The sequence below is a fragment of the Schistocerca gregaria genome, chromosome 6 (assembly GCF_023897955.1).
Source record: "Schistocerca gregaria isolate iqSchGreg1 chromosome 6, iqSchGreg1.2, whole genome shotgun sequence".
NCBI classification, from domain to species: domain Eukaryota; kingdom Metazoa; phylum Arthropoda; class Insecta; order Orthoptera; family Acrididae; genus Schistocerca; species Schistocerca gregaria.
The window spans coordinates 389,002,697-389,579,412 of NC_064925.1; the positions used below are offsets into that span (position 1 = coordinate 389,002,697).

Here is a 576,716-nt window from a genome sequence, read left to right on the forward strand (position 1 = left end):
ATTGGCTCCTGATACCCCTAACCATTACAACACGCACATCTCCAAACCAGTCTGCTGATACTAATATTAATGCTGTAACTCTTTTCATCAGATATTCGGAATACAGGTTTTACTACACTAAAATTCCAATGCAAATGCTTCACTGCCCATTGGCAATTTTACCATAACCATAATGGCCTCACCATTGACATTGTTCAATATTCCAGTTTTTATCATTTTGCAAAATTATTTTTTGGGGAATATGAAACCCCTATTTTAAATTTTCAAGGGGGGGGGGGCAGACACAGAAAATGCAAAATTGAGGGAAATGCTAAACCCCCCCTAAAAAATGAGCAAAAACAAACTTAATTAGCATATATGATTAAAAATTGCAGTCCTCGTCAATACTTTGTACAAAATCTAAGTGAAGGAAATTAAATGTTTATACAACAATCTTTGGTAACAAATTTCATCAATTCTTTATACATTGAAAACATGAATTTTTTGAGAGATCACCCTTTGTGCTCACCCAGGAAAAAAGCAAAAGTTGATTACCTTGCTGAATTATATCAAAAACATCACAGCAGCTAAGGGGTTAAACTATAAGTGCTCAAGTTAAAACTATAGAACACAAACACAGAGAGGAGACAAAAACTACAAGTCAGTCCCAATGGACAGGAGACAGCTAAAAACAGGCACATGGAAAAGGGCTAAAAAAAACACCATGCAGAAATTGAGGTCTGAAACTGAAAATGGCCTTCACCATATTGCTTCAGAGGATAAAAAGTGAAACATGGTCGACAGCCCGCGCGTCATTTGCTAAAACGGCTGATAAATCAGACAGCAAACTCAAACTGGAATGTAAATTGTTAAAGGCCATGCCTGCAGGAAGTGGTGGAAAGTTAAAATTTGGGCACAATGTGTACAAAGTGGTGGGGTAGCGCCACTTACCAAATGACTATGGGAGTGCCCAAGACATGTCTGCTTAATAACCACCATTGCTGTTTAATTTTCTGCTTACCAGTTTTTTAGGCTTGATGAGAGAAACATATGTAAAAATTGAATTTCCTTCCCCACTTGATGTTACAAGCTTATTAAATTACAAGCTAATCAGAAGTTGGTTCCTGTACACCACAGAAAAAAAGTAAATTTGAAAGAAAGCTCAGTGACTGGAGTTTCACTTCATGCTTTGTGTCATTGGTGCCATTCTTTCCAATTTATAATGTGTGGTGCAAAGCATATAGGTGTGCATTTGTTGCAACTCTACTGTGTCAGATTTGAACACCAAAGTCAAAATGAGCTACCACAAAACCCCCTCACTCTACTTTCATGCGACATCTCTGTCATCGCATACCATCCGTACGAAAAGTGTTTTCAGCACTTCACAAAACACTTTCACCCCTACCTGCAATCCCGACACTGAAGGGCTACTCCCTCTCTCCACACATCCAGTAGGTGAGCTCATTTTACAAGTGTTAGTGTAGTGTGGCGTGGTTGCTCTGCTGGAAAATTGGGCGACTTAACAAGTCGCCAGCTAACAGCACTCCAATTTAAATGGTTGATGATTGATATTGTTGCTGAATGCAGTATATCATAATTATGTGCAAAAAGATGACAGTTATATGTAGCACAAGAAAAGGTGGTGGCTTGTCCCTTCATTGCATATTGGCTTGATCCTGAAAATTTTGCGTTGACTGTCGTTTTTCCATTACTCCTGCAACCTAATGGTAGCAGTTTCATAAGCGTGCAGTGGAGCTATAGTCAGTCGGTAAACTGAAGAGCGAGCGAGCAAGCGAGCGAGTCCCCACTCTGCCAACTCAGCACGTCACAAGGAGCTTCTAGAGGCTGTTTCACAACGTAGTATCGGCCCTGCCGCGGTGCGGGATTTAAATCTGTGGCGACGCCATGTACAGATACGTCTCTGTTGCATTTATTTTTAGACAAATGTGTTAAGACCGAAAGGAATGCAAAAACTGATAGCTTCTTTCGAAACACATCAGCACAGTAAATAATATAAGAACAGAAGTCAGGATTCTACTACAAACATAGAACCGAATGCGTGTTCATGTGAATATACGTGCTCTATTGCTATTCATAAAACGAACCGCACATAATGCAATCAATCTGTAGAATTTAAGGCTTGTTCTTACTTTGTGTTTCTAATGAAACATAGAAGTTTCCTTTGAAGGACTGTATTGAAACTTGACAATTCTTGCAACATGAAGAGTGTTTAAAAAGCAAGCAGAAATTTATAATTTTGTATGTTAGTCTAATTTGCACTACTTTTTTAGCACTGTCTTCATAAACATGTCTCAAAAGTATGTGTGCAATGTTATGCATATTGGCTATTTACTCTGTTGTCAGTTATCAAAAAGATTATATTTGTTTTGGTAGTATCAACGATTATTTGTTTTGTATAAAAATAGACTTGAGAATCTGTATTAAATTTTGTTGTAAGAATGGAATAAAATTGTGACATTTTGAGAAATGATGAATATTGCTTTTGGTGAGCCTGTTATGAGTAAACCAAGAGCATGCAAGTAGTATAAACATTTGAAAGTTGGTCTTAAATGGCAGTAGTTTTAGTAGTTTTACAAGTATGGATGAGATTAAAAATGCACAGTTAGAAGACCTATAAACTATCCCCAAGAAAAAGTTCCTAAAGTGTTTCGGGAATTGGAAAAAAGCACTGGCATAAGTGAATGGGGAATATTTTGAAGAATATAACATTGCTATAGACTAACAGATAAAGTTCTTAGCAAAAAATAAGTTAATATGCAAGCGCACCTCTTATGTCAAGCTTTCTGCTTAGAAGTCCACAATCGAGGCATGTGTTTCACAGGAAATTTCAGCACACCACTTATTTCCACGTTCCTTCTTTATGCATCCTATTGGGCAAGGCTGACGTTTGCATAAATTGCAGCCGTTTGGTTGGGACTGGTAATATTAACCAATAGTTCTTTTTGCATTGCCTCTAACATACGCTGTACTAAAATTAGAAACGATTGAACGCTCATTACTCGGCAAATATTTCCTCCTCTTCGTCTTCTACACATTTTCTTGCAATACTAGACAATTATCCATCACTTCCGGATATCTAAGTTTATCAGTAAGTATACAAAGTTAACTGACACTGGCAACTAAGATCCTACGAACAGAAACGACGTATATCACTGCATGCTTATCTACACCGCTAGACAGGTAACAGGCAACAAATTTTGGGTACCCCTGTAGTCCGGTGGCAGCGTTCTTCTGGGAAAGGCCACTTCCCCACCAAAAGTGCTGCTCGCTCTTGAGTTTACAGACAGACTATAAATGCTGCAAGTTCTGTTGCCAACACCATTTGTTGATTACATTAGCATTTCCTCTCTTGTCACCTCTCTCCACAGCAGCGTAAAATATTCCCTTAACTCCTCCACCACCCAAGGTGCAAACTGTGTGTCTGTGCCACTTGTTCAGTCACATTAAATGTCAAATGGAAGAAAATGGGACAAAGTCAAGCGAGATGTTGAGTAAGAACTTAGAATCGAGGTAAACCTTACTAGGAAGAAGTGTACAATCGGGGAATTTTTAGCATTGATCTTTTGAGTTTTTCACAGGGGCTATGAATTTATGGTGTAGAATCGCAAAAAAATAAGACTGGAGAACTTAAAAATTGAAGTTCAACTATAAATATGTATACCAAAATCATGTCTGCACATCGAAATAACACCATTTCTAACACCAAGAACTTTGCAGTGTCATTTTTCCATAACAGCTATCTTGGGCTTATGCTACTATTGCGGTGACAACCTCAACTAATTACATTATTATTGATATCTTCCCAAGGCTTCTGGAAATTACTCATCAGATTGCATTTAGTCCAGTACTCCACGAGGCTCCATTATTTTCCAGATTTAAATTTCAAGACTTAATTGCTTTGAAATGTTGTACAAAATATGCTTAGTACTACACCCTGTACGATGTTTTTTCATCCAAATCTATATTTCATAAGCCACTTCAACTGTACTTTTTAGCATGCGCAGCACCAGCAGCAGCATTTGAGACCTGTAGACATGTGACAGAAGTCAATAACTACACTTAAGAGTAGCTCTTACATTAACAGTGCATTAATTTGCCTATCTTGTCAGAGTAGCACATTGTGACAGAAGTTTTACAATATTCAAGAATTTTGCCATTTTCTTGAAACCAACAAGATAAATTTACATCGCAAGTTCAAATCAGCCTTTGGGTTGGCACAGCTTTATTGCAATATAGCAAAGAAGCTTTCATGAGGAATCAATATGTAATGTTACCAAGTCTCTCAAATAGACTTCTTGCTTGTTGATCAAACGATGCGGGATTGGTCTTACTCCTGCCACTACAGCAGATCTGAGAGAAAAACTATTTCTGTGCTTTTTATATTATTAATGATGCTTTTAAATGCGTGCTACTAATAAAATGCATTTAAATCAGTGCTTGTGTCTTAAAATCTCCATTCCATTGACTCATTTATCAAAATTTCCTCCCTCTCACAATCCATCAGCTGCAACAGATCCCTGTACTACAGCAATTTAGAACCATTGTATTACCAGTAGTCAAGAGATTCATGTACAGCATTAAAAAGTCCAAAATAAAGACTCGAAGATATGGTAAACTTTCTTCACAACAGTCACACCATCTGTTGAACAGGCCATATTTCAGAAAAATCAGGCCACGAGTCAGTTATACCAAATTTACACGTGCGAACACTGTGGCACAACTGGGTACTTTTTGCTAGACTATTTATATTACAATTTTTAACTTTCGTGAATGTGGTTAAGGCAATCACCGTGTAAACAGTTTGGTATGCCAGTCTGCACGATTTCCAGTGACCTAGAGGTGCTTTTATTTTTCTTTTATTACATTAATTTAAAATCATTACCGATACAGATGAAAGAATATTTTCACAATACCACTAATTTTATGACTCCAATGATGCTATATATAAAAATAAATCTGATACTTACCCTCCTTAGACATTCTGGTGTCAGCCAATATTTCATTTAATTCTTTGGTATAAACCTATGGATTTAACCTCAGTCTCAACTGTTCATTCTGTCAAACCATATTAACCCTGTTCTAGTTTAGTACATATATCTGAGTAATATACTTGTTTGCAACTGCACTTAAATATATATTGGAGTACTCCATGTATCGGTTACGTAACATATCTTTACTGGTAGTGATGGAATGAGAATTTAAAGCCACAAGTGTTCATGAGTCAGTATTACAATGTCATTACATCAGACCAACATTAAAATCTCATAAAACCTGAAATGTGCAACCTATTTCATTAAATCTTCACCTATTTTTACACTGTTTGCTATTTTTTCTTTATTTCTCTGAACTGTTTGATGTGAAAACAGCTGTAATTCCATCTATCTTACCACAATACATCAACTTTCACATTTTACATAATGCTTATCTCCATTACTATATTCATTAAATTTATATTCTGTCCCACTTGATATCTGAACCGATGCAATAAACTAGTGTACAACAATCTTTATTTTTGATAAAAAAAACTTAAGAACGTGCTGTTACAGGAAGTGTTGCAACAAGGATACAATTTTTTGATAAATTGCTTGGTACATCACAGAAAGAACTTGGGTCAATTAAATCAATATATTTTCATTCATTATCTGAGTATATCTACTCAATTTATGTGACACTGCAGATGTCCATGAGTCAACAGTTTCAAATATTTAAAAGTGTCATTTTCTTATTTCTATGAATATTGCACCATGGCAAGACAGCACAAAACACAGTAAATTTAAAAAAGGAAATGAGCAAACAGAGGAAAAGTTTCTTTCCTAATCACTTCCTTTCACGAGTGCTAACATTAACACTGAAACATCTTCCAACCTTAAAACTGCTTTTTGAATGTTTTGCATTGTCTTATTGTCTCACTCCACACATCACATATCATTACAATCCAATCAAGTTGTCAGTGCTATGAAGGTGAAAGTGTTGGTGGTGGTACTGGCAGCAGCAGAAACAGCCTGGCACACCTAAAATTTCACAAAGATAGATATGAGTTACATTTCATTTATCATAAAACAAAATACTGAAACTAAACCAGTGTCCCCAATATTGAACAATTACTCCAATAAAACTTAATACACCCTTACAACAATGCCATCATAAAAAAATTAGTTTTGTAAACTATGTGAAATCAATGTATATAAATGATGAAATTTAAAGTGTAGAAAGCACATATTCTGTGAGACTTACAGTAAGAGCAGTATGATTAGTTTAAAATATATTAACTACTAATAACACAAACTATTTGGAAAGTGTGGTACAATTTACATGCCAGGATCATCAAAACCAAAACTATTGACAACATTATAGTAAAAAACTAATATATGGCATACTACTAAATTTGCAAGAAGGTTTGATGGCTCTAAGCACTATGGGACTTATCTGAGGCCATCAGTCCCCTAGACATAGAACTACTTAAACCTAACTAACCTAAGGACATCACACACATCCATGTCTGAGGCAGGATTCGAACCTGCAACCGTAGCACAAGAAGGTTCATTCAGATAGAACTTTTAGTAGCATCTCCCCCATCCCATTCAATTCCTACATGTACATAATTATGACCATTCTAATATTTCATGGTGGTCCTTGTTCCCATTTTAATAAGCACAATCTACAGCTTGAGTTTCAGATAAAACAGCCTATATCTCCAATTATTAATTACTTCTACTAATTACATGATGCATACACTAAATTATGTTGACAACTCTACATAACTAAGCAGCACAGAATAGTAATAATGAGCTTTGGGCTCACATAGAAATGAATACTTCATCAACCAAAGTAATTATTGCAGAAACAAAAACTGTCCCAGGCTTACAAAAACTGACATTTTTGCTCTTACATGCTCCAACTTTGATGCAAAATTTTTATTTAATTCCCAAATAGGCAATTCAGACCACATCGGTTTATCTTGATATGCCGAACAGCACTGCTGTAAATAATGTAGGGGTATGTAGCATGAAAATTTTTACATATGTGGTCCTGGAAAGCAGCAGTGCACAATAACGCTGAGCATTATGGCTGATGAGACACAAGTTGCCACTGCTTGGGGTTTAGAATGAAATACCCTTCCAAAGCAATAAAACTACCCTGCTGGTATTATTTTAACACCTCACAAGGTTACACTTCAGTAACTTGCAATGGTATTCATTTCTGCTCACAAGGTACTAGAAACTAAACTCTGTCCAAACAGAACAACTGACTGCCATTCATCCTTTGCTGATAGTCTAAACGACCATATTTTCAATTAGTAAAACTCAAATTTCAAGCCAAACATGTTGCTTCGTAGCTCAGTGAATTCATGTGAGATTACAAATTAAATAGTCAAGAGTCAATTCTCAGTTGGTCCAGGCATATTTTTGTTACTTATCAGTACTTTCACCTCTGGCAATGATTTGTGTATGCAAAATAACCAAGTTACAATGTGGCCTTGAATCCATATTAAACTGTAGATCCCTATGTAATGGGCTGAAAAAGTCACTTCCAGAGATCAAAGGTCCAAAGACATAGGAGCAGACATAGTAAAGCACTGAGATGGGAAAGCCAGTCTTTGAGTCCATGACAGTTTACTTACAAAATAAGCTACACTGAAACATACTTGATACTTATACAAACCTGAGATCTGTGAAGTGTTCAGTATCTCCTGCCACCTCCGCCATAACCACCAGAACCGTAACCACCTTTCCCACCTGTAATATGAAAGAATTACCTTTCAAATGGCCAATATGATTTAACACTAAATGAAGGAAGAAAAAAAATTGTTACATGGATGTTACAGGCATGCAGCCCACAGCAATTTACAGCGTAAAACTGACCACAAAAAACAATTGCAGCTTTTTAATGTTAAATTTTTGCAACAAATGCATAATTCTGTACAGAATCCTTTAATTTTTAAAAAAAAATGATAATCAGTACCAGACAAACCCTGCAAAAGTTGTTCCTACGTGTGAATCAGATAGTGATATTTCTGATTTACTCCAAAATCCTAAAAGAATTCTTGAATTTGAAGATGTTTTACAGTCAATGAAAAAATAGTAATATATACAATGAGCCCAAAGGCATTCATAATTTAAACCCTTACAGCATTTAAATCCCTAAAAACATTAGTATTTGAACTGCTCATAAGCCGTCAGTATGACTAAGGACACACTTCCACACAGCAATGGCAAGATTTTACTCTCGAATACAGCAGCTTTGTAGTCAGTTTTATGTTCCTTCTTTTCATCATTTAAAGAAATTTAAAGATGGACACGTACATATGAATGTACACACTTTTACAAAATGGGATATTGCCCAAAAATTCATAGCAGTTAAAAAATCTTTACAGTGCCACGTTAACATGTGCTTGACACTCTTAACAAATACTACAAACCATAGCACATGTTTTGTAGCAACTTAAATTGTAAACTGAAGCACTTTGAGACAACTCTTTCTTATTGTCTTTAAATCCAAGATTTGCCACAAACAGAAAATCATAATTTTAAAATGTGACCAGTTCAAAGTTAACTATGCTAAGGTTTATAATGTATCACCACACTTTTACACTGAATATGGACTTACGAGATCGATCTGCTGAGTATGGGCCTGGTCGACCCCCTCCACCACCACCACTACCCCTCATTGGTCCACCGCCATAACCACCACTGCCGCCACCACCACCTCCTCTCTGGTATCCACCACCAAAGTTATCATCATCCCAGCCCCCTCCACCTCCATAGTTACCACCACCTCCTTGGCTGTCCCAACCACCCCTACCCTGGTTATCCCATGGGCCATCTGAAAAAATAAAGATTCAAAGTAAACATTTAAAAATCCATATCTTAGTTTCTAAGAACAAAAATAAAATCAATCACCAAATTTGAGTTATTTATCTTCAAAATATCCACACAAGTAAAGCTTTAACTGACTGAAAGGATACTAATCAGTAGTTTTGAAGATTTAGGAAGTTCCCCAAACAACTACAACACATATTGGAACAATTTATGCCTGCCATCTGGGCGCCAAGGACATTCTTGGATCATTCCAGCAACTTACAGAAGGCTGAGCCCAGCCTTCCGCATATAGTTTCAACGAAGATCAAAATTTGTAGCGTTGTCCCCAAAACTGATCATAGTCCTATGGTTCCGAGTCCAGTTGAAGGCCTGAACCTGTATTAGGGTCGATTTCCGAAAATGGATCCAGTAATGTATATTCCTCTACTCTTTTGTGTATTTGTAATTTATCTCTAGTTACAAAACAAAAATACAATTAAACTTTCCTTGCAATGAAAGGTCAAACCAGCAGCATATTAATAAATGACCCTTAACACACATACCCTACAGTGAACTCTGTTAGCCCAGCCCTCGTGGAATGGCTCAAAGTTAAATTATCAGTAGTCAGTTACAACTGAAAATTTTTTACTGTAAACAGTAGAGGAGCCACATACACTGCTCAGGATTCAAGAAATGCCCATTTGCAATATCTAATAAATGTTTGTGGTAATTGTTGCCATGTTTCTGCTAACTCACAGAAGTTTTTTCTCGAGTAATGAAAATTTTTCTTTTTGGTAATGCTCTCAGATGATTTTAGATTCAAGATTTATACGAAAATATGGAACCATTTTTAAAACATACTTTGTAAACTTTGTTTCATTATAAGGCCTAAAATAACCAATTCTGAAATATTCTCTACTGTAGTAAACAGTGAAAATAACAATATTCAATTACACAGTGGAATACAGCGAACCAACCACACCCGTGTATTACGGTGGCCATGAGCTGCTGTGTGCTGCTATTGCTGATATTTTTATCATGATGCTCAACAGCTGGAATCACTTGTGCATGATGAAAAGGTTGAACATTCGCAAATGCGCATATCAGGTTTTCACTGGGAAAAATATGTTACAAGCAAGACACTGTAAAAGTTAATGTACATAATTGTAGCCAAAGGCTCTGAAAGGGTTAATTTCATGAGCAAGAAATTTATCAAAACATTGTGATGATTGATAATTATTTGTTTAAAAGGACTAAATTACTGGGTCAGCAGTCACTCCATTTCAGCACAGAAACATGTAGAAATGTAAAAAAAAAAAGAAGATGGGGACTTTGGTCTACCAGATACATAAAGAAGTCAGAGTTTAAAAAGGGTGTTACAGTAGTTTTAACACGATAGGTAAAAGAAAATTGAGAACTCGGGCAGCATTGTGAACGAGAGGATCTAAGGGCACAACAAGGTGAAGGAGGAAGAAAGTAACCTATAGTTGATGGGACGCACACGTTGCAGAGGCAGCACCCCCACTTACGGCACTAGTGAGTCGCAAACCAGCGTTACATTTAGAATGGACATGGCATCAAGTGCTTCTGTATGTCAAGGAGCACAGGAATCTGATATCTGTGATGCACAGAAGCATTGTGCACTGCAGATTCCAGATGAATCAAGTGATCTGTGATGGATCAGAAGGACCGAAAGCCACTTTGAAATTGTGAAATATGAACTCCAGCTCCACGGAACCAACAAAGACAGCGACTGATCATTCGTTCGAATAACTTACACAGCCCACTCAGAGATAAGGCCAATAGATAGTTAAAATATGCAGATCCTTCCTATGTTTCAGGACAAGAATAACAATACCTTGTTGCCATTGAGAGGCAAATTCTCCTTCCTACCAAATATGATTAAAAAGTCTGAGGATATATTGTATACTGTAGGCATGTAATATGTCAGAGCACTCAGTTGTGGATTCTGTACAGTCCAAGGCCTTTATCTTGATACTCTGCCAAAGCACTGTGAAACTCCCATTCACTAAAAGGGGCATTGTGTAATAAGAGAGCCATGTACAAGGACAGATAGGTGGTGGCAGTCAGGTGTTCCCAGGTCACAAAATGAGGAGCATTAATTACTGCAAGCAGACACTTCAGCAAAGTGAACCTCAAAACAGTTGGTAAATCCACGAATCAGTGCAGATGTTACCACACAAGGATGTCAGATGGTGAATGGGCACAAATGTGGCAGAGATCAGTCCACACTCGGGACAGTGGGGTATGAGATTGCAAAACTTTTGCCTGGAGTCTCTTGAATGTTATTAATTATCCATTGAAGGATGGCACTTGTGTAGTTCAATTCCCTAATATCTGTGGCTACATCTTCAGATCCTCATGGTACCAGCAGTCATCGGAGGAGTAGGCTATCATTTTTGCTGCAGCATGAATAATAGTATCAATAGTATCTTGTACCACTTTGTCAATATCCGTCTCACAACTGGCTAAAAAAGGAATGGTAGAGGAGAAAGCCTGCCAGATATAGCTTTCCAAAGTGATCAACGTGGAGCATATTGCAGATGTCTGATGGAGAGGGAGAGAGTGACAGGAAAATGGTCGCAGTCACAAATATCGCCAGACATGTCACTGAACCAGAGATAAGATACGTAGGCTGCAAACTGTGAGATGAACAGTTGATTATGTCCCGTGAGCTGCACTGAAATGTGTTGCAGCTCCAGGGTTGCATAAGCACACACCCAATTCTTAAAGGTGGTGTTCTACTACCCGGCCTCTGAGACAAGTGTCGTCACCGCACAGACTGATTTCTGTGAAGATTCAAGTCCCAAGTAAGAGGAATGGCGATGGTAACTGTTCCATGAAGTAACAGCTCGTGGTAATGAAAAGGTCCGTCTGGGGATATATTAACATTACAACTGTCGTCCAAACTGACAGACACTAATGGCCATGGCTCTAGTTCAGTGGTACGGTACTCCTGCTCACTGAAAGTATCAGTTTATAAGGGTAAAAACCCCACTGGACACAACACTAATGCAACTGGTACAGTATGGTTTGTAGTTTTTTGAGCAGGAAGGTATGTTGCCCTAAACCATGTTTCCTGTAGTGCTACACCAATTACAGAATATGTACCCAGTCAACCATTCCAGGTATGTGGACAGAACTCGCACAGCCTCAGAAAATATTTTATCATTCTGCTTACCCTTCTTATCCTTGAGACACTTTTCTGTGAAGATTTCCCCACTTTATCTTCCGGGAGATGCAAGGACCACACACTTCCTCTGCTCACAGACAGACTGCTCGTCATTGTCCTGAGTGTGGGTACTTTGACAGGTGTCTTCGTCCCTGACAACACCAGAAGATGACTAGGCTTCTCTGACCACACTGATGGTGTGGGAACCACCAGTGCTACTGGAGTATAGGGTGTGGAAGGTGACACGCTCTCCCCCAACTGTGGGGCAGGCCCTGGAATATGACCAGGCCAGGAGATGCCTTGCGAGACCTTGTCATTGACAGGTGGTAAAATGTTTTATACAACAATTTCAATATTCCCCCATGAACCATAGACCTTGCCATTGGTGGGGAGGCTTGCGTGCCTCAGCGATACAGATAGCCATACCATAGGTGCAACCACAACGGAGGGGCATCTGTTGAGAGGCCAGACAAACGTGTGGTACCTGAAGAGGAGCAGCAGCCTTTTCAGTAGTTGCAGGGGCAACAGTCTGGATGATTGACTGATCTGGCCTTGCAACACTAACCAAAATAGCCTTGCTGTGTTGGTACTGCGAACGGCTGAAAGCAAGGGGAAACTACGGCCGTAATTTTTCCCGAGGGCATGCAGCTTTACTGTATGATTAAATGATGATGGCGTCCTCTTGGGTAAAACATTCCGGAGGTAAAATAGTCCCCCATTCGGATCTCCGGACGGGGACTACTCAAGAGGATGTCGTTAGCAGGAGAAAGAAAACTGGCGTTCTACGGATCGGAGCGTGGAATGTCAGATCCCTTAATTGGGCAGGTAGGTTAGAAAATTTAAAAACGGAAATGGATAGGTTAAAGTTAGATATAGTGGGAATTAGTGATGTTCGGTGGCAGGACTTCTGGTCAGGTGAATACAGGGTTATAAATATAACATCAAATATGGGTAATGCAGGAGTAAGTTTAATAATGAATAAAAAAAATAAGAGCAGGTACACTACTACAAACAGCATAGTGAACGCATTATTGTTGCCAAGATAGACACAAAGCCCACACGTACTGCAGTAGTACAACTTTATATGCCAACATGCTCTGCAGATGACGAAGGAATTGAAAAACGTATGATGAGATAAAAGAAATTATTCAGAGATAGTGAAGGGAGACGAAAATTTAATAGTCATGGGTGACAAATTCGATAGTAGGAAAAGGAAGAGAAGGAAATTTAGTCTGTGAATATGGATCGGGGGTAAGAAATCAAAGAGGAAGCCACCTGGTAGAACTTTGCACAGAGCATAACTTAATCATAGCTAACACTTGGTTCAAGAATCAAAAGAAGGTTGGATAGATGGAAGAACCCTGGAGATACTAAAAGGTTTCAAATAGATTATATAATGGTAAGAGAGCCAGAGATTTAGGAACCAGGTTTTAAATAGTAGGACGTTTCCAGGGGCAGATGTGGACTGACCACAATCTATTGGTTATGAAATGTAGATTAAAACAAGAAACTGCACAAAGGTGGGAATTTAAGAAGATGGGACCTTGATGAACTGACTAAACCAGAGGTTGTAGAAAGTTTGCGGGAGAGCATATGGGAACAACTGACAAGAATGGGGGAAAGAAATAAAGTAGAAGAAGAATGGATAGCTCTGAGGGATGAAGTAGTGAAGGCAGCAGGGGATCAAGTAGGTAAAAAGATGAGGACTAGCAGAAATCCATGGGTAACAGAAGAAATATTGAATTTAATTGATGAAAGGAGAAAATATAAAAATGCTGTAAATGAAGCAGGCAAAAAGGAGTACAAACTTCTCAAAAATGAGATTGACAAAAAGTGCAAAATGGCTAAAGGACAAATTTAAGGATGAAGAGGCTTATCTCACTAGGGTTAAGATAGATACTGCCTACAGGAAAATTAAAGAGACCTTTGGGGAAGAGAGAACCACTTGTATGAATATCAAGATCTCAGATGGAAACCCAGTTCTAAGCAAAGAAGGGAAAGCAGAAAGATGGAATGAGTATATAGAGGGCGTATACAAGGGTGATGTTCTTGAGGACAATATTATAGGAATGGAAGAGAATGTAGATCAAGATGAAATAGCAGGTATGATACCGCGTGACGAGTTTGACAGAGCACTAAAAGACGTAAGTCAAAACAAGGCCCCAGGAGTAGACAACATTCAATTAGAACTACTGACAGCCTTGGGAGAGCCAGTCCAGACAAAACTCTGCCATCTGGCGAGCAAGATGTGTGAGACAGGTGAAATACCGCCAGACTTCAAGAAGAATACAATAATTCCAATTCCAAAGAAAGCAGGTGTTGAGACATGAAAATTACCGAACTATCAGTTTAATAAGTCACGGCTGCAAAATACTAAAACGAATTCTCTACAGATAAATGGAAAAACTGGTGGAAGCCGACCTTAGAGGGAAGACCCGTTTGGATCCCGTAGAAGTGTTGGAACATGTGAGGCAATAATGACCCTACAGCTTATCTTAGAAGCTAGATTAAGAAAAGGCAAACCTACACTGCTAGCATTTGCAGACTTGGAGAAAGCTTTTGACAATGTTGACTGCAATACTCTTTCAAATTCTAAAGGTGGCAGGGGTAAAATACAGGGAGCAAAAGGCTATTTACAATTTGTACAGAAATCAGATGTCAGTTATAAGGGACGAGGGGCATGAAAGGGAAGCAGTGGATGGGAAGGGAATGAGACAGGGCAAAATAGAGAGGATATAAAATATAGACTGGCAATGGCAAGGAAAGCATTTCTGAAGAGAGAAATTTGTTAACATCGAGTATTGATTTAAGTGTCAGGAAGTCTTTTTCAGAAAGTATTTGTATGGAGTGTAGCCATGTGTGGAAGTGAAACATGGACGATAAATAGTTTAGACAAGAAGAGAATAGAAGCTTTCGAAATGTGGTGCTACAGAAGAATGATGAAGATTAGATGGGTAGATCACATAACTAATGAGGAGGTATTGAATAGAATTGGGGAGAAGAGTTTGTGGCACAACTTGACAAGAAGACGGGATCAGTTGGTAGGACATGTTCTGAGGCATCAAGGAATCACAAATTTAGCATTGGAGGGCAGCGTGGAGGGTAAAAATCAGAGGGAGACCAAGAGATGAATACACTAAGCAGATTCAGAAGGATGTAGGTTGCGGAATGTACTGGGAGATTAAGCGGTTTGCACAGGATAAAGTAGCATGGAGAGCTGCATCAAACCAGTCTCAGGACTGAAGACCAGAACAGTTTTTTCCTTTCTTAAATACTGAACATTGCAGTGAATGAGGAGGGTGCGGTTCGAGACAGATGACACATTGAGGGTGTTGGTCACCAAGGGCTGCCCTCATGAGATGCCTATGTAGATGCTCGACAGGTAGCCTCGTTAATGCTGCAGGACATGCGTCTGAACCACTAGCACCTGAAACAGCTCATCTGCGGAGGAAAATAAGGCCTGAAATCACACCTATAAACCATGACTTTAACCTTCTCACACAAAATGTTGCCATCAAAGGCCAGGATAAAAGCTCCAGTGTCCATTGTATTATCTTTGGCTCCCTTATGGATGTGCGGAACAAAACAGACACCACACTGCACTGGATTAGTACACATCTCATCATCAGTTTGCAGCGTTTGGTCCTGGTGGAAGGTAACACATTGAATTCTATTGAGAATGTTATGAGGATAAATGGTGACTGGTACATTTATCTTTAAACATGCCTGAAGTGCAGGCAATTGGTTGGCATGATGTTTTGCTCAGCAAAGATTCATTTCTTATCTTTTCTATTGCTGCAACCTCCCCAAACCAATCTTCCATATTTTCAATGAAAAAGAGTGGCTTTGTTGTAGCAAAAGATCTGCCATCAGTTTGGGAACGTACCAAGAACTCAGCAAATTGTTCACTCCCATTTCTCCTTATCTGGCTTATCTAGAGAAACTGAGAATGTAGTAAATACCGTAGTATGGTAAACCTCTCCTTTAGAGTCACTGTTCCTGACTGCTGAGATGTTTGTGTTGGCAGGGCTACCAATAAGTTTGATCCATGTCACTGCAGACCACCAATCCCAAAACCAATCACTGCAATCGGAGGCTCTCCCCGTGGTTAACAACCTGTCAGGGCAAAGGCTACCTGCCCCAGTAGCTGTTGTCCCGCATCCCAGTAACCTGAAGTTTAGAGGCATCAATGCCTTGGCTGACACAGGGAGGTTACAGGTCTGGCATCAGCAGTGAGATTCCTGTCTTGTCTGAGGGCTACCAGTGAGAGGCTACATGACAACCCCACTGCTACTAACTCGCTACTGTGCTGGATTTCAGGTGCAGTGAAGTATCTACTTGAATGGTAGGTGCGAAAGATAACGGCACACAGTGAAGTTTTTTTCCTGTGGCTTAGTGAAGGGTAAAAAACCTAAATTTAAAGATGGAATTGGCCAAGCATGCGTCATCTGCTAAAAGGGAAGATATATCAGGTGACAGCTGTAAACAGGTGCATAGCAGATTAAAATAGGAGCACTGAAGTAAAAAGTGTCTCACCATCCTCGATTGAGATCAGTGAACAAAGTGGGGGGAGGACCACCACTTAAAAGATGTCGATGGCTAGAAAGACAGTGCCCAATCCAGAGTCTAGTTAAAATTTCTCCTCCCGACAAGGAGGCCAGGAGGAAGAGGTCCAAGCCAGGGAAGAGGTTTTATGTCCCATAATTTATTGGGAAGGGTAGATCAATGTGTATGCCATAAAAGAGCAACACAATATAAAACACTCTGTAGATCAGCCAAGAGAACCATGCAAACAGTGCGCCGAGCATGAGAGATTGCAGCCTTTGCTGCTCTATCAGCTGCCTGGGAAGACCAGCACAGTTTTCTGTCCAACATAAGTCCCAAGAATTTGGCGACATCCGCAAACGGAAGGTCAACAGGGCCTAGATGTAGGGACTGCAGATAAAACTCTGGATGACACCCAAAGTTTACACAAATGGTCTTACTGGGTGAAAAATCGAAGCTGGTTTCGATGCTCCACAAGTGGAGGCTATCTAGACATCCTTGAAGATGTCAGTCAAGAAGGTTGATCCGTTTAGAGCTGTAGCAGATTGTAAAATTATCAACAAAGAGGGAGCCCGAAACATCGGGAAGGAGACAATCCATAATTGGATTTACAGCAATGGCAAACAGTACAACAATTAGCACGGAGCCCTGGGGCATCCTGTTTTCTTTGGAGAAAGTACGGGAGAGAGTAGTGTGCACCTTAAATGTGCACTTTAACATCAATTCACAGATGAAAAGGGGTAGCCAACCTCGAAAGCCCCTAGAGAACAGTGTACGGAGGATGCCTGTCCTGTAACAGGTATCGTATGCCCTCTACAGATCAAAAATATACCTAGCATTTGGCATTTCCTGAGAAAATTGTTCATGATATAAGGGGAGAGAGCAACAAGATGGTCAACTGTGGAACGATTCTTTCGGAAACTGCATTGGGCACGTGTTAAAAAGGTTTTGGGACTCTAGCCACGATCATAAACCCGCAATTTACCATATGCTCCAAAACTTTACACACACTACTCTTGAGAGAGATTGGGCAATAGCTAGAGGGGAGATGTTTGTCCTTTCCAGGTTTCTGAACAGGAATGCAAATAGCTTCCCACCATCTTCTGGGAAAGGTACTGTCAGGTCAAATTCGATTATAAAGGCGAAGGAGGTAACGCAGACTACAGTATGATAAATGCAGCATCATTTGGATGAGGATGCCAACCGGTCCTGGTGCGGAAGAGCAAGAGGAAGAGAGTGCGTGTTGGAGTTTCCACATAGAGAAAGAAATATTATAGCTTTCACTATTTTGAAAGGAGAAAGAAAGAGGTCGAATTCCGCTACTCACTTCAGGAGAAAGGCCAGTGGGTAATTTGGAGAGCTCGAATCTCAGCAGTGTATTAAAGCATTGAGTTATAAATTGCGACTTGGTCCACTAAGGTATCCTGTGCGACAGTTAACCCAGAGATTGGGTAGAAACTAGACATGCCAAATATCCATCGAATTCGACTCCAAACTACAGATGAGGGAGTTAAGGTGGTAAAGGAGCTGGGAAAAAAGTGCCAGCTTGCCCACTTGCTACCGCATATAATGCAACAGTATCACACATGTTGCTGCTTGTAGCGGATACAGTCGGCCAACGTAGGTTGACTGTGGAAAATGTGAAGAGCACGTCTCAGCTCGCGTATGCTTCACAGCACGTGTTGTTCCACCAAGGAACTGGAGTGCGCCGGGGCAAAGGAGAGGTGCGAGGTTTGACCATTCTACAGCTGTAGAATAACCTCTGTAGCATGAGTGACCTGATCATCGATGCTAGGAAATTGATGGTCATTGAATTTTGTTAAAGAGGAGAAAAGTGTTCAATTGGCTTAGGACAACTGCCAGCATCTTGGGTGCCTGATGGCAGTTGTGGCTGTAATCTAAGGACACATGGAAAACAGTCACTTGAGTGTGTATCAGTAAGAACAAACCATTCAAAGTGCCTAGCAAGCTGAACAGTCCCCGACCAAAAGGTCCAAATGAGAATAGGTTGCCTTGGAGGCAGACAAAAATGTAGGTTCCCCAGTGTTGAGGCAAACAAGATTCACTTTGTGGAAGATGTCAATCAGTAGGGAGCCTCTCTGACAAGGACACGGAAACCCCCAAAGTGGGTGGTGGGCGTTGAAGTCTCCAATCAGCAAATTTGGGGGGGGGGGGGGGGGGGGGAGTTGACCAAGGAGATGAACAAGATCAGCTCTTGCCAGTGGTGTGGGTGATGGAACGTACATGGTACAAAGAGAGAAAGATGTATTCAGAAAAGGAAAAACGTACAGCAACAGCTTGGAAGGAACTGTGTAAGGGGATTGGGTGATAATGGATAGTACAATGGAGAAGAATCTCAAGTCCATGTGCCGGAGTGCCATCAACAGAGGGGAAATCAAACTGGGCTGACTGGAAATGAGGGAAGATAAAGCAATCATGGGGGCGTAGCTTTGTTGCCCGAAGACAGAAGATGATTGGGGTGTAGGATAAGAGGAGCGACAATTCATCCCGATTGTGGAGCCAGTCCCGCATATATTCCCATATTGACATAGGGTGGACGGAAAAGGGAAATCTCGTCCTGGTTGCCATTAACTCAGTGACCGCTGAGAGCCAATGGCAGACAGCGTGGAACGGCATTCAGCCAGAGGTAGAAGATCCTTACCCATACACTATTCGTTGCCAGTTATCAGGTGGTTGATTGGCTGCCAGCTGTGCATCTCAGTGACAGGGAAGATGGCGAAGGGCAGCTACAGTGCCTGTGGAAGAGAGATGCCGTGGCGGAGGAGAGGAACTCATGAGCCTTCTTTGAAGCAGGGCATTGAGATTAGGGAGTAGTCAATGATTGTGAGGTCTGGGTATGTAAAAAAATCTTCACGAGCAGGCTCTTTCTTTGGAGTCTGTCCAATTTTGGTGACTGATTTAGCAGGATCCAACGAAGGTTGAGCTTTTGAATGAGCTGGTGATGGTGCGGAGGCTAAAGGGGTGGTCTTTGGGCTGGCCTATCTGGCAACTGTGGCACTAAAGGTGAGATTGCAAGTCTGCATGGCTACCTCCTAGTAACTAAGAGCAGTGAGGACAGTGCTACATTTATGCACTGGGAGCACAATAGCACACAGGCAAATAACAAGCTGCGAAAAATCACACCCTTTTACTTCACTCCAATTTCCTCATAATTCGTCCCGGTTTAAAAATAGGACAGACTCTAAAGGCTGTATTAGAACACTACTGGCTGGTATGATTAAAACTGCTGACACTGATAGCAACGCGTAGGGTTGGGAATACAAGGGTGAACAGAAATTCTCATATTCCACTTCAATGTTCGATGGAAGTTGAACTCTGTCAAATGTCAAGAAGAGAGTACGGGTTGGTACAGATCCTTTTCAACCCTATTAATGACTATGTATGGCCGTAACGCCGTGATTTTAAATGTCCTCATTGGATAATCCATCAGTGATCTTGTATAAACCACTGCGTGATGAGTTTGAAGTATGGTGCACTTTCACCCAGACAGGGAATGTGTGTAGCAGTGTAGTTTAAAGCAATTTATGTGATTGGAAGGCACTGTGTTTTTAACAACAGGGTGTCATTTCATAACAGTGAACAAGGCTCTACAAGACCTGCAATTGCGTTAACACCTTTATGAATAACGAAAGGGTTGACTGTGGACAAGTCTTGACCTTCGTCAGACTGAGAAACAACTAGGAACTTTGGCACTGACTGAAGAATTGTCCATGGCCGAAACTCTTGTGGGAAGTAGTAGAAGAAATCATAGTGAAAGTATCCCATGATTACCAGCACTTCCGATGGCATTCTCTTCCTAGTGGGGGGCCCTACGAGGCCACTCCTGCCTTAGGTGATTGTCCCCACCTCAGGTCACCCCTCCCGAGAAAGGGATAGAGGGAACAATCGGCATGTTCGCAAGGTAATCACCCCTCCCTGAGTGTGGGCTATACCTGGGGATATGCAAGTGTTCTACTTGTCTACACTGGGTGGGGATTTACACATTATCCCATCACCAGCTATGTGTGGTAACATGTGTGTTGGCTTCCAGACATGCACAGGAAAGAGAGAGAAATGGAGGAACAAATAAAAGGAAAGAAGAGAAGAATTCTCAATCACCGCAGCAGGGAAGAAGGTAAAGAGAAGAATCAAGGAAAAGATAACAAAAGAAGGACAGAGACATTCCATTACAGAGATAAAAGCAAAGAAACCGGATCATACATTCACAAGCGTCCATCTCCGGACCTAAGAGCAAAACATACTGCCAAAGTGAGGGAGAAGGGGAAGGGGAAAGTGAGGGGCAGAGGGTGGGGGGAAGCACTGGGGACAGGGATGGATGTGGAAAGGGAAGGTACACAGCCTGGAAAGGAAAGACCTGCACTAACTCGGGGCCCCGTGCTCCACACACACACACACACACACACACACACACACACACACACACACACACACACACACACACATATCCGCAAAAGAGTTGTGGACTCCCCAGGAAGGCACAGTGGAGAGTTAATACCCAACAGTAAGGTGTCCTTCCCAAACAGCCCACACTTTCATAAAATTTGGAAACTGGAGGTCAAAACCAAAGTGGAAACCTCAATTTAAAAAGCCAAGAAAGGTATGAGAGAAAGTGTTAAAAAAGCAAACAGCGAAAATCTTCGAATACAATCTGTTTCCAGGTGTGGCTTTTGAATGACAAAACTAAATCAAATGAAAAAACACAACCTCTAATAGCCCCATGAAAGTATTTTTCATTCTATTATAGTGCATTTGCACATGTGGAATAATCATAAATACAGGAGTACACAAGTAAGGTATGGAAATAATGTTATCTACCACTAAATATTACAGAACATTGAACAAAACATTATTATATTACTCCACTTACCTCTCCAACCATCATCCATGCCTCTGCCACCATCAAATCCTCCTCCAAAACCTGGGCCATTGCCCCAGTCACCTCTGCCACCACGGGCACCCCAACTACTTCCACCACCCATGCCACCTCCTCCTCGGGGTCCGTCCATTCCACGGCCCCCAGGTCCTCCACGGCTCAATCCTACATCGCCCTTTGGCAATGCTTTTTTCACATCTATGTGTTTTCCATTAATCTGGTGATTTCTTGAAACTGAAAAGCAATAAGTTTGACATTTAGAGTGACTATATTGTGTAAAATGTGCAGCGTGTTATTTAATGGCAAATGGTCTGTTCCAAGAGGCAACATTTGGAGGAGAGAAGAGGGAGGGGAGGAGGGGGAGGGAGAGAGGGAGGAGGGAAAGAGGAGGGGGGAGGGAGAGAGGGAGGGGGAGAGAGAGAGAGAGAGAGAGAGAGAGAGAGAGAGAGAGAGAGAGAGAGAGAGAGAGAGACGAGGGGGGGGGGGGGGTGAGGCACTGGCTGTGAGTACACGTACACAGATACTTTCCGAACATTGATGAGCCACTTTCTTCAAGCTTAATGGAATTTGTAATCTAAGTTTATTTATATTTGTTCATTGACTTCACATATGGTCAGAACTTCCTAGTATTTTCTTATAGATCTTTACCCAAGGAACCAATTGGAAATTATTGCCCTTTTTGAAGACACACAAATTTTTTCTCATTATTAGTTTTCTTGTACTCTTCATCATGAGTATAGCAACCCCAGTTTCCACAATATTCTGATAGTGCCCTGAAGTCTTTTTGACAGTATATGTCTACACTCATTTATGGCGTAACTAATGAAATATGCTGCAAGTCATTAGAGTTTCCTTTATGGCAGATTGTTTCTACTTTACGGAGTATTTTTAATGGTATAATGCAATCTTTTTGTAAAGTCTCACACAGACAAAAAGTAAAAAAACAGTATTTTCAAAATGGAAGTATGTAGTGCCTCAAGAATTTCAGTGTAAATTCTAGAGACACTCAGCTTTCCACCATCTCTGACACCCAATATTTTAAGTACAAGGGTGAGAGAGTGGGGATGGGTCTCCTTACCTCACTACCACCAGTCTCTCTCTCTCTCTCTCTCTCTCTCTCTCTCTCTCTCTCTCTCTCTCTCTCTCTGTGTGTGTGTGTGTGTGTGTGTGTGTGTGTGTGTGTGTGTGTGTGTGTGTGTGTGTGTGTTTTTGTTGGAAGGGGGGGGGGGGGGGAAGGTGGTGGTGGTAATAATGAAGACTACCTTGGGAAACACTTCTTTTGTATGAATAATCTGGCAGGACAGTAATGACTCAGTTTACTTAGTTGTCCTGATGACCCATAGATCATTGAGTAGCTTTGTGGATGACATTCAGAATCTAATTGACCAATCCCTGAATACTACATTCAAATACACCCAGTTAACTGAACATACAGTTCATTTGGCAGATTTCTTACGGGCACTGCTTAAGTCTTCAGGTGTAGACAGATTCAGATTGTGTAACATGTTTCACTGTAAGTTTGTTTGAGTGTACAAGACTTCGTTAACATGCAGCAGTAATAGGTACCTTGCCCGCCAGTTTTCATATTGTGTAAAGTGTGAACAAGTTATTTGATGGCAAATTGTCTGCTTCAAGAGAGAATATTTGGAGGAAATTGGTGCCTTTACCAATTTTGATGCCAAGCAATGCAGACACACATGCTAATGAGCAAAGGAAAAGGATGAAATTGTAGTCAATAACTTGGGTGTGAAGTGGAGACCTGCAAGGAAGAGTATGCTGTACACACTTAATTGAGAGTTAATATAAGCATTTAATTGAAACATTTCTCGAATTCAAACTATCATGTTAACAGGAACCATGCTCTATTATTTAACTTTCGTAATTATCTTAGTAGCCTAGCCACCTGCATGTGAGCTGACAGAACCCACACCCCATGGAGCAGAGTTTAAACCTCCTGCAATAGACAATTTTCCAGTGTAAGTAAGAACTGTGGCCATGACCTATCAGTTATTAACTGGGGCTCTGATCTGGTTTGGAAGGTTTAAAATGACAACGAGATTTGCAACAGCTTAAGCAAAGGAACAGGAGCTAGTAGACTGCATAGTGTATCATGCACTGCAGATTCTAGAGCCCATCTAAAATAATCATTAGAAAGCTACATCATGTCAGTTCTTGACCGGTATTGCCACTACCTTTAGTTCTCTCAGCCAAGTAACATAGCGAAATAAATTTTTAAAGCTTGGTTTATATAGGCACAATTATTGTCCCCGTTTTAGATATTCTATATCGATTTCAGTACTTGGCCTATTTGTTTTGCAATACTATGAGAGCCACTTTAAAAATTTTATGTTTCTACTGCAAGCACACTTTTCCAGGTCATTACAATACTGAGTTCCTTTAATAGGTTTTAAATCTGAGTAAAATTAATTTCAAACACACAATTTTGGCTGCTCATCAGATGATGCATTACGTGATTATCTACAATTCACAAGTCAGATTCAAATATCTCTAACAATATTAGAGAAGAAGTTGCTACTTACCATATAGCAGAGATGCTAAGCCTATCGGCACAACAAAGATCCTGATAATGTGTGGTTTCAGTTGCCAGAGACTGCAGTCGTGTGTGAAAATTGCTTGCGTGTGCATGTGTTGTTGACAAAGACCTTAATGGCTGAAAGCTATAATTGCAAGGATCTTTTTGTTGTGCCTATCTGCGACTCAGCATCTCCGATATGTAGGGAGTAACAACTTTCCTTCCCTAATATAGTTACATTCCATCCTGGATTTTTCATTGTTTGATTCCAAGATATCTAGAGCATTTAATGCCTTCATCAGTTAATTTGCATTCTTTTCAGATAGTTGCCCCAACAGCAGCATTTTCCAATGAAAAACTGGAAACCATCTCATATGCAAAAAAGGCTAATGAATCAGGCTGAGCTAGCATAATATAAATGAGTTGCAGCAGGTGTCCATAAGGTTGTCCACTACCTAGTCATTCACTTTAATTTTAGGTTTTCCATTATCATTTTTAAGGTGTGCACTATTTAAGTGAACCAGATTGTTTTAAAGGTTTGCACTGTCCACTTGAGCCAGCTAACTAAACGAAGATCCATTTCCATGTGAAAATTTTCTATCAACCAGGCCTCTGCAAAGAGGAATTTCAACAAAAGCAGTCCAGGCAGACATAACAATAATTATACAGATACCTTTCACAGAAAATTGTATACTCCAAGAACCATTTCAAAAAGTTAGCTGCTGATACCTACAAATTCAATTCTTAGTTTTCAGCACAGTTTACCACAAACTGCATGAGTAATAAAAATCTGGTTGCTCAACTATTCTAATTACAATCCAAAATGAATAAAAAAGTACTTACGACATATTTTGTCAACTGGATCATAATCATCAAACTCTACAAAACCGAAGCCCCTCTTTTTCCTTGTTTCTTTATCGAGAACAATTGCACATGACACAATAGTGCCAAACTGTTGGAAATATTCACGAAGGTCATCTTCTTCCACCTCTTCTTTGAGGCCGCCAACAAATAACTTTTTCACTGTGGCACCAGCTTCTGGCCTGCCAATTTCTGTGCGAGGAACTGCACGTTTTGGTTCCACCACACGCCCGTCCACTTTATGAGGCCGTGCAGCTTGTGCATCATCCACCATGTGTGCCCTTGAATATGTGATGAAACCAAAGCCACGGGACCTACAGGCAACAATATAAATATTGCATCTCCCAAATTCAAAGTAAAAAATTGAAAATGATAATCGAGCCTACAGGAATAAACTGCAGGTGTAAGCTAAATAGGTTCGCTACTATAAGACCAATATGTTTGAAGAACAAATCAATAAATGAAACTAACGTTTATATCTTTACCTCATCTTCCGAATTTTCAAAACACACACACACACACACACACACACACACACACACACACACACACACACAGACAGAGAGAGAGAGAGAGAGAGAGAGAGAGAGAGAGAGAGAGAGAGAGAGAGAGACTGTAATCTGTGCCTTGACAACAAAATTAAAAAGTTGACAATAATTACATATTATACATATCAAAGAGTGAACCTCCCACAAGCAGTTCAATAGTTTTGGGAAAACAAGGAGGTAATAATCTGAGGAGATAATGAAAGAATATAAAAATAAAGGTATAGATGACAACCTCTGCCTCATTTTGGACCAGTTGTACATAAGGTAAAACTGATGTACACAAACCAAGTTTGGCATGCTATATATTCTGGACAGACAATACTGTTACCCAGCCTAATTGCTCACTTTCTCTAGTAGTCCCAATTTACATTGGGAATCATTTCTGCTACTACTAAAACATGTACACAATGAACACTATTTTGCTCATTTGTTTATGTAAAAGCTCTTCCCTTCCTCTGTTACCAATCCCAAACAGAGTAACAGTCTTATAGCAGAGTGGAGTTCAGCAGCAGCTTATCGTCTGTACAAAGGTTGAAAGGTTGTATACATTGTTAGTTTAGTGGTGTTCTTACAGGCTGAGCAGAAGTGAAGAGTGATTGTTTACCTGTTTTTAGCAGTGCTATTTATTTTATTGTAAGAGTTTGCATATTTGTTAACTGACTGAGTTATGTAATTATGTAGTGTAATTTTCAGCTGCATTACTTTATATCAGCAGGCAGTGAACTACTGTCAGCGACAATGAGTTCCTAGTAGCTTGGGTTCACATTTTTTTTGTTTTTGTTTTTCCAAACAAGTCTGGTAGTGTAAATCCATTTCTAAAAGACAACAGGGTTCATTATCTAATTGTTAACTATTTTTTCATTCGAATTTTTGTAGTAGATTGAATAGGAAGTGTGTGTGCTGTGTGCCAACTCAGCAGTAGCTGGCTGCAGTTCACAATCCAATGAAAATAATTTCAGCCGTGGTCAGCCCGCAGAAAAGCTGACATGGCACATCTCAAGTATCAATTGTTTCACCCACAGTCTCCGTTGCAAAGACACCTAATAGCAAACCCAATTTTGGTGTGTGGGGTGGGGGGGTGGGGGGGGGGGGGGAGTATTTGGGGACCAGCTGCCTGGCCTTGCCAGTTCACTGTTAGTGGGCCAAGTGGCCACTACCCCAACAGGGTCGAAGCAGCCGCATGGGAACAGGGTTTGCTAGTTACAGAAATAGCATCCAGGGCTGGAAAGAACTCTTAGACTGGGTGGAGGCCACATCAGAGATATGGAGAAACCCATACTTGCAACTATCCAGGGTGCAGGCCACAGTCGTCTGCAGGTCATGGCTAATCTTGGCACCAATGACATGTTGGATTCTGAGCCTACCTGCAGTTCTTCAAGAGTGATGGCGGAAGTGAAAGCTGGTGGCCTCACTCACTTGGTGAAGGATTATAGTTTGCAGTATGGTGTACAGAACTGATCAGGATTTGGTTTGAAGCCTACTGGAGGGTCCAACTAGAAGCTCCGCAGATTCTATGACCTCCAAGGTTGCAGATCTCAGGCCCTGCATTATGGTGTGGAGAATTTTAGGATTGTCAATAGGTCTGGGGTGCTGCACACAAAAGAAGTTACCTGGTAGCAGAGTACTTGTGAAGTGCACATTTTTTAGCATAGGTGGTAGTTTGATGTCTTCCGATGAACACTCTCCAGTCGATATGCAGAGCAAAATCTGACTGCACACAAAGTGAAAGAATTTCAAACATCAAAATTTTAACAGTAAATTGCTGAAGCTTTTTTTTAACAACATCCATAAATTTACTGCCCTCCAGGAAAGCTGTCACTCAAACTGTACTCTGAAGAGAGAGCTGGATGAAACCCAAGTAGAAAGCTTCAAAGTAATGAGGCATGGCATTTATACCAAGAAGGCAGTTTATATACCGTGGAAGTAGTGGTAGTGGTAGTAGTATCCACTGCACTTTATGAAAATATTTGTCTGTCGACATGACATTACGCGTGACCACAAATTTAGCTGGATGTGAGGTGAACTCAATTACTGAATGTTTTTATCAGCCACTATTTCACTTTACCAGTAGTAGAATCAAAGTCTATACTCAATAGCACAGCAGTACTCCAATCATGCAATATTAGTTGGAAGCAAACATACCAAGTACAGACTTTAGACAACTGTGTATTCATTGCAGGTGGTATGTGCACAGTCTTCTAAAGAAGTTCTGAACACATTTTACAAGAACTCTTGAGCAACAGGTTTGACAACCCATATGCAATGCACATATTTTAGACGTTGTAGCTGCAGACTTTACCTTTTCAATGTTGTAGGAATATATAGGGGGATTAGTGATCATGATATTGTTGCATTCTCAGTCCAAAAAGAATGTGGTAAAGTCAACAGGCAAGTTTTCAGAAACTTGTGCACCTACAGGAAGATTGATGCATGGAACACAGCAACAACTTTCACTACAATACCTCAGTGAGAGGCTGACGCGCACACGCACACCATAACAATAGGCATCCCCAGCATAGAGAAGCAACTAAAAGACTTGAAGAAAGGAAGTCGCTACGTCCAGATCGAATCCCAATTTGGTTTTACAGATAGAACTCTTCAGCACTGGCACCTTGCTTAACAGGCATTTATCATGAATCTATCTCACCTAGCACAAAGAGTCAACTGACGGAGGCAGAGGGGGGTGGGGGGGCGCGACAAAACAAGTGCAGGCCATTCCCTGTGTAAGAATGGTAAAAGAACAGCCTTAACAGAATTACAGGTTAATGTCTTCAACGTCAGGTTCGTCTTGATCATATGTTAAGTCTGAACATAAGAAGTCCCCCTTGAGACAGAAAAACTTCTCTCGGCAAATAGGCAAAAACTTAGAAAGTATCAGTCATGCAACTCCGATTACCTTTTTCTCACTCAATACCTTGTAATCCATGGATGAAAGGCAGGCAAATTTTGTATTTCTAGATTTACAGAAACCACAAGCCCCACTGCATACTTAAACATTTGAGAGTATGACATAGGTTCTCAGCTACACAAGTGGCTCAAAGACTAACAAGGGAAGGCCCAAAGTTGGGATCAGAAATTTAATTCCCATTTTGTACACCTTTAGTAGGCCATTAGAAACAACGTGCAAGTAGTAAGGTGCACTACTCTGTTGATTCTGAGAAAATCTAAAGAGAAGTTTTATGCATCTATTGAGTCACTTTTGAACCTGTGTGTAGGTGCTGGTCATAAAGAGTTCATGGTGGTCAAGTGTAGAGCATTTGAGCTTCGTAAGGTGAAGATGTTCAGATGGCTCTGAGCACTGTGGGACTCAACATCTGTGGTCATCAGTCCCCTAGAACTCAGAACTACTTAAACCTAACTAACCTAAGGACATCACACACATCCATGCCAGAGGCAGGATTCGAACCTGCGACCGTAGCGGTCCGGTTCCAGACTGACGGGCCTAGAACCGCACGGCCACATCGGGTGAAGATGTATGTGGCGACAGTTCGACTCTCTCTGAAACTTAATTATTAATCTACTATTTTCATCACTGGTCATATTTAATTTATATGACATTTGAGAGGTAATATTTGAAAAACCACATATTAGCATGAAGTGTTAGTGAATTTCATGTTATTTGACTACTTACTATTTTTTATTAAACTTAACAATTAGCACATATTTAAAACTATTGACAGTAAACAAAGAACTCAGTTTTCCTGAAAATTTGTATCTATCGGGATTAGCAAAATCCCTTATAAATACTATCAGGTAAGGTACCCGGAACTATTTGCACCTCGATGCTTTGAGATCCAGACATAGTGGCATGCCCTATTTGGCTATTAACCTGCATAGTGATGAGACATTGCTAATGTAGCAAGAACGAATAGTGTAGCTGAAAATTTTTTTGAGTATCAGAATTTACACTTGCATTACAAAAATTAAGACATCTCTGTTCTTTGACTAGCACAGAAAATGAATGTCATGAGGATTCAATGCTTAATGCAATTATGAAACATTTGTTAAAAGATGCATTCTTTTACTGCAAATGTCTTCAAGAAGTGGACCTTATTGAAAAAGAGCAATCACCAATGATTTCTACAAATGCAATGGCGATTGGTGAGTGCTTTAATATCGTATTGTCAAAACTTTAAGAGAAGGGAGACTTATTACTGACGAAGAGCTCATTCATTCTGACAAAGTAGATGAATGAGGTCTATTTCGTGAAGTTTAAGATTTTTCTGACAGTAAGGATTTTGAACCAGCTGAAAATAAGGTTGGAGACAAAAATAGAAGCAGTAACCACAGCAAAAGAACACCCCATGCAGTCTCTACAAACCCTCCAGAGGAAAGAATTTAAGTTCCTAGAAAGGACCATTGGAAAAGATGGAGAGGAAAATATAAAAAGTGGACACTCAGTAATCTATAAATATGCACTAATTAATTGGTGGACTAATGACCACTTCATGGAGACTCAAAAAAAGCAGCAGCAAGTAAGTTCATTCTTGTCAACTTTTCATCTTTTTTTATCTTCAACAACCATATTTTAACAACAGATTATGACCATGATATGCAAATTTGATTTTATGTTTCAGGTAACAACCAGGATTTTACAACAGTGGGTTTTGGCAGCTGTATGCCAATTTCAATCTGAGGGCATCATCTTCAAAGCATCACTTCCATGGGCTAAGAAATTCAATCAATAACACAGAATTCAGCAGAGGAAGATCACGACATTTGTAAGTAACAGGGAATCTGTGAATTGGGGTAAGAAACACTGGAATCTTTATGTTTCAAGTGCAGATTAAGGACTTTATGGCCAAGTTCAATAAAAAATTGGTGATCGATACAGACCACACAGGATGCCAGTACCAGTCAACTTAAAACTCTCACTGAAAAAAAAAAAAAAAAAAAAAAAAAAAAAAAAAAAAAAAAAAAAAAAAGAATGTATGCTACAAGGCACAATATGAACACGGTAACACACTCGAACACAGCGAATATGCGATAATGGTGTTTGGTAAGTTAACACTGTACGTGTTTGTGTTTGCGAGAGGCTACAGGTATGTTTGGACCAAAAATGCAAAAAACTGTTAAGAAATTAACGACAGACTTTCCAAAAGTCATTTTAACTTGTTGAAAGTATGGGAACCTTACCACACAGCTCCACAGTTCATTTTCACTAATGTCATGCCACCTAATGTGGAAAGAGATAATTTTTCCTAATCATAGATTCAAATGAATCCTGATTTGGTCAGTTTAAAGAAGGGGCAAGGAACCAAACCACAAGGTCATCATTCCCTTGTTCCTAATTCAACGAACACTACAAGAAACAAAAGAGGACAGGAAAATAGAGATGCAAGGAACAGTCGAAACAAAGTAAAACAAGGAAGCAGAATACAGTGGCTGGCCGACCACGAAAATAAAAAGAAAAAGCCACCCAACCTGCAACACATTAAAACCTCCACCCTAAAAGCACTGGAGTAGACGACACAGAGGGACAAAGGACATGTGCTGAAACTCAAATCGAATGATAAAACCCTATCTCATGGATGAAACGTAAAACCAAATCAGGCGATGAGGCGATGTCTGCTAAAATCAATGGTAATGAGTCCAGCAACCGAAGATGAAGTCACAAGACAACCAAAGGAGGACAGAGCAGAACATGGGCCACTGTCAACCAGGCACGGCACTGACACTGAGGTGGGTCTTCACAGCACAGGAGGTAGCTGTGGGTCGCCCAGGCACTGCGAATGCAGTGCCGGCAGAGAACCACGGAGTCCTGGTGAGAGGCCCTCACCGAAGACTTCCACACAGTTGTGGTCCCCTTAATGGCTGTAATTTGTTGTGCGTACTGAGAATTTGAGATTCATCTCCCAAAGCTGAAAAACCTTACGGTGTAATAACGAACACAGTCAGTTGCAGGGAACGAAGGTCAGTTGCAGGGATACCCATCTCCAGAAGTGGTTTCCGTGTCGTATGTTTGACCAGCCTGTCAGCAAGTTCATTTCCTGGGATTCTGATGTGACCAGGGGTCCAGACGAACAACAATGAACGACTGGACTGTTCTAGGGCATAGATGGACTCCTGGATGGACGCTACCAAAGAATAACAAGGGTAGCACTGGTTGATAGTTTTCAGGCTGCTCAAGGAGTCAGTACATAATAGGAAAGACTCCCCACCTGGGCATGAACGGAGATACTGAAGTGCACGAGAAATAGCCACCATCTCTGGCGCGAATACACTGCAGTCAATGGTAAGGAATGCTGTTCAATATGGCAACCGTGAACGTAGTCAAAGCCAATGCTACCATCAGCCATCGAGCCATCTGTGTAAACCACTTCAGAGCCCCGGGACACGCCAAGAATATAGTGGAAGTGACAGCAGAGAGCCGCAGGGCCATGCGAAAGGTCCATCCCCAAACTGGGCTGCCGAAGCAGGAGATGGACAGGAAAAGGAGACTGTAATTCGGATTCTCAGGAGAACTACGAATTTGTGCTGCATAACTGGCAAGCAGTTGTGCACATCTGATATGTAAAGGAGAGACCCCAGCCTCCACCAGTATGCTGATCACCAGACTACTACTAATAGCTCCTGTCGCTATTCAAACCCCACAGTGGTGCACAGTGTTGAGTAAACAACACTGATGGCACTGACGAACCATAAACCACACATCCATAATCAATTTGGGACTGGATAAGGGCTCTGTACAGCCGTAGCAGCATAGAGCTATCTGCACCCCAATTGATGTTGCTCAGGCAACAGAACATTGAGGCGCTGCCAGCACTTCCACTTAAGCTGACAAAGATGAGGAAGCGAAGTCAATTGAGTAGCAAAAACCAGTCCTAAGAATATATATGTCCCCACTACAGTGAGTGGATCATCATGAAGGTAAAGTTCTGGGTTTGGATAAATGATACGACACCAACAAAAGTGCACGACACGACTTTGTGGCTGAAAACTGGAAGCCATGGTCTAGAACCCTTGACTGCACCTTGTGGATGGCTCCCTGTAGGCAACACTCAGCAACACCAGTACTGGAGCAGCAGTACAAAAATGCAGCAGTCGTCTGCACACAGATAAGGTGAGGGGAGGGCGATACAGCTGCTGCCAGATCGTTAATGGCCACTAAAAATAGACACACTCAATACAGAGCCCTGCGGGACTCCATTCTCCTGGACATGGCTGGAACCACGGAAGGCACCAACTTGGACATGAAAAGTACGGAGCGACAGGAAATTTTGGATAAAAATAGGGAGCGGGCCCCAGAGACCCCACTTGCACAATGTGGCAAGGATTTGATGTCACCAGGTTGTGCCATATGCTTTACGTAAGTAAAAAAGACGGCAACCAGGTGTTTGCTGTCTGGAAAAGGCTGTTCGGATGGCAGACACAAGGGACAAGATTAACAGTGGTAGAACGACCCTGACGAAAACATTCCTGACATGGAGCCAGTAGGCCACGTGACTCGAAGACCCGACCCAACCCAACCACTGACATACCATATGTTCCAGCAGCTTACAAAGAACGTTGTTGAGACTGATAGGCCAATAGCTTTCCACATCAAGCAGGTTTTTGCCGGGTTTGATCACCGGAACAATGGTGCTTTCCCACCATTGTATTGGAAAGACATCACACCAGGTCCAGTTGTAGATGACGAAAAGATGTCGCTTGTTAGATGAGACATGTTTAATCATCTGGCTGTGGATCTGATCAGGCCTAGGAGCTGTGTCAGGGCAATGCACAAGGGCATTAAGGAGCTCCCACTCTGTAAATGGGGCATTATAGGATTCACTGTGGCATGTAGTTAATGACAGAATGTTCCCTTCCTGCCACCATTTGAGAGTGCAAAAGGCTGGGGTGTAGTTATCCGATGCAGAGGCTCAACCAAAGTGCTCAGAAAAGTGCTCGGCAATCTCGTTTGCATCGGTAGATAACAAGCCATTTATGGTAATACTGGGAACACCTGTTGAGGTCTAGTACCTGAGAAGACGTTTTACCTTTGCCCAGACTTGGCAGAGAGACGTCTCGACCATTAGGTGCCATATGTCACCTTCCCAACTCTCCTGCTTCCATCGTTTGATAAGGTAGCAAACACGGGCACAGAGCTGTTTAAAGGCTGCGAGGTGCTCCAGGTAAGGGTGCCACTTATGCTGCTGTAGATTCACCGACGCTCCTTAATTGCTTCAGCGACTTCTGGCGACCACCAAGGGACTGCCTTACGCCTCTGGCAACCTAAAGAGCAAGGGATTGTGTTTTCTGATGCAGAAACAATTGTTGTAGTCACCTGCTCAACCATCACTATGTTCCCACGCGGGGGAGATTCGGTGGTGACAGCAGAGGTGAAAGTTCCCCAGTCCGCCTGTTCAAACCCCATCTGGGCAGGTGTCCGTGTGCCTGATGCTGGGCCAGTGACAGGAAGATGGGGAAGTGGTCAATACCACACAGGTCGTCTTGTGCTCTCCAGTGTACAGATGGGAGAAATCCTGGGCTGCAAATTGATAAATCAATGACCGAGTAACTACCATGAGCCACACTGAAATGTATGGAGGCCCCAGTATTTAAGAGGCAGAGGTCAAACTAAGAAACTAAGACAGTGAAGTTTCGACATCTCTGCCTCTGACACTATGCACAGTGTCACCCCACAAGGGGTTATGGGCATTAAAATCTTCCAAAAGTAGGAAAGGTTTAGGGAGTTGATCAATCAGTGCAGCCAATGCGTTTTGGTGTACTGCACCATCTGGGGGAACATATACATTGCAGACAGTTATTTCCTGCGGCATCATTCTGACAGCTACTGCTTCAAGAGGGGTTTGAAGGGGCACAGTTCACTACAGACTGAGTTTAGCACATAAACGAAAACTCCACCTGATACACTATTATAGTCACTACATCCCTTATAGCCGCGGAGGGCAGAATTCTGCATTGCCAGGAACCAGGTTCCCTGGAGGGCAATTCAGATTTACTGCTTAACAGTTGCCGTAGCTCAGCCAGGTGGTGTAAAAAGCCGCCGCAATTCCTCTGGGATGGCATGGAACATTTAATGAGGTAGTTTACACCTCAGAGTTACCTACTGCCACTGACTTATTGCCTAAACAGTCTCTATATATTGTGTCCGAGGATCTGGTGAGATCTAGGTAATCGGCAGACGCTGAAATCTCCACCCCATCCTCAGACGCAGAGCATTTAGGTAGCGGTGGTATGTGTGCCACAGCAATTTCCTTGGTCTTGGGGGTTTTCTTGTTGGATTTGTCTCGCTGCTCCTTTGGTTTCCCTGGCTGGGAGGACTTCACTGGCTCAAGTCTCCTGGACTGTAGATGAGCATGAAGCCCTGCAACCAGCTGCTTTTGGGCTCTTCAGCCACAGGTTGGTCATCTTTCCCACTAGCAGAAACCTGGGAAGGGAGTGGCCCAGGGGACCCCTTCTTAGTGAGAGAAACTGAAGAAGACTTACGCTTCTCCGGCTTAGAAGATGGGACAGACATCCCCAAGGGTTGGGGGGGGTGCTCAAAAAAGTAGGTGGTGCAGGATCAACAGGGAGGGAAATGCCTGCCACCATCAAGGGGGCAGGTGTAGTGTAGTCTTCCGGCTCTGAGAGGTGACTGGAGTTTGCGGAGCTGATGATGCCAGAACTGTTGTAGCGGTGGCTAAGACGATGTCATACGCACAGGACACAAGCATTCAAATTTTCTCTTAGCCTCAGTGTACGTCAGTTGATCCAGGGTCTTTTACTCTGTGATTTTACTTTCTTTCTGGAGAATCCTGCAGTCTGGCGAGCATGGCAAATGGTGCTCTCCACAGTTGACACAGATGGTAGGCCGGGCACACGGAGAATTGGCATGTGATGGGTGTCCCCGACCTCGACATGTGACACTAGAAGTACAGTGGGAAGACATATAGCCCAACTACCAGCACTTAAAGCACTGCATCAGGGGACAGATATAGGATTTTACATCACAGCGGTAGGCCTTCACCTTGACGTCCTCGGGCAACGTATCACCCTTAAAGGTTAAGATGAAGGCCTGATTATCCCTCAGACTCCAGTGGGCACGCCGGACGAGATGTAAACCTCTCCACTCTAAATTGGCGTGCAGCTCATCGTCAGACAACAAAAGAAGGTTCCTGTGTAATATGATACCCTGGACCATATTTAAGTTCTTATGGGGCATGATTGTTACAGAAACGTTCCCCAGCTTGTCACAAGAAAGTAATGCCCATGACTGGGCAGAGGATGCTGTTTTGACCAAGACTGACCCAGATCTCCTTTTGGACAAGCCCCAAACTTGTCCTCTAAATACTCAACAAAAAACTGAGGCTTCATTGTCATGAAAGATTCCCATCAGCTCTCATACATATAAGGTACTGGGGCAAATAAGATCTGCTGCCATCCTAGCCTGACGTTCCTCCCATAGTGTGGCCAGGGTGGAACGATTTGGGTTCGTACTTCTGTGTGTTTAATTGAGATTGTGAACACAGAGACTGCTGGTGTTTCACCACCAGCAAGAGATGATGGACTACGCTTTATCGTGTGTCATCTGCTCTAAAGCCACCCACTCTGACCAGGGGCCTCCCCACAGGTGCCACCCAGCGGCATCAAAGGCCACCTGGCAGGATGGCCATACTGGGAGTCCCGATGCCCCAGGTGAATCCACCTCTACCCCTTAGCATACATGGGGAGTTAACAGCACAAGCATCAGCAGAGTAATTCCTGTGTGGTCAGGGGGCTACAACCAACAGGGTACATGGTAACCCCAGCACAACAGACTGGCTACAGTACTGGATATCAGGTACAAAGTAGTCCAGAATCCTGATTTATATTATGGTGACACCTTTATCAATGTTCCCAGAATGAGATTTTCACTCTGCACCGGAGTGTGCGCTGATATGAGACTTCCTGGCAGATTAAAACTGTGTGCCAGACAGAGACTAACTTGGGGCCTTTGCCTTTTGTGAGCAAGTGCTCTACCATCTGAGCTGCCCAAGCCGAACTCACACCCTGTCCTCACAGCTTTACTTCTGCCAATACCTCAGTTTCTACCTCTCAAACTTAACAGAAGCTCTCCTGCCAACCTTACAAAACTAGCACTCCTGAAAGAAAGTATATTGCGCAGACATGGCTTAGCCACAGCCCGAGTTTGAGTCTCAGTCCAGCACACAGTTTTAATCTGCCAGGAAGTCTCACCTTTATCAATGGTCTTCCCACTTGCACAGTTAAAGTCAACCTTACACCATTTATTTATTTACTTTGCCAAGTAAAAAACTTTGTCACGCACTTTCAGAACTGTTCATTTCTGATTGACAATGAACGAAAAACTGCTTTTCATATATATATATATATATATATATATATATATATATATATATATATATATATATATATATATATATATATATATATATATATATATATGGTATTAGGATCCATTCCACTGAACACCAACTGTAAGCACCTATATTTGCGAAAATGTTGCACTAGCACATGGTTTGCGTCCAAACTATCTGAAGAAAATTCCCAGTACATGCAGCAAAACTGCATTTGATGTTATAAATGCAGTTTCAATTTATGTTTTCCATATCTGTATCACATACCATTCTGCTATGTGTGATGTCTAGAGCACATCCAATGAGTGTACATTACTCTTTGTCTAGTATATTGTGATTTACTACATCACTGGTTGTGAATAATGTCATTTGCATCACTTTTTATCATGGTTTGACTTTATCTTTCCAAGCCTGATCCATGTCCTTGGAAATTTAATTAGAAATAGCCAAAATATGAAATTTACTACTACTTCATGAAAACACATGATTTCTTTTCATTATATTACCTATCAAATCTCATAATGGACCAGTGATTAAAAAGTAAGTGTTAACGAGTTTCGAACAGTCACCTCATCCATAAAACACTTTCAAATTGCAAACACTAACCGCTTGAGCCCAATGATTTCTTACCTTCACACAGATACATCAGTTACCTAATAGACGTGTGAAACTTATCTTGCAATTTTCTCGGAGTAGTGCACCTTACTACCTTATGTTTTAATGGCCTACTAAAGGTGTGCAAATTTGAAGTAATATGTGGTCCCAATGTTATAGCCTTCACTTTTAAGTAATAGAGCCTAGTATGTGACTGAGTATTCGTCAGACAAGAGTTTTGCCAGAAGTGATAGGACCACTTTTGTATATTATCCTTGATAAGAGTAATTTATAGACAAATGTACAATAGGACCACTCTCTTTCTCTTATGTACACAAATGATCTGATAGATAGGGTGAGCAGCAATCTACAACAATTTGCTCATGATGCCTTAGTGCATGGGAAAGTAAACATTATGTGACTGTAGAAGAATACAGAAATGTTTGGACAGAATTTCTATTTTGGTATTATGAATGGTGGTGTGCTCTTATCAAACCAACTAAATATCTAGGCTTACCTTTGGAACAAGCATATAAGGTACATAGTTGGGAAGGCAAATGTTCAACTTTGGTTTATTGACAATTCTAAGAAAGTGTGGTTTACCTATAAAGGAGACGAACATTAGTACACTCCATTATTTAGTACTGCTCAAGTGAGAGAAACATTGAAGTGATTCTGAGGCGTGTTGTAATCTGTTACCAGTAGGTTCAATCAACATTAAATTATTAGTGATATGCTTCAGATTCAAATTGGTAACTGCTTGAGGCGAGACAACATTCTGCCATTTGCAGCTGATGCCACTACAATTTTATTGGCTCAAAGTTACATTTCACACACAGAAAGCAATGAAAGTAAGATCAATTAAGGCTCATATGGAGGCAAGCACAGTCCTTTTCTGCTCACTCCATATACAAGTGGGACAAGGAAATGGAATAACTAGTAATGGTACAAGGTACACACCATCACGTACCATATAGTGGCTTGTGAAGTATTTAAGTGGATTTAAATGACCAATGGTAAAATAGTTGTCATGAAATTACCTAGAAACAAAGATTACAACACTAAATTATCAGCATACCCTCCAAACTATTTGTGACCATATGTGTAATACTGTGCTCTACCCCTTGCTACCATATTTGTCCATGCTACACATTCTGACAAACACACCCCATTAGTATAATTACTAAGATGCTCATTATTAACAAAAAACTTATGATACAGAAAAAATGAAAAATTATAGCTTCTTTCATTAACACTAACCTCTTTGTACCAGGATCCTTCATGACTACAACGTCAACAATTTCACCCCATTGTTCAAAATGCTTCTTCAGGGACTCGTCTGTTGTTCGGTAGTCCAGACCACCAATGAACAGCTTCCTGACATGTTCTGGTTCTGGCCTGTCCCCCTAAAAGCAGAAAAGCATTTATACTAAAACTTCGTAACAATATAATCATGTTTTCAATTCAACAATACCTGTAAAAGCAGCACACAGGGATTTCAAAGCTAAAAATAAAGAAAAATCAAGTCTGGGATTACTTTTTTGTGCAAAATACATCACTAAGATCATATTTTTAAGATGAAGCAGATAACCAAAAGTAAACATTTTCTATACAGTGGGTAAACTTGTGGATGTTTTCATATAGCACTCAAGGATTAGTTCCTACCTGTGCACCTTGAAGAAGTTAGTCTTTGAAAAGAATGACCACATTAGCAGTAGTTGCATAGCAACATATGAAATTAGCAGCAAGGTAGTAGGTCTCAAGGTGGTAGTTGATACTTTTGATAGTGACCATTCATTTGATTTACAAAATCTTGTCACACACTGAAGAATGCAGCACTGGGAATGTAACAGAATTCACAACATGGTTGCTTTATGAAGAGCACACAGCAAATGACTAAGTGACCAGCATGTACATGAGGAACGACTACCCTGAGTATTTCAAAGGGTCTGAATCATGGGGGCATCTGGCTGCAAGTACGAATAGTACACAGTTCATTTAGTAATATCACACTACTACCAAGCAGGTAGTTGACCTGTGAGGAGCAGACAAGGTTTTTTTTTCCTTCTTCAAGATTAGACAACTCTCCATCCAACTCACAGATGAAGGAAGCCCATAAGTATCTGTGAAAGATCCAAAGAACAGTCTCCCCCCCCCCCCCCCACCTCTCTCGTGAGAGTATTAAAATTCAAGCAGTTAACTGCTGAAGCATTGGTAGTGGAGCACTCCTAAAAGCAGTTAATCTCCCACAATGTGAAATCTGATAAACTGAAGAAAATAGTAGTGGCATTTTTGGGAAACATTTAAGGGTATCTAAAGGATAGATTAGTGGGTAATGAAGATAGTTTGTCTCAGACACAGTGTTTGATGCTATTGAATTTTGCACATGTTAAATTTCAGGAAGAAACATTCTCAAAAAAAAAAAAAAAAAAAAAAAAAAAAAAAAAAAAAAAAAAAAAAAAAACACCTGCCCCAGGTACATGCTTCCAAACATGACATTGTGAACAATTTGAAGATGCAAATTTCAGTTTTTTTTAAAAAAAAAAAGTGTTGTATCTCAGTAATAGTTCCAGATATTTTGTTACAAGTTTTTTTTTATTTGAAAGATAATTGCTTTACAACTACAATGGTATCCCCTGTTTGGACATATCTGTCAAAGTTATTTTACTGATGCCTTTTGAGTTTTTTATAATTCACAGAAAAAATGTTTTTCAAAAATGCCAATCCAGAAAAGTCAGATTTCGCTGGTGATTAGTATCATGTAGTACTACATTCTCTGTAAAGGAGAGCTTCCACTTTTAAGCTGAACATGTTTTATTTTAAAACATTTTCTTAACTTTAAAGGGTAATGTATATCTTCACTGAAGTTGTTTTCTTACTAATTTCTTTGTTACAATGTATACTTCTATTGTTTTTGTTGCAGTTATTTCTTTTCACTTCCATTGTTGCAAATATTTCTTACATTTTATTGTAGTTTCTCATGGTAGCCGTGTGTTAGCCACATATGGCCCATGCGGAGCTGGCAGAGAATCAGAGTCCCTGCGAGAGGCCAGCATGGAGGTCTTCCGCACATTCTTAGTCTCCTTAATGACATGCAGCTTGTTGTACACATTGGGATTATGCCATTCTATCTCCCAAAGCTGAAACACCTTGTTCCTTAATAATGACCACAGGTCAGTTACAGGAATGACGATCTCCAAAAGCAGTTTCCGTGTAGCCTATTTGGCCAGCCAGTCGGCAAGTTCATTTATTGCGATTCCAATGTGGCCTGGGGTCCACACAAACACCACAGAACTACCGGACCATTCCAGGGCATAGATGGACTCCTGGATGGTCACTTCCAAAGGATGGTGGGGGTAGCACTGGTCGATAGCTTGTACCGGCCTAGGTGTACGCCATGGAGGTGTATGTGAATGGACTAAGTACAGGTGGTAAAGGCAAGGGCTCCGCTTCAGACAGAAGAGATCAGGTGCAAACTGCAATTGTAAGCCCCGAACTGGGCCTCCGATGCGGGAGATTAACTGCTGTGGACGGGGAGAGAAGGTGGTAATTTGGATGGGGAAGAACTACAAATGCGCGCAACTTAACTGGCGAGCAGTTGTGCATGCCTAAATTTCAATAGATGGATTCCGACCCCCACCAGGATGCTGGTCACTGGACTTGTCCTAAAAGCTCCCGTTGCCAGTCTAACACCACAGTGGTGCAAGGGGTCAAGTAAACGCAACACTGAGGGTGCTGCCGAACCATAAACCAGACTCCCAAAGTCAAGGCAGGATTGAACAAGGGCTCTGTAGAGCATCGGCAGCGTAGAGCAATCTGCACCCCAGATGGTGCAGGCAGCGGAGGGAACTGCGGTGCTGCCAGCACTTCCACTTCAGGTGACATCCTAAGAACTGATACGTCTCCACTACAGTGAGTGGGATCATCATTAAGGTACAGTTCTGGTTCTGGATGAACGGGACGACGACAGACGTGCATGACACACGACTTCGCGGCTAAAAACAAAGCCGTGGGCTAGAGCCCATGACTGCACCATGTGGATGGCTCCCTGTAGGCGCCGCTCAGCAACTATAGTACTGGAGGAGCAGTAAAAAATGCAGAAGTCTGCATACAGAAAAGGTGAGGCAGATGGGCCGACAGCTGCTGCTAGACCATTAATGGCCACTAAAAATAGACAAACACTCAATACAGAGCACTGCAGGACCCCATTCTCCTGGATATGGGGGGGCGGGGCGGGAGGACTATGGGAGGCACTAACATGGACACAGAAAGTATGGAGCAATAGGAAATTTTGGATAAAAAAAAAAAAAAAAAAAGGGAATTGGCCCTCGAGACCCCACTCACATCATGTGGCAAGGATATGTCACCAGGTGGCGTCATATGCTTTTTCCAAATCAAGAAAGACGGCAAACAGGCAATGGCGCCTGGAAAAGGCTGTTCAGATGACAGACTATATGGAAACTAGATTATCAGTGGTAGAGCATCCCCAACGGAAACTGCCCTTGCATGGAGCCAGTAGGCCACGTGACTGCAGAAACCAACACGACTGCCGACTTACCACACATTCTAACAGCTTACAAAGAATGTTGGCGAGGCTGATAGGCCAATAGTTATACAAATCAAACAGGTTTTTACCAGGTTTAAGGACTAGAGTGATGGTGCTCTCCACCATTGCAATGGAAAGATCTGGATGAAGATGACGAGGAGATGTCACTTTTAGTCGGATAAGATAGAAGACCTGAGGCGAAACAAGGCCCCCGGAGTAGACAACATTCCATTAGAACTACTGATGGCCTTGGGAGAGCCAGTCATGACAAAACTCTACCAGCTGGTGAGCAAGATGTATGAGACAGGCGAAATACCCTCAGACTTCAAGAAGAATATAATAATTCCAATCCCAAAGAAAGCAGGTGCTGACAGATGTGAAAATTACCGAACTATCAGTTTAATAAGCCACGGCTGCAAAATACTAACGCGAATTCTTCACAGACGAATGGAAAAACTGGTAGATGCAGACCTCGGGGAGGATCAGTTTGGATTCCGTCGAAATGTTGGAACACGTGAGGCAATACTGACCTTACGACTTATCTTAGAAGAAAGATTAAGAAAAGGCAAACCTACATTTCTAGCATTTGTAGACTTAGAGAAAGCTTTTGACAATGTTGACTGGAATACTCTTTTTCAAATTCTAAAGGTGGCAGGGGTAAAATACAGGGAGCGAAAGGCTATTTATAATTTGCACAGAAACCAGATGGCAGTAATAAGAGTCGAGGGGCATGAAAGGGAAGCAGTGGTTGGGAAAGGAGTGAGACAGGGTTGTAGCCTCTCCCCGATGTTATTCAATCTGTATATTGAGCAAGCAGTAAAGGAAACAAAAGAAAAATTTGGAGTAGGTATTAAAATTCATGGAGCCGAAGTAAAAACTTTGAGGTTCGCCGATGACATTGTAATTCTGTCAGAGACGGCAAAGGACTTAGAAGAGCAGTTGAACAGAATGGACAGTGTCTTGAAAGGAGGATATAAGATGAACATTAACAAAAGCAAAATGAGGATAATGGAATGTAGTCAAATTAAATCGGGTGATGCTGAGGGAATTAGATTAGGAAATGAGACACTTAAAGTAGTAAAGGAGTTTTGCTATTTAGGAAGTAAAATAACTGATGATGGTCGAAGTAGAGAGGATATAAAATGTAGACTGGCAATGGCAAGGAAAGCGTTTCTGAAGAAGAGAAATTTGTTAACATCAAATATAGATTTAAGTGTCAGGAAGTCGTTTCTGAAAATATTTGTTTGGAGTGTAGCCATGTATGGAAGTGAAACATGGACGATAACTAGTTCGGACAAGAAGAGAATAGAAGCTTTCGAAATGTGGTGCTACAGAAGAATACTGAAGATAAGGTGGATAGATCACGTAGCTAATGAGGAGTTATTGAATAGGATTGGGGAGAAGAGAAGTTTGTGGCACAACTTGACTAGAAGAAGGGATCGGTTGGTAGGACATGTTTTGAGGCATCAAGGGATCACAATTTCAGCATTGGAGGGCAGTGTGGAGGGTAAAAATCGTAGAGGGAGACCGAGAGATGAGTACACTAAGCAGATTCAGAAGGATGTAGGTTGCAGTAGGTACTGGGAGATGAAGCAGCTTGCACAGGATAGAGTAGCATGGAGAGCTGCATCAAACCAGTCTCAGGACTGAAGACAACAACAACAACAACAACAAGATGGGTTTGATCATCTGACTGAATCCAGTCTGGCCCAGGAACTGTGTTGTGGCAATGTGAAAGGATGCTGAGGAGCTCCCACTTTGTAAATGGAGCATTATAGGGTTTACTGTGACGTTCAGTATACAAAAGGGCTTTCCTTTCCATCCATTGTCTGAGGGTGCGAAATGCTGGGAGATAATATTCTGGTGCTGAGGCTTGAGCATAGAGCTAAGCAAAGTGCTTGGCAAAAGCATCTGCGTCAGTAGATAACATACCATTGATGTTAATACCAGTAACTCCTGTCAGGGTCTGATAACCACAAACACATCTGATCTTCATCCAGACTTTAGAAGGTCATGTATGGCGCCCAATGTTCGACACATAGCTCCCCCAACACACTCATATTATAATAAGCTGGCAAACATAAGCACAAAACCATTTCAAAGCTATTAGGTGGTCTAGGGTAGGATGCCTCTGATGTCACTGTAGAGCTTTAAGTTCTTTAACGGCCTCAGCAATTTCCAGTGACCACCAAGGTACTGACTTTCGCCAGGGGCATGCTAAAGAACAAAGGATCAAGTTTTCCACCACAGAAACTGTGTTTTCTTACAAATTTGTTTTTGGAGGGGGGTCCACATTAAGTAGAACAATTTTTTTGTTTTTTGCTTTACCCAGACATGTTTCACTGAGGTTTTGCATTTTTTATATGACAACTATTCACAAAATTAGACATTTTTGTTAGTTGGTGAGCTTAATATTTAAGTGGTATATTTTTTATGCAAAATAACTGGATACACCTTTTACAGTAATACTGTACTGAAATTATAGTTACCAAAACTTTCCCCCACCAGTTGTTTCATTAGGAAGTGAGGTCTAAATTTGTTTACTACTGATTCAATTTTCAAGTGATACTAAAATTTAATTCTAAGTTAACAAAGCGGACAACTTCACACAAGTTTAACCTCTGACAATTCTTCCTCCCACCAGTGAGTTTTCGACTACAGTTTTTACAAGTTTCAATAATGCAACATTTATTGATGTTTCATCATGTAGAAAATTGGATCCCATTTTGTTTTTCTAGGCTTCACTACAGGTCAGTTTGTTACCACATAGTCTCAGCTTTAACATCCCTTAAAACAGAGCCAACTAGGAAGTGTCACCTTTGAACCTTACTTAAGACCTCAGGTTGCACTATTGCTCAGTCTGTCCACTACCACACTAACTGAAAACTTGTTTAGTGTGAATCCAATGTTTGCAAAAGAAAATAAGTATTGTAATTCACACCACTCTTATATAATGGTGAGCAACGTGATGTCCATTTGCTGCACTACTAATGACAAAGTTTTAAAGTTGGTAACAGTTGAGTTAACTTCAAACATCCAGAGTTAAAGATAAGGTAAAAACTTTCTCTATGATTACCATCAATCTTTATTTCTATTTATACTATTCATCATATTAGTCTGACTGTTCAAAAACTTACTGCAACTGTCCCACTTGACAATTAACCCCCCCCCCCCCCCACACCACCTCAGCAGCTGCATTTCTCAAGTAAAGAGCTAAAATTTTACGAATTATTCATTCAGTGTACAGCAACAGCAGCGTGCTTGCTCTCTTCATAAAATACCTTCCCTCCATACATTCCATAATAACACTAAACATTCAGCCACTTCACAATATTCAGGAACTACGCTCAGGCAGTAGTAAACACCCAGATGGCTGCAAGAGTAGGGCACCGACAACAAGCCTACATCTAATTTGTTTATATTTTGACCTCCCAGACGCCAGTACATTTGTTCAATTTTCAACCTTTAAGTAGGATAAACTTATCAATAATACACACTTTCCCATGGCTGCTGTAAGCAGCCATGAGGATACTCCTCCAGTACTATTTAATAGCACAGACCGAAATTGTCCTTATCCTGCCCATCTACTATCATCGCGTATTACATGCACGTAACAAATCTGACTTATAAACCAAGTCCTAACAAACGCGGAAGTCAATTTGTTCGTTTCTTGGCGACGAATATGATTTAATGTAACTTACGAAGTTTGTTCCGAAGAAGCATCTAGAGATAAGAAACAAATGAAGGAATTACATCGTCATCAGCCTACAGGGAAAAATAGGCAACAAATCTAATCCATAAAAATCACTCCGTGCTGAGATTACTATATATTTTTTCTGTTTTTCAGCATGGTAATATTTCTGTCGACTGAGGTGCAAATATTTTGAATTTTATTCACATGTTGTCGAATCGAGTCGGTATTTGCACGTTTCATTTCTAGATTTTATGAGATTTAATAATGAAAACCTCACGTTCGCAGCACTCTTTTAATTATATGAAGGTTTTTACACAAATATTTCCAACCGGCATAGAAGGATTCTCTATGCCAATATTCCAAAGTACCTCCATAATGATTTAAGGAATGTTCCCGCTCCACTTACATGTAATGTTTTTACAGAAAAATTACGAAAAGAACACCGCGCAGAATTAATCAGAAACTTAGCAAATGTTCTGGCTCACCTCCGGTTCCGACTTGACCATTTTCTCCTCACACCTTCAGCAATATCGCCTTCCAAACTAAAACACGCTTGAATTCCACTATGCCAGCGTCCACGTCCAGCGAAGAAAAGAAAATGAACTCCAAACTCACTGTAGCCAACTGTTTCGTGAGTACTTTATGCCAAAAGCTAGTCCTACGAAAAAACACTGTTATTCACCAGTACGTAAAAAGATGAACTCTTGTAAAAATTAACCATGACTAAGTAAGAATTTTAAGTTATCACATTAGGAAAAAATGTTCAATGGAATGTATGCAAAATACCCTTGCAAAATGGAGTTAGCAATACGGAGTTTAGTATCATCTTTGGATAGGCTTTGCCACATTCTTATCAGGCGATTACGTTAGTAAAATGGCGGTCCCTGATAAGCAAAAAACACAGGGTCTCGCAACGAAAAGTTGTACTAGTATCAGAAGCAGCATGGGCCAGTTCTCAGCAATGAGATCACAATGTAAAGCTATATAAATTTTGATTACGAGAACAAAAATTTACATTACAGTACCGTAATTCACAAACTTTTTGAGCTCATACTCTGTAAAATGAACTTGAAGCTTCACTCTCCAAATATTAAGCACATTTCTCGTTAATACTAGCCTTTAGTCAGAACTGAATTTGTATTATAACAAAAGCAATTCTGTACACTTCAGGTTGATACGTGCTATGTTACGTGGTACGTAAATCTTATCCACATAACTGGTGATCCCAATAATGAAGGCATAGGCATAAGTGTGTACAGTTTATTTTGCGGTCAGTTAAATATGGTGCCACGACAATGGGAGACACACTCAAACATTTGCGTGCTATCAATGTCGAGATTCAATAAATTAGCAGTGAAAACCAGGGTTTTGAAGTCTTCCTTCCTGAAATGCAAAAAGCAAACGTACTGGAGTGCAAAGAACCGAACACTAAAACAGTGCGCAACCCATCAGTGGCTCAGCGAATGCAGCAACAATGTCAAGAACACACCACCGTGCATTTGATCTTTATGCTACGTGAAGCAGTGATGTTAAGCAAGATTTGAAAATGTTGAGTGTTCCAGTTATTTCTTCCTCCGTGGCGCAGTTGTGCTCAGGGACAATGAACTGCCGCTCCGTTGGCTCCAGTGATCCTTCTATGCTGCATATAGGGTACGAGTCCTGCTGTTTAACACTCAGCTAGGAACATCGTTTTACAGTGCGTTCCGGGAACATTCGTTGGGAGGCGGACAGTTTGTTGGAACATCCATCTGTTGGGCGAACATCCTTGTTTTCCACTGCTTAATATTAGGATTTATCCGAAAATTAAAAATGAGTATACCGTTGAAATTAAAAGACCAGATTATTTGCTCAATTGCGAGAAGGAAATCCATCAGTCTTAAAGTAAGTTTTAACAGTCTTGTACAGTATTTTAGCTGTACATAAGTAACGAACAGAGTCACTTTGTTAGACCTTAGATGAATTAACTGACGAATTTGCAAGGTCAATTTCCGTGCTTACCGTATGTGACACGTTGGGTTCGTTTCTGTATATTTCTGAGCCTGAGCCGTGTCATTACGTTGGCAGATCGTTTTCTTCAGGAGCATTTGGATCTGTGGAGTCATCTTCAGAGGCAGAGTCTTCAGAACGCATCTCCCCCGTCATCTGCATCATTCGTCTGCTTCTTCTTTACATATTTGCAGGTAATTTTTCCAGTCATACCACTCTAAAAAAACAGCCTGAGTTAGAGACAATCTACGCTACAATTTACCCACTGAAAGTACACTGGTGTCCAAAATTAAAGCAACGAACCCCAATTTCCCTGTTCTGTGTCTAATTCACAATATAGTCATACAAACTGTCAACAGATGTTCGTAGGATCGTGTTCTGCATGGAATATGGCATTCCGGTCAACTTACAACCACGCCAAGAACGGCGACAGGGCACCTATCAAACGGGGTAGTCCCACAATTGCTGAGTGCACTGTCACATACGGTGCAGTATGGCACAGAGAAGACGCCTGCCAGTACACTGCAGTGAAGAGCCGTAGGAAGAATGGAAACAGGACAGTCGCAAACTGATGTGGCCCGATGGCTTAATGTGAATCGTTCTGTTGTTTCTCGGATGTGGCGACAGTTTATAGAGACGGAAACTGTATCCCGGATACGAGGGCAGGGCTGACCACGCGTGGCATCAGAAAGACACGACCGTTATTTAGCTGTAAGGGCACTACGTACGGCCTTAGTACTGCACTGCAACTGGCATCTAACCTCGCAGCACCCACTGAACGTATTGTAACGAGGCAAACGGCGCACAAAAGGCTTCGACAGAGTGGCCTTTAATGTCGGAAACCCGCTGTATGTTTACCTCTGACGCGTCTTCACAGAAGGGAACGTCTAGCGTGGAGTCGTCAACATGCCATCTGGACAGTCCACCAGAAGGCCAATGTTCGTTTTACTGATGGGTGCCGATTTGGTCTGGAGAGTGATTGTCGACGGATTCGCATCTGGAGGGCACGTAGAACAGGAACCCAAACATTATGGAAAGAGACCAGTATCGAGGAGGATCCCTAATGGTGTGGGCATGGATTATGTTAACCACTCTAACACCATTTTATGAAATTTTATAAGTGAACTAGCAAGGTTCAAATGCTGTCAGGTACCGTTGGGCCTCACATGCGGTTGTTGTGAGGTGCTGTGGGCCCAGACTTCGTATAGATGGATGATAATGCTCCACCTCATAGAGCATGAGTGGTTATGTTTTCTTGGAAATTTAAGATACTCCACGCCTGGCGTGGCCCGTTCGCTCTCCCGGCTTCAACCCCGTAGATCATGTCTGGGATGCACTAGGGAGAGGGATTGCATCACGTCAACATCCACCAACCACTCTCCAACACTTGCGAGCAGCTCTGCAAGAAGAATGAGATTGATAACATCATTCACAATATGCCCCGTGGTTGTCAGCCTGTATTGCTGTAAGAGATGGCCACATCTCATACTGAGCACTTTAACCGGTTGTCGGAATCTGTGCACAAAGCCGGTAAGTTGAAAAAAAGAAGAATAACATTTTTGTCTACCGCTATGGTTGTTGCACTTGTTTACGTTCTGTATTCTACACACTGTTCCAACTTTACTATCACTTGTTTACAGTGTTTTGTGGCAAAATAAATGCAATCTTGCAAAATTTCCGTTTGTTGTTTTAACTTTGGACACCAGTGTAGTTAATGAAGGGAGTTGTAAAAAGAGTAGCTACCTATCTCCACAAAGCAATGGTAAAATGAATGACACATAGTAAACTAAATCAAAATTGAGACTGTAAAGTGCGTACCTATGTACAGAAAATATTTCGAATGAGTAAAATTGTAGTTTATAAAGAAAGAGAATAACACTAAAACTAACTGAAACTACACTTTAAAATAATATATTTGGTTGTTGTGATTTTCTGAACAAGCTGTTCGCTCCAAATCCCCCTAAGCAAACTCGCTAAAATATAATTTAAGCTGTAGCATGATCAGGTAACTAAAAAGTCATGGAAAGTAACTTAAAGAATAATATGGATTATCCGAATTGGAGGCATAACGAGTAAAGTCGAATTACCGGCAGAGCTCGAAGGAAAAGATGAATTACCATGCACATTAACATCTCAGTTTCCTGAAACGTATAAAGGTTTAGCCTCAGTATTAAGCCAGAATGTTGTCCAACTTGCAAATGAAGAGGTGATATAGAACGAGATTTTCACTCTGTAGTGGAGTGTGCGCTGATATGAAACTATCTAGCAGATTAAAACTGTGTGCCGGACTGAGGTTACTAACCGTATAACAGAATATGAAGGAAAATTTTGCCCACCTCGCAAAGGAAGAGAGAGCTAAGATGAATATTTTATTTTATTTTATTTTATTTCATATCGCGAAGGAATAAACAAAGATGGATGAAAATTTCAAACGATTTTCGAATGAACAAGCAGTATTAATTAGTACTAGTATCCAACAGTGAATGAGTAAGGATTTCGAGGGATTAGTTAATAGACAATCTGCTGAATTCAATAGATTAAATACAAATCTAGAAACTACACTACTGGCCATTAAAATTGCTACACCAAGAAGAAATACAGATGATAAACGGGTATTCATTGGACAAATATATTATTCTAGAACTGACTACATTTTCACACAGTTTGGGTGCATAGATCCTGAGAAATCAGTACTCAGAACAACCACCTCTGGCCGTAATAACAGCCTCGATACGCCTGGGCCTTGAGTCAAACAGAGCTTGGATGGGGTGTACAGGTACAGCTGATCATGCAGCTTCAACACGATACCACAGTTCATCAAGAGTAGTGATTGGTGTATTGTGACGAGCCAGTATTTCGACCACAATTGATCAGACGTTTTCAGTTGGTGAGAGATCTGGGGAATATGCTGGCCAGGGCAGCAGTCGAACATTTTCTGTGTCCAGAAAGGCCCGTACAGGACCTGCAACACGCGGTCGTGCATTATCCTGCTGAAATGTAGGGTTTCGCAGGGACCGAATGAAGGGTAGAGCCACGGGTCGTAACACATCTGAAATGTTACGCCCACAGTTCAAAATGCCGTCAATGCCAAGAAGAGGTGACCGAGACGTGTAACCAATGGCACCCCATACCATCACGCCGGGTGATACGCCAGCATGGCAATGACGAATACACACTTCCAACGTGCGTTCACCGTGATGTCGCCAAACACGTATACGACCATCATGATGCTGTAAACAGAACCTGGATTCATCCGAAAAAATGACGTTTTCGCATTCGTGCACCCAGGTTCGTCGTTGAGTACACAATTGCAGGCGCTCCTGTCTGTGATGCAGCGTCAAGGGTAAGCGCAGTCATTGTCTCCGAGCTGATAGTCCATGGTGCTGCAAACGTCGTCGAACTGTTCGTGCAGATGCTTGTTGTCTTGCAAATGTCCCCATCTGTTGACTAAGGGATCGAGATGTGGCTGCGCGATTCGTTACAGCGATGCGGATAAGATGCCTGTCATCTCGACTGTTAGTGATACGAGGCCGTTGGGATCCAGCACAGAGTTTCGTATTACCCTCCTGAACCCACCGATTCCATATTCTGCTAACAGTCATTGGATCTCGACCAACGCGAGCAGCAGTGTCGCGATACGATAAACTGCAATCGAGATAGGCTACAATCCGACCTTTATCAAATTCGGAAAAGTGATGATACGCATTTCTCCTCCTTACATGAGGCATCACAGCAACGTTTCACCAGGCAACGCCGGTCAAGTGCTGTTTGTGTATGAGAAATCGGTTGGAAACTTTCCTCATGTCAGCAAGATTTGCATATCACAGCATCCTTGTCCTGTAGGTTAAATTTAGCGTCTGTAGCACGTTATCTTCGTGGTGTAACAATTTTAATGGCCAGTAGTGTATAAGGACAGACCTTAGGGAATTTAGAATTAGCGTGCAAAGGTTCACCGGACTCGGTAACGCAATTAGAATCAGAAGTAAATGAACTGAGAGACAACCATTGAGAATTACGAAATACAGTGCAGCAGATAACTTCTCAAAATGGGGAATTTGTTTGTTGAACAATGAAATGCTCCTTGCGGCTCCCCCCTCGGAGGCTCGACCGCTCCCTCGGGCATGGATGTGTGTGTTGTCCACAGCGTAGGTTAGTTAAGAAGTGCGTAGGCTAAGGGACCGATGACCTCAGCAGTTTGGTCCCATAAGACTTTACCACGAACTTCCAGTTTCCAATGAAATGCCTTTACGGTCGCCCCCACCAGCCGACGCGCCTGTAGCCAACTTTGTTTGCCGGCCGCTGGTGGACGAGCGGTTCTCGGCGCTTCAGTCTGGAACCGCGCGACCGCTACTGTTGCAGATTCGAATCTTGCCTCGGGTATGGATGTGTGTGATATCATTAGGTTAGTTAGGTTTAAGTAGTTCTAAGTTCTAGAGGACTGATGACCTGAGATGTTAAGTCCCATAGTGCTCAGAGCCATTTGTGACCATGTTTTGATGGTTCTAATTAACTGATAGGTTTAATGAATATGTTCATCAGTTTGATATGAAAATTGCACTCTGAGCTCTATTATCCTAGTATTCATTTACAAGTGCAAAAAGCTCTCTTCTTATGTTTCTCTCTTGTGTTCTTGCTCTCTTGCCATTAGGTCTTAGGTGGAATTAGTTCTTTGTCGCTGAGCTGTACTAGTAAAATCGAGTCTGATTTACGTTTGCAGACTGTATGTCATAAAAAATACACTTGCTGGCCACCCAAAATGAATCACCCTGATGGAGGCGTCCCAACCAGGTGAAATTTTCAGCATGCTCTGGCGGTGACAAGAGGTGGACATGACTAGCTTTTCAGTGCACATGCACATCACAGGCGCCAGAGCGTCACCGCAAGCTCTATATAAAGGGCGAACAGACGGCTGTGTGGACCTACTGGAATTGTTCTTTAGTGTGGTTGTTTTGCATAAGCAGCTTTAGTATGCCTCATACAAGACATTGAGCATCTCTTGGAGATCGACTTTGGAGGAATTGTTGCCTACAGGAATTGTGGATTATTCTTTGGGAAACTAGTGATAGTGTCGAACGGAACCAAGCAACTGTGACGTGGATCTGTAATAGCCCCGGATGCAGGGGAGAATGATGGACTGACGGGACTGATTGCATCCACCTCGTTACAACACCACACGTGATGACAGGCATATTGTACTCATGGCAGTGATAGATCGCTCTGCCACATGACAAACCACATCACAACAAACTCAGTATTTTGAGCGAGGGTACCATTCGATGTTGTTTGCAGCAGAGTAACAGGTTTTCCATTTCAGAGTTTACTACTGAGTCAAAACCACGGGTGTTTTCACCTGTTATGGTGAGTGTTTTTACCGAAGAATGCCGATTCTGCCTGCCCCACCACGATAGTATGATTAGAGTTTGCAGACAGCATGGAAGGGGACTATTGAACTGTTGCTTTATCCAATGCCTTACTGGTCTGCACCCAGTATTATGGTCTGTGGTGGTATTGGACTTCCCTCCCGCACCCTCCTAGTACACACTGCCAGTGCAGAAACCAGCCAGTGTCACATCTCTGGAATGTCGGAGTTTGCTGACAACCACATTGCAATGGGACAATGCATGTCTATACATGGTACACAGTGTTGAAGGCTTATTCATAGCTCATCAGAATGCACTGCAGCCTTAGCCAACTTATTCTCCTGATCTCTCGCCTATCGAAAACGTCTGGTCAATGACTGCAGAACAACTAGCCCAGGATATACCACCTGCTGCTACACCAGATGAACTCTGGCAACATGTGGAAGCAGCATGGACTGCTACACTCCAACAACACATCCAGAGCCTCTTTGATTCAATGCTGAGGCTTGCAGAAGTAGTTATAGCCAGCAATGGTGGGAACACTTAATACTTGTTTCGTCATCTTCCTCACTTCACACTGGGCTGTATTTTCAATCATGTGATCTTTGTACAGCGTGTTATTTCCCAAATCAGTTTGGATGTGATGTTTCTGGTCCTTGTTGGAAATGTATGTTGGATGGCCAGCAGTGTTATGACTATGTTGTTTGAAGATACTACTTCAATTTACGTAGATGTGCATAGTTCTGACGTGAGCAACTACACCTCCAACATGTTTGCATGGTGACAGATTATGCAGGCCTGAGCCTTTTTTTGAATTACCAGGCCACCATCACATGACTTAAACTAGGAAACCGCGCAGTGTTGCCAGATATTTAACCAGGGCAGTTATTTGCTAGGAGTTCTGTATGCTCGGCACTTCATGTACCAAACACCATTTAATACTCAGCCAATCTGAAGATGCCTGAATCTTGAGAAATGCGTCATTGGTATATAAATAATAAATACATTCCTGCTACTCACACGAACTGTTTCTTCATTGTATGTTACTGGTGGCTGTACCATACTTGTCATCTGTTGGAAAACGTTTTATTTCACGTTTTAATTACGTTTGATAATTACATAACAAATAAAATATGAAATGAAATCTTAATAAGTACCTATAGGAATTTTGTGTGTGGCGGTGTCATCGTATTTCATACAGTTTAGTTGCACTGTAAAATGATCAGTTCTTGGGAGACTTCTTTCTATATTTTTATGGAGAATAAAGTTTGGAGTAGTTCACTTGTCATGTGATATTGATGTTTGTTCGGTTTGTCTTAAAATAGTCATTACATTCAGTGTCATCACAAAGGAGGAAACATTCAGTAACTGTTAAATTCTTTTTGCTTTTCCAGAACTCTTCTTTAAGTAGTTTTTTAACGTTGTGTGGAAAATAGTAATTTGTCGAATTACTGCTGAATTCTCGGGATGGACAGGAGGCATGACAGCTCGTTGGACATGTTTAGAATCGATGCCAGGACCCTCAAATGAGGACAGGTACATGGAGAGGTGGGCCAGGATGTCGAAAGTGTCAACAGAATAGAGGAACACTTGGTTGCGTTCTTCCAAGGTCAGTCAGTTCACTATCCATAGGTTCGTGAAACACAATCGTTTTGCATTTAAATACATATGCGATGGCTTTATGCAACAGCTGAGAAGATGTTTCATTAGTATGGAGATTTATGCATGGTTCATAATTGTTTTATTGTTTGTGGTGACAGTTTTCAATTCTGTTAGCTGCTTCAAAATATTTGGTTGTGTTGTCGTTTTATTTGAGGTACTGTAGTACATATCATGTGATTGTTTACTACAGTACATGTGCTGTTCATAGTCCATGACCGTTTAAGGTCAATTTTACAGCATTATGATGCCACTTCACGCATTTGAGAAGTCTCCTTTGTAGAGCATACCTACAGAGCATTTTCAGTGACTGGGAATACTGCACAATTATATGGCTGACATTCCACATTTACAATCCAGTCTAGTTCAGAGCATTGTCTTCAACCAATGTCCTCATTGCGGAAGCATCGACAGTTTGCAGACGGCACCATATTCACTCATTGGTGTAAGTTTTGAGTCTTGCAGTACATCAGATTGCATTCCACACGAGTTCCTTCACACGATGCTGCACATACGCACATGATTTGGCACATGAATTTAGCTAAGTGTGAACTTTGCTTCGTACGATCAGCACTTCATTTGTCGTCCTTTGCACCACACTAGTACAGTTGAATGGTTTACTGTTGATTTAGTATTAGGACTCCATGCATTATGGCTTTCAGTGAAAGCCCATAATAGCACTGAGGTTGACATTCGATTATAATCTTAATTATTTATCACATATCGCTCTTGACTTGTGTCACTGGGAGTATTTGCATGTCTTACTCGCTAACCTACCAAAAATTTTAAGATATTGCCTATATACAATGAACTATGTGGACATATTTCGAATGAGAAAAATGGGCGGTAGTGTGACTTTGAAAATTAGTTGAAACTGGGTAGTTGAGGTTATAGCAACCCCCTCATCTTACCTATATGGAGTTTTAAAAATAGATTAATGGGGTGTATTTTTATAGGAGACGCTGGATTTTAACCTCTCTTTTACATACCTTCTTACATACCATCTTCTACAAGACCCGACGTTTACAACAAAGTACACCACTGTGGACAATGTGTGTTTGATGCTTTGGAAGTAAGTCATGTGATGGCTCTTGGGCTGTTAATGTCATCGTAGCATGCAGAGTGAGTAAATCCTGCACTAACCTTGCTACTGCCTAACACGGGAATGCTGAAACAGAATATGTCGTACTTAGCCATCAACTGCCTTTGATATCTACGGCAGTTTGCTGCACAGATTCTCCCAATCCATCTGAATTATTTCCACCATTGTATCCCACTATACATTCTCAATTTGCACTGCAACTTTGATGTCATGGTCAGCTACTATACCGACATTAACAAGCATACTCTGCATTTGGTTGTAATACAGCAAGTTCACTTCACCAACTGATCTGTATTGTAATCAGAGAGAGAATTTAACCGAATATTCGAAAGGATAGCAATCATCAGATCCAATTTCGAAAAACTCATCCGTCATTCAATTTGAAGACACTGGATGTGTCTCCAGCTCAGGAGAGGGCACCATCCTTAGTGTGAACAAGTTTGCTCCTCCTAGTTCACTAGGAGTGCAGCGCCATGTTGCTGTAATGAGTGGAGTCAGACCGATACAGTAAATATGCTCGTTCCAGTCAAAGTTAGTAAATAGTGCTTTAGCACTTTCCAATGCAGCTTAGCTATCCATCAGTCCATACAAATACATTCATCATTAATCATGCAATTGACTATTGTTTGATGAACACTCCATAGCTATCGAATTCGTCCGGTATGAATGCCAGTTACGCTGCTCTGGCTCGGAGTTAATTTCTGTGGAATGTTAGTTACATCATTTGACTACGAATACAATGCACATTTTTCTGGGCGTCCATATCATGTAGCTCTGCTCACTTGTGTCTTATAACAATAATTTAAGAGAGTTTTGGTGGAACAGCAGACATCTGCTATCCCATCGCTGTGGAAGCTGAGGTTAATTGCGTAGGTTACCACCTTCAGACAACTCTTTGGAAACGTACGCAATGCCGCGATCTCTTCCAGTTTACATATCTTGCGACGTCTTTCACACTTTTGTCAATAAGAAACATCGTCTCTGTGTATTATTTCTACCATCCTGTGTGTTGCGGGTGCAGCATAGTTTACAGCATGCAATATCCAGCTTTTTGTGAGAGCCAATGGATCGAAAAGTGTTAATGTCAGCTTAGCACCTGACGCAGACCTCGAAGTGATGGTAGATAAACAAATTGTGTGGCAGTGTACAAAGCTCTAGCATAGGCTGCTTGGATGTGTTACAGATGAAAAATATTGTATTAAACTGCTTATACAAGAACAACACAGGAACTGTCTCTTGTGATTGATATTCTGTTGGAAATGGTCTTCCTCCAATATGGGCGACAAAACTTTTCAATGTCTGTGAAAGTGACTTCGACATCCGGCCACCTGTTCCAATGGAGCAATATGTCTGTATCTGATATGCTCAGATATGCTCAGCGTTGCCACAGAGATGGTATTTGTTTCTTGATATATTGGAAGAGAGAGATGCGGTAAAACCTTGTAGGAGGTTCTATTACAAGGAGTGGTATGACGAGCTAAAGTTTGCATATAGATAGTTCATAGTTTTTTACCTACTCTGGATGTTACAAAATAACCATTAGTAGTGCTCTCGAAAATGCTAAATGGATGTATAGATGCTGATCTGTATTGGTATTTCATAGTCTGAAATGAATGTAATGCCCTTGTGCATCCCAATTTGTAATTTTATCACACATAATGCTCTCAAACTACACCGATTTTGCTCATAATACTAAAAGAAATCGACTGTATCTATTCTTGAGGAGTCGTGACTGTTTTAATTATTATTTTCACGACTGAATGTTTAAAATTAAGGGTTACTGCAAGTCTGGTTTTATTTCATACTTCAGAACCTCTAATTATAAAGAAGACAGCACTTGAATTATAGCTCATTGTAGAACCTAGAAATGATAGTGTTGTTCATGACATGTGAGTAGATTGTATATAACAGGGTGTTCTCTGAAGATCAAATTGGTTACGAAACCAGATTGCAAGAATCGCTGCTATTCCTAATGATTGTTTGCTAGATGACAGAAACTTTACATGCAGGTTGGTAGAGGGAAGTTAAGGAGCAAAAATTTAAGCATACAGCCAGTATTTGTTTCGATGTAATGGAGGAATCTTATAGGCTTCTCTACTAGGTGAAGTTAGGAGGCTGTATTAGAAGATAGGCTCTCATGATCTGTTTTGCAAACGCCAGTGAGATATGGCATCACAATGGTAAAATATGGCCTTCCACTGTGTACAAAATAACACTGTTCTCTTGAATTGTATCTTGTTGTTGTTAAACGTAAAATGATTGTGTTTTTTCCGACATGTGGACAAATGGTTTGAAAGGCTGTATTCTTTAATGTTATTTCACGTGTCTAAATGTTTGTAATACACACTATAATACACACAGACACTGACTTGAACGTAAGGACACACCCGAACCATGAAATTTTGTCAATCAAACTCCGAGAAATCACTTTGCCCACTGCAGCTTGGTCATCTGTAATTGGCGGCAGTGCTGTAGCCCTTTCTCATTTCATTGGATGTAGCACAATAACGGGAGGAGGGGGAGAGCGAGATGCGAATTGCATCCTGCAGCTGAACGCAGAAACTATACCGATTTTGCTCAGGAAACTAAAAGAAAATGGACTGCGACTATTTTCGTGGTAAGAGGACATTTATTAACACCACGGTTGTGTTTTCTTTTTCTTTTTTTAAATAGATCCTCGATTGTAGGAAGTGTGCCGATGTTAAATAAAAGTTTTCTCCATCGCAGAACAGCTAGTAGTTGTGGGCTTAAGGGGGGGGGGGGGGGGCAGGTCCAGTGTGTATGTGTATGTGTGTGTGTGTGAGTGTGTGTGTGTGTGTGGGTGGGTGTGGTCCCAGGGGGCAGCTGCGCTCTGGCCAGGGCGTGGCTACATTTTAAACGAACAAGTACGTTGTACTCCGGTTGCCGGTCATTTATTTCACTTTGATACGGTGGCGTTATGGTCCAATGTGTAAGTGCAGAACATCCACCTCGACCACCTGGCCACATACTACATTGGTCAAAGACTCTGTCACCGGATTGGCGGGAGACTGCAGTCAACATAGGCGCCACGTGGAAGCAGTAGCAGCTGGCCATTTGAAAAAAGTTTGCATCTCCACCTACAGTAAGGAGAGGGAGGGAGAGAGAGACATGAGGGGATGTAAGAGTGCCTCTAATATCACTAGTTCGTGACTGTGCATCAAGAAGAATGCACATTCAACTGCCATCCCTCTTTTCGGATGAGAATTTTCTGTAATCCCCGGCAAATTTGTTGCACTATGACCCATTGATTACGAGTGCTGATATTTTTCCCAACTTCGTTGTGTAATTAGAACAGTGAAGCATTTTCCATCCGTAGTGGTAGCGTTTATTGGCTTTCCTGAGTTTTGGTTACTTGGGCTGCAGGATGATTTTTCAAGCAAAACAGTGGGAGGTGTCTGTAGCGAACTCTGACGTCAAACAGCAATAGATACACTCCTCAACTGATCAGTTGAACACAATTCCTGCCCAAGAAATAAAGATAGTGTGTTTCACTCCAGTCTTTTTCCTGCCAGCTTCTATGTTCAAATGTGTGTGAAATCTTATGGGACTTAACTGCTAAGGTCATCAGTACCTAAGCTTACACACTACTTAACCTAAATTATTCTAAGGACAAACACACACACCCATGCCCGAGGGAGGACTCGAACCTCCACCGGGATCAGCCGCACAGTCCATGATTGCAGCGCCTTAGATCGCTCGGCTAATCCCGCGCGGCGCCAGCTTCTAGATGAAGGGTAGAGTTTCAGTATGTCCGCCACTGGTTTCGAGTGGTATTGTGTAATTTTTCCCAGCGAGATAGCACCAGTTGTATGACATGGGGAATTTTTGAGCTATATTGCGACATTAGGCGCTCTTTGTGTATTGTTGTGCATATAGTTCTGTAATTAGGACCGATCTTTATGATTAATTACGTAATTAGGACCAATATTTACTTCAGTTTCCCAATGAAAAAATAAAGCACACTAACCTAACCTTCCTCTCCTGCATCTGTACAGTTTCCAAGCATTGGAGGAGTTCTCTTGGGCTTTCCATTCAGAAGGATTGGGGTACGAGTCCGAGAAAGGTTACCGACATCTTTAATTTCTAATCAATTCCCAGGTGGGGGATGGGATGGGATGGCAGCACCCAACAAAATTCGATATTATCGCAAAATTCGAAATTCCCACCAATAAGGTAGGTGGGGGAGGGAAATGTAGAGGGGAAGGCATGGGGAGGGGGAGGGGACAGATACCCACTTGACTGCTGGGGAATACACATGGCGTCATCTGGGGTGGGGGTCTGTCGGGATCAGTTGGTGGGGGTAATTAATTGATCAATTTAATTAATTTGCATATCAATCTGATATTAACATTGTGCTAAGAGCCACTATCCCCTACTACTTAACTGTCCATTTACAACATTGTAACAGTATTATCTTTATGTATTTTTATCTCAGTAGTATTTATAACATTCATTCAGCTCTGTATTACATAGAGGTTGATATTGTTTCACTTAAGAGTACTGGACACTGTCATTTAATAATTATTTCTCTTGGTATGGGGGAAAACTAATGAAGTCTGGCTGTGATGCCACAACGGCCCCATTAAATTTTGAGCGCTGCATGCATACTTCTATCTGGGATCAACATTCAACAGCAAACGTCACTTCACTTTGTTCATAGGCAGTTAGTTATTGAGGATTGTCTTTTTCCTTTTAGTTACATTCTTATTGTTTAGACAAAAATATTACACGTAGAGTTATGCGTTTGGATTGCAGTGCTCATGTAAGATAATTGCTTGCGGCTCATTCAGTTTGTGTTTACAGACCTGACATTTACCATACTTTGATTATTGCCACCTGACCGAGGACTGTGTTTTAACTGGTACCCTGAATATTTTTGTTCGTCTACTTATTCAGGGGTGGTCCACTGGGAAATGGGGTCAAAACCAGGGAAGGACGTTATTTATTTTACTTTGAAGAAACAGTCTAGCGAATGCAAAGTAGGATCAGGCCCATCCCTAAACCTCCAACTTTTGTGAATGGTGACAGACCTGTGTAGGTTTGGTCCTACTCTGCATTTAGTCGACTATGTTGCATGCCTTAACAAGGACATCTCGCAGTTTTGCAAGCTGTCGCTTGCTTTAATCATAAATGTATGTCTGCGTGAAACTGAAGGTTATTATCTTTACATAAAGAAAAGTATTATCTTGTCAATAATCTATAAATGATGTGCTACTCACATACGTCTTCCATATGAATTAGTGAATATACTGATGGCACTTTTGTTGTTCTGCACATGTAATCATTTTCAGAAGTCGAATTAATTAAATTAATAATACTGAAGTTTAAATTGCTGGTGCACTCAGGTACCACCACAATAAAATAAAACAGTGAATATTAGAGGGAGCATGAATGAGAACAATCGTGTATTTAAGTTTACAAAATAATGACAAGTTTTATTAACCTTTAGCTACTACAACTTTCTAGATAATTAGCTGATGAATCTTACACAAGCTCTGAGCACTATGGGACTCAACTGCTGTGGTCATCAGTCCCCTAGAACTTAGAACTACTTAAACCTAATTAACCTAAGGATATCACACACATCCATGCCCGAGGCAGGATGCGAACCTACGACCGTAGCAGTCGCACGGTTCCGGACTGCGCGCCTAGAACCGCGAGACCACCACGGCCGGCTTACAATGCAGTCTGACTTGGTTGACACGAATTCACTGTGAGGCCCAACTCAAATTGAATCAACTATGATCAACTACACGACAAACTATGGTTCACCTGAGATCAGATAGTTTAACAACACTATGTCAGTGCAGGAGTACTTTTTCCTTTCACCTTGATTCAGGAGGCAACAGAAAACAGCGAGCTATGGGCGAGGACGGTCGCTGCTACATCTGTAATGTTGTGACACATCCACGAAAATATGCAAACTACGTGGTCTGCGTTCTGATTATCAGAAAGAGGGAAACTTCCCTATGAGAGCCCAGAAATCCTGGCAGATTTCAGTGTGAGGTGCACACGTTTGCTGGTCTGGCCAAACCAATTTGACTCATAGGCAAGATGGTGAGTGCTGGAATTGTCAACTGTCAGATTATCGACTCAGGACGAATTAGTTCACCCTTGTGACACACGATATGTCCAAGGAGATATGCATTTCCACTGTCGGTACAGTTGGAAACTGCCACAGGCCCTTAGTCCACCACAAGATACAGACCACAACTCTCACCCACTGTTGAAAGACCTGAAGTTCTCCACAAGGGGAGGACCAGAAAACGAAGTCCCTCCAAGAATCACAAACACATTACATCAAGCCTCGACTACACCCATGTAAATGTTCCCCAGAGCATAATGGAGCCGACATCAGCTTGTCCCTGTCCCACAGTATAGGTGTCAAGAAGTGTTCCCCTGAAAGACAATGGACTCGTGCACTCTCTATGAGGACTTAGCAGACTATTCAACGCTCTGCCATTGCACCACCGCCCTGTGCCGATGGTCACATGCCTATTTCAATCGTAGGTGCCGAAGTCGTGGCGTTAACATTGACACATGCAAGGGTCATCTTCTGCAGAGACACGTTGTTAGGAGTGTTTGGTGCACTTTGTGTGTTCCCCAGTATTAAAGTCTTATATTAGTTCTATCACAGTTCGCCTTCTGTCCTGTTTTACAGTCCACCCAGCCTATGACGTCAGACATCTGTAATGAGAGGTGGCTGCCCGACCTCACGACATCTGGATGTGGTTTCACCATTTGTTGAAGACACTCACCATGGCACTCCTGTAATGAGAGGTGGCTGCCCGACCTCACGACATCTGGATGTGGTTTCACCATTTGTTGAAGACACTCACCATGGCACTTCTGTAATGAGAGGTGGCTGCCCGACCTCACGACATCTGGATGTGGTTTCACCATTTGTTGAAGACACTCACCATGGCACTCCTTAAACACCAGACAAGTCGTACATTTTCCAAAACGCTCGTTCCAAGCCTCCGGGCCTTCACAATTCACCTCCATTCAAGCTCAGATACATAGTGCGCCTTCCCCATTCCACACATGGACAGCACCATCACTGATACTACATGCACCATGCGTGTGTCTCACTAGCAGTCATTCCTCGCCAGGCGACGCTGCTCTCGCTTGGACAGGCTTATATCGACTGTAGGTCGGTGGTCATAATGGTCTGGCTGATCTGTGGATATTGAAGACGATTTTATTGAGGTTGATTTGCTAAGGAACACCACAGACAAAAGGTCCTGAGATCAAATAAAAATACAAATAGTAGGTACTGAAAACTGGGTGCTATGAGAACCATACACAATGGAGAAGGTTGAAATGAATGTGGTGGAAGCGACTAAGGAAAAGATAACTGAATCAGATTTTTTGCACTCCACATACAAGAAAGAGCTGAAGGACAAACAGGTGTTGTCGAGGAATGTCCTGGAATAATTAAAGAATATGAGTGTAAACTTTGTTAAAACGTGAGCCATTTTGTTTTCTCACTCATTCTGTACCTTTGGCCAAATGATTAAAAGTAAACAGAGAAATTAAACAAATTTTAGAATGGCAAATCATTGAAAATTCAAAGAATTCATACTGTAGTTCACATTTAATTCTAACAAAACCAGGAGGAGGAATTCCATAAGTCTTGGAGACAAGAGCAATAACTGAACTGTTAGTACCAATAATGACACATCCAGAAAATATGGAAGAGAATCTACAGTGATTTCATCTAGTACAGTACTTGTACATTAATCTGACTGACAATGTTGTTAATGTACGAGAGCAGCATGCCACCTCGCACTACCTCCCCATTTTCGAATAATTTCTGCATAGGGAGAGTCGCACTTCAATAAAGTGGCGAGTGTGACTCAGAGCAGAAGAAATTATGATACTTTAACTGGGTCTTTGAGAATGACATGCCAAACCGTGACAGCTTTGCTAACCAAAAAATACCACATCTTGTCTTGACCCCATTCAATCAGCAGTCATAAACGAATGTTTTGTGGTTTACTGGGTGTCGGGATTGTTCCTGTAGAGCCTCAGGTCTCTGACATACACCCCTGACCATTAATACAATGACTGAATGGTTAAAACGTCATACAGACATATAACTAACCCATTCACACCGAAACTGTGGTCAGACATGATTGGTTTCCCTTACTACCATATGATATCATTGAGCATTGAGCGTTTTCTGCCTCAGAGATTTTGTTATCCCTGCCCAAGCATTCACAGTGATTCAATCTTCCATAGACACAATAGCATGACCAATTCTGTCCAAGCATTCAGCAAATTTAGCTCTTTTAGCAGAATGGAGTAAATGGTGTTAACACAAAATAAACATGTGAAAAATAGTGAGACTTTGCACAAGGACAAAGTAAAAACATGCGTCAGTTTCTAAAGGTGGTTTGAATTTTAGCGCATTTGTTGTGTGTGACCTTTTGACAATCTTAGATTTTAGATGAGAATGACATTGTACTCCAGTAGACACCTAAAAATTGTGTTATCTCTCATGAGAAACTTAGTGAGAGGGAAAAATGAAAAAAATTACATTCAACCTAATAAAATAAGTACTGAAAGGCACACAAAATTAAGAAATAAAAAAACGCACACAATACCTATCTTAAGTCTGCTGCTGCTCTGTCATGAGGTGTGTAACAGGTTGAACGTGGCAGGTGTAGGGAGTGAGGTGGTGCTAAGAGAAGGGTAACCCCTTTACTTAACAGAATCAGTAGTGGCAGCGGAGTCTAAGGCAGGACCTGTCTCCAGTCTATGGCAGCAATAGGTAGCCATCTGGCCTATTGACAGACCAGAGATGGATGTTGTTGTTGTGGTCTTCAGTCCTGAGACTGGTTTGATGTAGCTCTCCATGCTACTCTATCCTGTGCAAGCTTCTTCATCTCCCAGTACTTACTGCAACCTACATCCTTCTGAATCTGCTTAGTGTATTCATCTCTTGCTCTCCCTCTACGATTTTTTCCCTCCACGCTGCCCTCCAATACTAAATTTGTGATCCCTTGATGCCTCAGAACATGTCCTACCAACCGGTCCCTTCTTCTTGTCAAGTTGTGCCACAAACTCCTCTTCTCCCCAATTCTATTCAATACCTCCTCATTAGTTATGCGATCTACCCATCTAATCTTCAGCATTCTTCTGTAGCACCACATTTCGAAAGCTTCTATTCTTTTCTTCTCCGAACTATTTATTGTCCATGTTTCACTTCCACACATGGCAACACTCCACACAAATACTTTCAGAAACGACTTCCTGACACTTAAATCTATACTCGATGTTAACAAATGTCTCTTCTTCAGAAACGCTTTCCTTGCCATTGCCAGTCTACATTTTATATTCTCTCGACTTCGACCATCATCAGTTATTTTGCTCCCCAAATAGCAAAACTCCTTTATTACTTTAAGTGTCTCATTTCCTAATCTAATTCCCTCAGCATCACCCGACTTAATTCAACTACATTCCATTATCCTTGTTTTGCTTTTGTTGATGTTCATCTTATATCCTCCTTTCAAGACACTGTCCATTCCGTGGAGAGGCTACACCCCTGTCTCACTCCCTTCTCAACCACTGCTTCCCTTTCATGTCCCTCGACTCTTATAACTGCCATCTGGTTTCTGTACAAGTTGTAAATAGCCTTTCGCTCCCTGTATTTTACCCCTGCCACCTTTAGAATTTGAAAGAGAGTATTCCAGTCAACATTGTCCAAAGCTTTATCTAAGTCTACAAATGCTAGAAACGTAGGTTTGCCTTTCCTTAATCTTTCTTCTAAGATAAGTCGTAAGGTCAGTATTGCCTCACATGTTCCAATATTTCTATGGAATCCAAACTGATCTTCCCCAAGGTCGGCTTCTACTACTTTTTCCATTCGTCTGTAAAGTATTCGCGTTAGTATTTTGCAATAACAGTTGTCAAACAGATACTATTGTTGAAGACAGTCCTCCAGCAGCAGTTGTCAGTGTTGTGTCAAGTGTTTGGTGACATCATTCGCTTGGTCCGGCTCTCTCTAATCCCTCCTTCCTCATCGTCAGCGGTGTTACATTCACATCTGGTCCCTCAAGACTCTTGCGTCAAACAGCAGTGGCTCGGATCAATGGGACTCCGTTCACACCTATCTCCCCTGAGCTGCCCCAGTGTCATCACATCACCTGGCTGCCTGATCTGTCGCCTCAGGAGGGGATGGGTCGCATGTAGCTGAGAGCTGCCCATGTGGCCATGAGGTGATGTCATGCCATCCGATCGATTTCCCGGGTTGGTCGCCCTGCTGTGATGTCACGCTAGCAGCGGCACTCGAGGTCGCGCAACATCACTAGTCAGCCCTGCCAGCTGCGTCATGATACGTGTCGCTTGCCCCGCGCCTAGCCACCTCCAGCCATGGTCCACCTCTTGTTCACCGCCTGGAACGCCATAGTCCACTGCACAATCTTTAGCGCATAGTTTAGAGTCGTGTTTTTACAACAAATTTTTACAAAAACAGATACACAGAAAGTCATAAGAAAAATATGAATTGTTTGTTGTTGAAACTTTACAATATGATTAATGCAAAAAATCTGCCTTATGGCTTTCGTCATTTAAACAATGTTACTACTATGGTTTTTCTGAAAAAAATCGTAATATCACCTAGAATTAGTCGTGTTGCCGTACTGTATGTCAGTTATTAGCTACTTTCCCAACACCACCCCTATGGGCTCAACCGGCACAGCATGTACATTTACACTTCAAGTACTTTCACACCACGCAAAATGTACTTCTAGTTATATACTACCCATTACCAAGTCTGACTACCTCTAATCCCTTCTGCTTTACGCTAATCTGGACCTTAATACTTCTCCTGATCAACTTATTGGATGGGGCACTGATGTGGATATCTAGCGCAGAATCTGGATCGAATACTGCTCACCGCCTTACTGTGCTGTCAGGATAGATCAGACATCGGCACGAATTCACCTGAAACTGACCAATAATTAACAACTGCTGCAAATACACAAAACACCAGTTTTTTTAAATTTGTAATGCAGAAGGATTTGTGACTATCTTTGCTATTTTATGTGGTCCCATTCGCCATTTCCTTCCTATTCATCTAAAATCGTACTACCGTGACTCACACTCTAAGTGCTCACACCACGTAATGCAAGACTTTGCCAATGGCGCGCCTCTGTCGCTGGCGAACCACAATCGAAATCCCACATGGGAAGCATCATTGCACTATTGTCGATAGTCCACAAGCGATAACCACAGACGAGAAGTAACCACCAGCGAGAAAGATCGCACCATAGGCGATTATCCATAAGTGCAACCACACTCGAAAACCACCAATAAGAATACATCGCTCCACCAGTGACAATAACCCTAATGGAACCATAGCGAGAAAAAAAAACATACTCGAAAGTCAACACGCCTCTGGCGTGGACAACCTATGTCCATCTCACAATATGCACCCGTCGGTAATGGTGGCATGATCGAAATCGCGCCAAGATCCACTATCAGATCACAAATCCATTTCTGTGGCACCACTATAGCTACCTCGCTCCTAGTGGCGGAAGAGACCATACATACGCCACACTGGCACTCAGTATCAAAGGAAGAAACCAAACCATTACCACATCCAAAGATCAATTCTGAAAAGAATTGCGTCTCCAAGACTTGTTCAATTATTCCTAAACCAAAAATGCAGTTTTTACGTTGTTCCAACACATTCCTTTGGTGTGGCGTAAGAAAATACGTACACGTCAATGTTCAACTGTTGAACCAACCATCTTTATCATAAACCCAAGAGGTTTCGCCAAGAAATCGGCACGTTTCTATCACGAAATTAATTTATATCTCTGAAACATGAGAGGATATCAGCACGTCTCAAAATGGTGGTAAATTATCAAAATGTAAATGCTGGACAGAAAACTACAAACGCCAAACTCATTGATCAGATGTCGCAGGAGAAGATCTTATCCTCTAATTATTGAACGGCCAGTGTCGGTTGGTCACAGCCAGTGTGCTCCCTGCCGCCGTTGGATAAACAGCTGCAGCAGCAAGTCGTATACTCCTAGCTCACTCATTTGTTACATAGTTTAATTCTTAATTTCTTTGCGTGTTTTTGGTACTTGCATTGTTTAATTCATAAATTTCGGGGGTATTATAGTATTTGAGAGTTGTAGCATTGCGTTTTAGTATCTGAATAGTGTAAAATCGCGTAGTCTCCTTCAGCCGCCGAGCAGTGTGACAGCAGTGCGCAAGTAGCAGCATTACTGCATTTACTAGGCAATCTTGTATTTTAATAACCGTTTAAATTTTGTGTCGATTTGTTTGTGATCTTTGTAGATTAATTCAGACGTTCTTTGCACAACAGTTTTTAGCATCGATAGGGACTGCAACTGCTGTGTTCGGATGCAGGCTGAGTTAGCATCCCTTCGCTCCCAGCTTCAGGCAGTGTTGGCTTCGGTCACACAGCTTGAGGCTGTTGCCAATGGGCATCACTGTGGGGGTCCGGATGGGGGTTTGTCGGGGACGGCCAGCTCGTCCCACGCATCCCCCGATCGGACTACGACTGTGGCTGCCCGGGATACTGCCCACATTGAGACTGATCCCTCACCTGTGGTAGAGTGGGAGGTCATCTCTAGGTGTGGCAGGGGACGAAACACATTCCGGAGGGCTGAACGGAAGGCCTCTACAGTTTGTCAGACGAACCGGTTTCAGGCTCTGTCTGCAGCTGATATTGATCTTCGGCCGAAGATGGCTGCTTGTCCTGTTCCAGAGGTTGCCCCGCAGTCTGCAAGATCCGGGCAGTCGCAGAGGGTGGGCTTACTGGGAGTTGGGAGCTAAAACGTCAGGCGCGTAATGGGACCCCTTAGGGATATGGCAGCAAGAGAGGGGAAGAAAACCAATGTGCACTCCGTGTGCATACCGGGGGGAGTCATTCCAGATGTGGAAAGGGTCCTTCTGGATGCCATGAAGGGTACAGGATGCACCCATCTGCAGGTGGTCGCTCATGTCGGCACCAATGATGTTTGTCGCTATGGATCGGAGGAAATCCTCTCTGGCTTCCGGCGGCTATCTGATCTGGTGAAGACTGCCAGTCTCGCTAGCGGGATGAAAGCTGAGCTCACCATCTGCAGAATCGTCGACAGGACTGACTGCGGACGTTTGGTACAGAGCCGAATGGAGGGTCTGAATCAGAGGCTGAGACGGTTCTGCGACGTGTGGGCTGAAGATTCCTCGACTTGCGCCGTAGGGTGGTGGGGTTTCGGGTTCCGCTGGATAGGTCAGGAGTCCACTACACGCAGCAAGCGGCTACACGGGTAGCAGTGGTTGTGTGGCGTGGACTGGGCGGTTTATTAGGTTAGATGGGCTCGGGCAAGTACAGAAAGGGCAACAGCCTCAAAGGGTGAGGGGCAAAGTCAGGACATGCGGGAACCAAGCAGCAATCGGTATTGTAATTGTAAACTGTCGAAACTGCATTGGTAAAGTGCCGGAACTTCAAGCACTGATAGATAGCACCGAAGCTGAAATCGTTATAGGTACAGAAAGCTGGCTGAAGCCAGAGATAAATTAAGCCGAAATTTTTACAAAGGCACAGACGGTGTTTAGAAAGGATAGATTGCATGCAACCGGTGGTGGCATGTTTGTCGCTGTTAGTAGTAGTTTATCCTGTAGTGAAGTAGAAGTGGATGTTCCTATGAATTATTATGGGTGGAGGTTACACTCAACAACCGAGCTAGGTTGATAATTGGCTCCTTTTACCGACCTCCCGACTGAGCAGCATTAGTGGCAGAACAACTGAGAGAAAATTTGGAATACATTTCACATGAATTTTCTCAGCATATTATAGTCTTAGGTGGAGATTTCAATTTATCAGATATAGACTGGGACACTCAGATGTTTAGGACAGGTGGTAGGGACAGAGCATCGAGTGACATTATACTGAGTGCACTATCCGAAAATTACCTCGAGCAATTAAAAAGAGAACCGACTCGTGGAGGTAACATCTTGGACCTACTGATAACAAACAGACCCGAACTTTTCGACTCTGTAAGTGCAGAACAGGGAATCAGTGACCATTAGGCCGTTGCAGCATCCATGAATATGGAAGTTAATAGGAATATAAAAAAGGGAGGAAGATTGATCTGTTTAGCAAGAGTAATAGAAGGCAGATTTCAGACTACCTAACAGATCAAAAAGAAAATTTCTGTTCCGCCACTGACAATGTTGAGTGTTTATGGAAAAAGTTTAAGGCAATTGTAAAATGCGTTATAGACAGGTACGTGCCGAGTAAAACTGTGAGGGACGGGGAAAACCCACCGTGGTTCAACAACAAAGTTAGAAAACTACTGCAAAAGCAAAGAGAGATTCACTCCAAGTTTAAATACAGTCAAAACCTCTCAGACAAACAGAACCTAACCGACGTCAAAGTTAGCATAACGAGGGCTATGCGTGAAGCGTTCAGTGAATTCGAAAGTAAAATTCTATGTACCGACTTGACAGAAAACCCTAGGAAGTTCTGGTCCTACGTTAAATCAGTAAATGGCTCGAAACAGCATATCCAGACACTCCGGGATGATGATGGCATTGAAACAGAGGATGACACGCGTAAAGCTGAAATACTAAACACCTTTTTCCAAAGCTATTTCACAGAGGAAGACCGCACTGCAGTTCCTTCTCTAAATCCTCGCACAAACGAAAAAATGGCTGACATCGAAATAAGTGTCCAAGGAACAGAAAAGCAACTAGAATCACCCAACAGAGGAAAGTCCACTGAACCTGACGGGATACCAATTCGATTCTACACACAGTACGCGAAAGAACTTGCCCCCCTTCTAAGAGCCGTGTACCGCGAGTCTCTAGAGGAACGGAAGGTTCCAAATGATTGGAAAAGAGCACAGGTAGTCCCAGTCTTCAAGAAGGGTCGTCGAGCAGATGCGCAAAACTATAGGCCTATATCTCTGACGTCGATCTGTTGTAGAATTTTAGAACATGTTTTTTGCTCGCATATCATGTCGTTTTTGGAAACCCAGAATCTAGTCTGTAGGAATCAACTTATATTCCGGAAACAGCGATCGTGTGAGACCCAATTCGTTTTATTTGTTCATGAGACCCAGAAAATATTAGACACAGGCTCCCAGGTAGATGCTATTTTCCTTGATTTCCGGAAGGCGTTCGATACAGTTCCGCACTGTCGCCTAATAAAAAAAGTAAGAGCCACGGCATATCAGACCAGCTGTGTGGCTGGCTTGAAGAGTTTTTAGCAAACAGAACACAGCATGTTGTTATCAATGGAGAGGCGTCTACAGATGTTAAAGTAACCTCTGGCGTGCCACATGGGAGTGTTATGGGACCATTGCTTTTAACAATATATATAAATGACCTAGTATATAGTGTCGGAAGTTCCATGCGGCTCTTTGCCGATGATGCTGTAGTATACAGAGAAGTTGGAGCATTAGAAAATTGTAGCGAAATGCAGGAAGATCTGCAGCGGATAGGCACTTGGCGCAGGGAGTGGCAACTGACCCTTAACATAGACAAATGTAATGTATTGCGAATACATAGAAAGAAGGATCCTTTATTGTATGATTATACGATAGCGGAACAAACACTGGTAGCAGTTACTTCTGTAAAATATCTGGGAGTATGCGTGCGGAACGATTTGAAGTGGAATGATCATATAAAATTGATTGTTGGAAAGGAGGGTACCAGGTTGAGATTCATTGGGAGAGTCCTTAGAAAATGTAGTCCATCAACAAAGGAGGTGGCTTACAAAACACTCGTTCGACATATACTTGAGTATTGCTCATCAGTGTGGCATCCGTACCAGATCGGGTTGACGGAGGATATAGAGAAGATCCAAAGAAGAGCGGCGCGTTTCGTCACAGGGTTATTTGGTAACCGTGATAGCGTTACGGAGATGTTTAGTAAACTCAAGTGGCAGACTCTGCAAGAGAGGCGCTCTGCATCGCGGTGTAGCTGGCTCGCCAGGCTTCGAGAGGGTGCGTTTCCGGATGAGGTATCGAATATATTGCTTCCCCCTACTTATACCTCCCGAGGAGATCACGAATGTAAAATTAGAGAGATTCGAGCGCGCACGGAGGCTTTCCGGCAGTCGTTCTTCCCGCGAACCATACGCGACTGGAACAGAAAAAGGAGGTAATGACAGTGGCACGTAAAGTGCCCTCCGCCACACACCGTTGGGTGGCTTGCGGAGTATAAATGTAAATGTAGAAGTATAATAATAACTCATCCAAAAAGTGCAAGTGCAAACAAATAAAGACCAACACACTAAATGACTACATAAATGAATTGGAAACAGGTAGTTAATGTCGTAATGACTGTTAATTCCTAGCCGGACTTCGGCTGCAGCTTCTGTTTGAGAGGTTAGATGGTCCAATTTCCAACGAGTCATTCTGGTGATCACGTTGTGGACTTCGCCTACCAGTGCGTCCATTATTCCTTTTCTGCCCCGAGTTCCAGACTGGCTGCATGAACTGGTTAGAATTTTTCATTTTCCTCCTGATGTTATTTTTGTTTTCTTGAAAATTACCACCATACATCCACCATCTGCTTCTATCATATCACTGAGGCTCATTGCTAAATCTTTGGCGTTCATATTGGTTTCTCCTTGCCTTGTTTCTATTTGTTTTTTGTCCATCATTATTTACACATGATGCAACTTGCGAATTTCGTTCATTATGTCTCATGTAGATGAAGATGAAATGGGAGATATGATACTGCGTGAAGAGTTTGACAGAGCACTGAATGACGTGAGTCGAAACAAGGCCCCGGGAGTAGACAACATTCCATTAGAACTACTGACGGCCTTGGGAGAGCCAGTCGTGACAAAACTCTACCATCTGGTGAGCAAGATGTACGAGACAGGCGAAATACTCTCAGGCTTCAAGAAGAATATAATAATACCAATCCCATAGAAAGCAGGTGTTGACAGATGTGAAAATTACCGAACTATCAATTTAATAAGTCACAGCTGCAAAATACTAACCCGAATTATTTACAGACGAATGGAAAAACTGGTAGAAGCTGACCTCGGGGAAGATCAGTTTGGATTCCGTAGAAATGTTGGAACACGTGAGGCAATACTGACCTTACGACTTATCTTAGAAGAAAGATTAAGGAAAGGCAAACCTACGTTTCTAGCATTTGTAGACTTAGATAAAGATTTGACAATGTTGATTGGAATACTCTCTTTCAAGTTCTGAAGGTGGCAGGGGTAAAATACAGGGAGCAATAGGCTATTTACAATTTGTACAGAAACCAGATGGCAGCTATAAGAGTCGAGGGACATGAAAGGGAAGCAGTGATAGGGAAGGGAGTGAGACAGGGTTGTAGCCTCTCCACGATGTTATTCAATCTGTATATTGAGCAAGCAGTAAAGGAAACAAAAGAAAAATTTGGAGTAGGTATTAAAATCCAGGGAGAAGAAATAAAAACTTTGAGGTTCACCGATGACATTGTAATTCTGTCACAGACTTCAAATGACTTGTAAGAGCAGTTGAACGGAATGGACAGTGTCTTGAAAGGAGGATATAGGATGAACATCAACAAAACCAAAACAAGGATACTGAAATGTAGTAGAATTAAGTCAGGTGATGCTGAGGGAATTAGATTAGGAAATGAGACACTTAAAGTAGTAAACGAGATTTGCAATTTGAGGAGTAAAATAACCGATGACGGTCGAAGTAGAGAGGATATAAAATGTAGACCGGCAATGGCAAGGAAAGCGACTCTGAAGAATAGAATTTGTTAACATCGAGTATAGATTTAAATGTCAGGAAGTCGTTTCTGAAAGTATTTGTATGGAGTGTTGCCAAGTATGGAAGTGAAACATGGACAATTGATAGTTCGGACAAGAAGAGAATAGAAGCTTTCGAAATGTGGTGCTACAGAAGAATGTTGAAGATTAGGTGGGTAGATCACGTAACTAATGAGGAGGTATTGAATAGGATTGGGTAGAAGAGAAGTTTGTGGCACAAATTGACTAGAAGAAGGGATCGGTTGGTAGGACATGTCCTGAGGCATCAAGGGATCACAAATTTAACAATGGAGGGCAGCGTGGAGGGTAAAAGTCATAGAGGGAGACCAAGAGATGAATACGCTAAGCAGATTCAGAAGGATGTAGGTTGCAGTAGTTACTGGGAGATGAAGGAGCTTGCACAGGATAGATTAGCATGGAGAGCTGCATCAAACCAGTCTGAGGACTGAAGACCACAACAACAACATGTTTCATTTGGCCCCGGGCGTTCTGTGTTTCCTTTGAGAGAGGACAAGTTACTTTCTCACCTATTTTTCGTACACGGAAAATTATTAAAGATTTTATTACAAAATGACACACCTTGAGCGAGACTCTAGAAAGTTAACGGTCTGAGCAGACATTGATGGAGCCTGGTAGGACGCTATGGTTCTTACCTTGTAGAAACGGCATGTTTGGGGTTGAAAGCAATTGGCAGAGAGCCCATCCCTCAGTAGATCTAGCCGGACAGGTCCACAGCCATAGAGGGCAGACACAGCTGCCCCTTGTCAAGACAGGTCTCCAGTAGAACAATGCCACGATACGTGTATTGGCGTCAGTCAAAGGCTGGGCTTGGGGCGACGGATTGAAGGGACACGTCTACACAGTTGAGTCATGAACTGGGCATTGTGTGCAGAGTCACACATAATAAAAATTCACAAGTTTTCATGTCTGCCGATACTGCAAATAACCCTGTGACCCACTTCCATTGGCCGCCTCGGTTGTATAAGAAACTCCGGAGTCCGAGAAACTTTTAGAGGTAGAATCTTTATTACACCTCATAGTTAGGACTAACAAGCTCCAAGACACAGGCGATTTAGAAAATGATGTATAAGATTGTATCTGTTTGCTTGTTGCTGTGGGAAGCGACGCGACTTCAGAGAGAAACATCTTCCCCGTCCACAAAAACTTTTAAAAAGTCGGTAACTAACGGTTTCCTTTTCTTCCATAGACGCAGGTTTCGTACCTCTTGCCCTGGTTCGACATCAGTTTGTGCTGTCGTGTGTGAGGGAAGATTTAGCGCCTCTAAAGCCCTACGATTGGCTCAAGACAGCGTGAAGGCGGTGTTGTTCGTGTAGTTTGTGGGAAAAACGGACCTTTTTTTCTTTAAAAAAAAAAGAGATGTGAAGCACTCGCGTGCTGGACTTTGGTTTGGTAAGAAGAAGACTTCTGATCTATGCTCTGTCATGTGTGGTTGGTGCTTGGGACCTGTCCTGAGACTGACTTCACCTGCGAGTAGTTTAGACTGGGTGGCCTGTGGTGAAGTTCTTACTGTACCGACAGTGTGACTGGAAACGTCTCGGACCACTCGTTTGCCGAGGGCGCACTTATTCGTTTTTGGTATACCAGTCTTGACGTTTGGTGTCCTGATGCTCTCTGTGTGTAAGTGAGCCAAATTGGTCCTTAGTACGACCAGCGAACAGGTGTGTCGCACACTGAAATCTACCGTGATTTCAGGCCTCTGGTAGAGAGTAAATTGCAATCCGTCTGTCTAATCGCTAGACCGTGAGATTTCGCATTTCTTTTGAGGCCGCGATCGATTCACAGGTGACGCCTTACGTCTCGCCTCTGCCTCACACATCTCACCAGTTTGCAAGTTACGTCACGCAAACTGGGTAATTAATTTATTTAGCGTATGGCTCATTACATCACAGTAAAAATTACAGAAACAACACGATTTTTAAAAAAATCACATATGTATAAACAGAGCAATAAATAACAGTTTGTATATAAGGACACCGCCAATTGTAAACTGACACTCACAGAAGAGCAATCACAAGCAGACGTCCAGCTTAGTTAATAAATAGTCGATTGCCTCTTGGGTCGCCATTAGGAAATTCTGTGGGTCACCCTCGTATGCCGGCCGAAGTGGCCGAGCGGTTCTAGGCGCTGCAGTCTGGAGCCGCGGGACCGCCACGGTCGCAGGTTCGAATCCTGCCTCGGGCATGGATGTGTGTGATGTCCTTAGGTTAGTTAGGTTTAAGTAGTTCTAAGTTCTAGGGAACTGATGACCTCAGACGTTAAGTCCCATGGTGCTCAGAGCCATTTGAACCATTTTTGAACCCCCGTATACCCCTAGTGGGCATTCCTGCACGATGTGTTTGACCGTCTGTCTCTCAGCGCCACAGTCGCAAGCGGCCGAAGTAAGTTTACCCCATCTTTATAAGGAGTCGACGCATCTCCCACAGTTGGTTCTGATGCGATTAAGAATTGACCAAACTTTGCGAGGGCAATCAAATCCTTTTGGTTTCTTAAAGATGCATGGCATACTGAGGCAGATCACTGCTGTTCTGCTCTTCCATTCCTCTTTCCATCGGTCATTTATTTTCAAGTTGGTTTGGTGCAGCGCCTGTGCGGTCTTTAGTGGAGGATGCCTAGACCGGAGTTGGTTTCTTTGGATGTCGTGAGTATCTTCATGGATTTGTAATTGAGGGTTCGTAATGATTTTTTGAAGCGTGTTCACGGCGCAGGTTAGGAGGGGCTATGTTACTGAGAACGGGCAGCCACACTGTAGGAGTTGGCCTGATTGTGCCTGATATAATACGCATTGTTGCATTAAGTTGGCTATCTACCATGTGTGTGTGTTTGCTGTTGAGCCACACTGGGGCACAGTATTCTGCCACTGGATACACCAAGCCAAGTGCGGATGTTCTTAAGGTAGATTCTGTGGAGCCCCAAGTGGTGCCACAGAGCTTCTGCAATATGTTGTTGCGTGTTTTAAGTTTCGCTGCAGTTTTCGTCAGGTGTTCTTTGAATGTTAGTGTTCTATCCAGGGTAACCCCAAGGTACTTTGGGTGCTTGTTGTGATTTAGTAATTTCTCGTCTAGATAGACTTGTACTTCTCTGTTGGCCATTTTGTTGTTCAAATGGAAGGCAGATACTTCCGTCTTTGTAGCACTAGGTTGTAGCCTCCATTTTCTAAAGTACTCGCTGAGAATCCCTAGGTCACTCGTAAGGATGTCTTCGGCAGTTTCTATATTTCTGTGGACTGTTGCTAGAGCCCAGTCGTCAGCATAATCAAATTTGCGCGATCTGGTTGCAGGCATGTCAGCGATGTAAAGGCTGAGAAGAAGGGGCGCAAGAACAGAGCCTTGTGGGAGTCCATTATTGAATTTCATCTGTTTACTTCTCTCATTCCCCATTATTACCTGGAAGGTTCTATTTGAGAACATATCATCAATGAGGTTGGTTATCTTGCACTGGGTAATGTACTGCTGCTTTGGCATTGTCAGGGCATACAGATCTCAATCGCCACTTGCTCTCAGCTGCACCTATATAGAGAAACTTCTGTAGGTTGAACAATCAAAGTCTGCTCACCGTCAGAGCAATTCAGATTGCGTTCTCCACATTTTTAGGGCCAGAGTCCTTGACTCACTTCTGCCACCCAGGACCCTTGTCCAATTCGGTCTTTATCCACCTGCCAGTTGTTTACGATATTCAGTCATAACATGTTTGCCATAATTGACGTCTGTCTTTGTTTTGGGCAAATAAAGATTGTCAGTAAATTAAATTTTGCATACATTCTCAATCATTTTATATAACAGGGTTAACTTTCACCTTATCTAAGTCTAACTCTCGTTCAGCGCTTTTGAATGACTCTACAATGTCATTACATTTTCCAATGAGCAGTTTCTGGTGTCTCAATAGCTATTTCATGTGGCAGTGCCGCATTATCTCCTTATCGCTATATAGCCTAATTGGTCCAGGTAACGATTCATGTCGATAAGCGTATCGGAAAACTTTTTAAGACTGCGGCACCCCGATGCTTCGTAATCCTTCTCTAACATAACCTCCCATTTAATCTTTCCTCGGATGTCTAGTGACCAGTAGGTAATTAGGAAAGCCTCTCTGAAATCGCCGTAACTGCGGCATTTTGCTGCAACGCTACACATGTATTCTGCTATTTAACCTTCCAGGTATCCATAGACAAATTCCAATTTTTATACTAGGCGCCAAACTCGAGTAGTACTTTATCGTACTGAGCAAGCCATGACTTTGGGTGTCACAAATTGTGATTCTCTTTGTAAACCTAAAAATTTTGAATTGGGAGAAAATATTTTAAGTCGAGACATTCATAACTTTGCGCCGCTTGACTTTCTCTAAATTCTGGCTCGCGTGTGCCCAAGATTTCATGGCCGACCGATCCCTGAATGCTGTTGTATCCTCGTCTCGTGTCATCAGAGTCACGTAGTAATGTTGCTGTACGTGTGGGGCGCGCGCAGCTGTGGTCCGGCTCGGTACTTCGTGTACTACGCGCCACTGAGTACGCGCGCTAGGCCGACCGTCGTACCCCGTTAAGCGGGCCTTTGCCGGAGATGTGGCTGTATGTTGGGTTGCAAAATTTTCTCTTTGACATTCCTGGTGACCAGCTAACTCAAGGCGACGTGCTGTTGCTTCTGGCTGAATTTCTACACCAGCGACCAGTTCGCATATTTGCCTCATCTCATCCGCCAGCTCATTCTGCCGGGCAGTGAGGCGTGTTTGCTCGTCTTTAATTTCCAACATTTATTCCCATGTCTTTTCAGCTACTCTCTGTCCCTGTTTTTTGAGAGCAGAAATAGCATCTTTGGTTGCCACCACATCGACCTCTGCCAGCGCTGCCTGATCTCGCGCACTCTGGCCATTTTTTGGCGCGTCTCGTGCTACTGACCTGGCTATCCTAGACTCACGTTTGGACTCTACCGCTACTTCTCGCGTTTCATCTGATGTTCTATTAACGTCTTCAACCTCTGCCTTTACACCCTTAACTTCATTCCTGACTTACACTACTAGCAAATAAAATTGCTATACCAAGAAGAAATGCTGATGATAAACGGGTATTCATTGGACAACTATATTATACTAGAACTGACATGTGATTACATTTTCACGCAGTTTGGGTGCGTAGATCCTAAGAAATCAGTACCCAGAAAAACCACCTCTTGCCGTAATAACGGCCTTGGTACGCCTGGGCATTGAGTCAAACAGAGCTTGTATGGCGTGTACAGGTACAGCTGCCCATGCTTCAACACGATACTACAGTTCATCAAGAGTAGTGACTGGTGTATTGTGACGAGCCAGTATTTCGGCGACCATTGACCAGACGTTTTCAGTTGGTGAGAGATCTGGAGAATGTGCTGGCCAGGGCAGCAGTCGAACATTTTCTGTATCCAGAAAAGTCCGTACAGGACGTGCAACATGCGGTCGTGCATTATCGTGCTGCAATGTGGTGTTTTGCATGGATCGAATGAAGGGTACAGCCACGAGTCGTAACACATTTGAAATGTAACGTCCAGTGTTCAAAGTGCCGTCAATGCCAAGAAGAAGTGACCGAGACGTGTAACCAATGGCACCCCATACCATCACGCTGGTTGATACGCCAGTATGGCGATGACGAATACACGCTTCCAATGTGCGTTCACCGCGATGTCGCCAAACACGGATGCGACCATCATGATGTCGTAAACAGAACCTGGATTCATCCGATTAAATGACGTTTTGCCATTCGTGCACCCAGGTTCGTCGTTGAGTGCACCATCGCAGGCGCTCCTGCCTGTAATGGAGCGTCAAGGGTAACCGCCGCCATGGTCTCCGAGCTGATAGTCCATGCTGCTGCAAACGTCGTCGAACTGTTCGTGCACATGGTTGTTGTCTTGCAAACGTCCCCATCTGTTGACTCAGGGATCGAGACGTGGCTGCGCGATCCGTTACAGAGATGCGGATAAGATGCCTGTCATCTCGACTGCCAGTGATACGAGGCCGTTGGGAACCAGCACGGCGTTCTGTATTACCCTCCTGAACCCACCGATTCCATACTCGACCAACGCAAGCAGCAATGTCGCCATACGATAAACCACAATCGCGATAGGCTACAATCCGACCTTTATCAAAGTCGGAAACGTGATGGTACGCATTTCTCCTCCTTACACGAGGCACCACAACAACGCTTCACCAGGCAACGCTGCTCAACTGCTGTTTGTGTATGAAAAATCGGTTGGAAACTTTCCTCATGTCAGCACGTTCTAGGTGTCGCCAACGGCACCAACTTTGTTTGAATGCTCTGAAAAGCTAATCATTTGCATATCACAGCATCTTCTTCCTATCGGTTAAATTTTCATCTGTACCACGTCATATTCATGATGTAGCAATTTTAATGGGCAGTGGGGTAATTTTACGTTTTTACAAACTCGTCAACCCTCCTTTGAATTTCCGTAATTTCTTTCATGGTTTCGTCCTGTCTCTTTTCCTCCTTGTCTTGTCGCTACTAAATTTCTCTAATATCATTAAAGAGGATCTCCTGCCTTTGATCTTCTTCCTGACATCTCTTTTCTTCCCTTCCCTGTCGTCTCTTCTCTGCCTGTTGCATAAACTGAATGATAGATTGCCCACTTCCCGGTAACGTACCCAGGACTAGACGCGCGCGATTCAACTGCTCTATGTCACCGTGTCCATGAAATCGGACTGTTACTTTTTCTGTCTGTACCTCTTTCCCTATTTACGGAACCTACATAACCTGCCACCTCGGCATTCTTTACACTTTCGTTTCCTGAATGAACTGAACTCTCATCATCGAAGTATTCTGCATTTGACAGTTGCATTCTATTTGCTGACTGATTTAAATCGACTTCTTCCGCTGTTCTGTCTTGTACTGCATCAACGGCTGACTCGTGTTCCGTTTTGGATGGTGTTAGTGCGCATACTTTCTCACTACATACACGAGCTTTGCTTCTCGACCGCTACTTCCGCAAGTTTCCGTCTCTAATGCGTCACGCGCCACAACTCTACTCTGATTTTCTTTTAAACAACGCACACATTTATGTCTAAGTACAAGAAACGAAACTTACTCTAAAATATCATACACGTCCCCCTATTCAGATTTGTTCCACAAAAGCTTACACAACGCTGTTAGCAACGACGCAACATCAGACAAGAACTAAGACACAATGAGAAATAAACAAAAAACAAATGATTCAAACAATACATGCACTGAAATAAAATGACTACAACATATTACAAATTGCGGAGTAACAACACTTAGCACCAAACCCGAGCCTAAATGTTCTAGTGCATCATAGTCTCAATTTAAAGAAAAAAAGTTCCTGTTTTGCAAGATAACGCACTAACTAACCTCACAAAAGTGCAGTGATTCGAAATCGCGGCCAAGGGGTGACAACTGCAAGCCGCCCTTTGCAATCATCATAAATACACTCCTGGAAATTGAAATAAGAACACCGTGAATTCATTGTCCCAGGAAGGGGAAACTTTATTGACACATTCCTGGGGTCAGATACATCACATGATCACACTGACAGAACCACAGGCACATAGACACAGGCAACAGAGCATGCACAATGTCGGCAACAGTACAGTGTATATCCACCTTTCGCAGCAATGCAGGCTGCTATTCTCCCATGGAGACGATCGTAGAGATGCTGGATGTAGTCCTGTGGAACGGCTTGCCATGCCATTTCCACCTGGCGCCTCAGTTGGACCAGCGTTCGTGCTGGACGTGCAGACCGCGTGAGACGACGCTTCATCCAGCCCCAAACATGCTCAATGGGGGACAGGTCCGGAGATCTTGCTGGCCAGGGTAGTTGACTTACACCTTCTAGAGCACGTTGGGTGTCACGGGATACATGCGGACGTGCATTGTCCTGTTGGAACAGCAAGTTACCTTGCCGGTCTAGCAATGGTTGAACGATGGGTTCGATGACGGTTTGGATGTACCGTGCACTATTCAGTGTCCCCTCGACGATCATCAGAGGTGTACGGCCAGTGTAGGAGATCGCTCCCCACACCATGATGCCGGGTGTTGGCCCTGTGTGCCTCGGTCGTATGCAGTCCTAATTGTGGCGCTCACCTGCACGGCGTCAAACACGCATACGACCATCATTGGCACCAAGGCAGAAGCGACTCTCATCGCTGAAGACGACACGTCTCCATTCGTCCCTCCATTCACGCCTGTCGCGACACCACTGGAGGCGGGCTGCACGATGTTGGGGCGTGAGCGGAAGACGGCCTAACGGTGTGCGAGACCGTAGCCCAGCTTCATGGAGACGGTTGCGAATGGTCCTCGCCGATACCCCAGGAGCAACAGTGTCCCTAATTTGCTGGGAAGTGGCGGTGCGGTCCCCTACGGCACTGCGTAGGATCCTACGGTCTTGGCGTGCATCCGTGCGTCGCTGCGGTCCGGTCCCAGGTCGACGGGCATGTGCACCTTCCGCCGACCACTGGCGACAACATCGATGTACTGTGGAGACCTCACGCCCCATGTGTTGAGCAATTCGGCGGTACGTCCACCCGGCCTCCCGCATGGCCACTATACGCCCTCGCTCAAAGTCCGTCAACTGCACATACGGTTCACGTCCACACTGTCGCGGCATGCTACCAGTGTTAAAGAATGCGATGGAGCTCCGTATGCCATGGCAAACTGGCTGACACTGACGGCGGCGTTGCACAAATGCTGCGCAGCTAGCGCCATTCGACGGCCAACACCGCGGTTCCTGGTGTGTCCGCTGTGCCGTGCGTGTGATCATTGCTTGTATAGCCCTCTCGCAGTGTCCGGAGCAAGTATGGTGGGTCTGACACACCGGTGTCAATGTGTTCTTCTTCCATTTCCAGGAGTGTATATGTCTCAATGATGCTAAATGTTATCATTTTTACATAAAGAAAATTATTATCATCTCAATATAACCTTCAAATCACGAGCTACACCTTATTGAATTTACTCATGGCACTTTTGTTGCTTATGCCTACAATCATGTTCCAGAAGTCAAATTAATAATCAAATTAATTAATTTAATAAGATTGAACCTTAAATTTTACCACAATAAAACAAAAATAGCGTTTAGTTGAGAGAGCATGAATGAGAAAAGTGGCGTATTTAAGCTTACAAAATAATGACAATTTTTTAACAAGAAGGAGCTGACAAACCTGACACAAAAAATGACAAACACAATTGAGAATAGGGATGCTGTTTGATTGGCAAAGCATACATTGGAGTGGAAGATATACAAATCCTCCCCTAAATTAATTCCATTTACAAAGCCATCTGACTTTATTCACATGAATCCGCTGTGAGGCTCATCTCTGTTGAAATAGAATCAACTACAACCAAGTATACCACAAACTATGGTTCACCTGAGAAAAGGGACTGTGTTTATCATTTGACAATTCTGTTAAGGTGCAGCAGTATTTTACCCTTTCACCTTGAATCAGGTGGTAGCAGAATACGACGCCCTGCCGACGATGAGAGGCGCTTTGCGGTATGTGTAACGTTCTGACGCATCCATGAAAATTTGAAACTACACGGTCTGGCGTTCCGATTATTAGAATGCGGGAAACTTCTCTATCAGAGATTTCAGTGTGAGTTTCACCCATTCGCTGGTCTGGCCAGACCAATTTGATTCGTCGCGCGGGGTAGCCGAGCGGTCTATGGCTCCTTGTCACGATTTGCGCTGCTCCCTCCGTCGGAGGTTCGAGTCCTCCCTCGGGCGTGGGTGTTTGTGTTGTCCTTAGCGTACGTTAGTTTAAGTTAGATTAAGTAGTGCGTAAGCTTAGGGACCGATGACCTCAGCAGTTTGGTCCCATAAGACCTTACCACAAATTTCCAAATTTTACCACCAATTTGATTCACAAGCACGACGGTGTGTGCTGGAATTATCAAACGGCAGACAGCCAACTCCGGACGAATTAGTTCAGCCTCGCGATACATGATATGTCCGAGATGATACGCAGTTCCACTGTCTGTACAGTTGGAAATTGCCACTGGCTCTTAGTCCACCACAGGATACCAACCAAAAGTATCACTCCCTAGCGAAAAACGTGAAGAGGAAGCAGGCAAAGAATCACCGTTACTTTCTACTGAGTCTCGGTATCGGAGTGGAATTAGTAAAAACGAAACCACCCCCACATTGCACAAACCAACTGATCCTCTACTCATTGAATCTCCCCTCTTGACTGCTCTGTTGGCCTAGTACCCAATCCAGACACAGCACCAGGGTTCCCACACTGGAAGAGCAAGCCTTCACTATGGATAACCTGAGAGGAGCCAATCAGTGACTTCAAATGTCTCTTGTCTGGAAAAAGAAGATTTTAGACTCGTTACGCGTCGTTCTCACGGTAAGCATAACCATGTTTCAGCAAAAAGCGTCTACCTAGCTGAGACCACAGTCCCACATTTATGGAGAGATCTAATCTTTCCCGGCCGACCATTTCCAGTTTCTGAAAGAAGCTTCCCAGACAGTCATGCCACTAACTAAAACACTCCGCAGCTTCCTGGCGTCAGGGGAGTTCCAGTCTTGCCTCCACTAAACATGTGCACCAACCACTCTGTCCGTGTCATCCCAGCGTCTAACATGAGAATACAGGACTTCTGCTTCCCAGAATCACTCATACAGCCTAACTGCTGCACTCAGTATTTACGGCACCCCAACCCATCTCTCTCCCTGTCCTCTGTGACCTCCACTACAGCCACCTGGGTACAAGTTCTCTACAGGTTCCAAATGCAGCTATAAGGACATATTGCCCACAAGTTCCTCATGCAAAAAAGTCATAAACCACACATACAAAATGTATTACTGGAAACCACCAAGATCATGACTGAAAATACGTACATTGATCTGACTGACAATGTTGTTAAAGAAAGAGAGTGGCATGTCACCTCTCATAGTAATCATGCAACTTCGCTCCAGAGTTCATCACAAAAGGTCAATAATGATGATTTGTGGTGACTATGGCGGGCAGGGAAGACGTGACAGTTTATCCATGTTCTCACAAAAGCAGTCTATTCACCGAGAGCTGGGACGAAACATAAACAGTGTCACGTGAGCGACTACGCTCGTTTTCAGAGAAAGCATTCGGTGTTCACGTGATACGTAGGGGTGTGGAAAATTCTTGGCGCACGCTTTGCAGCTGGCAGCGTTCGGCTGGCTGCCGAGCTGTGACAGCGGACCGTGAGAAACCTGGGCAACAATGTACGAAATAAATTTAACAATAATGTTAAAATAATGTTAAACTGAGTTCATTCTGTCGAAGCAGATTTCTTTCATTCAGGTTGCTAACAAAACGCTCCATTCAAACACAATTAATTGTTAATTTTAATAATAATAATGAAAAAGGACGAAACGAGGTTCACTCTGTCGAACTTGAACTGTTTTCATTGAGGTTTATAACAAACCGCTCCTCTCTCTCCTCTATAATGCAGTCTAATTTTCACATTTGAGTTTCCACTTTTTCTTCGATGTGGAGAACGCACTTGTTCCAATCCTCTGCAGTCACTGTTCCTACTGCTTCTTCCAGCAGTACTTCCGGCATTTTGTGTGTTTTGTTCTTCGCTGCAACATAGCCTTTGATTCTGGCCCACACTACGTCGATGGCGTTTAATTTACAGTGTTATGGAGGAATTCTGAGAACAGTTTTCCCTGCATTCTTCGCCATTACATCTATTATGTATTCGTTGTGCGCTGTTCTGTGATTTTTAACTATATCTTAAAGTTCTTTCTTCGACATACCGTCTTCGAACTCAATGTTTTAAATTTTAGCCACTCTGATATTTCGTGCTTATTGGAATTCGCATTGGGAATTTTTTCTTTTCTCCGAGAATGGTACGGCGCGTTATCAAGAACAATGACTGCATTTTCCTCAAGCCGAGGAAGAACATCTTGAAACTACTTCTCGAAGGTTTTAGCGCACATCTCGTCATGATAATCTCCACTTTTCTTGGATTCGAAAGGCCACAAACATGCTTCAAAGAACCCTGCTTTGCTGCCAATGTGTGCGATAATCAGACGTTTCCCTTTACCTGATGGGCCCTTGCTTCCGGTGGGTAATCCGGACTGAAACGCTTGTTTTGAAGAATTTATAGTCATTTACCCAGACGTAACTTCGGGTATGTCCTGCATTCACTCACGTCTCGTCCAAATAGTAAATGGATCCGCCTTTATCTCTCACCGTTTAATGGTTCGAAGATAACACCGCCTCCATAAAATGATTTCATCCCTGTCTATTAGCATGCTATCGCGCCAACGCCGGACATACTGTATTTGAAATTCATTTCTCTCAATAACTTATAAAATGTAGTTCTCCGAAAATTGCCCAGATCTGCATCTTCGTTCACAACTGTAAGCACTTTGTCAATTGTTGGCAATTCGTTACGAAAAAAAGTTCGTGTACTTTCCTTCGTATCGCATTTCTATCGAAGTCATCGACACTTTCAGAAAGTTTCTGTCATAATATTCCTTTCTTGGGAGACTTCAAAGAGTGTGTGGCCTTTACTCACTTATCACACGATACACTAAAGAAGACCACCACCTGTAGCTGCAGCTGTTTTCGAAACAATGTCACTCATCGACTGCTCTGGATGTAACAGTTCCGTTTTATACACATTAAGCACCATGTGCTTCTCAGAAGAACTTAATGATTTCTTCTTTGCTCGCTTCTTTGGTGGACTCCAGAACTGAAACATCGACCTCGCTCGCTGAATCCGTGGCTGAATTAATGAGGACAGCAGTATGTGATGCTAATGAAAAAGTGAATATATAAAATAAACCATGCAATGCTATTGGATGCGCACATAAACAGTGAATGCTCAGCGTGACTACAAACACATATACTTACTCTAATAATCAACAACTAGTCTTTCAAGTGTCTTTACAGATTAACTTAAGATTTCCTGAAATTACCGCTGTACAACATTCACTAACGAGCTCACACCTGCAACTGAGACGGCAACACTGACTGAGCGCCGCGCCTGCGAACCGCACATTGCATCGTTCATAAAGGACAAACGGTTGCACCCATCACATTCGAACAAACTACAAAATTAAATTCAAACCTTTCTCGAGATTTTCTCGCGTACACCCACCCAAAATAAATTTAAAGGGGAAAAGTTTGTCGCTTACTATATTTCGGATGATGATTTGGTAAAAGTTCTGCATCAGACGTGAGATTTTAATTTATTACTTCACTATTACTGACTCTATTGGGCAGAAAATTTGCAGACGTCATCAACATATAGTACTGAAGGCAATTATAAAATCACTTTGCTGTGCGACACACAGTTTAGGAGATAAGGCGTGATAAATATAGAGTAACGCGAAAAAACATCTTTTCCTGAAAGCTTAAATATTTCTCCTTTTAAGTGAATAAATTTTAATCTAATGTAAAAAAAAAGGTGTCGGAAGGTAGTTCTCGGATCACTTTATCATGTTCAGGTGCCAAATTATAAAAAATACGACTTTCATTTTTTAATTTCTAACGTCCCTGCCTTGTACACCCCTCGACGGCAGCGCTGTGGTCACGCGCCCTGCCGTGTTTACAGTACGTCTCTTGTTTCGGTGAATGGAGTATAGATGATGTGAGCTGTTTGAACAGAGGCCCTATCGCCCTAAAACTCAGCAACACCATTGTTGTTAAGTCTACGAAGGAAGCCCTTGAAATATGAATTCATGATATCCAGAAACTGTTGGCTCCAGAGCCGGCCATTGTGACCGAGCGGTTCTAGGCGCTTCAGTCCGGAACCGCGCTGCTGCTACGGTCGCAGGTTCGAATCCTGCCTCGGACATGGATGTGTGTGATGTCCTTCGGTTAGTTAGGTTGAAGTAATTCTAAGTCTAGGTGACTGATGACGTCAGATGTTGAGTCCCATAGTGCTTGCAGCCATTTGACTTTTTTTGGCTCCAGTATGCCAATATAGAAACGTTTGAATGTCTATGCATGGTGTGCATATGGGGCCTGAAGACGGCAAATCGAGCCATTTGACTTTTTTTGGCTCCAGTATGCCAATATAGAAACGTTTGAATGGCTATGCATGGTGTGCATATGGGGCCTGAAGACGGCAAATCGAGTTGCCGAAACTGGTTGTGAAAATAAAATAAAATAACTTCTCAAATGACACGGCTGTTTGGCGAGTCTCCTAGTGAAATAATTGGTACAGACACTGGTCAACGTTATTGTGACACTGCAGTCCATCCCCAAGTGAACCTTTCCATCAGTGCATTTGGCCTTAACTTTATTTTTATGGATGACAATGTGTGACCACATAAAACCAAACAGGCGGATGTTCAAATGTGTGTGAAATCTTATGGTCTCAACTGCTAAGGTCATCAGTCCCTAAGCTTACACACTACTTAACCTAAATTATCCTAAGGACAAACACACACACCCATGCTCAAGGGAGGACTCAAACCTCCGGCGGGACCAGCCGCACAGTACATGACTGCAGCGCCATAGACCGCTCGGCTAATCCCGCGCGGCAAACAGGCGGACGTTCCCTTGGAATTAGAAGATATTCGGCGAATGGAGTGGCCTCCACATTCCCCGAATTAAATCCTACTGAGCACATATGGGATGCATTGGGGGTCATATTGCAGCATTTCCACGCCCACCAGCGACCATCCAGCAATTGTCAAATGCGTTGGTGGTGGGATGGATCGTCCTACCACAGGAAAACGTTACTGGTCTTGTCACCAACAAGGGACCATGCTACAGGGCATACATTTGCATTCATGGTAATCACACACCTCATTAAGAACCATGTGCTGTCATTTGTAATGTCCATGGAACCATCACGTATTGGGGTGACCTCAGTGAAATTATCGTCTTTGAACAAAGATGTCATTTCTGTTCTTAGTGTACTTCTTTCAGTTGCGTTGACAGAGATTCATTGGAAGAATCCGCAGGAACAGTAGCCCACATTCAATGAAGGTCGCCCACGAAACCCTCGTCGGCCCGATACTTGAGTGCTGTTCCATCTGTGACCCTTTCCAGATAGCAAAATGGTTCAAATGGCTCTGACCACTATGGGACTTAACATCAGTGGTCATCAGTCCCCTAGAACTTAGAACTACTTAAACCTAACTAGCCTAAGGACATCACACACATCCATGCCCGAGGCAGGATTCGAACCTGCGACCGTAGCAGTCACGCGGTTCCGGACTGAGCGCCTTAACCGCGAGACCACCGAGGCCGGCTCCAGATGGCACTGACAAGCAAAACAGAGTACGATATAAAGATTAGAAGCGCGTTACGTCGCGAGTTCGTTAGGTATGTGTGAAAGCGTCACGAAGAAGCTCATCCAACTTGTGAGGGCACTGCTGCCTGCATCTCTATCGAAAGACAACAAATAAAACGTCTGTGAGCTTACGGCAACACTCGTTAAGCATCTGTTGTTGTTGTTGTTGTTGCGGTCTTCAGTCCTGAGACTGGTTTGATGCAGCTCTCCATGCTACTCTATCCTGTGCAAGCTTCTTCATCTCCCTGTACCTACTGCAACCTACATCCTTCTGAATCTGCTTGGTGTATTCATCTCTTGGTCTCCCTCTACGATTTTTACCCTCCACGCTGCCCTCCAATACCAAATTGGTAATCCCTTGATGCCTCAGAACATGTCCTACCAACCGATCCCTTCTTTTAAAAAAGAAATCGTAAAATTCATTGTTTAGCCCCGAGATACTCAACCTTTAACTAACGTAGTGGCAAACATGGAACACTAACACCGTGGTGCCATCAATCTGACCTCTTAATTATAGGTGGGTATAATGTTAACAATTTTTCTGTTTTGCCTATTGCAGAGTCTTTTATACAATGTAAATAACCATGAAAATACAAAACATTAACATTAAATGATTATTGATAAACTGGTATTCTGGTATGTTTACTGCACATCTTGTAAACTAATAAATTTATATGTTTTTCGTTAGCTAATAACGAAGTTAATGCTTCGATAGGTATTTATAGTTCTTCATGAAGAACTAATGGAACAAAAAATGTAACGTTTCAGCCTGAAAAAATACATCATGAAAAATCAGAGCCCTCCAAACCACAATTTTTCACAGCAGTGCTTGCAGGCCTGGGAACAGCACTGTATGAATATTGGTCTCTTGCAGATGTAGCAGACATGCGAAGTCTTCCTTTGCTTGCTGGCTGGGCAGATTCTGCACGTTTTCCTATTTCTAGGACCTAATTCTGTTTCCATTGCTTCTTCTGTTGGAGCATCGGGGCCTAAAATCCGGCGGGTCATTAGTCGTAACTCCTGCGGAATTCGTGGGTTCCGATCTCGCTTTTGCATTTGTTTCAGCACAAGACTACGGGCCAGCTCTTTCAGGAAGAGACCTCTCTCGACATCTGATCCCCTCTGCTGAAGAACATACGCATTTACTGTGCTGATGTCCAACAAACGCTAGAATAAACACATCGGCCAACGTCGGGCTCTTCGACTGCAAGAGTATGTGGAGCACTTTTTGTCCAGTTCATCGACACCTCCTTTAGTGGCGTTGTAGTATGAAATTATTTCTGGTTTCTGAGAAGTCAAGTCCCCAGCGGGGCTATGATGCATGGAAGAGACAATAAGAACCGCTTTGTTTGTCTTTGGCACATGCGACAACAGAGTGGTGCCTTGCGTAAAACTGTACAAAGACGAACCAACTGGCCTATACTTATTTGGTTGGAAGGCTTGCGGAATCCTCTTTCTTATTCTTTTTTTAGAGTTAAAACAAAACTCTTCTGCAGCCTGTATTGAAGCTGAACCAATTGTCAGCAGTAATGTTGCGATTACTGCCATAGATTGGTATACACAATCGCAACGGAGACTGCGTTCCTGTCACCAGTTTCTTATCATTGTCCGGCGAAGTATCGCCATCAGAGCCTTTTCCAGTGTACATATACCCATTATAAAAGTAACTGGTCCTTGCATCGCACAAGGACATTATTTTTAAACCATATTTACCAAGCTTCTTTGCATGTAGACCACAAATGAGCATTTACCACGGAAGGAAACTAGTTGCTCATCTACAGTAGCATATGTGCCTAAATTGAAATGTTTTTGGGAATTTTCCACAATTTTTCTAAAGAGAAAGATTCTCTTTTCTAGTTCGAAAGTCATCAAACCGTAAGCAGTTCAACAACTTTAGGAAACGGTTCCTAGACATGGCACATCTGAAAATTTCCCGACCTGAACCATCAGTTGCAAATATATAATTTAGGTTTTCGTGGTTGGATTTAAAGACAGAAGAATGTATCAGAAGTCCTAAAAAAGCCAAAAGTTCATCAAAATCCAGGTTCTGAAGTTCAGCTTTCCTTTCGTCAGAGTACTTCCGCCTGATGCAATCTATTTTAGCATTTGTCCATAGTACGATGTGATTGAGAACTTCTTCGTCAAAATAGAGATGCCATAATGAAAATGGGTCTTTTGGAAGTCCTGTAGTCAACGTGGTGGATGGAAATTTCATGATGATGTTATGGCAAGGAGTTCTGACAGCCCAGATCGGAGGTGCTATGACCATTTTGTACTGATTCTTGCCATAAAAGTAATTGCTTCTCCGTTGCTCATCACATGGATTACTACTTTCACTACTTTCATCAGAGTAATTTTTTGTTGCACTTTGTTCTGACAAAGTGTCATGCCCACTCTCAATGGGTTCAATTTCTTCAGGATTATCGTCACAGTCACTACCGTCTGATTCCTCCAACCATCTGCTCGCAGTTTCCTCAAAGTTTCGGTCTGAAGTGTTCACACTTTGTCTGCTACTTGCATAAGATCCTTTACCTGTAGAATTACTAGGTTCTGCCATATTTCAAAAGATGTGAAATCCAAATTATAGAGAACAAGAAAGTAAAGTATTTGCAGAAAAAATGACACAAACAACGTAGTGTGGTCAAAATGACCGCGAGCGATTTTCAAAAGGACGTCACTCACATTATAAAAGCTCTGGAATAACACCACATGTGTTGCCCGTCCACTCACAGCTAACTCGAAGCTAACGAGCCGACGGCCGCAGTGATGGGAAGGGAACTGGCTGCATCGCAATTGTTGACGAAAGTGAGCGGTCAAATAGACCGCACCACGTTAGTTAAAGGTTAACGCACATTGTCGCCAGCTCTATGGTTGTCGCACAGTGCGCTTAAGCATCTCGTATCTATCGAGAGTCAGCAACGGTGATGTTGTAGACTCAAGCGACAAACACTACAAGACAACTGTTTGCAGTTAAAATTCGACTTCGTGTTTTTCAATTAAGTTCAATGAGAAAATTTGGCTGAAATGGCTCTGAGCACTATGGGACTTAGCATCTAAGGTCATCAGTCCCCTAGAACTTAAAACTATTAAACCTAACTAACGTAAGGACATCACACACATCCATGCCCGAGGCAGGATTCGAACCTGCGACCGTAGCAGTCGCGCGGTTCCAGACTGAAGCGCCTAGAACCGCTCGGCCACTGCGGCCGGCTAGAAAATTTCTTCCTCCTAGATACGAGGAGTGTTTTTCTTAAGTACCGTTCTGAAATTAAAAAAGACGTGCTAAGATGGCTCAATAATTTTATTTTTACATGAAATCCTGTACCTTAATCTACTTTTCTACATAATTTCCGTCAATGTTGAGGCACTTGTCATAATATTGTACCAGTTTCTGAATACCCTCCTCATATAAGTCTGCCGCCTGACTTGTTAACCACTGCATCACCACTGTTTTGACTTCGTCATCGTCTTGAAGGCGCTGACCGCCCAGGTGTTTCTGCAAGTGGAGGAACAGATGGTATTCACCATAATGTGCGCCGTTCAATTCAGAACAAAAGACGTGGCAAGTTGAGGAAGGGCATCCTTTTGCTGCAAGACAATGCCCGTCCGCATGTGGCGAATCAGACCAAAGACCTCATCACATCTTTTCGATGGGAAACTCTAGATCATCCTCCGTACAGCCCCGATCTTGCGCCCAGTGACTACCATCTGTCCCTGTACTTGAAGAAACATCTGGGCGGTCAGCGTCTTTAAGACGATGACGAAGTCAAAACAGTGGTGATGCAGTAGTGGTTAACAAAAAAAACGGTTCTGAGCACTATGGGACTCAACTTCTGAGGTCATTAGTCCCCTAGAACTTAGAACTACTGAAACCTAACTAACGTAAGGACATCACACACATCCATGCCCGAGGCAGGATTCGAACCTGCGACTGTAGTCGTCTCGCGGTTCCACACTGCAGCGCCAGTGGTTAACAAGTCAGGTACACGCTTTCCTGTAGAAATAAAATTATTGAGATATCTTAGCACGTCGTTTTTAAATTTCAAAACGGTACTTACTTAAAAAAAACACGCCTCGTACATCTCGTTACAAGACTATGAAGTAAAATATGACTGATTACAGCTAATACGGAGGTTCAGCGACATTCCTCCTGCACTCTGTTTAATACTAATACAGGAAAGGGAGGAAGTGATATTCGCTCATAAAGTACTCTCTGCTGCACACCGTAAGATGACATATCGAGTTTAGGTGTAGACGTAAACATACATAAAATTACGAAACACACAGAATACAAACAAAAAATAAGTAAGAACCAGCTCTAATGTCTTTTACACACGCACGGAAGGCGTGTATTCAATGGACGCAAGATAAGCACTGCCTACACGGCATTAAGTGGGAATAATGGCGAAACTGTGAAAAATTAAAGTTTAATTCCATTTCTTACGTGGATAGAAAAATGCGATACTATAGAGTGTTATTGTATTAGCGCTTTCGACTGTTATGTTCCTGAGCAGAAGTTCGCGTCCAGTCGAAAAGCACCGATGTTTTCTAAGCGCACTGTTCAAATGGCCGTTGGAGCTCCGGGAAATGCGGCTATCAGGAGCCCCGGCCATCAGCTTATACCGCAGAATTTTACCACGTCCGTATATTTGACTTTATTTCCGAATATGTGGCGATTTGCAGGTGTGTGATTAGGTAGAACCCCAAGAGGACAGCTTAAATTGCTCTGAGTGCAACGAGGAACTGCAACATTAATATTCTTCCTTGTCACAAATATTTGACTGTTTATTGCCTAGTGATGCAAAGATAATGAAGAGACATATACTTTACATACTACCACCAACGGCACCTCCGGCTGACATATTTCTGCACTAACGAAATGTGGTCGCCAGCACCTGGTCCCAACGACTGCGGACCATTGTGTAAGATTAGAAGAAATAAAGTCGCAATTTTTTATCTTGTGCTACAGAAGACTCACTCATAATTAAGGCAACTGACTACTTACACTTGCGGTAAATAGTTTCATGTTATCTCAGTGGCATAAGCAGCCTCTTTCAAATTCTGAAGGTGGCAGGGTTAAAATACAGGGAGCGAAAGGCTATTTACAATTTGTACAGAAACCAGATGGCAGTCGAGGGGTATGAAAGGGAAGCAGTGGTTGGGAAGGGAGTGAGACAGGGTTGTAGCCTCTCCCCGATGTTGTTCAATCTGTATATTGAGCAAGCAATAAAGGAAACAAAAGAAAAATTCGGAGTAGGTATTAAAATCCATGGAGAAGAAATAAAACTTTAAGGTTCACCGATGACAATGTAATTCTGTCAGAGACAGCAAAGGACTTGGAAGAGCAGTTGAACGGAATGGACAGTGTCTTGAAGGGAAGATATAAGATGGACATCAACAAAACCAAAACGAGGATATGGAATGTAGTCGAATTAAGTCGGGTAATGCTGAGCGAATTAGATTAGGAAATGAGACACTTAAAGTAGTAAAGGAGTTTTTCTATTTGGGGAGCAAAATAACTGATGATGGTCGAAGTCGAGAGAATATAAAATGTAGACTGGCAATGACAAGGAAAGCTATTCTGAAGAAGAGAAATTTGTTAACATCGAGTATTAATTTAAGTGTCAGGAAGTCGTTTCTAAAAGTATTTGTATGGACTGCGGCCATGTATGGAAGTGGAACATGGACGATAAATAGTTTGGACAAGAAGAGAATAGAAGCTTTCGAAATGGGGTGCTACAGAAGAATGCTGAAAATTTGATAGGTAGATCACATAACTAATGAGGAGGTATTGAATAGAATTGGGGAGAAGAGGAGTTTGTGGCACAACTTGACTAGAAGAAGGGATCGGTTGGTAGGTCATATTCTGAGGCATCAAGGGATCACCAATTTAGTATTGTAGGGCAGCGTGGAGGGTGAAAATCGTTAAGGGAGACCAAGAGATGAATACACTAAGCAGATTCAGGAGGATGTAGGCTGGAGTAGGTACTGGGAGATTAAGAAGCTTGCACAGGATAGAGTAGCATGGAGAGCTGCATCAAACCAGTCTAAGAACTGAAGACTACAACAACAATAACATAAGCAGCCTTAATGGGTTATAATAACAATTATGGTACACTATCTGATCAAAAGTGGATATCCCCAAAAACATATGTTTTTTATATTATGTGCATTGTTCTGGCACCTACTGCCAGGTACTCCATATCAACGACATCAGTAGTCATTAGACATTGTAAGAGAGCTGAATGGGGCGCTCCGCGGAACTCACGGACTTCGAACGTAGTCAGGTGATTGGGTGTCACTTGTGTCATATATGTTTTAAGCACTTTTTTGCTTTCCACTTTTGAAGAGCAATTCGGGGATGGCGATTGCATCTGTCAACACGATCGAGCAACTGTTCACAATGCACGGCCTGTGGCGGAATGCTTACACGATAATAACATCCCAGTAATGGACTGGCCTGGACAAAATCCTGACCTGAATCCTATAGAACACCTTTGGGATGTTTTGGAACCCCGACTTCTTGCTAGGTCTCACCGATCCATATCTCTCCTCAGTGCAGCACTTCGTGAGGAATGGGCTGCCATTCGAGAAGAAACCTCTCAGCAGCTGACCGAACGTATGCCTGCGAGAGTGGAAACTACCATCAAGTCTAAGGCTGGGCCAACACCATATTGAATTCCAGCGTTACGAGTGGAGGGTGCCACGAACTTGTAAGTCATTCTCAGTAAGGTGTCCGAATACTTTTGATCACACAGTTTAAGTAAGCAACTGATCTCGTCTGCTTCGTACTGCTAAGTAGGGACCCAAGGAAGTCCAAGCATGGGAGCTTCATTGCAAATATCAAACTCTGCTGTACTGTAATTTTGCTTCCCCAGTTTCCAAGAGGAGAAGAACATAATACAACTGCACAGACCGACTACGGAATATTGCACCATAAATGGAAATATTGCTTTCGGGGTTTACATACAGAACTATATAACAGTTATGTCATACATCTGGTTAGAACGAACGTCTGAAATATCACTTAGGACATTCTTCTATATTAACAGGAGTGTCATATCTAATACAGAATGACTTGACAATTTTTGTATTAATCAGTCTCATAAATAAAATAGGAAATAAGATAAGTGAATCAAATTTTGTGTCAGTTATTCTAGGTGAAGAAACGTATGTGTCTCATTACTCGCAAGTTTCCTCACTATTTCACAGCTGTTCGTCAAACCAATGAAAGAATTACGACGGAACTAGTTACGGCTGGTATTTGAATGAATCGCAGTCAAGAATGATAAACACGTTACCTATCGCAACATTCGTTGTCAACTGAATTAGCCCTATCCCAAGCTGTGTCAAACACTGCAGAATTTTTTTCTTCAGTTTGAACGGTTTGCTACTGTTTTTTCGATTAAGCATAAGAATCTGGGAAATAGATGAAGAAGTAAAGAAACGACTGTACCTCATCTGGGGAAACCCTATATCGGAGTGAGCTGATGTCAGTTTTCAAGAAGATAACGTACACAGATGAGAACTGAAACGAAGAAGCCTATACTGCTGCACTTGCGTGTGAAATCATGATGCAAAGTGTCATACATTTTGCCTCTCACTAACACTTTATTTGATATATTGCAAGCCAGAGCTTACGATATTGGCTATTGTTTACCAAAAAATTAATCAATTCCGAGAAATATTAGAAATCAAGTGTCAATGACTTGAAAGAATATGGGAAAAGAGTGTTTCATACCAACAAATCTCTTAACTAAATGTCGTATCCATAAAGCTGCAGTCAATTTGGAAATAAAATTTAAAAGAATCTACTTTAAAATTTTGACCAAAGTGACGGGCCAGTTGCGAAATAGGGTCTTAACTTGAAATCTTTATTATTTCTGGAACCTTTAAATGTACATAGTTTGGATAAGTATAAACAGTGTAGCTCTGAACGTGCATTACAATCACTAAAAGAAAGATCCAACTTCATTATATGTAAGATAATGTAATGTTTTAAAATGATATTTTGTTTTTTGTAACTGCTTACCTTAACGAAAAGTTCAAAAACATAACACTGTAAATAACGTCACAAAAATCAGACAATGAAACTGATATATGAGCACTTGGTTTACTGAACTTAACTATGGCGGAACAAACCCACTTCTCCTAAGTTAAACGAGCATAGTGGAAAAGTTTATGATGTTAGAATTTATCCGCTTATGCTACCTAATGACTCCAAGGTATGGGAATTAGATCATTCGTCTCACGTAAAGAAAATACCTTTGCACTCATGGTGCCGTCCTCAGTAAGGTTAAAACCAGCGCCAGATTAAGACAGTGGAGGACACGTAGCAAATGCTAACAAGACGCCCTTGGTATGGTTTAGGTGTCAAAGTCTAGGATATAAAACAGCACTTTCCAAAAAATATTTTCTCGATTTCATTCGGCCAAGTTCGGAGATAACACTAGTCAAATGAATGCAACGAAGTAAATCAAATTCTATGTTCATTAACCCTAGAAACACCAAGCATGGGCTAAAACTGTCCGTACATTTCTATTTTTTAAAAATGTCATGGCAAACATCCTTCTATGTTTTTAGGTCTTCTTCTATTTGTCTATTACCTTATAATACACTATTCTGTACGTTTCTATGGTTAATATTTTATAATTACAAGTACAAAATAGGAATTTTACGCCCAAGGGCACATTTTGCCCGGGGTTGGTACTTCACGCGATCATAATTCTTACTATCTTGCGTACAACCACCAAGCATGGACAAAATTTGCCCGTACATTTTTCTTTCTTTTATTCAGTTAGCAACCTCGAACATGAGTTTTAAAGTGGTTTGATAGCGTCTAATTGTCGAGTTTCACTTACATTGTTGATTTGAGACTTGCCATTATTACCATTAGCAGTTTGTCAAAGTAGAGCGACGCCTTTATTGTAAAGCAGATTTTGTGAGATGAGTTATAGAGGCTTGAGCGACGCAGAAGTTCTAGCAGAACTGTTACTCGACGACGAATTATCATAGTTACGTGATTTTGAGTCAGATAATACAGAAGTAGAAAAGGATTCCAGTGAAGAAGCAGAGGACAATGAAAAAGAAACATACCATGCAGGTAACGCTCCAAATAAATATGTTACAAGTTCTAGCAGAGTGTATCTTGCAGAAGCCCCGAGACATAGTAAAAGGGATTTTGGTATCATAGACCGTGAACGTCAAGGAATAACCAGTGTTGGGAAAGTAACAAGCATATGTGAATCATTTAAAAAAAAATTCGCTCCTGAATTAGAACGGAAAATACTTGACCATACAAATGAAGAATCTGAAAGAGGAAACGCATCTCCCATTAGCGATTCTGAAATGTATGCATTGATAGGAATTTTAATTCTAATTGTATTTACCAGGACACCAATATTTCTTTATCTGATTTATGGTCAAATTTATTGGGAAGAGCAATTTATAGAGGAGCTATGGGTAAGACAAGAGCATATCAGCTATTGAAAATTTTTCGTTTTCATGATAAAGACACCAGGTCAGAAAGCCGAGTACGTGACAAATTTGCGCCGCTGCGTGAAATACGTGAATTATTTGAAGTATTGAATGGAATATTCCCACGGTACTTCAGAAGTGGACGTGACAATACAACTGATGAAATGCTGTGTCTTTTCAGAGGTCGTTGTCCTTTCAAAGTTTTCCTCAGAGACAAACCTGGAAAATACGGCATATTAGTCAGAATGCTTTGTAGTGTAACTGAACGATACATAATAAAAATGGAAGTGTATGCTGGAAAAGGCAGTAGACCTGCCAGTGAAAGAGGTCCTCTTGAGATTGTGAAGAGTCTGGTGGAGCCAATAAAGAATACAGGCTGCAATGTCACAATTTACCGCTTCTACTCTTCTGTGGAGTTGGCGGACATTCTCTATCAAGACTACAAACTTACATGTGTTGGGACACTCAAATCAAACAGAAAACATGTACCGTAGGAACTTAAGACGACAGCGGGCAGAGAGCTGCATTCCTCCAAATTCGCATTCACAACCCACCTTCTAAGAAGCCGCCAGTAACAATTGTCTCTTACATCACAATTGAAAAACCAAAGAAAAATCTGTTGATGTTGTCTACTCAACATCGTAATGCAGGAGCAGAAGTTGATACAGCAAAAAAGAAAACACACATAAACCGGTACTATAATTCCACTAAGGGAGGAGTGGATGGCGTAGATCAAATGATTAGGACATACTCTACAAAAAGGGGTACGAGAAGATGGCCACTGTCAGTGTTCTACAGCCTACTTGATATAGCTGCAATTAACTCATATACACTGTTGAAGATGAATGTGCCTAAATGGAATGAAGGGAAACCAAACGCCAGAAAACTGTATCTCCCTGAATTAGGCCACGAACTTTTGAAACCATACATAGAAGTGCGAGCCATGGATTTGAAAGGACTCCAGTTGCCTATGTAAGTAGGCTGTTTAGGTTTTTATGTTGGTAACGTCACGTAGCGCTCTGGATGAAAATCACTGACTGTGCTGTGTGCAGTCTGTGGCTGGTTTGCATTGTTGGAATTTACTATTGTAGTGTTGGGCAGTTGGCTGTTAACAGCGTGTAGCGTTGCGCAGTTGGAGTTGAGCCGCCAGCAGTGGTGAATGAGGGGAGAGAGATGGCGGAGTTTTGAGAGTGGATGATCTGAACGTGTGTCTATCAGAGACAGTAAATTTGTAAGACTGGATGTCATGAACTGATATATATATTATGGCTTTTGAACACTATTAAGGTAAATACATTGTTTGTTCTCTATCAAAAACTTTCATTTGCTAAGTATGCCTATCAGTAGTCAGTGCCTTCAGTAGTTAGAATCTTTTATTTACCTGGCAGTATTGGAGCTCGCTGTATTGCAGTAGTTCGAGTAACGAAGATGTTTGTGAAGTAAGTTATTCAAGAAAGGTATAGGTTATTGTTTGTCAGGGCCATTCTTGTGTAGGGATTGTTGAAAGTCAGATTGCGTTGCGCTAAAAATATTGTGCGTCAGTTTATTGATGATCTGAATAAGTAAAGAGAGAAATGTCTGTGCACGTCCAGTTTTGCTCAGCTGTTTGAAAACCAAATACTGTAATACGTTTAACAGCACAGCAATTGATAAATTTTTCTAAGGGGACGTTTCACCTATTGTTTGCGCGATGGGAGATATCCTAGGAAAGAAATTAGAGGTAAACAAAATTGCTGCACATAAAGAAGCAGCTAGGAAAGCAAGGTGCTACTTATGCCTGAAGACTGCAAATAACCAGAGAGCAAGAGACAATTTCACAAAAACCAAGTTAATATATGGAAGCTGTCGGTGCCATCTGTGTAAGACTTATTCAGAGTCAACCATTTTGTGTGCAGGAGGTAAATGTCGTCTATAAGTGAAAATATTCTCCCCAAGTGAAAAGTGTTTTCCAAGTGTTTTCAATGTACAGTAACATGTATTTTAGCAAGTGTTTTCATTTCTGTTTTTGAAACTTTCTTTCAATGACATAGCTGTATTATTCAGTTAATAGATCTAAGAGTGCATAGAAACTTTAGACAGCTTTTGTATTCAATTTCAAACCTTCTTATCTTGTTTACACAAACTTTCATTGACCAAGATTTGACTATTCTTGGTTGTTATATTCATACTATGAGTGTTAAAAAATTAAGCTTTCAATTATGTTGTCACTATTTCTTGTTAAACTAATATCTCAGTGGCAACAGAATTTCATAAAATAAATACATATTTCAACAAATTGCAAGATTTAAAACTTATTGTAACACGGGCAAAATTTGCTCTGTGTGACCTAAAAGACCTTGGTGTTTCTAGGGTAGATTATTTAATCGTTCCTGTCCCATAGTGTTCCGTAACTCATTTTTATTGCGCTTTAATGTTGAAAAAGAACGGTCCCCACTGCAGTCGGGGTTTATCAAAAGACAAGTAAATACGTAAGCCTATTTATACATTTGGGAAATATGATTCGAATGAGTTTTCTGTTCAAAGTTCATAAAACTGCAGTCCCAGAAGCTCGTGCTTTTTGCTGTCGAATAGGAACAGCTACATCTTTTTTGGACAGCTCAGAAAGCTGCACCAGTTCGTCACCTAGGCTTTCTTCTAAATCACCCAGGTAAGCACTGGCGATAATAATTGGAGCCTCTTTCCAGATCTCTTCTGCTATTAAAGACTTAAATTGACGAAGTATTCCAAATACACAAGCCACTTGATGGTACACTTCTATGTGTTTAGCTAATACAGACAGCAGATTCTCAATTATGACAAAAAACCTCCAAAATTTGATAATGTTGTCGAGGTGTTTGATTTATTCCACCTTCACAGAGTATAGCAGATCCACTGAGATGGTCGTTCTTTGTGTTGCGCTTGTGTCGTCTTGAAGTCTGATACTTTTATTCTTTACAGCCCATCAGCACTTTGTCTTTTGGTTCAGTATCTGAAAATGTGGACCGCATTGCTTGGACGTACTTGTGTTAAGGTCTTGATCACAGTACTGCAGCGAAGCGCTGTACATTTGCAAGCAACAGTCGTTACGCCCCTTTCCAACCTATCCATCTTTGAAACTCGTCTATCATCCTGATTACGACAGTCTATCTTTTGATCCATGTTATTAAATATGTCATCCAAAACATGTTTGATAGTGGTAAATCCACATAAAGTGGCTTCATAGCATCTACTCACACCGACTACCTTTCAACCTTTGGGCGAGTTGCATATATTACGCAGCAATAAGGCAACTTTCACTCTAGGCACCTCGTATTAAAAGTATTGTGACAAAAATAAATACACCGTAAAAGAAAAGAACACCTATAACAGTAGCCTTACAAAAATAAATAGGGTATATATTAATTGTTTTCTTATTGCTAATCACTAGAAACCTGTTCCAACTGATCAGGTTATTACGACTAGCTTGGATAACATTGGGAATTCCCCTGCAAGTTTTGCGGTGTCGTCACCTTACGAAACATAATACAGGGTGTTACAAAAAGGTACGGCCAAACTTTCAGGAAACATTCCTCATATACAAATAAAGAAAAGATGTATGTGGACATGTGTCCGGAAACGTTTAATTTGCATGTTAGAGCTCATTTTAGTTTGGGCCCCATGTTCTTCCACCTACGCTCAAGAGAGCACGTTATCATGATTTCATACGAGATACTCTACATGTGCTGCTAGAACATGTGCCTTGACAAGTACGACGCAACATGTGGTTCATGCACGATGGAGCTCCTGCACATTTCAGTCGAAGTGTTCGTACGCTTCTCAACAACAGATTCGGTGACCGATGGATTGGTAGAGGCCTCCAGGCTCTCCTGACCTCAACCCTCTTGACTTTCATTTATGGGGCATTTGAAAGCTCTTGTCTACGCAACCTCGGTACCAAATGTAGAGACTCTTCGTGCTCGTATTGTGGATGGCTGTGATACAATACGCCATTCACCAGGGCTGCATCAGCGCATCAGGGATTCCATGCGACGGAGGGTGGATGCATGTATCCTCGCTAGCGGAGGACATTTTGAACATTTCCTATAACAAAGTGTTTGAAGTCACGCTGGTACGTTCTGTTGATGTGTATTTCCATTCCATGATTAATGTGGTTTGAAGAGAAGTAATAAAATGAGCTCTAACATGAAAAATAAGCGTTTCCGTACACATGTCCACATAACATATTTTCTTTCTTTGTGTGTGAGGAATGTTTCTGAACGTTTGGCCGTACCTTTTTGTAACACCCTGTATATGGAACGGCCAGCGCACGCTTTTAGATATCAGCTAAAATTGTTGCCACTCGTTGTAGATTTGCACACCGCCCTCTTTCGATTGGACAGATTTTTGTTACAGCCAGGCTCTGGGTCCCACAATGCTCGGGATCCGTAGTATTTATTAACTCTTGCTCCATGCTAATACGGCATTGATTAGAACAAGCCCCTCCGTGTAATAGAATATATTTTACTCTCGTCGCCCATTTAACCTTTATCTTCTTTTTCTTTAGTGGTACAGGCTGATATTATAGACCTGTACCCATCTTTAGTTTCTTTTACACAGTTGTATCAACAGCGAATGCTGCAATACGTTTCTCAATTTCCCAATCTCTGCTTCTACAAGTAGTTGTAGTCTTATCAGCTAAGATAAGATCCGCAAGGTGTTAGTCAGCGAGAAGGTGCAGCAGTGTTGACGTAAGCCGCGCGGAAGTATTCGTGCGCGTGACCAACGGCGCGCCATTAAAGTAGTTGAATGCAGCCCTTGCTAGTCGCGCGACAGCAGAGACGCAAAAGCCTCTCGCTACTACAGGCACGCCAAGAGCAAGGGCTGCATTGTGTGTGCCATTGATCAATCGCACCGATACTACCACCCGGCTAGAGTTGCTACAGACCACATTGGAATTCCGCCTTTACTCAAAAAATTTGCGACATCATTGATCGCAGCAACGGGCCCGTACTCGGGTGGAAAGGGAGGGGGCAGGTGTCCCTCCTCCCCGTCAATCTGACGGAAAGGCAAAAAAAAAAAAACTACAGATTAGTCAGGTGTTTTTCTTTCAAAAAATAATTTAAAAGCCGATATTATGCAGGTTTTTAGAAGGGTTGGAACTCGAACTTTGTTGTGGCTACTTACAAGTAGCCGTTCGTCTTTCCAAATACTAAAAATTCTCCATACCCCGGACCCAGCTTGCCCCCTTCCGCACTACAAACTATCGCATGGGCGTTCTTGGCTCGCAAGTCTCGGTCAATAAATAAACTTCTTTGTCAACACGTAATAAACGTTTCTCCAATTTATTCCCATTTCCATAATAATTATACTTCTGAATGTGTAACTTTAGAGGCAGATCACAGATTAAGTTGTTAAGAAATCCTCTGCCAGGAACAGTACGTTTACACTAACGCATAATTCGCTGGTATTGACGCATTTCACAGGACTTGGTGATTATTTATTCATACGCCAGCCGCTTCAGTCCGGAACTGCGCGACTGCTACGGTAGCAGGTTCGAATCCTGCCTCGGGCATGGATGTTTGTGATGTCCTTAGGTTAGTTAGGTTTAAGTAGTTCTAAGTTCTAGGGGACTGATGACCTCCGATGTTAAGTCCCATAGTGCTCAGGGCCATTTGAACCATTATTTAGGCATCTTCCCAGCTATCTTATGTCAGAAAAGATCCTAGCAGTCGTATAAGCATCTTATGACTACGATGTTTTAGAACACTCGACAAAAAAATGGTTCTGAGCACTATGGGACTTAACATCAATGGTCATCAGTCTCCTAGAACTTAGAACTAATTAAACCTAACTAACCTAAAGACATCACACAACACCCAGTCATCACGAGGCAGAGAAAATCCCTGACCCCGCCGGGAACCGAACCCGGGAAACGCTCGACAAGGAAAACGTTAGGCTCAGTAGTTTTCTGTAACATTTCCGTATAGAAACCTTCTGAAATACGAGGTTTGGAACTTAAATAGTGGAAACTATTTATTCACAACCGATACAAAAGAGGAACATGTTTGCACCTGTTACTGTCCTTCAAAGTAATCACCAGCGTTGCACAGAACCCGTTGCCAGCGATGTGGAAGGCGTAGTATACCGCTAGCAGAGCCTGTTCTGTTGATGGTGCGAATGGAGCGATCTACTACCTGTCGAATCTCTGGGACGGTTCTGAAGCAAATACCACGAAGTGGTTCCTTTATCTTCGGAATCAAATCAAAGTCACAAGGCCTTAAGTCCAGGGAGTATGGTGGATGGTACAGTACGTCCCAGTCCCATCGACCGAACAGAGCAGCCACAGCTTGCGCTGTATGCGCCCGCGCATTGTCGTGCAAAATGACGAGCGGGTTGCGCAGAAAATCTTGCCGCTTCTTTCGCAAAGCTGGTAGCAGGTGATGCTCCAAAAACGAACTGTAATACTGTGCATTGACGATCTGCCCTGGAGGAACGTAATGCGTTAGGATAATACCATCACAGTCGTACACGAGAATCACTATAACTTTCACAATACTGGAGATCTGACGCACTTTCGACTTTCGTGGCGACCAATAATGACGCCATTCGTTGGATTGGCTTTTCAGTTTTGGCTCTTACGATGTGTCCCATGTCTCATCCTGTGATAAGATACGGCGCAAGGAAGCCTCTCCTTCGCGTTCATAGTGCTCCAAGTGCGTCTGAGCAGCGTCGTAATGCATCCGTTTCTGCATTTCCGTCAAGTCATGTGGAACCAATCGTGATGCAATTTTGCGCATGCCCAGGCGTTCCTTCAGGATGCGAAACACATTCGGTTTCGTGGGCGAGCTCACGAATCGTATGGCGTCGATTACTGTCCACTAACGCGGCAACAGCATGCACTTCTTCTTCAGAGACGCTAGGATGACCTGCCCGATGCATGTCTGCCAGTTTGCCGACCTTCGTTGAAGGCTTTTATCCAACGTGCCACTGTTCTGTACGGCAATGCTGATTCCCCTCTTGAAGATCCTGATGACACTGTCGTGCTCTACGACCTATGACACCTTTAATTTTGATGCAACTCTGTTATTCCTGTTTCGAAAACGTAGTGATACAAACCTCTTGCTCACAAGTGACTGTGTTTCCCTCGATTGTGTGCACGTCGGTGACGTGGGACTGGCGCGTCCATTTGCTCGGAGGTAAGGTAGGTATGTCAACAACGTGTGCTATCAGCGACAATAGCAGAATCGATTGCATAGTGTCTCTACAGCAGTGTTGCCACTATTTAAGTTCCAACCTACGTATTTCCTCTGTCGTTCTTTCCAGTGTATGTTCGTGGTCTGGTGTGATGTGCGCTGTACAGTGATGTGTAATACTTAATTAAGGAAATTAACTTTTGCGTGATGTGTCACTGTGAAGTAACAACTTGTTGAAACTTGCACCATACATAGAAAGAACTGCTACACAATTGTACAGAAGGTAACTGAAAATAATACCCAATGAGACAAACAGAAATTACACTTTCATTCGAAGACAATAATTATACTAAAGTTACTGCGATTCATAATGGTCCTCTGAAAATTAAAAAAGTTGGGATGTGGTTCTTAATAAGGTGTGTGCTCACCACAGATGGTAATGCTGCTCTGCTACGTTTCATTCCTCCAGCACTGCGACTGGGAGCTCCTGCATGGTCGTTGGTGCATGCGGACGTCCTCCAGTAAGTTTCCCCAACGCAACCCAACCGTGCTCAATGGATTTTAAGTGAAGGTAACAGGCACGCTACTCCAGTCGCAGAATATCCTCTCATTCCTAGAGCTCCTCCATTTGAACTGTTTATTGTGGTCGCGCATTGTCATCCATCAAAAGAAGCCAGGGCTGAACGCAGCCCTGAAAAAATACACGTGGGGAGGGAGTGTAGTGTCGCAATGAAGTCGACCAGTGGCTGTCTGGTGTTGAAAGATTTCGATGTCAGTATGCCCATCCAACATGATTCGTCCCCAGACCATGCCTCCTGAACAACGAAAAGGATCATATTCAGCGATATTGGACTCACCTTCATATGGCCAGAGTTGGGAACATGTAATGCCCTGGAGCAGATGTTATGGTGTGCAGAGGCATAATCTTGCGTTGGTGTACTGACAACCAAATTTTGGAATGTGGTACACCCACCAGTCAGCATTATTGTGACTCTTTATCCCTTCCCCATGTGCGTCTATTCAGGGGTGCATTCCGGCCTGGCTTCATTTTTATGGATGACACTGTACTACCACTTCAAACAGCGCAGCTGAAAGAGTTCTTGGAATGAGAGGATACTCAGCAACTGGACTGGCTTCCGGTTCTCCTGACGTAAGTCACACCGAGAAGTGTGGGGTGCGTTGGGAAGTCATAGTGTAGCAAGTCCACATGTATCAACGACCGTCCAGCAGTTGTTCAAATGGCTCTGAGCGCTATGGGACTTAACATCTGAGGTCATCAGTCCCCTAGAACTTAGAACTACTTAAACCTAACTAACCTAAGGACATCATACACATCCATGCCCGAGGCAGGATTCGAACCAGCGACTGTAGCAGCAGCGCTTTTCCGGACTGTAGCGCGTAGAACCAGCAGTTGTCCACCGCCCTTGTGGAGGAATGGGAAGCACTACCACAAGACTTCCATTGCTGCCTGTACGACCACATAACCTATTAAGAAACATGTTCTGCCTTTTGTAAGGTTCAGAGGACCATCATGAATCTCAATTACTGCAGTATAGTTATTCTCTTTGAATAAAAGTGTCATGGACGTATTGCTTATTTCGTTCAGTTGTCTTTGTACTACAAAGTGAGTTACGAGAAAGAGTACATGCTTTGAGGGGTGATAGTGATGATGAACAAAAAACGTCGCATGCACTTATGTCCTGTTCATAACAGTGTCTGACGAAACTAACGGGGAAGGGATAAATGCATATTACAGTAAATGTAGCATTGTGAGCTGTGTTTTGTTTAATTGTGTACATTTCCTTACAAAAGATGTTCAATAACAATAAGTCTATCGTCCACTGCAATACATTTTGCAGCTCTTGAAGACGGTTCCTGTGTTGCTGATCTCAGTTCATTAGTACGGTCCTTTATTTGAGCCACACATGTAAAATGTGAGCAAGATGTTTCTCCTTGGTTTCCATTCTGTGCTTGTAGATTTCGCTCTTAAGCCAACCCCATAATCTAATGGAGTAACTCGGGTGACCTCAGTAGCCAAGAAATGACTCCACAGCAGTCGATCCAACGCCTAGGATACTCATCGACCCAATATGCTATTAAAATGATCAACAAAGACGTAGCCTAATGATACTTTGATCCTATTAGCATGTGAATGCTAATGAAGAAGGATATGTAGCTGATTCCGGTGATTTTCAGTTGCTATATGTTGGAAGAAAGGTGTATGCTGTGTTCATTGATCTTGACAAGGCTTTTGACTGTGCCATATGGGCCAAACTAATGGAAATCCTAAGGAAACATGGAGTTGACTGGAGGGATAGACAGCTAATTAGAAATTTATGTTTGAACCTGAGAGCAAGAGTAAGAATAGGAGGTGTGATGAGTGAAGAAATTGAACTGGGGAGAGGTGTAACACAAGGTTGTTGTTTATCACCAACACTGTTCAATATATATCTGAAGGAAAATATTAGTGAAAGTATTGCTGGAAGGAGAGGAGTTTGTGTAGGGGGTCGGAGAGTGGAGTGTATAAGATTTGCAGACGACATGGTTGTGATGGCAGAGAGTGCAACAGAGATGTAACAAATGTTAAATGATCTAAACACTAAATTAGAAGAATATGGAATGGAGATTATCAAGAAGAAAACGGAAAGCATGGTAATTGGAGGAAAGGGGAGAAAATGTCATATGAAAATAGGGGGAGAGGAAATAAAGTAGGTGAATAACTTCAATTACTTGGAAAGTGTAATAATGGATGATATGTATTGCTCAACAGAAGTTCTTTTCTCAGAATCACCAAAACTCACCCCTGAAAGCAAGTACCTTCCCTCCTGACTCACCCTGTATACTTTAGCAGTTCTTTCTATGTTTATCCAAGTTTCATCGAGCTATGTCACTTCAAAGTGACACATTATGCGAGAGTTAGTATACAGTGTGTATACCGAAATCTCTCTACAATGGGCGCTTCAATTTATGTAATTGCTGAATAGTGATGTATAATGCACCTATTCACTGAAACTTTGAAGTGTACATTATAAATTCACCACCACCAACAGTGTGGAGATTGACAGGTTTACAAACCGCACATGTTTGCAGAAATTCATCGATCACATGGACAACTCCTTTGGGGTCTTCTGCTTAACTCGTACAGCAGTTTTATCATGTAATTCGTGTCTGAATGGTAGCTGTTGTATCGAAAAGGACTTGAACACTTTGAAAACTCGTATTGATTCATTCATTTAACTTACAGATATGATTTTGGTGTAATTTTGTATCAAAATACATCAAATTTTATACATTCTATCTAAACAGGTCCCTTGTGAGTTCCATTGGTTATGTGGCAGATGCTCCATAAGAAGTTGATTTCTTGCACAACTCTCTGGAGCATGTCAGGCGTGACTTGTTAAGTTATGACACAGATGCTACGTCTGAGCTCTAATAGAGAAGCTGGTAAGGGTGGATGGTACCCTTTTTAAAGCCTCAAAAGAAAAAGACAAGCGTGACGAAAGTGGGGGTCATCCAACTGGCATACTTTGGCCCATTCACTTCCTCGAAAGTGGACATCTAGGAAGCCCCAGATGTCAGAGACGTAATGTGCCCATAGGCACCATCTCAAAGGAACGTAATGCTACGCTCTTGGTCATTAACTTAAATCTGGAGGATTAAACAGTTTTCCAGTATATCTCAGTACACTGTTCCGTTGATAGTTGTCGCTTGGAAAAAGGAAGGTCTGTGAACATTCCTCTTACTCAGTGTACAACACACATTGAATTTTGGGCTTTATTGTTGTTGTGGTCTTCAGTCCTGAGACTGGTTTGATGCAGCTCTCCATAATACTCTATCCTGTGCAAGCTTCTTCATCTCCCAGTACCTACTGCAGCCTACATCCTTCTCAATCTGCTTAGTGTATTCATTTCTTGGTCTTCCTTAACGATTTTTACCCTCCACGCACCCCCCCCCCCCCCCCCCCACTACTAAATTCGTGTTCCCTTGATGCCTCAGAACATGTCCTACCAACCGATCCCTTCTTCTAGTCAAGTTGTGCTACAAACTCCTCTTTTCCCCAATTCTGTTCAATACCTCCTCATTAGTTATGTGATCTGCCCATCTAATCTTCAGCATTCTACTGTAGCACCACACTTCAAAAGCTTCTATTCTCTTCTTGTCCAAACTATTTATTGTCCATTTTTCACTTCCACACATGGCTACACCCCATACAAATACTTTCAGAAACGACTTTCTGACACTAAAATCTATACTCGATGTTAACAAATTTCTCTTCTTCAGAAAATACTTTCCTTGCCACTACCAGTCTACATTTTATATCCTCTCTACTTCGACCCTCATCAGTTATTTTGCTCCCCAAATAGCAAAACTCATTTACTACTTCAAGTGTCCCATTTCCTAATCTAATTCCCTCAGCATCACCCGACTTAATTCGACTACATTCCATTATCCTTGTTTTCCTTTCGTCGATGTTCATCTTATACCCTCCTTTCAAGACACTTCCATTCCATTCAACTGCTCTTCCATGTCCTTTGCTGTCTCTGACAGAATTACAATGTAATCGGCGAACCTCAAAGTTTTTATTTCTACTCCATGGATTTTAATGCCTACTCCGCTTTTCTTTCGTTTCCTTTACTGCTTGCTAAATATACAGATTGAATGGCATCGTGGAGAGGCTACGACCCTGTCTCACTCCCTTCCCAATCACTGCTTCCCTTTCATGTCCCTCGACTCTTATAACTGCCATCTGGTTTCTGTACAAATTGTAAATAGCTTTTCTCTCCCTGTGTTTTACCCCTGCCACATTCAAAATTAGAAAGAGAGTATTCCAGTCAACATTGTCAAAAGCTTTCTCTAAGTCTACAAATGCTAGAAACGTAGGTTTGCCTTTCCTTAATCTTTCTTCTAAGATAAGTCGGAAGGTCCAACATTTCTACGGAATCCAAACTGATCTTCCCTGAGGTCAGCTTCTACCAGTTTTTACATTCGTCTGTAAATAATTCGTGTTAGTATTTTACAGCTGTGGCTTATGAAACTGATTGTTCGGTAATTTTCACATCTGTCAAAACCTGCTTTCTTTGGGATTGGAATTATTGTATTCTTCTTGAAGTCTGAGACAATTTCGCCTGTCTCATACACCTTGCTCACCAGATGGTAGAGTTTTGTCAGGACTGGCGCTCCCAAGGCTGTCAGTAGTTCTAATGGAATGTTGTCTACTCCCAGGGCCATGATTCGACTCAGGTCTTTCAGTGCTCTGTCAATCTCTTCACGCAGTATCATATCTCCCATTTCATCTTCATCTACTGCCCCCAAATAATACAGTTGTTTTGTAAATTAAACTGCCTTTTGCTGCTGCTATTTAGTTTATTTCTCCCATACGCGTTTCGCCTTTTCTTGTTTTAAGGCATCATCAGTGGGATCTACAAAGATACATTTTTGTTTAGTTTTAGATTATTAAACAGTTCACGTCGCGATTTTTGTAAAAAAGTAGTTACTTACAATTTGCTGATCTGCGTTTTCTCACATCTGGTGTAGAGGTCGCACTACCACTTTTTTCACTGCCACATACTCATAACTTCGAGTTCTGGCCTTCCTTACACTGTTTCCCATGTGTCTCACACTTTTCGTGGTGAAATCTTGTGGTTTTGACACTCGGCACAACTATTTCGTGTGACACTGCCTTTCACAAACGTAAATATTGCGACTCCATTTCGCGTTTCCCCCTCTTTGGCATGTTCACGTATTTGTTGCCAACCTATCAAAGTATGTGTTTGAAACTACCTTCTATTTGTGCTGTTTATACCGTGTTCGTGTGTGTATGAGAGAGAGCGAGAGAGAGAGAGAGAGAGAGAGAGAGAGAGTCAGTTCATGAGTGTAAACTTTGTAATACAGTTGTGTTTATTAACTTTACTATGTATGTGAAAAGTCGACTCGTCACTAAAGATGATTTCCCAATGAAATCTTCAGTCAACCGATGTAAAATTTCCACAAAAAAGTCCTCACAAGCTATCACATCGGTATCTTTTAGTTTTTGCACCATTGCAAATTTGTATGGTTTGAGATGCAACCATTCTCTTAACACATGCCAAACAGCGTTTTAAGGGATTCCCAGCTCTTGAGAAGCTCACTGGGTCGATTTTTGGCTGACAAGCCCTGCGACATCATGAAATGCATAGGGCCATCCTGAGGATCTGTTACGTATTACCAAACATCCAGTTTCAATAAAGCACTTATGCCACTCATGAATAGTAGACCTACTGGGAGGACCTTTGCCATACTCTTTACGAAAAATACGTTCTACAATTGTGCTGACTGCGACTTTTCAAATCTTCAAACCAAAACATACAGCGAGCACGCTCGTGACCGATAAAGGCTATCTTTGCTGCAACTTCCGCTAGCGCTTGTGGTGGCTCGGTTCTGTACTAGTATACACCGTGAATTTAAACTAGATCTATTTCTCTTCAAGATGAGGCCAATGCTTAGTCTGTAAGTCACATTAACGAATTTTCAAAGTTATGAAGTCCTTTTCGATACACACTGTACATATGAAGCTCTTATTTCAATATTGGTGCAAGTGCATTTTTGTTCATATTGAGATACAGAGTCCTAAAAGTTTGTGGCACTGATGAGATCGACACTAGTATCGATCTGAGCACCATCTTTGAACTGAGCAAAACCTTACCTTTGAGTAGTTCAGCCATCCAGTTCTGTGTAAGCCTTACTTGTGTGAAAAGGTGAATAAATGAACTCCTGATTATAAGGTGTTGTTTGGTGTATCTCACCCGATCATCCACCTCACTGGTGAACAGGAGTTGTAACATCTTCCGTTTTCGCCGTATTACTGTGTCCGCGTCCTCCCCGTCGGTCATTTAAGCGTGTATTACATCAACACAACATTCGAACAATGGCTTCGGCCCAACGCCTAACGCCGGATTTTGTGATCGACATGCATCGTGTTGTGGGCAATGTACACCCGCCAGGACTGCAACACGATGCCTCTCACTCGTTGATTACGCCGATTTCGCCGGACATTTTCGTGTCTGCAACAATATGTGAGGTTAGGAGTGTGGATGACTCCGGCTATCCGACGCCTTTGTTCCCGCCACATGTGCCCTCACTCGTCGACAATGCAGTTACCCCTTACGGATCTCAGTGCAGTGCGGGATCAATGCCAATTTGTGCAAATGCTTCGTTGGATAACCTACCACGGCCAGGACAACGGTTTGCCACGCCGCAATCCGTGCAGTACCATGCGGCTTCCTGCCACGTGGCCGGAACTACTTTGTTCACAGGTCAACCTCCTCAGTATCCGACCACGCACATGCCTGCCTCGGTTCAGCGCATGCCTTCCTGCTTCAATACCTCGGACTGCAACAGGAACAATGGCTTGTTATTTGTGCCTGACCTCCATCTCCGTCCTGCTGCTACGCCTCAGTGTTTTGTAACACGACATTCACCTTATCTGTACACAGTTTTGAGTGAAGTGTCTATGAACAGTCAACATTCACACATTCCGCCCAACGTTCGACATAATTTTCCTCACTGTGCTTCTGGACAGCCCGCACCCCCGCAGCCTCCCTGCAGCACAGGTGGCTCCAACTCTGGTCACACGTCGAGTTTTCCGCGGACTGGCACGCGTTTTCAAGCTTCGAAATTGTTCTCACCCGTCGCCCCTGCGCTGGCTCCAGTCGAGCTTCCACTCCCGTTCTCAGCACATATCGGTGCCTCATCCGCGTCGGTCTTCCGTGACACGTCAATCCGAACACACCCGCAACGTGTCGAACTTCCGCAAACGCAATTGACAGATTACAATGTGTCACCCAGGTCGGCCTTCCGCATCGCGACGGATCGCGCTCAACCACAACGCGTCACCTTTACGCTGCCACCCGACCAGCTGTCAACGCCACATACCCTGGAGACACACTCTCCTGGAATACTGCAGCAACAACAGCTCGTTTCAGGCAGTACCCCAACGAATTCAACTCACCGTGTTGTTCCGAACGTTCTACAACGCTTACCGACGCTGCCGCCGTTCAATCCCGACAGGGCAACAACCTGGTTCAAAATTGTGGACGAAGTGTTCGACCATTTCAAACTCGACGAATCAACCAAACTACTGTGCCTTATCGCCCACCTGCTTGACCAGGAGGACTTGATTGCTGACCTGGTCGATGCACTGGACTCAGCTACCCAGTACACTCTAGCCAAAAAGACAGTTCTACGTCGGCTTACGAGCTCAACTGAGACAGCAATACAGCAAGTGCTCCACGTCGAGCAACTAGGCAATGACAAACCTTCACAACTTTGGAGATGGCTACGGGCCCTGGTCAGCGACGATCTATTCTCTGACACAGCTCTCCTCGCCATCTGGACAGATAAAGTACCTCCCAACACCCGCTTTGCTCTGGCTCTGAGGCCTCCCGAACCTATCGAGCAACGAATGACAATTGCTGACAAACTACATGATGCATCACTGATCTATTTCGCCAGCCACTGCCCACCTGGCAAGTCTCAGGTCCAGGCTCCTCGTCCCGCGGCCGGCGCCGCACTGTACCGACTGTTCTGCTTGCTTCGGGACGCAGTATACACACAGCTGGGACCTCACTGGCTCTGCTCTCGGTCACGCCCCCTTCTGCAACCGAACCCGCTGCGGCCACCGAACCTCAGCCATCGCCTCTGGCAACGAACTTTCCACGGGAAATGCAGCCGCACTACCCATAGTGTTACTTCCACACACGGTATGGTGAGGCAGCACGGAACTACATACCACCCTGCTGCTTCCCAAACGCAAATTGCAGGTAGGTCCGGGTACGACCTCCTGCGCATAACGTGACAGGCACCTCCCAGTGCTCCATGCTGTCCGGGAACAATCAGATAATTGTGGACAACTTTACATTAAAGACATTTCATCGTGTTACCTTAGACGCCGATGTTTCACTGCTACCCACGTCCTTAGCGTCTTCGAACATCCGCCCTCGTTATACCTCACTGCAAGCCGTGAGATCCACTTAACTACAATGCTCGGGTTCAACTTCAAAAATCGTCTCACTCTCTGAAAACTGTAAACTCGAGTGGACTTTTTTAGTGTGCGAAATTCACGAACCTATCCTAGGCATTGACTTCTTGCGACACCACAAACTTTCACAGGACCTAGTGCGAAACACTGCGTTGCACCATCCAAAACTCACTTCCCCTGTGCTCCGTCGAGCAACCCACCCCGTGACACATTGGTCCGGGCTCATCTCATCTGTACATGCTCGTCTCTGTCGACGACGTTATAAGAAACCACGCATAAGTGCCTTGTCGAGCTCGGAAATGTCGCTCGCCTACACAAGGAAAACTTCGAGCTCTTTCTCTGGCTCCACGAAACTCAGCTCCAGCTATCTGACGCAGCAAAGGGATTACAGACACTGCAGCAAGGACAGAGCAAGGCCAGTAAGTGCGCTGAATCTGCTTGTAGTCCCAGAAATCGAGCCTCCGTGTGCTTACCTCCTGCTACCCCTGGCAACTGTGCTATCAAGTATACCATAACGTGTACCTACAGTTCCACAGGACCACACCCCCTAACATGGCAGCATTTGACTCTCAGCCGAACACGAGTGCACAAGCATGACGAGCGTCACGTGTTCCTATACTGACAGTCCTACCCCTCCCCTCTCGGACATCATCTCAAACTATGCAACTTCGGTTTCTGTGCGCCGCTGTGCGACCGCCACTTACAACACAAACAGTGCACTCGCGCTTAGCGCTTCGCCCGCGACTGTGCTGCCACAGGCTGCGCCCTCGGACAATGGACTCACTAACGCTTCACGAGCTCTACCGAGCTCACCCAACCACGGTGCCACTGCTTCGGGCCGGCAGCCATCTTGTCACATTGACTCCTGGGACACTTCGGCGCCTCGGCTCCCGTCGGATCCGACAAGTGGCTCCGAACACCACGACTTCGCCTCACATTGTAAACAAACCGCCTCCCCTGCCGCTGGCAACATTTCCTTCATCACCAACGGCGCGGTTCACAAGCTTCGCCTCACGCCATGCCCCCCGATCTCCAGTAAACCACATCGACTTTGTTCCGAGCGCCTCTCCGACCTCAAAAAACAGATTTCGGAACTTCTAAGCTCCGGCGTCATCGAACCCTCTGTCAGCAGCTGGTCTACACCAATTCATATGACACCCAAGAAAGACGGATCCTGGCGCATGTGTGGAGACTATCGTCGACAAAATGCTCGAACAATTATGGACACCTACCCCATACTCAACATTGCCGACTTTACCAGTTCCCTCGCAGGTGCGACCACGTTCTCTGTCATTGATCAGGCCTACCACCAGATCCCCATGGCTCCTGAAGACGTCAAGAAGACAGCAATCACCACTCCAATCGGCTTATTTCAGTTTCCATTCATGCCCTTCAGTCTGAAAAACGCAACCCAGACCTGGCAACACTTCATCAACGAAGTGCTATTCAGACTAAAATTCTGCTTTGCATATCTTGATGACATTCTTGTGTTCAGCTCCTCTGTCGAGGGCAACATTGGACATGTGCAAACTGTTAAGGACACTTTCACAGCAGCAGGCATCAAGACCAACCAAGACAAATTGCAGCTACATCAACCCGCTGTAACTTTTCTTTGTTTTCGGGTCTCTGCCAATGGCATTTCACCGCTCCCTGACAAAGTACAAACAATACTAAACCTACCCAGACCTTCGCCATTCAAAGAGCTCCGGCGCTTTCTGGGGACGGTTAATCATTATCACCTTCATCTACCTCAGGCTGCGGAGATTCAGGCTCCACTGACGGAAGCCTTGGCAGGCACCAAGACAGTGGGATACCAGTCCATTCCATGGACCCCTGCTATGACTGACTCTCTCACTGCCCTCAAAAATCTTCTTGCCGAGGCCTGCACCATCGCACATCCTCATCCCAATGCGCAGCTTTTCATCACCACAGACGCGAGCGATACTGCCATCAGTGCTGTCCTTAGACAGACAGTCGATGGCCACACTTCGCTTCTGCAGTTCTTCTCGCACAAGCTCACCAATGCACAATGGAAATATTCCACGTTTGACAGGGAGTTGCTCGCAGTCTACGAAGCGATCAAGCATTTTAAGACCGACGTTGAGGGATGCCCTTTCTATGTTTTAACAGACCACAAAACCCTGGCTACGGCCATTTCAAACTCGCCAGTTGACCCACCTCTTCGCCATTTCAGATACATGTACTTCATATCTCAGTTCACCACCGATTTCAGACACATAAAATGCCTGACAGTATAGGTGCTGATTTCCTTTCACGAGTCGACGCCGTTCATTCGCTGTTAGGCCTCTCTGAACTGCCTAACCTCCAACTCGCTGACAAGGACATACAAAACCTGATTTCAGACTCTACCTCTTCACTACACTTTGACTGCACCACCTTCCCTGGAATTTCTGGTGAGATCTGGTGCGACGACAGTATGTGCACGTTATGCCCCCTCACCCCAACCACGCTCCATCGAGCTGTCTTCAATGCACTGCATATAATTTAGCCCACCCCGGTGTTTGTGCGTCTGCCTGCCTCGTAGTGATGCACTTTGTGTGGAGAAATGTCATCAAGGACTGCCAGCAATGGGCATGCTCCTGCGTCGCGTGCCAACACTGCAAAGTACACAAGCACATTTCACCCCCCCTCGGCGCCTTTTCGATCCCTCATGGGCGTTTCCAGCATATTCACATTGACATTGTCAGCCCTCTCCTCCCCTCCAACGGCTTTCGTTATGTTCTCTCGTCTATCAACCGAACACCTCGCTGGGTCGAGGCTGTCCCGCTCCCCAATATCACGGCAGACCAGCAACAGACGATCTACTGCTAGACTTCGATCAAGATTGTCCTGTGAATTCACACCACAGTGCAGTAAATCAACATGTAGCAACTCTGTCTAATAGTTAACAATTTCATGAAACTACTGTGACATGTGTTTTATTCGAACATTTTCATGTACCATATCCACATCCCTGAACAATTACTTACTGTATAAACCAGTGTGTACCGACCTATCAAGAGGAACTCGCCGCTAACTGCAATATGTTTCGCAAATCGCATCGTGTATTCCCACCTATCTCGCACCTGCCGACAGAACCTATTTGATGAGACGATGCACAATCTCCCATGTTTTCAACATTGAACTGGCCAACTGTGATCACATCACCCTTTAGACATTTGCATTCTCACAACGTTGTGTCTCAACTGAGGCTACCATCATTCAGAACAGAACAGCTGGCACTATGGTTCGCCATAGCTGATTCTGTTAGATTCACTAAATATCGTCAACATTGGCATATATTACATGATGCTCATCAGTAACCTCGTGGAACATATCTACTTAATCAATGATGTCATCCTGTCACCACTCATCAAAAATAAATGCAACATAGCTAAGGAAATGCTGTTGCAAAGCACAACTACAGTAAGACATGTGTGATGAACAGATCAAACACAAGACATTAGCGCAACTTTGGCGCCATCTACGATCCACAGTTTCCATGAATCTCATGACTGACTCCACTGTGTGAACATTCAGAATCATCAAACAATTCAGCATTTGCAATCAACGCTGATACCAAATGAAACAGAACCGCTGGGAAAACACTTGGCCTTCGCTGACAGGTTGTTTATGCTACTACAGCACAGCCACAAAATCAACCAGAAAGCCACACCACCCATGCAGCACTCTACAGATCAGCAACCTGCCCCATGCATCAGACAGCACTGAGTGCAGCCAAATTTCACCGACAGTGGTGTCACCACCAGTGCACAGTGACAGACTGGCACGGTACTAAGCCAGCACTATACAGCACAACAAAGGCCACTAGCCTGCTGGTAGCACAATCAGTTTGGCGACGCCACAGGCAAATGGCGTGCCCCATGTGATTTCCCAAATTGCAAGCATGAGCTTTTTGTAGGTGTACTGGCCCCCACAATTACACCAAATCACCACCAATCACTGAGTGTGTTGCAAAAACACCCTCTGCAAGTGGTCATCAAGGATTCAGATTGTAAATCCCTAATCTCAATTCTGGCGAGTACTTCCTCATGGACATTGGTTTTGATATCAGCTTCATACCGTGAAATGACATGTCAGTAACCGATAGCACACAGTCACTCCACATGCATTCAGCCAACAACTTCACAACTGGAGGAGGAGGAGGAGGAGATTAGTGTTTAACGTCCTGTCGACAACGAGGTCATTAGAGATGGAGCGCAAGCTCGGGTGAGGGAAGGATGGGGAAGGAAATCGGCCGTGCCCTTTCAAAGGAACCATCCTGGCATTTGCCTGAAGCGATTTAGGGAAATCACGGAAAACCTAAATCACGATGGCCTGAGACTGGATTGAACTGTCGTCTTCCCGAATGCGAGTCCAGTGTGCTAACCACTGCGCTACCTCGCTCGGTTTCACAACTGGAGTATACGGATCTATGACACGTAAACTTAACACTAACTCACATGGACGTTCTACATCATCGGTGTCACCAAACACATTTTGGGCGTCGTAACACACTCGCAAAGAATTTGTAATTTTCGATTCTCGCCTGTTATCACAAATGCTTTACTCATAAAACATGATACTGGAGAATATATCCCTGGGCTTTTTGACCTGATGGCACCTCCACCCATTGTCCCAGTGTGCTGACCTAACCAGTAACTCGACAATGGTTCCATGCATGCCGAAATTCTTTGCGAGTGTGTTACGACAGCACTGGAACTTCTCATAACCCACCAGCGTTATGACAACTGCCACGGCAATATCAATGCACTCCACACAGAAAATATGTCCCTATCTCAACATGTCAATGACACTTTGACTGCTCTCACATTAAGACACACACAGTTATGGTGTACTTCACTCATACATGGCATCAACCATCACGTGGATACACCCACATACATACCCACACCATCTGTCTTCGCATCACTTGGCACCAAGGTCAGTACTGCACTATTTATTTCGCCTTGTACCCCTCATGCACTACCTCTACTTCATTCTCCAAACACCACATTATCAAGGGTAGAGCATGCACAACAGTCCACCCGAATGGCATAAAGTATGCTGACTAGCACCAGCTAATTTATGCACTACTACAAAAGTGATTAATGAGATACTGCATGCTGGCATCATTCATCCAGCCAATAGCTCTTGGGTGTCCTCTGTCCAATCAGTAAAAAAAAAAAAAAAAGACAGAGCTCTCCACCTCTGCATTGATTACAGAGCCCTCAACACCCATAGAGTGTATGACACTTACTCAGTACCAAATATACAAGATTTTACTCATGCACCGGCAGGTGCATCCACCTTTAGTGTACTTGATGGTAAAAAAGGCTATTTACAAATCCCTACGTGCACTGATGATTTCACAAAAACCATGATTATCACACCCTTCAGCCAGTGTGAATACCTTTTCATGCATTATGCGTTGAAAAATGCTGCACAGACTTGTCGACGATTTATTTACAAGACTCTCTTCCAGCTCGATCATTTCTATGCATGTCTCAATGACATCCTTATTTTTTCGCCAGCCCTGAAGAACATTAGGTACGTCTCGAAAAAGTTCTCAGAACCTTCTAGGATAATAGTGTGTTGATCAGTCTTTAAAAAAATCTCAACTGTGTCAAAAAGATGTCACTTTCCTTGGACACTTGGTTAGTGCCACAGGCATCAAACCAGCAACAGACAGGGCAGATGCCATACAACTGCTCTCACTACCACTAACTTACTACAAACTTCGACGTTTCCTCAGAATTTTTAATTTCTACTGAGTCCACCTGTCACAAACAGCTGCCTTGCAAAGCACTGCTCACAGACACATTATTAGGTTACAACAAAAACGGATAAAGGAAGGCAGAATGGACCGAAGACATGTTGAAAGCTTTCGATCGGACAAAATAATGTCTAGCTAATGCAGTGACACTCGCTCATCCCATCCTGGATCCTAAAATGATTGTTACAACTGAGAAGGGTGACAACACCATAGGGGCAGCTCTACAACAGCTAGTGGGCAGTGAAGCTTAACCTCTCCAGTTTTTCCCTCACAAACTGACAGTTTCCCAGTCCAAATGGTCGGCATTCGACAGGGAACATCATGCACTTTACGAGAAAGTTAAGCACTTCTGTGAAGATACTGAAAGTTGGTATGTCATTCTACTCATGGACCACAAACTACTTGTTGATGCTATTAAAACACCCGTCGAAGAAAGCCGCTCCACCGCATTTTTGACACCTGAATTTCATCTCCCAGTACTCAACAAACGTACGGCACTTACACAGTGCAGACAGCATCACTGCCGGCTAGCAATTGAGGGTTAATACCATCTTCCTCCGCTTCGACTATGAGCGGCTAGCTGCTGTCCAACCAACTGACGCTAGCATTGCCGAACTATTATGCAACAATGACACTATCCTCAAAATTGGAAGACGCACTATTCCAGGCAGTGAAACACTGATCCTGTGTAACGTGAAATCTTTAGCCAACTGCATGGCCATTCACATCCTGGTATTCGCCCCACACTGCACCTAACTACTGAGATTTTTGTGTGGCTCAACACCAAGAGAGACTGCCGCACCTAAGCAGACATGTGAGTCTCGTCAGCGTAGCAAAATAGGACGACTACAACTTGGCCAATTCGATTCTGCAACCTCCACATTGATTTTGTCGGCCCCTTCCTGACTCAGGAGGTTTACTAGTATCCTCTCTCCATCACAGGTAGCGCTTCACGGTGGGTCAAAGCAACACTCATTAACCCTTTCTCTGCACATTAGGCTAAGCGGTTACCTGCCATGTGTCCAAAATTTTCAATCTATGCGTACATACTGAAGAGCCAAAGGAACTGGTACACCTGCCTAATATCTTGTAGTGGCCCTGCAAGCACGCAGAACTGCTGCAGTATAACATGTCATGGACTCGACTAATGTATGAAGTAGCGCTGGAGGGAATTGACACAATGAAACCTGCAGGGCTGTCCATAAATCCGTAAGAGTATGAGGGGGGTGGAGATCTCTTCTGAACAATAGGATACAAGGCATCGCAGAATGCTCAATAATGTCCATATCTGGGCAGTTTGGTGGCCAGCGGAAGTGTTTAAACTAAGAAGAGTGTTTCTGGAGCTACTCTGTAGCAATTCTGGGCGTGTGGGGTGTCGTATTGTCCTGCTGGATTTGCCCTAGTCTGTCGGAATGCGCAATGGACATGAATGGATGCTGGTGATTGCACAGGAAGATTACGTACGTGCCACCTGTCAGAGTCGTATCTAGATGTATCAGGGGTCTCACATCACTCAAACTGCACACGCAACGTCATTACAGAGCCTCCTTCAGCTTGAACAGTCCCCTGGTGACTTGTAGGGTCCATGGATTCATAAGGTTATCCCCATACCCGTTCACGTCCATCTGCTCGATACCATTTGAAACGGGACTCGTCTGACGAGGCAACATGTTTCCACAGTCCAATGTCGGTGTTGATGGGCCGAGGCAAGGCGTAAAGCTTTGTGTTGTGCAGTCATCAAGGGTACACAGGTGGGCCTTCGGACACGACAGCCGTTATCGATGATGTTTTGCTGAATGGTTCGCGCGCTGACACGTGCGAATGGCCCAGCATTGAAATCTGCAGCAATTTGCCCTTCTGTCACGTTGAACGAATCTCTTCCCGCGTCGTTAGTCTCGTTCTTGCAAGACCGTTTTCCGGCCGCAGCGATGTCGGAGAGCTAATGTTTTACCGGATTTCTGATATTCACGGTACACTCGTGAAATGGTCGTACGAGAAAATCCCCACACGTCGATACCTCGTAGATGCTGTGCCCCATCGCTCGTGCGCCGACTGTAACACCACGTTCAAACTCGGTTGAATCTGCTAACCTGCCATTGTAACAACGCGCCAGATACTTATTGTCCTCTATAGACGTTGCCGACCGCAGCGCCGTATTCTGCCTGTTTACATATCTCTGTATTTGAATACGAGTACCTATACCAGTTCCTTTGGCGCTTCAGTATATATAACGCATGTGCGTTCACCCGAGACTGGTCATGAAAAATATTTTTGTTATATCTTTCTACAGTTTTTGTACTGAACTTACGAACATGTAGCTCGTGTCGAGGGGACCCATATTTTCATTGTAACTTATGATGCAAGCTGGTTTTCTTTTTGCTTCTGCCAATTTTGTCACTTGCTATAAATCTGCTTTTATGAAGTGCTGAAAGCATCCTCACTTCCCGCTTCTCCTGCCACTTGAAACCAAGAAGGTTATCTGTTGATATAACAATCACACCGCTTTAAAGTTTTTCGATAAAGCAGGCATTCCGTTACGGTGGTTGCTTACAGTTCAACAAGCATTAGTCACTCTGACATGTAGATAAGAAAATATCACCTGGCTAGTGTGCCAATTGTCAATATACAGTGTGTACCTTCACCAACGCATCGTTCTAGTAAAGTATGAAAAATGCATCCAGGTATTCGCTAGAACTAGCGGATTATATGAACTTTTAGCGGGCAAAATTATGGCTTTTTTTAAATGAAACTGAAGTATGAAACCAAATACTAGTATATTAATACGTACAGAAGGGAAAAGTTGTCAACTGACAAGCTTATTTGTATCCGAGAAACGGTCAGCTATTTACACAGTATAACATCATGAAAAGATGATAAGGAGATGTTTGCCAGTTGAGTTAAGTGTCAAAGTTCTGATACCAAACGAGTGATTTGTTGTTGTTGTTGTTGTGGTCTTCAGTCCTGAGACCGGTTTGATTCGGCTCTCCATGCTACTCTGTCCGGTGCAAGCTTCATCATCTCCCAGTACCTACTGCAGCCTACATCCTCCTCAATCTGCTTAGTGTATTCATCTCTTGGTCTCCCTCTACGATTTTTACCCTCCACGCTGACCTCCAGTACTAAATTGGTAATCCCTTGATGTCTCAGAACATGTCCTACCAACCGATCCCTTCTTCTGGTCAAGTTGTGCCACAAACTCCTCTTCTCCCCATTTCTATCCAATACCTCCTCATTAGTTATGTGGTCTACCCATCTAATCGTCAGCATTCTTCTGTAGCACCACATTTCAAAAGCTTCTGTTCTCTTCTTGTCCAAACTATTTATCGTCCATGTTTCACTTCCATACATGGCTACACTCCATACAAATATTTTCAGAAACGACTTCCTGACACTTAAATCTATACTCGATGTTAACAAATGTCTCTTATTCAGAAACGCTTTCCTTGCCATTGCCAGTCTATATTTTATATCCTCTCTACTTCGACCATCATCAGTTATTTTGCTCCCCAAATAGCAAAACTCCTTTACTACTTTAAGTGTCTCATTTCCTAATCTAATTCCCTCAGCATCATCCGACTTAATTCGACTACATTCCATTATCCTCGCTTTGCTTTTGTTGATGTTCATCTTATACCCTCCTTTCAAGACACTGTCCATTCCATTCAACTGTTCTTACAAGTCCTTTGCTGTCTCTGTTAGAATTACAATGTCATCGGCGAATCTCAAAGTTTTTATTTCTTTTCCATGGATTTTAATAACTACTTCGAACTTTTCTTTTTTTTTTTCTTTACTGCTTGCTCAATATACAGATTGAATAGCGTCGGGGAGAGGTAACAACCCTGTCTCACTCCCTTCCCAACCACTGCTTCCCTTTCATGCCCCTCGACTCTTATAACTGCCATCTGGTTTCTGTACAAATTGTAAATAGCCTTTTGCTCCCTGTATTTTACCCCTGCCACCTTCAGAACTTGAAAGAGAGTATTCCAATCAACATTGTCAAAAGCTTTCTCTAAGTCTACAAAATGCTCGAAACGTAGGTTTGCCTTTCCTTAATCTTTCTTCTAAGATAAGTCGTAGGGTCGGTATTGCCTCTTGTGTTCCAACACTTCTACGGAATCCAAACTGATCTTCCCCGAGGTCGGCTGCTCTCAGTTTTTCCATTCGTCTGTAAAGAATTCGCGTTAAAATTTTGCAGCTGTGACTTATTAAACTGATAGTTCGGTAATTTTTACATCTGTCAACACCTGCTTTCTTTGGGAGAGGAATTATTATATTCTTCTGGAAGTCTGAGGATATTTCGCCTGCCTCATACATTTTGCTCACCAGATGGTAGAGTTTTGTCAGGACTGGCTCTCCCAAGGCTGTCAATAGTTCTAATGGAATGTTGTCTTCTCCCGGGGCCATGTTTCGACTTAGGTCTTTCAGTGCTCTGTCAAATTCTTCACGCAGTGTCATATCTCTCATTTCATCTTCATCTACCTCCTCTTCCATTTCCATAATATTGTCCTCAAGAACATCGCCCCTGTATAGACCCTCTATATACTCCTTCCCCCTTTCTGCTTTCCCTTCTTTGCTTAGAACTGGGTTTCCATCTGAGGTCTTGATATTCATGCAATTGGTTCTCTTTTATCTAAAGGTCTCTTTAATTTTGCTATAGGCAGTATCTATCTTACCCCTAGTGAGATAAGCCTCTATACCCTTACATCTGTCCTCTTGCCATCCCTGCTTAGATATTTTGCACTTCCTGTCGATCTCATTTTTCAGATGTTTTATTCCTTTTTGCCTGCTTCTTTTACTGAATTTTTGTATTTTCTCTTTTCATCAATTAAATTCAGTATCTCTTCTGTTACCCAAGGATTTCTACTAGCCCTCGTCTTTTTACCTACTTGATCCTCTGCTGCCTTCACTATTTCATTCCTTAAAGCTACCCATTCTACTTCTACTGTATTTCTTTCCCCCATTCCTGTAAATTGTTCCCTTATGCTCTCCCTGAAACTCTGTACAACCTATGGTTCTTTCAGTTTATCCACGTTCCATCTTCTTAAATTCCCACCTTTTTTCAGTTTCTGCAGTTTTAATCTACAGTTCATAACCAATAGATTGTGGTCAGAGTCCACATCTGCCCTTGGAAATGTCTTACAATTTAAAATCTGGTTCCTAAATCTATGTCTTACCATTATATAATCTATCTGAAACCTTGTAATATCTCCAGGGCTCTTCCATGTATAAAACCTTCTTTCATGATTCTTGAACCAAGTGTTAGCTATGATTAAATTATGCTCAGTGCAAAATTTTACCAGGTGGCTTCCTCTTGCATTTCTTAGCCCCAATTCTTATTCGCCTACTACGTTTCCTTCTCTTCCTTTTCCTACAGTCGAATTCCAGTCATCCATGACTATTAAATTTTCGTCTCCCTTCACTACTTGAACAATTTCTTTTATCTCATCACACATTTCATCAATTTCTTCATCATATGCAGAGCTAGTTGGCATATTAACTTGCACTACTGTAGTAGGCGTGGGCTTCGTGTATATTTTGGCCACAATAATGTGTTCACTATGCTGTTTGTAGTAGCTTACTCGCACTCCTATTTTTTTATTCATTATTAAACCTACTCCTGCATTACCCCTATTTGATTTTGTATTTACAACCCTGTATTCACCTGACCAGAAGTCTTGTTCCTCCTGTCACCGAACTTCACTTATTCCCACTATATCTAACTTTAACCTATAAATTTCCCTTTTTAAATTTTCTAACCTACCTGTACGATTAAGGGATCTGACATTCCACGCTCCGATCCGTAGAACGCCAGTTTTCTTTCTCCTGGTAACGACGTCCTCTTGAGTAGTGAGTAGTCCCCGCCCGGAGATCTGAATGGTGGACTATTTTACCTCCGGAATATTTTACCCAAGAGAACGCCATCATCATTTAATCATACAGTAAAGCTGCATGCCCTCGGGAAAAATTACGTCCGTAGTTTCCCCTTGCTTTCAGCTGTTCGCAGTACCAGCACAGCAAGGCCGTTTTGGTTAGTGTTACAAGGCCAGGTCAGTCAATCATCCAGACTGTTGCCCCTGCAACTACTGAAAAGGCTGCTGCCCCTCTTCAGGAACCACATGTTTGCCTGGCCTCTCAACAATACCCCTCTGTTGTGGTTACACCTACGGTACGGCTATCTGTATCGTTGAGGCACGCAAGCCTCCCCACCAACGGCAAGGTCCATCGTTCATGGGGGGAGCGAGTGGATAGAAAATGTAAATATTTTCTCGCAAGCCTAAAAGTGTAAGTACATTAAAATGGGCATTTTTTTAAATTCCTAAAATAATTACTCACATTCCTCACAGAATCCTTTGGAAATCGAAAAAGTGATGGTTTTGAAAGCTGCTGCAATTTATAGTGCTATAATAAGACCGAAATACGACCGCATTTTTATTTTGAATGGGCTTTTGCACTTCATTTACAAAATGCACAATCGTTTCGCAACGTTTATACAGAACAGTCGCTTGGCGGCACTGCAGTAGCGAACCTGCAGAAAAACTGTAGGAGCTTCGTGGCTCAACAATGAGAGAGAACAAGAATACAGTATTGTAACTGGACTGTTTGGAATGTCATATTCATTTTAGTTGTATCGATGTGTTGTGGTGTCGTTAGTTCCTGCAATTGTTTACAAATTATCGGTTTTGATTGTGTAACGATAGTAGTTGTTTGGAATTAACGCAGTTATAAAAAGAATCATGGAACTACCGCCTAAAAGAGAGGTCTACAGTCAGAGTTATGCAAAAGAGTGGGAAAATTGCATGGAGTTCAAACATTGGTTAAAGCCTGTGCCAGGTAACTCAACTAAAGCCTATGGTAGCTATTGTCAGCGCGAAATGTTTGCAAAAATTAACGATTTGGAAACGAAAAAACATAGAACAAAATATGAACTAATTTCTCAAAATAAGCAACTGACATTTTCTGCAGTGAAAACATGTAATTCATGTGCAAGAGTTGAGTGTACGTTAACGTTGTACATTGCTGAACATAGCTCAATTTCCAACATTGATCACTTGACTGACGTGTGTAAAAAATGCTTTAAGGATTGGAAATCAACAAGCGACATGAAATTACATAGACGCAAATGTACGGAGCTAACAAATTATATTCTAGCACCCCATTTCAAAAAGGAACCTTTAAATGACATAGGTGACCAAAAATATAGTTTCTTATTAGATTAATCAACAGATGTAAGCATCAAAAAATATCTCGGGATCGTCGTAAGGTATTTCAGTTTAAATAAAAAAAGTAGTGTTTGCGTTTTTAGCTTTGCAGCCCCTGGAGAGTTTTGATGCCGTTGGAATGGTATCGGCACTTTTACAGTGTTTAAAAGCTGAGGGCCTCAAACTACAAAATTTAATTGCAATAGGAACCGATAATGCAGCTGTTATGACTGGCTCCAGTCACAGCGTGTATACAATTCTGAAAACACAACACAATCTTCCACATCTCATTTTGATACCTTGTGTATGTCACTCATTACGGTTGGCAGTAACGCACGCATCAGAAATTACTTTGCCATGAAACGTAGTGATTCTTGTCCGTGAAACCTACACCTTTGTTCTCACTCTCGTCAAAGCACCAAATTGAGTATAAAATTCTTTTAACAAATTAATTGCGGTGATGCAGCGTTAAAATGCTGAAAGCGTATGACACGATAGCTATCTATTGAACCGGCTGTAGCAAGTATTTTATCCCAGTGGGATGAATTAAAATTGCATTTTAAGACTACTAAAGATCGATATTACAAGGTCGATATTAGTATATTATTACACTAAAGATCGATTGCTTTATAATATGTGCTCAGATGAACAGAATCGACCCTATATGCACTTTTTGAAAACAATTCTTGGTGAGGTGCAGCAGATAATGAAAATCTTAGAGAGTGAAAAAGCAAACCCCGTAAAACTGTTAAGTTGTTTGATGGCTTTGCTACGTTCAGTCTTCCAGAGAATTCTGTTGCCGACGGCAGCAACAACCGACAAAGACTACATAGATCTCAAAATAAGAAAAAATGGTTCAAATGGCCCTGAGCACTAAGGGACTTAACTTCTGAGGTCATCAGTCCCCTAGAACTTAGAACTACTTAAACCTGACTAACCTAAGAACATCACACACATCCATGCCCGAGGCAGGATTCGAACCTGCGACCGTAGCGGTCGCGCTGTTCCAGACTGTAGCGCCAATAACCGCTCGGGCACTCTGGCCGGCTCAAAATAAGAGATCACCTTAATCCCGTCCCTACCTCGGATATCTTATTGAGTCATATGTGCAGAAGCTTCCAGTAAATCATAATGTTGGTATTGCAGGAATAAAAAAACGGTGTATTGATTTTAATCTAAAGTTAAGAGAAGAAATCCAAAAAAGACTTCCAGCCAACTACAAAGCTTTAGAAAAAAATGACACTCTTGAGTGAGGAAGAAACTTTGAAACAATCAAAAGACATGTCATTAACTAATCTTGTCAAGGAAATGGGATACCCTGACGAAAAAATGACAAAATCTTGCCGCAGTGGCAAACAGTTCACTTCGTTGATCGCTAAACGGGGACACTATTAGCTTTTGGCCTAAATTAGCCAAATATAAAAATGCGATTGGAATACACACCTTCAAGGATTTAAGTGATTTCGCTATTGCTTTTCTATCTTTACCACATTCAAACGTCGAAGTAGAAAGGATGTTTAGCTCCATGAATATTGTGAAAAATAAGCTTCGGAACAGACTTTCTGAACAAACTGTAAATTCTCTTCTTCTCATCACAAACCAACTCACGATTAAAACATGAGTTGTTCGACTTATAGTCTCCAAGAAGATGTTATTAACCAAGTCGGCAAAGGAAGATCAAGAGAAACTGGAGAGGTTTCAACTTCTTCTTCAGTTTACGCAGTTGATGATCCTGGAGACTTCGTACATGATATTGAAATTTAAGGAAAAGCATTCAGCTAATAATTATATTTTCTTTCATGAAAGTGCAGCGTAATATATACATCCTGCCATGTTGCATCAAAAGTCGAATCGAAGTTACTCATCATTGCGAACAACTTCTGCTATGGGACCAGCCGTGAAATCGCAAAAAATTAGCTATTCCAATTAATTTTTGAGTGGCATTGGTCCTTTTATGTGAAACAGCCGATTTTTTCCTCGATTTCAGGGTTTGTCTCATAATAAAAGTTGAAGTTATGAGTAGCTACATTGCTTGGGCTTTCAATGTAAAACATTTAAAATGTCACAGTGTATGTATTTTATTTTATTAATAATCTCATGTACATAGTTACAACTACAGAATTTTGATAGCTAAAAGCATACTTTTCATTTTGTCTTTGCAGATCGGAAGCTTGAGACACGAATAATTTCGATTGAGTGGAACATTTAATGGCTTCGTTACTAATTTAATTTTTTCAGATTTTTCGAACTGTGCATACGTTAGACTAACTTTGTTGTTGAAAATAATAAACTTTCAGTACCATTTATCAATAAATTAATGTGATTCGTAGTGTTTCATACCAAGTTTCTAAAATATCGCTGGAATAAAAGCAAAGTAGGACCAATAAAAATATGTTGTAGGGGTTGTAGTACATTATTGTCTGGCAATACTCAAGAGCTGAAAATAAATATAAAAGCCCCCTCGCCGACATATCTTTGCGCTTAAGAAAGTTTAGCGACATCTAGCGGATTTTTAGTAACTGTCATTTTACATATCTAGCGGATTTTTTAATGCCGGCTAGCGACTTCTTTTATGCAACGGCAACTCTGGTTTGGATGGAATGTATTGTTTGAAAAAGACCTGACCTTTGTCGAGAATTAAACTTTTGTCAGTGTTCAAATTTTTAAAAGGTTGGAAAGCAGCGGGAAATGCTTTCCTTAGATGTCACACAGTTCGCCTAATTTACCAAATTGTATCATTTCCAGGCTCGTCATTGTTATCAACAGAGTGTAACAGTATTAGTAATAGAAGGTGCCTTCTCTTGACATTATTTCCGCAAACACTGCTATAGGCAGTAACGGATTGTTGGCCAAGTAAGTGATTATTTCATTTTATTTACTTGAGCCATCAGGAAATATACGGCAAGAAACCAATAAATGCCATCAGTGTTTGTGTTTTTCCAAAGTCACAGTTCTGATTTTTCATTGCCGTCATGACAAAGGTGCTCGTAACATTAATTACTTTGCTCAGCTATGTAGTTTACAATTTATTGTCTCTCCAAAACTTAGGGGAAATCATATGCAGTAGATGAATCATCTAAACTGAAGATTTTGCAACCGGAATGACGTGTTATCGAAATTATACACTTGGGGGTCCAAATCAGAGTCTTTTAAACTAAAATGTTTTAGTAGGTTCATTAGGCATATACTCAGGCTCTTCATCGGAATCAGAGAAAGAAGCAATGAACGGTAATATCGGAATCTGGATCTGCATTTACTGGTTTAGTGTTTGCTAGTTCACTGATATTTTGAAGATTTTTGGTGACAGACTGACCTATAGGGTCATCAGCATCACTATCTGTCCAACCACATCAGTTGGATTGAGCGTGATGAACTCCTCGTCGTCACTTTCTTTAGAAGACTCGGCAGCTCGTCTTCTGTAATGTCGAATCGCTTTGTTGATGACACGGAACGTGCAACGGACAACTAGGTAATGTTACTAAACTAGTGACTAATGAGAATTCAGCCTTTAATACGTCTTTCGAGTAGTTTCCAGAACTCTTAACAATTATACGGCGTACTCGTGCAACAATCATCCCCGACTCACTGGCCAGGTAGTAGACGTTATAGCCGACCGCGGTGGTCTCGCGGTTCTGGGCGCTCAGTCCGGAACCGCGCGACTGCTACGGTCGCAGGTTCGAATCCTGCCTTGGGTATGCATGTGTGTGATGTTCTTAGGTTAGTTAGGTTTAAGTAGTTCTAAGTTCTAGGGGACTGATGACCACAGATGTTAAGTCCCATAGTGCTCAGAGCCATTTGAACCGTTTTTAGACGTTATACGAATCCTTACGATTGTAGCAAGGCACCGCCGTAAATATTATTCAGAGCAGGTCATGCACGCCAGGAGCATTGAAACGGTTAACGTATATATACACCTGGAGGAGTGAAAGGTTCATGACAGTGCAGCTCAAATGACAGCACGTACTTCTGTTGACAGTTGGTTATCGAGCTTTGGGACACCAGAAATCGTCATCACAGACCATGACCATTTTGAATGGGCGCTCATTGCGGCACTTTGCAACCTGTGCGGTACTGAACGTATTTGCACCACTGCCTTCCACCCACAGAGCAATGACCTGGTCGAGCGATGGCACAGGGCCTTTAACACCGCGGCAAATCTTGGATGGGTCCTTCTTGGAGTGCACACGACCTACAAAGAATACATGCAGACATAATTGTCCGAAATCTTATACAGGAATCTTTGGTCCTCTCAGCGGACTTTGTACTACCAACACGAAACGACGAATGATCAACTCCACCAGCACTTGTACAACGTTTCAAAGAATACATCTGATGCTCCCATGTACCACCACCCAACCCTCACGCTGCAACTCGAGTATTTGTACAAAAGCCCCTTTCAGACTGTAAAGGAGTTATGTTGCAAAATGATGCAGTGCAACTTGCACTCTGACCACCTTATTCAGGCCCATACAACGTCATAAAACGAAAGACACACTTTTGACAACGCTATCGATGATTAAGTCACTACTGTCACTGTCAATTTACTGAAACTGGCATGGGTACTTGAAAAAGACAACACCCCAAATGATTCCAGTAGCACCAGATGCTACCGACCTCCAACACGACCCAGACAGCCACATCCAAAGCAACACCATATCTCGCCATCCATCTCAGTGTTGCTGCCTTTGAACCTAATGGTGTTTCCACCGAGCCCTTGGACAATGGCTACACTATAACAGCCCTTAACAATGACACACCTCCCAACGACGCTGCACATATCTGACTACCTGAACACACTTATTCCCTTCCAGATGACAATGATTGGGCTGCCACCACATGTGATTGAGTATGGCTTCTGCATCATTATGTTTTGCCCATACCGCGTAATGTGTTTGATACATCAGCAGGGAATACCACATCCCTGACACCTTGTTCGCTTCTCATGCACCCTCCAACTTTTAGGTATGGGCGCATCCAACGCCCCTTCATCATCTATGACCATACTGTTATGGCTTCTTGCTACTTGTTATGACTTCTGCACAACTTGTTAGCAGCAGACACAGTAGCTGCGCCAAAGACTGAGACGGCGTGTAGTTTTACAATTATTTATTGAACTTTCTTTACAGTTTCTCCCTCGTCGTCACTGCCCAGCCCTGCTGATCCCTCCACCCGGCTGCTGCTGTGTAGATTCTCCGACAATGCGCGCAACGCTCGCCGCTGATCGCACTCGAGAGCCTCAGGCCACCAGTGCTCTGCTGAAGCCAGGATGCCCAGTGGTTGAGATGAACTCGTCGCCACTTGGCGCCCCAGTATGGCACGCCCACGGAGCCGCGACGCCATGAGGTCAGCTGCCGACGTCTGCTGCACCGGCGGCTGGGAAGGCGTCAGTCGCGATGTCCGCGAGGTCCCATCATGGACAGACCACGTGCCGTGGGGCCGGGTTGCCGTGGAGTCCGCGGCAGCACCTGTGATCAAGACCGTGTTGCAGCGGGTGCTGCTGGAAGTTCTCGCTGTAGTTAGTCAGCCATGGTGCCGACCGCACTCGGGCCGACCTCCAGAGCTCATGTTGACATCTGGCGGCGAACGGATGACTCCTGCGAGCTGGAACAGACTTCCGGAATCGTCACCTACGAAAACGGAACATTCGGGCACGGACCACGTCCGTCCTCAGATCCGAACTGCTTCCTAATGGCTTCTGTCTGTTGCTGCCTGCGATCCACTATTGATATCCAGCAGGAGGACGTTTTTTACCCTCGGTGGTAGCTTTTTGTTATTACTCCCACAGTATATTGCAGCATAACTTAGTGTGCTGGCCTCACTTCCCCTTACTCAGCACTCTCCAGGCTTCACTTGGCGCTCGGTCTGTGTGTGTGTGTCCTTGCGCCAGCCGGTTGGTAGACTGCTGTTGTCAGCGAGGCAATCTGTGCGTTCTTTACTGCCCAACATTTCGGTCGCTGGCGTGCCTCTGTTTGGCATAAGCATCACGCTCAATTCCACCACTGTGAAACGGTTTGACTGTGCCCCCAGCAGAGCCAACCACAGCACAGCAGAGACACAGTTGGTCACACACAATTATGCCAACTGCCATCTAGAAATGGTCCAATCATGTGTCGCACCCGCACCAGACTTGGTACAGCCAGTCATGCGTACCTGCGGCACCAAACCCCATACCCCAGCTATCACCATGCTAACTGTATCATTAGCTGATGTCCCCACACACGTCCTTCTTTCAGTGCTCCACACTACAAGTGGGAGGGGGGGGGGGCACCGTTAGTGAGTCAGGACTGCAGTATCTGTGACCAAAGTGTGCAAAGCATTCCTGGCTGTGTCTGAATGGATGTGCTTCTTCTATTGTTTATTAATAAAGTTTGTTTCTATATCATCATTCACATTTCTTTACTAGTATGTTCCTACCGCCTCATTTTGGATTCTACCAACGAGTCTTATTTATCAAGAGTCTGTCATACTATTTCAGCAACGTGTAAATATCACACCTGTGATAGCCTAGTTCTGTATTCCACATCTGCTGCCCTATCAGGAGAAAGCTGCTACCACTTTATTTATCAGTTAATTCTGATTTCTGTGTCGAACAAGAAATGCACTGACTGGTGATGAAACGACTACTAGACATGATGAGAGGAAGGACGGCGAATCAGAATTAAAAACCTGGCTGTAGTGTCACAATAACTGGCTGGTGCTAGTGGTACAAAATGAAGTACTAGGAATTGTGCCTCACATGATCCACCAAGACACTGTGCAGCAAATAGAAAGCTCTGCACCTTAGAGAATTATGGCACATTCAACGGCGGACAGGGATGGCTAGGAGCAGTTCAGTTTTTGTACACTTAGCTGACCCTGAGATGTTCAAGGTAAAAGAACGTTTTATGGGTTTATACATTTCAATGGACTCCAGGATGCAAAAACTGTCAACTACCACTACAGACATTCTTCTAAAACTCTATCTTGAAATGGAGTTTCTACACACCTATTGTTTCGATGGTGCAGACAATATGTGTGGAAGGAACAAAAAGTGTGAAGGAAATCCATCACCAAAACCAACCAAAGAACTATTACATCCACTGCAGTAATCATTGTTTGGGTCTTGCACCACACAAAGTTTTAAAAAGCTGTGAGCCAATGTGTGGTGCCTCAGTAACTATGAAAGACGTCTCACATATAATTCTGGAATCCACAAAAAGAAAATCAGTGTACTCAGATGTGCTTTCATCTGATGTCAACAAGATGTATTCGAATCCGAAAGTTCAATAACTAATACCATTATGTCCAAACCAACTAAATGCAATCCTAAAATCTTGTAAACATTTCAGGGAAATCTGTAAAAGTATCCAGAAAATAGTGACCAAATTATTGAAAGCATAGAGCTTAATTAGAGATGAGGAATGGTCATCCCTGTGGGGCTATATGAAATGTCTCTGAAAGTTTGTCTCTATTTTTTTATATGACAGTCGCTATTGAAATATCTGGACTTTATGAATAACTCGCCAGATCTATATCTAATCCAAATATTAATGCAGCCAGAATAAAATGTTCAGTAGGCATTCCACAAGTAGCTGTTGTGAATCTTAGGACTACAGACCCATTTGATATGCTGCCAGAGAAAGTCAAACATCGTTGTAATCACATTACTCTGATACACCCAAATATCTGATGGACCAGAAAAATACCAGCGAGATTGAAACATGCATAAACATCGTTTGTTCCTGTTTGAAATACTTGATCTCTTTCTGAATGAGATTTATCAAAGGTTCAGCTGAGAGGATCTAAAGCGACTATCCCATTTTGAATACATACTCATTAAGTTCTTCCAAACATGTACTCCACCTACAAAGCGTTTGGGAAAGTTTTGTAGATTATTCGCACACAGCAGACTTCAACCTGGACAGGCTTCATGCATACTTCAAAATGCTGTGAACTATGATGACTGGTGTACAGCCACATAATGTTTCCTCCGTCAAAACCAGTGAATGAGATGACCCTCTCCTTACTCTATCCGCTACCCATCCCCACTATCCACTCCTTCCTCCTTCACTCCATCTATTCCTAAGCCATGCTGTTTTCCCTCTTCTCCACTTTTCCAACCCATGCTCCCTTTCTTGGAGACAGATCAATCAGAGAACTTCAAAGACATTTATTTTACATTTCCAAATACAATCTAGTATTTTATAAACTTAAAAATGAAACAGCCAATCAGTACATCCTTCAGATCCATCATCTTATTCTGACAGGCCCTTCTATGCACCCCACTTGGCGCCAAACCTTGACGGTGGCTCGATCTTAGTCCCCACTTGTTGCAAGGCACAATATACCCTATAAAATAAGTACCACAATGCTATTTTCACATCCAAATTGCGTGTATTATTTGTCAAAATGCATAAAGATTTATTCTATGACAGTACAAAACACATGTGGTTCGATTATTGGCACTTCTGATATAACTTACAGATTAAATTACACTTGGAGCCAAAACCCCACTGTGGTTTGATCTTTGTAGCCACTTGGTATTTCCATCTCTCTCTCTCTCTCTCTCTCTCTCTCTCTCTCTCTCTCTCTCACACACACACACACACACACACACACACACACACACACACACACAGAGAGAGAGAGAGAGAGAGAGAGAGAGAGAGAGAGAGAGAGAGAGAGAGAGAGAGAGAGAGAGTATTCATAATCTCCAAGACAGACTATAGTGAAACACCTGTGGGCAGCGTCTGAAAGATGTGCTATACTGCTTTCGGAAGTTATAATGTCTTGAATCAGGTTCCACATCGAGTTTGATCTCTGATCCCAAATTTGTTACAACAGTAATTAGATCTCTGAACTATGGATGAAAGTTCGATATTTACAGCAACAATAAAACTATTTGTATTGTTTGTCACAAATTGTCCTTCTTTGGCTAAAACTGATGCGCCGCTTGCCAGAGCCTGACGATCAGGGTGCAGTGTATGCAGCCATTGGAGCCTCTCTACATGGTACTGGAGCCCATAGAACACTGGACACTGTGCTTGGCTCTATACTTGCTGCACTTCGTGATAGTTCAAATGTGTGAACAGACATGGCTCGTTTTTGCATACTAAGGAAAGTTCCAACTTCTACCGACTGAAACTATGATGCTATGGATCTCTGAAAAGTTTGTAGTTTGTAGTTTGTATCTCCTTTCCTTTCCATAATCAAGTACTATACCAAGAGCTAAGTCCAAGACGATATCTGTAAAATGTTCAGTCACCATCATATTTCCCAACAATTTAGCCATACAAACCATATTAAAAATGATATATTTAGGAGAAGTTTTTTATGCGGTGCGCCATTTAACGGCACATTTTCGAAATACGCAAGCATAACTGTGAAGAGCCGCAAATGTTAGCTCGATAAACACTTAGATTAACATGGTGATTGCTCGGTTGCTTCTGTCATTCAGCCACAGAACAGGATCTGAGACATGACGAAAACATCACTGTTTTCTCATATTGAACACTCTCCCCCATATTCCAGCGAATTTGGCATACATAATTCTACATTTACTACATTAGCAGACAAATGGTCTTCGAATGCAGATCAGTTTTAATCTCTACACACGGCTCTACTCGATACATAATGTATAGACCACCACAGTTAGGTTCTATATCATCATCATCATCAGTTATCTGCTATATTAGCAGGTCCTTTGCCTCTCCATTTTCTGCAATCCATTGCTTCCTTCTTAAAGCTGCTGTATATTGTAGCGTCCATCATGTCATCCAGGATCTGGAATCTCTTCCTTTTTCGCTTCCTTTTTAGCAGATCCAGATCCAAATGGGTATGGAGTTTTATAAACAGATTTTTCATATCTCCTCTAATGCAGTAAATGTCTTTGGAGCCATAGTTTTCTGTGAGCACTCCAATGCATGGAACAGAATAGAATAGAATAATTTTATTGTCATTAGACCACTAAGGCAATAGACAAAGTCATACATATAATACAATATAACTCATGTTGTATTAGAACAATAGGTTTGTAAATACAGCGTAATATTACAATTGATGAAATCCTACAAAGTCATACTTATAACATAATATAATTCCTGTTACAAAAGAGCAATAGATTTGTCATTACAGTACAATATTACAATTGACAAAGTCATACATATAATACAATATAATTCATGTTGCAAAATAACAATAGGTTTTTTATTACAGTGTAGTATTACGATTGGTGAAATCCCACAAAGTCATACTTATAATTATATAATTCCTATTCCAAAAGAGTAATCGGTTTGTTATTACAGTATAATATTACAATTGATAAAATCCTTTATGTCATAGAGTGGGTGGGCAACTAACCAGTCATACAGTGCTTGTTTGAATGGCTGCTCTGGTAAATATTGCATAGCAAGTGGAAGTTTATTAAATAATTTGTGCCCCATTAGTTCATAACTGTTCAGTGATTTTGAGAGTCTGTGGAATGGAGTATAAATGCATCTATTCGTCCTAGTGCTGTAGCAATGTATATTTTCTCTGTGTTTAGCTTTGGGTAGCTTCTGTTTTGTGTAGATTAAGACATTGTATATATATATATATATATATATATATATATATATATATATATACACTATGTCTTAATCTACACAAAACAGACAAAGTCATACATATCATAGAATATAACTCATGTTGTATTAGAACAATAGGTTTGTACATACAGTGTAATATTACAATTGATGAAATCCTACAGTCGTACTTATAACATACGTGTATATATAAGGTTTACTACTGTCATAATTTTTGCTCAGAAAACAAAGGTTTACAGTGAGCCTTATAGGGTGCTCCTGTAATTACCCCAATAGCTTTCTTCTGCAGTAGAAGGATGTCACGCACACTGGAGTTCCCACATAAAATGATACCATAGGTTATTATGCTTTGGAAGAATGAGAGATAGGATATTCTAACACAATCCATTAGTCGCCTTAACAGATAGATTACCCTAGACAACTTACCACTAAGATACTTGACATGTTGGCCCCAAGATAATTTGTCATCCAAATACACTCCTAAAAACTTAACATAACTAGGATCATTAGACAATAGCTTGTCTTTTAGACTAAATACTATCTGCTGAGTTTTATTTTCACGAAGCAGAAATCCATTTGCTTTAAACCAGTATGATGTTTGAGCAATTGTCTCTGTAACACAAGTTAACGGCTATTGACGTCATTACTGCTGTTCAGAGAAGTTGTATCGTCTGCATGTAGTACAGTTTTTGATTTAATACATGATGGCAGGTCGTTAATCACTGTTAGCAATAGGAAAGGGCCCAGTACAGATCCCTGTGGGACACCTACCTTAATTTGTTCTACCCTGGACAATTCTTTGCCAACACAGACAGCTTGCTTATGGTTATGTAAAAATTATCTTAATAGTTTAAGATATTACCTCTAAACCCATAGAAGTCCAAGTTTTCAAGTAGTAGTATATATCCTACACAGTCAAAGGCTTTGCTTAGGTCACAAAAAGTGACTCGAGCAAAGTCTTTATCCTCAAATACTTGATGGATATATTTTACGACAGCATCTATCACATCAATTCTTCACATATTTTTCCTAAAACCATATTGAGATCCACTAATAATTCCTATACTGACAAAGTAATCAGATAATTGTTTGTAATTTGTGCCTTCCACAGAGCCAAACACAGCATCCATTCTGCAGTTATAACTCGTAGTTTCTAATCTGGTTATATCATGTTCTTTGAAATCTGTGACTCGTCCTAACTCATGGGAACTGTGCTTGACATATTCAATGAACTATCGTCATATACAGGGTGTTACAAAAAGGTACGGCCAAACTTTCAGGAAACATTCCTCACACACAAATAAAGAAAAGATGTTATGTGGACATGTGTCTAGAAACGCGTAATTTCCATGTTAGAGCTCATTATAGTTTCGTCAGTATGTACTGTACTTCCTCGATTCACCGCCATGATTTCATACGGGATACTCCACCTGTGCTGCTAGGACATGTGCCTTTACAAGTACGACACAACATGTGGTTCATGCACGATGGAACTCCTGCACATTTCAGTCAAAGTGTTTGTACGCTTCTCAACAACAGATTCGGTGACCGATGGATTGGTAGAGGCGGACCGATTCCATAGCCTCCACGCTCTCCTGACCTCAACCCTGTTGACTTTCATTTATGGGGGCATTTGACAGCTCTTGTCTACCTGAACCCGGTACCAAATGTAGAGACTCTTCGTGCTTATATTGAGGACGGCTGTGATACAATACGCCATTCTCCAGGGCTGCATCAGCGCATCAGGGATTCCATGCGATGGAGGGTGGATGCACGTATCCTCGCTAAAGGAGGACGTTTTGAACATTTCCTGTAACAAAGTGTTTGAAGTCACGCTGGCATGTTCTGTTGCTGTGTTTCCATACCATGATTAATGTCATTTGAAGAGAAGTAGTAAAATGAGCTCTAACATGGAAAGTAAGCGTTTCCGGACACATGTCCACATAACATATTTTCTTTCTCTGTGTGTGAGGAATGTTTCCTGAAAGTTTGGCCGTACCTTTTTGTAACACCCTGTATAGGTTTGTATGAAGCAGAAGTAATAGTAAGAAAATCAGTTCTTTATGGAGCATCAAATGAGTGTAGAATGAAGTTATTTTCAGTATGCATAATGTAAAACAATATTCTGTGTGACACTGAGCTATGTGTGCACTGGACAACTATACTAGTACTACAATACACCATTAAAACCATTTCTTTACCAGTGTTAATTGAGTAAATAATGAGGTTATTTTCACTGTACATCATGTGAAAATTATTTTGTTTCATGTCAAACAGCACTCTCATATATTAAATATATTATTCGCCAATAACAAAAAGGAGTTCTTTTTTTTCTTCTGTAAGACAACATGTTAATACATTTTATTACAAGAATGAATGGGTGATACAGCCTTGTCACAGAGAGTTTATGGTAAATGTCTGGTCACGCAGCAGTGCAAAATAAAAACGAAATGATTCATTACTACTAAATACTATGAGAATGACTACAGCTGGGTCCTAAAACTATGGTAACACTAAAACACTACTCACCAACCCTGCTTATGGCATTTTGAGTGTGTGTATTATGAGAGAACATGGGATTGATAGTGCAAATGAGAGGGGAGAGGGGCTAATTACGTTCTGCAATAAATTTCAGCTAGCAATAAAGAAAACCATGTTCAAGAATTACAAGAGGAGGAGTTATAGTTGTAAAAGGCAGGGGGATATGGATAGATTCCAGTTAGATTACATCATAAGTGGGCAAAGATTCTGAAATCAGATATTGGATTGTAAGGTATATCCAGGAGCAGATATGGACTCAGATCACAATCCAGCAATGATGAAAAGTAGGTTGAAGTTTAAGGGACTAGTCAGGAAAAATCGATGTGCAAAGAAGTGGGACAGAGAAGTATTACATAATGAAGAGAGGTGCTTCAAGTTCTCTGAGGAGGAATATACTGTGATAATTAACAGTTCAGTAGGTAGTTTAGTTGACGAGGAATGGAATATCTAAAAAGTGCACTCACAGAAGTAGGAAAAAAATGTAGGTAAAAGATTACTGAAATACACTTTGCTTAGGAATGAAATACATAGGTAGAGTAGGGAAACTAAGAAGAAATGGCTGCATGAAACTGAGAACAACTCGGAAAAAAATATTTTCAGTTAGATTAAAAGCAAGGGTGGTAACATTAAGAGTGAACTGAGAATCCCACTGTTAAACACAGAGGAGAGATCAGATAGGAAGAAATAATACATTGAAGACCTCTATGAGTGGCAGGTCTTGTCCAATGAGATTCCAGAAGGAGAAACAGAAGACGACAGGGAACAGCTAGGGGATCTGATATTAGAATCAGAATTTTAAACATTTGTATTAAGATCAAATAAGGAAGAAGGGATAGAAAACATTCCATTGGAATCTCTAAAATCATTAGAGGGAGTGGAGGTGCAGTGGCAACAAATATAACAGCTCATCCAGCCAAGCTGCTGGCAAGAATAATTCACAGAAGAATTGAAAAGAAAATTTATGATCTGTTAGACGAGAATGAGGTTGGCCTTAGGCAAGGTAATGGCACCAGAGAGGCAGTTCTGAAGTTGCAGTTGATAATGAAAGTGTGACTGAAGATAAATCAAGATACATTCATAGGACTTATCAACATGGAAAAAGTGGTCGATAGTGTCAAATGGTGTAGAACATTGAAAATTCTGAGAGGAATATGGTTACGCTGTAGGGAAAGATGGGTAATACAGAATATGTACAAGAACTAAGAGGGATCTATAAAACTTGAGTTGCAAGAACGAAGGGCTTGGATTAAAAAGAGTGTAAGACAGGGATGTAGTCAGAATGAGATTTTCACTCTGCAGCGGAGTGTGCGCTGATATGAAACTTCCTGGCAGATTAAAACTGTGTGTCGGACCGAGACTCGAACACGGGACCTTTGGCTTAGCCGGGCAAGTGCTCTACCGTCTGAGCTACCCAAGCACAACTCATGCAAGGTTCGCAGGAGAGTTTCTGTGAAGTTTGGAAGGTAGGAGACAAGATACTGGCAGAAGTGAAGCTGTGACGAGGGGACTTGAGTCGTGCTTGGGTAGCTCAGGTAGTAGAGCACTTGCCCCCAAAAGGCAATGGTCCCGAGTTCGAGTCTCGATCCGGCACATAGTTTTAATATGCCAGGAAGTTTCAGGGATGTAGTCTTTTGCCCCTACTGTTCAATCTGTCTATTGAAAAAGCAATGATGGAAATAAAACTAAAGGTCAAGAACAGGATTGAAATTCAAGGTGAAAGTATATCAGTGATACTATTCGCTGATGACATTGCTATCCTCAGTGAAAGTGAAGAAGAATTACAGGATCTGTTTAATTGAATGAACAGTTAATGTGTACAGAATGTGGATAGAGGGTAAATCGAAGAAAGTCAAAAGTAATGAGAAGTAGCAGAAATGAGAACAGCAAGAAACATAACGTTGGAATTGTTGATCACAGAGTAGATGGAGTTAAAAATTTTGCTATTTAGGCAGAAAAATATCCCATGACGATACAGTAATGAGGACATGAAAAGTAGACTAGCGCTGGCAAAAAGCGCATTCCTGGCCAAGAGAAGTCCACTAGTAATGGAACTTAGGTCTTAATTCAAGGAAGAAATGTCTGAAAATGTACATTCAGAGCACAGAAGTGTGTGGTAGTGAAACGTTGACTGCGGGAAAACTGGAGCAGAAAAGTATGGAGTCCCTTGCTATCGACTCCACCATTGGCCAGATCACTTGCACATTGAGATATCGGTGCCAGTTGCAATAGCTACGTTTAATCCCTCGTCATGTTGGCAGCCTGAGGTTGTGCACAAAAACAAGGTGGGCTACCTGCACGGGGCGGCCCAGAGTGAGGCAACTTGACCCAGGACGAAAAGCATCCCTTTGTTATCTAATGAGGCAGCGCACAATGACAGCGGACGGGCATGGCCCAGTGGCTGGGTGTGAGCCAGAATGAACGAGACATTCTTTGTCTGATTTTAGCGCGCCGGTTGGCAATGTGCTGTGCTGAAACAATCGAGGGTCCTGCCCTGCTATCTTTCTCAAACGATTTTATAGAAACGAATCGGTAAAGAAATGATTTTCAAATTACGTATAGCTTTGTACGTGAGCTTCATGGTGAAGTGCCCAAAATTTCGATAATAATCATATTTAACGTGATGTTCGGATTTAGTGGGACCCTGCACGAAATTCGGAAAGTTTGCAATGAAAAATAGAGGTCGCTATGATTTTGCGTTCGGTGTATATTACAACATAAGTTGTTTCATATGAAATTTAGGTAAGATACTGAATTTTTCTTTGGTCTTGAGAGGAGGTCTCTTTTCCAGTCTCAAGGTAATGGAATTTATTCAGAGCGTTCGCTTCCGACCGCGTGCGTGCAAGAGTGAAATATTCGCGTACCTCGTATCTCCTAAACCGTTCAAGACGTCAATTCGAGATTTTAGCAAATGGTAGAGCGAAAGAGGAGAGTAGTTTGCTACGTGGTTAATACACAAAACTTTTTTATCCACGGCGGTGTAGCAGGAGCTTTTTTTTATATTTTATTTTTTCAATACAGTACTGTAATTTTTAAAAGAGTTTTCCGCAGTTATTGAGAAGGGAATTCGCTAGTATGAAAATAAACCTGAAATCTCTTCTCTTACGTTACTGTAAACCAAAACAATATTTTCGGTAAGCTATTGACCTCTCTGGTCACCAGTTGCTTGTTTAATATGACGCTGTCTCAGAATGATGTGGCAATAGCTACTCCAAGGCGTGTTTGTCAAAATAATACTGTTTTATTTTATTTATTTTTTTTTTGGCAAAAGAAGCAAAATTAAGGCTGACAACAAGAGAAACTTAGCCGCTACTCATGCTTCTTCAAACGAGAAAAGGTTCACAATTCATACAAAAAGAACTCGCCCATTATTTTGCAATTTTGGTAGAATACTGTAAACCACTGTATTTTCAATAGTGAACGACTGGAATGGAAAATTACCAAAGGATTATTTCCCCGCTCTTCATCAGAGAAATATGAAAATAATTCGCTGCAAACAGTTTACCATAGTTTTCTCTCTATTCAGAGTGAATTGGTTATCTTATTACCATGACTGTCTTTTGATGTGTTAATGATATTATACACAATTCTAACCCATTTTAACCTTAACGCATAGCCTCAAGCGATTCGTAAAGTAATGACTACCATGATTTTCTAACCTGTCCATTGCTACATAGGCACCAAAGTTATTATTTCCAATAGAACGATGCTTCACTTTGGCTGCAGAGTGGAACTGACCTATTAAAACTCTTTCGTCATTCTGGATCTGTGATGACTTGCAGAATCTTGCCAACTATTCGTCGAAGTCGATATCACTGATAAATTAAAATATGTCTGTAATCAGAAGATTCATTCCCTCACTCTTTACAGGGATAGGAACTGTATCTTTTCATATGTCAAATATAATTCAGGTGTGGAAAGGAAAGCCTTTGGTAAGTTTTCGTCCAGTTTTCGTTCAGTAAATAATGCCCTTGAATGTCTGAAACTAGCCTTTACAAATAACTTCAGGTACATGAATATGTCACTCACTTCACCAAAAGAAATAACTTCCATAATAAAATCTTTAAAAACAAAGCATTCTCGTGGTTATGATGAAATATCAACAAAGTTAATTAAGGCATGTTCTTGTGAGTTTAGTACAATTCTAAATTACTTGTGTAACCAGTCAATTATAATGGGACATTTCCTGAATGGCTAAAATATGCCGATATTAAGCCTCTATTCAAGAAAGGGGTTAAAGAGATGCCATCAAACTACAGACCGATTTCACTTTTGCCAGCATTCTCAAAAATTTTAGAAAAAGTAATCTACAGGCAGCTTCTCAACCATCTGACCACAAATAACATATTATCAAGAACACAGTTTAGATTTCTGAAGGGTTCTGATATCGAAAAGGCTATTTACACCTACAGTGAAAATGTACTTAATTCATTAAATAACAAGTTACAAGCAGCAGGTATTTTCTGTGATTTGTCAAAGGCATTCGATTGTTTGAACTACAACATCCTTTTAAATAAATTAGAATTCTATGGTGTCACAGGCAGTGCTGCAAAATGGTTCAAGTCATACACTAACAGGAAACAAAGGGTGTCAGTCCAAGGGACTAGTGAATTAAGTCATCAGTCATCATCAGAATGGGAAGAAATTACATGTGGTATCCCACAAGGATCCATCTTAGGACCATTGATTTTTCTTGTGTACATTAATGATCTCTCATCAGTTACACTGCCAGAAGCAGAGTTCGTTTTGTTTGCAGATGACACAAGAATTGCAATAAATAGTATGTAGAGTGTAGTTCTAGAAAGATCTGCTAATGATGTTTTCATGGATATTAATAAATGGTTTAAAGCCAACTCACTGACATTAAACTTCGAAAAGACTCACTATATGCAGTTCAGAACCTGTAAGAGGTTTCCACCCAGCATATACATAAAGTATGAAGAAGAGCAGATAGAAGAGGTTGCCAGTCTTAAATTCAGTTGGGAGAAGCACACCACGGAACTTAAGAAACGCCTTAACAAGTCTGTATTAGCAATTCGAGTGTTAGTAGACATAGGTGACATAAAAATAAAACAGCTTGCATACTTTGCCTACTTTCATTCCATAATGTCATATTTTATAAAATTTTAGGGTAACTCTTCAAGTCAAACAAAAGTTTTCAGAGTCCAAAAGCGTGTAATACATATGTTTTTGTGGAGTAAATTCACGGACGTCCTGTAGAAACCTCTTCAAAGAACTGTGTATACTAATTACTGCCTCTCAGTATATTTACCCCTTAATGAAATTTGTCCTAAATAATAGATCTCTTTTTCCAACAAACAGCTCAGTTCATACATACAATACCAGAAAAAAATTATCTTTACAAGGACTTAAAAGCACTTACTTTAGTTCAAAATGGGGTCCTCAACTCAGGAACTCTCATCTTCATTAATTTGCCAGCAAACATAAAAAATTTAGTTACAAATAAAGATCAGTTTAAAAGGAGCCTGAAAGACTTACTAGTGGCCAGCTCCCTCTACTCAATTAACGAATTCTTTTAATAGAAACAAATGATGTATGGTGTATATTCATACTATTAGTATTGTTATTTCAGCTTAAAAAATAAATAAAATAAAATTGACATGTTCCACATCCACGAGGATCTCCTCAGCACGGATCTATGGAACGAAAAACTAATCTAATCTAATCTAATCTGGTCGTTATTGAAGGCATATTGGGTCACAGGGCTCCCCTGAAATTGCAACAAAAATGGCGATTTACTTTCATCTGAGTTGTTAAATTTTTTCTTCTTCAGGGGAATGTCATCAGAAATGAGTTTTAAGTAAATGCAACGTTAAATTTTGCTTTTTTGCCAGACACTGTATAAACTGCACGCGCTCATCTTGCAACAGCTGTTACGACTGAATCTTTAAAACAGAGTGAATTATCAAATTAGCAACAGGCGATCAGAGAGGTCAATATCTTATAGAAAACCCCATTGTGTCGACTTGCTGTCATGGTAGAGAGAATTTCATGTTTATTTTCATACAAGCAAATTCTCTTTTCTCTAGCCATCAATGACTTTTGAAAAATTACTGCACGGGATTGAAAAAAAAAAGTAACCTATGGCAAATAACTCATACACATAAACCGTTTGAGATAGCGAAACGATATCTCAAACGGTTTATGTCTATGAGACATGTTATGAATATTTCATTCTCGCGCGCGTCCGGTCGAAGTGAACTTGCTACATAAATTCCACTTTCTCGAGGCAAGAGAAAAACGTATATACCTCCTTCCATGTCTAAAGAAAAATCCAATATCTTAGCTAAATTTCATTCCTAGCAATATAAGGTATAATACGCCCCAAACGCAAAATCATAACGACCCGTATTTTTCATTGCAAACTTTTCGAATTCCGCGCAATGTCCGGTGTAAGTGCGAATATCACAGTAAGTCTGACAATTAGTTTAGCGAGGTGTTGGACAGTTCATCATGACACTGATGTTTTGAGCTATATGAAACATAAAAGTCAATTTTTCTGTTTTAATGAGTAGTCGCTGTAAAATCATATGAGAGAGGCTACAGAGCTAACGGAACGCGTGTGATGTTCTACGTGTAATGACACTGCTGCACCTTGACAAACAGGGTAATGAGCGTTCTATATGTGCGGTTGTGGGCGCGTATAGCTGCACCGGACAACGTGGCTAGTCGACATGCAGGTTTCCTGCTTTCGTTCTGTTCTACACTAAGCTACGTGAGCTGCCACCAATCCGCTTCCTCCTGCAGGGAGACCCTGCGCAGGCAGGGACTGCAGCACCCCATCGGAAGGGTTGGAAAGGCGCAGGCAGGCCAGCTTGCGAGCAGTCTTGGTAGATCGCCCACTCCTGCTTAACGCGGCCTGCTAACCAGTCGCCGTTACTTGGACTGTTGTGACCTCCTCCTGAATTAATTGGATTTGAGTTGCTTTATTCAACACTGTACTCAAATGGTTTAAATCATACCTAACGGGAAGAGCGCAGAAAGTTGAAATAAACAGTTCACATAGTTCCCAAAAAAATGGTGATTTCTCAAACTGGGGAACAACCAAGAATGGGGTGCTGCAAGGTTCGGTCTTGGGTCCTTTGCTGTTCTTAATATATATTAATCACTTGGCATTCTATGTTCACGAAGATGCAAAGCTGGTAATTTTTGCTGATGATACAAGTATAGCTATCACACCCGACAGACAAGAACTAAGTGGTGAAATTGTAAACAATGTTTTTCAGAAAATCATTAAGTGGTTCTCTGCAAATGGGCTCTCATTCAAACTTTGACAAAACACAGTATATACAGTTCCACACAGTAAATGGAATGATCCCACTAATAAATATAGACTTCGATCAGAAATCGGTAGCTAAGGTAGAATATTCAAAATTTCTAGGTGTATGCATTGATGAGGGATTGAACTGGAAAAAAACACACTGAGGATTTGCTGAAACGTTGGCGATATACATCTGAGTAAATTAGCTTACCATGCCTATTTTCATTTTCTGCTTTCGTACGGCATCATATTCTGGGGTAACTCATCATTGAGTAAAAGAGTGTTCGTTGCACAAAAGCGTGTAATCAGAATAATTGCTGGAGCTCATCCAAGATCATCCTGCAGACACTTATTTAAAGAGCTAGAAATCTTCACTGTAGCCTCACAATATATATATATATTCTCTTATGAAATTTGTTATTAACAATCCAAAAGAATTCAAAAGTAATAGCAGTGTACATGGCTACAACACTAGGAGAAAGGATGATCTTCACTACTCAAGGTTAAATCTAACTTTGGCTCAGAAGGGAGTAAATTATGCTGCCACAAAAGTCTTTGGTCTCTTACCTAATAGCATCAAAAGTCTAACAGATAGCCATATAGCATTTAAAATGAAATTAAATGAATATCTTAATGGCAACTCCTTCTACTCATTAGATGAATTTTTGGATATAGTAAGTGGGTAATTTCCCAACCTCCAAAAAAAATAAAAAATTAAAAAAAATATTGAGTGTCATGTAATATTTTGTTTAATGTAATATCTTGTATGACCACCTTTTATTAACCTGACATGTTCCACATCATTATGAAGTGTCGTATTCATGATGTATGGAACAAGTACTAATGTAATCTAATCCAATCTAATCTAATCTCTACTTGTATCGTGGCCTGCCGTGTATCTAGACACTGCAGCTAATAAAGTTAACTAATATCAAGCTGTTGCTTATTAAGTGTTGTTCGCCTCATCACTGTTTTGTGTTTGAGTGCCACCTCACCCTCAGCACTTGATTTGATTTGATTTTTTATTGTTCCTGTAGATCATACAAATTGTACAGCAAAGCACATTATGATATAGGACAAGTCAATCTGAAAAATTATGTTAAGATGGTATATGATGAGAGATGACAGTAGTGGCACATAACTCACATAGCAGAATACATATAGGATATATAGACAAAATATAAAAAAGGTGGTGTGTGACAAGAGATGATGATGGTGCATACTGCACATAGCAGAATACATATAAGAGATACAGACAGAATACGAGTAACAAACAATAATTAAATTACCTTACTAAGTAGAAATATCTACAAGTGAATATACAGCTTACTACAAGTAATTAAAATATTGTGGTACATAGTTCACATAGCAGAATACATATATGAGATACAGAGAGGATATAGATAAGATACAATAATTAACTTATCTTACCAAGTAGAAACATCTACTACTGAATAAACAGCTTATTGCAAGTAATTAAAATTTTTTTTCAAGAAATTCATGTATGGAATAGAAACAGTGATTTATTAGCAATTCCTTTAATTTAATTCTCATTGTTTTTGGATTTTTGCTTGTTTTTATGTCTGTTGTGAGGTGGTTGTATATTTTAATGCCCATACATTTAACCCCATTCGCATATAATTTTGTGTTGTGGGCTATAATTTGAAACTGTGTTTTGTTTCTGGTGTCATGTGTGTGGCAGTCTGCATTTCTGTTGAGGGCGTCCAAGTGCTGTACTGTAAAACAAGCTAGTTCCAATATATAGAGGCATGGCAGTTGTAGGAGTTTTAGCTGTTGAAATAGTCGTTTACAGTGTTCAGTTCTTTTTTTACATTTCATTGTTCTTACTACTTGTTTTTGTAACTTGAAAATTGTGAGAGAATCAGAGCATTTTCCCCAGAAGATTAGGCCATAGCTCAAGACAGACTCAAACAGGGCATGGTACACCAGCTTCAAGGTATCGACACTGGCTGTGTCTTTTAATGATCGTAACAGATAGCAGGTTTTACTAAGCTTTTGTGACAATGCCTCAATATGTGGTTTCCAATTTAGTGTGTTACTGATGGTAAGTCCAAGAAATTTGGTGTCCTGCCTGTTCATAATGTCATCTTTGCCAATAATTATAACTGCATTGAAGGGGGTTTAGATTTTGTCTAGTATGGAAGTTCATACTTACAGTTTTTTGAGTATTTATGAGTAGTCTACTTACTTCAAACCACAACTGTAAATGACAAGTAGTTTCATTAACAGCATCTTGCAACATGTCACCTCTACTGGTTATCAGGATATTTGTGTCGTCCGCATTCAGAAAGGACCTGGCATTTGGTATGTGTTCTGGGAGATCATTTATGAACAACATGAAAAGAACAGGGACAAGGACAGATCCCTGAGGGATGCCATTTGTTGTTGTAGTAGTATATCTGACCTGCAGTGCCTGAATGTATCTGATTTTCTTATTTCTACATACTGCTTTCTTTGACTAAGGTAGCTATGGAACCAATTGTGGGCTACACCTCTAATCCCATACGTATGGAGTTTCATAAGCAGCAGCTTGTGGTCAACTATGTCAAAGGCCTTGAACTGATCAAGAAATATATCGACAGCAGGTTGTTTATGGTCAACGAAACTTGAACACTTTTCTAGAAATGCATACAGAGCATGTGTGGTGGAGCTATTTTTCCGAAATCCATATTGGGAAGACGTGACTATGTTGTTAGAACTTAAACATATTTCTAATCTAGTTAACAAACAGTATTCAAATATTTTTGAGAAGGAAGATAGTATAGCAATTGGCCTATAATTTGTCATGTCCGTTTTCTCTCACTTCTTGTAGAGAGGTATAATTTTAGCAAGTTTTAGCTGGTTTGGAAATGTTCCCTTTAGAAATGAGGTATTTATGATATTTGACAGGGGTCCAATGATGTAATTTGAACACTTATGAAGTAAGAAGCAGGGTATCAGATCATGCCCTGCAGAATAAATCTTTTTAACTCTTTTTTTTAATAATATCTTCAATTTCATACGGTGTTGCAGGAGATAGGAAAAAAGGAGTTCAGAGGAGTATTATTTTTGAGACAAGAGTGTGCAGTGTTTGGAGAGTTCGTCAGGAGATTTGTGGGAGGAGAGTGAAGAGTATTTGAAGAGTTGGTTAGGAGATTTGTTGAAATTTCTGAAAAATAGCTGTTGAATTTGTTGGCAATTTTATGTTCATTTTCAGTCTTTTGTCCTTCTATATTTAGTGTGATTTTATCCTCTTTCCTTTTACACCTGGGACAACACGAGGAAAAGAATCAAAGCCTTTGAGATGTCATGCTACAGAAGAATGGTGAAAATTGGATGGGCTGGTAAGGTCAAGAATGGTGGGGGGGGGGGAGGGGGGGTTCTCTCCAGAATTGATGAAGAAAGGAATATATGGGAAACACTGACAAAAAGAAGGCACAAGATGATAGGACATCTGTTAAGAGATCAAGGAATAACTTCCACGGTACTGGAGGGACCTGTAGAGGGTAAAAGGTGTAGATGGAAACAGAGACTGGAACACATTCAGCAAATAATTGAGGATGTAGGCTGCAAGTGCTGCTCTGAGATCAAAAGGTTGGCACAGGAGAGAAATTCGTAGCTGGCCACCTTAAACCAGTCAGGAAACTGATGTCTCAAAACCACTATTCCATCCCAAATATTAATCACTGACAAAAATTTTGTCAGATACTGACAGTACATTGCATTCAGCAGCTGATAGCGGTACCTCCCCCAGACAAAGTGTAGCCAATATCCCAGGATATTGTGAATCAGAAACAGAAAAAAATAACACACTATTTCTATTTTGAAAACATAATACTACTGACATATACTGTATGTCATAAAAAAATCACAAGTATCAAACAGTTGGTGCATGCCAGTACAAACATTACAATATTCAAACAGGATGTTAAAAATTTAAAACACATGTATTACATGTCTTTCAACTATCTCAACAGACTCTATGCCAAGTGCTGAAACCAAAGTAAGTAAAAGTTTTTACTTATTGATAATGAATTAGTCTGAATGACTGACGGCTCAGATGGGTCTTCAAACAATTTTTACATGTATTTGTTGTTGGTGGCGACCAAAACAGACAACAACACCTCTACCTTTTTTAATATTGGATTCAGTTAAGAAGTTAATTTTGATGGAGATGTGTGATTAGCTAACATCAAACCACAACTTCTGTGTGCAAGAAGTCTACCAAGGAAACAGCGTAGTATTGTGAACAATGATAAAACAAGACTCTATACCAACTACTGAAACCAAAGCAAGTAAAAGTATCTACTTACTGATAATGCATTTAGTCTGAATGACTGATGCACAAATGGGACTTCAAAGAATTTGTATGTGCTTTTGTTGTTGGTGGTGACCAAAATAGTCAGCAACACCTCTACCTTTTTGAATATCGTATTCAGGTAAGAAATCAATTTCGATGGAGATGTGTGATTAGCTAACATCAAACCACAACTTCTGTGTGCAAGAAGACTATCAAGGAAACAGCATATTATTGTTAACAATGATAAGACAGTTGTAACAGACATTGTAATGTGGATAAGCTCCAATTGCAGAATAAAAGTACAAAACGAATTTATCTGGCAATCACAACACCAGGAATGAACAAAGATATTGGTAGCCATGTTATTGATTTTATAAAGTGCCCTAATATGCATCTGTAAGAAACTGCACAGCCTGACAACAAAATTAAGCACTCAAAAGGGTAGGAGGATATGAAATGAAACTTCACTGGTATCTCAACATATATGATATTATTTCAATAATTACAAAACACAAAGTTACAGAAAATTTTGCAGTACAAGCCCACACATCAGTATGAAGCTGCATTCCCTCTGTCATGGGAGCATGCACTGATCTGGTTGCAAGGGCATCATAAGGCCACCCTATCCTCTCCTGAGGAAAGCTGGCCCACAACAATTGTAATTGGTCCTTGATATCATATACTGGGATGGAACAGATGTCTGGGCTGATCTGATCTGACACATGTCCTATGGGGGACGTATATGAGATTCTTGATAGACACAGGAGACATGCCATGTGTCAATGAAGATTATCCTGTTGAAAAATGTCACCATGGTACTGTCACATGAGAGGTACCACACGGGGATGCAGGATGTCCATTACTTACCATTGTGCCATCAGAGTTCCCTCATTTACTACCAGCCTCATCTGAAACATAGCTGATGGTTCTCCACTCCATGATGTCAGGATTAATACCATTTTGCTTCTTCTAAACATTAAAAGAATGGTACCTTCCCCATGTTGCTGCCATTCTCACTGATGATGGTTATCTAGGATAGCACAGAGCCGTGTTTCATCTCTGAACACAATGTGACAGGTGTTTGTGTTGTGGTGTCCATGCAGCCAATGCATGGGATGGTAATTCCCTACACCGGCAGCTGTTAGTTTTCTGCCAATAATGTAGGGTGACACAATGTTGCAGATAGTCCATTACTTATCGTTAGCTGACATTTTTAGATGTGAGGGGGTTATGATGTGCTTGGATGCACAATATTGCTGTTCTCCCGTATGACGTGGTCAACTGGAACCTTGTTGACAAGTATATCTGTCCTCACATTCTCATGCAGTCCAGCATTGGACCATTGCCATACCCAACTGCCCCACCAATTTAGATATTGCACAAGCCATATGGAGACAGACAATGAGGTCCCTTTCAAAATATGTTGGATACTGATGGTGCTGCCTTGCACAAGTACACAGTTTCTCCCAGACCTTCACAATGATCACTCAACACCTGACACTGTTCACACACCTTGTAAACCATACCAGTTCTGGTAACAACACTAAACATGAACAACAGTACTGCACAAAGTGGCTGTTTTGCCTGTTACAGAGATTTGCAACTCTAATTAGTTATAAGGGCATTCAAAAAGAAATGAGCCGGAGGCACAATTACAGAAACCAGTAGCTGTATGTTAGAAGTACTGGCCCTGTCTGTTGAGACACTTGTCCCACTGTGACACAATGCAGTGAGTGGCTGTCTCATAAAATTCCCGGGGCTGGGATGTTAACCAGTTCTGCACATACAGCTGGCTGTCGTCGTCCAAGGTGAATCATTTGTCCCTCAGGGCCTTTTTAAGGGGACCAAAAATTAATTCCTTCTGATTCATTTCCTGCAGCATGGGACAACAGTGAATGCCCAGCATTACTCGCAAACCTTGGCACCCTTCACCAAGTAATCATATCAAAACAACCAATCTCACCCATAGGGTCATTCTGCTCCACGGCAGTGCAAAGCCTCATACGGCAACACAGTAACGGCACACCTGCAGAAATTTAAATGGGAGGTTCTCGGCCACCCTCTATACAATCTGGACCTCTCTCCCTATGATTACGCCAATTTTGGTCACCTTAAAAAGTCTCTGAGTGACAAATGATTCACCTCAGATGATGACGTCCAGCTGTTCGTGCAGAACTGGTTAACATCACAGCCCCAGGATTTTTATGAGACAGCCATTCACTGCCTTGTGTCACAATGGGACAAGTGTCTCAGCAGCCACAGTCAATACTTCTAACATACAAGTACTGGTTTCCGTAATTATGGCTCCAGCTTGTTACTTTTTCAAAGCCCCCTATACGTACTCACCAATGGTGTGTGTGTTAAGAAAGTTACATTGACTTCTGACCATGTCTTCTGGGTACTTTTCTTTTCTTTAAGTACTACATCTTCCTTGGATGGATATGATTTGATTTGATTTTTATTCAGTCTTTTTAAATTAAGTTCTGTATATGCATTGTACTGTAATGCAGTATTCTGTTTCATATTAAAGATAGCACGAATTCTTTCCTTCTCATGCTGTCTGATAAATCTCCCCTGACCCAGGTTCTGGGTGACTTTCCTGAACTGTACCATTTTCCCTAAACCTCTCAAGTTCTTTTCCTTCACCCCTCTTCATTCCCCTTCAACTCCTCTGCCAGAAGAAGGAGCCACTGGCTCCGAGAGTTTGTAAAAGTTAAATCCTTGTGTGTGTGTGTGTGTGTGTGTGTGTGTGTGTGTGTGTGTGTGTGTGTGTGTGTGTGTGTGTGTGTTCCCCCGACTCCACTTGGTGAGTAGATTTTTTATTTATCCATTTATATAAATATATTTTATGTGTTCATATAGATGCAGCGCTATTCAGCGTCATTAGTACGGCAGTTGCACTTCCTGCTGTTGTGATAAGAGAGTGTATGCAATGACAAAAGATTATTTGGAGGCAGTGTGTGTGCAAGAGAGGCAGCTGGGTCTTGGAGAAGGTTAGGCATAGAAGTCAGAGCATCCACAGGCACGTGAATGCTGTTGTACTTGTATTGACATTGACAGGCATGGACAGAGTGAGGCTGACAGACTGGAACTGGTGAGAGGCATGCACAAGTGACAGGGAAGAAAGTGGTATGTTGTTGCCAGCCTGGAAGGTCGTGCTGCAGGGGAGCAAGTACTGCATCATGATGGAAATCCATGACGGCTGCTTTCATCCTCTCAATCTGTTCGGATAAATGATGAGCTTCCATTTCTAATTGTTGTAAATGGTGCTATGTTATGCTGAGATCAAAAGGGACTCATTGATTGTATATCAGCTTTGTTGTTGTTGTGGTCTTCAGTCAGAGACTGGTTTGATGCAGCTCTACATGCTACTCTATCCTGTGCAAGCTTCTTCATCTCCCAGTACCTACTGCAGCCTACATCCTTCTGAATCTGCTTAGTGTACTCATCTCTTGGTCCCCTCTACGATTTTTACCCTCCACACTGCCCTCCAATACTAAATTGATGATCGCTCGATGTCTCAGAACATGACCTACCAACCGATCCCTTCTTCTGGTCAAGTTGTGCCACAAACTCCTTTTCTCCCCAATTCTATCCAATACCTCCTCATTAGTTATGTGATCTACCCATCTAATCATCAGCATTCTTCTGTAGCACCACATTTCAAAAGCTTCTGTTCTCTTCTTGCCCAAACTATTTATCGTCCATGTCTCACTTCCATACATGGCTACACTCCATACAAATACTTTCAGAAATGTCTTCCTGACACTTAAATCTATACTCGATGTTAACAGATTTCTCTTATTCAGAAACGCTTTCCTTGCCATTGCCAGTCTATATTTTATATCCTCTCTACTTCGGCCATCATCAGTTATTTTGCTCCCCAAATAGCAAAACTCCTTTACTACTTTAAGTGTCTCAATTCCTAATCTAATTCCCTCAGCATCACCTGACTTAATGGGACTACTTTCCATTATCCTCGTTTCGCTTTTGTTGATGTTCATCTTATATCCTCCTTTCAAGGCACTGTCCATTCCATTCAACTGCTCTTCCAAGTCCTTTGCTGTCTCTGACAGAATTACAATGTCATCGGCGAACCTCAAAGTTATTATTTCTTCTCCATTGATTTTAATACCTACTGAGAATTTTTATTTTGTTTCCTTTACTGATTGCTCAATATACAGATTGAATAACATCGGGGAGAGGTTACAACCCTGTCTCATTCCCTTCCCAACCACTGCTTCCCTTTCATGTCCCTCAACCCTTATAACTGCCATCTGGTTTCTGTAAAAATTGTAAATAGTCTTTTGCTCGCTGTATTTTACCCCTGTCACCTTTAGAATTTGAAAGAGAGTATTACAGACAACATTGTCAAAAGCTTTCTCTAAGTCTGCAAATGCTAGAAACGTAGGTTTGCCTTTCCTTAATCTTTCTTCTAAGATAAGTCGTAAGGTCAGTATTGCCTCACATGTTTCAACATTTCTACGGAATCCAAACTGATCTTCCCCGAGGTCAGCTTCTACCAGTTTTTCCATTCATCTGTAAAGAATTCGCATTAGTATTTTGCAGCTGTGGCTTATTAAACTAATAGTTCGGTAATTTTCACATCTGTCAAACACCTGCTTTCTTTGGGATTGGAATTATTATGTTCTTCTTGAAGTCTGAGGGTATTTTGCCTGTCTCATACATCTTGCTCACCAGATGGTAGAGTTTTGTAAGGACTGGCTCTCCCAAGGTTGTCAGTAGTTCTAATGGAATGTTGTCTACTCCGAGGACCTTGTTTCGACTCAGGTCTTTCAGTGCTCTGTCAAAATCTTATGCAGTATCATATCTCCCATTTCATCTTCATCTACATCCTCTTCCATTTCCATAATATTGTCCTCAAGTGTATCACCCATGCATAGACCCTCTATATCAGTTTAATAGTGATTATTCACAGAAGCCTATTCTTTATCTGAGATTCTAAATTGTACTGTTTGGGCTTTGGTATTGCCTTGTGGAACTACGTGTTAATGTCTTTCCTGCTAATGTACCAATCTGTGGATTTAAATATAGGTACAGTGAATACTGAATTGTAGTCATCTGTCCTGTCATGTTGTGGCTTTAGTGGGAGGAGGTGAAGTTTACTGTTTTCTGTTAACAGTTTATCATTCTACATTCATTTACTTGCAAGTTCATGTGCAGTACATTGTCACAAGAATGCACCTTTAGTTCTGAACTGTTATTTGTATGTACTAAGTTAAGGTGGCAAGGGACCTGTGTGGACTGGTGGGTTTTTTACCAGTTGCTGTTCCCCAATATGTTATATCCATCAGTTGCTATTGGTCAGGTGCTGGTATAGTAAACAACTTGCCATTAAACAAATTGACTTTGCCTGTTGTTAAAAAATGTGCTAGTATAAGAAATGATTTTAAACTGAAAATTTTATGTTCAGATCATGTTTTGAGTGTAACAGACTGATGTGAGTTCCTTTCAATGTTAAGTGTTGTAGAGTTTAGTGAAACCTGGCTAGGTTTAGTTGAGGTAACTTAGGTCGTTTGCCAGTGCACAATTATTCTTGAATATATTATAAGGTGACATATCAACTGTTGCTCAAGTAAATTCAAATAAGTCAGTAATCCATGACAATCTTTTATTTGCTGTAAACTTCATGGGCCTTTTGCTGTATTAAAGTTGTGCAACTAAATGAACTATCCTTGTAGACATCTATGGCTGCCACCTAGGGTCAAGTTGTTAAAGTAGTTAGCATTTTTTATATTCTTGTGGATAAGTGAGATTTTAAGAGCCTTAGGCTGTTGTTCAAAGGCCATTGGTTTGTATGATGATGAATATATAAAAGCTGTTGGTCACTGTTTAAATTGTACCTTTATAACAAAGGTCTTTTTTAATTTTAAATGTCAGCAACCATTGCTATCTTGAATATTTTAATTACATCAGTTGACCTAGTTTAGTCCTGTGGTCAAAGTGTTACCCCACCACGATATTGTACTTGGCAACCTGTGGCCATTATTGGAAACACATGGTGACATTACAATAAACAAGTACAGTGGTGAACAAGGAAAACGCATTGTGCTGTGAATGAGTTCAAGGTAGTTTTTGCATATATTATCAAGTGGTTCAGAACTCATGATAAGCTGACCAAAGCGACCTCATTCCCAGGTGCAATAATATTGTTTTCCACTAATACCATCATGTGTTGATGTGGAATAATTCTTAGTGAATAAAATTGTTTAATGTTACTTAATGAATCCAGCACAATGGCTTTCCACACCCATATCCTTGTATCCTGCCTCTGTGTATCAGTGAAAAATGAATATCATTTCAACAAAAGGATAAAACAGTCTATATGAAGACTGTTCCTTCTAGCAGTACATGTGGAATTACTTGTTATCAGCTTGTGGTGCATTCTAATATGCAACAAATAAGGTAATCAGACTAAGCCTTACTAATATGAGGGTTGGCTCTTTCTTCCAATCCCTTCAGATGCACCTGTGAATGCTGTAACTAGTCTAATTTTTTCACAATCCCTACAAGAGTGATAAGTAGGGGGCTGTAGTATGTTCCCAAGTTCCTCATGTAATACAGGTTTCAGATATCTTTTGCGCCATGTATGATATTTGTATCCACACTTGTGCCAATTCAGGTTTTTCAGCTTTTCTGCGTCTCGCGCATAGGCCAAACATACCTGTTACTATTGATGCTAGCCATCTTTGTATCACAGTCACTAAAATGAAAAAAAGGCAAGTGGGAAAAATAAGTAAACTTTCTATTATTTCAAAAGCAATTCCCATAACTTAATACACTTATGCTGCAGAACCCTTTAGATGGTCAATGATTTCCTGGAGAAAATGTTTGTGGTTAGCTATAATATCTCAATTGTATGCAGGCATGCTTCCCTTAATCCGAAACAAATCAGTGGTCACAAATGTCTTTCTGCAGGGCTCCATATACACAGAAATCTCATGGGGAGAGGTCAGGACTGTATGGAGGATGTGTAAGGGCTTCCAGAGAAACTTCTTTAGTGTAGCTGAAACAGACACACCAGTTTTTCTTTGTCCACATGTCCCGCTGCTTATTGGCTTTCTGGAACATGGTGCCATAATTAAAGCACAGCAGTTCACAGATACCCTGCAAAAACTGAAGTGCATCATCAAGTCCATATGCCCAGGAACACTGAAAGATGGCTTATCCATGTGTTACCAAGGTTGTTCTTATTACACTGCAGAAGTTTCACTGGGAAGCCCATCATGTCCTTCATACAATCCCAGGCTCTCCCCCGGTGATTTCCAAATTTTTGGAGCACTGAAGAAAGGCATTTGTGGCTGTTGATTTGCTTTGTACGAAGAGACGCACACCTGGGTACAATCATGGTCTGTAGGCAACCACAAACACCTTTCAATGAAGGCATAGATGATCTTGTCTCTCAGTGGGATAAATGTAGTGACATTTATGGTGATTACTCTTGAAATTAACTGTTTATTTAGTTTTTTCCCCATCTGTTTCATTTTAGTTTGATTACCCTCTTTATATTATCCAATATTTCCTGTTAGTTCTGTGTTATGGATTCCCCACACTTCAGCAATATTCTGAGGTGGGTCGCATAAGTGTATTGAAAGCAATGTTCTTTGTAGACTGATGGCATTTTCCAGTATCCACCAATGAATCAAAGTCTGACATCTGATTTACCTGCAGCTCCTTATCATTCCTTTCTTATCACCTCAAATTGGTACAACCAAGTATTTGTATGAGATGACTAATTCCAATTGTAATTGTGGAATATACAATGTCTTACAGTGATGTGTATACTTATGGTCTGATAATGCTGTAGGTACTGTACACAGGCTATCACAACATGAATGGCCATATCTTGAGACAGTGTAAATCAATTAACTTCAGAATATTTATATGACATTGTATCAAAAGGAAAATGCACTTGATAAACCATTAAAAACACAAAGATACAGAATGGCTGGCCAGTACTAACCTTCCAGAAGTAAAGTTTCAAGTACTATGGACACATAACAGTAGAAAAACTGTCTTAACTTTCTGAACTGTTTTAGCTCATTCATAAAGTAGGAAAGAGGAATAAGCTTGCAAAGTTTAGGTAAGAGAGAGAGAGAGAGAGAGAGAGAGAGAGAGAGAGAGAGAGAGAGAGAGAGAGAGAGACCAGCCTGTTACCATTACAACATGTAGTTTAATATTATATATTCTTTAAGATATGTCTGAAAGAACAGACAACACATATATACAATCAAGATGACGATGGCCAATAATCTCTTCAGTGCGGATGCACACCTGCCTCGAGCTCTTATGGGGATTTGTGAAATGCTGTGAGTAATGAGAATATTGGGCAGATCACTACATTAGTTGTGTGGCAATAAGATGAGAATGTGGCTGACGGGAGGCATGCTAGGGTAGTCCATGCAGTTGCAATGACATCTGTGTCCAAGATGGCTTAGTAATCTAGTAAGTGGGAGACTTGGGTTTGAATCGTGGTCGGATACCAATTTTCAACTTTCCCCATTGAATTAAACAAATGCTCACTTGAAGCCAATGTCTGCAATTCCTTTGTATTTTAGCATAAACTGTCAGACATTCACTCCATAATGAGACTGCTGCATTAAAAAGAACAAACAGGTGACACAGTTCTTAATACTCCCTATATAGAAGGCCACATAATTTAATCTGCCAGTGACTTATGCTGTTCTGAAGATGTCCCCATACAGTGAATCCATAACCTAATGTTGATGATGCCAAAATGTCACACATCCGTCCACAAGCGCAAGTTTTCAGCATATTGTTCTCAGGAATATATTCCCAGATGGAGCACTAATGCTAGTCAATCAGTGCAACAAACATTGACAAGCATTGGTTGACCATTCAGGCATTCACCAATCAGTTTGCAAGATTGTGACCCCAGTCTCTCAGCCTTCCAAGATTCTTACTTTATCAAGCATCACAGCATGCACCATATTTTTCCTTAATTAACATTATAATTGTGTCCTAACCATCTGCATGTTAGCCATCCAAATGCATACAACAGAACTGGAAAGGTAACTACAAACAAAAATATAACAATAAGATAAGTAGCTTAATCTCCATTATATAGTACAGAGCAGTATATTCATTTGTTTTGATAATGTAGTAATAACTGATGCTATGTCAATGAACAGGAGTAGACAGGTGGCCACTGGTACTGTGTGCAAACATCACTTCTATTTGCGTTACCGTGTGTTAACTTTTGTGGAAAGTTGTCGAGGAATGGGCTACACTTGTTTTTTTATGTTGGAACCACTCTCCCTAGCATGGTCTGAGAATTTCTGTATACAAATTATGTCAAAAGCAGCTGTTGAATGACACATGAAATGGAAATGTGGGAACACAAAGTAATAATAAAAACAAGTCTAGTCATATTGCTGTACTTCTGTTGTTAACTGAAGAGTCCTTGGAATCTAAATGACACATCTTAAAACTTAACTTGTTGTGGCACCCTTTCAATGTAGTCATTGTATTTGGGGAGGATGAGGACTGTTACAAAATCTGCACCTTATGAAAACACAGTTTTGTGCTTCAGGAACAAAAGCCAAATCTGAAAAAGTTTTAGAGAAGACATAGAAGTTGGGGACAAAGAAAAGTCAGTCAGAATCTGAAGCCCAGGAAGGGAGGGGGGGGGGGGGGAGAGAGAACTTTAGGAAAGAGAAGACAGCAATATATGGAATGAATAAACAATATTTTCATTTCCTTTACTCTGTGATGAAGCTTTTTCTTCTTCCAAATCCATCGCCATGTTGCCAAACCTATCAAGTGAGAATGTAAGTATGCAAATATTCTGTTTCAACTGTGTATTCACAAAATGATATCAAATTTCCATGGAAGATTATTTTGTCAGGCTCTTGAAATGAGAACACTTCTCTTGTAGTTTAATAGCTCTTCATGCCGCCATAGTAACAATTTGTTTATGCACTACCGTTTGCGGAAATTGCAACACCAAGAAGTAAACACAAGAATTCAATTAATTTAATACCACAGGTCAGGTACATGACAAGTAACAAATGATTACCTTTTCAAATCTGTACATTTCCTTTGAGCCCTATTATTCAGTATGTCATGTGGCCACCGTGCACTGCAACTAGAGCTGCTATACACCATGGTATTGAATCAATAAGGTTCTGAATATGTTCCTAAGGGATTTCCCTCCACGCAGTTTGTATCCGAGCCCACAAATCTGACACCAGTTACCGGAGGACCATGACGTACCAGGCGCTGACCAACCATATCCCAGACATGTTTGACAGGTGACATGTCTGGCAAATGTGCAAGCCAGGGAAGCAATGGTACTCATCGCTCTTCAAAGAAGGTCTGCCCGCAATATGTGGCCGGCATTGTCCTGTTGAAATGTGACCTGTGGAGATGCCTGAAGGAAGGGGAGTACCTCAGGCTCCACAACCTCTGTTAGATACTGGTTGCTATTCAAAGTGCCCACAATACGTACAAGGAGAGATCTGTTGTTGTAACCAATGACACCTCAAATCATCACACCTGGTGTTTGTTTGTTATACCGCTCCAAAATGCACCCCTCCAGATTGCATTCACCATGTTACTGCTGAACACGTATGTAGCCATCGCTGTAGGACACGTTGAAGTGGGACTCATCTGAAAAGATTATATGTTGCCACTCAGCACCCCTATGATGGTGTTCATGTGTCCATTGCAGTTGGAGGAGCTTGTGGTTCTGGACAATGGAAGCCAACATAATGGTATGCGTGCAACCAGCCCAACCTGCAGCAGATGGCAAAGAACTGTCAATGTAGACAAGTTCACACCTGTTACAGTGCTCCAGCGACATGCCAACTCTGTGGATGATGCCGTATGGTCCGTAATCGCCGTGCGGACAAGATGACGGGCACCCCGCACTGTGGTCATGTTCCGTGGTCCAGTTCTCACTCCACGCTGTGTACAACATTCCTCAATCCACTGCTTCCACACACACTTCACTGTATTAGCAGCATGCCCTGTGCGAGCCGAAATGTCACCGTATGACAACCCCATTTCCTGGAGACCGATCATTCTGTCCTGTTCAAGCTCGCTCACATGCTGATATGGCTCCCTCTGATGTCAACAAGGCATGCTGGCACTTACTGTATTGTTTCCACCTTGTGTGACAGCTCTTCACTGACTACACTAGGTGCAACACTGACCCTGTCGGACCGACACAATAGGGCTCTGCTCAGCCTAACTATCTCACTGCAGGAGTTGCACTTTTCACAAATGGCAATTTATGCTCTCTTCTGTAGTGTCTTAATGGTGAAAAATACTTTCATGTCTTGAATTGTCACTTTTTTCTGTTTTAATGATTTTCATTCACACGTGTTCCTTGCATCCCATCAAAAAGGAATCTGGAATGAATCAAGCTACATATTAACAGGCAGAAGTAGTGACTGCAAGCAACATACATGACACATTAACAGTAGATAACAGATCACGACTAGTGCTAATCTGTTCATACTGAATTGTAGGAATTACTTTATATATTTAAACACACATGTAATGACAAAAGAAGCTACTCTGAAAAAGTCACTGCTTCTTGTTTACTACTTAACTACTCACCTGTTCATTTTATATAATATGTAAAGCACTTATTATTAAACATCAGAGTTTGGATTTTTTTTTCATCCCTGAATCTAAATATTCCTGTAAGTTTACAATGAATAGCTAATAAGCTATTAAAATATGTTTTTAATATTTGGGAATTTTTAGTTTCCTGTCTGATGTTGGAACACGTATTATGTTCAAGTATAATGTCTTTTCTGGAGACTAGAAATCTACTCTATAGGAATCAGCATGGGTTTCGAAAAAGACGATCGTGTGAAACCCAGCTCGCGCTATTCGTCCACGAGACTCAGAGGGCCTTAGACACGGGTTCACAGGTAGATGCCGTGTTTCTTGACTTCCGCAAGGCGTTTGACACAGTTCCCCACAGTCGTTTAATGAACAAAGTAAGAGCATACGGACTATCAGATCAATTGTGTGATTGGATTGAGGAGTTCCTAGATAACAGAACGCAGCACGTCATTCTCAATGGAGAGAAGTCTTCCGAAGTAAGAGTGATTTCAGGTGTGCCGCAGGGGAGTGTCATAGGACCGTTGCTATTCACAATATACATAAATGACCTGGTGGATGACATCGGAAGTTCACTGAGGCTTTTTGCAGATGATGCTGTGGTGTATCGAAAGGTTGCATCAATGGAAAATTGTACTGAAATGCAGGAGGATCTGCAGCGAATTGACGCATGGTGCACGGAATGGCAATTGAATCTCAATGTAGCGAAGTGTAATGTGATGCGAATACATAGAAAGATAGGTCCCTTATCATTTAGCTACAAAATAGCAGGTCAGCAACTGGAAGCAGTTAATTCCATAAATTATCTGGGAGTACGCAGTAGGAGTGATTTAAAATGGAATGATCATATGAAGTTGATCGTCGGTAAAGCAGATGCCAGACTGAGATTCATTGGAAGAATCCTAAGGAAATGCAATCCAACAACAAAGGAAGTAGGTTACAGTACACTTGTTCGCCCAATGCTTGAATACTGCTCAGCAGTGTGGGATCCGCACCAGGTAGGGTTGATAGAAGAGATAGAGAAGATCCAACGGAGAGCAGCGCGCTTCGTTACAGGATCATTTAGTAATTGCGAAAGCGTTACGGAGATGATAGATAAACTCCAGTGGAAGACTCTGCAGGAGAGACGCTCAGTAGCTCGGTACGGGCTTTTGTTAAAGTTTCGAGAACATACCTTCACCGAAGGGTCAAGCAGTATATTGCTCCCTCCTACGTATATCTCGCGAAGAGACCATGAGGATAAAATCAGAGAGATTAGAGCCCACACAGAAGCATACCGACAATCCTTCTTTCCACGTACAATACGAGACTGGAATAGAAGGGAGAACCGATAGAGGTACTCAGGGTACCCTCCGCCACACACCGTCAGGTGGCTTGCGGAGTACGGATGTAGATGTAGATGTAGATGTTTAGTGACAACCAGTTATAGTCTTTTGCACCAAAATATGAGACTCGATTCCATTTCGGGATGGCATGCTCACTGCTGCAGAGAGGAAAATTCCATTTTGGAAATAAAATTGTCCAAGGAAAATTGGAATGATACAGCATTCATTGTTTGAAGTCTTACCTTTGTAGTGAACATAGTCACATTAGCCAATTATATGACAAAAAACACTAAACTGAGAGTGAGAAAACATTAAACATGGTGTTTCTCAAAGTTCAGTGCTTGCTCCACTCCTGTTCATGACCAACATAAATTATTTCTTGGGACACTGGAGAAGTCTTCAAAAACTGCACTGTTTGCTGGTGACAAGTGCACTGCTGGAAGGCCACAAGCAGACTCAGGAGATTAAAGAAACAGGCTTCCATGTGGTTCAAAATGAACAACTTATCTCATATTGCAAAAAGTCATCATCCACTTTCAAATAAATCAAAATTTATTACAGGTATTATGATGTCCAGTCATAAAGTGACCACCTGTCTAAAGCCTGAATAACCACCTTTTGCATCGCAGACCACTGCGAGAAACAGGAAGAGAGTCAATTAGGTTCTGAATGTGGAGCCACGTCTTTGCTTCACCACAGTTGTCTCAAAGCCGACTCTGGATAAAGCCATTTCACCATGTATGGCTTACTTTAACTATGGCAACACTCAAACAGTTTACAAACTTAGCTATTTCAGAAACACTGCCATTATTTGCCTGAAGTCCAGTGATTGTACTCTTTTTGGATGTCAGACAAATCACACCGTTTCCACATGACGAAAACGATTGCACTATTTTACTCTTATCCATGTCCACCCCCCTACCCCCTAACCCCCCCCCCCCCCCAACATCCTTGAGATACCCTCCACTGTTACACTGCTACCACCTGCCATCTTAGTGGCTACTGGACATTGATGTCTAACATAGGCAATGGTCACAATGTGACTGGACCTTGTAGAAGTACAGTACTGAGTGTCCACGTGTGAAATTCCAAGTATTCAGGCAGATAATAACTCAAGGTAGTACCAGCACATGAAAAAGTCAACCAAAAAGCTCAGTTCTGTGTTGAATTTGTGAAAGGGCTGCTAGCATACTTGCACTCAGTGCTACCCAGTGGCATAGTCTCCAAGGACAATGCAGCAAAGATGAGAAGTATTCAACAGAAATGTGCAATAAACACACTGTATGATGTTGAAGTCTCTCCAAAGGCTTACAAGCCAATGTATGTGCTCTCTTACTGTATTGGTGTTAATAAGAGTTCATTTGAAATTAACTAACTCCACACCCACAATATTAGAAGTAATTTTCATGTAGACCACACATCACCCTCTAGGGTTCAGAATAGAATTTTATATTCTGGAGCAAAGATTTGTAACAGATGAGCAAACACCTTTTACAAATTGAAAATCCAAAATATCCAAAATATTCAGAAACAAAGTTTAAGAATAACTCATTAGCTACTCATAGTTCATCACAGTATTTCATTAAAGGTGTAAGTGTCCGCCTCCAGTAGCTGGATGGTCAGCGTGATGGATTGTCAGTCCTCTGGACCTAGGTTTGATTCCCGGCTGGGTCGGGGAATTTTCTCCGCCCAGAGACTGGGTGTTGTGCTGTCATCATCATCATCCTACCATCCTCATTGACTGCAGGTTGCCGAAGTGGCGTCAAATAGAGAGACCAGTACCCAGCGAACGGTCTGTCCAATGGGGTGCCCTAGCCATACGATTAAATAAAATAAATTACAGGTAAGTAAATTCTGCTTAACTAATATTTTTGTTAAGTAGATCTTCACTTTGCCAGTATACAGGCAGCTGACAGTTGTCTGCATAAAATTTCAAATACTGTATTGGATTAAAAATAGCCTAGTATTAAAGGAGTAGTAGCATGGCTTTTCTCTCAAAGCAGTTACTTTTCTCACATACATATAAAGTATCAGTAACCTAGAAGTAATTCCACAGAAGTAGACAGCTTTGGTTGCTTCTGCCTGTTGCAATGGACCAAGATTCTCCTAGACATATACAATACAGGAAAATTCCTATTTTGTAGACGTTTGTTTATGACTGTTATGTTTCTTTACAACTTACACCAATCATCATTTAACCCTTTCAGACTCTCTGACTACAGTTGTGTACATTCATTTTCACTGTGGCAGCTGCAACAGAAGTATTTTTTTTTTTCCAGTGGAAACCTGAGGTATACATGTTCAAGTGCTGCCACCTGTTTGGCATCATTATGGAAATATTTGCAAGTCATTTTAGCAGTGCACATCAGCTAGTGACCACCAGAATACACAGATCTGGTTTGTTACTGTTTTTACATGGTGGTTACTGAATGATCATTTTTACTATATATTACAACAGAGAATTTTTCATAATTATTTATTTTAGGCCATAAAATGAAGCCAAGTGTACAGAGTATGTTTTGAAAGTGGGTGCATCATTAAAAATCACACAAGAACACTACCACATAAAGAAACACTTTCCTTTCTCTAGAAAAAAATTTACATCGGAAAGGGTTAACAACACTTACAGTACAATAGGTCATCATATTTCTAAAGAAAGACTGTGGCTTTGTTCAATCTGAAATTTCATATATGTGAGTGTGTCTCAGTCATCTGAATGCATTCAAATCTGACCCCCCAACAACAAAAACAACAACAAAAATTAATTTGTGATATGGCCTCCGAGTTGGATCCCAGAAGGTTCTTTCAATTTTGACGATCTTTAGCTTCTTTTACCAATTGAATCCAGCAGTCTTTCTTAAGTCTGTCCCATCTGTCTTTTTTGGTAAACTAGGCTACAATCTAATATTTGTTTTTACCATCTGCCACTCTTTCTTTGAGTGACATGAGCAGCTCATGGTCATTTCAAGAAAATTTTGCTCTTTCCAGTATGCCACTGATCTTTTTTTGTACATACCATATCTATACTTTCTTTCTGTCTGTTTCTGTAGCCCAGCATTGTTCTAAGGTGTTATTGGCTGTATTCATTGGTCACAAACTGCTTTCATCATCTTAACCAACATCAGAGATTTGAAAACTGAAGAATATCTTCCGTAAGGCAAGCCCAATTTAAAACAAATACTTTTCATTTTGAAGAATAACAATAACGTGTTCAGAATGTAAACATGTAGCACAATGCTAACTTTCAATACAACTCAGAATATTGTTCTTTGTATAAAATGATACACCTTCAGCACTGTATTCACTATTATTGCAAGGAACTAAAATAATATAATTTAATAGAAGTGATATACTTTAATATAATTTAATAAAATTGATATACCTTAATATTAATTGTTAAAACCAATATTTTTACAAAATTTGGCATAGAAACTGTGAATTTTACGAAACAATTTAAAATCTTGTTAATTTTTGCTGTATATGTTATTATTACATTCAAATTAACTTGGAAAAAGTGTTTTCATTGTATATTATGCAAAATTAGAATTATAACCATGTAGAAATAATTTTGCTTTATCACTAACCCCTGAACTATTTTTTTTCTCAAACTACATTCCAATAACTATTTTTTTCTGTTAATGAAAACAACCTATAATCAATGATGTATAGAGACATATATAGACAAAACAATGAATTATAAATTTTTAAAATCACCAATAATAAAATTCCGTGTAGACTCGTCCACTGGACTTTGATTAAAATATTCTGAAATAAAGTCATTTTTTTTTGTTTCTGTGTACCTATGAAGTCTAATAATGTATTTCATAACAGTTTCCTGTTAACATAATATTGGTGGAGCTGGCTGGAGCACCATGGATTTATTTGTCTCATACCACTGTTTTGTTGTTGAGTATACAATACTGCACAGAGTGAAGATGATATCTGTAGGCAATCACCTCAACCAAAACACGACAGTCAGGCTACAATTATGATGCCAGATACTCTAGTAGCTGAACACTTAACTGTTTTTATATGTCTTTCTTAAGTTACCTGAGTATACTCAGGATTTTGTTTCTGCCAAACTAATAAAAACAAGATACCTGAGTTTTATGTTGAGGGGTTAATCTACCTCCGGGCCAGTGCTAACCCAAAGAAGAGAGATGAAGTTTTAACAGTTGTAGGAAGCGGTTTTTCCGTACTTGGCATGCTAGAAATTAAAATTTTTAATAAATGAAGAAAATATTAACTTTGACAGCAAAAATTATTTAAAAGACATAAAACATATTTCCAGAACTTGAACATAAAACAGACCAAAAAAGGAGATGCCAAGCTTTTTCAGAAAAGAGAACAATGAATAATCAATGCCAACAACTGCTGTGAATGTTGATTCCTCAAGTGCCGAGCTCCGAGCTGGGTAGCCGAGCGGGCTGAGGCGTCTTGTCACAGTCCGCACGGCTTATACCGTCGGAGGTTTGAGTCCTCCCACGCGCGTGCGTGCGTGCGGTCCTTTAAGTGTAAGATTAGGGACCAATGACCTCAGCAGTTTGGTGCCGTAAGACCTTACCACAAATTTATTTCTTCAAGCTAAGTGCACAAAAACAAAGTTACTTTTCCTGCTCAAACTTTCTTTGCAATAATCTCATTTTATTGAGAAGACTGCAACTTCTAGCTAAAATTTAAGTCAATTTTTATCTATACATACAAGATAGATACACTGTCATTGCATTTGACTCATCCCACATTGCTGAAGGCTCTCCATCATGATGGGGTACACAGATCATGTGTGAATGATAATTTTGATACTTCATTGAGAACAACTTACAGTATTTCACTTTTGAGTCAGCAGATGAATGGACCTGTAACTGTTAGGCTAGCTGAATTGCTTAATTCATATTCACATATCAATTGCGTATCACCCATTTCTAAAAGTCAGGTCATTTTTTATATTGGCCTGATCACTGGAAGTTAACTGTCACAGCTTGCAGCTCTCAAATACTGAAAAGACATTTTTAAATGGTGAACACAAAAGCTGTTAATTATTTATCAGCTGACTGCTTCCTGGCTTTGCCCATTTGAAAGTCGTGTACAATAAAGCTTGTTCAAAGTGGAATGTGTATAATTTGGAAATCTGCCCAGACTACACACATATTTTAGTCCTGACCTGTTTAATACACTTTTACATACTAATTTTTTGTATAAAATTGATTGTGCCTAATGTGGAACTGTAATTCAAATTTTAAGACTTAATGGGTAATTCACTGTGTAATATGGAAAAGAGTTTATGTAATATGACTGTATTATATTACACATAAGTTACTCACAATACAACAAGGAGGCTACTTTTAACACACATACTACACAGCTCCTACAATGCTGTTAAGCAGCACAAAACCAAGAACAGGGGTTTGGCACAGCATGGTACTGCTAGTGTGGACACTGTGCCACTCTGGGCAACAACAAACAAGTTATGCACAGTTCCAGTACATCTACATACCACCATGAGGTGCATGGCAGAGGGTACATCCCATCTTATGGTTTCTTCCTCTTCCATTTACATAGGGGGTTTGCAGAGATAGGTCAGTCAGTCAGTCAGTCAGTCAGTCAGTCAGTCAGTCAGTCAGTCAGACTGAGCGTGCAGTAATTATTCTAGTGTTATCCTTACAATCCCTGTGGGAGCAATACATAGGGAGATGTATAATAACCCCAGAATAATCATTTAAAGCCAGTTCTCGAAACTTTGTTAATAGACTTTCTTGATATAGTTTACATCTATCTTGAAGAGTCTCCCAGCTCAGTACCTTCAGTATCTCTTGACACCCTCCCATGGATTAAACTGACCTGTGACCATTTGTGCTGCCCTTCTCTGTATGCATTCAATGTCCCCTGTTAGTTGGTACAGGTCCTACACTCTTGAACTGGTCACACAAGTGGTGGTGGTGGTGGTGGTGGTGGTGGTGATTTATTGTCATTTGGCCATTACAGCAATAGACAACGTCGGGTATATAATACAATATAGCTGTTAATTCAAAGAAAGAAAGGAAAAAAAATAAAAAATAAAAAATAAAAAAATTAAAAAGAGGTATGTCATTAATAGTACAAAATTATGTTAACATTTGAAATAATCATTTATGTCATAGAATGAGTAAGCAACTAGCCATTCGTACAGTTTTTGTTTGAATGCTTGTTCAGGTAGTTCTCGAACATATTATGGAAGCTTATTAAATAATTTGTGCCCTATCAGTTTATAGCTGTTAGGTGACTTCGACCGTCTGTGGTAAGGAGTATAAATGCATCAGCTCATTCTCGTGTTGTAGAAATGTATGTTTTCTCTATGTTTTGCTTCTCGTAACTTCTTTGTGTGGAGTAAAACATAATATATAAGTTTATTACACTCGTGATTTTTGTTCACAGAACAAAGGTTTGCAGTGTGCATTACATGGAGAACCAGTAATTATCCTAATGGTTTTTTTTTTTGTAGCATTAGGATGTCATGCACAGAACTCTAGTTCCCCCTTAAAATAATACCATGATGCTTTGGAAAAATCCAAAATATGATGATCTACCATAATGTTGAGGTACACAATCCATAAGTTGTCATAGCAAATAAATCACTCTAGACAATTTACCACTAATATATTGTACACGTTGACACCAGGATAATTTTTCATCTATGTATACTCCTAAAAACTTAACAACTAGGATCACCTGAGAGAGGCTTGTCTTCTAGACTAAAAACCATCTGCTGCATTTTGTTATCTTTCAGTAGTTGCTTTAAACCAATAGGATGCTTGATCCATTGTCTTTGCAACACAAGCTTTGAGGCTACTGAAATAATTACGACAATTAAGGAAAGTTGTATCATCTGCATATAGTACTGTCATGGACTTAATGAATGATGGTGGATGATGAATCATTAGGAACAGAAAAGGTTCCAGTACAGATCCCTGTGGTACACTTATTTTAACTAATTCAATAGTGGACTTTTCTTTACCTACACAAACAGCTTGCTTGCAATCCTGTAGGTATGATTTTAATAGTTTAAGGCTTTTACCTCGAATGCCATAGTACTCCATTTTTTCTATGAGTATTTTATGCTCTATACACTCAAAAGCCTTACTTAGATAAAAAAAGGTGACTTTAGCAAATGCTTTATCCTCAAACATTTGATATATGTGTTTGACTGCTGAGTATAGCATGAACAGTTGACAAGGTTTCCCTCAAACCATACTGTGATTCGCTAATTATTCCTGCATTTTCAAAGTATTAGGATGACTGTTGGTATATTACACATTCAAACACTTTACAGAGAGCTGGGACTATGGAAATTGGTCTGTAACTTGAAGGTGAGGCAACATCCCTTTTTATATATTTGGACTACCCTAGACACTTAGCTCATCAGGAAAATATCCCTCATGCATACACTTATTTATGCAGTATGTTAAAGGATACTCAGTACAACTTATTTCTTTTAACATTCTAAAAAGTAACATCTCTACACTCAGATGATTTCAGATGTTTAACTATTTTTAGAATAAGACTAGGTGGCACCTCAGAGAAGGTAAACATACTTGTATCTAATAGTGGTTTACATACTTTTTTGAAAGAATCTCAGACGAGCTAATAACTGGTTTGGTGACAGCATTTCCTACTTCTTGTACTGATTTAATAATGGAATCATTGGATTTCTGAGGGCGTATACTGATTTTTATTTCTTTCATCTTTAATAAAACTATCAGTTTCCATGCAGCTTTGCATTTATTTGTGGAATTCTCAATACTGCTGAATGGCTCTTTTGTACGTATTCCTACATTGAACATAGGCTGATCTGGCATCATCAGTCTTCAGATTTTTACTTATATCTGTGCAAGAACATAACTTGGTATGCTGCACAACTAACAAATGTGAGAAACCATGGGTTTTGTTAGTTTATACCTTTGACTTTGGAGCCTTTGTCGATTATTTTGCATTTATTTATCAGAATGCAGTAATTTAATTGTCAAAAATGCTTTGAAAAACCTTTCAAATATTAGTTTTGCTGACAGATCATTACATAGACTAATTCGTGTCACCAGACCATTGGCCAAACCAGTCTCTGTTAGTAAGGGACTTACAAACCATGTCAGTTTTATCATTTGTGACTGATCTAGTGATTACCATTTTTGAGACAGACTTATGTTATTCTTATCAGCACAGAACCTATTTATGTAATTTAATGATACAGAATCATGATGTGAGAATGGAAATATGGTCACATCACATGATTCTTCTGTAGTATTGAAACTGACAAAGATATTGTCAAGACATGCTTCATCTCCTGTGGGTCTATTATTGATAAAGTGCAGATTATATCATCTTACAAGATTTTTGAGCTCAGTGACACTGTTTGGCTGATGTTCAAATCACCTATTACGATGTCAATGTAACAATTTTCTCTTTCTGACTACATCTAACAGCATGTCCAGTTTTTCTAAAAATACTGGAATGTTACCTTCAGGTGATCTGTATAAGGCTATTATCACTAACTTAAAATTGTCACTAACTATGCCAGTGGCTTCAAACTTGTGTTTATCACACATCTAGTTTAGAGCCAACCTATTGAGGGAGTGGCCGAGTGGCCGGTTGGTATACAGTGCCACACAACCCCTTTTAAGCACTTTTCCACAGTAACTAACCATTTGCTATTTTATAGTTATCAAATTTGATGGCTGTAAGTTTACTGTCAGTGTTCACTCAGGCAAAAATTATCAAATTTGTCCTCTAGTCCAAAATTATTTACAATAAATTCTTTGTCTTACTCTGTGAATAATTCAGGTAGTAAATTTTAAGAACAGGATTGTTGCTGTCTTTAGAATGAACAGTTTGGTTAGCAGCTATAATATCTTTTACACTACCAGTTTCATGGGCTGCTTTGTCCTGCAGTGTTCCAGTAAAAAATCATGTAGATGGGGAGGCGGCACCGTTTTCCACCTACCCACAACACTTGATACTGCTTCTTCTGCTGTAGATCTCTTCCCTCCTTTCGGCAGGGATGTAGTTTTGTTGCTAGTGTAACTGCTTCTATAGCTGATAGATTTTCTACTACTGCTTCTGATGATGCCAATGGTAATGATGGTCCCCATTCTGATGGGGTTGTAGGCCTAATTTAAACTACTCCTAATCTTTGTAAATACAAAAGAATGTTTCCCAAATCAGCCATGTAGCAGTTTAAATCCCAGCTAGAATATGAAGATTGGAGGGAAGTCTATGCAGAAACCAATGCAAATCAGAAATTTATCAAGTTAATGTCAATTTTTAAACTCAGATTTTAAGAGATGTTTCCCAAAACTCTCTATCAAATTAAAACTACAAAGAGAAATCAATGGGTGACTACAGGTATCAAAAAATCCTCAGAAACTCTTAGATATCTGAACTCCATAAAAAATAATCAATCTAACCCAGAAGTTCTGCAATTCTACAATTCTACAAAAGTACAGGAAAATATACAGAAAGGTGTTGCATCTATATAGAAAGAACAAGGCAAAGACACAAAAATGTATATTTTATAATAGGATAAAACTGTATAAAAAAATTACCACAAGAAATTAAAGAAATAAATGAGCCCCTCACTTTCAGACAAAAGCTTAAAACCTTTTTAGTAAGTAAAAGTTGTTATACTGTAAAAGAATATTTAACATAGATATAGATTATTAGCAACATATGACATTATCACCAAAATATTATGTAATTATAAATGTGTGTATGACTAGTTATAAAAACTACACAAAATATGAGAAACCTGTTTCATTGTAAATGTGTGCTCATGTGTTGTAAACTGACGAAAGGCAAATGGTTTGTTCATCAAGGCAAATGGTTTGTTCATCAAGGCAAATGGTTTGTTCATGAGCACCCTGTCAGCATTTCTTATTTTGCATTATTATTGTCACACATGGGTGCCCACTGGAACACTGTTGCATACCTACACACTGCTGCAATCTGCACAGTAAAAGAGGTGGGTGGTGGTCCATTAAACAACTGTTTTGCCTCTAAAGGTCAAGCATTCCAAATAAATGCACTACCTGCTTTATTTTCTGACAGTTTCAGTTGACTAGTAGCGCTAAGTGATAATGTGATGGTGAACAAAGGGCTACCAGTTAATATTAAGGTAATTGATGCAAGTGAGAAAACTGCACAAAATAATGCTACATTAGAAATGCTGTAAAAAACAAATTTATGATACTTTAAAAAATCAGTATACAGTATGAGATGAATAGATAAAAGGGAACAGGCAAATGAAATGAAAGAAAAAAGGTGAGAAATACAGACATTAACAGTCATTAAAGGGCTTGTAAATACGGAGTTTAAGACATCTACATGATTGGACATTTTCAAAGTTAGGCACAACATTTTACAGAATGGAAAGGGGAAGCTAAGGGAGTGCAGGAGAATTTAGCAACAGAATGAAAAAAAAAAAAAAAAAAAAGAAAGAAAGAAAGAAAAAAAAAAAGAAAGAAAGAAAGAAAGGAAAAAAAAGAAAGAAAGGAAAAAAAAAGAAAGAAAGAAAGAAAGAAAGAAAGAAAGAAAGAAAGAAAGAAAGAAAAAACGAACGAACGAAAAGAAAGACTGGTGTGTGGAACCACGTTAGGTGGAATGTAGAAACCACTGGTGATTGGAAAGGCAGCAAAATTGTATTGTTTCAGATAATTGTCAGTAAGCTTCCATTCACATGGCAAAGCAATAAAAAGGAATGGACAGTGAGTAGTCTTATGGAAGACTGGCTGGGCCTTTCCAATGCCAAAATGAGAAAGGAAATCACCAAGTTCTCTTTTTCTGAGACAATGCAACTTGCAACCCAAAAGTCACATTATCAAACATGACAATGGCTCGGTTCCCATCAGGTTAAATCAGCCTCTTGGCCTATGGACCAGGGCCTTATTTACACATTCATGTCTATTATAGGTGAATACTGATGCAGCCTCTTATCTTAGTGCTGACACCAACAGTGCATTTACTCCTGTACAGTTAGTTTCTATTGTGGAGGCAGTAAATTGAATTGGCTTGGCAGTAAGGCAAATATAGCCTGAAACTATTACTAAGGGCTTCAACAAAGGGGGGTTTGGAAGTCACAAACAAAATGTTTCTGTGACTATCGAAGCTCAAGAAAATGCAGGAGAAGTTGCTCAATTAATTAAAATGTTAAATATTTTACACATTGCAGAAGACTACATTCAAAGTCATTACTGTCAGCTCAGTCCACTTCAACAACAGAATTAACATAAATCTGTACCACAGAAGATTATCAGGAAGAAACACAGGAAGAAACAAAGGAAGAAGACTAAGGGCAAAGTGATTCTCCCAAGCTGTTGAAACTACTGAATAGTGCAAAAAATTGCTTAGGAAACATGCTTTCAAACAGATTTCCTTCCTTGATATGTAATGAAAAACGTGAACAGCAAAGCACACACACACACACACACACGAACAATAAACAAATTTATACAAAATATAGAAATGCTGCATTATTTATCAGTTAGTGTAAGATTACTGCTCTGTTGTACAACATACTGAAAATGATCATCTAGTGTGTGGGAGCGAATATGTACAATTTCAAATTTATATTATTGTGCACAATACCTGACAAATTTTAATTAGTGTAGTGATCCGGGGGGGGGGGGGAAACGTGCCCAACCACCGGGGGGGGGGGGAAACGTGCCCAACCACCGGGGGGGGGGGGGGGATAACGTGCCCAACCACCGGGGGGGGGGATAACGTACCCAACCACCGGGGGGGGGGATAACGTGCCCAACCACCCGGGGGGGGGGGGATAACGTGCCCAACCACCCGGGGGGGGGGGGGGGAAAACGTGCCCAACCACCCGGGGGGGGGGGAAAAAACGTGCCCAACCACCCGCGGGGGGGGGGGGGGAAAACGTGCCCAACCACCCGCTGGGGGGGGGAAAACGTGCCCAACCACCCGCTGGGGGGGGGGAAAACGTGCCCAACCACCCGCGGGGGGGGGGGGGGAAAACGTGCCCAACCACCCGCGGGGGGGGGGGGAAAACGTGCCCAACCACCCGCGGGGGGGGGGGGGGAAAACGTGCCCAACCACCCGCGGGGGGGGGGGGGGGGGATAACGTGCCCAACCACCCGCGGGGGGGGGGGGGGATAACGTGCCCAACCACCCGCGGGGGGGGGGATAACGTACCCAACCACCGGGGGGGCGGGATAACGTGCCCAACCACCCGGGGGGGGGGGATAACGTGCCCAACCACCGGCGGGGGGGGGGGGGGAAACCGTGCCCAACCACCCGCGGGGGGGGGGGGGAAACCGTGCCCAACCACCCGCGGGGGGGGGGGGGGAAACCGTGCCCAACCACCCGCGGGGGGGGGGGAAACCGTGCCCAACCACCCGCGGGGGGGGGGGGGGAAACCGTGCCCAACCACCCGCGGGGGGGGGGGGGGAAACCGTGCCCAACCACCCGCGGGGGGGGGGAAAACCGTGCCCAACCACCCGCGGGGGGGGGGAAAACCGTGCCCAACCACCCGCGGGGGGGGGGGAAAACCGTGCCCAACCACCCGCGGGGGGGGGGAAAACCGTGCCCAACCACCCGCGGGGGGGGGAAAACCGTGCCCAACCACCCGCGGGGGGGGGAAAACCGTGCCCAACCACCCGCGGGGGGGGGAAAACCGTGCCCAACCACCCGCGGGGGGGGGGAAAACCGTGCCCAACCACCCGCGGGGGGGGGAAAACCGTGCCCAACCACCCGCGGGGGGGGGAAAACCGTGCCCAACCACCCGCGGGGGGGGGAAAACCGTGCCCAACCACCCGCGGGGGGGGGGGAAAACCGTGCCCAACCACCCGCGGGGGGGGGAAAACCGTGCCCAACCACCCGCGGGGGGGGGGGAAAACCGTGCCCAACCACCCGCGGGGGGGGGGGAAACCGTGCCCAACCACCCGCGGGGGGGGGGGAACGTGTCCAACCACCTGGGGGGAACGTGTCCAACCACCTGGGGGGAACGTGTCCAACCACCTGGGGGGAACGTGTCCAACCACCTGGGGGGAACGTGTCCAACCACCTGGGGGGAACGTGTCCAACCACCTGGGGGGAACGTGTCCAACCACCTGGGGGGAACGTGTCCAACCACCTGGGGGGGAACGTGTCCAACCACCTGGGGGGGGAACGTGTCCAACCACCTGGGGGGGGAACGTGTCCAACCACCTGGGGGGGGAACGTGTCCAACCACCTGGGGGGGGGACGTGTCCAACCACCTGGGGGGGGACGTGTCCAACCACCTGGGGGGGGAACGTGTCCAACCACCTGGGGGGGGAACGTGTCCAACCACCTGGGGGGGGAACGTGTCCAACCACCTGGGGGGGGAACGTGTCCAACCACCTGGGGGGGGAACGTGTCCAACCACCTGGGGGGGGAACGTGTCCAACCACCTGGGGGGGGAACGTGTCCAACCACCTGGGGGGGGAACGTGTCCAACCACCTGGGGGGGAACGTGTCCAACCACCTGGGGGGGGAACGTGTCCAACCACCTGGGGGGGGAACGTGTCCAACCACCTGGGGGGGGAACGTGTCCAACCACCTGGGGGGGGAACGTGTCCAACCACCTGGGGGGGAACGTGTCCAACCACCTGGGGGGGGAACGTGTCCAACCACCTGGGGGGGGAACGTGTCCAACCACCTGGGGGGGGAACGTGTCCAACCACCTGGGGGGGGAACGTGTCCAACCACCTGGGGGGGGAACGTGTCCAACCACCTGGGGGGGGAACGTGTCCAACCACCTGGGGGGGGAACGTGTCCAACCACCTGGGGGGGGAACGTGTCCAACCACCTGGGGGGGGAACGTGTCCAACCACCTGGGGGGGGAACGTGTCCAACCACCTGGGGGGGGAACGTGTCCAACCACCTGGGGGGGAACGTGTCCAACCACCTGGGGGGGGACGTGTCCAACCACCTGGGGGGGGAACGTGTCCAACCACCTGGGGGGGAACGTGTCCAACCACCTGGGGGGGAACGTGTCCAACCACCTGGGGGGGGGGAATGTGTCCAACCACCTGGGGGGGGGAATGTGTCCAACCACCTGGGGGGGGAGTGTGTCCAACCACCTGGGGGGGGGGAATGTGTCCAACCACCTGGGGGGGGGAATGTGTCCAACCACCTGGGGGGGGATGTGTCCAACCACCTGGGGGGGGATGTGTCCAACCACCTGGGGGGGGGGATGTGTCCAACCACCTGGGGGGGGGATGTGTCCAACCACCTGGGGGGGGGATGTGTCCAACCACCTGGGGGGGGGGGATGTGTCCAACCACCTGGGGGGAAACGCGTTTTAGCTTTTTGAGCGAGTTTCACTGTATTTTGTATGTGTTTGGTGTTCTTGTCGAATTTGGAAAATAATTTTAATCCCATGCAATTCCATTTTGAACAAATCTTACTGTATCTTGGATCCGTTTATTGAAAACAGTGCTGTGCATGTCATCACAACTGTAGCTCAGATATGTGATGTCTGAGCATGACCTGGTGACAATTTATTGTTATTGGAATACGCTATGTTATCTCTCATAGGCAGTCAAAAATTTGACGGTGTCAATTTTTTTATGATACCTATTAACTGCTTGGTTTTCAGCACCAGTCTGGTCACAACACATCACAATTTTTCAGTTCTTCCATAAATGGATTTACCTGGAGCAATTTAAGATGGAATGACCACATAGACACATGGGGAGCAAAGGTGTCAGCAGTATCAGAAGATTCCTAAGGTCATAACTAAACCACAAAAGGAAGGAAGAGAGCTCCCAGTCAAAAATCCTACAGTTCTGTTCATTGGTCAAACCATTACCATGAGAATCATAGAAATGTTCAACAAACCTCCAGTTTGAAACACTGCAAGTAAGGAGAGTCTTGACAAATTTCTTGGAGACACCCTTCAAATAAAAGATATTCATTACTTTTTGCTCTTGTCTTGGAGAACTAAGTGTTAAGAGCAAACATCTTTTGTCCAGCAATTTTGAATGCAATAGAAATGGCAGATTATTCTGGTAAATTCTCCACTGTATGGTGTACACCAGATTAGCATTTAGATGTTTGTTTTGTCACTAATTTCTGAACCTTGTCCCCTTTCCACTAATTTAAATTCTCTCACCTTTATTTTTCTTGCTCTTAATTTCCATATTTTTGGCTCATTTGTGACTCATTTCCACTCTTGTCTGTCTTGCTTAGTATCCACTCAAATATAGCGACTTTCTACATATTTTCATGTACCCTTAAGTCTTACCTGTCAGTTCCTTTCTTTCCTCCTGTGAGAAAGCACCTACTTCCGAAAGTCTGCAATTTTACGTAGTGCACTTTCATCAACTTATGCTTCACGGGTAGTCTTGTATCCATATTTAAAATATTTTCAGTTTAAGATAAATTTTCTGTATATTAAAGGCACTAGCTGGACACTTGTAACAATAGTGTGTAGTTTATTTTTCCTCCATCATTTCGGAATTTAAAATATTAAGAATTTTTTGTTTTGGAAGATCCTGAAGTATAACAAATGCTTTATTAAATTTTCTAAAATTTAAAGGAAATATTGCTATCTGATATAAAGACGTATTAATGTGGGGTTCTCATAAGCTACAATCACACTAAGAATGATTACAAAAATGTTTTGACAGAAAATTTTATTTCATATAAATGCTGATCCAAAAACTATAATAACACTGTAATTTTTTAAACCCTCATTTAATGTCTACATGGAAATGTATTAAGTTACCATATTAGTACAGTTTAAAATGTATAATATATAAATTCTTTGATACTAAGTGTTGTTTTGCATCTTATACCAAATTTCCATTAAAATGTTTCAGAAAGCTGGAGAGGTTTAAAAAGACTGCAAATATGTTACCTCCAAAATTTTTGAGCTTTGTAGATACCAGTCTTGTAGCAATGCTTTTTTGTTTGTGGAGGCATATATGCAAAGTTGTAAAATTGTGCACATTCATATATAATAAAAGCTACAAAATTTAACTTCCAGAAAAAATTTGGTCCACAGCAGTCGCCAGTTAATTATAAAGGAATACACATCAGTAAAATTATTTGTACAAAAATCTTCACCAAAAATTACAAGATTTTTCAATTCACCAGTGGGATTTTTTCATTATCATTTACTTAGATCCCTGATACATTTCTGTTAAAAAGTAATTGACTAGTTGCCAGTCTCACAGATGTGAGCTCTTAATGCTCCTTAATAATCCTTATGGAATCAAATTTAAAGTTAGTTAAGCCATGTAAAAAAACTTTTGTTTTGTCTCACATTTCAGAATGTATCAAAGTTTAGCTTAAATTTCTACTTGCTTCATTTTATACAGACTATTGTTAAGAGTCATTGCACAATTAGGTAGAGGCATTTAATTCTAACCCAATTACTTGGCAAAAGTTGTCAAAATTTAATGCATTCTAAACTTCAGATATTTAAGAGCACAGCTCCTTCAGTGATGACTGTAGCACAATGAACATGATTTTTCATTACAGTTTTTCAATTTTAAGTTTTAATGCAGTAGTAGCACAAATCTTAATTCTGAGATCTGTTTTAAAGTTTCTGCATAAGAGATTTTTGTGAAATGCATCCATTCCATGTAACTTTATGTATCACTGTACAAGAGTTCAGGTGGGCACACACTGAGGGCAAAAATTAGACCCTCAGAGGTCTCTTACTCCAGTCCCATAGTTGGCACCACCGGCACGTGCTAGGTGGTTGCGGAAGTAATCTATATCCAGCTCTGCTTGACTCTCCAGCTGCAGTTCAACAGCAAAGTTCTGCAACATTGTTGATAGTTTTGTAAAGTTAGTTTTCTAAATGACTTTATATTCAAAAACAATATCTTCAATGCAGTGTACAACTTCAGAACAACTAAATTACTACAGTATTAACAGGCTGCATATTTCGCACGTTAAGTGAGTTTTAACTTCAACAGAACACTATATGTACTGAATTGCAATTGAAATATTTAATGTGTTCTCAAAGTGAATGATAGCTTCAAGCAGAGCTTCTTCTTCTTCTTCTTCTTCTTCTTCTTCTTCAAAGTCTAGCACACACACTTTGGCGTCTAGTGCACACGCTTTGGCATGGTTTGAACAGGCTATGAATGGTACATCTTCACCCATGCCCAGGTTTCTAGATGGTTTCAGATCTGATAGAAGTTGTATCACAGACCATCAGTATGTAATGATCGAAATGTTGGTGGAAGCTCTGTTCCAAAAGCTCTACTGCATTTTAGCTGCAAAGATAATTGCAAAGCAGCAGAAATTCACTCACCACCATACACTGAATTTTAGTAAATTTGTTAGTGAAGAGGAATGTTAATGTAAAATGTTGAATAACATCTTTCTCAGGAACATAGTGTGTCTTTTAGGGATGGATTGAAGATGATCCTCTTTTAGGCTGTCATTTAAAACTGTGCAGTTTCCAGAATCAACACCATTATAGCTGGTAAACCGAGTGTAGTTAGTAGCAACCACCCTCTGTAAGGTTGACAGCTATATCAGTTGCCTCCAAAAAGACAGCGTGTGGTTCTCTTCGTTTCCTTGGGACTGCCTACAAGCCTTTAATTTGTAGGTAGTGTTACCAGCAGATTTTTGATCATGGGTAACCATTACATTTTTTAATGTTTTGTGTTGCACAATAGCAGCTGACTGTTCAAATTATGTTACTGCTGTGTACACCAATACTGACTACACTTGTTGCCATATATGGCAAAAAGTGTGCACAGTCTAAATTTGAAATTACCCTCCAAGGGATGCTGACGGAATGAATACTCTAGACAAGATCCACTGTTTCATTCATGACAGAATGGAGGTTTAGATTTTTAACTTTCTCTGTGGTCAAAAGAATTTTAGAGAAAAAGGTTTCCCTACGGGAAAAACAGTGCAAGACCTGAGAGCAGAGCAAAATTTTTCTCGGCAATTTAAATTGTGTGTTAGTAGCATTATCGCAATTATGATCCTGCCACCACAGAATGATCCATTTTCATAGAAATGGAGGGCACAATTCAAATATAGGCTGATTCAACAGGTGGTCATTTATGCATCACCAGTAAGTTCCATGCTTTTATTATCAAGTACTGGGTGAATTACGTCTGGGTGGTAGCATGCTATCAGTTACACAGCCTCAAGGTGTACACAGCTTTCAACTGTACTACTTGTCTTATTGTGGTTAAATATTTAATGTAAGATTACACCTCTTAATGGGTAGATAATTAGAGCATTTTTAATTTTAAGTTTGAACAATAATTACACACAATACTGAAAATCCTTGTTTTGTTGCCTCTGGAAGCCATCAGACAGGCAACCTGCAACTCATCAGTTTTTAAGACAGTTGCTTAATATATTCTGCATTGTATGTGCCCTTAGGAGAAGTTGACTGTGTTAAACTGAGGGAATAAAGCAATGTATTAACGGAACACATTTGAACCCATGTTAGTCACTTTACTGATAATCCTATGACTTGTTTTAGTGCAAACCAACAGTGAATGGAAGAACTTTCAACAAACTGAAAATTGTAACAGGGCTAAAAACTTTAGTTTGCTTTTTATAAACTAAGTATGGTATTCAAAGTTAACCGTACATTATGCCTGGAATAGAAAGATTAATGTCAGTTGTGTAAATGAAGACTAGTAATACAATAACATGGAATCTGAATGCAGTAACTGATCATGAAAACAGACTGCTCAGCAAGCAAGAGAGAGACATGCTATGATTTACTAAGTGGTAGGAAAACAAAAGTGATGAAGTAAGATGAGTAGGTCAATTTTGATAATGAAAATAAAATGACTGAATGAGACTTATAACCACAGATGCAGATGGTAGGTAGACCAAGACATTTACTGGACTCCAGGAGATTAGCAACACCTTTATGGGAAGTTATCACTGAAGCCTAGTGGATGGTGAAGAATAGAAATCCATTATCCAACAGTGGATCTCAAAGCAATAATGATTTATGTCAAACAGGTTATCCATTTCCATTTGCTGCCAAGCAAATCTAATGCTTGCAGTGAGCTTCTGGGTGTTCAGCCAAGATTTTTCCATTTTATGCACAGTATTTTGACCACCAGCTTACTCTTTTTCGGGTGCTGTGAGTTTCCTGTTTTGTACTCACTGTCTGCAAGCCAACTAGACTGATCTATTTCTTTCCAATGTTTATTTACAGCTTAATTTGATTCCTGATGCCCACTCTGATGTTCTATGAAACACACCTGTCAGCATTTTTTAGTTCTGGTGGATGTAATGGCTCGTGGGATCTTAATGTTTTGCAAGCTTCAAGCCTCATTTAAATTGAAACCTCCATCCTTGTTTATTATATTTCTTTTCACAAGACTCTTTACACTCTCAGAAATTGTTTCAAAATACCTCAAATCTATTGGGCTCATTTTAATTCATTTTATGCTCATATTTGAAGCAGTGTTCTGTGACAGTATTTGCTTGAATGTTTTCGTCCAGTATGCTGCTTACATTCCTTGCATAGCCCCTTGACTATTCTGGTGGTCTGCCCCTTTAATACAGCCCTCATTGGAATGACAAGTTTCTAAGACAGCATAATTAAGCAGTCATCCAATTAAATGAACAAGGATGGCACTCTCAATTTAAACAACATTTGGGGCCCGGCACTATTTACATAGAAGCTGCTGGCCATTACATCCACCGAAGATGGTAAACAGAATGTGTTTTATGACATATCACTGCAGGTTCTAGAAATAAACATCAAAACATAGTAGGCACTGGGAATTTTAGCGATTCGAAATTATAGAGCCACTCAGCCTTCTACCATCTGTAACACAATATTCTGGATATGTTTGTGTGCACAGGTTTAAAACCAGTTGCGGGAAGAAAGACGCGGCAGATGAATGGCACTGAAAAGTACCTGTGAGGCAGTCCACTGATGTTTTAGTGTATAAGGAAGAACCATGGCGTTCATATGCAGATCTGTTGTTATTATTATTGTTATTATTATTGTTATTATTATTATTATTATTATTATTATTATTATTATTATTATTATTATTATTATTACAAGGACAGTTGTAAAAGAACTCTTGACACAAGCTTGCTATAGGTGAGACATTTTCTGATTCGTGTTAAGAAAAGTTATGGTATCTAAACCAACTTTCTTTTAACTGTAACAATTTGTTTCTGACATTCGGCTTTATGAGAGACTTACAGGAAGTTAAATATTTATGGGGAAGTGAGTGTTATTGCGTATGGAGGACAAATAAATCATTAATTGATGGAAAGTAAAGTTTGCAAGTCTACTTATTTCGTACGTAGAGCTAGTCTACAAATTCCTGCACGTAGCATTATTCGACAGGGAAGAAGTGAAGAGTGTTTCCAGCAGCCGGCTAGCCAGTAAAGAAGAGTGGATGCTAGTTCCAAGTAAGTCACCTTGTAAAGAAGTGGAAGGTGGTTTGGAGGAATAAAACAATACCAGACCCACACCCACACCCACGAAGTCGTTAGAACTTTAGAGAATCCAACTTTACTATGAATAGCAAAATGAGCCCAACAATGGTAGACTTTCTGGAGTCCAGACAGTTAGTACTCTTAAGAGCACCACTCCCGGCACCTGAAGACAACAAATGGGTTGGTCATCGAAGTATTGTCTTTAAAATAGAAACACACCTTAGATGAATACCCAGAAACATACCATTAATTGCAGTGAGACGATTCGGGAGATCAAATCAAGTCTAACAGTGGCTTTTCTCACACTTAGCAGGTACTTGTGGTAACTGATGCTTAATGTTCACTGCTATGACAGTGATTTGTGACTGATTCCCATCTATATCCCTTTCACTCAGAACCTTTTGTGTATCATGCATGCAGAGGAATATTTGCCAACTCCAAAAATATTACTTATATTGCATGGAAATTACTGCTAAAGGCATCCCATAGCACAACTTAGCACTTCTGTTATTACTTGTCCAGAATAATGCTCCAAAATTGATGCTAAATATGACAATGACCTAAATGCCTCAGGCAGAAGTGAATGTATGAAATGTTACCACCTTCCACCAACAACTCCTATAACTGGGAAGTTTGAGAGCACTGTCACTGACCATTTCATGAAGATGAAGAAGGTCTAGTTGTCTCCTACTGCATAATAGATCGTGTTTCTTCTTACTTTCTTGATGCATTAACCATATTCATTTTTAGCGGATGATGTAACACCACTTCAAATGTTTTTGGTGAAAGTCAGTTCATTGGAACTTTGACCAATCTAAAGAGCTCAGGAATATAACAACTCAAACACAAATGCTGTTAACTTTATGTCTTGATGAAGTGTCTTATTGTGTCTGTCCACAGGTATGAACAGTAAGTATTAGTAGAAAGTAAAGGTATTTTGGCCTGAAACAATTCATTTTAATTGTATTTGCATGGGTGTTTTTAAGAGACTGCACATCCTATATTTGAATTTTTACATTCTACAGAGCTCAAATTATATTGAAACACTGGCCATATAACCAAGAGTAATATCACAAAAGTGTGTTTTCTCAGTTCATGAAATTTTTAATTTATGGCTACAGCAAATATACTTTCAAATGAAATACAGTAAATGTTTTAGTTATGAACACAAAATAGTGTACCAGTTATAAACTTTACCATATAACAATAGAATGCTATCACTTCTAAAACAAAGGAACAGGTTTATATTCTAATCTCAAACTGCGACATAGTTTAGACTATTAGTGACTGCATTAGTTTGGCAAGTGAAGTGTGTGTGTTCAGTTTGTCACATACTTACAGCAATAATGTCCTTGATAACAGCTTTATCAGTACTCATCTTTGCTCTCTTTATCACTCCAACAGACGGGCCCACCCACGTCACAAATAGGAACTTTTGTCTCTTGCTCATCTCATCACCCATCTGTACAGATTTAAGAATAAGATATTAACATTTAAATGAAAATGAAAAAACATGCTTTTGTTTTCACAGAGATGTGAAAAAGTTAAGTAGGAGGTTAGTGACCATTCTGTTAAATATGTAGCTCTGTAATTAAGCTGGCTATGTCGCGCAATTCTTACAGCAGGTTAGGAATGACTGATCAATAACTACACGTAACATGTTTCATTTCCATCTTCAGAAATTCAAGTGCGAAGGTAGCACAAAGAAGAGCATAACCAGTTGTGTACTTAACATGACAGTAACATGTTATGTACACAACACTTGTCCTTGTGCTACCCTTGCACTTTGATTTCTGAAGACGGAAATTATTTCAAAATTGATCCTGTGTAACTTATGACTCAAGAGTTTTTCTTAATCTGCTGTAAGAACTTTTTCTGCAACCTAGCCAGCATAACTACAGATCTATGCATATTCAATTTTGTTTACTTTCTTTGTAAAAATGGTTGTATTCATACCATTGATTAAATTTTAACACCAGGAGAAACTATTTGCACTTCTGATTTGGAACTTCAAGATTCTCAGAATAATGTAGATCAGATATTTCTTACTGTTAGCACTTTGTATTCACAATTATAAGTCACTGATAAACAAATTTTTGTTACCTCAATAGTTAATTTCACACATACATACATACAAATTACACATCACAGTAGGATATATTTTCAATAATTTTTTTTCTAATTTTAACGTCAAAGTTTCATATTTCTTTCTTAGAAATTTTCATTTATTCAATTGTCAAATTTCTAACAATTCTAATAAAACTTTCTTTCATTAGAAAGCTTATTACTGTTTATCTACTTTCTCAATTAAATACACCAAGTTTTTGGAGACATTGTAATCTTGCTACACAAGTAAGTTATTCCAATTTAAAACAGTACATTCCACTTCAGTTTTATATCCTTTAAATTTAAAGGCAGTTTAATTGAACAATCACAAAGACTGAAATACAATATTTTTCCTCCAGCATCAACTTTGTTAACAATCTTCTGTCTATATTGTACCGAGTTCATAATGCATACTTGTTCTACTCCACTAAAATGTGTGTTTTCACCCCCAGTATCCACTAACGTGTTGTTGTTGCAAAGTATTAATGTTCTTCACTGTGAATTTCATGCAGCATACAGCACACAAACATGCACAACTTTTTTGTATTCATCCATATTTACAACTGCAAGACTTCTGTTTCTCCCAGTACTCAACCAACCTTGCAGAATACAGTGGGGTGAGAACTTCAGCAAACTCTGATAGGCCACAGGTTAACACTCCATTTCCGATACACAAATGCAATGGCGGAATGCTGTGCAAGAAAATTTATACCTTCTTTAAGTGTAGCCTTGCGAACCAAGGAACAAATTTTAGGGCACAAATTATCTCCATGTCAAGAAGGTAATTTCCACATGGGAGGTGAACTCTCTAACGAACTTCTTGAAAACATAAAAGCTAATACTGGTGTCAAAACCTAGGGAAAAATCTCTCAAGTCATTTACAGAATCACTGCTTTTATTCCATTGAAGAGTAAATCTATGAAGTGTGCTAAATACTTAACATATGACGTGTTTTATTGTAACCTTAAATAAATATTCTTAGAAATCACTTTCGGAAGTGTGCTTCTAACTTGACTTGTCCTATGTCTTATGCAAAAAATGCTTTTGTAGGCAACAGGAGGACCACCACCACCATGCAGTGTCTGAAGTAATTTAGAGTGAAAATGATCAAGTGATGAGCAAGCATCATTAATTCTATCTGACCTGAGGTAGAGCACTATTCCAAGCACAATTCAAGAGAAACCTTTATCTCAACACATAAGGTTATGCCTGAATCTCTGTTTCATTAGATAGGATGACTGGTACTGAGGCAGTGTTCTGCCATAGCAGGCTTGCTCTCACGTCTTACACCTGTGTGAGATGTGTTATCCCAGGTGCAGAAGTGTAGAAGTATGAAACCGGAATTTGGTTGCAATAATTACACTTCTGTAGTTTGAAACTGATAAATGGTATTTCATTCAAAATAATCTCCACTGCTATTTATTTATACATTTAACTCAACTTCATGGCAGACTATGAAACACCCCCCCCCCCCCACACCCACACACACACACACACACACACACACACACACACACACACACACACACACACACACACACACACACACACTTTTGAAGCAGACCAGCCAGCGAGCCATTTTCATATGAACTGAGGCCTTATTCAGTGAAAGCGTGTCCCAGTGATGCAAACAGATGATAATTGGATAGAACCAAGTCTGGGGAATAAGCTGCATGCCCTAGTATTTCTCAACTGTACACCTTGATTATTTCCCTGACTAATTTTGCTGTTTGTGATGGGGCATTGTCATGGAGCAATATAATTTTTGTTACCTTCTTCCATACTCCAGTCATTTCGCATGTAAAGCTCAATTCAAATTGATCATTTGCTATTGGTAGTGATCAGTGTTAACAGTTCACCAGGTTTCAGCAGCTCACAATAGATGAGACCCTTCTCATCCTACCAAACAGAGCATCGTCTTCTTTACAAAGCAGTTTGGTCTTGCAATGGATGTCCATGGTCTACCTGGCTTCACCTGTAATTTATCATGTTTAGGATCCATTTTTCATCACCTGCCACTATTCGATGGAGACTACTTTATCTGGCAAGCAGCATTTAACAAGTGGTCTTTCTGCTGTCTTTCATTCAGTTCATGCAGAACTCATTTTCCCACATTCTGAACCTTTCCTACAGCTTTCAGCCAAAGAGAAATAGCTTTTTGCATCACATTCAATTGTTCCACAAGTTCCTGTTGAGTGACGACCACCACCACCACCACCACCACCACCACCAATTTTTTTTTGGTGGCTTCCCACACTTGTCATTTCTTACATCAAAATCACCACATTTAAATTTTTTAACCACTCTTAAACGCTGTTTTCCCAAGAGCATGTTCGCCAAAAGCCTCAACAAGCATTCTATGCCATTCTGCAGCACTTTTCTTCAAATGATATCAGAAAACCAATGCTGTCCGCAAATCTTAGTTCATATGCACAAAAGTTTACATGTTTATGGATTTTAAACAGATACCGATGTATGGCACTTTGGTTAGGCACTGCAGATGCAGTCTCTCGGGTCCTACATTGATGGCTAGCACCATCCTCAGGGAAATTCCAGCTTCATACTTTTACACCTCATATATACAGCTCCTCCACAGTTCTGATCTCATTCCCACCTTACACTAATGAATTACATCATTTACAGGCCTAATAGAGCTCCAATCTTAGATGGGCAAACATGGTTCATACTATGTTTCCACAAAATATAACCAATCTCTTTGAAATGCTACTGAATTACATGGACACTTTGCCTTATGCAGGAAGGATTTCCAAAAGGATCGGTCATATTTTGTGGAAACATCGTGTGAATTGCATTTTTTTAAACACCATCTACAATTAGGTCTGTAAAAGATAACCTTTGTTTGTGTAAGGTGGGTGCCTGCTGTGCTTAGCGATTGTGGAATGTCGTTTGTCAGAACACCAGGACCATGGAGGATCAATGTATTGAATTTAAAGCATTACCCATGCTTGTAACAGCTGAACCTATCTGCTGCTTAACACTGCCTTGGCACTGGTCATCCAATGGAATACAACACACATTCTGGCATGCACCTTTAACTTTTGGGATTGTGTTAGCAAGCTGCAGTTGAGATTAAATAAGCTCATAGCATGGTTTCCTTGTCGAGTAAGAGGGACAATGTTAATGCTATTCTTTCACCTACTCATCATTTACTGCTGACCCTTATCTTAGGTTGTGCACTTGCACTAGTGTTTACAGAGTGGGAGTGAATGCTTCTTGGTCTGCATAGCCCCTCCTTCCAAGTATGTAAATGTCTTAACAACACCCTTCCATTTGTGCCTTGAAACTAACTGGTGTTGAACTGTTTAAATACTGGCACTTGAAGACATCTGGCTGCATTCCCATTAGATGTTGGGTCATATTTACATGTATTTGAAAAATTTTTCAAAATAATCATGTAGGAAACTGCTCATGTTAACATATTCTTAGGTATGCTGTCCAATAAGTACACAGAAGCTTTATTGAAGCCTACTATGAAATTAAAAAAGAAAATTTTGTTCTCACCTGTATCCTTATGTACCCAAAGGCTCTATCTTCATCTCCAAACTGCTCTCTGAACTGGTCAAAGTCCTTGCCCTTTGCAGAGCACACAATACGGCTTCCTTCAAACTTGAATACTGCCCTGCAGAACAATGCTTCTTTTAATGAAGAGAGTTTTGAACTAAATAATAGTATCAAGTTTTTGTATTTTAATAAACAATCTGACTTATCAATTATATTATATGTAACTCAGTTAACAGTTTAAAAACAAAGATGATGTAAACACAAAAAGGGGGGGGGGAGGTGGCAGGGGGGGCGGGGTGGAAGGCGGGCCTTTCCTGTCATGTAAAACATTCCCATTAAATGGTAACAAGATGTGCATGTCATTAACTTATCCATATGTGGTAAAACATTTGTTCTAACAATATTTTTTTTTTAAAGCATAAAATATCAGATTTTCTAATTTAAAAAAATCACTCATGTTTAATATCACAAAACTGTTAAATAGTGACAATTCTACCACCAGACAACACACATACTTAAATTGGTGGATCATGTAGGGATCCACCAAATGCTGTCTGTCTTTGCAATATCCAAATGATAATGGGTCGTCAAGGTCAGCAAACAGACATTGATACCTGCTCCCGTGTGTCTCATATGCACGAGTGGCTGTCAAATCCACATATCATCGCCATATGTGCACATTTCTTTTGTTTTAGGGTACAAAAACAACGAGGGTCATATGCACCTATGTCAAAACTTTAGAGCAAGTAAAGGAGTCAAAAATTACTACATGTCGATCTCAATTGATGGAAGAGAAGAAAGCTAAAAACAGGGATGTGGAGAAGGGTGTACAAAATATACCACTGAGAAACGTAGGTCCAGAAATAAAAAATTAAATGGTCTTCATCATACTGCTATGACAGTTTAGAAGTGAAACACCATTGACAGTCCACCTGTCGTTCGCTAAAACGGCCAATAACACAAGACGGAAATTCAGGAGTTGAAAAAAGGGCTTTCCATCAGGAAATGGCAGATAGTCAAAAGTTGAATGTAATGTTCACAAAGTAGTGGGGGAGCACCACTTAAATGGCAATGGCTAAAGAGACAGTGCCCTATACACAAACTGCTTAAAATGATCTCAGAGCGAGAGGTCAGAGGTGGTGTCCAAGCCACTGGAGGTGGCTTAATAACCTGGAGCTTGTTCCCATGAAGGGAGACCATTGGTGATGCCAAAGTGACATCTCCTGCTGACAGACAGCAACATACAGATCAGTGGGAATGTAAGCACTAGCAGGCTGAAGTACAAGGACTTGGTAGCAGTGTCAGTGGCCTAATTTCCTGTCAGACTGACACGACCAGGAGCCCACAAACATCACAGTGGCTCCATCAAGCATGAGCAACTGACACCACTCCTGGACCCATTGCACTAAGGGATGGACAGTGTACAGCAGACAGAGCTTTGAAGGGTGTGGGTGTAGAGAGAGAGAGAGAGAGAGAGAGAGAGAGAGAGAGAGAGAGAGAGAGAGAGAGAGAGAGAGAGAGGAGGGGGGGGGGAAGAACTCTGCTTCCAGAACACTGCTGAGGATTTACAGCAGATACCTAAAAATGTCAATGCCAATGGCACACCAGACACTACAATCAGCCCGAGAGCCATCAGTGTGCAGAAAGGTACGCTGGGTATGAAGCTCATTAAACTGGAGGCAATAGAGCAGGGCTGGAGCAATGTTCTTAGGAAGTGAATGAAGGCCAAGGTGAACATAGGCTGTCACACAAAGCCAAGGTGGTGAAAAGTTTACACCCACCAGGAAAGTTGCAGGTAGCAAGAAGTTAAGTTGTCAGAGCAAGAGCTGAAAAAACTCCAGGAGGTAATAGAAGAGGGACACACCCCATACTGGAGATTAAGGGACTCCAGTAAGGAGGCACAGTACGTGGGTTGGGGGGGGGGGGGGGCATGCATGGCATATATATCCTCAGGAGAAAGTCATTGCAGTAGGACAGTGGTAGTTTGGCAGCTAGTGTAAAAGGCAGCAGTGGCCAAATTAATGCCACAATAGTGGATAGTATTGATACAGAGTAGGGACAGACATGCAGAAGCATAAACAAAACACCCATAGTCTAATTTCAAATGGACGAGGGAGAAGGGTAGCATGATCTGTTCTCCAGGAAATACCTTTGAGGACACGTAGGACAATGAGGGACAGCATACAGTGGACTGTCATGCAAGACGTGGGAGGACCAAGGAAGTTTGCTATTGACCATGAGCCCCAGGAATTTTGTGGTTTCAATTAACAGAAGAGCAATAGGCTTAAGATGTCAAGATGGTGGGAGAAACCAATTGTTCAACCAGAAATTCATACAAACCTTGTCAGTGGAAATGGTAAAGCCACTGTCTATGCACCACGAATAAAGACGATCAAGACATCGCTGAAGATGCTGCTCAATGAGAAAAGTCTGGAGAACTGCTATAGATGGCAAAATCATCAAAAGAAATGATTGACAGGAGACAAGCCACTATGGTTACTGGAACCCTGAGGTACACCGATTTCCTGCGTAAATGTGTTCGACAAAGGCAAAACCCACAAGAACCTTGAAACTTCTGTCTTAAGAATTCCTCAAGGGAATGGGGCAGGCGGCCATGGAATTGCCGTGTGTAGATAGTATGGATGATACTAGTCGTCTGGCAGGTGTCATAGGCCTTCTCCAAATTTAAAAACATGGAGACAGTCTGGGATTCTGCAGAAAACCATTCACGACATGGGTAGACAAAGGGGCGAGATTGTGAACTGCAACACAGTGCACCCAAAATCCACACTGTGCAGTGTTGAGTAATTTGCACAACTCTAGCCACCATACCAGCAGGGCATGAATCATAAGTTCCATTACCTTGCAATAACAACTGGTGAGAGAACTAGGATGATAGCTAGAAGAAAGGTGCTTTGTCTTACTGGGCTTAGGTATGGGTACGACATTGGCTTCACACCAGTGTGTGGGAAACATGCACTCTGCCCAAATGTGGTTGTATGTATTACACACCAAGTGTTTACCTGCAAGAGAAAGGTGCTGTAAAGTCTGAATGTGAACAGCATCCAGCACTGGGGCAGATGATTGGGATGAAACGAGAACACTATCTAGCTATCTCATAATAAAGGCAACATTGTAGCACTCATGATTCTGAGAGAAGCGTATCAACCAAGCATTCTCTGCTCATTTCCAGTGGAGGAAGGCAGGGTGATTGTGGGAGGATCTTGAAATCTCCGCAAAATAGCAGCCCAGGGTTTTCATGATGGTAGGTTTCACAATGACATTTGGTACAGTCAGGCCAGAAATTGGGGAATGGATCTTGGTCCCAGAGAGCTGTGTTAAGTTGGCCCACACATGGAAGAGGGAGTGGAACTGTAAAGAATTAGTGAATGAAATCCAGCTAGCTTTTTTGATGTCCCAAGAAGAGAACTACACTGTTTACACATCTGTTTATAATGAATACAGCTGGCCATCCTAGGATGACATCTAAAACATCGAGAGCACGTCTCTGGCATGCCACAACTCTATTGGGGATGCAGAGTCCACCATGGGACCAGGACACTGAGTGGTAAAGAGGAAGTGCGAGGAATGGAATGTTCTGGTCAGCACAACTGGGGAAATAATGTTCATGGAAGATTGCGAGGGAGCAGTAAAGCCCCAATCAGCCTGAGTAAGTTGCCATTGGGTGTGCACAGATGGTGTAGGAGTCAGCAAATGGATAGCACACGGGAAATGGTCGCTTGAGTGTGTGTCAGTGCAAACAGACTTTCCAGATGATGGGTACGTTGGGCAGTGGAGAAGGATAGGTCCAAATGGGTATATGTATGAGTGGAGTCTGAATGAATGTTGGTGCTCCTGTTTTAAGGCAGATTGAGGTGGTCAGCCAAGAGGGCCTTTGACAGGTACTAGGAGAACCCCAAAGGGGATGGTGTGCATTAAGGTCACTGAACAGTAAAAATGACACAGAAGTTGGCAGGAGACAATTTTGCAGATGCTGCATTAGAGTATGTGTAATCACAAATTTATAAGAATAAGGAATTGCTTATTGTCCTCTTCACAAAAAAGCACACTGCATGAGTGCTGTAAAACATATGCAACAGATTCATTTCCTTTTAATTACTGTAATATTGCTGCATTTTTATACAATACTATGGATAGAATAGTTGTGCACAGCCAAACTGTCTGGTCTTGGCAGCCAGAGATTGTGGTCATGTGCACACATACATTCATCTTTGCTATGCATTGAGTCGGAACTATCCCTTTCACAATACCGTCATCATACCAGCCTGGACTTTCCGTTACTTGAATCTTTATACACATTGTCTTAATTCTTTCTCAATCAGTGACACAAAAAGTGACAACTGTTTTGTATCAGAACTAAAGCTGAGCAATATAAGGGAGGAGAGAGACTGCTGTTCACTGTAAGAATGCCACATTGAGTTCATGCATGCACACAAAACCTCCATGTCCAGCAATTCAGATCATAAAGCAACTGCAGTGACCAGACAGTTGTGACAAACCTGCCACCACACAGTGTCTGGATGGGGGGGGTGGAGCAGGAAAGAAGAGCAGGGAGCAGGAAAGAAGAGCAGGGAGCAGGAAAGAAGAGCAGGGAGCAGGAAAGAAGAGCAGGGAGCAGGAAAGAAGAGCAGGGAGCAGGAAAGAAGAGCAGGGAGCAGGAAAGAAGAGCAGGGAGCAGGAAAGAAGAGCAGGGAGCAGGAAAGAAGAGCAGGGAGCAGGAAAGAAGAGCAGGGAGCAGGAAAGAAGAGCAGGGAGCAGGAAAGAAGAGCAGGGAGCAGGAAAGAAGAGCAGGGAGCAGGAAAGAAGAGCAGGGAGCAGGAAAGAAGAGCAGGGAGCAGGAAAGAAGAGCAGGGAGCAGGAAAGAAGAGCAGGGAGCAGGAAAGAAGAGCAGGGAGCAGGAAAGAAGAGCAGGGAGCAGGAAAGAAGAGCAGGGAGCAGGAAAGAAGAGCAGGGAGCAGGAAAGAAGAGCAGGGAGCAGGAAAGAAGAGCAGGGAGCAGGAAAGAAGAGCAGGGAGCAGGAAAGAAGAGCAGGGAGCAGGAAAGAAGAGCAGGGAGCAGGAAAGAAGAGCAGGGAGCAGGAAAGAAGAGCAGGGAGCAGGAAAGAAGAGCAGGGAGCAGGAAAGAAGAGCAGGGAGCAGGAAAGAAGAGCAGGGAGCAGGAAAGAAGAGCAGGGAGCAGGAAAGAAGAGCAGGGAGCAGGAAAGAAGAGCAGGGAGCAGGAAAGAAGAGCAGGGAGCAGGAAAGAAGAGCAGGGAGCAGGAAAGAAGAGCAGGGAGCAGGAAAGAAGAGCAGGGAGCAGGAAAGAAGAGCAGGGAGCAGGAAAGAAGAGCAGGGAGCAGGAAAGAAGAGCAGGGAGCAGGAAAGAAGAGCAGGGAGCAGGAAAGAAGAGCAGGGAGCAGGAAAGAAGAGCAGGGAGCAGGAAAGAAGAGCAGGGAGCAGGAAAGAAGAGCAGGGAGCAGGAAAGAAGAGCAGGGAGCAGGAAAGAAGAGCAGGGAGCAGGAAAGAAGAGCAGGGAGCAGGAAAGAAGAGCAGGGAGCAGGAAAGAAGAGCAGGGAGCAGGAAAGAAGAGCAGGGAGCAGGAAAGAAGAGCAGGGAGCAGGAAAGAAGAGCAGGGAGCAGGAAAGAAGAGCAGGGAGCAGGAAAGAAGAGCAGGGAGCAGGAAAGAAGAGCAGGGAGCAGGAAAGAAGAGCAGGGAGCAGGAAAGAAGAGCAGGGAGCAGGAAAGAAGAGCAGGGAGCAGGAAAGAAGAGCAGGGAGCAGGAAAGAAGAGCAGGGAGCAGGAAAGAAGAGCAGGGAGCAGGAAAGAAGAGCAGGGAGCAGGAAAGAAGAGCAGGGAGCAGGAAAGAAGAGCAGGGAGCAGGAAAGAAGAGCAGGGAGCAGGAAAGAAGAGCAGGGAGCAGGAAAGAAGAGCAGGGAGCAGGAAAGAAGAGCAGGGAGCAGGAAAGAAGAGCAGGGAGCAGGAAAGAAGAGCAGGGAGCAGGAAAGAAGAGCAGGGAGCAGGAAAGAAGAGCAGGGAGCAGGAAAGAAGAGCAGGGAGCAGGAAAGAAGAGCAGGGAGCAGGAAAGAAGAGCAGGGAGCAGGAAAGAAGAGCAGGGAGCAGGAAAGAAGAGCAGGGAGCAGGAAAGAAGAGCAGGGAGCAGGAAAGAAGAGCAGGGAGCAGGAAAGAAGAGCAGGGAGCAGGAAAGAAGAGCAGGGAGCAGGAAAGAAGAGCAGGGAGCAGGAAAGAAGAGCAGGGAGCAGGAAAGAAGAGCAGGGAGCAGGAAAGAAGAGCAGGGAGCAGGAAAGAAGAGCAGGGAGCAGGAAAGAAGAGCAGGGAGCAGGAAAGAAGAGCAGGGAGCAGGAAAGAAGAGCAGGGAGCAGGAAAGAAGAGCAGGGAGCAGGAAAGAAGAGCAGGGAGCAGGAAAGAAGAGCAGGGAGCAGGAAAGAAGAGCAGGGAGCAGGAAAGAAGAGCAGGGAGCAGGAAAGAAGAGCAGGGAGCAGGAAAGAAGAGCAGGGAGCAGGAAAGAAGAGCAGGGAGCAGGAAAGAAGAGCAGGGAGCAGGAAAGAAGAGCAGGGAGCAGGAAAGAAGAGCAGGGAGCAGGAAAGAAGAGCAGGGAGCAGGAAAGAAGAAAAATGGGATGGGTGCATTGGCAGAAGGTGGCATACAATGAGTGAGGGTGCATGAATAGCAAAAAGGTGATAAGACAGAGGGGACAAACTACTGGGTGGATGGTGTAGCAGCAGTATGTTACCATAGATTGAGGCCAGAATAATTTGGTAAGCGAAGTATTTAGTGTAAGGATAACTGCCATTTGGGCACTTTAAGAAAGCATGTGGAGGGGGAGAGTATCTGGGTTATGAAGCAGCCACTGAAATCTAGTGTGTGATATTCAGCTCCATGTTGGGGCACAGCATTTTATACTGGTATGATTACCAACCAGCTGCCCACCCTATGTAATGATTGCAGCAGGACTATTACACGACATGGCTTGTGTTCACAGGTGACTTCGCATCTGATGGGTGAGGACAAGCCTGTGGTGGAACTGGAATAGAAAGGGCTGGGTGGGTGCATTGGGTAATTTCTCAGGAATACATTACCTGTGGCACAGATATGGGAGCAATGTAGTGATGGACTAGTATGTGAAAAGCTGAGTGAGCAACAGACCACTTTAGAAGGGATGGGAAGGACACTGGGTAGGATGTCCTCAATTTCAGGGCATCATGGAAATTCACCAAAACCTGACAAAGGATTTGGTTGATTTGGTTCAGTTGTTCCGCCCTGGGACAATACTGAGTGATGAAGGGCACTGTTGGTTCTTGTGGGTGTGTGGAGAAATGGCACAGGATATCTGTTTGTGAACTAGGTCTTGGGGCAGGGGTTGCATCTAGTCTGCAAACAGATATCCCATACCATTTCACCCACATTCCCAATCCTCCCTGCCACCCACAAGAACCACCTACAAAGGAGTAGCCTCTTCGTCACCCAATATCACCAGAGACGAGAAACTATATCACATCTTTCCTCATGATTCGGATTACCTATCATCATGCTCTGAAATGAGGGATTCCCTACCCAAGATACCACCTTCCATTCCTCCTCTTCCCTCCCAAAATTGGTATTCTGTCAGCCACCCAACCTGCACCTCAATCCATTTCTGTGCCACTGCCAATCTCAACACCTTGCCACAGGGACACCCTGTGGAGGATCCAGGTGGAGGACCTGCCCAATTTTCTCTCCCGGTACTTATTTCAGTCCTATCACGGGGTTATCCAACCCCGTCAAAGGCCAGGCAACCTGTGAAAGCATGTATGTCACACCATCTCTGCTGCTATCATTGCACAGCTATTTCTGTTGGTGTGACTACCAACCAGCTGTGCATGAAGATGAATGTTGTTGGTCACAGTTTGGCAGTGGCCAAAGATACCACATGGCAGAATGTGCTGTTGAGTATAACCTACTTTATACCAACTGCTGCTTCAGAACTTGGGCCATCCTATCTACCTCCACGTCCCCCCCCCCCCCCCCACCCACCCACCCACCCTTCACTGTCATCCAACCAACAACCTGCTCTGAATTGCACAGATAAATTCTATCTGTAACACACATTCCCCACTCCCAAAACCCTCCTAGGCTCCACTTACAGCAACCTATTACCTCCAGACCCTCCACCAAACAGTTTGTCCTGTCAGCCCTCTCAGCTCCTCCCTATTCTAGCTCTGTCGCCAAAGTACACACAGCCATATCCGCTGCGAGAGAAAACTTACCATTCTAATAAATTTCCTTTACGTCTGTGGTTACAAACTTTTTGTCAACAGATTACTGGATTCCGTTTATAATGACCATCTTCAGATCTGTTTTATAAAATAATGTCCTGAAGTACTGCAGCCATAGTGGCATCAAATGTTAAATGCAAAATCGGCGCAACTACAATCAAATATGTATAACAGCATATGCTGGTGTCAGCAGCACTACACTTACCATTCTGTAGGGGTGCTGTCTGAACGTACATCATCGTATGCTTCCCTGATTTGGTCTCTATCGATGTGTGTAGCTAGAGAGACCTGAAACAAGATACACTGCATCAGAAAGCTGTTTGCATAAATCCACAAGAAAGTATTATTTCTAGGTGATTAATTTGCCGAAGTATTGAGGAGCTATTTTAAACTCATCAACTTTGCGATTTCTCTAATATCACTAAGCTTTACTGCTAAAGCGGAAATTTTGCACTTGTACAAACTGAACAATACATTTTGAGCAATGAGCATAAATTTTAGTGTGTATTTTCGGCACGAAATTTGTCTGGTATGTTCTTGCACATGTATCTACCTTGCTCTAAGAACGACCCCGTAAAAAGCTGATGCACTGCCAAAACTAGAATGCAATATCACAGAACAAAATTTTAAATAAAATGTGCATCCGTAAACTACAGTAATTGACGTATAGTGACGGGGGGGAGAGCATTTTACACATACATTGAAGTTAAAGTTATCGTTTCCCTCTTTCCTTTACACATTCAACTTTGTTGTAGCTCCAACTTTTGAAGTTTGTCGTATTCTTATTCTATTATTCATAACGATTAAGTTACATTTGTGTCTTTTGTGGCTACGCAGTTTTGATAATACAGAACCGTAACATTTGAATTTAATCAACGGCATTTCTTAAATATCTAAGTGGCGAAGTCATTTGGTTCTACTTAAGAGATTGGTATTTACTCTAGGTGACGTTGGTTACTTCCTGCTATAGCCAGTATGTTACGTGTTCACAACAGAGGTTTCGTCTGCTTTTCGCCGAGCTGTAAATCTGTACGAAACCTATACCTTACTCGTTTCGCCGAATCTAAGTCTAGGGTTGGCTTTCATAGCGCCTCTGCTGTTCTGCCAAGCAATCAATTCTGTCACGCTTTTATCGCCGTTAAGTCACGAACCCACGTAATGAACTCACTCTACTTACAGCGTGAAAAATAACCGACTTCCGGGAGATCTTTCTCCGAGTGTCTGTAACATATACAAGGAATTATCACCTGACGACACAGTGCCCACCGTCTAATGCCAGGTAGAGACAGGCGCTCTAATGCCAGGCACCTTCCAGCGGCTGTAGCACAAACTGCTACGGACCGACCACCACCACCACCACCACCACCACCACCACCACCACCACCACCACCATTCGTTACAAAACTTCATGTGATGTAACGAAGCCAGGTTTACGACAGTACATCTCACATTTGCTTAAATTCTGAGACATTATGCGACCTAGTGCCACGAATGAAAATGAAGCAGGCGAAAAGGAATACAAACGTCTCAAAAATTAAATCGGCAGAAGTGCGAAACCGCTAAGCGGTAATGGCTAGAGGACAAATTTAAGGATATAGAAATATCCATGACTAGGATTAAGATGCCACTTACAGCAAAACTGAAGAGACCTTTGAAGGTGGAAGGAGTATGTAGACGGTCTATACTAATGAGACGTACTAGAGGGCAATATTGTGGAAATGGAAGACGACTTGGATATAGATGAACATAAGATGGGAGTTATGATACTGCATGAAGAATTTGACACAGTACTGAAATACCCAAGTCGAAACAAGGCCCCGAGAGTAAACATTCCATTATAACTACTTATGGCCTTCCATCTGGTGAGCAAGATTTAAGAGACAGGCGAAATACCCTCAGACTTCGAGAAGAATATAATAATTCCAATCCCAAACAAAAACAGGTGCTGACAGGTGTGAAAATTATCGAAGTATCAGTTTAGTAAGCCATAGTTGCAAACATTCTTTACAAACGAATGGGAAAACTTGTGGAAGACAATTTCGGGGACGTTCAGTTTGGATTCTGTAGAAATGTAGGAACACGCGAGGCAGTACTGACCCTACAAACTATCTTAGAAAACAGGTTAAGGAAACGCAACGCTTGTAGTATTTGTGGACCTATAGAAAGCTTTTGACAATATCGACTGGAATACTCAAATTCTGAAGGTGGGAGGGGTCAAAGGGAGCGAAGAGCTATTTACAATTTGTATAGAAACCAGATGGCAGAGTCTAGGGGCATGAAAGGGAAGGAGTGTTTGGGAAGGGAGTGAAACAGGGTTGTAGCCTTTCCCGATGTTAATCTGTGTATTGAGCAAGCAGTAAAGGAAACAAAAGAAAAATTCGGAGTAGATATTCAAATCCAGGGAGAGAGAACCTTGAGGTCTGCCGATGACATTGTAATTCTGTCAAGCAAAGTACTTTGGATAAAAAAAACAGTTGAACGGAATGGACAGTGTCTTGAAAGGAGGATATAAGGTGAACATCATCAAAAGCCGAAACGAGGATAATGGAATGTAGGGGAATTAGATCAGATGGTGCTGAGGGAATTGTATTAGTAAATGAGAAAGTAGTAGATGAGTTTTGCTATTTGGGCAGCAAAATAACTGAGGGTGGTCGAAGTAAAGAAATTTGTTACATCGAGTACAGTTTTAAGCTTTAGGGAGTCTCTTCTGAAAGTATTTGTATGGAGTGTAGTCATCCACGGATTACAGACAGTTTAGACAAGAAGAGAATACAAACTTTTGAAATGTGGTACTACAGAAGAATGCAGAACGTTAGATGGTTCAATAAGGTTACTAATGCGGCGCTACTGAATGGAACAGAGGAGGAGAGGAACTGGTGGCACAACTTTACTAGAAGAAGGGATCGGTTGGTAGGGCATTCTGAGGTATCAGGGGATCACCAGTTTAGTACTGGAGGGCAGCGTGGAGGGTAAAAATCTTAGAGGGAGACCAAGAGATGAATACACTAAGCAGATTGAGAAGGATGTAGGATGCAATAGTTACTTGGAGAGCTGCATCTAACCAGTCTCGGGACTGAATACAACATGTGACATGAATGCTATGTAATACTTTAATACGGTTCACTTACAGATTGCATTTGTGCTCTGAAGTTGAAATTGCAAACTTCGTTTTGATGTTTGGCTACAACAGCGAAGAAATAATGAATCTGGTATTTATAAACGTAAATACTGATGTGAAGACTTAATGTGAAAATGAAAAATACTTTTTTCAACTTTTTCCACACCCTGTGGAACATCTATGTCTGGATGTACGGAAGAAATATTCTAAAGTGTATTTTTTGTTAATACTGCTGTACGGAACGAACAGTGTAACCCGTTGTGAGCTACAATAGACCGACATTTTCATTAATATAAAACGCCAGAAAAGTCTCATTTAATCGGCCAGTAAGTCAGCTTTAGTTTGTGGTCGTTCCGTATGAAACAGAACGACCTCTCTGTTAAACAAGGTTGTGACTACGTCATGTTCGAAACCGTCAATCGTGCGCGTATCCCCCTTTGGTCTGGACCAACGGCTGCCAGAAGTTTTGTCTAGTACCTCATCCTGCTTGGCGAATGGCTGGCTATCTACTTCAATGACTAACAATTACGTACGAAATTTAGCAGAATAGTCTATCACTTGCAGACAGATGGCGCAACGGCAGTATGCCATTTTGTGAGAACGTCGTATTAGGGTGAGCACCTTAGAAAGCAGTGAAGTTTCCGATCTAAGACGGGCACAAACTTGAGGGCTTTCCTAACGACGAAGTACGAAACACGGGGTAAGAAAAACAGTATCCGTTTCCTGGCATGCTACGCTTAACCCAACACCAACGGCTCTTTCATTAGGAACCTCCCCAGTAGTATCTAAGGTATTTGGGGTTGTCGACCGCACAGTAGCAAGACTATTAGAAATGAGTTAGGCTAACGGTTCTCCTACAACATCGGCAGACGTCTTTGAGAAACAACCTGATAACGGAAACCATTTACTCTACAACATTACTGTCATGATATCGGTTTTCTTCGTGTCAAGAAAATTACAGAACACTTGAGAAAATGGAAGAGCGGAAGATTCCAACAACACTGTCAGAAAATCACACGCGTAAATTAAATTTTTCAATAAAAATTCCACGTGTGTCGTCGCCTGTCAGTGTCTATATCATCTGAGACTGAGCACTAACTGACCTGCAGAGGAATTATGAAAAGCGCTATTTTGGCTTTGAATGAACTATTCTATTTCGAAAAGCATTTCCCTTCGTCGGAAATAGCATACTACTATTAAAAAGGAATGAACATTTACTGAAAACATGACAAGATTGTACAAAAAATGCGTTCTATATTTCACGCAGTGAAATTAGTTTTCTTAATGGTTGATATGGCGGACAGGATTGTTTGCTGTTTGAGAGGCGCTTTCGCAGGCGACGCTTCTCTGAGATGAAGTGACCCACTGCAAACACCTAGTTAAAGTGTGGTAATATAGGTCTTACGCAAATCCTGGATATTAGCAATTACAAATTAAGTAAATGTTTTTAATCCGTGGAACGAAATAATGTTGCTGCCTTTGCCTTCAGTGGTACACAACTGGATTTGCTCTCGGGTATTAAATGACGAGTAGCCTTGTATGGGGGATACTTATTTACCGCGTCAAAAGTTATATATATCACACGAAAGATCAAAAATTGGACACTTCCAAGTGGATTTGGGTTAGCTCTCCTAAGGTCTTGCATGGTGCAGGTGGTTGGTGATGACCACTGAAGGAAATTGCTGTTCTTCGCCAGTGCGGCGTTGAGCAGACTGAGTATGGGGGATATGAAAGGTATCTATGAAAATGGTTCGGCTGTAGCAGGCTTCTATTTTGCGACAAGAGACTGGGAAACCGCCACTTCTCTACGAAGGACTTCAGGTACGGTTTTTTAACAGTTTTGTTCAATTCCTACGATCGTATCAGGTTTGCATCAACAAATATACTCTGCAAGGCACTACAGTGCGAGGCGTAAGGTATTTCGTGCCAGTGTTGCTATTTTCTGTCTTCTTACATTCTCGTGCTGAGCGAAGAAAAATAGCTCTCCACCTGCCTGTTAACTTATATGTAGGCCTTACGTAGAGATAGGAGTATGTTTTCAGAAGTGTTGCACAATCTTAAACATGGTTATATACATTTACCAAACAGTTTAGCTCTGAAGAGTATTTCCTTTTTTCCCGAAAATTTACACACGTTCCCTGTGCATCTGTTCAATTTTGTATGGGCTATACAGATCTGTTATGGTCCTATCAGAGCAATTCGGAACTGTGTGTCTTATGCCCACTTACGCACTTCTAAAGCTGGAGTAAAACTAAAACTGATCTCACTAACGTCTTGTGTAATTTCCTATAGACGTTCTGACGTTCTTTGTACTTCCCGAGAACCTTAGTAGCAAAGCCGAAGACTCATTTGTTACAAACGATTTTACGAGTTTGTCCCATTTATTATCTCTTAGTATTACGTTTAGTATTAAACATGTAGAGCACGTCATGTGTAAATATCTCTTAATGCCAGTCATGGAACGCAATAGTATCGAATTATCTGTGAATTATCCGTATTTTAAGACCTACTATTCATTGTACCCAATAGAAATTTGGCCTAATCTTTCTGCATTTCCTTACAATCTTTCAGAGACGAAGATTATGTGGACAATAGCACCGCCAAACATAACGTTGGTAGCCTTATCTGAAATTGTTTATGAAGACTGTACTGAAACGTCAATGACCTTATGAAGCTTCCTTGAGCCACACTTAATATAACTCGTTTCCGTGGAAAAATTCACTGCCAGTCTAACTACTCTGTTCAGTCAGTCAAAAAATCATGGAGCGAATAGGATATGTCAAGATATTACACGCACGGTGCTACCATGGTTATTAGCCGATCATGTGTTGCAGTGCGGTATGCCTTTCGGATGCTAGATGAGGCGGTATACACACGTTGAACTTTATCATTTACAATATGTCTGACCGACGATGGTTATCAGGCTATACAAAGAACCTAAGTTTGTATGGTTACTGACTAGTTTTCTTCGTGGTAATCACGGAATTTTAGTATAGCACGAACTGGTAAATATGGAAAGCCATTTTATATCTAACGGAGAAACTTTTCTCTAACTTAACTGTCTTTCGGGGCACCCTCTGGACTTTATTTCTGCAGGAGACTTTAGCCGTTTATTGAGCCATGCTGCCTCTATAGCAGTCCGTAATTGTGGAAGTGTTGCCGGTTCAGTATGTCCCATAAAAGTTCGATGGGATTCAAGTCGGGCGAAATGGGAACAGTTTTAGCCTGATTACTCGGCGCATTTTCATCCATAAAATTTCCATCGTTGTTTGGGAACACCAACATCAGTGGCTGCAAATGGTCACCAAGTGGTTGAACGTAACCGTTTCCAGTTATGACGACTTCAGTTGGACCAGGTTAAACAGTCCATTCCATGTAAACACAGCCCGCACCATTGAGGAGCCACCACCAGCTTGAGCAGCGTCTTGTTGACAACTTGGGTCCAAAGTTTCGTGGGTATGCGCCACACACTAATCCTACCATCAGCTCATAACAACTGAAATCTGGAGTCCTATAACCAGGCTACGAGTCCAACCGCTACGGTCACGAGCCCAGGAGAGGCTGTGCAAGCGATGTGCTGTTAGCGAAGGCACACGCGTAAGCCATATGTTGCCGCAACCCATTAACGCCGAATTTCGCCGCTCTGTCCTTACAACCATTCATCGTACGTCGCACATTGATTTCTGCGGATATTACACGCAGTGTTTGTTAGCACTGACAACGACCGAGAGCAGGCGTTTGCGTAAAGGCAGTCGGCCACTGCGTTGTCCGTGTTGAGAGGTAATGCCTGAAGTCTGGTATTGTCAGCACACACTTGACACTGTGGATCTCTTAATATTGAATTCCCTAACAATATTCGAAATGGAAAATCCCGTATGTCTACCTCTAAGTAGAATTCCGCGTTCTAAGTTAATTCCCGTCGGGCGACCACAATCACGTCGGACACCTTTTCACGTGAATCACCTGAATACAAATGACAGCTTTGTCAATGGAAGTGCCCTTTTATACATCTACATCCATACTCCGCAAGCCACCTGACGGTGTGTGGCGGACGGTACCTTCAGTACCTCTATCGGTTCTCCCTTTTATTCCAGTCTCTTATTGTTCGTGGAGTGAAGGATTGTCGGTATGCCTCTGTGTGGGCTCTAATCTCTGATTGTATCCTTATGGTCTCTTCGCTAGATATACGTACGAGGGAGCAATAAACTGCTTGATTCTTCGGTGAAGGCATGTCCTCTAAACTTCAACAAAAGCCCGTACCGAGCTACTGGGCGTCTCTCCTGCAGAGTCTTCCACTGGAGTTTATCATCTCTGTAACGCTTTCGCGATTACTAAATGGTCCTGTAATGAAGTTCGCTGCTCTCCGATCTTCTCTCTCTTCTATCAACCCTATCTGGCATGAATCCCACACTGCTGAGCAGTATTCAAGCAATGGGCGAACAAGCGTACTGTAACCTACTTCCTTTGTTTGCGGATTGCATTTCATTAGTATTCTTCCAATGAATACTAGTCTGGCATCTGCTTTAGCGACGATCGACTTGATATGATCATTCCATTTTAAATCACTCCGAATGCGTACTCCCAGATAATTTATGGAATTAACTGCTTCCAGTTGCTGACCCATATTGTAGCTAAATAAGGGATCTTTCTATGTATTTGCAGCACATTAGACTTTTCTACATTGAGAATCAATTGCCATTCCCTGCACCATGCGTCAATTCGCTGCAGATCATCCTGCATTTCAGTACAATTCTCCATTGTTACAACCTCTCTATATACCACAGCATCATCCGCAAAAAGCCTCAGTGAACTTCCTATGTCACCCACAAGGTCATTTATGTATATTGTGAATAGCAATGGTCCTACGACACTCCCCTGCGGCACACCTGAAATCTCACTTCGGAAGACTTCTCTCCATTGAGAATGACGTGCTACCCCGTGTACACGATATTACCGGCGTCTATATAGCGCTATTCCGTAACTTGCCACCTCAGTGTAGTTAGTATGTCTAAGAACTTTTCTACGCAAGGAACGGAACTGTGTTGCGCGACCCTGTCCAGAGTTTACCTGTTTGTAGCGCCTGGCGGGCCGCGCAGCCATGTGTCCGCCGGGTCGCGGGTGAGGCAGGCGGTTGCCGAAGGCGAGCTGGACCGGCATAGCGCAGCACCTGCCGTCGAGTGGGGGTGCCGCCATGCGACGCACGGCTGCGGCAGGCAATTTGCGTCACCGAAACCGAAAATTTCATGCGCGATCCAGATATAGGTGTGACGAGTCAGCGCAAATTAAGCTCTATGTGCCCTCTACGTAGCTTAAAGCTCGTCAGCAGATCCGGTTAACCGGCAGTAAGCGCGTGGCCTGCCGCCATCTCTGGTACTATTAACGCCGAGGAACAATCTGAGCCTGGCCGGAGCAAACAGAAGGAGCTGTCGCGTGACCGATGGGGCGTCTCTCGTCTTTTTTTTCTTCGTCGTCGTGCGCGTAGCTCGTTGCTGCGCTTCTTGTAGTTCAACTGTATCTCAGGAACGTGATTCCTACGCACATACGAGGGGACGTTTGAAAAGTTCGGGCAGAAATAAAAACTACATACGTGTTTGGGACAAACTTACTTTTCAACGTAGTCTCATTTTAGACACACACACTTCAGGCAACGCTGTTCTAATACATTGATCCCTTCTGAATAACAGGAATGGTTCAAGTCTGCAAAATAGCTATAAGTTGCTGCTATCGCCTCAATTGAATAAAATCTTTATCCGCCGGTCATTTCTTCAAATTGGGGAACAAATAGTAGTCCAAGGGAGCAAAGTCTGGAGAATAGGGGGATGTGAAACGAGTTTCAATTATATTTCCATTAATTTTGGGACCACTATGGCTGAGATGTGTGCTGGTGCATTGTCATGGAAAAGGACTTTTTGCGGTCCAGTCACTGGCGTTTTTCTTGCAGCTCTGTTTTTAAACGGTACAATAACGATGAATAGTATGCAAGTGTAATAGTTGCACACTTTTCCAGATAGTCGATGAGAATTATCCCTTGCGAATCCCAAAAGACAGTCGCCATAACCTTTCCAGTCGAAGGAATGGTCTTCGCCTTTTTTGGTGCAGATTCTCTCTTGACCAAATTCCTTAGATTGTTGTTCGCCTCAGGGGTGTAGTAATTTATCCCTGTTTCATCCAGTGACGACACGACGCTTGAAGTCCTGTGGATTTCTCCTGAACAGCTGCAAACCATCTTTGCAACACTTTACTGGATTCCGTTTTTGGTCAAGCATGAGCAATCGCGGAACCGATTTGCGGATACCTTTCTCATATCCAAATGTTTGTGCAAAATATTATGTACCCGTTCATTCGAGATGCCCACAGCACTAGCCATTTCATGCACCTTATCTCTGTCATTCATCACCATATCATGGATTTTATCAATGATTTCTGGAGTCAAACTCCACAGGGCGACCAGAACGTTCAGCAGCAACTTGTGCCCATATGGCCACTCAGCAAATTTTGAAACCACTTATAAACTGTTCTAAGGTGCAGAGTCACCACAATGTTTATCAAGCATATCTTTAGTCTCTTGAGGCGTTTTGCCTTTCATAAAGCAATGTTTAATCACCGTTCTTTTTCGTCCATTTTTTGAGTCACACTAACGCCAAACACAAATAAATAGACCAGTATGGCTGATACTTGGTGTGCGTTCTATCCAAAGATGCTACTAACTAACCATGACCATGACCATCCCTTGGACTTTGCACGGACTTTTCAAACGGCCCTCTTATCTCGCCGAAGGAGAGTTAACAGTTAGTGAAGTTCTAGGTCGGCAAGTGGTGGATTATCATACATGTTGAGAGAAACCATAATTTTACGTTATGTTCTGACTATCACAGTTGGCAGGAAATGTTCATGCTAACACATTTGCATCAGTTTTTCTTCTTTTTACGTATGGTTTTCTACAGAACTACCCAAAGATTGTACCTCGATTTGAATGCAATCTACACTACTCGTATAATTTGGATTGCAGGGCTGCAGCGTATCATACGATAGTCTCAATTTATTAAAGTCAAAGTCTCTCTTATTGGAGAAACACTTCCTTTGCTATTCTTTATTAAATCCATCCAAATTACTTGAGAATTTGATTGGGTTTAGTCTCATATACACGAAGACCTTAGCTATACATTTTATAAATGAAATGCTAAAGCGTTTTTTCAATATATTACCAACTACACAGAATCATACATACATCAGTGCTTACACTACCCAATATCAACAAACAAAGCGAAGGACACAGAATGAAACAAAAAATTCCAGGCTATTTCTAACAGAAAAACAAAAGTACTTATTTTAGTTTCTGTAGCTTTTAATTTAATTATTCTGTCAATCTTTATTAAACTTATTTAAAATCAAATCCATAGTATGTCCATTGCACTTTAACTGAACAGCTTAAGACCGAGAGTGGTTCCACCGACAGAATTAAGGCGCTTAACGCCATGGTCATTACATCCTTTAGCGCATCAACCTGCACATTTCGTGGTTTGAAATATTTCTGTTCTTGGAAGTGGAATTGCTGCGACGATTTCCAGAAAGACTTATTAGCAGTTTCTTAAGAAAATCTGGTTATATCTGTACGACTGGTTCCTCGCCGTTTACCATAAATTTACCCGTTACCTCGTCAAATACACTAAAGCGCTAAAGAAACTGGTACAGGCATGCGTATTCAAATACAGAGATATGTAAACAGGCTTACGGCGCGGCGGCTGGCAACGCCTATATAAGAAAAGTGTGTGGCCCATGTTAGATCGGTTACTGCTGGTACAATGGCAGGTTATCACGATTTATGCGTGTTTTAACGTGGTGTTTTAACGTGGTGTTTTAACGTGGTGTTTTAACGTGGTGTTTTAACGTGGTGTTTTAACGTGGTGTTTTAACGTGGTGTTTTAACGTGGTGTTTTAACGTGGTGTTTTAACGTGGTGTTTTAACGTGGTGTTTTAACGTGGTGTTTTAACGTGGTGTTTTAACGTGGTGTTTTAACGTGGTGTTTTAACGTGGTGTTTTAACGTGGTGTTTTAACGTGGTGTTTTAACGTGGTGTTTTAACGTGGTGTTTTAACGTGGTGTTTTAACGTGGTGTTTTAACGTGGTGTTTTAACGTGGTGTTTTAACGTGGTGTTTTAACGTGGTGTTTTAACGTGGTGTTTTAACGTGGTGTTTTAACGTGGTGTTTTAACGTGGTGTTTTAACGTGGTGTTTTAACGTGGTGTTTTAACGTGGTGTTTTAACGTGGTGTTTTAACGTGGTGTTTTAACGTGGTGTTTTAACGTGGTGTTTTAACGTGGTGTTTTAATCGGCGCAAGAGAGGTATATCCGATGTAGCGATGAAGTGGGGATTTTCTCGTAAGACCATTTCACGAGTGTACCGTAAATATCAGGAATCCGGCAAAATATCAAATCTCCGACATGGCTGCGACCGGAAAAAGATCCTGTAAGAACGGGACCAACGACGACTGCAGAGAATCTTTCAACGTGACAGAAGTGCAACCCTTCCGCAAATTGCTACAGATTTCGATGGTGGGCCATCAAAAAGTGACAGCGTGCGAATCATTCAACGAAACCTCATCGATATGGGGTTTTGGAGCCCGAAGGCCCGCTCATGTACCCTTGAGACTGCACAGCACAAAACTTTACGTCTCGCCTGGGCCCGTCAACACCGACATTGGACTGTAGACTGGAAACCTGTTGCCTGATCGGACAAGTATTTCCAATTTCATAGAGCGGATGGACGTGTGCGGGTATGAGCAATGTGAAACTTCATACGTCCAGAAATGCTACGGAATGGCTCTAGGAATGCACTTTTGAGTAAACACTTCCGCTGGCCAGTAAACTCACCATACATTATTATTGAGCATATCTGGGATGCCTTGCAACGTGCTCTCCAGAAGATATCTCCACGCCTTTTACGATTAATTGGCAGCCCTGCAGAATTCATGGCGTTAATTTACTACTACTACTACTACTACTAGTATTAGTTGAAGCCATGCCACGTCGTGTTGTGGTATTTCTGCGTGCTCGCGGGGACCCTACGCGATATTAGGCAGGTGTACCAGTTTCTCTGGCACTTTAGATTATTAACCCGAGCTCTACTGAGCCTTTTCCCGTAACATTACTACAAGGGGGTACCGTGTGCCCGCCCGAAAACATAAAATTCGTTAATTGTTGTTGAATTACATTAAATAGTTTTTGAAGAATGAGGTTTTTTCATTCTGCAGCGGAGTTCGCAGAAGAGCATCGGGAGTTTGCAAGGTAGGATACGAGGTACTGGCAGAAACTGAAGTTGTGGGGACGGGTCGTGAGTCGTGCTTGGCTAGCTCAGATGGCAGAGCAGTTGCCCGCGAAAGGCAGTGATACCGAGTTCGCGTCTCGGTCCAGCACACCGTTTTAATCTGCCAAGAAGTTTGATACTATTTGAAGAGGTACTGATGGCTAATTATGGTGCAGAACCTGGACATACCTTTTAGCACAGTCCTAGCAATATCGAAGCCCTTTTAGTAACTTTTGCTACCATCATCTTGCCCTCCACAAAAAGCACACAAGAATGCACATTTCCGCCATGGCTGTTTAGTTTTACTCTCAAGATACTTTTTGAACATTATGTATAAATAAGGCCCTTAAACACTAAACACGACATTTGTTGGGAAAGTGATCTCTGCTACTGAGAGTTAAATTTTTGGATTAAGTTTAACTGCCAAATTTGAATAATATACGGAATCTGTTAGAATAATTCATTAGTTGAAATTTTTTCAAAACATCTTATTTTAAAGTAACTGAATGGATTAATATTTTATCACAAGATAGGCGTGAAGTATACCCCCCTCCCTTTGGTATCACATGGATGAAACAGCAATACTTGCTTGTAACATACTGAAGTATGAACAAATTCAGCGAAGTCTTTCCACGGTGGCTGGTTGGTGGTATGTTTAAGTTTATGGTATTCGGAAGCTACGTTACGACAGTCCAGTCCGTACTACCAGAAATGCTTTGAAGTCTTATTGTAAAGAAACAGGGTATCTGAAAACTGTGTGTGTGTGTGTGTGTGTGTGTGTGTGTGTGTGTGTGTGTGTGTGTGTGTCACCACTCTGGCGTCTGTAGGTGAATAATAATGTTCCGATTCTGACTTCAGATGTTGCTTACTCCACATTCTTACTCCACATTTACATAAATAGTGGTTTCGGGAACAAACGTCGATACGAGTTCACGTACCCCCCCGCCCCCCAATAATTTCTGCTAAATTCATCAGCAAGAGCTTTTCAGAGTCATCCTCTACACTATTGTTGTGACTAGTGACGTCAACCAATAGTACCTGAATGAGAGAGCCGGTGATTCAGAGCGTGTGCACAGCATTGTCAACTGATGCTTACGTCACACTACTCAGAGAACCACTGCGTCATTTGAGACTTCGGAGTTACTACCAAGGTCCCTTGTAACTTGTTAAGTTCTGCCAAAAAGCGATACTCCACTTGTCACGTCGCCGGCGATACGAGCCTGAGTGTCCGGTATTGGTCGCCGCGAAATACATAGCGCCGCAAACAGCCCTTGCCCCTTAATTGAAACATAAATGTCTGGTAAGAATGTGTTTGAAATTAGGTTTTCCTCGTGTTCATGTGGTTTAATGCTATGCTTCCCTCATCAATAAAATACTTCGCTGAGATAGGGGACAATTTCATACTGCTCTTCTGAAGATTTGAATCGAGTTCAGCTGAATCAACATCTGCGTAGATCCGGTATTTTCGGAAATATGTTTAAGTTTCATTTATGCAGCTCGTATTATTTACTGTCTTTACGTTGTGTGTTTTACAGTGATTTGCATTAATAAAATAAGCCGACCATGTATTAATTTATGAGAAACCTCATCAAGAGCAGCAGTGGTCTTAGAAACAAAAGTTTCATGTGAATAAACTAACTTGACACCTACATGTCTAGTTAACAAGGTTACGGTAGCGTTATTATGCTTATTTTAGAATTCTCTCGAGAACTTAATTTAGAGCAGAAGGTGTTAATAGTTAACTAGAGACTGTCAACGGAAATGGATGGATTGGAGGAGGAGGGGGGGGGGCAAAAACCTAGCTAACAATTGTTTTGGTCATCTACCTAAAGGTTCGTCCGATGACCGTCTCCATTCCTGTTTGCCAGCTATTTTCGTCACTGCGGCATACAGCAGCAACAGTCAACTTCGAATACTACACTTAGTTTTCCATCTTTTGTTTATTCAAAATACATTATGCACACCTCTTATCAAATTTAACAAATACGTAACATGAGAAGGGTATAATCAAATGTTGGACAACAGGTACTTTCCAAGCAGATCTTTATTATTCTTTCTGGCCGTAAGGCAGACGCAACATTTGCGCTGACCATTTAGGCTAGACAGTCCTTTCAGGTACTGACAAACATATGCGAGGCCAACCGATGTCTTGTTACAACCATATTATCGAACACTGGTCAACAGCCTAGCTGATCATATGATTGTGCACGAGCTGTCCAGGGATTCAGATCCAGGACAATCATCCCACTAGAGGGTTCCAGATTTAATCTGGAAATATAGGGATTTCCTGTCATTACCAATTGCGACCATAGATTAGCACCAACTGTGGACCAGTAGATCTGCCGCAGTTTCTGTCCCGCGCCTGTCAGCGAGGAAGATATACTTCAGTAAGTTCCAAATGCTCTTTAAGCTGCCCACTTCTGCCCGTGTATGGCGTTTTTCGATGAGAGTTCCAAGAAAACGGATCTAAGTTTCATGAAAAATTTTTCTTCCACGCTCGTATCTTGACATGTGCTGATGTTTCTAACAAAAAATCATTTACGAGAAAGTAATTAAGCACCACTATTCTCTTTAAACCTTAACAGTCTTCTGCGGATTGCTCCTTAGGATAATGAGTAAAGGATCCGATATGCGACAATTGAGCAAGTACACATTTGTGCTCCGAACATCTATGGTGCTTTAGTGGTGCTTTAGTGGTGTGCACTGTTCGCTCAGTCATCGGAGATCGCTAACCCGCTTAACCGCACAAAAAAGACGGCAGGAAACGGAATGTTTAAAAAATTACATGTCTGCACGTTCAGAGACCATGAATAGTTACAACTGAAAGAAAACAACCCTCGGTCACTATTTTTAACGAATTAACCGGGTTTCAACACTGTTGAAAGTGTCTTCCTCAGAATTTAAATCTAAGAATGGTCTATAACATGGTCATAGAATTATGACTTAAAAACGTGTGATAGAGTGTAAGTACGGAATCCTCTTTAAAGACTGAGAAAGACACTCCTAGCAGTGTTGAAACCCTGTTAATTCTTTAACAATAGTGACCGAGGGCTGTTTTCTTTCAATTGGAAATATCTAAATGTGGGTGCTAATTATGATGAGGTTGAAATCACTAGCTATAGTCCAGTGTATCACTAAGTTTTACACTGAGCACCACTATCAGGTAGTGTACGAAACTATTTTAGCTTCCGTCCCCTATTTTTAAAAAACAATATATTCTTCCATTTCCTCTGTTTCCCTTTTGCACGCACAATTAAAGGAATATGTAGAAAAGGAAAAATCTGAACAACAGTACATAGAAAATTCTTTTACAGATTCCACTATGATCCACCACATACCGAGACGTTCCTTCGCGCTGTAATGACAATCAGATTCGTGTCGCGTGAAGTGCATCAATTCTGGTCTGATACCAAGAAATCTTTGCGATTAATTCTATCAGTCCTGCTGTATTCCAGGAAACTTTCGAGGCTCGCCAATCTAGCTCTGATCCAAGGGACATGATTAGAACTGGCACAACACATACCAATGTATAATACGTTTGCACTAGCAGCTGTGTTACATGACTGGTAAACGGGACACATCGAAAGTGTGCGCATCAGTTTTCTGAACTGAATTCAGTCAGACTATTAGTAACTTTGCGCTACCACAATTCCTCCAATTTCTTCCACTGCCTGGATTCAAACCAGCTCCCTCCGACGAACACCAGTGCGCAGGCGAATGCATTATTGCGCAATTCTGAATACGGGAAAACACGGATCGTACCACCGTAGCTGCCACGATCAGTTCGAGAACTTCAGAGTTCCCTTTTTATTTGATAGTGTCCCACGCAACTTGACCCAGAGAGGGGTACGAAAACCGACCAGCGAACTGCCCGTATACTGGAGACGCGACTTAATTCGCGGCGTTAGCGCAGCGCCGGCACGCGGGAGGGAGTTGGAGGCACGAGCAAGCTGAGAACGGGAGCAGTGTCCTGTATGTGGCGCGACGATAAGCTAATGCCCGGCCCGCATTCCACAGCAGCAAGTCACGTCGTCCTCTCCCATTATCCCGTCTTCGCCTCCAGTCTTCCCGGCTACCGAGAGCTGTGCGCTCATCTCGGTCCAGTCCAACAGAAACCTCTGGTAGTGCGACAGACTTAGGGAATACAATTTTTCACACCACTGCCAGCTGTCAGTTGCTTAAACTTTCAGCCCAAGTTCCTACATTAATAACTGCGAGCTAGTGGGAGAGTGTACGAGAGCGTGCTGAAAAGTAATGCGTCCGAATCTATGTTGAAACCCAAAGATTTTTAAATAAAACAAACGTTATTAGCGTTCTACATCTTAATTATTCATGTCTATATACGAGGTATCTGCAGAGCTAGTTGGTATATAAACTTTTACTACTGTAGTAGGCGTGGGCTTCGTGTCTATCTTTGCCACAATAATACGTTCACTGTTATTTGTAGCAGCTTACCCGCACTATTTTTTTCATTATTAAACCTACTTCTGCATTACCCCTATTTGATTTTGTATTTATAACCCTGTATTTGCCTGACCAAAAGTCTTGTTCCTCTTGCCACCGAACTTCACTAATCCCCACTATAACTTTAAACTATTAATTTCCCATTTTAAGTTTTCTAATCTACCTGCCCGATTAAGGGATCTGACATTCCACGCTCCTATCCGCAGAAAGCCAGTCTTTTTTCTCCTGATAACGACGTCCTCTTGAGTAGTCCCCGCCCGGAGATCCGAATGGGTGACTATTTTACCTCCGGAATATTTCATCTAAGAGGACACCATTTATCCATACAGTAAAGCTGCATGCCCTCGGGAAAAATTTAATTTAGTATTGGAGGGCAACGTGGAGGGTAAAAATCGTAGAGGGAGACGAAGAGATGAATACACTAAGCAGATTCAGAAGGATATAGGCCGCAGTACGTACTGGGTGATGAAGCTTCCACAGGATACAGTAGCATGGAGAGCTGCATCCAACCAGTCTCAGGACTGAAGACAACAACAACAACAACAACAACAACAACAACAACAACAACGAGGTATGTTAAAAAAATTCCGGAACATGGTAATTTCGCACCCATGGTGTGTGGGAGCTAAAGGCAGTTGGCATCACTGCACAGGCCTGTGTTTAATGTGTAACTGATTGAAGTTCCACATTTTCGTAGGTCCCTTATTTTCCAGTGCTGTATTGAGTAGAACGTTGTATCGCACACTTTGGAGAGAGAGAGAGAGAGAGAGAGAGAGAGAGAGAGAGAGAGAGAGAGAGAGAGAGAGAAGCAACGTGTTTGTATTAAATTTAGCGTGAAACTGAAGCAAACTTTTACAGACACACGCCAAATGATGCAGGAAGCCGATGGTGATTTAGTGATTAAGCCGTACTCTGTTACGAATCGTTAAAAACGGCCGGACGGAAGTTCAAGATGATTCTCATTTGGGACGCTCGTCGACGTCGCACATGAGGGATTGGCACGCACAATTTGACGTTGCAAAGGATGACAGATTTTGGAAAAGGAACGTTTTAATTGGATCATGAAATCTACCACGTTGCCGCCTAGTTCGACCCACGACTCAGTCAAGATCAGGAAGAACTAATGATTATAGAGAATCCGCCTTGATTGCAAATAGGAACCGGATGTTTACCTAGGTTTCGGCGCGGGTAGCCACGCCTTCTTCGGAAAACACTAAAACTACAACCTGCGTAAAGAGGCATGGTCCAACATTAATACAGAACGCCCAAAAGGGCAAAGGACTCGCATAAAATTTAAAATGAACTGTGCGTGTGTACCATGTCAGTTGCTGTACTTAGCTCAATTGTGTGTGTGGTAAACTACATCTATTGACATGTTACACACGTACTGTTTATTTTACAGTTTATGTAAGTCTTTTGCCCTTCTGGGCGTTCTGTGTTAATGTCGGACCATGCCTCTTTAGGCAGTTGGTAATTTTAGTGTGTTCTGAAGAAGGCGTCGTTATCCGCGCCGAAACCTAGGTCAACATCTAGTTTCTATTGGCAATCGAGACGGCGGCTTTATAATCATTTAATTATTCACGATTGCAGACGCGCTGCTATGTTAAAATCTCCCAGAACGAACTTCGCCACGCAATCTGTGAAGAGCTTTTGGATCGTGCAAATGAGAACGAGCTGTTCCTTAAGAGAATCCTAACTGGCGACGAGACTAGCGTCTACTGTTGATGTTGAGACCAAAGTTCAATCCCACAATGGGTCGGGAAAGGTTCTCTAAGACCGAAGAAAGCTCGTCAGGTCAAATGTCAAAGCAATGTTGGTGGTTTTCTTTGGTTTTGAAGGATTATTTCATCATGAATTCGTGCCATAGGGACAAACTTAATCGATGGCTACGAAGACTTTCGCGAAGTATTTCTTGAATAAAAATCTCTGTACATGCCGCGTCAATTTAGGATAGAACTCTAAGTTTTCGACCACTACCTCCAAGGTCGTCGTCAGGGATAAAAATGACCCTGGTAAACTAGCGAGGCTCCCTTTTTTATATACAAAGGACGGCTTCTGATTGGCTGGAATAAGTCATAGCAACAGCGATATGGCGCGCAGTGAAGTGGTGCCCTCTACTTCCATAGATGTCTATACCGTGTTGCTTGCAGCGCCATCCCTTGAATCAGGAGGTAAAGTGCGGGAAGTTTTCTTCTGCGATTTAGTTGTAGCCCTGACAACGACCATGGAGTTAGTGGTCGAAAGCTTGTTTTATCCTGAATTGACGCGAAATGTACACCGAGAGATTTCTATTCAAATGTAATCGATGGTACTACTGGGACCTATTGCGATGCCTGAGAGAATATACGAGAAAGAAACGACCTGAAATGTGGCGAGACAATTCATGGCTCTTGCACCCGCTAATTCATCCCAGTTGGTGCGTGACTATTGCACAAGAAAAGAAATCACTGTGCTGCCTCATCGTCAGTACTATCCAGACCTGGCCCCTGTGGGCTCTTTCCAGAGTTGAAAACTCCGTTGAAAGGACGAGATTTGTAACGATAGACGAGATAGAAGAAAATTCGCAGACGACACTTCACGCCATCCAGCAATAAGCGTACCAAGACTACATCCGGAAGTGGTAACAGTATTGGGAGCCGTGATCAATTGTGGAGGAGAATATTTCGAAGGAGACCGTGCACAATACGTGAAAGGTACGGGTAGAAAAAAAATTGTGGGCGAAACTCTGACGCTGTGCGAGGTTCGTTCAAAAAATTGCAAACTATTCGTTTGGTCAGTTACATGAAACAGTTGAAATGCTGTGATGCCCGACAGCTCACGGCATTAACGCCTACCTAAGGTACTTTAAATATATAGTTATTTAGTAAAAACCTATCCATATAGAATAATGAACCTTATATATAGATAGGTTTTACTATCTAAGAATATTTTAACTACCTTGACTGCGTTTTACGATACGTTTGTGTCCCACCCCAAGAACCGTAGCATTTAAAGCATTTGATGTGACTGACGAAAGGAATACAGTCTTTCCCCCAAGGTTAATATAGCCTACCTATTTCATTTCAGATCCTTTTGAATAACCTCGTCTAGATGTCTTCACTTATGTATCTACTGCTATCTAGTATACAGCAACACTGTACAATGTTTTTATTGCAATAATTAAAAATGATGAGTAGACACTTGTCACTGCCGTCTTTTGTTACAATTTTTATTGCTACACTAGTCGCCTGCACGAATATAATTCGAATTAGTTTGGTCTCAAGTGGTTAACACACCATTTTTAAGAACTATAGTGTGATGCATGTTGTCCACTATTATAACTGTGCTCATTCTATGCAGGAGCCTGAAGACTGTACTGTAACTGACGGGTTGCATGTGAATAAAACCAATAAATAAAGCAAATTGTGTTGTAGCTGGAACAGACTAAGTCATTAAACAGCCATTTTGAGCAGCATTACAAACTTTTTTCAGTTAACCAGCCTCCAGCGCGAAATGCAGGCACTTACATTAGCCATTAGCTGCTGCCACTACTAGCACTCCTACGCAAAAAAATGCCTACCCATCAGAACCTTACAGAAGTTTATTTGCAACAGGTGCTGCGGAGCACTTCCTGTCGTGGGAAATTCACTGGCCCTTAAGCCAGCCTGGTAATTTCTGACCACAAACCAATTCAGCTTAATTACAGAAAAACCAACCGATCAGTTGGAGACTGGAGAAGCCAGCCTTTTCCAGGAAAAATGTATCTGGCATCGCTAGCAGCCAAAATTATGGTCCAGGGCGTGGGTAGGTATGACATTTAACTCTTTACAGGTATTTAGAGTATACTTTTAACAGTAACTTAGATTTAATATAACGTGATGTATCGTCCGTCTGTGTCGATTCTGAGTGGTCAGGAGCATTTTCTCTGCTGTTTACGCAGATATTTGCCATTTCGTTTTAGAAATGTGTAGATGCAGTCATTCCAAACAAATACTGCTGATATCTTTCGTTCAATGCGTCTGTTCCCCGAAGCGGAATTTAGGGTGCCCAGTCGGTCCAACTGTCCCAAATTAAGCTAGCACGATCTCAGTTTTATTAGTGTGTGTGTGTGTGTGTGTGTGTGTGTGTGTGTGTGTGTGTGTGTGTGTGTACGAGAACAATAGAACACGAACAACCAGTACACCAACAGTGAGTGAGTAGCACTTCTGCATGGGTAATAGTCAGCGCAGGCCAGAGCGGCACACGAGTCGCTGGTTGTTCATGTTTTTATTTGGAGAGACTCCGGCGACACACCGCAAAAGTGAAATTGTTATCTGTCAAAACGCCACAGAAAATGTGCTTGAAGACTTGCAAGGGACGCCCAGATATACAGGGTCGGGAAAGAAGAACTTTGCAACTTTTGGAATGATATAGGAATTTATTAGGACGACTTACACAACTTTAGATGTCATTTTCTAGCAAACAGTCGCAAGTTTGATTCACGCAGTGCATCAATACCCCATACTGCGACCAGGAGCGACAGCGTATTGCGCACTGAACCGTTAGAAATGGCTACTTACAGTAGTGCCGAGTGTGCTCGCTGTGTTCTGGTTTCACGCAACCAACTATGCAACAACTCTTTGGCGTTAATTTCGTACCGAATACGCTGAAGAACCTCCAAGCAGGCCTAAAATTTACTCTTGGCACAAGAACTTTGTAAAGACGGTTTCTTCACTGTGAAAATTGGCAATTGAGCCTAAAGAATTGAAAAGAGATCATCCAAGTGAGTGCTAAAAGGAATCCGTTGAACTTCAGTTACGCGGTGAATTACATGTAACGGGCGTGAACTAACTAAATACCTAGGGATTAGAACTACAGACAAATTGGAGAGAACACAAATTTTTTTGGGAAGGCGAATCAATGACCGTTTTCTTGGCAGAACACTTAGACGACGAAACATCTACTGAAGACTGTCTTAACTACGGTTGTCCTTTTCTGGAATATCGCTGTGCAGTGAGAGATCCTTACTAGATGGGATCAACGTAGTACATCGAGAAAGTTCAAATAAGAGCAGCACGTTTCGTATTATTGATAAATAGGGAGTGTGTCATTAAAATTCTACAGAATTTGGGGTGGACATCAGGAAAACCAAGGCGTTTCTCGCTGCGGCGTGATCTCATGAAATTTCGATCAAACTTTCTCCTCCGAATGGTAACGTATTTTGTTACAGCCGACCTACATAGAAACTACACTAATGGCCATTAAAATTGCTACATCAAGAAGAAATGCAGATGTTAAACTGGTATTCATTGGACAAATATTATACTAGAACTGACATGTGATTACATTTTCACACAATTTGGGTGAATAGATCGTGAGACATCAGTACCCCTAACAAACACCTCTGCCCGTAATAGCGGCCTTGACACGTCTGGGCATTGAGTCAAACAGAGCTTTGATGGCGTCTACAGGTACTGCTGCTCATGCAGCTTCAACGCGACAGCACCGTTTATCAAGAGTAGTGACTGGCGTATTGTGACGAGCCAGTTGCTCAGCCAACATTGACCAGACATTTTTAACTGGTGAGAGATCTTGAGAATGTGCTGGCCAGGGCAGCAGTAAAACATTTTCTGTACCCAGAAAGGCCCGTACATGACCTGCAACATGCGGTCGTGCATTATCCTGCTCAAATGTAGGCTTTCGCAGGGATCGATTAAAGGGTAGAGCCACGAATCTTAACACATCTGGAATGTAACGTCGACAGTTCAAAGTGCCGTCAATGCGAACAAGAGGTGACCGAGACGTGTAACCAATGGCACCCCACACTATCACGCCGGGTGATACGCCAGTATGGCAATGGACACACACTTCCAATGTGCGTTCACCGCGATGTCGCCAAACACGGATGCGACTATCATGATAACAGAACCTGGATTCATCCGCAAAAAATGTTTCGCCATTCGTGCACCCAGGTTCGTCGTTGAGTACACCATCCAAGGCGCTCTTGTCTGATGGAGCGTCACGGGTAACCGCAGCCATGGTCCCCGAGCTGATAGTGCATGCTGCTGCAAACGCCGTCGAACTGTTCGTGCAGATGGATGTTGTCTTGCAAACGTCGCCATCTGTTGACTCAGGGATCGAGACGCGGCTGCACGGTCCGTTACAGCCATGCGGATAAGATGCCTATCATCCCGACTGCTAGTGATACGAGGCCGTTGGGATCCAGCACGGCGTTCCGTATTACCCTCCTGAACCCACCGATTCCATATTCTGCTAACAGTCATTGGATCTCTACCAGCGCGAGCAGCAATGTCGCGATACGATAAACTGCAATCCCGATAGGCTACAATCCGACCTTTATCAATGTCGGAAACGTGATGGTGCGCATTTCTCCTCCTTACACGAAGCATCACAACACGTTTTACCATGCAACGCCGGTCAACTGCTGTTTGTGTATGAGAAATCGGTTGGAAACTTTCCTCATGTCAGCACGTTGTAGGAGTCGCCACCGGCGCCAACCTTGTGTGAATGCTCTGGAAAGCTAATCATTTGCATATCACAGCATCTTCTTCCTGTCGGTTAAATTTCGCATATGTAACACGTCATCATAGCGGTGTAGCAATTTTAATGGCCAGTAGTGTATTATCCTAATAAAGGAAATCAGAGGTCGCACAGAAAGATGTGTGTTCATTTTCCCGCGTGCTGTTCTAGAGGCGAATGACTGAAGGTGGTTCGATGAACCCTCTGCCACACACTTATATGTGATTGCAGAGTAGCCATGTAGGTGCAGATGTACCCAGTACCGTGGCAATTCGTGCAGAGCCCTTGTGCTGGCCCAAGCGTTCGATAGTGTCGGTAGGTAATTGCGTGTCGACCGTGACAGCGCGCTGAAGTGTTTAAGGAGAGCCGGGCTATCAGCGCCGGCTGTGTGCCCAGTGGACGTTTATCAGCAGAGCCGCGTGACAACTTCCCGGCCGCGGGCCGCACTCTGTGTCGGATATATCCGGCGGCGACGCCGCGGAAGGGAGGGTAATTTTGGAGCCGGCGCAGACACCCAACCCCCACAACCCCGCCGAGTCTAATAATAGCGACGTCTGCGCCTGGATTCCAGCTGGAGGCGGCGCGTCTCGCCTAAATAAGCGCGGCCGTCTCCACTGGTGTGCGGTTACAGGACCACTCGCTGGCATTTTCCAGAGGGCGTTTGTTTCAGAAGCGGAAACGATATTCACAAACTCACTGGTCATGCAAAGTGGTTTTATGACCGTGGTGATCTGAGAAAAATGGAATGATAAAAGGAATTTCGGCCTCTTCCACCTGCTATTGTGATTTAATTAACACTGTAGTTTTCACATTATCCGTTTGGCTTTAGGAAAGGGAGAGGCCCCAAAGAGGCAGTTCGGACGTATCTTATAACGGTCGCAATACTGAACTTCAAGATGACTTCCTGGAATTTACCCATTAAGTGTTCCACAACTACAGCACTGTAAAATATTTATTATTCCCATAGAAATAGCCTTAAGCTACAGGGAAAGATGGTTGATATGTACAGAGATCGACAGAAATACTTAACTATCGCGAGAAATGCACGTTCGAATATAAATGTAGATGTTTGCCATGTCTATGTTGCGCTGCTTTCCACAAACGGCACCTGTGCAAAGTCCTCAATGCTTTGCAAGTCAGTCTTGGTTCTGTGTAGTTTTGAGTGAGTTATATCGGAGCTAAGTCAACTCTAACGTGGACAAATCATTAGTTAAGGAGGCACCCGCCTTACGGCGGAAGTGTTCGGCGTTTCAAGAGGCACCGTGTCTAAGACATATTGCATATAAGGAAAGTGCAAGAAAGTCATCCGCTAAGTCACAATGCAGACGAAAGTTTGTGTTGAGTTATTCGTCACAGACGGTCATTGAAGAGGACTGATTAAGAACAGGATGACAGAACAATGTCTTACTCGCTAACCCTGCTAGCTTAAAAACGCAAAGGAAGCCCCATAAGAAGGGAACTGCCGGCTGAACGGGAAATTCGAAAGCATACCTTTGTATGTAGTAATGAAAGGATTTCATTTGTTCGTATGAATATTTTTGCACATTGTTTCCAGCTTTTGACCGAGTTTACGTTCCAAGAGTGTAACATGGCGGACTTTCGGTGGTGATTTGGCCAGCCATACCCGTATTCCATGGGGCTGTAGCTAGTCTACAACGTCGCAATAATGCCAAGGGTTGGGTGACCATTTTGGCTTATCAGGTCAATCCCACGGTACAATGTTAGTTCCCAATGTTTATGCTCCCAAGATGACAGGGCCCCTGTTAACAGCTCTACTACAGGACTGGTTTTTTTTTAGTCTGAAGATGAATCTTTGCACCTTCCCTGACCACTGGATTCACCGTTATTGCTTATGTCGTCTACTTTGGAAAGAAGGTGCATGATTGCTACCTCCGTCATTGTTACCTTAACTTGCCATTATTTTCTAGGAAGAATAATGCTACAAAATTCTCCTGCAAACCATACAGGACCTGCACTTGTGTGTATTCCGAGAAGACTGGAATCTGTTTTGAAAGCCAACGGTTTTCCTACACAGTATTCGACATGATGTGTTTTGGTGTATATTTTTGTCCAATCACTGTACACGAACCATGGCGGAGAAATAATAACTGAGGATCAAGATAGAAGTTATTGAAAAAGTGAAATAGAACGATGTGTCACCTACTGTTTAACTTCTATACCCTAGAACCAATGAGGTAAATACAAGGTTCAGACGCGGGTATAAAGGTTAGAGTGAAATAGTATTAATGATGTGTTGAAGACACTGCTATCCTCAAAATGATGAATTTCACCACTTGTTGGATGGCACAAAAATGCTAATGAGTACAGAATATAGACTGGGAGTAAAGTAAATTGAGACCAAAGTAGTGAGTAGCAGCAGAACTGAGATCAGTGATAACAGTAACATCAAAATTGAGGGCCATGTAGCTGACGAGGTGAAAGAATTTATCCTTTGAGTAAAATCAGGCGTGACCGACTAAGGAACAACTATGTTAGCAGCAGACCACTACATTGGAAACAACATCCTGCGCTAGAAAAATTCATAGTATTAAACATAAGCCCCAATTTTCAGAAGGCATTTCTGAGAATGCACGCTGTAAACATTGTATGGAAATGAATCATGCACGGTGGAAAAACCGGGAAAGCGAATCCTATGTTTCAGGTTTGATGTTAAGGAGTACTGAAACTTAGGGAACTGAAAACAATAAGGTGGTTCCTCGCGGAATCAGCGAGGAAATGAATACTTGGAGAGCAAGGAATAGAAGGGATGGGATGACAGGATCTGCTGTAAAACGGCAAGAAATAGCTTCAATGATCCTGCAGGGAGCGGTGGAGTGCAAAATCTGTATGGGTAGAGAGACTAGGATGTATATGCAACTAATAATTGACGGTGTTGGTTTTATTACCCTGAAATAATGAGCCTCGTAGAAGAGCAAACTTCTTAGCAGAAAACAGTGCAACGTCTCTGAAAGCAAGTGGTCCAGGTGCGTCAGTCGTATCTACAAGTGCACAGGCTTGGTGTGGTGGTGCCACTCCCGGTCAAGCAATCACCGCTGCGCCATGTTCGAAGCGGCTGCAGTGCCATGCCCGTTACTGGGGAAACAGAGCCGGTCGCCAGGAAGTGGCGTGTTAAACGAGTTAAAACCACGTCTGACCGGCCAGCGCCGGCCGCCCTCTGGGCCCACACGGAAACACTCCGTCACGCCCGTGTTGTGAATCCGATGCACCCGCTATTCCAAGACTAAGCGCGTACACAAAGCTCTACTCTCCTGTGTTCAGAGGCGGCAGATTTTTGTTACTCGACTTTCTAGGCAACCCAATTTGCTCTGACGATGGATTTGGCTCTGAAACACCAGTTTGTCGTTCTGTTTAACTTCTTGTAAACACTAAGTATACCAGTTACAAGATATGCAGGTTAATCGAAAAATTCACGAAACTGCTTTACGAATCTCTAATTACTCGCGTTCCGCAGCTGTCTGAGGAAGTAGTGTGAAGTACAAAATTTCAGTTTGTCCGTGAGTTTATCCAGTGTAACTCAGCCCGTAGAACGGCACACGGCAGGGCAATTGCGTCCGGTTTTAATAGTTGTAACGTCTGAGACAGTATCAACTCTGCGTTCGTTCCACACAGGGTGTACATATACCCTCCCACCTACGATCAGCTATGTCTAAGCAACGTATCACCCTTGGGTGTGACTTCTTTAAGTAATAAGTAACGTCGTCTCAAGTATTTCCACCAAGTTGATACGGTAATCTTCCGCGTAACAATAATCCACTATTATGATACGCTGTGGTAAAGTGTAGTACTTGGGCCGATAGTCAAATGAAACCTGAGATGATAATTCCAAGCTACTTACAGAGGAAGACGTTCTAACAGCAAAAAAGCAACTGCTTACAACTCCAAAGTTAATACGAATCGATTTATTCCTGCAGGTACTGTACATCCTTGCTTTTCTTTCGAAATGTAAATCGGACATCTGAAGCTGAATTCGGATCGTTGAGCTTTTTCTTATTTGTTACGTATTTGCTATACATGTTTCCACCTAACATTTACTGTTCTATGAACGTCTGGCAATTCCCAAAAAAGGACAAGAAAAGCAAATTTTAACTCTACTAATTCCATTTTTAACGGCACTTCACATGTCTTCGCACGAGTACCATGCTGTAATACGCTTGTACGAGGATCAAGGCTTCGGTCTGTGCGCCCATGTTTGTGATGTTTACGAAACAGGTTTAAAAGTTATGCCGACAACCAAACCCCTCATAATTAGAAAATTTGACTTTACAGTCGTTCACTGAAGACCGTAATAACGATTACATCGCTATACTCGTGTTCTGAGAAAGTTATAGTTTTTATATCCAAATTCCTTTTAACCATTATCAGAGGAAAAGTACTCGGTAGCTTTGTTAATTGAAGCTAAGTTCATAAAGTTGTGATTTAACAGACGGAGGAGTCAATGCCAATTACGCAAGTTAATTTTACACCGTGTTACGAAATTTGTAAGGAAGAACGAAAATGTGCAATTTACTGCCAGGTTTTCCTACATTTGTATTTTATTTTATTATGAGGTATATACTGAAGTCTCGATGTTACAGTATTCTTTACTACATAATTTTTATTTTACGATAAAATTTCCTTTGGGCTGTACCAATATACTAACCAATGACTTCCGGACATGCCACTGACTGTAGCGCCAGTTCCTCCACTGCATCTACTGTATTTTTTCGTCAATTTTGTATCATACCTACCACACTCAGGGTACCCTGCACAACTACTAGTTATTTTCTTTCTTGTTCCATTAGAGAAAGAGAGAGAGAGAGAGAGAGAGAGAGAGAGAGAGAGAGACCGACCACTGTGTGTGCCTGCCTCCGTGTGGGTCCTAATTTATTTTTGTGGTCCTTAAATAAGACCGTTCTCTAATTAGCTAAAAAGGTCTGATCTTTAAATTTTCTTAGCAGTGTTCCTTGGAAAGAACGTCACCCTTCCTCCACAGATTCCGATCTGATATCCGTAAGTATCCCTCCGTAACACTAAGAGTTGTTGGAACCTACCGGTAACAAATCTAGCTGCCCGCCTCTGAATTGCTTCCGCGTCTTTCTTTAATCCGACTGGGGCGGATCATAAACACTCCAGCAGTACTAAAGAATGTGTGTGTCACTATGTAGCGTCCTATGTGCTGTCTCAGGTTTATTGGCAGAATATTGGGAAACTGTACTTCATCTAAGTCTACCACTCGCCTTCCCTAGCACAAACACCACATGCTCGTCCCATTTCATATAGCTTTCCAACGTTAGGCCAAGATATTAAAACAACGTGACTGTGTCAAGCAGGACACTTGATATGTCCAAACATAATTTGTTTTTCCTACTCACCCGCATTAATTTACATTTTTCTACATTTACAGCTAGCTGTAATTCATCACACTAACTAGAAATTTTGTTTAACTCATCTTGTATCCTTCTAGAGTCAACTTCGAGACCTTCCCATACACCACAGGATCATCTGCAAACAAGCACAGACTTGTCAATCCTGTCCCTCAGACCATTTATTTATATACAAAATTATAAACATTTGTATTGGGTTGTTGCGCTTTCGTAATTTTTATGTTTTCGACTCCTTTCCGAACTTACGTCTGAACATCTGCATATCAGATCGAAAACTGTAGTCGTTAGTAACAATTGTGATCCACACTGGTTTATTTATCGGAACTGATGTCACGGTTCCTGGGCCACGACGTCAATTATAAAACAGTTAAGTTAAAAGCTGCAACCTACAGAGAGATTCCAACAGGAAAACGGGACATTTTTAGAAGACTTTACGTTAGCAGAAATCTCTTCCAACACTCTGCGAACTAACAGTGCAAACTTCAGAGTGGATTGAATCCCTACCCTAATGTTCAACTCTAGAGGGAGGAAAATGTTACACTGCTACTCGACCATCGTGGAGTTGGTGACTTCCTTTGAATCTGTGGAGTAGTAATTTCAGGGTTATGCATCAGTTAATTACAATTATTATACCTCCAGTGATGCCTCTAACGTAAGGTTAAACTTCTTATAAGCAAATAAGATTTTTAATTTGTAAATTAAGAATTACGAAAGTCACTACTGAGATCACATATACAAATGACGTTAATATCTATTGTACACGGTATAAAATGGCAGGACATTGGCGGAGCTGTCATTTGTACACAGGTGATTCGTTTGCAAACGTCTCCGATGTGATTATGGTCGCACGGCGGGAATTAATGGACTTCGAAGCGGAATGGTAGTCTTTAACTAGACGCCTGGGAAATTCCATTTTAGAAATCCTTACTGAATTCAGTATTCCAAGATCCACACCGTCAAGAGGGTGACGAGAATACCAAATTTCAGGCATTGCCTATCAGCACAGACAACGCAGTGGCCGACGGTCTTCACTAAACGGCCGACAGGAGATGCGTTTACCTGCATCCACATCCACATTTATACTCCGCAAGCCACCCAACGGTGTGTGGCTGAGGGCACTTTACGTGCCACTGTCATTACCTCCTTTCCTGTTCCAGTCGCAAATGGTTCGCGGGAAGAAAGACTGCCGGAAAGCCTCCGTGCGCGCTCGAATCTCTAATTTTACATTCATGATCTCCTCGGGAGGTTTAAGTAGGGGGAAGCAATATATTCCCTACCTCACCCAGTTAATGTTAATATAAGCAACATTGCATTAAATGACCGCAGAAATCAATGTGGGGCGTACGACGAATGTGTAAATTAGCACAGTGCGGTGGAATCTTGTCATTAATGGGCTGTGGCAGCAGACGAACGACAAGAGCCTTTCCTCACAGCACGACATAGCCTGCAGCTCCTCTCCTGGGCTCGTGATTTTCGGCTGGACCCTGGACGACTGGAAAATCGTCGCCTGGTCAGCCGAGTCCCGATTTCAGTTCATACGAGCTGTTGGCAGGGTTAGTGTGTGGCATAGACGCCATCAGGCTTTGGACCCAAGTTGTCGAAGCCATTGCGCAAGCTGATAATGGCTCCATAATGGTGTGGGCTATGTTTACGTGGAGTGAACTGGGTCTCTGGTCCGACTGAACCGATCATTGAGTGGAAATGGTTATGTCCGGCTACTCTCACACCATCTGCAGCCATTCATGGACTTCATCTTCCCAGACAGCAGCGGAATTTTCTGGATGGTAATGCGCTTTGTCACCGGGCCGCAACTGTCCGCGATTGAAGGAAATTCAAGACAATACGAACAAATGATTTGGCCACCGAGATTGTCCGACATGAATCCCATCGAACACCGGCAACACTTTCTCAATTGTGGTCGACGAGAGAGACAGCATAGTTCAATATTTGAGTACGGGTATCGCGAAGACTTTATGCCATGTCAAGATGCTACGCTACACCGGACAAAAGGAAATTAGACAAAATACTAGCACGTACTCCGTGAATGGCACCTACCTCATTTTATATGAAATGCAGAATCAAATTTTTGTTGCCACTGCAGGACTTTAGATGGGCAGCTATCTTTGTGACCGTTTAGTTATATAGATAGCTGCAGTGACGTCACGCGGCAGCGAACGCACTTCTAAAACTGGGTTACGTTATGTGACGCACTGAAGTTCCGTGTAGTGTAAGCACAGCTCCATTTGACGGTGATGTCGCCTTCCGTTTACGCCCGGCGTGAATCCGCCTTTATGGGGCAGCCTGCCCAGATCTCCCTCCCACACCAGTGCATACAACGGGTGGCAGTTCCTTCTGACAGAGGCTGTGCTAAGGCGGCGGCGGCTACGCTGCTGCTCGTCTGTGTAGCGAGAACCCAGACAGGCGCCCCAGCGCGGGCGCCAGGTACCTCGCAGGCGACAAATCACGGTTTTACGCCCACAGGACACGTCACAGCGTCGCTGCACAACAGCAAGCGGCGGTCGCTGACACCTGCTGACGCGACTGGGAGAGAGAGAGAGAGAGAGAGAGAGAGAGAGAGAGAGAGAGAGAGAGAGAGAGAGAGAGAGAGAGAGGAGCCGCTGCAATCTGCAAGCTACTAACCGCAGTCTCCTCGTTGTTCAAACCACTTGCGGAATCTGGAATCTCAGTGGGTACGGTACTCTCCGTCCTGTGTCCTGATCGCTTATGGTACCTTGTCGATCCGAAAATAAGTCTACGAAGCTGTCGAAATATCTTCCCTCTTGACAAGATTTGGCACCCTATTCCCCATACCTAAAAGATTTTTGGTTTAAAGCACTTTTAGAGGTAGTAGAAACTCATCAGCATTTTGCAGATGACACTAGAAGTCAACGACTCCCACATTGCCTATACATAATTTAATTTTACCTTCTACATCTTCTGAAGAAGGTTTTAAAACTGTCAAGACCATGGTCAAGTTTTAATAAATTGTATTTTGCAACTAGTTGGCTGTTATTTCTAATGCATTGACTAAAACTTAAGATATTCATGCATGCATTTAAGACAATTACGTTTAGGGCAAAAGTTCTCATTTCTTTCACAAATATTCTAAGTCCGTCCACCAGGTGCATAAGAAACATCCAGATTTGAAATTTGTTGGCAGCTAAATCTGTGGGTGACCAGGACTCGAACCTGGGACCTTTGCCTTTCACGGATACGTGCTCTACTGACAGGTATCCCAGCAGAACTTTTGACGTCTTCACGGCTTTACTTCCGTCAGTACATTCCAAACTTTACAGAAGTTCTCCGTAACTCGTAGGGCTAGCACTTCCAAAATAATGGTAACTTCGGAAATACAGCTCAGCCACAGCACGGCGGGATCCATTCCGGATGCAGACAAACACTTCCCATAATTTTGCCACAATGTCTGGCGTTAATGCATACAGCGCTGTTATCAGGCGCTACAATTCACCAGAACGTGTTTTAAGAGGCGCCATGGAGTCTCTCAAACCGCTAAAAAGTTTACTAAAAAAGGTTAGACCAGGCAACTTTAGAGGCCATGGATCATTGGGAGATGCGAACACCCCACAATGGATATAGTATTAATTTGGTTCATGTAATGTGCCTACAGCAAACCTCAATTATTGAATACATTCCAAACTCTTACACTACAATTTTGCTACCTATGTCTTCCTCTAGTAACTTTGAACACTCTCCATTACTTCTTGGCTAAATATGGTTTACGTACACAGATGACGTCATGGGATAGCGATATGCAGATATATAGACTGCAGTAGTGTCGCGTACACATTGTATATAAAGGCAGTGCATTAGCGGAGCTGTCATTTCTACCCAGATGATTCATGGGAAAGGTGTCCGACGTGATTAAGATCACACGAAAGGGAGTAACAGACTTCGAACGCGGAATGGTAGTTGGAACCAGACGCATGAGACATTCCATTTTGGCAATTTTTAGGGAATTCAGTATTCCGATATCCAGTGTCAGGAGTGTGCCGAGACTACCAAATTTCAGGCATTACATCATCACTGACAATGCAGTGCCCGATGGCCTTTAAATAACGACCTAGAGCAGCGGCGTTTGCGTAGAGTTGTGAGTGCTAACAAACACGCAACGCTGCGTGAAATAACCGCAAAAATCAACTGAGACTTACGACGAGCGTATCAGTTAGGACAGTGTGGCGAAATTTGGCCTGAATGGATTATGGCAGCAGGCAACCGAAGCGAATGCTTTTGCTAACAGCGCATCACCTACAGCGTCTCTCCGGCGCTCGTGACCTTACGCTGGAAAATCGTCGCCTGATCAGATGACGCCCAGTTTCACTTTGTTAGCGCTGAGGGTAGGGAAGTAGTGTGGCGCGGACCCCACAAAGCCATTGATCTCAGTTGTCAACAAAGCACTGTGCCAGCTGGCCGTGGCTTCATAGTGGTGTTTATGTTTGCATGGGGTTGGCTGGGTCCTCTGGTTCAACTGAGCCGATCATTGACAGGAAATGTTCCCTTAATGTTTCCAAACAACCATGAATTTTTACGGATGACAATGGACCGCGTTACTGGGCCGCAATTCGCGATTGGTTTGAAAAATATTTTGAACAATTCGAGTTAATTATTTGTCCACCCAAATCACCCGACATGAATCCCATCGAGCATTTATGGGACGTAATCGAGGTCCCCTCTTGAACAAAATTCTGTACCGGTAACACTTCCGCAGTTATGGATGGATATGGAAAAAGCATGGCTCAGTACCTCTACAGGGGAGTTGCAGCGGCGTGCTCAGCCCATACAACATATAGTTCACTACGCCGGACGAAAGATCGTCTGACACGATATTAGGAGATATCCCTTAACTTTCGTCGCCTTCGTGTATGACCGTGTAAAATAGTAGCAGACTTAGTATACCCATGGCTTATCTATCTATCTATCCCTTTTTCTATATAGTCATTTGTTGAACGCTGCTGGGGAGGCTTATTCCGTAACAGCCTTTTTCACTTTTAGCACTTCAGTAAAGTTTCTAAGGACTAGAGATTTGTTACAGGTTTTCTCCCAGTTTCAGTCATCCTCGTTTTCTCCCAGTTTCGTTCACTTCCATGGTAACAAGCTGTGTCAAATTTCCTCCAGTTTCTTAGTTATAAGAATGAAACTTCCGCCTGGCTACAGGACATCAATTCTAACCATCTAAAAACGTACCATACTTATGTCACTGGGGACGCAAACCTAAAGTTCCCATCGTGAGAAGGGCCGACTTCTAAGTTTTCGCAAAAACTGAATCAGTTCTTGAATTCCAGAATGAGATTTTCGCTCTGCAGTGAAGTGTGCGCTAATATTAAACTTCTTTGCAGATTAAAACTGTGTGCCGGACCAAGACTCGAACTCGGGACCTTTGCCTTTCGCGGGCAAGTGCGTTACCATTTGAGGTACCCAAGCAGAACAGAAGCTGTCCTGCGAACGTTACAGAACTTCTGTAAAGTTTGGAAGGTAGGAGACGAGGTACTGGCAGAAGTAAAGCTGTGAGGACGGGGCGTGAGTCGTGCTTGGGTAGCTCAGTTTGTAGAGCACTCGCCCGCGAAAGGCAAAGGCCCCGAGTTCCAGTATCGGTCCGGCACACAGTTTTAATCTTCCAGGAAGTTTCAGTTCAATTTTTTCATTCTGATATTGGTCCCTCAATCAAATTTTGTTCGAAATGAGCAAAAACGTCTAGGCGACAAGTCATAAGAATATTGGCCATCAGACATTAATTCGACGTTTTGTGTGTTCAAATTGTTTGATATGCTGTCAACAGCTAGGATTGTCACGATGAATGACGAGAAGTTCTCGCTTTTTTCTTTATTTCTTCACCAACTTGCGACAACCAAACTTTGAATTCAGCATCAACCATTCATAAATCCTCTAGAGCACTGGTTTCATAGTGTCCGCTATAACCAAAGAAACGCTTTAGCTGGTTTCGGTTCATCTTGCCTGGTTTTCGGCTCGTACGAATGTATCGAAGTGCCCACTCCAATTAAGTTGTTCAATACGGGTTTTGCATTTTAATTTTTGCTAGTTTCCTTACATTGATTAACAAATGCCTGCCTGCGGGAATAGGGGAACACGTATTTTTCACAGCTAACTATTCACGGAAAACTGAACGTAATCTGCCTTTGGAACCACGCCTAGTACCCAACGTAAACAGTCGTTTCAGAAGATAACCAAAAGCTGAACTAAAAGATTAGAGGCACTGTTTATTCCCTACGAAAAATCTTATCCAATGAGACGTTTTACATGAAGTTCCTATCTTTTTCACAAATGGTGATTAATGGCTAACATGTACCAGACAGAGTTAACGACTCCCATATTGGCTCAAGTTAATTTGAATTTACGTCCTACATCATCTTCAGAAAACAGTTTTAAAATCTTCGTGGCCATTGTCAGGGTGTAATAAAGCTGAATTTCTTAACTAGTTGACTTATTTCTAGTGCATTGTAGCTCTTGCATGCACAATTGCTGAAGCGTAACCATGTTCAAAAACACTCTTGCAAAATCAGAATTTCTTATCAAAATAGAAACTTCAGGTAAATTTAAACTTATTCTTACTACTCCGAATTTAACTGTTTGATACACAATAATGTGAAATCTAATCTTTACGAAACGACCTGTATTGGTGCGATTGAAGGCATTCGCTGTTCATGTGGTTTTCCTCATTTTATAGTACGGCATTAGTCATTGTACAGTCTTACTAGGATGAAAAGAGTTCACATTAAATTTTGGTTACCTCACGTTGAATTAAAATCTTATTTTGACAAACCTGGAGTACAACATTATCCGTAGCCCTTAAATTCGAGAGTAGTGAGTCGTTCCCTAATAGCAACGAAACTAGGTTTTTGCATCGTTTCTAAATTGAAACGCACAGCGCGCGCATGATTTCTAGTGATCTAATCCTCTCGTAACGCTGCTATAAAAAGGTTATCATGCTTCTCAAAGTCTGTGAAATTTACTACTCTCATCCGCCTTAGAAAGCCCACGGGAGACTTATTTTAAGGGTTTACAACTTCTGCCATTAACAGCTAATGAGCCATAACGCCCGGCCGACGATAAGCAACTTTAGGACAGTCTGGAAGGCACCTGTGCTCCGCAAACCACTAGAAACTGTCTCGCTCTAAATTTTCTAACACGGCGGGACATTGTCTAAGGAAACTTAGAATCACATTGTTCCAGGAATCAAGATGTTAAATACCATTCTCTCATATACAACCCAGTTTAGATTTTCAGAGACATGCGTTTTGCTTTAAGACAGATGCCAGGTCTAGAAACCACTTTCCAACACTGCCGAATACATACCTCTTCTTGCCATATACCCACTTCGCTAGGGTTTGCTTGCTAAGTATAGAACGGTAAGACTTCTTTAACGGAAGGCAATGGTGAGATCATTTTGCGTACCTTTCTATAGTTTTATCTCATTTGCGTCTTACCCATCTCACCCACCACCTGACAGCCACCTGTGAAATATGAAGTTCCGTAAATCTGTTCGTCACGATGGCTCTCTTCAATCAACGAAACTTCATATGGACATATGCCCTACTCCGAATGTTTTCTTAGATACAATACTTTATTGAACTGCTTTATACACAAATGGTTTCATACCTAAACAGAATAATCCCACCCTGGCAAGGTAGTTTAAAGCAACGAGACAGGGTGGTTAGAATAAAACCTCAAAGGTCGGGTGGGGAAGGCAGGTGCACACGACATGCCTAAAAACAAATGTACATTAAATGTGTCTTCTCTGCAGAACCATTCTAACTGCGCGCACGTCGTTTGACGTTTTTGCTTAAAATCAGCGTTCCTACCACATCCTGAATATTAACAATTCCTCCTGGATTACCACGTGTAACATACACGATGAGGTAGCTAAAACAGGAAACTCAAAATATATCACAAAGGAATAATCGTATCTAGTTGCGCTTTTCGCTAAGATATAGCGGACAATATGACCAAACAGTCAACATTTCTTTGCAAACACAAAAGAATATTCTAGAAACTTGAAGTGTTGAGAATAAAATACGCTAAGGAAACAGCAACTGTGAATTAAATGAAACAATTTTAGCAAATACGCCTAAGAGGCATTCCTGACGTACGAGACTAATCAAACGGGTGTTTGCGAAAACTGAATGTCCTCGCTGCACCTACAGCTTCTTGAGAACAGCCCCAAAATTGATTACAGTTCTCTGAATATTGTCTACCAAAAGTGCAAAGTGATGCGGTATATCTATGCAAAATTCTGTTTAAGGAAGAATAATAGTTAAAGAACCATTGGCAAGTCAATCTTCACAACATGCTCATAATTATCTGTTTAAGATCCATGCTGACGAAGTGGAAAAGAACAACGGTTTTGGTCTATCGTTGTTTGGGTCGTGTTTTTCACGACCCGCAACACGGGTCTCTTAATGATACATACCTATATACACTTAAGTATCTCGAGTTCTTGAAATATGCTGCTGTCGCAGTTATTTGAAGACATACGACTGAATGCAAGGCGATCAGTGTGGTACCAACGTGACGGATATCTTATTTCGCACATACAATGACAGACCCTCTTAGAATACGTAGATAGCAATTGAACGATCGTTCAGGAAACGCAAACTCAACAAGCTTAACACTTTTATACTTTCACCTGTGGCGAAAATTAAAACAAGAGGTCTATTAGGAAACACCGGCGATTGCCGAAGGCATGAAATGCCACATAACCCGGGCCTGTGCTGCCGTTAATATCAGGTGAAATTCAACATGCAGTATTGTGTTCCGGAAACACTTTCCGGCGTGCAACAATGCCCACGGTCACGATTTCGAGCAGCTTGAGTGATAGCCGTGATAAAACACGAATCCTACCCGTGTTAGGAGTGTCCTTATATTTGGCATAAGGCGTTTGTGAAACTGCTACTGACGGCGGGACAATTATTTGCTGCGCTGTCATCTTTATACCTTTTGATTAAGTCTCATACGTACATATTACGTCGCTTAAGTTCTCTACGTCATAATTCGGCGACTAAAAAATAAGACAGTACTTGCGAACGTCAGGAAATTCGCCATATTGTCCGCCACAACTTTGCGGAAAGTGACCCTAGAGACATTCATTCTGTATGTATTTGGAGTAAGCTGGATGAGGCAGCTAAGACAAGCCACCCCAAAGTCGGAAATATCCGGTTTAAGCCAGGCGCCCCAGTACAAGTGCATATTTGCAGGGAGGGGAAGAGACTACCTACGGAACCAGCTTAGCACTTGTTCGCATTAATCTAGGGAGACCATCGGGAATCTAAGTGGAGCTGTGTGGTTCTAAATGTGATGAGTTTTCCTGAGCTCTTGTGGGGAAGGCGGTGCCTGCACCCAGTGAAACGTTGGCAGACCGGGCGCTGAGCGAGCGGTTTCTCCTGAATGATTCACGCCACGGCGCGTTGCGAGCCGGAAAATCTGGTGACGTGCGAGTCAAAGCGGGCCAACTGCAGATCCAGGGAAAGCACACAGTTCTATGGCGCTGAAGCAGTTTCATCTGATCGGCCGAATAGCTATTCTGAAACACGATGGGAAGCTAGGATATAGTGGTTGGCTGAAGAATTCACGAAAGTGGGAGTAGCTTGACAAAATTTGACAATTAGGGATCTGGACTAGAATATCCACGTAGTCAACGTTTGGGTTACAATTATTAATACTTAATTAAAACGCAGAAGAAACATGTTGAATAACTCCATCGTCAGATCGTAATAAAATTCCATGTTGCACCGCGGCTTCTATCCACATTAAAGAAAGAAGACTGCTTACCTATCACTTGTGCTACCCATCACATTTCTGAAGTCAACACCCCTCTTTCTCAACACATACTAATCTTGCAGGGATGAGTCAGATGTAGTTACAAATGTTTTTAACCAGCTTCTGACACTGCAAACTGATTTTACGCTAAAATTTACTATTTGTGGAAAATTTAAATGTATGACTAATTATACACAAAAGACTATCATACCTAAGACGTATTAATCACTAGTAAGAGACTCCGTTTCCATATTATCTTATTACAAATACCTTTTTACGTAGTAATTGGGTAATTTGTATATAGAATTGTTACAGAGAACAACAGTGACCACTGCGATAGTCTATTAGCTCTGCCCGTCGTATCAAGCTGACTCTTCCAAACCAATGTACTTTTCGAAATGAGACTCACGTTTGTCATTGTTGCCTTCAGATGTGGTTTACCTATAGCTACTATGGGCTAATGTGTTTACATGAAGTACGAACTGCAATTAAAATCTCAAAGTACAGTCAGCGGTTATTGTGGTCTAGGTAAGAACAACACTAGTTCTACATATTTCGCATATATTTACTTCTTTGTATTTCTTAGTAAACTTTTCTTCGACATCATATAAATGTATGCGCTTTTAAGATTAGGACTGCATTTAGCACATCCTGTCATTACTCACGGACGAGTGTAAGTAGCCTTTTCAAAGATAATCACATCAAATTGCGTATTTGTATCCCCTAAAGAAAACTGAAGTAAAGATTACGTTCTTACATCAAATATCATTTAGACTGAGGCATCTTAACGCCCTGTAAAGAATTTTTTTCGAAATGGGCAATGAAAGGTATATCATCATCATCATCATCATCATCATCATCATCATCATCATCATCATCATCATCATCATCATCATCATCATCATCATCATCATCATCTCTCCGCGTAGTTCGGTCCATTCTTAAAAATTTTTTCTCTTCATTCCCACCACTTCCCTTATCCCATACTCCACTTGGTCAAAATACTGTCCTTTATGAAAGTTAAAGTTTCGCACGAGTCCCCTGGTTCTAGAACACTGCTTAAGTGTGTGGGACCCGTACCAAATAGAACTAACCAGAGACACTTAACGTACACAGGTAAGAGGAGCACGAATGGTCAGAAATTTGTTTAATTCATGGAAGAGTGTCAGAGGTGCCTTGGAATTGACTTAGCGCACAAGTTTCAAGAGCCGGTTTTAAATAACGACTCTTGGGAATGTACAGTACTACAAACCTCTACGTATTGCTCGCTTGGGAATCATGAAGACGAGATTATAGCATGCACAGAGGCATTTAAGCCATCATTCTTCCCGCGCTCCATAGGTAAATGGAACGGGCAAACTCCCTAATAATTGATGAAATGTAGATAACTACACTCCTGGAAATGGAAAAAGAACACATTGACACCGGTGTGTCAGACCCGCCATACTTGCTCCGGACACTGCGAGAGGGCTGTACAAGCAATGATCACACGCACGGCACAGCGGACACACCAGGAACCGCGGTGTTGGCCGTCGAATGGCGCTAGCTGCGCAGCATTTGTGCACCGCCGCCGTCAGTGTGGACGTGAACCGTATGTGCAGTTGACGGACTTTGAGCGAGGGCGTATAGTGGGCATGCGGGAGGCCGGGTGGACGTACCGCCGAATTGCTGAACACGTGGGGGCGTGAGGTCTCCACAGTACATCGATGTTGTCGCCAGTGGTCGGCGGAAGGTGCACGTGCCCGTCGACCTGGGACCGGACCGCAGCCACGCACGCCAAGACCGTAGGATCCTACGCAGTGCCGTAGGGGACCGCACAGCCACTTCCCAGCAAATTAGGGACACTGTTGCTCCTGGGGTATCGGCAAGGACCATTCGCAACCGTCTCCATGAAGCTGGGCTAAGGTCCCGCACACTGTTAGGCCATCTTCTGCTCACGCCCCAACATCGTGCAGCCCGCCTCCAGTGGTGTCGCGACAGGCGTGAATGGAGAGACGAATGGAGACGTGTCGTCTTCAGCGATGAGTCGCTTCTGCCTTGGTGCCAATGATGGTCGTATGCGTGTTTGGCGCCGTGCAGGTGAGCGCCACAATCAGGACTGAATACGACCAAGGCACACAGGGCCAACACCCGGCATCATGGTGTGGGGAGCGATCTCCTACACTGGCCGTACACCTCTGGTGCTCGTCGAGGGGACACTGAATAGTGCACGGTACATCCAAACCGTCATCGAACCCATCGTTCTAACATTCCTAGACCGGCAAGGGAACTTGCTGTTCCAACAGGACAATGCACGTCCGCATGTATCTCGTGCCACCCAACGTGCTCTAGAAGGTGTAAGTCAACTACGCTGGCCAGCAAGATCTCCGGATCTGTCCCCCATTGAGCATGTTTGGGACGGGATGAAGCGTCGTCTCACGCGGTCTGCACGTCCAGTACGAACGCTGGTCCAACTGAGGCGCCAGGTGGAAATGGTATGGCAAGCCGTTCCACAGGACTACATCCAGCATCTCTACGATCGTCTCCATGGGAGAATAGCAGCCTGCATTGCTGCGAAAGGTGGATATACACTGTACTAGTGGCGACATTGTGCATGCTCTGTTGCCTGTGTCTATGTGCCTGTGGTTCTGTCAGTGTGATCATGTGATGTATCTGACCCCAGGAATGTGTCAAAGTTTCCCCTTCCTGGGACAATGAATTCACGGTGTTCTTATTTCAATTTCCAGGAGTGTATTTAGATCAGTCAGTTTAAAGGTCACAGGCGTACCACGTTCAACAGGACCATGTCTAGGAAAGCACTGTGGTGGTTAAAACTAATCAGCTGCGGAACTTGTGACTGCTGAATTATCGAAACAAAAATGAGCTACGGATCAGAAATATAGCCGAATCTTTAATTATGAAAAATTCTCCACTTCAGTCTGATTTTTGCAAGTACAGTGCTCTTTAAAAATGCAGTTGTCTTACGTAATACCGTAAGAGATGTCTTAATTGAATTTTATTTTTTCCGTATTTTCTACGAGAAACTAAAATGAGCTTGCGTACGCGCTTCCTTTTCGCTGGTGTTGCTTCAGATATTTTCGGTTTGTATGAATACAGTAAGCAGATTCAGAAAGATGTAGACCGCAGTAGGTACTGGGAGATGATGAAACTTGCACAGGATAGAGTAGCATGGATAGCTGCATCAAACCAGTCTCAGGATGAAGACAACAGGTATCAAGCAAATTGACATCCACTACTGAAATGCCTTCTGACTTTCTCCGTGCATTATGGTGCTCATCTAACCATTTTCCTGCTTTTCTTCTAATACCCCTTTCCACATTCCATTAATACCACTTTAAGTTTTCGTACTTCTGATATTTTCGAGCAATATTTTTCCACGTAGTCTGTCCCGTACAACGCCCTTTGTGTTGCCTATGTCCTTATGATATCTTACAGGGAACAATCTCGAGCGGCGAGCATGTATGTAGAGACGAAATGAGTGTCAAAATCTAGACCAGAAACTCCCAAGAATCAGTCTATCGTTAAGCCTTCAGATTCAAAAGCATACGTAGGAGTGTGGATATGCAGGGTGTAACAAAACGGAACCGCCAGCATTTTTTCATTAAAGCATTGACCATCTTACCTCACTGTGGGATAGTATATTAACAATAATAGCGATTAATTTTGAAATAAACAGTTTACTTTTTTCGTATGTCTTGTGTTGATTGCCCCCTCAGAAATAATGATTCACATTTGGTTAACGTATTTTAACTTATTACTTCTCTTCAGGGGCGGAAATAGTATACGGTTAAGAAATGCCATCTCTTCTTAGCGCACTGTCTCTTCGGGATATGTTATTTGTAATAAATAAAAAACATCTACAGTGAACGACACTACATTTACATCGTTTAAAATTTCGCTTATAGATCTCTTCCAACCAATCATGACCTAGGCACCGTGAGGAATTTAAATTCTAGCCAAATATTGGCTTTACGTGGCACACGTAAAGAGACTAATTTCAAGACTGGTCGGATGCAGTGCTCTATCCTCTCCTAGCCTCTTTTTCGGCGTAACTATCGTCAGTTACACTCACTCTGATCTGCTTGCTTTAACCAAGCCATGGTCTTTCCTATTTTGCTCACTATACTTTTATTATGAAATTAACTATTCATTGATGCCTCAGGATGTGCTTTTTCCTCCAGCTACACACCATTTTCCTCCAGCTACACACCATTTTCCTCCAGCTACACACCATTTTCCTCCAGCTACACACCATTTTCCTCCAGCTACACACCATTTTCCTCCAGCTACACACCATTTTCCTCCAGCTACACACCATTTTCCTCCAGCTACACACCATTTTCCTCCAGCTACACACCATTTTCCTCCAGCTACACACCATTTTCCTCCAGCTACACACCATTTTCCTCCAGCTACACACCATTTTCCTCCAGCTACACACCATTTTCCTCCAGCTACACACCATTTTCCTCCAGCTACACACCATTTTCCTCCAGCTACACACCATTTTCCTCCAGCTACACACCATTTTCCTCCAGCTACACACCATTTTCCTCCAGCTACACACCATTTTCCTCCAGCTACACACCATTTTCCTCCAGCTACACACCATTTTCCTCCAGCTACACACCATTTTCCTCCAGCTACACACCATTTTCCTCCAGCTACACACCATTTTCCTCCAGCTACACACCATTTTCCTCCAGCTACACACCATTTTCCTCCAGCTACACACCATTTTCCTCCAGCTACACACCATTTTCCTCCAGCTACACACCATTTTCCTCCAGCTACACACCATTTTCCTCCAGCTACACACCATTTTCCTCCAGCTACACACCATTTTTCTCCAGGTGGAGAAATCAAGTAACTAATGGAGGACTGAATATATCTTTAGCTCCCTTCTGTAGCGCCACATTTCTGAAGCAACTATTCTCGTCTATAGCGTTTATTGTTCACGTTTCACTTTCGTGAAAGCCTACACTTCGGAGCTATACCCTCAGGAACACTTAACGTTTTTATTTCCATGTTAGAAATATTTTCAAAAATATTTTTCTTGTTATTGGTTTGTCTGCATTTTATATTCTTCGGCCACAGCCTACAGCGAAAGTATTCTGATTATGACTTTCTGATCTAATTTTATCAGAATCAGGTGATTTAGTTAGATTCTACATTACCCTTTTCTTGTTTTTATGTTCGTCTGATAACCTCTCTTCAAGACAATGTCGATTTGGTTCAACAAAAGGCACACAAGATAATCACTTCAAATATATTACCTTCGGTGATTTCGCTTAACAAGAACAGTCCAAAAATTTAATTCCACACACTTTACAGGAATTAAGTTGCATTCAAAATTAAATCGAGTAAATTAAGATAAATTTTAAGTGACAATTGAAAATTTAAGTGAAAAACTGAACGCTGAAAATAATAAGTAAGATCTGTACAAAAATACATTAAGCATCAACTGAATAAGTTGCATTTTCATTTGTGCTTAGCTTTAACGTGTCACAGACGATTCATGGCACACTGGAACGGAAGCGGAGGTAATATATCATGGCTGCAGCAAGCGTCGTTTACGCCCGTTTTTAAGAGGACATAAGGATATTTTCTTTGCTAAAGGTACTAAGAAACTAGGCATACGATCGGCCGGCCCTTGTGACCTCTATTCATTGAACCCCGTCATACTCCGTTTCACGTGGCTCAGTCCACCGCTGTGCGCAATGGTCCCGCAATCGTGCACAAAAGACGTTAAGGGCACGCCGGCCACTCCATCTCTAAGCCCTCTGCTGCACCGGCGGGAATCAATACGTGCTGCGATGCGCCGAGAAGACCACATACAACTCGCAGGCAGTCTTATGGGTCAACTAATCCCTGAAAACTCTGCTCCCAGTGAACAAGCGTTATTACTGGAACACTAGGCTGTGAAAGGTTCTATAGTCTCATTCCAGACCGAATGGTCTGCGTAATCCTGCCCACTTTATGGCTAAACTTTGCAGCCAATCCGAGCAAAACGGGAACGACCAATAGGAATCACTTTGGAGGCAATTTTCAGTCCAGTCTTTTTCCTGTAATCAACGAAAACATCCAGAACACGTTTCTCGGTGAAGTGTGAATCGAGATTTTGTTTTGTGGGCAATGTGTACCAGGAAAGTTGACCTGCTCAGTAGGCGTTTCAATACACCTGCTAACGGTTATGATAACCACAGATTTTCGTCTCAATCGTAAACGGGCCCCATGACCATTTGATATTTTGCGGAATGCATCCTTTAGTAAATCGCTAACGAAAAACCGAAGATACCTACGGCAAGTGAAATTTCTGGAAAATTTTGAAAATCCAACTTTTGCAGCATCATTATCAGGGTGGTACTGTAATAACCGGTGCCCTGGAAGCAAGAAATATCCGTTAATGTGTAAAACGTTCGTTGTATGCTATGTCAGATCTTAACAATGGCGCCGGACGGTGAAATGGAGCGAAATCAAAGTCAACACGAACAAGTTATGACCAACGCGATAGTAAAGGATCCGGCACAGTGTCTCCAAAAAAAATTGAATAACTTCATCGCGAAGGGTACGGAGCGGTGATACCTCTACAGTGATAACGCGGCCGCCACATGATTTTAAAAATTCCGGAATTTTTGTAGTTTGCATCCTACACCAACATTTACTTTTTGCCGATTCTACAGGCTTTTTTGTCGAAGGACACCACTATTTGGTATGACTGCTTTCAAGGTTATCACACGCTGAAAGCAATACCTTTACATCTACACTTCGTAGACCACATTTCGCTACGTGACAGGGTACTTCTGGTACATCTCCCACTGCTTTGTAATTGCCTGGCACTTCATTTTTTTGAACACACAACAGTTCCAGTGCGTTTCGGGTTATTGCAATTATTTGCTATTTCTCTAACACTCTTATCACACCTATTTGCCAAGAGAACACTCGGATCGTCTATGTACCTGGCTCCCCTTATATCGTAACAATGTAGGCCCTTTTTCAGTTCATATTTTCACAAAAATAGTCTGCAGTCAATTTTAGACTTTTCGGATACTTTAAGTATACTTTGATTTTAAAGATATTTCACGTACTATCATTTGAACAGAAATGGTTTGAAGAATTGTTTCGCATATTTAGTGACAGTACTGCGGACATAATCACAAGCATCGATCGTATGGAAAAAGTCAGACTTCTTAACTGGCGTTTATCATGGCACTATAAAACTCTCGCAGATGTAAAATGTTAGTTACGTGGATACACACGCAATTTGTACACCACCATAATTGTGAAGTATGTCTAGGAATGGCCATTTTCCATACCTAAATGGTGTGGTGGGGTTTGTAATGTAGGTTTAACTTTAACATGACTTCAAACTGTCAATCGCAGATAAAATGCACATGCAATGTTCACACAATGTACGTAAACTGCACGCTAAGAGATACTGCACAGTGGAGAAACGTGCAACAGCTTTTATCATGAAAGTATTGTCATTTCTGAAAGTCCTAATTATTTCCAACCAATATCTAATGAACAGCTTATCAAGTTTCCAAACTACTCCCACCGTCCAAAAATGGCTGAAGACTCAGGAAAAAATTTATGTCCCAGGTAATTTGGCCTATCCTGAATCAGATTACTGAGAATTTTGTTCTAAATAACAATTTCACAAATGCGCTTACCTTTTACCTGTGATTCTTCGCCTAGAGAGATCATCATTTTCGGCGAATAAGAGATCATCATTTTCGGCGAATAAGAGATCATCATTTTCGGCGAATAAGAGATCATCATTTTCGGCGAATAAGAGATCATCATTTTCGGCGAATAAGAGATCATCATTTTCGGCGAATAAGAGATCATCATTTTCGGCGAATAAGAGATCATCATTTTCGGCGAATAAGAGATCATCATTTTCGGCGAATAAGAGATCATCATTTTCGGCGAATAAGAGATCATCATTTTCGGCGAATAAGAGATCATCATTTTCGGCGAATAAGAGATCATCATTTTCGGCGAATAAGAGATCATCATTTTCGGCGAATAAGAGATCATCATTTTCGGCGAATAAGAGATCATCATTTTCGGCGAATAAGAGATCATCATTTTCGGCGAATAAGAGATCATTTTAGGCGAATAAGAGCCATCAGTTGATCTTTGTGCGTGTAACCGCATTAAATTGTTAAGCCTAATAGTGACTGGTAGAAGCATATAAACTTTCTCTTCGGCTAAATTACGTCACTGCTTAATGTAATCTATATGCGGGAGCTTTTAGAAGACGCCTTAGTTATCCGCATGAATACCTTCGGTTTCTCCTAGGAAATATCCCAGGGTAAATACGCTACCTCTTTTCCGCAGAGTTTAGGTTTCCGACATGTACATTAGTCAGCAAACCACTGTACTATGCGTGTTGGAGGAAACATAGTTTATCATCATCCCCTTCCTTTACGTCCACTATGATTTCGTGTGGTCAAGTGGCGTGTCCCCAAATCTATTCCACTTATGCAACCGGGAAAGCAGGACTTACAGTTTGATCTAGCGAAATCTGAACCACGTGTTATTCCTGGCGACTCTTCATATCGGTGAGAGGTGAAGATTGCATTGAAGGTAAAATGAAAATTTCTGTGATCCGACCGGGATTCGATGCTGTTCCCAGCCGCTCGCTTTAAACTCCGCCTCCGCCACCGAGCCCCACTTTCGTCCTCTGCGATATTATGTTAAGACCGTCTCGGCTGTTTCATATACAAGGTGTTTCTCGCATGGGGCAAGCGCAGCAGACTCCGATCACCGCATGACGCACCGTTATGTCGCTCCGACATCAAGTGGCGTGCTAGTTCCCGCCGAGGAACGACATTATAGCAGCCTTCGATTCAAAAAATTTTTACGCAATTTATCAGTCCAGTCTAGTACGCCAGGAGCCTTTATTCAAATAACTCAACCGCCGTAACCGATTAGGATTCATACACGTGCCACGCATCTATCACGGAGCCTTATGTCCGAATTGTTTCGATCGCCAAAATGCAAACGTCTATGTATTCAGAGTGTCTTCGATACACTCCAACACTTAGTCTATATTAGTAAACAGCAACCTCGTGCACGATGTTAGATCTCAGTTGCAGGTTGCCGATCTAATGGCTTGCAGGAGGGCAACAATTTTTTTTCAACGTTTTATTTAATTATTGACCGAATTTAAAATTTAGTATGAAGTCGTGATTTACTCGTTAAGGGGTATAATCTTGATGACAGTGTAACATGGTCAAGTATTACAGTCAGAAACCGTAGACATCTAGGCAGATCATAACAGCTACCGACTACATATAATTTCAACCGTTTTTTCAAGTTTTTCTCGGTTTCTCCCCAAAAAATTATGAAATAATAATTTCCCACTTGCATTTACTGCTGTTCACGCATCAAAACTTCATTATGAGCCATGATACTTTAAATTATTACTCAATCTATTCGCAATACTTTTGCACACAGTACCCACATGTACTAAATGTACTGGCAAAATTTTATCACTGCAAGGCTCGGACCAGGAGATATATCAAACGTTGATATGCGTTAAGAACTTAATTCCAGTGCAAATTACACAGACTATACTCAGTGTGACAATGGGAGCACTTGGCGACTGCCAACAAAATTCAAATGTAGTTTTGCACTTTTTATAAACTTACGAGTTACAAGTTTAATCTCAAATATGAAACATTGACTCAGTGAAGCCATCAGACGTTTGAAACTGTTCTACCCATGACAGTTCGAGTCTTTAAAAGTGTCGAGCGTGGTGGTTGACTGATGTGTATAGATTTGCAAAGCGAGCATGCGCCTGTCTCTGCAACACTGAAGGTTGGTGAACTACAATGACGATCCAGTGGAAGAACTTATCCACTGTCTACGGCAGCGGTTCCCAGACTGTAATTACCCCCGCAGGGGTAAAACTATATTTACTCAAGAGGAACAAAAGTCACTTCTTAGCTCACGGAACTAAATTAGTTTTAAAAAATCGTCACTGTAATTGCGGTTACTGAAAACTAATTCTGCTTACATAAACTATGAACATTTTTTATTAAATAATAGCATTAATCCTTGACTGTCATGATAGGAAGAAAAACCATTCATCATCACAACTGTGTGATGGCTACTACAGTTCGTTGCTACAAGCATTCATCATCGTCGTCGTCTATACGCAAGGCATTCATTCACATCCTGAAGTATTCCAGTTTCTGGAATTTAAAGTAAGGAAACCAGCAATGAAGTGATGTACAAAAAGTAACATTTTAATTTTACCTGCATCTACACGACTACTCCGTAATTCACAACTGTCTCTAAGAGGGTTCTTCGAACCACCACCATATTATTTCTCTACCGTTCTATACTAACAGCGCGTGGGCAAAATGACAAACCTTTCTGTACTACATGTGATGTATTACGATGATTATTTCTCCCTATGTAGGTGGGCGATCGTAAAATATTTTCACACTTAGAGAAAGACGGTAACTGAAATCTCACAGCGACAAACGCCTCTATGATTCTCAATCCAATTAGCTAATCATATCCCTAACACACTACACTGTTTCGAGATAATACAGAACGATCTACCCTCTTTTTAACTTTTTCGATATCATCCGTGAATACTAGCAGGTAAGGATCCAATAAAGCACTGCAATATGCTAGCAGAGGACGGTCAAGCATAGTGTAGGCTGTCTCCTTAGCGGACCTGTTGCATCTTGCTTTATTTTAAATTGGGGAGCAAGGCGAGTGTGAAGTAAACTTATCCAGGGAAAGAAGTGATGCACAGAAAACATGTTTTTGCACGAAGTTTGTACCTTCAAATCTAACATTCTACTCTAAAGAGTAACAGATAGCACTCCCTATGCAAAAATGTTTTAAATTAACAGTATAAATTTTATCATACGAATGCGTGGTGTCTGTTCCTTCGGATGTCTGAAAGAACAGACACCACGTGAAATACGCAGTTGCGATACATATGTGGATTGAGGTGGGAAGGGACCGATGGTATTAGCTGCATCGGGACTTTCTGCAGAATGAGCGGCGATGAGTGGAAATGTTTCTTGGACCAGGACTAACCCGAGATCTCCTTACTGGGCAGTTGCATTAACAGCTGCACAATCCGGACATAGTTTATTGCAAATGTGTGGACCATCTCGGTATGCACCTTTCTCGCCCAGCGTCACTTGTCCGCAGCACCCATCTATGTTCATGTCCTCCATGCTCGCTAATTTTAGGCTGCCGCTTGCAGGTCAAACAAATGCCTCCGCATTGAAGGTTGGGGGATGCACTGGCCATGTCTGAAAAAACAGACAGCACGCACTCTCATAATTCATCTTGATGGGCAATGAACTTTCAGTGCGGATGCACATTTCGTTCGAACTGCAACCGGCAATCAAATTAGCGAGCATAGAGGACATGGAGGGGTAACTTTTAAGGTGTCAGGCAAATCCAACACCTTCCATGAAAACCCTGACATAAGCAAATTCAGTAGTATGTCACATAGCTCCGAATAAATCGTGACATTAAATTAACCAAAGTAATACGAGTAACGAGTGAGCAAATGGAATGCCACAGACTAACACAAGAATGCCTAAATGCATGTCATACCTTCCCACCGTGAGACAGACGCAGTTCTGAGGGGAGAAACGAGAACAGAAGCCGAGAGCAGAACCGTGTTAAGCTAGAAGGCCCTACGATAAGGGACAGACTGGACACCCACGTCGCCAGCCTACCGCTAAGACCACACCACCCACACGTTTTAGTGTGAGACTTTTTCGCGTCTGTTACATTAGGACCACCCCCAGCCCATGTTAAAAGATAGAGCCCTCCAGAAGAACAGTATAGATCTTACAATAACGCTAAAAGGACCACACGAGCTGCAAGTTTTAGCGTGAGACTTTTTCGCGTCTGTTACGTTGCAAACTTTAAAAACATTGCCCCACCACGAAAAGTATAACGTTTCTCATTGGATAGACCGAATTTTTGTAGGCGGAGCTGAAGGTTAACATTGGGAACCTGATTGGTCAGATGAAAACACAGCCAGATAGCTTTTTTAAACCAACTTCGGTAAATGGTAGTAAGGAGAAGTTAGGAGAGGTAAGTTAGTTCCGAGACGGCGAGCTGGATGGCTGCTGCGCCGGCCGCCGCCCTGATGCCGCCTAAACACCGACAAGGTAATGAACGCACACGATGCCGCATTTTTGAGCGCATAAGGCTTCACTCAGAACTGCAGAAGTCTCATCTGATACACCCCTTTTCGCGTAATACTAATGTATCGTCAATTAAAGCTCATGGTGTTCACATTTGCCACTTGAAGTAAAAATCTGAAACGCGATGATTTTTCTGTTATATAGTTATTGAGAAGCCACATCAGCCACTGTGATTTACGACAAGTTAGATAAGTAATTAATGATAATTGTGGGTCACTGTAGACCATTTTGATAGTTTTCTCTTTTGTGAAACTTAATTTAAACCTAGATTATAGACGTGATGTGGCATATGTCATCCTTTGATCCATTGTAGAACTTTGAAACCCATTCATGGAATATTGGTTCACATTTTTGTTGAACGCAGTTGGTTTTTACGATCCTGTATTAGAACACTTCCTTTTATCAATAGTGGAATTTATAAACGATGTTATGTGAGTAGAATAAAATTTCCAATGGTAAACTTAACTGCTTTTTCGACGTTATTTTACCAACTAACTAAAAATAGGAAAGCCTTGAACACCTTCCACTAAATTTAGTTAGTATTAAGATTCTTTTACAGAAAATGTAGTGGAGCTGACGCTGAAATCATTAAGTATTTGGTAATATCATTGCTAGTCTCACTGAACTCTTCTGAATTCTACATGTCGTATGGTCTGGCGTCTCCTTACCAGCAACAGGTCCCAGGTTCAAACTAGTCAATTCCCTAATTCGTTGCGCGAAAGTGGTAGGGAGACGATATAGAACAAACACCACCATGAATGTTTAGAAAGTGATAGGGGAGTAAATGGTGATAGGTGAGAAAATGAGTCGGCCGAGATAGTCCGCGCATTTGTGATAAACACTTTGTCCGGATGGCGCAGTGGTTGACGGAACTGCAGGAGATCCCAGGTTCTAGTCCCGCTCCGGCACACGTTTTCACTCGTCGCCGCTGATTCCACATGAAGTCCAGATGCAGCTGCTATCTTTAGTTCTTTCCCTTTCTCCTTCCACCTTCAATTTACATAGTTTTATCATAAACTCAGTGCTTTAATAAAACCCTATACAATTCATTATCATTTCTTCAATATTTTAGAAGTGTTGGTACAATATTTTTCCTTCTGAAGTTTAATTACGATGTAAAGTTTGTCGGGGTAACTGAGAACGGTTGAGTTTTGTTTCTCTGCTGCTTTAGTACGCGAAAGAGCTGAGGTCTCAAGCGCCGTGCCAACTCGAAACGGTCAGCTGCCGAGTGTACTTGAAGTCGATAATACTCTGAGCCTAATTGACAAATGTAGAGCGATAGTTAAAAAGATAACTTCCCTCTGATTGCTCAAACAGCTGAAAAATTTACTTCGCCGTATTACTCTAACGAATAGAAAGTCAAATGCAATCTACAGCTCTTGTTGCACCTGCTACAATTCTCAGAATTCAAAAGGCAAACATACATTAAACTTAAACGGTTATGAAATTTTATTGGTTAGAAAATGGCGCACTGTGTGGTTGGTAGCAGTAAGCACCGAGTGGTGCGAGGTCTCTAGTTAAATGATTGTGACTGAAGCAACAGTGCCCAATGCGCAGTCGAGCTGAAAGTACCTCCTCGTGGCGAGGAAAGCAGGGAGATGTATCGATGTAGGAACAAACTGCGGTAAATAAAACGACAAGTGTTCATACTAGAGGGACAAAATGTTCCTACGTGCGGCGACATATCGTCTGAAGTTGGACTATAGTTTGGTAGAAGCTTCGGCAGCTTCATTCTCCGACACTCCGACGTGACCAAGGGACCGCACGAACATCACATTGGCCTCCATCAGCGAACGAGTGGGGATTAGGTTGGTTGGGGAAGGAGACCAGACAGCGAGATCATCTGTCGCATCGGATACGGGAAGGACGGCGAAGGAAGTCGGCCGTGCCCTTTTAAAGGAACCATCCCGACATTTGCCTGGAGCGATTTAGGGAAATCACGGAAAATCTAAATCAGAATGGCCGGACACGGGATTGAACCGTCGTCCTCCCGAATCCGAGTCCAGTGTAACCACTGCGCCACCTCGCTCGGTGAACGAGTGGTGACATTCTATTCGTTGCACAAAGGGGTGATATCTGTATAGCATAGGGAGGTCCTGGAGGCCACTAAGTGAATCTTGACCGAATAAACAACTGGGAAAGTTCTGCAGTCGAAATCAAGCACTGTTCCAGAAACCGGTATGTAGAAGGTGTGTTCCTAATGACAAAGGCGCATCCTACATCAGTCGCTGTTACAGCCGTTAGTGTAGACGAAAGTACTGTCTCCAAGTTGCGTTCAAAGTTTTAATTAGTGTAGTGTCCTTGGGAGGCGAAGTAACAAAGGGAGGCCACGTATTTACTTCAAGTTCTGTACACCTTTAGAAGGCCATTGAAACATGATGAGCAAGTAGTAAGGTGTTCTACTCTGACAATTCCGAGAAAATGGGAAGAAGTTTTACGCGTCTGTTATGTAACGGACGTATCTGTGCGTAGGTGCCGGACACGAGTTCCGCGTGGTCAAGTGGTTAGCGTTCGAGCTTCGGAGGGCAAACGTGTGTGAAGCGACTGTTCAACTTCTGCTCAAACCATTTTGTAGAAGTGTAAATTCTTTGATATTCAAAAAATTTTGGACCTACACTATTCATTCTTGCTACATGAGCAACGTCTCACTGCTACGCAGGTTAACTGCCAAATGTGGGCCTGCCTATGTCTGCAGCTGTAAGCATCGAGCTGCCAAGTAGCTCACCTTATCAGATTGCATGTGTAAGGGGTTTTGAAAATCGCAGATACATTTTTAGGAAAATTTGTTTCTTAATTTACCTGTATGAATGTGTTTGCGCTAACAAGTGTATTTCATTAAAATATTCAAATAACATGAAATTCACGCAAATCTCGCGGTTTTTGAAATTACCTATCAAATGTCAAAAAATATGACCAGTCACAAAACAGTAAAAAATTTGAGCATGACTAACAGTTACTTGGTTGACGGTCGTCTTATGTATCTCGAACGCTAACCACTTTACCACCATGAGCTGTGATGCCTACGCACACAAAGTAATTACGTAACAGACGCGTAAAACTTCTCTTGCTATTTTGTCGAAATTGCCTGCGTAGTGCACCTTGCTACTGGCACATTATGTTGTTGTAATGATCTACCAAAGGTTTACAAAGCTTGAAGTAAATCTGATCCCAACGCTTGGCCTCCACTTTTAAGTCTAAGATGAAGCGGACCTCTACACGAAGCCAAGGCGGTGAAGGGCTCTCATCCCTGGGAAAGTGGCAGGTAAGATTAACCTTTCGAAGCAGTATGCCAAAGCGAACTCCGGGAGGCAACGAAGAAGTTGCGCTTACCCCTTGTCGGCGGTTAAGGGGTTTCCAGGCATTTTGTGGAGAGGCAGTAGGGGCATTACGAGCTCTAGCTGCACAGTGGACATGCTGTATGCGTTTCAGGCGAGGCGACCCCGGAAGGAGGCTGGCGTAACGGCCGCAGCGAACGTGAAACACGACCCAGGCGGCTGGCGGATTGTTTTCCTGCAGACAGCGCGAAGACAGCACTGCATCGCACACGGCAGAGCCGCCGCGGCGCCAGGCTGATCGCAGCAACTACAGGGAGATGCGGCGACTCGTGCAAATTTTAACCAGAGTACGAGGAGAGGCGATGCTACTCTCGCACACCACCTTTCAAGTTTCCGCAGAAACGGAGAAAAACTTGTCTCGCGAACCGCTTCATTGTTTGAAAATATTCGGCATTGCACTTTGTACACTTTTGCACGAGATAGAAAAAATTCTGCAACATTTTTCCACTCTGATGTTGGTACATCAAAACTTGTTTCGGGAAGACTCAACACCTGTCCACTTATTTTTTGCAGAAGGCAACAAAAAGTCCTCGGGCAACAAATTAGAGGTACGCAACACAAAACATTGATTCGATGTCTGTCGACATCAAATAACTTTCCGACGTATTTTGTGGAAATATGTATCGTCACCATTTATGCAAAGTTTCCTTTTTTCATGATTTCATCGATGACTTGTCATAAGTTTTGTACCACTAAACACTAAACCGCTCAATACTTTGAAGCAGTCATTGTGACAAAGTAAATGATAGCCATTCGATACAAATTACTCGAGAACGAGCCGCTCTAGTCGGATTCGGTTAATCTTTGAACACCGTAACAGTTAACAGCTGTATTTCCAGCTCTTGTGACTTTTCGCAACATTCGTCTACTGTTACAGCCCATTTTGGAACACACACACACACACACACACACACACACACACACACACACACACCATTTGACGTAAGGTTGTTTTAGAGCTATGGTGAAATTGAACGCGTTTCTCACAGCTAACTAACGTGCAAACAAATGTTTTGCAAGTTCAGTATTCCTTAGGATGCATCTATATTGCTCAGGTCACGTTCCGCCCCAGTCAAATCCCACGTTCCGCCCCAGTCAAATCCCACGTTCCGCCCCAGTCAAATCCCACGTTCCGCCCCAGTCAAATCCCACGTTCCGCCCCAGTCAAATCCCACGTTCCGCCCCAGTCAAATCCCACGTTCCGCCCCAGTCAAATCCCACGTTCCGCCCCAGTCAAATCCCACGTTCCGCCCCAGTCAAATCCCACGTTCCGCCCCAGTCAAATCCCACGTTCCGCCCCAGTCAAATCCCACGTTCCGCCCCAGTCAAATCCCACGTTCCGCCCCAGTCAAATCCCACGTTCCGCCCCAGTCAAATCCCACGTTCCGCCCCAGTCAAATCCCACGTTCCGCCCCAGTCAAATCCCACGTTCCGCCCCAGTCAAATTATGTTGCATGTGATAACTTTTTTGGTAGCAGCCGATTTTTGTCGCCCTTTACTAAGTTAGTTACTGACTTAAGCACAACAGAAAATTTCGCCAAAAAGTCATCTCCGAGAATGATTAATCACCTAAAATTTAACGAAACAATCGATATATCGTTGAGTGGGAGCCATCCAACGGAAACATTTGTGAAATTCTATTTATAGAAACACTGCCAATTTCTGAGCTGACAGTCATTCAGAATATTATTGCACCTGGGAGCGGTGGCGCTTTGGTAAGCTTTTCGTGTGTTGCTTTGGTAAGCTTTTCGTGTGTTTTCATCGTTATATTTCACGAGCACATCCTGAACCACTTTACATTACACGAAAAAACTGTCTTTAAATCTGTCACAATAAGGTGTGTTTTCTTCGTCACCTCTGTACTTTTTTACTGTAACTTTACCTGTTTCCGATAACGACCCCAGGAGGCTAAGTGCAATAATATCGTGATCGAATGCAAACAGTAGTAATATAACGGCAATAGTTCCATCAAGTGTTTATCTGTAAAAAAAATTCGATGAGAGATACAAGCGGTGGTGGCATCCAGCCAACAAGGACATCGCTTCCCGTTAACTTCAATTACGAGTTTTCGGGCCTTATCTGCGATAGCTTCCTCGCCAGTTTAGTCGCGTTAGTTGGCTTTTATCATCAGAGGTAAGTGATAAAATACCGAAGATCTTTGGTGTAGAATGAGAAGAAATGCGAGTAGTAAGTTATGTCGCTTGTCTGCTCGGCGTCACCTGCCGTACAGCTGAAGAAAGCGGCACTACACGGGAACCGGTTGCCGGCGAGCTTCGCTGCGTGCGCAGGCGCCACCGGGACAAGTGTCTCCAGCGCAGCGCGGCGGGGACGGTGCAGTCCCTCACTCTTCCAGCCATCCCCTGCTGCTGCCTTCCGTGTCGTTAAGCTTCTGAAATACGCTTCTACTGAAGAATGTCGCATATAGTTTATCTTTGAAAGCTCCACTAGTTTCGTTCTCTTAGCTTCCGTGGTGTAGTGCAAAGTCTTACAGCGGCGGCCAGAATCTTCACTGCTTCGTAGGCCTGATGGAATATTCCAGCCATCCAACGTGAAACTGTTACTCCCCTGTAAAAGGCAGCCGAGCTATTCCGCCCATCCAATCAGCACAGTGCATTCATTACAAATGACTAACGATTTTCAGTGAAAATCATCTGCAGTATGAAACACTGAAGAGTTTCTAGCACAATGGAGTGCTCCATTTTCGAATGTCATTCGTGGAAAATTGTACTGTGTGTGGAACTGAAGTTAAATTCTTGCTATTTGAGAAGTATCATCGATTACAACCTACAACATTTTAAGTTATTGTGGACATTATGAAAACTGTGTAGCAAATGAATTTGATTAATTTCCAGCAACCTATTGTGTTGAAAAACCTTTTGCGACTAAGGTTGGGAAAATCAGAAGGTGAGCAAAAAATAGCGCAATATTTTGGGACATAATTCTTGACTGTCTTAAGTACTGATGGGAACATTCGGATAAAAAAGCTGATCTGGTTAAATTATTGCTAGATAACGGTTTTCAATTGGCTTATTAGCTTTCGCTACGGTAAAGCTGACAGCACAGGTGTTTTTGATGAAGGCCCCTTCCGTGAAGCAATAGAAACGGCAAGACAACATAACTGAAGATATTTACCAGATTTCGGTATGAAGTGACCATGTTTTCCCTGTCAATGCAGCATTTCCTGTGAAGTTATATTTAATGAGGCCTTTCTCAGTAACTGCAGTAGCTGCCGATATAGATAAATTTATTATCTCAGGCAAGAAAGTTTTTTCTGTAACTTTTAACTTTAGAATTTTTGTATAATACTACCAAAACCAGTGCACAAACCTCAATATACATTGCGAAAGCTAAACCTTAGTAGACGTCATACATGATCTCTAATCAATAAATGAGGCTGGTGTATTTTTCCACAATGTATACCGAAATGTATGAACAAAATTTTATAAAAAAGATGTTTTATTACGAGTAATCATGGAAGTGACTGAAAATTGATTATTTTGAAGAAAATCTAATATAAAGAACATTAAGCAATGTTACAATGTATTAACTTTTTCTTTTGGGCGTCTTCAATGGCAAGTTGCGTGGACGAAGATACCTTGCAGAGAATGAAGGCGAAACGCGTATGGCACACAAATTGTTTCAGAACCTTCAACATTGCAGCGCGTCAGCAATCGTTTGTTAATATATTCATGGACTGAGATCCGCCTCGATTGCGAAAAAACACCTAGTGTTTACCTAGGTTTCGGTGTAGATAACTACACCTTCAGAACAATAAACTCAAAAGTGTCTATAAAGACCTTTGTCAATAATTAAAAGCTCAGCATAGCTATATATTTATAAAAGAAAGAGATGACACAAAAGTACATGTGAACAAAGTCAAAAGAATAACTTAACTTAATGGTGTACACTCCACCTCACATGAGCATGTGTTCGATGGGCCGTGTACCGTCGCAAACTGCAGTTTGCGACGGGACACGGCCCATCGAACACATGCTCATGTGAGGTGGAGTGTACACCATTAAGTTATTCTTTTGACTTTGTTCACATGTACTTTTATGTGTCATCTCTTTCTTTTCTAAATATATAGCTATGCTGAGCTTTTAATTATTGACAAAGGTCTTTATAGACACTTTTGAGTTTATTGTTCTGAAGGTGTAGTTATCTACACCGAAACCTAGGTAAACACTAGGTGTTTTTTCGCAATCGAGGCGGATCTCAGTCCATTAATACAAATTGTTTCAGTCAGTTCTTAGACTGAATGTAAAAGTATCAATATACCGTAATATTACACGTAACTGAGGACGATAGACTACAAAAGTTGACGTTGAAACTTCTGAATGTTTTATTCGCAGTATTAATTTTTTAGCAACTTCCATTCGCGGTACAGTGTTCAATGGTTGTTTTTTCCTGTCCCAAGTCACACAACGTAATTTGACCAGCATCGATCAAAATTCCAGACATTGCAACTTTGGCAATCCGCGCTTCACGCGACACACGATGCGTCGCACGACGCTCACATATCACAATTGAACCGCTGGCGACTTGATATTTTCGCCAGATCGTGAAGCCGCGTTCGCAACAATTCGCTCTCGTAGGACGTCTTAGCGATGCTCGACGCACGACAAATTACTCGACGTATTGCTCCACAGAAACGTTTATTGGCGGATCCAGATTAATCCTATGTAATGCATACATTAAAACCCATCTAGCAGCCTCGCTTCGACACGAGACATTGTTGAACTTATCACTACCCCAAAAACAATTCTGTGTAGCAGTCCAAACGCTTTCACTTTCAGTACATGATTTTCGTAGTTAATATCTGCGTGTAGAAATTTCTTACGTGCAATATTACTAAATTCCGGTTACGGTAAGCGCAGAAAGATAAGTTTCTCCCAGATTTTGCACAATATGCCTAGTCGATATTTGAAGTTCTTTCGAGGCGAAACTACGTGCAGCATACTGTGTATGCAACCCGCGAAACTTTCACGTACACCATGAAGACTGCTTCGTTCCAAGACAATGACTTCAACGTTTATCATACATCTACGGCGAGAAAAGAAACCAACATGGTAGTTCAACAGTCAGATAGGGCACGACGCGCTTTAAATTCTAGATCGGACGTATCGGAGCGGGGGGTGGGCATAAGTATTATGATACTCAGGTTTTCATTACTATGCTTGTTAAGAGTTAAATCTTTAGAAAGGAACTTCTAATTCGAAAAGCCACAAGACAAGAACAGATTTTAAAATGTTTCCTGAAGGAAATAATTATGTGAAACGACAAAAATCACAGTAAAAGTATGAGCCGTGACATGAGAAATTAAGGGGTACGAAAAACACCGTTTGCCTTAATGATACTACTAAGGCGTTCTCTCAAGATTAGAGGAGACGTTATACCTCCTGCTTCATAGAAGTGCGTCAAAACTACAAATTACAGGTGTGCGAAAGACGGAACACGGCAGCACAACGAGATTTCAACATGCAAGCAAGTCCGAAGAAACTCGCATTGCGGCGCCTACAGCCGTTACGGAATACATGAAATGTATTCGCAGATGCGAATTTATATAACTATCAGCTGTATAATGGAAATTTATGCCGGACCTGGTCTCTAATCCGGGTCTACCGCTTATCGCGAGTGGTTGTCTTACCATTAGGCTACCCGAGCACCAGCAGACCCAAAGTTAGTTATGTCGTCAACCACGTGTCTACAATCTATACTCTTACAACGATTATGTACACTCCCGTACAGGGAAGACAATTTGAGAGTCGATTGCCCGGTGTCGGCGAATAAAACGGCATCACAGTGCTCGTTTAACAGCTGTAATCGCCGCAGTCATGCATGTCAGATTCATTGCATCGTACTTCGAAACACAGGCACTTCAATATCGTATTTATCCGCCGACACCGGGTGACTCATTTTAAATATATCCACTGTATGGGAACATACGTAATGGTGGTATGGTTACAGGTTGTAGACACATGGTTGACAAGTGGAAGTTTGGGTGTGGCCTTGAATCTTTTTCTGATAGCCTCATGCTATGGGGATTGCTCGCGATAAGCCGGACACCAGAGTGAGTCCCAGTCCGGCACTGCCATTCCATCATACAGCTTAGCTCATGGATGTCCGCATTCGCAATTACGAATACATTTTATGTATTCCAGATTTCGTTTCCGTTCTCAGATGTGAGAAAGGGCTGATACCTTACAATTCTACATGTACAGGGCATTTCACGATTCCTATTACAAGTATCTAGACACTGTAGAGGGAACTTGGATGAAGTCTTGATTAGGGTTTATGTGTCCTAAAGTATAACACTTAAGTGTAAAACATGTTAAGAGCGAAAGACTAATTGCTTGATTCACGGTACACAGCAGAAACAGAAGCCCAATCTATGCGCTCTACAGGATTCCGTGGCATGGGCAGTATGTAGAGTAATCGGCGACGGGTTCTCTTCCACATGACTAAGGATGTCCTCTTCCAAGGCGAGACTGCGGCGCGGCTGTGGAGCACCACAGTTCATCCCCCTAGCTGCGAACGTACCAATTTCTCTCAGCCGCAGTTATATAACGTGATGAAAATCTCATGTAATGCCGTAATTGCGACGTCGAGTAACGAGGTGCACTCAGTTTGTGAGAGCATCGTGAAGGGGAGAATTGAAAGTTATCCAATCGTCGAATTTATATCCGCGCGGTTCGTTTCCGGGCAATGGTACCTCAGGAAAACATTTTCACTAAGTCCCCTCTATAACCCCTGGAACTCTGTAGTAGGAATTCTGGAACACCATTTATATATTTTAACACTGAACAAAAATCAGCGTGGACCAGTCTCTTTCCATCGCATGTGGAACTGACAGCGCCGGTTCTAATGACCAGTTCTAGCAGGTAACCATGCGGACACATTGTCCAGAAATACACGGTTATCACCCCTTGTCTCTGGCCTCTACTATTCTTTCTGAAAAGACGGACTTGTGTATGAAGTATCTACAATTACATGGTTACTCTGCAATCACACTTTTTTAAGTGCCTGGTAGAGGGTTCATCGATCCATTTCACTACTACGACTACACCATTCCACTCACGAATGGCGCGTAGGGAAAAAATCTATCCGTTCGAGCTCTGATTTGTCTTATTATTATTATTATTATTATTATTATTATTATTATTATTATTATTATGATCATTTCTCCCTACGTAGGTGGGTCTCAACAAAATACTTTTGCATTCGGAAGAGGACGTTGGTGATTCAAATTTCGTGTAAATAGATCTCGCCGCAAAGAAAACCGCCTTAGTTTCAGTGACTGCCACCCCCAACTCGCGTATATCATTGACACTCACCCCTATTGCGCGGTAACACGAAATGAGTTGTCCTTTGCTATTTTTCGATGTCCTCCGTCAATCCTACCTGGTAAGGATCCCACACCGCGCAGCAATATTCCAGCAGACGACGGACAGGTGTAATGTATGATAGGTGTCATGCTGTACTACAATATTAGTAACTTTTTCAGCCTTTCTAGACTCGGTCCTCTTTCAGGTTATAGTGTTCATTTCCAATTAATGCCTTTTCGCTGCAGCGCAGCCTCTGTTTGGCTAGCTGTCACTAGGCCGTCTCCTCTTTAGTACCAGCCGGCATCAGTCGCATTTCTCAACAGCACAGTCTCTGATGTGTTATGCGCCAAGCTTTGTATAGTGTGGGGAAATCATTTCGCGGAAGCACGACCGCTTTCGTGTAATCCCTCCGTCTAAAGCTAAAGAAACACTTTCCTGCTTTCTTCCGCCACAAAAAATCTGACTGCAATCGACATAGTTTTCTTACTTTATTGTACGTTGTTGGCCTCTAACTACAAAGCTTTTTAGCCAATTACATTGTTATTCAATATATTAATTACATGTAATATGTTAATAGCGGACTTTTACATTGCTACTTAATCACATCACAACCAATAATTTGAGCATATCAACTTTCTTATTGCTCTGTTGAGGCTGTTAACTGGCAATCTATGACCTGACGAAGTTTGATGGCGTCCATCTTTGGAATATTGTAACTGATGTGGCAAGAGGTTAAAAATGTAAACAATCCATTATAATGTGATAGCATACTCTTTCTTGTGGTAATTGCTGGTGTGCAGCTGTAGAGTCAAGCTCTGAGGTTGCTGTGGCTCTTCACATATCTGAATTTAGAGATGGATTCCAGCTATAAAGTATCTTTTAGTTTTGACATTTTGGCTGTTTGAAAGGTTCGTGACACCTACGGGTTGGGGAACTGACGACTGTCAAAGTTCACCGGATTGACTGGTGTAGCGGAAACAGAGCAGAAGCTGCTTAATATTTGCTCCTGAGAGCTGATCTTCCCAATTTGGAGAGGTTGAAATGCTGTATTCTTGTAACTGATGTACGCCGTAGTGTAAGCTTTAACTCTGTATTCAATACTGTTTAATCCTTGCGAAGTTTTTCCTTATCACCTGAAGTTTTCCAGAATCGGTAGCAATCATCGAATGCCTCTAATTACAGTGATTACGAAATCTGTACAGATTAGACGACGTACGGTATTTCTTCGGTGATGCAACTCTGCTAATTAGTCGTCAATTTCGTTCTGATTCCAGCATGCCCTACTACTAAGAAGTTGCTGTTTTCTGTACTGTTTGATACACTGATTAGTTCCTGCACGTCTAACAGGTAATGATACGTTTTCAAGTTCCGAGACTTGTGTTTTAGTTTTTTTCCGGAAGCGCTCCGCCAATTTTATCACAATATCGTTGTTATACAGTGCGTATTTGATCGCCTCTAACTGGCAGAACTTCGGCCGTAAAGCTGTTCCTTCCGTGGGGAATCTTTTACATAATCTATGTTTCCATAGGACGTGTGTGTGCGCCAATATTTTACTTCACTCGACTTGCGATACGTGTCACTGGCGACACACTGACTGATCTTAGTATCACTGTATAGTTTTATCACCTCTTACTTGACTCCACTGTCTTTGTCGCGTGAACTTTTATTTTGAGAAGTGGAGATAAATTAAGTCGAGTAAGTATGGCGAGTAGGTATAACTCATTTTTAGCCAAAAATTCCTGAACAGTTTTAGCCGTATGCAGACATGCTTTGTCATGGCGTACCCAATCGTTCGTACGCCACTTCTGTAGACAACATGAAGTGTATTCACAGCTTCAAATACGAACAACCGTTAACTGCGCAAGTGATCGCCGACAGTGAAAATTTGTGCCGGATAGGGACTAACCCAAATTTCCCACTTTATGCGAGCGGTCGCCTTAACCGCTTTGGTTATCCGCACGCGACTCACGCCGTCACAAACTTCCATATGCCTTCGTTCCTGTGTCACAACATGTACCAGTACACACGCATTATATAATTCCCCTACAGGTGACAATACTATGTTGCAGTGCCTGTGTTGCGACTAAGAACGGTAGTGTTCCTCCGGACGTGCAGGCATATTCTAAGAATATGGGATCGTTCTTTGTTATGGGAGCGACCTGGGTTCGATTCACGGCTGGCTCATTTTTTTATGAAATGATGCCTGTAATACGAACATTACCAGAATGTGCAAATATGAAAAATAATTTAGTGCTTTTTCTTTTAAGACTTCATTAACTTTTATAGAAGATGGTTAACGAAGAACTGATATCTGCAATGAAAACTGGAATTTGAGATGTAATTATAAAACCACGACATGCATTTTTTACGAAAAACTATTTGAATTAGCATATATTTAATGAGCTACGTTTAAATGATGTAGCTTTTCGAAATGGACAAATGACCCAACAAGACTAACCAGAGATCCATCTGTAACCAGTCTCGAGCGCTACCAATCTTTGTTTTCATCGGTGTATTATACGCTCGCTACACGGAGATGCTGGTAGAAAATGAAACTTTAAAAATTTGCTCCTGCCATTTTCGATCCCGCATCGCCCACATGACAGACTAGCATCCTACCACAAAGCCTCGTAGCCCGCGGAAAAAATTTCCTAGCTTCAGCCAATTAACTTTGCTTGGAGAAGTTCATAGTCTTTAGTTGCATCTACTGGCTTCGGATGATTGGTATTCAAAATCTGAAATTCAGGTACCATAAATATTGAGTGGGGCAGAAATGACCAAGACAATTTGAACTCATTTGTGGCAGCATTAGCGGAGGAGAGAAATACCTCCAGTTACTTCTAACAGAATGGAGTAACTTCCCTTGCAGCCGGCCGAATCTGAGCACATTAACAATCTTCACGCTTGACAGTTCGCAGAGGTCAAGACCTGTGACAGCCCTAGTTGGCCAATAATGCCATCTGATCTTGTCAGTGTGTGATTACTTTGTATGGGGAGCCCTCAAGTCTCTAGTATCGAACAACCTTCCGTCTTCCAGAACTGCAGCGGGCATTCCGGATGAGACTGCAATTCCAGTAGTCCAGCTTTCAGCAACTTCTTGCTCAGGGCCCGAAAGTGTCAAGAGTATTTCCTTTCCTCTGTTGCCCCTCTGTACTCTGCAACCCTGGATTACTTTTATTTGCCCCACATAGCATAAATAATCCGATTGCCATGTGGTCTCCTAGTTAGGCATTTGGTGCGTTTGAACAAGTGTCCCAAAGTTTAAGGAATGCATACTGACACGCCATTCTTTCATGTCTGCCATCACACACCGCAAACTAGGGAAACGGGACAATGGACATAGGCACAGAAACAACTAGCCCAAACGCTCAACTCGTAGCCACTTGCCATGCTGGATCAAGGAGAACTGATGGAAGACCTACACGTGTTTCGGTGTACCCGTAACCCTCCGTGCACTAAATTTACACTACTGGCCATTAAAATTGCTACACCCAAAAGAAATGCAGATGATAAACGGGTATTCATTGGACAAATATATTATACAAGAAATGACATGTGATTACATTTTCACGCAATTTGGGTGCATAGATCCTCAGAAATCAGTACTAAGAACAACTACCTCTGGCCGTGATCACAGCCTTGATAGGCCTGGACATTGAGTCAAACCGCTTCGATGGCGTGTACAGGTACAGCTGCCCAGCAGCCTCAACACGATATTACAGTTAATCATGAGTAGTGACTGAAGTATTGTGACGAGCCAGTTACTCGACCACCATTGGCCAGACGTCTTCAATTGGTGAGAGACCTGGAGAATGTGCTTGCCAGGGCAGCAGTCAAACATCTGTATCCAGAAAGGCCCATACAGTGCCTGCAAAATTTGGTCGTGCATTATCCCGCTGAAATGTAGGGTTTAGCAGGGATCGAATGAAGGGTAGAGCCACGGGTAGTAACGTCCGGTGTTTAAAGTGCCGTCAATGCTAACAGGTGACCGAGGCGTGTAACCAGTGGCAGCCCATACCAACGCCAGGTGATACGCCAGTATGGCGATGACTAATACATGCTTCAGATGTGCGTTCACCGCGATGTCGCCAAACACAAATGTGACAATCATGGTGCTGTAGACAGAACCTGGATTTATCCGAAAAAATGACTTGCCGTTCGTGCACCGAGGTTCGTCGTTGAGTACACCATCGCAGGCGCTACTGTCTGATGCAGCGTCAAGGGTAACCCACCGATTCCATATTCTGCTAACAGTCATTGGATCTCTACCAACGCGAGCACCAATGTCGCGATACTATAAACCGCAATCGCAGTAGGTACCAATCCGACCTTTATCAAAGTCGGAAACGTGATGGTATTTACACGAGGGATCACAACGTTTCACTACGCAACGCCGGTCAGCTGCTGTTTGTGTATGAGAAATCGATTGGAAACTTTCCTCATGTCAGCACGTTATAGGTGTCGCCACCGGCGTCAACCTTGTATGAATGCTCTGAAAAGCTTATTTGCTTATCACAGCATTATCTTCCTGTCGGTAAAATTTTCGCGTCTGTAGCACGTCTTCGTGGTATAGAAATTTTAATGGCCAGTAGTGTGTATTTCGAGAACTTCAGGACACCACGTTTTGCCAGCGTGCAGTGGGAAAGCAGCAGCAGTGGTGGTGGTGAGCAGTCGTGCTTAGGCGCAGCCGGAATCGAACGGGGCCTTAAGAGTTGGCCGTCCCCTCCTATCCTTTCCCGTGGTCCCTGCTGCCGGGGCAAGCCAGGGCGCGTGACCCTCGCTGACGTCAGCACGCTGGAATCCCGCCATGTGCGGCGCCGTGCGGTCAGCTCCGGTCGCCTCCGCAATCCGCGTTCCCCGTCTCCCGTCACCCGTCTCGGGTTTCGGCTAAGCAGCAGCAGCTATCTGAGTAGCGGATGTAGGCGTCAGCCGCACACGGCTCCTTGGCCGCCTCTGGAACACACTAGATAACTCCCTGTGGTACCGGCAGCTTACACGTCTTCCCCTGTTCTGTCTTAGGTTCTTACCTCACCTCAAGGAAATCTCTTTAAGATCACTGATAAGTATTGGCTTATGGCGAAAGGAGCGGGTGATATAGAGATCACCACAGCGCCATTTACACAAAGTTTCAATGAACATCTCGTTGAGTTCTACAGGGTAATACAGAAAGATACATTTATTTTTTTTTTACAAATTATGATAGCTAGAAACGCAATGCGCATTTCACTAGGTACATGAAGTTCAAGAGTTGAAGAGTTATGTTCGCACAGACGCGATACCACTCAACATTAGCACTATTGATTGCTATAGGAACATCGAAACTATACTGTTTAATTCCACACACGAATCAACAAGTCCCTCTTTACTGATTCGACAGCTACAGCAATTTTATTTTTCATCTCTAAGAGCAGCAGCCATAGGTGAGAAACTGTCTTCAGAATGAGATTTTCACTCTGCAGCCGAGTGTGCTCTGATATGGGACTTCCTGGAGGATAAGTGTGTCCGGATCGAGACAAATTCGTGATCTTTGCCTTTCGCCGAGAAGTGTTTAACAACATGAGCTGCCCAAGCACGACTCACGCCCCGCCCTCACAGCTTTACTTCTTCCAGTATCTCGTCTCCTACCTTCCAAACTTTACAGAAGCTCTCCAGCGAAACTTGCACAAGCAGCGCTCTTTAAAGAAAGGCTATTGTGGAGACATGGCTATGTCACAGTCTGTGGGATTTTCGTATCAGCTCACACTCCGCTACAGAGTGAAAATTTCATTCTGGAAACATCCCCCAGGATGTGGCTAAGACATGTCTGCGAAATATCCTTCCTAGTTCTATGAGGTTCGCAGGAGACCTGTGAAGTTCGGAAAGTAGCAGACGAGGTCCTGGCATAAGTAAAGCTGTGAGAACGGAGCGTGAGTCGTGCTTGGGTAGCTCATATGGTAGAGCAATTGTCGGCGAAAGGCAAGTGTCCCGAGTTTGAATGTCTGTCCGGCACAGTTTTAATCTGCCAGGAAGTTTCGAAGACCCCTGTTACCCCACAGAAAAAATCTCTATGTATAAGGTCTCGCGAACTTAAGAGGCCAAAAGCAGCGAACAAGATCTTGTCCACCTCTTCCAAATGAAAGTTGTGGAATGGTGGTAGGATAACGCCGCACCTCAAGGTAAAAAGAGGCAGGGTGACTTCTTGCATGTAAGTGAAATCATCGGAACCATCGTGCAACTGAATTGTTTCTTCTATTTCACGAATATTTTGCGACATGTCCAGTGTGACATTCCTTTCAGTTTACTCCGCAAAAAAGAAGTATCCATAAACTGTCAACAGAAAAAGCACAAAAAGTTTCGGTGAGCCGAGTTCGATGACAGTCACGATTTTGTGACCCCCAAACCCCTACGGCATGGCAGTTTACATAACCCAATTAAACCGATTCGCCGAGATGATTCGTACGGGAAAAAATGTCTATTGCTATATCCTGGAGAACTGAAACGCAGAATTCTTACCTTCTGTTATGGTCGCCAGGATGCAATTGCTGCAGGAACTGCAACTTTTAGGCCTTCACATACGGAGACGTTCCAGAACACATCACACCGTTGTTTGAAAAAAATATAAGTTTCTAGCCAAACTGTATTGCGGACTTTTGAGGACTCCATGCGAACGCATGTGATACGCACCACTTTTCAGACCCGCGTAGCCCGCCAGTGCTCTTTCGTTTGCATATGCAAACAACTTCCAAGAATTTTGTACGCCAGTCAAATCTGTATTTGCCCAGACAGCTTCTTGCTGAATAGACGGCTGAATGCACGTTGCATTTTAACTGTTGGTTGACTTCACTGAAATTTCAACATAAAATGATCTCTCTCAAGCCGTAGCCGCCATGTTGCTACAAACAGCAACGTAGCTGTGAAAAAACAACCTCCGTCCACCCGGAGACATACGTAATGTGTTTCTATCTTTCTTAGTTTGTAACAATTTAAATCTTTTTTTTAATCACCCGGTATATCTGCAAGGCTGTAAGATCTTTAAATATATTCGTGACAGGTTAGCGTATAAAGTACCTAACTCTTAGGATTTCACCTCTGGCAATGTGAGTTCATCGCTGATGGGAGTCCAAGTTGAGCTTCAGGCTGGGATTGTTCAGTTCAAAGGCCGGGAGAGGACACGGGAATACAAAAATGGACCTTGCCAAATGAAGTACAGTGGTGTTGAACTTCGGGTTCATGCTAACTTACACGAATAGCTTCAAAAAGTAATAGCAACATGGAACCAAGGAAAGATGAACGATAAAAGATCGATCATCAACTAAGGCGTATAATACTACCTGTATACCTATTCAAAAGCTCTGAAAATTGTTACAGGACTCAATTACCCTTTAATCAGGACTTACGTTATTTGTGTAATAGTTGATCACGGAAAAAAGATGGGTAGTACAGCGTCTTTAAGGTTTCCTGTCAAGGATTTACGTCGAAGCTGCTGTGTAGCAAAACATCTGAATCGGTGGAAAAGAAAACGCGGAGGGATGCGTATAGACACGGGCGGAAGGTGTTTCTATTCACTACAATTTGCGAATTACCACATCTTGATTGTCAATGTAAAACAATATATGACTTGAAAGATACAGGCAGTATATATGACCGATGGAGTAAGAAACCTGGACAACAATCTATTTCAGTAGACAGAGGAAACTATCCAGCATTTAACTCGATAATGCTGAAGTTTCAGCTAGCACTAGTTACACATTTTAGTGGAATTTGAATCCGCAAGTAAAGATAAAGACTTTACAAAACGAGTAACTCGAGACAAGACACTGTTGATACAACTCTTGTCGCAGCGAAATGGGAAAGAAAAGGAAATACATTATCTTTGAAACTATTAGTTTGTTTCCTAATTCTTCTCTCTCTACTCCCATAGAAGAGGAATTTAGAGGCCACGGAAGTATGTTCAAACGGTCACTGGGAATATCCAGAAGAGGAAATAAGTAAGATTTCACTGCCAATGGGTATAGAAGGGTCGTTAAAAACGGACATAAAACGAAGTGGTATCGTCATGGTAAACGGACGGGTGAGTCCAGGTTACCTAAGAAGAAGCCGCAATGGATATCACACTACCACAGAAAAGATACAGAGACGAGGAGAACTTGGAAAGAAGTAACTTTAAAAGAGCTAGAGTTGAAGAGATCAATACGATGATAGACAATAAGCGAAACTTGGCATTGGGCAGCGCCGGATGGTATTCTAAAACAGTCTGACAGCTTTGCAAAGTATGTCGCCGAACACGGCAGAGAAAGACAAAGGAAGAAACTCGTTTTATAATGGGCGTAAGACAAGGACGCAGTCTCTCCAATTGTTCATCCTGTGCGTCAGACAGTGACGGAAATAAATGAAGTTTCAGTAAGGGGAAGGGGAGATTTAAATACAAAGTTAATAAGATACCAAAAAGATCCGCCGATATCACAGCTATCCCCAGTGAAAGTGAGGAAGGATTTTTAATCAATGCAAAATACGGACTAATGTTACGCAAAGAAAATAATGACGGGCAGTAGATTGAGATTAGCGGTGAACTTACCAAAAGTGGGTACTAAGTACTAGTCTAACATAAGGAATTCTGCTACCTGAGATATAAAACAACGCCAGACACGAGACGCAAGGAATATGAGAAGCAGACTAGGAAAGGCAAACAGTCTACAAGTATCAAACATCGGTCATAATTCAAGGAATAATTACGTATGACCGGAGCACAGCATTGTATAGAAGTGAACTGTAGAAAAAACTGGAGAATAGACTCGAAGCATTGGGGATGTAGCGCTACAGGATGATAGTCAAATTAAGTGGGCTTGTGAATGACTTAGTGTCGCTTCCCCTTCTCCAGTTCAGTCGCGTATCAGTCACGGAGAGAAAGATTGCAGTTAAGTCTGTGGAATCGAACCCCTTTATTTTTATCTTACTGGTCTTTTCGAGGGGAAAAGATGCTTTTGTTGACTTCTAGCGTTTGCCACGAGTTGATCATCTGTGACGTTTTCTTGCTTAATGAAGCTGTAACTAAACGCGCTGCTCTTCTTTGGGTCTTCTGTATTTCCTCTATCCGTTTAATCTGGTACGGATGCATTACTGAAGAATGATCAGTAAGCTACTTCCTCCGTTGAGGATTCCTCCAAAGAATTTCAATCTGATATCTGCCTTACTCCCCTCAAATTTTATGTGGTCGTCCCAGTTCAAATCGGTCCGTACGCATACTTCTAATTATTTTATGGAAACAACTACTTCCGGTGATTGTTCTGCAATTGGGTCATCATTCAATAACGGGACTGGAGATTCATGTATTGGCATTAAGTTACATTTTTTACATGTTTGGACTCAATTGCTACTTCGTGCACCAAGCATCGATCCTTTTGCGGTCTTCCCGCTTTTCGTTACAATTTTCTAGCACTACGGCGTCATCCCATAATAGCCTAATCTAACGTCCGACGGCGCTACTGCATGGAGAGACGGCCAGTTTTAGTGTTTTTATGGTTACGCAGCAGGCCTTGTCTGCGGCTTGGAGTGGCGGTACATAGTAGACTCCAGCGTGAGTCACGGGTCGAGTGACCGCCTCTGATTCACGCGACAAGGACGCTTGTGCCCCAAATGGGGCCGGCGGCGCGGTGCGCGAAGCAGGCCGTCTCAGAGCGCTGGCCGTATCTGGAGCACCCACATGGCTCGCCTGATATTCTCTGTCCTCGAGTGACTAACAGCTACAAAGACTAACGGCTAACAGTTTCTTCTCAGATTCCACTCTCAAACGTTAACATCCTGATCGGTTGTTCCTTAGCACCTGAAGCTTTCGAAATGCGAAAGTTATTCTGAAACCTTTCTCAATCCTCTCGCTCGTATTTTGTAAAATAACGTACAAATAAGGATTTGGGGAAATTAATACCGCCGCCTTCTGAAAACATTAAGGTAATGTAATTACAGATACAAACACCAGAGTGCACTGTTAGTAAGTCCAACATCTTACGTTCACTGTTGATTCTAACCTGTCAAGGTAATTTCTAATGAAAACTTTTCTTTAAAAACTTGGTACAAAGATTGTCATAACTTAATAATAAACAAGTGAAACCATACTTTCAACATTGTTCCACCTCTAAGGAGGGTGGGCTATAATTTACGGAAAAGCTTTGAGGAACGTGGATCTGCAGCGGGGAAATTTACTGGGCGGCGAGGGGTAACAAATGGCAACCAGATCGCCTGCCGTTACATCCGTGGTTTTCTTCCAGTCCATATACATATGTGGCATACAGCAAATCAGAGCTTAACAATATTGGTTAAAAACAGTCTTGGTTGCAATTTTTGTTTTTCTTTACTACCTGTGTCCCCATTTTACTCTGTTACTCGCTCCTGTGAACGGGAACGCGTTATGCAGATCTTGGTGCCTCGCGTCCATCTAGAAAATATAACCTGAAGATGCCTGAATAAGGCGAAACGCGTCGTAAAATAAAAAAAAAACAAATTGCAACCAAGACTTTAACCAATATTGGTTTTCTTATTTCAATTGCATTAAATAATAAGTCTATGCTACAAAACCGCAAACACACTATCCAAGAAGCTATTTACAACGCTTTTAACGTCATTTATTTTAACAAACGACTATGTAAACAAGTATACTTAAGCGTCTCAGGCCGTCTGACGAAATTTATCAACACTAATGGAAACAATACGTGAATAAAAAACCGTTATGAGTAAACTTGTAGCTTCAATGAAGATATTTCATACTTCCAATTTTTTGTTGTGTTCAGTTAGCTTACGATTGGTAGTGACTTTTGGCCCACCTTGCATATTGTTTGGACTGTCAGAAACCGCTTCTGATAAAACGTTCGGCCACAAGTTTCAAAATCATGAAGTGGAAGCGGCAATAAAACTATGATTAACTTAAGCTTTATCTTAAACTTCTTAAGTATTTTTGCGTCAAGTTAAAACAATGGCATGTTCCTACGAGACATTAACGGGAAAATGCCGAGTTACACTGTCTTTAGGAGTCCACGTTAAGCCCGTATGTCTTTCTATAACTGGCAGGATAAGTCAGTTCACAGGCCGTTGGATGGCAACGGCATACCTTGTAGTAAAGCACAGATGTTCACACTAATGTTCAGATTGATGAGAGTTGCTTTGCGAAGTTCTGTAAGCGGGCATGCAATTTTGTATAGTTTCATTTACATTGACAATATGGTGTGATTAATACAGATTGTGTTGGTAAGAGGACATGGTGTGATGGTGTTGCCCTTCCAAATAGATCATCCCGTCACAAGGCACTACGAATAAAAAATGGTCATATGTAGCAAGTTGGAACAATGCGCCCGATATTTCTTTCCTGGACGCCTTGCCCATGAAAGCATGTTAAATTCCATATGCTCTTTTTTAACTTCTAAACAAATTTCTATTCGGTGCACTCAACTGCGTTACGATCAAAGGTAAGAAGCAACTTATCTATGCTCCACACCGTTGTTACCGCACTCATTAAGAAGAAATATTATGGTTTCATTACGAACTTAATTGTACTGTGCTGGTATAGTAGTACAATCCACAGCCCTGGCTCCAATTGTGGAGAATAGGAAACTAGGAGAAACACGAGCTAGAAACGTTTGAACAGTACCACTATTTCTACGGGAATCACTATTGGTTATGTGGGATCCGAATATTACATATTCCTTCAGGTCAACATCCTTTTTCTCACCAAATTAATCTTACACGTATGAATGAGGTATCGTTAGGAAGGTTTTGTAACCAGCTTCTGACACTGCATACCAATTTTGCGCCCTAACTTGGCATTTTTGGAAAATTTACAAACGAATTATTATAAGCAAAAGAGCATCATGCATGCTCAGATTCATACCTATATTTTATAAAACCAATTTAATTCAGGAACAAGACTCCCTTTTCATAATATTGCCGATACCGTATTAGTGCCTTTTTAGTATTTACTAACTAAATTTGTATAAAGCGTTGTCATAGACAATGACTGACCACTGTGGTAGTCAATCTGTCACAGAAGTTGGCTTTTCTAAATGAATATACCTTCCGAAATGAATATACTTTCCGAAATAAACATGTTTGTCGTCGTCGCCTTTAATTTCATATACCTATTGCTGTTACGGCCTAAAGCGATTACTGTAATTGAAAATGTTTGTAGATTTAAAGTTTTAGGTTATGCGGCTCTACTGATAGCCCCTAATCTGCCAGTAGTACAGGCCTGGAAAAACATTCGAATGCAATACATTTTTGAACACGCGGAAATGGCTGTACAAGAATGTATGAAATTCATGATTATTTCGGGTCGTTCGGTAAATTTTTATACAGATTTTGTCCATTGCCCGCAATTGGTCTTATCTAAACGACCACACTTATTCCCAATATTGTTACCGACATCTGTAAAAATTGTCAAGTTTCGCACCGACCCTCTGGTTTGCAATAATGCATTTGTATCAACCCACGCTTAATACTGCTGCAAAGCTTTGCAACTTTCTGAAGATATCGTCGGTGATTTTACCTACGCGCAGAGCTTAGAAGTAACCTGCTGCGTAACTAGCACAGTCCTCTACTCTCCTCCACCTCAGCCACCCTCCCACCCACTCAGTTTACCAAGAGTGAAAGCCAGCAGATCTTACACCTTTTGCATCTCAGGCGAATGGAAACCTTGATCGAGGCCATTGGCGAAGTGCCCTTACCGACGCCTTGGTGACTAACGGTGCCTCTCGCAGCATACGTACTTCGTCAGCAGGTTGGTCACACTCCAAACAAAAGCCGTGTCACTGTCAACAGATGTAGCCTGGAGAGGTAGCGATGACAGATCCTACAAATAAAGTGGAGTGAAATTTCTACAGAATCCTCTGCCATCACTAAATAGATTATACACCGTTTGCGCAAAGAGCGAATTGCCCTGTATTGGCACCCTAAGAGCTCACTGAAAATCTGGTCTCATTGTACGCCATTAGAAAAGAGGATGCATTTTAAAGCGGCAGAAATGTTTCGATCCGTGTATTCGGTCCCATGGGGACTAATTTGTAATAATTCTTCATAAGGTAGTCTAGGTAAGACGTAATTTTTTTTATTTCTGTACTCCAGAAATTTTCTGTAACCACTTGTTATATTACTGGTAATATCACAATCTGTCGCCCTTATATATCACCACACACGAGTGAATTACGAGGCAGTGTCACTCAGTATTTCGAACGACATTGTGTAGCGAAGTTACGCTATGGAACACCAATCGCTATTTAACGATGGTGACATTTTTCCATTTTTACTGTGCTTATTAAGAAGTTTTCTTAGCTACAAAACTAGTTTCGACCTAAATCCATTTTCGAGTGCTTATATGTAGACTACTGCTACGAAACGCGCTAAGACAATAGTGCGATTGTAATATTGGAAAATTACCCACAACGATCTGTCGTCGCGTGGAAATGGAAGTAAGTTCTCAGACTGTGCTACAGTTCGTCAACGTAGACGGCATACTTAACACGCTGAAAATGGGCAAACATCTGACCCTGACCAATGAATAGTTTAAAATAGACCATGAATTTTAGAATTTGTGCACGTGTATTATTCACATAGTTAAAAGATAATAGATTACAAAACATGAAAAATGGTACAAATATTGAGGTCACCGATTAGTTGTTACAATCCGCCAATCTGCTGACAGATCGCATAACCTGGCGACGACAGTTTCCATCTGTCGCTTATCATGGTCGCCCTTTTACAAATGTGAACCTCAGGTTTTCGTTGGGGGGGGGGGGGGGAAGGGAAGGGAAGAATACTTCTGCTGCAGGTAAGACACAGTAAAATTTATGTAGAAAATTGTCGCCAGTGGAACTGAAAGGGTTGAATTTGAATGATCACAGATCATGTACGGGAAGGCAAACGAAATTATGCGATTTACTATCAGAACACAGAAAATACAACTGTGCTATTTAAGAGACTGCTTACTCTCACTTGGCCGCCCTCTTCTGGAAGACTGCTGTGCTGTGTGGGATCCGCATCAGGTGGAATGGACGGAGATTTAGAAAATTCAAAGGCAGTGCGTTCTGTATTATTGTGCAATAAGAAACTGTGCCACGGTTATGATACGCAAATTGGGGTGGCAGTAATTAAAACAAAGATGTGTTTCGTTGCAGCAGCCTTCTCATGAAATTTCAGACTTTCTCCTGTAAGTGTGAAAATATTTTGTTATACCCTACATAGGAAGAAATGATCATAAAACGAATCAGATCCCACACGGAAAAATTTAACTTTATTTCTCCCGCGAGCTGTTCGAGAGAGGGAAAGTTACAAAAATCTACTACTGGTCATTCAAATTGCTACACCAAGAAGAAATGCAGATAATAAACGGGTATTCATTGTGAAAAATATACTAGAACTGACATGTGATTACATTTTCACGCAATTTGGGTGCATAGATCCTGAGAAATCAGTACCCAGAACAACCACCTCTGGCCGTAATAACGGGATTCATACGCCTGGGCATTGAGTCAGAGCTTGGATGGCGTGTACATGTACAACTGTCCATGCAGCTTCAACACGATAGCACCGTTGATCAAGAGTAGTGACTGGCGTATTGTGACGAGCCAGTTGCTCTGCCACCATTGACCAGACGTTTTCAGTTGGTGAGATATCTGGAGAATGTGCTGGCCAGGGCAGCAGTCGAACATTTTCTGTATCCAGAAAGGCCCATACAGGACCTGCTGAAATTTAGAGTTTCGCAGGGATCGAATGAAGGGTAGAGCCACGGGACGTAACCCAACTGAAATGTAACGTCCACTGTGCAAAGTGCCGTCAATGCGAACAAGAGGTGACCGAGACGTGTAACCAATGGCACGCTATCCCTTCACGCCAGATGATACGCCAGTATGGCGAAGACGAATACACGCTTCCAATGTGCGTTCACCGCGATGTCACCAAACACGGATGCGACCATCATGATGCTGTAAACAGAACTTGGATTCATCCGATTAAATGACGTTTTGCTATTCGTGCACCCAGGTTCGTCGTTGAGTACACCATCGCAGGCGCTCCTGTCTGATGCAGCCATGGTCTCCGAGCGGATAGCCCATGCTACTGCAAACGTCCCCATCTGTTGACTCAGGCATCGAGGCGTGGCTGCACGATCCCTTACATCCGAGCGGATAAGATGCCTGTCATCTCGACTGCTAGTGATACGAGGCCGTTGGGATCCAGCACAGCATTCTGTATTACCCTCCTGAACCCACCGATTACCATTTTCTGCGAACAGTCATTCTATTTCGACCAACGCGAGCAGCAATGTCGCGACACCATAAACCGTAATGGCGGTAGGCTACAATCCGATCTTTATCAAAGTTGGAAACGTGATGGTACGCATTTCTCCTCCTTACACGAGGCATCACAACGTTTCACCAGGCTGTTTATGAGAAACCGGTTGGAAACATGTCAGCACGTTGTAGGTGTCGCCACTGGCGCCAACCTTGTGTGAATGCTCTGAAAAGCTAGTCACGTATCACAGCATCATCTTGTCGGTTAAATTTCGCGTCTGTGGCACGTCATCTTCGTGGTGTAGCAATTTTAATGGCCAGTAGTGTAGCTTGAAGGTTGTTTTATGAACCCTCTGCCAAGCACGTAATTATGAATTGCAGAGGAATCTTGTACAATTGGTGTTTTCTCACTCCTTACCCGAATGGTTAGCGTCGCTGCTTCAGTGCGGAAGATCCGAGTTCAATTCCCGGTACTTTTCTGAGTTGGTAAAGTCGAACAGGGTGCACTCGGGCTCACGAGGCCGGATGAGGAGCGCCTCTAATGAAGCAGCAGCCGCATCACCTCTATCCATATACTGGCAACAACGGCTGTAGGCAATGGCCACATGCTGAGCACGCCTCCCAAGACCACAGATCGCCTCTTAGTGTCTTGTAGGCAGCAGTAGGCCAGAACAGATCTGACCTAATGCTGGAGTTAGTTTACTTTGTATCTAATGGAAACGAGAGCGTAAACTATAGCGCCTGTGACATAAAAGCATTGCCGGACTGTGACTCCAAGCAAGGATAGGGTTCGAGCCACGGTCCAGCGCACATCCCAGTGAGGGATTACACCTACATCTATAATACAGGGGTGATAGCCCCTCACCACTAACGACTATCAATATGCCTCTGTACGAGCCTGATTTCTGTTTTATCTTCGCGGTCCCTAGGCTCAATTTCTGTTTGTTGCAGTAGCATCGTTCTACATTCAGGTTCAAATATCCAGAGATTCCCATTTCAGTTTTCGAAGCACCTCCATAACATCTGCGTTTTATTCGAACCTGCCAGCAACAAATCTATCAGCTCCCTTCTGAATTGCTTCGATGTCTTCCATTAATCCGGCCTGGTGCGGAACCCGAACACACACACTGTACTCCTTTATGCCGTCTCCTTTACAGATGAACCACACTTTCGTAGAATTCTCTCAATAACCGGAAGTCTATCATTCACCTTCCCAGATACAATCCTACATGCTCGACGATTTCACATCTCTCTGCAATGTTACACCCAGATATTTAAACGACGTGACTGAGGCAGGACACACAGTAATACTGTTTTTATTCATCCACATAAACTTACATTTTCCACATTTAAATGTTTCTGCCATCCACCCCAACTGGAATTTGCTAAACCGTCATGTATCCTCCTACAGTCACTCAACTTAGACACCTTACTGTACAACACAGCATTAGCAAATCACCGCAAATTGCTGCCCATCGTATCCGCCAAATACTTTGAGCTAATAGAAAATAATAGCAGTCTTGTCTAGATTCCCTCTACCGCGCCTGGCGATCCCCATTTCTCTGATGAACACTAGTAGTCGAGGAAAAAACACTGTTCTGTTACTTAAGAAGTCTTCGAGCCACTCATGTGAACCTTTTCCACCAGCTTGTAATGGGACACCCTGTCAAACGCTTTCCGGAAATCTAGAATTTAGTAAATGCGGAATCTACCTATTGCCCTTCATTCATAGTTCGCGGAGTATCACGTAAAGAAACGGCAAGCTGAGTTTAGCACGAGCGATGCTTTCTAAAACCATGCTGATTCGTAGACATAAGCTGCTTAGTCTCAAAGTTGTTACGTTCGATCTGAGACTTTTACGATTTTACAGCAAACCGATGTTAGGGATGAAACTTCCTGGCCGATTAAAACTGTGTGCCCGATAGGGACTAACTCGAGACCTTTGCCTTTCGCGGGCAAGTGCTCTACCATCTGAGCTACCCAAGCACGACTCACGCCCGGTCCTTACAGCTTTACTTCTGACAGTATCTCGTCTCCTACCTTCCAAACTTTACAGAAGCTCTCCTGCGAACCTTGCAGAACTATATCAGCGCACACGCTGCTGCAGAGTGAAAATCTCATTCTGGAAACATCGCCAGGCTGTGGCTAAGCCATGTCTCCGCAGTATCCTTTCTTTCAGGAGTGCTAGTTCTGCAAGGTTCGCAGGAGAGCTTCTGTAAAGTTTGGAACGTAGGAGAAGAGGTTCTGGGAGAAGTAAGGCTGTGAGGACGGAGCGTGAGTCGTGCTTCGGTAGCTCAGATGATAGAGCACTTGCCCGCGAAAGGCAAATGTCCCGAGTTCGAGTCTCGGTCGGGTACACAGTTTAAATCTGCCACGAAGTTTCATATCAGCGCACACTCCGCTGCAGAGTGAAAACCTCATTCTCGATGTTAGCGATATTTGTTTAATTTTGCGGCTCCTGGTTTGTCCTTATACACAGGAGTCACCGCGCTTTCTTTCCAATCGCTTGGAATTATGTGCTGGGAGAGAGACGCGCGATAAGTGCAAGTTAAGTAAGGGCTAAAATGCCGCTTTGCAAAACCGAAGTGGGATTCCATCCGGACCTCTTGACTGACTTGCTTTCAACTTATTCAGTTGTTTCTCTACGCCAGTTATGCTTTTTACTACATGGTCCACACCGGAGTCCAGTGGAGACTCAGTTTGATGGGTAACTGGTGACTGGCCTGCTAGGCGAGTTGCCCGCGCCGCGGGCTCCATTCCTGGAGCCGCACTTCGCAGACCCACCGCGAGCGTTCGCCGCTATCGGGCGGAAGTCCTGTGGAATGCCCGCCGATTACGGAACCAGCGCGATAGCTCGCTTCAGCGAACGCCCAAGCGCGGAAGGGAGTGTGCGGATGGTCGCTAGGCGACGCGACGTACGTCAGGACACGGCAGCGTAGCAGCGGACTGTGCAAGAAGCGCTCTGCATTACGGTGTTTACTGTTAAAAAATTCAGACAGCGTACTTTTCATAGAGAGTCAATGCATTGCTTCCTCGTTGGTATGAGCGACGTTCAATAAGTAAAGCAACACTCCGTTTGTTCTATACAAGACTCCAATTCACCATGTACTCTTAATTCCCAAAAAACCTTATTTTTCCAACAACCTCCGTTCAATGCGAGGGACTTGCGCCACATACTGGCAGGGCCTGTATTTCAAATGGTACCAGTACGTCGGAGCCAACGACTTGCTTCATTTAACTTCCCGTCATCCACGTACTGCTTCCCAAGGACTGCATCCTTCATTGGGCCCAACAGATGGAAGTTTGAAGGCGATTGATACGGACTGTAGGGTGGATGAACAGTCCAAAGAAGTTTGATCTCTCGGGTGCGCTGATTTGATTGAGGCCTCGCATTCCCATGGAGAAGTTCAGTATTTTCTTCGCCATAAAATTCAAACGAATTTTGTTTATTCAGTTTCGTGAGGGTAACAACACTGCAGAGTTGATCGTTGTCGATATCAGACCCGTAACGCACACGCTATTCCGCACGGGTGGTCCTTCGTTGCTCTTCATGGTCATCTGTTAGACGGGCACGCAACTGAGTACCACAAGCAGTGGACGAGTGTCAAGCCTACGAATAGGTATCCAGTTGTCCATCGAGATATTTCATCTGTCAGTCACCTCGAATGAGGATGAGATTAGAATTTAATACCTTCAGCTGCTGACGGGCGTTTATGTATCAACGGGGACAGGTGAAAATTTATTCTCCGACCGGGACGCGAACCTGGGATCTCCTGCTTAAATGGCAGACGCTCTGTCCATCTGAGCCATCGAGTGCACAGACGATAGTGCGACTGCAGGGACTATCTCGCGCACGTACGCACAGTGCAAGATTGCAGGAGTCATTTGTCTGCGCCCGGCCGGCACTCGGGTAATTGACAGGTTTGCGAGATCTTGTTACGATGACAGGTGCCTCGCCTAACGACTCATCGTGCTTTAGATCACTGCCAACCGTTTACGTTCTACAAGTAGTTAATATCTGCGATGCTCTGCTTTCGCGCCAAAAAGGAAGTGACAGCTCTGCTTGGAATGCACGTCCGCACATACGCCATTTTGCATGCTACAGATAGCGCTGCCACCTATCGGTACTTCATGAAGCTATTGAGGCTGAAGGAAATATTCCACAATATCCCATGAATTCCGCATTTTTTGAGCCGAGAGCAGTGTCGCATTCCTTATTGAACGCCCCACGCATATCTCACGAAAACCCCATGTAGATATAATTTACGAGATAAAAGCTCATTCGCAGGCATACCAAAAATCTTCGTGACTAACGAAGTGGTGAAATGAAGTACCCTCCGCCACATAGCAGGGAAGGGCTTATGACGTGCCGATTTCAATGTGGTTCAGGAAGTCAAGTTGTTCTTTGGGCTACTTATATGACAGTTTTTCCATAAAGAATTTATAGTATTGCAGGTTTCGTGACGAAGAGGTGGGGAAACAGCTGCATGGGCCAGGAGACTGATTTTACGAAAAATCAATAGCTCATTTTCGACACCACCTTTGGTAACAAGAGAACCAATTATAATTTATGATGATTAAGAAATTTCTGGTTACGCTGCTGGTGTAGGTGCATTATTGTTGCAGATTACAAGATCTTTAACAGACTGAATAGTATGACCACCAACATAAGCCGAAAAACGAAGCGGTGAAATGATCATCTATGAAAGGCATCAATAAATCAAGTCGTGTGGTCTCAAGGAAGTTTAGATTGAGCCACATATCTAATGTAAAAGCTTATTTCTTGAAAAGTCCAGATTCTGCAAGTCATCTTGTCCATGACAAGGTTCGTTATGACGTTGCATTCTGACAATGGTTAGCATTTTAATATAAGCAGCCCTAAAGCTAGTGTCGGGCGCGCGCGCTTTTGCGTGGGGAGATAATGACATGCCGTATTTGTTAGCTATTGCTTAGTTGTCAGTATTTTCACAAGGAGCAGCACCCCGCGGGACATTGAGATGCGTCCGTGTGTTGACGGACCATCAGGAACGGTCCATCGTCCAGGAAGAGTTCAGACAGCTTGTCCAATCCCTCATTATGCAGAGTTGTGAGGGACAAGGCCTGTGGTTCTTACACAAGATGGCGCAGGAAAACGTAAAATTTTGAAGTTACGTAAGCTGCACGAATTGAAACAGGAGAAACTTTATGGACTATAGTATGTATATAGTATGCCAATGAGTTTTCATTAGTAACTATATTTACTTCTCAAATATGGCGTCTGAAAAATGTGCTGTCTTGGCATACGTATCCTAAGAGGTTGTCATGGAAACTCCAGAATGCTCGAGGTGTAGCATGTCTCGGGGAATGGTGGTGATTTCGTTGGTTGGTTGGGTGGGTGTGGGATTGAAGGGACCAGACTGCTAAGGTCATCGGTCCCTTGTTCCACGATAAAATCACACGAAATAAAAACTGTCAGTCGTTAAAAACGGAGAACTGAGAGAAGGGACGACACAATACAAGAAAGGCAGACAAAGACCAGACAAACGGAACTAAAATCGCACCGAGTGTGAAGGTGCTTGGCCGACCATGAAAATAAGGAAAAGCCAACCACCAAATGACATTAAAACCCACAGTTTAAAACCACAGGCCAAAGGCCCAAGTCAATACAGGAAATAAAAGGACAAACACTCAAATCATACGATAAAAACCCCCTGCCCGAATAAAACTCAACACAAGGTCCGCCATAGCATCGTCATCACATAAAAGGGCAGGGAGGGTATCAGGCAGCGCAAACGTCTGCCTGAGTCCTGTTAAAAGCGGGCAGTCCACCAAAATGTGGACCACCGTCAGAGCTGCCCCGCAGCGACATAGCGGTGGGTCCTCCCGGCGCAACAAATGGCCGTGCGTCAGCCACGTGTGGCCAACGCTCTCCTTCCGAGAGGCCCGCATGGAGGAGCGCCACACACGGGTCGTCTCCTTCACCGCCCGAAGTTTGTTGGGCGTGGGCAGGGTGCGCCACTCGTCACCCCAGGCACCAAGCACTTTCTGGCGCAAAAGCGACAGGAGATCACACTCCATAAGGCCGAGTTCCAGAGCCGGTGAACTCACTGCCTGTTTAGCCAGCGTGTCAACCCGCTCATTGCCCGGGATGCCGACATGACCTGGGGTCCAAACAAAGACCACGGAGCGGCCGCAACGGGCAAGAGCATGGAGCGACTCGTGGATGGCCATCACCAGACGGGAACGAGGAAAGCACTGGTCAAGAGCTCGTAAACCACTCAGGGAGTCACTACAGATGACAAAGGACTCACCTGAGCGGGAGCGGATATACTCTAGGGCGCGATAGATGGCAACCAACTCGGCAGTGTATACACTGTTCCCGGGTGCCAGCGACCGTTGCTCACAATGATCCTCTAGAGTAAGAGCGTAACCAGTGCGACCAGAGACCATTGAACCGTCGGTATAGGTCACGGCAGATCCGGGAAACTCGGCAAGGAGAACAACAAAGCGGCGGCGGAGGGCCGGAGGAGGGACCGAGTCTTTCGGACCCTGTGCCAAATCCAGCCGAATGCATGGTCGGCGCACACACCAAGGGGGCAGACGGAGATTGGCCCGGAAAAAAGGCGGGAGAGGAAAAAACTCAATCCCACACAGTAGAGCCCGGATGCGAACCGCGATCGTACACCCTGACCGGGGCCGCCTGTCTGGAAGATGGACGATCGAGTGCGGGAACAGGAGACGGTAGTTGGGATGCCCTGGCAAGCTACAAACGTGGGCAGCATAAGCGGCCAGAAGTCGGTCGCGCCGGATCCGCAATGGAGGAACACCAGCCTCCACAAGTAAGCTGTCAACAGGGCTTGTCCGAAATGCTCCTGTGGCGAGTCGGATCCCGCAGTGATGGATGGGATCCAGCAATTGCAACGCTGATGGCGACGCCGAACCATAAGCCACACACCCATAATCAAGGCGGGACTGGATCAGCGCTTGATACAGCCGGAGAAGGGTGGACCGATCGGCACCCCATCCGGTGTGGCTAAGGCAACGGAGAGCGTTTAAATGCCGCCAGCATGTTTGTTTAAGCTGCCTAATATGACGCAGCCAAGTCAGCCGGGCATCAAATACCAGCCCCAAGAACCGATGCGTCTCTACCACAGCAAGAGGTTCACCGTCAAGGTAAAGGCGTGGCTCAGGGTGAACCGTGCGACGCCGGCAGAAATGCACAACGCAGGTCTTAGCGGCCGAAAACTGGAAGCCGTGCGCTACAGCCCACGACTGCGCCTTGCGGATAGCGCCCTGCAGCTGGCGCTCAGCAACTGCAATGCCAGCGGAGCTGTAGTAGAGGCAGAAATCGTCTGCATACAACGAAGCTGCGACGGACGATCCCACCGCCTCAGCGAGCCCATTGATCGCAATTAAAAACAGGGAGACACTGAGGACAGACCCCTGTGGGACCCCGTTCTCCTGGACCCGGGAGGAACTATGGGACGCAGCAACTTGCACGCGGAAGGAACGAGACGACAGAAAATTCTGAAAAAAAATCGGGAGCGGGCCCCTAAGACCCCACCCATGAAGTGTGGCCAGGATGTGATATCGCCAAGTCGTATCGTACGCCTTCCGCATGTCGAAGAAGACGGCAACCAGATGTTGGCGGCGTGCAAAGACTGTACGGACGGCAGACTCTAGGGAGACCAGATTATCGACGGCAGAGCGGCCTTTGCGGAACCCACCCTGAGACGGAGCCAGAAGGCCTCGAGACTCGAGGAGCCAACTCAACCTCCGGCTCACCATACGTTCTAGCAACTTGCAAAGAACGTTGGTGAGGCTTATGGGGCGGTAGCTGTCCACCTCCAGCGGGTTCTTGCCAGGTTTCAACACGGGGAGGACGATGCTTTCTCGCCATTGAGACGGGAACACACCCTCAACCCAGATGCGGTTGAAATCATCTAGGAGGCGTCGCTTGCAATTCACAGAGAGGTGTTTCAGCATCTGGCTGTGGATGCGGTCTGGCCCAGGAGCCGTATCAGGGCAAGCAGATAGGGCACTCTGGAATTCCCAGTCGCTGAAAGGAGCATTGTACGACTCCGCGTGGCGCGTGTGAAAGGAAAGCCTCCAACTTTCCAACCGCTTTTTCCGGGAGCGGAAGGCCAGTGGGTAATTCGTAGATGCGGAACACTGAGCAAAATGCGCTGCTAACCGGTCCGCAATCGTGTCGGAGTCAGTACACACCACTCCATTCAGCGAAAGCCCAGGGACAGAGACAGGCGGCCGATAGCCATGGAGTCGCCTAATCTTAGCCCAAACCTGCGATGCAGAGGTACGGACGCCAATGGTGGAAACATACCGTTCCCAGCACTCCTGCTTCCGTTGGCGAATAAGGCGTCGGGCACGGGCACGGAGCTGTTTAAAAACGATGAGGTTCTCCAAGGACGGGTGCCGCTTATGGCGTTGAAGAGCCCGCCGGCGATCTCTAATCGCCTCTGCGATCTCGGGCGCCCACCAAGGCACAGTCCTCCTCCGAGGGGACCCGGATGAACAGGGAATCGCAGATGCCGCCGCAGAAACGATGCCGGTGGTGACCGACTGAACCACCGCATCAATGGTGTCAGGGGAAGGAGGTGCGATAGTGGCGAGAGAGGAGAACAAGCCCCAATCAGCCTTATTCAGAGCCCATCTGGAGGGGCGTTCAAAAGAGTGACGCTGTGGTAGTGACAGAAAGATGGGGAAATGGTCACTACCACATAAGTCGTCATGGACACTCCAGTGGATGGATGGTGAAAGTCCGGGGCTGCAGATAGAAAGGTCGATGGCCGAAAATGTGCCATGGACGACGCTGAAATGTGTCGGCTCTCCCGTGTTTAAGAGGCAGAGGTCAAGCTGCGAGAGAAGAGTCTCGACATCTCTACCCCGGCCAGTAATCGCGGCACTACCCCACAGGGGGTTATGGGCGTTAAAGTCGCCCAGTAACAGAAAAGGAGGCAGTTGTGCTATCAATGCAGCCAACACATGACGCGAGACATCACCATCTGGCGGAAGATACAAACTGCAGACAGTAATAGGCTGAGGCGTCCACATCCTTACAGCGACAGCCTCTAAAGGTGTGTGAAGAGGTACACATTCGCTGTAGACAGAGTTAAGGATGTAGACGCAGACTCCACCAGATACCCTCTCATAAGCTGCCCGGTTCTTGTAATAACCCCAATACCCACGTAGGGCAGGGGTCCGCATTGCCGGAAACCAAGTTTCCTGTAGGGCAATGCAGAGGAAAGAGTGACTGCTGATGAGTTGGCGAAGCTCAGCAAGGTGGTGGAAAAAAGCGCTGCAGTTCCACTGGAGTATTGCTTTGTCCATGTACGAAAAAGGCGTGAAGGGGCCGAGGAGGCAGATCACGCCACTGGGTCACCTGCTGCCACCGATGGAGGACCAGTACAATCTGCTTCCATGGCGTCTGAGGGTCCGGCGAGATCCAGGTCCGCAGCGGACGCCCGGATCTCCACCTTATCCCCGGACGCAGAGCCTGTAGGGAGCAGTGGGGTGGATGCCACCGCGTGGTCCTTGGCCTTAGAGGTCTTCTTCGTCTTGTCTCTGGTCCTTGGGTTTCATTGGCTGGGAGGGCTCCAGCGAGTCAGTCTCCGGGACGGAGGAGGAGCGGGAAGCCCTGCGATCAGCCGCTGGTCTGCTTTTCTTCCATTGGCTGACGTCACCCTTCCCAGAGGCGGAAACCTGGGAAGGAAGGGACCCAAGGGACCCTTTCCGTGCTATTCGAGCAGGGGAGGTTTGAGGCTTCCCCAGCTTGGAAGTGGGGACTGATGTCCCCGATGGTTGGGGGGTTGCTGCTCCTGAGGCAGGTAGTGCAGGAGCAGCAGGGAGTGAAGTGCCCCCCACCATCAAGGGGGCAGGTGTAGCATTCCGGCTCTGAGAGGTGGCAGTCTGAGGGAGAGCTAATGGGGCCATAACAGTAGCAGCCGCGGCGTAAGAGGCAGGCATTCGAACAGGATGGAGGCGTTCGAACTTCTGCCTGGCCTCAGTGTATGTCAGGCGGTCCAGGGTCTTATACTCCATGATTTTGCGCTCTTTCTGGTAGATCCTGCAGTCCGGCGAGCAAGGTGAGTGGTGCTCTCCGCAGTTTACACAGATGGGAGGCGGAGCACATTGAGTATCGGGATGTGATGGGCGTCCACAATCTCGACATGTGAGGCCGGAAGTGCAGCGGGAAGACATATGCCCGAACTTCCAGCACTTAAAGCACTGCATCGGGGGAGGGATATATGGCTTGACGTCACAACGATAGACCATCACCTTGACCTTCTCAGGTAAAGTATCACCCTCGAAGGCCAAGATGAAGGCACCGGTGGCAACCTGCTTATCCCTTGGACCACGATGTACGCGCCCGACGAAGTGGACACCTCGCCGCTCTAAATTGGCGCGAAGCTCGTCATCGGACTGCAATAGAAGGTCCCGATGGAATATTATGCCCTGGACCATATTAAGACTCTTATGGGGCGTGATTGTAACCGGAACATCCCCAGCTTGTTACAATCGATTAACCGGCGGGACTGGGCGGAGGACGCCGATTTGATCAAAACCGAGCCCGAGCGGATTTTGGACAAGCCCTCCACCTCCCCGAACTTGTCCTCTAAGTGCTCGACGAAGAACTGAGGCTTCATGGATGTAAAGGATTCACCATCAGCTCTCGTACACACCAAGTAGCGGGGCGAGTATGGTTCGCTGGCATCCTTAGTCTTTCGTTCCTCCCATGGTGTAGCCAGGGAGGGGAACGATTTGGGGTCATATGTAGTTGCGTTGTATTGAGCCCTGGAACGCTTAGAGACTGCTGGCGGCTGGCCACCAGCAAGAGATGATGTACCACGCTTCATTGCGGGTCATCCGCCCTGATGCCACCTACTCCGACCAAGGGCCCTCCCCACGGGCGCCACCCAGCCTCAGCAACGACCACCTGGCAGGATGGCCATTGCCGGGAGTCAAATGCCCCAAGGAGATAGGCATCTACTCCTTGGCATACGTGGGGAGTTAACGGCGCTGGCATCAGCAGAGCGATCCCTGTGTAGTCAGGGGGCTACAACCAACAGGGTACATGGCGGCCCCACCACAACGGACTGGCTACCGTGCTGGATTTCAGGTGATGTAGTCCAATATCGTCATTGGCGCATAAAGCGGCACAGCATAGCAGACTGCAAGAAACCGCACCCAAGAACAAATCCACGCCCAAGAGATGGTAGGTGAGCGGGACTGCTAAGCGATGACGACAAACCTGGCTAGAGATGGTAATGCTTGATGGACACATCGCTCCTTGTAAGGCGCCCTTCCCCAATCGGCTCGCTCTTCGGAAAATTTAGAAGGATGGAGGTCAAACCCGTTAGGGGACCATCTCACAAGGCCAAAACGTTTGAGACTCCTTTTAGTCGCCTCTTACGACAGGCAGGAATACCGTGGGCCTATTCTTACCCCAGAACCCACAGGGGGTGGTGATTTCGTCTCCAATATTCAGTTTCAGATCATGGATAGTCGCAGGACGTGTGCAGTACACATTGCCTTTAATATGTCCACATATGAAGAAACCGCACACTAAGTTTAGGTATCAGACAATGGAATGTCAGTTACCTGAAATAACGCAGCTTCCAAACAATTTGGGAGTGGCTTCCATCGATTGTCGTACAGTATGTAAACATGGCTTCGTCCTGCTGAAATTACATTTCCTATGTTAAGATCGTGCAGTGTTTGTGTAAAGCATGCTTCAAGCATAACATACTCTAGCGTTCGAAGAAAGCCCAATGGCACCATGATATGATACAGCACACCATACATAAGCGTTAGAGTTATGTAATGGAGGCTCGTGAAACTCTAGGATTTTCCTATGCCTAGTAATGAGAATTTTATTTGTTAATGTATCTGCTAAGGTGGAAGTGGGCTTTGACATCCGTATTAGAAGAGAATTGGCGTCGTCCTGGTTTTAACCAAATCCGTTCGCTGAACTCCCTACGCGACACAGGTGCATTTGGTTTTAATTGCTTTAGTATCTGTAACTTGTGGTGGTGGAACTTTAATTCGTGCAGTATTTTCCGTATGCTACATCGTCTGATCTAGCGTAGATGCACGTTTTAGAACGGAGCGACGAGGGCTTCCGAGACTAGCAGCTGATATGTTCTCTGTGGTACGTTCCATTCGAACACCACCTGGAGACTTCTTAGAGACTGACCGGTTTCTTTAAAATCACGCACCCACATTTTAGTCGCATGAGCAAATGGGACACGTCTATCACGTCCTGCCTTCGAAGTCCACACCGCGGCTCAATGTTGAGGACTGGAAAAAATGAAATGATCGTATGGCATTGTTGACCGGGAGGCCCCATGCGACGAAGTTCGGCCGCCGTATTGTAAGTCCTTTTTAGTTAACACCACTTCGGCGACTTGCGAGTAAATGATTATGAATAAACACCCAGTCATCTCGAGGCAGAGAAAATCCCTGACCCGCCGGGAATCTAACCCGGGACCCCACGCGCGGGAAGCGAGAACGCTACCGCAAGACCACGAGCTGCGGACTGAGCGACTGGATCTCGTCTCAATCAGCACTGCTGCAATTCAAACCCGCACCATGTTCCCTTTCTCTGAAATGTATTGCGGGGCCAAACTGATACAGGATACGAATACCATCGAAATGGGATTGTCTAGCGCCCAAGTGTGGACTTGTCTGGGGGAAGTTTGGTCCAGTGTGGCAGTTGTCCACTATTGTCTAGCGAGGTTGTCTCAAGTTTTCCTGTACGTGCTTGCGGGAGACACAGAACCGCGACAAACTAGGACCAGAGTTAATGTGCTGGTTGAAACCCTACACTTAATAGCGGAAATGGAAAAATTCTCTTTAAATAGCCGGGTTCCCACATATGGACCTCCGGTTCTCCTACCGGCCAATCAATATAGATGAAATCTTGTTAGACAAGATAAATTGTTAACATTTTCTGGAAATACAGAACACAGAACAGGAAAAGATAACATACTACTTCGAATCATTTCCTGCTGCCAAGACTGAACGTTATGGTACAACTAGCCTAAATTCGTTTCAGATTTCCTGCACCTCATTTTGAGATTTCCTCGATACAGTTTTGAATTCTAAAATCCGCGCTCCGTGTAGAGAGATCCCATCAGAATCTTCCTTGTCAGAAGTGCCAGTTGGAATGGTTTTGGACGGCATCGTAGAAAATTATGCGAAGAAGCACTTGCAAGAACCACTGCTTCTACTTTACTAGGGTGGTGTAAAACCCGAAATATCGCGGCCCATATGCCAAAAACATTCAGGAGTACGGTGTGTACCACTTAGTTTTAACGGAATATTCTATTAGCACATTATCTGTTGTAGCCGAACTACGGCTTCATCAAATTTCATAATAGAGGAAACGCTTTATCTTATGTTTGATCCGACTTGAAAGTGCTCAAAACAACCGGTTTCTGAAATATGATTTTGGTTTTTACTCCTTCCTGCAATAAACGTAGAAACGGAAGTCTGAAAAGTGTTGACTGTTTCACAACGAAGCATCAAAATATTAAATGAAATGGGCAACTGAAAGAAAAGTCAGTCCACCGTTCGCTGCTTTTCGCAAAAAGTGGTAAGTTGTTGAATACTACAAAAATCACCAGTATTCTATTAACGGTAATTTTTTGAAACTGCACAAAAAATCTTATAATCAGGAATCTTACCACTGGGCATTACGAATAGTAAGTGCTAAAAAATGAAACACGAGGTTTAACTGTTTCTCTTGTTAATTTGTTAGTGGGGCGGGGGGAGGGGGGAGACAGTCTTGCACACTAAGTGCACGCATACCGTAAGCCACGACACATGGCGACAGGGACATAGTTTCAGCAATGCAACACATTCTTCTGCTGTGTTCGTTATTTTCTGTCGACATTGTTATTAAAATAGGTCAATTTTCCACTTTCTGCAATAAGCGACTGTATCAAAGCAATGGAAATATTACGAATAAAAGCTACTCCTTTTTAAAAATAGTTAAAGCGAAAAATTACGGAACTGCTGCTATGGCAAATATTTCGAGGTTTTTACTCTGTTGGTATAAAATAAGAACCTGTTATAACCGAGACCAAATAGAAAAATACCAGTTATTCTGTGTGCTCCCTCAGCTGACTGGTCAACACGTCTGGCTGCCAAGCAGCGGGCTCGGGATCTATTCCCGTGTTATATCATCACACCACCATCGACACGCAAGTCGCCCAATGTGGCGTCAACAGAAAAGACGACTTAACTCTGCGGCCAAACTTCCTCAAGTGGGAATTCCAGTCCATCAATGCCATACTATAATTTCAAACCGGTTATTCAAAACTAAAATATCTATCAGTTGTAAGCGGTCGGTTGTTCCCATCTATATCCTGCTTGTAAAACAGGGATAGCACGTTTCGCAGCACTGCAACATCGCATTTACCAAATGGAAACGTTAACTACGCATATATTCCAAACAACTGTCGGGCATCACAGTGTTGATAACACTAACGTTAAAAATTTCCCTTTTTGCTGTCACATCCTGTGAAAAGGTACGCGACGTGTTGCCATTAGCATGCAGCGCCCCGGGACACTCGCATTTTCTAATCGTTAAATCCTCGAAGATGCTTACCAGTAACGTTCTCATATTCGCTATGAGAGATGAGGCTACGGTCTTAGGACGCAATGGATGGCACAACTAACCGCCTGGTTGCATGCCTACTTTTCTTGTATCTGAGGGACTGTCAGACATACCCACACCAGCCAGATTACAAGAGCTGTTAATCGACAGCCCAATGCCGAAGCCACTAAGAAAAACCTTAAAAGGAGGGGGGAAATGAAGACGACCCCGCCCCTCTACCTGGCCCAGCATGCAGTAAGATCCAACTTTTTGCTAAATTCTGTTCCGCAGTCATGCTTCGACGACGTCAAAGAGGGGGCACCTCTGGGAAGACATGGTAGGGCACCAGCAGTAACGTAGGTGTCACTATGCAAAGAAGCACTGGTCAATTAAAACTAAGTATCAGATTATACTGTATTGTATAGTCTGATGACGTATGGGTCTGGTAGTCACTATAGTGTTTCCTTTAAGTCAGTTCATCCTACCAACACTTCCGTATCTTAGCTGGTAGTAGACTTCAGGGGTCCGTGTGGCCTACGTGACGAATACAAACAGTTAGTCGGTACCGTTGTTCGTCTCCCAGATTAGAAGACAAACTTCAAACTCTGACGCTCACTCTAAGCGCCCGTACTTAGTCTCTCCGGTTATTCTGAGAGTAGGTTACCAAGTTCAAATCCATGAACGCACACAGAATAATATGTAAGTGAAGTGTACAGTTACAATACACTAGCGTACTAAAAAGTATTAAACGGGGCTTTATTGATTTATTCGCCAATGAAGGAAAATTACGTTTTACTGATCTTGCCGCCGGAGACCAACAAGATCACATAGCAATCTGATTTTTGTATTTTTATATTTATGGGAAAGAGGCAAGTGACAAGATTTCTGAGTAACGGACGACAAAGATATCCGTATGTTTCGACAGGTAGCATGGTTCTAGTAGTTTGGTTTTGTTTTGCTTCAGGGCGCAAAAATTGGGGTCTATGCGGTTAAGTCAAAACTAAAGAACACGAAGAAAGAGGATTTAAAAACGACTGTACATCAGTTCCAATTGACATACTAGAAGACACTTAAAACCGGCACGTGAAAAACTGGCTAAGGAAGACACCATACGGAAACGAAGGTCCAAAACCAAAAATTAAATGACCTTTGCCATACTGCTTTGGTGGATAAAGAGACGCGGTCGACAGCCCGGGCGTCATTTGCTAAAACGGCTGATAACTCACACGGCAAACCCAAGCGTGAACGTAAAAGGTTAAAAACATGGACATTCCATCAGGAAGTGGCGGACAGTTAAAACTTGAGTACAATGTGTACAGAGTGGTGGGGTAGCGCCACTAAGCAAATAACGATGACTAAAAGGGCAGTGCCCAATACGCAGCCGAGTTAAAATAACCACCTCGAGCGCGAGGGCCGAGATGATGATGATGATGATGATGATGATCACGCCGCTGGGAGAGGCTTAAGCCGGAGCTTATTCCCGTGGAGGGAGGACCATTGGGATGCCAAAGGGACACCACCACCTGAGACGGCAAAACAGATCGGAGATAATACAGGTACTCGCGGACTGAGGTACGAGGACTGCAGCTTTGGCAGCAGCGTCAGCAACCTCGTTTCCTGGCAGACCAACATGGCCAGGAACCCACAGAAACATCACACTGGCTCCACCAAAAGTGAGCAATTGACAGTTTTCCCGGACCCACTGCGTTAATGGTTGAGCAGAGTACTAACTATACACACACACACACACACACACACACACACACACACGCACACACAACTTTGAAGGGCACTGAGCGAGTCTGAGCAGAAGACAATTGAAAAAGGCTGAGTCGCTGGAAGTACTCCGTGGAGTGATACAAGACGAAGAGCTCGGCTGTAAATATTGAGGAGTGTGCTGGAAGCCGATATCTAAAGACATGGTGCCATTGAGGATGGCACACCCGACCCCACGGTCAGTCAGAGAGCCATCAGCGTATACAAAGGTGCTATGTGCCATGCGAAGGTCGTGATACTACAGGCGATAGACCGAGGCTGGAGTAGTGCCGTTTGGATGCGAATTAAGGCCAAGGTTCGCATGGGCCGCTTCACGAAGAGAAGTTGGTGCATTCACACCCACCGGGAAAGGTAGATAGCGTGAAGTTAAACAACCGATTAAGTGCCGCAAGCAGACTCCAAGAGGGAACAGAAAGACGAGCCCCATACTAACGACCAAAGGAGGCATAGGACGGGTGGCCACGCACAGCAGACTAACAGCATGCGTACCTGCTCAGGAGAAAGTCACGGCGATAGGACGGTGGTGGTACAGCAGCTTCAGCATACAGACTCAACTGGGCTGGTGTAAAAGGCGCCCGTGGGAAAAAAGATGCCACGATAGTGGTTAGTGTTGAGGGATAGGCGTGCTGACGCATAAACAAAGCACCCATTGTCAAGTTTCGAACGGACAAGGGACCGGTGCAAACGGAGGAGGGTGGTTCGATAGCCACCCCAGGAAGTACCCTTGAGGACACTTAAGACATTGAGCGTACAGCGGGCTGCCAGGTAAGACATTAGGACACTTAAGACATTGAGCGTACAGCGGGCTGCCAGGTAAGACATTAGAGGACCGAGAGTGTTTCCTATCGAGCCTGAGCCCCAGTAATTTCGTATCAACGAACGGAAGAGCAACAGGGCCAAGACGTAAAGATGGTGGGAGAAACTACTTGCGTCGCCAGTGATTCATACAGAGTTGTCAGTAGAAAATCTAAAGCCATTATCGATGCTCCAGAAGTAAAGACCATCAAGACATCGCTGACAACCCCGCTCAGTGAAATAGGTCCGTGGGAAACTGCAGTAGGTGGCAAAATCGTCGACAAAAAGGGAGCCAGAGATACCCAGGCGGGAGACAGGCCGTGATAGGGTTAATGGCGATAGCAAAGAGGAAGACTAAGGATGGAACCCTGAGGCACACCGTTTTCCTGGATAAAGGTGTCTAACCAGGCAAAGCCCACACGCACCTTGAAAACTATCTCGTAAAAATGCCTGAAGGGAACAGGACACGCGGCCACGGAAGCCACACGTTTCGAGTATGGAGGATACCAGTTCTCCAGCAGGTGTCTTAGGACTTCTCCAAATCGAAAAACACGGCAACAGTATGGGATTTCTGCAGAAAACCATGACGTAGGTGGACAAAGAAACGAGATGGCCAAATGCAGAACGCCGTGCTCGACATTCACACTGTGCATTCGTTAGTAAATGGCACCACCATACCAGCCAGGCATGAATTATACGTTCCATCACCTTGAAAACGCAGCAGGTAAGAGATGGAGCCGTATCTAGAAGGAAAGTTTGTCCTTACTGGTCTTTGGTATGGGTATGAAAGAGGCTTGATGGAATGTGTTCCCGCTATGCGACTGATGTGTATGCACTTTAAACTCAAAGATGTCCCATAAAAAAGCAGTGCTATGTAGACGTTACTAAATCCTAATACTGACCAAGGCATCTGAAACATGGGCAATGAGGAGACAAGCAGATTACAACTATGTGAAATGAAGTTCCCCAGAAATGGGATAGGAGTAACAAGCAAAGAGGAATTTGGGGGAAGGAAAACAGGGAAAAAGGGAAACCACTGCAGAGCAGGATAGAAACGTCAAGGCTAAGATGGTATGGGCACATACGGAAAAAAAGGAAAATAGGAGGATTCCCAAGAAGATACACGAAATGGAGAAGCAAAGGAGACAAGATGACCACGAGATAAATGGCTGAAGAATGTGGTGGAGTGTTGGGATAAATGCGAGGACTGCACAGCGAGGCTTATATGATAAACAGACCCAACCTGCGGCTGAACTTATCAAGATTATTATAAACTTCCAGTAAATCTACAGATCAATCATACAATCTTGAGTATTCTCTAGCGAAGATAAAGATTAGGCTTCCGAATATGAAATTTCACAATATATATAAATGACCTAGTAGACAGTGTCTGAAGTTCCATGCGGCTTTTCGCGGATGATGCTGTAGTATACAGAGAAGTTGCAGCATTAGAAAATTTTAGCGAAATGCAGGAAGATCTGCGGCGGATAGGCACTTGGTGCAGGGAGTGGCAACTGATCCTTAACATAGACAAATGTAATGTATTGCAAATACATAGAAAGAAGGATCCTTTATTGTATGATTATATGATAGCAGAACAAACACTGGTAGCAGTTACTTCTGTAAAATATCTGGGAGTATGCGTGCAGAATGATTTGAAGTGGATTGATCATATAAAATTGTTGGTAAGGCAGGTACCAGGTTGAGATTCATTGGGAGTCCTTAGAAAATGTATTCTATCAACAAAGGAGGTGGCTTACAAAACACTCGTTCGACCTATACTTGAGTATTGCTCATCAGTGTGGGATCCGTACCAGATCGGGTTGACGGAGGAGATAGAGAAGATGCAAAGAAGAGTGGCGCGTTTCGTCACAGGGTTATTTGGTAACTGTGATAACGTTACGGAGATGTTTAGCAAACTCAAGTGGCAGACTGCAAGAGAGGCGCTCTGCATCGCGGTGTCGCTTGCTCGCCAGGTTTCGAGAGGGTACGTTTCTGGATGAGGTATCGAATATATTGCTTCCCCCTACTTATACCTCCCGAGGAGATCACGAATGTAAAATCAGAGATTCGAGCGCGCACGGAGGCTTTCAGACAGTAGTTCTTCCTGCGAACGATACGAGACGAACAGGAAAAAGAGGTAATGACAGTGGCACGTAAAGTGCCCTTCGCCACACACCGTTGGGTGGCTTGCGGAGTATAAATGTAGATGTAGATATGAGAGCTGCTGTTAACCAGACGCAGCAGCTAGTGTGGGAGACAAGTAGACGTATTTATACTTTTAATTTTTCCGATTTAACTGTAATAGCAGAACTTAGTATCTCCATACCCTGTAAAAACAATGATAATCTAGCCCTTCTTACAACGATCACCTGGACGGCAGGGTCGTACTGAGTATACAGCAATTTGTGAGAACTGTCCAGCCCTCACATCGTGCGTGAGCAGAAGTGGCGCTTGCCAATGGCGCGCTTGATGGGAGGCAGGAGCTGCGGCGCGGCGTGGCATTCAGCGCTTCGGAGGGGGGCGTGGCTGCCGTTGCCTCCCCACGGCGCGTATTGATCTGCGGGCCGACCTTGCCCGGGCTCTGGGCGTGGCCGTGGCCGTGGCCACGACAGTGGCCTCTCCACGCCAAGCCGAGCTCCCTACAGCGGCCCAACAGCTGTGCTCCTTCAGCTCCGTCCCCCGAGAGACAATGCTGCCACGTGCCTTCCTCTTCCAGCACCACTTGTCGAGTCCCTCCAGACAGCTCTCTTAGTATGCATAAATAGTCCGTATTTCAGAGCCGTGGAAGGCCACGTTCCAGACAAAGCTTTATGAACCTCTCTCGCTCTCCACATTTAGGCTACTTTGTGTGCGCACCAGCTTTTTCTTACGGGAAGTTGCTATCGTGATTCCGTTACACACAGCGAAGGACTTTGAAGAGCAGATGAACGGAACGCGCAGGGTCTTTACAGGATATAAGATGAACACGAATAAAAAAGCAAAGAACGGATAACAATTGTAGTCTAATTAAATCAGGTTATGTGGTGGAATTAGGAAACAAGACACTATAAATGTGTTTTGCGATTTGGGCAGCAAAATAAGTGTTGGCCGAAGTAGAGGATATAAAATTTAGACTGGCAATTACAAAAGCATTCCCGAAGTTTTTTTTACATCGAATATAGATTTAAGTATTAGGAAATACTTTATGACGATATTTGTACGGAGCGTAGTCAGGTATGGAAGTGAAAAGTGGACGATAAATAGTTCAGGAAAGGAGTGATGTACTTAACAGAACTAGTGAGAAAAAATTGTGGCACAACCTGATGGAAAGGGATCAATTGACATTTTGGATCAAGGGATCACTAATTTAATGCTGGAAGGAATTGTCAGGGTAAAAATCGTTAGAGCAAGCCGATTGGTTTATTTCGGGTAGGGGACCCTATAACGAGGTCATCGGTACCATCGGATTAGGGAAAGATGGGAAAGGGAGTCAGCCGTGCCCTTTGTACGGACCATCCCGGCATTTGCCTGAAGAGACCAGTCTTCGGACGAAGGACAACATGCTGATTTTGCCTGTACAGTTTTGCTTTTTATGACAAATGAAACTTTTCATATACAGCGAGAAAGGAGGACCATGAACCACGTACGCTGATGAGAGAGGATATAAGACTGCGATCTAGTCCGTCGCCGTACTGTTCAGTCTGTACACCGAAGAACCCATGACGGAAATAAATGATTAATATGTTGAAACCGGGGAAGAGGCAAATGTCTAAACAACTAGTGAAAATTTTATTCTGAAATATGCCACACTTGCTAAGGCAACAGCTATGAATAAAACCTTGCATGAAGGAAAGGTTCAGAAGTGGGTTTAAAATTAAGGGTAAAAATATCATTACCAAAATTAGCTGATGACATAGCTATCCACACTAAAAGTGAGGACCGATTGCAGAATCTGATTAATGAAATGAACAGTCGGTACACACTATGTTGGGACTAAACCGAAGGAAGAGTAATAAGTACGAGGAAATACTGGTGAAGAACGTATCAGAACTTGAGACCAGCTATATGAAGCGCTGCTCAACCGCTGCTGGAGTACAAGTTATTCTTTTAGTTTTACTGACCCTGTTAGTCCATATCGATATAATGAATATAGGAATAGACTAATTTGGGAACGTTCCATCAATTGGGCACGTAAAATTCCGCTTCTAATATTTTTTGTAAGGAGAAACGACACTCAATTCTGAGTATCGCATGAAAGACGTAATCGGTATTTGTTTGGGTTGATTCCATCTACACATTTCAGAAATGAAACTGCAAATATCTGCCGAAACATCCGAGAAAACACCCCTGACTACTTTTCAGAGGGAGATACAATTTGACCGTATCTTGAGACGAAGAGTCAAGTGGATCGTCGGACAGCATTACAACGCTACTGCGTTGGTGATTGAGTTCCTGTGCCATTAAAGCCTTTAAATCTTTTCGCGTGTGGGTTGTTAATACAAAATCTAGAGAAAGTATTTTGTTCGTGCAGTTCCTGTGTCAAATTTGTCGCTGACCCTGTTTAGATGGAGATAAAAGAGGCACATCCGTGAGTCCTTTTAAAAATGCACCTTCATCACGCCTCCATCTCAAAGTTGCGACTCCAACACACCAAATAGAACAAAGTACTTATTTCCGTCTCAGTACCAGACTAGATGTCAACTGAAAATCGATTGGAATGGAAACCTAGTAAAATGGTGGTAGTCAGTGGTAGTAAAATTGTAGGGCTGTGCCGTCTGCAAGGGTACTTTGTTTTTGCTGACCATGTTAATACATGTCGATGAAAGAAGTACCACGGTAGAGTAATTTGGGACCATACGTAAAATTCCGTTTAAAAATTCTTTTCGTCGTAACAAAAAACAAACCGATGTTTTTCGTCGCATGAAAGACACGATTAACCATATTTGTTTGGGCTGATTCCAAGTACAACATGCAAAAACGAAGTAGCATTATCTGCCGAAACACCAGAGAAACCGCACCTGTTCGGACACAAGGCATAGTGTTGGCAACATAGGCAAAATTGTTGAGACTGCAGAGTATCATAAGCAATTACTCTGAGGTAAGAAACCAATAACTTAAATTGAATACTTAAACAGCAACGTGTGCGAGGCACGTGATAGTTACGCTATGTATGTATTGTGTAGCAGCTTTCATTGCCCGTAAAGCTGTGTGAACGTACAGAAACAGGTCCTTATGAGGTGGCAGCCTTGTTGAAATAAACTTATTTTCGTGGGCAATAATGCTCTGCCAGTAGAATTTCCGGAGATCGTGCTTGGTCCTGTGGAAGAGCTATTAGTGAACACACGTCACCCTGTCTTCTAAATTGCTACTTGTATTGTTACTACATGGTGAATACTGAGGGCAACACTTAGACGGTCACCATGAATAGTACGTGAAAATTTAGTGGCCAAATGATTTTGCATTGGAATACAGTTCTGTCAATTGATTATATTGTAATGAATGGACTGACACTAGAGTTCATCAGTAACAACTGCCGTGAACTTAATTTTTTAAGCTATTATTTACTCAGAATTAGAATATTCGTTTCGGAGCAATGATTCTCAAGGTAATCGATGATCTACCAGTTGTATAAGTCTGAGGCATGTTAGAGCATCCTGTAGGTGAAGAACGGTGAGGAACGCACAAATCTAACTGCTTTCATATATAAAGGACAGGGAATATTCATCACATGGCAGTGAAAGGGGCCAAGAAAATTACGTTAAAATAGCTCTTACTGTAGACAGCCACGAACAGTACATAAATCCGCCACGACAAATTGCATGCAAAATGTCTGTTCTGCAATGGACGGGGCGACTTCGGACCTCTGACGACATTATGTGGCAGAAAATTCTTTGTCTTTCTTCCTGCAGTGTTCAGGCAGGCAGGCGCACCGCGCCGCACACTGCGAGCGTTTGTCTCGACCAACTGCCTTTAGCTCTAGCTAATCGCTAAGGGGACACTACCTACGACGAAATTGTGTTCTGTTGCCATAAAGAGACATCGGCTTACGTACAAACTCTAACCCGTCTATACAGCAGTATCAATTGTTAACCATAGCGAACCAGCGACTAACAGTGAGTTTATATTATGTATACCCACGCTACTCAAATACTGCGACATATGGCGGAGATAATTTTCTTTATCAGCTTTAGCGCATAGTTCTCGGGAGGGATGACTGTGTGCGGCTCCATATGAGCTTTAATTTTTGGTTTTCCCTTGGTGGTCATTTGGAATATACGAGGACTGGAACTTTAATAGCGGCAACTATTCATTTACAGCTTGTACAAAATAGATACGTGTTTCAAAGTTTTACTGACCTTTAAAGTAGTCACTAGCATGTGTGTAACCCGTTGCCAGCGATGTGGAAGTCTTACGATACTCTTAGCAGTGCCATTTGTTGACAGTTAAAGCGGCGCCGTCTATTGTCCAACGAATTTGTAGCAGTTCTGAAGCGAATGCCGGAAAGTGTCCTTAAATTTAGAATTCGAGTTGAACTCGCGAGGGCTTCACTCATGGGAGTGCAGTAGGTGGTACAGTACTTAGCAGTCCCATCAGTCAAATCATTAATAGCTTGCACTGTACGTGCTTGAGCGTAGACCTGCAAAATGGCCAGATCCTGGTGAAAGTGTCACCACTTCTGTCTATGATGTTCATTTTTGGAACAAAACCTACGGCCAATTTAGAGACAGAAGTGATGACACCAGGATCTGACCATTTTGCAGGTCTACGCTCAAGCACGTACAGTGCAAGCTGTTACTAATTTGAACTGATGGGGCTGCTAAGCGCTATACCACCTACTGCACTCTCCTGACTTAAGCCCTCGTAAGTTTAACTATTTCTAAACTGAAGGAAACTTCACAGCATTCGCTTCAGAACTGCTACAAATTCGTCGGGCAATAGACCGCGCCGCTCGAACTGTCAACGCAACTGGCACTGCTAAGAGTATCCTAAGACTCCCACATCGTTGGGAACGGGTTATACACAATGCTGGTGACCGCTTTGAAGGTCAGTAAAACTTTGAAACACGTATCTATTTTGTACGAGCTGTAAATAATAGTTGCCACTACTGAAGTTCCAATCCTCGTATGTTGCCCTACTTCAGAGTAACAGTAATCTGTGATATGAAACGGTTCTTTGAGAGTCTGCATGTGGAAGGTGACGGCTATTTTTGCTGACTGTGCTACCATACAACAGTCAAACTGATCGCTTATGTTTCAGTTTTGTTAAAGTTCTGTCACTTAGAAATTCGGTAACTAATATTCCTGCCCGAAATTATTTCTTTTGCCGAATTTATTGATTTCAAATATGTCGGGGATGAATGTCTTTTAGATGTAATCCGATACGGATTTCTTCTGATCCTGCACTGTTATTACCCAATTTACGAAATTCTAGGCTGTATTTTGTATCGTTTGTATTACAGAAATATTAAAACTGAGTTGGAACTCCGTTAATGGTTTGTTGCTGAGAGTGAGTGTTTCGTTGTTAAACTGCCTAATAAAAGATTAGAACGAAGTACTTATGGGACAGTAAGTACGTTGCGGCCCTCTAGCTGTGTTCTCATTCTCGTATAGGACCCTAACCATCACTGATTACGCAGCCCGCATCGAACGCGCCATCTGCTAGCCATCAGCAGGAAAGCGCCAGTCAGTAGAACTAACATCGCTCGACTACTTCGCGGTTCGGCCGCTCCCCGCTAGTTCAGCTGTGGTACCTACACACAGGAAATGCAACAGCGTTTTCATGAATCCATTCAGGGTTATTGCCTATACCGTTACAAGCATCACATAAGGGAAATTCGAATGTAACCAGAAGCTTTAAGCTTTCAAATTTTAGTTCCTGCCAGTACTGGAATCACTAACGTTTTGAGAAGATAGCTTGAAAACACGAGTAAAAATAAACACTTTTCTACAGTTCGTAAACTTGTTTGCCACCACACCTGCACAGCTTACGGAAGTAATCCGATAAGTAAATTACTACCAAATAATGAATTTTATAAAGAGTAGTGGCGAGCGAATTTGTTTTGAAGCTTCTGTTGAAAAATGTAATCGAAATGTGACTTGGCAGCAATCTGAAAGATATAGGGAGGGTTAGTAGACAAAGATTATCATGATCCAACATATAATTTAAAGCGTGGACGTGTGCGTATATCTAAACGTAATTCGATGCGCGTATTGCCTATCAGCTTGAAACGTCCCCTATGAAAAATTAAACGTGACTGTGCTTAAACTGACAATATTTTTTAGCGCAACGCAATCTGACTTTCAATAATCCCTACAAAAGAATGGCCCTGACTAACATTAACCTATACCTTTCACAAATCACTTACCTCACAAAAAATCTTCGTTACTATAACTACTGCAATACAGCGAGCACCACTACTGCCAGCTAAATAAAAGATTCTAACTACGGAAGGCACTAACTACTGATAGGTATAGTTAGCAAATGAAAGATTTTAATAGAGAACAAACAGTGTATTTACCTTAATAGTCAAAATATGATAGTTCATGACATCCAGTCTTACAAACTACAAAACTCCGCCATCTCTCTCCCCACGTCCACCACTGCTGGCGGCTCACCTCCAACTGCGCAACACTACGCGCTGTTCACATCCATCTGCCCAACGCTACAATGGCGAGTATTACAACAATGCCAACCAGCGAAAGACGGCACACAGCACAGCCAGTGTTTTTTATACAGAGCGCTACGTGGCGTTACCAATAAAAAACCTAAACATCCTACTTACAAGCTTTCTTCTCTTGATCTTGAGGGAGACCTTTAACGCTAACAGGCAGTAAAGCAAGTGACCACGAAAGCAACAGCAATTTTGTAACTACATAGAGTTAATGATAATTCTGACGTGGTAGTGAGCTTGTATTTTAGGCATATAAACTAAAAGATTTCAGTGCGTCTAGCGCCTTTGACCAAACACGATTCCGAAAAAATACATCAAGAGAGTAAGGCAAAACTTCGGTGCCATCCGCACAGCTTTTTGCGACGGTTTGTGATAACCGGTTTGGCGAAGTGCTACTTCAGCAGGAGACGCTGCATTCCACACAGCACCAGCCACCAATGGCCTTTCCAGCAGTTTAATTTCGAATCCGGCTCCCAACGGCCTCATTATGGTGCTTTAACTCTACCATTTCTCCCTGTTTGACCACAAGAAGTGGGTGTTTTAGAAACCAAACCGAAATGAGCTTTATCAGATTGTGCTACCATACTTCGCCAAAATTTGTGCATCGGATCGATTATTTGCGAATCTGGAATGTTTCGCAATTGCTAAATATTTATGGGAATTTGATACACGCGCTAATTTCGGGTATCCATGGGAATTTTGTCAGGATGTAAATTTCGCTTCTTCATCGGGACTTCGTACACTTTGAAAGTATGTCATAAAATATGAACAGGACTCCGTTTATTTAGTTTCGTTTCTAAGGGTTTTATAACATTTACACAATTACTAATCAGAACATATGTACTTGGTTTTTGGACACGGTATAACTGGTTTCTGAACTGCCAGTTCGTTAAATGGCAATGTAGAACTGACTGAGCAAGAGGCACCGTTTGTAAATCAATTCCGACGTATTTTAATGTGACAGACTTATTCTTGCTACAAATGAAACGTGGTTTCGCTTAAATTGAATAGATACATCGGCTGATATTGTACCGGTCATGAGACTCTTCCAGCTGATGGATTGGTGAGGTGAATGGCTTCAGTGACATTTCGCATGGTTTAAATCGCTGGTTCAACAATCACTATATCCATTGCTGCCGGCATATCAGTGAATCTCAGTTCCAATGACGAAAGCCTTACGTAACAATTCCATATTATGGGATTCAGGTCAGGTCATTTCAGGCTAGTCAAGATCATGTAGGAAGGTGGTCTGTTCTGAAGAACATTCTTCCACCCCATGAGCTTAGGTGTATTTTTGTGCCTCTGGAAATGACCTCTTGCGATATGACCAATTCTGTTCTAGCATGCAGTTCCCGTTGCGATGTTCTCTTGCTGACATGTTGGAACGGACTATCACTCACAGCCTGGGGCAGTAACTGTCGGATTTGGAAGCGATTTTGATTCAAAAGCCGTGATTTCGTGGGTACGTGCGAAACACCACTGCTCACGGACATGTTCAGCCGCGAAACTTATACAAATCCAGCAACTTCACACAGCAGACGGTGTGGGCACAACTAAACACGATTGACCCTTTCCGCCAGTCACGTACCAACATTTACTAATATTTATGTACAACTACCGCCTGAAAGAATGTATCACTTCTGTCTTATGCTCACGTTGAGGCATTACGCGCGTGACTGAACACTTGTCAAGTTGATCGCTGCGCCATCTGTGAAAGCTTAACGATTCGTGTGCGTACGCAGTGGGGGCGAGTAGTTTTTGTCTTATGAGCTTACGACAGATGCCAAAGAGACCTTTACTAATGAGAAACACAGCTCAGGAGCATGCCGCCACACCGTGAGCAGTGTACAAAGCCCGTATCACTGTTATCCGAGAGTCGCCCGAGTTTTACGGCCCCGACAGTGACGTAAGCTCGGCAAACAGTTCTGCGCGACCTTAAACCCGCCTGGCACGGACAAGCTCTGGCGGGAAGAGAGAGTTCCAGTTCCGCGAAGGGACGGAGCTTCGGACTTGGCGACTCGTCCGTGTCGAGGTCATCAGATACCGGCACTGACTGACAGACACGAATGAGGAAGTTGGCGGTGGAATTTAAGTCTAATTCGCGAGGCACTGAAGCTTGTGACCATGTACTTTATTTTACCACGTGCGAGGGGGGGTCGAAAAGTTTCTAACCTAACAATGAACGACAAATTTCATATTACCAATTTAATTTTCAATCGAATAACCGTTTACGCTAATACAATTGCGGGCACGCTGAGAACTTCTGCAAACCAAATAAAAGGTCTTCGATTTCGAGTTCGACCAAGTGTTCACCGCATCACTGCCAAATCGTCTTTTCAGGCCTTCTTAGGTTTGGGAAAAGAAAAACGTCTGATGGAATCAAATCTGGAGAATACGACGGATAACTAAACAATTCGAACCTGAAGCCACGCAAAATTTCCAGTGTTGCCAGGCCTTTGTGCGCTGGAGCGTTGTCCTGGTGTGGAAGAGCTCCGCGCGCCAATTATCCGCGCCATTTTTTTTTCTTCTCACAAACGGCTCAGGAGGGTGCAGTGGTATGATGCAGTGATAGTTACGCTCTTTTGCAGGCAATCCATCAATTCCCTTTTGCACCCTAGAAGACCGATGCCATCACCTTACCGACTGATTTTTGAACACCGAATTTTTTTGCGGGTGAGGTATGAAGGCTGTTCCCATTGTGACTTGTTTCGTCTCAGGATGAGAGTGGTGAGCCCAAGTTCGTCCAGTCACATATCTTGCAAGTAAGCCACCATCATCCGCTTCAAATTGACATTTCTTCACAACACTATGCACGTTCCCGTCTCTGATCTGCATTGACGTCTTTTGGGACCCACCGAGATGAAACTTTCCGCATTCCCAAAATATCCATAACAATGTCACGAACACGCCCATGAGACATTCCAAATGCGGTTTCAACGTGCTGCGACGATCCTGCAAAATCGTATCGTGAATTGCAGTCACTTTCGTTAGTGGCAGCGGTCACAGGCCTTTCACTCCTTGTCGCATCTTCCACGTGTGTAGTCTGACACCCAGACTTTCACTGCTCCATAAGACGGAGCATTGTCAAGGGTATTCCTATGTCCTCCGAGATTTCCTTGGGCGTTATTCCCTTCAAATAAAGATATTCAATCATATCAAGGTTCAGAGAGAGTATATAAACTTTTTGACCGTTCCTCGTATTAAGGTTTGTTCGTTCCTTTCACGGATGGATCGTGTGTAAACTACTGCTTGCTCTGTGGGAGCTGTTAATTGCTTTATGTTACCTGCATAATCTGTTTTTAACAATTCCACAGAAAGGAGCTGACAGGTGTAAATATTACTCAACTATCCGATAAGTCATCCTTATTGAAGAACGACTTGTTTACAAAACAATGGAAAACTTATATGCGCCCATCTCTGAGAAGTTCACTGGGTTCAGGAGAAATGTAGGCACACGCGAGGCAATACTGACCCTACCAATTATTGTTGGATGATAGGTTAAGGAAAGGCAAACCCACGTCATAGAATTTTAGACGTGAAACTGACAATGCTGATTGGAACGCACTCGGGAATGCTAAAGGTAGGAAGCGTTAAGTGTAGCGAGCGGGACGTGTGCAGAAACCACATGGCATTTGCAAGAGGAGAGTTAACGGGAACCATTTCTCAGATGTAATTCAGTCTGCACACTGAGCAAGCAATAGAGAAAACCAAAGGTAAATTTGGAGAAGGAATTAAAGTCTAGGGAGAAGAAATAAGAACTGAAGGTTACTAATGACATTGTAATGCTGTCAAGGACAGCAAGTAACAGTAGCTGAACAGAATTAACAGTGTACTGAAAGAACTTGAGATGACTAGAAAATGGGATCAAGGGTACTGGAATGTAGTCTAAACAGGCGACTATGGCGATTATGAAATAAGACGCCAAGAAAAAGTAGCTATTTGGGCAGTAAAACATTATGGCCAAAGTAGGGAATTCCACGATTTTACGTTTTGTGAAGTACGTAAATTGACATTTCTCTAAAGAGCTTTTTGTCAATGACCCACGATGAGATTTTATCGACTTATAATTGGATATTGGATAACTTTTTACGGCATTCAATTTCCTAGTCTTCTGTAGTCTGCAGGAAACCTGAGATTGGAATGATTACCATTCGTTAGGACATACATGGATAACGACAGCAAAGATCGTAGGACACTACCGAGCGACACACGACGTATTATTTCAGTATCCGTGACTCCGTCCAAGATTTACTATTGCGTCATGTATCACGATATTTTCGATATTGTTTATGTATCTCACAGGTATGAAGTATCTTTAAAAGGCGCTCCAGTGGTAGGCGAACACCTAGTCAGATTTGTTTCTTCTATTCACGGACATGATCTTTGAAGAACCATCCTATCCTCCTTAATGAAGTTGCGGTAGCCGCTGAAAACGAACAGGTTTCCTTGGGGTGCACTGAACACTTCATTCGCTTATTACTGTGCTTCCCTTTGGCACTTGTTTGCTTACAAGGAAATGAACACTGCTTCATACCTACATCCGTATAGCTTAAGTAGTTTCTCAATTAGACTTTAGGGAAATGAAATACCACTATACACAGCATTCCGGGTCTCTTGTACGGTCGAAGCAATATGGGTTTATCGCTATTGGCAGTTATAATCAGTGTTGGTTATCACAGCCTTTCGACAACTCTTCACAGGAGGCCCTACGAGTCCCACATTACCACAAAAAATTGAAGGCAAGCGAAATCTAAGCCTAGTTACAATGCTACTCCTGTCTTGCGACCGATATTTTTATAAAATAGAAAGTACCAAACCTTTTTCTGAACATCGTATGCACCTAGATTGAGACTAGTCACCCTAACGCAAAGGCCACACTTTACGAACGGCCGGTAGGAGCGTCTCAAACGTGCATTGAACGCTTTGAGACTTTTGGGTAAAGCCTCTTACTTGTTTCAAGACACTTCCTGTAAACAAAAGCGATAATGGTGAACCGTACAATTTATCTACGCTCACTGTTTAATGACGTGATGGCTAAGGTATTTTTGTTTTCCGCTGTCGTTAATAGTACTAACGTTCATTTACATTAGGAACAAGACGTGCTTATAAGGTGTGGAAAAGAATGTCGAGCTGTGGTTTTCGACAATTTTCTAGCACTCATCACTTTTGTAGCTGCCACATTAGGACACCGACACTCCCGTTGTACTGGAAAGATCCTTGAGGAAATTGTATGGAACTTCATGAAATAGCAAGATAACAGCGCTACAACCGTCAGAAGTGGTGCCACAAACTTTGCCCTACTGTAACAAATGAAAGAGCTATCTCCGGTACAATTTATGTAGGTGTTATGACCGTCTTAAAATCCCAAACTACTCGTTGTCAGCACTGATGCATGTTATAAAGTGACTCCGGATAATTCACGGTGAATTTCACCCGTACTTACTGAATTTCAAGTTCATGTTAGGCAACAGTCATGTCTTCAGAAAACAGTGTTTCCTTGTAGACCTTTTATTTTAACGTTTACCAAAGCAGTCTAAGAGAAAGTCTTGAGTGTGGAGGCTACTGTTTTCCGACCGACGATTCAACGTTCTTCAAATGCTAAAGTCTGCAATTAGGCGTACGGAATGACAATGCGTAATGTTGGTACCATATGGATTGTGAATTGGGATGTCAAATGCGGTAGCAATTCTGTTGTAAGTTATAATTAGTTGTGAGTAACCAATGCCATCAATGAAACAGGGACCAACAACGCAATACTAAAAATCCGCACCCCACGTTGATAGAACAAGGTGGTTTAATTCTGAGCCAGCACCTTTTCTCAACCGGCCAGTGCTGCAAGATGCGAAGATAGATTTGGTTGTGTGTTGGGAACTATGCTTCATCCGTGAACAAAATGTTTCACAGAAAGGTCGCATTACTCTGCAGTTTCTGTAGACAGCACAGATTTTAAAAGTCTATCTAGCGGAAGGTGGAACCAATCGAGTGCGGTGGAATGTAGTGTTTGCAAAACACCCCTTCGGCTGATTCTGTTAGTTAACCTGCTTCTTAGAGACATGGGGGTTTAGCGCTACCGTCTCTTGTCAGTTGCTATTTATTGATATACTTTATTCTTCGCAGTTACAGGCCGCCTTCATAGCCAAATGGTTAGCGTCTGCCTTCGAAGCGGAGGAACCCGGGTTCTATACCCCGCACCTCAGATTATTCTGAGGTAGGCCACTGTTGGGCTGAATGAGCTGCTTGAATAAAACTAGCGGCGTCGTCAGGATTCATCTAGTGTCAACGTTTCGAGGAAGTGGCGACATGTTTATCACATGTGCCACGATCACAGATCACTCCCCGTATTACCTTGTAGGCAGGCGTCGGGCAGTGAACATGCCTAATACCTAATCCTCAGTAATAACTTCCTGGGTACCAATTAGCACACAAGCTCACCTGACTACTGTATCTACACTCCATTAGCCATCTTTGGTGGCTGTTTAGCACTGTCACTTCCCTTTACTGTTAGTCACGAATGGTCGACGGGAAGAACGACTGTCGGTAAGCTCCTGTGTCAGCTCTGATCTATAACTTTACTTTCATAGTCTATCCGCAACAGAGGAAGAGGAGGAGGAAGAGGAGGAAGAGGACGAGGACGAGGACGAGGAGGAGGAGGAGGAAGAGGAGGAGGAAGCAATACATCGGTTGGCTCTTCTAAGAAGACAAATTCTCCGCATTTTAACAGTAAACCACACTCGTCCTGAAGAAAAACCGAATTCACTTTTCGACTGGGGTGACAGTGCGAAATTTTTACCAGCCGACGAGCAAGTTAGCTAATAGCTACAACTGCAATGTAAAGGAAACTGTTGGGCAGTTTTAGCTGAGGGAAGGGAGGGCGGGTGTTTTTACGCATGGTTGTGTAAGATGCAGGTAGAGATCGGGCCCTTGCTACTGCATTTGCAACTTTGCCAAACTCGGCAAACAACTGTGGCGTAGCCGTGACAGAATGCTTTGTGCACTTCGTTGTGTTCTGCATTACTCAGTTTCCTTTTCTAGAAGTGAATGAACAGACTAATCTTAGTCTGTTCAGTAGATTCGAGTACGCATTAACCTCAAAATGGATCGGCGCTCCATGAGACCCTGTATCAAATCTGCATTCGCAGCAGCACAGAAGATGGACGTAGGCTGCCAGCCCAGGGAAGAGGTAGGCGTGGCTAGTTCCTTCCCCGCACTGATAACGCTCGGGCGGTCGCAGCTTACCGATAGTTTACATTCAACGCCTTCTGCCAGGGCAGTATCCGCAATCCTGAATTAGGTGCGTGCTCACATTCAGTGTAGTAGAGCAGGCTTTTGACGGGCGTCTGCAAATGGGACAGCATTCTGCGGCGGTTATCTGATAACGTTCCAGACGTACAAAACACATCGGGAATAACAGACATCCGAAGAAAACCCATCTGTTTCTCTACTAAAGGCATGAATACTAGAAATACCTGCAAACTAAAATTAACCGAACTGCAGTTTCTCCGATATTCCTATATGAATACCGTTTGTTCTTTCATTTGTTCTTTTAATATATGTTGATCGTTCCGGCAACGAAAAGGATGAGCAGTTTTCACCTACGTCGTACCTGGCAGAGAAGTGGGCAGTATATACTTAAGTTATGCACATGGCTCGAAAATGGATACGAACGTTATGCGGAAGTAATTTTCTTCGGTTCACAAACTGTGAAGGAAACTTTCAACTACCAGGTGATGCTTCCATATTTCTCGCTGAAACATCCTCTGTTCGACAGACGGTACAATACCCAAAGCAGTCATCTGACTCGCAAGGCGTTTTGACACTGCTAACTACCGGAATTTGAACGAAGGAATTTGTAAATACACCCTTAATCAAGTAGATGATTACAATCAAGCAAAAACGACTGATCACATGTTTTGTTTGTATTAAATCAAGCTCTAGCATTCAATATAATGACTAGGATCATCTAGTGACAGATGCTATGGAAGACCTACGGTCAAAATCGCATACACAGACGACTTCTTGCAAATGAAACAAGCTATTCTTCCATGGTACGAATAATGGACCGATGGTAAACAAGGACATAAAAGCTACGCAGGTATAGCGCCATTCATACTAAGACAGCCATGGTTTGCGAAGTCCATTCTCAAGGAAAACATTTCTCATTGTGCGAATGTTTCCCCACTCCTGTAGAATCTGCGTATCTTAGACACCCGATCAGTATCATGACATTTGAGGTAGTCACTTCATTCCAGTGCAAGCGCTACGTGAAAGGCAGACTAACATTTTTTAAAGGAGCTTTCGTGACTGTCCCGCTACCCAAGTTCTTGAAGATACAATCTGAAGTACATACGATATAGCCGAGTTTATAAATGAACATGCAAAAATCAGAGGAACATGAGCATCTTACTGTTTTTACACAATTTGCTGTCACCTAAAACTAATTGAAAGCGTGTCACACATTCTGAAGACATTTACGACTGTTTCCGCTACAAAGAGTGTTACCAAGATTAAATGTTACCTTTTGTCACTTTAAATTATGGTGGGTAAATAGCATTATCCTAGAGAACAGAGAAAATACGTTACATCATTAATTCATATTTGAAGCCTCCAACGCCACAAAAATGAAATTCCACAAGAAAGAAGTGTGGTAATTTGGCAGCTAAAAACAATGAAAATTATTTGTCTGCCCTAGAAGATTCGCCACGCCGTCGGTTACAGCTTTGTAGAAGCCTCACCTCCAGATCTACATATACATCCATCCATACTCCGCAAACCATCGTACCACTGTTATGTCCTTTTCTGTTCCATTCGCAAATAGCACGAGGGAAAAGGCTATCTATACGCCTGCGTATGAGCCTTAATTGCTTCGTGATCCTTGGACGTAATTTTGTTGGCGGCACCAGGATTATTCTGCAGTCAAACTCAAATGCCGGCTATAAATTTTCTCAATTTATTCCTCGAAAAGAATGTATTTCCAGTGATTCCCACTTGAGTTCCCAAATCATCTCCGTAGGGCTTGCGTGTTGTTCGAACCTAGCAGCCCGCTTCTGAATTGCTTGGATGGCTTCCTTTAATCCGACATGGTCTGGATCCGAAACACCAGCAATACTGAAGAATAGGTCGTATCAGCGTCCTATAAGTTATCTCCTTTACAGATAAACCATTCCTCTTGAAATTCTCCCAATAAACCAAAGTAAGCCATTCTTTCCTACCACAATCCTCACGCACTCTCCATATCGCCTTGCCCCGTTACGCCGTGACATTTAAACGACGTGGCTGACAGACAATCCACTGATGCTGTATCCTAACATTAGGGGTTCCTTTTTCGTATTCATTTGCATTATATTTTTCTACATTTAAAGCCAGATGCCATTCATCAGATCAACCAGAAGTCTTCACACCACGCCGTGCGTCTGCGGTGCCACGGTACATGCGCTCGCTCGGGTATGTGCGGTTACCAGTCTGACGATTCACACTGCGTATTATTCGACAGCGCACGAATAGCGCCAGCAGACTAAGAAGCGGTCCTTTCAGTGCGAGGCACGGAGCACAGCCCGCATTCATTCAGCGGCCGCCGCTGAATTACTTCTGGTTTGAGCAGGCACGCGCGGCGCGGGACCCGCCGGTCGATTTCTCGCCACTGGCGGCGGTCGCGCGTCGCATCCCAGCACAGCAGCCATCGACCGCGGCGCGCCTAGGCAGGCGGACACCCGCGTCGCTCTATACTTAGCGGCGTGCCGGCAGGAAGAGACGCATAAACACACCACACCCGCCTCTGAGGCTCTGGGCCACGTGTCTGTCCATTAGCACTGTTTGGGCGTCAGATGGTACCACACCTACTTCAAAGCCCCTGATCTTTCATATTAGCCGTGGTCTTGACTGTTCCATTGCAATGCTTCGCAACAGTACTCGTGCAATTTTAGGAGTTTGTTTAAATCTCTATATAAAACGCAGTGTCCCGACTGACTCACCCACATGACCGGCCGCTAATTTTTTTCACGAACTTCTTGTTTCCAGGAACTGACGATGCCACCTGCGAATTTCGTAGGCGTTTGTAGGTCCTTATTGTACCTGTGACGAAATCTCTTCTGGACTGATAGGACAACCGTTTAATTCTAGCACGCAAACTTCTTTCTGTGAGGGATTAGACATTTTTAGTTATGACACCAAACTTTTCCACTTCCGCTTCACCGCGCATTCGTCCCGCGAGGACCGATATTTTTACCTTTTCTTTACATTCTCTACGTCTATTCGACGTAACGCTGCACTTTATATATATATTATATATATATTATATATATATATATATATATTAAAGCTGAATCTAAACTGTAACGCAGGAAAGTATCTGATATACACACTAAGCAATACGTCAAGAGAGAAGCACATAGCCACGGTACATCTGTTCAAAGTAATTAAGTAGTATGTTGTGCGTAGAAGTCAAAAACAGTTCAAGAATTTTATATTTTTAAATTTGTGGTAGTATAAGTCTCTTCCTCCCCACCTCCCTCCTCGGTAGGACAAAGTGCGCTGGTATTGCTACGACTGCCGAAAGGTATTTTCAAGTTCTGGACCCTACTTACAAATTAATACCTCTTAACTATGTTGATACAAGTCAAGAAGAATCAACGAATTTCTTTAAATTTTTGGAATGGAGCTAAAGTACCCTCCCCCCTCTCCTTTGATAACACACATGGAAGTAGCTTGGCACTGCGAGGGTTAAGTGACACCAGGGCTTCCCAATGTGTGGTCCGCGGACCCATTAGGGGCCTGCCGGCTCTTTCTAGGGGGTCCGCGGTCGCCCTTCACCAAATCGTGTAAAATAATGAGTAAAATTATTGAATAAAAATGTGAAAATAAAATTCACCACTCAGGTCGTATTCCCAAGCAGCCTTTGCGGTTCGTAAGTGAGAACGCATACACAGTTTAGTGCTGGAGAATAAGGCTTCTCTTAAAGACTGTTTCGCAACAATACGGGGGTCGTTTGTGCGCCCTTTGTCAACCAATCACAGTGCTCGCTGGCACGTATGCGGTCCCAGGCATCATTAAATGATGAACTTGCTTTGTCAGTGCACTACCTATTTCGTAAGTATTTTTTACCTTCAAGTTTTTTTCATTTATCTCTAAACCAGACTTGACTACAACCAAATTGATACTTCGGAGGGGGGGGGGGGGGGTGTTATTGGGAACATGGGTTTCGCTCTGTAACTTAAAGTTACTGTCCTCTTGACTGACTAGTGGTCCGCCATTGATTTTCAACTGAAGGGCTCCACCAACTGAAAAGGTTGGGAAGCCCTGCATTAGGTCATCTTAAGGATGTACAGTACAAAGAAAGTGGGTCTTCACCATAGGGAAAGATATGGAGAGTCGTGCATTCAGCTACTGACTGCTTCGGTCAAACATCCTTTCCAACGATGTTGACAAGCGTGATACGTTGTGGCTTCTCTCCATGAGGAAACGCGACTGATTTCCATTACAAGCTACAGCGGCACTCACCCATGAAGAGAACGGTGATCAGAGTTGGCGCGCTCACAGCGGACACGCAGCTGGCCACCTCGTCGATATGCCACCATTCTACGTCTACATACACACTTGGCGGAGGTTATTCTGTACCACTAGTAGTTTTCTTCCCTGTTCCACTTACGGAGGCGTATAGAGATGTTTTCATCGCTCTGTATCAGCCATAATTTATAACATCTTCGTGGTCCTTATGCGAAGTTGGCGGTTAGTGTCTTTCTGCAGTCAGCTTCAAATGCCATTTTTTCAATAGTGTTCCTCAGAAATAATAGCTGTATCACAGTTCCTTGGGGCTTACCTGATACTCTTTTCTTTCATGAACACTCACCGTTGATTACGAGACACCGGTTTCTATTACCTAAGAAGTCTTCGATCTACTAACATCTGGGAACCTATTCCGTATGCTCGTACCTTAGTCAACAGCCTGCAGCGGGGTATGTTGTCAAAAGCTTTTTCGGTACTCTAGAAATATGGAATTTGATAGATGTCCTTTATCCCTAGTTCGCAGTGTATCCTATGAGAAAACTAAGCTGAGTTTCAAAGGAACGATGCTTTCTGTAACTGCGCTGATTCATGAACGTACGGTTTTCGGTATCTAAGAATTTTTTTTACATTTAACTCAGGTTTAAGAATTTTACAGCAAAACTATGCTACGATTATGGGTCTAATTTTGTAGGTCTGCTGTTTTACCCTTCTATCCAGGTGTCACCTGCCTTCTTTTACAGCCACTTGGGCCACTGCGCTGAGAGAGGTAAGCGACAAATGCAAGCTAAGTAAGGGGCCAATGTCGTGGAGTACTCTTAGCAAAATCATTTGGACTCCATCCGGATCAGGCGACTTTCAGTTTTTCTCTTACGCCAGAGATGCTTATGCCGTCGATACGACATACAGTGTGAACGATTTCTAGACCGCGGAATTTGAAACTTCCGTTTTCGTTTTGCTGTCTTCTGCTGCCACACCAGACTGGTCAACTAATGACTGGATGGAAGCCTTACATTCATTGTGTATGGGTGGCAGTAATGTTGCCTTCTTTGAATGGTTGCGCTCTGAAATTTTAACGGAGAACCTCTCCCTTATGCACAACGCCTCCCTAGGGGCGTTTGCCAGTGGAGTTTATGAGTATACCACTGACACTCCGGCGCTTTCTGAACGAAGTTTTGATAGAAAATATCCAAAAAGCTGTATTTTTTATCACGTGTTAATCCGACTCGACAAGAGTCCTAGACTGGTGAGCATTACTCAATAGGTATGACGAATATTTCGTAAGCTAGTTCGTCGGGGGATGAATTTTATATATTGCATAATGATTATCCTAATGACAGCTTCACATCCGATTTTGCCGCAACTACTGCACATGGTCGTTTAACTTCTTGGCGCTCCCACATGTTTTACGTTTGACGTTTTCAGTGATTTATGTCACTAGTTTAACATTAATGGATTTTTCCTCCTGTTTACCCTAAATAGATTTCATGCATACGGAGTCAATTGCCAATTCTTGCACCTAGCCTATCAACTGCACGCCTTCCTACAGTTTGCTGGCACAAACTTCTCTACACAACAGCATGCGCAGAAGAGATCAGTGGATACAGCACATTCCCACAATTTAAATTCATATTACAGGTAAACGATATAGGCGCCATTTATGACCAACGAACGTTAATAAGGGCAGAAGTGCACGTGCATGCAGTTCCTGTAAGCCGCTGCTTGTGCTCCTGCTGCTCCGTCAGCCCGCCTTGACAATCTGTTCATCGGGTTGCCTATCTGTAGGTGTAAACTAATTCGATGCGACAATGCAAAGCCGATGATTTCTTTACATGTGATACGCAAAATGCCTAATTATGTGCACTGCAACTGCACCACGGCTCTTATAACGAATGAAGTTAAGAGCTGCACTATCCACTTATTTTTGGTCAGTTGTTTGAGCGGGGCGAATACAAGGCTCCCAATAGATTACACAATGGGGTATTAAATTGACCAGTGGCCACTGGCGTTCAGTTGTGCTGCTTGCTAGTAATTAGGGCAATAAAGAAAAACTGACTTGAAGCAACAATTATTTCCTAACAGCTGCTGCTGCTAGCTACGTAAATTGAGTATAAGACGTACTTTTAAGTGTAACCGTTTCGCGCGTAAAAAGATGTGTGACTTAAATGTTCAAACAGCTTCCTTTAAATCAGGTGCTAATTTCAGGACACACCAAGTGCTGAAGACGCTAAAAAAGCAAATGATTAAAAACTGTTTTAAAAGAAAGGGTCAAATGTTTCGTGAAATGGTCGGTGTAAAAATCAGAAAACAGATTTGAGTTATTTGACAAGCCTCAATGATGTTCCAAATCATGCATAGCAAATGAGGTGCTGATTGAGAATGCTCATTACCTTGGATATTCGAAGGATTTGAGATTGAAAATTTAACTTTTTTACACCTTGAGGGATAGATGTGTCAAGGCCACACGACGGCAGACTACACAGTCGCCCAATTCAGGAGACATATCCTCCAGTATTCATTAAAATTCTAAATCTCCAAGTTAAATACTAAACTTTGAATTCTCAATCGGCATCTTATTTGCTGTACGTCATTTCAAGCATAGTTCGAGGGGCGCTTTACGAGGTAGGGCGTTGTCGAAGCGACTTCTAAACGCACTACTGTTTGTTATCCCCTCTTATTCGTGCATCTGCACACCCGCCAATAAATGAACAACATTAGTATCCGGTCACAGTAACCATGTTTTCAAAACTGAAACAGTCCAATACATACACGTTTTAGTCAGCTTCGACGCAGGGGTTCGCATCCCCGGCGTAGAAGTATTGTTTTTACTTAAAGGTAGAGCCACAGATGATGTGCTTTTAAGTGGCAGAAGGTTTCCAGCATTATAAAATACATCTCTGTACTTTAATAACCCTGTGAAATTTATTATTTTAGTTCTAGCGTGAGATATGGGGCAGTAGATGTATCAGTTCTACGGGAGGAAAACAATTACTCGTGTTAATTTAGTTGTTTGCATGTGGCACATAAAGGGTTTTTCTCCGAAGTCTTCAATTGCAATTTCGTTTTTGCAATGTGTATATGGAGGGTGCCCCAACACATGCTACTCATCGTGTGAACGGAAAGCGCCCGTTTGTTTCTCGTTAGAAACTAAACTGCTTTTTAAAGTGGGATTTTACGTGCCCATTCGATAGCGCGACCCCAAATTTGTCTACGTCTACATAACGCGCAAGCCATCTAATGGTTCGTGGCGACGGGTACCACCACTAGGCATTTCCTTTCCTGTTCCACCGTCTGTATGCCTCCAGACAAGACCTGATTTCCCTGATCTTCGTGCTCCTTATGCGAAATCCGCGTTGGCGGCAATAGGATCGTTCTGCACTCGGCTCGCAATGCCGGTTCCGTAAGTTTCCTTAATAGCGCCTAGCGAAAAGGCTGTCTTCCCTCCAGGTATTGCCGTTTGAGTTCACGAACAGTCCCCGTAATTGCGTTGTGATTGAATGTACCGGTAACAAATCTAACGGCACACCTCTAGTGCTACATTCGTGTTATTGGCAGGGACAGCAAAACTCAGCCAGTACTGCAGCAGCAGCCCTTGCTCAACTTCCCCCTTCTCACGCGTCGCCCTCACTGCCACCGCAAAGCAACAGCGCTACTAAATCGCTACTGGAATAGGGCCCTTTCACACGGGATGCCGTGGATCTGGATGCAGCGAGCCGCTTTTTTCCGCCTGTCTTCAGCTCACAGAGCCCAAATCATGCTCGCTGCAACCTGTCTTCAGCTCACAGAGCCCAAATCATGCTCGCTGCAACCTGTCTTCAGCTCACAGAGCCCAAATCATGCTCGCTGCAACCTGTCTTCAGCTCACAGAGCCCAAATCATGCTCGCTGCAACCTGTCTTCAGCTCACAGAGCCCAAATCATGCTCGCTGCAACCTGTGTTCAGCTCAGAACCTAACTAGTCTGCTGCCCGTTTCCGTACTAAAAACAACTGCTGCCCGTTTCCGTACTAAAAACAACTGCTGCCCGTTTCCGTACTAAAAACAACTGCTGCCCGTTTCCGTACTAAAAACAACTGCTGCCCGTTTCCGTACTAAAAACAACTGCTGCCCGTTTCTACAACCATTCAGTAACAAACTTTCTTGTAGAGCAAGTAGTGGCTGTTACTACTGCAGTTACGAAGAAACGCAAAGTACAGAAAAGAAAACATTGGTGCCACCCAATAATTGGGTGTCTTATGTTTTTCTTTGGCTTTATGAGACTGAACAGATCCGGAAAATTTGTGCCTTACGTCATCAACCTTATTCGATGAACTGTGTGCAAACCATTCATTCGGTTGGTGAACACCGACATGAGTAAGCATATTGCAGTGGAAGATTTGGTGCTTGTTAGTGTGGTGCAAAACAAACTTCTTTGTTGCAGAAACATTGAACAATTTACTAAAATTTTAACAAGTTGTCAGAAATGTCAACACGACAATCTAATGCCGTGGAAGTTTTTCGAAATTGTTCGACAATTACTTAACGAAGCAAGACGTTTTTTCCAAGGCTTTGAATTAACGAATTACCAAATTGGTTTTCGATTTCTGGAGTAGACTGGGGGGGGGGGGGGGCACACTATGCTTAAGTGTTATTTGCCATGACTGAGGATGGGTGGGGGGGAGGGAGAGGAGTTGGGTGATTCGATTCAAAGGCTTTCTGGATAACTGCTGGGGTAGGTAAAAAGCAACTGGGCTAACACACTGCTGCGCCATGTTGCTACAAAGCTTGCATATCCTGGCTGATGCACAGTCTCAGAAGTCTAGCTTATATTTAGCAACCAATTGCATTATTTCACATTTTGCCTGAAAACGTATTCTGGAATAGCTGCCAAGTCTTACCCCACAAAGTTTATCCTCATCATATGCTTCCGTTAAAACATTTCACATTTTGATTTTGGACATTGCTTTGTAATTCTTTTGGTTTCGAAGGGATCTGTTCGCCACTGAAAATGACGCGCAAATTATCGCTATCCCCTTCAGCTTTGTCGTTTCCAACCCTCGACTAACTGCCAATTGGTTTCTGTACAAATTGTAAATTGCCTTTTGCCCCCTGTACATTACGCCTGCCACCTTCAGAATTTGAAAGTATTCCAGTCAACAATGTCAAAAGCTTTCTCTAAGTCTACAAATCCTAGAAATGTAGGTTTGCCTTTTCTTAATCTAGCTTTTAAGATAAGCTGTAGGGTCAGTATTGCCTCATGTTCCAACGCTTTTACGGAATCCAAACTGTCCGAGGTCAGCTACTAGTTTTTCCATTCGTCTGTAAAGAATTCGAGTTAGTATCTTGCAGCTGTGGCTTATTAAACTGATAGTTGGGTAATTGTCACATCTGTCAACACCTGCTTTCTTTGGGATTGGAATAATTATATTCTTCTTGAAGTCTGAGGGTATTTCGCCTGTCTCATATATCTTGCTCACCAGATGGTATAGTTTTATCAGGACTGGCTCTCCCAAGGCTGTCAGCAGTTCTAATGGAATTCTGTCTACTCCCAGGGCCTTGTTTCGACTCAGGTCTTTCAGTGCTCTGTCAAACTCTTCATGCAGTATCATATTTCGCATTTCATCTTCCATCTACCTCTTCCATTTCCATAATATTGTCAAGTACATCCCCTTGTATAGTTCCTCTATATGCTCCTCCCACCTTTCTTCTTTCTCTTCTTTGCTTAGAACTGGGTTTCCATCTGAGCTCTTGATAATCATCCATGTGGTTCTCATTTCTCCAAAGCCTCTACATACTTGCATTTGTCCTTTAGCCATCCCTGCTTAGCCATTTTGCACTTCCTGTCATCTCATTTTTGAGACGTTTGTATTCCCGTTTGCGTCCATTTACTGCATTTTTATATGTTCCCTTTCTTCAATTAAATTCAGTATCTCTTGTTACCCACGGATTTCTATTAGACCTCGTCTTATCTACTTGAACCTCTGCTACCTTCACTATCTCATCTCTCAAAGCTACACATTCTTCTACACTCCCTTATGCTCTCACTGAAACTCTGTACAACCTCTGGTTTAGTCCGTTTATCCAGGTCCCATCTCCTTAAATTCCCACCTTTTTGCAGTTTCTTCAGTTTCAATCTACAGTTCATAACCAATAGATTGTGGTCAGAGTCCACATCTGCCCCTGGAAATGTCTTACAATTTAAAACCTGGTTCCTGAATGTTTTACCATTATATAATCTATCTGAAACCTGTCAGTATCTCCAGGCTTCTTCCATGTATACAACCTTTTATGATTCTTGAACCAAGTGTTAGCTATGATTAAGTTATGCTCTGTGCAAATTTCTAGCAGGCGGTTTCCTCTTTCATTCCTTACTCCCATTCCATATTCACCTACTATGTTTCCTTCTCTTTCTTTTCCTACTATCGAGTTCCAGTCACCCATGACAAATTTTCGTCTCCCTTCACTACCTGAATAATTTATTTTATCTCGTCATACATTTCTTCAATCTCTTCGTCATCTGCTGAGCTAATTGGCGTATGAACTTTTAGCTACTGTGGTAGGTGTGGGCTTCGTATCTATCTTGGCCACAATAAGCGTTCACTATGCTGTTTGTAGTTGCTTACCCGAGTTCCTATTTTGCTATTCATTATTAAACCTACCCCTGCATTACCCCTATTTTGTATTTATAGAACAAAATATACACGAATATCATACATTTTATATAGAATAACAAGTGATAAATATGACAGCTCAGAATAAACATTTAGCTTTTCAGTTGCTGCAGAACCACTCTCTGCTTCTCTAGATCTTTTAATATGCCTCAGGTATGCATCGCAAGTTCTTCCACCTCTTGTTTATCATCCCCTAAGAATACGACATTTATGTAAAAACGTACAGCTACTTAGCATCTGGATGAGTCAACAATGTGTACCTGAACTGCGGGCAGAAGGCGAGAAGAGGCTGTGTCCGGCGTGAAAGCTCCTATAGGGCTCTTTGGAAAGCGAGTAACGGGCGATGCACTCAAAGCTAGCCTGCGGCTCTGAGCTGAAGTGAGTTCAGTGTCTCGTGTGAGAGGACACGATAGGTCCGACGTAATGACAATCGCTTCAGCGTTAGAGCTAGATGCACGGCCTACTGTGTGAAAGGCCATATGTGTTTCACTGTTGACATCGACGAAACGGATATAGCGGTAGATTAATTTGGGACAGCTCTATGCAATGGTCACGGAAAATCCCGGTGTAGAAGTAATTTTTGTAATTGGAAAAGCGAAGCTTTCCGTTAACACTGGATGTTGCATTAAAGATGTGACGAGCGGTATGTGTTTGGGCTGACTTACACATCACAAAAATGGAGTATCTGCCAAAACTACAAAGAAAATGTAGCCTGACGACTCTCGGGAGGGAGACCGTGCCCTTTCACCAGCGTCGGCTCGTCCCCTGGTTGCCGCGTGTCTGATCTCGCGTACAGTACGCGTAGCCGGCAGCTGTGAGCGCGGCTGCCGCTCTGCTCTCCCCAGACCGGATCCTGGGCTGACCCAGTGGCCGGCCGGTGCCGTTATGACGCCGCCAGCCACAGGCGGGTCCAGCTGCTCTGCCCACGACGCCAGGGACCGGACCAACAGAGCACCCGGTATCCACTTCCATATACTGCGTCAGTTGCTGCTAGCTGGCAATTTACCGTGTCCGAAATATTTCAAAGGAACCATCACGGCATTCGCCTAACGCTCCCCAAATTACCATTTACTTTTACAACAACGATCCCCAGAGATGTCATAGCACTAACTATCCGGCCTTCATTTGAACTCTGCAAGTGATTTATATCACCCGTGATTTCATTTCTTTCACACTGCTGTAAGAGTATTGAGAATCCTTTCTTATTTCACTTAGTAATACTAACGCAAAAGATTCTCGTGAAGCAGAATCATCACTTAGAGCAAAGCGTGGCTCTTACACGGGAAACTGCCATCGCTATCCCCTCAGATTTAATGGGAAGATTGCTCAGTAGATAGCCCGTCAAAAGTGATCAGGCATGAAAATAGGAAGAAAGTGTGCTGAACTGTGGAGAATGAAGCAAAATAGACACAAAGGTACAAGCTCAAGATGTGCATCAAATGGTTCAAATGGCTCTGAGCACTATGGGACTTCTGTGGTCAGCAGTCCCCTAGAACTTGGAACTACTTACACCTAACTAACCTAAGGATATCACACATCCATGCCCGAGGCAGGATTCGAACCTGCGACCGTAGCGGTCGCGCTGTTCCAGACTGTACTGACTAGAACCGCTCGGCCACAAGATGTGCATCGAGTGAATTTAAAGAGCCACGGCGTCGTCGTCGTCATGTAGTCAGTGACTTCAAAGTGGCAGGTCCGTGTTCAAATCTCACTGTTCCCTCTTTCATAAAAGTATGAATTGTCCGTCCCGGCATTGGCGTCTGTCCTTTTTCTGTATTCCTGGCAATTATACTGTACACTGATTATAAAATATCAGTCATGTGGTACGTACATTTATGAATAGTGAGATGCCGCATAGACCTTTCACAGGAATGAAAAATGAATTCAGTATCCAAAACTTCCAAAACGGTACGCAAGAGTCCTAACATCCGGTAGTTGTGTAGGACATACGTACGTCTGGTGGCTCATCGCCTTGTAATCTCAGTATCCAAATGTCGAGTACAGGTGGAAACAAGACCTCGCAATCAACTTTCGTTATAGGTCCCTTCGTTACACCTCACTGTTGGAAGCGGACGTTACACCGCAAACACAGAAATTTGGATATAGCTAACAGACGCGTCAATGATCGGACGGGAGGTTCACAATTTGTGAAAAATGTGACACGAGAGATTTGAACACTTCTATTCCGTTTTACAGCCCGACACCGTGACCACAGATCCAAGACGCCTTGGCTCTGCTATTTCGCTTGATGTTCCACCTCTGACACTTCACCGTTTTTATTTTGCTCTTTTTCACAGTTCAGTACACTTTGTTTTCATGCTTGATCTATGTTCAGTTTTTGACTGGCTATCCCTGGGCTATCTTACTACCAAATCTAACGGGGATGCGAAGGGGAGTTTCCCAGTTTGCAAAATCCCCGATTCTTTAAAGAATAACTGCAGTTTACGAAACGACCTCTTACTTCTGATTACAAATCAGTTACTGCTTTAAATATTTGACTTTAAACATTTCAGCGAAACGCAACCGTTGCGAATAGGAATTACGGTTAGGGTATTGAGTGCTGGGACGTGCTGACAACCGAATGTATTAGTAGGCTGTGTTTCGTGAACGGCAAAGTCCTTTCAAACGGTCGCAGACATTCTGAAGGAAATTCTATCTAGATGTCTGATTCATGTGCCCCCTGTCATTAGTTTAACACATTTTACCGACTTTCTAATACGTGTCGTGTGGTGCAGGTTAACCACTCGTGTCTGTGCAGTTTTCAGAAATTTGAGAACGTGCGGACTTTATACCGTGGTGTGTAATGTCCGCGCACAAGTGTGTGTGGGGGGGGGGGGGGGGGGGGTAAATTATACGAGTCTTTCGGGAGTGGCTGCACGTTCGCTTCGTTATGCTGTGGGGACTAAATTCATCCGTGTCGCGACGGCTGCGCGAGCCTTGGCAAATAGTAAGTAAGCATCACGCACTGTGATATGCACTGTACACATCAGGATCAGCTCCGACAGAACTCAAATTCTTCGGGGTTTAATGTATTTTGATGTCATCGACTTATCTAATAGCTCGTTGTACAGTGATTAATTACGATTTGTGTTTTTACCCCAGTTGTTCCTTGGTGTCGACTCAAAAGCACCTGAGCAAAATACTGTCAGCAGAGGCGAGATTTTTACGGCATGCTGGATGGATGTTCGAGGATGTATAGGATACGAAATATTAGCACAAATGTATCAGTACACCATGAAATATTGATTAGTAGAATTGGACCTATGACAAAGGGCGGAGACTACTAGACTAAGCAAGGCCACGTTAGATTACACACCGGGGGGAAGAAGAGATCGAGTACGCCGCCGCAGGACACGCTGGAGTCAACTGTGTAGCCGGAACAGGCAAGAATGCCACGAAGATAACTTTCTGCAAAAATGCTTGCAGATCAGTAAAACAGCCTGGATTGCACGATCAATATACACAACGTAACAACGAACAAACGGATGCAAATTATGTGGTTGCCACTTGCGCATAAACAGCTCAGCGTGGCCTACTCCATACGTTCTTTCCCTGCATGTTAAAATTATCATTAAGGATATCCATACTACTGTGTATTGCTCGTTAGATAATTGCGCCGGAAAAAACTCCGACGGCTGAACAGCACTGAATGTAAGATTAACGGCAAGGAAAGTGGTGGTTACAGTTGTCAACAGCAAGAACTCCAAGTGATTTGAGTAAGTATTTCCAGACAAGGCATTGCGCATACCGTCGACGTTTGCACAATTATGGAGGTATTGGTGTAATACATATACAAGGAAATTGTGGAAACAAAGAAAATGCAATTCCCGAACGAGCCTCCTTAGACCAGAAGGCTCATGGCAAAATAAAGGGAAAATGACCATGAAAAAATCAAGGTTTCTTGGCTGAATATAAGGTTCATCCTGTATAAACTTACTGCAAAAGTGTCAGAATGTGACTGGTCGATAAAAATTGTGGTTAGAATTCTACAAAAAATACAGCGAACGTACGAATGATGAAACTTAACACCGCGGCCTACATTTAAGTATGTTTCTGTAGACTAAATTTTACCAGACGTTCACGACATCTGCGGCTATTAACATTTCCTAAATAATTTCAAGGCGTTCGGTAGCCAGGTCTGATAGTGGCATTGCCGCTGGGCTAAAATGTAGTCTGCTAGATTTATAATAAATTTACTAGTAACAGGGGCCAAATATGACCATGTAGTACAATATGCCCTACAATATTTCTACGCGCTCCGCACGTTGCAAATTACTGAAATGGGTTTTGTGAAATTTTCAGCAGAACAATGTAATAAGCTCAGCACTGGGTGGTTGTAATTATATTTAGTAGAAACGTTGATGGATTGCTTTTCTGCAGAGCTTAATTGTTAAGAGTCAGACCGTCAACCGAATACGCCAATGGATGGAACATTGGTAGATCAGCCGGTCAATTTCAGGTGTGCTGTCAAGAAAGTCACCTTTGTTACTGCAAGTAAAACAGAACGCATATAAGCCTGGTACCTATGGCAAACGGGACGCAGGTTAATTTTGCGCAACGAAGAAGGGCACACCGCCTTCTTAAAGCCTGCAGCAGCAACCCTCTCCAGAACATTACAGGGAGAGCGTAAGGTCCCCGTTCCCTGTAATCCCTGTTTACTATCAAATATCATGGAGGGTGATAACTATGCTGCTTCGTAACTATTAGAATCAGTTATTGAATTTGTTACACGTTTTCGCACTCTAAGTCAAAATTTAATTTGCAACAGTGACATGTGGTCTGTTACACTATTGAGGAGCCCTTAGTGACAAGTGTGTGGGTGCTCAAACGACGACACAGACAATAAGACATTAGGCGACACTTGTGGATTGGGAAAGGAGTGCTCTTGCTTTTGGCGGTGAAATGCCGCAGAGTGAAAGAGGACACGAAACATGTACCGGAGTGTTTCGATTCAACCATCTATGGCGTAGACAAACGTGCTTCCAAACACTGAACACCGAGGAAAACAATGCGAGATCACATGGAAGTAGACTTTTAGGTCAGACCTTTTCGACCGACTTTCGTAAATGAGTTATCGGGTATAGACCGGAACGAGAGCGTTTTAGCATGTCTTCCTTTTTACTCAATTTCCAAATGCAGTGAACCGTACCAAGATCATGTTTTCAGATGAATGCCTTTCATCGCTGCTCACTTGCTAGAAATATTGCCGTTTGGGCCAAAGAGAGTGCTCATTACGGTCGACTCAAAGGAACCTACCTCGTGCAATGAAACTGGCAGCGATGACATCTGTTTGGTCGGTACTTTTGAACGGGCTAAATGGCGCAAATTATTTACGTATGTTACAAACAGCTAATACCTCGGCTTGAGGAACAGGGCCTCACAGAACCCATTTGGCTCTAGCAAGACGGAGCGTCTCCTCACTATGTGGGACCGTGGGTAGGTCGAGGTTCACAGCAACACCGGCTCCCGTGAAATGGCCACAAAGGAGTCCTGACACCACACCAGACATCTCGCTACGGGGAGTCATTAAGACACGTACCTGCACGTCGTTAACTTATTAACGAATGCCCGTGCGAAGCCACTAAGGATCAATTTCGCACTGTAAACCAGATATGCTCAAAAATACGTCAAGAACAACGTGGAGACATAGGAAATTTACATCATGACTGGGAACATACCAATACATTGGACACTAAATACCTGATTTTTGTGCTACAACAAATCAATTCGCATTCGAAGGGGTCCGAGACTTAGCTGGAGATATTCTATGGACACACCCGTGCTTATCCACACCGGCGCTGGCTTATTCGCATGTGTTAATGTCTTTCGCCATCCGCCAAGACCTCTAATCGTCCGCCTTCGTATCTGGGATGGTCGGCATTGCTGTCCGCCATAAGGACCCGGGTTCGATTCCTGGCACTGCCAGTGATTTTTCCTTCGAAGACAGCGTGCGAACAGCCTCATGATGCCAATTGTATGGCGAGAAAAGCAGCAATTTACTAATGGAAAGGGTGAAGTTGTCCACATGAGTAAAGTAATTTCGGTTACACATTAGGTCACAAATCTAAAGGCGGCAAATTCCACTAAAACGTAGGCCTGGTCCATAGTAGGCAGTAATGCGATGTTTATTGAATCGTGCGATTAGCTAATTTCGACAAAGCGCCATTGTCAAGCACATATTTGTTTTATGTCAGATGTTGCAAATGGGCTTGATGATGACGCTTAGTCGAAATTAGCTAATCGCACGATTCAATAATCATGTAACAGCCTACTACGTACCATGGTTACGTTTGTTATAAAAGACCGTGGATATCGACAAATACAAAATTCCACCAAATACTTACGAATTACAATTACGAATAACAAAGTGGAACCATTACATACTGTTTCGTGGAAAGCAAACCGAAGACTTATTTGCTGGTCGAACATTTAGAAAATGAAAAGGGCCTATTGAGAGGGGTTATGGGACCAAACGGCGAGGTCACTAGTCCCGTGACTCTGAAGTGAGTCACAGAAGAAAGAGGGTCTGCGGAAAGTGGAAGGATCCAGTCAGGGGAGACAAATTATAAACTAATGAACAGTGAAACACACAGTAAAGGCATAAAAGGTGACACCAAGTCTAAAAACTGGAAAAGGGGTGGTCATGTGGTCAGACCGAGAAGACAAAAGTCCCAACCACAACCACCCTGCCCCAAGACTACAGGAGAACCTTACATCTGGAAATAAAACCCACTTTCATGGAAGAAACCGGGGACCAGTTCAGCCATGTGTGGATCGTCTTAATTTTAAATTTAAGGATCGGGAAGACTAACACGAAGTGCCGAAAGAGGACATTCCAGCAATGTGAGATCGTCAGGCTGGCTCAACCACATTGCGGGGGTGGGTCGTTACGCAGGAGGAAACAATGGGTGATATAATATAAAATGATAATATAATAGGATAGGGAATGAATGATAAAAAATGTTGGAATGTGTGGCTTTTTTAATGGATGAATTAAAGAGATTAATTCTTTGGCATGAAGGACAAGCACAATAAGCTAGGCATTGCCTGTAACGGGAAAGGAATCAGTTTATATTTATATAAATAAATCGTCTTCATAGTATTTTATGCGTACCAATTATTAATATTATGTCCGATCGCCGTCTCCTTGACTGGCCGTGTTATATTCGGATCTTCGTAAATTTTCCGAAGTCCACAGGTGGGCTTCCGTTCTTCTTATTGCATTACTACTTGAAATAATAACTCTCACAAATATTCTGTTAATAAAACTACTATATTTCTGTTCGATGCACATAGAAAATACACACAATGGCGGTCTGCATTTACTCGCTAAAAATGGCGGTTCTCACTCGTTCACTGAACGAAACCTTCCAACAACTCGTACAAGAACAAAAACTGCTGTCTTAACATCTGAAAGTCAAAAATACCTGACGGTAGGCACAGGCTCTACGCTGGGCTACTACCACCTCATCTCTCTTTGCTTTTAAAGAGGATGAAAACATAAAAGTAAGAAATTCAAAAGGTATATCACAGTGAGCCGGGTATGACCAACGCGTAACCGGTATAAAACAGTAAACTCCTTCCGAGAGAAGCGGAAGGAACAGCGCCAAATTGCAGTAGACACTGAGGAGTTTATTACAATGAGCAGTAGCGCTCCAGAAGGCATTCCACTTTCGGGAAAGATTTGACGTAGATCCGCATATACGCAGCTGGAATCATGAAAGGAAATGAGAGGTAAGTATCGGCTTCTCTAGTCAAACGGTCAGCCAGTTCATTACCTGGGGCGCCCACATGACTTGGGACCCAGAGAAAGACAACTGAACAGGCTGCACGCTAAATGACAGAGGGGCCATGGATAGCGGACACCAAAGGGTGACTAAAGTAGCATCAGTTTATAGCCTGCAGGCTGCTCATGGAGTCTGAACAAATAAAAACACTGAGGGAGGCCTGAGAAAGGAGAGACCTGCGAATCGAATGACGAAGCCCTGCTGTGAACACACAACATGATCCCAACAAATGGTGTTTGAAGCCAGTAGGAAGCGTGAAAGCATATCCCACCTTATACACAGTCTTAGAACCATCAGTGTAAAAGATGGTGGTACCTTGGAACTTTGCAAGGATGGCACAGACAAGACGCCTGAAAACCATTGGAGCGATAGAGACCTTAGGACTCTGGAATAGACCAGTCCTAATCAGTGGTCTAGGCACCATCCAAGGGGGTATGGGGGAAAGACATGGGGTACAGTCCAGTGAGAGGAGATCCGACAGCGGGAAGTGAGACGCCACAGTCAAGTGATGGCGCCAAACCATGTCCTACCCCTTATGCCAGAGAAGACTGCAACAAGGTGCAATCAGTGAGTTAAAGCCTATCGGATGGGTGATGACAATTGGAGTAAATGGTCGGTTGGAGAGCGCCCTGACCAGAACCCACAGTGATACAGGGAAATATGCCCCGAGATTCGGGTACCCAATAATCTGAAGTTGACCATCCTTTCGAGCAGTTTACGAAGTACTTTCGTGAGGCCAATTTGGCGGTAGCTGTCTAGAGATGTTGGGTTTTTCCCGGGCTTAAGATGGGGCTGCAACAGTTCTGCTAAAGACTGCCTACACTACACCAGTCCAACCTCTTCTAATGTGCTACTGTGCACTGTGTGATCCACACCAGATATGATCGATGGAGGATATCTAAAAATTCAAAGAAGGGCAGCTCGTTTTGTATTGTCGAGAAATGGGGTATAGTATCATGAATATGTGGCGCGAGTTGGTGTGGCAGTCATTAAAACCGAGACGTTTTCCTTTACAGCGAGATCTTACAAAACTTCAGTAACCAATTTTCTCCTTGGAATGCGAAGGTATTTTGAAGGCGCCCATCTACACAGAGAGAAATAAAAATAAATCGGAGCTGGTGCGGAAAGATTTAAATGTTTACCACGTGCTGTTCGAGAGTGGAACAGTAGAGAAATAGCTTAAAGGTGATTAGATGAACCCTGTCCGCACTTAACTGAACTGAAGAGTAATCATACAGGTGTAGATGTGGGGGTACTTCACGGCTACAGGGCATAAAAACTGACAGCGGCCGGGAGAGCTGTGTGCTGACCGCATGCCCTCCATACCGCATCAGCTTGACGCCACTGGCAGAGGATAACACGGCGGTCGGGCGGTCCTGATTGGCCCGTCAAGACCAGAACGCAGAGCTAGATCTCTAGGCACTGGTGCGTACTAGTTCGTGAAGATGAGTCATTAACAGCTGATTGGAGGGACTCAATATCTGGTAACTGCCCTACTTCCTGTTAACAGACATACTGAAATACACGCACAACTTTGAAGTGAACTATTTTTTAGGGGTTTTAGGGCGCAAAACTGCTACGGTCATTAGTGCCCGTACTGTGACTTACGAAAAGGGAAAAACGAAACTTGAAACCTGTAGCAATGGGAAGAAAAAACTGGAGAAACTAAAAACAGAAGGAAAGCTTAAAAACACTATAGGAGGGGTTGGTTGTCCCCAAAAAAAGAGTCAAATGACTGACATGTCACTGGCACTAATAAACTCGAGAACGCGATCGGCTGAGCGCGTGTCATCTGGTAAAATGGAAGATATATCAGGCGACAGCTGTAGACGGGCGCGTAACGGAATAAGATAAGGGCACTTAAGTAAAAGGTGTCTCACCGTCCACAACAAAGTAGTGGGGACAGTGTGGGAGGATCGCCACTTAAAAGATGTCGATGGCTAAAAAGACAGTGCCCTATCCGGAGCGTAGTTAAAATTACCTCCTCCCGACGACGAGTTCGGGACGAAGAGGTCCAAGAACAGGGAAGAGCTTTCACGTCCCGCAATTATTGGGAAGTGTAGACCAAAGTGCGTGCCATAAAAGGACACGACGACATAAAACACTCAGTAGATCGGCTAAAGGAATGGTGCGAATAGCTGGCCGAAGAAGAGAGACCGCAGCCTTGGCCGCGATATCGGCCGCCTCATTTCCGCAGATACCAACGTGTTCTGGGATCTAGAGGAACGTCGCCGAGACGCCCCTCAAGTGGAGGCAGTCCTGAATCTGGTGGACCAGAGGGTGGACAGGGTAGAGAGCTTTGAGACTGAGGAGAGAGCTGAGAGAATCTGAACAGATAACATACTGTATCTGCTGATGGCGACGGATGTATTGGACAGCCTGGAGAACAGCGTAAAGCTCCGCAGTATAAACCGAACACTGGTCGGGAAGCCGAAATCGAGTTGGAGTGTCAACAATACAGGAACTCCCTACACCAAACGATGTTTTTGAGCTATCAGTGTAAATAAATGTGGCTTCATTTGTGCACAGAGCAGCAAATGCCCGACAAACAAGTGAAGGGGTACAATCCTTGGGAAACCGACAAAGGTCACGGAGCAGGCAGGTCCGGGGACGGAGCCAAGGCGGTGCTGTACCCCATGTTGTCAAAGTTTTAGGAATGCGGAAGGAAAGAGAATGGAGCAGTTGACGGAAGCGGACTCCCAGTGGTAGAAGGGAGGAAGGGCGGCCTGCTTGGGGAGCGCTCATATCACTTTTTGGCGCGTCGCCTTAGACGAGGCGGCTACAAGACAATACTGCGACGAATTTAGCAGAGCATACTTGTGAGGCTCACCTATGCCTTTCGCACTACACCTTTGGAGGGTTTAATGGTGATCTCCGGAGTGTGTCCCATGGGGATATCTTACGTTACAGGGTAGCGTTGTATTGGCACGGGCGTGAATAATATGATCGTGTGTACGATATTACGGGTACGCACATTTCTGATAAGATTTATGAGCCTGGGAGTCAAATGAATGGCAATCTGACGGGGGCACTAGGTGCACTGTAAGACGTGTTTAAAGCATATTTCCAAGCATGAGGAACAGGTTCCTACTGTGCGACATTGTCCCTACTCGAGGTACGGTAGTAACAACAATCTGTGACTGCAGAGGGTTCCGTTGATCACATCTTTCTCAGATGCGCCTTTTTCAGGTAGAGAAATTGCAGACAGACTAAACAGTTCTAAGTGATCGAACTTTGTTGAGTAAAGTCACTATGATAACATTGGATATCTAAAAGCCAACTGCTTAACTTTCAGTCAATAAGGTCAAGTAGACGCTCTGAATAATAAAATGTCAACAGGTCACAAGAAGCGTTATAGATGATAGGTACACAAATTTAGACTTCGAACATATAAAAGGAAAAGACTGCTATGGCAGCCCACACGGGTGAGACTCAGGATTGCCGAGACACGTACCAGTGAAGGTGATGCAGAATAGTGTAGCAACAATAGGTTTAGAAGCAAATATAGTTAGTCAGCAAACCTGGAGTTCTTCCGAGGCTGCCAGTAACATATATAGTAATGTAACATGGAAGTTAATCACTTTGAAATTGAATTCATCTTATGGTTTTGAAATTCTTATTTCTCAAATGATATATTTCTGCTTTAATATTACTAACTGTTGCTGTTAATTTAGTACTACATAATAAACATTTTATGTCACCATGCTTAGCGAATACTGTTTAAGGTTTGCAGATTTGAAATTCGTAGAAATAAATGAGTGCATACACGCGAATAGGCGTATTTTGTGCCGCACCGCTGACAAGATGTAGACACGCAGGAATTGGTAGGAATGCGTTTACGGTCCGCAGAGCGCGACACGGATGGAGGAGAGCTGCTGGTAGTGTTCCCAACGCCTCGGGCTTCGCTGCAGCCAGTCGCGCGCTTCGCTTTCCACGGCGGAACCAGGGCAGGCCGCGCGCGCCACAGCCCGGCTGCGAACCCGGACTCCTGTATGCGGGTCACCGTGTCGCCCGCCAGATTACGCGCGCCGGGCGCTCCCGATCGACACCTTGCCAGACCAAATCCGCCGCCAAGAGACTGCGCTCTGCCACGCTTCTCCACTACAGAAGTCGTGTCATTCTATACTGAACTTGCGGCTGAGTTAGCCCCTCTTGCAAGTATTGGTCTAACAAAGACATCCCCAGTTCTTGAAAAAGCTCAGGCCACACCCGTCAGAGAAGGGTAGACGAAGCTCAAAACTTCCGTCCAATATCCTTGACATCGATATGTTTTAGAGTCTTAAATACTCTGAAAGCCTCCGAACAGGACACGAAGGCCCAACGGTGCCGACCGGCCGCCGTGTCATCCTCAGACCACAGCCGTCAATAGGTGCGGACATTGAGGGGCATCTGGTCAGCACATCGCTTTTCCGGCCCGGCCGTATGTCAGTTTGCGAGACCGGAGCGGCTTCTTCAAGTAGCCCCTCAGTTTGCCTGAAGGTCTGAGTGCACCCCACCTGTCAACAGCGCGCGGCCGACCGGATGGTCACCCATCTAAGTGCTAGCCCACGCCGATAGCACGTAACTTCAGTGATCTGACGAGAACCGGTGTTACCACTGCAGTAAGGCCGTCGGCAGAACATATTCGGAGCTGAAAATCAGATCTCTAACAGAATGACCTCCATGCCATACAGCATGTATTTCGAAACGTCGATCACGTCACACCCAACACTCGTCTCGCATGACGTACTGAAAGCTTTGGGTCACAGTCGTGTAGATGCAGTATTCATTGATCTCCGAAAAGCATTTGACTCAGTATCACACCTTCGCCTATAATCTAAAGTACGATCTTATGGGGAATCAAGTGAAATTTGTGACTGAAGACGTTTTGGAAGGGTGGATGCAGCGTATTATGTTGGAGAGTCGTCGCATAATGAAGTTAATTCGTCTGTGCCCCATGGAAGTATGTTGGACCCTTTATGATGTGTATTAATGACCTTGCGGGCAATATTAATAGATATCTCAGGCTGGTTGCAGATGCAGTAATTTACGAGCTCTGTTCAGAAAATTCCGGAACTTTCTCCACAAAATTTTTCTGCGCTCAATTTTCATTTGTGATGCATGGTCTCCGAAATACTCTTACAAAACTGCTACACCGCTCCCAAAGCCGTTTCCACTTCCGGATGCAGTAGTGGCATGCCTCTTGCCGGATCGCGCGAAGCACTGTCTACGAATTTTATGTCGTCTATCGTTGCAAATTGTTTTTTCAACGGGGTTTTCAACTTTTTAGTATTTCCAAAGCCCACAGGGGGCAGGTCTTGACAGTACGGAGGATGAGACTGCACAGCGATTTCGTTTTTGTGTAAGTCACGCACCAACAAGGATGAACGTGCGGGTGCGTTATCGTGATGCAACAGCCATGAACTGTCTTGCCACACACAGGCTGTTTCCTTCTCACATGCGTCGCGACACGTCCAGACAGTACCATCGATTAACAGTTTGTCCTTGTGGCACGAAGCCTTCATAGTTAAAACTATCAACATGGGTTTGGCATTTGATCTACGAGCGTTTTTTGGTCTTAGAGAACCTTTCACGACCGACTTACTGTGAAGACAACCCTTTTCTCACTATCTAACTGTATACCTACATCTCGTAACCAGTCAATTCTCTTAAGGGGGGGGGGGGGGGGGTAGGACGTCAAATGGGCCGATGTTGAGCAGGAGAAGCATCACAGGACATTTTAGTTTTCAGTGTATACTTTTACAAATAAATTCATAAAACTGTCACAATCACCAGGAAGGATTCAAGATTCACACTCATTGCATTCGAAGATCGAAAACAATTTTTTTAAGTGTGAAATTTCGTTTTCTCACTAAGGGCAGTATTTGTTGCTGTAGGTACACTTTTCTTCAGAAGTTAGAGAGATTCTTCGATGAATTTTCCACAGCATACATACCATACTTACAGGTGTATGAGCCTCTAGAATTTAATTTATGAAGAAACGAATGAGCTGTTATATTTTAAACTTTATGATTAGAAAAAATTTTTATAGTTATTTACCTCAATTTTTACCAGTTTTGAATAGATATGGAAAATTCTAGAGTTTCATACACCTGTAGGTATGGTTGGTTTGCTGTGCAAAATTCATCGAAGGATCTCACATGTAAAAAAATTTCACATGTAAAAAAATTTCACATGTAAAAAAATTTCACATGTAAAAAAATTTCACATGTAAAAAAATTTCACATGTAAAAAAATTTCACATGTAAAAAAATTTCACATGTAAAAAAATTTCACATGTAAAAAAATTTCACATGTAAAAAAATTTCACATGTAAAAAAATTTCACATGTAAAAAAATTTCACATGTAAAAAAATTTCACATGTAAAAAAGAATCGTTATTTTCGAAGTTCCACTGCTAGAAGTGTGAATTCTGAATCCTTCCTGGTCATGCTGATATAGTTTCATGAATTTATTTGTAAAAGTATAGACAGTGGAAATTAACATGTCCTGTGGTGCCTCTCCTGCTCCAAGTCTACCAGTTTGACGTCCTACCCCCCCCCCCCCCCTTAAGGAACGTCTCATTTGCGCGGCAAAAACTCTTCACAGATTACGAGGCGTAGGTATTTGTAGTCTCGACTCTTCAGTCTTTGGACGAGCCTTGCCGCACATAACGATGCATTCCAAGGCGCTGTGTCAGGATATCACGACATGATCCAACTGAAACGTTACGTTCTTCTGTAATCTCTAACACTCAGTGTTAGGCAAGCACAATTTCGTTAACGTTCCTGTCATAAGCGTCGTCTGTACACGTCGAAGGGCGTCCTGCACGAGGGACATCTAACTTCAGTCGGGACATTTTGAAACCCTGTGAACCAGTCGTGAGACAGCAAGGCTTAAGCACTCTTCACTGTAGGCTTCCTGCATCATATGGTGTCTGAAGGTTTTCTTGAGTTTCACACAAAATTTAAGGCACACGCGTTGCTCCTCGTACTGTGCCATCTCGATATTCGCAAGCTGTGCGACAACATCCTACTCAATACTGCATTGAACAATAAAGGACATACAAAAATGAAACTTACGGCAGTCACACATTAAACACATACGCAAGGACGCCAACCGCATTTTGCCCCAACACCACTGGGGCGAAATTACGAATGTTACGGAGTTTTTTGAACAGACCTCGTATAATTAAGTATTGCCTGAAAGTTTCATAAGATTTTAAAGGGGATGCAGAGATTAGCAACTTGCTCTAAATGTTAAACGTAAAATTGTGCATTTCACAAAACGAAAAAATATAGGATACCGTAACTGAGTCACAGCTGGAATCAGCCAACTCGTACAAATACGTGGGTGTAATACTTGGTAGCGAGATGAAGTGTAATGATCATATAGGCTAAGTCGTGGGTAAAGCAAGTGGGCTACTTCCATTTATTGGTAGAATACTGGGGAGGGCAATCAGTCTATTCTAGAGCAACGCTCAAGTGTGTGGGACCCGTACGAAATAGGAATAGTGGGAATATTGTACGTGTACAGAGAAGGGCAACAAACGGTCACAGGTTTGACCCGTAGAAGAACTACCGACATGCTGAAGAAAAATGCCAGGCTATTGAAGATAAGACTTTTTCGGGATGACGTAAACTAACAATGTTTCTAGAACTGGCTTTAAATGATGACTCTAGGAGCTTATTACAATCCCCTACGTATCCAAACGTGAGAATAAGACGAGAATAATTACAGCTCGCAGTCATTCGAACAATCTTTCCTCCGCACTCCATATGTGAATGGAACGTGAAGAAACCCTAATAACTGGTACAATGGGACGTGCCCTCTGCCATGCACTTCATGCTGATTTGCAGAGTATAAATACAGTTGCAGATATGTACAGTAACGCGCTCTTCAACTCTAAGGTTGGTCTGACATCGTCTAGGCACACTAGACAGTAATACTCAGCTTACAGTTAATTGAAGAAAGATTGAAGGGTGAAGACACACATTGCCTTCATCGACTTTGAAAAGTCATTTGACAGGGTAGACTGGCGATAGCTTTTCAAGATGCTCAGGGAGACTGGAATAAAGTACAAGAACAGAGGAGTAATGTAGATGGAGAAGAGGTGGCTGTAATGAGGTGTAGACAACAAGAAGGTATTGAGGGGGATGTACGACTGAGCTGCTCACTTGTCTAGTTCAATGGGTACATTCAAAGGGCAATAGATGAAGCTAGGGAGATTCTAGGAGCTACAGGAGGAATTAAAACTCATGGCAAGAAAATGGACAAGCTGAGATTTGCTGCTCATATCTACGTATTAAGTGAAGATGCAGAACTAATTAGCGATGCTGGCCAACATGGAATCCATCCTCTGAACTTTTCCTATAATACGAAAATTAATGAAGGTGAAACAAAAACCTTTGTGGTTAACAGATAGGACACCGTTGCTCACTGCCCACAGTGAGCGACTGGGGCGCGTCTAATTTTTATAGCTACGGAGTAAACAGACGGAAGGTCAAGGAAGGATTAACAAGCCGAATCCACAGACAAAAATCTGCTTTTAACAAGAGAAGAAACTTTTTCACATCCATCAGCATAGGCAAACATCTCAGGAAAAAACTCATTAAAAATGTTTCGAGTGTGATGCTGTACCGAAGAGAAAAATAGACACGCAGAAAATCATGAAATAACAGCCTTTGAGATGTGTGTTGCCGCAGAAGCTTAAGATTTCTTGGATAAACATCGAACGAAGACTTGCTCCACAGAGTGGAGGAAGAGGTCGCCTCTCCTGAAGGTAATCTAGCACAGACGAGATAGATGGGTTGGCTGTTTCATGAGACATGATGGTATCATTAATAGTATCATTGAACGTATAATGGAATGGAAAAACACATGAGGCAGACAATACATCAGCCAGATCATGGAAGATGCCAGCTGCGTCACCTATATCGCTTTCAAGAGGAAGACTGACGACAAATGCATGGTGAAAAGCCACTACCCAACCTGATGCCTAAGACCTGAGAAGGGATGATGTGTATAGAAGCCATAGTTAGACCCAGTCTCCAGCATCATGTTTTGTGGTTTGACCTTCAGTAGAAATATGAGGCTCTGAGAACCGTAACGACCTAAAGTACACCGTCTTGGGGCCCATACGGAAGTGAGTATCAAATCCGCGAGACTTTTCGTGAATGTTCATACATACAGTGTGGGCCGACAGCCCACAAAACTGGTTCGCTGTAAGATTAACAGATGCCAGGTGCGCGCATACATGCTACAATTTCTAAATCTACGCTGTGCTTTAGACCCATGTCCTCAGCGCCTCATTTAAAGGGAACCATAAGTCCCAATCTTCAATAGTTATTCAGGGACACCGCTTGGCTTGGTAAAAGGAACACATCCTCCTGGCTCGTTACACAGTAACTGACTCAGTGAGTTACCGAGTTACTTTGTGTCTGGTAAAATGCCTGTACCAAGGTGGAGAAGTCTGTAATATCTAATCACCAAAACGTATAACAAAAAACAGGATTTGGTTTGTCATAGGTGACTATTTACAACTGATGTGGTTGGCATCGCTGGCGGCGAGGGGGCTGGAGGGGGACAGCTTTGGGTTGTGCCGCTCTTCCATTACATTCAGTGAACCCATACGAATAGCATATCGGCCAACTCTTCATAAGTAGACCTATCCAGTGCTACTGAGGTTCATCGTTAACACACGGACTGCCGGAAAACAAAACCCCAGCAGCACTGAAAGCAAACTTGAAGGCAACGAGTTAAAGGAGACACTACGGCTGTCAACAGTATGTACCGCAAGCGAATGGAAACTGCACACAGAGCACATACTGTTGACATTTGCAATTTGTCCATTACTGTCAGCTCAATACAGATACAAGGCTATCAGGGGCAAGAAACCAAACGGACCATAGGTCGCCGGAGACCGCAGGTCATCTATACAAAAATACTCAGATTTGCCATGCCTACTTGGTAATTACAATGTGTAACAATACTATAAAACCGGTCGCACTCTTCTGCAACTTAAATTCATTTCACTTCCGTCGAACCATCCCAACTAATCAGTCTTCCATTCAGGTTCGTAAATATATAATCCCATTTGACATCGCTTCTTAGTATCACACCTGAACACTTAACGATGTGAAAAGCTGAACTTCACCACTAATGTTGGCTGATAATAGTAACTTCTTTCTCCATGATGTAAAAATTATCTTCCACAATTGTGTGTGCTGTTCTACAGCTTCAGTAAATTGTATGAAACATTTTTATAGCTGCATACCACTACAGCTGCAATACGCGTAATGTGTTCCATACAGTATCTTATGTTTATCCAATTTAAATAGAGCTGCCTTTGATTACACCAAATGTAAATTTTGTCCAAGTCGATTCATTACGACTCCGCGAGAAGGCCCATTTTGAATTCACGGAAAGGGGTAACATTTGGATTTGCATGACCTGAATGTCAACTCTGGAGTTGATAACCCTCTTGCTTAGGCCATCCATCCAGTTCCGTAAATGCCATCATGAAGAGCTTTCACGAATATGGAACCACTGCCGTTCTAGTCAAACCCATATTTTTCAAGTTTGAGTACAAGAAAATTGGAAAGTAATTTCTACAACTCACCTCCCAGAATGTCTTACAAGGAGACTGCATCGAAAACAAGTGTCTTACTTAAACACCGCTTCACTGCCTGACCGAGAAATTCTCTCCCTACCCAGGTAAACGATAAGACGTAAGGAAGGAGTGAAAACCTGTTATCTGCGATGTTCAGGATATTATGGGGCTATACTTTCTTACGCAGTTTAATCTTGACACCCTGCATTATATTTGTGTTTAAAATATATTTACTTACAGGCACAAAGGTTACAGCACTAGTCCCTCCTCCGATGGGCGTCGCGAATTCGATTAGCAGGAATCGTGTCTTTTGCTTTCGATTCTTTCGTCTGCCAATTTGCCAGATCTGTCGCAGCGATCAACTGACAATTTCCTGTAAACATACTGTCTAATTGTGACATGTATGGAAGTAATGAAGTTTTAAGTCACCAAGAAACGCTGTTCTCATGAAAAGCGTATTAAAGTAAACGCACTCAATGATCTGGCAATAACAAGGATTCCTAATATAAATACAATTTAAATATATCATGAATAATACCTGTTCATGCTGTCGAATCAGCTTAACACCTTTCTTTCCTGACAGCCTTATTACGTTAATATAGCGACTGGGCCATAATAAATTTAATAAAACCGCAGTAACGAAACCATTCAGTTGGGTGAGGCCTGCAGGTGTGGAAGGAGGGTAAAATATGCCTGATGAACCATCCATGTAATTACACAGAAGGGTAACTGTTGGAAAATAAGCGGAGAGGAAAAGGATCGTAACCTTGGTAACAACCGTAGCGGTGTTCACCCTAAAGTGCTGATGGAGAACAGCAGGAAACAAACTGGCTAGACGGAGATAAACCTTTAAGTTACAAGTGGCAATTGAAAACGTCTAAACTTTCAAATGAAGGACGAAAAATTTCAAACCTTAATAGCTCCATCTGGCTACAACGCAAATTTATTGTGCGGCAAAGCAAAAGCACACACGCTGGCAATAATATTTCGACAAGATATTCCCTCTTAGTTTTAACTGCGGTTTTTCGACAAAATTTCAGCTTTCCTTGGACAATTTGAGCCCCAACCAATGTGACGTCAAGAGACTGTTTGTTGCCATCGTCTTCACTACTTTCTCCCACACATTTCCTTGTTACAAAATTAAAGCTGTCCGCAACGTGAAGGTTGATTTGAACAGCCAAATCAGAAACAATCTACAACTTGCTTTTTTCCACGTATACGTATCTGTGATAGAACGGAAAGAAACGATTAGTCACAAAACAACAGTGTAAATTTATAATTTAAACCCTAACATTTTGAGTCTTGGCACATTCCAAGACGTAACATCTAGCTAGCGTCGGCAGTGAACTATGTTCATTTCTCCCTCAGCTTATCTGAAATCTTATCTTCCCGCCCTGCGGGGAACAGACTCAGATGCATTAAACAAAGAAACATTTCTTGGCATCCGATTTACCGTTTAAAAGTGTACAGCTATTTCAGTACAAAGTTCAACAACATATGTCCGCTACACCAAGATGGACAAGAAAAGTTATTCGTACAGGACGTGCAGTAACATCCAGAAAAACGTTTGTTACCATCTATCCGCAAACGATACCAATCGTTATGCGGGCCAATAGGGGGACGAGACAATGGTTCCCAACCGCCACATGCGCCATTTTCCTGGGTCAAGTATGATTTTCTACGTAGCGTCCCATTCTGTGATGGTACGTGATTCACTACTCAAGCATTGCTGTTCCTTTTGTATTATGCAACACGAATAGGACGTGTACGAAGACTTGCACACATTTACGTACTGTTATTACAGAACACTACAGTCATTCACATGCCACACACGCACTTTACATTTTGCTTAAGAAGGAAAGGTACCTTAATTCAGCAAATGTCTTGCACGTGAATTACGCGACGTTCAAGGAAGTACTAATCTTAAAGTTCCAAATTTTTTTAACTATTTAAACTGACAAATTGTAGAAAATATTGCAGCAACAGATTCAACGCCACGCACACGGGTGTTGATCTGAACGCTTGCCTTCTAAAGCTATCACCGCCACTTTCAGCAACGGCTTTCGTTCTCAGACAGCACCGTGTAGAAACTAATTCTTCGATTTTTGGAAACATATTGCGGGCACGATATTTATAAGCAGGATTTCCTTATTTTCAAGTTTTACGGCTTTCAAGATCCGAGACGAATCTCTTGTATTCAAAATCACTTTCAACAGAATTTCGAGTGGTCCCAAACAGCACGTCAGAGCTTGTGAAAACGGTTAAAGCGTCTTAAGATACTTTCAGTTTTAAAATTTATGGCCAGGAAGTCCTTGTGACCCTAAGATTTTCCCAGTCTAACTTTTAGACGTTTCCGCGTCGTGGTGTCCACTGTGTTCTAGATGAACTTATTTTCATGACTTCCATTTAAAAGGCGCCCCCTTGAGTATTGGCACCCTAACCGACATTTCAGGCTCTGTTCGTGGTGAATTTTTTATCGGAGGACATGTTCTAGAATGCAGTCGGCTAAGACCGGTGAGACCACTTCAGGGGTTGCTCGAGTCAATATGCAGATGCACTGACTTCTGAAAGCCTTGTCACTGCGGTGGTTTGAATCAGCATTTAGTAGCCAGTCAAATATTCATTTTGGTCCAAAATTTCCCCACTAGTACTCATCCATCACACTGCCTTCAGTCCGTGACTAGAATATTTGCGCACGCGCCTTGCAGACAGAGTGCCATAGTATGTATTCTGCATACGCAAGGGGTTAGCGAAAAGCAGTGACGTCTACGCGACAAAAATGGGAACATGCATACACAATGCAGCTGGAAAACTACACCTGTTCAGTCAGCAATTCAGCTGTTCCTACAGGGTTGCCAACTCTAGAGATTTATCCGCATATTGTGCAAATCCGATGTCGGCTTGGGTACCATGGAAACATTTTTCAGATTACCGAAGAATTTACCTTTAAGTATTTAGATAAATAACCATTTTTCATTCAGACGTTCCGGTAGATACTCGAAAATTAGTTCTCATTCGGAAGGCCGGCAGTACGAACGTTATTCACAAATCCGTTTTTCTGATTCGCAAACCAGTCCTATGCACATAGGAGCATAACTTTTTATGTATGTTTTCAGAAACGTCTTACTCTAAGTCATTACTTGCTAAGCTTTAATATATCACGACAAACATACACAGCGATGAGACGTGGTGTAACACTGACATTTCGGCGAACAATGAACTAAAATTTTGCCGCCAACAACTTACTTAGAAACGTCAATTAACAAGCGTGATAATACCTTGATAAAAATTACAAATAGGAAAGTTCTAAAGTGAACCATTCATCGAATTACAGATTTTCCAACTAACTTTCGATGTACAACAAAGAGCTCTTTACACACACTGCTCGTATTCCTATCTAGACCTTTTAAAACGGAAGCACGCTGCATGCTCCAATAAATTCTAGTTTTTAACCTGAACAGCCTAAAAAATGTAGAGCTATTTCACGCAATGTGCATAATTTGCTACATACGTATAGCGTAAGTACTGTTAATCACTGGAACGATGAACAAATTTTCATGTAGTTATTTACATTATGCGATCTGGTAGCCACGTCCTAGTCGCCAACAACGATGCACTGCTCCAGGCTTCATAGTTTCTCCTCGATCACTATCTTCACCTGGAACTCATCTATCAAAATACCGCAGTGCATATTCCAAAACTGCGTACCCGTGGCCACTGTTCAGATTCGGCACGCTTTGATATGTCATGCTAGCATCTTCAGATACTCATTGTCCTGAAGTCAACGTGTTAAAGGTTTTATAGCTCCACTCGGTATTAACTCAAAGTGGTGAGAGCTTAATATTCATATTTGTTTCTTCGTCCAGACGAGACCACCAGACACGATGTATTAATATACTGAAGGTTTGTAAATGAACTAAAATAGTCATTTCTAAAATATGAAATTTTCTATTTTGTTAAGCTATAATTTAGCATTTAAATCATCCTGTAGTTTATATTTCGGCGGTACTGAGATTGTGTGTTATCAGCTGTTACGTAGAAGAGAGCTACTCTAAACGTATACGGGAACAAGCAGAAAGTTGCTTTCTATCTCCAGATAGTCAAGTTCGCAAGGCAAATGCAGTAGGCTAGGGCAATCCTAACATTCTTACATTCCTCGTCACAATCATTTGCAATGGTTTAACTTTAGCGGCTGGTTGTAAGTCACATCAGTATGCTGTACATCGACGGAAATTTATAATTCATTTGACTACGAACTACCGGACTAGGGTATAAGGATCGAAGCGCTTCTAGTGCAAAGCCCGTTACAACTAACATTCCAACGTACATGTTGACAGTAAATTAGTTTAGGAATTTAAGGTATTTCCGAAGTTTCATCGTAGGGCTGTGGAAGGCTGTTTGGTCATTCCATCACTTTCGCGTCTTATCAGGTGTGTAAACTACCGCAAAGCATAGTGAGCTCTCACGATAGCACAAATCGCTAGCAACGAGGACCGTGCATTATCCTACATTCGCGAACAGCCCAATGGCCACATTCTACGAATATGGAAATTAGTCAGCGACGTAAAACGATTTAATGCAATGTGCAAGAGCATATCTAAGTGAGAACTAGGAGGGGCGGGGTGGGTGCACTCAGTTTCATGGTGAAAGACGAAATGGTTTAAAGATGTCAACTAACGGCTATGGGTACACTAGATATCAGTAAATATCCATTTCATGTCCCGGGTTGTCTCAACGCTAATGTTGAATTGGTACGGATGTCTATTTGAAGGGGCAATAAACGAGTTCAATTTGTGAAGTTTATGTGGGGGATGTGTGAAGTGGGTGTGGGGAAGGAGAGGCAGCTGCTCAGTCTGACCCTCTGAGGGCACGCCCTGTAAGCTGTTGCAGTCATACTCCAGATACATCTAACTTCATGTGGAGAAATTTAACGACACGAAACAGCCATATCACAATGTTATGGCAGCTTTGTGTTTTAATACGTGACCATGCTGATCGTGTGCTTTTGATGCTCCCTTTTAATCTGACCTGATCAGTATATTTTGATCATTCAACTGCCCTAGGATTTTCATCTGTCACTTTCGCCTCTGGCAACGCTAATTTAAAAATGTTGAGTTTTACCACAGTTCAGAAGCCCACATTTAACAGTAGGGTCCCATGCCAGTTCGGAGGTCTGAGAAACGCAAGGACACCAAACCTAATAGCTTCATTTGTAATGAAGCAATGGCGTTCAAAACAACCTTTACGTATTGTTAGCTTTACTTTGCCAAACTGGTTTTCTCCGATAAACTTGGAAACTGCAATTCTCCCAATATCCTGTCAATACAGCGGTGCTTCCTATTTGTTTTATTTACAGCTGAACCCATGTGACTGTTCCACGTCATCCCTCTCAATATTGCCGATAATTACATGATTTGATTCCCGTTTTAGTGCTGGCGATTTGATTTTGGATCGCAGTTTTCAGAAAATCTAGAAATCGAAATCGCCTGATTACCACCACCCGCGACATTCATGCACACAACGAGCTCATGGTTTGAGACCGCGGGGCGGCTGCCTTGCAGTGCGGAAAGAAAGATTACACCTCTGTGGCACAATGTCCTGTGGTGACAAAGCTAGAATTTTAGTTTGCAAGGAAAAATCAGGTCATAATGCACTAGTCTGGAGGAAGGTGGTGGAACAACCTTAATTATTCATAGACTTACGAAAATTAGATTCGTTAAATCCCGGTCCTCCCGAAATAAAATTCCATTGTTTAATACTGCGCTACCTCGTTTGACTACCGCAGCCTGCAAAAGACTAAATTCAGTTATGAGTCCTCCGCCTATATCTTTCGTGAAATATGGAGTTTTCATGAATACAGAAACGCCTAAACCAATAAGTACCCGTCTGTGGCTTTCAGAAATTCTACTTTTCAATTCTACGATTATCCTCTTAGCAAGGGGAGCGAATTCTCTTCGAAGAACACTGCCATGTTAAGTTCCATAGCCTGCTGGCCGATTACCTTGTTTATTATATCATAACTATCGCCTTTTTCTTATTCGCCGTGCTCTTCCAACTACGTCCTGTTTTATTAAAACGAATTTTCATCTTACAGTTGAGTGATACGATTTAATCAGTTTCTTCAGGAACTCAAATGTGATAACAGAGACGAAAAATGTTCAATTTGTGCCTACTTTCCTTACAAGGACTTGCATTTTTAACCATTGCAAAATGGTACCTTTCGTAGGACGGTAACTGTCACTACCAAACAAATTCGAAGTCTACGTGGCACTGTTTTCCTATTTTTAGTAATTCTAATTAGTTACGAGGGGAGAAGAAACAACAATCTGGCACAGAGTGACCAAGGGCGGTAGAAAGATGACGAGCGAGCGATACGTGAGGTTTATCGTGCGAGTGGTAACAGAATTATGCCTTTGGTTAAAGAAAATTTATAAATGGCCCTGACTCACGGGAGAAACAAAAGAAAGCTGTACGGGCAAGGCAGCAGTGTGAACTGTCACCTCCCCTGATATGCGAAAAGTGGGTTGTACGAGAAACAGAATGGGTCTTCGTGTATACGATTCTGATTCCAAAAGAATAATTAAGCTATAAAAGTTATCGGCTACAAACCTACCCTTCCTACTAATTTTAGCACAATTTTTATTTACACGATTCGTAAATTTCGATTATTTTGCACTGTAACATCGCATTGCTTTCATTATTACCTAATCAACAATGGCAGCACTTTTTATGGAGTGCATAAGCAGCACATACACTATAACAATATCACGAACTCCGCATATTACGGTTCAAAGCGGCACGGGAATATTTATGCATCGCTGGCTCATTTATCCGAATTAAAATTGTACAGAATTAAACCCTAACAATTTCATTGCCTAATCCTCCCCAAATCTTAAGACCTATCCACGGAAAACCGGAACTCCAATAAAAACAATTTCTGCTGAAAAAGATAAGTTTCTGTTCACATTACCTTCTTAGGACCATCCTGGATGATAGCCTCGTATTCCATTCCTTCAACAGCCATTACGACCGCAATTACCTCGCGCTGTAAGACAACGAACCTTGCAGATGCTTCGACTACAACCCAGCACCACGCACCACTTTCGAATGCGACGGCCGGCTGTCAACTCAGCAGACGACAACGCCGTACACCAGCGATTCAACTGCGTACGTAACTACTGCGCTCTGGCGGCAGCATCACAGTTGCTAACTTAATAGGCAGAGGTGCTGTATAATGAGAATTGAATTTTTGTATTATTATCCTTCTGTGTAATTTGCACAATGAAACAAATGAATGATACGTTGGTCACAGCAGTGTATCAACACACAGCTATTCCTTGCAGACGAATTATTCTGATATGTGACGCGTACAACAGAGATAATGCATGACATTACCCCGACCAAGCGCACGATCAGATGATAAATATTTGTTTACGTGTTATTTATACGCAAAAAGCAAGTTTTTGTTGACACGTGTCATTTTGTGGATGTCTGTGCAGTAACTGAAAATGTTGAAAGCTGTAATTTTGATAGGAGGGCCTTTGAAAGGTATTTCAAATAATTTTAAATTTAAACATATATATCACAAATATAGATAATGTACTGCTAATCTTATTTCTTTTCAGGAACAAGGTTTCGTCCTCTTTCCCTTGACATTCCAAAACCGCTTTTCCCTGTAGCTGGCCTTCCAATGATTCAGCATCACATAGAAGCATGTGTCAATGTACCAAACTTGAAAGAGATACTAATTCTGGGATATTATCCTGCTTCAGAACTTTCACAGTTTGTTGAGGAAATGATTGAAGAATACAAAGTAAACATACGGTATGTGCTGCAGTGGTTGTATGTTCTAAGCTCCAGTTGTATGTGTTTGAATCTGTTATATTGTTACTGTTCATGTAATTGTTGTAGGTACCTCCAAGAATTTACAGCTCTTGGAACAGCAGGTGGAATTTATCATTTTCGAGATCAAATTAGATGTGGAAACACTGAAGCTTTTTTCGTTCTGAATGGTGATGTCTGTGCTGATTTCCCCTTAGTGGAAATGTTGCATTTCCACCAGGAGAAAGGAGAAAGATCACTGGTATGCCCTTGGTTTTAGTTAAGACCTGTTACAGTTAAATATAAAATATTGGTATCACAAAGAACAAAAATGCAGTTTTACCTTGTTGAAAAGCCTATTTATAACACTATGTGCAGTCATTTGTACTAAACATAATTCCAAGTCAAAGTAAGATGTAAAAGAATGATTCTTGTTTTGTATATAATGTTGGCTGTGAAGGTACCTTCACAAACTTATGTTTTTCATTTATTATAAGCACCCAATTTATTAATATGAGGACTCTTGCTTCTCTTATGAACATGAAACATATGCTGATTATGATATGTGTTTTAGCTGGTTGTTTTCTTGATTATGAAAAATGTTCTCCTGCATGTACAGTATTATTATTTTCTTACCATATTAGAAGAGTGTGCTGATCCAAGACTCAGTCTCTTCATGGGCAGTGTTCTTAATATCTCAGCTGTTAATCCACAACTTACAACCCCTATTCAGAACTTTAGTTCTGTCAGTACCCGTCTCCTACTATCATCACTGGGTAGGTCAGTCATTGACTTTGTCCACACCAAGAGCAAATAGTTTTGGTTAAGTCCTTGTACAGCCTACAGTTTTAACCCTTGAGTGGGCGTGCCGGTTTTCATAACACGAGTGGGGGTGCAGTGCACTTTGTACACATGTATAGAATAGCATCATTTATGTTGCCAAGGTGAGTCATGTATGATCAAAATCACAGTTTAATCTTAGTTTATTTAAACAACAAGAAAATAAACTTACATAATATGGGCTACACCACTGTTTTATTAAACAATAATGAAATAAATTTTCAGTACAACACTGTTGTCAAGGACAGGCGTTACAGAAACGACAGTAATGACACACTTGAAGCATTCAGCACTGCGGTAGAATCAGATCCCATCCAGCTGCTTATTCGATCACTAATTATTGTGTAGTCAACTGCCACAATGTGGCATTAGGCTGCAAGCTCATAATCAGGGTCTTTTTTCCATGGATCATAAATTTTTCCTGTCCAGCTTGCTTTGTATTTTATATTACTGCTGCTCATGTGGATGTATGACAACACAAATTATCATTGTGTTACTTGAAGCAATAATGAAGGAACAGGTACGGGTCTGCAGTTGTGAAACAAAAGTGGAACCGTGCAAAATCATTTTATTTTTTGTTGACACACTTTATACACAGGCGTGCCCGCTTTACGGTTAATCATCTGGGAAGATTCATAAAAATATGCACTCCATTGCAGAGTGATGAACGATTCTGAATTTTCAATTCGATAATGGCTACAAAGAACTACAGAACTCATTTAAGTTCTTAAAATTTCTATTTCTGAGTTTTACAGTTTCTTTTCACAGATCACAATGATGACTACTGAAGCTACACGTCAACAGTCTGTACACTATGGCTGCATTGTGCTAGACAAAGAAACATGTGAGGTGAATCACTACGTGGAAAAACCATCCACATTTGTGTCAACCCTCATAAACTGTGGTGTGTACCTTTGCTCTGTGGAAATCTTTCAGACAATTGCTGCAGTTTTTAATACTAGGCAACAAGAATATTACAGGTGGGTAGTAGTTGTAGAAGCGTGTGCTGTATGCTTTATTTTAAAGTTGTAGCAGTGGTATGTGATTAATAAAAAGAGTATATATTTTTATTTGAGCAAACAAACAAAAATTAAACTGCATTCAGGAATCGTACACATATATAATGGAAGGGGTGAAGGCAAGAACTCACTGTCTAGTTGAGTCTTTGATTGATGAATAGGTATGACTGAAAGCATTGTTAAGCGTAATAGACAATTCCCTTCCTCAGATAAAGCTAACATCACCATATATATTCAGGTGCATGTTTATGTCGACCTGGATCTGCCGCTTGAATTGGGTCGCAGCTAGCTAAGAAGCTGTAGTACAAGGCTCTGTAGCTGACATCAACAGTGTAGCTGCGCAAATATTTTTGTCACTCGCTTAGCTCTGAGGAAGGGCACTGTCCGAAAGCTTAACAATGATTTCAGTAACATTTGTACACCTTTTAACCATTTGATACCTCATATATGTGGTGAGTGTTGTACCTTTTCTCCTTTCATTATTAGTGTGGCACAGGAGTCTTCCCAGTATCATATGAAATTCTTGCTGCTGTAAATGCATATGTTGTTTGAACAATTGTGTTCTTTCACCATAGTAAATGTAAATGTAAAGGTAATTGTTAAGGTCTGTGAAACTGTAAAAGTGAAGTGTTCGTGATAGGTCATTTGAGAAAGTGGCCCAGGAGTACTTCTTGTGTTAGGTACATACAGCTGCTTCCCACGAGAAAAAATTTTTTTCTTCCACCAATGAAAGAAATCGTGTGGGCCCATGCCTTGAGACATGATTTTCATATCTGTGTCTGGATCTGGTGCTCTTCAAGAAATGAATGTTTTGTCAGTGTTGTGAACTGGCTGAAATGATAGCAAAATCTTTAAGGGGGTGGGGGCACTAAAACTTGTGGGAGTACATTGTTAGGCTAAGATCAGTGTCCAATGAGCCTATATTTATTGAAATGAAGCTTAATGAGAAGTTCAGACAGGCAGGTACTAGAGATGTTAAAATATCACAAGATTCTCATAACAGTACAGTGAAAAATAATGTTCGTATTTCACAAGATTCACACGAAAGCACAGTGAAAAATAATTTTAGTTTATTGCATCAGAATATCAGGGGATAAAAAACAAAGTAGATGAGCTCCTTGTTTGTTTAGAATATTTAGAAACTTAGGGGGGAATAGATGTACTATGCCTGTCTGAACAGCATACAGTCACAGATGTGGAAACAGTAAATGTAGATGGATATAAGCTTTCAGCACATGTAAGTAGACACACTATGGAGAGAGGAGGAGTTGTCATATATGTTAAAATCTGTCAGAGTGTAAAAAATTTGGCATAAAACAACATATAGAAGCATGTGCGTGTGAGCTTTAAACTAAATAATGGCACTTTTATAATTGTAACCATGTATAGGCCCCCATTTTGAAATTTTCAACTAGTTTTGAACAACTTGGATTCTTTGCTGTGCTCTCAGACATAGGAAAGCAAATTATTGTTTGTGGAGGATTTCAGTAGATTTTCTCAAAGTGTCCGATAGAAAGCCTTGACCTTGAAGTATTATTTGGTTCTTTCAGTTTGACATCAGTTATTGGTACAGGAAATTAGCACACTGATAGATAATGTTTTCATAGACAAGATAAATTTAATGAAATAAAAACTTTTGCTGTTAAGAATGGTCTGTCTGATCATGATGCACAGATCACTAAAGCATATGCTATAGCTCCATACAGTAATGCAAAACAGTCCTCCAAAGTGCATTCATTTAATGATTTATCAATTCAGAATTTTAGGAAAAGTTTGCAACAGTTAGACTGGGATGAGGTGTACAGGGAACATGATGCTGATTTAAAATTTAACCTATATCATGATACATTTGTGAGTATATTTGAAAACAGTTTCCATAAGAAAACAGTGAAATATAACTGAAAGAAACCATATAAAATGCCATGGCTTACTAAAGGGATAAAAATATCTTGTAGACAGAAAAAGGAAATGTATCTTACATCTAGCAGGAGTAATGATTCCGAAACAGTGAAAGATTATAAAACCTACTGCACTGTATTAAGACAACTTATTAAAAGTCCATATGTATGTGCATTACATCTGAGATTAGCACATCTGATAATAATATTAAAACAATTTGGAATATAGTTAAAAGGGCAGCAGGACAATCGAGAGCAGAGAAAGACTGTATTTCTATCTAACACAATGAAAAGTTTGTTAAAAAGAAGACAGAAGTAGAAAATGTTTGTAATATTCATTTTCAAGTGTTGCAGAGAAAATATAACACAGCCATTCATTAGAAAATGCAAGGCAGTTATGGAAGAGACAGTACCTATGAAGTTTAATAAAATTGAAATTCAACCCTCCTCTCCTGCTGAAATTAGGAAGATAATAAATTCGCTAAAAAGTAAAAGGTCACATGGAATTGATGGCATTTCCAACATACTACGAAATGCTTGTTCCCAACAAATAAGTAAGATTCTCAGCCACATATGTAGCAGCTCACTGAAACAGGGCATTTTTCCAGATAGACTGAAATATGCCATTTTTAAACCATTGCATAAAAAGGGGGATGGATCTAATGCTAACAACTACTGCCCATTCTTATTTCTGACAGCTTTATACAAAATTCTTGAAAAAGTATTGTATTCAATAGTAGCATCACATATTTGTGAAAATGAAGTACTAATAAAATGTTAGCTTGGTTTTCAGAAAGGCTTGTCAACAGAAAATGCTCTATATGCTTTCACTGATCAAATATTAAATGCATTGAATAACCGAACATCACTCATTGGGATGTTTTGTTATCTCTCAAAGGCTTTTTCTTGTGTTAATCATGAAATCCTTCTAGACAAGCTTAACTATTGATGGTATGAGTGGGAGAGTGCACAAGTGGTTTAATTCATGCATAACTGGAAGATTGCAGAAAGTTGAAATTGACAGTACAGATGGTCTGCAAAAATCAGCAGAGTCCTCTAACTGGAGTGGGGGGGGATCAAGAATGGTGTCCCACAGGGTTCAGTCTTGGGTCCCTTGTTGCTCTTAATATATGTTAACGACTTGCCACTATATTCATGAAGACGCAAAGCTAGTTCTTTTTGCTGATAATACAAGTATAGTAATCATGCACAACAAACAAGAATCAGCCGAGGATATGGTAATAATATTTTTCAGAAAATTATTAACTGGTTTTCTGCAAATGGACTCCAACTAAATTTTGAGAAAACACAGTTTATAGAATTCTGTACAGTAAGTGGCATAACACCATTGTTAAAATATAGACTATGAACAGAAGTCTGTTGCTAAGGCAGAATACTCAAAATTTCTGGGTGTATGCATTGATGAGAAATTGAATTGGAAGAAACACATCAATGATCTGCTGAAACGGTTGTGTTCAGCTACTTATGCCATTATGGTTATTGCAAATTTTGGTGCTAAACATATCAGCAAATTAGCCTACTATGCCTATGTCCATTCACTGCTTTCATCTGGCACCATATTATGGGGCAATTGGTCATTAAGAGAAAAAGTATTCATTGCACAAAATCGTGTAATCAGAATAATAGCTGGAGCCCACCCAAGATCACCTTGCAGACATTTATTTAAGGAACTCGCAATACACATATTCACTTATGAAATTTGTCATTAATAACCCTTCGCAGTTCAAAAATAACAGCAAAGTGCATAGCTACAACACTAGAAGTAAGGATGATCTTCTCCGTTATGGATTAAATCTCACTCTGGCACAGAAAGAGGTGAATTATGCTTCCACAAAAATCTTTGGTAATTTGCCAAGTAGTAATAAAAGTCTGACAGATAACCAACCAACATTTAAAAGCAAATCAAAAGAATTTTTCAGTGACAACCCCTTTTACTCAGTAGATGAGTTCTAAGATATGAAGTAGTAACTGTGAAAAGGATTTATGTATGTATGTATTTACAGTAGAAACGAAATACCAACAGGGCCATCTTTCATTGTCTCTAGTAACTATCTTGTAATGATTTGGGAAGCATATTGTCCCATCTCCTTCAGATGTGAGAAAAATGCATGTCTTTCTTTTCCTTGTGATCCTCATTCTTTGCACTTTCATTGGAAAAGCAACCAGACTTGTGTAACTGTGTAGAACAGCTGACTAGAGCATGTGAAGTGTAGTTGCAATTGTACTAAGAAACAACTTTCACATTTTTGTGAACTGCTTTAGATTATTGTGGAAAACTTAAACTAGATCGGTGAGACTGAGATTGAGCTTCACATAATAGTGATCCTGTGCCACAAACACAGGAAAGAATCATATTAGTTTTCATTGTGAGAAATTGGTAATGTGTTGCAGACAAATTAATAATTCAGGTTTATCCAAAGGCGGTGTTATAAATAAATTATAAACAGCCACTCAGAGAAGTATGAAGTAGCTTGTGCCATAATCTGTATGAAAATGGCATTGAAGAACTTTGATATAGCAGTGGTAATGAAACGGGCTCTCCTTTTGGAAAGTTTGCAAGCACTCTTCTGATTTGTTTAAGCCATTTTTATGAAACGTTACGGCTTGGTCCTCAAACTATGTGGAGATTATGAAGTGACGGTAGAAATTAATTCTGATACTTGATTACTTCTGTGTTCAAACTAAACTAAATTTATTTTGAAAAGTATGCTCTGTAACTAGAAGATTACAGCTACAGTACCCAGCAATTGCCAGTGTGGCAGGAAGTCTAAGTTTTGGATTATTGTGACAAATCAGGTGAGGTAGCTCTTTATTCAGCTCGCAGTGATCTAGTGATCTCATATTTTTGTGTTTTCTAAGACCCTTCTTTTGAAAGAGTTTGTTTGTTCATCCTTTATCTGCAGGAACTTAATGATGCTTGATATTTCAATTATTTAAATATTACAGCCTCATTTCTCAACTTGAGGTTTTTCTAAGTCACTTCAACTGAATGTTGAATTGTGACTACTATCATTGGTAATGTTGAATTATCTTTCTCTCTGTTTCTTCATATATGTTTCTCTGCTTTCTTATATGTTTGATTTTTCCTTAGCTCCTTGTTAAAAAGGAAGCCTGGAGAGATAAGATTGTCTGACTGCTAGCGAGTGGAGTCCTCCAAGGTAGTGTACCCAGTGTCACATTGTTTTTCCATTGCTATCAGTGCCATTTCCTCTACAGTCAGGATCCTTGTCAAATGCTCTTTGTTTGTGGGTGACTTCACAATCTTCTACTCTTCCTCTGATCTTACAATGGCAACGAGGCAGCTACAGCTGACCATCAGGAGGCTGGAAACTTAGGACAAGACAGCCGGTTTTCGGTTCTCACCAGAGAAGACTACACGTGCCAGTTTTAACTGTGCTCTAACCAATGTGAGCCTACAGTGGGAGACAGTATTTTACATTTCCAGGAAATGGTACATTTTTGGGGTTTATTAATTGAATCAAAATTAACTTATCTCCCACACCTGAAAAACCCACAAACATAGGGCTTCCAGTCATCGAATATTCTGAAATGCCTTTGTGGAAAAGCATAAGGAGCTGACAGGTCCCAATTACTGCAGTTTTATTGGGCATTTGTTCGGTCACATTTAGATTATTGCAGCTTGGTATGTGTATGAGCCTGTATTTTCTCCCTCAAGATGTTAAACACTATTCACCATGAGGAAATTCAGATATCGAATAGAGTCTTTTGGACCAGCCCAGTTCAGAGCCTGCGTGCAGAGGTTGGTGAACCACCACTCTGGATTCGGTGACATGCCTTTTGGCTCAGCAGCCACAAAATCTCAGTGCCACCTCATTTGTTGGCATTTAGTGCAGTGGTCCAACCCAACTTTGAACAGCTGCTCAGGAATTGATCCCATGCAGCCAAGCCATTTGGGATATGTCTCAAGATTATGGATCTACCAGACTTTTGAATACACATCCAGGGATGGAATGTGCAGCCACCTTTGTGTTTTCAGAGGCCCAAACTTGACAAGCTACAAGAAAACTTGTACTCCAGATTATGTTTTTACAACTTTGTTTTCTTCCATTTTAAGTTCGTACCACAGTTTTATCAGTGTTTTTACAGATGGATGCAAGAAAGGGAATGTTCTTGGTTGTTCCACTGTTTTCCCAGATAGGGTTTTCAAAGTGCATCCTCTGGGACAATTTACATATCACGATGCGGAGTTGTGTGGCATTATGAAAGCACTAGAGAGAATTCATAGACATCACTGTACAAGATTTCTTGTCTGTTCTAACTCGCTTAGTGCACTACAAGCTCTTCTCCAAATGTATTGAGTAGACCAGTTGATTCAGCTCATCCACGACTTCTTACAGCGGCTCCAACACTTGTGGCAAGTAGGTGATCTTCTGCTGGGTACCTGGTCACATTGGGACACAGGAAAATGACATAGCCTACAAGGAAGAATGTCTGAATGGTATTATCCATCAGTATACCATTCAGTTGCACACCATCTGCTCATTTCCTGACAGATACATCGTGGGTCAGTGACTGAATGGTTGAAGGTGACAGAAAGCAAACTACAGTCGCTCAAATCGACCACACGAGCATGGCACTTCTTGTCAACCTCACTGCTGGAAGGAGATTCTGATTACCAGGCTGCGCAATAGACATAGCCCTTTAACACATGGTTGGCTTCCTCCTCCTATGGGAGGATCAACTGCTCTGAGGTTTGTGGTGCGCTACTTTCAGTTCAGCACATTTTGGCAACATATATCTTATATATTGATAAAAAAGAGGACAGCCCTCAGTCTCAATTGTTATCTGTCCACCAACCTGGCTGATAATCATTTTGATCATACAAAAGCGGTAAAATTTTGTGAACCGCCAGGTTTCATCCTTAAATTGCTGGAGAAGGAAGACAAGACTTAAATGCATTATAAACTTTCCGCATGTGGGGACAGCCTCGTCCCCATCTACGAGATTGGCATGCTGACTTCTTGTTGTGGCACTAATAACCATGAGGTTGAGCACTTCTCACCTAAAATCATCATCATAATATAACAAAAAACTCTGGTAAAAGTCTATAATTGGGCCAGTGGCATACTTACACATTTACTGCAGGAATTTTGTCAGTTCTTGGTGTGAGGTAAGATGGGAACAAAAGAAGGCATGTCAACTGTTTGTGTTATACAGTCATTGGGCGAGCAGCAGGCAGACACCATGTTTTAAAGTAATACATTTGGAAGAAATGGTAAAACGTTGCTATAAATGATGATTATAAATTTAATTGCTCTCTTTTTGAGTCATAGCTATTTAAACTGTGCTAGTATCTGCAAACCGAGGCCGGCGTAGCAACTCATCATATATAAAAAAAAAACAGTGAAATATTTCTTTTTTTCAGTGTTGCTACACAATCGATCTGCGGGAGCATAATGAGTAAGTGCATCACTGTTTTAATGAAATCATGGTAGGAGGTTGGTAGATCAGAGTTTTCAATTAAATCGTGGGAATAGCTAGGTAGATGAATGTTAATCAACATATAGAATGTGTGCCTCTATTACAAGTAAACATTGATCCACCTGCCTTCAACCATGATTTAATTAAAACAAAACATTGATCCATTTAGTGTGCTTGTTGTGCAGGTGGATTACGTAGTCATTTCACATAACATTTCATACATTTTCATGTGTCTGCAATTAATGCATGAGACTTGCACTAATTTCAGTCCAGTTTAAGGCACTCACTGCCATAATCACAAAATATTTCTCTTGAGACTCACTAATACGACAAAAAAAAGAGGCAAAAAATGGTTTCAGTTTCGACACAAGAAATACATTGCCTCTCTTCTCACCTCTGATAGGTTATGCCAAAGAATCATCCCATTGACTACGTAAAGTTCATGCGTTGCCAAACTATGAGCAGTAGACAATCACCGATGTAGACTTTAGCCAAAAATTCTTGTTGCTGAAGGTTACACCCTGTATTTGAATGTGAATGTTTCACTCAGGCCTGTTCATTATACATTATGGATATTTTGTGTGATACAAAAGATCTCTAACCAGACACTTTTAATATTCGATGGAGTCTTTGTAGAGAGTTAACTCGCAGTAGATAATGAAATACAATATAAAATAAGGGATTGGTTATAGATACTTGTGTGTAACAGTTGATACGAAACTTTATCATTAACTCTTTGGTGTTCCAACCTAGCTTCTTTCTTCTGTTGCTTAGTACAGAATATCATAACCACTTGACCATGTGTGTGAAAGTTTCTAATGTGACAGTTTCAGGTAAAGGTGAGCTTAATGTAACAATTCTTTGGACAGGAGCAGCTAGAACCAAAAGTAGCTCCAATTTCCCACTTCATTGCTTTTTGTACTATTACTTGCAGTAGCTTTTCCTACTCACCTTCTTTCATTTTGGATCTGTCTCTTCCTTCTTATAAAGAAAGTGGAAGATTCCCATTTGGGAGGAGCAAGGTTCAAACCCCTTTGTTCAGCTATCCAAATGCGGTTTTTTTATAATTTCCCTGAATTGTTGAAAGTGAATTTTGTAACATAGTTGTAGGCTGCTTTCAAAACTATTTTCCAAAGAAATTCACTGCCGGAAGCAGATAAAATGCACATAAGTATTAGATTACAAATGGGATCAGAATATCATGCAAAACTAGAAGACGACTCCACGTGACAGTTAATGTCATGAATATTGACAGGGTTAAATTACATTATAAACTGCTCAGTAAAATTCTGAACAGAGTTGTAAGAGCATCATAATGTATGTACTACCAAAAACGCAAAAAAGCTCCCCAGCAACAAGGTAAAAAATTATTTGAAACAGCGTAAAAAAAGATTGGAATAATAAATCATTCCTTTAAAGATAGATAATGAACTAATCAAAAATAGTTCTAAAATGGCAGAAACTTTTAATAACATTTTTCTGTCAGTAGAAGATAATATACATTTAAACACTTCCATTGCAGATAACCTACAGGTTCCAAGAAAAGTTTTCTTGAACAATTTTGACAAAATTAAACTACATCCAAAACCCCAAAAAGTTTTCAGTTTTATCAACACTCTTAAAAACGTCAAGTAGTTATGATGAAATTAACAGTAAAACAAAGAAATATTGTTCCACTAAACTTGGTAATATATTGAGTTACTTGTGTAATGAATCTTTTTCACAACAGTAGTTTTCCAGAGAAACTTAAACATGTCGTTGTCAAGCCATTTCACAAAAAAAGAGACAAAAGGTTAGTAAAGAATTATGGACCTATGTCATTACTACCAGTATTATCAAAAATGTTCAAAGATAGACTTTATACACACTTATTTTACTTTATACACACTTATTACAGGAAAATGTACTTGTTAGCAAACATTTTGGGTTTTAAAAAGGACTGTCAACTGGACAGGCCATATTTACCTAATGAAAAGACAGGTAACGAAATATTTGAGTTCTTCAACAAATGGTTCAAGGCAAATGGATTATCATTGAATTTTAACAAGACCTGGTACATACGCTTTAGTACTTCTCACAGAAATCCACAAAATTATACAAATAAGTTTCTCAAACAGTGAAATATAAGAAGTAGAAAGTATTAAGTTTTCAGGAATACAGAGAGATCACAACTGGAGATGTAAAACCCACAGCCTATAATTAATGAAGAAACTAGTTTATTCTGGGTATTTCCATTCACTGATGAGTTATGGAATCATTTTCTGGGAAAAGTAAAGTGAAGGATAGTATTTTCAAAATACAGAAGCATGTTATAACAATTTGCCATTACCAATGTTTTACTCTTTGCAAAAAACAGTGAAGTGCACAAATATAAGAGACCAAAAAGAACCTTTACAAATACAACAAGAGGTTAACATTAGTAATGAAAGGAGTCGGACACATGGGTACACTTGTCTTTGACAACCTAATGGATTTCAAGACTGAATTATATAAATTTCTTTTGGGCAACTACTTCTATGGCACTGATACGTATCTTCTCAGAAACTCTTTAAATTTGAAGCGTTAGGCTAAAGAATAATTAGAATTAACACTGTCATGTAATATCATTGTACTGTTTTCCACATCCCAAACCCAGTTGTCCATGGATTGCATAGAATATAACTAAGGTAATGCAATACATTTGTGCATTACAGCACCTTTAGAAAGAATGAGACCAATATAATTTTCCTATTTATCAGACTTAACTTGTGCTCTGTCTGTAATGAGTCTTTCATGTACCCCTGCAACTACAGTTTCTTTTACACGGACACTTGCACTATGTATTCACTCATGTTTTGGCTTGCATAGCATCAGTATGAACATTTGACTTCTATAAGGGGCACTCAAATGAAACCCGGTCACTAGTGTAAAGTAATGGTAACAATTTTATTAACTCAAAAATGTAGTTATTCATAGTACACGTAGTCAAAAATAGTCATCAAAACTATTGGCACATTTATCCCATTGCAACACTAGCCAGTTGATTCCATACTTGAAGAAGCTAGTAGGCTGCTGTCAGATCAAGGCCTGAACCCAGTCACACACTTTGGTCCATTGCGAATCGATGTCTGCAATTAGCGTGTTTTAGAGGTCCAAACACATGAAGTCACATGGTGAAAGGTCGGGAGTGTATGGTGGATGTTCCAGCGTTTCCCATCGTAACTATTGTAGTGTCATCGTCACCGCATTAGCTGTGTGGGGGCAGGCATTATCATGCAGGAGGCTAACAACATTGAATAACATGTCTCGGCATTTTGACTTGATGGCTTGTCTGCAGTTCTGTAAAGTAAATAAAGCATTCATTTCCGCAATCATTTCTGGTGTGATGACATGATGAGCCTGTCCAACACAAGCATTATCTTCCAGTGACTCATGCTCCTGAAGGAATAGTTGCACCATTCCACAACACGTGAATGACTCAGACTGTACTCACCGTACACTGCCTTCATCCGTCAATACATTTCATGGCCTCCAATTCCATTCACCGCCAAAAATCAAATCACTCCTCGTTGTTCCTGCTTACTCACCGGCATGTTCGGTAGTGGACGACAGCTTGTGAGACCACTTTCTCTTCGGCGTGAAAGCACACTGGCACTATGCAACATCAAATGGTGCACATACGTCAGTCTCTCTACTACCAATAGATTGCGCCACCATACCCGCAGTTACGTGGTGCCACCTTACATATAAGGCAATGGTAGATGCCTTAACCAGGTTTCATTTTAATGAATCTCAGATATTTTTAATTGTTGCAGTACTGTATTTTCAGTAGTATAAAAAATAAACACTATGTACTAAATCATGTGTGTGTATGGACTTACATTACTTAAAAAGTGAATCTATAATGCAAAAAAAGTTAATAAATATCATTGTGCAAGCATTGAATAAACTACATGGATGTACAGGTGTGCAGACAATCATTCTTCGTGTGAACCATTTGCGATTAGAACAGGGGATAAGTCAGAGAGGACCCAGATTTGTAGGTGTATAAGAGCTGATAAAAGGGAAACAGTAGTTGTGAGGCAGGGCTTTTAGCCTGTCACCAATGTTATTCAGCCCGTACGTTGAGCAAGCAGTAAAGAAAACCACAAGGGGACCTAAAGTTCAGAGAGAAGTATAAAAACTTCTTCTTCAGTGGTGCTGCACCCCTTGGTGAGCCTTGACTCCTTCAATGACCTTCCTTCACATTTCTCAGTTGCTTGCTGCTCTTTTCCACCCCTGGATTCCCTTGCCTAACTGAATGGATCACACCTTTCATCATTTTTTGAATTCTATCCTCTGCCATTCTCTCCACATGACCTAGCCATCGTATTTGCTGTGATTTCACAAATTTTACTATGTTCAGACCTTGTATTAACACTTGTAATTTGGCATTGTAGTGTATTTATCAGCCTCCTTCCTCCCTTATTGTCCCATAGATTTTGTTTAATATTTTCTGCTCAAAGGTTCTTACTACATTTTTGCCATGTTTTGTCAATGTCCACACCTCTGACCCGTATGTGATAACTGGGCAGACTAGGAAGTTACGTATTAGCAGTTTTGTTTTTCTTGTAACAAGGCTATTTTCGAAAAGTTGCATATTTGCAAAGTAAGCTCTGTTTCCTGCTTGTACTCTTTCCCTTATAGCCTTTACAATACTGTTGTCATTTGTTATTAGGGCTCCCAAGTAGTTAAAAGAGGACACCCTTTGAAGCATTTCCCATTGATGTGTAGGTCTTTGGGGTTCTTCTGGCCTCAGATTGTGACATTACCATATATTTTGTTTTGTTTTCATTTACTAGAAGGCCAATTTTTAAGGCTTCTGCTTCCATCGCTTGGTATGTTTTTTGGAGTGTAATGATATTTCTTCATACTATAGCAATGTCATCAGTGTATTCACATATCTGGCTAGTTTTCATAAATATGGTGCCCCTTTTGTTGATTGTATTTACCACACACACTTGCTGGTTTATGCTGCCAAAAGCTTGTTTGAAGTCGATGAGTAAGAAATGCAGATCTACATCATACTCATAGAACTTTTCCATTATTTTTCATATCACAAATATTTGATCTGTTGTTCCTCTGTCTGGTTGAAAGCTGTACTGATATTCCCTTATCTGCACACTTCTGTATCCTTTCGTTTAATATACTTGTGGAGATCTTACGTGCTGTGCTTAGGAGTGATACACTTCTATAGTTTTCACCTGCTGTTCTGTCCCCTTTCTTGTAAATAAGGATTACTATTAAAGTTTTCCATTTATATGGCATAGTTCCTGTTTCCTCTATATCTTATACTAACGTGTACAATTTATTTATTACAGCCTCACCACCAGTTTTGATTAATTCGGGGATTACGCTGTCTTTCCCAGGGGTTGGATTGTTTTTTGACTTATGGACAGCCTGGGAGACCTCTTGTAGTGTTGGCTTTCTTGCCTCATTGGCATCATTGTCTACTTCCAGCTCCAGTCTATCCTTCTGTGCAGCTGTCTCTTCATCTTCTAGGCTGGTGCTTAGTGCATCTGTGAAATACTCTGCCCATCTTCCCATTATCTGTTCTTCCTCTCTTATCATTTTCCCATCTTTACTGGAATGTGCCATATTTTTGGTTGGAATCTGTTCTTGATTTTGCCTACAGCATGATAGAACTTCTTATTTCACTCTGTTCCTTTAACTCTTCTAGTTCTTGAAGTTCCTTCGCAGTCCACTCTCTTCTCTTTCTCTTGCACAGTCTGTTAGCTCTTCTCCTTAATTCTTTATATTGTTACACATTATTTCTGGTTTCTCTCTGTAGCAATTTTGTTCTTGCCCTGTTCTTTTCCTCTGTTGTTGACCTGCAATATTCGTCAAACCATTCCTTGGTTCTTCTGTACCTTCTTATGCCTACTATTTCTTCTGCAGCATCTTTAATGGCTTTTTCAGTCCTGCTCCACCTTTCGCCTGCTCCTACTGTGGTCTCTCCATTGCTCAACTTTCTGCGTAGTGTTACTTGGTATTTTTTTACTTCATCGGGGGATTTTCTGTTGGTCAGTAATCCATTTCATCTTCTTTCCTTTTTTTTGTTGCCATTTGTTAGTGACAGTTTCGCTCTCAAAACTGATTTTATCACAAAGTGGTCTGAGTCACAGTTTGGTCTTACAGCTCCATACACCCAGGACTCACGTGGAGTGGTGTGCAACCACTAAACCATGGTCAGTCTGATTGACTACTCCATTGACTGTAGACTTCCAAGTACCCAGATGGATCCTTTTGTGTGGGAAGCAGGTACTTTTAATAATCATATTATTCCTTGCTGCAAATTGGCATAGTAAGCCTCTTTTCTCATTATTTTCTTCTTTGTGTAGTGAATATTTTCCAGAAACTCCATATGGATGTTCATTCCCCCCATTTTTGCATTAAAATCTCCTATTACTAGCATCAGGTCATATTTAGGTACTGTGCAGCATACCTTTCCACGTCTTCGTAGAGCCATTCTTTAATTATATCCTCTTTTTCCTCTGTAGGCACAAGTGAATTCACTGTTGATATATTCCTAAATTTCCCTCTTACTCTAAGTCTGCACATCCTTTCATTTATGGGTTCAGATTCTAATAGGCTTTTCCTAACTTCCGTAGTTATAAACTCTGTTTCAAGTTGAGCTGTTCTTTCTTCTAGTCCACTATATACCAGTGAGTACTCAGGTTTATCTATCTGCCCATGTCCTTGCCATCTAATTGGCTGTAGCCTTACGTCGCCATACTTGGCTATTTCTTTCATTTTTCCAGGCTGAAGCATTGTCCTCACATTCCATGATTCTAGTGTCAGATCCTTTATGCATTTCTTGTGCTGGGGTTGTGATGCATATTTTCCATACAGTTTCCAGAGTTTCTGTTGAATTTCTGTAAAGCTGTAAGGGAAACCACAAAGAGAACTGTGGAGAGGAAACTAACATCCAGGGAGTGGTATAAAATCTTTGACGTTGCTGATGTCATTCTGACAGAGATGGCAAAGGACTTTGAAGATCAACTGAACAGAATAGATAATTTATTGAAAAGGTTTATAAGATAAACATTGACACAAGTAAAAGTAGGTGAACATAGTGTAGTCTAATTAAATCAGGCGATGGTGAGGGAATTGCATCAGGAAATTACACACTAAAAGTAATACATGAGCTTAGTTATTTGAGCAGTTAAAAAACTGATAATGGATCACGTAGTGAGGATGTAAAATGTCGAATGGCAATAGCAAGAAAAGTATTTATGAAGAAGAGGAATTTGTTAAACTTAGTGTTAGGGAGTCTTTTTCTGAAGAATTGAGGACGACCATTATTATCTACATGTTTGTGGTCCAGCCTCTGTGTATAAGAATACAAATACTTTACGTATTTCTACAAAATGGAAATTTATTTTGATATGTATGAAAAGTACTAAGTACGAGGTGCACTGGACATGGACATGCGTTGTAACTAAAAAGAACAATGTTAATATGGTGTAACCAATTTTCTGCCAGTAATTGACCTAATTTCAGTAATTTAGAAGAAAAGTTGTAGCAAAAGGGGTGACGGCATGTGCTCAATGCACAATAAAAGTCTTTTTCTGTAAGTTATATATTTATTATTTTACACATGAAAACATTTCGGCAAGCTGTTTACCTATTCCACATTTGTTGTTTATATTTTCTGTCAGAATCGATGTGAATATATAAATATTATTTAATCTTTTAGCAGTGAAGACAATGGTGGTGGCAATGGCAGGAGTGGAGAACTGGCAGTGATTCAGCTTGAAAGGGATATACTAATGGCACAAGCGGGCGGTGGTCGTCTGTTTGCTCTCCAGACATCACGATGGTGGTCACAGCTGAAGACAGCGGGATCTGCCATCTATGCAAACCGCCACTATCTTGAACTATATCGCACCCGAAGGAGAGACAGGCTTGCTGGGCCAGGACGTTGTACCATCCTTGGTGATGTCCACATCCACCCTTCTGCCACTGTACACCCTACAGCAGTGGTGAGTTGTGTTATTTTTATTGTGCAGTCTGATTCACTTATAATTTTTGCTAGATTGTAGCTGGCTTCTTTATACAATCTTCTGGCAGCCTATAAAAAACCTCTCTCTCCACACACACACACACACACACACACACACACACACACACACACACACACACACTCACTCTAGGCAGATTGTCATGTATCTGCATTCCATTAGATGTGCTGGCAAGAGAGAACTGTCTAATACTCAGATAGGTTTAAATGTTAGACAGAATAGCTGCCGCTTGTTAAGTAGCACACCCTTGACATAGTGAAGCTCATAAAAATAGCTTGGCCATTTTGCATAAATGCATTCTTGTTCTCAGCATCATGTGAGTGAACTCTTTGTTTCAAAGGGGCAGCCACCTTGGTTTGTTGTCCTTTGCTGGGCTGTGCACTTCATTGCATGGAACATTGTGTATAAGCTTTGGCACAGTTATAGTTGACTCGCTACACTGCAGGAAGTGTGGCTATACAGGCTGGTTGGTATGTAATGTTTCTTACAGAATCTTAAGGTAACTGTTTGGTAAAAAGTGTTTACTATTGTGAATCTTCTAGCATATTTCATGGTGATCTAGCTGTTTCATTAATGGTCAAAATTACTGTGGTCTTTCTAAATTAACCTATCACACAAAATTAGAATAGACTGCAATGAAAAAGAGGAGTCACTGTGAGATTACATGTGCCACAGTTTATGTCGAACATTGCTGCATATGAAACATTGCTAAAATATTGAATTTTTATTTAAACTAGAGATCAGTATTGATCTCCAGCCTTGAGCAAATGGATTGTATGTAGTGCACTCACTTCTGTCTCTCTCACACACAAATGATACTGTGAGAATGAAGTATTCATAACATCCCTCATATCTCCTAAGCAGTTTGAGATATTGAAATGAGTTTTTGGCAAATGATAGTATGCTAACAGGAAAGTATTTTACCATATAGTGAATATGTACAACTTCCATATCTGCTGTGGTGTATGTGTAACTGCAGATTTTTTTGATGAAATACCGTTATGTAATTTTTTAAGGACCATCAGTAGCTGGTGAAATGAGAATTACTATGGATTTTCAACAACTTGAGTGAGGAATTACAGTTTTTAACCTACTAACCTGACTTGTCCTCAGTCGTTTAATTATACACTGCTGTCCTATTCGGTGAGGTGACTGCTTGCAGCTGCTACCATTGTCCCATCCCCTGCCACACTGTATTTCAGATCTACTGTGATTTACAAGTAACTGCAGTGTTTTTTCAATGAAATAATGCACACTACAATGAGATCTGTCATGCACTAGTACAACCAGACTTAAATTGAAATTCTGAAAATGAAGTATAGAAAGTTAAATTTAGTTCTTATCAGGATATCAATGGTAAGCATTGAAAATCTTGTAACTCCATTTTGCTAAATTTTACAGGAGAAGCAAAACCAGTTTTTTTAAAAATATATAAAGTGATTCGGGTAAAGTACATACATATATAATTATTTAGTAGAAGCCCAGTTACTGACATATTAGAGAAATCTATACACTTTCTGATCTATCTTTGTTAGATCTGGAATTACAAGGTTCTGATAGCCAAAATAGAGAGGATATAAAATATAGACTGGAAATGGCAAGGAAAGCGTTTCTGAAGAAGAGAAATATGTTGTCATTGAGTATAGATTTAAGTTTTAAGTGCCAGGAAGCCTTTTTCAGAAAATATTCGTATGGAATGTAGCCACATATGGAAATGAAACATGGACAATAAATAGTTTAGACAAGAAGAGAATCGAGGCTTTCGAATTGTACTACAGAAGAATGCTGAAGATTAGATGGATAGGTCACGCACTAACGAGGAGGCACTGAATTGTACTGGGGAGAAGAGGAATTTGTAGCATAACTTGACTAGGAGAAGGGATGGATTGGTAGGACATGTTCTGAGGGATCACTAATTTAATATTGAAGGGCAGCATGGAGGGTACAAATCGTAGAGGGAGACCAAGAGATGAGTACACTAAGCAGATTCAGAAGAATGTAGGTTGCAGTAGGTACTTCGAGATGCAGAAATTTGCACAGGATAGGATAGCATGGAGAGTAGCATGAAACCAGTCTTTTGACTGAAGACAACAACAACAACAACAACAACACAGACAAATGGAGTTATGAGGTTTTCACTGCCTACCATCGGTATTTAAAATCACATTTTGATAAAATATGGAAATTGAAAATGAAAACATTATTATAATAATACAAATATATACTGTGCTTGACACAGGCATATGCCAGTTACGGTTATCTGATCTTTGTAGAAGACACTGTAGAGTGTGTTCACACCTCAGTTTTAGATGATTTTTTAAAATTAGACCTTAATGCTTTACCGAGTGCTCACATGATTCCTGATAACTACCTAGCAGTTTACATTTCAAGTCCACATTAATTAAAAAAAAAAAAAAAAAAAAACAAAAAACAAACTTATGTTTTACGTGACTACTTCTGTGACATTTTTGGGCCCTGAATGTCTACATCTACATTTATACTCTGCAAGCCACCCAACGGTGTGTGGCGGAGGGCACTTTACATGCCACTGTCATTACCTCCCTTTTCTGTTCCAGTCGCGTATGGTTCACGGGAAGAACGACTGTCTGAAAGCCTCAGTGCGCGCTTGACTCTCTCTAATTTTACATTCGTGATCTCCTCGGGAGGTATAAGTAGTGGGAAGCAATATATTCGATACCTCATCCAGAAACGCACCCTCTCGAAACCTGGCGAGCTAGCTACACCACGATGCAGAGCGCCTCTCTTGCAGAGTCTGCCACTTGAGTTTGCTAAACATCTCCATAACGCTATCACAGTTACCAAATAACCCTGTGACAAAACACGCCGCTCTTCTTTGGTACAGTACGGATCCCACACTGATGAGCAATACTCAAGTGTAGGTCGAACAAGTGTCTTGTAAGCCACCTCCTTTGTTGATGGACTCTCCCAATGAATCTCAGCCTGGTACCTGCATTACCAACAATTAATTTTATACGATCATTCCACTTCAAATCGTTGCGCACGCATACTCCCAGATATTTTACAGAAGTAACTGCTACCAGTGTTTGTTCTGCTATCATATAATCATACAATAAAGGATCCTTCTTTCTATGTATTCGCAATACATTACATTTGTCAATGTTAAAGGTCAGTTGCCACTCCCTGCACCAAGTGCCTATATGCTGCAGATCTTCCTTCATTTCGCTACAATTTTCTAATGCTGCAACTTCTCTGCATACTACAGCTTCATCCGCGAAAAGCCGCATGGAACTTCCGACACTATCATATATATTGTGAAAAGCAATGGTCCCATAACACTCCCCTGTGGCACGCCAGAGTTACCTTAACGTCTGTAGACGTCTCTCCATTGATAACAACATGCTGTGTTCTGTTTGCTAAAAACTCTTCAAACCAGCCACACAGCTGGTCTGATATTCCGTAGGCTCTTACTTTGTTTATCAGGCAACAGTGCGGAACTGTATCGAACGCCCTCCGGAAGTCAAGGAAATTAGCATCTACCTGGGAGCCCGTATCTAATATTTTCTGGGTCTCATGAACAAATAAAGCGAGTTGGGTCTCACATGATCGCTGTTTCCGGAATCCATGTTGATTCCTACAGAGTAGATTCTGGGTTTCCAAAAACGACATGATACGCAAGCAAAAAACATGTTCTAAAATTCTACAACAGATCGACGTCAGAGATATAGGTCTATAGTTTTGTGCATCTGCTCGATGACCCTTCTTGAAGATTGGGACTACCTGTGCTCTTTCCCAATCATTAGGAACCTTACGTTCCTCTAGAGACTTGAGGTACACGGCTGTTAGAAGGGGGGCAAGTTCTTTCACATACTCTGTGTAGAATCGAATTGGTATCCCGTCAGGTCCATGGGACTTTCCTCTATTGAGTGATTTCAGTTGCTTTTCTATTCCTTGGACACTTATTTCGATGTCAGCCATTTTTTCATTTGTGCGAGGATTTAGAGAAGGAACTGCAGTGCGGTCTTCCTCTGTGAAACAGCTTTGGAAAAAGGTGTTTAGTATTTCAGCTTTACGCGTGTCATCCTCTGTTTCAATGCCATCATCATCCCAGAGTGTCTGGATATGCTGTTTCGAGACACTTACTGATTTAACGTAAGACCAGAACTTCCTAGGATTTTCTGTCAAGTCGGTACATAAAATTTTACTTTCGAATTCACTGAACGCTTCACGCATAGCCCTCCTTATGCTAACTTTGACATCGGTTAGGTTCTGTTTGCCTGAGAGGTTTTGACTGCATTTAAACTTGGAGTGAATCTCTCTTTGCTTTCGCAGTAGTTTTCTAACTTTGTTGTTGAACCACAGTGGGTTTTTCCCGTCCTTCACAGTTTTGTACCTGTCTAAAACGCGTTTTACAATTGCCTTAAACTTTTTCCATAAACACTCAACATTGTCAGTGTAGGAACAGAAATTTTCGTTTTGATCTGTTAGGTAGTCTGAAATCTGCCTTCTATTACTCTTGCTAAACAGATAAACCTTCCTCCCCTTTTTTATATTCCTATTAACTTCCATATTCAGGGATGTTGCAACGGCCTTATCATCACTGATTCCCTGTTCTGCAAATACAGAGTCGAAAAGTTCGGGTCTGTTTGTTATCAGCAGGTCCAAGATGTTATCTCCACGAGTCGGTTCTCTGTTTAATTGCTCGAGGTAATTGTCAGATAGTGCACTCAGTATAATGTCACTCTATGCTCTGTCCCTACCACCCGTCCTAAACATCTGAGTGCCCCAGTCTATATCTGGTAAATTGAAATCTCCACCTAAGACTATAACATGCTGAGAAAATTTATGTGAAATGTATTCCAAATTTTCTCTCAGTTGTTCTGCCACTAATGCTGCTGAGTCGCGAGGTCGGTGAGAGGAGCCAATTATTAACCTAGCTCGGATGTTGAGTGTAACCTCCACTCATAATAATTCATGGGAACTATCCGCTTCTACTTCACTACAGGATAAACTACTACTAACAGCGACAAACACGCCACTACCGATTGCATGCAATATATCCTTTTGAAACACCGTCTGTGCCTTTGTAAAAATTTTGTCAGAATTTATCTCTGGCTTCAGCCAGCTTTCTGTACCTATAACAGTTTCAGCTTTGGTGCTTTCTATCTGCACTTAAAGTTCCAGTACTTTACCAATACAGCTTCGACAGTTTACAATTACAATACCGATTGTTGCTTGGTCCCCGCATGTCCTGACTTTGCCCCGTTCCCTTAGAGGCTGTTGCCCTTTCTGTACTTGCCCAAGGCCATCTAACCTAAAAAACCGGCCAGTCCATGCCACACAACCCCTGCTACCCGTGTAGCCAATTTCTGCGTGTAGTGGACTCCTGACCTATCCAGCAGAACCCGGAACCCCACCACCCTATGGCACAAGTCGAGGAATCTTCAGCCCACATGGTCAGCCTCTGATTCAGACCCTCCACTCGGCTCTGTACCAAAGGTCCGCAGTCAGTCCTGTCGACGATGCTGCAGATGGTGAGCTCTGCTTTCATCCCGCTAGCGAGACTGGCAGTCTTCACCAAATCAGATAGCTGCCAGAAGCCAGAGAGTATTTCCTCCGATCCGTAGCGACACACATCATTGGTGCCGACATGAACGACCACCTCCAGATGGGTACACCCTAAAACGGGATGCTACAACTCTCAAATGCTATACTACGCCCGAAATTTATGAATTAAACAATGCAAGTACCAAAAACACGCAAAGAAATTAAGAATTAAACGTCTTCAACGAGCCCCCAAATTGTTAGACTGTTGTCTGAAGGTCCAGTGTGTGCACCATTGCTGGACACAGGCATCTATGAATATAATGTTCCTATATAAATTTTAGGATGCCAGGTATTTTTATGCATTTTATACATTTCTTGTTAAAAATTACTTCACCATGATTTTTATTTTCGTTGCACAGTACTTTCTTTTGACAAGAAATAATTTAGACCATTCACTAGTTTTCTGGATTCTTCTGTCATTTGTTTTTTTTTGGGAAGAAAATACAGTAGAGCTGAATAATCTTAGGAAAAATTATAGCTGTAGTTTCCCATTGCTTTCTGCTGTTATATCAGCACAGCCGGGCCATTTTGGTTGATGTTATATGGCCACGTGTGTCAATCATCTCGACTGTTGCCCCATAACTACTGAAAAGCCTGCTGCCCCTCATGTTTGGCTGGCCTCTCTGCAGACACCCCTCCAGTGTGGTTGCACCTATGGTTCAGCTGCTTTTACTGCTGAGGCACGCAACCCTCCCCACCAATGGCAAGGTCCATGACTCATGGTTTATGTACATAAATACAAGTGTATTAATCAATTACGGCATGCATAATGAAATAATCGGTTTTATCTTGATTTATAACAGTTTATATCTGCTTCCAATAATTTACACTATGCAGCTACTTTGGGACTTTAAGGAACTAGGTGTTTCATTCACTAGTTACAGACATTTACTTATAAGAAATGATTTTAATTTTGTTTTCAGTGAGTCCACAGCATGTACTTCTCTTGATTCCGGCAATCTGTTGTACCACATTGAGCCATAGATATATGGACTATGGTATGTTACTTTTAATTTTGTTCGTGAAATAACTGCCATTATTTTTTCAAACAACAGGAAATTCAGGATGTATTAATGATAATATTATGAAAAGTAACAGTCTGATGAAAATGACAGTTGCTACTCACCATAAAGTAGAGAAGCCAAATCGCAGAAAGGCACAACAAAAAGTTAGTTTTTGGCCTTAGGTTTTGGCCAACAAGGCCTTTGGCAAAAATAGACAACATACACACACGCACACCCTCACGCAAACACAACTCCCAGACACATGACCATAGTCTCTGGCAGCTGGAGCCAGCTGCAAGCAGCAGAGCATTATGGAAGAGGCACCCAGGTGGAGGTATGGCGGACACTCAGGCGGGGAGGGGAAGGGATAGCAGAGTAGGGATGAGGGATGGTTAAGTGCTGCTGGGAGAGTTGGGGATGAGAAGGAGAGTGGGGCAGCTAGATGCAGTCAGAAGATTAGGTAGAGGGCAGGGGGGGGGGGGGGGGGGTAGCAAAACAGGAGAGCAGTAAAAAGACTTGGTATGTTGGTGAAACAGAGGGCAGTGTCGCCCTGGAATGGCAACAAGGTAGGGCTAGATAGGTAAGGACAATGACTAACAAAGGTTGTGGCCAGGAGGGTTATGAGAACATAGGATATATTGCAGAGTGTTCCTACCTGCACAAGATGATATTGGTGGGAAGGATCCAAATGGCACACACAGGCTGTGAAGCAGTCACTGAAATGAAGGGCATGGTGGGCAGCATGCTCAGCAAAAGGATGGTGCACTTGTTTCTTGGCCACAGTTTGTCGCTGGCTATTCATGCAGAAAGACAGCTTGCTGGTTGTCATGCCCATGTAGAATGCAGCACAGTACTCGCAGCTTAGCTTATAGATCACATGACTGGTTTTACAGAACTGTCTGCCTCTGACAGGATAGGTGATATTTGTGACAAGACCGGAGGATGTATGGGACAGGTCTTGCATCTAGGTCTATTACAGGGTTATGAGCCATGAATCTGAACCAGGTGAGGGGTTTTGAATTCTGGATGTTTAGAAAGGACTTGTCTAGAAGACCCATGAATAGGTTGGCATAGGATGGTGCTATGTGGGTGCCCATAGCCGTACCACACATTTGTTTATACATAATGCCTTCAAATGAGAAGTCCAGCCACAGAGGAGCATCCCCCCATGACTCAGTACCACTGAGGATGGCAGCAACTGAATTACATTCTCCAACAGGGTTTCGACTACCTCTCGTATCAGTGAAATGAGAAACGTCCTGCCCGCTATCCTTCCCACTCCTCCCACATTGGTATTCCATTGTCCACCAAACCTATACAACATCCTCGTCTATGCCTACATGACCTCTGCTCCCAACCCCCTGCCTCACAACTCACATCCCCGTAATAGACCTAGATGCAAGACCTGTCCCATACATCCTCCCGCCACCACCTACTCCACTACTACTCACCTATGCCATCAGAGGCAGGGAGACCTGTGAAACCACTCGTGTGATCTACACGCTGAGCAGAAACCACTGTGCTGCTTTCTACATGGGCATGACAACCGCAAGTTGTCTATCTGCATGAATGACCACTGACAAACTGTGGTCAAGAAACGACTGGACCATCTGGATCCTTTCCACTAACACCAGCTTTTCTTAATCGTGCACGTGAGAACACTCTCCGCAATATACCTTATGTTCCCGTAATCCTCCTGGTCTCAACCTTCATTAGTCACTGTCCTCGCCCATCTAGCCCTTCCCTGTTGCCATTCCAGGACTACACAACTCTCTATTTTACTAACATACCCAGTCTTTTTACTTCTCTCCTTTCCCACTAATCCCCCACCTCCCCGCCCCCCTCTTCCCTGCCCTCCGTCTAATCTTCCGACTGCATCTAGCTGCCACACTTTCCACTTTGTCCCTGCATGCTCCCAGCAACACTTAACCATCCCCCTTTCATTATATTCCTCCCCCTCCTTACACCAGCCTCGTCCTCACGCCCCAATCCTGTTCTCTCTCTCATAATGCCCTGTTGCTCGCAGTCTGGCTCGAGCTGCCAGAGACTGTGGTCATGTGTCTGTGAGTTGTGTTTGCATGAGTGTGTGCATGTGTTTATGAGGCCTATTTTTGACAAAGCAGAAAGCTAATTTTCTGACTGTCTTTAAGTTGTGCCTTTCTGTGATTCAGGATCTGTGCTTTATGGTGAGTAGCAACTTTCCTTTTCATTATATTGTTACATTCCATCCTGGATTTTCAATTATTCAATATTGTCAAAAGGATAGATTACTACCTGCCATATAGTGGAAATGATGCCTTTTTGTACGAAAGCTTACTTGTTCAGCAATCTTTTTGTTGCCCCTGTATGTGACTCAACATTTCCACTATATGGTGAGGAGCAATCTAATCTTTTCATTGTATTGTCCTTTTTTCTTGTGTTGTTCTTATGTATTTCATAATATTTTTGTGTATCATCTTGACAGATTAAAAAGAGAGAGATGAAGAGTCTCTAATACAAGGAATGTACAGTGAGATATATATTTGGATAAATCATCACAACAGGTCACCCTGTACCCCAGATCATGTATCAGCTTAACAAACCGCTTTTGTAGCTATAGTATTCTGTTCAAGTGCACATCTGCTGCACAGATATTGCCTGGTTTGTTTCCACGATGCTGCAGAAGTTTCGATGGGAAGCCTTTACACAACACACATATGGTTCCAATCTCCCCCCATGGGATTTCCATATTTTTTGGAACTGTAACTAGTGAATGAAACACCTAGTTCCTTAAAGTCCCAAAGTAGCTGCATAGTGTAAATTATTGGAAGCAGATATAAACTGTTATAAATCAAGATAAAACCGATTATTTCATTATGCATGCCGTAATTGATTAGTACACTTGTATTTATGTACATAAACCATGAGTCATGGACCTTGCCATTGGTGGGGAGGGTTGCGTGCCTCAGCAGTAAAAGCAGCTGAACCATAGGTGCAACCACACTGGAGGGGTGTCTGCAGAGAGGCCAGCCAAACATGAGGGGCAGCAGGCTTTTCAGTAGTTATGGGGCAACAGTCAAGATGATTGACACACGTGGCCATATAACATCAACCAAAATGGCCCTGCTGTGCTGATATAACAGCGGAAAGCAATGGGAAACTACAGCTATAATTTTTCCTGAGATTATTCAGTTCTACTGTATGGTTAAATGATGATGGCATCCTCTTGTGTAAAATATTCCGGATGTGAAATAGTCCTCTATTAGGGTCTCTGAGCAGGAGACATTCAAAAGGATATTGTCATCAGGAGTAACAAAACAAGCCTTCTACAGATCGGAATGTGGAATGTAAGATCCTGAAACCGTGAAGGTAGGATGGAAAATTTAAAAAGGGAAATGGATCGGTTGAAGTTAAATGTAGCAGGGGTTAGTGAAGTTCAGTGGCAGGAGGAACTGAACTTCTGGTTAGGTGAACATAGGGTAATAAATACAAAATCAAATAGGGGTAATGCAGAAGTAAGTTTAATAATAAAAAAGAAAATAGGAATGTTGGGAAGCTACCACGAGCAGCATAGTGAATGCATTATTATAGCCAAGATAGACATGAAGCCCACACCCAACACAGTGGTACAAGTTTATATGCAAACTAGCTCTCCAGGGGATGACACCCAGATGCAGCCTTAATTATCTCTCTCATCTTGGCTTGTTATTGACAGTTCAACTGATGCCCATTACACTTTAAGCATTTTTTCTTTTATTTTGTTGGATCTCTTGACTACAAGTCATTCTTCACTCTGCAGCTGTCTTCGCCCTTAACTGGATTGGCAAGAGTTGAATGAAGATGGAGCTTCTTGTGCCATTGCTGAGCCCTGGAAGACCACTTGTCTTCTCTGTCCTATGTACTTCTCCAGTCTATATACTTTTACTTCCATGTGAATGGTTTTTTCAGCTCTGGCATCAGTATTGCCATCAGTGCCTCACTTTTACCACTATAAGTGCTTTCCCTACATACATGGAAGAATCCCGGAGATACTAAAAGGTATCAGATAGATTATATAATGGTAAGACAGAGATTTAGGAACCAGTTTTTAAACTGTAAGGCATTTCCAGGGGCAGATGTGGACTCTGACCACAATCTATTGGTTATGAACTGCAGATTAAAATTGAAGAAACTGCAAAAGGTGGGAATTTAAGGAGATGAGACCTGGATAAACTGACTAAACCAGAGGTTGTACAGAGTTTCAGGGAGAGTATAAGGGAACAATTGACAGCAGTGGGGGAAAAAAGTACAGTAGAAGAAGAATGGGTAGCTCTGAGGGATGAAGTAGTGAAGGCAGCAGAGGATCAAGTAGGTAAAAAGACGAGGGCTAGTAGAAATCCTTGGGTAACAGAAGAAATATTGAATTTAATCGATGAAAGGAGAAAATATAAAAATGCAGTAAATGAAGCAGGCAAAAAGGAATACAAACGTCTCAAAAATGAGATCGACAGGAAGTGCAAAATAGCTAAGCAGGGATGGCTAAAGGACAAATGTAAGGATGTAGAGGCTTATCTCACTAGGGGTAAGATAGGTACTGCCTCCAGGAAAATTAGAGAGACCTTTGGAGAAAAGAGAACCACTTGTTTGAACATCAAGAGCTCAGATGGAAATCCAGTTCTAACCAAAGAAGGGAAAGCAGAAAGATGGAAGGAGTGTATAGAGAGTCTATACAAGGGCGATGTACTTGAGGCAATATTATAGAAATGGAAGAGAATGTAGATGAAGACGAAATGGGAGATACGATACTGCGTGAAGAGTTTGACAGAGCACTGAAAGATCTGAGTCGCAACAAAGCTCCGGGTGTAGACAACATTCCATTAGAACTACTGACAGCTTTGGGAGAGCCGGTCCTGACAAAACTCTACCATCTGGTGAGCAAGATGTATGAGACAGGCTAAATACCCTCAGACTTCAAAAAGAATATAATAATTCCAATCCCAAAGAAAGCAGGTGTAGACAGATGTGAAAATTACCGAACAATCAGTTTAATAAGCCATAGCTGCAAAATACTAACGCGAATTCTTTACAGACGAATGGAAAAACTGATAGAAGTCGACATCGGGGAAGATCAGTTTGGATTCCGTAGAAATATTGGAACACGTGAGGCAATACTGACCTTATGACTTATCTTAGAATATAGATTAAGGAAAGGCAAACCTACGTTTCTAGCATTTGTAGACTTAGAGAAAGCATTTGACAATGTTGTGTGGAATACTCTCTTTCAAATTCTAAAGGTGGCAGGGGTAAAATACAGGGAGCGAAAGGCTATTTACAATTTGTACAGAAACCAGAAGGCAGTTATGAGTCAAGGGACATGAAAGGAAGCAGTGGTTGGGAAGGGAGTGAGGCAGGGTTGTAGCCTCTCCCCAATGTTATTCAGTCTGTATATTGAGCAAGCAGAGTAAAGGAAACAAAAGAAAAATTTGGAGTAGGTATTAAAACCCATGGAGAAGAAATAAAAACATTGAAGTTCGCCGATGGCATTGTAATTCTGTCAGAGACAGCAAAGGACTTGGAAGAGCAGTTGAACGGAATGGACAGTGTCTTGAAAGGAGGATATAAGATGAACATCAACAAAAGTAAAACGAGGATAATGGAATGTAGTTGAATTAAGTCAGGTGATGCTGAGGGAATTAGGTTAGGAAATGGGACACTTAAAGTAGTAAAGGAGTTTTGCCATTTGGGGAGCAAAATAACTGATGATGGTCGAAGTAGAGAAGATATAAAATGTAGACTGGCAATGGCAAGGAAAGCGTTTCTAAAGAAGAGAAAATTGTTAACATCGGGTATTGATTTAAGTATCAGTATTCGTATGGAGTGTAGCCATGTATGGAAGTGAAACGTGGACGATAAATAGTTTGGACAGGAAGAGAATAGAAGCTTTCGAAATGTGGTGCTACAGAGGAATGCTGAAGATTAGATGGGTAGAAGACATAACTAATGAGGAGGTATTGAATAGAATTGGGGAGAAGAGGAGTTTGTGGCACTACTTGACGAGAGGAAGGGACCTGTTGGTAGGACATGTTCTGAGGCACCAAGGGATCACAAATTTAGCATTGGAGGGTAAAAATTGTAGAGAGAGACCAAGAGATGAATACAGTAAGCAGATTCAGAAGGATGTAGGTTGCTGTAGGTACTGGGAGATGAAGAAACTTGCACAGGATAGGGTAGCATGGAGAGCTGCATCAAACCAGTCTCAGGACTGAAGACCACAGGAACAACAACAGTACTTTGCTCATCCTAGCACAAACCTGGTGAACGTCACTATCTTCAGATGAATGCACCCTTGACTGAGGGCCTGATGACCACACTGTTGAGTCCTTCCTCCCTCTCCATCAACCAACGAACCGTAAAAATCTTTGACCACATACCTGGTGATGTGAAAAATATGATGACCATCCAGAAAGTAAAGAACGTTTGCACTTACAATCTGTGTACCTGTTTTGTGGAAGCCACTTATTTGTTTCTGGTGTTTAGTGTGATATGGACAGTTACCATGTGCAGTTGTAAGTTGAGCCTTGTCACGTGGTAAGTGCAGAGAGAACTATTACCATCGCGGTGCCAATAGTGAATCCCACCGACTGTGAGGTGGTTTAGTTTTGTGCAGGCAGAAAATGTTAGACCCTGTAATGTTCACCACAGACTTGTTAACGTTTATTGTGAAGGTGTAATGTATGCAACCAGTGTCTGAAGTGATGCAATATTTCAGAAAGGCAGAAGAGATGTTCATCACAAAGAGAGATCTGAGTGACCCTCCATCATCACAGGTGCACTGAAATGGAAGATGGACTGCATCATTCAAGAGAATCGATTGTTCACCTTCAGTGATGTGCATGAACAATATCAGGAAGACTCTCATTCTGCTGTGCATGAAATTGTCACTCAGTTCTTAAGGGTAACACAAAATCACTGCTCGGTGGGTGCCACGTACGCATGCTCATGGATGACAAAGGGGCAAGGATGCATGCCGCATTAGTGCACTTAGAGTGTTGTGAAATGGATGGCAACACGTTCATAGACCAGATTGTTACTGGAAATGAAACAGATGCTGGGTCATTGTTTGGATAATCTGTTCACAGATTTGAAATGCTACACAGTGCTATGTTAACCAGGTCACATCAGTGCTCCTCCAACATGATTTCTTGTGATAACGAGATTTATACCACTGTAAAGTGCTGCAGTGCATTTCATGAAGATCTTAAAGAAACTGAAAGTACTCAAGTCATCAACGGCTTGATTGTGCAAAGTGCCAGTTGCTCAATATCTGCAAACTTGAATATCAGTACCTTTGGGCAGTATTTCAGATGTATAGGTCCATATTTTTCCTAAATACAGTTTTTGCCCAAAAACATAAGTTCTTTTTATTATAAATGTTGGCTTTTCAATGTGGATTTTATTTTTCAGCTCGGTCCAAATGTGAGTATTGGCAGTGGAGCAGTTGTTGGACCAGGTGTTCGTGTACGTGAATCTATCGTCCTTTCGGGTGCGCACATTGCTGACCACTCTCTAGTGCTTCACAGTATCATTGGTCGTGGCAGCAGAGTGGGAAAATGGACTCGGGTAGAGGGCACTCCCTGTGATCCAAATCCAAATAAACCATTTGCAAAGATGGACAATCCTCCTCTGTTTAATTCAGACGGTCGTCTCAACCCTTCCATCACTATACTTGGTGAGTTGAGTTTTTCCGTTGAATTTCTTTTCTGGATGGCTATAAGGAAAGATGCGCATAGATAAAATTACAAATAAAGTCTTTTCTTTAATTACATTCTTTTGCAAGAAGAAACTTGCTGTGTCATTTATTTAAGAGAAAAATGTATTATTGGCTAAAAAAAGTAGGTGTAATTGCCAGTCATAAGGCTAGAGAAACAGTAGTGTCTCCTGAAACATCGACCCAATTGTTGTAGAAGTTGACTACTGGAAGAAGTTAACATATAAAATGCTAGAATTAATAAAGTTATTATTCCATGAAATGATATGTATAACATCAGATGTTACATTTTTGTGTGTGTGTGTTCCATAGTACTAATTTGGGAGTGCATTGCTCTCTCTGTTTGTCGCAACAATGTGCTGGGTTTGTAGGTGCAATAGCATGCCGCTATAGTTTGCGGGAGCGTGTGTCTGATCGGGTACGTGTATTGAGTGCTACATACATATTTTGTGTATATAGCACTAGCTCATTGTCAGACAAGTTGTGTTAAACTGTTGCTATTCAGGATGTTAAAAAAATTGCTGAACACTTCGAGAGATAGTAGCATCTGCCAAAATAAAAAAAAAGTCTTAACATTGGCTCAGAGCACTTGTCCATCTTTGCTACTGTGAAACACTTCCATTGTCCAACTGTTCAATGCTCTTTTGGTATGTATTTTAGGCTCATGTTTACCAGACACTTTTTTCTTGTTTAGGTGGGTAGTACCACATCTCAAAATACTTGACACTTCTTTTGACATCCTGCGCATGTCATGTGAGATGGAGGAATAAATTTCATATTTGGTCTACATGTTTGTCCATGTGTATCATTCCAAATAAAGTTTGTGGGGTTGCTCCATAACAGAATAATGGGGTTGAGTTTACAATGCCAAAAACTTGCTACCACGATATTTTAGTGCGGAGTTTTAGTGTCATCTTCATGTGTGTAAGTACACTGAGCTCCTCTATTCAAAATTCCTATTGGCAAGTGTGTGATGTACCTAGTTGTCACTGCACAGGTGCGTCTATTGCAAGCCTGAGCACTGCTGTGGACGCCCTCTATGACGAGAGCTCACATCATGAATATCAGACTTATCAGCTTCACAGTGTAAAATCACATAATGATGTTAGCTACCCACAACACAAGAGTTTTTCTATAACAGGATCCAATTAATTATCTCCTGTCCTAATTGATAATGGCCTGTTGGTTTTATTTCCGTTGGTAACAGAGTTACAAATTTTGAAATATGAACACAATTTTTGTTTCATTGTATTTAATCAGAGGACTAGTAGAAATACAGTGTGCTTCAGTAGTATATTTGCTAGCTTGGAGGAGGCAAGTTTGTCACTGGCATTCCACAATGTGCTGCTGGACATGTAAGCCATTTTCCCTTTGTATGATTTGCCGCACTCTCACAGAATCTTACAAATAGCCGCCTTGCAGAGCTCTAAGTCATCTCGAACTGATCTGACAAGTGGCAAGATCTTTGATGTAGTACTTTAATCTACGTTTTGTTAGTACTCTGCTCTACTAGGCATAAGCAGACAGGCATTATTCATGAAATCATGTCTTATCAACATCAAAATGTCAAATTACATAATGCAGTATTGCTTTTTGGTTAATATGACTGTTATAGGCATGTTGGTGACTATTGACCCATTGTTGAGCCAGCAGGGGATATTTAATTTCCTGACAATTCCGTGTGATCAGGGAGACGTGCACAGTTACCATCTTCAGGTGTGTGTCCTCGGTCTACAGATTTGCGAAACGTTTACCACACTGTATTCCACAGCAGTTGGCAAGAAAGCAGCAACCTGAAAAACATTTCCTCTTAGTGTAATCTTGTCGATGTGTAGAGATCAAGTATGTAGATCCTTTTTGTCACCATGAAAGTTTCTAAAACATAATTAAACTGTTACAGCAACTTAAAATCACAAAGGTAGGTGCAGAAAGTCTACATTTCGAAGTTAATTTATCGTAGGTAGCACTTAATACTTTAATTTACAACTTGTAACTCTGTGCTTGTGAAAGCCAAAAATTTCTTTCTGTACAGAGTTACGGGCCCGGGTTATAATTCATATTCTCTCTCTCTCTATCTGTGTGTGTGTGTGTGTGTGTGTGTGTGTGTGTGTGTGTGTGTGTGTGTGTGTGTGTAAAGGGGGGGGGGGTGATGTCAAAACTTCAAACTTATGGTTAAGCAAGTGCTTTTGTTTCATTTTCATCTGCAGTTGAAATTTTTAAATTCATGTTCGCATCTGTATAAAATCTCAGATTTTTCATCTCAAATTTCTGTTTCAGGATGCAGTGTAACAGTTCCTTCAGAAGTAATACTTCTGAATTCAATTGTACTACCCTATAAGGAACTGACACGGAGTTTCAAGAATGAAATTATCTTGTGAAGCACAAAGTATTAGTTTTGTAAACAAATCATCTGATAGCACAAAACTATTAAATATATTTTCTAAAAAGCCTCGTTCTATTCATTGTGTTGTGTAACTTCTATAATAATCATTTGTGTGCAGTATCTGACAACATTCATCGCTGCTACCCTGCTTAAGCTAGTACACTAGTATTAAAAAAATCAAATTTCGAGTTTTGTTGTCTCAGTTACTAAATAACACCAAGATAAGCCGTATACAAACAACTATTAGTAAACATGCATTTTAAGAATTTTCAGGAATATCTGTGATGACAAATACTTGAACAGAATATCGATAAGTACCTTTTTTATGCAATTCATTTGGTAAATAAAATAATTGATGGTCCAGGATGGAATAACAACAATATGGAAAGGATGGATTGTTATTTACCACGTAGAAGAGGCATTGAGTCACAGACAGGTACAATGAAAAAGCAGCTAAAATATTAAAGCTTTTATCATGATGTGGTGGGCACAGGACATAGTTGGCAGTTGCAGAATTGAGAGGCAGTGCTTGGGGGGGGGGGGGGGGGGGAGGGGGGGATGGTAGAGAAGAGAACTATGTGTGTGACAGCAGATTACAAATGTGTAGTACTGGAGTAGAAGAAGGGAAGGGATATGCATTTGGAGGACAGGGACTAGTGAAAATCGAGGACAGGGAGTTACAGAAGCGTAGGATATATTGTAGGGACCACCTGCGCAATTCAGGGATGTTGGTGATATTGGGAAAAATCCAGATGGCACAGGTTGTGAAGCAGTCATTACACTGAAGTACATCATGTTGGGAGTGTCATGTTCAGTGCCAACTGTCTCCTGGTCATAGTCTGGCTGTGGCCTGTCATGCAGGTATGTGGTGCAGCTAAGTTTGTAGATTATGTGGCTGCTTTCTTTCACAGATGGCCTTTGATGGAGTAGGAGATGGCAGTGACAGGACTGGAGGAGGTGATAGTGAGAGGATATAAGGAAAGTGTCTTGCTTGATTCTATTGCAGATATGTGAACTATAGGACAAGGAGTTTAGGCCCAGGGTGAAGCAGAAACAGACAAGGATATTGCGTAGGTGGTGGAATCCACTGTGGGAGGGGGATGGTTGGGGGAGAATATTACTCATTCCATGGCAGCAGGATGAGAGGTACTCAAAATCCTGGCAGAATGTATGATTCACTTGCTCCAGTCCTGTTTAGTACTGAGTCGCAAAGGGGGGGGGGGGGGGGGGTTGTTCCTTGGTGGCTATATGATGGATGTGTGGTTGATGGTAAATTGGTAAGTGACTGAAGAGATAAGGCACACGAAATCAGTTTCTGGACAAGTTGCAAGGGTAATTTCAGTTTGTGAGGACCTCGGTGACACCAATGGTATATTTAATGCTTGTCACTGCAAATGCCCTGACCATAGGTCATTAGCCCGAATTGAAGGGCTTTCATTGACATCTGCATCTACATCAATACTCTGCAAATCACACTTAAATGCCTGGCAGAGGGGTCATCAAACCACCTTCACAATAATTCTCTATTATTCCAGTCTCGAACAGTGCACAGAAAAAACAAACACCTATACCTTTCTGTGTGAGCTGATTTCCCTTATTTTATTATTATGAAAGTTTCTCCCTATGTAGTTCAGCGTCACCACAATGTGGTCACATTCAGAGGAGAAAGTTGGTGATTGAAATTTTGTGAGAAGATCCTGCAGCAAAGATAAATGCCATTGTTTTGATGATGTCCACCCCAAATTCTGTATAATATCAGTGACACTTTCTCCCTTATTTCTCGATAATACAAAACATGCTGCTCTTCTTTGAACTTTCACAACGTACTCATTAATCTTATCTGCTAAGGATCCTATGCCATGCAACAGTACTCCAAAACAGGACAGACAGTCATAGTGTAGGCAGCCTCTTTATTAGGTCTGTTGCATCTTCTAAGTGTTCTGCCTTCCCCACAACATTTTCTGTGTGTTCTCATTTAGGTTGTTCGTAATTGTAATTCCTAGGTGTTTAGTTGAATCTGCAACCTTTAGATTTGACTGATTTATTGTGTAACCAAAATTTAACAGATTCTTCTTGGCACTCATGTGGATGACCTCTCACTTTCCATTATCTACATCATAGGGTCAGTTGCCAATTTTCTCATCGTATAGATATCTTGCAAAATTTTGCAATTTGTTTTGATGTTCTGATGACTTTACTAGATGATAAACAACAGATCATCTGCAAACAACTAAGACAGCTGTTCAGATTGTCTCCTAAATCGTTTATAGAGATGAAGAACAGCAGAGGGCCTTCCAACACTGGCTTGGGGAATGCCAGAAATCACTTCTGTTTTACTCGAAGACTTTCCATCAATTGCTAAGATCTAAGTAAATCACAAATTCAGTCACATAATTGAGATGATATTCCATAGGCACGCAATTTGACTACAACCTATTCATGAGGTACAATGTCAAAAGCCTTCTGTAAATCTAAAATGAGGAATCAATTTGAAATTCCGTGTCAATAGCACTCAACACAAATCTGTGTTGACTGTGTGTGTCAATAGACCATTCTCTTTGAGGTAATTCACAGTGTTCAAACAGAATATCTGTTCCAAAAACCTGCTGCATACTGTCATTAATGATATGGGCCTGCAATTTAGTGGATAACTCCTACTTCCTTTCTTGAATATCGGTGTGACCTGTGCAACTTTCCAGTCTTTTTGGGTACAGATCTTTTGTCTAGCGAGTGGTTGTACATGATTGTTAAGCACGGAGCTATTGCAATCAGCATACTCTGAAAGGAGCCTGATTGGTATACAGTCTGGACCATAAGACTTGCTTTTGTTATGTGAATTAAGTTGCTTCACTACTCTGAGGATATCTACATCTAAGTTACTCATGTTGGCAGATGTTCTTGATTTGAATTCTGGAATAATTTTAGAAGGCTCTGATTAGTAGCATTGTCATTATTTCCACTGCCATCACCCAGAGAAGGTATAGACTATGTCTTGCCAGTAGCATATTTTACATATGACCAGAATCTCTCTGGATTTTCTGCCAGGTATTGAGACAAAGTTTCAGTGTGGAAGCTATTATAAGCATCTCGCATTGAAGTCTGCACTAAATTTTGAGCTTCTGTGAAAGATCACCAATCTAGGAGATTTTGCATTCATTTAAATTTGACATACTTTTTTCGTTGTTTCTGCAACAGTGTTCTGATCCATTTAATGTACCAAGAGGGATCAACTCCATCATTCATTAATTTATTTGGTATAAATCTCTCAACTGCTGTTGATACTATTTCTTTGAATACAAGCCACATCTGGTCTACACTTACATTGTTAATGTGGAAGGAGAGGATATCGTCTTTCAGGAAAGTCTCAAGCAGAATTTTTATCTGCTGTTTTGAATAGATTTATTTTTGGAAGATTTTGGTGTTATATTATTCAATCTTGCTACAATCATCCTGTGATCCCTAATTCCTGTATCCATTTTGATGCTCATTACCATCACAGGATTATTTGTTGTTAAGAGGTCAAGCGTGTTTTCTCAATTGTTTATATTTGAGTGGGCCCATGAACTAACTGCTCGAAATAATTTTCAGAGAATGTATTTAGCACAATTTCAGATGATATTTGATGCGTTACTCTGGATTTAAACATGTATTTTTGCCAATATATTGAGGGAAATGGAAGTCGCCACCAACAATAATTGTGTGGGTCGGGTACATTCTTGAAATTAGACTCAAGTTTTCTCTGAACCTTTCAACAATTGTATCATCTGAGTTGGGAGGTTGGTAAAATAATGTGATTATTATTTTATTCCACTTCCCAAGAATTACCTTCTCCCATATTAACTCACAGGAATTATCTACTTCAATTTCGCTACAAGATAAATTACTTCTAACATCAACAAACGTACCACTGCCAACTGTTTAACCTATCGTTTTTGAACACCACTAGATCCTTCACACAAATTTTGGCAGAACTTATCTCTGGCTTTAGCCAGCTTTCAGTGCCTGTAGCAATTTTACCATCAGTGGTTTCTATTAGTGCTTGGAGCTCTGTTACTTTCCCAACACAGCTATGACAATTTACAACTGTTATATCAATAGTTCCTGATCTACATTCTTCCTGTGTTCAATGTGCACCCTTTGAGACTGAAATCCTTTTTTAGTTTTCCCCAGACCCTCTAACCTCTAAAACCGCCACACTACACAGTCTCTGCTAATCAAGTGGCCACCTCCTGCGTGCAGTAGACTCCTGATCTATTTATCGGAACCTGAACCCCCCCCCTCCCCTCCCCTCCCCTATGGTGCAAGTCAAGGAATTTGCAGAACTGTCTGAGCCTCTGACTCAGACCCTCCGCTTGGCTCTGTACCAGAGCTCCGCAGTCAGTACTGTCAACTGTGTCGCAGATGGTGAGCTCTGCTGTCTCGCAAGCGAGACTGGCAGCCTTTACCACTTTTGATAGCCACTTGAAACCACAGAGAATATCTCCCAATCCAAAGAGACACACATCATTGGTACCGGCATGAGTCACCACCTGCGGTTGGGTGCACCCTGTTCTCATCATGTCATCTGGAAGGGCCCGTTTCACATCTGGAATGACTCCACCTGGTATGCACAGAGGTCACATTGGCTTTCTCTCCTCCTGGGCAGCCTTGTCCTTAAGGGGCCCATTGGCAGCTCCAACTACCAATATTCCCACCCTCTGTTACTGCCTGGATCTTGCTGGCTGAGGCATTTACTTTTGATTTGAAATAGGTGGCAGCTGTGTAAGAAGAGAGATATTAGGATTGGTAGATTTGACGGTACAGATGTAGCCATCTTTGAAATGGAGGTCAAGCCCACGGAATGTGGCATCCTGAACTGAGGATGACCAGGTGAAGCAAATGGAGGAGAGAATGTTGAGATGCTGAAGAAATGTGTGTACTGTGTCCTCACTCTCAGCCCAGATCATGAAGATGTCATCAGTGAATCTGAATAAGGTGAGGGGATTCCAATTAGTGGTGGTTAGGATGTATTTCCCTGGCTGGCTCATGAATAGGTTGGCATAGGATAGTGGCATGTGGGTGCCCATTGCTGTACCACTTTGAATCATATTCTACACCACAGTTTTGAGCATCTTGCCCTGAAAAAAGAAATATTTTCCACATCTGATCACAACCCCTTGCCACACAGCTAACATCCTAAAATAGACCCAGATCGACGACCTGTCCCATATATCATCCCACTACCACCTACTCTAGTTCTGTCACTGACATCTCCCATCCCCTCAAATGCAGAGCCACCTGTGAAAGCAGCAATGTGATCTAAAAACTTAACAAATGTGCCATATTCTTTGTGAGTATGACAACTAGCAAGTTTGTCTGTTCAAAGGCCACCATCAAATTATGTCCAATAGACAGCTGGACCACCCAGTTGCTGAACATGCCACCCAGCACGATGTGCTTCGCTTTCATAACTGCTGCGCAGCTATGAATTCTCCCTGAAATGTATCCTTTGTTTTCATATCCCCCTAACCTCAAACTTTGCTAGTGTGTGTCCTCCATATACCTATCCCCTTCCCTTTCCCACTTCAGTAAATCCCCACCAACAGCCCTATCCTGTCCCTGCATGCTCCCACTGGCTGGAGTAGCTAGTATCTCGCTCCATCTCTGCCCTGCTACACCTGTCCCTCACCACTCCGTGCCTCTTCCTAACACTTGCCACTCATCCCAGTTACATTATTGCAGCGGGCCTTAGTGCCTGGAGATAACAGCTGTGAGTGTGTCATTAGTAGCAATTTATCCTTTCCATATTGTCGCTTGAGGAATAGGTAATTACAACATAGGAATTTGCTCTTATTACCTAATAATGCATATTTTGTCAACCTTGTCTCATCTTATGTGCTGAAAAGTAATCTTTGAGCATTTCATTGAAATCAGACAATTCAATAGTTATTTTTCAAGAGAACACATTGCATGTGCACAAAGTCTCACTTAATTTGTAGTATATCAAATTCATGTTTCCAACCATTTTAGTGTAGACAAGCACCGTTTTGCTTCTCTAGTTGTGATTCTGAAACCTTCTATTAACTGCAGTAAGAAAAGCCTTTGCCAAGTAGTTTTCATAAAGAAAGTTCTTTGAAGCACCTGATGCCTTCATGAGAACCTTTGAATGTGCAGAACATCCACTTCACGACTTCAGTCTGAAGAACGTAATCTAAAAAAAGTAACAGCTGGTTTTAATTTTTCTTCTGGGAAGCCAATGTAATGTTTCAAGAACAATGACAGCTCATACTCTTCTGCAAATAATTTGATCATTAAAATTGAATCAGTTGGTAATCTGAGTCATGATATCCTGTGCACACACCTTTCTCGATTCCCCTCAGATGTCCCCATATTGCAGTCGGCTCTGGCTTGTCGCCATTGAGGCCCTAAATTGCTGCAAACTGAGATACATATTCAATAGTTTTCACTGCATCAGTATTCTTCTGCTCAAGTGTATTGAACATCATGCTACAATGAGGCATAACATAATTCTGTTAAAATACACCTAAGCAGAAGAGGAAACTGTTGTCACACAGCCTTGTTTACTGTCCTGTAATCATTAGCAAATTCACCAATAATTTTTCTTGTGCACTCAATCATATCCTTTTCGTATGTGTATACTAATTTTACATTCTGCGATTTGAAATTCCATTTTGCCAGACTGAGCGCGCAGGTTGTGATATGTTTCTTCACTGTCTAGTCTAGAACAACTGTGTGTAGGAGACTAGTAAAAATAGATATTCCTTTCTAGTAGGTGAAGAAGACCTGCACTTGCTTATTGCCTGTTGCGTCACATTCCGCAATTAAATTTAGCAGACATATATAGAACTTAGTTTCATGTTATGTGCGTTAAATCTTGATGCGGAACAAGTTGTTTAACATTCACATTGCAAATAAATCTGTAAATTTATTTACACGCTGAACATTTCTATGTGTTTCTTAATATGCAGATGTGAGTGAGTAATTCCTACCCACCACCTTTTACTAAATAGAAAGTCCTCTGCTGAAAAGGGCGAGTTGTCAAAGAAAACTTTTAGGTTTCAAATTTTATTTTGCTGTCTGTCAGACAGTGATCAAAGATTTTTGATGCACCATTGTGCACCCCTTTTTGTGAAAAAGACAACGTTAATATGGAGTAATGTGTACCCTCCTGGTATTGAACTGTAGTGGTTATTTATAAATAACAACTTCGTGAGGGAGTAAATACACTGTGAAGCAGTAGTCAGAATACCCAAAACGAGATGATCAAGAGTGAGCACCACATATTAGTCTCTTACAGTACATCTTTGAGCAATGAAGACTTTCTTTCTTAAACATCATTCCATATGACATTACTGAATAAAAATTGGCTAGGTGCGATTAGGACTCGTGCACTGAGGGTTTTGTACAAACTTCATTACATACACGGACAAGTTATCCAGTCCAGGGATTGAAGATATTTATGATTTTTGCATGTTATTGACAGGAATTGCAAACCTAGATAATGTTTCAATTTGAAGTTTGAACTCAGATGACAAATGACAATTTTTTCCATGTTATATAAATAAACAATTTTGGATTTTTCCCTATGTGTGTGTGTGTGTGTGTGTGTGTGTGTGTGTGTGTGTGTGTGTGCGCGCGCGTGCGCACGCGCCCTGCCGCCCCCCCCCCCCCCCCCCCCCCACACACACACACACACACAGCATTCCTGTAAGGGTTTCATTTTTTACAGATTGAGGCATGGAACCCTAAATATGTCCACTTATTGATTTCTCTTTCCCCAAGATTTGTATGATTGTAAGTACAAGCAGTTCCAAAAAGTGTTTTTTTTTTCCAGTTATCATCAATATGGAATTTCATCATTTCCACCATACTTATTATTTTCTCATCAAGTATACTACTTTCTCATTAATATAGTACTCCTGTATGTGCAAAACTAAATGTTGTCTTTTTAAAATGGAGGGTGAGACCATTCACAGAAAATCAGTCATTGATACTTTTAAGAACATTTTTTACCATTTCTTCTATTTCTGTATATATGCATGGACTAATTACAATATTAGTGTCCTCTGCAGAAAGAATGAATTCTGCTTGTTGTATATTAGATGTAAGATTGTTTACATAAATGAGGATCAACAGTGGGCCTAAGATTTAGCCTTAGGAGCCCCAGAAATGATTTATTTCCAGTCAAAGTTTTTTGTAAAATTTGTTGAGTGAGTGAACATGTAAACGGCATTCTCAATAGAGCAACTCTTCTGAACCCCAAGCTGATTTGCTGAGAATTTATTATTGCTGAGGTGAGGTGCGTGTTACAGCATTAAAACTGTAAATATATCAACTACAGATAGTCACAATTAACAAAATATTCTGGGTTGTTATGCCGTAATCGAATGGATCTTACATTTTGGGTTTAAATGTGAAATACATTTAACCACAGAATAATAGCCCAGAACGTTTTATTGATTGTGATGTTTCTGGCCATGAAAGTTTACATTTTACAACTACATATAGTGTGTGTAAGGAATCTGTAATAGTTGCTGGAATACTAACAGTCTTATACTCTAGGTATGTTAAGTGTGGCTCAGCAGGGTTATGACTGTATTCCTTCTGTCGATCATAGAAAATTGTCAAATAGTGTTGTTTACAATGTGTCACTTGCATGGGGTGGGAGAGTACATACACATATATGAAGTTGGTTAAAACTGAAATACACAGCATGAAATCTATCCACATAGGGTAGAAATATTATTTGTAACTCATCAGGTTAAATATGGCTACCTACAATGTTACATGCACTTAGTCCAACTAAGGCAATTATGCAATCTGGAGTGAGATTCCTGAAAGCATGGTGTATTCTAACAATTTAGAACCTACTAGTAGTAAAAAAATAGAGTAAATTTTATATCTGTCCCCAGCTACACAATACTGATACCTGTTTCCAGATACTGAACTACTGTTATACATGAGAATGATGCCTAAATGAAAAGCCACATGGTATATAACAACATCATTTGGGGTAGTTTATACAGGCATCTGTGGGCTAATCATGTTATGCGATGGTATCAGATGTGGCTTAAAATCTTAATAATTTCTAAACTGCATTATAAAATTCATTGTTCTATGTTTAGCTATGAAACAAAACTGTAAACTAGTAAAGGCATAAATAATTCTACCAGTGTGTCAATCCAGAAATGGACACCTGTCTAAGAAACATATTGAGCTTGGCATAAACACAGCATGCAGCACTAACAGCTGTAGGTTGACATTCATGAAGTGTAGCCTATTTAATATAAACAATACAACACTCAATATTAAATCCCGATGCATACATTCATATGAAGGGCCAAAGAAATTGCTCATTTCTAGAGCTCATGGCGAGTCGTTTTAATGGAAAAGCACCGTTGTACTTATAATGAAAGGTCCAGGACCACTGATGTCCACAAAACTGATGCACAAAGCAACATGCCCAACTATAATCATGCCTACCTGGTACAAGTAATACACAAGGCTAATCACAGTACCCCTCATGCAAACGACACATTGTACACCACAGCACACAACTGGAACACAGTCATAAGGTAAATCATAGCTTCATTTTAGACCCTGTCAAATAACCCTGTCTACCTGTTGTATAGGCAGTTTCATTTTCCAACAATTGTTACAGTGAAATGCCTTTAGTCTTAAAACTATACTTGTCCCACCACATATATAATGAATATAATCTCTCTAAAGTGACTTTTCATCATTTAAAAATTGTAATGATGTCTTTCGTAAAGTGTGTTAAATAACATTTGCGGCACCTGAGCCTGAAGATTTTGCATCACCAAAACCAGTCACAAATAAATAAAAACTACCACACGCAGCTCAAAAGTATTTTCATTATTTCACACTAAGAAAGCCTGGTTTACTGACTTTTCAATGAGCTGCTTCAATACATTTCCCAATCCTGACATGGAAAAATTCCTAGATATGGACGTTGCGCCATGAACCCTTAAGGCAAGCTCAGATTTAATGCAATCTATCAATCTGCGAATTCCTAAGGGATCAAACTGCTGAGGTCATCAGGGTCCCTAGACTAACACACTACTTGAACTAACTTATGCTAAGAACACCACACACACCCATGCCAAAGGAGGACTCAAACCTCCAATGGGAGGGGCCACGCAATCCGTGACATGGTGCCTCAAACAGCACGGCTGCAATCTATCAGTTTGCCTGGTAAGTAACAGTTCTTTGACACATTTGCATTGTATATTTCTATATTTGCATTGTACAGGGTGGTCCAAAAGTCCGAAACACCCTGATAAAATCCAAATGGAGTAGCAAACAAGGAAACTGAGTCCCTACATACGAGGAACGGGAAGGGGGAAACTTTACAGGATGTGCCACCAATATGGTGGCCATCTTGAAAGCTGCCATCTTGGATTCAACTCAAATTTCATATGGGAATGTGGTCATGTGACATATCAAACAGAGAGAATTTCACCTGAAAAACAATGCCGTTGTTATTTTAAACATAGCTTTATTCATTCTCGGGTTATATCCAATTACTTGCAGCAGCAGTGGGACGCTCGGCAGCATGAGTATTATGTACTGAGAAGTCATAAAATGGAGTCTGAAATGGTGCAAAGTGACTATCCCATGCCTGATATGTTACATGTGTTTAACTATTAGGTATTATTTACTCATGCCAACGTTTTAATCGTTTCCTTATTTACATGTTACAAAATGTCCTTAACACATGAAGAACGCATTGACATCTTGATATCAGGAGAAAGAAGCACGCGGATCATTGCTGATGATTTCAATAGTCGGCACCCAACCAGACAGCCCATCACTCACAGCGCAGTTGCCAAGCTTTTGGCCACATTCCGAGCAACAGGTTCCGTCGCGGATAAACCTAAGGCTGGAAGACTAAACTCCGCCACCGATGAAGCAGCAACAGTGAGTGTGTTGGCATCATTTAGCAAGAGTCCACAACGGAGTACTCGTCGCCTGTCACAAGAATGTGGGGTTAGCCGTACCTCCATGCTGCGAATTTTATCGCAGTACAAAAGGCACCAGTACAAAATTCATCTACTCCAACACCTGAACGAGGATGACCCAAACCATCGGGTACAGTTCGCAGTATGGGTGACACAGCAGCTGCAGAAAAACCCACATTTCTCCTATCAGGTGCTGTTGAGTGATGAACAAGCAGCATCACAGATACTGGTCAGACACAAATCTGCACGGATTGATGCTTCCAAAACAGTTGACTCACAAAAATAGATTGTCTGGTGTGGTGTGTGGGGTACCAAAGTCATTAGACCTTTTTTATTGATGGTACGTTAACAGCCAACGGTTATCTGAGGTTACTGGATGAAGAAGTGTTTCCCCTCATTGTTAACGGAGGAGTTGAATTCAAGATGGCGGCTTTCAAGAAGGCCACCATGTTGGTGGCCTAGCCTATAAAGTTTCACCCTTCCCGTTCCTCATGGTAGGGCCTCTGTTTCCTTGTTTGCTACTCCATTTGAATTTTGTAAGGGTGTTTCCGGACTTTTGGACCACCCTGTATATCTTTATATATTGGCACGAAAGGTCCACTCTTCTTAACATTAAAAATTCCTTAAAAACATTAACCATTTTTCAGTTAAATTATGTTTTTTATCTTAATGTGGCACCTTTCCTAATTCAGACACTATCACTACAATTTGTAGTAAGACAGGTGGAACAAAGATGCATTTTTCACACCACAACCACTCAGCTGCTTGTTGAAATTATGTATACATTCTTGCCAAGATTTGCATCGTTTCTGATCTGATTAATGTTAAGGTTGGATATGAGTGCACCAAGTTCCATAAATTTCAATTTATGCTAGAGTTCCAAATTTTCGCCCAAAACATTGCACAGTTAATTCATATTATATAATTTTCAGACTCTCAGTATTCTGCAGTTACAAGAAGGAATATACTAACGATGCACTTTATCCGACAAATGTGATTACCAAGCTCAGAAATTGTTAGTAACTGAAAGTAAACACACATTATGCACCTTTATTTCCTCTATCGTTTGTGAAACACTAGGTGGTGGATTATATTTCAGTGCTCTTGGTGAGGCATTTATGAACTTAATGTCTTTCCTCCAGAAAGACTAACAGTACTATGTATTTATCGTGCTCCCAGTGGTGACATGGACACATTCACTACAAAGTTAACCCAAGCATTAGATATGGTCTCCAGCCCCAAAGGCAAAATTATCATTTGTGGAGATCTAAACATTAACATGATGAACCCAGATATGTTGTACAATAATTTTCTGAACATTATGTATGCCTATGGTGTATCACCATTAATTAACACTGCCACTAGGATAACCAGACATTCAGCTTCAAGTATTGACCATATGCTAACAGACATAGAGAAAGATAGATGTGACGTTGTCATAGATGACCTTGGCATCGCAGACCATTCCAGTCAGTTATTAAAATTGGGTATAGAATTAGAGAATAACACTAAAATACACAAGTACAGTAGGGTTTTCTCTAAGTCAAAAAGAGCTCTATTTGCTGCACTACTTAACAGTGAAACATGGGAGGAAGTGTACAGAGAACCTACTATAAATGGAAAGTTTTCAAAGTTTCTGTCAGTATTTAAATTCAGGTTTGAAGAAGTGTTCCCTAAAGTTCTAAGAATCACTAAATCATGCAACAACAACAGCTGGGTAACCAATGGGATAAGGAAATCTGCTGAAACGCTCAAGCACCTCAGCTCAATGAAAAACAACCGTAATGATTCAGCATTTCATTTCATAACTATTATCATAGATACAGAAAGATCTATAGAAAAGTATTGTTAGTGGCTAAAAGGTACCAAAATGACAAATTTATAGAAAAAGCCAGTAATAAAATCAAAGCAGCATGGAAAATCACCAAACAAGAAACTAATAGGAAAAAATTAAAGCCAGTAAACATACAGTTTCAGCACAATTATACCAAAATAAATGATCCCAAAAAACTAGCAAACTTTGCCAATCAATATTTCAGTAACATAGCTACCAGACTGCAACAGAAGTTCAACAAAACAAACCAATCACAAACTCTGAACAAAATAGCACACACAATGATGCTACGACCAACCACAGCAGAAGAAGTATCCAATGTTGTGAGTAACCTAAAATGTAAAAATTCAGCAGGCATAGATGAAATACCTGTGTGCTTACTGAAGGACTGCATAGACAACATCAAAGACCCATTAGTGCACATCATCAATGAATCCTTCTCCATGGGTTGCTTCCCAGAAATACTAAAGCATGCAAAAATCCTACCTATATATAAGAAAGGTGACCCAGAAATCATAGAAAACTACAGACCAATCTCATTACTGTCATCCTTTTCAAAAGTCATAGAGACCATAATGAAAAACAGGCTCATGGGGTACTTAACAAAGTTCAATCTTCTGAGTAAAGAGCAATTTGGCACTAGACAAAGGAGACCACATAACAGGGATCTTCCTTGATTTGACCAAAGCATTTGACATGGTAGACCACACAATTTTGCTAAACAAACTAAATGCACTAGGAGTAAGAGGAGTAACAAACATGTGGTTTCATTCATACCTGCAAAACAGGGTCCAACAGGTGGAGATCACTCAAACCAACTCCAATCACACCTTTTCACACCTTTCAAACCCAGAATACATCAACATAGGAGTCCCCCAAGGAAGTGTGCTGGGCCCATTTTTTTTTTTTAATATACATAAACGATTTTCCACAAAGTGTCAAACATGGTGAATCAGTACTGTTTGCTGACAGTAACATCCTAATCAAAGCTGAGTCGCCAAGTGCACTCAATGAAAAAGCTGAGGAAACACTTAAGCATGTATGCCAATGGATAGAGACTAATAAATTAACCCTAAATGTAAAAAAAACCAACAGTATTAGCTTCCACTTAAACAGAAAACCGAACAGTAGCAAGCTAAAAGTTAATGACGAGCACATAGAATGTGTACCATCAACAAAATTTTTAGGCATGCATGTCGACTCTCGACTAAATTGGACCAAGCACACTGTGGTACTTGGAAAGCGAATAGCTTCAGCATGCTATGCACTTAGGATTATAAATTCAGTGTGTAGTAGCCGGTGTACTAGAACTGCATATTTTGCGTATGTCCACTCTATAATTAGTTATGGCATAACCTTCTGGGGATCAACAGAGCAGAACAGACAAACAATATTTAAGTTGCAAAAACGGGCCGTACGAATCATAACAAAAAGTAGCAGTATATCCCATTGCACAGAGTTATTTAAATCTTTGGGTATATTGACAGTTCCGTGTGAATACATTTTGCAGACAGTAATATACATAAAAAGACACATTGACCAGTTCCCGATAAACAGTTCCATACATGCACATGACACCAGACACCGACAACACTTACACCTCTATAGGAAAAACAAATCAAAAACTCAAAATAGCATGTTATATAACGGAATTAAATTATACAATAAACTTCCACAAGGGGTCAAAGACATAAGCAAAATAGATAACCTGAGGAAATCGCTAAAAAAATATCTCTCGGAAAAGCGCTTTTATACTGTCAATGATTACTTGAGATGATGTGAATGCATAGAAATATGTAAAAATTAGCAACTGTGTCATTAAGTGGTTTAAAAATGCATCTTGTTATAATATTCATGAATTCAGATTGTGACAATTATAAATTTGTGTACCTATTGTATATACTCAAAGATTCCAAGACTTACCAAGCGGGAAAGCGCCGGCAGACAGGCACATGAACAAAACACACACACAGAATTACTAGCTTTCACAACCGATGGTTGCTTCTTCAGGAAGGAGAGGGAAAGACTAAAGGATGTGGGTTTTAAGGGAGAGGGTAAGGAGTCATTCCAATCCCGGGAGCGGAAAGACTTCCCTTAGGGGAAAAAAGGACAGGTGTACACTCGCACACACACACACACACACACACACACACACACACACACACACACACACACACATCCATCCGCACATACACAGACACAAGCAGTCTGCTTGTGTCTGTGTATGTGCGGATGGTTATGTGTGTGTGTGTGTGTGTGTGTGTGTGTGTGTGTGTGTGTGTGTGTGTGTGTGTACACCTGTCCTTTTTTCCCCTAAGGGAAGTCTTTCCGCTCCCGGGATTGGAATGACTCCTTACCCTCTCCCTTAAAACCCACATCCTTTCGTCTTTCCCTCTCCTTCCTGAAGAAGCAACCATCGGTTGCGAAAGCTAGTAATTCTGTGTGTGTGTTTGTGTGTTTTGTTCATGTGCCTGTCTGCCGGCACTTTCCCGCTTGGTAAGTCTTGGAATCTTTGTTTTTAATATATTTTTCCCATGTGGAAGTTTCTTTCTATTTTATTTATATTGTATATACTCATGTTGACAACATCCATACAATCCTGATTGTCTACGGATGGATAAATAAATAAATAAAATAAATTAAATAAAAAGCATAGTGTTGTTGTTGCCAGAAACAAAAGTGTTATTAGACATCAGTTACTGATGTATAGGAGACTGGTATAAATCGCTTAGTGTCAGAAGACTGAGCCACTAAAAGCCCTTAAGATGAATAAGCTGTACAAATTATGCCCCCATAACTCTAAAACAGGGAACTAACGAGCAATTCAAAGGGCAACTTTAAGACTAGCTACTATGTACTTTAAAATCTCACTCAGTTTCAACAGTTCGAAAAATATTGACTTAAATCCACAAAGGGGAAATATTCCAAATGTGATCTGATGACGTCAATTCTGTAATTAATTACTGAAAATTGCTCCTTAAAATACCTCTTGAGGTGCCCATTTCAGAGCCTGAATTTCAACCTTTGCATGGTCTTTAGTGTATCATTCATTTCTGGAGCATGAAATTTTCCCACAGCCTATTAGTAACTTGAAACAGTATTCACTCTGCTATTACATATTTCATGTAATAGAACAAAATTAACTTCATTTTCTGGTGCACAGGTGTGCCACACTCATCCTTTCTGTGCTTTTTCAATACCTTTTACAGGTGGTATTGGCTGATTGGAATCTCACTATTGTTGTTTCCAGGGCTCTCGGGTGTCCAGCCGGATGCGATCGTTGCAAGTCCCACGATATTTTGGCGAATAACCTTTCTGCCGTCATCAGGTGGTTCTGATAGAACAGTTATTTGCCGAAATATCATGGGACTTCCAACGACCGCATCCGGCTGGACACCCGAGAGCCCTGGAAATGACACATACGCCAAAAAGGCCACCAATCACATAACTCGCAATTGTTGTCAAATGGATAGATTTCACTCCTAAATATTATTTGTCACCAACATTTAATTTAAAGGCTATGGTCTTTTTTAGTTTATTCTGTGTACTTTTCAAGCGTTACTGAGTACAAAAAAGGAGCTTCAGACAGCTACAATTCTCATGACCTGAAGAAAAAAGCAATTCATGTGACTGCAAGATGTTCGAGTTTTGTTCAGAGTATACAGGTAATTTTCTTGAGAAATCTCAAGCGAGAATTATTTTAAAAAATACTATAAAACGATTCCTGCAATAAATGAAAAGTGAACTGAACCCTCAAGGGAAAACCATTTTATGAACAAATTGAGGAAGACCTGCATTTATGGTAATTTTGTAGTTAATGCTTTCGTGGGCTATGGGGGATACATTTTCCAATAAATGTATTTCTTAAGTGATTGAGAGAACGCAGATTGCCAAGTATAGTTACCACAAAATTAATCTGTCATTGTGGCCCTTGGGAAGCATACTTGCCATCAACTTAGGGGTATTCCAAAGCTTTTGGGAATATGTCTTACCACTTCTGCCTATGCCTGAGATCTTGTGGTAGTACACTTCGCCAGATGTATAAAAACTGGTACAACAATCCGTTTGTTGGTCGTGTGATCACTACTGTTGTCTGAACACATTGCTTTGCTTCTGTAATATATATATACCTTTATTGCACGATAAAGTTTCCAGTACTGTTTTCACATTGTAGTAAGTAAACTTTAATATTGGTAACAAATATTATTTAAGTAAAAGAAAACATGAAATAAAAACAGACATTTCAGTATTTTTTTTTTTTACATGCAATAGCAGCAAAGTTTTAATACGTCACAAAGGTGCCGTGGTGATACCTGATATAAAAAAAAAAGGGCGCCTGCAAACAGGTTAAGTTTGACAAAACCAAAGGAAAAAGTAAAATATGTAACCACCCCAAGCTGGTTACTTATTACCTTTATTGTTAACCATCAACAATTTCAGAATAGTGCATACAAATTAAACCTACAGAATATTAGGAAACATCTAAATAAAGTAATTGTGAAATGGTAACATTTAAGCAGTGGAATAGTTTCGAGATCACAGTTTTAGTTCCTACAAAGGAAGTTTGTCAGCCAAAGAACAGGAAAGCCCAGTACCATCAGGCTCAACATTTAATGATTTCACCACACCATTTTCAATTATCATTGAATACCGCTTCGAACGGGTGCCCCCCAAAGGTGGTAAATTTGTATCCAGTGCCAATGCTTTTGTGAATGATGCATCAGGATCAGCCAGCATCCGGACCTGAAGATAAAAGAATTTATATGAGAAACAGTTTTGCAATGACTCCAACAAATTGATTAGTCTCACAACAACAAAAAATGTAAGTACTAGGCAATTCCTTCTTCTGTAAGAAAACCATAATGGATCAGTACAATGTGATGGTTCCATCTAAATTTTCCCATTTGTGGACTCAACATTTATTAGCTGATCTCCCTTGAAATTGCTTGTACTGGGTACATGCCCCAGTCAGGGCACGGAACACAATCAAAGTAGTATGCGAATTTCGATAACATTCTTCTGCGTATGTGGTAAAACTGAACAGTTTGGTTGCTAGTTTTCATTACCTGCAATAGTAACCAAACTGATGAGGTCACACAACCAGAAGAAATTTGTTGAAAAGTTCTCTCCCCACAAAAGCCTGAATGTTTCTCTCTTTCTACACACTTTTATACAAAAACTGCATTACATTGGTGATCAACTGATGGTGAAAAACTGAAAGTGAAAACTTATTTTTTTGTTCCCCCAACCTTCCAACATGTATACAATGGTTAGAGCCCCAAGTATACTAAGCTCTGACATACCAATAACTTGAATGTATCTGTATCAGAAAGAACATAATTGGTGATAGTTTAAGATAATACATTCAATAAATATTTGCAAAGTTAGAAATTATTACTTTATTTATTTCAGAAAACACTTTACATTTCTGTTAGTTGTACATATCACACAAATTCTTAAAACTTAATTTACATCTATGATCAATAATTAAGTATAATGACAGCTACCCAGTTCGCAAAATAAGGAGACAATGAGACATCACATATAGACAATATCACTTATAATGATATCACTTAACAATTTGTTATGTATTTGGGGATTACTAAAAATAAAGTAATCCTTACCTCTGAACTCTTTAATTGAACAGTCAAATCAATATGGGTCAAACAGGAAATACAGGCATTGCAAAGAGTAGAGATTTTAATACTGAATGAAAGTCACAAATGATACGATGATTATAAAATGGGGAAACAAACATCAGCATCAGAAAGGAATTGGGGTGTGTCACATTCAACGATGTTTACAATTTGTGGAGACAGAAAACATAGTCTCTACAAATGACAAAGAGGTGTTCAAACTAATGCATCGTCAAATGCAAAATAGGTAAGTACATCTCGAGGGCAAAAAGCAAATAAAGATAAAAGATTACCTTAAGTAAAACAATATACTGTAGTACACATTAAGATATTGCATTTTAAAGCTAAAGCAAAGCAGTCTTCGCTGTCGTCGTAGGAAACTAGAAAATTAGTTTCCGATATATGTTACTTTTTTTAAAGTACAAAAATAGAATAATAGTGTATTCGTTTTGATGTTTTGTGGTTGTGCTTGTTGGATATTTTCAGCGCGTTATGTACAGTACATTACATTTGTACAACATTTTAAAAGGAAACATAGGAAAAAGTGCAAGCTTTTGTGTAGTTTATGTACAAAATACAATCTTTTCATTTTGGTAAAGCTGATTAATTTTTTTAAAAGATATGGTAACTGGAATGAAGTTTTGTCATTCACAACTATTTTACTATGCAGCACTTACATTAAGTCTCAAGCAAGTCTAACATTTTATCTCATTCATTATCGAAGACTAACTTCGACATTACCAAACCGTTTATATTGTTGTTAGTTATTTCTTCACTTATTAAATATTTTTACATTTTTCCGGAATTTTATTGCTGTACGTACTGCAGTAACATAAGAAAAAACTGTCTTCAATATTGTATTTCTGCTTAAGTTTTAACTATGGCAGCTTAAAATTTCCAGATATAATCTTTTTTATCAAAAAACAAAGCATAAACTCGCTTGGAGCAATTATTGGCTACAATGATTGTGAACCACTAGTCCCTCCAATGTCATAATAACTGTTTTCTACTGTATATCTACACCAAAAGTAGCAGATCTATGAGTTAAACACTGAGCACATATTCAGGCAAATCAACTGGGCAGTCAGTCTCCTCCACGTACTTGCATCCATCAGAGTGTGTACTACAACTGTACGGTCTCTCAACAAACAAATCCTTTGGGAGCAATTCATGGCATATCATCTTACTAAAGTGCTTTGCTAAGGTAGAGCATGGGAAAGTGAGAATTCATTATGAAAACATATGCTCTGACTGCTCCCGTACTGACAAGATAGTCTTAATCTTTATAGCCTTGTTCCGTTTACGTTTTGTTGATGCTGACCGTGAAGATGATGATTGACTCATTGTGAGAAAATACCCCATAATTGCCAGGTTTTCCGATGGTGTGCTCCTTCCAAATGAGGAGCCCTTTCAGAACAGGGTGCACCCTCATTAGGTGTCTTCACACCACAGGCACTTGCCCCTCCCTGGGCCTGGGCCTGGGCTGTACCAGGGAGTACGTGCAAACCCTACCTGCCAACTCGGGGCTGGGAATTATGCGTTACCCAGTCACCTGTTACGTGTCAGATGCATGAGGTGTCTTCAAGAGCGCACAGGGAAGAAGTAAAAGAGGAACCTCGGACACAGAAGCGGACGAATGAATGAAAGAAGAAAGGAACAAGAGCACATAACTGTCAGTCTCTTCCCATACGTATTAGTAAAAAATGTTCTTCAAGCCAACTGGTATCTCATCAGCCAGCCCAGAGAACTGCCACAACACCATTAGCCAGCAGTTTCAAGCCTGTGACTGTCTGGAAATTGGAGTGATCATCTTCATACCAGAAAGATCCTTGAAAGTTGAGAACCAAACTATCAAACACTCTTGCTTCAAACTTACTTGTGTCAGCTGGCACAATCTGAACTGAATCAGATGTGGGACACGGAAAACAGATGCCAATGGTGATGGCAAGCCTCTCCATGCAGAGGAGAGAGGTGGTGCAGACACTTCCACACATTGTTCAGCACAACCTCTTAAGCATTTCAAAGAATTACACTTCTGCGTAAATTCTAGAACCACTTGGCCTTCTACTGTCTCAAACACACAATATTTTTGATGTGAGAGTGGGATGCTAGTATCCTACCTAAAGTGCGTCACATGTTTGTGTGTGCAGGTGTGAAATCAGTCACGAGCAGAAGGTAGAAGTGGCAGACAAACAGCACCCACAAGTACTTGTCGGACGATCCATGGAAGTTCTAGTGAAAGTATACTGAAGAACTGTGGAACTCCTAGGCTATTCTGTGCTACTCGTATCAGTGACGATTGTTATAAAATAAATAAATAAATTCTTATCTTGGACTTGCTGGAGGCAAGACGTATTTTACGATTTGTTTTTAATAGAGTTATGTTTGTTATGCCAACTCTTTTGCTTAATGTATTTCAATCTGTTTCAAATGTGAGATGATACGAGTAACTTACAAGAAGTCTAATGTTTGTGTGTGAATTGTGTTCTTTACGAAGCTTAAATATACCAATAGTTATTGAAAAGTATTCTTCGAGTACCTAATTATTTCCCAAGTAGAGAGAGGGTATTAAGATTACTGTAACTAGCATCATCTTTGGTGAAGAAGTTTATAGAGATTCCAGAAGACGGCTATCCAGCGTAGAAGATCAGTTGTGTACACCAAGTAAGTCGACTCGTATAAGAGTATAGGAAGTGGGAAGTTTGCACATACACTTCAGACACTCTTAGTTGTCAAATGGATAGAATGTGGCGACCAGTGTGAAAGGACCAAAGGGATGTTGAGATGAGAACAAGAGAAAAAGCTATCAAGTGTTGCCACAGCAACCGAGCATAACAAGACAAGAGAACCATTTCATGGAATTGGATTCTGCCCAAATATCTGATTGAGAACATTTGTAAAGGCAAATAAAGGAGAGGACGTAAGAAAGTCACAATGAGAAAAACCGGAGAGAAGATCTCGATGTATTAGACTAAGAAGAGATACGCCTAGAACGACACGACTAGGATGATCTGGTAGGGAGTATACAGCTCACACACGCATCGCAAGGACGCAGACATGAAAACCAGCCTACATCCGATGTCGCTGCTGTTCACCGGTGCTGACCTGCCATCACAATCGCTCACCTACGCTGAATTCTATGCCGGGTGAGCGCAAAACAGAACTTTAGTACCTTAGCAAGAAGTGACACATGCAATATGTTCAGCAAATTGGAGGGACGTTAGAACCAGTCATGAACAGCATTCCAGTTTATGTTATCTAACACGATAACGCTCCAACGTACACTTGTTGTAACCAAAAATGCTCTACAGAAAGTCGACATGCTGCTTTGTCCTGCTCCATCGCCAGATCTGTCTCCAGTCGAGCAAAGTGGGACATCATCGGACGACAATTCCAGCCTCATTCCACAGCCAGGATTAGTTGTCCGTGTATTGGCCAACCAATAGAGAGCAATAGCAATAGTAAACGCCACAAACTGAGAGATGTAACAAATATGGCTATGAGAATTACTAAAGAAGGGCCTGACTGGTCTGAATTAGTGAATCTAATCAAAACTCTAAATGCTGCTGTAAGTAAGGAACTAACTACAACTCTAAGTAAAGAACTAAGCTTAGTACATTCTAGTTTAAATGTTAGAATGAAACTTTAGGATTGTTAAATTCCGAAGTCGACTCACGGAGGAAAGAATTTAGTAATCTATGCAAAGGCATGGATGTTTTAAAGACTGAATTTGACACCCTAAATAGTAAAGTAGAAAATTTGAAATTAGATTTAAAGAAGGAATTGACTGATTCTTTAAACATTCGTGTAAATAAAATGTTCACTGACCTTAGTAGTAAACAGAATGATAATTTCCAGAAGTTGTCAAAAAAGTTAGAAGTTGAGATTGAGGACAGATGCAATAATGTAGAATCAGAAATCAATGAAAAATTAGGATCTTTCAAAAATGTGTGTAATGTTAAATTTAATGCCCTAAAGCAGGGTCCGAGAACTTTGAAAGAAAGTGTAGATAAGCACAGCGAGTTAATGCCAGTCATTCAATCGCAAATTACTGGTGTAATTTCACGAGTGGATAATATAGAAAGAAGCTTTAAAGAGAAAATAGCAGACTCTGATATCGTAAATCTAAGTAGTTTGGAAGAACAAGTCTAAGAAATTATAAAAAGAAAAGTTACTGAGAGAATAATATCCAGGAACATGTCGCCTATGGCTTCTTCCAAACTTGCTGATACCAGAAAAGGCATAGACGAACTCTAGAGAGAATTCAAACTTATCCAGGAATAAGTAGAAAAACGAGTAACTTCACATAATGTGGTGGTTAACCAGTGCAGTAGTTACGGATTTGCAATGGGAAGCTAATTCGATGTTATCAAGACAATTCCCTAAATTTAAGCTCAATGGAGAGGTAAATCCGACATTTTTTGAAAAGGTTTAACCAAGCTTCACCGAAAAATTGATAAGATTCTAACAAGATTGAATTTCCAGATTGAGATTTTCACTCTGCAGCGGAGTGTGCCCTGATATGAAACTTCCTGGCAGATTAAAACTGTGTGCCCGACCGAGACTCGAACTCGGGACCTTTGCCTTTCGCGGGCAAGTGCTCTACCAACTGAGCTACCGAAGCACGACTCACGCCCGGTACTCACAGCTTTACTTCTGCCAGTATCCGTCTCCTACCTTCCAAACTTTACAGAAGCTCTTCTGCGAACCTTGCAGAACTAGCACTCCTGAAAGAAAGGATACTGCGGAGACATGGCTTAGCCACAGCCTGGGGGATATTTCCAGAATGAGATTTTCACTCTGCAGCGGAGTGTGCGCTGATATGAAACTCAGTTGGTAGAGCACTTGCTCGCGAAAGGCAAAGGTCCCGAGTTCGAGTCTCGGTCGGGCACACAGTTTTAATCTGCCAGGAAGTTTCATATCAGCGCACACTCCGCTGCAGAGTGAAAATCTCATTCTGGAAATATCCCCCAGGCTGTGGCTAAGCCATGTCTCCGCAGTATCCTTTCTTTCAGGAGTGCTAGTTCTGAAAGGTTCGCAGAAGAGCTTCTGTAAAGTTTGGAAGGTAGGAGACGGATACTGGCAGAAGTAAAGCTGTGAGTACCGGGCGTGAGTCGTGCTTCGGTAGCTCAGTTGGTAGAGCACTTGCCCGCGAAAGGCAAAGGTCCCGAGTTCGAGTCTCGGTCGGGCACATAGTTTTAATCTGCCAGGAAGTTTCATATCAGCGCACACTCCGCTGCAGAGTGAAAATCTCATTCTGGAAATATCCCCCAGGCTGTGGCTAAGCCATGTCTCCGCAGTATCCTTTCTTTCAGGAGTGCTAGTTCTGCAAGGTTCGCAGAAGAGCTTCTGTAAAGTTTGGAAGGTAGGAGACGGATACTGGCAGAAGTAAAGCTGTGAGTACCGGGCGTGAGTCGTGCTTCGGTAGCTCAGTTGGTAGAGCACTTGCCCGCGAAAGGCAAAGGTCCCGAGTTCGAGTCTCGGTCGGGCACACAGTTTTAATCTGCCAGGAAGTTTCAAGATTGAATTTGCCGTGGGTTACTTTCTAGGAGGATCCTCCAAATGGGCAACAGTAAACATGGAGAATTTTTCCTCTTGGGAAGATTTTCAAAAGAAATTTAAAGAGAAGTATTGGTCAGGAGAAGTTGCCCAGGAGAAGTTGATATCAGATTTGTGGGACCCAAAATATTACAATACTTTGAGTACAATGACGAAGTATTTCAATAGGCCGATGCAGGAAAAAGGATTAGTGCAGATTTTAATTAGAAGTTTACCCATATATGTGAGGAAAGATATCTTATGTAGTGGATGGAAGACTGTAGAAGAGCTGCTGTCCTTTGTAGACGCACTTGATGCCTTAAATAAAGACCGCAATGAAAACTTGCACCAAACTGAAAATCTGAACTAAACCAGGAGTAGTGGTAATAATGTCAAAAAACATGAGGCAAACCTAGCAAGAGAATACCAATGCAACAGGAAAAATGATAATGACAATTATCAGAAGCACCACCCACCTTCAAATTTAGGTTCAGTAACTTCTCAGGAATTTGTACTGAGTAACAATAGAGCACAAAATGGAACAATATCTCGTTTCAGTAACCAGCCTGTAATTAGTAATAATGAGGAAAACATGATGCGATCTGGATCCATGGCTGGGGCCCAGGTCATGGAGATACGTTAGGAGGCCTTGTTCCATATATGTATGTAAACTTTACCCACAAAGGAATGGTTTGAAGAACTGAGTTTAGATACCAATAACCCACAACCTATAATAGCAGGGGCAATGGAAACTGCAGAATTTAACATATTTATAGATTCAGAAAGGGTGGTATCACTCATCTCCAATGCATTCTTTAATTCATTACAGACTAAACAGCACTTACCGCTATTGCCAGTAACGGGAGTTTATGTACTCGGGATAATAGGAATGAAGAGTAAAATCATGAGATATGAAACTAAAGTGAACTGTTTTATTGGAGATATATTATTTTGGCAAACACTATTAATAGTAGAAAATATTAATAGAGACATTATTCGGCTTAGATTGGTTATTAGAATTTAAAGTCATCTTAAACTTTGACGAGTCTTCTTTGTTTTGGTAAAGGGGACAGTAGATATTGGACACTGTTTGTGACAGATAACTGCATTGGAAAACAAACAACTGAGTGTGTCTGTGATTAATAGCAACAGCAAAATTGTTACCAAAGATCAATAATGTAAATGAAGTAACACATCGAGCTGATATAAAAGACAAAGTTAAAAAAATTCCCAATATTAACCGATTAACGAATGCGAGATTCATAAAAAATTTTCATGGAGCACGAAGTCATATTTCCCGACTGTCCAGGTAATATCAACCACTGTATTTGTAAATAACACTCCATTCTTCTGTAAGCCATATCCAATACTGGTAAGTTTGAAGAAAGCAGTTAGGGATGAAATCAATAAAATGATTAATAGAAATATTATAGAACGAAGTTCTAGCGTGATGAATAATCTATTGGTTGTGGTAAAGAAAGCTACAGCCAGAGTACAATTAGTATTAGACACTCTTACACTGAATCGGCATACAGACAGGCACAGAGACCTATTAATATTGACGAATTGTTATCCAAATTTTGAAAAGGCAAGATTCTTTGGCGCTATGGACCTGACTGTGGGATATTGGCAAATAAAATTACACCCAGAATCCAAAAAGTATACAGTATTTTACTTTAATGGTAAATCGTATCATTTCAATGTATTGCCAATTGGACTTAATATCTCTGTGTCCGTATTCATATGGGACTTAGATGAGGCACTAGGGAGAGAGTTATTGAAGAACTTGGTAATACATGTAGATGATATCCTGATAACATCAGCTTCTTGGAAAGAACATTGTTTAATTTTATGCAAAACTTTGAAAAAAATTAAAGAAAAAAGGTATTATGGTGAAGCAGTAAATCTTACTTTGCATGCCAAGAACTTAAGTCCTTAGGTCGTATTATAGGGGTACAAGGGATTAGGCCAGACGCAGACCACATCAAAGAATGTCCACAGCCCAGAAATGTACGACAGTTAAAGGATTTATAGGGATGGCCGGATACCATCGCCAGTACATACAAGGGTGAAAACTAAATGACCCGAGAATTTTACGTTTATTAAGGAAGGGACTGCCATGGACTTGGGATCAAGGTGCCAATGATGCATTTGAAAATGCAAAGTGCGCATGTAGAATCACCCATTTTACATCATCCAGTCATGGCGAACTGTTTAAAATTTTGACAGATGCATCTGATTACAGTATTGCTGCAGAACTTTTGCAAGGAGAGTGGGATCTGAATAATGTAGAACACCGAACCATAGCTTTTGCTAGCTGTAGTCTAAATAAACATGAATTAAATTACATGGCTACTGAAAAGGAACTATTAGTGATTGTGTGGGCTATTCAAAAATTTCAAACACTAGTATGGGGATCAGAAATCCACATTTATACAGACTATCAAGTTTTATCATTCCCTATGAGTAGTCATTTACTGCATAGTACGGTAATTTTCCTACAAGAATATGATGAAGTTACAGTATGTAAAAAGGTCCAAAAATATAGTACCTGATGCTTTGTCAAGGTTACCCATAGAAATGGAAGGATGGAAACACAGAAGAACCCAGCATTGTTTTGCCATTAATTTTATATCAGCAGAATATCCCAACATCCGAGGAAAGGAAATGGCACAAAGAATGACTGAAAATATCCATCATGATCCTTACTTTACAGAAATGTTTCCTATGTATATCCAAAATTCCTTACCTCCTAATCAAGTACGAAAATGGAAAATAATAGGTCATAATTTGTTTTGGAGAGATAGCGTAACATCGCAATGTTGCCACTTATGCATTCTGATGGTAATGGAAGACGCACTTCTGTGGTATGTTCATACACTTCGGAATCAAAAAGTGTATAACCAATAAGAATTCATTATTTTAAGAAGTTAGGATATAAGATAGTATCTTTGATTAGAACTTGTGAAATCTGTAAGAAGGTGAAGCAGAATAATGCTCCTGTGAAATACAAAATATATCCGATTATTCCTAAGTCATTACACAATCTCACAGCAGCAGATATTTTTGGACCAGTTCCAAAAGGAAAAGGAGGAGTGTGATATACAGGGTGTTACAAAAAGGTACGGCCAAACTTTCAGGAAACATTCCTCACACACAAATAAAGAAAAGATGTTATGTGGACATGTGTCCGGAAACAATTTCCATGTTAGAGCTCATTTTAGTTTCGTCAGTATGTTCTTCCACCTACGCTCAATGGAGCACATTATCATCATTTCATACGGGATACTCTACGTGTGCAGTTAGAACATGTGCCTTTACAAGTACGACATAACATTTGGTTCATGCACGATGGAGCTCCTGCAAATTTCAGTCGACGTGTTTGTATGCTTCTCAACAACAGATTCGGTGAGCGATGGATTGGTAGAGGTGGACCAATTCCATGGCCTCCACGCTCTCCTGACCTCAACCCTCTTGACTTTCATTTATGGGGGCATTTGAAATCTCTTGTCTATGCAACCCCGGTACCAAATGTAGAGACTCTTCGTGCTCGTATTGTGGACGGCTGTGATACAATACGCCATTCACCAGGGCTGCATCAGCGCATCAGGGATTCCATCTAACAGAGGGTGAATGCATGTATCCTCACTAACGGAGGATATTTTGAACATTTCCTGTAACGAAGTGTTTGAAGTCACGCTGGTACATTCTGTTTCTGTGTGTTTCCATTCCATGATTAATGTGATCTGAAGAGAAGCAATAAAATGAGCTCTAATGTGGAAAGTAAGCATTTCCAGACACATGTCCACATAACATATTTTCTTTCTTTGTGTGTGAGGAATGTTTCCTGAAAGTTTGGCCATACCTTTTTGTAACACCCTGTATATTGGACATCATAGCATGTTGGTCAAAATATGTTGAACTATATCCAATCATAAGAGCCAATACTTTCTGGAAGTAGGTACCACAAAAACAGTTTCTTATGGATAATGGTCCACAATTCATGAATAACGAACGTAAAGAATTTCTAGTGTGGGAAGGTATTCGTCAAGGTTAATGTCCAACTATAACCTGTCCTCGAATCCATGTGAATGATTAATGAAAGAAATTGGAAAACTATGTTGTACCTACTGCCATGAAAAACATACTTTATGGGCAACAAAAATTAATGTCTTTGAACTTATTCTAAATTAATTACCACATTTATTGTCTGGGTTGACACCTTTATAAGTAATAGGCAAACCCTTCGTAGGATAACGTCTGATTAAATGTTTTAATTACCCTGGACAACCTACTGTCGATTGTGGAATGAATCAGGAAATAGATTTTAAAAATGTAATGGAAAAGGCACAACAAAGATTAAGTAAAAATAATGAAAAGGCTACAGAACCTCAATACCAAGTCAATGACCTGGTTCTCATAAAACAACATCTTCAAAGTTCAACACTAAAGAAGGAGACTCAAATGTTTCCAGAAATATGAAGGTCCATACTGGGTACAAATAGTGATCCATCCTAAGACCTTATTTTTAGTAGATCCTACACAACTGGATCAGAGAAAGGGAAGTACAATGTAAAAGACAAAGTTGTTTATCCCCCAAGAACGTTAACGTTCCGAGTTAACTGGCAGAGTGGCAACCATCAAATCCCGAGTTGTTTTCGGTGTTTCTTGCAAAGTAGTTTTCCTGCACCGAATTCATTGCAAATCTTAAAACTATTCTGCCATCTATTCCTAAAATCTTAAACTATCCTATGATATTATTACATAGAAAACTGGATATGATTACAACTTACGAGAATCACAGAATAAGAAAGAAAGTGATATTGGCACAAAATTAAATAGAGTATTTTACATGTGCATAAAATATAATATGAAGAGCTAAACAACTGTGATACCATAGTGTATAAATTTTCTATTTCGTATAAAATATTTTATACCTTTTATGAAATGTGATGTAGATGGGAGGGTTTATATAAAGTTTGAAATGGATGCGAAATATAAATGAAAGCATGATTTACATGAACAGATAAATCAAGGCTGACACAAAACACCCATCACCCCTTTCAGGCAACCCTCACAAACAAGTTTGCCTGAGTCTTCACCATTTGCCATTTCCATAGGGTTGTTAATATTTCCTTCGGGGGACATCAATGGTGAAGATGGGAATGTCTGTTCTGTTGGAGACGATTTAACACCAAAACTGCTCCGGCATCTTACTCAAGTACCTGCGAGATAGGGATCCTGGGGAATGGAGTGTGAAGGGTTTCCTGTCTTTGGGGCTATCTTCTTTTTGTTCTTCGATCTTAGCAACCATTTCCTTTTTTACTTCTTATTTGAGGACCTATCTATTTTTTCCCCTCTTTCCATATTCACAAACTTCTATCGTTAAAGTCCTTCCTTGTTTCTGTGGGTTTTTAATAACCTACATCTTATCTTTCGATACGAAGGCCGAAGAATCAGACTACACGAACACACATCCGCATACACACTAGAATACCCTCATACACAAACATTGAAATTACTGACTAGAAACCTGTTGTGATGTGAGAACTGCAGGAGTTGTGGGGGGAAAATGTGTTTACATAAGAAAAAACACACACACACACACACACACACACACACACACACACACACACACACACACACACACACACGTATATAAAAACTACGATGACTCTACATCAAACATACATAAGAAGGTATGAGCAATGAAAAAGAATGCAAACAAGAGTAGAATTGATTGTGATAGTCATTCAAGAAAAGTCAGTATAATAAATACTCTGAAAATTGATGAATAGTAGGACAGTAGGACTTTAATTACAGATAGACATAGTACCTACTAAGAGTATAGAATTTGAGAAGTAGAGGAGGAATCTAGGAATTAAATGATGTATTAGAAAGTGAATGTGAAATGTAGAGTAGATTTGTAGCTTTACCAGAAAATACTTAATTATAGAAATCATAGAAACATATACTAGGGTAACGAACAGCGAGGCCTACTCAAAAAGGATGGGGGGGGGGGGGGGGGGAGGGTGGCAGCGTACCCACCATTTACTAAATATATAAAGGACGGGCGTACCTACGTGGAGATAGGATGACCTGTGGCTTAAAAAATAGGATTGTTTTACAACCTACCAGAATGGAAAGAGGAAGTGCTCTCATAAGGTCAACCAACAAGCAAGGTATAGGTACTGATCCTGAGGGAAACGGACAGTATCATGATAAAAGTCACAACATTTTGTAGGGGTTATTCTGGAAAGTTTCTATGCACAACAAACATTAACGTGTTTCATGGAAGTTTACGAGTGTCTTAGAGAATACTTCATTTTGCCCAGAGTTCCTCCAAACTATTAAGAGTAGTAAAAATAGTAGATACGAAGGAAAGGTAGGACAACAGATGACAACACAAAGCAGATTACTCATGTGTGACGAAAACCTGGAATTTACGATTGGAGAAAGGGAGTCCTCATAATTACTAAATATTAGAAAAGTGGAGTAAAACCTCGCACAAATGCTCATGTCTAAACAAAGTAGAGTAAAAAAAGTAGAAAGACTAAGCAGAAGCCTGTTTAAGAGAATACAAAGAAGTGTGTGTGTGTGTGTGTGTGTGTGTGTGTGTGTGTGTGTGTTTTGTGTGTGTGTGTGTGTGTGTGTGTGTGTGTGTGTGTGTGTGTATATAAAATAGAAAGAAACTTCCACATGGGAAAAATATATTAAAAACAAGGATTCCAAGACTTACCAAGCGGGAAAGCGCCGGCAGACAGGCACATGAATAAAACACACAAACACACACACAGAATTACGAGCTTTCGCAACTGGCAGTTGCTTCGTCAGGAAAGATGGAAGGAGAGGGAAAAATGAAAGGATGTGGGTTTTAAGGGAGAGGGTAAGGAGTCATTCCAATCCCGGGAGCGGAAAGACTTCCCTTAGGGGAAAAAAGGACAGGTGTACACTCGCACGCGCACACAAACACACACACACACACACACACACACACACACACACACACACACACACACATAACCATCCGCACATACACAGACACAAGCAGACTGCTTGTGTCTGTGTATGTGCGGATGGATGTGTGTGTGTGTGTGTGTGTGTGTGTGTGTGTGTGTGTGTGTGTGTGTGTGTGCGCGAGTGTACACCTGTCCTTTTTTTCCCCTAAGGGAAGTCTTTCCGCTCCCGGGATTGGAATGACTCCTTACCCTCTCCCTTAAAACCCACATCCTTTCATTTTTCCCTCTCCTTCCCTCTTTCCTGACGAAGCAACTGCCAGTTGCGAAAGCTCGTAATTCTGTGTGTGTGTTTGTGTGTTTTGTTCATGTGCCTGTCTGCCGGCGCTTTCCCGCTTGGTAAGTCTTGGAATCTTTGTTTTTAATATATTTTTCCCATGTGGAAGTTTCTTTCTATTTTATTTATATATACAAACATGTAGAAGAAAAGTACATGGTTATGATATGTACTGTTCTTATGGGTGATTTTATTTACATAATCATTATGCAAAAAGTATCGCGTGTTCGATTTGAGGGGGAGGGGGGAGGGGATATGTAGTGTTTTGAGAATTTCTTTGTATGTTCTACAACCACTCGGGCCTCCTACCATCTCGAACACGTGATATTTTAGATGTGAGAGTAGGATGCTAGAATCCTACCGACTGGGTGTCATGTTTGTGTGTGCAGGTGTGAAATCAGTCATGAGCAGAAGGTAGAAGTGGCAGACAAACGTCACTGACAAGTACTTGTCGGGCGATCCATAGAACTTCTTGTGAAAGTATACGGAAGAACCGTGGAACTTATAGGTTATTTTGTGCTAATCATATCAGTGACCATTGTAATAAATAATAAGAACAATTGAGATTCTTAAATCTAAGAAAAGAGCTCTAAGACAGTTTTGGTTACACTTAAGAGGACTTAAAATTAAAACTAGTAACAGCCCGAAGGGGATATTTGAATCTGGTATACAAGCTTTGGTACTGAACACCCTGTTAAGTTTAAAGTCCTGTCTGCTAACATAAGAAGAAGGATTCCAGATTTCTTTGAACATGAAGAGTTTAGCTGGACTGAAAATGTATTAAATGGACCATTGTGTGTAAAAACAACAAAACTTTCTGCAACGGCTGTAATTTATAGTCAGTTTAAGGAATGTAATGTGTATATAAATATTTTTTGTTTTCTTAAACCAAATGACCTTGTTAATGGTTTGCAATGGTCTTATCCCCAATGTCTCCAAAACAAATTATTTTCCTGATCAAAAACCTAACTGTCTCCAAAGAAATAAAAGTAAAGAAATAATGAGCTGATAATATTTAAAAATGCAGTCTCAAATTATGCACAAATTTGATTCAAAAAGTTTTAATATCATCTTTATACAATAACTAATGTGGTTTGACTGAATTGTTAACTTCAATATTATGAATAGGACAGATTGCTACTCACCACATAGAGGAAATGTTGAGTTGTTTGTTGTGCCACCCTGTTACTTAACATCTCCTCTATATGGTGAGTAAAAATCTATCTCTTTGAAAATACTGTTTTTCTATCCTGGACTATCCACTGTTTGACAATTAACTTCTCTGTACAACTACTGAAGGATATCCAGTACACTTAGCTTCTTCAAAAATTATTGTCACAGCAAAACTGTTGGAAAATTATTGGTATCAACTACACCCCCCCCCCCCCAAACCACCAGTTCAAACACATGTTGCACAAAATTTACTCTGCATTGAAAAAGTTAGTACTAGTTGCAGTTTTAAGACCTCTTAAAAGTTGCCAAAAAATTGAAGAATTCTTGCATTTTGCGAACCTCTACTGAAAGCCTTCTAAAAAAATTTGAAATTTATGTTGAGCTGAAATTTCGTACAGCCAAGTTTTATTCTAAATGGGATACTTTTGCAAACTTTCATTTAAACTGAAAATGATAAAGTGGGGATGATATCACTTTATGTGGAATGACCATTAATGTAATCACTAAATTAACAGATTGAGATTCACCAATGACTACGATACGTCTACTAGACATCCTGGTACACTGTAATTTTATTGCATTAACTTATCTGTCACCATGTCTTTATATTTTCACACTACAATAACCATAAGTACTGTTTGGTTGGTTGATTGGGGTTGAAGGGACCAAACAGCAAGGTCATCAGTCCCTTGTTACAAAGACGGTCAGTTCCGACAGAGGGACAGCTCAGAAGAGTCAAAAACGATAAAGGTAAAAGGTAAAAGGCTAAAAAAAAAGTGCAGTTGTGTCGTCAATGATAAAAACACAAGGAGGGAAGTCAGTAAATGGGCAAACTCAAGAGAGGAAATATCCCACCTGTGAAGCAGTACAAGCAAGACCACATGCTATTTAAAAGCGTTCAACCGCCAGAGTGTACAAGGGCGGATTGTAAAAGGGATTAAACAAACCTAAAAGGCGATAAAAACAGTAAAAGGGAAAAAGGAAGGAACATGGCCAGGGAGGGGAGACAGGAATCTCCAAGCACAGCCTACAGTGGGAGACATCCCAACCCTCACCGCCCTGCCCCTACTCCAGAGGGAGATGAAAATCCTTAAAACTGAGAATAAAAACCACTTTCACGGAGGAAACTGAGAACCAGTTCAACCATCCGGGAATCGTCTGCTAATATTAAGGGTAAAGTGCAGGGAAGTCTGTACTTAGTACGCAGAGCTAAAAGAAGGGGGCATTCCACCAAAATGTGGGCCACTGACTGGAAAGCTCCACAACCACAAAGTGGGGGTGGCTCACCACGCAAAAGAAAACCATGGGTCAGCCTGGTATGGCCGATGCGAAGACGACAGAGGGTGGTTGAGTCCTTTCGCGAGAGGCGTAAGGAAGAACGCCATGGGACAGGTGTCACCTTAATCGCACGAAGTTTATTAGACAAGGAGGTAGCCTCCCAGGATGTGGCCCATGATTGCGCAAAGTGGGATTTGAGATGAAGCCGTAAATCCGCCACAGGAGGGGTGACAGGGAATGGGGGGTAAGTGACTGCTCCCCCAGCCAAACGATCAGCAAGCTCATTTCCTCGGATGCCCACATGGCCAGGGACCCAAAGGAAGCTAACAGAACAAGCAGCACGGTGGAGATCAGCGAGATGGTCATGAATGGAGGAGACCAAGGGGTGACGGGAGAAACACCGGTCAAGTGCCTGAAGGCCACTCATTGAGTCTGTACATAACAAAACGCGATTGAGCTTGGACTGTTTAATAAAGGCCAGGGCCCGGGAGACCGCCATCAACTCCGCAGTGAACACCCCACATGCATTTGGCAGGAGATGATTTTCCATGCCTACAGAGGAGGTGAAGGCATAGCCCACACGATCAGCAGATTTAGAGCCATCAGTGTAAAAAACAACAGCATCCCGAAACTCAGATAAAATGCGGCGGAAAAAACAACGGAACACCATCGGGGGAACGGAATCTTTCGGACCTCGGCAGAGATCCATCCGAACTCGGGGCCGAGGAACTAACCAAGGAGGTGTGTTGGGGAGGGAACGTGGGATACAGGAAAAGGAAGGAAGCTGAAAATCACGGCGAAGAGACGCTAGGCGGAGCCCAACCGGTAAACCCGCCCGAGGGCGGGAGTCAGGTGGGCGACTTCCTTGGGCAGGGAACAGGATAGAATAGGAAGGATGAGTGGGAGAGGAACGGACAGCGATTGCATACGAAACCAGAAGCTGGGAGCGCCGAACGGAAAGGGGGGGGATCCCAGCCTCAACCAGGAGACTATCTACAGGGCTAGTCGGGAAGGCACCGATGGCCAAACGGATACCACGATGGTGGACCGGATCCAAGAGGCGCAATGTAGAAGGGGCAGCTGAACCGTAAACTTGGCAACCATAGTCCAAGCGAGACAACACTAAGGCCCGATAAAGGTGGAGGAGAGTGGAACGGTCAGCACCCCAAGAGGTGTGGGCAAGGAAGCGAAGGACGTTTAGTTTACGGAAACATCCTATCTTCAGGCGTCTGATATGAGGCAGCCAAGTGAGCTTGTTGTCAAAAAGAAGGCCAAGGAAACGAAACTGTGGGACCACAGGTAAACGTTGTGCATTGAGATAGAGCTCTGGATCGGGGTGGACTGTCACACGGCGACAAAAGTGGACCACTCGCGATTTTAAAGGAGAAAACTGAAATCCGTGTGAGATGGTCCATGCAGAGGCACGCCGTATAGCACCCTGGAGCTGACGCTCTGCAGCGGCCATCGAAGAGGAACTAACCCAAATGCAGAAATCATCCACATACAGAGCAGGAGCGACCAAAGGACCGACGGAGGCCACAAGTCCATCTATAGCAATGAGGAACAGAAGTACACTCAATACGGAACCCTGAGGGATGCCATTCTCCTGGGTTCGCGGAGAACTTAAAACTGTACCAACCCTAACCCTAAACGAACGATGAAACAAGAACTGGCGGATAAAAATCGGGAGTGGGCCCCGAAGACCCCACTCATGAAGTGTTAGTAGGATATGATGGCGCCAAGCCGTATCACAGGCCTTGCGAAGGTCGAAAAATACAGCAACCAAATGGCGGCGCTGGGAAAAGGCCTGCCGAACTGCGGATTCCAAGCGAAGTAAATGGTCGATCGGAGACCGTCCCTCTCGGAAGCCACACTGGTAAGGGGACAACAGACGCCGAGATTCGAGGACCCAAGTGAGCCGATGGGCTACCATCCGTTCAAGTAACTTACAAACAACGTTCGTCAGACTAATTGGCCGATAGCTGTCGACGAACAGGGGGTTCTTACTGGGCTTAATGACGGGAACCACGATGCTATCCCTCCATTGAGAAGGGAAGTCACCCTGGAGCCAAATACGGTTAAATACCCGGAGAAGATGTCGCTGTTGTGGAGCACTGAGATGTTGAAGCAGTTGGTTATGAATGGAGTCTGGGCCAGGGGCCGTATCATGAGAAGAGGAGAGTGCGGAAAGAAGTTCCCATTCAGTAAAAGCGTCGTTGTATGATTCTGACTGGCTGGGGGTAAAACATAAGGCAGAAGCTTCGGCCCGCTGTTTCTGGGGAAGGAAAGCAGCCGGATAGGAGGCTGATGCCGACGCTGTTGCAAAATGGGTCGCAAGGTGTTCCGCGAGAATCAACGGGTCCGTGCAAAGGCCATCCGGGAGGTGAAGACCCGGGAGGGTAGACTGCCGATGGCAACCTTGGAGAGAGCGAAGTGTAGCCCATACCCGCGACAGAGGGACAGCAGAACCGAGGGAAGAAACAAAGCGTTCCCAACACATCCGTTTGCTCCGTTTGATTAAGTAACGGGCTTTTGCGCGAAGGCGTTTAAAGGTAATAAGATTGGCAACGGATGGATGCCTCTGAAGGTGTTGCAAAGCTCGACGGCGATCACGGATGGCAACGGCAATGTCCGAACTCCACCAAGGGACCTGCCGGCGGCGAAATGGTCCAGATGAGCGCGGGATAGCAAGGCTAGCAGCGTGAACAATCGCGTCAGACATGTCACGTATGACATCATCAATACCATCCGACAATGAGGGAGAAAAAACGACCTGTGCAGTATACAGAGGCCAATTGGCACGTTTGAAGGACCAACGAGGTGATCTGTCCATGGGGGAGCGGGAAGGGAGCGAGAGAATCAACGGGAAGTGGTCACTATCGCAAAGGTCGTCGTGCGGTGACCATTTTAGGGAAGGGAGGAGGGAGGGTGAAGAGAGAGAAAGATCAATGGCAGAAAAGCTACCATGACTGGCACTGAAATGGGTAGGTGAGCCATCGTTAAGAAGGCACAAGTCGTGGTCGGTAATAAACTGGTCAATGAGATGACCCCGACTAGATGGAAATGCACTGCCCCACAAGGGATGATGTGCATTAAAATCGCCAAGTATAAGGAAGGGAGGAGGGAGTTGCTGAAGGAGGGCACTTAAGGAGGCAGGTGTAGGAGTTCTGTCAGGAGGGAGATACAGATTGCAAATTGTGACTCCAGAGTCCAGGTGGATCCTAACAGCAACTGCTTCCAATGTAGTTTGGAGAGGAATCCACGTGCTGGCAATGTCCGTTCGGACCAACGTGCAAACTCCGCCAGACGCCCGTAGGGGGCCGACCCGATTTCGACAGAAAGCACGGAAGCCACGGAGGGTTGGTGAGTGACCACCAGTAAAATGAGTTTCTTGTAGAACCACACAAGCCGCAGAGTAAAACGAAAGAAGGGATTGCAACTCCGGTAGGTGACGGTAATAGCCATTACAGTTCCATTGGATAGCCAAAGAACGATGAGTCAATTGGGGGGTGAACAGGCTAATGTCAGTCATGCCGGTGGGTCACCACCCGTCACCGACAAGGAGGGGGCGACATCCATGAATAACAGGTCAGAGTTAGGTTGTGAAGATGGGGACGAGACCTCTGGCGATACCAGAGACTCCTTGTCCCGGGACTTGTGCTGCTTCTTTCTTTCTGTTTGGGATCGTGGAGGGCTGTGCAACAAAATGGAGCCAGCCACAGCAAGATCGGGAACAGAAAGAGAGCGGGCGATCTGAGGGCCCGCAGACCGTGGTTCTCGTGGTGGCCGCGTGGCAGCAGACCTTTGGCCTGGAAGGTGCCGGGAAGGGGGATCCCGCGAGGGGCGCCCATGACCGGCAGACGCCGAAGGAGCAGGACACTTCTCCAGCCGGGGAGAGGAAGCGGTGCCCGGGGGGGATGGTGTGGGAACCGCAGGGGGAGGGGGGAGGAAAGGGGTTCGGGACTGGGGTAAGGAATGATGAGGAGGGGGTGAAGATACTGCTGAAGCATAACTAGTTGTCAGGGTCACTGGATGAAGGCGTGTATACTTTTTACGGGCCTCGGTATAGGTGAGACGATCAAGAGTCTTATACTCCTGTATCTTTTTCTCTTTCTGATACACTGGGCAATCCAGTGACCGTGAAGAATGATTTCCACGACAATTTACGCACACAGGAGGGGAAACACAGGAACTTCCCTCATGGAACGGATGTCCACAGTCACCACAGAGGGGGACCTGCGAACAGCGCGAAGACATGTGGCCAAAACGCAAACACTTGAAACATCGCATAGGTGGTGGGATGTATGGCTTCACGTCACACCGATAGACCATAATCTTGACCTTCTCAGGGAGGGTGTCCCCTTCAAAGGCCAAGATAAAGGCACCAGTGTCAACGCGGTTGTCCTTCGGACCCCTCTGAACCCGCCGAACAAAGTGAACCCCCCGCCGGCTTAGATTGTCCCGAAGTTCCTCATCAGATTGAAGGAGGAGGTCTCTATGGAAAATTACACCTTGCACCATGTTCAAGGACTGGTGTGGGGTAATTGACACAGGAATCGTACCAAGATGGGTAGAGGCACGGAGAGCTGCAGACTGGGTAGCTGAAGCGGTTTTAATCAACAGCGACCCAGACCGCATCTTGCTGATAGAGTCCACCTCGCCAAACTTGTCTTCGATGTGTTCAACAAAAAACATAGGTTTCGTATGAGTAAAAGTATCCCCATCAGTTCTGGCGCAAACCAGATAGCGAGGGAAAGGTTTCGTTCCCAGCCGACGAGCCTGGCCCTCCTCCCAGGGGGTAGCCACGGAAGGGGCAGAGGAAGCAGCACGTGAAGAATCTTTTCCAGTCAAAGAGACGGCCGGAGAACGGCCAGAGTTGTGGACTCTTATGCGTTTCATGAGCATAGTGTCCGCCCTGATACCACCCACTCCGATCAGGGGCTCTCCTCATGGGCGCCACCCAGCCACAGCAAGGGCCGTCTGGCACGGCGGCCATTGCTGGGAGTTCCGATGCTCCAGGACGACAAGCAACCACTCCTAGGCTTACATGAGGAGGTCACAGCTCAGGTATCAGACGTGTGATCCCTGTGTTTTCAGGGGGCTCAACCAAAAGGGTACATAGCGACCCCACCACACGGGCTGGCTACCGTGCTGGCTATGGACCCTAGCGTCAAACAACGACGTAAAGGAAACGATGGAATCAATGATGATGGCACACGCCGGAGACACTAGGTAAGGTGCTCTTCCCCAAATGGCTCACACTACGGAAGAAAATTTAGTGATGGAGGTCAAACCCCAAAGGGGACCAGAGAATACCAAAAGGATGAAGGAATTACAGAACAAGGCCGAATTGCAAGGTCAAGAGAACCAGGAGAATAGCAGGGCCAACATAAGGAAGGACACCAAGAGAGGGAGAGGAGAGGTCGGAGGGAAGGATGAAGGACAGGAAAGGAGGGGAAGGGAAAGGAAATGCAGCCCGGAAAAAGAAGGAAGGCTGCAATAGCTCGGGGCCCCGTGCTCGCCACGCACGTACTCACGAAAGGACCGCGAGCCCCCTGGGGGGACCATAAGTACTGAGAATAGTAACTAACCTATGGAATGTAGTATGTTAAAAGAATCTTATAAGATGATTGAACAATGTTATCACTGTATAAACAAACTTAACATTTAAATATGGTGTGGGGCACCTTTATTTGTATAAAGTTGAAGAGATTTGGCATTATTGTCGAAAGGATTTATTTTACAAAACTTAAAATAGGAAAAACTGTTCCTTGGTACCATATTTATATTTCTACTTTACCTAAACGCCATATATAAAGTTAATTATATGACCAACTTCTCATTGTAACTGAAATCAAACATTAAACATACTGGAATTGGAAGCTATCGTCAAAATTCTGAATAAAGGCCATTGTTAGGTCACTGCAAGACAGCAATTGTTTCCAGAATGAGATTTTCAGTCTGCAGCAGAGTGTGCACTGATATGAAACTTCCTGGCAGATTAAAACTGTGTGGCCGACCGAGACTCGAACTCGGGACCTTTGCCTTCGGCAAAATTTCATATCAGCGCATACTCTGCTGCAGAGTGAAAATCTCATTCTGGAAACATCCCCCAGGCTGTGGCTAAGCCATGTCTCCACAATATCCTTTCTTTCAGAAGTGCTAGTTCTGCAAGGTTCGCAGGAGAGCTTCTGTAAAGTTTGGAAGGTAGGAGACGGATACTGGCAGAAGTAAAGCTGTGAGTACCGGGCGTGAGTCGTGCTTCGGTAGCTCAGTTGGTAGAGCACTTGCCCGCGAAAGGCAAAGGTCCCGAGTTCGAGTCTCGGTCGGGCACACAGTTTTAATCTGCCAGAAAGTTTCACAGCAATTGTTGCTACCATATGTGAATTACTGGAAATGAAAGTGTAAATAAATGACAAAATTGTGAAGCTTTGATGTCAAAATTTATTTGACAAGTGTAAAACCTATTCCATACATTTAAATCTAGATACACACTCATCAAGCCACTGTGTTCTGCATGGTGAAGGGTACCTTGTATCACTACTGACTCATTTCATTTTTTGTTCCACTCTCCAACACAGCAAGGGAAAATGGCTTTCTTTACCCCTCTGTATGAGCCCTAATATCTTATCTTCATGGCCCTTGCACATTCTGCAGCTTACTTCAATATTTTCTCAATAGTGCTTGACGGAAAGAACACAATCTTTCCTCCAAGGATTTCCACTTGAGTTCATAAGACATTTGTGTAACACCAGCACACTGATCGAACCTACCGGTACCAACAAATCTGGCAGGTCACCACTGAATTGCTTTGATGTCTTCCATCAATCTGACCTGGAGGGGTTTCTAAACACTTAGCAGCACTCAAGTATGTGCAGCACAAGTGTGTGTTATCTACATGATATCCTTTACAAGTGAGTCACTTTTCCTAAAATTCTACCATTTGCCTCCCCTACCACAGTCATTCAGTGCTTGCTCCATCTCTCATAGCTTTGCAAAGTTAACACCTAGATATTTAATGTCTGTATCAAGCAGTACATTATTAACACAGTATTCAATGATTGCTTTTCCTACTCATATGGATAAACTTATATTTTTCTATGTTTAGAGCAAGCTGCCATTCATTACACTATCTTGTATACTCCTACAGTCACTCAACAATGACACTTTCCCATAAACTACAGCATCGTCAGAAACCAGCCGCAAATTGCTGCTCACCATGTCCATCATATCATTTATGTATATAGAGGCTAAACGTGGTCCGATCACACTTCTGTGGGCACTCCTGACGACACCCTTCTCTCCGACAAACACTCACTGTCTATGACAACATAATGCATTCTACTACTAAACAAGTTTTCAAACCACTCATGTATCAGGGAAACTATTCCATATTCTCCAACCTTTGTCAAATACTTTCTGGAAATTGAGGAATATGGAATCTGCCTGTCGTCCTTCATCCATGATTTGCAGGACGTGTGAAAAAGGGGAAACCCAAGTTTCGTACGAGTGATGCTTTCTAAATCCATACTGATTGTGGACAGAAGCTCTCTCGTCTCAAGGGAATTTATATTTGAACTGGAAATTTTCTTCAAGAATTCTGCAACAAACCATTTCACCATCAATCTTTTCAAGAATATAAAAAATAATGGCACATTTCCTGCTTCAATACTTACGATATTGCTTTACTCTCATTACTTGACCAAACAATAATTTATGGCTAAAATTTTGTGCCTGTGCCATTTTTTCATACTTTTTGAAAGCAGGAGTATTACAGATCCACAAGTAACATATATGCACTATTATTTTCTCTAATGTCAGTCCATTTGCAGATGATTTCTCGGTTTATTGTGGGGTGAAGCAAATAAGATATAGCAGCAGACTGTTCAGACAGATGTTGCCAGAGTGTAGAATATGAACAATAGTATATACCCACATCCTTTCATCTTTCCTTTTCCTTCCCTCTTTCCCATCGAAGCAGCCGCCGGTTGCGAAAGCTCGAAATTCTGTGTGTGTGTTTTATTCATTGTGCCTATCTACTGGCGCTTTCCCACTTGGTAAGTCTTGGAATTTTTCCCATATATACATATAAAAAGAAGCAGTAAATTTCCTTGCGAGAAAATCCATGGTAATATTTTAGTACAATCCACAGGATCACACACACAACCTAATATATTAAGAATAAGGGTAACATTCAACAATGAACTACACTAGAGTCTACAGGTGAGGAAGGACTGGCACACGACAATCAGTCACAATCCCATTAAATTTTATTACTCTTGCACATCTAGACTTCGACTATAAATAGCCATCTTTAGTGCATTTCAGTTACAATCCAACAAACTCTTGGCAGTACATGTCACCATATTATCTTACTACAGTAAGATACACTGAGGATTGCTATTTATAGCCAAAATCTACATGTGCAATAGTAACAAAATCTAATGGGATGCAATCGATTGCTGTATGACTCTCCTTCCTTGTAGACTCCGGTCGCTGTGCACAACAATTCCTTATGGAAACAAAAGTTCATCAACAGGCGAGTTGTGTATTCCATAAGGTACAATATGAAACAATGCAAACATAAACATAGCCAAAGCCTTGCAGACAAACAAAAATTATGCGAAGCGAAATGTAGTGCGAGGAGGGCTATGCGAGAGGCGTTCAATGAATTTGAAAGTAAAGTTCTATGTACTGACTTGGCAGAAAATCCTAAGAAATTTTGGTCTTATGTCAAAGTGGTAGGTGGATCAAAACAAAATGTCCAAACACTCTGTGACCAAAATGGTACTGAAACAGAGGATGACACACTAAAGGCCGAAATACTAAATGTCTTTTTCCAAAGCTGTTTCACAGAGGATGACTGCACTGTTGTTCCTTCTCTAGATTGTCGCACAGATGACAAAATGGTAGATATCGAAATAGACAACACAGGGATAGAGAAACAATTAAAATTGCTCAAAAAAGGAAAGGCCGCTGGACCTGATGGGATACCAGTTCGATTTTACACAGAGTACGCGAAGGAACTTGCCCCCCTTCTTGCAGCGGTGTACCGTAGGTCTCTAGAAGAGCGTAGTGTTCCAAAGGATTGGAAAAGGGCACAGATCACCCCAGTTTTAAAGAAGGGACGTCGAACAGATGTGCAGAACTATAGACCTATATCTCTAACGTCTATCAGTTGTAGAATTTTGGAACACGTATTATGTTCGAGTATAAGGACTTTTCTGGAGACTAGAAATCTACTCTGTAGGAATCAGCATGGGTTTCGAAAAAGACGATTGTATGAAACCCAGCTCACGCTATTCGTTCACGAGACTCAGAGGGCCATAGACATGTGTTCCCAGGTAGATGCCGTGTTTCTTGACTTCCGTAAGGTGTTTGATACAGTTCCCCACAGTCGTTTAATGAACAAAGTAAGAGCATATGGACTATCAGACCAATCGTGTGATCTGATTGAAGAGTTCCTAGATAACAGAACACAGCATGTCATTCTCAATGGAGAGAAGTCATCCGAAGTAAGAGTGATTTCAGGTGTGCCGCAGAGGAGTGTTGTAGGACTGTTGCCCTTCACAATATACATAAATGACCTTGTGGATGACATCGGAAGTTCACTGAGGCTTTTTGCGGATAATGCTGTGGTATATAGAGAGGTTGTAACAATGGAAAATTGTACTGAAATGCAGGAGGATCTGCAGCGAATTGACGCATGGTGCAGGAAATGGCAATTGAATCTCAATGTAGACAAGTGTAATGTGCTGCGAATACATAAAAAGAAAGATCCTTATCATTTAGCTACAATATAGCACGTCAGCAACTGGAAGCAGTTAATTCCATAAATTATCTGGGAGTACACCTTAGGAGTGATTTAAAATGAAATTATCATATAAAGTTGATCGTCGGTAAAGCAGATGCCTGACAGATTCATTGGAAGAATCCTTAGGAAATGCAATTCGAAAACAAAGGAAGTAGGTTACAGTACGCTTGTTCGCCCACTACTTGAATACTGCTCAGCAGTGTGGGATCCATACCAGATAGGGTTGATAGGAGAAATAGAGAAGATCCAATGGAGAGCAGAGTGCTTCGTTACAGGATCATTTAGTAATCGCGAAAGCGTTACGAAGATGATAGATAAACTCCAGTGGAAGACTTTGCAGGAGAGACGCCCAGTAGCTCAGTACGGGCTTTTGTTGAAGTTTCGAGAACTTACCTTCACCGAGGAGTCAAGCAGTATATTGCTCCCTCCTACTTATATCTCGAGAAGAGACCATGAGGATACAATCAGAGATATTAGAGCCCACACAGAGGCATACCGACAATCCTTGTTTCCACGAATAATACGAGACTGGAATAGAAGGGAGAACCGATAAAGGTACTCAAGATACCCTCTGCCAAGCATGCACCGTCAGGTGGTTTGCAGAGTATGGATGTAGATGTAGATAAGGTAGACCATGTGCTTCTCCATGTAAGCAAACTTAACAAATTCTTCCAGGAGAAGCTAAGCAAGAAGTATTTGCTGAGCCTCATCTGGCATACTGCAGTACTGTAAGGGATCCATAGCATTTATGGCCAATTCTGGATTATGAGGCCACATGAAGGGGAGCTACAAGAGTGGTTCAGAAATGTTTCAAGTGGTGGTGGTGGTTTTTCACTGGCATAATGAAAGACCAGACACTGAACTCATTAACAGTTCAAAAGAAGCAGCACGGATTAGAGGGTGGGTACAGTTCTGCTGCAAATTTCAGTGGAAGAGATCATGACTCGAAACAAGCTAAATGTTGAGGAATGGATGAGAAGCCAGAAGTTTGACCATTCTCATAAAATAAATGGGCTCCACTGTCACAGAGTCAATGAGATAGGCACTGACATGACAGTATTGTAGAAAAGAACTGTGCGAAACAACAAATTAACAGAATCAACAAGTCCAGTGAAAATTTAAGAATAAAGTCTATATTTAGAAATATATATTGCTACACCGTAAGGAATGAGGAGGTTGTACACAGAATCGGAGAGGAAAGGAATATGTGGAAAACACTGACAAGGAGAAGGGACAGGATGATAGGACATCTGCTAAGAAATGAGGGAATGACTTCCATGGTACTAAAGGGAGCTGTAGAGGGCAAAAACTGTAGAGGAAGACAGAGATTGGAATATGTCAAGCAAATAATTGAGGACGTAGGTTGCCAGTGCTACTATGAGATGAAGAAGTTAGCAGAGGAAAGGAATTCGTGACGGGCCGCATCAAACCAGTCAGTAGACTGATGGGGGAGGGGGGGGGGGGGGAGGGAGGGAGGGATTGCTACAGGAGCATGAAAACTTCACCGCAATTTAAAGTAATAACAAAATCTTGGTACAACCATATGTAGTGTACAAAATGGAAGAACTATATAGGGATCTAATAAAGTCTAAGCTGGGTTCAGTAGGGAAATCACAGACACACAGCTTATTTGTGAAGGAACATAAACTATTGTGTAATCAATATTTGAGTGTTGTTTACCTGCCTAGGACTCCTAACAAGTTAGAATGGCAGGTCAAAGAATACCTGGGGGGGGGGGGGGGGGGGGAATGTTAAATTTATTCAGTAAATTTGAGTATTAGTATTTGGGTCAGTTCTAAAATGAGGTGTTGAGCATGATGGGTCGCTTGTTAAATTATGTGAACATGACCACAAAGAGGAACTGAATATTTTGTTCCACCGAAACATAAAGCCTTAAATACCACAATGATATCCATAGCGACAAGAGGGGGGGGGGGGGGGGGAAGAGGGAAGGGGTTAGATCTTTTTTTCAAGCAGCTCTCAGAGGAGAAGTTTGAATTCACATATTTTGTCATGAGGTCAGTAATACAATAAAAATGGCCTTGGGAATCTCCAATGTAAATGGAAATCCAGGTACTGGTAATCAAATAACTTACAGCAACAAACATCTTTCTGTTTGTCATCAAAATATTCAGTCAATAACAAACAAAGTTTTTGATGTAGAAGACTTAAACCCTAGATCTCCTGCTAACATGGCAAATGTTCTATCCATCTGAGCCACCGGGGGTACAGAGGATAGTGAGATTACAGGCTCGCACACACCTCCCGCGAGACCCATGTTCTCATCTTATATGTCCACACACTACATTCATAGTGTCCCTACCCAATGCACTCATTACTCATGGAAGACATTCTTACCAAGTCCCATAAGAGTTAGGGGAATGTGTGTGCATCCACACAGAAGGAGGTCATGGCCATTATTGCTATGAACTATATACTTGCACGGATATTGTGTCTGTTCTTTTGGACATGTCCGAAAGAACAGACACCATATCCATATAAGTATATAGAACTATAAAATTACTGTAACAGCAAGACAGTTTAATACACACAATACAGAAACATTCAACTCCCTGTTATCAGGAGAAAGGTAGGAAGAAGTTTTGCAAACAGATGACACCAACAAAAAGTTTGAGAAATTCTCTAGCATCTTCATCTTCACTGATTACCTGGATATTGCATTCCCTCTCAAAACACACGAAATAAGAGGCACAACTAAAAAAGCTATGGATAACAGGGAGCAAAATATCAAGTGTGAGGAAAAGAGAATTACTCAAATACAGGAAAAAACAACATAACCCCCCGCCCCCCCCCCCTCAACCTCTTCTAAACAGTTACATACAGGAATACATTCATATCTACAGAAGAGTGATAGAACAGGCAAAAAAATGGCCAATGATAAATACAACAGAGTAAGCAAATAGAAGCCAAACAATATGGAAAGTCATAAAGAAGGATACAAATAGTATCCCATAAAATGGAAAACATAACTTTTAACCATGAGAACGAGAGTATAACAGATCCCCAACACATCACAAATCTTTTTAAAAGGTACTTTGCAGAGATCGCTAGTAATTTGACAAAACAGATAATAGAATGAAACAGAAAAACAAATTGCACTCATGTTCTTCTTCAGTCTACATCAATGGAACAACCCCAGAAGAAATTATCAGTGCTGCATCAGCTAATAGGAAAATGTCATCAGGGATTGATGGTATTCCTGATTACATCATAAAGCTATGTATTAAAAACATTTCACTCCTCCTTGCAGATATAGTAAATTCATCTTTTCTGACAGTTTAAAAATTGCTAAACTGGTCCCTATCCATAAGAAAGTATACGAAACAAATATAGAAAACTATAGACCAGCCTCATTATTATCAGGCTTAAGCAAAATCATACAAAAGTAATGTATAATAGGTTAATGAAATTCTCAGAGAAAAAATTCTCACTGAATCTCAGCACAGATTCAGGAAAAATAAATCAACAACCAGTGCAATTTATGATTTTATAGAAAATGCCCTGCACACAATAGACTAAAGGCCACTGTCATATTTTTTAGATTTAAGTAAAGCCTTTTTGAGATGCTGGACCACAACATACTGTTGGAGAAGCAAAAAGTATAGGCTATAGCATTAGAGGCACTGCATTAAAATGATACACTTTGTACTTGTCGAACAGGAAACAAAACATACAAATAAAACATGAACTAAAGGAAAACATCAGGACATACTTCTCAGAAGTTCTAAATAAAGGAGTCTCTCAGGGATCCATTCTTGGGCCAATCCTCTTTCTCCTCTATATAAATGATCTAAACCTTAACAACGAGTCACAAACATTTTCTTTGCAGATGACAAGCATCCTAATTGCGGGAAATAACCCAAGTCAGCTTCAAACATCTGTTAATAAGACTACTGCACAGCTAAATAGATGGCTAGAGAGGAATAAACTTGTTGTTGTTGTTGTTGTTGTTGTTGTCTTCAGTCCTGAGACTGGTTTGATGCAGCTCTCCATGCCAATCTAATCCTGTGCAAGCTTCTTCATGTCCCAGTACCTACTGCAGCCTACATCCTTCTGAATCTGCATAGTGTACTTATCTCTTGATCTCCCTCTACGATTTTTACCCTCTACCCTGCCCTCCAGTACTAAATTGGTGATCCCTTGATGCCGCAGGACATGTCCTACCAACCAATCCTTTCTTCTAATCAAGTTGTGCCACAAACTCCTCTTCTCCCCAATTATATTCAATACCTCCTCATTAGTTATGTGATCTACCCATCTAATCTTCAGCATTCTTCTGTAGCACCACATTTCGAAAGCTCCTATTCTCTTCTTGTCCAAACTATTTATCATCCATGTTTCACTTCCATACATGGTACACTCCATACAAATACTTTCAGAAACGACTTCCTGACAAATTTATACTCAATGTTAACAAATTTCTCTTCAGAAACACTTTCCTTGCCATTGCCAGTCTACATTTTATATCCTCTCTACTTCGACCATCATTAGTTATTTTGTTCCCCAAATAGCGAAACTCCTCCACTACTTTAAGTGTCTCATTTCCTAATCTAATTCTCTTAGCATCACCCGATTTAATTCGACTACATTCCATTATCCTCGTTTTACTTTTGTTGATGTTCATAATAGTAATAAAAATTCCTAAATTTCTGTTTAACATGTGATGCATGCTGCACCAGTGTGACAAACTCCAACAAAATTTCATCTTCTATGAAAAGAAAGTTTTTTTAGACTTGTGGCTTCAAAATAACTTCAAATGGCACACACACATATAAACAAAATTATATGGAACACTAAAGAAAATATGTTACAGTCTGCGTTTACTCTCTGTCAAAGCAAGTCATAGCACTGTCCGAACTGCCTACTTTGTCAAATTCCACAGCATCCTACTGTATGGAATTATTTTCTGGGTTAATACACCACCTAGTTCAGTCATCTCAATGCAAAAAAGAACTGTAGAGCAATACAACATGATCAACAAACAGATTCTTGCAAACACCTCTTTCAAAAATCATCAATTCTCCCTCTTCCCTGTACGTACATACTAGAAATCTGTAAATATACTAGAAAGAATTTAAAAGATGTAAATAAAAATTTAAATATCCATCAACATGATATGTGACAAAAGGAAAATTTTCATGTCATTCACTGAGGACGTCAGCCTATAAAACCTCCACAGTACAAAAATAATCTTTCATATAAAGTAAAAGATACATCACCATTCTTACTGTTTTGGAAAAACCCTAAGGGCATTCTTATTGGATTATTGCTTCTATTCAGTAGCAAAATTTTTAGATCATTGAAGATACAAAAGATTTGAAATAAGACAGTGCAGCTAGTGCAAGAATCTGAGATTTATAGGATGAATCAATAAATCAAAAAGAGCCAAACCATTATCAGGCTTCAGAGTTGGACCAATATACCGCCATTTGTGAATCAGCGCTACTAATAAGCACATTCGTACATGGAAATTTGTCTGCTACAGTATAATCTCTACAATTTGCAAGAACAGTATTCCTGTAAGTAAATAATTCACTTTTACTTAGTTGTACTATTAAGGACAGTGTCTTACCTGACAACAATATACACCATTGTAACAAAAGAAATTTTACATACATTCTCCATGATACAATATGTAGCCTTGATAATGGATTATAGGTCAGAAATTGCTGCCGAACAAATCTGTTAGTGTAACCATCTGTTGTAACCTGTATTTCAATAGCATTCAAATACAGTGTACTTAAACTGGATGTGCTAAAGCCAAGGAGGTGGAGCACCTATATATTTAGGATGAACTTTGATGTTCAGGCACACTATTAGAAATAAAAACAATTTCCATATTGTCTATCCAACCCCACCTATGATTCATAATATTGTTTCATAATTCGAATATGAAAGGCTGTCACTGGTTACCAGCAGACATTAAATGCGAAATTGAAAATTGCAGATACTAAGAAAAAGTAAAAATACACTTAGTAGATTTAATACTTTATGAAAATATTCGACTTGGTTATACATTCTGCCATATCTGACGTTGAGTACAAAGAGATATGCGCTTTGTATTTATACAGCTGACAGTGTTCTGTATGCTTTTAATTGTCAGATGAAAGCAACAGTAGAATAACTAATGAGAAGGGAGAGTAGCCATTTATCACTAAATGCGTTGTGCAGTCCTGAAAGCTCTCCATTATGGATTTGCGAATTATGTGAGTAATAATGTATATGGATAGTACTGAAAAAAAGGGGCATGTGCCACATTTAACTAGTGGAATAACACCGGATTTGACAATGTCGGCAAGCGCCCCGGAAACCTTGTGGTGACAGGCTTCCCATTTTCTCTCAAGACAGTCAAAAATCTCGATCCAGTTTTAATTTCTACCGCTTGTCATTATATTATACGAAACATACCTTTCCAGTCGCCTTGTGCTCTTTGCCCCAGGCTTCCATGACAAATGGATCATTCACGGACACACATATGATTTCATCAATTCCCTTCTTCTTTAACTCGTCTGCCTTTTCCACGTATCCTGGAAGGTGTGTCTGAAAACAAAAATTGTTACATAGAAGGTACAGTCTGATTTTAATTGCGGAGTACCAGTGTTAGATAATTTTATTCGATGGAGTTTCCGAAACTCACCTTTGAACAACCAGGAGTAAAAGCACCAGGTACAGCGAATACAACAGCCTTTTTGTCACTGAGAAGTTTTTCAAGATTAACTTTATTCGTAGGGTTGTTCTCATACAATTCGATCGATGGCAATTTGTCGCCGACCTGGAAAAATTTGTTATTTTAACACTAAATCTACAGTCAACGGTGAACCTTTCACAGATTTATATTTACCTTCAGACCCATTATGCTGCTTGCGTGAAACGACCGACAAAACTGTTTCAACAAAGCCTTCGTAGTATTGACGCCCGTCAAAGAGTAAATCGACAGCATTTATATAAACCGGGAAATCGACCTTGAAATCAATGCTATGAAAAGTTGCGCGGTAGTTGTGGTTAAATCGCGCAAAAAAAAGTGGCACTGCGTTGTTCAGTAGATGGTCTGAAAAATAGAACTGACTATGTTGAAACTTTTATAGAAACGAGCACTGAAAAAGCTAAATACTCCTACAACATACATAAAATGCACTGTTGCGTTTATAAATGTTTTTAGACCAATTAGATTAGTCAGTGCAGAGGTGTATATTAAATAGACTTTTGCACACACTACAGCATTTTGATTTAGTGATGTACTTTTTGTGTTATGGGTGAGAGAAATATAATAATAAAATTACCAGTTAATGTAAAAAGATATGGTACGGATTGTTCAAACAGGCGTGACAAGCAAGTTTTTATTTTCACACTGCTGAAGCAGTACTGCGGTTTTTAAAACCGGGAGAAACCAGTGAGGTCACATGTACCACAACATGACGCGTTTCACATTTCCCAACAGTATGCGTCGTGATGACACTGGTAGGTGTTAAAAGCAATCAGACATAAAAACTACTATTGGAATCAGAATCTTAGGGGACAATAAGGCAAATGCTCTGGGAGAGACCAAGACGACAAATGAGAATATCTTCAGGAGATATATGACTTTCTGGTATGATTGTAACCAATGGGCGTAACAAGAATTTGTAAAGCAGTTTGAACAGAAATTGTAACTGTCTTTCGATCATTGGGTGATTTCAGTTAAAAATAAGTAATAAAAGCAGAATTTGCCGTCGGTCTGTAGTTTCAACTGCATCTACGTTTAACTGCAACGATAACTGACAAGTGGCGAAAGCTCAATAATTTTATTCGAATTGCTGCTGCTGCTTGAAAGCGGGTATCTTAGGGATACATAAGACTAAACATAAAGGGAATGCACAATATGAGAATGATATGTCATACTGTGCTTAAATAAACACGTATTGTCATTGCTCCACAAATTTGTCTCGTCGAAAATAAAAAAGACACCACGAACGGTAAATGTGAATCTATCGTATAAAAATATTTCTGTCTTTGAAAAACAAGTAGAAGTCTAAGAAGACTCAATTTACTGTTTGAATTTTTGCAGTACAGCAATGAATTATTGGGAGGGTTCGGTTGCCCATCGACTGTCTTTGTTTCACCACTTTATTTATTTTATTTTTGTTTTGTTACTTATGTAGCGCAATTGGCGGTACATTAAGCCAAAAAAGGTCAAGTGTGGAGATTGTAGCAGGTGACTGATGCGGTGCACACATCAGGTCGGTACGCCGGGGAAGGAAAAATGTCTTCGAAGAAGCGCAGATTGTGACGTTTTAGCGAATTGGAATCCATGGAATCCGATAACTTGGTTGCTCTTCACATACTGCTGTCTTCAGTGTGTGTCAGTATTGGACGAATGCCGGTGAAACAGCTATTAGGGAATGCACTGAATCTGTGCCGTATCAGGCAACTGGACGCCGAAGTCATCTCCGCTTAATATATCGGTACTGCAAGACAGGTTAAACACAATTGACAAAGGAACACAAACTGATATAAACGCAACCAGGCAGTAGCGATATTATTATATGGAAGATTTCTATTGGAAAAGGCTCTGAGGAAGGTGACAAATTTATCAGTTACAGAACCAACCATGTCACTCACAGTTGGCTAATAACAACTAAGATATTCAGTTCAATGTATCTGCCGACCCTTGCCTTCCCCAAGGGAGCTGGCTCTATACAACACAGTTCTGTTTTTGACTTGTGGCCATTAGTCTCCCTGCAAATCAACCAATCAATCAATCAATTAATGGCATTGTATTTTTTGGCGAGGCAACTATTCCTATCGCAAAAGTGGTGGCCCCCAAATTCGCCGGATATTAATTCTATGGAATACATTTAGGATATCATTAACACGAACTTACTACCCAATAAATTCCTACAGATGTATGTGTTGAACAATATAATTACCTTGATTTAAGTTTCTCTATACAACACAGTTCTGTTTTTGAATTGTGATCGTTAGTCTCCCTGCAAATTTAGCGCAAGCACAAGATAATGTTCTTCAACATAATTGTATGTCTCACTATAGCAAAAGTAGTGTAGCCTTAAGTATTAAATACATGTAACAGGAATCGATTAAATTATACTAAGCCTGTAATGTAGCAGTATCATGAACAACAAGAGCTGTTGTATTGACTGGTACAAGAAAGTTACTTTGAATCCATAAATAGACATTGTATAATTTGGGGGGGGGGGGGGGGGGGGAGGGGAGATTCAAGTCACACGTCAAAAATCCTGCAATTACAGAAAAGAATCGTTAGAAAAATGTGTGCTGCCTTACTAAGAACATTCTGTCGCCCACTCTTCAAGAACCTAAAAATTTACCCATCCTCTGGATTGTACATATTTGACATTGTCAGCTCTGTACACACTAATGCTGAGGTAATGGAAGAAAACCACTTCAGACATACGTACGAGAGACAAAATTTCGTGCATCCAACACATTGACTAAAACTCTAACAACAAAAATGGTTCAAATGGCTCTGAGCACTATGGGACTTAACAGCTGAGGTCAGCAGCCCCCTAGAACTACTTAAACCTAACTAACCTAAGGACATCACACACATCCATGCCCGAGGCAGGATTCGAACCTGCGACCGTAGTGGTCGCGCAGTTCCAGACTGAAGCGCCTAGAACCTCTCGGCCACTCCGGCCGGCCTCTAACAACAGATAGACAAGAAAATGGAAATGAAAGTCTACAATAAACTTTATGGGTAGGGATAAAAATGAGCATGAAAATAGGTTCAGTGAAGCGAATCTCCTGGTTGAAAAGTGCTATTATTCAATTGAGGAATTTATGAACGATGAGGTGATCATTTGAACAGCATTTGTATTTAATATCATAGTGTTGTGTATAATATTGTATATATAAAATAATAACTTAAAATTTGGACACTAGGTACTGTACGTCATGAGAAAAACAGTTTACTAATGTGCTCAAACAAAAAACCTATGCTGGTAAAATTGGTGCTAAAAATGTTGTAAATGTGAATACATCATAAGCCAAAAATTGACGTGTCTCCTGTACAACATGTTCAGAATATCTGTAAAATATATGTTATGAGACTAATACAAATGCAATACAATGCAAATATTACTTCGTCACGCGGGAATATATTCAGCGATGAGATAACACATCTCTGGAGGAAAAGGAAAAAACCGTACGTCCTTATCGTCTTCCTTCTTCCTGACTCTTCATAAATATGTTGTAACTTGCTCGAATTGTCCACGGGTGTACTGCTGGTCCATAGTGTCCAACGGGCACAATATTTCGGCGATCAGACATGTCGCCAACGTCAGCGCAACTTGTTTGGCCTTGACTAACATTTCCATACAGATATTGACATTTCCATACATTAGAAAGGCAATCACTGCTCAGAATGACGTCAAATTTGAACAGAGTAATACTGACGCAAGGGGAAACCTAACGAAAAAAAAAAAACAACTAACGAATAAGCGTCAGAATAACCACATCAGCAGACGTGCTGCACACGAATGTTCCTCAGTTTGCGTCCGAGATGCCGAACATGGTTGTATCCATGAAGGATCGCGCGCTGCTGGTAAAGCTACGGTGACAATACTTACACCTGCAGAAATTCTGGACAGTCAATGGTTTGAAAAAAGGCTGCTAAGGGTCTGGAAAAAATGATTGCAAAATTCTAAAATACAAGATGAAGTGCAATGTGGCAAAGGGAGGGAAGCAGTCGGTCCGACGTCGATCGAAGATGTGGCCATAGACTAGCAGGAGGGTCGAACGGTGGTGTGCAAACATGCAACGCACGCGGAATTCCCCGAAAGTTGGACAAACCTGCGAGCACTGTGCATAAAATCCTGCAAAACATCCTGCATAGCTATCCATACAAAATAACATATTCCTGCTGATCTGCCAGCAAGACAAATGTTCGCTTGTTGCTCGCATTGAAGTGGACAATGAATGGCCATGGAACATTCTGTGGACCGACGAAGCTCATTTCCATCTCCAAGGATAAGGTGACCAGATGCAGACATATCAAGAAAGAGGACAAACATCTTCAAAAAGGAGGACGACGAAAAAAGACGGCATACGGAAACATACACTCTCATTTAATAAATGAATGAATTAATAGACATAATATACATTCCTTAACTTGTACTGGTACTTCCCTGGAGATCCGATCTTTTGTAGAAGAGTAGGCTCGCTTACCAGATAGCTGTAAAAAGTTACACAGGAAAATTCTTTTAAATTATACTGAACCATCAACATACCTTTAACAGATTCGAGGTTCAGCCTATTCCTGTCATCAGTCCACTGTGTTGTAACGAGCGAAAATTTCTTTATACGTTTGAAATGGGTCCTGATTTAGGGCCTACTGAAAAAGTATTCGGCAAGTTTTAAAGTTTCTGAACGATAGTCAACAGGCTTACTTTCACAAAACTACCTGGTCCATATTTTTAAAGAAAAAAGCAATAGAACGAAAATAGTTGCAAATGTAATTTTATTACGGCCAACTTTGCGAGAAAGGAGGACAATGTAAAAGTCTGCACAGAACCCAAACGAAAGAAGGAAATGTCCGGATTTATCCGAACGTCTGGTCACCCCATCCAAGGACATGTTAATACGCAGAATATGGGCAACGTAAAATCCACACATCAACTGGTACCACTTCATTAAGCAAAAGTGACTGTGCTTTGCGGGTTGACGGCAACGCTTATTATAGTACTGAGGATTCTGTTACCTTCACAGTCACTGGCAAAAGCTACAAGTGTCTTTCGCACGCCAACATCATTCCAAACCGTCAACAGCACGGATGTCTGGGTAGGATCATTTTACGCAAGATGACTCTCCACCGCACATTGCAGAGGCGTTTCGGAAAGGCTAGAATTATCAGACGTCATTTGTCTACACCCTGGCCGTTCTGTAGTTGATCTTAACCTGTTCAACTTCTGGCTATGGAGTTCTCTGAAAGCTGATGTGTTTACTGCTCCAGTTACGAATGTTTCTCAATTAAAGGTAAGCATTACGCAACTCATTCTGAACGCGACCCCCGAGACACCCCGATCTGTTGCGTAACATTTTCTTGATTTCAACTTGAGGCATAAAACGGTGGCCAGCATACTGAACATGTCTTACGCCAGTCTCACGACAATTTCATTTTGCTTTTAATACGGTTTTTGGCCTGAGGCAATTAAAAACCGATTTCTCCAATCCTATGTGATATGAATTTTCCGTGGTGGGCGGGCTTACCCAACTAACAGTGCCACAACTGTTAACTGTGAAACTTGTGCAGTCATGCACATTGAACATTACGGATGACGTAATGTGCAACACAATCCATAACCGTTGTACTGCGATTCATCTGTCATTTGTAGCCGACCCCATTTACAGCGCCAAGTATATGGTGTTTCCCCCTGCGCCAGCACTATGCTGTTCAAACCTGACGTCATTCTGAGAGGTGGTTCTCTTTCTACAGCGTTTTGATTGGCTCTGAGCACTATGCGACTTAACTTCTGAGGTCATCCGTCGTCTAGAACTTAGAACTAATTAAACCTTACTAACCTAAGAACATCATACACATCCATGCCCGAGGCAGGATTCGAACCTGCGACCGTAGCGGTCGCTCGGTTTTAGACTGTAGCGCCTAGAATCGTTGGCCACTCCGGCTGGCTACAGCGTTTTGATACCTGAACTTTAATTACGGATACCCTGTACACACACACACACACACACACACATACACACACACACACACACACACACAAGGCGTCTTTCCATTGGGCCGTCAGGCGCGAAAGCGCCGGTTTGTTTCCCGTTACAAGCAAAATGATTTTTAAAGTGAAATATTGAGTGCTCGTTTGATAGAGCGCTCCCAGATTAGACTATTGTGAAATTCATTTTATCGATATGTACCTATTAATAGGAACAGTAAAACACGAAGAATAATCAGAACTCGAACAGCAACTAAGCAGCGCTTCTACATGTTGGTAGTTAGTGCAGGCCAGGGCTGTGCTACTGGAGTACTCGTTGTTCCTCGTGTTTAACTGTCCTCTTAATACGGATCGGTAAAACGAATATCGCACTAGACAAACTTGAGATTGTTCTGTCGAATGGGCACATAAAATTCCACTTTAAAAGTAGTTTTATTTATAGTGGGAACTAAGCCGATGCTTTCTATCGACAATGGGTGTTGCATGAAAGACATGATGTGCAGCATTTGTTTGGCCGGACCCCAGCTACAGGTTGCAAAAACAAAGTTACAAATATCTGCTGAAACATCGGAGAAAATGCGCTTGATGACTCGTAGGAGAGAGACCCTTTATATACAGGGTGATTCTTATCAACGTTTAAAAATCTTCAAACTGACGTAGATGTCGCTGAGAAAAGTAATTCATTCTAAGACACATAGGGTCGTAAATTTCGGGAATGACCACAAAAGTTGAACGTGTGATTGAGTACCTTGGGGAAAAGTAATGTCTAAATGTTCACTAACACCAACACGAAAGTGTCGTTGGGTCCGGTCACGCTAGAGCTGACTGCTAGCAAGACAGTCTCCAAAATTTGTGGTAGTACTTCATGAAGAACGATACAGTAATGGACACAGACTGGCTATGGATCATGCACCAATAGTATTGTTGTCCTCAGTTTGCTGCAACACAGCTTCCTCAAACTGAACATTCCATACACTGCAAGATCTACCAGTTTCCCATGAGTCTTATCTAAGGGATACTATTCTACAAAGACCACCATCAAGTCTTTGAAATGTGAATGATTTAGTAACTTCCTCCCTGGAAACTGCTCTGTAAAAGGCGTCTTGCCACTCGACTTGCCTCCACATAAATAAGATATATGTCAACTAACACGGTTACAGTGTAATCAGCCATAAAATATCTGTAAGCATCAGCAGAAAATTTCATGTAAAGGGCACACCATGATATAAACAATAATAATCTAATTCTTTATACAGGGATGTGGACACCTCTAGCAGTAATGAAATCTTATTTTTCCTAACAGTAAGATGTAATTGTGTGCAAATCAGATCGTAATGTCAACAAGTTACATACAAAGCAATCAAAACAAATGTGAATGTTGGCCTGAGGGAATTCCAATTAGGGTTTAATGTCCTACTGACATCGAGTTCGTTAGAGCATAAGCTCAGATTGTTTCAAGGACGGGGAAGGAAATCAAAGGAACTACCCTGACTTTTTCCTGGAACAGTTTATGAAAAGCACAGTAAACCTGATTCAGGATACCTGTACACAAATTTGAACAATCATCCTCCTGAATGCAAGTCCAGTGTGCTAACACACACACACACACACACACACACACACACACACACACACACACACACACCATGTGCCAAGACGACCACTCCCTACCATGAGATTGAATGCTGCCCGGTAGTGTTGCGGGAACCTGCCATGGTAAGGGAACTAAATAAGTGATGCAGAGATGAATGGCGAATCATTTTAGAGACAATACTGGCTGTAAATGGGAAAAGTGACTGTCACAAGTGGATTTGACAAAGGGTAGATTGCTGTGGCATAGTAACTTGAGAATCAGCATCTTGAAAATGGTAATGCTTCTCGGCTGCTCGCATGCTGCTGTCTTGAGCATCTATGGAAAGAGGTTGATGTATGGTGAAATGATGAGTACATGATCAGATATTGAATAATTTTGTTAGACTTTCCAGATGATTCATAGTCATCTTGTAGAATTGGGTGTACTTCCAGTGTTCTGCATCTTCCCAACACAATATTTCGACACCGTTACTTTGTGTCTTCATCACGTGTTTCCCGAAACAGACTCGGGCAACACTTGACGAAGATGCCAAGTTACAATGTTGAAATATCCTGTTGGGAAGACACAGAACACTGGCAGGTATTGAATGCCTATGGTTCATTACAGAGCGTTGAGCTCTGAGGCTTCCCCTGCCTGTCAAGTAGAACATGTGGCAACCTGTGACAGATTTGATGACAAAGCACAATGCTATATAGTGCAGGCACAAGTATTCTACAGCACACCATTAGCAACTAAGAACAGCATAGCGAATGCATTATTGCCCACACGCACCACAATATTACAAGTCATATGCCACCTAGCTCCACAGATAAGGAAGAGATTGAAGGAAAGTGTGATGAGATAAAAGAAATTATTCAGTTAGTTAAGGAAGAAAAATATTTATTTGTGACAGGGGACTGAAATTTGATACCAGCAAGAAGAAGAGTAGGAAAAAAATAGGTGAATATAGACCGGGGGAAAGAAATAAAAGAGGAAGCTGGCATAATTTAATCATTACTAATGGCCTTGCTGTGCTGGTACTGTGAACGGCTGAAAGCAAGGGGAGACTACAGCCGTAATTTTCCCGGGGGCATGCAGCTTTACTCTATGGATAAATGATGATGGCGTCCTCTTGGGTAAAATATTCCAGAGGTAAAGTAATCCCCCATTCGGATCTCCGGATGGGGACTACTCAAGAGGATGTCGTAATCAGGAGAAAGAAAACTGGCATTCTACGGATCGGAGTGTGGAATGTCAGATCCCTTAATCAGGCAGGTAGATTAGAAAATTTATAAAGGGAAATGGATAGGTTAAAGTTAGCTGTAGTGGGAATTAGTGAAGTTTGGTGGCAGGAGGAACAAGACTTCTGGTCAGGTGAATACAGGGTTATAAATACAAAATCAAATAGGGTGAACGCATTATTGTGACCAAGATAGACACGGAGCCCTCACCTACGACAGTAGTACAAGTCTATATGCCAACTAGCTCTGCAGATGACGAAGAAATTGATGAAATGTATAATGAGATAACAGAAATTATTCAGATAGTGAAGGGAGACGAAAATTTAATAGTCATAGGTGACTGGAATTCGATAGTACCAAAAGGAAGGGAAGGAAACGTAGTTGGTGAATATGGATTGGGGGTAAAAAATGAACGAGGAAGCTGTCTGGTAGAATTTTGCAAAGAGCAGAACTTAATCATAGATAACACTTGGTTCAAGAATCATAAAAGAAGGTTGTATACATGGAAAAAGCCTGGAGATACTGACAGGTTTCAGATAGATTATATAATGGTAAGATCGAGATTTAGGAACCACATTTTAAATTGTAAGACATTTCCAGGGGCAGATGTGGACTCTGACCACAATCTATTGGTTATAAACTGTAGATTAAAACTGAAGAAACTGCAAAAAATTGGGAATTTAAGGAGATGGGACCTGGATAAACTGACTAAACCAGAGGTTGTACAGAGTTTCAGGGAGAGCTTAAGGGAACAATTGACAAGACTGGGGGAAAGAAACACAGTAGAAGTAGAATGGGTAGCTTTGAGGGATGAAGTAGTGAAGGCAGCAGAGGATCAAGTAGGTAAAAAGACAAGGGCTAGTAGAAATCCTTGGGTGACAGAAGAAGTACTGAATTTAATTGATGAAAGAAGAAAAAGGTAAAAATGCAGTACATGAAGCAGGCAAAAAGGAATACAAACGTCTCAAAAATGAGATCGACAGGGAGTGCAATATGGCTAAGCAGGCATGGCTAGAGGACAAATGTAAGGATGTAGAGGCTTATCTCACTCGGGGTAAGATAGTTACTGCCTACAGGAAAATTAAAGAGACCTTTGGAGAAAAGAGAACCACTTGTATGAATATCAAGAGCTCAGATGGAACCCCAGTTCTAAGCAAAGAAGGGAAAGCAGAAAGGTGGAAGGAGTATATAGAGGGACTGTACAAGGGCGATGTACTTGAGGGCAATGTTATAGAAAGGGAAGAGGATGTAGATGAAGATGAAATGGGAGATATGATACTGCATGAAGAGTTTGACAGAGTACTGAAAGACCTAAGTCAAAACAAGATTCCTGGGAGTAGACAACATTCCATTAAAACTACTGACGCCCTTGGGAGAGCCAGTCCTTACAAAACTCTGCCCATCCGGTGAGCAAAATGTACAGGATGGCACACGAAAATGTGTTACCATTTTGTTTTTGAATAAAAACATTGTTGTTAATACAATCTGAAAGGAACATATACTACAATGAAGAGCCGTCCATGGAGATTTGTTCTAACTCAGCACATTCTCAATATGTCCACCATTTTGTTCCCTAACTTCCTTCAAATGAACACCAAAGTTAGTGATTACCCTACGGCACACGTCTTCCGTAATTTCACTGCAAGCTTGAAGAATAAGTCTTCTGAGCTCTATTAAATCACGTGGACATTTTGGGAATTTTTTTTTCCTTTAGGTACCCCCAAAGAAAAGAGTCACATGGATTGAGGTCTGGACTATTGGGGGGCGAATTTTGTCTGTCAATGAAGTGACCTGGAAACCTGAGTGAAATGATCTGCATGTCGAAATGCTTGTAAAAACACAAACACAGTGTTTGCAGTATGTGGCCTTGCTCCATCTTTTCCTGAACCACTGCATGTTGAAGGGCAAGACAGTAACAAGAAGCTGTGGAATGAAGCTATCGCAAAGCATGCTCAAATAACGCTCGCTGCTCACAGTTTCTTCAAAGAAAAAGAGTCCAATAAGTCCGTGACTGGAAATTACTGCCCACGATGTATTCCTCGGACCATAATGTTGTTGTTCATGAAGCACTTGTGGATTGTCAGTGGCCCAAAAGCGTACATTTTGTTTGTTAATCACCCCGTCTAAATGAAAATGCGCCTCGTCTGAAAACCAAATGTTGTTGAGAGTTTCTGCCCTATCCTCCGCCCACTGAGCAGTCTCTGCTGCTTGTGTTCTTCAGTGAGCTTCTGTGCACAGGTCATCTTGTATGGGTACAGATGGAGGTCACTTTTAAGAATGCGTTGAATGGGGCGGGATATTCCCAATTAAACTGCTGCCTTTCTACACGATTCCCCAGGACTTCTCTGTACAGTAACTCGTACCGCTTCAATATTCTCCAGCGAACAAACAGGCTTAGGCCGAGGTTGCTTTGCTTCCAATACTGTTCCTTCCTGAACAAATTTATCATACAACCTGTGGGTGGCCTTCTTGCAAGGGGCCCATCGTGTGTTAAACTGTTGTCGAAAACGCCTCTTGAATCACAACAAGGCTTTTCATTTCATGAAAAGTAGCACAATTGCCAATAGTTGCTGTGTCATCAGTCTTCCATTGTCAGCCATTGCCGCTTACTATTCTCCTAGCGGAAAAGTCATGAATTACAAGTCATTTCGTAACTCATTTGTTTTTCCAAGCTCTGCTAGTACTGCTGTAGAGATCCCAGTGGGGTCTTATGTGCATCGTAAATTGTGAAGGAAACAATTCGTAACACATTTCGTGTGCCACCCTGTATGAGACAGGCAAAATCCCCTCAGACTTCAAGAAGAATATAATAATTCCAAACCCATAGAAAACAGGTGTTGAGACGTGAAAATTACCGAACTATCAGTTTAATTAGTCACAGCTGCAAAATACTAATGCGAATTCTTTACAGACGAATGGAAAAACTGGTAGAAGCTGACCTAGGGGAAGATCAGTTCGGATTCCGTAAAAATGTTGGAACACGTGAGGCAATACAGATCTTCCGACTTATCTTAGAAGAAAGATTAAGGAAAGGCAAATCTATATTTCTAGCATTTGTAGTGTTAGAGAAAGCTTTTGACAATGTTGACTGGAATACTCTCTTTCAAATTCTGAAGGTGGCAGAGGTAAAATACAGGGAGTGAAAGGCTATTTACAATTTGTACAGAAAGCAGATGGCAGTTATAAGAGTCGAGAGACATGGAAGGAAAGCAGTGGTTGGGAAGGGAGTAAGACAGGATTGTAGCCTCTCCCCGATGTTATTCAATCTGTATATTGAGCAAGCAGAAAGGAAACAAAAGAAAAATTCGGAGTAGGTATTAAAATCCATGGAGAAGAAATAAAAACTTTAAGGTTCACCGATGACATTGTAATTCTGTCAGAGCCACCAAAGGACTTGGAAGAGCAGTTGAACGGAATGGACAGTGTCTTGAAGGGAGGATATAAGATGAACATCAACAAAAGCAAAACGAGGATAAAGGAATGTAGTCGAATTAAGTCGGGTGATGCTGAGGGAATTAGATTAGGAAATGAGACACTTAAAGTAGTAAAGGAGTTTTGCTATTTAGGATGTAAAATAACTGATGATGGTCGTAGTAGAGAGGATATAAAATGTAGACTGGTAATGGCAAGGAAAGCGTTTCTGAAGAAGATAAATTTGTTAACATTGAGTATAGATTTAAGTGTCAGGAAGTTGTTTCTGAAAGTATTTGTATGGAGTGTAGCCATGTATGGAAGTGAAACATGGATGATAAATAGTTTGGACAAGAAGAGAATAGAAGCTTTCGAAATGTGGTGCTACAGAAGATTACTGAAGATTAGATGGGTAGATCACACAACTAATGAGGAGGTATTGAATAGGATTGGGGAGAAGAGGAATTTGTGGCACAACTTGACCAGAAGAAGGGATCGGTTGGTAGGACATGTTCTGAGGCATCAAGGGATCACCAGTTTAGAATTGGAGGGCAGCGTGGAGAGTAAAAATCGTAGAGGGAGACCAAGAGATGAATACACTAAACAGAATCAGAAGGATGTAGGTTGCAGTAAGTAGTGGGAGATGAAGAAGCTTGCATAGGATAGAGTAGCATCATCAAACCAGTCTCAGGACTGAAGACAACAACAACAACAACAACAACAACAACACTTGGTTTATGAATCATGAAAGAAGACTACGTGGAAGAGACGTGGAAACACAGGAATATTTCAGATTGATTATATAATGGTAAGACAGAGCTTTTGGAACCAGATTTTAAATTTCAAGTCATTTCCAGGGACAGATGGGGACTCTGACCACAGTTTATTGGTTATGAACTGTAGATTAAAATTGAATAAATTGCAGAATAGTATGAAATTGAGGAGATGTGACCAGGATAAGTTGAACAAACCAGAGGTTGTTGAGAGTTTCAGTGGGAGCATTAGGCAACAACTGACAAGAACACAGGGAAAGAACTACAGTAGGACACAAATGGGGAGCTCTGAGAGACAAAGTAGTGAAGGCAGCAAAGGATCGAATAGGTAAAAAGACAAGGCCTAGTAGAAATCCCTGATTACAGGAGATGTTGAATTTAATTGATGAAAGGAGAAAATATAAATATGCAGCAAATGAAACAGGTTTTGAGAGAATACAAACGTCTAAAAATGGGATTGACAGGAAGTGCAAAATGACAAAGCAGGAATGGCTAGAGGACAAATGTAAGGATTTTGACGCATATTTCACTAGGGGAGAAATAAAACCACCTACAGGAAAATTAGAGAGATTTTTGGAGAGAAGCAGCTGTATTAATATCACGAGCTGATATGGAAAACCGGTAATAAGCAAAGAAGGGAAAGAAGAAAGGTGGAAGGAGTATATAGAGGTTCTATACAAGGGAGATGAAGGCAATATTATAGAAATAAAAGAGGATGTAGATGAAGATGGTATGGAAGGTATGATATGGTGTGAAGACTTTGGCAGAACACTGAAAGTTCTAAGTTGAAACAAGGCTCTAGGATTAGACGACATCCATCAGAACTACTGATAGGCTTGGGAGAGCCAGCCAAGACAAAACTCTTCCATCTGGCATACAAGATATATAAAACAGATGAAGAAGAATGTAATGGTTCCCATTCCAAAGAAAGCAGTTGCTGACGGGTGTGAAAATTATTGAACTATCAGTTTAATACATCATGACTGCAAACAACAAACTTAAATTCTTTACAGAAGAATGGAAAAACTGGTAGAAGCTGACATCAGAGAAGATCAGTTTGGATTTTGGGGAAATTTAAGAACACACAAGGCAATACTGACCCCCACTTATCTTAGAAGATATGTTTTAAAAAAAGACATATTGTCATTTACAGCATTTGTAGGCTTCGAGAAAGCTTTCGGCAATGTTGACTGGAATACTCTTGCTTTGAAATTCTGAATGTAGGCCCAGGTAAAATACAGGGAGCAAAAGGCTATTTACAACTTTTATAGAAAACAGACGGCAGACGACAGAAAAAAGCATAGTTGGTCCACACTGCCACCCATTTAGTAGAATTAAGGTAAGACTGGCCCGTTGTCTCCAGGAAGGACAAAGCCTTCCTTCCTCTGGATCCCAAAAACCAGCTGTGGTTTAGATAATAGCAGCAGCACTAGAATGGCCAGGAAATGATATGTTCAAACTGATTATGATTTTAAGGGGCAAACCATAACAACAATGTATTACTGCAACCTTCTGATGAGATTATGGGAGGCTGTCAAGAAAAAACATTGCAGGAAGTTGTTCGAGGGTGTACTTTGGTCCATGATAATGCCCTAGCTCATTCAACACAGGGCAGACACACATGCTACTTCTTTGGGCTACAAAATTTTTTGTCACTCCTCCCATCTACCTCAATTTGCACTCAGTGATGTTTTCTTCTTTCCACTTCCAGAATGAAGAGGATTGAATTTTGCGATGCAACATTTTCTGAACAATGGAAATACTGAGTTTTACAACCAATATCTCTGCTAGGTCATTCACCACTGGGAAGTGCTCATTGTCAGGGTCTGTAACCCTTGCAATTAATTAATGTATTCATTGTGTTCCACAGATTCCATCAAGAAGGAGAACTTTCAGAGATATGAAACAAGTCCAGGTGTACATTAACAAAAGACAAGCAAATCATATAAACTTAATATAAGGGATAATTAAAAAGTTTCCATTTTAAGGCCAAGCATTTCAGAATCAGTATACCAATCATGCAAAATCACCACAAGCACTGAGGCAATCATCCCACTCGATGCACCAGGTTTAAGATACCTGCTGGGTGAAACACTGTGTTCCTCTGCATGAAGAGTCGGTAAGTGCCTGCTGCACATCCTCGTCCAGCCCAAATTGTTGACCCTCCAAGGCCTATTTTAAGAGATCAAAGGCATGATAATTGAACCGGGTGAGATCAGGACTATAGGGTGGGAGCCCAAGTGTCTTCCACTTGAGTTTGTGTAACTTCTGCACTATGATATTTGCTAATGGGGATGTGTGTTATCATCAAGCAGCAGTACCTTTGTTGCACTAGTCCACAATGGTGCTTTTAAACAGACATGCTGCCCCATACATATTCTCCATTCTCTGATGGAGGTCAACCACTGTTTATCCTTCAGCAGCCAAGAAAAGGATAACAGTACGTTGGTCTCAGAAAGACATGAAAGCCACACTAATCCCTTGCCCTCATGTTGATACTTACACTTGCATCGGAGTTGTGCTACATTTAATATACGCTGCAGAAATGCCCTCAAACAGAAACTTTTTGATTGTCCCTTATATGTACACTGTATTAACAATAAAAAATCACTTAAGTGCTTAATATTATGCACGCTTACACCAGGTAAATATAATAAGGCAAACTGGAAAGAAAACTGCTTCTTTCAAAACAGCTGTTGCTTCCTCAGTTGTACTAAATAGTCGTTGTTTGTCTCCTAGTGGTAGCTTAATGCTTATTGATTAATCTGGTATTTTTCAAAGAAAACTTACCAACATCTGTAAATACTGAGTCCTGTTTACAGTACAATGTTAACGTCGTGCAGATTTACAAAAAACACTGCAGCTTGTCATGTAGCTAAGAGGTCATTTCAGTCTTTGAATTTAGATAGACAATTAATAGGAAGAGTGGCTCATGAGATGTGTTATTAATTTTCTTTTGCAGTCGTAAGAATGCCAGTTTCTTGATTTATGTTACATGGGAGCTTTCTGAATACCTTCACAGTAAAGTACAAATCTCCACTCTAAACTGTATACAAGGAAACAAAATATACACGAAAATTAATTTTGTTTGGTTGCTTCTGCTTAACAAATGTGTAATTTATTCCATCTTTGGTTAGCAACCAAATAAACAAGACCATTGTCATTAATTTTATGAAGTTAATTTGTGATAAATACAGAAAAAACAAATTAGACTCTTCCTTTCTAGTGTGGGAACTATTTTGTTCATCAGGATCAGAAGTTTTGCATTATTTTTGATAGCTGTGGTGCAAGAGACATGGACAGTGTACCTTTCGGGGAGGGAGAAGGTCCATCCCCCGATGCTGAAATACATCCTCGTGAGTTGCAGGGGGCAGAAGCTCTCATAAGTTTGAGACCAAACATCAAGACGGGCATCAAGGCATATGCTGGACCAAAATGAAGACCTGAGGGAGAAGAGAATGGCAATCCCAACTCATCTTCATCAACAAATAAACCAGATGTTGAACCAGGCATCATTCAATGCAGGTATGAGTGATACTTATTCCTTAAACAATCAGGGAAGTTCCATTTCCCAATCACATATGATACCTCCGCTGTCGGAGATTAGTTCAACCAGAATACAAATATTGAGAGAAGTGCAAATCTCTCAGAGAGAAACTACCAGTTCTCAAAATGTGTCTACTATCTATGATCTAAATAAAACTAACAGATATGAGGCTGACACTGCTGGTACTTTCTATGTGTTTGTCGAGGGAATCAATGGTAATGTTGGGTAATACCATTCCATGACTTTGGGAAAATTATTATTCAGCTCAGATACGGTATTTAAAAATACAGTCATGAATCTCAAGGCTGTTGGGGAGAACAGAGTTTGCACTGATTCGCTACAGGGGAAACTGCCAATAAATTTATAGAAGACAATCCTGTGAGGGGGGGAACTAACGGGGCTGCTCATATCCACCGCCAGGGAGTTATAAGAAACATAGATGCTAATCTGTAAGAGCTGGAGCTGGAGAAAGCCATCCAGTCTTCAAATCCCCATGACTCATGTACACAGCAGGTTCAAAAGAATAAATCACTTGGATACAGTACGCAACTTCCTCGACAAACACATGTTATCACATTCTCATCACCGTACTTACCAGAATATATTACAATCTGTGATGTGAGATGTGCAGTTAGGCCTTACATTACTCTAGTTGGACAATGCTTCCATTTTCTAGGATATGGCCATTTAAGTAATCAGTGCCAGTCAGAGGTATGTTAAAATAAATGTGGAGGTAACCCTGAGGAGTCAGCATGTGCAAGCCAAACTACATGCTGTGTACATTGCAAAAGCAATCACATGTCAAGAGAGAAAAATTGTCCAATGTATATAAAACAGTAAGACATTAAAAAAGCTTCAGCTGTCCTTCACATTTCTTTCTAAGAAGCCGAAGAATATGTTAAACACAGACATATGCTTCAGTGGCCGGACACCAAGGTACAAGTAAACTTGACTGGGAGAAGGAATTTCTTTCCCACGAAATACACAGCAAAGATTCATGATAATCATCCACCCTAACAGATCTGATCCTTCAAAACCTACACCAACTCCTACCCCCCTCTTTGTCAATATAAATTTACCTGCATACCCCATTACAGAGAATCCTTACGCTCTAAGTCATCATGCTGGTGCTCTCCGGCTACCAGACACATGTCGACAACTTCGATGATGGGAGGACAAGAACTCTGCATTGACTGATAAACTAGTATTTGGAATATTAAATTTAATAACTCATTTAACCTCTTCCAATACAGGCAATGTAAGCAAGCAGAAATTTAAAACATAGTTTCCTCAATTTTATCCAAGAAATAAAATGTGGTTCATAACCAGAGAGAAGCATCTTCTCAGTTTGAACATGGTGTTATAGTCAGCACATGAGCAATGGGACATGGCATCTCCGACGTAGCGATAAAGTGGGGATTTTCCCATGTGACCATTTCACAAGTGTACCATGAATATCAGGAACCCAGTGAAACATCAAATCTCTGACATCACTGTTGCTGGAAAAAGATCCTGCAAGAACAGGACCAATGGCGACTGAAAAGAATTGTTCAACATGACAGAAGTGCAACCCTTACACAAATTGCTGCAAATTTCAATGCTAGGCCATCAACAAGAGTCAGCGTGTGAACCATTCAACGAAACATCATCGATATAGGCTTTCGGAGCCAAAGGCCCACTCGTTTACCTTTGATGACTGCAAGACACAAAGCTTTATGCCTCGCCTGTGCCTGTCAACACCAGCATTGGAATGTTGATCACAGGAAACATGTTGTCTGGTTGGATGAGTCTCATTTCAAATTGTATCGAGTTGATGGACATGTACAGGTGTGGAAACATGGACAATGCATGTCAGCATGGGACTGTTCAAGGGGTAGGCTCTGTAATGGTGTGGAGCATGTGCACCTGGAGTGATATGGAACCCCTGATACGCCTAGGTACAACTCTGACAGGTGACACACAAGCATCTGGCCTGATCACCTACATCCATTCATGTCCATAGTGCATACCGATGGACTTGGGCAATTCCAGCAGGACAATGTGACACTTCATATGTCCAGAATTGCTACTGAGTGGCTCCAGGAACACTCTTCTGAGTTTAAACACTTCCTCTGGCCAGAAACTCCCCAGACATGAACATTATTGAGCATATCTGGGATGCACTGCAACGTCCTGCTCAGAAGAGATCTCCACCCACTCGTGCTCTTACGGATTTATGGACAGCCCTGCAGGATTCATGGTGTCAGTTCCCTCTAGCACTACTTCGGACATTAGTCAAGTCCATGCCATGTCGTGTTGCGGCACTTCTGCGTGCTCACAGGGGCCCTACATGATGTTAGGCAGGTGTACGAGTTCCTTTGGCACTTCAGTAGGACAACAGGGGTAGATATTCAGAGCACACCATTAACGCTTACCTATTAACATAATGTAAAATAGCTTTAAGATGAAACAGAATTAACAAGTGTCTTCAGCTGCTAATTTTGTGCTCATAATCTAACCGATTTTCCACTCACACATCTAAAAATTTTACATGCTGGTATTCATTAATTGCTACCCCTACTAACCATAAAGCAAACAAGTTAACTTGCAGGCAGACACTATTACAAGACAAAAGACACACACACACACACACACACACACACACACACACACACACACAAGCAAGCACACCTTACGCACACATGACTGCCATCTCCAGCAGTACAAGCCAGATGATTCGGGCCTGAGCTGCCGGGGTTGGCAGTCATGTGTGCATGAGGTGTGTTTGCTTTTGTCTATGAATCGTGAGTGTCCCTGCTTCTCTTTTTTTATGAAGGCTGTGGCCAAAAGCTTCGTGTAAGTGTCTTTTATTTGTATCTGTCTCCAACTTAAAGTGTCTTCGTTAAGGTAACTCATTTTTTCCTACATTGTTGATATTCCTCTGTGGAATTTCCACTGTTTGTTTTTTTAAAATTTTACGGTTAATCTAGGTGCTTTGAATCATCTGCAAACTTATTTCATCAGGAGCATTCATGAACTTATATCCTGCTCTGTCGAGTTGAGTCACATTTTGTGTCATTACCAAATACCAATATGGCTGTGTGAATGCTAACAATGAGAAATCAATGGTGTAAAGCAATGGCCCACACATGAAACATGGAGGACTCTCTACTAGTCCATCCTGTACTAGCCTTTTGTGTTAATTAGGTGTGTGTGTGTGTATGTGTGTGTGTGGCAGAGAGAGAGAGAGAAAGAGAGAGAGAGAGAAAGAGAGAGAGAGAGAGAGAGAGAGAGTTTGAATACACATATGATAATCAAGATACATACAAGAAATATGTTCCAAAAACAAGTAGCTGCTCTTTTATACCATTAATACCAAGTGTTCCACATAACCTGTCACAAAGAATGACATTCATAAACGTAGAATGAATCAAGGTGGCCTGATGCCTTGTAGACAATGTATATACATCCCTCTTATCCTTCCACTTCACTACTAATACATTATCTTTACGCTGAAAAGACATTTCACCCTTTCTCAGCTTATTAGATACTAAATATATAGGTAATCCTTTCCTTCATTGGTTCACCGTACCAACAGCTCCTTTGTCAGCCAGTCGAAAAAGCTCTGGACTGGAACAAAATCAGTTTAAATACACAGTATGACCTTTATTCATTAAGCTGCTGTCAGACAGCAATTGCAATACAACAGCGGACGAAGAATTGTCGACAATATGCTTACCAGCATAAACTTCATAGTTTACAACATATCCACTACTGGCTTCAGCAACAGCATAACACTTCAGTCCATACTTATGAGGCTTATTTTACATGTAAACTCAGTAGCTCACTTGACCTCATCATGGGCATAGTCCTTCATTAATTGTCAGTTTTTCTGAGGGATGATATGCCTGGATACATTGTTCCTTCAAATTCTTATAATAAGGCAAAACTTTATAAAGTGGGTGAAATAGTTCCTCACCTGTTTTTTTTCTGTTTAGAATTGTCATCAAGATGTAAGCACGACAGTATCTGTGTACAACACAAACGACTCATAACTTGGGGACAGAAGTTACAACGAAGAACAGGATTAGTGTTCAAGTGATCCACAATTTTTGGCTTTCTTGAAATACTCATGTGGAAAAGCATACCCAAGAAATGCCTCATCTCACTTGTAGTCACTGGCTTCCAGGAACTCAAAACTGAATTAGGCTTCGTGTCATTTCCCCTTCTTTTTTTCTTAATTGTCTGTGATGCATAAAAATTTGTCTGTACCTTGAGGTCTTTTACATCACTGTCAATAAGGAACACTTCACTGAAATCCAGTACAGAACTTGAGTCATCAATATTCACTAGAATCCGCCTGGGTGTACTGTTGACCAGCAGGAGTTGGTAGGTGTCAAATTCAGTCCAGTCAACATCTTTTGGATATGGCACAGCCGCTAGATTTAAGTAGCACCTTCAACATCATTCTTGTCTGCATTTGAAGACAAGCTGTCATCGATCTCGCTCTCTAAAAGGAACATCACATTATATGTAACTACATATATCTCTTATAGAAGACATGTTCAGCAGAAATGTGTGTACTGCACAATTACGAGCAGTGATATGCCGCTTTAAATTAGGAAATATGTGCCTTCAAACACACCATTGTAGTCAGAATTATAAACACACCATTGTATTCAGAATCACTCTCTACAATATCCAGAGTGCTGCTATATTAATCATATTAATCAAATCCACGATTTCTGTGTCTGATAAACTCCGCCAAGACATTATTACAAACATGAAACAACACAACAACTTAAGGAAGACTGAGAATGCAAAGATAAGTTTTAACATGAATTACAGTGCTGTAAACAACACTGCTGTGTCATCTATGGACGCATTTTGCTACTAAACAACTGTGAAACGTATAACATTCACTGCTGGATAAAGGCCTTCATGTGGGACTAAACAGAATAAAATAATTTCTCCTAGCTCCATACGGTTTCCTAATCCTATACAGATAGTCCTGAAAATTTGTACTTTTGAATTTTTAGTAGCTACGACTATACTTGTAAGATTTATTATGAAAAACTTGTGGCGCATGCAATGCGTAATTGATGTACAAGTAGATTACCTCCTATTATCTGTTGCAAGTGCCCCACGTCCTTTGTTATAAATCTTTAAAAGTTTTGTCATTGTTATTAAAAATTCACAAGCACATTTTCACAACTGTCTGTATAGGACTAGGAAAAGTTGTTTTATACTTTGTAGTCCAATTTAAAGATGTATTACATCCTAAATTTATTTAAATAGTTATTTTCTTCTTTTTGGTCTTGTACGTGTGAAATTTCTCAATGGATTTTAAACATTTTGAAGAGATTATATTTTTTAAATTTAAATAATTATTTGTATATCTGTGTGGCATTGCCTGTATATGTGTATGCCATATTTACTGCACACATATACCTCTCTGTCTATCTTCTCTTCCCACCTCACTCTCTGCTCAGCCATACCCATCCGCTTGCATACCGCTTGGTAAACATTCCCATACTACCCACACAAAACACGACTCCTGCAGGGTGCCTTTGATGTCAGGTATTAACAACCTTTTTCACCCTCACCCTCACCCCCCCTTCCCCTTACACAACATAGTGACAAGAAAGCAAGTTAATATTGCATTGTCATTCATTTCTAAGCTCTGTTTAAAGTTTCAAGTCATTAGCTGAATGGGAGGTTAGTTTAAAATCGAATGCAAAATTTGTACTGAAAATTTGTAGACAGACAGACAGACAGACAGACAGACAGACAGGCAGACAGACAAGCAACTTAATAAAAATGTGTTAAAAAGGTAATATACGCTAATAGTTAACTTTTATTTTCAGACACATCAGAAGATTAAGTTTGGAACTCTACTTAGTTTACCACAGACACTCTAGGTCACTTTTACTCTTCTCGTGATCTCTTTTCCTGTCTCTCCAGTCATTGCCTTCAATGTTCTCAATAAAAACTCATCAAATGGTTCCATGACAACACATTAATTTGCACTATTTCCTTCTCAATGTGAGTTACATTATTTTACAGTTGACTGTCAGTACTACTTTCAACCTTTTCTTATTACATTGTTCCATTCGTGCTGAAATTTGTCTCCAGCTAAGGCAAAAAACATTATATTAGCAACAAAATGAAGGTATTCCATTGACATACATTCCTTCTTTTCCCAATTTCAGAGTCTGAAAACATCCATTAAGACTGCCGAAAATGTGATATTGAATTCCCTTGCCTGACATGTAGACTAGTACTGAGATACACTGCATGTCTCTCCTAAGAACATTTTCTCTGCACTTTCAGCAGATTTTTGCAATTTTGTTTTTTGAACATACATGAACCAGCCTGAACAAATACTGCTCACGGCTTGTTTCAATCAAGGCACAGTGTCAATGGAAAACATTGGTCTGGTTCTTGTTGCCAGCAAAAATATACAGTTTAGTGATGTGTGTTAACTGAGTAGCAAAATATGTAGTGCACCCAAACTCCAGAAGTGACAGAGTAGCATTACTGCATGGCAGGGTTAACCAGACTGCACAGTGTGGCCCGGGTCATAATATGAGGCATGATGGCCTAGGAGGAAATGGCCAACAAATACTTAGCAACCTTTTCGAACCTTTATGTTATTGACTGCATCAGAGACTGATCATGAGATGTAACATTATAGCCACAGAATTAGCAAGTCTCAAAACAGATATTAATTTCAAGAACTTATGGTCTGGTATTTCAGTTTCCATATCCCTAACATGAAAATATCTAATTATTCATTATATAATCCTTCCCCAATTTTATCTATCTTATATTGTGGCTTGTGTAGCATTGCCTACCTGCTACTTCCATGCAAGACTTCTGATTATTCTTTAACATCTTCTAGTAACCGTTAACACATATTGTTAAGCAGAATATTGCACAATGCCAAGTTTGGTTCATTCTACCAAACACATAAAGGTTCAGTTGAAAAACATTTTGTTAGTAAAGAGAAGCAAATTGACATTTTCTCCTGGTACTGGGCATCACAAGAAACCATGATGGGGAGGAATTGGCTTAGGTGGTTCCATCTACAAACTGAAAAAGCAAAATAGCAAATATCTGCCAAAACAAAGTATAAAATGCAGCCAGTGATTCTTAAGAGTGACACCAGCTCTATTCTTCTGTATATTAACAAATACTGAATCAATGCTTCATTTCTCAACAGCTCTCTGTTAGATTTTTTGAAACCGAGTCTAAAGTGTCCTCAAGATCTATGAAACCAAGACGGAGTGGTAATTCAAAGTCATTGCTCCATTCTATTACTGTGTTCCTCACAAGCGAATGGTTGACTGTGATATATCTACTTTAAAAGCCAGATTTTTACTTTTTCTGGCAAAAGTTTGAAAGTCTGTTCATTGTGGTTGACATATCTTGAGACTGATAGGTCTATGTTTTTTTTTTTATTTACTGTGTCTCTTTTCTTATGAAGCAGAATAATTACAAACATGTTTCAGTTTTGTGTAATTGTCTTCATCTATAGATATTCTGTAAACAATTTTGCAGATTAATTTTGTATTATTGAGAGCCCTGTGTAAATTATTTATGTTACTATGTATATATTTTCCCTATTTGATAACATTTCGAATTGTAAAACTAAGAAATCATACACTTTAATGCACGCAGCCAAGATATAATTATTCTTCAAAGACTTATAGTAAAATCTGTAATTGTTTTTGTTTTCATAATGTAGTAGACTTGAGAACCGCTTCTGGTAACAAGTCTGAATGAAACTGAAACAGCTATTATGTATAATGGAATATGTGTCTCAACAAAGTGCTTATAACCATTGGTTCTTCTAGATGTAATATTGTAATGCTTAATTCTGCAATAATAACATTACAATTCATACTATTTAGATGCATCAGATAATGCTCAAAAGAAATTATTCTCTCATTTGGAGTATATTTAAAAACAGCTTAGAATGAATAATTACAGAATATAAACAGTTAAGAAAATATGTACAAGAACTACAATATTCTAAAATTATTTTTACACTTACATATTGTAACCAATGTGTTATGTTCAAAAATTGTCACAGATATTATCAACAAAAATTATAAACTGAAATTGCAAACATTCTGAAATCCAACTTTGAACCACCCATTTGAATTTAGCTGTACTCACTTATATGTAATCATAAAAGAAAAAAATAATTTAGTTCACAACTGAGTGTTCATACTTCTAAAAGAGCTCCACATTAGTCTTCACTAATAGCAGTCAAGTGACAAGTTCCTCCAATATACTCAAGATTGATGTTCAGTAATGAGAGTTGTATGACACCTGGGAAAAAACAAAAAGAAATGGAAACAAACAATTATAAGACTGTAGTTATTTTGCGCCAATAAATTTTTTTAATATAAAATACACCTGGGGAAAAAAAAGAAATGGAAACAAACAATTATAAGACTGTAGTTATTTTGAGCCAATAAAATTTTTTATATAAAATACTATCACATTATTGTCTTAATAATAATAATTATAATGTGACTCTTCAAAGTTTCCTGGCAGAGTTGTTGTAAATAGTCTTCATGCGTTTGCCGCTGGATTATGTTGTGCAAATTCCACAATATTTCCTGGGAGCAACTGTCCGACATATTCAGGTGGTTCAAACTTGCTGGTGGCTAGTACGACTGACAGTATCTGGTGCCCACATTTCTAGAACAGGTGCGCGAAGAATGCGCAAGTATGGAAATCACATACACAAAACGATTTGCAGAAAGATGGTGCCATACTCAAACGCCCTTTACCGAAAATCGCAGAGTGGCTGTCCTGCATGAGTGCTGTGTTTACTAACAGTGCAGCCAGACATCACTCACTAATAATATTACCAATGTTACAACGGGTCTGTTATCGAAAATTCTTGATTTTCATGTCGTGACTTAATAGCAGCCAATGCAGGGTTTCAGGCTGTGCTCAGTTGAAATCCTGCATCCCTGGTGGTGAGATTATCAGCTGTACAGATAGGTTTCTCAGTTTTGCAGATGTTTGAAAATCACACCTAATGCCATATAATGGAAGGAAAGCAGATGGAACCTTGGGACACAGCATCTACTGCAAGCCACTGCATACAGATCTATCTATATCTGCAGGCTACAAGCTGCTATCATCCTGCACAATGCGGTAGTGCATTACATATATTAGTTCACAGAGCACAAGTGGTATCTGATCCTGAGAGCCTGTCGAGTGAAATATAAGATTTGAAGACAATGTTCCGACAAAACAGTTATTCTGAGAGACAGATACATAATGCATTCAGGCCCAGGCGAGTTCAATCTATGGAGCAGAATGAAGATACAAAGACACCCAACACTTTGGCCTTTTTGCCACATTTTGGTGCTATGTCGTCAAGAATCAGATGAGTTCTCAGAAGATACGGAATTAAGTGTGTTTTTCAACCATCTGAAAAACTGAGAAACCTGTTGGGTTTGGCTAAGGATGATCTTGGACTGAAGAAATGTGGTGTGAACAAGATACCTTGTCAGTGTGGGGCAGACATGCCGCACAGTACATTCTGCGACGAACATCGGCGTCATACATGCCTTCGTCAACCGGAAAAGTCTGCAATTGTGGAACACTGTCTGAATACAGGACATCATATGATTTATGAAGAGACGGAAGTTTTATCCCCAGCATCATCTTTCTGGGACTGCATCATTAAGGAAGTAATACACATCCGTACAGCCGATAATCTCATCAACAAGGACACGGGATTTCAACTGAGCACAGCCTGGAACTCTGCATTGGCTGCTATTAAATCATGATGCGAAAATCAAGATTTTTTGATAAGAGACCCGTCATAACATTTGTCTAGTAAGGTTTTTTAGTGAGTAAAATCTGGCTGCACTGTTAGTAAACACAGCATACAGCGCACATGCAGGAGAGCCACTCTGGGATTTTCGGCAGAGCGTGTTTGAGTATGGCAACATCTATCTGCAAATCATTACACATGCGTGACTTCCACACCTGTACATTCTTCGTGCACGTGTGTTCTAGAAATAGGGTATCAATGTGTGGATACCATCAGTTATACCTAGCCATGAGCAAGGGTGAACCACCTGAAGATTTCGGACAGTTGCTCCGAGGAAATATAGTGGAATTTGCACAACATGGTATGGTGCAAACACTTGAAGACTATTTATAACAACAACAATAATAATACAAAAAACATACCAAATACATGATATGGAGGGCTACCCAAAACAAATTAGAATCACTCACTCACACATTTTGTATTTTACAGAACATACACAAAACTTAAACTTTATGGCTGATTAAAACTGTGTGCTGGACCGAGACTCAAACTCAGGGCCTTTGCCTTCTGTAGGCCAGTGCTCCACGGACCGAGCTACCCAGTCACAACTCATGATCCATCCTCACAGCTTTACTTCCGCCAGTACCTCATCTCCTACCTTTCTTTCCCGTGAAAGGCAAATGTCCCAAGTTCAAGTCTTAGTCTCACACACAGTTTTAATTGGGCAGGAAGTTTCATATTGGCGTAAATTTTGCTGCAGAGTGAAAATGTCATTCTGGAAACATCCCCCAGGCTGTGGCTGAGCCAGGTCTCCACAATATCCTTTCTTCTATGACTGCTACTCTTACTAGTTTCACAGGAGAGCTTCTGTGGAGTTTGGAAGGTAGGAGACGAGGTACTCATGGAAGTAAAGTTGTGAGGACAGGTCATGAATAGTGCTTAGGTAGCTCAGTCAGTAGAGAACTTTCCCGCAAAGGACTAAGGTCCTGAGTTCAAGTCTCAGTCCGGCACACAGTTTTAATCAGGCAATAGTTTCATATCAGTGCACACTCCACTGCAGAGTGAAAAAGTCATTCTGATATAGAAAACTGCATCACCTTGAAAATACTGTCCACTGGAACTATTTCAGTTGTCAAATTGTGATGCTCTATTAAACAATGGAATGTCTGAGATGTAACATGACTGTTATGCTCTGTTGAGGGAAACAGATTTATAAAGTCGCTTGTAATTATGAAACAGACAAAGCAAATTGGAACATGTATTTCCCACTAATATAAACATAATTCATCCATCAGAAAATGAAACTTGAAGTTGCCATAAATTTTTATGTCACTGTAACCTGGACATATAACTGAATATCTATCCCCACAGAGAGCTTTGCTTCCTTTCAAGTGATACTGCTGTACCTATGTATTGTTTAATCTTCACAATTTCAATGCCATCTACAACCAGATGAGAATGTTCCAATATCATTTGAGATAAAATTAGTGTATTTTTACAGTTCTTTAAACACACACACACACACACACACACACACACACACACACACACACACACAAACACACACATACACACACACATGGCCACTGTCTCTGAGTAGAGTCTGGCCTCGGCAGGGGCCATGTGTTTGTGAGTTGTGCGTGAATGTGTGTGCGTATCCTGTCTAATTCAGAAGAAGGCCTTCTGGTTGAAAGCCAACTTGTTTAACACAATTTTTCTTGTGCCTGTCTGTGACTCAACATCTCCACTATATGGTGAACAGCAATCTATCAATTTCATAATATTGTCATCTTTCCATCCTGGATTTTCCATTATTTGATGGTGTTTTAATGGTACCAGCTGTTTGAAATGGTTCTGGCTGTCTGGTATGTACACCAAATGTCAATGTGAAAAAGGTTTCCTGAGACTGCAATTGTGCGTGTTGAGTTGCGTTTTTGCATAAGTGAGTGAGTGAGTGAGTGAGTGAGTGAGTGTGTGTGTGTGTGTGTGTGTGTGTGTGTGTGTGATCTATTTTTGATGAAGGTTTTACTGGTCAAAAGCTTTATTTGTGACAGTCTTTTTGTTGTGCCTATCTGTGACTCAGCATCTCCGCTATATGGTGGGTAGCAACTTTACTTTTCATAATATTGTTACATTCCATCATGCATTTTCCATTATTTGAAAAAAAAAAATTGTACTTTATAGTGTGCTAGGAAATTTTTGTTTCACTCATCTTGAAAATATGTTGTTGTTGTTGTGGTCTTCAGTCCTGAGACTGGTTTGATGCAGCTCGCATGCTACTCTATCCTGTGCAAGCTGCTTCATCTCCCAGTACCTACTGCATCCTACATCCTTCTGAATCTGCTTGTGTATTCATCACTTGGTCTCCCTCTACGGTTTTTACCCTGCACACTGCCCTCCAATACTAAATTGGTGATGCCTCAGAACATGTCCTACCAACCTATCCCTTCTTCTGGTCAAGTTGTGCCACAAATTCCTCTTCTCCCCGATCCTATTCAATACTTTCTCATTGGTTATGTGATCTAACCATCTAATCTTCAGCATTCTTCTGCAGCGCCACATTTCAAAAGCTTCTATTCTCTTCTTGTCCAAACTATTTATTGTCCATGTTTCACTTCCATACATGGCTACACTCCATACAAATACTTTCAGAAATGACTTCCTGACACGTAAATCTATACTTGACGTTAACAAATTTCTCTTCTTCAGAAACGCTTACCTTGCCATTGCCAGTCTACATTTTATATCCACTCTACTTCAACCATCATCAGTTATTTTGCTTCCCAAATAGCAAAACTCCTTTACTACTTTAAGTGTCTCATTTCTTAATCTAATTCCCTCAGAATCACCCGACTTAATTCGACTACATTCCATTATCCTTGTTTTGCTTTTGTTGATGTTCATCTTATATCCTCCCTTCAAGACACTGTCCATTCCGTTCAACTGCTCTTCCAAGTCCTTTGCTGCCTCTGACAGAATTACATTGTCATCAGCGAACCTCAAAGTTTTTATTTCTTCTCCATGGATTTTAATACCTACTCCGAATTTTTCTTTTGTTTCCTTTCTGCTTGCTCAATATACAGATTGAATAACATCGGGGAGAAGCTACAACCCTGTCTCACTCCCTTCCCAACCACTGCCTCCCTTTCATGTCCCTCGACTCTTATAACTGCCATCTGGTTTCTGTACAAATTGTAAATAGCCTTTCACTCCCTGTATTTTACCCCTTCCACCTTTAGAATTTGAAAGAGAGTATTCCAGTCAACATTGTCAAAAGCTTTCTCTAAGTCTACAAATGCTAGAAACGTAGGTTTCCCTTTCCTTAATCTTTCTTCTAAGATAAGTCATAAGGTCAGTATTGCCTCACGTGTTCCAGTATTTCTACGGAATCCAAACTGATCTTCCCCGAAGTCGGCTTCTACTAGTTTTTCCATTTGTCTGTAAAGAATTCGTGTCAGTATTTTGCAGCTGTGGCTTATTAAACTGATTGTTCGGTAATTTTCACACCTGTCAACACCTGCTTTCTTTGGGATTGGAATAATTATATTCTTCTTGAAGTCTGAGGGTATTTTGCCTGTTTCATACATCTTGCTCACCAAATGATAGAGTTTTGTCAGTACTGGCTCTCCCAAGGCCATCAGTAGTTCCAATGGAATGTTGTCTTCTCCGAGGGCCTTGTTTCAACTCGGGTCTTTCAGTGCTCTGTCAAACACTTCACGCAGTATTGTATCTCCCATTTCATCTTCATCTACATCCTCTTCCATTTCCATAATATTGTCCTCAAGTATAGACCCTCTATATACTCCTTCCACCTTTCTGCTTTCCCTTCTTTGCTTAGAACTGGGTTTCCATCTGAGCTCTTGATGTTCATACAAGTGTTTCTCTTATCTCCAAAGGTCTCTTTAATTTTCCTGTAGGCAGTATCTATATTATCCCTAGTGAGATAAGCCTCTAAATCCTTACATTTGTCCTCTAGCCATCCCTGCTTAGCCATTTTGCACTTCTTGTCAATCTCATTTTTGAGACGTTTGTATTCCTTTTTGCCTGCTTCATTTACTGCATTTTTATATTTTCTCCTTTCATCAATTAAATTCAATATTTCTTCTGTTAACCAAGGATTTCTACTAGCCCTCATCTTTTTACCTACTTGATCCTCTGCTGCCTTCACTACTTCATCCCTCAAAGCTACCCATTCTTCTTCTACTGTATTTCTTCCCCCCCATTCCTGCCAATTGATCTCTTACGCTTTCCCTGAAACTTTGTACAACATCTAGTTCTTTCAGTTTATCCAGGTCCCATCTCCTTAAGTTCCTACCTTTTTGCAGTTTCTTCAGTTTTAATCTACAGGTCATAACCAATAGATTGTGGTCAGAGTCCACATCTGCCCCTGGAAATGTCTTACAATTTAAAACCTGGTTCCTAAATCTCTGTATTACCATTATATAATCTATCTGATGCCTTCTAGTACCTCCAGGGTTCTTCCATGTATACAACCTTCTTTCACGATTCTTAAACCAAATGTTAGCTACGATTAAGTTGTGCTCTGTGCAAAATTCTAACAGGCGGCTTCCTCTTTCATTTCTTAGCCCCGATCCAATATATATCCTTTTACATTCTGATTTATTTAAGGAATCAGAAAAGAGACGCAGGTGGGAAATTCCAGATCTGGCAAGTACTGCAGACTTGAAACAATTGTCAATTTTGTTTTTGCCCCATAACTGCCTGATACTCAATGCTGTTTGACTGGGAGCACAGTTCTGTTAAAGCAGCTACACTCTATTGCCATAATGAGGACTGGTCTTTCTTTCTTTCTTTTATTTTTTATTTTTAATGTGATGCCTAATATAATAACTGTTTCGACACTCCAAAATAATAATTCTGATTAGCTGCAGTACCTAGCACATGTAAATCATTATGCATTACCCCCTTCAAGTCAAAAAATGCAAACTGAAGTCATTTTTTCATTGGTTTTCACCTGGTCAGTCTTATAGCAGTTTTTTGCTTGATTTAGGTGTTGGTTAGTATCATAGTTTCATGTTCTATGGATCTTACGTACAATAAATTGTAATGATGTGGAACGAGACATTTTACCTTGACACTGCAAATTAATTTGTAAAAGTGACTATATGCTGAACATTTATAAGGTATTATTATTATTATTATTATTATTATTAGTCGCAAAGCTCCCAGAGAGGAAGACGCTAAGTAAAGATGGTTCATTTTCTGTTCTTGTTCTTTTTATTTGCCCACCAGTTTTTCATTGTTTGCCAGAATTTAGCTCTTCTTTCTTCGCTCCATTTTGTTCCAGTTCTTCAGACTTTTATCTCTGGTTTAACCTCACATTTTTCTACTTTTATTCTAAAATTGTTCCTTATGCCTATTTCTTCTTTGGTGATTTTGGCTAGTTCCAGATCTTTTTTAACATTTTGGATCCATTCTCCTCCATTAGTGAGGGAATCTACATATTTTACTGTTCTTTTTGTTAGTATGTGTTGGGGAAGCATCATTATGTGGCCATAGAATTTGAGGTGTCTTTTCCTCATGTCTGTCTCTACCTTAGAATATTCTTCAATTTTGGACGTTGTCTGTAATCTCTACCCATTCTCGGTCCATCTTGGTGCCAAAATTTTCCTAATTATTTTTCTTTCTTCTTTCTTTATATTTTCTATATTCGTTTTCCTGTTTAGTGTCAAGGTTTCGGTGGCATATAACATTGATGGTTAATTATTGTTCTGGAACGTCTAATTTTGGATTTCAAAGATAGCATTTTTTATTATAGAGGTTTTGCACAAATCCTAAACCTTTACTTGCTTTTTGTATTCTTTCTTGCTGTGCAAATTTTTCAGAGTTAATTTCTGCTAGATATTTAAAGTGTGATACTCTGTTAACTTCTCCGTATTTGGTTAGTATTCTGAAAATTTCTAAATATGTTGTTGTAAACACTGTCTTTTCAAATGATATCTGCAGGCCGACTTTCTCTGCGCATTATTTTAGAGTTTTTATCTGTTTTATAGCCATTTTATTATTATTATTATTATTATTATTATTAAATGCACAGACCTGAGTTAGCAATTCCTAACAACCACCCCTTACATGTTACAATGATGGAAATTATTCTACAGAATAGATGGTGTTATACACACCTGATTTTTATGGATGATTTTCCAAAAGAGGTAATAACTTGATTTTAATATAATGCTATACATGACAGCAACTGTAAATTCCCCAAATATGATAAACAGCATTTAAGAAACAGGGACTTTGACCTATTTAGTTTTTATTGAGAGGGACAGATGATCGAATGATTGAAACAGTTTGTAGGAGAGGTTCCTAGTGAAAGCACCTGTCATTACTAACCTGCAGACACAGAAAGGAAATTTCATTGCTTTTGGACCTTCCCACACATTCAGCCACCACTGACAAACAAATAAACCATCTTATCCATAATTTCATGGTAAATCCTTCTGATTTGACGAGGTCTGCAGCATGCACTTTTACTAGTAGATCCAATTGACAAACTTACCAAACAATTCCTAATATTGACTGTATCTCACAAGGGAGATGAATACAGCTACGACAAGGACTGGCAGGAAAAGCCACAGTGGTGCCATTACCCAGTACACTGACAGCTGCCAAGAAGGGTACTCCAGAGCCAAACAGAGAACAACTTGGGCTGTCATTTTCAGTGTAACGGCTGCAACTGACCAAGCACGTGTTGCTGCCGCTCTCCCGCCACAGTGGCCCTGTAGGGAAATAAATGCATTTCTGAAACAACTCTTAAGGCTTTTTACTGTGCTTTCTTAAAACTGAACAACAAGGTAAAAAAACATCTTTTAATATTTTAAATCTGACACTACTTTGTTCAACATCATACTAATTTTGATCAGTTCCTCATGGTGCCATCAGAGAATGCTATGAAAGGCTTGTGAATGAAGTGATGTGGAAAGCAGGCACATGGCAACATTGAGTGGGAGGGGGGGAGGGAGTGGGGAGGGTGGGTGGGAGGGTGGGAGGGAGGATGGAAGGGAGGGAGGGAGATAGAGGAGGGAGACTGCTTGGTTGGATTGGAGAAGGGACCAAAGTACATGGTCATCAGTCCCTCCGAGCTTGGAATAACTAAAACAGATAAAACCTCACACTATAAAAGGGAACTGCAACGGCCATAAAATTACAAACGATTGACAGAGAAGGAAGAAAGAAGGCAGAAGAAGAGAGGAGGGAAAGAAAGCAATGAATGACAAGAGCACAAAGGAAGAAGCACAGGTAGCCATGACAGACAGTCAAAATAAAACAGATCCCATAAGGAAAGAGATGGGAAGGCAGAGGGCGCAGGTGAACCACCAAGACCAGTTGAAGCCAGTCCAATCGGGGCAAAGAGGGCAGCAGGATGGCCTGCCATCTCCTCCACTCACCGATAAGGTTGAAGGTCCACCCTTAAATAAAGTGATAAAAACCCCCATCATGAAGAAACCGTAAAACAAGGTCAGCCACTGAGGCATTGACAACTAATGCCGGGGATAGCGAGTCAGGAAAGCTAAGAGTCTGTCAAAGGGCAGTTAAGTTGGGACAGTCCAGTAAGAGGTGAACCACAGTCAACATCGACCCACAAGAACAGAGAGGGGGGTCCTCACGATGGAGGAGATAACCATGAGTCAGCCAAGTATGGCCGATGCGGAGCCAGCAAAGAACAACAGAGGCCTTACGAGGCCCCCGTAAGGAGGACCGCCACATAGTTGAAGAACACTTTATCGCCTTGAGCTTGTTAAGTGAAGAAAGAGTGTGCAATTCTGCATTCCAAAGTCCCAAAACCTGATGATGTAATGCCGAGTGAAGGTCTATTTCTGGAATGCCAATAGCAAGAGATGGCCTGTTAGTAGTAAATTTAGCCAGTCAATTGGCAAGTTCATTGCCAGGGATCCTAACATGGCCTGGGGTCCAAATAAAAACCACTGAGCATCCATGTAGATCAAGGAGAGAAAGGGAGTCCTGGATATCTATACCCAATGGGTGGTGAGGGAAGCACTGGCCAATAGCTTGCAAACTGCTTGAGTCACTACAGTTAGTGAAGGACAGTCCTGAGCAAAGTGGACAAGGTCCACTGCATGTAAGATGGCTACCAATTCTGCAGTAAAAACACTACAGCCATCTGGCAAGGGAGGACGTTCCGTGTGTCTCGCATAGGGGTAAGTATAACCAGTGTGACCAGCAACCATGGTGCCATCACTTCTGAATCCTGGAGTGAACTGAGGAGACAGAAGACTTGGTGGTGAAGGGCCTCCGGAGGGACAGAATCCTTTGAATTAATGGAGAGATCAAGACAGAGCTGTGGACAAGAGACGCACCACGGAGGGGTACGTGCATGAGCAGAGAAAAGAGGTGGTACAGGGGAGTGCTAGAGCTCAGAAAAGATTCATTGAATGTGGGCAGCCTTCATAAGCCCACATTGTGGCCACCATCGCGGGAGGTTCATCTCCGTATCTGGATAAAGGAGACCACAATTAGGGTGCTTTGGGGAGCAGCGAATGCTGAGCACATAAGATGTCAACTGTTGTTGGCGCAAAACTCACAGTGGTGTAATCCCCACCTCTGTGAGAAGGCTAATCACAGGACTACTCTGGAAGGCACCAGTCGCAAGTCATACCCCACAATGGTGGGGTCTAATATTTGCAATTTCAAAGGTGACGGAGAACCATAGACAGGACTACCATAGTCTAAACAAGACTGGACCAGTGCTTTGTACAGTCACAGTAGAATAGAGAGGTCTGCACCCCACGAGGGTAAGAGGGCAGGGGCTACCCCACGCTGGTCTCGAAGGGTGAGTCTTCAGGGCAGAAGTCTGCTGTGGCCACAGTGAGCCAGAAGGTGGCCTGCCAGTGAGAAGACACCAAGTCCAAGAAGGTGGACTGGAGCCTGCATAGTCAGACTGATAGTGGTGAAGGCCCAAACTCCTGGTGGCTGCTTGCTGAGCCTAGGATAACATCTCGTTGTGGTTAGTGGTGGTAGACAAATGCCTGTGGCTATATTGGTTAGGACCTCATTTGTTGTGCTGATGTACCATTTCTAACCACATACAAGGAGTGAAAACTGACCAACCACAGCATCAGTAGTCCTGTCCTTTTGCTGTGTTGTTGACATTGTAATGCTATGTCCTTGTCAATCACGGCTATTGGCACTCTCCAATCCAGCAAGGGCTTTAACTGTTCCACCATTACATCGAAGTACAGCAACTGATAACCATCCATTTCCCGGTTGAGGATTGGCTTCCTTGGATATGACAAAGAAGTTCAGTACACAACCACAAAAGACAGACAGTCCTTGTAAAATCACAAAATCACTTGAGCACCAATGTTAGTTTGACTGTCAATTTGTAAATTGTCAATAGCTTTGAAAACAGCGGCGCGACGCCACCTGTATCTGTGAATGCGGGGCATCTTCCTCAGCAGCAGTGATTGGTATGACAGCACTCCAACGGTCCGTTAAATACTGGTCATCAACACTGTCGCCTGAGTGCTCACAGCCAGAGTCGAATAAAGATTATGGAAAGCGTTATCTCTCTTCAAACATGTCTTTTATTATACGTACCATGAACCATCGTAAAATTAATGAGATGGAGTCTGTTGCTATATGGTTTAAAGGTTTTGGTGTTTGTTCCAGTATTAAAATGATTGGTGATGTAACCCATTATTATAGACATTAACCAATGATTAACTCTATATTGTGATGTAACCCATTATTATAGACATTAAACAATGATTAATTCTATATTGTGTTTTATTTAATACCCCCCTTGCCTAATACCTAGCAAACTCGGACACTAACCTGTTGATGTACATCTAGAACCAGGGGCTCAAGGAGGCAACAATTTGATTAAATTTTCAAATGTGTAAGGGGGTGAAAGGGGGGGGGGGGAGTATTAAATAAAGTTGATTAACTTATATTATACATTGAGCAAACACGCATCGTCAGTAACTTGGATCAATGCCCAAGGACCTTGAGAGCACGTGTTTCTTATCTTATCTCTTGCAGCGCTATAAGTAGCCGCAGCGGCACGCAGACTAGAACAACCTTCTGCGCGCCGCATGCGTTATTGCGGGACTTAGAAATTTTCGCCGACTCTGGCTGTGAGCACTCAGGCGACAGCGTTGATTACCAGTATTTAAAGGACAGTTGGAGTGCTGTCATACCAATCACTGCTGCTGAGGAAGATGCCCCGCATTCGCAGATACAGGCGGCGTCCTGTCCTTTTGCTGTGTTGTTGACATTGTAACGCTATGTCCAGCTCAGCCCACAATGTGTAAAAACTCTTCATTTCTCACAAATATTGTACCTTATGCCCAACAGCTAATCCTGTCTGACAGATGGTGTAACAGGGGGCATGTGGCTGTCGATGTAAGGTAGATGAACGTTGCACAGAAGAGAGTTAGAGCTATTATGGCACTGGATACTATGAAACTCACAGTCATGGATGTGTGACACTGTTTTTCCCAGTACTGCTGCATATACTGAAGTACTATTCTGCAGAAATTCTCGTGGGTTGCTATGAGTTGGTTTAGGAGGAGAATGTCTGGATCTAGCATACTATTGAGGAAGGTCAGATGCTGGGCACAGACCCCTCCTATGCTACGAGTTGGTTCCGGAAGAGGATGTTAGGATCTAGCATACTATTGAGGAAGGTTAGATGCTTTGCACAAACTTCTCCTATCAGTTTGTCTGGCCAGTACAACTGTGGCTGCACTATGTTCAACCCAGTGGTCCCCATAACAGGGGCTTGAAGGTGAAATGTCAGCCCTGTTACATTGCAAATTGTCCCACTAATTTGCAGTCATAACTCCAGTCACTTTGCCCCTGTGCAGTTATCCTGCTCATAGCACTCTGCTACCAACACTGTCACATTGTATACAGAGTAGGTAGGTAGGTAGGTAGGTAGGTAGGTAGGTAGGTAGGTAGGTTGGTCGGTTTAAATGCGGGAGAAGGGACCAAACTACAAGGTCATCGGTCCCTTGTTCCTAATAAAACAATGCCACAGGTGTGAGAATAGAATGGACGAAACATATAACACAAAACGGAAAGAAAGGAAAAGCCACAAGACCGAAAGGAAGGCAACGAACACTAAAAGGAACAAAAGAGGACAAGAAAACAACAGAGAGATTCTAGAAACAGAAGAGAGTAAAACATGAAAGCAGATTACAGTGGCTGGACAACCACGAGAATAAAAATGGAAAGCCAGCCACTCTGTAGCACATTAAAACCTCCACCCTAAAAGCACTAGGGTGGAGGACACAGAGGGACAAAGGACATGCGGTAAAACTTAAATAGAAGTATAAAACCCACTCTCAAGGATAAAACATAAAACTAAAGCTGCTGTGGAGGCATTGTCATCCAACACCGAAGGCAGGGTGCTGGGAAAGTTAAAAGTCTGCCGCAGATCGGCTAAAAGTGGGCAGTCCAGCAAGAGGTGGACGACTGTCATTTGGGAGCCACAGCGACACTGAGCTGGGGCCTCATGACGGAGCAGGTAACCATGCGTTAGCCACGTATGGCCAATGCGGAGCCGGCAGAAGACAACTGATTCCCTGCGAGAGGCCTGCATGGAAGACTTCCACACTTTCATATATACAGAGTAGATCCAGTATAGTCCTGCACACTGGAAGTAGGGTTACAGTTCTAGGATGTCCCATTGGTACCCGTGATCATGTGCTTTACCCACAAACAACAGAATCTGGCATGTTTCTGTGCTGGTCTGGGTTATCTTGGTCAGGCATATATTAATCTGTTCTGCCTGACAGTGCTAGAGTTGCACTGCTGTCACTTCTGCATGCCTATTCCCATCTTCCAAAACTGGTAATACTTACCCTCTGCACATATTTCTCTAAGGTTCTCCACCTTACTGGAAAATGATAAATGGTGAAACACATCGTCTGTGATCATTTGCAATTGGGAACTGAACTAGCACACAGAGTTGTGCTTGGTCTGTCCTAACTTCTAGTGTTGGTGTATGGTAGTAAAGTGGAAGATTTTGTTTGTCTGGTTCTGTGATGGGCCCGAACAATGCTGTCAGCTAGTCATTGTAACAGCCTTGCAATCAATACTTTTGTATCTAAAACATCCAATCAGGTCTGTATAAACCCCAGATACTGGTTCATGGTGTTCATCATTTTCTTTGCAAACTCCATTAACTCCATCGTTAACTCCCCCAAAGTACACATATGGTTTAGTGCCTCCCTGCTCCAAAATTGACAACTGTGTAATATGCTGCTTTGATACTCTTCAGAATTTCCTTTATCCTTCTCATGATGCCATTCAGATATTGTCACCAGCGTACAGAACACTGCTTTTAATATCCTCTTACCTAGTAAATAGCATGCCAGTTTCCAACTGCTGATCCTACAAAACTTCCACTCCACCCTTGGAAGCACAGCAATGATTAGGATTCCCCTGATCCCCATCTCTGATGTGCAGCAACCTGGTAACAGGAAGCTGTAATTACTCCCCCTCCCCCCACTGAAAGATCCTACATATCCCGACGCAATTCCTTGAATACATAGATAATACACCCTAACATAAAACAATAAAAATTATGGCAAAGAAAAAAAGGTTATTTCCTATAGCCTCTCTAACAATGAAATCTTGCTGTGCAGCAATCAGATATCTTCCTTCAATAGGCACACACCCAAAACAACTAACTTTATACTCTAACCCAACCTTACAATCTACTCTCACCAACTGTAGAATCATGAAACACAACATATTCTTTCGTGCTTACTCAGCCTTGACCCTTGTGGTATCTCATATTTGGGTAGCACAAGATCCTTGTGCTCACCCTGTTCTTATTTCTTTTGGGCCTTTTCTTGGTGGCTGATGGCAGTACTAGTGGCAGTCTGCCCTAAAACAGTTTTAGGCATCCAACATAAATTATCATTGTTTTAGTTGGCAACTGAAGCTTGACATTTACCAATGACTTTATTTCTGTCACTTTGTATGGCCCTTGGTACCTTGTAATCAAAATCCTTTGGGGTACAGAGTCTGGGTAATCTCACCCACTGTCCTATCCTGTAATGTGGAGCTTCCCCATATGTTTTCCTACTTCTTCCTGATGTTCCACGGCCTTAGTGCTTGCACATTTCCACACTTCTTTCAGTGTCTTGGCAGAAATCTGAAATAGCACCATGCCTTCTCGATTTTTGGTCTGTCAAGTGGTAAAAACATCTTCCTACACACACATCCTATTATGGGAATAGCACAGTACTAGTGTGAACTTTGGGTGCTATGGCAAATGACAAGTAAGTATCCCAATCATTGTGATGGGAGTTGAAATAATAACTCAATATTTTACCAACTGTATAATGCATGTGTTCTCTTCTGCCATTGGCTTGCGGGTGCAGAAGGCTAGTTCATAGTTTCTGTGCCAATAGCAAGTGACATATTTACCTTGTCAAGTCTGATGTGAAATTAATACCTTTGTGTGTGATTACTGTTTCAGAGACACCAAACTTCAGCAACAAGTTGTTTACCATCTCCTGTGCCACTGCAGTTGCTAGCTGATTAGGGACGACAATCATTTCCATGTATTTCTAGAAATGGTCAATAATAATTAAAACATAACAGTTTCCCATTATAGATCAGTTAAAGCCCCTACAATATCTACTCCTATCATTTCAAAAGGTTTGGTTTCCTCTGGTAACTTTTGTAGTGGTACTTGCTGATGGTACTTCTCGTGCACATGATCCAAAAATTTTCTTTTACGTACTGGTCTTCTTTCTTTGTTTTCCACAAGTTATGTTCTGCAATCTTTTGATTTATCACCCTTCAATCCCCATGCCCAGAAAGCACACAGTCGTGTTCTTCCTTCAGCACCTCTACTCTCCGCTTAGCAGGTACTAACATGCATGGCCCAACTTAGCTGATCTATGTAACAGGCCATTGTGCACAGTAAACCATGGCTGTGTTGTGTACAACTAGCATTCAGCGTCACCAGCTTGTGCTGTCTGCCACTCTGCAAGGCTATGACCCAGTGCTTGCATTACCGTAACCTTGCTGCTTAGAACCTATGCATGCCCACGCTCCTTGCCTGGCTTATGAATAACTTCATAGGAAAACTCATATAGTCTCAAGCCCATCGTGTGCATCTGCTTGAACGGTCTTTCAAACCCAACAAACACTTCAATGCTGTGTGATCAGTCAATATGTTGAATTTCTTGCCATTCAAACAGTATCAAAAATACATAATCCCATACATTACACTTAGCATATCTCCTCCATTGTGTGGTGATTCTTTTCTGTGTTGTTTAATTGCCATGAAGTGTAAGCCACAGGATGCTCTTCACAATTTATCACCAGGCACAAAACACACCACAACGCCTGACTAGAAGCATGACATGATATTACAACTCTTTCTCACAATCTGGAAATATTAGTACTGGACTTGATGTCAAAGCTTATTTCAACCCTTGACACACTTTTGCTTACTCAAATTACACTCCTTTCCTTAGCAGTTGCAGAAGTGGCTATGCAGGATTTGCGAACCCCGTAACGAATTTGCTATAATAATTGGGCAACTCCAAAAATGACTAACTCCTTGCTTGCTCCAGGAGACAGAACATCTTGTACTCCTTGTCTTGCATTAGCATCAGGTCTTGTCTTCACTCCCTCTCAGCTAGTCATACGCCCCAAACAACTGTCTTACTCCAATGACACTTCTCACTGCTTAACACAAGACACTGAGCAAGTAATCTTTTGAAAACTTCCTTTAACCATTGTATATCTGCTTCACATCCCTCGACAACAAAACCACATCACTGAAGTACAACATACATTTTCAAGGTTTCAGTACCATTAGTACCCCATCCAACAACTGCTGAAATGTTGCTGGCATATTTTTTAATACAAATGACATCCTTCGGTATTGGTAAGGACCTCAGGGAACGAAGACCACCGTTTTTGGACAATCCTCTGGAAGCACCTCTAACTTATTGTACCCTCTCCATATATCTGTCATAAAGAAGTACTGGCACTGTCCCAAGTTATCAATGGCCTCCATGATGTTGGGTACTGGGTATACATCTGTTATTGTTTTACTAATTAGATGATGATAGTCGCTACAAACCCTACACCTTTTTAAACTATCAGCTGATTTTCTGGGTAGGACCATGACAGTTACTCCCCTTCCCCTTCCATGGACTACTGCTCTCCTCAGTTACAGCATTGGCTAGTAACTGGTTAATGGAGTCCTCCATAACTGGCTGTACATGCTGAGGTATATGATATCATTTTTGATACAATAGTGCTTTGTTTAGTGTTGGTATTCTATGCTATTTTATGGGCATTGTTGGCAGTGTGCCCTGAGGATTAAAAATGTTCTTGAATTCCACTAACAACTTTTCCGCTTCTACTCTCTGCTCACTTTAGGTTCTCTGTCTGCATATGTAGTGCAGTTTGTGTATGACCATGGCTCACATATGACATGTGCCAATCATCCTCATCCAGAATGTCTAAATTCGTTACCAACATCCACTATGTCAGCTTCACCTCATTGGTGCCAAAATTATCTACAATGATGGGTACTATTCTTCCACCATATCTCTCCCGTATTTTTACAATGCTTCCTTGCACCTAACAACACAATCTGTTTAATACATCATTTTTTTCTAGAGGCTTCACTGCATACACATTATGTCATCAGGTACATTCATCCAGTGCAACTTCCCAGTGCCTCTCGTCACTATATAATGAAAATTACATCCTAATGTTTTCATCTGTAGTTTAGACGATTTGTTCTTTAACGTAGACAAACCCTGCAACAGTACTCCACTGATGATAACTTCCACTAGCCGAAAAGTTCCTCTGTGTGTCACCAAAGGTCAATTTTTGTATGATGTTTGAGTAGAAAAACTAACCTCAGGATTGCGCACCAACGTCCTTTCATACAAGGTGTTACTTCCACACACTGCTGAAATTGCTTTGTCCCAACCTGAAAACTCAACACTGATGGACCAAGTGATTGTACAATCATTGTCTTCCACTGTCACCCAAACTATGGCATGGTGAGTTTATCCGCTTCCTCCCTACAAGGTCCAGACACATGGCACCTCTGTGTTGAACACAAATTAATTTTTCTTACTGTATACTATTGTTACTAGATAGCACTCTGCCTCTGCAGACGTACTTGTAGTGTAAAAATTTAATAGGGGTTCCCATTTGAGTTTGATGCTTGTCTGCTTCCCTCTTTCCTATTCCATCTGTTGCTTCTACAATCTGATCACCGGTGTCCACTCTCATCACGCTTTTCACATAGAGGCTGATAGCATTGCTTCTGGACAAGCCTTGACCATCCATATCTATAACACATTATGACAGTGGAAAACACACCTTGCATATCAAGTACCCCACTCACTATATCAATCTTCTGTAACTCTGTAGCCTACCTGATGGCAACATACAGGTCTTTTAGGGTGCCTGACCAAACGTTACTAGACATTTCCAGAATGCAGTTTTCACTCTACAGCAAACTACACTCCTGGAAATTGAAATAAGAACACCGTGAATTCATTTTCCCAGGAAGGGGAAACTTTATTGACACATTCCTGGGGTCAGATACATCACATGATCACACTGACAGAACCACAGGCACATAGACACAGGCAACAGAGCATGCACAATGTCGCCACTAGTACAGTGTATATCCACCTTTCGCAGCAATGCAGGCTGCTATTCTCCCATGGAGACGATCGTAGAGATGCTGGATGTAGTCCTGTGGAACGGCTTGCCATGCCATTTCCACCTGGTGCCTCAGTTTGACCAGCGTTCGTGCTGGAAGTGAAGACCGCGTGAGACGACGCTTCATCCAGTCCCTAACATGCTCAATGGGGGACAGATCCGGAGATCTTGCTGGCCAGTGTAGTTGACTTACACCTTCTAGAGCACGTTGGGTGGCACGGGATACATGCGGACGTGCATTGTCCTGTTGGAACAGCAAGTTCCCTTGCCGGTCTAGGAATGGTAGAACGATGGGTTCGATGATGGTTTGGATGTACCGTGCACTATTCAGTGTCCCCTCGACGATCACCAGAGGTGTACGGCCAGTGTAGGAGATCGCTCCCCACACCATGATGCCGGGTGTTGGCCCTGTGTGCCTCGGTCGTATGCAGTCCTGATTGTGGCGCTCACCTGCACGGCGCTAAACACGCATACGACCATCATTGGCACCAAGGCAGAAGCGACTCTCATCGCTGAAGACGACACGTCTCCATTCGTCCCTCCATTCACGCCTGTCGCGACACCACTGGAGGTGGGCTGCACGATGTTGGGGCGTGAGCGGAAGACGGCCTAACAGTGTGCGGGACCTTAGCCCAGCTTCATGGAGACGATTGCGAATGGTCCTTGCCGATACCCCAGGAGCAACAGTGTCCCTAATTTGCTGGGAAGTGGCGGTGCGGTCCCCTACGGCACTGCGTAGGATCCTACGGTCTTGGCGTGCATCCGTGCATTGCTGCGGTCCGGTCCCAGGTCGACAGGCACGTGCACCTTCCGTCGACCACTGGCGACAACATCGATGTACTGTGGAGACCTCACGCCCCACGTGTTGAGCAATTCGGCGGTACGTCCACCCGGCCTCCCGCATGCCCACTATACGCCCTCGCTCAAAGTCCGTCAACTGCACATACGGTTCACGTCCACGCTGTCGCGGCATACTACCACTGTTAAAGACTGCGATGGAGCTCCGTATGCCATGGCAAACTGGCTGACACTGACGGCGGCGGTGCACAAATGCTGCGCAGCTAGCGCCATTCGACGGCCAACACCGCGGTTCCTAGTGTGTCCACTGTGCCGTGCGTGTGATCATTGCTTGTACAGCCCTCTCGCAGTGTCCGGAGCAAGTATGGTGGGTCTGACACACCGGTGTCAATGTGTTCTTTTTTCCATTTCCAGGAGTGTATGTGCTGATATGAAACTTCCTGGCAGATTAAAACTATGTGCCAGACCTAGACTTGAACTCAGTCCTTTTCCTTTTATGGGCGCAAGTGCTCTACTGATTGAGCTACCCAAGAACGACTCATGAACCATCCTCACAGCTATCCTTCTGCCAGTACCTATGCCCTACCTTCCAAACTTCACAGAAGTTCTCCTCCAAAACCTGCAAGACTAGCACTCTCAGGCTGTGGCTAAGCCATGTTTCCACAATATCCCGTCTTCCAGAAGTGCTAGTCTTGCAGGAGAGCTTCTATGAAGTGTAGAAGGTACAAGATGAGCTGCAGGTGGCAGTAAGGCTGTGAGGGCAGGCTGTGAGTTGCGCTAGGGTAGCTCAGTCAGTAGAGCACTTGTTCGTGAAAGGCAAAGGTTCTGAGTCTGAGTTTTGATCCAACACACAGTTTTAATCTACCAGGAAACATTCCAGACATTTTGGATGGCATGGTCCTCAGGATGACATCTAGTGCCTTATGTCTTGTTTCTTGGAATGTGATCCTATTTGCCTCATCACTTTCTCCCATCTTTTAAGTTTGTAAATTAACTTTCCATATTCTATCAACAAAACTTTCCACTGTCCCATCGTGTTCCTTCACTATTCCACTTAACTGCTTGCAGAAAAACCTTGTGCTATTTTTTATAGCACTAGGGAGGCCCTGTTTCAAGTTCTTAAACTTTCCTGCATTTTTTAAAATCCTTCATACACCTCACAAAAGCTTTCACTACTTCTATCAAGCTCAACTTTGCCGTTTACAGTAACTGACTATCCACTCATGCTGTTGCTTCCATGTCATCCAAGAAAGATGTCACATCCTCAGTTCACTTGCCACAAAAAGGAGTAAACAAATTACAGGCATTTATTCTACTAGCAGACTAGCTGGCTTGGACAATACCTCCATTTCCTTCCTTAGTTACAAGTTGCCTCGCAGCTCTGCACTATATGCCTGCCTTTCTGCTACCTGATTAACTAACAACTGAATCATCTTCTGAGTGGAAACAGCCTGTGTCCCGGACTCTGCCACCGTGTAACCTTTACCCACAATACATAACCAAATATACAACAGTACTATTCATTTATTTATTCTTCATAATTACATCCTATTGTCTGAAAAGCTAAAACAGACCACACTAATCACTTTTCCTTGGATAGTTATAGATTACGTATTAATTATTTATTTCTTGCACTTCTTTTTAAGAAAGATTAAAAAAGAAAAAATACTACAACTACTTCTATTACAAAGCTACATTAAAACCCTTAACCAATTACCCAGCAACTAATCTACTACAAACACTAGAATTTGTTCCCTGTTTCTTCATTTATTTTGCTGCATTTAACTTGTACATTGTTCTTCCAACACTGGATCTGTCCTCATGGTACCCCAGTCAGCACATCAGCAGTGTTTCCACTGTAGCGAGTAATTCCACCCATCATTGTTACTTCTTGAAGTCCACACTACCATGATCACTTGTACCAACGTAATATAGATTCTTGGGACAGTATTTCATTCAGTGGTCGCCAACCACAGTCATCTTCTCTCCATCTGCAGAATATGTTGTCTCGCCTGGACGGCAGCATGATGACTTATGGTTGAATGCCTCGTGAAGTATCCCGTGGGCTTCCTGGATACAGCGGTTGCAGTATTGTCCAAGATGCATCAGGTTGACTCACTTCTTAGTGCTGCTTTGGGATCCAACATCCTTAACACCTGAAATCCATTACCCGCTGCATCTTCATACAGCACGCAGTGCCACAATGTGTGTTCTGGTGTGCCCACACCGCCACAGGCACAACTATCATTCATCTGTCTTCTGATTTTGTACAGATATGTGGTATAAGGCTCATGACTAGTCAGGTAATGTATTAATCCACTCAATGGGTTAAGAAATCTCATTTTTAATCTCTCCCTTATGTTAGGAAGAAATTCGTATGTTCTCTTGCCAGTGCCTGAAGTGTCCCATTTATTTTACCACAGTTGTAATATGCTATCTTTTATTGCCTTTTTTGAATTGGCCTCAGTTCCAAGCACCCTTTGTACTTCCATTTGATTGCTTTTCTTTCACCAGAAAAAGGCTCCACTTTTCCTAATTTCCAAGTCCAGTGGGCATATTCCTAGAATTACTAACAAAGCATCATTTGGGTAGTGCCGTAGGCCCCTGTTAATCTTAGCAACATGCCTCGTTGAACTCTTTTCACTACTGAGGCTACTTCACTAGCTGGTATACGAGTCCAAATGCTCGCACCATATCCCACAACTGATGCTATTATAGATTGGTAGTATACTGTAATCGTTGTCTAGGGAAGCTGAAATTTCTCAATGGTTATAATTTTATACATTACATTGGTGCCATTCCTGCCTGCTACCTCTACACGATGTGCAAAGTTACAACATTTGTCTAGAAATACCTCTTGATATCTCATTACTGTCCTTCTTGTAATTGTTACATCAATTGGAGCAGGAGGTATGTTGTTTTGTGAGGTGCTACCAACAAATTAATACTTTGACACCACCAACAAATTAATACTTTGACACCAGCCCTCAAATTCATGGAGGGCCACATTACATTTGTCTCCAACAATTCTTCTAGAGTCACTACTCACAATGAATAGCACATCATCCGAATATGCCACCAGACCTCTTATTTAACCGCTGTCATTTAACTTCTGTAGTATGGGCTACAATGTCTCATACAATTATACAGCGCTTCTGGACACTTCAAATCCCTAAGGCGACCACAGAAAGATGGCCACCATAGGTTATTAAAAAGCACCAGCAATAACAATCATCATCACTAGAGTGTATGTAGAATGAGTATCTGTCACTAGCGAAACTGCCTTGTTAATTGCATCTTCAACTGACTTACCTCTTCTAAAGCCGTAATGGTGAGGGCTCATTCTGTGTAGTAGTCTGTGATCTTGTAATCTTTTGCATAATAGTTTTTCAAATATCTTGCCGACAGTATTCAAAAGACAAATTGGTCTGTAGGATTTGGGTATCATTGAATCTTTATCTTGCACTTTACTAATTATTACCACTTCAGCATTCTTCCACAGTCCAGGGACCCTTCCTTGCAGATCGCACAATTTACTATCTAAGTGGTCACATAACGCTTGTATTACTTTGGCAGGGACCCCGTCCGGTCCTGGAGATTTCTTCTTTTTCAGTCTTAAAATTATATGCCTTATTTCTTGTTGTGGGAAGGGGTACACAAGTTTATTATTCCTATTTTATTCCCACAACATGTCTCATAACCTATGCTCCATCTGTCTCGCCTTCTTCTCCAACATCAGGGAGTAGTGTTTCCATTAGCAGGACAGCTGACTGTTCCCAACTTTCTGTTACCATCCCAACATTCCTTCTGAGAGTGGATAAGACTGTTGGTGATCGTATTTTCTCGCAGACTATTTTATATGGTACACCCCAGGAATCGGTTTCTAAGTTAGCCTCCATGAATTGCTTCCACTGTCCCATTTTTGTTTTCCACAACTCTTCCATAAAATGTTGTTTAAAATATCTGTATCTATGCAACCTTTGGACTCTTTCTTCTTAAGTCATGTTGCTCTGGTATAGCTTCCGGGCTCTTCTTGTTTCGCATCTTAATTACTGTAGCGCCTTGGTCCAGATGCCAGGTTCTCCTTTAGAATGACCTATGGTGATAGGTATCCATACCTCCATTGCTCTATGTATAGCCGCTATCAGTTCTTGCACTTTAACATCTACATTATCACCTAGCAATGGAAGTCCAGTACTGCAGAACATTAGTTTAAACACTCCTAACTATAGCATAGTACTAATTGTTAACCATTTTGACATGATACACTGCATAGCAGTACAGCCATGACAGCAGCACATAAAATACTCCACTGACAAAAACTTAGCACATGATGTACTGTACCATAGTAGACTGCTGTGTAAACACCTTACTGGTTGCAAATAGTGCTCACTGCCACATAATTATGATAAACCAGCTGGTCCAAATGCCTCGCAATGCCACCCTTAAGCTCTGATGACTGTCCCACCTTGAACCCATCTCCCCTACACACAAAACTAGGAGAATCAAAACAATTCATTCATTCACACCAGTGTATGTTTACACTGTGAACCGCAGGTGTAATGTGATGCTGCAAGTGGCTGCAAATGGTTGACTCTTCTGACACCAACTGTAGTGGTCCAGGGTGGATGGCCTCTACAGTAGCACGGTTGGGTAGTGGTGATGGGTCGCTGTCAGGATGTTGACTGTTAGCAACACATAAAAACAGCATAAATAGTCAAACGTTTTATTTAGGCAGAAGCTACAACATTCGCAGCACTGATCCAGGAAACTACGCCCCCCTTTGGCATGCTGTGAGGACAGCACATGGAGGACCGCTGTGCTCAAAATCCAACTGTGACATGAGTGATCGAAGGAATGCTGATGCATGGAAGTGCAACAACAGCTCATGCACTGGCTATGCATGGTATGCCTGCTTGTGTCAAGGTGTGCCAGTGGCACAGAGGCTTGCTGTGTTTCCTGCAAGGGATGTCTGTCTTCAAAAGCAGAACTTGCCCTTACAATTTAAGGTGCACGGCACTAGCATCCCTGCACCAGCGGAGGGAGGCCAGCAGCTGCACTGCCCTGGTCTCAGAAGACTGCCCTCCAGTGCAGAAGTCGGCTGGGATTGGAGTGAGCTGGAACATGGTTCACCAGTGCGAACGCACCAAGTCCAAGGAAGTGGACTGACGCCTGCAGTCAGACTGATGGTGGTGAAGGCCCAAATTTATGGTGGCTGTTTGCAGAGCCAAATCACCCCAGCACCCATCGTTGCCTTCTCCTAGTATTTAGTGCTGCCAGACTGGAGCACCTTTGGCTAGAAACGATGGTATTTATAGTGATTATGAGCTCAAAACTAACCACATACGGTGTAACACATTTGTCACTCGAAAGTATGGAAATTGGCCAGCCAGTCCTGCTGTAGGCTAGTCGTGTCCTTCTGTTGTGTCAACGGTATTGCAATGCCCAGCTCGGCAGGGCTTGCAATATGTAATATTGCCACTGCACTCATGATGGTATTTCGGCTCCCAAAGTTCTCTGAGATTATTACAACTAGATTGTCGTAGATGCTCTTTTCATGGTAGTGTCCAATAAGTAGTGAGTGCACTAAACAGCTGTTGATAGATGCCCTCCATGTTCCTGTCACTCACCATGGTGAGTGCTATCAATACTGCTCCACAATAAATGTACATAACAGCACTGTACTTGATCAAGATTATTACCTGTCATCAATATCAATCATGTATGTGTGTGTCTGATAACTTAGCTACATATGGATATACAACACTAGAGTGAATCCTTGAAACCAGCTGACACATAGGTAGCAAAATAAGTCATTTTTCCCACTAATTAGGGAACCAGTATACATGAACACTTATACCATACAATTACTACGTCTTTTACACTTAGAATTGCATATTCAGCTGTGTTATTTACAATATTTACTTTTTTATTTCCTGACTGGTCAGAATCACATATTAATCTCTACTTTTTTTGCTGCAGTGACAGCATTGCAGCTGGAATGTATATTTTACTCTAGTTTCAAACCATGGTGGAAAATATGACAAGGATAGATTGATACTCACTACATAGAGGAGGTGTTGAGCAGCAGACAGGAGCAATGGAAAAGACTGGCAGATACCATTCAACTATCACAGTAAGTCCTTCATCAGGCATAGACAAAACAAAACGCGCGCGCGCGCGCACACACACCCACACACACACACACACACACACACACACACACACACACACACAGAGTCACTTTCGTCTCCAGAGGCTATGCCTTAGCAGTCTTCTTTATCGTGCCTGTCTGCAACTTAACACCTCCTCTACGTGGTGAACAGTAGTCTATCCTTCTCACATTGCTGTTACTCAAGTTTCACATCTTTGCATTTTCCCATAACACCAAGCACTGCTCAGATTCATCCACACGATGATATTGTACTCTAAGGTATACCACTCCATTCTTTCCTATTGCCAAGTCTTTTCACTAGCTCTTTGCATGCTGAGCTTTATATAAAACAGACCATTCAGACTTCAAATGAGAGGATGTTACTGGACTTTTGGTGTCACCACTAGGTTGGTTAGTTAGTTACGTGTGCCATTGATCAATAGCATGCAAAACTGTTATGATGTGGAACCTGTCAAATGCACAAGAAATGCGCACAGGAAACAAGTGCTTTTTTGTTTTGTATTTTTTTTTTATTACATTGTAGTGTTATACCTAAATATTTCTGTTACCTATCCCATTCCCTTAAATGGCACAAAATGCATATATTATATCTCCAGATTTATTTACTCATATTCAAGAATTCAGCTATGGTGTAGGAGGAGTCGTCAAGGAGGTGTGATTTCAGTTTGTTTTTGAAACTATTACCGCTGTCTGCCAGACATTTCATTTCATCTGGTAATTTATCAACAAGTTTTATAGCAGCATATTTTACTCCTTTCTGTGTGAAAGGTAGGTTAAGTAAAGGATAGTGTAGGTCTTTCTTTTTTCTGGTATTGTAATCATGAATGACACTGTTGATTTTAAACTGGTCCATGTTGTTGAGAAAATTTCATTACTGAGCGAATTTACTGTGAAGCAGTTGTAAGAATTCCTAACCTTTTAAATAGATGCCTACAAGATGTGTGACTATGAACTCCACACATTATTCTAACTACTTTCTTTTGAGCAGTGAATACCTTTTGCCTAAGTGTTGAGTTGCCTCAGAATATTATTCCATATGACATCAGAGAGTGGAAGTATGCAAAGTATGTTAGCTTACCAATTTCTACATCCTCAAAATTGGCAATTATTCTGATTGTCAAAGTTGCTGAATCTAGTCGCTTTAGGAGATTAAAAATATGAATTTTCCAATTAAGATACTCATATATATGTACACCCAAAAACTTGGTATGCTCTACCTTGGCTACTGACTTCTTTTAATGTGTTATGTTTATTGAAGGAATTATACTTTTTGCAGCAGAAAATTGGATGTACTGTGTTTTTTCAAAGTTCAGAGCAAGCCCATTCGCAGAAAACCAATTAATAACTTTTCCAAAGACCTTATTTGTACCATTTTCTATTGGACTTTCTCTTACTGGATTAATAATTATGCTTGTATCATCAGCAAACAGTGTCAGTTCAGCATCTTGTTTCACGTAAGAAGGGAGGTCATTCACATATATCAAGAACAGGAGGGGACCCATGATCAAACCTTGTGGAACACCTAATGTAATTTCACCCCAGTTAGGTGAAGTGACAAACTCCTTTGAATTGCTTGAAGCATATATAGATACTTTTTGCTTCCTGTTCTGTAGTTACGACTTAAACCACTCATATGCTGTTCAATTTGTACCACAGAATTGTAATTTCTCTAACATAATGTCATGGTTCACACAATCAAATGCTTTGAATAAGTCACAGGATATTCCTACTGGTGACATTTTACTATTTAAAGACTTATATTATGTGGATAGTGAAATTGTATATTGCTGTCTCAGTGGAACAGCATTTCTGAAATCTGAACTGTGATTTTCTAAGTATTCCATTACTGTTTAGATGGCTAACCAGTCTTGAGTACATTACTTTCTCAAAGTTTTTTGAAAATGCTGTAAGCAAGGATACTGGCCACTGTAATCATTTGCTGCTGTTAAACTGTTCAATAAATCCTACAAATTTGGATTAATTTGGGAAATCGTTTCTGGGTGTTGTAAGTTTCACAGACATTGAGGAACATTCACACCGATGTCAGGTTGAGTTTATTAGAGGTTCAAAGATTGGGGAAGCTGGATGCAACATAGTGTCTCGTACTGGCACCATCAACGGACAAAAAGATAACACTGGGAGGTGTACCTCAATCAATACTGTAAATGTATGACAGTGAATGTGGTATGACAATGTGTAGTGACAAATAACTACTACCTTCGTGCATTTCATATCTAAATTAACAGTACACATAAGCAATAAGTATCATGTGTATGTATTAATTACTTAATGAATACATGTGTACCATTCTTTATTACCTTCAACTCCATTTTTCATTTGTGTACAATACTTTCTGCAGATTATTAAGAGCAGTTGTTACTTTTCATTCTAGTTGCAAACAATTACTGTACTAATTACCTAGTGGAATGGCTACTACATAAATAAATAAAAGCATCTGGTGTTTATATCACATAAGGAAAATCCTGCAGTATATCTCTGTGTCACTGAGGCACAAAGAAGAAAAGAGGTGGAAACTTCTGCTGCTTGGTAGCAACCAAGAAGAGGTGTGGACCAGTTTTGTAAGGTGAATTAGGAAAGAAGTACCAGGTCACTAATTCTTCAAGCTAAATGCATGTCCTACCTAAGAGGCAAAAGATATACATTCTTTGGGCATAGATTTTGGGAAGGAGAATCTTTATGTGGTAGTAGGTGGAACAAGAACAACACTGAAAGGGATAAGGACAACAGTACTGAAAGTGACCTGGTAAAGATATCTTCAGCAACAAATCAAATCAACGTTGAGTTTGTTCCTGTTCTGAAGTGTTGCGATTGGTCCCAGTTGAATAGATCTGTGAGCTGGGTCAATATAGAGTTATATCAGATGCTTCAGTCAGGTAAGGGGTTTGGTTTATGTTGATGTCATCGGCAGGTGGGATTTTAAGTGCATGGCCCAGATTTCAAAAGCAATGGGAAACTGGCTGGACTGAAGGTAAAAATTTTGAAGGGAGGACAATGACATTCAAGGATGTATGATTGTAGTTTCTTAAGTAATACAACCCAGTGCATTGTCTTGACAGTAAGTGTTCATCAGAGACAAGGGTATCATCAAGAGTGCTCCAGGGAAGTGTGACAGCTAGTCCTAAATGTGTAAAAATGTATTTTGAGGTGGATGCGTAGGAAGATCAAACCTGTAAGGGTCAGATACAGTATTACTAGGGTCTGCTTGACACAGTCACGTTGCTTAAATATCTGGGCGTACTGTAGTAAAACGATCAAGTAAGAACTGTGATAGGGAAGGTGAATGGTCTACTTCGGTTTATTGGGAAAATTTGAGGAAATAGTGGTTCACCTGTAAGGAGGTTGCACATAGGACATGATGCAACCTGTTCTTGAGTACTGCTTGAATGTCTGTGGTCTGTATCAGGTTGGATTGCAGGAAGAAGCAAAGCAATTCAGAGGTGGGCTTCTATATTTGTTACTAGTAGGTTTGAACAACATATAAGTGTTATGGAGATGCTTTGGGAACTCAAATGGGAATCCCTAGAGGGAAGGTAATGTTCTTTTCGAGAAACACTATTGAGGAAATTTAGAGAACCGAAATTTGAAGCTGACTAACAAACAATTCTACTGCCGCCAACACACACTGCACTTAGCACTAAGTCTGCATGCCACAAGTGGCCCATTGGGACCATCCGACTGCCGTGTCATCCTCAGTTGAGGATCCCAGTTGTTATGATGGCTTTCTGTGACCGTAGCCACTACTATTCGGTCGAGTAGCTCCTTCCACACCCGACAGTACTTAACTTCGGTGATCTCACGGGAACCGGTGTATCCACTGCGGCAAGGCCGTTGCCACACACTGCGCCTAAGGACCATGAAAAAAGATATGATAATTGGGGCTCACATAGAGGCATATAGATGGCTGTTTTTTCCCTTGCTCTACTTGAGAGTGGAACAGGAAAGAAAATGACTAGTAGTGATTCAGGGTACCCTCCACCATGCACAGTATGGTGGCTTGTGGAATATCTATGTCTATGTAGATGCAGATGTAGATTTGTGTAGATGAAACTCAGCCAACAAATTAAGGATATGTAATTTGTTTCCAAACTTTAGTGGACCAATTATAGGTGGAAGATGAATATGGATGGATATAGCTCTGTCTCATGTTACTGCAAGTTAAGTAGTTGCTACTTACCATAAGAAAGTACACAAATATTAAAACACTGACTCCTTTTGAGTTTGCAATAATCAGCATTTTGAACTTGGGCTCTAGAAGTATATTTTCTACATCTGCATCTACATCCATACTCTGCAAACTACAATGAAGTGCATGGCAGAGGGTATGACTTTCTGTACCGGTTATCAGATTCCTCCTATTCCATTCACATATGGAGCACAGGAAGAATGATTGTTTGAATGCCTCTGTGTGTGCTGTAATTACTCTAATCTTGTCTTCATGGTCTCTATGCAAGTGATATGTAGGGGGTTGTAGTATGTTCCTAGAGTCATCATTTAAAGCTGGTTCTTGAAACTTCATTAGTAGACTTTCTCGGGATAGTTTACATCTATCTTCAAGAGTCTGCCAGTTTAGTTACTTCTTGGTAACATTTTCCCATGCGTCAAACAAACCTGTGACCATTCATGCTACCCTTCACCATAAAAACTGCAGAAACTTTTGATAAACCTTTCTGTCAATAACAGATAATTTGGGTTTGAAAACTTCCTTAGCAGAGGGTCTACAGTCCCGCATAAAGCCTTCCCAAAAAAGGTGATAAAATATTATAACTTTCTTAAAAATAGATATTTAAGTGGTAAAATAATAAAATGTTGTTCAAATGAACTTAGCAATTTCCTTAAACATAAATATTTAAGTGGTTAAGATGAAACCAGTAGTAAAATAATAAAATGTTATTCAGCTGAACTTAGTAATTACCGTATATTAAGTTACTTACACACTCAATTTCAGTAGTAGGTTCCCAAAACACAATTATACATACGGTTATCAGCCAGTTTCATGAAAAAAGACAAGACAAAAATAAAGGGGTCTAAAGAACAACATGATCCATAAAAGCACTCTCCACAGTGAGATGCTGTATAGGTGTTAATTTCCGACATAGCCAGAAAGGAGGCAAGCAGTCTGAAGTTTTACACAAAGTTAAAAAAATTTAATAGTTAAGATATCAAGCAAATAACTTTACGTGGTGATTACTTTCAGCTGATTATACTGCTGTCCTCAGATCAATTATAAAAAACATATACTCACTGCTCGTAAATGTCTGCATCACAGCGGATGTTCATGTAGGAGATGGATCTCAATAATATAATGGCACATACCACTGAGATAAAATATTAGTTACTCAAGACTTGCAAGATGAGTCTTTAATAGCTAATACTTTAGTCGTATAGAACGGAGCCACTGCTCTTCTGAATATGAGGCTAGTGTGTTAACAAATTATTTAATTACCTCACTTGGTTATACCTAATGTAGAGTAGTGTTATGTTTGTACATATTTGGAATGAGTTATTTTGCGAACATGATAAATAATTATACACAGTTTGTTTCACGGATCATCCGTAACATGAGGAAGTGGATGCTGGCTTTCACTAAAGACGTAACTGTATTTTGCTATGTGATATTGCAATTGCAAGGTGCATTTGAAATGGATTATGTCTGAAGAGAACATCTAGCTGTATGTGGTGGCACACACTAGTGTTGAACATTGATGGTTCAGTGTTGTTTGTGAGGAGTTATATCTTACTTGTTACCTTTATACTGCAACTGGGTATTTGGAGCTTTGTTAGTGAGTTATTTTACTGTCAGTAATTACTAGCTACAGGTTTGTTTGCAGCTTTGGGGCTTTTACTAAGGGTTGTTATTAACAGTTAGATATTTTTTACTTTGCATTTGTTATTAGTTGTGGATATGAAGAAGAAAATCACTAGCATGATGTTGCATGCCGCAGTAGGTGACAACGATAATGATCCTCTAGTTGTATGGTCTTATAGCCATTTATATCAAGTGCCATGTTTACATGGGAAATTTATGAAGTTAACCAAAATTGCTGCCTTTTAGACCAGGAATGAGAATAAGTTGTGATGTCACCAGGACAATGTTTGATGATCTACTTATAGGAGCTCCTGGTTCGAGAAGTCTGACTCTTCATGACATTAATTTGCTCGCTGATGATGGTTTTTGTTTTGTTTTTTGGTGTGTGTGTGTGTGTGTGTGTGTGTGTGTGATTTTTCTTTGTGTGACACTAGATTCAACAAATGATTAAACAGTCAACTGGTTGCACATGAATGGTAGGTATGTTGACCATGGTAGGTACATTGACCTAGTCCAGCTCTTAATTCAGACTATTGCTTTTTAGCAATGTAATTTTATGATTTAGCAACATTTCATTCTGATGAAGACACCTGCATCAAAACCTAGGCTAATGTACCTACCATTTATGTGAAAGTAGTTGGCTGGTTAATCTTCGTTGAAACTGTAGAATATGGTTGCTGAGTAACAGCCATGTTCAAAACTGTAATACTAGATTTGTGTGTAGGCCGATTCTATGTTATTAGTTGCAGTTAAGAATGACTGATTAAGATTGGTGGGTATCATGGAGTTTGTTTTGGCTATTTTGGCCAAGTTAGGTTTTCAATAATACTTACATCAACAATTTTTGGTTTTTGGCATTGTAAAGTTTGTTCTAGCAACCCAGGTGAAGTAATGTTTTTCATGTTTTCAAAGCCAGTTTCTGTAAAGAGCTGTACTTTCTTGGTATCTAGGACTTCGGCTCGAGCTATAAACACCAAGTGAAGTTTTTGATATCAGTTTTTCGAGTGAGTTATGGTTTCATTTGAACAATATAGGTCAGGTGAAACTTCCGAAACTAGTTATCTGCACATTTGTGTTGGTGTTGTACAGCTGAATTTATCATTTAGGTTAACTGAAGATAGTGATATCAATTTTGTGGATTGTTTCATGTTGGCTTACCGGACTGTAGAGTGAGTTTTTGTTTATATATGTATTTTATGTTAGGAAAGTCGTACATAGAGCTGAGTTTTTCTCTTTAAGTTAATTGAAGGTGGCGATACCAATTTTGTGGATTTCATTTCATTTTGGCTTACCAGATTTTTGCATGAGTTTTTGTATGAGAATGTTTTTTATGTTAGGAATGTCATACATTTTGTTTGTTCCTGCCCAAAACTACCTGCTCACTGTGTCCCTTTAGTTTCATGTTCTGCTTCAAATTAATTTGATATATTTTGTATAATGGGAGTGTTTCCATCTTGACTGTGTGATGTAATGGTCACAGTATTGCGTACAGATGAAAAGCCAGTGTCCGCCATCTTAATAATGTCACAGGTCAAAGCAGACAGCTGGTATCGGACATTTCGATGTTCATCTAAATTAAATGGAGATCTTTGACTACATCACATATACTTTTTGTTACATATCTCCAGTGTGACAAGTTCGTCGAGGATGTAGAACAATATATTTAAAAACCCGATGTGCTATGTTCCTTCCACACTCGCCAAAGAAATTATATTCAAGGATGTGGAATAAGTAAAACCAAAATCATAAACATAGTTTCAATTAAGTGGTAATAATCAACTTGTCACAAAACATATAAATGTACAATAATTGAGGGGAATATGATGATTCTTAGACTACTGTAGCCATGCCTCACTAGAGAGAGAATCTGTTTACAACATTTATTTATATCCATCTTAGCACTGCATCAAGAATGTGCTGAAATCAGATTTTACATAGGACATTATTTGATGTTATTAACAATACACATATGTAATAATATATACACATCAACTCCACCAATGCCGGTCTCAAGTCCAGGGCCTCATCTCGCAAGTGATGAGAAACGAGGAGGGGGAGGAGTAACACCTCGTAAAAAAACCTGTGTCCACCTGGCTCTGGATGGTAACACCCTGTGAGGGCCCCTGCCTAGGGTTACAGGTGAAACTCCAAAATCCAGACATGTCTGTGTGGTAGCCACCGATACTCTGGTCAGCGTCTGTTGGCTCTGTGAGCTTGATTGTGATTGAATCTTCTGGAACTCAAAACTCCAGTCGAAAATATGTGAGATCCTTTGTGATTTTACCACCAAAACCTCAACAAAAACCAATAACCATGACAGAACAATAGGAAAGAATCCACAAACCTGGGCCCCAGTCAGTAAGACCGGGTATTAAATCTGATCATCGGATTTCAGATCATCACGCACGTCATGAAAAGAATGAGAGCTTCTCAAAAACCCTCATGACAAGGAGAATATTTTTACATGGGAACACAACACAAACATACTACTGAAGCCAGATAAATTGAAACAATTTACAAACACCAAGGATAAATTCAACATGAAAATTATGGCAATACAGGAAACATGATTCGAAGATGAGAACCCCTTTGATTCGGAAAATTACAGAAAATATAAGGGCAAATCTGATATAACCATTCCGTGAAGTAATCTCAAACTCTTCGGGACAGGATTTGTAGTACATGAATTAATACTGGACTCTGTAATAGATTTCATCTCAAAATTAGCAAAAATTTCAACACTGACAATACGATCTGGAAACAAAGCCTATACACTAATTAGTGCACATGCCACCACAAATAATTATAACAAGAAGAACCCAGAGATGATAGAGGAATTCTGGGAAGATCTGGAAGAAACTATCAGCAAAATCTCCGAGAATCATGTAAAGGTGTTACTAGAAGATTTCAATGCTCAGTTAGGCAAGGAAAGAAAATTGCAAGACATGACAGGGAAACACACAGCCCATAAGAGAACAAACAATAATCGAGCAAACTTGATAAATTTCTGCAGGAATTTTGAGCTGAAAATCATGTCAATGCAATTCCAGAAAACCAGTAACTTGGAAATCCCCCAACAATGTTCTAGGAGAATTTCAGATAGCCACGTGCCAATATCTATGAAAAACGCTGGAGAAATAATGAACGTAAGAACTAGGAAAGGAGTCTTTGAGTATGATCACCTCTTCCTCCAAATCAAAGCAAAATTTATACCAGACAAGAGAACCAACAGACCTTCCAGAACAGATCCAGAGTACCTGCAACTAAACAAGAAAGAAATAGGCCTAATAGAAGAAATTACAAAAATGAACAGCAACAACTGGATAGAACTGTCAGAAAAAAAAAGAGAGACCTTATAAAATTGGGGCAACCACTGAGAAAAAGGAAACATCAATTGTTAAAAATGACATGTGACAGAGCCATAGAAGACAGAATACAAGCCTGGGGAAAAAAGAAAAAAAGCAACATTAATAGCCACAGAACACAAGAAAAATGGGAAGAGTTCAACAGAATACAGAAAACACTTCAAAAATAATCCGCAGAGAAACAAGAGGTTATGAAAACAGCAGGTTGAAGGAAATAGAAGAGGACTTCACCAGAAACAACATATAAAATATTTACAGAATATTCTGAGAAAATATGACAGGATATCAACCTCCAAGCTTATGCTTCAAGAGACAAATGGAACACAGGAGACAAATCTGAAGGAAAACTGTAAAATATTAGCTCGATACATTGACACATTAATCTTCTGCGATGAACCAAAACAGAGATTACAGTTTACAAAACCAAAACTTAACCAGGGCTCTGAACCTCCAACACACGAAGAAATAGTGAAAATAACAAAATCATTGAAACATAACAGAGCACCAGGAGAAGATGGACTGATAGCAGAAATATGGAAATTGGACCATGAAAACATTACACCCAAAATACACAGAATAATCAAAAACATTTGGGAAATAGAAAAGGTGCCAGAAGAATGGAAGTCAGCCCTAATACACCCTCTCCACAAGAAAGAAGACGAAACGGACCCTAATAACTACAGAGGAATTTTGTTACTGTCTGTGACATACAAAATTCTATCCAAAGCCCTATTAAATTGCCTAGACCCTCAGATAGATCCACATATCAGAGGGTACCTTGTAGGGTTCAGGAAGGGAAGATCGTGCAGTGAACATATCTGGTGTCTGAGAACAATATTAACAATGAGAAAGCCCAGAAACACCACAATAACATTTGTTGATTTCAAGAAGGCCTACGATTCCATAGACAGAGAAACACTTTTCAATAACTGGAAGAAACAAAGGTAGACAAGACCAGAAAACTAATCCAGGAAACATTAACAAATACATAATCAAAAGTGAAGTTCATGGGAGAGATTTTGGAACTGTTCAAAATCAACAAAGGAGTGAGACAGGGAGCTAACCTGTCAGCCATTTTATTTAACACAGTTTTAGAGAAAAATAATCAGGATATGGGACAAAGGAGTCAATGTGGTAAAGATGGGGAGACACAAAAATAGAACCATCAACATAAAATGTCTGGCCTTTGCTGATGATCTAGCTATCATAAGAAATAAGAGAAAAGAAGCCAAAGAAGCCCTACAGACACTACATGAAATTGCAGCCAGAACAGGACTGCAAATTTTCTTATGAAAAAAACCAGTACATAAGACACAAAATCCACAGACAGAAACCCATTGGTAATAAAGTATGGAAAGATAGCACAAGTAGAAAGTTTCAAATATCTGAGAGAGGTTATACAGAAAACAGGACTAAATTTGACAGCCAATGAAGAAAGAGTTGCAAAGCTACAAAAAGCTTGCAGACTTAAATGGAACCATTACAACAAAAGAAGTATTTCTGGTAATGCAATTTTGTCATATGTTGACACGGTGGAGACTGTGGCTGTTGTTTGAAGACAAATGTTGATGGTCTTAGGACAGCAATCAGCCACAAGTTTGTGGCTGGTTGTTGTCCTAACACCATCAACATTTCTGTTAATGCCAAATTAAGACACTACAAAACAGTAGTCTTACCAGAAGCTTTGTATGCCTCCTCAGAAAAAACAGTAATCAAGGGAAGAAAAAAAATCAAGGAAATGGAAAAGCAGGAGAGGAAAATTCTGAGAAAAATAAGTGGGTAAGAGCAGAGGCAGGGGATCTGGATAAAAAGGCTGACAAAAGAACTGTACAAACATACAGAGACAACTACAGACAACATCAGCAAAAAAAGAAGGGCTAAATTCTATCGGCACATTTACAGGAGAAACAAAAATAGACTGATCCAGAAAATTTTTAACATAGTGATGAGTAATTCGATGAAAACTAACTGGGCAAAGGAAAACACGGAGGACCTCAAGAAACAAATATCTCCACAGAAGAAACAACACACAAAGAAAAATGCAGAGAAAAAATCAGGGAACGGAAATTCGAAGAAGCACCAAAAGAGAAGAGATGATGATGATGATGATGATGATGATGATGATGATAATAATAATAATAATAATAATCCACACATTAGTCAGGTCTATTACTTGCAGGCGTACGAAACTCTTCAATACGGTAGTAGTGGTCTGCTATCAATAAATCCTTTGGGTTCCTCTTGAACTGAACTTTTTATGGCTGTTGGCAAGTTATTGCAAATGTGTGGAACTGAATAACGGGGCACTTTTCTGGACCGAAGAAACTGCAAATAACTGTTAATATTCTTACTTTTAGAATTGATTCCGTGAACTCAAATGTTGGTTGGAAGAAAGTGCTATTTTCGACTTCCACTGACAACTGAATCTATCCAACGTTTCCAGAAGTTGTTAAAATCATAGCAGTTACCTTGCATTGTGATACCGCATAAAACAACACGTACACCAGCAGGATCAAGTCGTAGAGCCACAGGGGTACGAAAACAATGAACCAGTTCCAATGAGTTCGAGAATCAAGCCGCAACACCAGTAAAATGAAAAACACGAGTAAAATAAACCACGTAAATAATGCACGATGCAAAACAGCCATAGTGGTGAACTATTTACAATTCGTCGCCAGTTTATTTACTGCTCATTTGTTTAGGAAATTCTGCATCTGAGAGTATGAGATAAATTCCTGAGACGCTTTACTTCGAAACTTCTGATTTCACACCGTATCAGAGTAACAGCGCAGATTCATTCCTCCTGTCTAGTCTGCGGAACAATAATACGAGGATCATGAAATATGTTACACACGCAAAAGATGTTTAGTGAACGAATTATGTCATCAGCGTTGACACCTTGTGGTTTCTGATATACTTCATGGCATTCTCCTCTACGAATAAACAACACACGACTTCTAAGCGGCATGACAACACAAGCCCGCAAACTCCGAAAATAAACCGAACACAAAGATATGACGAGGAAAATTAAACACATTCAGTCCATCACAATCGGTCCTTAGCACCCTTCCACTTAAAACTCCGAAGAGAATTGTGGATACATTTCGATATTATATCATCCCATTTGAAAATTATTGATGAAGACAGTAATCTTAGACTCGGAGGCAAAATACTTATACAATATACAGTTATGCACATACATAAACATTGTCTGTGTCGGCAGAGAGAGTATTCTCGAACCAACTGTTCAGTGTTTAATGTTTATGTAAATCTCATGATACAGTGACACGAGAAGCTAAAGGAATAGTCGTGTTAAACTTTTTTAATCGTTTTCTCACTGTTGAAAAATGGTCAACGACTGGTCACCAGAACCGCCGAGAGAAGCGGAGGAAGTGTCATGTAATAATTCAGAAATTGCACCCTTTGGCTTAACTAGCTCAGACAGCGAAGATGACAGCGTTCATCCTGATGGTTATGAACCATTAACTAATATGGCACTTGAAGAAGCAGAGAACGAAGTGACTGATACCGTAAGTTTATTGAATAGTTGTTCTTCGTGACTAATCACACGAAAAGTGGAGAAAACTTACCTATTGCAGCTATATGTAGCCCACATGGGTACTTAAGTGTGCTCTTTGGTTTCTGTTACATCTTGTAGTATAACATATCTTGATGAACTTAGTCTTTTGGTAAAATTACTTTTATTAATCAAAACTATTCGCTATCAGTGTATGGCACAATCTTTCATGGGATCTGATTTGTAGAGATGATTTGTATCAATGTTTAGTGAACTTACAGTAACACTTACAATAATTGAGAATTATTTTGTACTCTCATTCCCGATATCGTGGTTTATTTCATTTTTCGATGTAAACACTTTCCTAAAGCACTGCAGATCTTCCATTCACTAAATGGAACATTGTATGAACTGAGGCAGCCTTGTGCACAAAAGGATAAGTAATTTCACTCTGCAAGTCATTTACAGTTCAGACAATAAGACTGTGGTTATTGCATGTGAACTCTTCAATGAAGTGTGCTGCAAAACATTCAGCAATAACTAAGGGATCAGTGCAGACACTGCCATTGAAGGAGATGTCATGAACTGTTGTGGAGCTTTGGTGGCTGTAGATGTAGCAGCATTTAGTCCATACTTGAGGTTATCGGGCTTGGGCTCTGACAGAAGATACACACTCCAGCACTCCTGTTTCCACAGTACTTCCGAGTCTCATGTGTGCAAGGCATTTCTGATTTCTTGTGTTATTATCCATGTCTTGCCTTCCCACAGATCTGTAGCCATCCTATTAGATTTTTGGAAGATTAAAGTTTCCCCTGAGCACTCCAAAGTTTGGCCATTAGATGTGAATGCTTTGTTAGTTGGGCACAAGGATTTTAATACTCACATTTCTGTGGGGCATTGCATTGAGTCTTCTGCTAATACTTTGTGTCTCTTACACCTATAATTGCCTCTATTGGATTGAAAGTTGCCTAATATTAAAAACCCTTTTGTTTATCCCTAACACAGTCAGCAGCCTTTGATCTTTAGTGCACACCTGGCCCGATTAGAGGGACCCTAAAGTTCTCAATGATACAATTCTATGGAACCTCAGTGTACATCATCACATACCTTTCGAACCTTTTACTCATGCCTTCCACACAACTACAGACTAGGTGGGGGGAGGAGGGGGGGCATAGTTATGCAATTATGGGGACACACTACAGATCATGAGCTTCATTGTGAGCAAGGGTAGTCTCCTCAACCTTCTGTGCCAGTCAGTGGATTATAGTACCATGTCAGTGATACACATTACTCATTCCAACAACACCTTGTGCAAACAAGTTGCATATCATGGAAAGGGAAAAATTACCTACACACACAAAATTTGTTACTGCACTACATGATGTTAGAAAATCTGTGCATCTTATTCCTTGTAAAACTGCCACTATTTAATCTCACCGGTAACTTAAACACGCAAATTTGTTGCCCATCCATTTAATTGCACAAATAAGTTTCAAGTGTTCATTCTCAGCATTACAGAAGCATCCAATTCAACCAGTCTGCTTTGGCCCATGATATCGTCAATATGGCAGAAACAGTTACATCCAGCATATAGAAAATGGTGACAATGACATCACACACACCAACAGACATGAATAAAAATAGAAATGACACAATGTTTCAGTCCAAACATAAAATAAAACTAACAAGACAAATATGGAAAATTGGGAGTTTGGGGCGGGGACAAGCTAAATTTACTACAATAAAAAATACCGCATCACCACAAAATAAATAACATCCAAAAAAGCTGAAACTAACAACATTGCGCTACACCAACAAAACCACAGGAATTGGACATTTCCCTTCACCTATATAGCTCCACCGCAGCTACTGACGCCAAAAAACCAAACACCTCAACAACTCAGAAAGCCAAATAACCCATATTAACTACATCAATTAAAACACAGCTGACCTACCATAAATGTGACAAAACATCACAATTAATATAGAATTAAACCAAAACAAAAATTATTTTACCAACAAAAGCCTCGGGTAATACCACCTAGGTGGTCCCCTCCAGTATAATCTGTAAACACCTCACCCCTCCAAATCCATAATCTATCCCATTAACCCCACAACCACACCTAACCCCCTCAATTCACCACCTTCAGTCTATACATGCTCCCCGCAGCCCTCAAAAATGTACGAAACATGCAAGAAATCTTAGGGGCGCTCTTCCACCAGCATTCCAGTGATACTCATCTAAATGAGTTGGCAGGTTGGAAGAGCAGCTCTTTCCCCTCCCTAAAACTTATCTAAATGCCCCTCAAAATCCCTCTATGGTGTTACTACAAACCTCAGTATCATAATCCTTAAACTCTTTACTGTGGTTAACTACTAAATGATTATAACCATCTTCCCCAAACCTCTATGAGACGAAAACACGTCATAAATTATAGTACTACCCTCCTCAATCACACCCACTAGTTCCCCCATACTACAACCCTGCCAAAGTGTAAGCAGACAAGCAGAGTAACCCCCTCCCCCCCCCCCCCCCCCACTCCCCTGAAACACACCAACAAACCAACCCGAGAACTGCCCCTCCCATGCTTCCTCTTAGACTATGATTCATCAATTTCAACAACAACCCACCCATCTCCCCCTATACTTCACATACTCCGAACAAAACTCTTGACAAAAAGAAAACCGTTCTCTCACTCACATCAGTCTAATGTTCACAAAACTTATAAGAGGACCAATAACAACAATAATAACTAAGCAAAACAATCTCCCTCATGGCCAACCTAGATTTCTCGAACCACATACCACACCTTATCGAGTGCCAGATACTGACGTGCCGACAATGCCACCAAGACATGTACCTGGTGCGAACTCTCAGAACTCTCGTCAACCTTATGTTATTGCCACAAACATTTACATTTAACATAGGCAACAATGAGACCGAATATCTGCAGAAACTCTTCGCAGCACCAAATTATACGCTCGTGAACCTGAATGTCATATCCATACCTAACAAAAACGTCATAAAAAATTAAGATTTCTTTCAGCACAACAAACACCAACTAATCACACCTAACAAAAAAACACCATAAAAATACTTACTCATTGGAAACACTCCCACCGCTCACATTACTGCTCCAACTACCTAAACTCAAAGTAACATTAGCAATCAAGCATAAATGAATCCTACACCACACAAGTCAGCACGTCCACATTCATCACTAGAGGGCACCATAAAATACAATAATGTCACATCTACAAACACAACCAACTCGGGAAAGGTCCCGAGTTTGAGTCTCGGCCCGGCATACAGTTTTAATCCGCCAAGAAGTTTCATATCAGTGCACACTCCACTGCAGAGTGAAATTCTCATTCCTCTTGTTGTTACGTGTGTCGTGTGAGGCTTCCAGCTGTTTTCTCTTCCTGCATTTTCATGCATTTTTGCATTAGTATGTCCATAAGTTATTTATCGTATTGAATCTAATGACTCTTCCTGATGTATCCTTGAGTGATGCTGGAATGGAATGGGTGTGGAGGGCGCACTTCCCACTGTTGCAAGGATTCAGCCCCCAACCCCTCGTCCCCCTTCCCCGGTGGCCACTTCCACACGGGCATCTGTTCCCCGTGATGGATACAGTTTCTAGCTATCTAGGTTTTACCTCACTTTAACACATCTGGCTTAAGTTACTGCCACCAAATTTTAAACCACCTTGATAAGGCCCAAGACCATGGAGCTGATTTCTCTATTCTTCTTGTTTCACATAATTTTACATGAATTTTCAGTGGAATGAAGACAGATATCAAAGATGAGTAGTCCTTTGAAATGCATAATCATCATAATCCAAATGTAAATGTATGCTTCCGCAGCCATTGTTGCAGTCAATAAAATTCTTCTACGTTTGAGGCCGCATTGTCAACTATAAAATTCCGACATTTCAGTGACTGTTGCAAGACACTGCCCCTGCAGTTCCGGGGGTTAGAATACGGCCGAGGTATTCCTGCCTGTTGTAAGAGGCAACTAAAAGGAATTTCACACGTTTCGGCCTTTATGCGATGGTTCCCTGTTGGGTTTGACCTCCATTCTTCAAAATTTTCCCAAAGAGCAAGCCAATTGGGGAAGGGCACCTTATGTGGTGCATTGTGAAAATCGTGCATTGAGATCTTTAGCCCACTTTCTCATTGTCACATTGCAGTCCCACCTATTCTTCATCTCTTGGTCGAGGACACATTCCTACGTGCATATTCTACCATGCACTATGCAGAATCGCTTTTTGCGTCGATGATGACCAAGGACTTCTTTGCACCTGATATCCAGTATGGTAACCAGTACATTGTGGTTGGGCCGCCATGTACCCTTTTGGTTGTAGCCCCCTGACCACATAGGGAACACTCTGCTGATGCTTGTGCCGTTAATTCCCCCCGTATGCCAAGGGGTAGATGCACATCCCCCTGGGGCATCGAGACTCCCGGCAATGGCCATCATGCCAGGTGGCCTTTGCTGCGGCTGGGTGCTGCCCGTGGGGAGTGCCCCTGGTCGGAGAAGGTGGGGCATCAGGGCGGATGACACACGATGGAGAGTAGCCCATCATCTATTGTTGGTGGTGAAACACCAGCAGTCTCTAAGCGATCACAAGCTCAATTCAATACACAGAAGTACGACCCCAAATTGTTCCCCTCCCTAGCCGCACCATGGGAGGAACGTCAGGCTAAGAATGACAGTGGATCTTATTCGTCCCAGTACCTTGTATGTTCGAGAGCTGATGGGGAATATTTCATGATGAAGCCTCAGTTTTTTGTTGAACATTTAGAGGACAAGTTTGGGGAGGTGGAGGGCTTGTCCAAACTGAGATCTGGGTCAGTCTTGATCAAAACTGCATCCTCTGCCCAGTCACGGGGGTTACTCGCTTGTGACAAGCTGGAGGATGTTTCTGTAACCATCACGCCCCATAAGAGCTTATATATGGTCCAGGGTATCATGTTTCACAGGGTCCTTCTTTTGCAGTCCGACAATGAGTTGCGCACCAATTTAGAGCGGTGAGGTGTACATTTTGTCCGGTGTGTTCACCGGGGTCCGAGGGATAACCAGGTGCCACCGGTGCCTTCATTTTGGCCTTTGAGGGTGATACATTGCCTGAGAAGGTCAAGGTGATGGTCTACCTCTGTGTTGTAAAGCCATATATCCCTCCCCTGATGTGGTGTTTTAAGTTCTGGAAGTTTGGCCATATGTTCTCCCGCTGTACTTCCAGCATCACCGGTCAAGATTGCGGACGCCCATCACATTCCAATACTCCATGTGCCCTGTCTCACATCTGTGTCAACTGCGGAGAGCACCATTTGATTTGCTCACCAGACTGCAAGATTCTCCAAAAAGAAAGGAAAATTGTGGAGTACAAGACCCGAGACCAACTGACCTAAACTGAGGCTAAGAGAAAATTTGAACACTTCTACCGATTGTATATGACATCATCTTACACAGCCGCTACAACAGTTCTGGCAACATCAGCTCCACCAACCCAAGTCACCTTTCAGAGCTGGAAGACTGCAGAGCTTGATCGTGGGGTGCATTTCGCTCCCAGTTGCTCCTGCACCACCTACTTTGGGAGCAATACCCCCACAACCATTGTGGATGCCTGTCCCCACTTCTAAGCTGGAGAAGCGGAAGTCGTCTTCGGCTTCTCTCGCTAGGAAGGGGTCCCTTAGGTCACTCCCTTCCCAGGTTTCTGCTAGCGGAAAAAAAAGACACCCACCAGTGGCTGAAGAACCCAAATGCAGCTGGTCATAGGGCGTCATGCTCATCCTCAGTCCTGGAAGCTGAGCCAGTGAAATCCTCCCAGCCAGCGATACCCAAAGAGCAGCAAGAGAAATCCAAAAAGAAAACCCCTAGGACCAAGGAAATTGCGTTGGCACCCACACCACTGCTACCTACCAGCTCTGTGTCTGAGGATGGGGTGGAGGTTTTGGCGTCCGCTGAGGACCTAAATCTCGCCAGACCCTCTGACAAAATGGATATAGACTGCTCAGGAAAAAGTCGATGGCAGCAGGTGACCCTGAGGCGTAGACTGCCTCATTGAATGTTCCATGCCTTCCCAGTCTCATGATAACGTCATCCTTCAGTGGAATTGTGGTGGTTTTTTCCACCGCCTGGCAGAGCTAAGGCAACTGTTAAGCTTTACACCTGCTATCTGCATTGCCCTCCAGGAAACTTGGTTCCCGGCAATGCGAACCCCTGCTCTTCGCAGCAGATATTACTGGAACCAGAGAGACTATAATCGAGTGTCAGGTGGAGTTTGCGTTTATGTCCTAAACTCAGTCTGTAGTGAACATGTGCTCCTTCAAACCCTTCTTGAAGCTGTGGCTGTCAGAATAAGACCGATGCAGGAAATAACTGTCTACAATGTATATCTTCCTCCAGATGGTGCAGTACCCTTGTATGTATTAGCTGCACTGATTGATCAACTCCCTAACCTTTGCTACTTTTGGGAGATTTTAATGCCCAAACCCCTTGTGGGGTGGTTCCATGCTTACTGGCCAAGGCAGAGATGTTGAAACTTAACCTTCTCAGTTCAACCTCTCCCTTTTAAACACTAGGGCCGCCAGACATTTCAGTGTAGCTCATGGTAGTTACTCGGCCATTGATTTATCAATTTGCAGCCCAGGACTTCTCCCATCTATCCACCACAGAGCACATGATGACCTATGTGGAGGTGACCACTTCCCCATCTTCCTGTCACTGCCAAGCATCAGGCCCACAGACACCTGCCCAAATGGGCTTTGAACAAGGTGGACTGGGAAACTTTCACCCCTGCTGTCACCGTTAAATGTGCCCCACATGGTAACATCGATGTGTCGGTTGAGTAGGGGATTAAAACAATTGTTTCTGCGGTAGAAAACATGATCACTTGCTCTTTAGGGTGCCTGAGGCATAAGGCAGTCCCTTGGTGGTCACTGAAAGTCGCTGAGGCAATTACAGAGCATCGGCAAGCTCTACAGCAACATAAGCAACACCCTTCCCTAGTGCATCTGATAGCCTTTAAGCGGCTCCGTGCCTGTGTACACCAGCTTATAAAATGATGGAAACAGGAGTGTTGGGAGAGGTACGTGTTGACCATTGGGTGCCATATGTCAGCTTCCCAAGTCTGGGCAAAGATCAAACGTCTTTTTGGGTACCAGGCCCCAACAGGTGTCCCCACTGTTACCATAAATGGCGTGTTCTCTACCAATGCAAACGCGATTGCCGAGCACTTTGCTCAAGCCTCTGCGTTGGAGAATTACCCCCCAGCCTTTCGAACACTCAAATGGCTGCTTTCATTCACTGCACGCTGCAGTGAATCCTATGACGCCCCATTTACGAAGCGGGAGCTCCTCAGTGCCCTTGCACATTGCCCCGACACAGCTCCTGGGCCTGATCGGATCCACAGCCAGATGATTAAACATCTCTCATCTGACTACAAGCGACATCTCCTCATCACCTTCAATCGTATCTGGTGCAATGGTGTCTTTCCATTGCAATGGCGGGAGAGCACAATCGTTCCTGTGCTCAAAACCAATAAAAACCCATATGATGTGGATAGCTATCAACCTCACCAACATTCTTTGTAAGCTGCTTGAACGTATGGTATGTCGGCTGTTCGGCTGTTGGGTTGGGTCCTGGAGTCACATGGCCTGCTCACAGCAGCTTCCGCCATGGTCACACTACCACTGATAATCTTGTGTCCATTGAGTCTGCCATCTGAACAACCTTTTCCAGATGGCAACACCTGATTGCCATCTTTTTTGACTTACGTAAAGCACACGGCATGACCTTGCGACATCATTGCCTTGCCACATTGTATGAGTGGGGTGCTTCAGGCACAAGCAGGCAGGACACGACCTGACTTCGCTGCATTGATAGCTGCATACTCGAGCCAGTGAAAGGTGAGGGGACATTAACTGTGTCTGTAACTGTAGTAATGTTCATTCATTTAGGCTATTCCTTTCTGTTGCAATTTGGTGCTGGAGCTGCCCATCAGTTAAGGAGTCTCTCTCAGTATTAAAAGTAGTGCAGTAGACGCTACAAGTAGTTTTGGTTCTTAGCGTATAATTAATTTAGAAAGATCTCTCCAAGTTAATTATTATGCCTCTCATTTAGGGGTGTCTTACGTAACAAATCTTGTGTTTAGTGTATAAGTCGGGGAGACAAATGCACCAAACTAGGGAAATAAACAGAGGTTTACATGTATTAATAAATAAATAAATGGACGTAAAGAACCAAATTAGTCTAGGATTTTTAAAGAATTCTTGTTAGGAGTCTTAAATAGTAGTCAAAATGAAAACATACAATGGATAGAGCAGTGGAAACCTCACTTAACTAACAGATAACAAAATCTGATTGCAGTAACAGGAAGCTGGGAGAATGGTTGCAACATCGTCAGCATAAATAAAATAAGATACACTGAGGTGACAAAAGTTGTGGTATACATATTGTCCTGCCCAGGGTAATGCAGCAACTCGATGTGACATGACTCAACAAGTTGGTGGAAGTCTCCTGTACAAATATTGAGTTATGCCACCTCTGTAGCCATCCATAAGTGGGAAAGTGTTGCTGGTGTAGGCTTTTGTGCCATTTTGTGCACAAACTGACCTCTCAGTTATGTCCCATAAATGTTTGATGGGATTCATGTTTGACAATATGGTTGGCCAAATCATTCGCTCAAATTGTCCAGAATTTGTTTCAAACCATTCGAGAATAATTTAAGCCCTGTGACATGGAGCATTGTCATCCATAAAAATACCACCACTGCTTGGGAACATGAAGTCCATAAATGGCTGCAAATGGTCTACAGTTAGCAGAACATAACCATTTACAGTCAACGATCAGTTCAGTTGGACCATTTGGTCCATTCCATGTAAACACAGTCCATACCATTATGGAGCCACCATCAGCTTATACATTCCCTTGTTGATAGCTTGAGCTTATGGCTTCAAGGGCACCTTGCCCGAACCCTACCGTCTCTTACGAAATGAAATTGGGACTTGTTTGACCAGGCCATTGTTTTCCAGTCGTCTGGAGACCAACTGATATGCTCGTGTGCCCGTGCAAGGCACTGCAGCCTGTGTTGTCTTGTTAGCAAAGGCACTTGCATCGGTCGTCTGCTGCAGTAGGCCATTAGCACCAGATTTCTTCACACTGTCATAATGGATACATTTGTTGTACATCCCACATTGATTTCTGCAATTATCTCAAACAGTGTTGCCTGACTGTAAGTGCTGACAGCTTTGTACAAATACCACTGCTCTCAGTTGCTAAGTGAAGGCCACCAGCCATTTCATTGTCCATGGTGAGGGAAACACCAGAAGTTTGGTATTCTCAAAACACTTTTAATACTGTGGATTTTAGATTATTGAATTCTCTAATGACTTCTGAAACGGAATGCATGTAGTTCGAGCTACCATTCATCAGAATCCATTAATTCCCGTCATGCGGCCATTATCACGTCAGAAAACTTCAAAATCAAGCTGCGACCATAAAACTTGTTGATGTTGATTCTTCCCTACATATGCGTGCTTCACTGTGACACTTTTCTCCCATCAGTGGATGATTTGGTGGAGACTTCGTTTGTAGAAGTCTGCATTTTGGCTCTGCAGGAAGCGATCCATCTTGAAAGTCACCTTGTCGTCATCTTTATTAGAGGAAAGAGAAAGAAGACACCCTGGGACCATATCAAGAGAATATGGGGTTAGGGGTGAGGCAAAATTAGATAGCCCAAAGAAACATCATTTGTGATTTTATTTTGTGCCAAGTGAGCTGGCAAAAAGTCATGTAACAAAAACACGTCCTTGGAAAGCTTCCAGCAGTGCTTTATCTTGACGAGAGAACTTGGTAATATGCTCCTGTGCTATTTTGCCCCATTCAAGCATAATCTGGTAGCATCATACTGTGGTAATACCAATAAACACTCTGCATCACCTTGGCCGATAATGTCTGCTTCTTTGCCTATTTTAGCAGTGGTGAACCCACATATTTCCATTTCTAGTTTCCCCCCTTTGTTTTGGGATCATATCTGATAAAATCAATTGGACTGGCCTGCTAACAGCTGCAATATTTTCATTATTTCATCAGTTTGGCAGACTTTGTGGATGGGAGTGAGCAGTCACAGAAAACTGTATGTTGTGACCTTTTATCACATTCAAAGTGACACGCAAGGTGTTGAAAAACTGGTCCGTTACTGATTTCCACATTTCACACTATTGCGTTGGTTGTCATATATTTGTCTTTGAGCACAAAGGCGTCTATTTCTATTGTGAGTCCTGGTTCTTCAGTTAGATGTGGTCTTCCACTATGTTGTCGTCACTTGGACATGTTTTGACATGTTCAGAATGTTGGCTCCACCGAACCACGCTGTCATACAATGGTGCTGTGTTGCCGTACAGTTTCATTGACACGTGGATAGCTGCAGTGTTGTTCCCTTCAAATGCAGGAAATGAAATTGCCACTCAATGTTCCACTTTATATATGGGCTGTGCCATTTGGTTTTGGCAATTTAAGCGATTATCTAGCTACTGTGGTGTGGAGATTTCAATGTGTATGAGGGCTGCAGACATGTATAGGGAGGGGGGAGAAAACAGAAACCGCCTGCACGCCTCCCCCCTCCCTCTCTCTCTCTCCCTCCCACTATCTATCTATCTATCTATCTCCCCCCTCCCTCCCCCCCCCCCTAGCAGTAATCAGGAGCAGCTGTAGGTTAATGAACATGACACTGATGATCTTGTGTCCATTCTCAGTAATTTAGTTGTGCTTAATACTTTCTCTGTTATCGTTTAATTCTTCTCCTAGAATCAGTGAAACAACCCCCTTGGCATTCCTCCAGATCTTTAGGATTCTCATGCTCATGGTGCAAGCAGATGTCACATCATATTAATTATCTAGACTATCAGTTAAGTATAGGCAAAGTTTGGACATCCTTTCAAGGACAGTTGAGGTATAAAACGTAGCTTTTCATTGATTAAAAGGAAATTTATTCCTTGTTTAGAATACATGTGTGCACATCCAGGTTGGTCTGTGAAGTTGTTAGCAAGTCATGGAAGTCCTCAGGTGATGATAATTTGTGTCAGATCAAAGTACTGGGTGATCAAAAAGTCAGTATAAATTTAAAAACTGAATAAATCACGGAATAATGTAGATAGAGAGGTACAAATTGACACACATGCTAGGAATGACATGGGGTTTTATTTGAACCAAAAAAATACTAAAGTTAAAAAAATATCAGACAGATGGCGCTTCATCTAATCAGAATAGCAATAATTAGCATAACAAAGTAAGACAAAGCAAAGATGATGTTCTTTACAGTAAATGCTCAATATATCCACCATCATTCCTCAACAATAGCTGTAGTCGAGGAATAATATTGTGAACAGCACTGTAAAGCATGTCCGAAGTTACGGTGAGGCATTGGCATCGGATGTTGTCTTTCGGCATCCCTAGAGATGTCGGTCGATCACGATACACTTGCGACTTCAGGAAACCCCAAAGCCAATAATCGAATGGACTGAGGTCTGGGGACCCGGGAAGCCAAGCATGACGAAAGTGACAGCTGAGCACACGACCATCACCAAACGACGCGCGCAATAGATCTTTCATGCGTCTAGCAATATGGGGTGGTTCTAATAAAGCCCCATGTCCTTCCAAGCATGTGTGTCAATTTTTACCTCTCTATCTACATTATTCCGTGGTTTATTAAGTTTTCAAATTTATACTGACTTTTTGATCACCCGGTACAAGAAAAAGTTGTAGGAGAGAATTCACAGCATTGTTAGTTGGAAGCCAGTGTCAGGGATTACCCAGTGTGGTACTGACATTCCAGGTAGTAGCTAGCAGTTAACATGTGATTTCTCACCCTCACTTCCTGCCCACTACCAAGAGTAGGTGCGTAGTGAGCATGTTGTCAGCAGACCACATTTCACAGTAGCAACCAAACTTCGCTAAATTGATGATCCTGCTTGTTGCTACTCTCTTTCTTGAGTTAATTTCTTGGGTACTTTTGCAGTACTAATATCCTTTCTGTGCTGCAAGTCTATCCTTCTGCTATTCTTTCTTCTTCTCTGTTTTCCCATTGGACAGTCTTCTTGGTAATTATTGTGCTCGGATCTGGTTTATGAGTTTGGACACTCATTTTCTTCCCTTCTGGCATTGTACAACTTTTCATTCTGAGCTATATGGTCCCCGTGTTGTGTTTTACTTGCTACTCCTTTCCTAAAAATTTTACAGAAGTTTGGATAGTGCAAGGAAGGTTGCCCACCATGACACATATTCCACCTCTTGTGCCTTCTTTCTTTGCACCCTACCTTTCTTGCAAAGGTACTACACCCAAAACCCAGCATGTTAGCCATTCCATTGGTCAGTGTGTTGTCAAGTACCTGCATGGTGGTAGCCCCCCTGATGATGCAGAGAATTCCCATGCAAGCCAGGGAGTATGTGCTGTCATGGCTGGTGCACAGGGGCTCAGGGCAATGGTTTACTGGCTGCGTAACTGACTGGCTGGGTCAGCCGACATTCAGACTGGATGGTACTGTGGGGGAAGATTCACTCATGAAGTGAATTAAACTTTCTTCCACTGGGAGTTGCAAGGCTCCAGCAGTTATTTCAGATGGGAATATTATTAGAATGCAGAGAGATAAAGACTTCATGATGTTTACTTCCCTGGCTACGCCCTGGGAAAGAGGACCAAGTCAAATGTCTGGGACTGAAATACTTCACTCAGTACTTGGACTGTACTAGAACTGGTTGGGATACTTTTACTGCAGTGAAATCACTATTTATTTGTTGAAAACACTGAAGAAAAGTTTGGGGAAGTTGAATCTCTGGGAAAACATGACATGGTTCATTATTGATTAAAACTTCCTTTGCTGTCCAATCTACAGCTCTTCATGCATGCAGTCATCTAAGTGACATACCTGTGACCAGTTTCCCACAAAAAACTTTGAACATGATCCAAGGAATCATCGTCCATAGAGATATTGCACTCCATAAAAGTGAGGAACTCTAGACTAATCTCTAGTGGCGAGGCATACATTTCATCAGATGCATACAAAAATGGTCCACTGAAAATCGTACGGATACAGGTGCCTTTATCTTAGCCTTTAAAGGGAATGTCCTCCTTTCAAAGTTAAAGTCATTGTGTACAGGTGTGATGAGAAGCTGTATGTCCTAGCACCTATTGGGTGCTTCAGACATTTACGCTTTGGGCATATGTGAGCCCACTGCACGGTGAACATAAAATGCAGCAACTGTGGACACTTACTCCATGAAGGTAGTCCTCTGTGTGCCATCTGTGCAGTACATCACCCCCTACATTCACCAGTTTGCCCAGTTTTCAAGAAAGAACAGAAGATCCAGGAATACAAATCTGTTGACTATCTGTCATATTTTGAGGCACAAAAGAAATAGGAATGCCTACATCCTGTGGCTAATAACAATCAATTATGCTAACATCATTACCACCCCGCCTTCTCCCCCCTCCTCCTCCCCCCCTCCTCCTCCTGCACACCCACCCCCAACTTTTCCAAACCAGATCTCCCACCATCCTCCTCTCCTGTGGTTTCCCTATTACCATCGTTGGGAACACCTTACTACATCCATCTGGAGAAGCATTCTCTTTCCTTGGCGTCTACCAGTGACAGGGCTCCCTCTTGAGATCCCTCTCCTTGGCAGCCTTTGTGCCAGAGGCCCAACAGCAAACAATGACTGAAGAAGCCACTCTTCATCTGTCTCTGTGCTCAATGTGGGTAGCCCCTTGAACAAACCTTGCACTGCTGTATTCTGAGCCAATGTTTGTGGATGTAGTTTCATCCCCACTGGTGATGAGCAGTGATCCTGTGACATGACTGCAGGACTGGTCTCCTGGCCCCTTCTGGTTTAATCTGGCCTCCAGTCATTTGATCATTCAGTTGAAATGTAATGGGTACTACTGTCACCTAGCAGAACAACACCACCTTTTTTTCCCCTTCTTCTGCAATTTCCATTGCTCTTCAGTAAACACACTTCACTGGTGAACTTTGTTCAATACTTTGTAGTTATAGTTTGTTCTGTCGGAACCGCACTGGTCTCGAGAGGGAATCTGGAGTGAACTGTACCTTTGTTCTTGTATGACATTGGTGAATGGATTTTCCTTCATGCCTATCTGTAGGAAATAGTGGTCTGGGTGCATTTGCAATGTTTACTTACCCTCTCCCCTCTCCCCCTCTATCCCCTGCTTGGGGCTTTCAGCAGGTACCATCGTCTGTGTGGTTGGGGCCTTCTAATTGACAGATTTCTCATAGACCTGTGCCTTCTCAATGATGGTCCTCCTACCCACTTCAGTGCCACCCAAGGCATGTTTTTCAGCTAATGATCTTATGATCTCTTCCCTTGATGTTGTAGCTTTGCTACATTGGTTACTACATGATGACCTTTGTGACAGTGACCATTTTCCTAGTGATCATATCGTTTCCTTGCCACCACCAGACTGACTGATTACTGTATTGGGTACTTCAAAGAGCATGCTGACCTTCGTACGTCTCTGTTATTACATTTGCCACCTCTCTGTTGAAATGCATTGACGATGTCATGTGCGACTTTGTACACAGTGGTAAGGAGCGGTGGGCTACAGAGTGGCGCGGCAACTGTCATCGTAGGAGAACTGGACAGGAGCAGATATAATTAGCGAACTAGTTAACTCAACAAACAGAAGATTTACTTATTTGTATTTCTCCAAGTGTAAGAGGACTCGTTACAAAAGGGACAGTAAGAAACAAAGTCCAGCTATCACCATGTCCACAAGGAAAACTCTCTCTCTGTACTGAAGCACAAACGGTGAAGACAGAGCCATGACCAGGCGGCATCCGTATAGCATCACTTTTTTAAGTGGTTGAGTCTACCCAAACTATCATGACCACTATCGATGTTGAATGGAAACTTGCAAATCTGCTACCAACGTAATGATACCCATGGACATGGAGTGATATCAGTATGTGATACCACATCCCCCCCCCCCCCAATCCCAAATCTCCTCACTTTTGTCTTGTAGTGTAGATGAGCAAACGACGACGGTGGGGAGGTCTGGATGCAGGTCGCGATGAAGAGATGGGAGCCCAAACTGAGGCTGACGCCAAGCTCCCGTCCACCCTCCAGCATACAACCTGAGCCTGCTCAGGAATACCAGTCAAAAAGGGAGTGTGCACCCACATCCAGAGACAGAGCAGTAAATGAAGGCAGAGGAATCTTGATGACTGCAAAGGGCCTGAGACAGACAGCATATGGGACAGCTGCTAGGAGGGGGGGCCCATCTCCAGACAGTTGTGGCTGTTGAGACGATGACTGTAAAATGACGCCGACTTCCATTGTCTTTGAGACTGGTGCTGATGGCGTGGTGCTTGTGGGAGCCGGGTGCAGCAAGGGCTGCTGCGTCCAGGCAGGTATGGAATCTGAAAATGCAAAGCCTGCTGGATGATTACACAATTCACAAGGACAAATTTGATTCTGGTGGCACTGAGGCAATCATCTTGGTCCCTGTAGGAGAAACTTGGAGCAACCAATACATCATAAACTGGTGCCTCACTACTAGTGCCTCCATCTGCTATGCACTCTGCAAAAGACCAGATTGTTTGTTTGATACTTTGCCTGTCTGGGAGGAATGGTTGCCACCTGCTGCCGGCATTGCAATGACTGAAGAAAGAGTCAGTGGTGTCATCCATGTAACAACTCCACCAGTGATGGTCCATCACATGGCTGGGAGTGGTAGGAGGGCCAGAATATCAACCAAGCTTGATCCCATGTGAGGGAGGAACAAAGTTTGTCCATCTGTTGCGTAAATATACATACAAATGTTTCAGCTTCACCATGGAATTGTGGGTGAAACAGAACACTTGTGGGTGATGCCGGAAGAGGTGCAAAACTGTTCAAACTTGGCAGCAACAAACTGAGGTCCATTGTCTGCCACAATCGCTTCAGGCAATCCCTTGAGGCAAAAGATCAATGACAAGGCTTGCATCGTGAAATACACTGTAGCAGAGTGCATTGGAACCACGAGGAAAATTTGTTGTGAACCAGAACGTATTAGAGTAAGGACCAGTAAAATCCAAGTGCAACAATTGCCAAAGTGCTTGAGGGCTGGGGCTATTCAAAGAATTGCTGAGGTGGGGCTGACTAATGTTCAGCACAGGCTCAGCACTGAGAAGTCATCTGTTCACTTTGTGCATCAAGACTGTTCCAAGTACAATGAATACGCGCCAGCAAATGTTGCTCTAGTGACACTTGTGTAACAAATGAAGCACATCAGGCTGGAGAAACTGGGAACCACAACACATGACTGATTATTAACGGTGTAAAGCAAAATGACACCTCGGTAAAATGCAAGGGTGTGCCGATGGGCAAAATATCTGTGAACCACAGAGGTACAAATTTGTCTAGCTGAAAGTTGGTAACCAGTGCCAATGCAGTGCAACAGAATCTGCAAATCAAGATCCACTGCTGTGGCCTAGGTAATTTTCTGGTGATAAAGTGGAAAGCTGTGCAAAGCATCTGTGCCTTGTGCACCAGTGTAGCAACGAGAAGAAGAGAACTTGTCAAAAGTTGAATGTGGGCCAACAGAGAGGCGAGCAAGAACATATGCATTGACATGCTTAAAGCAGGCCAATACACTGTCTCATAGTGGTGATTTGAGAAAGAAGAGCCTGCTGTTGCAGATTTTGTGCTGTGCAAATTGGGACTTGCTGAGAGGGGCTAAATAAAGATTGTAGAAGTCACCAAGTAAAATTTTCTGCCAGAAAGACACTCGTGAAATTTAGTGACACCGTAGACAGTGGTGAGAGCTGCATTTTCTGTTTGGGAGCAATTACATTGAGCTTTATTCAACAACTTTGAAGCAGTGGCAGTTGGCCTGTCAACAGCACCAAATTTATGTGAAAAACTGCACTGGTGCCATAAAAGGAAGACAGAGAAAACAGCAAAAAGCAAACAGAAAGACTATAGAACAAGAAGAAAGCAACAAGATGACTGCCCCAAGTAGTAGTACTACAGCTTGTGGCCAGATGTGTATGACTTTGTACACAACGGTGAGAAGAGGTGCGGTGCAGAGTGGTGCAGCAACTGTCGTCATAGGAAAGCAGGACAGGAGCAGAAATGATTAGTGAACTAGTTAACACAACACACAGAAACTTTACTTAACTTCTATTTCCACAAGCATAAGACAGCTCATTACAAATGAGGCAGAAGCAACAGAGTGCAGCTATCACAGTGTTCACAATGAAAAGTGTCTCTGTACTGAAGTACAATCGGTGAAGAGACAGTTGCGACCGGGCAGCATCTGTGTAACATCACATTGTGAAATGCCTCCAGGTGCGAGTGTGCTGAGAGTTGCTGCCCGTCATCCTACATCATGGTGGCAGGGGGCACTCAAAGTATAGAACTGCTGGAGGTGTGGCTTAGCAAGCATGCACCGTTGGGTCTGCCCGATCCTCCATGACTGTTATCTGCATCAAACAGAAACTTGCAATTCCATTACCAGTGTAATGACACCTGTGGGGTGCTATTGATAAATGATACCCCAGATGATGTTATGCAAGGTGTCTCAGATGCGATCATCTGCACCAGTGGAATAGCTGTTTTCTTTATGACAGGTCTGCTCCACATACGGCCAGTGCTGTGGTAGATGTAAGACATTACAATAGCTATTCAGGATCACTGACGAGCCCTGAAATGATTCAGACTACATCCTTTGGCAGACCTATCTTAACGCTTTTATGCAATTTCATGCTAAGGTTCACTAATTAATCAAATGCAGTAAGAAGAAATGTTGGGAACACTGTCTCCCCATTGGTGACGTATGCCTCTTCAGCTCAGGTGTTCGTCAAGCTCTGTAGTCTTATGCACTGCCAGTGTTCAATGGCTGTTCAGGGTCTTTGTACTAATTCATCAGTTCTTGCAGAACACTGTATGACCCACTTTGCAACAGCATCGGCATCCTATTCCTATCCAGATACCTTTCTACTGCAGAAGTGACAAGTTGAAGACATCCCTGTATGTTTCACCCCCCACCAAGCTGAATCCTGTAATGAACCCTTCACTTAAAGGAAACTACTTCTAGCTCTTGCCTAATCCCACAACATAGCCCCAGGTCCTGACTCAGTTTACAATAAGATAATCTAATGCTGAACGTTTCCCAAAGACAACATTTCAGGGTCTTCATACTTTGTTGACTGTAGAGTGCATTCCCCTAGCAATGGCAAGATATCATGAATGTACAAACCCTTAGGCCAGACAAGAACCCAGTGTCTCTTGATAGTTACCAGCCGATTTGCCTGACCAGCATACTGCTTGCAGGGGCAGTTGCCTGCAGATTCTTGAATCTTGAGGCCTTTTGTCCTCCTGTCAGTGTGGTTTCCAGGAGGCATGATCCACATCTGACCACCTGCTTAGATTGGGAACAGCAATCTGACAGGCTTTTTCTAAACGCCAACACCTGCATAAGGTGTATTACACTGCTTTGCATCATCACAATATACTCACCCTCAATGACTGGGGCTTTAGAGGGCTCCTATAGATTTCAGTTTTTGTCTCACTGGTTGTTCCTGGGTGCAGCTGGAATTTCAGTCAGCTTCCAGCAGGTCCAAGAGAATGGCACCCCACAGGGCTTTGAGTTGAGTGTCACTCTTTTCCTCATTGCCATTAATAGGTTAGTGACCTCTTTTCGGCACTTAGACACCCATACATTGTATGTCAATGATTAGTGCGTTTGGTGCAGCTCCCACTCTGCAGACTCTGCTGAATGCCAACTCCAAGCTGCCGTCTGGCTGACCTCTGCATGGGCTCTTTTTCACGGTTTCCAATTTTCTCCCACAAAAAATTGGGTCATGCATTTTTGCCAATTTACCACAGTCTGTCCTGACCTGGAACAATACTTAGGTACCCAGAAACTGGCCATTGTAACACAGTCTCATTGCTTGGGCCTCCTTCTTGATAAATGCTGACCTGGCTTCCCTGTATTCATAACCAGAAGACTACCTGTATGCGGAAGCTTAATGCTCTCTGCTTCCTTGCTCATACATCTTGAGGTGCTGATCGTACTACTCTTATCTGTATTTACTGGGCCCTGGTTTCGTCCTGAATGGACTATGGTTGCCAGGTTTATGGCTCAGCAGTTCCTGCAGCTCTAAAACAATTAGACCCAGGCGATCATTGTGGCGTGCACCTGACCACTGGTGTCTCCTTGCCGAAGCAAGGATTTTCCCCCTTCAGATTCGATGTACCAGCTGTTGATCTCTTATGCAATCACTATTCAACAATTCCATGATCGTCTTGTGTGTTCCACTCTCCTTTTCATGCAGCTGGTGTCATCTTCCTGATACCCGCTGTCCTGATACCTGCCTTCCCTTGGGACTCTCAGTTGGAATGAGCTCATTTCGCTTTCTGAAGATCTCCATCTCCCCTTCCTGTGTTGTGCTCTGTGTGTTTTTTTCATACACTCCTCCTTGGATGATGCCCAGGCTACATATTAGGACTGATCTCTTCCATAGTCCTAAAGTCTTGATTGCCCCCATGACCTTCCGGCGTCCGTTTCGTCCAGTTCTTAAAGAGTTACTGGGGTGCTACTATCTTTTATACTGACCACTCTAAAACTTGGGTCAGATGGGATATGCTTTTACTTCTCCTGTTGGTATGGAATGCCATTTCCTGCTGAGAAGATGTAATGTGTTTGGGATAGAGCTGACAGCATAACCCTCCATTTTATTAAACTAGTCTTCCTTGACCATGTTGTACAGACTTGATGAGCAGTCTCCAGGCTGCAGACAACCTTGTAGGCAGGGCAACCACAGCCATGAGTCATCTTCTCGAGTATTAATAAACTGATTTAGCTGTATTTAGTGCTTTATTTTTAGATTGCTGTTGGTTTTGTGGCACTAAGAGCCACATCTTCAGGTGAATATCTGCTTAACAAGAATAACAACCCAGAGATGTCCACTAATATGGTAATTTTCTAAAATTATCTTAACATTTAAAAAAAATAAAAAACTATTAAAAGCTTTTCTTGAGAATATTCAAATAATTGTACTCAGATAGTTGAAACACTAGAGCTAAAAAGCTCGGAACTTTGTACCCAACAATCATCGTCCATTAGAACAAAACATCGATAAAGGTGGTATGTCATTGAATAAAACAGCCATAATCCAGTTCAGTATGGTGGATGGGTCGCAAACAATTTATACCATAGTGATCCATTGGTAAGATGAAAATAAATGGAAAACTACAAAGACCTAATCAATGGGTAGCATGAAAAACCAAGAAGTGGTTGCAATTTGATGGAAAAGTAGAACCTGAAAACCACACTCATAAAATTTCTGGTACAGTTTTCAGGTTCTACTTTTCTGTCAGTAGCTATTTACTTGACTGGTTTGTGTCCAGGTAGAACATTTCTCTATTTTTGTAGCAACCACTTCTTCGTTTTTTGTGCTAGGTGCAAATTAAGTCTTAATAGTTTGAAATTTATTTCACCTTACCAATGGATCACTATGGTATAATTTGTTTAGGACCCATCCACTGTATTGGATTGTAATCTGGCTTTTCCATTCAGTGACATACCATCTTTTTGCGGTGTTTCATTCTGATTGACAACAAATGTTGGGTGCAAAGTTCTGAGCTTTTATAGCTCTAATGTTTTAGTTACATGAGCACAAATATTATAATTTTCCCATGTAAAAGTTTTTAGTAGCTTTTTAAAAAATTTTAAAAATCTTAAAATAATCTTAGAAAATTATCATATCAGTGGATGTTTCGGGGTGGTTATTCCTTCGTGATTTATTCTTATGCAAATGTTGTACTGAAGATATGGCTTTTCATGCCTTGAAACCGGTAGTGATCTAAAAATCAAGGACTAAATACAGCTTCAGCTGTTAATTAATACTCAAGACGAAGTCTCCAAGCTACTGACTGATGCTATTTTCGCCATCCTTTGGTCACCACTCTTCATGACCCTCTCGCTGGCCTTTGTTGTGCTGGCTACTCAATTGTCTTTCTCTGGGTTCCAAGTCGTATGGGTACCCCAGAGAATGAACTGGCTAGAGGAGCACTTAGTCACTCCCTGTTCGCTTTGCTAACACCAGGTGTGGATTTGTGGGTGCACTCACGATCTCTGCCCTTTCGGAAATGGATGGTATCTGATGGGCTATTGCCCTAGCTAATAGACTCCGCACAACCAAGGATATTACTACATCATGGTGCTTCTCCTTCCACTTCTCCCGGAAGGAATCAACAGTCCTATGTTGCCTTTTCATCGATCATACAAGGTTAATCCATAATTGTCTTTTGTGTGATGATCCACCCCCACAATGTAGTTGTGCAGCCTTATATAGAGTAGTTCAGATATTGTTGGAATGCCCCCTCCTTTTGGCCTTCTCTGCTACGTATGGACTTGCAGACTAATTGTTTCCTAATATTGGCAGACGATTCATTGATGATGGAATTGGTTCTCAGTGAAAGTGATTTTTGTTCTCCATTATAAGGTTATAATCTACCTCCAGAACAGGGCCAGGGTGGTTGGGAATGGGGTCTGCCTCACTGCAGGTGTAGGGGATTCTCGATCCTACCTCCTTGGTGAAGCTAGTCTTTTATCCCTCTTTACTTGTGTCTTAGTCTCTTTTAGATTCGGTTTGCCTCTTTACTGCCCTCGCAAATTTTTTAACTGGGTGTCGCACTTTGGTGAATAGTGGGCGCTCTTGACTAATGGATCAGGGGTGATACAGCTGTGGGTGGGATGTTTCCTGTTGCATGCAGAGCCCTGAAGGTGCCAAACTGCTGACTTCCCTATCTCCCTATCTTGCTTTTATTATTGATAGTACAGAAGATCGCCCCCCCCCCCCCCACTCCCCCCCATCACCTTGACCGACCACCCAACCTATGCAACACACTAGTCACAACAAATTTTACTTGAATATTATAGGAAAGTAATGAAGAACAAAATAAAAATTTTCAAATACCAATCATACTGGCTACGCGATTCGCACATGTTAGTAATAGATTTTCCCACATCATGCTTGTGGAAACTCCACTGAAATAGTGATTTTTGTTGTCCTTATGTTATTTTGCTGCCTTTGCCTTCCTATCCATAGCTATATCACTTTGGAGGAGCTGACTTACAATCTATTTCACTGTCACATCATTGAAATCATTCTTGTAGTGTCTCTGTGGTGTCTTGTAGTGTCTCTGTCAGTTACAGATTCCACTTGTTGCTTACTCCACTATGTTAAACTATCATGTTTTGTGGGTTTTACCATGTGCAACATCAGTTCTTCACCTATCCACACACACACTCACTCTCCCTATTTGGCAGCTAGTGTCACTCACATAAAAAGGTTATATAGAAGGTTTTTCAACACTCTGAAATACATTTTTACTTGTAGGGTCCCCTTAAAGTGTTTACATAGGCCTCATTGAAGTTAAACTACCTTCCGTAACTTAGTTGGATGGGTCTCGTGATGGCATTGGTGGTCGGTATGAGTATGACAGGCCAGCATTGTGACTGGCGCATGTGGTTCTGTCAGTTTCTCAGAAAACTATGCCCCCTTTGAAGAGACTAAAGATGTCAGTGATATTTCATTTGATTTGTTGCTGTTGAAGGAAGATAATCCAGCCTCAGATTGCTGTTGGTATTCTTTTATTTTAATCTTAAGCTGTGGTTATTTAAATAAACCTTTACAAAATTTGTCCTGCAGCTGAGAAAATAGTTTCCGTGAAAAAGAATTGTATACCAGTAGTTTGTTCACCAGTGTAACACACAACTACATTGTCTGCTGTGTGTGCCTCTTATTTATTTTGTCTGCAACTTTTGCATAAAGAATATTAGTTGTGTAAAGAAGGGAGTAGGGAAAGATGCAGTTTGAAAGAAAATATCGAAATAAAAAATGAGGATCATCTTGTTATTGATCTCAAAACAGTTGCTGACATACTCAACAAACATTTTTAGCAGTAAAAGAACAAATAGGATCAGGAAGCTCCATAAACAAAGCCATGAATTTTCTGCAATCCAGTGTACCTAGCATAGTATGACATATCCAAGTAAGGACTGTCAGGAGGAACTAATGCATGCCATTGTTAAACACCTTAGCGACCATAACATCGCCAGTGAAAGTCAGTTTGGAGTCCAGAAATAGTTATCAACATAAGAAGCAATATTTGCTTTTGCTGGCAATGTTTTGAAGTCCATCAATGGAAAAATAAAGATGGTTAGAAATTGAGTGATCTATCAAAGGTGTTTGACTGTCTGAAGTTGTACTGGATAGTAGACAAGGTGTCACAGCATTTGATAATGGGGTACCATCACATGTTGAGTGTCTCAGGGCTGTGTTCTGCACTCCATACGTTTTATTATTTTTATTAATGATCTACCTCTTTGTAAACCACCCCCCCCCCCCCCCCCACACCAAAACGGCCTTGCTGTGCTGGTACTGCGAACGGCTGAAAGCAGGGGGAAACTACGGCCGTAATTTTTCCCGAGGGCATGCAGCTTTACTGTATGATTAAATGATGATGGCGTCCTCTTGGGTAAAATATTCCGGAGGTAAAATAGTCCTCCATTCGGATCTCCGGGTGGGGACTACTCAAGAGGATGTCGTTATCAGGAGAAAGAAAACTGGCGTTCTACGGATTGGAGCGTGGAATGTCAGATCCCTTAATCGGGCAGGTAGGTTAGAAAATTTAAAAAGGGAAATGGACAGGTTAAAGTTAGATATAGTGGTAATTAGAGAAGTTCAGTGGCAGGAGGAACAAGACCTATGGTCAGGTGACTACAGGGTTATAAACACAAAATCAAATAGGGGTAATGCAGGAGTAGGTTTAATAATGAATAGGAAAATAGGAATGCGGGTAATCTACTACAAACAGCATAGTGAACGCATTATTGTGGCCAAGATAGATACGAAGCACACACCTACTACAGTAGTACAAGTTTATATGCCAACTAGCTCTGCAAATGACGAAGAAATTGAAGAAATGTATGATGAAATAAAAGAAATTATTCAGATAGTGAAGGGAGATGGACATTTAATAGTCATGGGTGACTGGAATTCGAGTGTAGGAAAAGGGAGAGAAGGAAACGTAGTAGGTGGATATGGATTGGGGCTAAGAAATGAAAGAGGAAGCCGGCTGGTAGAATTTTGCACAGAACACAACTTAGTCATAGCTAACACTTGGTTTAAGAATCATGGAAGAAGGTTGTATACGTGGAAGAACCCTGGAGATACTAAAAGGTATCAGATAGATTATATAATGGTAAGACAGAGATTTAGAAACCAGGTTTTAAATTGTAAGGCATTTCCAGGGGCAGATGTGGACTCTGACCACAATCTATTGGTTATGACCTGTAGATTAAAACTGAAGAAACTGCAAAAATGTGGGAAATTAAGGAGATGGGACCTGGATAAACTGAAAGAACCAGAGGTTGTACAGAGTTTCAGGGAGAGCATAAGGGAACAATTGACAGGAATAGGGGAAAGAAATACAGTAGAAGAAGAATGGGTAGCTTTGAGGAATGAAGTAGTGAAGGCAGCAGAGGATCAAGTAGGTAAAAAGACGAGGGCTAATAGAAATCCTTGGGTAACAGAAGAAATATTGAATTTAATTGATGAAAGGAGAAAATATAAAAATGCAATAAATGAAGCAGGCAAAAAGGAATACAAACATCTCAAAAATGAGATCGACAGGAAGTGCAAAATGGCTAAGCAGGGATGGCTAGAGGACAAATGTAAGGATGTAGAGGCTTATCTCACTAGGGGTAAGATAGATACTGCCTACAGTAAAATTAAAGAGGCCTTTGGAGATAAGAGAACCACTTGTATGAACATCAAGAGCTCAGATGGAAACCCAGTTCTAAGCAAAGAAGGGAAAGCAGAAAGGTGGAAGGAGTATATAGAGGGTCTATACAAGGGTGATGTACCTGAGGACAATATTATGAAAATGGAAGGGGATGTAGATGAAGATGAAATGGGAGATACAATACTGCGTGAAGAGTTTGACAGAGCACTGAAAGACCTGAGTCGCAACAAAGCTCCGGGTGTAGACAACATTCCATTACAACTACTGACAGCTTTGGGAGAGCCGGTCCTGACAAAACTCTACCATCTGGTGAGCAAGATGTATGAGACAGGCGAAATACCCTCAGACTTCAAGAAGAATATAATAATTCCAATCCCAAAGAAAGCAGATGTTGACAGATGTGAAAATTACCGAACTATCAGTTTAATAAGTCACAGCTGCAAAATACTAACGCGAATTCTTTACAGACGAATGGAAAAACTAGTAGAAGCAGACCTCGGGGAAGATCAGTTTGGATTCCGTAGGAATATTGGAACACGAGAGGCAATACTGACCCTACGACTTATCTTAGAAGCTAGATTAAGGAAAGGCAAACCTATGTTTCTAGCATTTGTAGACTTAGAGAAAGCTTTTGACAATGTTGACTGGAATACTCTCTTTCAAATTCTAAAGGTGGCAGGGGTAAAATACAGGGAGCGAAAGGCTATTTACAATTTGTACAGAAACCAGTTGGCAGTTATAAGGGTCGAGGGACATGAAAGGGAAGCAGTGGTTGGGAAGGGAGTGAGATAGGGTTGCAGTCTCTCCCCGATGTTATTCAATCTGTATATTGAGCAAGCAGTGAAGGGAAAAAAAGAAAAATTCAGGGTAGGTATTAAAATCCATGGAGAAGAAATAAAAATGTTGAGGTTCGCCGATGACATCGTAATTCTGTCAGAGACAGCAAAGGACTTGGAAGAGCAGTTGAACGGAATGGACAGTGTCTTGAAAGGAGGATATAAGATGAACATCAAAAGTAAAACGAGGATAATGGAATGTAGTCGAATTAAGTCGGGTGATGCTGAGGGAATTAGATTAGGAAATGAGACAATTAAAGTAGTAAAGGAGTTTTGCTATTTGGGGGGCAAAATAACTGATGATGGTCGAAGTACAGAGGATATAAAATGTAGACTGACAATGGCAAGGAAAGCGTTTCTGAAGAAGAGAAATTTGTTAACATCGAATATAGATTTAAGTGTCAGAAAGTCGTTTCTGTAATTATTTGTATGGAGTGTAGCCATGTATGGAAGTGAAACATGGACGATAACTAGTTTGGACAAGAAGAGAATAGAAGCTTTCGAAATGTGGTGCTAAAAAAGAATGCTGAAGATTAGAGGGGTAGATCACACAACTAATGAGGAAGTATTGAATAGGATTGGAGAGAAGTTTGTGGCACAACCTGACCAGAAGAAGGGATCGGTTGGTAGGACATGTTCTGAGGCATCAAGGGATCACCAATTTAGTATTAGAGGGCAGCGTGGAAGGTAAAAATCGTAGAGGGAGACCAAGAGATGAATACACTAAGCAGATTCAGGAGGATGTAGGTTGCAGTAGGTACTGGGAGATGAAGAAGCTTGCAGAGTATAGAGTAGCATGGAGAGCTGCATCAAACCAGTCTCAGGACTGAAGACCACATCAACAACAACCTCTTTGTACAGAATATTGTAAATTAACCATCTTTGCTGATGATGGCACTACAATACTTACTCATAATCCATTAGACAAAGTTGAGGTGTCAGCTGATAAGATTTTAACGGATATTGTGAACTGATTTAACATAAAATGTATGTGATTCCCATAGTGAACCTGAGTATGGTACAGAAGGGAGTCCATTTCAGTGGCTGTAATACTTTTAATGCCCTTGATTCACAAATAAAGTAGATATTAGATGATGTTAAAAAACACACACTTAAGCCAGTCCCTATTGCAAAGGTCTTTTTACACCGCAGAAGAGTTCTTGAACTGGAATGTTTGGTGGCTGTGTACCTGTAACACATGGATATTTTCCCAGATCCTTATTTGTGTGCATATATTTATTATTTATATTTACTTTTCTGTAATAGATTAATTTTATCTAATAGATCCTAAGTTGTAGGTTCTTCAAAATGAAATTGATTAGTACTGATTATGTAGCAACATAGACTGTAACCATAACAGATTTGTAAAACTGACACGTTCCATATCCTGTGATATATTCACACCACAGAATAAATAAATAATTATCTATATTATATGGAAGTTGCATTATTTTCTTGTAGGGCTTTCATGTATAGCTTAACTGTTATGATCACTTTTCAAATAGAAGAGATGTGTTTCACAGTAGTCAGGATGAAAAAGTACTCATAGATCTTAAGATATGCATTTTAGAGTTCATGTTTACTGGACCATTTTTTTTTTTTTTTTCTTTGCGCTGCCTCCTCCCAAAATATGGAAATCAAAGAGCTCGCAGTAGAAGAAATTTGTTTCACAGAATAAAGACAAAGAAGTGTTCATAACGCTTGAGATATGTGTTTTAGAACACCATCCTCCTGGGATACCGTATATGACAGTAGTTGTAAAGAGTAAAAAAGAAAATATGTGAGCTATCCCATGAAACTAGATTAGCGCATGTGACTGTGCTTTGCATCTTGAAGGAATGCATGGGCATGCGAAAAATTGCATCACGATGTGTTCCGCATGACTTGACGGAAATGCAGAAATGGATGCATTACGAGACTGCTCAGATGCACTTGGAGCGCTATGAGCACGTAGAAGAGGCTTTCTTATGCCGTATCGTAACACTGGATAAGACTTGGGCCACATCGCATGAGCCAAAACTGAAATGCTAATCCAACAAATGGCGTCATTATGGATCACTGTGGAAGTCGAAAGTGCATCAGAGTCCCAGTATGGTGAAAGTTATGGTGTACGACTGTGGTGGTGTTATCCTAATGCATTACATTCCTCCACAGCAGACCGTCGGTGCACAGTATTACTGTTCGTTTTTGGAGCATCACTTGCAACTAGATTTGCGAAAGAGGTGGCAACACTTTCTGCATAACCCACCCATCATTTTGCATAAAAATGTGCAGGCGGGCGCATACAGCGCAAGCTGTAGCTGATCTGTCCAGTTGATGAGACTGGGAAGTACTGTACCATTCGCCATACTCCCCAGACTTAAGTCCTTGTGACTTTGACTTGATTCCAAAGATAAGGAAACACTTTGTGGCATTCGCTTCAGAACTGTTCCAGAGATTTGACAGGCAATAGACCGCTCCATTCGCACCATCAACAGAACAGGCTCTGATAACTGTATACTGCACCTTCCACGTTGCTGGCAAAGGGTTCTACACAACACTGGTGACTTCGTTGAAGGACAGTAACAGTTGCAAACATGTAACTCTTTAGTATCAGTTGTGAATAAATAGTTGCTTTATTTAAGTTCCAACCAATGTAATTAAATCAGTGTGTATTCTTTGCTATACCCTACTATCTGCAGTCTGCTATGTTGTTGAGAAGTCCACGTTGTAGCTCAAACTATGGAATAGAACACAGTTTTTCACATCACATGTATATATATTCACTCATCGTTTAAAAACAGCATCAAAATTCCAAATAATGCATTGGTCACTAATACAAATTTACTACATTACTGATACAAACATCAACTTCAAATCTCCGCAGTTTTTCCCAATAAAACACAATAACCTTTGGCCTCAAATTGACCCTTATATAAATTACAACCTTCCACTCCCAGCCAGATTCGAGACTGCATTTGGCAAATAATTGTAATCTGCCAGGAAATTTCAAATCAGCAAACACCCTGCAGCAGACGGAAATTGTATTCTGAATTACCAGTAAGTTTAACATTGCTACAATTTTAATTTATCTTGATTTACTATGAGAAAACACAAATTCACAAAGTCATAATTATGACATAAGGACACATTTGAGATAAAGATTTCGTTAAACACTAAATTATTTAAAATTTTCTAATATTTTATTTTTAACAATGATGAGAAGTATACAAATTTTGGAAAAATATATAAATCAATTTTGTTTCTACTCAGTACAGAGGTTCCAGTAATCAAATAGTGTTGGTTTATATATTATAATGTCTTTAAAATCACATTAAGGACTTCAACTATTTACATTTGAACAACTGGCTGTGAAGTTTACAGTGTTTTCTAGAATTTGTGGAACATGTAATAATGATGCTTAATGAATGATATTTTTAAAATGTAAAGTTAATGATTTGCATATAACTGCTTGCTATGTGTGTGACAAACATTAATTACTTTAAATCCTTGCAGGACTCATTTGGTGGTGACACTGAATGGTTTGAGCAGCAGAATGGTGATGCGGAAATAGAACTGTCAAGAGATTTATTGCCACAAGTGAGTCCAATGTGAAAAATTTATTGATTTCCTCACTAATAGCTGTTGTTTTTCCTATTGACATGTGAACACCTATTAGCAAATTTTGCGAAATAGTAGATACATTATTGCACTGTGTGTTCATTGCAATACTGCACATTGAAACATTTCTGAATCATCACACTAAAATTATTTTGGCTCAAGATTGGAACACAAGCATTGCGTAATCAATGTTACATAGGGAGCTACTACTATTTCACCTAGAAAAGAGGAAGATAACTCGTTTGGCACTACATCTTGTAGCGCCTGCCTGGTTGTTAAACCCTGCTCTGTATGTGGATGATTTCAATATTTGGTCTAGCTCCCATTAAGTGGACTCTGCAGAATGACAGCTCCAGGGTCCCATCCAGTGTGCTTCCACATGGACACTCTCACATGGTTTTCAGTTCTCTTCCCGTAATTCAAGGGTGGTGCATTTCTATCATTGTGCTATAGTCTGTCCCGACCCGGAGCTCTATCTTGACACCTAACACCTGACTATGGTTCCCAAGTTCTGTTCCTTGGATCATCTATTTCACAGCATCTTGCTTAGTTGCCCCATATCTACCTTCTGAAGGCTGGCTGGTTTTGCAAACTCAATGTCCTTCGCTTTGTTGCCCACACCTATTGGGGCTCTGATCATTTGATCATTCCCTACTTCATCAGACATTAGAGCTGTCTTGCCTGGACTGTGGTTGTCAAGTTTATGGGTCAGCTGCCTCTTCCACACTGTTCCTTTTGGACCTGGTTCACCATTGTAGTATCCTGGCTTTTCACTAGTCTTGTTGATGGTCTTCTGGTTGATGTCAGGAACCCTCTCCATTTGCTTCAATGGTCCCAGCTCCTCTCCACTTCTATTCTACTCTATGGTGGCTTTGGGACATCAGCTGCCTGCCCTCAGATGGGTATACTGGTTGAGCTTCACCTTGCTTCTTTCTGGTGCAATTTCCGTCTCCCCTTCTCCTTTTCCCCACTTTCTCACCTGGCCACTCCTCCTTGGTTAGTTCTTCGGCACCGGGATCTGAAAGCTTCCATCCCTCCAATGGTGTTCCATTGTTTGTTCTGCCCCTGTTACTAGAGTTTGAGGATACCAATGGTGTTTACACTGATAGCTCTAAATTCACTGTTGTTGTTGTGGTCTTCAGTCCTGAGAGTGGTTTGATGCAGCTCTCCATGCTATTCTACCTTGTGCAAGCTTCTTCATCTCCCAGTACCTACTGCAACCTACATCCTTCTGATCTGCTTAGTGTATTCATCTCTTGGTCTCCCTCTACGATTTTTACCCTCCACGCTGCCCTCTAATACTAAATTGGTGATCCCTTGATGCCTCAGAACATGTCCTACCAACCGATCCCTTCTTCTGGTCAGGTTGTGCCACAAACTTCTCTTCTCTCCAATCCTATTCAATACTTCCTCATTAGTTGTGTGATCTACCCATCTAATCTTCAGCATTCTTTTTTAGCACCACATTTCGAAAGCTTCTATTCTCTTCTTGTCCAAACTAGTTATCATCCATGTTTCACTTCCATACATGGCTACACTCCATACAAATAATTTCAGAAACGACTTTCTGACACTTAAATCTATATTCGATGTTAACAAATTTCTCTTCTTCAGAAACGCTTTCCTTGCCATTGTCAGTCTACATTTTATATCCTCTGTACTTCGACCATCATCAGTTATTTTGCCCCCCAAATAGCAAAACTCCTTTACTACTTTAAGTGTCTCATTTCCTAATCTAATTCCCTCAGCATCACCCGACTTAATTCGACTACATTCCATTATCCTCGTTTTACTTTTGATGTTCATCTTATATCTTCCTTTCAAGACACTGTCCATTCCGTTCAACTGCTCTTCCAAGTCCTTTGCTGTCTCTGACAGAATTACGATGTCATCGGCGAACCTCAACATTTTTATTTCTTCTCCATGGATTTTAATACCTACTCTGAATTTTTCTTTTTTTCCCTTCACTGCTTGCTCAATATACAGATTGAATAACATCGGGGAGAGACTGCAACCCTATCTCACTCCCTTCCCAACCACTGCTTCCCTTTCATGTCCCTCGACCCTTATAACTGCCATCTGGTTTCTGTACAAATTGTAAATAGCCTTTCGCTCCCTGTATTTTACCCCTGCCACCTTTAGAATTTGAAAGAGAGTATTCCAGTCAACATTGTCAAAAGCTTTCTCTAAGTCTACAAATGCTAGAAACATAGGTTTGCCTTTCCTTAATCTAGCTTCTAAGATAAGTCGTAGGGTCAGTATTGCCTCTCGTGTTCCAATATTCCTACGGAATCAAAACTGATCTTCCCCGAGGTCTGCTTCTACTAGTTTTTCCATTCGTCTGTAAAGAATTCGCGTTAGTATTTTGCAGCTGTGACTTATTAAACTGATAGTTCGGTAATTTTCACATCTGTCAACATCTGCTTTCTTTGGGATTGGAATTATTATATTCTTCTTGAAGTCTGAGGGTATTTCACCTGTCTCATACATCTTGCTCACCAGATGGTAGAGTTTTGTCAGGACTGGCTCTCCCAAGGCTGTTAGTAGTTCTAATGGAATGTTGTCTACTCCGGGGGCCTTGTTTCGACTCAGGTCTTTCAATGCTCTGTCAAACTCTTCACGCAGTATTGTATCTCCCATTTCATCTTTATCTACATCCTCTACCATTTCCATAACATTGTCCTCAAGTACATCGCCCTGGTATAGACCCTCTATATACTCCTTCCACCTTTCTGCTTTCCCTTCTTTGCTTAGAACTGGGTTTCCATCTGAGCTCTTGATATTCATACAAGTGGTTCTCTTATCTCCAAAGGTCTCTTTAATTTTCCTGTAGGCAGTATCTATATTATCCCTAGTGAGATAATCCTCTACGTCCTTACATTTGTCCTCTAGCCATCCCTGCTTAGCCATTTTGCACTTCCTGTCGATCTCATTTTTGAGACGTCTGTATTCCTTTTTGCCTGCTTCATTTATTGCATTTTTATATTTTCTCCTTTCATCAATTAAATTCAATATTTCTTCTGTTACCCAAGGATTTCTACTAGCCGTCATCTTTTTACCTACTTGATCCTCTGCTGCCTTCACTACTTCATCCCTCAAAGCTACCCATTCTTCTTCTATCGTATTTCTGTCCCCCATTCCTGTCAATTGCTCTCTTATGCTCTCCCTGAAACTCTGTACAACCTCTGGTTCATTTAGTTTATCCAGGTCCCATCTCCTTAAATTCCCACCTTTTTGCAGTTTCTTTAGTTTTAATCTACAGTTCATAACCAATAGATTGTGGCCAGAGTCCACATCTGCCCCTGGAAATGTCTTACAATTTAAAACCTGGTTCCTAAATCTCTGTCTTACCATTATATAATGTATCTGATACATTTTAGTATCTCCAGGCTTCTTCCACGTATACAGCCTTCTTTTATGATTCTTGAACCAAGTGTTACCTATGATTAAGTTGTGATCTGTGCAAAATTCTACCAGTCGGCTTCCTCTTTCATTTCTTTGCCCCAGTCCATATTCACCTACTACGTTTCCTTCTCTCCCTTTTCCTACTACCGAATTCCAGTCACCCATGACTATTAAATTTTCGTCGCCCTTCACTATCTGAATAATTTCTTTTATTTGATCATACATTTCTTCAATTTCTTTGTCATCTGCAGAGCTAGTTGGCATATAAACTTGTACTACTGTAGTAGGTGTGTGCTTCGTATCTATCTTGGCCACAATAATGCGTTCACTATGCTGTCTGTAGTAGCTTACCCGCATTCCTATTTTCCTATTCATTATTACACCTACTCCTGCATTACCCCTATTTGATTTTGTGTTTATAACCCTGTAGTCACTTGACCAAAAGTTTTGTTCCTCCTGCCACTGCACTTCACTAATTCCCACTATATCTAACTTTAACCTATCCATTTCCCTTTTTAAATTTTCTAACCTACCTGCCCGATTAAGGGATCTGACATTCCACACTCCGATCCGTAGAACGCCAGTTTTCTTTCTCCTGATAACGACATCCTCTTGAGTAGTCCCCGCCCGAGATCCGAATGGGGGACTATTTTACCTCCGGAATATTTTACCCAAGAGGATGCCATCATCATTTAATCATACAGTAAAGCTGCATGCCCTCGGGAAAGATTACGGCCGTAGTTTTCCCTTGCTTTCAGCCGTTCGCAGTACCAGCACAGCAAGGCTGTTTTGGTTATTGTTACAAGGCCAGATCAGTCAATCATCCAGACTGTTGCCTCTGCAACTACTGAAAAGGCTGCTGCCCCTCTTCGGGAACCACTCGTTTGTCTGGCCTCTCAACAGATACCCCTCCGTTGTGGTTGCACCTACGGTACGGCTATCTGTATCGCTGAGCCACGCAAGCCTCCCCACCAACGGCAAGGTCCATGGTTCATGGGGGGAGGCTAAATTCACTATGCATGTGGAATATGACTTCACATCTTCCTCTGGATCGGAGCATCATCTCTTGTCTGCCTCATGTGGGTTATTTACTGTGAAATTGAGAGTCCCCTATTGGGCCCTCTGCTTTATTAAATGCCCCCCCCCCCCCCACCTCTCACCCGAGTTTCATTGTGTATGGTCTCAGTGAGTGGCGTTCAGGCTATCACTCAGTGTTTCTCCCGCTACCCTTGATCTCTGCCACCCATGACCTTCTCGCCGAACCTGGCAGTGCTGCTTGTTCGGTTGATTTCCTTTGGGTTCCTGGCCACATAGATATCCCAGATAAAGAGTTTGCTGATCATCTGGCAGGGCTGGTGGCCACCTACCCCTCATTCTCTGTAACCCCTCCTGGGGGGAGGGGAGGAGTTGCAGCTTTACGTCAAATCTGTCTGTGCTAATTATGGACTGACTGTTGTGGGGGCAGGGGGGTCTAATCAAATTTGTGCAATCAAGGAGATTCCCAACACATGGCATTCTTCCCTCTATGTATTGGCCATCATAGATTGACCAATGGTTTCTTTACTCTGCAATGAGCCTCACCCCCCCCCCCCCCCCACCTCCCCCCTTTGGTAGTTGTGGGCCCTCAGTCATAGTGATCCGTATTTTGCTGTACTGCCCTACCTTTAGGCCCTCCACACTAAATATGCTCTTCCACCTTCCTTGTACTGGCTGTTAGCGGATGACACTTGTGTGGTTAAGTTTGTCATTGGTTTTCTTCACGAAAGTGATCTGTCCTCCCAGGTTTAAGTCCTTGAATTACTCTCTTCAACTACAGTTGCTTGGTTGGCATTGGCATTTCTTACAGAGGCCTTGGCCTTGCCTCCATATCGGCCAGACTCTCTCCCCACCCCTTCCCCCTCCCAAACACTGCCCTTTTCCTGTATATTTTGTCTGGTCTTTTGTGCTGTTTTGTTTCGCCTTTTCTTGTGTGTTCTTTCCCTGGTGTTGTCCCTGTTTTTTTGTGATCATGGTATGGTGTGGTGATCAGGAAGGTTCAGTGGTTCTGCTGGTGCCCCAGTGTGCTTAGTGTTTCTGGGGTGTCCCTGCTCTCACCGTTTGCCCCCATCCCCCTCTTGTTTTTTCCTCTTCCTGCTTCCCTGATGTTTCTTTTAGCTCTTTATTTGCCCATTTTGACTCCCTGACTGAGCTGTTTCCCCTTTGGGATCGAAGATCCCCAAGCTGCTGTGTAAGATCATGTGAACACCCTAACTTCCCACTTCTTGTCGATTTATTGGTTAGTTTTCTTTGGATGACATTAAATGTGACATAGGTGTTGCAATCTGAAAGATATGGCGCCTAACTGTACCGTGATGCTGCTGCTGCTGCTGCTGTTCTATACTCCATGAAACTGGTCAATAGGGTCACAACACACTTTCAGTTATGCATGTTTTAAGCAGCTACTGCACATGCACAACTCGTGTGATGTAATTGCCTTATGGGCCAAATACATACAGATTTGATTAATAACATGCACGATTCAAGATGTGCACTGCTTGCCCTTGGCACTCAAGTACAAGTTTGTCAGAGCCGCCAGGTGGCAGCATACTGTGTCAGACTTTTATCCCCGTTCGCTCAGTATAAATCCTGCTTGATGATAATACACTCGTCAGATATGCTAAGTCACTCACTAAATACCTTAGTAAAATCATATCAGATGTCAGTATATGTTAAAGTTGTACTGAGAGTAAACCCATTTTGTGTGTTTCTGAATCCATTTTGCATGCTTATGAATAAGTTATGGTATATTAAGTTATGAATTTTATCATACAGTAATCCATTTGAGGCGCTGATTATGGAAACTCCCCATCGAACCCCCCTCTGATTTTGTGGTAAGATGGCCCAGTTGACAGCCTGTCAAAACCTGAACACAGATCAAGCATGAAAACAGGAAGACGGTGTACTGAAATGTGAAAAAAATCTAAATAGAAACAGTGAACAGTCCAAGGAAAAGAAGTGCAAAATAGACCGACCTGAGAGAACGACAATGTCATGGGTACATGGTCACGTTGTTGGACTAGCAAGCAGGCGAGCCAGGTTCAGCCCTCTTATTTTTTTACTGCTGGTCTATGTATTCTAATTTGTGTCTGTGTCATGGCATAATGTCCATTTGCAAAAGTTTGGTGTAAGGAAAGAACCTATAATGACAATTGATTCTGCACAAGTACTCTATTAGCAGCAGAAAGGAAGTGGCTTTCGTACAGGAATCACAATGTCTGGTGGCGAGGCAACAAGTCAGCCGAATCCTCCACTGATAAAAAGGTCCGGTGTATCATAATGGCATTAATGACAGTACGTGTATCATATGATAGGAATCTCTTACCAATGCAGCTAATTTGTACACCTGATAAGTGAGTTAGATACACCTGCTTGCTAAATTTAGGAGTTCATGTGAATGTGATCACTCCCGAGGAAATGATGAAATTATAATAGTTTGTCACATAAGCTGCATCAAATGAATGCAACTGTTTCACAATCTCACAGTTTCTCTATACTATGACAAAACACGTTTTTGATGTTGCGTTCGGTTTTGGAAGTTTTGACTCTTGAATTCCTTTGCTGTAGCATAATTCACACCCATTTATTTGTTGTTTTCATTTCTGTGAGATATCTATGTGGTATATCACCTGTTCTCACTATTTATAACATTTACTTATGACAGTAATGTATTCTCACCACATGGCTCATATTCTATATCCAACGTATCACGGCTGTTTTATATTTACTTAATATTGCACTTCTTAAGCTTGGACGGTTCACTGTTTTCTTTTCTTTGTGTGTGTGTGTGTGTGTGTGTGTGTGTGTGTGTGAGGTTTATCTGTGCTGTAGGCCCACATTGCATATATGAAAATTCACCAAAAGCTGTATCACAGGTTTCTCTGATATTCACTTAAATATGGGATCAATGGCGGTGTGCTTAGGCCCTTATAGATTTCAGTACCTCATTTATATTGTAATCAAGTGAGCATGGTGGTAGACATACTTGAGTTTAATCATTTCCACGAACGCCACTTGTTGGAGTTGGTTGTTTACTGGTTGGGAATTGGCTTTCGTGTATGGTGTAAACATGAACTATGTTGAATCTATTTTAAATCGTAGCAGAAAAGTAAAGATGTGTGCAGGGGTCATGAGTCATGCTTTGGTAGCTCGATCAGTAGAGCACTTGTCCGCGAAAGGCAAAGGTCCCAAGTTCGAGTCTCGGGCCAGCACACAACTTTAGTGTGCCAGGAAGTTACATATTAGCACACACTCCAATGCAGGGTAAAAATCTTATTCTGGGAACAGAAAAGAAAATTGCCAGGAATTAGGACTTCCGAGAACAGAGATTTTGATCCCTCTGCACGTCTAGGGGTTAGAATGGGCCCGAGGTATTCCTGCCTGTCGTAAGAGACTACTAAAAGGAGTCTCACTTTTTGGCTTTATGAGTTCAGGTCCCATTCTTTGGTTTGGCCTTCCACTTTTTCAGAATTCTACAGAAGTGCAGGTGATATGGGAAAGAATGCCCTACGTGGTGCATGGGTTATCCATAGTGCCTTCAGATTCGATCTCCTGAATCTTTTGTCATTGCTTTGCATTCCCACCTGCGAGTCAACTATTTGGGTGTGGACACTTTCTGGGGTATGTCATCTTCCATTGTCTTCTGTCCTCATGACAATACTGGATTTCTCTGCACCCAGTATCCAGCATGTTAGCCAGCCGTTGTGGTGGGGCCATCATGTACCCATTTGGTGGTAGCCCCCGGACAACACAGGGATCGCACTGCTGATGCCTGAGCTGTAAACTCGCCAGGTATGCCAAGGAGTACATGCCTGTTTTCCTGGGGCATCAGGACTTCTGGCAATGGCCATCATGCATGTTGGCCTTTTCTGTGGCTGGGTGGCGCATGTGGGGAGAGCCCCATATTGGAGTGCGTGGCATCAGGGCAGATGACCCGTAATGATGTGGACTAAGTCGTCTCTTGCTGGTGACCATATGGTACCAGCAGTCTCTAAGAAGGGCAAGATCAAATACAATGCTGACAGGTATGACCCTAAGTCGTTTCCCTCCCTCACTACATCATGGGAGGAAAGTAGGCCTACAGAATGGAGACAGCCATATTTGCCTCGATTTTTAGTCTGTAGCAGAACTGATGGGGACTTCTTTCTACATTCGAAGTCCCAGTTTTTTGTTGAACACCTTGAGGTTTAGTTTGGAGAAATGATAGTGCTGTCCAAGATGCGAAACAGTGCAGTCTTGATTCAGACAGCATCCTCAGTCCAATCCCGAGCGTTACTCACCTGTGACGAGCTGGGTGATATTCCTGTTTCAGTCACTCCCCATAAAAGCAACAACATGGTTCAGGGGATCATTTTCCATCATGATCTCCTCTTGCAGGCTGACGACTAGCTCCACGCCAATTTAGAATGAAGGGGTGTTCATTTCACCTGGCACGTTTACAGGGGACCCAAAGACAACAGGGTTGCTACCAGTACCTTCAGCTTGGCCTTTGAGGTTGATTCATTGCCTGAAAAGGTCAAGGTGATGGTTTACTGCTGTGACATTATACCATACGTCCCTCCCCCTATGCGGTGCTTTAAGTGCTGAAAATTTAGGCACATTTCTTCATGCTACACTTCCAGCGCCACATGTCGAGATTGCAGACGTCCACTGCACCCAGATACTCCATGTGCACTACCTCCCACTTGCATCAACTGTGGAGAGCACCACTCCCCCTGCTTGCAAGACTGCCCAGTACTCCAAAAGGAGCAGAAAATCATGGAGTACAAGACCCTGGACCGCTTGACTTCACAGAGGCTAAACACAAATTAGAAAGATTACACCCCATTTGGTTGACGTCGACATATGCTGCAGCTACGTCGTCATTTCCGTCCCTAGTGCCAGTGATTCCTCATTCTGTGCCACGAACAGTGGCCCCGCCAGGCCACCAGAATACATCCGTGCCCTTGGTGGTAGGGGGCATATCTTCCTCCATTGTTCCCAAAGCACCTACTTCAGGAGCAAGACCCCCCAAATGCAGGTGCCATTGGTCCCCTCCTCCCTGCCGGAGAAGCAACAGCCTCTTCCGGCTCCTCTCGTGCGGAAGGGGTCCCTTCGGGCCCTCTCTCCCAAGATCTCCACTGATGCAATGGTGGACACTCGCCAGTGGCTCAAGGAGCTAAAAGCTGCTGGATGAAGAGCTTCATGGTCTTCCTCTGTGCCTGAAGATATTTCAGAGAAGTTCTCCCTGCAAGCCCCTAAAGACAAGGGAGAGTGCAAGCAAGCTACGGCGAAGTCTGTTTAAAACAGGAACCTCTGGTGGCCCCAACACCACCACTCCCTATCAGTTCTGCATCTAAGGATGTGGTGGAGATATTAGCGTCCCCTGCAGACCTGAATCTCACTGATGCCTCATCCACCATAGAAATATTTACAAATACTCAATCGGTGGCAGCAGGTGACCCTGAGGCATAACCTGCCTCCTTGCACACGTCATGCTTTCCCAGCCTCACAATAACGCCATCCTCTAATGGAATTATGGCAGTTTTTTCCACCACCTGGCTGAGCTATGGCAACTTTTAAGCTTCACACCTGCTTACTGCATTGCCCTTCAGGAAACCTGGTTCCTGGAAATGCAGACCCCTGTCCTCCACGGCTATAGGGGTTATTACAAGAACCATAGTGACTATAATAGAGTGTCAGGTGGAGTTTGTGTCTGTGTCTTGAACTCAGTATGCAGTGAAGCTGTGCCCCTTCAAACACCTCTTGAAGCTGTGGCTGTCAGGATAAGGACGTCATGAAATAACTGTTTGCAATGTATATCTTCCTCCAGATGATGCAGTACCCCTGAATGCATTGACTGCACTGATTGATCAGGTCCCTAAATCTTTCCTACATTTTGGAGATTTTAACTCTCGTAACCCCTTGTGGGGTGGCATCGTGCTTACTGGCTGAGGCAGAGATGTCGAAAACTTACTGTCACAACTCAACCTCTGCTTCTTAAATAGAGGTGCCCCCACACATTTCAGTGTGGCACATGGCACATATTCGGCCATTGATCTCTCGGTTTGCAGTCCTGGCCTCCTCCCATCTATCCACTGAAGAGCACATGATGACCTGTGTGGTAGTGACCACTTCCCCATCTTCCTGTCTGCCCCGGTGTCTGGCCCCTCGGACGCCTGCCCAGATGAGCTTTAAACAAGGAAAACTAGGAAGTCTTCACCTCTGCTGTCACTGTTAAATCTCCCCTACATGCTAACAACGATTTGGTGGTTGAGCAGGTAACTACAATGATCATTTCTGCGGCAGAAAATGTGGAACCTCATTCTTTAGGGTGCCCCCGGTGAAAGGCTGACCCTTGGTGGTCACTGGAAGTCTCTGAGGCAACTAAGGAGTGTCAGCGAGCTCTACAGCTGCATAAGTGGCCCCCTTCCCTGGAGCACCTCATAGTCTTTAAACGGCTCTGTCACTGCGTTAACCAGCAGGGTGTATATGACCCGGGACAAACGGGAGATCTGGGAAAAACCCGAGAATTTTTTCATCCGGGAGAAAACCGGGAAAAACCCGGGAATTGTTTAGAATCCCGAGAATATTTCATTGTTTTAGCTTTCAGTTAAAATTTTAGTGATTTTGCCTGGTAAGAACCAATGCTCAAACAAAGGATAGTACTGTATCCCACTATTGCAGAATAATACTGCAGCAACAAAATATGAATGAAAAAAAAGAAGAAAACTTAAGTTGGAAAGTAAATGTGCCGTATACAACAACAAAACACAGTGCTCATACAAGCATCTGCCAACAGCAAAGTGTGTCAAAGGCTTTAGGAAGACTATGCAATGCTTCCTAACAACAAATTGCTTCCGATGAGCGTGACGTGTGACAACTGTTTAAATTAGATTCGTTTGAGCAGTTGCGGGCTCTAGCACATACGCAGTTGAGTCTCGTATGAGTAGTACCTTCTTTCGCTTCTGGTTAATATTGCATAGGTTCGGAAATATAGTAAATCTGGCGCTGATGCCCAGAGCAGTCTGAGTTTTGGTGGGGAGATGGGTCGTATCCACGTGACCAGTGTTTACGTTCAGTGGTTTTGTTGTTTCCTTTTCGTTTATTGTTCTCATGTTAAATGATAACAAAAGAACTTTAGCGGCAGGGAGTTATCAAATAAATACGTTTGCATTATTACAGAAGGCTAAAATATGTTATTAGTTTTAGATTTTATCTCCACCTTCCTGACAGTCAAGCATTAATCGCCTTGCAGGACAATACAATTATTTTTGTCGGTTTGCTAAAGAGGTTTGGCTTTCATTAGTCTTTTCTGCTTTATTTGAAACGAATTTATTAAAAATTTTTCTGGCACATTTATGTGATGTATCTTGAAGTGTAACGCGCGCAAAAAGAAATCAACATTGTATGTGGAAGCTTAGCGTCTCTTCCAGCTTATTAATCTTAGAGACCAATATTATATGTGAATGCTATGTATATTTATTTAAACCGTTAACTTTTCTTATTTGTGTGTTCGCGCTACTTAAGAGTGATTTTTCTATTGGCTGAATACACACCGTGTCCTATGCTGTCATCAGCTGGCGATATCATGTGACATGAGCTATGACTGGCTTACAAAAGCACATCGCAATCTCGATTTCAATGCTTCAGAAAGTGACATGCGGTGTATGGTGGAACTCGAATTTATACCTTCGTATTGCAGAAATATGCAGCGTACATGTTGGTGCATATCAAAGGTCTTTCAAAACGTGTTTTCCCCCTCTGCGTTTAGTTTTCTAAAGTGGCGGGAAATTTTACGTCGGTATATAAAACCATAAACATTCAAAGAATTGATGACTTTTACAGGGCTGAGGAAGAGTATACTGTCACTTGACATGGAAAAAGTGTATTTTCATCCGGGAGAAAGTGTATTTTTAACGGGGAAATCCGGGCTTCCTCACCTTCATCAGATTAAGCGGAAGTGCTGATAGCACCTCAGTGTCCTCTGTTGCCTGAGCAACACCGTCTGGGGTGCAGATCGCTCTATGCTGCTGCAGCTCTACAGAGCCCTTGTTCAATCCTGCCTTGACTACGGGAGTCTGGTTCATCTACATCTACATCTACATCTACATTTATACTCCGCAAGCCACCCAACGGTGTGTGGCGGAGGGCACTTTATGTGCCACTGTCATTACCTCCCTTCTGTTCCAATCGCGTATGGTTCGCGGGAAGAACGACTGTCTGAAAGCCTCCGTGTGCGCTCGAATCTCTTTAATTTTACATTCGTGATCTCCACGGGAGGTATAAGTAGGGGGAAGCAGTATATTCGATACCTCATCCAGAAACGCACCCTCTCGAAACCTGGCGAGCAAGCTACACCGCGATGCAGAGCGCCTCTCTTGCAGAGTCTGCCACTTGAGTTTGCTAAACATCTCCGTAACGCTATCACGGTTACCAAATAACCCTGTGACGAAACGCGCCGCTTTTCTTTGGATCTTCTCTATCTCCTCCGTCAAGCTGATCTGGTACGGATCCCACACTTATGAGCAATACTCAAGTATAGGTCGAACGAGTGTTTTGTAAGCCATCTCCTTTGTTGATGGACTACATTTTCTAACAACTCTCCCAATGGATCTCTACCTGGTACCCACCTTACCAACAATTAATTTTATATGATCATTCCACTTCAAATCATTCTGCACGCATACTCCCAGATATTTTACAGAAGTAACTGCTACCAGTGTTTGTTCCGCTATCATATAATCATACAATAAAGGATCCTTCTTTCTCTGTATTCGCAATACATTACACTTGTCTATGTTAAGGGCCAGTTGCCACTCCCTGCACCAAGTGCCTATCCACTGCAGATCTTCCTGCATTTCGCTACAATTTTCTAATGCTGCAACTTCTCTGCATACTACAGCATCATCCGCGAAAAGCCGCATGGAACTTCTGACACTATCTACTAGGTCATTTATATATATTGTGAAAAGCAATGATCCCATAACACTCCCCTATGGCAAGCCAGAGGTTACTTTAGCGTCTGTAGACGTCTCTCCATTGATAACAACATCCTGTGTTCTGTTTGCTAAAAACTCTTCAATCCAGCCACACAGCTGGTCTGGTATTCCACAGGCTCTCACTTTGTTTATCAGGCGACAGTGCGGAACTGTATCGAACGCCTTCCGGAAGTCAAGGAAAATAGCATCTACCTGGGAGCCTGTATCTAATATTTTCTGGGTCTCATGAACAAATAAAGCGAGTTGGGTCTCACACGGTCGCTGTTTCCGGAATCCATGTTGATTCCTACAGAGTATATTCTGGGTTTACAAAAACTAAATGATACTCGAGCAAAAAATGTGTTCTAAAATTCTACAACAGATCGACGTCAAAGATATAGGTCTATAGTTCTGCGCATCTGCTCGACGACCCTTCTTGAAGACTGGGCCTACCTGTGCTCTTTTCCAATCATTTGGAACCTTCCGTTCCTCTAGAGACTTAAGGTACACGGCTGTTAGAAGGAGAGCAAGTTCTTTTGCGTACTCTGTGTAGAAATGAATTGGTAGGTCCAGTGGACTTTTTTCTGTTGAGTGATTCCAGTTGCTTTTCTATTCCTTTGGACACTTATTTCGATGTCAGCCATTTTTTCATTCGTGCGAGGATTTAGAGAAGGAACTGCAGTGTGGTCTTTCTCTGTGAAACAGCTTTGGAAAAAGGTGATTTTCTGTCAAGTCGGTACATAGAATTTTACTTTCGAATTCACTGAACGCTTCACGCATAGCCCTCCTTACGCTAACTTTGACATTGTTTAGCTTCTGTTTGTCTGAGAGGTTTTGGGTGCTTTTAAACTTGCAGTGAAGCTCTCTTTGCTTTCGCAGTAGTTTCCTAACTTTGTTATTGAACCATGGTGGGTTTATCCTGTCCCTCACAGTTTTACTCGGCATGTACCTGTCTGAAACGCGTTTTACAATTGCCTTAAACTTTTTCCATAAACACTCAACATTGTCAGTGTCTGAACAGAAATTTTCATTTTGATCTGTTAGGTAGTCTGAAATCTGCCTTCTATTATTCTTGCGAAACAGATAAACGTTCCTCCCTTTTTTTTATATTCCTATTAACTTCCATATTCAGGGATGCTGCAATGGCCTTATGATCACTGATTCCCTGTTCTGCACATACAGAGTCGAAAGGTTCGGGTCTGTTTGTTATCAGTAGGCCCAAGACGTTATCTCCATGAGTCGGTTCTCTGTTTAATTGCTCGAGGTAATTTTCGGATAGTGCACTCAGTATAATGCCACTCGATGCCCTGTCCCTACCACCCGTCCTAAACATCTGAGTGTCCCAGTCTATATCTGGTAAATTGAAATCTCCACCTAAGACTATAATATGCTGAGAAAATTTATGTGCAATGTATTCCAAATTTTCTCTCCGTTTTTCTGCCACTAATGCTGCTGAGTTGGGAGGTCGGTAAAAGGAGCCAATTATTAACCTACCTTGGTTGTTGAGTGTAACCTCCACCCATAATATTTCACAGGGACTATCCACTTCTACTTCACTACAGGATAAACTACTACTAACAGTAACAAACATGCCACCACCAGTTGCATGCAATCTATCCTTTCTAAACACCGTCTGTGTCTTTGTAAAAATTTCGGCAGAATTTATCACTGGCTTCACCCAGCTTTCTGTACCTATAACGATTTCAGCTTCGGTGCTTTCTATCAGCACTTGAAGTACTTTACCAATGCAGCTTTGACAGTTTACAATTACAATACCGTTTGCTGCTTCGTCTCCGCATGTCCTGACTTTGCTCCGCACCCTTTGAGGCTGTTGCCCTTTCAGTACTTGCCCAAGGCCATCTAACCTAAAAAACTGCCCAGTCCACGCCACACAACTCCTGCTACCCGTGTAGCCGCTTGCTGCGTGTAGTGGACTCCTGACCTATCCAGCGGAAACCGAAACCTCACCACCCTATACCACCCTATGGCGCAAATTGAGGAATCTGCAGCCCACACGGTCGCAGAACCGTCTCAGCCTCTGATTCAGACCCTCCTCTCGGCTTTGTACCAAAGGTCCACAGTCAGTCCTGTCGACGATGCTGCAGATGGTGAGCTCTGCTTTCATCCCGCTAGTGAGACTGCCAGTCTTCACCGAATCAGACAGCCGCTGGAAGCCAGAGAGGATTTCCTCCAATCCATAGCAACACACATCATTGGTGCCGACATGAGTGACCACCTGCAGATGGGTGCACCCTGTACTCTTCATGGCATCCGGAAGGACCCTTTCCACATCTGTAATGACTCCCCCCAGTATGCACACGGAGTGCACATTGGTTTTCTTCCCCTCTCTTGCTGCCATATCCCTAAGGGGCCCCATTACGCGCCTGACGCTGGAGCTCCCAACTACCAGTAAGCCCACCCTTTGCGACTGCCCAGATCTTGCAGACTATGGGGCAACCTCTGGAACAGGACAAGCAGCCATCTCTGGCCAAAGATCAGTACAAACTGGAGAGGCCTTCCGTTCAGCCCTCCAGAATGTCTTTCGCCCCCTGCCACACCTCGAGACGACCTCTCACTCTACCACATGTGAGGGATCAGCCTTAGTGTGGGCAGTATCTCGGGCAGCCACAGTCGTAGTCCGATCGGGGGATGTGTGGGACGAGCTGGCCGTCCCTGACAAACCCCGATCTGGACCCCCACAGTGATGCCCATTGGCAACAGCCTCAAGCTGTGTGACCGAAGCCAACACTGCCTGAAGCTGGGAGCGAAGGGATGCCAACTCAGCCTGCATCCGGAAACAGCAGTTGCAGTCCCTGTCCATGCTAAAAACTGTTGTGCAAAAAACGTTTGAATTAATCTACAGAGAGCACAAACAAATCGACACAAAATTTAAACAATTATTAAAATACAAGATCGCCTAGTAAATGCAGTAATGCTGCTGCTTGCGCACTGCTTAGACACTGCTTGGCGGCGGAAGGAGACTACGCGATTTTACACTATTCAGGTACTAAATCGCAATGATACAACTCTCAAATACTATAATACGCCCGAAATTAAGAATTAAACTATGTAACAAATGAGTGAGCTAGGAGTATACGACTTTCTGCTGGCAGCTGCTTAGCCAATGGCGGCAGGGAGCACATTGGTTCGGCGGCACTCTCAGCATTGCATTTACTCGACCCAGTGCACCACTGTGGCATTCGACTAGCGACGAGAGATTTTAGGACAAGTCTGGTGACGAGCATCCTGGTGGAAGCTGCAGTCCCTCCACTGCAGGTCATGTGTGCACAACTGCTCGCCAGTTACATTGCACATGTTCATAGTTCTCCTGCGCATCCGAATCACCGTCTCCTTTTCCCACGACGGCAGTTCATTGCCTGCATCGGCAGCCCAGGTGAGGACTTACAATTGCAGTTGGCGTCCAATCCCTTCTATCTGAACTTGCCTTTACCACCTATGCTTGAGCTCCACTCACGTACACCTCCATGATGTACACCTATGCCATGGCTTCGCCTGGACCTTTTACATGGCCCTAAGGACTCAGTTAACCCCACGACTCTCCGCCGACACTTCCTCTCCATTCTCGACGTGTACTGAGGCCATGAGGCAGTTTACTGTGATGGCTTGATGGCTGTTGGTCACGTCGGCTTCGAGTATGTCCATGGAGGGCATATTGAACAGCATTCCTTGCCTGATGGCTGCATTGTTTTCACTGCAGAGCTGGTGGCTATATCTCCTGCTCTTGAGCATGTCCGTTCATGCCCTGTTGAGTCATTTCATCTATGTACTGACTCCTTGAGCAGCCTACAAGCTATCGACCAGTGCTACTCTCGTCATCCTTTGATAGCAACCATCCAGGAGTCCGTCTATGCCCTCGAATGGTCCGGTTGGAATCCCAGGCAATGAACTTGCTGACAGGCTATATGGAAACCGGAATGAGATTTTCACTCTGCAGTGAAGTGTGTGCTGATATGAAAATTCCTGGAGGATTAAAACTGTGTGCCGGACCGAGACGCGAACTTGGGACCTTTGCCTTTCGCGGGCAAGTGCTCTACCAACTGAGCTATCCAAACACGACTCACGCCCCATCCTCACAGCTTTACTTCTGCCAGTACCTTGTCTCCTCCTGAGGACGGGGTATGAGTCGTGCTTTGTGTTCCAAGTTATGACATTAGAGCATACCAGGTTGCTTTAGTATGAATATCAGGGTTTCAAGGCTTGCATTTATTACATTCAGTTTACAGCTATAATTAATACATCAGATGGAAGAGCAACTCAGTTTTGTTTTGTACCAATACGAGAGAAAGAAAGTTGCTACTCACCATATAGCAGAGATGAAAAGGCCTTGATGGCCGAAAGCTATGATTGTGTGAATCTTTTTATTGTAACTATCGCAGCTCTGCATCTCCGCTCTATGGTGAGTAGCAACTTTCCTTCTCTCGTATTGTTACATTCCATCCTGGATTTTCCATTATTTTATTTTTGTTGTGTACCTGTACACATGCTCTTTTTCATGTGTCATCTGTTAGAAAGTTTCAGTAGCAAAGGTGGTGGCTAGTGAGTCATTCATGTGTAGCCCGAATAAATTATTTCAGAAGGATAGCTGTGAACTAGCAATTCCAGTGACATCTATGTGGAAACTTTTAAGGAGATGCCTACAGCTATGGCCTTACAGTTAAGTTACTGCAAACTCTAGAGTCTACAGGCCGCAGTTTACCTGCCAATGTAGCAAACGAAATGTTGCTCCATGATGTAGATTTTCTGTATCATGTCACCTTCAGTCATGAAGCGACATTTCACGTAAGTGAAAATGGGAACACACATAATGAGTGCATCTGGGGGGGCCAGCAAATCCCCACGAGATCGTGCAGATGCATGAAAGTTGCCTAAATCAAACATTTTTCTTTCTTTCTTTCTTCTTCTTCTTCTTCTTCTTCTTCTTCTTCGTTCCCCCCACTCCCCCCAATGTCTTGGTGGAAAGTTTGTCTTCCTTTCTTTTTTTGGTGAAGCAACTATAACTGGTATTCGTTATCTTGATGTACTAGAGGTATAGCTCTTTCCTCAATTGGAAGAAGCTGAACCACAGAACTATATTTGGCAGCAAGATAGTGCTCCACCTCAGTGGCCTAACTCAGTATGCAATTTTTAAATGATGACATACTTGACCACTGGAGTGCTCACAGAGTTTGTTTCCCATGGCCTCATGTCAGCCCGATTTGAGACAGTGTGATTTTTACCTTTGGGAGTTCGTAAAGGATCGTGTGTTTATGCCTCTACTACCAGCTGATATACCTGACTTAAGAAACAGGAGTGAAGCAGTTGTTGCGACAATTAGACCTACTCCAGACACAGTGATCAGGGTTTGGGAAGAACTCGCATATTGACTCGATGTGCGCTGTGTGATGAATGGTGCTCACATCAAACACTGGTAAGAATAACTGTCAGGGTTGCTCTTTCATTCAATGTATTATTTATAGTTGTAAGTTGAATGTAAATAAATGCAAGCCTTAAAACCGTGAAATCCATATTGAAACAACCCGTTATTTACAACTTTCCACCTTTCAAAATGAGATTTGTAGTTCCACTTTTGTTGCTAAGACTTCTAGTTTCTCAGTTTGGTGTTAAGCCTCTTTCACATCATTTGCCAGTAGTGCAGGATCATGCGCTAATTGAAGGCAGTGAAATTGTACGTTTCTACATGTGTGATGTTTGGAATTTGGTAGACTCTCCTTTTCCATTCTCATATGACTTTCCAGAATAACAGTATCTGTGAGAGGCCATACTCTTGTCAAAATTCATTTCAGATTGTAAATAGTTCAGACAATCCACCTTAAATTTAACACTTGATTTAGTATTCTTGTGTTATCCCCAGTTTGGTATACTCCCAATTCAATGGGGCTTTTAGTAATGATTCCTATTGGATACTGTCATGTGCACATTTGAAATGAAGAAAGGTGATTACTAGCTCCTGGTTGCTAAGCTCTTGATTCAAATTGTTCCTGGATTCTTATTTAAATATTTTTGGATAAAATCTTCTGTGTGACTTCAGATAGGGATATCCTCCAGTAAGTATCTGAATCTGACTTCTCACTCCCCCCCTTCCCACCCCCCTCCCATTACCCATTTCCCCCCTCCAGTGGATGAATTGTTGCTGTGTTTCATTCCTGATGAAAATTTCCATATTCCATATGCTGATTATGCATTTATGTTGTAGGTTTTAAAAGGGTTGGATTTTTGGCATGGTGCTAGAGTTCCGAAACCAGTTGATTTTCTACTGCTATTTTGCAGTTCTTGAGTGAGCTACTTGCTGTGATCACTTCTTTGTAGCTTGGGGGTGGAATATTTTCTAGTGGTTCTTGTTTTCTGGATTTGGGCAAACTAGATTTCTTTTTTAGGTGTATACAGTTATGATATTTTTTAAATATTGTGCCAAGATTTTGTTTAAGAATATCACATGTATTAAAAGTATTACTTAAAGCAATGATTTTTTTTTCCATTACTCAAATATAATTTCTTGCATCACCATTTGGTGCCAGTGATTCTTTTCCTCTGCTGCAGGCAAGTAATGGCAGCATCTCACAGCTTTGGGCCGGCCCAGCGAGGGACATTGCGTTGGGAACAGAGGGAGCGGCCGCTGTGCGAGCTGCCATGGAGGGCTTCAGCCTGCCTCCAACTGCAGTGCCTGCTTGGGCATCCACCGTTCCAGAGGAGCAGTGGACAGACATGCTGCGGCAACGGATTACGACCTTGCAGCAGCACCGACAGCAGCGTCAGACACAGGAAGAGTCACCTTCTGTTTGAGTGTCAGTGTGTATAAGTGTTTGACTGAGAGACCACAGTGTGCAAGATTCTGAACTCTATAAGTGAAGCTTTTAATGGATGCTCATTCTATAGAAATGTTTGCTGTTCTAGACTTTTATTGCTTCCTGTAGAGTTGGCTCAGGTGAGCAACCTGAGGGACTAATTTTATTTTAGTTTTACAAATATCGGTTGTTTGGAGACAGCTTTGCGAACAGACTGTGCAAATAAGCTGTATACACCGAGTAGTATTTAGAACCTTCTCTGACCAATCATTCATTATATGCCATGTTACACAAATAAAATTGGTGAATATATTGTAGTGTTTGGTCCAATTATTTAAAAGAAGAAATCTAAAGAAAAACTGGCAGTTCAGTATTTGTGTCTGAATGCTAGTGTGAACATAATTATTGTTGAAATTCTCGTACTGTACTGAATGCTAGAAGTTTTTGGTATTGCCATTTTGTCATGCACGAGGAAAAGGGGTGGAAAACATTTTTTATTCAGGCATAAAGTAGAAAACCATCATGCCTCCTTAAATGTGTTAAATAATACAATAATATTTTTCTCTTCTTCTTAATAATATACAAGTATAAATACAAAAACCAATAAATGCAGTGTGCTAGCATGGCGGCTGCTCACTCTGCTTGAACTGTTAGCCAGTCACAGCATTAGACCCATGGAATCCCGAAAACGGCACTATTCCATCTTGTGAACTCGTAAATGCCATAGATTTAACACACACAAAACATTAAAACACTCATGTTTGGATCTGAAAACGCAAAAAATAACAACCCTTTAACTAACATTGGCCTCAGAGGCCCATCTATGATTTTTATCATTTTGGAAAAATTTACTCCTGGAGTTGTCTTCAGTGTTGGTTCACATTTCCTCTCATAACCGCAATCTTGTGCGGTTAGAAGCAATTTTTGAATAACTAGATGTCTGTCTGCACAGCATCTGTTATATATGTTATTGTTGACTCGCATTGATATTATTTCATTGTTCAACAGTCTTCCTAGTGAGAAACACGTGTATTTTGGTGCATTATTTCATACATGTTGGCTTTTCTACAAACTGGGAAATTTACAGATAAGAGGACTATCAGATGAGGAGATAAGGGAATTAGTGGAGCAGTTTCTAACTCTGAAAACCCACCTAGTGAGTTTGAATTTTCCATTGATAATGATGATGAGATAGGTGTAGCTGAAAATTTAAAATCTAGTCCAATTCTGTTGCATATGTCTTATTATGTTCTCATAGTGGGAATGAAATATGAGCTACAGCCCCTCAGGCTGGAGTTTATGGTAGACAAAGCAAAAGTGATGTTTTGAAAGAAGAACATGGACCTACAAAATGTTCGATTAGGAACTGTGATAATGGAGGGTCTTGTTTTATATTTTTGTTTTCCATACCCTTCACTGACAAAGCGTGTATGTGGACCAACAAGGTAGGTTGAATCACGTACAAGAACTGGGTAGTTAGAGATTTGCACAAAATGGAAAAAAAATTCTCCAGGTTCTGATCCTGACTAGTCTTTATAAGTCAAGAAATGAAGATGTCAGTCAGTTTTGGAGAGTTGAGAATGGCCATACCGCTGTTCAATGAAATTGTCATGCAACCATTTCCTTGCTACTCTGAGGATGTTGCACTTTGACACTGCAGCAGCCCAACGTGAAAAGGGCCTGATATAGAGGTGGACATCCCAAACGTTTGCCCAGGTTGCCACAATTTTGGCTGTAAATGTGAGAAAAATGTTATTGTGTTCAGTACTCAGCGATTAAAAAAAATTACAGCTTCCAAATACAAAAAGTAAGCTGTAGTCATGCGAGTATGATAACTTCTCTCGCTGTGTGGTCTGTTACATGCAATCAAGTGTGTCCGATTGATTTTCACAGTTTACTGAGATGGCAAAGGGTCTCTGCTCCCTCTGAGATGTCACTTGCACAGTTGTGTGAGCTATTATGTGGTTCACAGTAAAACAAGCGGCAGCTTTTTTAAAATTTAATTACATGTATAATCCAGCTGTTGTTTAGTTTGATGGATACTGATAAATAGGTTGTCAAATTGAAACAATAAAAGCATCTTTAAATAAAATAAATCTGTAATTTATCCAGAAAAACTGTCTATTGAATCAACAGAATACTGTATCAAATTTGATTGTATTGTATAGGTATAATAATTTATATTTTTGTTTTTGAAAATGATTTTCTAAATTATTAATATAAGACAATTATTAAGTTCAGTGTTTTGATAAAGTGTGTTTTATAATAATATATTTCAATAATTGGGCTGAATGAAATCTCAAAATCAAGAATTATAAAATTGTTTTTAATAATTATTTATGATTTGCTGAAATATTTGATGATATAAAACACATACGTAAAGATACTATACTTTCAGACAACGGAAATTCCAGCTAGGGATATCAACATTGTAGGAAAAGATAGGTTTACTTACCATAAGGAAGATAAATTAAGTTGCTGACAGGCCCAATTAAAAGACACTTACATATTACTTCCTTTCATTCACAGGACATGAAAAACATTTTGTGCAGGCAATAAGTATTTGTATGCCAATTCACAGAATATAACTTTTAAGCTATGTTAATTGAGAGTTTGTTATTTAAAACATGGACAAATCTTTATTTTTCAGAATGAGCAGTGGCCAAGGAAAGTTCTTTGACTGAGATACCAACATCAATTATAGTTATAAAAGAAAATACAAAATCTTCAAACGGTGACAATGACAAACAAATGTATGAATTTTCTAAATCAGTTGAGACTGATGACAATCTGACACTACCATCACCAGAAGAAGGCACCAATGTGACACCCACAGAAAGCATTCTACATGCTTTGAGTTAGGTCCAGCATTGTGGCCAAGAATTTAGTAAGACGGCATCCACCAAAACTGCTGCACATTTACAAATTTCGTTCCAATGACACTGGTTGACACTTTAGTGCAGATTATTTTGCTCAAATTTTAATCAACAAAGAGCAAGTTTTATGAGACTGGCTAGTGCACTTCTTCAGAAAACTGTTTACTGTTCCTGTTGCAACATTTTGACCCTAGGACTCACTCTGGGGTCATAGGTGACCCCAATCATCTTTACTATGGTTAAAATAATATTTCTATTTCTTGTAAAAATCCAGAATTTTACTACTTTTACCACACAGTATTGTAGTTCTCTGACAAAAAATTTTAGAGCGCTTGACGCAACATTTAAATCAATAATTAACAAAAACTACTGTTGGGGTCAATTATGACCCCAGATAGATTATATGTAACATCCATAGAATGTATAGATTATCAACTATCAATCTCTTTCTTAGGTATTTTGAGTTGGTAACACTGAATTCAGGTGTTATTCAGGTGTTACTCAGAACTAACCTCAAACTGGAAGTTCGTTTGTACGTTTGTTGTACGTTTATTGTTGCAGTGTAATTTCAGCATGGATGGAATAAGTTTTGCTCCTGGCTATAGTGTAGAACAAGCTATGGAAGACTTATTTCGTAGCAGTAGTGATTCAGAAGGTAGTGACGCCGAAGATGATGGAACAGAGACATAGGTAGACCAAAGTGATGAAATTTGTTTACATGAATTAGAAGAAAATGATATTCTTGCTGAAAATGACGACAGTGGAGAACATGAAAGTGAAGTACTGGTAAGCAGGGGTCGGGATATTGCATGGAATGCAAAAGAATCATCAATTCGTAGATTTCCAATCGGCAACATACAACGATTTTCAGCAGGTATTCCTAGTACAGTTAGTGTTAGCTCAGCTGTTGACTGTTTCAGGCAGTTTATTACTAACGTATTGCTGGATATAATAGTCCAGTTCACAAATCAACGAGGAAATGAATTGAAAGTGTCGGGAAAATTAGTTGACTGGCGCGATACAGCTCAGATGCGAGCTTCTTTCATTTTTAGGCTTGCTGATTATGTATGGCGTACAGAAGAGCCGGGGGAAACCTATTGACAAATTTTGGGTCTCTGCATATGGCACTCCTCTATTCCGTGCTACTATGTCGAGGAGGCGATATCAGGACATTCTGCGTTCACTTCATTTTGACGACCGCATCACAAGACTTGAAAGGAAAGAGAGGACTGGAAATAAGGCTGAAGCTGTACAGGAAATAATTGATTTGTTTGCCGTGCAATGTCAAACATCATTTATACCTTCCAGCAACATTACTGTTGATGAAAATCTTTGCGTATACAGAGGTTGATGCAGTTTCGAGGTCTACATTTCTTCAAAGCCAGGAAAGTATGGCATCAAGATATGGTGCGCAGTAGACTGTGAACATGGTTATCTGACAAATCTCCAAATGTTCACTGGAAGGAGTGGTGATGTGAGAGAAGTGAATCAAGGCAAGAGAGTGGTCTTAGATTTAGTGCGTCATCTGGCTGGCAGTGGTAGGAATATTACCACTGACAATTTTTTCACAAGCTATGACCTTGGCCAAGAATTGTTGAAAATGAAGTTGACACTTGTAGGTACTCTACGTTCTACAAGAAAAGAAGTCCCAAAAGTGTTTTTGCCTTCAAAAACATGGGAAGAATGCACTACCAGATTTGCATACAGTGGTAAAACCCTATTAGTTTTGTACGTTACAAAGAGAAATAAGGCTGTGCTACTCCTGTCAACACAACATCAATCATTTGAAGTGCCCAAAGAAAACAACATGAAACGAAAACCAGAAGTAGTGTTGTATTACAACTCAACAAAATCAGGTGTTGATACGCTAGATCAAATGAGCTCTTACTATTCTGTGAAAAAGGGTACAGAATGTTGGCCATTATCAGTATTTTATGATCTTGTCGATCTAGCTGCACTCAATGCCTACAGACTCTTCTGTGTTGCTGTTGAAAAACCAGAGAGACGTCTTTTTCTAATGAAGTTGGCCAAAGAAATGGCAAAGCCCCTAGTGGAACATCGTTTGAGTTTACCACAAGCAAGGAACAAGGATATTATCAGCAGTATCAAACGGTGTGGATTTGATGATCTGTTAGACAATGGACATCCAGACGTAATACCCGACAATCAGAAGAGAAAGCGAGGCTGATGCCCCATTTGCCCCCAATCAAAGGACACAAAATACAGTTCAACATGCAAAAAATGTAACAAATTTGTTTGCAAGGAACATTCTGAAATAGTTACTACTTGCAAAATATGTGCAGATGACTATGGTATGGATTCCAGTTAGAATTATGTTTCCTGTTGAGTTGTTCATCACATTTTCTGTAAATGTGAAGCCATTGTGAAACATTTATGAGTGAAACAAATTATGGCTTAGAGTTATATTGCAACTTCTGATATGTAATTACTCTGCCACATGTAATTTAATTCTACTATGTACATACCTGTTAAAAAAACTGTGAAATGTGTCTAAATAATAAATAAATATATTAAAAACAAAGATTCCAAGACTTACCAAGCGGGAAAGTGCCGGTAGACAGCTACAATAAAATAACACACAAACACACACACACACACACAATTTCGAGATTTCGCAACCGGTGGCTGCTTCGTCAGGAAAGAGGGAAGGAAAGGAAAGATGAAAGGATGTGGGTTTTAAGAGAGAGGGTAAGGAGTCATTCCAATCCCGGGAGCGGAAAGACTTACCTTAGGGGGAAAAAAGGATAGGTGTATACTCGCACGCACACACACACACACACACACACACACACACACACACACACACACACACACACACACCATAATAATAATAAATAAATAATAATAGTAATAAATAAAATGTAAACAAACAGTATTAAACGACAGTACGTTGTTCTCTGAATGATTAGTACACACAGTCAATTATATATTGATTGGGGTCATGTATGAACCCAGATGGAGTACTAGGGTTAAAAGTTGGAAGTACCAAGCTGGATCTTTAAGAGCACAAAATTTCCAAAAAACATTCAAGCTCCAAAAATTATTGCCTGAAGTGAACCAAAGATTGGTGTTGTAAAACTACATACGTGGCCAGTCCAAGAATTGTTAATGCTGAAACAAATTATTGGAATGGGGTGTTTCTAATAATTGTAGCAATTACTAAAATGACAAACTGCCTATTGGATTCTGTCTCGGGTTCTTCGGCCGACGTTCATCTAATGATTTTTCTGACGTTTTGCCAGCATGAGTGGCTGGCATTGTCAAAGTTTGTCAAGAAGTGGCCACGAACGCCTTAACAATTACTAAAATGCTCGGTAAAAGTGGTCTAGCTTTCCAAACTACAAGCGACAAGTTGTTAAGAGAACAACACGGTAATTTCCTAAAAATAATTGAAGTATTATCTGAATTTGATCCCATTATGGAAAAGCTCATCTGTAGTATGCTAAAAAAAAGAACAGTATAAAGCTCACTGTATCAGGGAAAAATATACAATATGATCAGCTGCATCAAAGTGTGTTCTCATATTACTGATGAAATTAAAAAAAAATCCAAATAGTTTTCCATAATTTTTGACTGTACTCTTGACATTAGTAATTTAGAGCAAATAACCCTTGTAACCAGATATGTCACAAAGAATAAATCTGATACTGAAATTAAAAATAATGAAAGCTTTTTAGGCTTCTTACCAATTGCCACATCCACAGGAAAGCTAATGTCTGATATAATTCGAGAACTTCAACAGAGGGCACAGATGTTACAACAGTTGCTTTATGAGGGGTGTTGAAGCACAAGTGCAATCCAGAATTAAACAATATAAGGCATGACCATTCTGTGTTCCATATAGTAACCAGTCTTTCAATCTTGTTGTTAATGATATACCAAAAGCATCCTTGGAAGCTGCTAATTTTTTCAAGATTGCCCAAAAAAAAGTTTTTTTTTTTGCTGTCTACTTTTCAATAGGCAGTACTTTTAAAACATGTTCAAGGTTTAACTTGCAAAGCATTGAGTGACATTATATGGAAGAGTACAAATGAGGCCTTAAAGCCTTTGAAATTCCAATTGGGATATGTACATGATGCCTTGCTAAGCATTTATGAAAACCAGTAATTTAAAAAGAGAGAGGGGATTTGGTTCATTAAATTATATTAAACAATTTAAGTTTCAATGTACATTAGTTATTTAGCATAAAATACTAAATTCCATTAATCTAGTCAGAAAGTGATGCAAATAAAGATTTTGATCTAGCCTTTGCATTTGCAGTTTCAAAAAACTACATAAGATGTTTTACAAATTGTCAATTGGGTTCATTCTTTGATGAAACTACTACTGATGCAAAATAACTTGCTGCCGAAACTAATGTGGAGGCTAATTTAGGATCAGTGACAACATGACACTGCATTAGAAGAAGAGAAAGGAACTTACATGAAATACAAGATGAATCCATCAAACATCCAAAAGAACATTATGAAATACTCTCTCTCTCTCTTTTTTACAATTGATCAAACACTAATTGCAGTAGATGCTACAGTTGAACAACTTAATAATCAAAGTAAATATTTTGAATTCTTATATTAAACAATGGAAACTACAGGCTGGAATAACAATATATAGTAGGTAGGATAGATTGCCACTCACTGTAAAAATGACCCATTGAATTGCAAACAGGCATAACAAAAAGACTATTACACATGCAGCTATCAGCCAAAGCCTCCCTCAGCAAAGAACACACACTCCTTCACACAGCCAAGCACACACAGCCACCACCACTGTCAACTCTTGATTGGAATGCAACTGTCATGTGAATAGCAATCTGGAGAGGGGTGGGGAAGGAGGAGCGATAGCAGGGTATGGGTGCTGGTAGAGGGCAGTGCACAAACACCATAAGGAAATGTGGGAGGGGAGGAGGTGAAAGGACAAGGAAGCAGAAAATGTAGGGTGGAGGATGTGGGGGCAATAGGTTATCATAGGTTTGGACAGAATAATTTTGGGAGCAGAGATTGTGTTGTAAGAATAACTCCCACCTGCGCAGTTTGTAAAAGCTGATGTTGGAGATGAGGATCCAGATGGCCTGTGTTGTGAAGCAGACATAGAAATCAGGCATGTCATGTTCAGCAGTATGTTGTTCCACAAGATTGTCTTCTTTGCTTTTGACCACAGTTTGCCAATGGCCATTCATACTGGTGGCAGATGGTTGGTAGTCATACCAATATAAAAATCAGTGCAGTGGATGCATCAGAGCTGGTGCAGAGTATGGTGCTTTCACAAGTGGCCTGGCCTTTGATGGGATAAAATAGGACTGTGAAGGACTGGAATAGGAAGTGCTGGGTGGGTGGAGTGGGCAGGACTTGCATCTAGATCTTCCACGGAGATGTGACCCCTGTGGTGTTGTGTTTGGGTGTGGCATAGGGATGAATTAGGATGTTGTTGAGGTTGGATGGGTGACTGTATACCTCTTTAGGAAGAGTGGGAAGGATCTTGAGTAGGATGACCCTCATACCAGGCATGGTGATAGGTAATGAAAACTTTGATGAAGGATGTGGTTTATTTGTTCCATTCTGGGGTGGTATTGAGTAGCAAAGGGGGCACTGTTTTGTTGCTGTCTCCTAGGGGTGGTGGGAGGATTGGTGGCGTGTGTGGCGAAATGGGATGGGAAATCTGTTAGTGGACTAGGACCTGCATATAGTGCCTGTCTGTGAAGGCCTTGGTGAGACCTTCAGCATACTGGAAAGGGAATTCTTGTCACTGGACATATGCCGTACCCAGGTGGCAAGGCTGTGTGGGAAGGATTGCATCTTTCAAGATGCATGTATTGTTGGTGATGGTTTCAATGTGGATAGAAGTGTGGATGGAGCCATCAGAGAGGAGGTGGTCATCATCCAGGAAGGTAGCACACTGAGTTGAGCAGGATCAGATAAAGTGAATGGGAGAGGTACTGTTGAGGCTGTGAAGGAATGAGGATAGGAAATCTTGGCCCTGAGTCCAGATCATGAGGATATCATCAATGAACATGAATTAGACGAGGGGCTTGGGGTTTTGGGAGGCTAGGAAGGTTTCCTCATAGGTGGCCCATAAAATGGTTGGCATACGACGGTGCCATCCAGGTGATCATGGCTGTGCCGCAGATTAAATTCTGAAATGGAATTCCTTGCTCTCCAGTACCATGTTGTGTATCAGGTCTGCTGCAACCATTGCACAGCTTTCTATATTGGTATGACTACCAACCAGCTGTCCACCAGGATGAATGGCCACTGGAAAACTATGCCCAAAAGCAAAGTAGGCCACCTTGTGTCACTTGATGCTGCTGATCATAACATGCATGATTTCAATGTCTGCTTCACAACCGGGGCCATCTGGGTCCTCATCTCTACCGCTAGCTTTGATGAACACTGCAGGTGGGAGTTATTCTTACAACACATTCTCTGATCCTGAAATTATCCTGGCCCCAACCTATGGTAACCTACTGCCCGCACACCCTCCACCCACCCGTCTCTGCCCCCTCGTCGTATCACCTCCTCCCTTCTTGCATTCTCTCATTGTGTTTGTGCTCTGCCCTCTGCCAGTATACCTATCCATCCTTTCCCCTTCCCTATTACCTTCCTGTTTTGCACCTCTCGTTTTCCATTCTCCTCTCCCCCTCCTCCTCCCCCCCCCCCCCCTTGCAGACCCTCTGTCTGCCAGTCTCTAGTCTTTGCACACATTGCCAGACAGCACTCTTCTGTGCCCCCCACCCATACCCTGCTATCCCTCCCCCTTTCCTACCCCACTCCAGATTGTTATTCACATGAGAGTCACATTCCATTGTGAGATGCTGGTGGTGGTGGCCAAGTGTGTGCGAGGTGTGCTTGCCTTTGTGGATGTTTGTTTTTTCTTCTCTGAGAAAGGCTTTGGCCAATAGGTACATGTGTAACAGTCTTTTCATTGTGCCTGTCTGCAAGTCAACAAGTCACCTTTATGGTGAATAGCAATCTATCCAATTCTTATCTTATATATATACTATTTAAATACCATGTCCAGAGAAATGCTTCTAAAACATGGTCAGGGTTTTGAGTGTATTTAATCTGATACTGAGTCTATTGGCATAAATGGAGTAAAATGAGTAGAGGAAATGTCAGCAGTACATGCACTTTTAGGTAAAAAAAGAAAACCTAACCAATGTACTGAGCATAATTACAAAGTTAAATTTTAAATGATGGCGAAATTTGTCAAGAGCATACTACAGTAGAAAGATCTAATAGAGTCTCATCCACTACAACAAAACATAAAAAATTTCAGTATATGTCATTAATAGCAACAGAAACAATGGGTATGGAAGGCTAGCTATACTTCTGAAAGAAAATATGTGTTTGTGAACTTAACTGCACCAAGGCATACAAGCTGCTGCAGCAGTATCCACCTGCATCTAAGAATCTATTCTAAGTATACTGGTTAGCCACAGGCCACCTAACACAATATTACATCTCTGTTATGACAGCTTGACCATCAACTGCTTCTGCTGGGGCACTTAAAGCTCACCACACATCATGGGAATGTGTGTACGATGATCACAATGGAAAGCTATTACTGACAATCCTAGAAGATAAAAACCTAGACTTGCGGAATGATGGGTCCCCCACAAGAGTAACCTCACCATTACAGACATGATCAGCAATAGACCTCATCTTCGTGTCACGTCATGTGGTACTACTAACCAGCTGGAAATTAAAGTAGATCCTTTTGGGTTCCAGTCATCTGCCAATTACTTTCACTTCATCCGGCTCAGAGGAAGAACTGTGTTGGATGTGTCCTGCATAGAGGTCGAGAATCAGTCAAACTGACTGGAATAAACGTATTGACAGATTAAATGTGAGCCTCCTACAATTACAAGCATCCAAAGGTATAGTTTCTGACTACTACAAACAAACACAGTGGATTACTGAGGTCACCATGGAGTCAATTCCTCCACAGAAGCAGTTTTGTATTATCGCGATCTAACATATACAGTCGCAAAATTCACTGCTGTGAAAACTGTTACTGTCTGACAGTTGGTGCAACACTAGCACCCCAAGCAGTGAGAAAGCAGCCATAAAGTTAAAATTTGCTTTTAATTATTTTTACATTTAATTAGTAAAATATTTATTATAGGTGGTGGTTGTTGGGATGTTTAAGGGGGACTAAACAGCTAAGGTCATCAGCCCCCCATTCCAAAAACAGGCGAGACGAAAATTTACGGAGCATGTAAAACCCCAAAGGGGGAGGAGATGCCCCTCCCCCCAGTCACTGAAAGAACACCAATGTGGCAGGGAACGCTAGAGACAAGAAGAGTACAGACGAACACCGGACAGAAAGAAATGGAAGAAAAGAAGAGGACCGGAGACTGGTTGACTGACCATGAGAACAAAAAAAGGGAAAGAGTCAACCATCCGAATACACACTAAAATCTGCAACCAATGAGAGACTCGAGGACAAGAGAGACAGAAAAGGAAAGGGGCAGGACTCCCCTAAATGGAACCATAAAAAGGACTACCACGGATAAAATTTAAAACATCATCAGCCATGGAGGCATCGTTGCTTAAAACCAAAGGCAACGTGCCCGGGAGATTAAAAGACTGCCGGAGGGTGCGCAGTCGGGGACACTCCAACAAAATGTGGGCGATCGTCAACCGGGAGCCGCACTGACACAGGGGGGATCCTCCTGACGCAAAAGATGTCCGTGTGTCAGGTAGGTATGGCCGATGCGGAGCCGACACAGGATGACAGAGTCCCTGCGAGAAGCCCGCAGGGAGGACCGCCACACATCGGTTGTCTCCTTAACAGCCCGCAGTTTATTCGGCGAAGTCAGGCTATGCCACTCAGCATGCCACATCCCAAGCACCTTACGGCGCAACGCCAGCTGCAGATCACGAGCCGGGAGGCCGATCTCCAAAGTAGGGACGTTGATCACCCCTTTGGCCAGCCTGTCGACACGTTCGTTCCCCGGGATGCCAACGTGACCTGGCGTCCAAACAAAGACCACCGAACAACCAGAGTGGGTAATGGCAAAGACAGACTCCTGAATAAAGGATACCAGAGGAGAAAAGGTATAGCAGCGGTCGATAGCCTGGAGGCTGCTCAGGGAGTCACTGCAGATGACGATGGACGTACCTGAGCAGGAACGCATATGCTCAAGAGCGCACAATATGGCCACTAGCTCTGCAGTAAAAATACTTCAGCCAGCCAGCAAGGAGCGCTGTTCAACATGGGCAGCGTGAGCAAAAGCATAGGCAGTACGACCATCCACCAGGGAACCATCAGTGTAGACAGGCTCACAGCCTGAAAATGAGGCGAGGAGCGCAAGAAAACGGCGACGGAGGGCCACATGCGGAACCGAGTCCTTGGGTTCCCGTGCCAAGTCCAGGCGGACGGACGGCCGGGGCATACACCAGGGAGGCGTGGGTGCACGGACCCGGAAGGGTGGCAGAAGAGGGAATGACCCCAGTTCCAACAGCAGGGACTGGACGCGGACAGCAATGGAAAGCCCAGACCTAGGTCGCCGGTCAGGCAGAGGGAGGACCCTGGCAGGGAAAAGCAGGCGATGATTGGGATGGCCCGGTGAGCAATGCACGTGGACAGCATAGTCGGCGAGCAGTCGGTGGCGGCGAATCCGCAGTGGGGGAACCCCGGCCTCCACCAGTAGACTATCCACGGGGCTCATACGGAAAGCGCCAGTTGCAAGCCGAACGCCACAGTGGTGTATGGGGTCCAACAACGTCAACACTGAGGGTGATGCAGACCCATAGGCCAGGCTCCCATAATCAAGCCTGGACTGCACAAGGGCTCTGTACAATCGCAACAGCGTGCAGCGATCTGCACCCCAAAACGCGTGGCTCAGGCAGCGGAGGGCGTTGAGGTGCCGCCAGCACTTTTGCTTCAGCTGAGTAATACGAGGAACCCATGTGAGCCGGGCATCAAAGACGAGTCCTAAGAAGCGGCTAGCGTCCACCACTTCAAGTAGGTGACCGCCGAGGTAAAGTTCCGGTTGAGAGTGGACCGTCCGACGCCTGCAGAAGTGCATAACTCGAGTCTTGGCTGCAGAGAACTGAAATCCATGAGTCAGAGCCCATGATGCCGCCTTGCGAACGGCTGCTTACAGCCTGTGTTCGGTGACTCCCGTAGTCGTTGAGCTAAATGGGATGCAGAAGTCGTCGGCATACAAAGAAGGAGACACCGACGAACCCACGGCTGCAGCCAGACCATTAATGGCCACTAGAAATAAGGAAACGCTCAACACCGAGCCCTGCGGGACCCATTTTCTTGTATATAAGATGAACTAGAGGCGGCACCGACTTGCACCTGGAAAGAGCGGCGCAATAAAAAGTTTTAAAGAAAAGCTGGGAGCTGACCACGAAGACCCCACTCACGCAACGTAGCAAGGATGTGATCCCTCCATGTTGTGTCATATGCCTTCTGCAGATCAAAAAATACAGCAATGAGATGCTGACGGCGGGCAAAGGCCGTACGGATAGCAGATTCCAGCCGCACCAAATTGTCCGCAGCAGACCGGCCCTGACGGAAGCCACCCTGGGATGGAGCGAGGAGACTGCGCGACTCAAGGACCCAACACAAATGCCGCCCCACCATACGTTCGAGCAATTTGCACGAAACATTGGTGAGGGTAATGGGACGATAGCTGTCCACCGCCAGAGGTTCCGCACCGGGCTTCAAGATGGGGACAATAACACCCTCTCGCCATTGCGACGGGAACACGCCCTCGCTCCAAATGCGGTTAAAGATGGTGAGGATGTGTCTCTGGAAGTCCTTGGAGAGATGCTTCAGCATCTGCGCATGGATGCAGTCCGGTCCTGGTGCCGTATCAGGGCAATCGGCGAGGGCAGCGAGGAATTCCCTCTCGCTGTAAGGAGCATTGTATTTTTCAGAACGATGTGTGTGGAATGATAACGGCGTCCGCTCGGTGCGCTCCTTTAGAGAGCGAAAGGCGGGAGGGTAAGTTGCAGTCGCAGAGCTCGTAGCAAAGTGCGCGGCAAGGTGGTCAGCAATGGCGGCAGCGTCAGTGCAGACAGTGCCGTCCAGGGAGATTCCAGGGACACCCATAGGGGTCTGGTATCCACAAATCCGCCGGATGTGGGACCACACGAGCGACGGGGAGACACGGGAGCCCAAGGATGAAACATACCTCTCCTAGCACTCCTGCTTACGCGGTGCAATAAGACGAAGGGCTAAGGCACAGAGCTTCTTAAAGGCGATGAGGGTCTCCAGAGACGGGTGCCGCCTATGACGCTGGAGAGCCTGCCTACGGTCGCGAATAGCCTCAGTAATCTCCGGCGACCACCAGGGGACAGCCTTCCTCCGAGAGAGTCCAGAGGAGTGGAGGATGGCAGCCTTGGCCGCAGAAATAATTGACGTGGTCAAGACACGGACCACCTCGTCAATGTCACCCTGTGGGGGAGAAGCAATGGTGGCAGTGGAAGTAAAAGCCAGCCAGTCAGCCCTGTTGAGAGCCCAGCGGGGCAGGCGCCCAGAAGAATGACACTGGGGCAGTGACAAATAGGTGGGAAAATGGTCACTACCACACAGGTCAGGATGCACTCCCCAGTGGAGGGATGGGACAAGTCGGGGGCTGCAAAGAGAGCGATCGACGGCCGAGAACGAGCCATGGGCCACACTGAAATGCATGGGAGCACCGGTGTTCAAGAGGCTAAGGTCGAGCTGAGCCAACACATGCTCCATGGCACGACCGCGGTCATCAGAGACAGTCCCACCCCATAGAGGGTTGTGGGCATTGAAATCGCACAGAAGCAGAAATGGCGGCGGGAGTTGAGCTAGCAGCGCACCCAAGACATGTTGAGGGAGCTGCCCATACGGAGGAACGTAAACAGAGCAAACAGTAATAGCCGGCGAGAGCTCAATCCTGACAGCGACTGCCTCTAAAGGCGTCAGAAGGGGTACTGGCGAGCTACAGACAGAGTGGTGAACAAAGAGGCAAACTCCACCTGAAGCTCGTTGACAGGCAGCGCGGTTCTTATAGTATCCCCGATAACCGCGAAGGGCAGGGGTCCGCATTGCTGGAAACCAAGTTTCCTGAAGAGCAATGCAGAGAACAGGGGAAACACTCAGAAGCATCCGGAGCTCAGGCAGGTGGCGGAAATAACCGCCGCAATTCCACTGGAGAATGGAAGCAGGAAGGGACTGGGAGGGCATGAAGGCGACTAAGAGGCAGATGGCGCCTCAGAGCCAATGGCTGCCACCAGGCGAGAGTCAGCTGCGTCCATAGGAGAGGCCCCCGAGGATTCTGTGAGGGCGAGATCCGCGGCAGAGGCGAGGATCTCCACCTCATCCCCAGAGCCAGAACTATGTACAGCAGGCGGTACTGAAACCGCCGGAACGTCCTTCTTCTTGGTCGCGTTCCATTCCTTCTTCTTGCGTCTGTCCTTTGGCTTAGAGGGCTGGGAGAGTTTCTCTGAAGGAGCGTCAGAGACTGACGACGACGCAGAAGCCCTACGACCAGCAGGTGGCGGAACCTTCAGCCACTGGCTGACATCCGGCTGGGTAGGAGAAGAAACGGAAGAAGGGAAGGCCCCGAGGGACCCCTTCCGCGAGAGAAGAACCGACAGAGGCAACGCCGGCGGAGAAGGAGGGTGAGGGTGAGGGATTGAGCCACATGGTTTTTGAGCAGAATTCACTCCTGAAGCATGTGCGGGGGGAGTGACAGAAGAGGGTTTGCCGGTTTGCCCCCAACTGCTAAGGGGGCAACAGAGGAAGGTTTGCCCCCAGACACGAGGGGGGCAGACAGAGATGTATGGCCCCGAGGGCCTGCTGAAGGCGGCACAGATGAGGTGACAACTGCCGCCCGTGAGGGCAACGATAACGTGGCTGCAGCATAGGATGTTCGAAGTGGGACAGGATACAACCTTTCGAATTTCAGTTTTGCCTCGCGATAAGTAAGCCAGTCCAGGGTCTTAAATTCCATTATCTTCCGCTCCTTATGAAGAACGGGGCAGTCCGGCGAGCATGGAGAGTGGTGTTCCCCACAGTTGACACAGACAGGCGGAGGCGCACATGGAGAATCGGGATGAGAGGGGCGTCCGCAATCTCGACATGTGGCGCTGGATGGGCAACGGGAGGACATATGCCCAAACTTCCAGCACTGGAAGCACCGCATCGGGGGAGGGACGTATGGCTTGACATCACAACGGTAAACCATTACCTTGACCTTCTCAGGCAATACAGCACCCTCGAAGGTCAAGATAAAGGCACCGGTGGCCACCCTGTTAGTCTTGGGTCCTCTGTGTACACCACGGACAAAATGCACACCACGTCGTTCCAAGTCAGCTCTCAGCTCGTTGTCGGATTGTAACAAGAGGTCGCGATGGTAAATAATCCCCTGGACCATATTTAAGCTACTGTGGGGAGTGACGGTAACAGGGATGTCTCCCAGCTTATCACACAAGAGCAACGCCCGTGACTGGGCTGGGGAGGACGTCTTGAGGAGGATGGACCCATTCCTCATTTTAGACAACCCCGCCACTTCCCCAAACTTATCCTCCAGGTGTTCCACAAAAAACAGAGGCTTTGTCGAAAGAAAGGAGTCACCATCAGTCCTGCTGCAGACAAGGTATTGTGGTACATAAGGCGCAGCCAACGAGGGGAACGACTGAGGGTCATATTGTGCAGCATCAAATACAATTCTGCCTCACTTAGAGATGCTGGTGGCAGTGCGACCACCAGCTTGGTGAGATTTATTGCGCTTCATTTCGCCACATCCACCCAGATGCCACCTACTCCTAACGAGGGCTCTCCCAAAGGGCGCCACCCAGCCAAAGCAACGGGTACCTGGCCGATATCCCATTGCCCGGAGTCCCCGTGCCCCAGACAAGATGGGCACATACTCCTTGGCATGCATGGGGAGGAAACAGCTCTGGCATCTGCAGTGTGATCCCTGCGTGGTCAGGGGGCTACCACCAAGAGGGTACATGACGACCCCACCACAAAGGACTGGCTAGCGTGCTGGATTTTAAGTGTTGAGAGGGTCCACAGTTGTCGTGGGCACTAAGAAGGGGATCGCGCACAAGACGAGGAGGCAACCCAGAAGACATGGGGTGTAAATCCCGCCACACGACAATAGATAGCATGCAAGATGGTGGTGCACGATGGACCAATAGAAAAACACCACGTAAGGCGTCCTTCCCCAAATGGCACGCACTAACAACGGAAATTTTGAAAATTGCAGGTCAAACCCAAGAGGGGACCATCACATAAGGCCGAAACATTTGAGACTACTTTTAGTCCCTTCTTACGACAGGCAGGAATACCGCGGGCCTATTCTTACTCCCGAACCCGCAGGGGGTTATTTATTATATTTTTGCATTCCAAGTCTTAATAAATTATCAAAAGACATGAATGATCATAAAATAAAACAGCCAAATCTGCCTGATTCAGTGACATAAGCTAGAATTTAATGAAGAAGGAATACTTTTGAATATATGTATAATTACAGTTTATTCCACTGAAAACAAGAGAATTTAAACACATATTTCATACATGAGAAGAACATATTCATTTTATTGTGTGTTCTTATTATGACAGACACTTTCCTTGACATGTAACAAATTAGTAGGGAGCCTAATATTCACACAGTCTTACACTTCACTCGACTTCCTAATACATGAATACTTTTGTAAATGCAATTACTCTAGCTTCAAAAGCAAAAGTGTTGAAGATTCTCGTTATTTGTTGCTCAGATGAAGCAACTACTTCTTTTTTTATTATTTTTTATTTATTTACTTATTTTTTTATCGTCGGTCTTCTGACTGGTCTGATAAGGCATGCCACGAATTTCTCTTCTGTGTCAACCTCTTCATGTTAGAGTAGCACTTGCAACCTACATCTTCAATTACTTGCTGGATGTATTATGTATTCCATTCTCTGTCTTCCTCTACAGTTTTTGTCCTTTGCAGCTCCCTCTAGTACCATGGAAGTTGTTCCCTTGTGTCTTGACAGGTGTCCTATCATCCTGTCCCTTCTCTTTGTCAATGTTTTCCTCATATTCCTTTCCCAGAACCTCCTTATCAGTCCACCTAATTTTCAACATTTGTCTGTAGCACCACATCTGAAATGCTTCGATTCTCTTCTATTCTGGTTTTCCAACAGCCCATGTTTCACAACGATAAGTTGTGGAATTCGCTCTTCTGTGTTGGGAAACAGTTTCATTGTTTTTGTTCTTCTATCATCATGTCTGTGTGGTTTTTCTCCAGCTGCAGTTGTTGTAGGTTATCTACTGTGTTAAATAATGTAGGTATTCCATTCCATACATGTTTCCAATGTTCCACATTCACTGATTTGACGGGAAGTATAGTGAAGAAAACTTTACGTTTTTTAGTACATATACAATGCCTTTCTGCAAAAGGTCAGGTCTTCTGCTGTTTGCTAGCAGTTTTTTTCTTCTTAAAGAACAGATACCTGTAGGTCACAAAAAAATCACAAATAAATTGTTCTGTAATGTAGTGGTTCACACCTCCTAGGTAACCTAAAGAAGAGAAATTTGGAATCTTCTTCTTGTTGTTGCTGCAATTTGTTGTGCTACGGACAATTCCCCTATGTAAAAACCATTCTATAGACCATAATGAACATTTACAATTCGCTTTTGCTTTCACATCATCTCTCCAAACTCAACGTTATAACTTCCTGTGCATTTGGTGCTCTGCAGTCCCAGTGGGTGACAAAAAAAGAGGTGGAGTGTCACAACTGTTATGATAGACTGTGGTATTACTAAGAATCAGGTCAGTCCTGTGTGGTGGGATACTGAATGCCAGAGCTTTAAATGAACATAAGGAAGCACTGAGGAAGTGTAAGAGACATACTATCCAACAAAACTACGTAATCTTGCAAAAAAAATACAAGCAGAAACCAAGAGGTTTATGAAAAATAAGACAATTAATTGGAAAAACCTCTGCAGCTCTACAGAGTGAAAATTATTTAAACCATCAAACTCTCGAGCTTGCACAGACACCAAAACAAAGTCACTAGTGTCAAAATTTTCTGTGAGAAATTTTTAAGCTGGTAGAGTACATATTCACTTTTGACTTGTAATGACTGACTTGATATTGTAACGGTTCCTGTTGTACCGTGTAGAGGGCATATTTCGCTCTTCAGTTGTTATAGTTATTTCACATTCTCAGTTAGTTGTACATCTTGACCCAGCACAGTACTTGTTTACTAGTGGAATGATACACTAGTGTGGTTGGTGCTTACTACATAGCAAACCATAATGCATGAGCAACACTTCAGGTTTATCAACAACAATATCTGAATCACTGCACCCCACATCATTCGATGTTTACTGTTGTGTATCAATGTCTGCAAACTAGATCATTTAGAGACAACATTGTCAGGAACAAAGTCACACAGTACGAACACAGCAATTTGGGAAATCTGTTGTTCAGCATGTGTATCAACAACCTTCCATGAACACTTGTGGAGTTGTGCGTAACATGAGATGAACCAGATGAATGTAAGAAATGTCTGATGTGAACAGTTATTACATCCATTTTATTTACAACATGTGCACAACCTGTAACCAGAAAATTATACAGTCAGAGCACAGTTTTTGGAGTGGTACCTGGAACAATGTCAAATGCATCCTATGTTCCCACCCTCTGTGCTGTTTAGAGATGAAGTACATTCAGGCGTGATGCAGTCTTCAACATCCACAGTTCACACGTTTAGAGCAAGTTTAATCCACATGCCATATTTAATCGTACTCATCAAGTGTGGTTCTACATGAATGTGTTGGCAGGTTTTGTTGGTCACTTTAATTGGGTCATATCTCTTGCCTACGGGAAGCATTGCCAGAATTGCTGGATGACATGCCACATACTAAAAGACAGCAGATGTGATTCCAGCGTGATGGGGTGCCAGCACATCTCAGTCATCCTGTGCACTGATTCTTGACCCAGCAGTTTCCACAAGTGGACTGGCACAGGTGTTCCTGTACCATGGCCTGCTCGATCCCAATTCAACCTCTCTGTAATTTGTTGTGTGCGAAAAATGAGCAATTTTGTTTACAAAACCCCTGTTGACTTAGAAGAGGATCTGGTTGCCCAGATAGCAGCAACAGCAGGAGAAATTAAGGGCACTTCAACAGTCTTTGACTGTTTAGACAGAACATTACTCCTGAGGTAATTTCTGTTTACAAGTCAATGGAGGCAATTTTGAAATTGTGCTGTAATTGAAGTAATTGTCTTTTGTTAATGTTTTTGTCTCTTGGTAATAAAGATTTTATAATTGTTACTTTTTGTTTACTGTATGTAAAACTTGATGTTCCCGTAAAATGGTGCCTCACAGGAAAACGCATTCAAAAACGTGTTTTCAGTGTCCCGTACAACATCAAGGTCCTGTCGGTTTAATTAATTTTCATCTGAGGAAAACTACATCAGGAACATATGAAATTAGAGAAAATATACGAATTGGTGTCCGAAGCAACTGCCCTGAAACTGTTGCTTTTAATAATTTTCATCCTGCATGGCGAAGGACACTTCAATGTCATGTATGTGCAGGACAATGAGTTTTTGCAAAGGGAAAAGAATTGGAAATGTTCTCATGAATTTGGTTAATAACATACAGCTCTGCTTCATTTGTAGCACATTTATATAGGCTTTGCTTCTACACCTAACCAGCACTTACAAGTGCTAGTCACAGAGTAATGGAACATTGTATACCCCAAATACCTGCAGAACGCCTATCATCATTTCTCTCTGATTGGCTGGTACAAGTCGGACATCAAAGATATACAATAGGATCACTAACTATTAGTATGGGTTGCTGCAAGAATCTGTTGTGGCACCTCTTCCATTTAATATCCCAATCATTGATTTAACATAGGATATTTCTAATATATTGGTCTGCTTGTGTCTGTATATGTATGTATGGATGTGTGTGTGTGTGTGTGTGTTTGCACGCGCGCGCACTCGCGAGTATATACCTATCCTTTTTCCCCCTAAAGTAAGTCTTTCCGCTCCCGGGATTGGAATGACTCCTTACCCTCTCCCTTAAAACCCACATCCTTTTGTCTTTCCCTCTCCTTCCCTCTTTCCTGAAGAAGCAACCGTTGGTTGCGAAAGCTAGAAATTTTGTGTGTGTGTTTGTGTGTTATTTTATTGTGCCTGTCTATTGGCGCTTTCCCGCTATATATATTAAAAACAAAGATTCCAAGACTTACCAAGCGGGAAAGCGCCGGTAGATAGGCACAATAAATAAAACACACAAACACACACACAGAATTTTTAGCTTTCGCAACTGACGGTTGCTTCTTCAGGAAAGATGGAAGGAGAGGGAAAGACAAAAGGATGTGGGTTTTAAGGGAGAGGGTAAGGAGTCATTCCAATCCCGGGAGCGGAAAGACTTACCTTAGGGGGCAAAAAGGATAGGTATATACTCGCACACACACACACACACACACACACACATATCCATCCATACATATACAGACACAAGCAGACATATTTAAAGGCAAAGAGTTTGGGCAGAGATGTCAGTTGAGGCGGAAGTGTAGAGGCAAAGATGATGTTGAATGACAGGAGAGGTATGAGTGGCGGCAACTTGAAATTAGCGGAGATTGAGGCCTGGTGGATAACGAGAAGAGAGGATATATTGAAGGGCAAGTTCCCACCTCCGGAGTTCGGATAGGTTGGTGTTGGTGGGAAGTATCCAGATAACCCGGACGGTGTAACACTGTACCAAGATGTGCTGGCCGTGCACCAAGGCATGTTTAGCCACAGTGTGATCCTCATTATCAACAAACACTGTCTGCCTGTGTCCATTTATGTGAATGGACAGTTTGTTGCTGGTCATTCCCACATAGAAAGCGTCACAGTGTAGGCAGGTCAGTTGATAAATCACGTGGGTGCTTTCACATGTGGCTCTGCCTTTGATCGTGTACACCTTCCGGGTTACAGGACTGGAGTAGGTGGTGGTGGGAGGGTGCATAGGACAGGTTTTACACCGGGGCAGTTACAAGGGTAGGAGCCAGAGAGTAGGGAAGGTGGTTTGGGGATTTCATAGGGATGAACCAAGAGGTTACGAAGGTTACGTGGGCGGCGGAAAGACACTTTTGGTGGAGTGGGGAGGATTTCATGAAGGATGGATCTCATTTCGGGGCAGGATTTTAGGAAGACGTATCCCTGCTAGAGAGCCACATTCAGAGTCTGATCCAGTCCTGGGAATTATCCTGTCACAAGTGGGGCACTTTTGGGGTTCTTCTGTGAGAGGTTCTGGGTTTGAGGGGATGAGGAAGTGGCTCTGGTTATTTGCTTCTGTACCAGGTCGGGAGGGTAGTTGCGGGATGCGAAAGCTGTTTTCAGGTTGTTGGTGTAATGGTTCAGGGATTCAGGACTGCAGCAGATTCGTTTGCCACGAAGTCCTAGGCTGTAGGGAAGGGACTGTTTGATATGGAATGGGTGGCAGCTGTCATAATGGAGGTACTGTTGCTTGTTGGTGGGTATGATGTGGACAGATGTGTGAAGCTGGCCATTGGACAGATGGTGGTCAATGTCAAGGAAAGTGTCATGGGATTTGGAGTAGGACCAGGTGAATCTGATGGAACCAAAGGAATTGAGGTTGGAGAGGAAATTCAGGAGTTGTTCTTCACTGTGAGTCCAGATCATGAAGATGTCATCAATAAATCTGTACCAAACTTTTGGTTGGCAGGCTTGGGTAACCAAGAAGGCTTCCTCTAAGTGACCCACAAATAGGTTGGCATATGGGGGGGCCATCCTGGTACCCATGGCTGTTCCCTTTAATTGTTGGTATGTCTGGCCTTCAAAAGTGAAGAAGTTGTGGGTCAGGATGAAGCTGGCTAAGGTGATGAGGAAAGAGGTTCTAGGTAGGGTGGCAGGTGATCGGCGTGAAAGGAAGTGCTCCATTGCAGCGAGGCACAGGACGTGCGGGATATTTGTGTATAGGGAAGTGGCATCAATGGTTACAAGGATGGTTTCCGGGGGTAACAGACTGGGTAAGGATTCCAGGTGTTCGAGAAAGTGGTTGGTGTCTTTGATGAAGGATGGGAGACTGCATGTAATGGGTTGAAGGTGTTGATCTACGTAGGCAGAGATACGTTCTGTGGGGGCTTGGTAACCAGCTACAATGGGGCGGCCAGGATGTTTGGGTTTGTGAATTTTAGGAAGTAGGTAGAAGGTAGGAGTGCGAGGTGTCGGTGGGGTCAGGAGTTTGATGGAGTCAGGTGAAAGTTTTTGTAGGGGTCCTAAGGTTCTGAGGATTCATTGAAGCTCTGCCTGGACATCAGGAATGGGATTACCTTGGCAAACTTTGTATTTAGAGTTGTCTGAAAGCTGACTCAGTCCCTCAGCCACATACTCCCGATGATCAAGTACCACGGTCGTGGAACCCCCTTGTCAGCCGGAAGAATGATGATGGATCGGTCAGCTTTCAGATCACGGATAGCCTGGGCTTCGGCTGTGGTGATGTTGGGAGTAGGATTAAGGTTTTTCAAGAAAGACTGAGAGGCAAGGCTGGAATTGAGAAATTCCTGGAAGGTTTGGAGAGGGTGATTTTGAGGAAGAGGAGGTGGGTCCTGCTGTGATGGAGGACGGAACTGTTCCAGGCAGGGTTCAATTTGGATAGTGTCTTGGGGAGTTGGATCATTAGGAGTGGGATCAGGATTATTTTTCTTCATGGAAAAGTGATATTTCCAGCAGAGACTACGAGTGTAGGACAGTAAATCTTTGACAAGGGCAGTTTGGTTGAATCTGGGAGTGGGGGTGAAGGTGAGGCCTTTGGATAGGACAAAGGTTTCAGATTGGGAGAGAGGTTTGGAGGAAAGGTTAACTACTGAATTGGGGTGTTGTGGTTCCAGATTGTGTTGACTAGAATTTTGAGGTGTTGGGAAGTACTGCATGGCACAAGTGGCAAGCACAATGTTCACGTGCCAATAGAGGCTTACAAGCAATAGACCAGATGTATCCACAGTGAAATCAAATGCAGGAATGTTTTTGAGGTGCAGAGTGAATCTGCCATGGGAAATAGCACTAAGCTCCTGCTACTTCCTTTTGAAGACAGTAATCAAATCCCTTGGACTCTTCATCATCCATCAGCTAACCATGAAGTTGCACACAGAATATGTGGCCAAGAAATGCAAGATGGCTGTCAATATAATCAGAGCTATGACAGGACATGTATAAGGTTTGAAAGTCAACACAGCACTAACTGTTCACCATACAATGATATGTCCAGTTACTGATTATTGATGTGGTTGTTATGGATCTGAAACTGACATTAACCTCAACGGAATTAATGAATGCCAATATAGAGTGCTGAGAGCTTGTTGGGAGCAATGCGCTCCATCCCTACCAACACACTCTTGGTTGAAGTACACAAACCTATCGATCCACACCGGTGCTATCTTTGTACCAAATTTTGTCTTACAAGGAATCAATATGAACACAATAATCTGAAATCAATTGCCCTAAACAGTACAGTGCTGAACTGAACACTTCTGGATAACTAGAGCTCTTCCCCTAGCCCAAGCATATTTAGATACCCGGAAGATTTCAGTGGAGATCATTGCAGCACCTAGACTAAATAGTTTGTGTCAGATTACCATTGAAGTAGCCTAAGGTGCACATAATAACTGACATTACCTTTGAACACGAGTCTCACATTAACTATAAAACTTTGGTGCTGTTTTTAAGACAGTATCCAGAGGCAATACATGGGATGCCCCAGCAGAAAAGTTCAATATTCAGGGATATGACAGGAACAATCATTTGAAGTAACAAAGTCGAGTAAATGTGGGATCTAAAATGCATACCTTAAGAGTTATGAGCATTTGTTCATCTTCACTAATGTGAAACACATCTCTTCTGCTGAACAATTGCTCACGGCCCTAAAGGTGTGTATTCGAAAGCCCATATTTACTAGACCTCTTTTGTTTCGAATAACTGTTCCTTTCATATCCCTGGATACTGACCTTTCCTTCTGGCACACTCTGTATATACTGACAGCTCCAAATTCAGTGACTCTGTCAGAAGTGCGTACTGCATACATGTTTGCAGAAGTCTAGGTGATTCAAATTACTAACAAAGGCATGTGTCATGACCACGGAACTTACTGCAACACTAGAAGCACTTTGTTTCTGCTTGTGGATGACAGCATCTCTGTATTTCCTACAAAGTGACTCTTTATGTGCTCTAACATTACTTAAAAATTTTAGCTGCTGTTTGGCTGAAAAGTCCATTGCATAAAAGGTTATCAAAGTGCTGGAATCAGTGCTTGAAGAAGACCATTGCATTATTTTCACTTGAGGTGAAATCACATTGTGGGGTCACTGGCAATAAAGTTGTTGACTGCTGTGACAGGGCATACCACCTGGATTGCAGTCTGCCGAACTGACTACTAATACGTCCTACACAGATACGTGATAGATGACTTGCATTGGGAATGGCAGGCAACAACAATTCACCAGTCTGTCTCTTATTCCATTACTTTTCACATGATTTCAATGCCTAGGCATCTCACCCCTCTAGTAGCCGGTTCCAACTTTATTCACGGGTGTTTCTGTAAACAGCTTCACAGGCTGTAAATCATAGAGATATTTTTCTGCTCTATTTGCGATGAAGAGGACGTAGTCACGTTTTCTGTGGGCGCCACAGGTTACATGGGGAAGTACTACATTCTTGTTTCAAGAACTTACATAGGTTGGTCATCTGTTGCCAATGTGACTGCTTTGTTAGCATTCGCATCTAAGACCAATACTTCACTGACAGTGAACTGCATCAAAGTGTTCTATAACATTTGTTTTTACAATCACTATATACTTTATGTATGGTGCTTACTGCACACTTAAGTAAAATAAACGTTTTTTAATTAGCTTTATTAATTTAGAAGATTGTTCTGTTGTAACAGTAAAGAGTGAAATAATGTGAAATATGCTAAAAATTCTCACTGCTGGCAATGCAGTGACAGATCTACAAGTGCAAAACATCCAGAAATGAGGTTTTTGTAACCTTATCCAAATGGTGATGCCTCAGTTTATTATCAAATTGGATGATGAGGATCTTTGCACTTATTGTTTCCCGTAGCATGTGATAGTATTTTTAAGTCACTTTTATTTGTTTGAAACTTACTAATATGAATATCTTATGCTTTGAACTAGTTGGGGAATATTGAAGAAAGGGATACAATGTGTAGGCTTGACCAATGACATCACAAGTTACCACAGATGGTGTATTGCAAAGATTCAAAAGACTAGATGCATGTTGAGAAGCATACGACTGTAGTCCACAGAAAACAAATTATGGACATTTATCATGTACATCCATAATTTGAACGTAGTGTTACATGTATCACTTTCTTCACAGTACAAAAGCCTAGTATCCTATTCTTCAGTTGACCTATATGCGCTAAGTGAAGGATAGGATTCTAGTGCTAGTGAAAGCAAAAAAAGCAACATATGTACAATTGGCATGGAGTACTTCACTTGAAATATGTAAAAATTTTATGTATGTCAGTATTTTCACTTTCACTAATATTACATTGGTTTCCAAAATAAAAGCAACAAATAGAAATTTTGCAAAGTTGCATTTATTTTCCCACAAAACAGTATACACAAGTGATAGTACAGTAGAAACAATGTAAATAATACAGAATGTAAACAATTGCAACATGCATAATGATAGATAAAAATGTTCTTCATTTTTTCCAACTTAACAGATCTGCACACACATTCTGACAACTGGTTAATGTGCTCAGTAAAGGGTGTGACCACCTCTAGCACCAATACAGGACTGACGACGACAGGACATGCTGTGAATGATGTCATCATCTCGTGTTGAGGCAATAATTCCCATTCTTCCTGCAGAGCTGCTTACAAGTCTTGGGAGAGTGGTTGGCAGATGCTGATGTGATGAAACCTGTCTCCCTAATGTATACCAAGCTTGCTCTATGAGATTCAAATTGGGAGAGCAAGCAGGCCACACCATGCATGCAATATCTTCCATTTCCAAAAAAACATCAACCACCTGTTCTCTATGAGGTCAAGCATTATCACCTATCAATAAGAAGTCTGGGCACACAGCACCTCACAACAACAGCTCAAGAGGTCCCAAGATATCCTCACAGTACCTGACAGCAGTAAAATCTTGCTGATTCACCCATACAATTTCATGAATAGGTGTTCAAGTGGTCAACATAACCCCTGCCCACACCATTAGGGATCCTCCTCGATATTGGTCTCTTTCCACAACGTTTGTGTCCCAAAATCATGTTCTATGTGCCCTACAGATGCAAATTCGCTGAGAGTCACTCTCCAAGTCAGATCAGGACTCATCTATGGAAAGAATGTTGGCCCACCGTTCGACCATACAGGTGGCATATTGATGGCTCCACTCTAGGCATTCCCTTCTGTGAAGACGCTCCAGAGGTAAACAGACAGCAGGTCTCCAACAATAAAGGCCACTTTGGTGAAGCCTTCTGTACACTGTTTGCCTCAATACAACACATGCAGAGGATGCTGTGAGATAAGACGCCAGTTGCAGTGCAATGCTAAGGTGGTACACTGTTGTGCCCTTACAGCCAAATAATGGTCCACTCTTTCTGATTGCACATATGATCAGCCCTTTCCTGCTCTCCGGAATACAGTTTCGGTCTCTGTAAATTGTTGCCTCATCCAAGAAACAACAGAATGATTCACATTAAGTCATTGGACCACATCAGTTTGCCACACTCTCGTTTGCATTCATCCTATGGCACCCCACAGTACAGGGTCTGTAGGCGTCTTCTCTTTGCCATATTGCACCATCTCTGACTGTGTACACAGTGATCGTGGATGTGGGACTACCCTGCAAACACCACCCCACTTGATATGTGCCCTGCGTCATTACTGGAGCGGTTGTCCGTTGATCGGAATGCCATCTTCCAAGCAGAACATGATCTAATGACATCTGTTGACAGTTTGTATGTTTATATTGTGAGTAAGTCAAAGGACAGGGAAATAGCCATTTGTTGCTTTAATTTTGGACACCAGTGTAACATCAACTGAAGAATGGGACACTTAGTACTAGTGAAGGCAAAAAAAGCACCAAACATAAAATTTGTATCCTGTACTTAAGCTAACCTATATACGTCAGCTGGAGAATAGGATACTAGTAGTAGCAAAGTCAAAAAGAGTAACAAATGTACAATTTGTATCCTGTATTTTAGCTGATCTATATACGTCAATTGAGGAATAGGATCTGGCACCAGTGAAGGCGAGAAAAGTGACAAACATAAAATTTGTATCATATACTTAAGTTGATGTTCATGGTCAACTGAAGAATAGGATACACCCTTCATAGTTCAGCTGAGCCACAGGATACCAGTGTTATGTACATTGCCTTTATTCTTCTTTTTTCCCCACTAGTACTAATCTCCTATTCTTCAGCTGACCTACATAGTACAAGACATGAATCACTGGCCATTGGCCATTTGCCATTGGAACAACTCACTGTCAATCAGACAGAGGTATAATTCAAAACATGTACACAAATGATTTAAAATTACCTCAAGTGACAAAAAGTGTACATAATATCTGTTTTTTAATAACACATTCATTTATTTCTATTGATGATTATGACGCTTCACCACAAAAGATAACAATTTATTATCTATGATTAAAATATGATGTCACTGGTCAAAGCCAATGAGTTGTATTCCTTTGTTCAGTTACCCACTAATTGTAAGCTGTTACATTATTCTATTGTTTGTGTCAGCAAACAGCTTTTGAAGAGTCCTGATAAATAATTTATGCAGGTCAAGAATATGAGTGGGATCAGTACCTGACCATGGGGAATACCATGTTTAAAGTTTTCCCACTCTGAATTTAGTTTTTCTGCTGATGGTATTATCTGTTAATTTTAATTTGTATTTTCATGTGGATGTAACATCTTGGTGGGACGTAGCAATAAATTATAGCATCTGTTTCCTGTTGGTAAGATATAACTCCATCAATGCAAGATGGATGCACAGTTTTAATCTGCTATGTAGTTTCATATATGTGCACGCTCTGCTGGAAAGTGAAAAACCACATTCTGGAAACAGCCCCAAAGCTGTGGCTAAGCCATGTCTCTACTATATCTTTTCTTCTAAGAGTGCGTCTTGCAAGCTACGCAGGAGAGCTTCTGTTAAGTTTGGAAGGTAGTAGTTGAGGTAGTGGCCGAAGTAAAGCTCAGTCCATCACACAGATTTAATTTTCCAGAAGTTTCTTATTGGTGCACATACCACTGCAGAGTAAAAACCTCATTCAGTACATAATATTATACGATTCTTACCTTTTGCAAAAGTACATATTGCTCTCGGGTGTCCGACCAGGCGCAGTCGTTTAAGTAACACAATATTTCAACAGCATACCTTGCCATCACCTTCCGGTGATACATGTGGAATGAGTGTCTTCGCTACATTGTGCCTCCTTTACATTCTTATCCCTCCCCATCCCTATTCTCGCTACCCAGCCATACACGACATTGATGGTAATGGGCGGAGGGGAATGCAATCGTAATAGGTAGGCGCAAACTCGGTTTCTCAGTGCTTTTGTTGCCCCCATCAAGTTCGAAAGTCACTCACAGCTGAAACAAGAACGAAGCAACTATCTATTGATAGGGCCGCTGGCCATTTGGATTTTGACAGCTTTCTTTAGAACACAGTCCCAAAATGATGAGGTCCGTCTCAGCACTTTCTTTTGCTCATATCTCATTGTGTACCTTGTAGCCATACAATATTCTGCAGTCACAGATTTTATTGGTCGCTTGAGTTCACTGTGTCTCCGGCACACTTGGCACCTCTCTCCAACTGTCCGCGTAGTCTGCCATACGTATGTAAGCACATGACCCAGTGCTCTGCCAACTGAAGTCCAATGTTGGCCAAGTGTGACTTTATGCCTGACAGGAGTAGCAGAAACACTGAGATATCTCGGTTCAAGTTCAGAATTTGGCAGATGCACTGCCCACCACTCTACCTGAGGCTGTGTAAGGTTGGATAGTGAGCCACTTCGAGTCTCGGACGGGCACACAGTTTTAATCTGCCAGGAAGTTTCATATCACCGCACACTCCACTGTAGTGTGAAAATCTCATTCTGGAAACATCCCCCAGGCTGTGGCTAAGCCATGTCTCCACAGTATCTTTTCTTTCAGGAGTGCTAGTTCTGCAAGGTTTGCAGGAGAGTTTCTGTAAAGTTTGGAAGGTAGGAAACGAAATACTGCCAGATGTAAAGCTGTGAGGACCGGGCGTGAGTCGTGCTTCGGTAGCTCAGTTGGTAGAGCACTTGCTCGCGAAAGGCAAAACCCCGAGTTTGTGTCTCGGTCAGGCACACAGTTTTAATCTGCCAGGAAGTTTCATATCACCGCATACTCCGCTGTAGTGTGAAAATCTCATTCTGGAAACATCCCCCAGGCTGTGGCTAAGCCATGTCTCCACAGTATCCTTTCTTTCAGGAGTGCTAGTTCTGCAAGGTTCGCAGGAGAGCTTCTGTAAAGTTTGGAAGGTAGGAGACGAGATATAGCAGAAGCAAAGCTGTGATGACCGGGTGTGAGTCATGCCTTGGTAGCTCAGTTGCTAGAGCACTTGCCCGCGAAAGGCAAAGGCCCCGAGTTCGAGTCTCGGTCGGGCACACAGTTTTAATCTGCCAGGAAGTTTCATACCAGCGCACACTCCGTTGGAGAGTGAAAATCTCATTCTGGAAACATCCCCCAGGCTGTGGCTAAGCCATGTTTCCACAGTATCCTTTCTTTCAGGAGTGCTAGTTCTGCAAGGTTCACCACAGGAGAGCTTCTGTAAAGTTTGGGAGGTAGCAGACGAGGTACTGGCAAAAGTAAAGGTGTGACGACTGAGCGTGAGTGGTGCTTCGGTAGCTCAGTTGGTGGAGCACTTGCCTGCGAAAAACAAAGGTCCCGAGTTCGAGTCTCAGTCGGGCACACGGTTATAATCTGCCAGGAAGTTTCATATCAGTGCACACTCTGCTGCAGAGTGAAAATCTAATTCTGGAAACATCCCCCAGGCTGTGGCCCAGCCATGTTCCCACAGTATTCTTTCTTTGAGGAGTGCTAGATCTGCAAGTTTCGCAGGAGAGCATTTGTAAAGTTTGGAAGGTCGGAGACGAGATATTGACTGAAGTACACCTGTGAGGACTGGGCGTGAGTCGTACTTCGGTATCTCAGTTGGTAGAGCACTTGCCCGCCAAAGGACAAGGTCCCGAGTTCGAGTCTGGTTCGGGCACACCGTTTTAATCTGCCAGGAAGTTTCACATCATCGTACACTCCGCTGTGGAGTAGAAATCTCATTCTGGAAACATCCCCCAGGCTGTGACTAAGCTATGTCTCCACAGTATCCTTTCTTTCAGGGGTGGTAGTTCTGCAAGGTATGCAGGAGAGGTTCTGTAAAGTTTGGAAGGTAGCAGACGAGATACTGGCAAAAGTAAAGGTGTGATGTGTGATGACTGAGCATGAGACGTGATTCGGTAGCTCAGTTGTTAGAGCACTAGAACACGAAAGACAAAGGTCCTAAGTTCGAGTCTCAGTCGGGCACACGAGTTTAATCTGCCAGGAAGTTTCATATCAGCGCACGATCTGCTGCAGAGTGAAAACCTTACTGTAGAAACATCCCCCAGTCTGTGGCTAAGCCATGTCTCCACAGTATCCTTTCTTTCAGGAGTGCTAGTTCTACAAGGTTCGCAGGAGAGTTTTTGTAAAGTTTGGAAGGTAGGAGATTAGATACTGGCAGAAGTAAAGCTGTGAGGAGCAGGCGTGAGTCGTGCTTTGGTAGCTCAGTTGGTAGAGCACTTGCTCGCGAAAGGCAAAGGTCCCGAGTTCTAATTTCGGTCGGGCACACAGCTTTACACTACCAGGAAGTTTCATATCAGCACACACTCCGCTGCAGAGTGAAAATCTCATCTTAGAAACGACCCCCAGTCTGTGGCTAAGCCATGTCTCCACAGTATCCTTTCTTTCAGGAGTGCTAGTTCTGTAAGGTTTGCAGGAGAGTTTCTGTAAAGTTTGGAAGGTAGGAGACGAGATACTGGCAGAAGTAAGGCTGTGAGGACCGGGCGTGACTCGCGCTTCGGTAGCTCAGTTGTAGAGCACTTACACGCGAAAGGCAAAGGTCCCGAGATCGAGTCTCGGTCGTGCATATAGTTTTAATCTGGGGAATTTTCATATCAGTGCACACTCCGCTGCAGAGTGGAAATCTCATTCTAGAAACATTTCCCAGGGTGTGAGTAAGCCATGGTTCCACAGTATCCTTTCTTTCATGGATGTTAGTGTGGTGTCACCGCCAGACACCACACTTGCTAGGTGGTAGCCTTTAAATCGACTGCGGTCCGGTAGTATACGTCGCCTTCAGCTACGTTATTTGCTACGACCTAGCAAGGCGCCATTATCAGTACTATTGATATTGTACCCCATGCATTGTCAAGAGCGACATTCGTCATTAATGGATTAAAGTTAAGTATTGCACCAGCTATGTCCATTTTTCTCAATTCTAATTCCCTTGTTATGTTCCAGACCTTGCGCCAGCCTGCTTGAGCTAAAACGCGTACATTTCGGCCTCCTGTAGTAACGGTGTTGGCTCTCCTGCCAACCACAACATTGGCGACGAGAGTAAAAGTGTTCTTATCTAAATTGCCCTGATTTACTTGTGTAATGGCTTCGCCACAATCTCCAGATATACTGTCCGAATTTTATCGCTTACAGAATCAGCAGACGCAGGCATTACTGGATGCCCTTGGACAGCTCGTCTAGGGTCAACATGCGATGCAAAACGATGCGGCAGCAGCCGCTTCACCGCTAACGCAGCCACAACACGCTGTTGCACCCACTTTTCGACCTTTTGATGCTGCACTGGAGAGCTGGACGGAGTGGTCACGCCAATTTGGATTCCATCTCGGCGCCTACAGAATTCAAGGTAACGAGCGGCAGCCATTTTTGTTGTCTTATGTCGGTGTGAGTACGTACCGTGTGATAGTCAAATTATTTCCCCGACGTGACGTAGCAACTCTGTCCTACGAAGAAATTTTGTCTGCATTAGATGCATATTTCAAAGAATCAGTGAATGTAGTTATACCTCCTTCCGTACAAAATGTACGGCAGGTCAGACTAATCGGGAGTGGGTTGCAACCTTGCAAGGCCTTACTAGAGTTTGTGCTTTTGAGTGTCAATGTGGACTCCCTTATTCAGATACTATGGTATGGGATGCAATTGCACAGAACGTTTCTGATGTTTGTATAAGGGAACAGATTTTGAAACTAGTCAATCCCTCCCTTCAACAAGTAATGGACATATTGGATCGGCAGGACACACTTGACTTTGCTCAGGAATAATTCGAAACTTCACCAGCAGTGTGTCAGGTTAACCGGCCCGCCGGGCGAGCTGCACGGAGCAGTAAACAGTCCTCGCGCCTGCCGCGCCGCTGCCACCAGGCTCTCAGCCACGTGTGCTGCGCAGGCAAGCAAATGCAATGATCAAATCATGCCCACGGTGTGCTACTAAACATTCGCGTGAGAGTTGCCCGTCACGCCAAGCTATTTGCTTCTATTGTAATAAAAAACGACATGTTCAGAGTGTTTGCCAGAAAAAGCTCAGATCGGAAGCTCAAAACCGTTCCAGGCCCTTTGCTTCATGTCGGAATTGGAATCAAATCAAGGATACTCAGGCTCGCGGAACTTCACCCATGGAAATTCAAGTAGTTCCTTCCACTCCGCAGTGCCACTCTCTCTAACAGTGACTGTGTTCGTCCCAAAAATAGTGTGCGTCGACATCGCCGGAACTCCCGCCAAGTCGCAAGTGATTATGTACCAGTGTCAGTTCATGTTGCACGAGACAGTCACTCTTGTCATCAGCAGGACAATAAACTTTTTGTAGACTTGGACATTAACGGCAAAGTGATACCATTCCAGCTCGATACAGGAGCTGCAGTTTCACTGATCAATCAAGACACTTACAAACTGCTGGGCACACCTCCGTTGCGTGCCGCAAATGTTATGTTAAATAGCTATTCGGGACAAGAGATCCCTTTGTTAGGACAGTGCAGCCTTCTTGCAACATACAGAGGACAAACAAAACTTGTGTCATTTTACGTCCTTCGTTCTTCTTCTGCAGTGAACTTGTTTGGTTTCGATTTATTTCAGTTGTTTAACTTGTCTATAGTCAATCAGATCCTATCAGTGAACCAGATGGTGCCTTCGGACAGTGTTTCTCGTCTATGTGAAGAATTTGCAGACAGTTTTGCACCGAGCCTCGGTTGTCCTAAGAACTATAAAGCACATTTGGAACTGAAAGTAAATGTGCAACCGAAATTTTTCAGAGCACGCAATGTTCCCCACACATTGCGTGATGAGGTCACAAAAACATTACACGACTTGGAATAGCAAGGTGTAATT

The 576,716-nt window shown here is 42.1% G+C and overlaps 5 protein-coding genes across 7 annotated transcripts; 2 read left to right on the forward strand and 3 right to left on the reverse strand.

Annotated features, from left to right (window-relative positions):
• Positions 1-5,490: 5,490 nt before the first annotated feature.
• On the reverse strand, positions 5,491-46,274 carry LOC126278327 (heterogeneous nuclear ribonucleoprotein A1, A2/B1 homolog). Of its 2 annotated transcripts, none has more exons than XM_049978347.1 (7): positions 45,992-46,274; positions 38,527-38,672; positions 24,807-25,138; positions 21,425-21,664; positions 8,608-8,823; positions 7,663-7,736; positions 5,491-6,011 (listed from the first exon to the last, which is right to left on the reverse strand). In XM_049978347.1, exons 1-6 carry the CDS (start codon positions 46,010-46,012, stop codon positions 7,681-7,683), a joined length of 1,011 nt encoding a protein of 336 aa, XP_049834304.1. In that variant the 5' UTR covers positions 46,013-46,274; the 3' UTR covers positions 5,491-6,011; positions 7,663-7,680. The 2 variants fall into 2 exon arrangements, with proteins under 2 accessions (XP_049834304.1, XP_049834305.1); XM_049978348.1 differs by having other exon boundaries at positions 7,663-7,727; positions 45,992-46,116.
• A 134,237-nt stretch (positions 46,275-180,511) lies between these two features.
• LOC126277999 (coactosin-like protein) lies at positions 180,512-345,267 on the reverse strand. The gene is made up of 5 exons (XM_049977682.1): positions 345,183-345,267; positions 199,405-199,487; positions 190,928-191,045; positions 186,639-186,761; positions 180,512-181,663 (listed from the first exon to the last, which is right to left on the reverse strand). The coding sequence occupies exons 1-5, from the start codon at positions 345,234-345,236 to the stop codon at positions 181,547-181,549; spliced, it is 495 nt and encodes a 164-aa protein (XP_049833639.1). The 5' UTR covers positions 345,237-345,267; the 3' UTR covers positions 180,512-181,546.
• Positions 345,268-345,668: 401 nt separating this feature from the next.
• On the forward strand, positions 345,669-380,059 carry LOC126277998 (mannose-1-phosphate guanyltransferase alpha-A). 2 transcript variants are annotated; one of them, XM_049977679.1, is made up of 7 exons: positions 345,669-345,760; positions 345,838-346,036; positions 346,124-346,295; positions 347,642-347,853; positions 362,971-363,256; positions 377,308-377,572; positions 379,889-380,059. In XM_049977679.1, exons 1-7 carry the CDS (start codon positions 345,721-345,723, stop codon positions 379,987-379,989), a joined length of 1,275 nt encoding a protein of 424 aa, XP_049833636.1. In that variant the 5' UTR covers positions 345,669-345,720; the 3' UTR covers positions 379,990-380,059. The 2 variants fall into 2 exon arrangements, with proteins under 2 accessions (XP_049833636.1, XP_049833638.1); XM_049977681.1 differs by having other exon boundaries at positions 362,974-363,256.
• A 17,126-nt stretch (positions 380,060-397,185) lies between these two features.
• On the reverse strand, positions 397,186-430,611 carry LOC126278691 (peroxiredoxin-5, mitochondrial-like). Its single transcript, XM_049978951.1, has 4 exons — positions 430,405-430,611; positions 430,201-430,335; positions 429,972-430,103; positions 397,186-397,553 (listed from the first exon to the last, which is right to left on the reverse strand). Exons 1-4 carry the CDS (start codon positions 430,501-430,503, stop codon positions 397,362-397,364), a joined length of 558 nt encoding a protein of 185 aa, XP_049834908.1. The 5' UTR covers positions 430,504-430,611; the 3' UTR covers positions 397,186-397,361.
• Positions 430,612-492,805: 62,194 nt separating this feature from the next.
• Positions 492,806-542,749, forward strand: LOC126278692 (uncharacterized). The gene is made up of 3 exons (XM_049978953.1): positions 492,806-492,989; positions 522,125-522,208; positions 542,188-542,749. The coding sequence occupies exons 1-3, from the start codon at positions 492,807-492,809 to the stop codon at positions 542,428-542,430; spliced, it is 510 nt and encodes a 169-aa protein (XP_049834910.1). The 5' UTR covers position 492,806; the 3' UTR covers positions 542,431-542,749.
• The last annotated feature ends 33,967 nt before the right edge of the window (positions 542,750-576,716 follow it).

Coding starts and splice junctions, on each gene's coding strand:
- LOC126278327 (XM_049978347.1), bottom strand. CDS start 46,012: ATGGTCAAGTCGGAACCGGAG. Junction 25,139..38,526: donor AAGGATCCTGGTACAAAGAG/GTTAGTGTTAAT, acceptor TGTTGCCTGTAG/GTCCCGTGGCTTTGGTTTCA. Junction 8,824..21,424: donor CATGGATGATGGTTGGAGAG/GTAAGTGGAGTA, acceptor TTATTTTTTCAG/ATGGCCCATGGGATAACCAG.
- LOC126277999 (XM_049977682.1), bottom strand. CDS start 345,236: ATGGCTGTTGAAGGAATGGAATACGAGGCTATCATCCAGGATGGTCCT. Junction 186,762..190,927: donor TTGGGTACATAAGGATACAG/GTGAGAACAAAA, acceptor AAATCTGTACAG/ATGGGTGATGAGATGAGCAA. Junction 181,664..186,638: donor TTATCAAGGACATTATTGCT/GTAAGTATGTGA, acceptor ACAATGTTGCAG/AACTTTGCTGTTGAACTGCA.
- LOC126277998 (XM_049977679.1), top strand. CDS start 345,721: ATGTTGAAAGCTGTAATTTTGATAGGAGGGCCTTTGAAAG. Junction 346,037..346,123: donor GAATACAAAGTAAACATACG/GTATGTGCTGCA, acceptor TAATTGTTGTAG/GTACCTCCAAGAATTTACAG. Junction 346,296..347,641: donor AGAAAGGAGAAAGATCACTG/GTATGCCCTTGG, acceptor TTCTTTTCACAG/ATCACAATGATGACTACTGA.
- LOC126278691 (XM_049978951.1), bottom strand. CDS start 430,503: ATGCTGTCGATTTACTCTTTGACGGGCGTCAATACTACGAAGGCTTTG. Junction 430,336..430,404: donor GCAGCATAATGGGTCTGAAG/GTAAATATAAAT, acceptor AAATTTTTCCAG/GTCGGCGACAAATTGCCATC. Junction 397,554..429,971: donor AGCACAAGGCGACTGGAAAG/GTATGTTTCGTA, acceptor TTTTATCTTCAG/GTCCGGATGCTGGCTGATCC.
- LOC126278692 (XM_049978953.1), top strand. CDS start 492,807: ATGGTCAACGACTGGTCACCAGAACCGCCGAGAGAAGCGGAGGAAGTG. Junction 492,990..522,124: donor AGAACGAAGTGACTGATACC/GTAAGTTTATTG, acceptor AAATCCTTGCAG/GACTCATTTGGTGGTGACAC. Junction 522,209..542,187: donor CAAGAGATTTATTGCCACAA/GTGAGTCCAATG, acceptor CCTCTGCTGCAG/GCAAGTAATGGCAGCATCTC.